The sequence below is a fragment of the Homo sapiens genome, chromosome 22, assembly GCF_000001405.40.
Source record: "Homo sapiens chromosome 22, GRCh38.p14 Primary Assembly".
Lineage (NCBI taxonomy): Eukaryota > Metazoa > Chordata > Mammalia > Primates > Hominidae > Homo > Homo sapiens.
Genome location: NC_000022.11, coordinates 47,459,383 through 48,032,465, shown reverse-complemented (window position 1 = coordinate 48,032,465; position 573,083 = coordinate 47,459,383). Strand labels below are relative to the sequence as shown.

The window sequence follows — 573,083 nt, the reverse complement described above, 5'->3', positions numbered from 1 at the left end:
CAAGTGGTCAGTAAGTTCATACGAAAGCGTTTAACCTTATTAGCCATCAGGGAATGAAAATTCAAACTACAGTAAGGTATTATTCACCCACAAATAACAAAATTGCTGTAACTAAAACCCCTGACAACACCAAATGTTGGCAAGGATGTGAATCAGTCAGAACTCTCTTACATTTTTGGTGACATTTTAGAATGCTACAACCACTTTGGAAAATATTGGGCATTTTCTTCTAAAACAAACATATGCCCATGAGATGAAATCATATGTCTGTAGAAAGACTCTCCCAAGAATTTTCCTAGCAGCTTTATTCATAGTAGCCCCAATCTGGAAACACCCTATGTGACCATCAAGAGGGCAACTGATAAACAAACCGTGATATATTCATAACATGAACAAACAGTAGTATATTCAGCAATGAAAAGTTAATAGTTTCAATAAAACGTGTAGTGATACACGACCACATGAATGAATCCTAAAATCATTATGCCTAGTGAAAGAAAATTTTCACTGAGAAAGTCTATATCATATGATTCAATGTATATGAAGTTCTAGAACAGACTGAACTAATCTCCGGTGAAATAAATCGAAGCAGCAGTTGCCTCTTGGGGTGAAGGTGGAATGGCCAGAGGAAAGTGGGGGGTGAAAAACGTCCTATGTATTTTTTGCTTAGTCAGTGTATTTACTAAAACCTATCAAACACTACCCTAAAAATTGTGCATTTTGCAATATGCAAATTCTAACTGAGAAAAAGTAGAAACACACTTTGGGAGGCCGAGGCAGGCAGATCACAAGGTCAGGAGATCCAGACCATCCTGGCCAACGTGGTGAAACCCTGTCTCTACTAAAATACAAAAAATTAGTCCGGCATGGTAATGCACGCCTGTAGTCCCAGCTACCCGGGAGGCTGAGGCAAGAGAATCACCTTTACCCAGGAGGCGGAGGTTTCGGTGAGCTGAGATCACACCATTGCACTCCAGCCTGGGCAATAGGGTAAGACTCCATCTCAAAAAAAAAAAAAAAAGAAAAGAAACATAACAAAATTGAGTTCATAACATGCATGCTGAAATATTTACAAAATGTACTGATGTCTATCACATTCCAATGTATCAAAAAATAAGATGGGTTAATGAATAAATGGGAGAATAGATACAGAAAGTATGTATAATAAAGTGTTAATGGTACAATAGATGTTGTGGGTGTATAGGTAGTCTCTGTAAAATTCTTTCAACTTTTCTGTATCATTTGAGAATTTGCATAATAAAATGCCGAGGAAAGAAGAGTTTCATCAACTGTTGCCTCCCACATGTTGCTGTATTCCAAAATGCAATTACAGAGTTTCAACATTAAATCTTACCACTTGATGAAATCTCATTGTTAAATATCAGTTTCTTTCTTATGTTAGAACAGATAAACATTTCAATAATTGCAATTTGCTAAAAGCTCTGAAATCACAAATTATTTTTGAAACTATATGAAGAATTCTTTGATTAAAGATTTTTGAAATCAAAGACTTCTTAATAAAATGCAACTGAAATGTAGAGAACTCCTTTAGAAAAAGTTCAGTAAGATTGTGGGTCACATAGTTTGATTTACAAAGTAGTACACGAGGGCTCAAACGTTTTTAAGACCCAATTGAGTACGGGCTGCAACAAAAGTAAGAATATATTTTTCGTATCTAAAGTCACTTTGATGACACGCACAAAGAATATGTTGTAGTGGACTTGTGTATGTGACTTGTGACTGTGTATGTATACAAAATATATATATTTTTAAATATTTATTTATCTATTTATTGAGATGGGGCTTCACTCTGTCACCCAGGCTGGAGTACAGTGGCATGATCTCGGCTCACTGCAACCTCCAACTCCTGGGTTCAAGCAATTATCCCACCTCAGTCTCCTGAGTAGCTGGGATTACAGGTGTGCACCACCACACCCAGCTAATTTTTGTATTTTTAGTAGAGACAGGGTTTTGCCATGTTGGCCAGGCTGGTCTTGAACTCCTGACCTCAGGTGATCCTCCCGCCTTGGCCTCCCAAAGTGCTGGGATTAAAGGCATGAACCACCTCACCCAGCCTAAAAATATTTTTAAATCTTTGGTTGGTGTGATGTCACAATTTGAACGCCATTAGGAGTTATAAATGCACCACAATCAATTACAAGCTCTATAGTTTCTTAATCTAGTAAAATAATTGTTTTGGTCATAACTCTACGCAACATTAAATTTTTATTAATTTTCCCTACAAAAACTAATGATTTTCTCATCAATATCTAAATTTGTAACAGAATTTACAATGCTTTCACAATAAAGTCAGAATACTTTTAACAAAATAAATTCCCCAAAATTCTTATTCATTAATTATATTAAATAAAGCCTCATTTTTAAAATAAATGGACTGATTTACCATTTTAAAATATTGATGTATAACTTGCACTATTTAACTATCGGCAAATTTCTTTGATGGTAATTCACCCAACATGTTAATAACTATGCTTTACTTTTCAAAGATGCACAAGAAAAATTGAAATAGATAACCACCAAAATTAAATTAGAGAAAAAGTCAGTTGACTGAATTGAACAGCCGTGATTTTCACAGTCAGATGGTATTTTTGCAGCTACACATGATCAGTTTTCATGATCTTTCAGAACACACTTCTTAAAATAAGTACCAACTTTTCTTTCTGAGACAGGGTATCACTCTGTCACCCAGGCTGGAGTGCAGTGGTGTGATCATAGCTCACTGCAGCCTCGTCCTCCTGAGCTCAGCTGATCCTCCAGCCTCAACCTCCTGAGTGGCTGAGACTATATGTGTACACCAGCATGCCTGGCTAAGTTTTACTTTTTTGCCCAGGCTGGTCCCAAACTCCTGGGTTCAAGCAATCTCCTACTTCAGCCTTCCAAAGTACTGGGATTACAGGTGTGAGCCACCTTGCCTAGCCTAATCACAGTCTTAACTACAATATTAGACAAGAACACAGCAGAAGCTGGAAGTTCAAGGTGGAAGGGTACCAAATCCATCTGGTTTATCTTAATACAACTATTAATAATAACATTTTCCTTACCAATAAAACATCTGACACAAAATACTCTTCTGGACAAAAGCCTGGGACTATAGACATGAATTAGGACATCTTCTGCACACTGAGACCTGAATCCACCGTATTCGTGATATTTCAGATGGTCCTCCTGAATACGAACAGACCTGGAAGTCAGAACAATACACCCGCAGACCTGTCCCAGGTGTGTCCTGGCACAGCCATTGCAAGCAAAGTTTGTCCAGAATACTGTTGCTGTCTCCCTTTAACAATGAAAGTGAGTTTAGATGTAGTCACATCAATAAGTTATATATTTTCCAGGTATATGTAAAGGAATATCTTGTATGAACAACGAAGACACAAGACCTTATTTCTTTCAAGGCAACCTCCGTGGACTTCATAAAAAAAGGAATTATCCCGTATTCAGCTTTTTAAATGCTGGAATATTAGAGATTTAGATTCTGCTCCTCTGCAAATAATTCCCTCAATCCCTCAGGTGTGGAGCGGCTGGTGTCTGGAGGCTGGAGGAGAGGAGATGTGTATACACCAGCCAGGCCTGCCTTCAGGGATCCTTTCTAAAAGGGCCTTGGAGGAAATGTTTGGGGGTGTTAAGGCGAGGAGTACATAAGTACAAATATTAGCAGATCATCTCATTTTTTTCTTCTCCAGCATCATTTTCATACCATGATGTTGAGCCTGAAATTGAATTTTAGACGTCACAGATTGTAAAGACACATCATCAATTTCATAATGGATTTTCTGGGTAAAAAAGGAGCATGGCATTTCACGTAAACCTTGTTGTAAAACACATCATAATTTTAGAAATATTAAAATGTGAAAAAAGACTCTGCATCTTGGAATACAGGATATTTAAATTGGAATGTTTTTATTCGCAGGTCATTTAGTACTCAGTCACTTTGTAGACAGTTGCTCAGCACACACCATCTGCAAGAGAAGCCTGCAGACACCTGGACAGGTACTATCAAGTTGAACCATATGAAGCTTCCATTGTTTGTATGTCAAAAACACCAGAGTGTCAGCAATTTCATATGGCTCAACCTACAATAATAACAACAGTCTGGGTCAACTATCAGGTGCAACACTTCACCTAAATATTGCTAAATTCCCAAAAACCAACACATGAATTAGAGACCACCATCCCACTTTCATACAAGGGGAAACCTAAATGCAGAAATGAATGCATGGTCTCATCTGGCCGCCACTCCTGGGAGGGCTCCTCTCTCAGGTTGCTGGGACCTGTTCCTCCATTTGTCATCCTTCCACTCCCTCTGTGCCCTGCCTCTCTGGCCCTGCACACGCTGTCTGCTCTCTAGCAAAGCTACATTGACACCAAGCTTCTCCTAATGGGAAAATTAAGGCCCTTCTCAGACTCCAAACTAGGAAAGGATCTCCCCAGCTGTAAAAACGTGGCCAACCTGGCACTTCAGCTGAGACATCAGTAGGTTCTTCTCTGAGTAGCTGGTCAGGGTTTTCATCATAACCATCTCTTAGTCTAAATCCTGTTACTCACACTTGGCATCCAGAACGGTAGTGCCATACAGCTAAAATCCCGACTCTGAGAGCACATGGGGGTTCCATAGGTGGGGAAGGATTTATTCTTGCAACAGTAAATAACCCACTGCCAACTCTGTGTATGGCCCTGCCCGAGATGCTGAGCAGATGGAGAGATTAAACAAGGAGAGACAAGAGTTTCTCATCTTCAAGGACCAAAATCAAACTGTGATAAATGCTTCAGGGAAGGTGAAAACCCTCCATCATGGATGCAAGGATTTCTCAATGGAAAATTATTATTCAGAAGTCACTAAAAAGAGGCTACATCACCAGCAAGAGGGCCACATTTAGTCTTTTTCTTTTTTTAAAAAAAGTAAAACTGGCCAGGAGCAGTGGCTCACGCCTGTAATCCCAGCACTTTGGGAGGCCAAGGCAGGTGGATCATCTGAGGCCAGGAGTTCAAGACCAGTCTGGCCAACATGGTGATACCCCATCTCTACTAAAAATATAAAAATTAACCAGGCATGGTGGCAAATGCCTGTAATTCCAGCTACTTGGGAGACTGAGACAGGAGAATCACTTGAACTCAGAAGGGAGAGGTTGCAGTGAGCCGAGATCGCGCCACTGCACTGGATAACAGAGCAAGACTCCATCTCAAAAAGCATAAATAAAATAAAATTAAATTAAATTTAAAAAGGAAAACTTTCCATTTAAGTTTGAAATAAATACATAAAGAGTGTCTATGTGGTTGCCTTAGTCTGTTCAGGCTGTTCTGCCAAAATACCATACACAGGAGGGCTTCAGCAACAGAAACGTATTCCCACGGTTCTAGAGACCGGAAGTCCAAGACCAGGTGGATTCCGTGTCTGGGGAGGGCTTCCTGGCTCATAGAACCAGATCCTCACAGGTTCTCACTGTAGCCGCAGATGGTGGGAAGGGGAGGAGTCTCTCTTGGGCCTCTTTTATAAGGACATTAATTCCATTCATGACAGTTCTGCTTTTATGACCTAATCACCTCCCAAAGGCCCTACCTCCTCATCCCCTCACCTTGGTGATTATTTCAATACATGAATTTGAGGGGGACACTAATATTCAAACATTCAGAGCATGGCAAGAATGTATGCTCAGTTTAAAGATGGCTTTAAGTTACTAAAAGGAACATTCAGGGGTTGGAATGCTACCTGTCAGGTGCTATGCTCACTACCTTGGTGACGAGATCATTCATACACCAAGCCTCAGTGACACACAATTTACCCACAAAACAAACCTCACATGTTCCCCTGCACCTAAAATAAAAGTAGAAAAAAAAGGTTAAAAATACAAATAGAATAAAGAAAAGAGAAAAAAGAAGGGAAAACTCCTGGAATGAGCGTGTAACCTACCCAGGGCTATATAAACCCAAGTCTACACGTCCCATTGTCCCTCAGAGAGAAATGGTAATGCTAACTTCAGTTTTCTGCAAGTACTTCCTTTACTTCTCTTAATAGGTTCATTAAATATAAAGGGGTTTTTTTGGTTTTTTTTTTTTTTTTTTTGAGACAGAGTCTCACTCTGTCACCCAGGCTGCAGTGCAGTGGCGTGATCTCGGCTCACTGCAACCTCCGCCTCCTGGGTTCAAGCAATTCTCCTGCCTCAGCCTCCCGAGTAGCTGGAATTACAGGCACCCACCACCACGCCTGGCTAATTTTTGTATTTTTAGTAGAGATGGGGTTTCACCATGTTGGTCAAGCTGGTCTCGAACTCCTGACCTCATGATCCACCCTCCTCAGCCTCCCAAAGTGCTGGGATTACAGGCATGAGTAAAGGTGTTCTTAAAAAGTATAGTCTAGTTGTACCTGTTTTTGTAACCTGTCAAAATAAGAACTCATGGCTATGAGCCTGGATGGTGTAGTGCAAGCTCATTCAACCAGCAGACCACAGGCCACACACAGCCCAGGATGTCTTTGAATGCAGCCGAACACAAACTCATAAACTTTCTTAAAACATCATGAGGTCTTTTTGCAATATCTTTTTAGCTTACCAGCTATTGTTAGTGTTACTGTATTTTTTATGTGTGGCCCAAAACAATTTTTCTTCCTCCAATATGGCCAACAAAAGATTGGACACCCCTGGTAGTAGGTAAAGAGCCTGCACTCTGGTCCTCAGGGACCTGGGCTTGAATCCAACACTTCCACTTGCAGTTCCGTGGCAGGTGAGCAAGACATTTACTAAGGTCATGCACCTCAGCTTTCTCCTTGTAAAACAGTGACGACAGTAGTGTAGACCTCACGGGGTGCTCTGAGGATCAAGTGAATTGACGCATCAAGTGGGTAGAAAAGAGCCCGATGCACGGTGAGCACCATGCAACGACTTTCTGTCATCACCATCCTCCACTCCACGTGTTTGCCAGCCAACATTGCATTTCCTGAGACCCAGCCCCATTGATGTACATATAGGCAGCTCCATTATTTTTATCATTGCATCCATCTCTTCAACCATACATGAACAGTATATGAAATGAGAGGGGGAATTACTGGGTCATAGGATATGCAGGTTTTCAAATTTGCTAGAGAATGACAAATGTTTTTCAAAGTCCTTGCATCAATTTAGACTCCAGCCAACCGTATGTCAAGTTCCCATTCTTGGCAGCCTTGCTGCTATTTGGCATTGTCAGATTCTTCTGTTTCTGTCAACTTGGATGCTTTGAAATGACATCTCATTGTGGTCATAATTTTCAGTTTCCTGATAGCTAATTAAGATATACATCTTGCCATAATTTTATTGCGCATTCCTGTTTTGTTTGTTGGTTGGTTGGTTCATTTTTTAATTCATTTCATTTCTTTGGATTTATTTTTTTTAGCATTTTCTGTTGGGTTGTTTTCTTGTAGATTTGGGGGAATTCTTTATATAGTTTAATCACTAACCAACCAGTGTAGACTATATAATATATAACGAACTTTGTCAGTTATATCCATTCTAAATACCATCTTTTAATTGTGATTATATTTTCACTTTTTTCATATTGTCTGTTGATATTGTAAAGTTCTAAATTTTAATGTTCTTGAAATCACCAACTTCTCATTTTGTGTTGATGTCACTTCTTATTTAAGCAATCCTTCTCTACCCTGACATCCTAACTCCATTGGACTCTATTTGTTTCAGAAGTTGTGAAGTGAATTCTGCATTTATATGACACTGTTTTCCATGGTGGGGACAGATCTTTGTGTAGGGTATGATATAAGGAGATGCCATTTTTTTTTCATACGGATAACCAATTACCCCAACAATTGTTGGCCTGTTCATTCTTCTTTCCCATGGACATACAACGTCATCAGTGTCATAGTTCAAGCATCCACATTTACATTATTATATTTCTGGGGCCTACATTTCATTCAATTTGTAATTCCAACTACAGAGGAATAAATGCATCAAATCTTAGTGTCTTAAAAGAAAAACATATTTTGTATAAGACTTTACAATTTTGAAAGCTTTCAGGAAACAGTGTGTCTTCATCCATGTAGCATCAGTAGGCATGCCTTGGGGCTGGAGGACCTGGTTCCAGGATAGTGCACTTCATGTCTACAGAGTTGGTTCTGTCTGCAGGTCGGGGTTAGCCGGAGCTGCTGACCAGTGGTTCCAACTAAGCAGTTTCCTCAGCAAGCTTCTTGCACATAGAAGTGAACAAAGAGAAGCTGTGTACCTTGTGGTATAAATTGGCATGCTTTTAATTGCATTTTCCTAAGTGGATTTTTTGTGATATAGAAATACAAGTGATTTTTGTATGGTGATTATATATTCTGCCAGCTTGCTAAAGTCTCATTAATACACTTTTCTGGTGATGTCTGTGTAAATAACCCTATTCCCTGTGAACAGTTACTTGGGAATCATTCTTTCATCTATACATATTATTCCTTTCTCCTGACTTACTGCACTGGTTAGGACCTCCAGCCCCACAAAGAATGCTAGTGATGACAGAAGCACACTTATCTTCTTCCCGACTTCAAAGGTAATGCTTTCACTATTTCATCATTTCATAGGATGGCTAATGTATGCTGGGGTTTTTTTTCATCCAATAGATTCTACTTAGCTGGGTAAGGCAGCCCTCTCCTATCCTTAGTTTGCCAACAGCTTCTTTGTTATCATGAAAAGATACTGATTTTATTAAGTTATTTCATTGTTATCAATTTTGGTGATCTTATAGTTTTTCAACTTTAATCTGTTAATGTGGTTAGTTTCACTTCCATACACCAAATTTGTGCCCTGTAAATAACTCATTTGTCATAATAGTTTACATGTTTCACATGTTACAGCACTGGGTTTACGAATATTTTATTTAAGATATCTCCATTTAATGCATCACTGAGATTAGCATGTCATTTTATTTCTTGTACTATCTCTTTCTGGGACTTGATAACACCATTATACTAATCTCATCAGAAGAAATACCAAATATTTATTTCCCTATAATCTGGAAGAGGTTGAAAAAATTAATTTTTCTCCATCTAAAATGGTTGAAATGTTCCTCTAAAACTGATTGGGCCTTAAGGAATCTTTATAGAGATTTAATATTACTGTTTCAAATTCTATAATGGTTTCTTCTGGAGTTAATTGGTAATTCATATTTTTCTAAGAAGTATCCATACTACCTAATTTATCACTTTTATTATAAAATAATTAATAATATCTTCTTTCTTACCTTTTAATATCTGGCAGCAATGCTCTTCTGTATGTTTCATTCTTCTTGCTCTCTGTGCTTTAGTCTGGATATTTTCTACTGAGCTATGATCCAGCTCACTAACCCTTTCTTCTACTGAGAAGAATTGGCTGTTAAGCTAACTTACTGAGTTCTTAATTTCAGTTGTTAATTCTACAATTTAACAATTTCCATTTTTAATAGTTTCCGATTGCTGTTGTAATAAATTACGACAAACTCAGTGGTTTAAAACAACACAAATTTATTATCATATGATTTTTTAAATGTAACATCACATATTCATGGATTGAATGTGGGCATCTTTTGCAGGAGGGAGGCACTGTCCTGCCTGACACAATCTGCCCTCTGGCCTCTAAAGATTCACATGTGTTCCACCGGGAAAACACGTCTATTCTATCTTAGGATCACCAAAGCCTCATCTCATTACAGCATTAACTCAAAGTTCAAAATTGTATCTAAATCTCATCAGTGCACAAGTCCTAAATCCTTGCATATAAAAAATTTAACATTTAAGATGAAGGTCTGCATACACCCATCTTGTGTCAAAATTATTCCTGATCTGTGAAAGTCAAGAAACATGTTCTTGTGCTCTAAATAAAATAGTGAGACAAGGATAGAGTCACAGCTATAGATATTTCCATTCAAAAAGGAAAAAAAAATGGAAAGGAAGACAGAAGTCCCTGGTCCCAAGCAATTTTGCAATCCAAGAACTCCATTTGAGTTTCAAACGGCATGGGAATGATTTCCGTGACTCACAACTTTGTCCTCTGGGCATGCAGCTTCACCCTCAGAAACCATCCTTCTTTTTAAACAAAAGGAAGCATATGTTTGCAGCCGGGTAGCACTTAGAGCTAGTTTTATGCCTGTGGAATCTTTGGGGTCCAATAGCCTTCTTTCTTTTGACCCTTTGGTACAAGCTGGCAGGCAGCTTTCCTGCCAGTAGAATATTTTTAAGGCCCTTGTAGCTCTCCATGGGGATTAACTCCATTAGACAATGGGCTCCTCTGCAGATCTTCCCCAGATAATCATCTCTATTTCTGGCTTTGGCTGAGATGGCTGAGGGGAATCCGGGAGTCACATGCCTAATCTCTTCGAAGAGCCTCCAGTGTAACCAAATACTCTGACCTTTGATTCCTGAAAGCCACTAGCACAAATTTTATTCAGCCACACCTGTGGCTCTTGGCAGAGAGGGCTGTTCTGACATTTCCTGAATCTCTTAATTTAAGCACGATTTGCAATCTCAGTAGCCTGAGAAGTCCGCAAAACAGCAAGTCTTGGTTCCTTTTTGCTTAACAGCCCTTGCTTCAATCAATCCTTTTTCCTTTCACATTTTAGTGTAAGTAGCAAGAAAAAAAAACAAACAAAAACGACTGCACCATCAACACTTTACTTGGAAACCTCTTCAGTTAAATATCTAAGTTCATTGTCCAACGTTTTGCTCTCCACACAATTGCAGAACACAATTCAGCTAAGCTCCCTGCTGCTATTTGACAAAGGCGGCCTTTCCTTATATTCCTTAATGTCCTTCTCATGTCCTTGTGAGTTCTCCCCAGCCACGCCTTCAATGTCCATATTTCTACCTACTTGGTATGCATGGTGATTTCTTCTCCTCTAGAACGATAAGGGCTTTCTCTACCATGCTCATTTCTTTTTGAGACTTGACTAAGGTCACCCTTAGCATCCATGTTTCTACAACAGACTGTCCAAGGAAATCTCAGCTTTTTCTATCATGTCCTCAACATTCCTCCAGCCTTTCCCTACTGTCCAATTCCAGAGCCATTTCACTTTTTTTTTTTTTTTTTTTTTGAGATGGAGTCTGGCTCTCTTGCCCAGGCTGGAGTGAAGTGGTGCAATCTCGGCTCACTGCAAGCTCCACCTCCCGGGTTCAAGAGATTCTCCTGCCTCAGCCTCCCGAGTAGCTGGGACTATAGTCACCCACCACCACGCCTGGCTAATTTTTTGTATTTTTAGTAGAGACAGCGTTTCACCATGTTGGCCAGGCTGGCCTCAATCTCCTGACCTTGTGATCCACCCGCCTCAGCCTCCCAAAGTGCTGGGATTACCCATTTCACATTTTTAGTCCTTTGTTATGGCAGAACCACACCTTCAAGTACCAAAATCTGTATTTTTTTGAATTGCTGTTACTCCAAATTTCCCCAAACTTAGCAGCTTAAAACAACACAAATTTATTATCTTATATACTTGAGGAGAAAAGTCCAAAGTGGATCTGACGGGGCTAAAATCAAGGTATTGGCAGGGATATGTTTGTGTCTACAGTCTCTAGGAGAGACTTGGATTTGCTGCATTTTTTGGCTTTAATAGCCTGCCTGCATTATTTGGCTCATGAACCAGTTCTATCTTCAAAGCTAATAATAGCCGTTCAAGTATTTCTTATATCACATCACTCTGACAGTAATTCTTCTTTCTCCCTCCTCCACATTTAAGGAACTGTGTAATTACCTAAATTAAGGATAATGTCCTTAAGTTGTGATCAGCTTGTTAGCAGTTTTTCTTCCATCTGCAATCTTAAGTACCTCTCGCCATGTGACATAGCCCATTCACACGTTCTGAGTGCCAGGACATGGGCACCTTTGGGAAGTTGTTATCCTGCCTTTGCCCACCATCCCATTGGATTCTTTTTTGTGGATTTCACTTTAAATACTTATTTAAAGTATTTCTTCAAATAATACTTTAACGTGTTAATCACAATTATTTTAACAACAGTGTCAACCATCTCTGATATCTGGGTCATCTGTGGGTCTGAGTTTGATTTCTGTTTGTTCCCTTTGCCCTGTCTCATATGCATGCTTCCTTTCTGTTGAAAGCTGAACAATGCCCATTAAAGTTCCTGAGACTCTGGCTGCTACTGCCTTCCTCTGAGGAGAGTTCTGTATCCTCTTTTAGATAAATGGAGCCAACAGATCACTTTAATCCAAACATGGACTGAGATGTTCAAAGAATGAGCTGCCATCTCTGTAAAGCTCAGGCTACATCTGTTTCACCCCTACTCTTAGAATATAGCAAGCTAGAGATCCCAACTGAGATGGCAGGGTGCTTCCCACACTCCTGCTGCATGAAAATCCCTCCTGCTGTGCCCTCCCTAATCACTGCCTCCTGTCTAAACCTCCTGTATCGCAACTTCCTCTCTGGATAGTCTCACTTTCTTCTGCTTTGAGATCCAGCTGAGAACGCCTCCACCCCGTGTCCTGTCCATTTGGGACAATTTCACTCACATGCCTGCAGCACAGGCCTGGGATTCAGACCAGTGTTCCTTGATACTTTTGCGATTTTCTTCCTAGCTCAAAAACCCCAGCCCCTCTGATTGTGTGTGGTGTCATCTGCTGTCATCCTCTGAGAGCCTGGTTGCCTCCCGCATTTGTTAAAGACATGAACCCACCTTCCCACCTTGGCCTCATGTCTGCCTTCATCGTCCTCCCTGACATCAGCATCCCCGAGGACCGGCCTCTCCTCTCCCCACCTGCCATGTCTTCCTTACCCCCATGCCCTCCTACATCATATCTTGGGCAATCTTGTCTTCAGAATTGCAAGAGCCTGTCAGCCTCAGCTCACCACCTCTCTCCCCACATCCTTCTTGTAATGCCCCCATTTCATCATCTTCATGGCCAAAATCAAGCTCTTTTCATTTTGGTGTGGCATCAATTGACCATCAACCACTTTTTCCAGACCTGTCTCTCCCTTATGTCCTGCTTCGCCCTTTGCTTCAATTAGACTCCAGGACCATCATTAGAAACCCTCTAATGAGTCCCTGTCCCACCTCCCATTTCCTCAGACCCACTAAAGCCCCTTTCTCCTTCTGCCCTGCCCCTCCCCAACTGCTGAATGTGCTCACAGTGACACACGCTACTGCGCTGGCTGGACTCACGAGTCCTCAAACAGGCAGGCGAAACCCCCAGCAATCCTAATGTATTTGTTAAACGTTTCCCTCTCCTTTGTGCAGAAAAGCTATTTCACACCCTCCCTGACCTCCTCAGCCCAGCAACATCTCACCCTTCCCGAGAAAACAGCAGCTGCCTCCCTTTTCACCCCAAACCCACCTGATTGCCTCTCCTGTGCTCACCCTGGCAGCCTTGCCTTTTATAGCCCAGGGAGCTGCCCCCTTTTATGAAAGATCCTCTCCTCCCTTGCAGTTCCAGTGATAAAGCTGTGCACGGCAGCCATGGCTATCCAGCTGGCCCAGCCCAACAGAGATCTGTGGTTCCTCACTTGCCTGCACCTTCTCTGCCTTCTCCTCTTACCATCACCTCCAATATCAGCAGGTCCTGGTCCTTCTCTGCCTTCTCCCCTCACCATCATGTCCAATATCAGCAGGTCCTGGTGCTCTTTCCCTGAAAATATCCCAAGTCAGTTTCCTTCTCTCCACCTCAGCTGCCAGAGCCTGGCCCCACCATCATCCTCTCCCAGCTGGACAGGTGTTCCTGCCTTCCAAGTAGGGTCCCAGCCTCCACCCTTGGAGGTAGACCTACAGGTAAAGCAGACACAAGGGAAGGAGCCTGGTCTGGTATCCAGCAGCTCACATCAAAACGGTGCTGTGAGGTTGCCTATTCCATGTTCTGGCTGTGGCTTGTGAAGGCAGCAAGAATCCCAACTGCCCCACGAGGCTGCCTTGAGCCGAGACAGACTTGCAGCAAATTGGGCCAATCCAGGTTGGCCTGAAGTCAAGTTGGAACATGAGCAGGAATTGATAAAAGCTTCCCTGGAATTAAACGCTATTTAGATTGCGTTTCCAGTGCCAGGAAAGAGCTGGCTTCAAGATGGAGCAGAGAGTAATTTTTACCAAATAAATGATGGGAATGTCATGCCCTGAGACAGTTAGAAAATCTCCTTGGCATCTGGTTTTAATTATACTATCTGCTCACTATCGTTCCCAAGACAGTATTTCTCAAAATTCCAAGATATGATTTCTATTCTTTCATTGAACATTTGCTAAATGCTTACACCATAACAGACACTATACAAGGTACTTTGGAAACAAGGAGGCATTAGACGTGTGCTGACAAGAAGCCGTGTGCAGGAGAAGACGCTGTGCCATGGGAGTCATGGAATCCCTTGCCGAGGACCCCTCTCCTGACACCTCCAACTCCACACTGAGTCCTCCATGAGGACAGCCACCATTTCTTCCTCCCCATCCAGCCATTGGTCAGTGCCATTCCCACATCAGGCTGCAGGTTGACGGGAGGCTTCTTAGGGAACCAAGAGGAAGGTGAGCAGGCACTGGCCCCAGCCTGAGCCTCACAACCCTGCAGAGTCACAACCTCCCTGGCTGGGGAGCATGTAGGTATACATTGAACTTCGCCATGGTATCCCAGGAATTGAAGCCAGTGTTTTTCAAAGAGGATTCCACACAGGCATTATTCCTGCGAAATGACCTAAGAAGGAGGGAAAATATAGGTATCTGAGAGTGAGGGAAGAGAGAAAGAGGAAGCCTGGTGTCTCAGCAACTGATACACAATGTCTTCCTTCAAAGACCCATGGGACTTTCTAGGAGATATGTATTAGAATAAAGTGGCTGAGCTGGATGCAGAGACTCACGCCTGTAATCCCAGCACTTTGCAAGGCTGAGGCAGGTGGATCACCTGAGGTCAGGAGTTGAGACCAGCCTGGCCAACATGGGGAAACTCTGTCTCTACTAAAAATACAAAATCAGCCAGGTGTGATGGTGCGCACCTGTAATCCCAGCTACGAAGCAGGAGAATTGCTTGAACACGGGAGGCAGAGGTCGAAGTGAGCTGAGACGGCGCCATTGCACTCCACCCTGGGCAACAAGAGCGAAACTGCATCTCAAAACAAACAAACAAAGAAGCAAACAACAACAAAAAAGAATAAAGTGGCTGAGACTGTTAGCAACTCTTCGCTTTAACCCTCCATTCTCCACACTCACGTGGCTGTGGGTGCTTCCAGGCCTCCTCTGCTGGCCTCTCCCGGGGCTCTCACCTGATGCACCTGTGAGGCAGCCTGGAAAGGTATGCATGTTGGAAACCAAATGGAGAAGACAACTATGGAAATAAAGTTGGAAGGGCAATTTGAGGAGGACGTCCTCAATTGAGCCAGAAGAGATTTGTAGCAATGTCATCAGATGCAAACACACCACCCTTGGTTGGACTCAGACCAGGGACCAGGTTGCCCGAGTCTCCCTATGCCCAGAGTGAGCCACACGTGTGGGTGGGGAGCGGGTGTGCCATGCTACTCAGAATCCACACAGGTAGGCAGAGCGCTGAACTTGCTCATCACTTGCTGGGACAGTTCCAGCTCACACGAGAGGAGAGAGTAAAGGCTGGACACTCCGAGGCAAAATATGCGCTGAGCCAGGCGTGGGGGAGGGAGCTGGCCTGAGCCACCTTTATCGATGCACACACCGACCATGCAGCAAGGCTTCCGTCCGTTGGATCTAGTCCTCATGACAGCCCTGTGAAGTCATATCATCCTCAACTGTAGAGATCTTGGATTTGGGGATTAGGAATTTAGGGTTCAGAGAGGTCTAGCCACTTCACTAAAGTCACATCAGAAGCAGCTGGGAGCCAGGGTTTGCCTGACTCCTAACCAGGTCTCTCTTCTGCAAGCTGCAGCCAAGGTGGGAGAGGATGGGGCAATAAGACACGGGTAAGATTGTGGGACCAGAAAGGCACTGAAGCTGTTGTGAGGCTGCAGGAAAGATATGGCTGTTCCTGTGGCTGACCTGAGCCAGCCGCCAGGGTCGGGGTGGTGGGTAGAGAAAAAAGAACCTTCAGGGGCAAACAGCCTGGGAAAAATCAGAGGTCTGGGTAACGGCTCTGCCCAGACATCTGCTGGGGCCAAGCTGGGGTGGGCAGGGGGTTTCATGTCAAATCAGCAGATGAGAGGTCTCGGGAGGTTCTGGGGAAGAAGGAGACAAAGGCCAGGCAGGTGAGGTTCCCGTCTCAGGAGCAATGAAGCAGGAAGGTCAGTGTAATGAAAACACAGAGGAAGGATATAATTCCCAACTCCATGTACTGCAGAACTACAGGAATTAAATTACAACCCTCCACTGAGAATAAACCAGCTAGTAACAATGAGAGCAGGGCAGGTGCCCCAGGCCCTGCAGTTTCGGGTACAGCACCCAGGCACACCCAGGAATCTGGCTCGGCAGCTCCCAGACCCTCCAGTGGGGCATTGGTCTGAACAAAAGACTCATGCCATGGACCTGGCCTCTGTTTCAAGGAGAGGCTGCACCCGCTCAAACTCACAAATGGGCCCACAGAAGCTGAAGAGCAAGCTCCTTTGCTTCCTTGCCTAGAATTGGTGTGTGGATGCCAGACTCCCTGTGATGTCGCAGAACCAGCAGCTGGCCAAAGGGCGCTTCAGTTTTGCAGGTTTTCATGACTGAAGCTGCTGACCCAGAGAGGGCATCATATAAATCAGACGTATCCTGGAGAGTTCCGCTGAGAAGAAATGGAAAAGAGGAGTGCTTCAGGGATGGGAGGTGCATCTTGCATGTTGTTAAGAGATGACTACAGATACATCTTTACATTTTCATTAAAAAATCAATAAGTCAAGTCATAATTATTGACTTTCATTCCAGTACACCATTTCCAAAATCTTTTCAGAGAACTGACCTCATTTGGCCCTCGCTGAAGGGACCTGCTGGTTTCAGCACTGACAGATCAACAGTTTGGAAGCTGTCACTCCTTCCCCTATGAGAAGAAAAAAAAACGGAACCGTACTGAAAATGAGTAACTTTTCTTAGGGGCCTCGGAGAGTGCAGGTCACAGGGCAAACCACCTCCCTGAGATCTGGAGTGATGGCTCAATCCTGGGAGCCAAAAGCACCACGAGCTGACTTGGAACAGACGCCACAGCAGCTACACACTGGTGGGGGTACCTCAACGGACATTTCGACAAACTGCTGAAGGCAGATTGAGGACGAGTGTGAGAATGAGAGACTCCTCAGGGCCACTGTCTTAGGAATTGCACGCTTTCATGAGCATCACGTCCACGGAGCCCCCCGGGTTCTTGGGGTGCAGATCCAAGGTGGGTCCCCACACATCTATGGCATGGGAGAGAGGAGCTCTTGTGAAATGTGCCCAGAGCATGCTCCATGACCAGGACTGCAATCCAGCCAGGAAGACTCTCAAAGCCTTCTCCGATGTGAGCAGAAAGAAATTCCCCAATTCCAGCCTCCTCCAGCCTTGAGAAAGGCCACGCCCCAGAGAAATGGATCCACTAAAAGCCTGAGATTTAATTGTAAAGTTACACAATGCTTCTCTTCTACACGAGCAGGGCTCCAGTATAATATCAGGGCATTACAGCAGAAAGAGCTTCAAGACAGAGGCTGTCTCTGAAGGAGAGTATGTAAGGAAGTCTCTGCTCTAGAGGAAGAGAAAAACAAAGACAGCAGAAAAATTTGAAGACTCTGGCACCTGGAGTTCCAGTGAATATTACATACAGACAAACTCCAACCCAGATCAACACAAAAGCTCAGATAGAAGTCCTATTGATTCAGCTCCTATTAATCAATCAGCACATCCCACTTTCAACAAACAATTATAAAACTATTTTGCCTATTGTCAAGAAACACAGTCTGAAGACAAATCAAGCATCAGAATCAGAGTCAGATAGGATACTGATTTTGGAATTCGAAGACAAGAAATTTGACTATAATTGTAAAGTAAAGGCTCTAATGGAAAAGACAGACATGCATTAACAGATGGGTAATGTAAGCAGAGAGATGGGAAATTTAAGAATCAAAAGGAGGCCGGGCATGGTGACTCACACCTGTAATCCCAGCACTTTGGGAGGCCAAGGCGGGTGGATCACCTGAGGTCAAGAGTTTGAGACCAGCCTGGCCAACATGGCAAAGCCCCATCTCTACTAAAAATACAAAAATTAGCTGGACATGGTGGCATGAACCTGTAATCCCAGCTACCTGGGAGGCTGAGGCAGGAGAATCACTTGAATCTGGGAGGCGGAGGTTGCAGTGAGCCGAGATTATGCCACCACACTCCAGCCTGAGTGACAGAGCGAGACTCCATCTCAAAAAAAAAAAAGGGAAATAAAAAACTTGTACCAAAAATGAAGAATGCCTCTGGTGGGTCCAACAGTGAACACACAAAGAAAAGAATTGGGAGGTCCACAGAAACTTCCCCCACCACCCACCACTAAATTGCAAAGAGAAAATTAGTCAGAAGACAAAAAGGAAAACAGAACATCCCAGAACCACATGACAGTTTCAAAAGGTGTGTCTTAGTCTGTGAGGGCTGCTATAACAAAATATCATCAACTGGGCAGCTTAGAAACAACAGAAATCTATTTCTTACTGTCCCAGAGGCTGGGAAGTCCAAGACGGAGGCATCGGCAGATTCCAAATCTAGTGAGAGCTTGCTTCCTGGTTCACAGACGGCACCTTCTTGCTGTGTCCTCACGTGGTAAAAAGGACAAGGCAGCTCTCTTGGGCTTCTTCTATAAGGTCACGAATTCCATTCACAAGAGCTTCATCCTCATCTTCCAAAGGACCTACCTCAAATCAAATCATATTGGAGGATTAGGTTTCAACACGTGAATTTGCGGGGTAACCCCAAAATTAAGGACATAGCAAAGTAACATACATGTGTGATTGGACTATCAGAAGAGGGAAAAAAGATAACAGAGCAGAAATGAATATGTATCTGAAGTCATAATGGCTGAGAACTTCCCAAAATTAATGACAGACTCCTAAACACAGATCCAGGAAGCTCTCTGAACAGCAAGTAGGATTTTTTTTAATTACATCTAGGTATATCACATCCATATTATATTCAAACATCAGCAAACCAAAGACAAAGAGAAGAACTTGAAAGAAGCCAGAAAAAAGCATAGCACCTCCCCTATATGAGAGCAGGAATAAGAATTCAGCAGACTTGGAAGGACAGTGGAGTGAAATCTTTCCAATATTAAAGTATTGACATTTTAAAGACCCAACTCTAGTCTCTTTCCCTTCCACGCACCACCAAAGATCCTGTTGTCACCATGGGCCGCCGCCCCACCCAGTGTTACCAGTATTGTAAGAAGAAGCCATACCCATTCTTACTTCTGCCAAGGTTTCCCTAATGCCAAGATTCGCCTCTTTGACCTGGGTTGGAAGAAGGCAAAAGTGGATGAGTTTCTACTCTGTGGCCACATGGTGTCAGATGAATATGAGCAGCTCTCCTCTGGAGCCCTGGAGGCTGCCCTATTTGTGCCAGTAAGTACATGGAGACAGAAAATAATATAGGCCAGAAATTCAGACTCCATAAAGAAAGAAAGAACATTGGAGAAGGGATAAATGAAGGTAAAATAGAATTTTTATTTTTTATTCTTAATTGATTCAATAAATAACTGTTCAAAGTAACAGCAACCATTTATTAGATTATTATAGTATATGGAATAGTAAAATGGCAAAAGAAATGGAAGGGAGGAATTGAGAATATTCTAAGAACCTGCACTACACAAGAAGCAGTGTAGTGTTATTTGAAGGCAGACTTGGGTTAGTTAAAAATGTGTATTGAATACTTTAGAGCAGCCAGACTGGAAAAAAAATGTATTTTTAAAGGAGTATAATAGATAAACTGAGAGAGGAGATAAAATGGATTATTTTTATTATTACTATTATTTTGAGGCAGAGTCTCACTCTGTCACCCAGGCTGGAGTGCAGCGGTGCGATCTCAGCTCACTACAACCTCCCGCCTCCTGGGTTCAAGCAATTCTCATGCCTCAGTCTCCTGAGTTGCTGGGATTACAGATGTGTGCCACTGCATCCAGCTAATTTTTTATATTTTTAGTAGAGACAGGGTTTCACCATGTTGGCAAGGCTGGTCTCAAACTCCTGACCTCAGGTAATCCACCCACTTTGGCCTCCCACAGTGTTAGGATTACAGGCATAAGACACCGAACCAAGCCTAAAATAGAATCTTATAAAATGCTCAGTTCAAAGCACAGAAGGCAAAAAGAGAAATTTCTTTAAAAAGAAACAAAGAACAAGTGTAAGTAAAACGCAAACATCACAAACATAGTAAATATTAATAAAATTATATAAAAATCACTTTAAATGTGAATAGTCTTAATATACCAATTGAAATACAGAGATTGTCAGAGTGGATTAAAAAAACCCAAGACCCAAGTACATGTTATTACAAGAGACCAACTTTACACATAAAGACTCAGCTAGCTTAAAAGAAAAGGGATAGAGAAAGCTATACCATGTTAATACTAACTAAAAGAAAGCTGTCTGTAGTCACTTTATGAATCTCAAAAGCAAACTTCTAAACAAACAACCAAAAATTATCAGTGATAAAGAAATATTGCATAATGATAAAAGCATCAATTCTTCAAGAAGACATAACAATCTTAAAAGTGTGTGTACCTAAAGACAGAGTGTCAAAATACTTCAGGGAAAGAAAAGGGAAGAAGAAATGGACAAATCCTCTATTACATTGGAAGACTTCAACAACCCTCTGTCAGCAATTGATAGATCAAGCAAGCAGAAAATCATTAAAGGTAGAGTTGACCTGAGCAGCACTATTAATCTACTAGATCTCATTGACATTTATAGAACACTTCATCCAACAATGGCAGAATACACATTCCCTTCAAGTTCACATTCAATACTCGGAAAGATAGGCCACATCCCAGGCCATGAATACACCTCAAAGGCTAGGAATCATACAAAATATGTTCTCAGAAAACAAAGGGCTTACACTGGAAACCACCAGCAGAAAGATAGCTGAAAGATGCTGAAATATTTGAAGATTAAATAATACTCTTCTAAAGAACACATAAGCCAAAGAAATTATAAACAAACTTTAAAACAATTTTGAACTAAATAAAAATAAGATAACATCAAAACTTGTGGGATACAGTAAAATCAGTGATTAAAAGGAAATGCATAGGATTAAATACATATCATAGAAATTAAGAAAGATCTAAAATCAATAATCTAAGCTCCAACGTGAAGAAGCTAGAGAAAGGACTACAACTGAAGCCTATAAAGCAAGAACAAGAAAAGAAATAATTTTAAATTTTAAACAAGAAGTCAATGAAATTGAACCAGAAAAGCAATAGAGAAAATCAATAAAATTAAAAGGTGGTTCTTGGAAAAGTTTTGTAAAATTGATAAACTTCTAAGCAGGCTAACCAATGAAAAGAGAAGACACAAATTGCAGGTGTCATAGAAGAAATAGTGGTCATCGCTACTGAATCCAGGGACATTAAAATGGAAACAAAGCAGATATAAAAAACTCCAACTCCACACATCTGATCTTTTAGATAAAGTGAACTGATTTCTTGAAAGACACAAACATCAAAACCCATACAATGAGAATTATATCATTTGAATAGGTAAATAGCTAATAAATAAATTAAATCAATAATGAACAACCTTTCAACAACAATGACAACAGCAATGACAAGAAACAAAGCCCAGATGATGGCATTGGTGAATTCTACCAAAAACCTTTAAGGAAGCCATGATACCAATTATCTACTGACATAGTCGATGTATGTCCCCACCCAAATCTCATACTGAAATATAATCTCCAGTGTTGGAGGTGGAGCCTGGTGGGAGGTGATTGGATCATGGGGGCAGATTTTTCACGAATAGTTTAACACCATCCCTCTAGGTACTGTCCTCCTGATAGTGAGTGAGTGAGTTCTCATGAGATCTGGTCTCGCTTTCTCTTGCTCCTGCTTTTGCCATGTGACAAGCCTGCTCTCTCTTTGCTTTCTGCCATGACTGGAAGTTTCCTGAGGTCTCCTGAGAAGCAGATGCTGCCATGCTTCCTGTACAACCTGCAGAACCATGAGCCAATTAAACTTATTTTCTTATTGGTATAAATTATAAATTATCCCATCTTGGTATTTCTTTATAACAATGTGAGAATGAACTAATATGGCTACAAAATATTACTCTTCCAGAACAGAGGGAAGAACTCTTAATTAATTCTCTGAGGCCAGTCTTACAGTAATATCAAAACCAGAAAAAGATGTAACAAGAAAAACTGCAGAGCAAAATCTCTTATAACCAAACTACTTAACAAAATAGTAGCAAGGCAAATTCAACAATGCATAAAATAATTGTGCAATGTGACTGAGTGGGATTTATCCCAGGTATGCAAGACTGTGTCAACATTTAAAAATCAGTCAGTGCAACTGATTATATCAACTGTCTATACAAGAAAATTCATGTGATATTTATTAGTGCTAAACTTGACAAATTCCCACATCCTTTCATGACAAAAACTCTCAGCAAACTAGGAATAGAGAGAACTTCCTCAACTTAATAAAGAACATATTTTTTAAAAATTTTGGCTAATATGACACAGTGGTGAGAAATTGAATGCTTTCTCCATATGATTGGAAATAAGGCAAAAATAAGAGAATGTCTTCTCTTTACACTCTTATTCAACATCATCCTGAAAATCCTAGCTAGTGCAGTAAGATGAGAAAAGGAAATAAAAAGTGAGTATATACATTTGAAAGGAAAACATAAAACTGCCTTTATTCACAGATGACATGACATTATTCATGTAGAAAATCCGAAAGAATAAACAAAAATACTCTTGGAACTAATAAGCAATTATAGCAAGGCCACAGGATAAAAGACTAATACACAAAAGTCAGTTGCTTTCCAATATACCAACAATAAACAGCTGTAATTTGAAATTTTAAAATAATAGCATTTACAATAGCCCAATATATAGTTAAATAGAAATATATAAGTATATAACTCACAAAATATATATAGGATCTGTATGAGAAAAACTACATAACACAGATGAATAAATCAATTATCTAAATAAAGGAATAAATACTTTGTGTTCGTGGATTGCAAGACTCAATGTTGTTAAGATAACAATTTTTCTCAAATTGACCTAAAGATTCAACACAATCCTTATCAAAATCCCAGGAAATTATTTTGTAGATGTTGACAAACTGATAAAGTTTATATGGAAAGGAAAAAGGGATAAAATCGTCAATACAATACTGAAGAACAAAGTTGGAGGGCTTCTACTTGATTTCAAAACTTACTTTAAAGCTACAATAATCAAAAAAAAGTGTTTTATTGGCAAAAGAATAGACTCCTCGATCAATGGAATAGAACAAAGAGTTCACAGAAATATAGTCAATTGATCTTTGACAAAAGAGCAAAGGCAATTTAATATAGAAAAGATCATCTCTTCAACTAATTGTGCTGTAACAATTGGAAGTCCATATTAAAATAAAATAAACTTAGACACAGACTTTAAAACTTTCACAAAAATTAACTAAAAAAGGATGATAGATCTAAGTGTAAAATTCAAAACTCTAGACATAGGAAGAAGAAAAATACATAGAAAGACATGGAAGAGGAGGAGGAGGAGAAACGGGCCTAGGAAAATTATATGAGACCTTGCGTTTGGTGATGTGTTTTTAGATACAACACCAAAAAACACAATTTAGAAAAAAATAATAAGTTGGATCTTATTAAAACGGAAAACTTCTACTTTATTAAACCCAATGTTAAGAGAAGCCACAGACTAGGAGAAAATATTTGCAAAACACAATTTGATAAAGGATGTGTACCAAAATTTGTATAAAATATGCTTCGAACTCAGCAATAAGAAAACAAGAAACCCAATTCAAAAATCGGTAAAACATCTAAGCAGACACATCATGAAATAAATTGGGCCACGGCAAATAAGCAAAGAAAAAGATGCCCTAGACCATCTATCATTAGAAAGCTGCAAACTAAAACAACAATGTGAACCACGACACATTTATATCAGAATGGCTAAAATTTTAAAAAAAGGACAATACCCATTGCGGGCAAAGATGGGAGTAACACAAACTCACACATTAATGTGAGTAATTGTGCTAGTTACAATGTAAAATGATGGAGCCACTTTGGAAGACAGTTTGGAAGTTTCTTCGAGCCACTTTGGAAGACAGTTTGGAAGTTTCTTCCAAAACTAAACACAATCTTACCGTCTGATCCAGCAAATATGCTCCTGATATTTACCCAACTGATTTGAAAATTTATTTCTACAAACAAACAAACAAGAAATACTCATGCAAGTGTTTACTGCAGCCATATTTACAACCACCAAAAACTGGAAGCAAATAAGATGGCCTTCAATAGGTGAAGTGACGGGCAAAATACAATTCATCTATTCGATACCATATTATTAGCAATAGCATAGAAGATGGACTCTTAAGCTGCAAAAAGACATATACATCTCAGATGCATATTGCTGAATAAAAGTCAGTTTAAAAAGGATCCATATTGTGTGACTTCAATTATGTGGCATTTAGGCAAAGATAAAACTATGAAGATAGTAAATATATCAGTGATTGCCACAGATTCAGGAAGCGAGATTGAGGATTATATATAATATATATATAGTTATGTGTATATATATAATTTTAAAAAAATATCCCTAAGGAGCTCAAGGAAATAATGGGATGGAATGAAGAATGTGACACAATAATCTAACTGCACTAAAATGTATAATGCAGCCTCATGGAAGAGGATGTCAGAGAAAGAAGCTGATGCATGTAACTTTGGAAGTCAGTGGTCAGTGACACTAGAGACAAAAGAAGCTGTGCACAGCACTGTGCTTTAGTTGACACAGTTGCTTCTCACAGAACATGACATAACAACTCTGAAACCACTGTCTATGTGTACTGTAATTGAACATTTAAGTAAGGGTTTTTTCACTGTTGGAGTAGGAGGTTAGAGGTAAGCAAGGGGAGGAGGCTAGAATGGCCCGCATGGAAACAGATTGGAGTTGGCATGATCAATATCAACTCTCTTTTCGCTTAATATTGATAGCGATGTTAAATATAAGAATATTTATAGGTATGTTTATAAACACACATTTCCTTGCTCTGTCAGAAGTGATGGCACCCTAGTAGCAATGGGATACGCAGCGTCTAGATCTTGGTTTCCAGTACCAGTCTCCATAAAAGGAACCAGGACTTCTCAAAGAAATATGTCTGATTCTCGGACTGATATACAGAAGATGTACTTAGAGCTTCTTATAGTGCCAGAAAGTAAGGAAGCACTAAACACACACTCACACACACACAATGACACAGTGATAGGGATACATCAAAGGGATTCAAGAGTCCTTTGAAAGAGCTCCCCATGGCCAAAGCTGACACATTTGTAGCAACAAAATTAAATAGTATTGGATTAAAATCCAACATATAAAATAAATATGTGTGAGTCGATACTGATATAAGTAGATGATTGAATAAATAAATACAAGGGGAAACGGAGGTGAATCTCGCATGCAGAAGAATCTCAAAGACTTCATGTAGATGCTCCGTCACCTATGTCTACATGTGCAGCTCCATTTTCCCTAAGCACACGCTGCACACAGTGACTTCCTACTGAAGATTACAATACGAGAATGGTGGGAAAGGGGAACCGCAGTGGAGACACCTGGCAAGCACACATCATCCAGGTGACCAAGGTCAATGTCCTCAGTGATAAGTCATGTTGACAGAATGTAGTCTTGATGGGATGTGATGAAAATGAAACCTCACCTCTTTGTCTAGTCTTGCCCCACTCAAAACCTCAGTGTAATAATGGAAGCATCAGATACATCCCAACGGAGTAGGATTCTGCAGGATGCGTGGCTTACAACTGCTGAGGCCAACAAAAAGGAGAAAAGTCTGAGACCCGGTCACAGACCAGAGGAGCCTCAGGAGCCACGGCAGCCAGATGTCATGTGGTGTCCTGGGCGAGATCCTCCATGGGATCCTGTAGGTAGGAACTAAGATCTGACTAAAGTATGAACTTTAGGTAACAATGTACCAATTCATTTTCAGAAATGTACTAAACTATGTGTGATTTAATAATAGGGGAAACTGGGCATGTACATGGAAACTTTTTATACCATCTTCACAACATTTTTGAAACTTCCAAATGTTCTAAATAAAAAGTTTATTTTAAAAATGAGTTATCAGCTGGGCATGGTGGCTCACACCTGTAATCCCAGCACTTTGAAAGGCTGAGGCAGGGTGGATCACCTGAGGTCAGGAGTTCGAGACCAGCCTGGCCAAGATGGTGAAACCCTGTCATTACTAAAAATACAAAAATTAGCTGGGCATGGTGGTGTGCACCTGTAATCCCAGCTACTTGGGAGGCTGAGGCAGGAGAATCACTTGAACCCGGGAGGCACAGGTTGCAATGAGCTGAGATTGCACCATTGCACTCCAGCTTGAACGACAGAGGGTGACACCGTCTCAAAAAAAAAAAAAGCGTTATAAGTTATTCCAGGAAAAAGTAAAACAAGAAAAATGTAAGAAACAAACTATTCTATGAAAAGAAAATCATTCAAATCTAACAAAATTAGTAACAAGTACATAGTTTTAGGAAATACATTATATTTCTCAATCATCAGAAAATGGGAATTCAGAGACTTTTTGACATTATTTTAAAGGTTAATTCTCAATTTCACTGACTTAGACTTTGATAATACTTGGGGTAAAATTATTTTTACTTTAAATTTATTTTCAAATGATACTGTTATCCCTATGCTGTAAAGATCATATTGATCTTGGGTGGAAAGAGTTATTAAATAGCCAGCATTTGCTAAGCATTTGTAATAAACTAAAATAAATCAATTTTCTGATATGGATTAAAACACTGCTCAGATAATTACACAGATATTTTGAAACCCTACATTGAATCGTTTATCCTCAAAATAAACAAATTATAGTAGCCTATTTTATTTTTATACTAAAAAATCTATTATAGTATCTTGCTATACTAAAATGACTATAGATGTTTATGAAGTTATGATCTTCAGCTCTAGCAGTGTAATTGGTTAAAAAATGAGGTCCTGTTGTATAACTTTCACAGTCTGAAAATCATAAGACTAAGTAATTGGAAATTGGAAACTTGTTCTGAGGGCCATAGGTTGAGAGCAAGAAGCCATGTCATTAAAGCAAAAATGAATTTATGGGAGATGAGACAAAAGCTCTGGCAGAAAGGATCCCTATGTCCAGCTCACAGATGCACAAACTGCCCCTGACTCCAGCTGGCTGCTAAGGACAGGCAGCTTGGAACAGAGTCTCCTGTGCTTTGGCATGCATGGAAGGTGGGGAGTCAGAAAAGACAACCAGAAAGGTGTGCCAAGGAGCAAGGTTGGGAATCTACCCATGAACGGAAGTGGGCAGGAGAGACACACCGGCTGCTCAGGGTGAGCATTATTTGAGTACTGGATTCAGAGTCCTGAGTTGATGCAGGAGAGAATTTAAGTCCAAATGCACAGCTATGGGGTTGAACGCAGTGGCTTCAGGGGCACCTCGTCTCCCTCTCCAACCGGGCTCCTTCACTCCCACCAGGCCCTTGGTGACCCCCCTGTACACAAGAGGAGGACAGCACTCACCTGCCAGCTCCTACTAAGAATGAGAGGTGATGGGGTTTGTGCCACCAACCAGGCTAGAGCAGGAAGTGAGTCCCAGGGAGTGGAGGAAACCCAGGGGCCAGTTGTTAACTCCACACAAGGTGAGTGTGGTCAAGAGTAGACACGTTGGCTCAAGGAATTTTCCTGCTTTTTTTCCCTAAAGACCGTGCCCTTGCTACTGAAGCATATCAGTGTGGAAATCACCTGACGGCACCGTTGCTAATAAGCCTTCACTTTGCTAGAACTGGAGAAATGATTTTCTCCTTACAGACCTTTTCTTAAAGCCGGTCGGCCGTTGAAGCAACTGGGTGGCCAGTTAAAGTTATGAAAACATGTCTGCATCCTTGCTGAGAGAGGTCAGAGCGCCCGACCTCTTCAGGACCTGCTCAGATGGCTGTTGATGATACCTTGAGCCTTTCTTTTGTTGTCTCACACTTGCAGAAAAGAGAAATCCCAGGTCACAGCCTGCGCATGAAAGAAGAGCCCAACTCTCAGCTCATGTCAATCTGGTCTCCAGGAAAATACACACGGAGAGCCTGGGTGGACCACACCACGTGACTCCCGCAGGGTCATCACACTGGGAGGCACACCTGCTGTGATGGTGGGGGCGCAGTTGGGGGGAAAGGAGAGTCTTTCAGCAGCTGGAGGGCGCTGCACTCTGCTCCTCTGCTATTTTCAAGCCATCATACCAAGAATGACTTGAGCAAAAGCTTATGTGCCCAGAGGAAATATGTGGATAAAAAATAGCTGGTGTGGGGTCCACTGGAAAGAGGAGGAATGGAAAAAAGTGGACAAAATGCCAGGAGGAGCAGTTCCATCTCTGATAAGGTTGAGAGGGATCAGAGGAGGAAAGGGAAGGAAAACAGTAGCAGCCAGCCTGCTCTTGGTGGAGCTCCTCCGCTGAGCAGGTTTTGTGCCTGGAGCACTGCATTCAGCCTCTCCTGACTTCTTGACAAGCCTCCTTTTGAACGCTCTTCCTACAGTGCAGAAAGAAATGAGATTTTGGAAAGCTATGGGAATTTTCTGAAGTCATAAAGGATGGATTCAAGTGTGGCTGATCCGAAGTGTCATTCTGAGGCCCAGGGCTCTCAGTAAGATCACCCACCTAAGTCCACAGGAGGAGGTCAAGAGCCTGGGCTCTTGGAGGTAGCTGCCTGGTTTCAAATTTTGGCCCCACCACGACCAAATTCTCGGCAACCCAGGCAAGTCACTCAGTATTTCTGAGACTCTGCTCTGCAATCTATAACCCTGAGATGCTAAAAGCTATTTAAATGAAATAACGCCCGTCAACAGTAGAGCCAAGCACAGCATCTGCTCCTTGGAGGCCCCAGACATGATGACTGCTGTTGCCTCCCCCTTGTTGCTGGGGAGATCAAGGTTAGCAAAAATGCCCAGAGCTGAGGGAGAAGACAGTCCTCTGTTGCTCAGGAGTAGAAGCATGCAAGGCCTCGATCAGGGCCTGCCGTGGCAGAGGCTGGCCTGTAATTCCCTTGAGGACTTCTGGAATCTTCCTGCACACGGATCTTTCTCCAGGAAGGGAAGGGGCTCCAGTGGCCAGGGCGACTCTTCTTCAGTCCTGCTGAGGCTGCTACTCTGCCGCCCACCTTCCTTCCAGGTCCCCTGCCTCCTGTTCCTCCAAGACTTTGCAATCATTAAGCCCAGGCCAGCACCATGCACAGCAGCCTTTGCAGGTGCATTGAGACCACTCGCCATGGTCTTGAAATTCCTGCACCAGGACCCATAAATTTTATAGCTGGTCCTGCATGGAACCCTGGGGTTTCAGGGTTAGGGGGCTTCAGAGCTCACTGAGGTCAATCTCCCCAGGCTATAGATGAGAAATCAGGACCAGGGATGGGGAGGGAGCTGTCCTACCTTGGCTGCTCTCTGAGTCAGCCCCATTGTCTCCCACCAAGCTCAGGGTGGCCTAGCCCTCCCTCCTAAACACCCTCTAAGTCACCTGGATTCTGTCTGCCCACTGGCAGGCAGCCATCCCCTCTGTGGCATAGCAGGCACCGGGCATGGAGAAAATGAGTTCTTGGCAGATACGGGTGGGTTGCCATGGCTACCTCCCATAGGATGAGGACTGGGAGAATCATCACCCATGAAATGCTCAAAAACTTGACTAAGGCCAGGTGAAGTGGTTCACGCCTGTAATCCCAGCACTTTGGGAGGCTGAGGCAGGTGGATCACGAGGTCAGGAGTTCAAGACCAGCCTGGTCAACATGGTGAAAACCTGTCTCTACTAAAAATACAAAAATTAGCCGGGCATGGTGGCACATGCCTGTAGTCCAAGCTACTCGGGAGGCTGAGGCAAGAGAATTGCTTGAACCCCGAAAGGCAGAGGTCACAGTGAGCCGAGACCGCACCACTGCACTCTAGCACTCTAGCCTAGGCAACAGAGCAAGACTCGGTCTCAAAAAAAAAAGAAAAAAGAAAAGAAAAGAAAAGAAAAGAAAAGCTTGCCTAAAACTGGGAGGGGATGGGCAAGGTGCTGGAGTTCAGGAATGCTCACGTTCTCCGAGCACCTGCATGGATGATGACACTGCCTGGCACTGTTACCACATTGCAGATGAAGAAGCGAGGCTGAAAGTCATGCAGCTGGAGAGAGGCAAGGGTTGGAACAAAGAGGGATGGGGATAGTCCCGAAGCCTGTCCTTGGCTGCCCACAGCAGACCCTGAAGGGTAGCCAGTGTGGGTTATCTCCATGGGATTCTGTCCCATGGGTAGTGGCTACAGCACTTGAAAGCACTCAAAGTCCCTGCACTTCTGGAGCTCCCAAGTCAGGGAGAGCACCCCATCCTCTCTCCAGGTAGGATTAATGATGAGGGGAGGCCCAGAGCTGTGGTCCGAGGGATCTGAGGGTGGCAGGGGGTCAACAGTGTGGATCTGAGGATGGGGTCATGGCAGGAGGGACCAACGGTGGCAGGTTCTAGAATTTCACTCAGACCTTGGGTCTCTGTCAGGAAATCCATCCTTGGTCCCACAGCAGCCGAGCCTCAAGCTGCCAGCCACCCAGCGTGAGAGACGGGGCAGCCCTCCTGCTGCCAGACAACGTTGTTTTGAAAATTGTACATGATGCGAAGTTATTTAAAAGTGTGTTTAAAGCCATAAACTATTAAAGAAATGGGAGGTAATATTAGGCCCGGCATTTAATATAACATCATTAAAGCTGTTACAGTTTATTTTTAATTTTACAAGCTACGCTAAGGCTTGTCTAATTTTAAAATGTTTCTGAAACCTCTGTAACGAGTATATAAAAGGCTAAAATGATGGCATTTGTAAGGCTTGGGGCTCCTTGGGGAAAGGGGCTATATAAATTCTGGGATGAGCTTCCCTTCCACCAGCCGCACTCAGGAATCCCCGCCTGGTCCGTGAGCACATGCCAGTGCAGAAAGGTTTCCTCTGTGCCAAAAGTTTAGATAAGACACCAGGATGTCTTGGGAGATGAAGAGGTTAAATGCATAGGCTCTGAGCCGCAGAGTACAAGTCCCAAATTCCATTCGCATTGCCCAAGAAAAGGGTTCTTGGTCCTTCCCTCTCTGGACCTGATGATGCAATTTTACACACAATTTGGATCTAAGACTCTAAATCCTCAACAGGCTAGATAAAGGCAGGCTTGTGCGGCCGACATGCACCACAGCAGCAGGGAGATGCTGATCGCAAGCAAGACAGAGCACCAGGAACAGATCCGATGGCGTATGCACCACATTCCCTGGATCCACTCTTTGGGGATGGACGCTTTGGTACATTCCGTGTCTTGGCTATTGTGAATAGTGCTCAAATTGACTTGGGAGGGCAGGTATTTCAGTTAGATAGAGACAGATTGACTTCAATCTATGCTCTACCCGGAAGTGGGATTGCTGGATCACATGATAGTTCTATTTTTAATTTTTTGAGAAATCTCCATAGTGTTTTCCATAATGGTTGCGCTAGTTTACATTCCCACAAACGGTGTATAAATTCTCCTTTTCTTTGCCTCCTCAGACACGATGGAATAATACTCAGCCATAAAAAATAACCAAGTCCTGTCATTTGCAGCAATGTGGATGAACCTGGAGGACATTATGTTAAGTGAAATCAGCCAGGCACAGAAAGAGACGTACCGTATAATCAAAATCATATGTGGTATCTTAAAAAGTTGATCTTATAAAATGATACAATGGACTTTGGGGACTCAGGGGAAGGATGGGAGGTGGGTGAGGGATAAAAGACTACACATAGGCCAGGCGCAGTGGCTCACTCTTGTAATCCCAGCACTTTGGGAGGCTGAGGCAGGTGGATCACGAGGTTAGGAGTTTGAGACCAGCCTGACCAACATGGTGAAACCCTGTCTCTACTAAAACAATACAAAAATTAGCCAGGCATGGTGATGCGCGCCTGTAATCCCAGCTACTCAGGGGGCTGAGGCAGGAGAATTGCTTGAACCCGGGAGGTGGAGGTTGTAGTGAGCCAAAATCAGGCCACTGCACTCCAGCCTGGGAGACAGAGTGAGACTCTGCCTCAAAAAAAAAAAAAAAAAAAACTACACAGAGGGTATAGTATACACTGCTGCTCAGGTGATGGGTGTACCAGAATCTCAGAAATCACCACTAAAGATCTGCTTCCCAAACACCGCCTGTTCCCCAAAAACCTATTGAAATTTTTTTTTTTAAAAAAACTACCTTCAAAAACAGAAAGTTAATCTTATAGAAATAGCAGAATGGTGGTTACAGAGTCTGGGGAATGAGGAGTGGGGAGAGTGGAGATGGGGAGAGGTTGGTCAAAGGATGCTAAGGTACAGTTAGGAGGAGGGATGCATCCCAGTGTTCCATTGCACAGTGAGGTGACCATTGAACAGTAAGGTGTTGTAGATTTCAAAATAGCCAGAAGAGAGGACTTTGAATGTTCTCCCCACAAAGAAATGACAAATGTTGGAGGTGGTGGATTTGCTAATTACCCTGGATCATTACATGATGTTTACATACACAGAAATGTCACATGACACTTTATAGATAGGTATAATTATCATATCAATTAAAATTAAAAGAAAATGCTTAGGGTGGGCAAGGCAGCAGCAGCTTTCAGCTGGCCTGAGAGCATCTGACTGAATCCTGCTCCTTGCTCAGTCAAATCCTGGAATGTTCAAAGAGTAAATGCATCTGGATAGCGAGGCTTCTGCAACTTTTAATCAGTGGGTGTCTCTATTTTTATTTATCTATCATCTATTTATTTATTTATTTATTTATTTATTTATTTATTTTTTGAAAGAGTCTCGCTCTTTCACCCAGGCTGGAGTGCCGTGGCAAGATCTCGGCTCATTGCAAGCTCCGCCTCCCGGGTTCACGCTATTCTCCTGCCTCAGCCTCCCAAGTAGCTGGGACTACAGGCGACGGTAGTGAGCCAAGATCCTTTGACTGCACTCCAGCCTGGGTGACAAGAGTAAGACTCCAACTGGTGACGTGCCTGTGGGGAGACCCAGAGAGGGAGACCCTGAGTGCCTCCCAAATTCAGAGGCCACGCTTGCAACCCACAGACCCTGACCATGCCGCTCAGATCCCTGCAGGACTTGAGGGAGCTCCTTCCATGGTGGACCTGAGGAAGCGCCCACTGCATGGGACACTGCAGCCCCCATGGTAGAAGGAGCACAAGAGGCTTTGGTCTTTGCATGTTGCCAGAGGGTGAGCCAGGGTGATTCAGCCAAGCTTGGTGATGCTGCTGCTGCCCCTGACCTGAGACACAGGGACCCATTCTCCTCAGTGCATGTTCAACAGGAGGGGTGGACATTGTGCTTATTAGGTGCACATCATGCATCAGGAAGCTTCATCCCTGATGCCCTGTGGGGCATATACTATTGCATCTCATTCGACGAGGTTAAAATTAGACAAAACATGGTCCAGCAAGTTCACAGTGCTCCTGGAGGCACACGGCCAGGCACCATGATGCTGGACAGAAAGCCCTGGGGTGCAGGACAGGCAGGCTGATGGGGGACAGGGGCTGGGGCTGGGGTTGGGCTCTGCCACACGTACTGGTGCTCAGGACAAGTCACCTGTCTGTGCACAGACATGCAGGGAACTCTGAGTCCTCACCTTCGTCTGCACCTCCCAGGAACCACACGGGAGCCTGGCTCTTCCAGAACCAGGCCAATGTTCTCAGGAAGGCCAAGATTCAAGCAGCACAACCAGGAGATGATGTTGTCCAAATGCTTGTTAAAATAGAGACACTCACTACAACCTCCGCCTCCTGGGTTCAAGCGATTCTCCTGCCTCAGCCTCCTGAGTAGCTGGGATTACAGCTGCTTGCTACCACGCCCAGCTAATTTTTAATATTTTTTGGTAAAGTCAAGGTTTTGCCATGTTGGCCAGGCTGGTCTTGAACTCCTGACCTCAGGTGATCCACTCGCCTCGCCTCCCAAAGTACTGGGATCACTGGCGTGAGCCACCATGCCCGGCCTCTAAAACTTTATTGAGCTATAATTAACATACAAAAATCACACACATTTGGAGGATACATTTCGATGAGTGTGGGCGCAGGCGTGTGCCTGAGATGCCATCTTCACCATCAAGTACTAAAGACATGCGTCACCTGCCAAATTTCCCGCTGCTCTTCTGTGTGTGAATGGGGAGGGGGGTGTGAGGGTGTGTGCCTGTGTGTTGGGGTGTGAGGGTGTGTATGTGGTAGGAACACTTAACATGAGGTCTCTCCTCTAATGTATTTTAAAGTGTGTGAGACTGGACTATTAAACACAGGCACCGTGCTATACAGCACGTCTCTGAATATGACTGCATGCCACCACCGCACAGGCAGGGCCAGAGAGCCCTGGGGCAGCGTGTGAAGTACCCAGAGCACCTAGCACATGCTAGGAGCTCAGCGAGCACTCACGGAAGCCTCAGTTACCCACCTCTGTTCACAGGAGGTAGGGACGGTCCTTGCACAAGGTATAGGGAGAGGTGGCTCCTGGATGCCGGCAGCCCTCCGTGAGTGTTTAATCAGCTAGCAGAGGTGCCAAGATGGCAGAAAGGGGTTTAGACATGACATGAGTGACGTCACTGGGTTCCCAGGCCTGCCTGTCCCTGGGACAGCACTTCCCACCCTAATCATTCGCCTGCCACTGGGTAGGTCATCGCTGTCCCCACCCCAGCCTCATCACAGCCCACTGTCTGTGTCTCAGCATTGAATTCTGCTCCTTAAAAGATCAGAAGAACTTGCTTTAGTGATTTGAGTCTCATTAATTGGACATGCCCTCCTCCCTCACAAGCCTGCCCTGGCCAGGGTTCCTGCTTTTGAAATGCCGGTTAAAAGCTGCCTCACACTCCCCTTCCTTTGTTCCCCTCAATTGTTTCCTCCCAAGCCCTTCTTCCTCCTTGATGAGAAGCCATAGAGCCTTCTCTTTTCTCAGTGAGTATCTTCCAAGAGATTCCCCATGTTCAAGTGTCCGGAACTGTGTGGCTTAACAAGCTTTACACCTACTGTGTACTGGCACCCAAGCACAAAGACATGACTAATTAGTGGACGGGCATTCCCAAAGAGATGGGAGTCTCCTGGGGAAGTCGGCACACAGGACACGGATGAGAAGCTCACAGCGGGCTGGCCTGTGAGTGTCCTGGGTGTGGGGGGGAGGGGGTGATAACACGTGGCCACAAACCTAGCAGCTTAAAACAATGGACATTTCTTCTCTCCCAGCATGGGAGGCCGGAGTCTGATATCAAGGTGCCTGTAGTGCGGACGCAGCACTCCAGCCTCTGCCTCCATCTTCACATGACCTCTTCTCCCTGTGCCTTCTCTTTTGTCTCCTACAAGGACACTTCTCTTTGGATTTAGGACCCACCCTGATCCAGGATGACCTCATCTTAATGACTTCTGCAAAGACTTTATTCCAAATAATCCCACATTCCAAGGTTCTTCATGAATGGATCATTTAGGGGCCACAATTCAAATAGACAAAACTATAACTAAATAGGGCCGTGGACCAGGCACAGAAGCCATGCAGAGGAGGGCAGATCACCAGTGACCTGGGGGCAGGTAGGGCCCCGGAGAGCTGCACCTGCACCCAGCTGAGGTCAAAACCTGCCTCCTTCGCCTCTGGGGTCAGCACCCAGCTTGGCGGGGGGAATCCAGAGAGCTGCACCTGCACCCAGCTGAAGTCGAAACCTGCCTCCTTCACCTCTGGGGCTGGTACCCAGCTTGGCAGGGGGGAATCCAGAGAGCTGCACCTGCACCCAGCTGAAGTCAACAGCCACCTCCTTCACCTCTGCGGTCGGCACCCAGCTTGGCGGGGGGAATCCAGAGAGCTGCACCTGCACCAAGCTGAAGTCAACACCCACTCCTTCACCTCTGGGGCTGGCACCCAGCTTGGCTTTCATTTGCAGCTGGACTGGAACAGGCTTCTTCTGAGACTTGTTTCTTCAAGGGCGAGGATGTGTGCATTAAACTCAGCCCTACATTCATGACCCTGTCCCTACACTCACCTCGAAGACAAATTCTGTTACTCAAGGAGCTTCTGACTTGGAAGTAAAGCAAAGATAGATGGGCCTCATGTCTCCGACCCCGGGGATGACCCCGAGAAGGCACATAAATTGTGTTGAGGGGAGAAGGTGACTCCAGCTCCTGGTGCCAATCCCCAGGGAAAATGTAATGAGGGAACATTCAGCTGAGCAAGGCTCCTTCTCAGCCTCCCATGCAGATTGGCCCCAAATCAAACAGATCTGCTGGGAGAGCTGAAGGAGATGAATTTTCTTTAGCCCCTCTTAATGGGCCCTAGTGCACACTGGGATGTGATGTAGAGTAGCCCTACCTCTCCAGGACACGCACCCGGTCCTAGAGTTCCATAGCTGAGGGTGTGGGCCCCACTGCCTTCCCTCTGCCCAGGCCTGAGGCCCAGGCTGGCGTCACTGCCCCCAGGACAAAGGCTGGCCCCTTTGGGGAAGGAGGAAGACCAGGTCTCCCACGGGGCAGAGCACAGGGCCATTTTGTGCACCTCGCTCCCCAGGTGAACTGCATCCTCTTGGCTCTCATGGGGTGGAGCCCACCACCCTGGGCTGGTCCTCGGGGGTCTTGAGCAAGAGGCCCTGCCAAGCAGCAACACTGGGACAACCCCAGCATCCACCTCCTACCTTGTCAGACGAAGGCCATCAACGCCCTCCTCTCAGGAGGCAAAGCGGGCAAGGTGTCTGTCGCCCAAATCCTTGACTTAGAGGATCCTTGAGCTTTAGCTAAAAGTAGGATACATTTAAAAATAAAAGCAGTTGTTTCCATTTATGGCACACAGACCCCCTGTGTGCCAGCCCCGTGAGGAGTTTCTTTAGCAATTTGTCTGGTTTATTCCTGGGAGGCGGCTGTTATCGTCCCGTTTGGAAGAGAAGATCAGAGAAGTGAAGTCGCTTGGCCGAGGTGTCTGCTGGCTGGGGTTCTAGCAGCCTCGGCCCAGCTCTGCGGCTCTACTCCTGCCGGGTCCCTGCCTTGCACTTGCCTCCCTCCCTCTCTCCAACCCTGTGGGATCATCCGGCACGTGGGACTTGACAGGCACCAGCAGGTAGGAGGGTGCGCGTGAGTTCCCAGCGTGCTCACCGTGAGGGCCGGCCCACGGGGCCACAGGCCTGCTGCACACGCACAGGGTTCACAGGCCCCACTGGAGCCCCAGCAGCTGGAAGGTCTTGGCTGTGGATTTTGGTTTGTCTACACTCCTTTTTATATTAGAGAAAACTTGTCACAGCTCTCACACGTTGTCACTGAAGGCTCATTACTCTGAAATGTCACTTCAGTTAGGAACATCATTATGCGTGAACATATGCTGCAAATGACACAGGGATTGCAGAGAATTTGAAAAGATGTGATTTTTTTTTTTCAGAGCCACATTTTAGCAGGGACGAAGTCAACATTTTGACATCTAGGAGAGACTTAGAGGTAGAGGGGAGTCTTGCTAATCTCCTCGCAGACTCTGAGTATTTCAGGCCCAGCAAGTTGTTGCTTTTAGAAAGATGGGCTGTGCGTCACTCTGACCGGGAGAAGAGACGAAGGCGTCCAGGGATGTCTCAGCCTGTGGAGCTGAGATTCCAGCAGGATTGTGTCCTGCTGAAGCCCAGGTCCTGCCCGGCTCCAGCTCCACACCAAGCGTGTGGCCACCTTGTTCTCTGCAAGGGGAAGCTGCAGGTTCATGCTGTATCATTTGGATGAAGTTTGTTGTTGTTGTTGGTTCCATGCCAGGCATGCATCTGGAATTTTGTTTTATCTTAGGGACTGTGTTGAGGAAGAAGGGAGAGGACAAGATCTTCAATCAGTTTGGTGTTGCAAATAGCTGATGTAGTTATTTGATCCTCTCATTCCTTGGACAATTATTAAGCACCTACTATTATTTGATTCTCTCATTCCTTGGATAATTATTGAGCACCTACTATATGCAGCATGATGAGAGGCCTGATTGAGAAATACATTAAAAGTGCATATAGTCTAAGGAGTAGTAATGAAGGCCACTCAGCCAGAGCCTGTGCCTGGGGCTCTGGGGACACTAGAGCAAGGCCAACCTTGAAGCAGCTTGCAGAGCTGAAATCACCACCTCTTCTCCCACCCCAGCAAGAGACAGAGATTCAGAGTGGCTGGGCACTAGCCAGGAATCAGAGAGAATCTCCTGAATCCACATCTGCAGGGCCGTGTGAGCCACATCCCTAAACCAGTGGAGTTCATTTTCAACAGGAAACAGTGATTACCTTGCAGGGTTGCTGTTGGGATCCAGGGTGACACATAACTCTGAATGGTAGTTTTGTGGGTCTGGGTTGGAGGAGGCCGAGTGGGAAACCGAGCTCAGGGGTGGTCCCCTGAGTACACCCACAGCACATTGCGAGAGCTCGCCTGTTCTGATGGCTCTTATCAAAGTGCTCAACCCTTTGTTCTTTCTCAGATTATTTCCTTCTTCCTTGCTTTTCTTTGTTTCATGTCCCCCTCTTCTACTTCCAAGTAACCTTCAGGAGGTCCAGACAGTGAGTGTCTTCCTCACTGCTGTAACCTGAGTCCCTAGCAAAGTACACAGGACATAAGGCTTAATTAACCTTTGTTAAATAAATGAAGGAAGGAATAAATGTGACTACCATGTTGTATTCAGCACATATGAATACATGAAGGAAGAATAAACCTTACAGAACACGTGTGCATCTCAATGCAAGGGAAAAGCTGACAAACGCAAGAATGAAGCAGAAAGAGTCCTGGGGACCTGAACACCTAGGATGTGAGCCGCCGCTCCATCCCTGGCCCGCTGAATTTGGAGGGAGCTTATAATTTCTTCCAGCAAGGTTGGCCTGGGGTGTCTCCGTAAGGTGCACTCCCTGAGTGGAGGACAAGGTCAACGTCAAGGCCAAGGCAATCGCATCATGTGATCTAGCTTTGAAACGATCGTGTGTTTGTCAGGCTTTTCAATTTTCTAAGCCATTATTAAAATGCAGCTAAATTACAAACTCACACTCATTAAGAAAATGTTTCTTTTCATATGTAAAATTTATAGAGTCAATTAACTGTTATGTCATTTGTGGTCTTAATCTTCCAAAATAGCAGTGAAATGTAGGTCAACGCCTGTATATCTCTGAAACCATGAGGTTCACCCTTCTTTCTAGATACTCCCTAAGCCAAATAGCACAGAGCCCACTGTAAATTCCCTCTGGTTTGTGCAGAAGAAAATCAATCATGACACTCATTTATATGTTTAATAGTTGCTATTAACTACTTTCTGGAGGGGGTTTATGTGTTTCCAGTTTTGCTGCTTTAAAACTTTTTAATTTTTTTTAAATTAAGGCTTGTTTGTAGAATGTTCTAGAGAAGAAAAATGTTTTCTCATTTCTTGCGGCTGATGTTGCTTGATAGATAGCAAGGGAGGAGGATGAAACTTTTTTTTTGGAGACTTCATTAATTAATTCAAACTGTGTTCTCCAAGGATGATTTCTGTCCCAACTCGGGAGTCCGTGGAAGGGAAGAAGGGACTGGGCCACGTACCTCCTGCAAGATGATGAGGATGTGGAGAGTTGGAGTCACAGGCTGAAGAGAGGATTGCAGGGATGAGAATGATCTGGTGGCACCTTTGTGTAACATGCAAGATGTGTTCCAAGCCCTTTGCAGGAATTTCCTCATTTTAACCTCAAGGTACTTACCTTGTAAACCCTACAAGGTAGTTACTCTCTTTATCCTCATTTTGAGCATGAGGCACAGAGAAACTCAGCCCACATCTCATAGCTGGGAAACAGTGCAGTCTGGATTTGATCCCAGGCGGGTCATCTCCTGGGATGGTTCATTTATCAGTCAACTTGAATTAGGCCAGGGGATGCCCATATATTTGGCCACACATCATGCTGGGTGTATCTTTCAGAGTGTTTTGGATTGGGATTAACATTCAAACTGGTGGACTGAGTAAAGCAATGATTTCAGCAATGATTTCACCAGTGTGGTGGCCATCACTCAATCTGTTGGAGACCTGAATCACACTAAAGGAAGGGTAAGGGAGAAGTCACTGTCATTCTCTGCCCAACAGTTTTCAAGCTGGGACAGCCATCTTGTCCTTGACTTGCATTAGAACTTACACTGTCAGCTCTCCTGGTTCTTATGTATTGGAACCGAATGACATCACCAGTTCTCCTAAGTCTCTGGCTTACAGGTGGCACATTGTGGGACTTTTCTGGCTCCATAATTATGTGAACCAGTTCCTTATTTACACAAACACACACAGAGATATTTCTCAAGTTACAATGGGGTCACCTCCCAATAAACTCATTGTAAATAAAAACCTTGTAAGTAAAAAATGCATTTAATAACCTGAGAAATCCATTGTAAAGTAGAAAAATCATGAGTTGAACACTGTAAGTTCAGATGCTCTTTGACTTAATGATGGGTTTCATGCTGAGTGTCAAGGATTTGCAGGTTGAACCATCATAACTCAGGGGTGTATGCACACCCTGAGTGACGCCTGATACGTAACAACTTCAGAGTCCAGACTCTTCCCCCGATGTAGGGAATCTCTAGTAGGGGGAGGAATCCAGCACACATTTGCCAATTGCTGGTACCCCCAGTCAGTAGGGAATGGGCTGTTCTTACACTATGGTCATGACCAATGCACATTGCACTAGAGAGCACAGCATTCCTTTCCGGATGATGGTCCTCTGTCTTTGGGTGGACACTAAACATGTGGACCTCATCCTTGGCACTTGGGCAGTGATTGATTCTTCTGGCTTTTCTAGCCATTGCTCTCACTGTCACAAATGACATCAAGGGTAGTTCAATGCAGATGACAAAAATGGAAGAGAAGGGGAAGAAAGCACTGTGCCAGGCAGTGAAGCTCAACGTGGAGACAGACATTCTGCTGTGCAATATTCAGAGCTGGGATCACAAGAGTTGTGATGGGAGTGACCAAGTCTTCCCAGCAGTGGGGCTCTTAAAGTGCACATCAGCAGCACAGGGCTTCACAGCAACCTGAGTGGTGAGGTGGGCCGATCGTCTACTTCCTTGCACCTGCTGCAAAGGGGAACGCTTTTCACTGAGACTTATCCAGTTGCTGGAATCTTTTTACTTTTTGTGTTCTGACCCTTTCTTACTATAATCCCAAAACTATCCATATCTCAGGACTTGGTGGAAGGGCCAGGCACTATTGGACACTGCACCCTAATCCTCAACCTGGAGATACCTGTCTGCCTCCTCTTCAGGGCAGAGTACCTTGGGACAGTCCATCCTAGGCTTAGCAAGGCACCTGCATTCCCAGCCACTCTGAACCACCTCCTGATCATGGGTCACCTACTGTTCTAGACACCCAGTGCTTAGCTGAGGGGCCACAGAAAATAACAAAATTCCATCTAAGGCCACCTTACCAGGTCTGTGCTCGTACTGCCAGAAGAGATTCTTGTTCCCTGCAAATGAGTCTGTGAGGAAGATATTTATTGGAACAGATGTTTCTATGTCATCTGACAAAAGCTGCCAGCGGCCTCCTGGCATAATTCTGCACAAACACAAGCATTCCTCTTACATGAAAGCATAGAAAAACGGCTTGTAACTTTGCTTTACTTTGTGAATGTTCACAGTTAAAGTGAATACAAGTATTAGCTTCTGTAAACTCAGTTATTCAGTGGACAAATTGTGAATTTCAAAGGTGTTTGTAGTTCTGTGCACTGACTGTGAAAGTGATGGGCAATGCCAACACTGGCTGATGGTCAGATTTGGTGCCAACGGCCTTGTTTAAATTCCCATCAGTGTATGCATGAAAGCCAGATTGTATCAAGATACCATATGGCACAATGAAAAGAACACGGATTCTAATCCTAGCTCTACTACTTAAAAGCATTATAATCTCAGAACAGTTACTTAACTTCACTGAGGTCTCATTTCTTTGTTTATAAAGTGGTTAAAAATCTTGTGGAAAAAATAATTTCTTCCTTATGTGACATGGTAAGGAGCTTCAGTAGCTTGACATAAAACTCAAGATAAAATAATGTTCCTAAAAGCATTTCATTTACTATCAAATGCCACACAGCTGTCAGATTAGCATTGTTATCCTTCATTCTACAACCACACCTTAAGCAAATAACAAATGCCAGATATAGTGCTGGGGATCCTAAGATAACAAGTTATCAGCTTGCATATTCAACATAGAGGCATTCCAGTTGATGGTTGATTACAATGTGAAATTGTCCTAAAAGATTTGTGCACTAAAGCTATAAGGGGTCAGGAGACAGGTTAAGGAATCCAGATGAGCTTTTCTGAAGCTGAAACTTGAAAAAACTTAGAAATTCACCAGCCAAAAAATTGGATTGGATGTATAAACCCATGCTTCTAGCTGAACAGCCAGATAGCCTCATGGCAAAAGACTTGTCTGTGATGATAGGAGATGTTTAAGGGGAAAAAAAAGTGCTGTATCAGGCCTCAATCCCACAATCATTCTGCATAACAAACTACTTCAAAAGTTACTTGTTTCTCACTCAGAGGGTAGAAGGTTGGGTGAGGGTTAAGGGAAGTTCAGCTGATCTAGCCTAGCCTTGACTGACTTTGTTTTGCCTGTGTGTTGGAGGGAAGCTGAGGGTCTAAGAAACTGAAGAGAAATTTTGGAACTCCTATGTGGCTAGAAGACATCATTATTTGTCCAGACCCCTTCAGGAGGAAAAGCCCGAGAAGATGATCCAAATTGTCATTTGGAAACCTGAAGAGCTGCAGAAGAGTAAAAGCAAGCCAAAGTTAGACAAGAATTTACAAATGCTGAAACCCAGTTTCAAATAATTAAATTCGTAGCTTGGAACTAGCCCCAGCATAAAAGCCTACCAGATGAAGTAGTAAATCCTGTTTCAAGTAAGATAGTACCATCAAATTATCAATATAATTTTCATATGCAATGTTTGGCGTTCAACAAAAAATGTATCAGGCATGTCTGCCTGGTATACAAAGCCAAGGCTTACAAAACCAAAGAAACAAAGGCCAAGAGAAAAAGCAAACAGTAGAAACAGATCCACAGAATTTTCCAATACAGAATGTATTCCATATAAACTTTAAAATTACTGAAATTTGTGTTTAAGACTATAGATGATAAGTTGAAGAATTTTATAAGAAAACTTAAATCTATTTAAAAAATGGAAAATACAGTAGTAATAGAAATTAAGAACTCAACTGATAGCCTTTCAGGTAAAATCAAGCTTAAGAGACGCTTCATAGAATGATGTCAGTAAAAATGGCAGAGTAGTAACATCCCAAAACTCACACTTCCAGAAAAACAATTTTTTTAAAAACCTGGAAAAAATTAAGAAAATCAACTTTTTCAAAACTCTGGAAATTCTTCAAAGACTTGCACCCATCTTGTGAGTATTTATCTAAGAAAAATGGTTGAATCTTTGTAAAAGTGAGCTTTGCTCACAGTTGAACTTGCTCTAGTCTCATCCTCTGCTCTCCAGCTCAGAGGCAGCTTTGAAAAGCAAGAGCACTTATGCCTGGTATCTGAGGGAGAGGAACAAAGCTGCAGCTGTATTCAAAGCCTCATTCTCAAAGAATTGCCATTATTTGGCATATCAGGTGGCTAACTGGGAGCTCACCTTCTCCCCAAGAGGTCACTAGTTGAAAACAATTACAGAGAAGTGTTTTAACTTCGTAGCTGCCTGAGGCAATGAATACAAGTTTGGGTAAATGTTTTGAATAAAACTCTTTGAGTTTTATTATCAACTTTGTGGTAGCTCTGCTCCTAGCTTTGAAACTTCTAGTAGTTACCAGAGCCTGGACAGAAGAGCAGCAGCAGGGAATCTGTATTGGAAGAACAGAAATTTTTAAAGAATGAAGAAAGCAGGACAGAGTCTCAAATAACTGTGGGACTACCAATCAAGTCAATGTATGTGTAATAAGAATGTCAACAAGAACGGGGAAAGGAAAAGGGACAAAAAGAGAACCCAGGGACTTCTGCAGAAGTCCCTTCTGGAAGCCTAAAGGTCAAGGGTCACAGTGTGGCCAGGGCTTCAGTGACACAATCACAATGGGAAAGTTTAGTACTTACTAAAAACCCCAGGGGACTTTCAGGGGATGTTATTCAGCATCCTTGGAGGCCACACACAGAGGTCAGGGAGGGCAAGCATAGAGAAGAGAGCATGGCAGCCAGCAGTATATATTGGGGAATAGGGTGCAGGTCACTGTAAGTTCATGGGCAAGTGACTGAAGAGTCTCTTAAAAAAAAAAGTGGCAGGAAATCAGGGAACCCAGTATGCTAGGTGTTCCACATGTCTTTAAGATTCTTTTGCTGGCATCTGGCTTGAGTCTTTTGGGTGTGGCATAGAACTGAAAATTGTGTCAAGGGTGACTGAGCCCTGCCTCTGTCATGAGAAAGCTAAACCTGTATTCAAAACGAATGCTGAGGCAACAAACACTCACTGCAGTAAACAACAGGTTAATGTCAAAGGCTAAAAGGAAGGGCTGAGGAACAAGATACCCATGGGGCTTTGAAAAACATTGATATATTCTGACTGAGGGGCTCTGCAAAAGCAAGAAGTGAAGGAAAGAGCAATGTTGGGAAGTGCTTGGAAACTGGGAAGTTTTTTGGCCCTAGGCACTTAAAGAAAGCTCTGTACAATCATTAGCTGACCATTATGTTTTGCAAGTAGAGACTTAAATAGCCACACATGACAAAAAATGCACATGTTAAATAATTAGTTTGGAAAAGTCACTGAACAATAACAACTACTACAACATGAAGAAACAATAACTCCAAGGCAGGAAAAAATCCTGATTTTCAGAGTTGTCACATTATATTATTTAAAATGCCAAGTTTTTCAACAACAAAAAAGTGTAAGGTGTGCAAGCAAATAAGAAAGTATGTCCTATATACAGGAAAAAAAATCGACCTATAGAAACAGTCTTTGTGGAAGCCTAGATGTTGGGTTTCATAAATGAAGACTAAAATACTATAATTGGGTATGTGTATTATGTTCAAAGAATGTTAAAATATTTAAGGAAATAAAGGAAAGTGTGATAATGCTATCTCACCAAATAGAAAATATCAATAAAGAGACAGACGTATTTTTTAAAAAATAAATTAAAATTCTGTAGTTGAAAAGTACAATATCTGGAATAAGACATTCACTAAAGGGGCTCAAGAACCCATTTCAGCAGGAAGAAGAATTGTAAAACTTGACGATAGGACTATTTAAATTATCCAGTTTGGAGAACAGAAATTTTAAAAAGAAGGAAGAAAAGAGGAAGGAATCTCAAACACCTGTGGGACTATCAAGCAAGCCAACATATGTGTAATAGGAGTTTCAAAAAGAATGGAGAAAGAAAAAGGGGAAGAAAGTAGATTTAAGAAAGTAATGGCTGAAACTTTTCAAAAATTTTATAAAATAAACGAATGTTACATTCTAAAAGCTCAGTAAATTCCAAGTAAAATAAACTCAAGGAGACCCACACTGAGACACATTTAATCAAAATGTCAAATATCAAAGACACAGAATCTTAAAAGCAGCAAAAGAGAAGTGACTTGTCATGTACAAGGGAACACCAACAAGATTCAAAGCTGATTTCTTATCAGAAACCATGAGACCAGAAAGCAATGGGATGCCATAATTACATTATTGAAAAAAAATTGTCAATCAAAATCCTACATTCCACCAGACTATTCTTCAAAAATGATGGAGATTAAGACTTACTGAATTAAAAATATATATAGATATATAATAAAATAAAAAAAGGCTGCCAGAGTCTATTACTAGTAAACCTGACCTATAAAAAAATGCTAAATGGAGTACTTCGGGCTAACATGAAAGGACACTGGAGAGAAACTGTAAGCTCTGTAGAGAAATAGAGAGCACAGACAAAAATAACTACAGAGGTAAATAGAAAGGACAGTATACATGTATTGTTTGTTTGTAATTCCTTTTGTTTTCCTTTCTGATTTAAAATACAACTGCATAAGAAAATAAAACATAAAAAAGGAGAGAAAGGAAGTTATAGAAAGGAAAGGTTTTTATTTACTATTTAAATTTAGTTGGTCTTATTCTGAACTGGATTATTATACATTAAGATTCTAATTATAATATCCAGGGCAACCACTAAGAAAATGCCTAGAATATGGATAGTAAAGGAAACAACAAGGGAATTAAAATAACACACTAGGAAATATCTTTTTAACACAAAAGAAGGAAGTAATGGAGGAATAGAGAAACAATAATGACATAAGACATGTAGAAAACAAGTAGCAAAATAACAGTGGTAAATTCTACCTTATTACTAATTACATTAAATGCAAATAAGTTAAACTCTTCAATTAAAAGGCATAAATTGGCAAAGTGGATAAGACATCATCCAACCGTATGCTGTCGACAAGAAACACAGCTTAAATTAAAAATCACAAATAGGTTGGAAGTAAAAGATAAACAAGACACACCATACTAATAATAATCAAAACAGAAACAGGCAGCCTATACTTATATCAAACAAAATTGACTTTGAAACAAAAATCATTACTAGAGACAAATAAGGACATGGTATAATTATCAAGGGGTCAATTCCTTAAAAGACAATAATTATAACTGTACATGAACCTAAGAAAAAAGTCCCAAAATACATGAAGCAAAAACATACAAAGTTAAAATGGAAAGTAGACAATTTAATAATAATAGCTGGAAATGTCAGTACCTTGCTTTTAATAATAAATATAACAACTATAGAGAAGATTAGCAAATAAAAGGAATTGAACAACATTGTAAGCCAATTAGACCTAAAAGACATCTATAGACCACTCCATTTAACAACAGAATGTGCAGTTCCATTGAAAATAGCATCAGAAGTGCACGTGGAAACTTTTTCATGATGGAACCTATATTAGGCAATGAAACAAATCTCAATAAATTAAAAAGGGTTGAAGTCATACAAATTATGCTCTCTGGCCATAGTGAAAGTGGAGTGAATTTAAAAATCAATAAGAGAAAGAAATTGGAAAACTTTACAAATATGTGGAAATTAAATAACCAATGGGTCAAAGAAGAACACAGTGAAAATTAAAAAGTACTTTGAGATAGAAACACAGCATACCAAAACTTAGAGTATGCTGTTAAAGCAATGCTCACAAGGAGATTTATAGCTATAATGCTTACATTAAGAAAATAGAAAAATCTCAAATTATTTACCTAACTTTCCACCTTAAGAAACTAGAGATAGAAAAGGAAATTAAATCTAAATCAAAAGAAGAAAATTATAAAAATTAGAGCAGACATAAACAGAATAGAGAATACAAAAACAATAGAGAAAATCAATGAAAATGAAAGTTTTTTAAAAAAAATCAACACATTTGACAAACATTTACCTAACCTGACCAATAAAACAAAACAAGAGAAGACTTAATTTACTAAAATCAGGAATAAAAGTCATCTAGGAAAAGAAGGAAAATGACATCTAGGTGCAAACAGTATGATCTTACCTATAAAATAAAAAACAAAAACAAACAAACAAAAAAATCTTAGGTACCTGCCAAAAAACTATTGGAGCTAATATATAAGTTCAGTAATATTGCAGGATACATGATTAATATACAAAAATCAGTCATGTCTCAATAGTCAAAGAACTATCTAAAAATATAATTAAGGGAATAATTCAATTTACAATAGCATCAAAAAGAATAATATACTCAGCAATATACATAAGAAAAGTGTAAGACTTGTATACATGAAACTATAAAAACTTGTTAAAAAAATTAAAGACCCAAATAAACAGAAAAATGCCATGTGTTAATAAATTAGAAGACCTATATCATTAAGATCATAATACTGCCAAAATTGATCAACAGATTTAATACAATTCCTATAAAAATTCATCTTTTTACAAAAATAGACAAACATTTTAAAATTCATATATAATTGCAAGAGAACCAGAATAGTCAAAACAATCTTGAAGAGGAATAATAAATTTGAAGAATTCACATTTCCTAATTTCCAATCTTTCTACAAAGCTACAGTAATAGAGACAGTGTGTTGCTGGCATAAGAATAGGCATATTTATCTATGGAGAAAAATTGAGATTCCAAAAATAAACCATATATCTATGGTCAATTGATTTCCTACAAGGGTGTTAAAACCATTCAGTGGAGAAAGAATAGTCTTTCAACAAATAATACACAAGGACAATTAAATATCTACAAGCAAAATAATAAGTTTGAACCCTTCCTCTAACCATGTACAGAAATTAACTCAAAATGGATCAAATACTTAAATGTTAAAGCTGAAACTGTAGAATTATTAAAAGAAAATATGTGTAAATATTCATGACCTTGGATTAGGCAATGATTTCTTAGATATGACACCAAAAGCACAAGCAACCAAAGAAAAGTTAGATAAATTAAACTTCATCAAAATCAAAAACTTTTTTAAATCAAATGACACTATCCAGAGAGTGAAGAGACAAGCCACATAATGTAAGAAATTATTTGCAAATCATATATCCCACAAGGCGTTAATATCCAAAATGTATAAAGAACTCTTGTAACGTAAATAAATAAATAAATAAATAACACAATTTACCAATGGACAAAGGACATTGGTAAAAAGAAATGGACATTTCTTCAAAGATATAAGATCCATAAACACATGGCAATATACTCAACATCATTAGATATTAGGGAAATGAATTGAGATATCTCTTCAAACCTTCTAGGATACCTCAAACCGAAAAATGAGAAATAAATGCTGGCAAATATGTGGAGAAATTGGAATGCTCGTATATCGCTAGTGGGAATGTAAAATGGGGCAGCCTCTGCAGCAAGCAGTTTTGCAGTTCCTCAAAAGATTAGAGTTGCCATATATCTCAGTAATTCTACCCCTAGGTATATGCCCAGGAAAATTGACAACAGGTGTTTAAACAAAAACTTGTACATAAATATCCATAGCAGCATAATTCACTATAGCCAAAAAATTAAAACAACCCAAAACCCATCAGCCAAATGGATAAACAAAATGTAGTCTGTCTGTACAACAGAATATTATTGAGCCATAAAAAAGAAATGAAGAGCTGATGTACACTACAATATATATGAACCTTGAAAACCCTGTGCTAGAAGGAAGAAGCCAGTTACAAAAGACCATACATTGTATGATTCTTTTTATATTAAATGTGCAAAATAGGCAAGTCATAGAGACAGGAAGTGCATGACAGGGGATGGGTGTCGTTGGGGGGTTTATAGATAGTGACTGCTAATGTGTATGGGGCTTTTGGGGGGTGACAAAAAGTGTTTTGGAATGAGATAATGGTGATGGTTACATGACTGTGTATATACTGAAGACCACTGAATTGTACACATTTAAATAGTTAATTTTATGGCATGTAAATTCTATCTCAATTTTCAAAAAATAAAAAGCAGAAGTCATGAAGTTATTTTGTAGAGATCACAAAGATACCTCTAGATGACGAGTAAAAGAATCAACTCTACTAAATATTATGCAAGTGGGTATATGAGGCTCAGAGTAAGTTTTCATTAATAGCATATTTTAAGAATTTAAGAATTTTTAAAAATCTCAAAACAACTTAGCTGGAAGTAATGTCAATGTACTTGAGAAAATGCTCTCCCATTACTCAAAATGCTACTTGAATTGTGACAAAGACTGATGTCAAAGAGGAACATAAAGACTAAATAAAATTGTTTTGTGAAATGGAGATTTAAGATGCTTAAGAACAGTGTTTCTAAGTTACCAGATATTTATATGTGATCATAAATATGTCTGGATAACCAAATCAATAAATATTACAGGTAAAGAAAAGAACATGAGTAACTGAGATGCTAATTCAGTAGAAAATATCTAAACTGAGACAACAAAGACAAAAGGTTACAAAATATCTTAAAAGGATATAGGAGACTCCTAGAAAATGATTTTTAAAAGTCCAATACATGAGTAACTGGAAAATCAGACAAAGAGGAAAAATAGAACATAAGAAATATTTGTCTAATATTTTTCCAAAATTGACTACAAAAAATCAAACACACACACACATACACACACGCACACACGTACTCTAGTCAAACTTATAAATATCAAAGACAAAGAGAAAAATCTTAAAAGTAGTCAGGAAAAGTGAAACGCATTACCTTCGAAAGAGCAATAATAAAAAAGATGGTGCAACAGAAATATCAGAGTCCAATGGACATTGATATATCACCCTCATACTGTTTCAGAAAATCACAGAATTTAAAATTCAATACAGTAAAAGAATATTTTTCAGAGGTGAAGTTGAAATGAAGACATATGTGATGATTCCTCAAAGACATAAAAACAGAACTACCATTCTACACAGGATTCCCATTGCTGAGCATATACCCAAAGGAGTATAATCATTCTGTTATAAAGACACATGCATGCGTATGTTCATTGCAGCACTGTTCACAATAGCAAAGACATGGAATCAACTTAAATGTTCATCAATGGTAAACTGGATAAAGAAAATCTGGTACATGTACACTCTATTAGTTTGTTCTTACACTGCTATGAAGAAATACCTGAGATTGTAATTTATAAATAAAATTTATAATTTATAAATATATATATTTATACATTATGCATATATATTTATACATATGTATTTATACATTGTAAATTTATAATGTATAAATTTATATATAAATTTATATATGTATAATATATAATTATATATATAATATATATTATATATAAATTTATGAATGTATAAATTTATACATTTATAATTTATAAAGTAATTTATAATGAAAAGAGGTATAATTGACTCACAGGTTCACAGAGCTGGGGAGCCATCTGGAAACTTACCATCATGGAGGAAGACACCTCTTCACAGGATGTCAGGAGAGAGAAGGAGTGCAAGCAGGGGAAATGCCAGACACTAATACAACCATCAGATCTCATGAGACTCACTCACTGGCACAAGAACAGCATGGGGGAAAAAAACCCCTTGATTCAATTACCTCCACCTGGTCCCACCCTTGACATGTAGGGATCATGTGGCTTTTAATTCAAGATGAAATTTTGGGTGTGGACACAGTCAAACCATATCAAACACCATGAAATACTATGCAGCCATAAAAAAGAACAAGGTCATGTCCTTCTAGCTTTATGAAGCTAGAAGCTATTATCTTTAGCAAACTAACACTGGAACAGAAAACCAAATACCACATGTTCTTGCTTATAAGTGTGAGCTAAATGATGAGAACACATGGACACATAGAGAGGAACAACACACACTGAGGCCTACCAGAGAGTGGAGGGTGGAAAGAGAGAGAGGAGCAGAAAAAGTGACTGTTGGGTATTAGGCTTAGTATCTGGGTGGTGAAATAATCTGTACATCAAACCCCTGTGACATGAGTTTACCTATATAACAAACCTGCACATGTACCCCTGAATCTAAAAGTTAAAATAAAAGAAGACATAATTAGAAAATTACTGAAGTAATTAGATACTACTAAAACTTTCACTAAAAGGTATGTAGAAATTTTTCAGATAGACAGTGAATCTCAGTCAAAGCAGAAAAATTCAGGAAGGAAAAATATAAGTTGTACCTATAATTATAATTATAGGTACAATTATATTGTGGGAATAGATATACATTATATATAATTTAAAAATAAGGCAATATAGCATAAAAGTAAGGAGGGAGGTTAAGTATCATAGTTTTTGTGTTTAAGGAGGGATAAAATATTATAGAAACTGACAAATCAAGAATATATTTAGTAATCCACAGGGCCACCAATAAATTTATAGTAAAAATAAAATGCCTACATAGGCCGGGCACAGTGGCTCAAGCCTGTAATTCCAGCCGTTTGGGAGGCTGAGGCAGGTGGATCACCTGAGGTTGGGAGTTCGAGATCACCCTGACCAACATGGAGAAACCCCATCTCTACTAAAAATACAAAATTAGCCAGGCATGGTGGCGGGTGCCTGTAATCCCAACTACTCAGAAGGCTGAGGCACGAGAATTGCTTGAACCCTGAAGGCAGAGGTTGCAGTGAGCCGAGATTGCGCCATTGCGCTCCAGCCTTGGCAACAAGAGTGAGACTCCATCTCAAAATAAAAAACAACAACAACAAAAATGCATATGTAATAAGTTAGGAGAAGAAAAAAAGGATCATAAAAATACTGGGAAAAAAAACCAGAAGAAATCAAGAAAGTAAATAAAATCAGGTCAAGGTGATCGCAAAAATATTAAGGCAGGAAATTCACATCCCCAAATACCAATGTTTACATTGCATGTAAATGGACTAAATACACAGATTAAAATACAAAAGATGTTTATATTAAGAAAAAAGTACAGATATATACAGCTTACAAGAGTTACGTCTTTAAAATAAAGTTTGATATTAAGAGAATGAAAATTATGTATCATATAAACATTAATAACAAGAGTAATGCTAATTATAATAATGACAAAGTGATATAACCATCACGTGTCAAAGTAGACTTTAAAATAGAAATGATTTATAATTTAAAATGAAACATTTCATAGAAATTAAAGGGTAGCTCCTCTGGGAAAATAAAATAACCCTAAATGTATTATCATCTCTGGACAGTCTCCAAATATATGTAATCCAAACCAATAGAACTAGGGGCAGAAATTGACAAGGAAATGATCATAATGGCGATCCTAATATATGTTACTTTGGAACTAAAACCAAAAGCAGACAAAACTATCAATTATTATGTGGAAGAGTTTGACAGCTTAACAAATCTACTCTAATTGGCATATGAAGAACACTATACTCAAATAGTATAGATTATGCACTTTTATATACGCACACAGATCCTTTATTAATATTACTCATATGTTGAGCTACAAAGCAAATCCCTACAAATGACTGAAATTAGGCATCTTACATTTTTCTCTGACTACAGTAGAGTTGTGGTAGAAGCCAGTAATTTTTTTAATAAAAAGGATAATTATGAGTAGATAATTCCCAAATAACTAAAAAATAAGCAACACAATTCTAAATAACCCATGAATCAAAGAAAAGATTCACAAAGGAAATTAGAAAATATTTTGCTGCATATGATGATGAAACTACAGGAAAAATGTGTGGGATACAGTTACAGCTGCCCCTTGAGGGAAATTTATTAACATAATTCATAAAGTCAAAAAGATTAAAGGCTCAAAAATCAATCCAAATATTTATTTCAAGTAGTTGGGAAAAATGATAGTAAATTAAGTTTAAAACAGTAGTTAAGTACAAAATAAAGATAAAATCAGAAATTAAAGAAAGAGAAGCAAACTATTATAATAAACAAACAACAGCAAATATTAGTTCTTTAGAAAGAGTAATATATTAGACAAAACCTGAAAACATTAAATAAGGTTTTTTTTTTTTAAAAGAAAAGACAGCATTGAATAAAGTTTAAAAGAAGAGAGGGAAGGCAAAATTTACATATACCAAAACACAATTGACTAAAACTGACTCAAGAAGAAATAGAAAAATCTAAAATTTCCATACTTATTAAAGTATTTGATAATTAAATCTATATTTAAAATTTCCCATGCCAAAAAAAAGACCCTCCAGGTTTCTATGACTTTACATTCTTCTAAATATTTACAGAATAGCAAGTTTCACCAAACTCTTATATGCAAAATATTCTCCCACAAAATAGAGAAGAAGCACTTCCTAACAGTCTTGATGAGGCCAGAATCATCCTGATAGCAAAACCTTCCCTGCACTTTACAGAGAAAAATGTTTGGAGACTAATAGGCTGAATTATAGTCATCCCCCAAAAAGACTAAAGGCTTAATCCCTGGAATCTGTTAATGTGTTATCTCATATAGTGGAGTTTGCAGATGTTATTAAGTTGAGCATCTGAGATGTGAAGATTAATGTAGATTATCCTGGTGTGTTCAAGGTAAGAGACACAAACATCAGAATCAGTCATAGGAGTCCTGATGACCCAAACAAGAAGTTGAAGTGATGAGAGGAGGTGCCGTGAGCCAAGGAATGCAGGTGCCCTCAAGAAGCTAAAAAAGCAAGGAACAGAATTCTTTCTTGAAGGCTTCAGAATGACCCAGCTCTGATAATATCTTCATTTTAGACTTTTGATCTCTATAACTATAAGACAAGAAATTTGTGTTGTTTTAAACCACTGTATTTGAGGAAATTTGTTATAGCAACAATAGGAAGCTAATCCAGAGAACAGTGTCTCTAATGAATATGGATCCAAAAATTACCAAAGTAAATATGAGAAAATTAAATCCATGATACATAAAAGTGAGCAATGCATTAAAATCAAGTCGAGTTTTTGCAAGGGGGCAAGTTGTGCAGAAATGCATAAGTAACAGTTGAAAATCAGTCATAAATCACCAAATTAAGAAGAGAAATCAAACGGTCATCTCAATAGATACATAACAAGCATTTGGTGAAATTCAACACCCGTTCATGATACAAAAAATACTCTTAGCAAAACTTGCATAGTAGGGAACCCCCTTAATCTAAAAATAAATCTATAAAATAAAAACAGTAAGCATCACATTGATGGCATTTTACCTGATATTGGGGATAAGACAAGCTACCACCACTTCTATTAAGAAATGTACTGGGAATTCTAGCTAGTGCAATAAGGCAAGAAAAAAAAATTATTGTTGTAAGATTGGATAAAAGTAATAAAAATTGTCACTGTTTTCTAATGATGTTTGTGTACTGTAGGTGAGAAAGTCAAAGAAGTCTACAGACAGCCCAGGAAAATCAATAAGTAAATTTACCAAGTTCACTGAATACTAGGTCAATATATAAAGTTTAATTTTATTTATACAAAGAACAATTAAGAATAAAATAAAATTTAAAAAGGCACATCTCATTGTGATTTGAATAATCTAACTTCTTAAGAAAACAAACTATATGCAAAATTCTCTACATAGAAAACTATAAAATATTATTTGAAGAAATTAAACAAATGAAAATAATGAGTTAAAATACAGAATAGTTAAATTTCAATGCTTCACAAATTGATTATGTAGATTTAATGCAATCCTAAAGAAAAGATTGGCCATCTTTTTTTGTTGGAAATTTATAAACTGATTCTAAAATTTGTATGAAAGTGCAAAGGACCAAGGATAGCCAAGACAATCATAAAGAAGAATGCAGTCTGAGGAATCACATTACCAGAAATCAAGATTTATTGCAAAGCTACAGTGATTAAGACAGCATTGTAATGCAAGGACAGGCAAGGACACCAGTGGAAGAGAATAGAGTCCAGAAACAGATACACACCCCATAGACAGATGATTTATGATCATAGCATGCCAGAGCAGTGGGAAAATGATGTTTTTTCAATAAATGATGCTGAGTCAATTGGATATGCTTATGGAAAAAATAAATCTTGCCCTCTTCACATCACACACAAAATTCATTTCCAGAGATATTGTAAATCTCAGTGTGAAAGAAGGACAATTAGGAGAACATCTTAGTGTCTTAGTGATCTTGAGTTGGCAAAGATTTCTTTAAAAGGACACAAAATGTATTAACCATACAGGAGAAGACATTAATTTCTACATAAAATTAGGAACTTGTGTTCATCAAAAGACACCAAAAAGAGGAAATTCACAAGCCAATGAATGAAAGAATATATCTGCAAAATGTATAACAGGAATCTAAAATCAACAAGAAAAAAAAAACGGACAAAAATACTCAGTAAAAATATTAGCAAGAGACTGAACAGGCACTTCACAATAGAAGCTTTCCTAAGGACCCAAAATAAGTAAAACAATGCTCACACTCATTAGACTCCAAGAAAATGCGAATTAGAATTACAGGGAGTTACCATCACATACTCATGGAAGGATAAAATTTAAAAGGTCTGACAATGTGAAGTGTTGGCAAGGATATGGAGCAATTGGAACACTCAAATAATATATGCAAGAGTGTTAACTTTTACAGCCAGTTTGGAAAACTGGTGGTCAGCATCCACTAAAGACAGACGTATGCAGGAAGTGGAATCTAGTCATTTTAATCAGGTTTATACACAACAATGCCACATGGAAATATGTACCAAACACATGTATAGAATAATCACACAGCATTATACACACTGGCCCCAAGCTGGAGGCAGCCCCGGCGCCCACCAACAGTGGAATTGTTTGAACAAATTGTGGTAGAATTACACAGTGTGGTACTCTGCAATGATAAAATATGGATGCATAAATGATTAATATACAACACCACATGAATAAATCCCACAAATACAATATTGAGTAAAAGAAACAGACATAAAATAATTCATGCTATATGGTTCAATTTGTATAAAATTTGAAACAAGCAAAAGTAACATAGGGGCCAGTAGTCAGAAGAAGGTGTTACACTTTGCAAAGAAGGCGGTCATGACTGGGAATGAGCATGGGGATATTTGGAACCCTGAGGATGTGGTCATCTCGATCAGGATGGTGACTTCAGGGGTGTGTTCATTTTGTGAAAATTGACTGAGCTCTGCACACAACACGCTTCTGATTTATGCATGTTCCTGTTTATGTTACATTACAATTAAAAATTAGTTAAGAATTTTTAAAAAATAATAAAAAAGCTTAGGGTGAGGGTAAATTTTCTCATTTCACAACAGACATCTTAGGTTTGAGATACGCGGGAGCCTTTGAGTAGTCATGTCCAGCAGGTTCCTGAGTTTATGACTGTGGTGCAAGGAGAGAGTCCCAGGCTGTAGACAGAAATTCAGAAGTTGCAGCCATATGTGAATAGCTGAAACCATGTGTGGATGAGGCCCACTAATGTGTCCAGAGCAAATGGATAGAGAAGATGCATGACTATGAACCCTGTATTAGCATCCGACATGGTTCTCCAGAGAAACAGAACCAGTAGAATATTGTGTGTATTGTACAACAAAATAAAAATAAAATAAATAAAAATAAATTTAATAGAAGTAGAAATTTGAATCAATAAAAGAGATTGCAAGAAATTGGTCCACGGGACTCTGGGGGTAGGCAAGTCTGAGCTCCGTAGGGCTCGGGGGCAGCAGTGATGCTGTGGTCTTCAGGCAGAATTTCTTCTTTTCCAGGGAAGCTTCAGTTACGCTCTTAAGATCTTCAATTGATGGGATGAGGCCCATTCACACTATTCAGGGTATCTCCTTTATGTACCATCAGCTGATGGTGGATGTTACCCACATCTACAAAGTACCCCCACATTGACATCCAGATTATTGCTTGATCAAATAACTGGGCACCACATCCTAACCAAGTCGACACACAAAACTTGCTGACGGCTGGGTGCAGTGGTTCACACCTGTAATCCCAGCACTCTGGGGGGCCAAGGTGGGTGGATCATGAGGTCAGGAGTTCGAGACCAGCCTGGCCAATATGGTGAAACCCCATCTCTACTAAAAATACAAAAATTAGCCAGGCATGGTGGCACGCATCTGTATTCCCAGCTACTTGGGAGGCTGAGGCAGAAGAATCGCTTGAACCCAGGAGGCAGAGGTTGGAGTGAGCCAAGATCATGCCACTGAACTCCAGCCTGGGCGACAGAGTGAGACTCTGTCTCAAAAAAACCAAAAAACAACAACAACAACAAAAAAGCCTCACTGCCACAGGCCTTTCTGGTCCTCAGCTCGAAGGTCATCTTTCCAGAGAGACTTTCCCTGAACAGTGGCCATCCCTCCTTAACTGTCACCTGTCATTCTATTGGCAACCTACAGATTTTCTTTAAAGTAGTTATAGCCAGCTAAAATTGTGTGTGTGCATGCGTGTGTGTGTGTATGTGAATACTCTACCTGACCTGTCTTGTTTTCTTACTGTGTCCCCACCATGAGAGGAGTGGCTATGACCCGCAGCAAGATCCCCCTCAACAGGCAAGTCCAGCAGCCACCAAGAATTGAAAGGACTCAGGAGAACATTTCCTTCTGTCCAGAGCTCACGTCTCCCTGGAGCCACAGCAAAGTGCCTGGTGTTCTGGGTGGCGCCCCCACTGTGAGGGAGACAGCAGCGCTCAAGGGCATCTTGGTGTGCGATTGGGTTGTCCGAGTCCTTCCCGCCAGCTGACTGTCTACAGCGTCTTCTGTCCCCGTGGGGTTTTCTAACTCCATCATCCTGTGCCATGTTGAGTCATCGCACAGGTCAGGGGCCAGAAGAAAGAGCCTATCCACCGCGACTCTCGGCTTTCATTGCAAATTTGGAAATAAAATGAAAAGCATCTGCCACATTTTGTCTAGCCAGTCATGACTGTTTAGAAGAATTAGCTGCGAATTAGTCTGTGCTCTGCATCTTTCTCCCCATCAGTCATTTCTGAAATGAAATTAGGGAAACAATGAAAGAATGAGGATCTGATCACAACTGTCTGACATCTGCCTCCAACACTGCATTAGGAAGCTCCAGAGAGAGCGGAGGCAGGTACGCCAGGATACACCAGCAAGAAACGGAAGAGAGTGACTTAGGCAGTGCACACCAGCTCTGTCTTCCAGAAGACGGCGGGTGATATTCTTCAGTGTCTCAGATGGATTGGTAGGTAGTTCTCGGGGAGGGGGCTCAGTGGCAGGGAGTTAGTTCCTGGGGAGGAGGCTCAGTGGCAGGGAGTTTCCCTCAGGGGAGCAGAAGAAGGCAGCATCTGAGACAGAAGTGGCCTCCTGGGAGCATCATCACTGCACAGCATTCAGAAGACCGCATCACAACAGTCCACCCCCGGCCTCCACCCCCTTCCCCCACCCCCTGCCAAACTAACAACTAACAACAAACAGCACAAATCAGCCTTGGTGTTAGGTTGGGGCTGTCGTTGTGGAAAGTCTGCCTCTCATGAGCACAAGCCCCATTCCATACCCCACCTAAGGGTGCCTTAGAGTCAGGTCAGAAAGACCAAATGCGTACAGGTACAGACCAAATGGGTACAGGTTAAAGTGGGCATCCTTGCATTCCTCCTGGGAGAATTCTTTTGGGGGCTGTTTAAGGGGCACATAGCACATGCCACCCCCATCTTGAGGCATAGGGCGCAGGGATGAGTAACAGAGCAGCGTCCTTTCGTTCCAGCAGTGCTTGGGCATGCTGGTATGGTGTCAACGTACCATTACGGGTGGGACGTGCCGAAGGAAAGAAGATACTTTGGGAGCTCCATCTATGTCTGGGGAGGTGGCTCTGTGAAGGGAATGCCTTCGAGCCATCCAAGAAAGACAGCACCAGACGTTTGTTAAAGGAGGCAGCAGATTTTATTCAGACTATTGCAGTAGGGGAGAGAGACTCCAGTGTGAACTGAGCTCAACTCCACTGAGACAAAGGTGACTGAGGCTTTTAAAGCAAGAGCAGAGACAGAATAAACAGGCTATGAAGAACAAAAAAAGGACGAGGGGTGATTTGGGAAAATGGAAAATTCCAGATTGGGCACGGTATGATCTGCATGTTAGTGTCACCCCAGATTCCCGTGTGGAAACCTAATTCCCAATGTGATAGTGTAAAGAGATGGTGCCTTTAGGGGGTGATTAAGTCCTGAGGGGGAGCCCTTAGGAGTGGGATTAGCATCCTTATGAATGGGAGCACTCTCACCCCTCCCCCCACATGAGGACGCAGCCAGGAGGCACCCTCATCAGACACTGAATCTGCTGGCACCTTGATCCAGGACTTCCAGGCTGTGGAAGCATGAGAAATGAATGCCTGTTGTTGATGAGTCCACCTCCCCCACCACCCCATCCCCAGTCTACAGCATTTTGTTAAAGCAGCCTGAATGGACGGGTAAGTGGGGAGTGACTGGAGGGGGTTGGTTTGGCAGTGTGGCTTAGGACAATGCACCTGGTGTGGTTTGGTAGTGTGCTTTCTCTTGCACAAAGATTCAGAGCAGGGCTGGGGCCGCCTTTCGGGATGCAGCCTAGTGCATTCCTAACTCTGATCCATGAGCCGAGTGTGCCACCCCTTCCTCTCATTCCCCCACAACTGGTCATTTCTAGCTTTCTTCCTCTCTGTTAGAGAAAAAAAATCCATTTTGCCCATCTCTTGAAACTCTTGGTGACCTTATAGTCAGAGTATTCTTCCTATTGCAATAGTCTCTCCTCTTCTCCCACCCCTCAGCAATAATCCTTCTCAAAGTAACTCCTTACTGACATAGGGGAGGAAAAGATAACTTTCCCTCTCCCCTTCATAGTTCTTAGAGGGGACAGATCCCTGTTACAAAAGACAGATTAGCAAGAGAAGAATGAACAGAAGTTGATTAACCTCATGCATATGTGAGAGATGCCCAGAGAAATGAGCACAGCTCTGAGAGGTGGCTTGGGGGTCAGGGTTAGGGCTTAGGGTTAAACACTTCTGTCTTCAATAGAAGCACAAAAGGGTGCTGAGGGCTGGTTATTGAGAGGTGACCAGGACCAACACAGCAGGGACAGTGAAGTTTGTGATGGTGCCTCTCCATTTGCAAGTCTCGTGATTTAGGGTCTTTCTCTTTCTGGTGCAGAGAGAGAGAACCTTCACAAATGGGGATCTCCTTTATAGATGTAAATTTCCCTGGTGAAAAGATCATTTCTACTTTCTTCTCAGAGCTTCTCCTGTGTCTACATTTTCTCAAAAGAATCAGCTCAAAATCATCCTTATGTCAAAGAGGCGTATTTTGGGTATCAGACCCTGGTGTCTTACAGCCATCGTTTGAGGTGACATATTCTGGTCTCCTACACCAAGTCTGGATTTATTTTTTGTTTGACACATGTCTGTTGAACACCTGAAATTTGCTAGCAAGACTGTGGCACATTATTTTATTATATTGTAGTTTAATTTAAATAGTCACATGTGGCTGTTGTTGGCTCCCTGCTGGGAGAGGACAACTTTAGTGGAGGAAAATGGGGCATGAAGAGACGAAGCTCCCTGATGCAGCCTTCCCAGCTGAGCAGTGATGGGGCTAGAATGCGCCCCAGGCCTGGCCACAAGAGGCTTTAGTGCTGCTCCACGCTGCATCTCTTACTGAACCCTGTTAGGTTCACTCCTCAGTATCCCTAGAGGATGGGTTCCAGGACTTCCTATGGATACCAAACCCTGAGGAGGCTCAAGTCTCTAGTATAAAATGAGATAGTATTTGCACATGACCTATGCATATGCCCACGTGTATGTCACATCATCTCTAGATTACTTTTAATACCCACTACAATGCTTACACATCACTCCATTCACGTGGATTCAACGTAGGACTCTGTGTGAGGCAAATTCAAGTTTTTCTTTTGGGAACTTTGTGGAATTGTTTTTTTCTGAATATCTTTTATCTGCAGTTGGTTAAATCTATGGATGTGGAACTGAGGGATACCAAGGGCTGATTGTACAGAGTCATAAAATCAGTCCCAGAGGGGACAGAGAAGTGGTACCCAAAGCCCCCTTTACTGAATTCCCCTTCAGCCTCTGCAGGGGACACAGGAGTCCTCCACAAGGACAACAGGGTCGGGGACCATTCTCCTGGAAGGACAGGTGGCTCAGATCTGGATTCTTTCCCTCTCCTCAAACCCCATTGTGTGTCTAAACCCCGCCCCTGAGCTTTCATCCTTTGTTCCACAGAGAAATGCAGATTTTAAAAAAATCCCTTGGAGAATGCTTTGAGATAAGAACAATTTATGTCTCAAACACATTAGCAGAATAAAGCCTTATATTTCAATGGCTCCTTTCACTAAGAGCTCAGAATCCATTGCCCATTGTCTAGCTCTGAAGCACCCAGGACCGGGTGATAGGTGGTAAACCATTCTTTGCCATGAAGCATCAGCTGCAACTGAAATGGGATTTATGCCTTAAGCTCAAGGTCGGAGTGTGGAAGACACTCAGAGAAGGTTGAGCTATCACACTGTCTGCAGCTTGGAATTTGCCACTCAGGGCAAGAGGAACATTGTCCTCAGGTTGGGGGATCAAATTCTCGTTGTGGCTTCAGCTGACCTGCAGTGGGCTTGGGCACAAATTCCCTAACTTCCTTGAGTTCAGTTGCCTTTACTTGTGTAAATAAAGCAAAGTAGGTATCTCTTGCCTACTTTTTTAATTCAATAGGTAGACAAGAAGGAGAAAATAAATTGTGACACTATGAAAATTAAGGAAACGAGAAGTTGTTACAGGTGTTGTTCCTGAAGCACAGTCTGGTCAGTCTCCTTCCAGCCAAGCCTTGAGGGAGAGGGCTGTTCCTGGGGGGCCCAGGGAGCAGGGGATAGCGGGGAGCTGGCTGAGAGTGCAGCCCTACAGGCCAGCTCTGTGGAGCAGTTTGTGCTGCAGGGTTGATCCCTCTAGGAAGCCAGGGTCCCAGCATTTTGTACCGATGTCCTTGGGCTTTGGCTGAGGTCCTCCTGACAGGCCGGGGGATGGAAAGGTGGGGCAGCTCCTGTTCTTTGAGAAAGGCAGTTCTCCAGAGAAGGGGACACCCGGGGGTTGTCAGCCAGTAAAGTGAGATGCGCAGGACACAGCAGCACCTATGATGGCCGCTTTTCAGTACTTTTGTTGGTTTTCTATTGAGTCACTTCGTTCGTGTCTTCCACACAAGAAAGTGAATGACCATTTTGCGTGATACTCAGCCCCTGCAGAGCAGTGCCTTTCACATAGTTGGTGTCTATTAAGAAATAACAGGGCCAGTCATGGTGGCTCACACCTGGAATCCCAGCACTTTGGGAGGCCGAGGCGTGTGGATCACCTGAGGTCAGGAGTTTGAGACCAGCCTGGTCAACATGGTGAAACCCCATTTCTACTAAAAATACAAAAATTATCTGGGCGTGTGGCAGGAGCCTGTAATCTCAGCAACACAGGAGGCTAAGGCAGGAGAATAGCTTGAACCGGGGAGGTGGAGGTTGTAGTGAGCTGAGACAGTGCCATTGCACTCCAGGCTGGGCAACAAGAGCAAAATTCAAAAAAAAAAAAAAAGAAAGAAAGAAATAACAGGATGGATAATGAGGTGGACAACCAGATGGAAGGACAGAAGGAAGAATGGGTAGGTGGACAGATAGCTATATAAATGAGTGGACAGAAGGAAGAACAGGTGGGTGGACGGACAGCTATATGAATGCGTGGATACCCCAGGGCATTAGGAAGGCATTTTAAGCCTTCTCACACCCCTACTGATTCTCACAATGGTGTTGTGGGTACGCCTGGGGAGATTATGTCACTTTTTTGACTTTAGGGGCTGGCGGACACTGGTTCACCCAAAACCCAGATCAGGGGCTCAGTCACCATGCAATTACCTGCCTAGGGCCATTGACCAAAAGCAGCCATCACACCCATGAGAGGTGCCAGAACTAGCAAATAAAAGTGCAGTGTTTGGGACCTATTTAGACTAAAAATTTATTTGTTGCTTCTTTGAAATTCAAATTTAACAGAGAACTCTGTATTTTATCTGGCAATTAATAAGACACATAAAAGATATTCAATAAATAGGAAGGGACTTGGGCCTGCAAGCCACCTGTTTCTACCCTTCACCTGCAAGGATGGCTTTTCTAGGACCAAGGCCGAATGCAGGGCAGAGCATAACGGAGAAGCACCAGCTGTTTCACTCACAGCACTGTCATCTGAGGGTCCTATGCGCAATGTGAACTATCTACATTCTCATGAATTGTCTCTAAGTAGCAAGCGCATTAGAAGCAGCAGAGGCCAAGATCTCGATGTTGCCCCTTGCTTGACCTCAAGGACTGTCTCTAGTAAGTAAATGCATCACCTAATCTGTGGTGCCTCCTGCCAAGAACCGTGTTTTTTACCAAGAAGAGGGAAAAACAAATGTAATATTGCAAGCAATGCAAAGCCCCTCAATAATACGTATTAAGGGTGGTTGAAGGCCCAGATTATTTTATTCTTTATGTTAAGTAAGATCATTTTCAAGGGTACTAAACTAATTAAAACATCCACATTTCTCTCAGGAAAGCCCCTTTCCCAATGAGGCCTTATTGGTTACAAACCACGTCTGTCTTTAGGCATGCACTTAGAGATGGATGCTGTATTATCTATTGCACATGGCCAGGATGTATTGGATATTTGATAGAGGAAATGTCCAGCTTTTAGGAAATCCAATTCCATTAAATGCAGCAAATATCCATTGACTGTCTATGACTGCCCATCATTTTGATATGCAGCTGCTCTTCAGGATTATTTTTCAAACTAGAGTATTCATTAGTCAAGAAACAAGATTTCCAGCGGAAACTTTGGTCAAGCCATTGGACATTTATAGAGCCGCTTCTCTACCTTATTCCTCCATCGGGGCTGCTGGAGAGGCATGATCAGAGTCAAATGGACTGTCATCTCATGAGTGAGTATGGTCTCCTGGTAGAGATAACCATAAAGAGGGACTCAAAAAGGCCCCAGTAATGCTGGGGTGGAGCAGGAAAAGGCAGGGGAGAGTTGTCGGCAGACAGATCTGGAATCTGGCAGCAGGAAGTGGCCCTGAGCCTCTGAATGGCAGGGCATGTGCTTTGTATTTGTCTCCCCAGCACTGGGTCCTAGCCGAGCACCAGGTGGCAGACAGTGAACCTGCACTGATGGCCGCTGTGGATAAGGGATGCATAGGAGCTCAGCAGGTGCAGGAGCAGAAGAAGGCTGCATTTCAGAGGCCAGTGACAACACAGCTAACAGTGCAGGGAAAGATGGGCTTGGGGGCCAACGATAATAATGATAAATTTGCCCATGTACCAGTGAAATCAGATGAAAGGTGTGTGTGTGTATGTGTGTGTGTGTATATGTGTGCATATGTGTCTGTGTATGTGTCTGTATGTGTGTGTTTGTATATGTGTGTATATGTTTATGTGTGTATGTATATGTGTGTATGTGTATATGTATGCATGTTTATGTGTGTGTTTGTGTGTATATATGTGCGTATATGTGTGTATATATGTGTTTATGTATGTGCAAGTTTGTGTTTATGTGTGTGTATATGTGTTATATGTGTTCATGTTTGTGTGTATATGTGTTTGCATGTTTATGTGTGTGAACGTTTATGTGTGCACATGTTTATGTGTGTATGTGTGCATATGTGTTTGCACGTTTGTATGTGTATGTGTGTGCATGTTTTGTGTGTGTGTGTGTGTGTGTGTGTGTGTTGCTTTGCTATGGCTGCTGGAACAAGGTACCACAGCTTGGGTTGCTTGAAAAAACAAAAATTTATTGTTCCATGGTTCTGGTGGCCAGAAGTTGAAGATCAAGGTGGTAGCAGTGTTGGTCCCTTCTGTGTCTGGGAGGCAAAAGCTGTGCATGCCTCTTCCCAGCTTCCGTGTCTGGCTGGCCTCTTTTGCATTCCTTGGCTTATAAATGCATCACCCTGGTCTCCACCTCCACAGTCCCATGGCGTTCTCACTGTTTTTTGTCTCTATGTCCAAATTTCCCCCTTTGATAACGTCACATTAGAGCAGCGCTCATCCTCCTGTAGCATGACTTCATGTTAACTAATTACATCTGCCGTGATTTTATTTCCAAATAAAGTTCCATGCTGAGGAACTGGGGGTTAAGACCTCAACATATACATTTTGGGGGGACACCATTCAACCTATAACCCTGTGTGTGCTTACTTCTCACATGTCTGTATTTGGCTTTCTTCTACTCCTGCAGAGGTGAACAGTATACCGGGGAGGACTGAGTTGTAGCAAGAGGAAGAGCAATCATAAAAACCGGCCCTGATAATGTGCTTACTCTGTGCTTGGAACTGCTCTCAGCATTTTACAGGCTCCAATTCATTTAATCATCAGTACAACCCTGCAAGATAGATGCTAGTGCTCTCTATTTTACAGCTGAGGAAACTGGAGTGCAAGCAGGTTAAGCAAGTCTTCCAGGATCACAGACAGTAAATATAACATATGCATAATTTCCCGTGTTGCTGTGGAGGAGAAGGAAGGCGGGCTTGCCAGGTGGTCACCAGCCCCAGCAAGGGCATGGGGATCCAGCAGCCACAGGTTGATGGGTGGATGCCCAAGGGAGGATGAAGGTTAGAGCCAGACCTCCGCGGATCTGCACACAGTGATGTCGAGTAAGGACCTTTCTTTTGCATTGTGCTTGCCAAGACCACAGGTCAGGGAGGCATCAGCTGTGGACACTCTGTTAAAGAAAATGATTCAATGGCACTCGCTAAAGTTCTGTAAGGAAGACTTTATTAGGACCATCACAATAGGTGGAGGGACTACCAGGATGAGACCTTGTCATAGGCAGAAAGATTGGGCTCAATCCCAAGTACAGCATGGGAAAGTGGGGATTAGTAGCCAAGGAGAAGGGTGGGTTCAGGGGCTGAAACATGAATGAGAGGGGATATCAGCAGTGAGTAGGACTCACAGTAAAGCAGCCTAATGGGATTCTTGCTGAGGACAGGCCAGGGTGACTGGCATCACCTGGGGGCTGCAGGAAGATCAGGAGCCTGATCAGGTATCAAGGGTGATCAGATATCGAAGGTGGGGGTTATTGGTAAAGTAACTTACTGAAGTTCTTGGTAAACCTGGATTTTGGAAGGAAGTGCACAGGTGGGTCTGGGGGAGGTGCAGGAGCCTGGCTAACATTTGGTGAAGTGGAGAATCTTTGTCAACCCCAGCAGGTTGGGATGCAAGAACCTAGGTGGACACCAGCGAAAAGCAGGGTGAGAAACCTCAGCCACGCATTGCTGTTGGAGCACAGATGTCACCTAACCCATGAGGAGACCCTGCCTGTAGCACCCACCACTTCATCCAGGGAGGGAAACAGAGGGGAAAAGACAGAAGTTGTAAGTCAAGGAAGCGCCTTCCCGAGAGACCTGAGTCTTGAATTTTGCATTAACTCCAAAGAAACCGAGGTAACCATAGACACCTTGTTAAGCCAAGAGAAGCAGATACCTTCCATTGCCAAACCCTCCCTTCCCGGCCCTCTTCCCCTTCCCGGCCCTCTTCCCCTTCCCTATTCACTGGAGAAGGGACACAAGAGAGACCATGCCAGCCACGGGAAGTAAAGCAGAGCCTGCCCTTGCCTGGCCTTCTGAATTGCAGAGCGAACCCTTTGACCCCACTACACCAGGCCCCACACTGGGATTTGAAAATCTGGCAGGGCCTGTAGCTGGTGGGAGGACAAGATGCATGTCTAGGAGGTGGTAGGGGTGGGGTAGGAAGTTCCATGTAAAGTTGGAACAGGTGTGTGCAAACTGAGGGGAGCAGACGATAAGTTTCAGAACGTCAACTCCAGTGGACCTCCGCTGTCTTTCTTGGGCCCCACACAGACAGATTCAGTGAAACTCATGATGATATTAAGCTGCCTTGAAATGTTCTTGGAACACATGGATGGTAAAGCCACATGGCGTGGCAGAGGGCGACACTGCCTGACCTCACCCAGGGGGACTCCTTCCGGTGGGTTTGCAAGACATGGTGAGATTCAAGCCTGTAGATCTTCCATGCTGCCATGTTCATCCTCTGTCCTTCAGGAAGAAAGAGATCTATGTATTCAGAGAGCAAGTCTTGAGCCCCTACCTTGAGCTGGGTGATTGTTAGATGCTGAGGGTCATTGCAGAAAGGTAAGCACAGGATGAAGTGGTCAGGTTTTCACAGTGGAGGCTTTCTGTCACCTGGCCAGAAAGACTTAGAGGGGGTAAGGTTGAGGTGAGGAGATTAGTGAGGGGCTCTAGCAATTGTGCAATACAGAGCTGACAGCAGTGGCACTGGGAATGCAAAAGAAAGTGAGACAGAAGAGACATTTTTCTGGCTGGCCTCGGCCAAGCTGTGCATTTTGATGCAGGAACATCTTTACAGCTTCACCCCAAGTTCTCCATCACTGACAACTCCTTGGACGGAAAAGCATTTCTCAGATGACCTCAGTACGGCTGCCTTTCATTGCAGAAAATAAATTTTTGATGCTTCACTGGCACTTTGGGAAAAAAGTGAGATTCCAAGTCAGGGAAGGTGGACTATTGCTCTTGTCTTCAGGAATTGCATGGCGAATAACTTCCTTTAGGTCACTTTGGGTGTTTCCATCCTATCCATTAGCGAGAACGTGACTATTTCCCCCCCCACCACCCATTAATCTAGAATTCTTAAATCTGAGTCATCATTCAAAACTTGGGGTAACAGTTGACATCATTGATGAATCTGTCTGGGAAATTGTATTATGACAGTGCTTTCTCTAATACTCCATCAGAAAAAAATCATTTGGTTCCTCATACAGTTCTTGCTCTGTCAAGATTCAACATCTCCCATAACCCTGCCATTGATCAATATTAAGCTAGATTCTTAAGTGCATTTTTAATGACTTTTTGCCATCGTTGGGAACAACTGGATGGAACAAATGTAGGCCATTCTTGCCTGCTCTGGCCATCTGTTTCCATCTCAGGCTCCTGGAGGTTTTTCTTCAGTTGCTTTGTGTCAGGCAATTGTTGGAGTTCGTGGAAATGGACTCAAATTGAGGTTTAGATAAATCGAAAGTTTAAAACACAAATCATTGAAGTTGTCCTGGAACTTAATTGCCTCTTTGCCATCTGACATTTCTCCTTCTCTATCGAACTATGGTGATATCACTCAAAAAGTTCCAGCCGACTCTGCATGCCTGCAAATGAGGGATTGTAGAGTTCCTCAAAATCCAGGGCTAGCAGATAATCAGAACAGGAAAGGAGACAAGAGGCCAGGCAGTGCGTGGTTTCATCGGCAAGAGAATAAAATGGAGGGCGGATGGGGCATGGCGGGGGCTGCACAAACAAGGGGACAAAAGCCCAAGCATTCTGACTTCTGATTCTGTGTTTTTTGTACTCCTCTCCCAATGTTTCTGCAGCCAGTGCTCCCAGAAGTGTCTCAGTGCCTATAAGGATGTGTCCAGTGTGGGGTGCAGTTCTATACCAAAGCATTAGACAGAGTTTGGTCCATGTTTGACTTAGAAAATAACTGCAGAAATGCTCCACCTTTTTGTTGCCTTCTGAGATGTAAAAGGGATTATTAAGCCTCCCAAACAGGAAGGGAAGTTTAAATGGAGTACCATGGATTATAATCTTCCCCAAGGTCTTGCTCAAGGAAAAGATGTTCAACTCTTACATAATGCTATGCTTCAAAAAGACTTTCCAATTCATCACGAGGGGCCGCCAGCAGAGTTAGGGATCAGGATCCCTGCGTTAAAATATAGATTCTACAGTGATTTGCTGCAGACACTGGGACAGCCACCCAACTCCGCTGGGCTTTGATTACTCATTCTGTAAAACAACACCAAGACTTAGCGAAGGCACCTTCAAGATCTAACATCCTATAATTTTACTTCCTTTGACTCTTTTTTAAAATAAGAATCTGTGGGAGAAAAGTAACTGGCATTCTCACCTTTGCCCCAACCACATGCTCAGATTCGGTCCACTGGCATTGGTGAAGCCCACCCCATCAGGGCTGTGCTTGCTCTGATGCTGCCTCTAAGTGCCTTTCCAAATCCTACTTGCGTTCAAGCCCTTACCCCTCTGCAGATGAAATCCACCCCAAATATACGTTATTTTAGTTGCTAACTCTTCTGGAATCCCTCCTGGGACCTTCCCAGAGCTTCACTGAGCTCCTCTTCTACTGAATACTTAGAAGCAAAAATGTCTTTGCTCTCAGGTAGCCTCAAGTACACACTGGGTGGTCTTGGTCACCTTTTCCTACTTTTGCATTCTGTTGTAGAGAAGATCCTTGTCTTCTTAATTACTTTTAACAGTGACTCATTTGTTTGGTGTTTTGTCTTGGCATTTTTCTATTTTTTAAATTTTTTGAGATGGAGTCTCCCTCTGTTGCCCAGGCTGGAGTGCAGTGGCCGGATCTCAGCTCACCACAACCTCCACCTCTCGGGTTCAAGTGATTCTCCTGCCTCAGCCTCCCTAGTAGCTGGGACTACAGGCACGTGCCACCACACCTGGCTAATTTTTGTATTTTTAGTAGAGATGGGGTTTTGCCATGTTGGCCAGGCTGGTCTCGAACTCCTGACCTCACGTGATCTGCCCGCCTCGGCCTCCCAAAGTGCTGGGATTACAGGCGTGAGCCACCACACCCGGCCTGTCTTGACATTTTTAACATAAAAATGGAGGAAACCGTTACACAGTAAAACCTCGAGCATAGAGGAATAGATGATTATTACTAGGACTGTGTTAGAAGTTTATTCCTGAGTCCAGGCTGGTGCAGGAAGAGGAGGATGACTGTATGACATTGGCTCTAATTGTAACACTCTTATTCTCATAAAGCCAGGCAGATATATAAATCCTGGTATCTTAGTGGTAGGTGGTGGAGGGAGAAAGAGTGGATCAGAGAAGCATAAAACTACAATTTCAAGAAAGAAGGCCAAGTTGTCTATTTATTCATCCACCCATCCATTCACCCACCCATACATCGACCCACCCATCCATCCACACATCTGCACATTCATCCATTCACATCAAATCCACTGGGATTCTGTTGAATATACAGATGAATCTGGGGATAATTTACATCTTGGTTTCAAAGTATAGGTTTTATTATTTTTGATCTACATTCATCCACTCATCTAACACGTATGTTTAAGCACTTTTTTCATGTCACTACTAGGCTTGGCTCTAGTTGTGCAGAAATGACAAAGATATAAACTGAATATTATTAAAATATAGAGAAATTGTGGTTTATTTATGAGTAGATGACTGATAACTAAATTAAAAATTCCAGTGCTAAAAATGGACTTGCTTCCCTGAGTTTATGACTGTCGGGGTATACCACAGGTACGTTTCCAGAACAAGACCACCTCCCAGTGAGTTTTGGTCCATATAAATGCCTTAATATATTGACTAGGAACAATATTTTTTAAAATTAAATACACCTTGCATACAGGTAAGGACACAGCTCATAAGTATACAGTTTAGTGATATTCACAAAGCATAAACTCTCATGAAACCAGTACTCAAGCCCAGAAATAGCACTACCCACTCTCCACAGGCCTGATTCTAGTCACCAAGGGTAACTGTTGTCTTGGCTTAAAAGATGAATTTGTTTTGTTTTCATTTTGTACTTTATATGTACTCTTTGCATCTAGAATCTTTTCTTCAACAATGTGTTTGTGAGAATCACTCTTATTGCACTTTCTATTGTGTTCCACTATATCTTATACTACAATTATTTATCCATTCTACTATATATTTTTTTTATTTGAGATGGAGTCTCGCTGTGTCGCCCAGGCTGGAGTGCACTGGCGCCATCTCAGCTCACTGCAAACTCCAAGTTCACGCCTTTCTCCTGCCTCAGCCTCCTGAGTAGCTGGGCCTACAGGCACCCGCCACCACACCCGGCTAATTTTTTGTATTTTTAGTAGAGACGAGGTTTCACCTTGTTAGCCAGCATGGTCTCAATTTACTGACCTCGTGATCTGCCCACCTCAGCCTCCCAAAGTGCTGGGATTACAGGCGTGAGCCACCGGGACCAGTCCTCCATTCTACTATTGATGAAACTTCAGATTGTTAGCAGTTGTAGTTATTGCAAACAGTGCTGCCTTGAACATTCTTGCATACGGCTTTGGTGCATGGCTGCATGTATTCCTTTTGGGCATCTTCCTAGGAATGTCATTGCTGGCTCACAAAGGGTGTGTGTATTTTCGGTTTTAGTGAATACTCCTAAAGGGTTCTAAAATCTTTATACCCATGTGCATTTCCACCCACAGTGCATGTAAGTTCCAATTGTTCTACATTCTTGCCAACGCTCAGATTGCCTGTTATTTTAATTTTAACCTTGAAAGTATAACAAGTATTTTTTATTGTTAGTAGTATTAACTTTGTGTCTAACAACAACAAAAATACCCATACATTTAGGAAAGATGTGAAAAAAAGAATGTTAAAAAATGTTCAATGACCTATAATCTCACCACTTAGCAAGAACAACAAACCTGAATTTTCAGGATATTTTTATCAACTTTGTTATCTATAGACATATGATATCAATTTAAGAACAGTATTGGGGTTACCTTACATATGGTCATATAGCCTTAAGGTTTTTTTTTTTCGTATAACATTATACAATCAGTGTATTCCCAATCTGTTAGATAGTCTTTGAAGTTGTGACTTCCATAGAAACAATATTTATTAGGAGAATTGTACTATAATTTATTTATCTATACCCTAATAAAGGTTAAAATTAAGCATAAAAAAGAAAATAAATCTAACTTATATCAAGGAAATCCAATGCATCTCAGAACAGAGCACAACAATATTTACAGAAACACAAAAATATCCAGCACCCAACAATTTAAAATCACAGTGTCCATAATCCAACAAAAATTACCAGTCATGCAAGGAAGCAGAAAATATCAACCCAAATAGAGAAAAATATAAGCCAATGGAAGAAGAACCAGGAAGAACACAGATAATAGAATCAATATTCTATTACGATTCCCCAAGAAAATTTCTAGGGGAAAACATACAGAACATTTTTTTGTTTTAGTTTAGATAAGGCATGGATTTTTTTGTTTTGTTTTGTCTTGTTTTTACATAAGACACAAAAGCATAACCTATAAGCTAATCAGATAGTAAAACAACTATATAAATACAAGCCAGGAGTGCAAAAGGTCAAGGAAAACATGAATAAGATTAAAAAAAAAAAAGCTACTCTAACTAATAATAAACTTAGCAAGTTTTCAGGATACAAGGTAAGTATACAAAATCTATTTTATTTTTATATACTAGCCACGAAAAATTCCATATTGAAGATTTAAAATGACCATCTTAGTTCCAAATAACATGAAATATTTAAGAATAAATCTAATAAAATATGTGCAAGATGTGTGCTATAAGCAACAAAGCACTAATCAATGAAATTTTAGGAGACCTAAATAGATAAAGAAATCTCATGTTCATGAACTGAAAATTTAATATTTTAATAATTGCATTAATATTTTCTTATTTTCTTTTTCTTTTCTTTTTTTTTTTTTTTTTTGAGACAGAGTTTTGCTCTTGTCAGCAGGCTGGAGTGCAGTGGCGCGATCTCGGCTCACTACAACCTCTGCCTCCCGGGTTCTAGCGATTCTCTTGCCTCAGCCTCCAGAGTAGCTGGGACTACAGGCATGGGCCACCACACCTGGCTAATTTTTTTATTTTTAGTAGAGACGGGGTTTCACCATGTTGGCCAAGATGTTCTTGATCTCCAGAACTTGTGATCCGCCTGCCTCGGCCTCCCAAAGTTCTGGGATTACAGGCATGAGCCACTGTGCCTGGCCACATTTTCTTATTTTCTATATTCCTAGTGCTCCAGCTTATGAGGACTCCCTAAAGGGGGAGAGATTCCCAGGGCCAGCCAGTAATTAGATAGCAAACAATTCACCCAGAAGTAAAGCTTTCATGGGAAAACTAACAAATCCAGGGCCCATACTCAGGACCACTTTCTCTATCTGGTTCTTTAATTCCAGGAAACAATATTCCTCTGCTCTAGTCATCCCAGGGCCCAGTAAGAGACAACCTATACCCCAAAACCTGCTGAAGTTATTCAAACTAGCCAATCCTAAGCCTGCTTACTTGGCTTGGCTTTGCCTGTCACCTGGAAACCACAATAGAAGCTCCTGCTCCTGCTTTTCTCCAGCTCCTTCTGCCTCCTGACTGCTCCTGGTATTTTCCCCTGTGGCCCTGAATGGTGTGGCATGTCCCCTCCTCTTGGGAACTGTGAGTAACAGACAGTTTTTTCAATGGCAATGATCTCCTGATCTGTTGGCCTCACTATACATGAATAATAATAAAACCTACACTTTAAAACGAAGATGTAAATTATCCACAAATTGATCTATAGAGGAAACAAAATCTCAATCAAAAGCAATTATTTTAGAAGGCAAAAAGATAACTAAAATTGATAGAACTACGAATGACAAAGAATGCCCAAAACAAAACTAAAAAAGAATAAATTAAAACTCTTAGAAGAAAATTTCTAGGGAAAAACATAGAGAACATTATTTTTTATTTAGATAAGTCATGGATTTTTTTGGTTTTCTTTTGTCTTGTTTTTACATAAGACACAAAGGCATAAAACATAAAATAAAATGTTAAAAATTTAGACTTCATAATTAAAAGTGTTTTCCTCTCAAACACTCTTAAGAGAAAAAAATCAAGCCATAGACTAAGTATGTGTTTATTAAACAAATATCTGATTAAGCATGTTAATACTCAAAAATAAAAAATGAGAAAACTAATTTAGAAACATCCAAAAGTATGGACAGATGTTTTACCAGAGAAGAAATAAGTATGGCAAGTATACATTTGAAAAGATGGTCAATATCATTAGTCATTAAGAAAATGCACATTAAACTCACAATAGCATGAAACTGAAAACCTTAAAAAAGGGAAAAAGTTAATAAAACAGAAAAAAGCTGGCAAAAATCTGAAGCAACTGATACTTTCATACATTGATGGTGAAAATGCAAATAGTACAATAACTTTGAAAAAGAATGGCATCAATCCCACTGCAGGTATTTACTCAAGAGGAAACAAACAAACCAACCTATGTCTGCACAAAGATTGGCAAGTGAATGTTGTAGTAGCTTTATTGGTAAGAGCTATAAACTGGAAACAACACAAATGTTCAGCCTCTGATGAATGGATAAACAGCTATTGGTATATACACAATATAAATTTCTACTCAACAATAAAAAAGAAAGTGAAAATAGAAAAATCTGATTAAAAATATGATATATTTTAAAAATTTCAAATATTATTGCTAAAATAAGTGGAAATAAACTGTTACTACAATAAATGTAAATGTACTAAAATTTCTGTAATAAAACAGACTATCAGAATGCAGTGAATAAACATTATCTAATAATATGTTGTCTACCAGAAATACACTTAAAACCAAATAATACAGACATTTTTGAACTTAGAAACAGCCCGTGTAATAAGAGGTAAAGTACATTTAAGATCAAGGAAAGAAATACTATATATCGGTAATGATAACAATTAAGGTTTCAAAATAAATATGAACATATATGATTTTAATAATATAGTTTTAAAATATATGAAAACAAAAACAATGAAGAAATTCAGAGAAGAAAATTGATCAATAATTGTACTTGAATGTTTTAACACCACTCTTTTAGAAACTGACATAAAGAATCAAAAAATAAAAAATAAAACAGGATATTTTCACAAGTAGATTAATGAAGCTTAATAATATATTTTAGACACATTATATATAATATATTAGTTAGCCAACTCTAAAAGTATATCGAAATTAACACAACATAATGAATATAGTTTATCTTTGTCAGAGAAAAATGTACTAAGGTGATACGCCACACTAATTAACTAATAGAGGAACAAAAAGCACGTTGTTCTATCAATAAGTACGTGAAAACAATTTGATAAAGTTCAACCCTGATTTATGTTATAAACTCATACCAAAAACATAAATTATTAAATGATATGATTATGTACTGTAAACACCACAGAATAAAAATGAACATGCGTGAGCGTGTGTACATGTGTGAGCATGTGTATGACTTCAAATTATGAAGAGAATTCAACAAGTCTGCAGATCAATTTACTCATGTGAATAACATTCTTCTACATCAGAAGTAATTACCTAATGATATAATAGAAAAAATTGATTTCTTTCATAGTGCCAATTATTATTATGAAGAACTGAAATTATTCTAAAAGAAATGCACAAAAGTTTTATAAGAAGAAAATTAAATTCAAATAACATAAAATAAGAGTTCAAAAAATAGAAAAAACCTTCTTCACGGACAGAGTAATTTAACTTACCACCATAAAGCTTAATTTTTTTCTATCTTACACTAAAAATTCAAAGCAGTCCCAATAACAATTATAATTTTGTTTATAAAGTCAATATACTTATTTTCTCAATTTGTATGAGAGAATGAAAGTCTACAAACAGCTAAGTAGCATTTGAAAGGAAACAAAGGCAGGATTATTTCTTACTAGGTATAATGACAGTTTTCAAAGCCAATGTAAAAACACCAGCAGCAGGGTGATCATGGTGCAGACATGCAAACAGGCAAGGAGGACAATGGAACTCAGAAAGTTACCTGTCAGTGTCTGCAGCAGGGCAAAATATGATACAAACATACATTTTGTGACTTTGTATGCCTGGAAGATCCTTTCACATGGACTATGCAATCTTCACACATGTATTCATGTATCCATGTGTGCAACCCAATGACGAAGGATGGGTTGTTTTACAGATTGTGTTTTAAAAGACAATGACTCATAAAATGGAGAAAAACACAGTTGTACTTCTACCTTATATTTACAAATGAATTCCAGGTAGATTTTAAAAACACGACATATAAAATATAGAACTAATAAAATGATATAATGGAGCTGTATTTGTAATTTTTTGATGTGGACAGATTCTTAACGAAGACTTGAGAAGCATAAGTCTCAAGGGGAAAAGTGATAGATTGAGGTTACATCAAAATTAGATTTTCTTTCAAGGAAAACGCTCTTGACAAATAATGTAGACAAATGAAAAACTGAAGGAAGTTATTCATGATGTCTAAAACTGTAAATGAAATATCATCCTGAACGTACCAGATACTTCTGCAAATCCACAAGAAAAAAAGCCAAGAAAACTAACGGCAATTTTGGCAAAGAATATGGTAGAAAATTCCTGGAAAAGGAAAACTGAATGGCTAAGTGAGAGGTAAAGAGATACTGACATTACCTCCAATTAAGACCTTATAATGGAAAAATATAGAAAGGAAGATAATTTTATCCAAGAGCTAGAATGAAGGGAGGTGGGATTTTCTGCAGGGATGCAGACATGGTGGCGACCATTAGCCAGCAACCTCATTCCTCAAAGTTTATCCTTCAGGAATTCTCTCATAAATGAGGACAAGTGTGAAAATATTCACTGGTGATGGTTGCAGTGTGGCAGTGGAGGCATAGACAAATAGAATCCACTGGAGACATTCTATGAAATATTCTGCAGAAGTTAGAAGCAATAAACTGGAGATCTACAGAGTAATGGGCAGACACTGCTCTATGTGCTTTATACCTGTTGATTACATATTCTCAAACTACCCTAAGAGATTGATAATCATATCTCTCCTTCACAGATGAAGGAACTGAAGGTCTGGGAATTTAAGTAGGGGCCCACATCACACAGTGGCTGGACCAGAAGGAGACCAGGGTTTTCTCCAGAGTTGTGCTCTTTTTGCTTTTATTTTACTATAGAAAATTTCAAACATAAAATAAAAAGGACAGCATCATGACCCCCTGTGGTCATCCCTCAGCTTTGTAATAATTAACTCACAGTCAACTGTGTTTCCTCTGGGCCTCCACCCACTCACCATCATCCTGCTTCATTTTACTTTTGAAGCAAATTCCAGAGAGAATATTTTATCCTTAAAAATATAATTCCTAAATATAAATTATTTTCCCATTGTGAAAACAATCACAATCTTATAAGCCCACTCCACAATTTTCAACATTCGATTTTTACTTCCATCAGATATACTGCTAGTGTTCACATTTCCCTGAATGTTCTTAAATGACTTTCAGCAATGTATGTGTTTGTATATGATATTTGTATGTATGCATGTGTGTGTGTGTGTATATATATATGTGTGTGTGTGTGTGTGTGTGTGTGTGTGGATATAGGCAACGATTATAAGTAGCTGTTGACATAAAATGGGAAACAACCAGGCATCATGTAGCTTAGAGATAAAAATATCATCTCTGAAATACTTTTGCCTAAATGAAATAAAACAAAGTATACACACACACACACACACACACACACACACACACAGCCATACATGGTGTATCTCTATTGGTCTATCTGTATATTAAGTCTCTAAACCTTTCCGTGGGTTCTCCCTCTCATCTTTCTTTTTAATCTGTGAATTCCATTTGTTGAAGAAACCAGGATGTTTGTCCCATAGGGTTTCTCGCAGCCACGTCTGCATGAAATAATTTAGGATGTTCTTGTCTCCTGAATTTCCTGGAAATTGAAAGGTCTAGAAACTTGAACAGATTAGGTTCTTTTGCTTTGTTTTATTTTATTTAGGCCAAAGTATTTCAGAGATGATATTTTTATCTCTAAACTACACGATGTCTGTTTGTTTCTCATTTTATGTGAACAGCTACTTATGATCATTGCCTATATCCACTAATTCATTAAAGTCTAAAAATTATAATGAAGTCGGAGGCAGACTAGATTCCAGAGGCGAGGCTTGGACACTGGACCAAACTGAGGACTAGCTAAAACAGGTCGGGGCAGAAGCACCTCCCCATAAAACGCCATGCCAGTTTACCATTGCCATGGCAACACCCGGAAGTTGCCACCCCCTTTCATGATAACGCCCCAACAACCCAGATGTTACCACCTTTCTCCTAGAAATTTCTGCATAAACTGCCTCTTAATTTGCATATAATTAAAAGTGGATATAAATATGAGTGCAGAGCTGCCTCTGAGCTCCTGCTCTGAGCGCACTGCCCATGGGGGAGCCCTGCTCTGCAAGGAGCAGAACCTCTGCTGCTGCCTCAATAAAAGCTGCTGTTTAATACCACTGGCTCACCCTTGAATTCTTTCCTGGGTAAAGCCAAGAACCCTCCCAGCCTATGCCCCAATTTGAGGGGCTTCAAAAGACAGTCAAACTTTATCATTTCTTTTTCATTCATTAGCTGAAATCATTTTGTAGACAGAAACTTTCCCTCATCTATGGTTTAGTTATGTTCAGATAAATTCAAGCAGGTAAAGCAGAACAAAGCTTGGTGTTTTCCTAATGCTTCCACTTTCCAAATTAAATGCGTCTATTCCCTGCTATCCTCCAGTACTGATCAATTAGTTATTTTTTTCCAGGATTAGTATGTACTTAAGATTTAAATCTATGGGATGTTTTCTGGTGCATGGCAGTTTATATCTTTATTGATCTCGAATTTGTTTTCTGAGGATATTTCGTGTGTCCCTGCTGGCCTCTGATAGCTTTCCTGCTGGGAAGTATGAAGAGATATTCCAGGCTCTTTTTGGACTTTTTTTTTTGCCCTATCGTGGAATCACCAGTTTCTCCAGTGGGCTCCGGTCCCCTTTCATGGGAAACTGTATTTCCGCAAAGGCTGCTGTTGCCGCTGCACTGTACCCTCTGTCTGGATCCCAAATGGTAGAGTTGAGTGAGAAAGTAAGAAACTCTAGCACAATATCTCTGTGTACGTGAAAAAAATGCACACAAAAGGATACTCTATATGTCCTAAGTATAATTAGTTAACATAGTTAACATCACAGTTAACCCGAAACTCCAAAGCAGGTGCCAATGAAGGGGAGAGAGGAAGTGGGGATCAGAGAGGAATTAGGTCATTTAAAAAAAAAATAGGCTCATGCTTTATAGTCTGACATGTATAATTAATTTAACTTTCTACATCAGAGAGTCAATAACTTAATAAACAACATTTTTTTAAAAGGAAAGAAATATAGACAAATCCACACAGAAAGTAGGGCAGCAGTTGCCCGTGGTTGGTGGAGGGTTGGGAAGTGACTGCTAATGGGAACAGGAATTTTTTTAATGTGGTAACAAAAATCTTCTGGAATTAGATTGCGGTAATGTGAATATATTTGTGAAAATACTAAAATCCACTGAATTGTAGACTTTATAAGGGCAAATTTTATGGCATGTACATTATATCTCAATTTAATAACAAGCAAGAAATACCGTGTTGTATTACTCTCCCAGAGGCACACCCTAGAGAAATCCACAAACAGATTTAGCACATGGCAGTATTGCCTGGATGACTATTACCGGGACTCGGCTAAGTAACACTGGAGAAAATTCTCCTAACTGCACTCCTGATATTCTACGCAGGAGCCAGAAGCCGTGATTATGAGCTACAGAGCAACAGAAGAAAATCTTGAATATATGGTGCTTTGGTGTAAAATGTAAGAAACCAAATGAGATTTATAGCACACTATTTTACATAAATTTTAATCTATTTATTTATGTACATGCATACACAACACTGCCTATTTCTCTAAGTTACACATCTATCTAATCGCATATATCACACACACCAGTGCAGATGTCAGGGCGAGAGGCAAAGGTGGCTGGGATGCTTGGTTGTGGAGAACAACTGCCGAAAGAGGAGTGGGAGTCCCGTCTTAGCTGCTGACAGTAATGAGCTTGATAGGAAACAAGGATGTGAGGAGCCCCTTTTGCACCTGAGGTCCAAAAGGGAAAAAAAAAAAAAAAAAAAGAGCAACTGCTTCTGGCTCCTACCTAGAATGTCAGTAGTGTAGTTAGGAGAATTTCCTCCAGGTTATTTAGCCTAGTCCCAGTAATAGACATCCAGGCAGACTGAAAACCCCTGAAACTGCCGTGTGCCCGAATCTTAATGCAGTTCAAATCCCTGCTGTTATTTCTCTCAAAAAGCATCAGAGAGAGGGAAGTATATTCTTATTTCCCTGCCAAATGCCTTCCAAATGCTTTCTTCACTTCTGCTGTTCTCAATATTCTTTTCACAAGGGGCTGTAACCCTCTTTCTCTCTCATCCTTGTCTTCCAACTCCTAAATTGCCCTGATTCTCTGAGCTCTTGTCTTTCTGCTCTTTGGAGGATACATTTCACCTCCATGGCAAATCAACCCACTCTGGTTGCTACCAGTTCTAAACACATACCTAACCTCTTCATGTTTTTCTGCCTGCTTTATCCTGGCCACACTGGCAGCTGTTTAGATGGTGCCTAACCAGATTAAGAGTGGGTGTGCCTTTCCCAGCCTTTCTCCTCTTCTTGCTAGTGCTCAAACAAGATCTACGCATACAAACGTTCCAGGAGCCAGGTTGGTAAATGCTGCTTTCTAGTCTTGGGTGGGGGAGAAGGGGCAGGCAAAGGGAGCAGAGGTGGTGCCCTCTCAGGGGTAGTAGTAACAGCTGGAACATACTTCACCCTCAGAACGTTCGTCCACAGCTCCATGCAGCTCCTCTTCAGTGTCCATAGGATCTGGTAACCCCATGTGATGGTTAACACTGAGTGTCAATGTGATTGGATTGAAGGATGCAAAGTATTGACCCTGGGTGTGTCTGTGAGGGTGTTGCCAAAGGAGATTAACATTTGATTCAGTGGGCTGGGAAAGGCAGACCCACACTTAATCTGGGTGGGCACCATCTAATCAGCTGCCACTGTGGCCAGGATAAAGCAGGCAGAAAAACATGAAGAGGTTAGATTGGCCTAGGCTCCCAGCCTGCATCTTTCTCCCGTGCTGGACCCTCCCTGCCGTTGGACATCGGACTCCAGGTTCTTCAGTTTGGGGACTCAGGCTGGCTTCCTTGCTCCTCAGCCTGCAGATGGCTTATTGTGGGACCTTGTGATCATGTGAGTTAATACTTAATAAACTCCCGTTTATATATATATATATAAAGGGGAGAATAGGATATATATATATATCCTATTATATATATTACAGGATATATATATCATATATCATATATATGTGTGTGTGTATATATCTCTATATACCTATATATCTATATATATCTCCTATTAGTTTTGTCCCTCTAGAGAACCCTGACTAAAACACCCTAGCTTCTTGTCTGCTGTTTTCCCAGCTCTAGGGGTGGTATTTTGTTTCCTTCAGTTATTACTTATGGCTTGCTATGATTTTCCTTTCTTGGTCTTCACCCTTTCAATACTTGTGTAAAAAAAAATACCCTATATTAAATTCCATCTGTTGAATGCCTGTGGAGGTTGTTTCCGTGATTGACTCCTGGCCATTATGTCATTCAGTACCAGAGGTAGTTCCAGCCCAGGAAATAGACCCTCAAAGATGGGATTCTGGAATCAGTTTGGTCATATCCTAGGTCTTAAATGCAAGGCTGAACTCAGAAGCGTTAGGCAATCAGACACCATTAAATTCATGGCGTGTCATGGCATCACAATTGAAGCATTCACCTGCTGTTCATCATGATGCAGTGTCTGTGGGATCCCATGCTGGAGGGTGGCTGCTTCACTTGACCGTTATGATACTTTTACCATATGACTACAAGGGTTTTGGGGATTGTGAGGTGAGAGTCATGTGGTACTTTTACCATATGACTACAAGGGTTTGCGGGATTGTGAGGTGAGAGTCATGTGGTACTTTTACCATATGACTACAGGGATTGCGGGGATTGTGGAGTGACAGTCATATGATACTTTTACCATATGACTACAGGGATTGTGGGGGTATAGTTTTTATTATACTGGAGAGCTTATAGAGAAAATGACAAACCTGGGGCTAGAAAGGCTCAGCTTAAGTCATGGTGAGAGAACCAAAGTGATTTCAGAGCAGCCCTAAAATAATATCTCTGTTTTTGTAGCTGCAGTGAGAAACGTGTTGGAAATCAGAAACACAATGTATGTGCACATGTTGCAGAATTATAACATAAGTTGAATTCACACACCTGCTGACTCTGTTACATGAAAGTTAGAGAGCTGATCGACTGGGAAAAATGGAATTTTGAGACTTCCAATGGATACATCTGGATGGACTTAAATAAAGTTGGGAATCTTGAACACCTGAAACTCTCTGAGGGTCCCTCGCCAGCATGCCTGGTCTCGATCTCTGAGGAGTCTAGATAACTCAGCCTTGTGCAGAGATCTTGTAATATGCTCACCTGAAGAAGGTGACTTGCAAAGTGATGGCTATTCTCCCCAAACCCACCCTCTTCACCCCTTTTACCTATAACCAGAGTTGGAACTTCCTATACATCACTGGGAGGGCAACTGTAACATCTGCCCTGGGAGGAGGTAGTTTATAGTATAAAAGAATCACGAGATATTGCTAATTTTCACCAGCAGAAATGTGAAGAATATGTGTAGAAATGAATTTAAAGGGTGTCAGACCAAAGAAGATGGAAGATAAATTGAGATCGGACCAAATTTACTGGTAGCGGTGTACTCACCAGAGAGCCTGGATTTAATGTGTTAGCTCAAGAAGCTGAAAGAGTTTCTAACAGTTTTCTTGATTGATTTACTGAAACTTGGACTCACCGATGACCTACATCCATTTGAGATGCCAAATCTTCCCCGGCATAATGCGGAAAATGGAATACCAAGGCTGAGAAACCCAGGAACGTTGGAGTAGACTTCTGGTGTATGTCTTGTGTATCCCTTTCCCCGTGACCCTCCCTGGGAGAGCCCAGAAGACACTACCAAGAGATGCATTTGCCAGAGGAGCAGTAGTGTTCTTGGAAAGCTCTTTGGTAAGCTTGGGATAATAGGGTCCTAAAGAAGGAAAGACCAGAAGGCAACATCTGAGTGAGAGATGGAGCCATGTCAGGCATCTTCAGCACTGACAACTGGTCATGGCATTGATGCGAATGCAATACAGGGAAAGTTCACTAATGCTATTTGACATAGGAAATACAGGACATCTCCAGGTTCTGGTGGGTAGAAACCCAACTGTCGAGGACATGCTGGTGAGTCATGCACTCTCAGCTTCCACATCGAACCCTCTCTGTAGACCCAGAGCTGGTTGGTTGAAGGGGAATTTGAGTCTCTGTGCAGAAGGATTCCGAAATACATTTACAGGGGGATACTGTTGATATTCCTCTCACCTTTTCCCAAAGGGTCCTTCAGCTATTGACTGGAGTGAGATGCGGCTCTGACAAAGAGAACTGACCTGCGTCTTCTCTCTTCACTCTACCCTGCATCCGAATTGATGCCAATTCCTTGGATCTCAAATGCCACTGAAATCCCCCAGGAATGGTGGTCAATAATGAATGGGCCCAGGCAATCCAGATAATGGCTTGACAGGTTTTTTTTCCCAGTTTCTCAGTGTGTAATAGAATAGACAGCCTTGACAACTGGCAGAAAGTCACATGACTCCCTGGACTATAGTGTGCAAGATTTTGTGGTGGGAAAAACTAAATGGTAGGCCCTGGGACTCTGTACTATGAGAGTGAACAAAAGGAATTCCTCAGTCCCAGGGAACTGCAGAGAAGGGTCACTCTCAAAAGTCTGCCAATGTACGTGTGCGGGTGGTACCATGTCCCCATATAACTTGACAGCTTGTCCTGTGCAGAAGATAAATGAATCTTGGAGAAAAATGGCCCAATTTTCTTAAAATTGAACAGAAGGTGAACACAATCACAGCTGCTCTTCCAGTTCTGATATTGTCATTGATGCAAATCAACATAGTCTCTACACCTGTGACCATTCCCCTGAATGAATCATCCTCTGCTTGAAACACCTGGAATGGATTTTGCTTTGGACTGGAGCCTGATTAATGCCTCTTTTTCCCAGGTGCAGTGGCCCAACCATCAGCTGCCTGAGGGGGTAGCAGGGAAGGTGCAAAAGAGTGGAAATGTTGCCTTTGAATAAAGTGCAAATAATAGGTAGACTAGCCATTTTAATTCCTAAAGTGAGAGTGTGCTTTGCAACCTACAGGAGTGTAGGATTGTCTCTATTGAGCAGAAAAGTTCTGGGACCTGCTGAGTTTTACTGGGGAAGGGAGAGATGAAAGCATCTCCCCCCAACACTGGTAAATTTGAAGGCGCAGGGCTGGGCGCGGTGGCTCACGCCTGTAATCCCAGCACTTTGGGAGGCCGAGACGGGTGGATCACGAGGTCAGGAGATCGAGACCATCCTGGCTAACATGGTGAAACCCTGTCTCTACTAAAAATACAAAAAAATTAGCTGGGCATGGTGGCGGGCACCTGCAGTCCCAGCTACTCAGGAGGCTGAGGCAGGAGAATGGCGTGAACCTGGGAGGCGGAGCTGGCAGTGAGCCGAGATCGTGCCACTGCACTCCAGCCTGGGCGACAGAGCAAGACTCTGTCTCAAAAGAAACTAATAATAAATAATAATAATAATAATAATTGAAGGCACAGCGATACAGAATGTAAGTTGTGTTCTGATCCCTGCCGAGAGTCATTTCTTCAATGAACTGGTTACCCTGGCAGTGGCCACCATTAAAATTAGTTGTGTGAGTTGCTTCAGACTTGTTTTGATGGCTATTTTTGAATCCCACAAAGCCAGCAAAGCCATCTGTAATGTTCTCTTCTGCATTCCCAGGAGCTTGCAAAATCCATGGTGCAGATAGAGTTGGTGCTCTATGATTATCTGTTGAAATGAATGAAGAAGTGAATGCATTCCATAGAAAAGGAAATAAATGTCCAAGCAGTGAAAGGATGACTGAGTTATACAGACGGATCTCACCGAATCAGAACTCAGACCCACATCTACAGATTCATACCCCAACAAGTCAAACTGAATTTCTGTCAATCATGTTTCCAAACTCAAAGATAAGAAGAAGTCTTACTGAGAACCTTCCACATGCTGAATACTAAATCCCTACAGCACCGCGAAGGGACGTCATAGACAAGCCAGCTTCCGTGTTCATTGCCAGCTAAGACTCACAGGGCCAGAAAAGGAAGGCACGGTTCTGTAGAGACTATCAACTCCCAGAACGGGAAGGACTTTCGTGTATTCACCGATCAGTGATTCTCAAAGTGCGTCAGAACCAGCAGCCTCAGCACCACCTGAGGACTCACTAGAAATGCACATTCTCAAGCTATATCCTGACCTACCGAGTCAGAAACTCTGGGGGTGGGAGCACCAAGGCCTGTGTTTTGATAGACCCCCGGGTGACTGTGGTGCACACTCACACTGGAGACCCACTGGACTCAGGAGTGAACCAAGACTGGAAAGGTGGCTGGCACCGACTGTGCTCAATCAATGTGTCATGAGGGGATAGCAGAGGACTCTAGAAGCCATGCCTTCTTTACTATTCCAGACCCTTCCCTGGAATGGGAAATCCTTTTCGACTCCGGATACTCTCAAGGCCCCCGCTTCATTGATGTTCCAAACATACAGTCGCAGAACTGGCAACCCCCCTTTCAAAAAAACAAATATTATAAAAAAAAAAAGTGAACATTTTCAAAAGGCTTTATAAGCAAAGTTAACTAACAGCTCTTATTCATAGCACGGTTTGCTTCCATTTATAAAGTAAGGCAAACAAGCTTCCCATAAGCAGCACTTCTCTTTACTGGCTTTACAATACAATTTGATTTATAAAAATTCAATTTGCACAGAACTTTCAAGAGAGACAATTATTTCGGAAAGTGGGGTATTTGACATTTGGTTCTGAGATCAATAAGTCTGGGGACTGTTCTGAGTTAAGGACAAATGCCTCCATTCTCTCAGCTCAGCTGTGGTACAGGTGGGTCCTTTGTTCTGAGCCAGCCAAAGGCCGACGCAGTTTCCCATTATACACGATCAGGTCAGGGGTGAGCGATAAATCCACAGAGGGCCAGCACCCAGCCAGGCAGTTTCAGGAAGTCTATAAAGTGTGTATTTACTGAATTGTGCCAAATTGTTATGGGGATTTAAAAGAGAAGTCAATCCTCCCATCTATCTATCCTTGCAGAGGCGCTCTCATATAGGAAATGATCAATGAATGTCGTTCAAAATAATGACAGAGATGATGACAATGATAACAATGTACACAGCTGTCTTCCCAACTGGAATATGCAAATACAGATGGGATTAATAACAAAGTACTTGGTTCCACCCGTGCTTGGTGGTGGTAATTCTGAGCCTGGTTCTTTACGTATTTAATTTCAGAGACTAATAACAGAGGGTTTATCTCACTGTTAGCAGACTACACACCATATGGATTCTCTATGGTTCTGGGAAAATGCATGAAGATATACATTTGATTCTTTCCTCCTGTGTCCAACTGTAAAAAGAAAAGTGACCCAGAACATATATAAGTATGCAAAAACCTGTGTAATCTAAATGGCTGAATATTTGAGGAATTATTTTTTGCAAAATTTTGTAAAAAAATGACTAGCAAATCATGCCTTTAAGCATTAATATGTAGAAGAAAGCCTGTGCCCCAGACACTGTAGGCCTGGAGAGAAGTGAAGCTTTGGAGGGAGGGCCATGGGACTCAGAGGACAGCTTTTCTTGGGGTTAAATCGGGGGTTAGGAAGGTGACAGCCTTTGGGGTTCAGACAAGGAGCCTCAGGCAGCAGCACCTTTGCACAGAAAGCAGAAGGCATCTTCCTTCTCATAGCCCAAGGCTTCTGCCCAGGGTTTACATGAGCTCCACAGACAGACGCAGCAGCCACAGCAGCTGCAGAGATGGTTGGGGCCTCGGCAGGGGCCATGTGTAAAGTGGCTGCTGACCAGAGAGAAAGGGCTATCCCTGAGCTGGAAGGAGACTCACCCCAGTGGGGCTGACCCAGGCAGAGCAGGTGCTGTTAACAGAAAGGGATATGTTGGAGCTGGGAATCCCCAATCCCAGGATCCTGACCATTGCTTTGTGTGACCAGGTCACTGTGTTAGTTATCTAGGGCTGCACAGCAGTGTTGCAGAGACATGTCCTCTTCCAACAGCACACGTTGTGTTCCTGTGGGTTGAGTCAGGCAAGGCCCAGCAAGGTCCTCTGTGAAGCTAGAATCCAGCGTCAACCAGGGCTGGGGTCTCATCTGAGGCTCGGCTGGGAGAGTCCAAGCTCATGTGGTTTTTGGCAGCTTTCTGCCCCTTGTAGGCCGTCAGCCCAGGCCTTAGGTCCTTACTATCCTGCCCCGCCCTCCCCTGAGGGCCGTTCACTACAACAGGGCAGCTTGCTTCTTCTGAGCAAGTGAAGAGGGACTGTCTCAGCAAGGACAGAGTCTCAATCTTAGGAGACCTGATCATGAGAGTGACATCTCATCACCTTTGCATAATCTATGGCAAAGTCAGAGGCCCACCCACACTCAAGGGGATATGTCACTCTGGGGGGTGAGGATCACAGGGCCTCTAGAGGGTCTGTCCACTTCAATCACTGAACCTGCAACAAGCTGAGGGTACTTGAAGGCCGGACTGAATCACAGCAGTAAGCGAAGAGTCAAAGAAGATGCTAATTCTAATTAGTAATTGATAACCATTCATTCATTCATGTAGTCATTCATTCATTATTAGAGGCTGCCTGGAGGGGACACTGTGGCTGCTGGGGGACAGAGCTTGCATGTGGTGGGTATAGAAGTCACAGGGCCTTGGGGCCACATCTTGTAGGACTCAATGAGAGCTACTTGCCGCCCATGCACTCATTCACTTGTCCATTCATGTCTTCATTCACAAACATTCTCCGTGCGCTTGCTGGGCGCATGCTCCATGGGAGCTCTGGCAGTGGACAAAGGCCCTCAGGGAGCTGACGTTTCACAGGTGGTGGGCGGGGCAGCAGGGAAAGGATGCACAATGGGATAAGGCATAATTAACGGCAGGTGAGAGTTAGGGCTCTGCTAGCAGGGCACGCAGAAAAGCAGCAAGGATTGTTCAAATCAGAGCAACCTGAAGGCCAGCCAACCACTGATGTACCCCCGAAATAATGTTTCCTGCAACAGGTGGGAGGAGACCTTATTTTTCAAAGGACTGAGTACAAGAATCAAGCAGAGGCCAGGGAGCTGCTGCTGGCTGGAGGGCTCTTACTCATGAGAACACAGAGAAGGAGCAGGTGGAAAGGCGAGAAGAAAACCCAGGGAGCTGAGAAGAGGAAGTGGTATTTTCAACAAACCCAGCAGCATCAGAGTTATAAGATGGTAGCAATGAGCAGATTCAAACCTTTGGGAGAGCCCAGCAGTAACACGGGTGCTCGTTTCAGAAGAATCTAGAATTGCACCAGGTACATGGGAGGGCTTGTGAGACCATAGACACCCAGCATGTGGGGAAGTGGTGGTTCTGCTGTGGGGTTGGGTCAGGCAGCCCCACCCAAAGGTGTCCTACCCAAGGGTGCCTGCTGCATACCAGGCTGTGTTTGAGGCACTGTGGCTAGAGCAGAGAGCAAGGGGACAGAGCCCCTGCCCTCAGGTGGAGGGTGCTAAAAATATGAGAAAAATAAGATCATCTCAGTGACTGACTAATGCCATAAGAAGAGTGAGACCCCGTGGCTGGGGCTTGTGATGGGCAAGTGCCCCTTCAGCTAGGATGTTCTGGAAATGTCTTGGCATTTGAGTGAGAGGCAGCCTTGCAGAGGACTGAGGGGAGAATGTCCATGGCAGAGAGGACGGCAGGGGCCACAGCCTCTCCAGAGCCAGTCTTCAGGAGCAGGGAGGAGGCCGACCTAGTCAGGCAGGGGATATCAGGGCCGTGGAGGCAGGGAGGGCTGGGACAGCATCCTGGCCAGGCCTGCAGAGGGGGAAATGACTGTGCTGGAAAATACTGATTTCACTTTGGTTGCAAATGGGAAGGAACTCTTGGTTTTCACAGGAAATAAGCAATCTTCAAAGACATAAATAGAACACGTTCTGGAGCTCAAAAAATATCCAAATCTGCATATCAAAAGCACTCATTATCAGGCAAATTTGATGAAAGAACAGCACCTAGGTACACATGACACAGTGAGGTGGCTGGAGTAACAACCTTCCAAATCTGAAGACGGAAGAAGCAGCCTGCCAAACACGGACAAAAAGTCAAACTGACTTCCAACTTCTGGATGCTAGAGGAGCTCTACAACTTTGAAGGAAACAGTTCTATTTGAACATTTCAGATCTAGCCCAGCCATGACACTACTCTTTTGTCAACGCTTCAAGAGAAAGACAGAAGAAGAGAGAATATATTATCTCGGTGGTGTGGTTTGTTTGGCTGTGTCCCCACCCAAATCTCAACTTGAATTGTATCTCCCATAATTCCCTCATGTTGTGGGAGGGACCTGGGGATGGTGGTGATTAAATCATGGGGACCAGTCATTCCCATGCTAGTCTCATGATACTGAATACGTTTCATGAGATCTGATGGTTTTACTAGGGGTTTCCACTTTTGTTTCTTCCTTATTTTCTCTTGCCGCTGCCATGTAAGAAGTGCCTTTTGCCTCCTGCCATGATTCTGAGGCCTCCCCAGCCATGTGGAACTGTAAGTCCAGTTAAACCTCCTTTTCTTCCCAGTCTCAGGTATGTCTTTCTCAGCAACATGAAAATGGATTAATATGCCTGGTATTATCCTTCTAAAACACCACCAACCAAAAGTGAACCAAAGCAATATATTCATGCGCTGGAAGGCTCCACACAGCACCATGAGCTAGAAACAATACTGATAGGGTTTGGCTGTGTCCCCACCTAAATCTCACCTTGAATTGTAGCTCCCATAATTCCCACATGTTGTGGGAGGGACCCAGTGGGAGATAATTGAATCATGGGATTGGTTTCCCCCATACTGTTCTTGTGGTAGTGAATAAGTCTCACGAAATCTGATGGTTTTATGAGGGGTTTCTCCTTTCACTTGTCTCTCATTCTCTCTTGCCTGCTGCCCTGTAAGACATGCCTCTCACCTTCTGCCAGGATTGTGAGGCCTCCCTAGGCAGGTGGAACTGTGAGTCAATCAAACCTCTTTCCTTTATAAATTACCCAGTCTCGAGTATGTCTTTATCGGCAGCATGAGAACAGACTAAATCAAATACACAGCTGGAGGCAGAATTATGCCCAGGTGATGGTAGATGCACACCTACAAAAATAGTATGTTTGTTACAGTCTGTACAAAGCATCACAATGAGTTACAAATAGCAATTTGATGATAGACAAAGACAGTGGTCACGCCAACAGTAATGGGTATTGGACTCACACAAGGCAGTGGTAGTCTCACTCTGACTTGGTTGGAGACCACAGAGGGAAGGAATTTCCTCCCCCAAGCCCCCTTAAACCAGCCATCCTTTCTGGAGAAATGAGAAATGGAGAGAGACAGATTTTCCACCCTGTTCTGCAAGCTCCTAAGCCCAGTGTGACTACTGGGTCTTTTAGTAGCTAAACCACCAGATTCCTTTCTTTCTTTTTTAGGCTGGGGTGAGTCTGGGTTGGATTACCACCAACTCAAGATAAGAGTACCAGGAAACAGGCAGGTGAGCTCATGTCTGGTACAGGTGTGTCCTGAAGAGCCATGTGGTGGTTTGGAGTCTGTGGAAGAGAAGAACCACTCTGGGCACATGGGAACTCGACGCAGACCTGTAGGAAGAGCCTCGTTTCCATCTCAGGGAGTCCTGAGGTCTTACCTCTCACTCCTGAAAGAATCAACAATCAATTCTCCCGGGAAGGGGAGACCTTTCCCAAATTCAGCAGAGACTAGGTCAAATGGTGATAGGTGCGGAAGGCACTGGTAAGGGATGTGCGTGTAGGGCAGGGTTCAGGTGTGACCCAGCACATGGCTGCAAGGGATCCACGCACCCCTGGCCTTGTGTCCCAGCCCCCACCCCAGTGCAAGACAGCTGGCTGTGACATTTGTACCCACAAGCTCTGCCTAGTCCTTTATCCTTTACAGGGGAGAAAAAATGACCCTTGGCATTTTAAAATTGGCCTCAAAAGTAATAAACAAACTTGATTTTGCCTTTCCCCTTCCTCATGGATGGGTAGAAGGGCTGGGGGTCCCTCCTCACTTTTCTACCCAGGTGAAGCCCCCTCAGGAGCTGCTCACCAGCAGGAGGGGCGCTGCCATCCCTGCAGTTTCCAGCCGGGCTGGTGGACAAGAAAGGCTCAGAGCAGGAGGCCAGGTCTTCCCACGCACCCAAATGCAACTGTCTCTAAAGAGCCCTGAATACAAATGATATTTTTCATTCCCATTGGGACTACAGTTTCTTTTTCTTTAATTTGACAGAATGAAGGAATAGGGTTGATTGGTTCTTCTAACTTTCAACAATGAGTCACAAAAGATAAATACGAAAGCCTTCAAATTAATTCTAAGGAGCTTAATTATTTTTTTTCCTGGGATGCATTCTTTCTGAAATGAGTTTTCCCATCTTCCTTGTGTTATAGTACACCGTCCCCCACCCCACAACAAAAGTTTATTTTGAGCTTGGAGAATGAATTTGCAGTTTAAAAACCTGCTGTCATCATCATATGCATTTGCATAATATGGGCTCTTCATTAGAGCACAGAGAGTAAAATCAGCCTGATAATCAAATACATTCTTCTGCTATTGATTTAAAGTGGACCGAAAGCTCAGGAAGGAGCTGTGGGGACGGTGCACTGTACTCCGCTGAGCCAGGGGAGGTGCTCAGAGGCGGCCTCGAGTCTTCTCGACTGTTGGGAGGGGAAGATCCACGTAGCTCTCCGCAGGCCCACAGGTAGAAACGCTACCTCTGACACCTTTCGCGTTTTCATGTGGGGGCATGTGTTCTGGAATATAAAATGCTTTCCTGAAGTTCAAATTTCCCAAGAAAAAATTTCCAAGCAGCCTGCACCAGGACTGCCAGGAGCAAAATCATGCCAAGTTGCAACCATCACCACCTCCCTACACACATATATGCACATACAACATACACGCACACATACACATCACACCACACACACATGCATGCTGCACCACACACAACATACATAAACATACACACATGTGCATGAGCACACAACACACATACATGTGAACACCACACATTCACATGTATACGTGCACATACATGCATATAAAAACACAGGTACACATACAACATATACACATTCACACACCTATCACACAAGCCCCTCACTCACACACATTTACTTCCTTAGGTTGCCTTGCTCTTGACTTGTTCCAGCGGATGCCAAGATTCAGGCCCAATGTAGGCAAAATTTGGAGCAAAGTGCAAAACACAAAAACAATTGATTTCCAAATAGGAGCCTGCAATTAGAAACAATGAGAAATAGAAGTAGGTGCTCCAAATCCAACTTCTTATAAGAAATAAGTTTGTAATCTACTAAGGTAGAAAGTCTTTCTAGAGGGAAACTACTGTCCATCTGCACCAGTGCTGGGAATTCGGACAGAGCATAATCTTTTGCAGAGCAAAAGTTTTTAATTGTGATGAAAACCGATGTATCATTTTTCTTTGAATCATGTGTGTTTGGTGTCATTTATAAGAACACTTAGCCATGCCCTATGTCCCAAAGATTTCCTCCCATGTAATATTCTAAAAGTTTCATGACTCTACATTTAACATTTAAATCTATAATCCATTTTGAGTTAATTTTTATGTAAGCTGTGAGGTTCAGGTTGAGTTTTTTTTTTTCTTTTGTGTATGGATTTCCAATTGTTCCAGTACAATTTCACCTTTATAAAATATTAATTGGCCATATTTGTATGAAGCTACTTCTAGGTACTCTATTCTGTTCCATTAATCTGTTTTTATCCTTCTGCCAATACCACAGTCTTAATTACAGTAGCTATATCATGAGTATTGAAACCAGGTAAAGTGATTCATATACTTTATTCTTCTTTTCCAGAAGTGTTTTTTTTTTTTTTATTTTTTATTTTTATTTTTTGAGACCGAGTCTTGCTCTGTTGCCCAGGCTGGAGTGGAGTGCAGTGTGCGATCTCGGCTCACTGCAAGCTCTGCCTCCCGGGTTCAAGAATCGATTCTCCTGCCTCAGCCTCCTGAGTAGCTGGGACTACAGGTGCCCGCCACCATGCCCGGCTAATTTTCGTATTTTTAGTAGAGAGAGGGTTTCACAGTGTTAGCCAGGATGGTCTTGATCTCCTGACCTCGTGATCTGCCCATCTCGGCCTCCCAAAGTGCTGGGATAGCAGGCATGAGCCACCGCGCCCAGCCAAATGTTCTATTTTCTAGTTCCTTTCCCTTTCTATATGAATTTCACAGTAATCTTGTATATATCTACAAAAATATCTTGCTGGGATTTTGATAGGAATTGGATTGAACTAGTAGATCAATTAGAGATGGAATTAATGTCTTTACAATGTTGAATCTTCACTCAACAAAAATGGTACGTCTTTCTATTAATTTGGATCTTCTTTGATTTTCATTAGTATTTTGTAGATTTCAGTGTACAAGTCATGTACATGTTTTATTACATCTATACCTAAATATTTTACTTTTTGAATAATCATAATTTTTTTTTTGAGGCAAAGTCTCACTCTGTCACCCAGACGAGTGCAGTAGCAAGATCTCAGCTCACTGCAACCTCCACCTCCTGGGTTCAAGGGATTCTCATGCCTCGGGCTCCCAAGTGGCTGGAATTACAGGCATGTGCCACCATGCTTGGCTAAATTTTTTGTATTTTTAGTAGAGATGAGGTTTCATCATGTTGGTCAGGCTGGTCTCAAACTCCTGGCCTCAAGTGATCTGCCCACCTCAACCTCCCAAAGTGCTGGGATTACAGGCATGAGCCACCACGCCTGACCAACATTGTACTTTCTAAAATTTCACTTTCCACATTGGCATTGCTAGTATATAGAAATACAATTGCTTTTTTTCATGTTGACTTTGTATTCTGTGATACTGAGAAACACAATTATTAGATGAAGGACATGTTTTAGGGTTTTTTTTTTTTTTTTTGCAGATTTCCTATGGTATTTCTAAGTAAACAATGGTGTCATCTGCAGATGGCAACCATTTTTATCTTTCTTCCCACCTGTGTAGCCTTTTTTTTTTTTTCCTATTGTCTTATTCTGCACTGGCTAGCAGTTTCAGCACTCTGTTGAATAGGACTGGTGAGAACAAATATCCTGGCCTTGTTCCCACCCTTAGGAGAAAAGCATTTTGACTTTCACCATTAAGTATACCATCATTTGTAGAATTTTTGTTTGTTCGTTTTTTTATAGATGCTTTTTATCAAGTTGAGGAAGCTCCCTTCCATTCCTAGTTTCTTGAGAGTTTTTATCATAAGTGGGTGTTGGATTTTGTCAGATGCTTTTTTCCCTGCATCAATTGACATGATTGTGATTTTTTCCCTTTAGTTTCTTAATATGGTGTGTTGCATTCATTGATGTTAAAATATTGAATCAATCTTGATCCCTGGAATAAATTCCACTTGGTCATGGTGTATATTTTGTTTTACATATCATTAAATTTTGTTAAGAACTCTAAAGAGTTTTTAGTTAAAAAAATTGTATTTTGTTAAAAATTTCTGCATCTATATTCATATTAGAATATTTGCCTTTAGTTTTTTTTTCTACTTTCTTTTGCTTTGATGTCAATATCACTGGCTTCAGAAAATGAGTTGATTTATGTCTTATCCTCTACAATTTTCTGGAAGAGATTGTCTAAAATTAGTATTAATTATTTTTTAAATGCTTGGTGAAATTCTCCAGTAAAATTGTTCAGGCCTAGAGATACCTCTTTTGGAGCTTTTAAAAATTACAAATTCAGTTTTTTGTTTTGTTTTGTTTTGGTTTTTTTTTTTGGAGACGGAGTTTTGCTCTTGTTGCCCAGGCAGCAGTGCAGTGGTGTGATCTCAGCTCACTGCAACCTCTGCCTTCCGGTTTCAAGTGATTCTCCTGCCTCAGCCTCCTAAGTAGCTGAGATTACACGCGCCTGCCACCACGCCCGGCTAATTTTTGTATATTTAGTAGAGACGGGGTTTCACCATGTTGGCCAGGATGGTCTCGAACTCCTGACCTTGTGACCCACCCACCTCAGCCTCCCAAAGTGCTGGGATTATAGGCGTGAGCCACAGCGCCCAGCCAAATTCAGTTTTCTTAATAGTTATGGGCTATTCAATGAACTATTTCATATTGGGCCAGTTAAAACAGTTTGTACTTTTTGAGGAATTGGTCCATTTCATCCATTTTGTCAAGTTTTAATGTATAGAGTTGTTCGTGGTATCCCTTTGTTATCACCTGATGTCTGCAAGGCCTGTGGTGATACCACCTGTTTCCTTCCTGATATTCCTAAGTTTCGTGTTTTCTGTTCGTGTTTGTCAGACTTGCTAAAGGCTTGTCTATTTTATTAGTATTATCAAAAATGAGCTTTCTGTTTCATTGATATTCGGTATTGTTTCTGTTGTCAATTTCATTGATAGCTGCTTTTATTTTTATTATTTTCTGCTTTGTGCCTTTGGATTTGTTTTGCTCCACTGTGATGGTTCATATTGGGTGTCAACTGGATTGGACTGAAGGATGCAAATTATTGATCCTGGGTGTGTCTGTGAGGGTGTTGCCAAAGGAGATTCATATTTGAGTCAGCGGACTGGGAAAGGCAGACCTACCCTCAACGTGAGTGGGCACCATCTAATCAGCTGCCAGCATGGCCAGGATAAAAAGCAGGCAGCCGGGTGCAGTGGCTCACACCTGTAATCCCAGCACTTTGGGACGCCGAGGCAGGTGGATCAAACTGAACAAACTTTAAAATTCCATCTTCATTTACCCATAATGTTTTTGAATATATCTTTCATACATTCAAAACACTCATATATTCTCACTCTATTGCCCGGACTGGAAAGCAATGCTATGATCACGGCTCACTGCAGCCTGACTCTTCCGGGTTCAGGTGGTTCTCCCATCTCAGCCTCCCAGGTAACTGGGACTATAGATGCATACTATCAAGCCCGGCTAATTTTTTTTTTTTTTTTTTTTTTTTTTTTTGTAGAGAGGGCTTTCGTCATATTGCTCAGGTTGGTCTCAAACCCCTGGGCTCAAACGATCCCTTGCCTCAGCCTCCCAAAGTTCTGGGATTACAGGCATAAGCCACTGCATCCGGCCATAACTGTCCTTAAATAGTTGCCCTTAAGTATTCATGATATATACATAACTTATCATAGCGTATAGGAGTTAACATTTAACCAAAGTGTTGTGTAGAAAACTTAACTCCTTTTATGTTCCTTTACCCTTCCCCATTTTTAATATAATTGTCTTAAATATTTCCCGTGCATACATTGAGAACGGCATTATACAGCATTATAATTTTTGCTTCCACCATCATGCATAATTTAGAAAACTCACACAGGTAAGGAAAGCCTGTGGTATTTTTCTCATATGTTTACTCTCTCTTTTGTTCTTCCTTTCTTCCTGTTGTTACATGATTCCTTCCTTTATCAACCTCTTTCTGTTTAGAGATATCCCCATAGCCATTCTCTCAGGATAGGTCTACTAGTGACAAATACTCTTTTTTTTTTTGAGGCGGACTCTCACTCTTTCGCCCAGGCTGGAGTGCAGTGGCTCAATCTTGGTTCACTGCAACCTCCGCCTCCCAGGTTCAAGCAATTATCCTGCCTCGGCTTCCCGAGTAGCTGGGATTACAGGTGCACACCACCACGCCCAGCTAATTTTTTGTATCTTTAGTAGAGATAGGGTTTCACCTTGTTGGTCAGGCTGGTCTTGAACTCCTGACCTCGTGATCTGCCCGCCTCAGCCTCCCAAAGTGCCGGGATTAGAGGTGTGAGCCACCGTGCCCAGCCAACAAATACTCTTAAGCTTCCTTGATCTGAGAATATCTTGGTTCTGCCTTTAGTCCTGAGGGCTATTTTTGCTGAATATACAATTCTATGTTGACAGTCATTCCCTTTCTGCACTGTAATGCCAATGCCTTCTGGGTTGGTTTTGGATGAGAAATTCACTGTCATTAAAATTACCCTTACAGGCAATTTTTTTCTTTGTCTGATTTCAAGGGTTTTTCTTTGTCTTTAGTTTTCAGAAGTTTGATTCTGATGTGTATTGGTGTAGATTTCTTTAGATCTACCTTGCTGTGATTTCCTCAGCTTACTAAATTTGGATATTTGTTTATGTGTTTTACCAAATCTGGGGAATTTCCAGCCATTATTTCTTTAAATACTTTTAAGTTTCAATTTCTTTCCTTTTTTTTTTTTTTAAGACAGGGTCTTAAAAAAAAAAAGACCCAGACTGGACTGCAGCAGCATAATCACAGCTCACTTCAGCTGACCTCCTGGACTCAAGTGATCCTTACACCTCAGCCTCTCGAGCAGCTGGGACTATAAGTACACACCACCATGCTCAGCTAATTTTTGTATTTGTGTGTGTGTGTGTGTGTGTGTGTGTGTGTGTGTGTGTGCGTGTGGAGATGGGGTCTCAATATGTTGCCTAGGCTGATCTTGAATTTCTGGGCTCAAGCAATCCTCCTGTTTTGGCCTTCCAATGTCCTGGGACTACAGGCATGAGCCACTGCACCTGGCCTCAGCTCCAGCTTCTTTCTTCTCTCCTTCTAGAACACTGATGACACAAATGTTAAATCCTTTGTTATAGTCCCCAGTGCCTCTAAGACTCTGTTCTTTTCTTGTAAGTCTATTTCCTCTGTTTTCCATGAGGTAATTTCTGTTGTTCTATGTCAAAAATAATCAATTCCTCTGTCCTATTAATTTGCTGTTGAAACTATTGAGGATTTGTTTTTCAGTGCTTTTTTTTTGTTTTAAAATTTCCATTTTCTCTTCTAAAATTTTCAATTCTAAACTTTTCTATTTCTTTGCAGAGACTTTTTTGATTCATGTCTTAGATGTTCCAAATTGCTCTTTGAAGCATTTTTATGATGACTTCTTTAAAATCCTTTTCAGTCGAGTTTAACATCTGTGATATCTTAAAGTTGGCAGCTGTCAGTGGTTTTGTCTTATTCAAGTTGAGATCTTAATGGTTCTTGGTATAATGAGTGATTTTCTATTGAAAACTGGACCTTTTGGATATTATGTTATGCAATTCTGAATCTTATTTAAATCTTATGTTTCAGTAAGCCTCCTCTGAAGCTCCTCTGGTGGGGGAAGGTGGGCACCACCCCATTACTGCTGGAAGTCCAGGATCTCTACTTGCCTCCATTGAAACCCAGTTGGAGGGACATCTCGTTATTGGTGGATGGGGTGGGAGTTTGAGCTCTCCCTTAGGCCTACGCTGATACCAGCCTGGCTGGTACAGGGAGGAATGCCTCCTCTGCTCACTGCTCACCACACAGTCTCCACTGACAGGGTCCGGATGGGAGGAGGCCTCAGTTCCACTGAGTGGTGGTGAAAGTCCTGGTTGAACCAATCCTTCTCTGACACTACCCCATTCAGGGGTGGGGTTCTCATTACCACTGGGTGGGTGTGGGTTCTCCCTTGACACTAGGACACTAGGAAGTGGGAAGACAGGGGTTTTCCTACTCAGCCTTCTCCGACATCCTCTGCCATTGGGGTGGAGGGAAGTACTGGGACACCATGTTATAATCTGGAGTATTAGTCAGCATTCTCCAGAGAGACAAAACCAATAGGATGGATGGATGGATAGTTAGATAGATAGATAGATAGATAGATAGATAGATAGATAGATAGATAGATAGATGAAGCTATATGAGAGGGGATTTATTAGGGGAAGTGGTTTATGTGATTATGGAGGCTGGGAAGGCATGTAAGAGGAGAGCTGCTGAGATGCTGGGATGCCAATAGTGTGCCACATTCCAAGTCCGAAAGCCTCACATCCAGGAAAACCAATGGTGTAACTCTCAGTCAGAGGCTGAAGGTCTGAGAACCTGGGGGGCCACTGGGACTAGTCCCAGAGCCCAAATGCCAGAGCGCCTGGACTTCTGATTCCCCAGAACAGGAGAACCTAGGTGTCCAGAAGAGAAAGCAAGCAAGCAAATTCACCCTTCCTCTGCCATTTTGTTCTGTTCAGGCCCTCAGCCAACTGCATGGCCCTTGGCACACTGGGTGAGAGTGGATCTTCCTTACTCAGTCCACGGATTCACAGGCCAGTCTCTTCCAGAAACACCTTCACTGACACACCCAGAGCTGATGCTTCACCATGATCCGGGCACCCCTTAATCCAGTCAAGTTGATGCCTAACAACACCCATCACTTCTGGCCAGAGTGGAAGTCTAGGATCTCCACTCTCCTCCCTTTGATGCATGAGTGTGGTGGGGCCACAGCTTTTCCTCTGGTGTCTGCTGAAGCAGTGCAGTTATTGTCTAAAAGTTTGCTGTCTTGTTAGGTCCCCCTCTGCTGTTTATTTGATTAAAGAGAGCTGGGTTTCATTCAGACTTTTTCAACCATGCCTTTTGGTTATCCAGATAACTGGCTTCTCTGGTGCCAAGTCTGGGAAACATGAGGCAAAAAGAAAACCCAGGGACCTGACCGCTCTGTTGTTTTGTTGGCCTTGAGGTCCCTGCAAAAAGAAAACACAGGGACCTGACCGCTCTGTTGTTTTGTTGGCCTTGAGGTCCCTAGCCATTTTTTTTTTCTTGAGATGGAGACTTGCACTGTTGCCTGGGTAAGAGTGTAACAGTGCGATCTTGGCTCACTGCAACCTCCACCTCCCAGGTTCAAGCGATTCTCCTGCCTCAGCATCCTGAGTAGCTGGGATTACAGGCACTTGCCACCATGCCTGGCTAATTTTTTGTATTTTTAGTAGAGATGGGGTTTCACTATATTGGCCAGGCTGGTATCGAACTCCTGACCTCATGATTCACCCACCTCGGCCTCCTAAAGTGCTGGGATTACAGGTGTGAGCCACCGCGCCCAGACCCTAGCCAGTCTTTCTTCTCTCCACCTATTAGAACTGTTTCATGCTTGCTTTACATATAATGGCCAGGATTTCTAGGTGAACTTAGCAGAAGTAGGGAAAATTATGTCTATTCCATGTTTCCTGAGCAAAGTCTCTTTTTATGTCTACTCTTAAGATTTATCTTAATCTCTGCTTTGTAGCAATTTGACTTTGATACTGCTTGGTCTAATTGTCTTCATGTTTCTTATACTTAAGGGCTTTTGAGCTTCTTGGACCTGTGGGTTTATGGTTTTCATCAAATTTAATTTTTTTTCTACTGTTATTTCTTCAAATATTTTTTCTATCCTTCCTCTTTCTTCTCTCTACTGGGGACTCAAATTCCACATACATCAAGCTTCTGGAAATTTTCTTATAACTTGCTGATGTTCTGCTTTATTTTAGCTTGTTTCTATAGGTATGTTTCTAAATTTACTGATTATTTCTTCTTCTACATTGTCTATTCTGCTGTTAATCCTCTATGAGATTTTTTTTTTTTTTTTTTTTTTTGAGATGGAGTCTCGCTCTGTTGCCAGGCTGGAATGTAGTGGCACAATCTCGGCTCACTGCAACTTCCGCCTCCCAGGTTCAAGCGATTCTCCTGCCTCAGCCTCCCGAGTAGCTGGGACTACAAGCACCCATCACCATGCCCAGCTAATTTTTGTATTTTTAGTAGAGACGGGGTTTCACCCTGTTGACCAGGATGGTCTCAATCTCTTGACCTCATGATCAGCCCACCTCAGCCTCCCAATATGGGATATTTTTATGTCAGACATTACCGTATTTGTCTCTAAAACTTTGATTTTGCATATTTCAATATCTTCCGTGTCTTCAGGTAGCATGCTCGATTTTTCCTCTAGCTCCTTGGACTATAGTTATAATTACTGCCTCAATATAATTGCTCATGAGTTCTACCATCTTTGTCAACTCCAGGTGTGTTTTTACTGACTGATATTTCTTCTCACTAATAAGTTACATTCTTTTGTGTTCTGTACTGAATGTTCCATAGGTTATGTAGTTTCCTACTCTGACTGGTGAGGACAGGAACTATGCCCAGGCTGTGCGAATTTCTGCAATTCCTTTCACTGATTATTTGATTCCCCCTGGCTTTGGGTAGTTTCCTCCTAGCATGAGCTGGTCAGTACCCAGTCCTAGTATATGACAGGAGCTTCTTTGCTTCTCCTGAGCTTTCTATCTTTGCAATTTTTCTCTCTCTAATACTGTGCTCTGCAAACTCTAGCCTTGACCTTCTGAAAGATCCATCCTATCTCTTCTACTCAGGGAGCTGGCTGAGCTACGCTCTCTGTGACGCAGCCTGAAAACTCCAGCTAATCAGCTTCAGCGTTCATAGACTCACCCTGTTTGCTTCCTATCTGCCAGGAACCACTGTCCTGTATGTTATATGGGAAGGCTAGTCTGGGTTCCTGCTCCTCCAGCATTTCCATAACTAGAAGTTCCTTACCATTGTTGCATTTATAATGATGCTCTGAGCCCTCCCCTGACCACCCCAAGCCCAAGTAACCTAAGGAAGCAACCCTGGGGTCTTTGGGGCCTTGTGATTTAATAATTCTTCACTCAGAAGCCCAGAGAAGTCCACCTTTGCAACTCATTTTTTGAAAGATGCAGAAATGGGGGTAGGTATGTGGTGGTGACAAAATGTCATCAAAACCAGACCCGAAAGGCAGAGCAAGGGTTTGGCTCTTGCCTAATCCAGCTTTCAGTTTCCTCCCTAATGACAGTGGCAATAAGGACATCTTGGAATCTCCCAGAAAGCTTCAGGATAGACATTTCCGGGGTAAATCCTGTTACCATGGGGGTTTATTAAGCCCTGATGTTCCATTGTCTTTTGCAGCCTTGACCCCTCCCAGCCCTCTTCTGTATTGCTGTTAAAGGAGGATCTCTCTGATCATTCTCTGCTGTAAAATATTTGGTGGCTCCCATTGCCCCTAAACATGATTCTGATCTTAGTATTGGTCTTTCATGTCCTTCTCAATCTATCTTTCCTTCGTCATCTTCAAATGCTTTCTCCAAATCCCTTGGGACATTTTTATTCTTGGCCTTGGGGAAAGCATGGCTAATTTTCTCACCCGTCTTCCTGTGAAGTCCTCTGAACCCCCTAGTTAGGATGGCCTCTCTCCCTGCTGCCCCCATAGAATGCTGCGCTGTTATGAAGCACAGATTTTCAGTACCCACCTCCAGCTTTGCATGTACGCGAGAACTCACAGCAAACACAGATAGCGGGGAAGGATGCACAGACTCACATCTAGTCATGAGTAATGAACATATTGGTTTGGGCAGTGAGCTGGGTGCAGGTGTCTTCTTCTAGGAGCTCAGGGGTTGTCCCATCATGCCTCACTCACTGCCCACTGCTGGCCAGCAGCCTTCCAGGTGAAAGACAGCTTTCCTCTGAGAGGAAACCTCAGGCCACACTAGGGGTCCCTGATCAACCGTGGCTCATGCTAGCAGGAGAGAAGGAGAAAGCAGACTATTCTCTGAGGGGTACATTAATGGGGCTGGGGCTCCCCCAAGGTAGGAAAGCCTGGATGAGTGCTGGGGATGCTCAGATAGGACTGCTCCCCTGACTTCTGGCCCCGAGGGCTGGCTTAGCTAGGAGTCCCAGTCCGCTTGGAATCTGAGCAGGGAAACTTCAGTGAGAAGGTTTGCTTTTGAACAGACGCCAGCACAGCCTGCATTCTGCTGAAGCTGAGCTTTTAATAACAGTAATAGTTATTTGGACAACTGTGATAATAATTTCAGTTAGAATGTCACTTTGCCATTTAGGAAGCAGTTTCTTAGACATTATTTCATTTTGTTTCATCCACTAACAGTTGCCCAGCCTTCATTTTCATTTTATTTCAAATTTGACTTATTCTATACACACTTATACGCATATATATACTTTACAAAATGCGTAAAAGCATGTTGTTTATTTTTCCAAATACGTAATTTTTATTTCTTGTCACTGTACCCTCTTCCCTTTCCCCACAACCTCTCCACCTCCTGCCAACTTCATCACGAGGAAATCTGTACTAACTATTATTCTCATTTGTTTTGTTTCGTTTGTTTTTAGACAGGGCCTCACTCTGTTGCCTGGCTGGAGTGCAGTGGCGTGATCTCGGCTCACTACAACCTCCATCCCCTAGGCTCAAGTGATCCTCCCACCTCAGCCACCCAAGCAGCTGGGACCACAGTTGCATGGCCCCATGCCAGGCTAATTTTTTGCATATCTTTGGTAGAGACAGGGTTTTGCCACATTGGTCTCAAACTCCTGAGCTCAAGCTATCCACCTGCCTCAGCCTCCCAAAGTTATGGGATTACAGGCATGAGCCACCACGCCCAGCCTCTTCCCAGTTCTTACTTCTACACATGTGTTTCTATCCCCACACATACACAGGCATGAACACACTCCACACGTCTGTCTGGATGCACTTACTCATGCAGAGACGCACAGGACATGGATCTATAAATACACATCCGCATATAGAAACCTACACACAAAAATGCAGGCTTTATCCTGTGTAATTGTTTTGCAAAAATAAATTTCATCAAACACACCTTTTAGCAAGTTACTTTTTGAGCTCAATACTGCATTGTTAACACCCCTGCCATCACCGGGCAGAGCTGGAGTTTATTCTTCTGAATGACTGCACAGTGCTCCTCGATGTGAATCTCCACAAAGCTATTTACTTTCAAGTTCATGTTTCAACCCTTCAGTGGTTGTGGAATGTGAACTATGTCACAGCTACACACGCTTTTCTATTAAAAAAAAAAAAGAAAGTGTCACTTTGGTTTTGTTTTTGCTCTTTAAAGGTACAACTTCAAAGGGCCCTGGTGTAAAAATACAAAATTTATAGAATTCATGATGAGCTCAGGAATCAAGTGGAGTTTGCAAAGTAGCAACACAATGAATTGGGAAGAAGTTCCAAGTCCCTTTGAAAGGCAAGTTTTTAAAATTCAGCCCATAGAGAGCCTGGTAAAATCAGTGCCGCCGCTACTGCTTCTATTTTTTCCCCAATCTCACTCTTTCCGAACTTCAAACTATTGTAAGAAGCTGTAAATTATATTTTTCCCTTAAAATATCTCTGCAGCCCCTACTAGGTCTGTAGCACCGTGCTTCAGGCTGGGGTGCGTGTGGACATTGGTGAGCCCACCCACAGCTGCATCTCTGTGCATCTGAGTCAAGGCTAAAGGTGGGGCTGGGGATGGGACCCAGTGGGGACACAGGGCATGCGTCTTTCCTGAGAAAGTGCTGAAGCATTTTCATGGGTGGGGGTCAAGCCACGGACGGAGAGCATCACAGGCCCCACAGACAAGGCAAACACAGAAGAGGAGCCGGGGGCTCAGCGGATCCCTTGGTTAAGGACAGGTCGCAGCTCTGGGTGCTGGGAGCGCCCTGCGAGAGAGCAGACAGAGCCGCTCTGAAGGAGCACACGCTCCTGAGAAGCCATGCTGTCTCCTGGGGAAACAGGTGTGGGGCAAGAAGTGCTAGTGGCTTGTTACTATTTGTCAGGATGGATGAAGCCATTGCAGGGATGTTCGGCTGGGGTGGAGGTGACATTCACAGGCCCTGCATCGGTGGAGGCCACCGTGGTGAGGAGAATGACGACGACGCGAATGTGGCAGTACAAGCCGGCTGGAGCCTCACCCCTGTGCTTCGCACTCCAGCGGTTTCACAGTATACTGAGGAGAGAGCCCAGAATAACCCTGACTGTGGCTCAGAAAGCCCCCAGTGCCGTGTCCACCTCCCACCCATTCCTTGTGATCTTTGCTCCACCGGCTCCCGGGTCTCCCTGTTGCTCAAAACCGTCAACTCCTTCCCATCCCACTGCTTCTCATGTTTTTCTCTCCTTTGGCCTGTTGCGTCCATATGACAGAAACACAAGGATAAGACGCCCCCTTCCCCTAGACGCCCCCCCCCAAATCCTATGTACAATTTTAGTGTCATGGTGTCTTGAAAAGCAAAATAAAATTTCAAACTGCCTTTGCGAAGGTTATAACGGTGAGAAAATGATGATAGTGAGAGAGCTGGCCTAACCGACCCCATCTCACCTCTAACCTCCAAGCTGCCCTTGCTCATTCCTGCGTGTGGGCTGAACTAACTTTGGAAGCAATTGAGTTTAGAGTTTAACTTTGAAACACAGATGATAACATAACAGACCCTCCCCAAAATGAACTCCCTCCTTGCTTGGGGACCAGAATGCCTTTCTGTATAACCAACAAATTAGCCACAGATTGGAAATTATGATTTAGGAGTTATGAAGCCAGAGGCCACAAGATTCCAAATCTCCTCCATTGTTCCTATGGATGACATGGCTATTGTAAAACCTAAGATCGGTGTTTAAGGTATTTTTCAGACCTTAAACATTCAGGTAGATCAGCTGGTACCACCCAGACCGGTAAGCCGGCTCCTCTCGTCTTGTGGCCCCCATCCAGGAACTGACTCAGCACAGGAGGACAGCTTCAACACCCTCTAATTTTATCTCCAACCAAACCAATCAATATTCCCCCTTTCTTAGTCTTCTGCCCACCAAACTATCTTAAAAAAGAAAACCCTATCTTCCAAATTTTCAGGGAGGCTGATTTGAGTAATAATACAACCCTGGTGTCCCGGTTAGCTGGCTCTATGTGTATTACACTCTTTCTTTACCAGGCATGGTGGCTCACTCCTGTTATCCCAGCACTTTGGGAGGCTGAGGTGGGAGGATTGCTTGAGCTCAGGAAATTGAGACCAGCCTGGGCAACATAGCGAGGCCCCATCAGTACAAAAAGTTTTAAAAATTAGCCAGGCATGATGGCAGGCACCCATGGTCTCAGCTACTTGGGAGGCTGAGGTAGAAGGATCACTTGAGCCCAAGAGGTTGCAGCTGCAGTGAGCTGTGATTGAATCACTGTGCTCCAGCCTGGATGACAAAAAGAGACCCTGTCTCAAAATAATAATAATAAATAAACTCTTTTTCAATTGTGATATGGTTTGGCCGTATCCACCCAAATCTCATCTTGAACTGTAGCTCCCATAATTACCATGTGTCATGGGAGGGACCCCGTGGGAGGTAATTCAATCACGGGGGCAGGTCTTTCCCATGCTGTTCTCATGATAGTGAATAAGTCTCACGAGATCTGATACTCTTATAAAGAGGAGTTCCCCTGCACAAGTTTTCTTGCCTGCCTCCATTTAAGATCTGCCTTTGTTCCTCCTTTGCCTTCTGCCATGATTATGAGGCCTCCCCAGCCATAGGGAACTGTAAGTCAATTAAACCGCTTTCCTTTATAAATTACCCAGTCTCAGAAATGTGGGTATGTCTTTATTAGCAGTGAGGACAGACTAATACAGATTGCAATTCCCTTCTCCTGACAAATCAGCTCTACCTGGGCAGTGGGTGAGATGAATGCATTTGGGTGGCTACTAACGGACCCTTTGACTTCAAATCACGTGGTCAGGAACATCAGGAACAGACTTGGCGGCACAGCCTCTGACAGATGCTGTCCTGCTCTTCACAGACACTCATCTGAGTGCCTGCCCAGCTAAGTGGCCACCAGATCCTGTCCATCCTAACCTCCTTCATGTCCTGTCAGTCATTCCCAAATCCCCATCCCCTCTGAGGCCTCATCCTCTCGTTTGGTCTCCTGTTTCTAACTAGACCAGTGAAGGTGCTTCCTATGCACCATCCTCTCCAAGGCTGGCCTTCCCAGGCCTTGCAGCAGGACTTGGTTGTGTCATCCCCAGGAAAAATCATAGAGCACTTAGGACTCTGGGCCTGGATCAAACCTGGACTCTATCACTTCTTGGCCCTGTGACTTTGAATGCATCATCAAACCCCTTTGTGCTCTAGTTTCCTCACTTATGGAGTGAGGATAATAATTGCATTTACCTCCTAGGGCTGTGGTGGGAATCAAATTGATTAAAAATGCCAAATGCTGAACAGAGCCTGGCCTGTGGTGAGCACCGAGGAACTGTTCACTCCTGTTGTTGACACACAAATATCAGCTTGGCCCTGGCTGCAGGCTAGAGAGGATTAGCTGCCAAAGTTCCATATACTCCCAGGATGAATGGAGAGCTCCTTCAGTGCCCCAGATGACCTGGGTCAGGTCTTCATGCTCCAGCCACACGGAACTACTTGCTCTTCCCAGAAGGACCAGTCTCCTCCCCCATCCTGGATGGCAGCATGCTGACCTTAGGTGTGATCTCTTCTCAGCCTGCATCCAGGCCAGCAAGTGTCCTCTGAATACCGCCCTGTGCAGTCACTGTGGGAGTTGCTGGCCCCTGAGGGATATGACCAGCCTCCTCTGTAAGGACCTCAGTTGGTAACAGGAGGAAGATGATCCATGGGACACAGTGAGGTGGTGTGGAAGGTCATGTGGTCCTGGGAAGAGCCAGGAGTTGTAGAATCAAGATTCTCCTCTCTGAACAGGGACCAGTGAAGGCCACCAGAGCTGGGGACCTGGGCTAAGCTGGGGGCCAGTGAAGTCTGGCCAGGTTACAGGAAAAGGCACACAGTCCAGCATGCATGCAGGTGAGAGGACAGAGCAGCCTTGCATCTCCGAGGTGTGGATGCCGAGGGCCAGAGAGCACATGCTCAGGTCAGATGATGACTCAGTGGCCAAACTGGCAAACCACAGACATTTTGCCCCTACTTTAAAAAATGAGTTTGTTTCAAGGACCTTAAACTGGCAGGTGAATAACAGTCAAATGTTAATTGGTCTTAGTAATTAAGAAAAGTTAGTTGCCATTTATTGGGTTCTTACAGTGTGTCCAGAAGCCATGTGTATATGTGCGGCTCTGTGTATGTGTGTGTCTCTTGAAATACATGCAGTTGGCATGAGTAGGTGGCTCTCAGATTACTCCAGGGATAACCCCCTCCAGGAACTCAGCCCTTGTGTAAGCTCCACCCCTGAGTACAGACTGCACCTATTGACTTCTTTCTAATAAACAGAATGTGGCCAAAACTGCTGGAATGTCACTTCTGAAATGAGGCTACCAAAGGACAGTGACTTCTGTCTCACTCTCTCCCTCCCTTGTTCACTCAGAGGGGAGCGAGCTGCCAGGTTGTGAGCCTGTGAAGGGACTCATGGGGCCAGGAACAGGCAGAGACATCTGGCTGCAGCGACAGAGGAGTGACACCCTCAGACTGCCAGCCCATAGATGACTGAATCCTGCTCACAGCCATGTCGATCCTTCCACAGCCCAACCTTCAGATGAGACTCAGCCCAGCCCAACATCTTGAAAGTGAATGAACTTAAGGCAGCAGTACACAGCAAAGCCACACTCAGATTCCTGAACCACAGACCCTGTGAGGTGACAAATGCTTGTTTTTGCAGCCAATGCATCCAGTGATAATTTACTATACAGAAATCCTTAATATATAGCTCTTCTGAGGATGGATGTATTTGGAACTTGCCCAAGGTCTTTTGACAGAAAGCTGTGGCAAACAAAACCCATATTAGTCTGATGCCACCCTTTGATGAGAAGGCACAAAAGAAAAGAAGTCACTTCCTATATATTTGGGCAAAGAGCTGCGGATGGCTGTTTTTGTAGGATCCCCCCATGAAGATGCTGATGGGAACCCCATAGACTCAGGCCCTATTCCTGGCCCAGCCTGGGAATCTAGGTGCTGAGTATGTTGTGCGGTGTGTGTGCTTGGGGGTGTGGGGGAAGAGCATCAGGCTGTGGCAGGACTGAGATTTTGTGTAGTCCAGGACGGCCGAGCAGAGGAGAGAGGAGCTCATGTGGAACAGACAGACAGCGGTATCAGCAGCAGGAAAGGAATCAAAGCTTCAGGGGCAGGACAGTTTGCAAGGAGAATTTTCCTTCGGGGCCCTCCTATAGGTTTGCAGTGGTATCACTTTCAAGGGTCTTCACAGTGGGTGGGAGTCCCAGTCTGAATCCGCCAATGCCCCATCCTGTAAACAGCTGACAATTGACTATTTCTGCCCACAATCGCACAACTATCTTTTTTTCCTTTTTCTAAGAATGAGGTATAAATTTCCTCTGTGTTCCAGCAAAAGGAAACAGACAAGAATATCAAACAGGACAGCGATGACAAGGCATTGAAAAAGAGTAACAGGGGATTTAGGCCCCCAGTGGAGGCGCCGATCCCAGCGGTTTCAGTTCCAAATCTGAAGCAAGAGGGTAATCCCTGGCCTAGGCAGAGGCAGCCCCACCCTTGACGTCCGCTGCTCTGGAAGAGTCACTTCATGAAGATGTTACTCAGTGACGCCAGTGCTCCCCTGACCCGCGACCCTTGACTCCAGACCTTGTCTCAGGACTTGTACCTCTGGCACTTGGCCCTCGGCCCTCTCATCCCTGCTGTGTGGTTTCCCTTGAGAGGGCAAGAGCCCCTGCATGTGGCCAAATAAACCATGGGAGCTTCTCAGGAGCAGCCCTCCCCACCAGGGCACCATTTCCCGGAGCACACTCCCAAAAGTTTGTAGGACAGCAAAGGACATGTGACCAGAGCCCAGAGAGCTGTGCCAGTCCCGGCTCTTGTTAACCACCCCTGAAAATAGGGGAAGGTGACTGATCAGAGTCCATAGGATGGAGATGATGGCCCTGGCCCCAGTCCATCTGCATGGAGCACCCCAGGGGTTGGGGACAGCACCTGTAATCAAACACAACTGATATAGCAGTTCTACATGAAACATATGAATATTCTTGGGAATCTGATCCATCAAAGACTAAAGAACTGCAGGTAGCTCAGGTCAGATTTGGTTACCAAAGAGGCCAGGTCACGTCAGGTGGGGTCTTATCATTGAATGAGTTCGAAAAATGCTTCTAGTTTTCACAGCTTTTTGGAGGTGGGTATTGCAATGAGGAAGTTGAACCTGGACCACCTGCCCACTGCCTATGGGCAAACGGAGGCTAGGAGAGTTCAAGTGACTCGCCCCAGTCCTGCAGCTTATAGATGGCGGAGTTGGCATTATGGCCAGGGTCTGCTTTACCCCCAAGTCTTGTCCCAGCTCTGCCACTCAGCCACATTGACCCTGGAAGTCTCCCGTAAATAGTAGCATCTTGCACAGTGACCTGGCATGACACTGAAGCCATAATGGGCAAGTCACTGCCTTCTCTGCTTTCCTGAAAAAGGTGGGCCATATCACATTTCCTGAATCCTAAGACGTGTGTTTCTGAAGTCAGATGTCTCAGAATGCATGTGTCCATTTACCAAGAGAGACTTGTATTTCTATGCCCTACTTCCCCACCCCCAGGAAGCTCTTATTAAAATGCTGGCATCTTATTTCATGGCACAGTAGAGCAGCAGCTGGTGTCTTAGAATGTGGAAATCACCTCCTCAGCCAGGTGCTGGGAGATTGGATGGGTAGACTCCCTATAAAGCACCTGAGACCACTGGGGTGAGGCAGGTGGAGGCCTGCGGCACTGACCGTCCTGGGGAACCAGGCTCCAGGAAGAGGAAAGTCATGGGTATAAACAGCTCTACAGGGAGGCAGAGGGCCTGAGCCAGGATGGTGGGATGGTTAAGGTGACGGGGGGATTGTGGAGTGGAAGGGAGGTGGGGTTGATTAGGAAAGGCTAGCATTTCCAGGTCCCCTGGGTCTGAGAGGCTCTCTGAGTGGATGCCAGAACCCTGGCTGGAGGGAGATAGGGCACGCTTGTCAGTCCTGGATTCCACACTTTCTGAGATACTGCGTGGGCGTTCTGTGCACACTCGGTGCTGAGCTGAGCCCATCATGGGACTGTGCTGGAAACCAGTCTGAGCCTTGATGGACCAGCTGGGAGCTCAAGGCTTTACACCCACTGGAAGCCTGGTTTTTCTTAGAAAACTGCAGTTTTCTACATGTGACCTCGAGACTGGATGGGCACAGAGAACTACGCTACAAGGTTTGCTGCCTTGCCCAGGAGAACAGGCCCCGGGCTGGAGGGCAGAGGCCCCAGGTGCAATCTGTCTCAGCTCTGGGCTCACCTCTGTGCAGCGTTCTACAGCCCAGCACCCTTCTTTCAGGTGCAACCATGTCTCCTTTACCCAGGGATGCTCCCTGCTCTCAGAACCTCTCAGGGTCCCAGTGAGAAACCCACGAGTGAAGGAGCCTCCGTGTGCCCTGCTTTGGGAAACACCCTCGTCTGGTCCTTCAGGGACTCCAGCACAGTTACTTGTCTGCCCCTGGCTGGGTACCAGGTTACCTCTGGGAAACTCCCGCACAGGGCCCACCAGGCCTGGGTTTGTCCCTGGATGGACAGGCTCGATTTCCTCTAGGCCCGAAATTCGCTTCTGCTGCGGTAGGAAGAGTGCCCAGGTGGGGCCGGGCAGCTTGGCGTCAGGGTCCTGGCGTGCCCTCAGCTACATGCACTGTGGGGGTGACTGTTCCACACTTCAGATCATCACATCCTAAATGTACACAGTGGCATCTGAAAGAAAGGCCCCTTGGCTGTGGGTGATGGTCCCTACCTGACTTAGTGACTCCAATTCCAGCCTCTGCCTGGAGACATCACCCCTTCTGATTTATGGGCATTTGGCCATATCTGCTCACAATCATTGTCTTCCTTTTATAGGAGATTTTTAGTTTTATTGGCAGATTTAAATTCAGGTGGACATTTATAGACCCATACAATATAACACTTAATTAAATGATGTCACATGAAAGGACTCATGCTAAGGACGGCCTCTGAGCTGGGCATGGTGAGGCTCGGCTGTTGCAAATCCCCACAAAGTCCAGCCACAGAACAGCAATCCAGGCTCAGGCAGACATGGTCAAGGCTGGCCCTACATCAGGATCTGGAGCTTGGAGCCTCCAGCAGAGGCTGGGAAAGGAAGGGGTGAGCAGGGGCCATGCAGGAAGGGGTGAGAAGGAGTCCAGGTCACCACGGGAAAGGCAGAAGTGAGGAGGATGATGGCCATAACCGCAATGAAGGCAGTGACTTCACCACACAGTAGGCATGCTTAGAGTGGGGGGCCCTGGAGTGTCGACGGGTGGTTAGTGTGCACTGCATGCTGGGCCTTGAGTCCTGCTTTCCAGGACTGACGTGTAATCCTCTTGCCAACCCTACACAGCACAGACGATGATGAGTATTTTGAATTTATAGATGAGGAAACTGAGGTTCAAACAGATTAAGTAATCAGAGTCCAGGTCTGTCTGATCCACAGGCCTGTGCCTTCCACACGGCGCTATCCTGCCTCACGGTGGGAGGGCGTATTCAGTAGGGGCTCAGCATATTCAGGATAAGGGACTCACAGACAAGGATATCAAAGAATGACTGACAGGTGAAATCCAGGCTGGGTCAATTCAGAGAAGGCTCTGGAGGAAGGCTAAGGGGGTGCGACTTAATTCACACTGGTGATGGGGAGCCAGTAAAGGATTCTCAGCCAAATGGAGCAGGTTGGAAACTTCTTAGGGTGATTGGCAGAGGGATTGGAGCCCTTTAGGTGCATGGTCACGTAGGAGAGCCCCATGTTCGGGCAGGTTTGCAACTTCAGCAAGCTTTATTGTATGGGTACATTGTGTGCCCAGGTGGGAATAAGCACACTTCGAACAGAATTCTTGAGCGGGGGTGGGTGATGCTTATCTGGTTGTGCCATTTGGAGCTCTATCTTCTTGTTCCAGGGATCACAGAACAACCATTCAGGTGGATGATGCACGGAGGAATATTTAACTTAGAACATGATGGTGAGTTCAAAACCATTGTTGACAACAGCCTGAATCTGCTCCACCTCTGAGCATGCCACATCCATCAGTGCAGGTCTAGGTACAGACAGCCAAATGTGGACAATGGCCCACAGGTTGATGTCCGGTGCTTTGAGCAAAAGGCAAGGTGAAGACTCTGTGATTGCAGAAACAGGAAGATAGGGCCTTGGGGCTGCTGGGACCTCGATTTCCTCTCTTCATTTTCCTGGGAGGTCTGTGCTGCTCTGGGCACATGCTGCCAGTTCAGACACCACATTCTCAATCCTTACACATGTGCTTGTTCAAGGTTCTTTCAATAAGCAGTCTCTATCGATCCATTTTTGCAAGGTTTGCTCCCTCCTATGTGCTGTAAAATGCTGCTGCCTGTGGTGCTGAGTAACTTGGGGATGGCCACACTGGCTTGCCAGGCTCCTCAGCCCCCACCCCAGGGAACTGGGAGCTGCATCATGAAAGGGTCAAATGCAGAGAGACTGCCCAGCGCCCACGGTGGCCCAGCAGGCTGGGCATGCGTGATCTCCGGGCATACAGCTCGGGCCCCTTGTTGAATAAGCTCTACCTGTAGGAGCCAACAGCCAGCCGTTAGTGCTGCCGTGGAGCCTAATTGAGAATTACCAGGTGGCTGAGGCCCAGACAGGGCTTTGTGCTGGGGTACTCAAGCAGAAATGTTGCTCAGCCCGTGGTGATCCTATTAGGAAGCGGAGAAGTTAATGAATAGTGTGTTCTTTCTTGCTTTCCCTGTCTGCCTTCAGCACGTTGTGTTTATCTACTTATGTATGGAAATCCAGGCCTTCTTAGTAGGCAGAGCAGAGAAGCAGCTTCTTGTCTCACCGAGGAACTGCACAAATCATTCCATTCAGGCAGAAGGCTTGATTGGGCTCTTTGAGTCTAAATAAGATGTCCTTAACCCTTCCTCCACCCAGACCCTTGTTGTTTGAGATGGGCTCTTTTAGGCTGCAAGAAACAAAGAAATGCTCAAAGAACAAAGAAATTCCCAGAGAGAGATTTTTATTATAAGCTACAAGAGACACAAGAGGAGGAAGAACAGCTGCAGAGCCGGCTCCGGAAGCAGGAGCTCGCGAAGGGCACCCAAGGTCGCCAAGGCTCTGGCTGAGCTACCGTGCCGTGTCCTGCGGAGGTGCAGAGGCTGTGGTTTCCCGTGTGAGTTTCACGTGTGTGACTTTCTCTCATGGCCTCCTCTCTAGCACTCAAGTGCAATCAATCAGACAGGGGGTCTGATGGCTCCCGCCAGTCACCATCTGTGGGGCCAGGCTTCCTCAGGGGGCACTGTGGGTGTGGAGGGAGTCTGGAGCCATGCGACTTCCTGGAATAATCTAGGACATCTGTCAGAACATGGAACTGCTGTTATTTGACAGAAGCAGCAGCCACCACTGTCTGAGCATTGATGGTGCACCAACCACTGGGCTCAGTGTCTGTTGCAGTTATCGAATGTTGCATGATGGATCACCCCAGCACTTAGGGGCCTTTATCGTGTACACAGATTCTATGAGCCATACATTTGGGAAGAGTTTGCTGGGTAGTCCTCGCTTGGGGTCTCTCCTGTCTGCAGTCAGATGTTGGCCAGGCTGTAGTCATCAAAGTTTGATTGAGATGAAGGGTCTACTTCCAAGGCCTCATCCACATGAGTGGCATTTGTTGCCAGCTGTTGGCTGGGGGCCTGGATCCCTCTCTGCACAGAACTGTCCATGGGGCTGCCTGAGGGTCTTCCTGGTGCGCTGGTTCCTTTCTCTCAGAACTAGCAATCCAAGACATACCGGGTGCAAGCTAAAATGACTTGCATGAATTAGGCATTTTCTTTGTATCCCCTGTCCTGATACCAGTGCCTGGCATGTAATGGCACTTCCTTCCTAACTGAAGGAAGAAGAGAAGGAAGGGAGAAAGGAGAGGGAGGGAGGAAAGAGAGGGAGGAGGGAGAGGGAGGTAGGGAGGAAGGAGAAGGAGGAAGGAGAGGGAGGAGAGACAAGGAGGAAGGAGAGGGAAGAAGGAGAGGGAGGAGGGAGAGGCAGTAAAGAGAGGGAGGAGGGGAGGAAGGACAGGGAGGAAGGAGAGAGAAGAGGGAGAGGGACTTAGGGAGGAAGGAGAGGGACTAGGGAGGAAGGAGAGGGAGGGAGGCAGTAAAGGGAGGAAGGAGAGGGAGGGAAGAAGGAAAAATTGTCAAAGTTTGATTGATTTTTCTAAATTAAAGAGTCGCAATACTAAGCTTTTAACCATGCATCAGGACAGATTACAGAGGGCCCTGGGATTGGGCCCATTGCTTTTGGGAAGCAGTGCCTGTTCATGGTTCTGTGCAGGGTGAGTGCCACTGAGTTACACTAATAATCTAAGCCTACCCAGTGGGTTTCTGCTAATGATAAACATCTGAGAACTCACTCAATTTTTCTCCTTCCTCGTTTGCTGACCCTTACGTCAAGGTGTGTGTGAGTGGCCCTGCACCTGAGGATTTCTTTCTTCTGTTATTTTCAATACCAGCTAATTGCATCCTCTCTAAGGCTGCCCCTCCGGCCCAATCCTGCCCCCAGACTGTGACCTCAGCAGGAGCCTTTATACCCTCCCTCCTAACTGCTAAACACTTGGGATTTCCAAGGGCTTGACATAGAATTGGAAGATGTCTAATTAAACTGATTCTTCAGTGTTTGTGAATAAAACAAATGTCCAAGAAGCCATAGAGCATCAGACGCCAAGGACAGGGAAGGGTCCCAAAATCTGGGACACCAGCTGCTCCCCATTTATGATGTGGGTGCTCAGGCTGTGGGGGGGCGGACAGAGGACTGGGAGGAGGAGGAGGTGACCTTGGAAGTTGTTTTTACTAGAGAATCTATAAAATCTGTATGTAAGGAAGCTTCTTTGTTTATGAGCTCATTTTTGTCCCAGGCAATAACTTGTCCTATGTCATGGCGTGATGGTTAGTTCTGAGTGTCAACTTCATTGGATGGAAGGATACAAAGTATTGATCCTGGGTGTGTCTGTGAGGGTGTTGCCAAAGGAGATTAACATTTGAGTCACTGGGCTGGGAAAGGCAGATCCACCCTTAATCTGGGTAGGCATCATCTAATCAGCTGCCAGCATGGCTAGAATATAAACAGGCAGAAATATGTGAAAAGAGAGACTGGCCTAGCCTCCCAGCCTACATCTTTCTCCTGTGCTGGATGCTTCCTGCCCTCGAACATCGGACTCCAAGTTCTTCAGTTTTGGGACTGGGACTGGCTCTCCTTGCTCCTCAGCCTGCAGACAGCCTATTGTAGGACCTTGTGATCATGTGAGTTAATACTTAATAAACTCCCCTTTATATATCTATCTATATATATATAAAATTATTTCTGTATATATACAGAATATATGGAATATGTATATTTCCTTATTTCAGTGAATATATATACAGAATATATGAAATATATATATCCCATCGTATATATATATATCCCATCATATATATATATATATCCCATCATATATATATATATCCCATCATATATATATATCCCATCATATATATATATATATATATATCCCATCATATATATATATCCCATCATATATATATATATATATATCCCATCATATATATATATATATATATATATATATATATATATAGTTCTGTCCCTCTAGAGAATCCTGACTAATACACGTGGTTTACCCCATGTGTTCTGAACATTCCAGAGATCCTGTTTGCTGAATTACCTTTTTCTCATATATCCCTTGTCCTTATACAAATGCCTGTCATGTAATGCCACTCAGAAAGTACCTATGCAAAGGAAGAAAGAGAAGAAGGAAGGAAGGAAGGAAAGAAGGAGGGAAGAAAGGAAGGAAGGAAGATATATACGTATACACACACACATACATATATTCCTGTGATACGGTTATATCGGAATATATGTATCATTCCTATACTATATATATGCACATATCATAGAACCCCCAGAACCCCAAGCATACCACCTACAGGAGGTGGGGAAGGAATTATAACAATTCCAAAATGGGAAATTATGAGAGAAAGCAACATTTACACGACTGTTGTGGCTGGCACATGGGGGCACTGTTGAGAAAATAGCCCAGTTACCAGCATTCTGTTTATAAAGGCCTCAGGAAGGGTTTCTCCTGAGCCACAGCATGGGAAAACTCACACTTGTTCCTGAAGATTTTAAAAAGTTATTATTCTGATGGACACTGAATCACACACTTTTCTTTCTGCTTTGGCTGCCAGGCAGCTCCCAGCCACAGCTGCACCCTGCATGAGCCACCATCTGAGAGTTTGGATGCATGTATCTGAGAGGCGGTTCTAGTATGACCCTGTCCTTACTTCCTCCATCCCTCAATAGCACCGGGTCTTCACAATATTCTCTGGTATTTTGTGCAAAGGGGGCAGAGTTCAGGGGACAGGCATCGGTTGCTATTATCCAAAGCCCAAGTGACCTTGGAGCCTTGGTTAACCTCTCCGAGCCTCCGTTTTCTAATCTGAGAATTAGGGAAGATGAGATCACCCACCTCACCTGGTTGTTAGAGGATGAGATGAGTTACTACATGTAAAGTGCTTAGTGCAGGGTCGTCACATATGGTCTGCTTGATCAACATGGGCCATTGGCATTGCGCATAAGCTCATCGCACATCAGCTGAGAGACCACTTTCCCTCATCGCCCTGACACCCGTTCACCTACGCTGGGCCCTCACCCTGGCCTTGACTCTGAGCATCTTTCTTTCTCTCACAAGGTGTCCCCACCCCAGAAGCACGATGGCTTTGCCCTATGTGAGCATAGTCCGCCCCGCGTGCTGCTGTTCAGTCTCTCTCCTGTACCCATCGGAACGCAGCCTGACCTACGAGGCTCTGCTCAAGTACAGTCTCCTGCATGCAGTTTTTCCCCTTCCTTTCTCCTCTCTCTCTGCACTGTGACCCCTCATTCTTGGGGATCCCCTAGCTATGCACGTTTGTCCATGACTCTCCTTCTAATAAAAATGCTGACAGATGTGGAAAGTTAACTTTCCACACCTAAACAACAAAAGAACCAGAGGCTACTCCCTTTGTAACTCGCCCACCCCCCGCCCCCAACACACACACACTTTTTCTGTGTGGCCGATGGAAAATTGAAAGTATCTCTGATTGGTTGTTTTCCGCAACCAATCAGACGTTTGCATAGGGGTGTAACTTTGTAAGTTCACTTTAGTCTCTGATTGGTTGCTTTCCACCAACCAATCAGACTGATTGTGGGGCCACTATTTCCTTTTCATAGGGTGTACACCAAGTAACCAATGGGAAACCTCTAGAGGCTATTTCAACCCCAGAAAATTCTGTAAAGGGACCCTTGAGCCTTTTTACTCTGGTCGCTCCCACCCTGTGAAGTGTACGTTCGTTTTCAATAGAGTGTACCCTCATTTCCAATAAATCTCTGCCTTTATTGCTTAAAAAAATACCGATAGAAACTGATATGGATATTCCATGTTATGATTACGGTTCTCATATTGTCTCACTAACTCATTCATTCATTCATCCAGTGAAATGCCTGCCTTGCACCAAGCACAAGTCCCTGCTGAAAACAGGACAGCTTGTTCCTTTGCTAAGGCGCTTGTGTTCTAGAGAGGGAAGACAGGAGTAAACAAAAGCCAGAGAGGAACTACGGCAAGTCAAATGGAACTACCAGCTAATGCTGACTGCCGCGTGGAGAATTAAACTAGAACACTGCCTAGGGTGACGAGGGCGCTGAGGTCAGGAAGCCTCCCTGAGATGGTGAGGTTTGAGTTGAGACTTGGAAGAAGGGAGGCCTGCTTGTTTGAACATCTGGGGGTAAATAATCTGAAGTGGCAGGAACAGCCAAGGCAGGGGCCCCAGGGCAAGAGGAACAGGGAGGGGCAGGGAGGCTTTGCCTGGCCCGGTGGGCACGCAGGACAGTGTTAGGTGGCACAAAAAAGGGCAGAAGACACCAAAAAAAAAAAAAAAAAAAAAAAAAAAAAGAGGGAATTAGGCTGTCCATTCCTCAGCCAAAACAATAAAACCTCCCACGTGCAGGTGAACATTCCATGAACCTGTTCCTATTCCTTCACCACCGCCTCTTTCGAGATACCACCATCCTGAATTTGATGCTCATTTGATTCCATGTGCTTCCTCTTGCCTTTATCATGTCTGCATGCATTCCTGTGCACTGTGCTTTATTTCTCTATTTATAAAGCTGTCTACGTGAAATTAAAATGTGTGACTCTTCCTGCAACCAGCTTATTTTCCCAGCATTAGGTTAGTGAGAATTATATATGTTGTTACCCAAAATCCTAGGTCATTTGTTTTCTCTGTACAGCATTTTATTGCATGAATATACTACAATTTATTTATCCATTTTCCTCTTGATGGTTTTCTGCTGTTTCTGATGCTCTCTTATATCAACCTAATTTGAACTGCAATGGCCAACCCTGTATAGGTTCCTTATCACTTATCTAAAGGTTAAATAGATAGCTATGAGTGAAATTGCTGGGTTGTGGGACATATTTATGTTAAATTGACCAGTTATTGATAAATGTAGCTCCAAAGTAGTTGTACAAATTTATACTCCTACCATACACACCTGTTCCTCTTCACATCTTTCCCAGCCCTTCAGAGTGTGTACCCTTAAATTTTCCTGACAGGTGTACAGTGTCATGCACTGAGATAATAACATCTATTTCTCTAGTAATGAGTTTGGATATTTTTCACATGTTTATTCAAAGTTATGGTTTATTTTTCTCCGAAATCCTTTTCCATATCCTCTGACCATTTTTTCTTCTACTGTATTTTCTTTCTCGTTGATCTGTAGTCTGGATTCTAAACCTTTGTCAGTTATGCTCATTGCAAATGTCTTCTCCAGGGTATAGTCTGTGTTTCTACTTTGGTTATAGTGTCTTTTTTTTAATTATTTTTTGAGATGGAGTCTTGTTCTGTTGCTCAGGCTGGAGTGCAGTGGTGTGATCTCGGCTCACTGCAACCAGGTTCAAGTCATTCTCCTGCCTCAGCCTCCTGAGTAGCTGGGATAACAGGCGCGTGCCACCATGCCCAGCTAATTGTTTTGTATTTTTAGTAGAGCCGGGGTTTCACCGTGTTGGCCAGGATGGCCTGGATCTCTTGACCTCATGATCCACCTGCCTCAGTCTCCCAAAGTGCTGAAATTATAGGCGTGAGCCACCGCGCCCGGTCCTATAGTGTCTTTTTAAATACAAACATTTTTATTTTAATGTCACTGAGTTTGTTTATATTATCCTTCATAATTTGTGCAGTTTAAGACTAAGGTGGCTGGGCGCAATGGCTCACGCCTGTAATCCCAGCACTTTGGGAGGCCGAGGTGGGCGGATCACAAGGTCAGGAGATCGAGACCATCCTGGCTAACACAGGGAAACCCTGTCTCTACTAAAAATACAAAAAATTAGCTGGGCTTGGTGGCGGGTGCCTGTAGTCCCAGCACTCAGGAGGCTGAGGCAGGAGAATGGTGTGAACCCAGGAGGCGGAGCTTGCAGTGAGCTGAGATCGCGCCACTGCACTCCAGCCTGGGCGACAGAGCGAGACTCCGTCTCAAAAAACAAAACAAAAAAAAGACTAAGGTAAAAATGCGTTATTCACCATAATGTCATACATATTTTCTTTAAATGTGTGAAGCTCTGTCTCTGTCACTTACCAAGTTTCTAATTAAGTGAGATGTACTTCTGGGGGTTGGAGAGAGGGAGGCTGCCTCTTTCTCTGTCCCAAGAGTCTATGAGTTAATCCATGTGGCCAGGACCACGTGGTCTTGCTCAGGTCACCTTTATAATAAATCATTATATCTGATGCAGCAAAACTCTCTTGGATGTTCTGAACCCTTTGCTCTTCTATATAAAGTTAAAATTGATTAAGTAATTTCTAGATTTTTAACTTTATGTGGAATAGCAAAGAGTTCAGAACATTCAGAAATTACTTAATGGGTACAATGTACATTATTTGAGTGATGAGGGATACACTAAAAACTCATACTCTAATGCTAGGCAATAGACCCATGTAACAAAATTGCACTTGTACTTCTTACATTTACACATGTAACAAAATTGCACTTGTACCTCTTAAATTTACACAAATAAATTAAATTAAAACTAACGTTAAAATCAACTTGACATATTCTATGCAGAGCCTTGACAGAATTTTGGTCAAGCTTCCTTTGACTTTGTAGGTTAGTCTGGGAAAAGAGACATATTTATAATATTGCAACTGTCTATCTACACACAGGTTTATCACTTCACTTTCTTAGCTCTTTTTAATGGCCTTAATAAATTTTAATGTATTTTTCAGTAAAGTCTCACATTTCTTTTGCTAAATTTACTCCTACAAACTCCTAGGTTTTGTTGTTTTGGTGTATTTGTTGCTGTTTTCAGTATACAGAAATGCGGTTGATATTTTGTCTTTGCTTTTACATCTTTTAATTTCTTATTAATTTCAATATTTTATCTTTAAATTACTTTGGTTATGTATGTAACTCATAATATTTTCTGTGATTGAGAGTTTTGTTCCTTTTTTAATTCTCATAATATTTATTTCCTCGACCTTATTATTTTTCCCCCTGGCATTTCTTTTATGACGTGCCTCATGGAGTCTTCATTTCCATTTTACCTGAAAACTGATATTTAGCCCATGTCTCACAGGAACTTCTGTGCAGATTTCTGGAGCTTTTTCTCTGACTAACTTCCTCCTATCCTGTACTCTGCCCTGAAAATTCCAGACACCTTGGCCCCAGCTGACTGTATCCTGTCTATTCAACTCAAGATTTCTGGGTTTGCTTCTCCTTCCTTGCACCATGGTCTAGAAATTGCCTCCAAGCAGAAGTCCAAGGTGATCATTGGGTTCACCTAATTTGTTTCTCTTTGATCATTGTTTGCAGTTCTGTGCTACCTATTGTCTATCTTAAAACAGTTGTTTTGTAAATTATTTCAGTTTTCTTGTTTGTTTTTATGGTGAATGGCAAGTACTATAGCAATTACTCCTTTGGAAGGTGGAAGGAGAAATTCTAAACCATTTATATTTAATGTAATTATCAGTATGGTTGGGATTAAGTCCACCATGTTGCAATTTGGTTTATATTTATCCTATGTTTTTTACTCCTGCTTTCTTTTTTATTTATAAAGTGGTTTTCTATTCCATCTTATCTCTTTTAATTGGTTTTTAGGTATATCTCTTTCTTTTTAGTGATTTCTGTAGGTATTACAACAGGTATTCTTAATTTAAACAAATCTACCATGAAGTAACATTTTAGCATCACTATGATGTAAAACCATAATAGTGTGTCTCCTGTTTATCCCTGATCATTCTTTGTGTTTCATTTTCATATACTTTACTGTATGTTATAAATCCCACCATATGCATTACCTATTACTTTTCCTCCAATGACTCAATTGTCTTTTATATATTTAAGACAAGTGAACAAAACATACAGTCTTTCAAATTCAATCCTATATTTATCATTTTTGGCATATTTTATGCCTTCTTGTTGAACTGAGATTCCATCTGGCAAAATGTCTCTTCAGCATGATATTTGTTTTTACATTTTTTTGTAGTGTGGACTATGACGTCTGTCAGTTTGCATTTATCTGATTTTTCTAACTTTGGAAGATAATTTCACTGGATATGAAATTCTAGGTTGAAAGTATTTTTCTTTCTTTCAGAACTTTAAAGATGTTATTGTTACTCCTTCCCCTGGCTTATATTGTTTTGGAAGCCAGCTATCATTCTTATAATTGTTCTGCTTTATGTGACGTGGCAACCTCCCTCTGTACTGATGACTTTTAAGATTTTCTCTTTTTCTTAGGTTTTCAGTATTTTGACTCTGATGACCCTTGGTGCGTTGAACTCACTCTCTTGAACTCCACTGAACTTCCTAGATTTGTGGATTCATTTTCCATTTTATCAAATTGAAAAAAAAAAGCTTAGTAAATATTCATTCAAATACTTTATTGCCTCATTCTTATTTCCTCTCCTTCCATACTCTAATTTTATGCATATTAGACAGATTTCTTTAAACTACACATTACTGATGCTTTGTTCCATTTTTAATTCAATATTTTTTCTCTCTGCTTCATTTTGGAAAATTAGTACTGACTTGTCTTCAACTTCACTGGTACTGTCTCCTTCCATTTCTAATGTACTTCCAGCCTATTTAATTTTTTTGTTTTAATATCAGATATTGTGCTTTTTACTCTAAAATTTCATTTGTTTCTCTTTTAGAATTTCCCTTTTGCTCTGAAATATTCCATCTCTTCAGCCATTATATACATATTTCAGTTTACAGCATTAAACTTTGACAAGAGCTGTTTTAAGGTCCTTGCCTGCTTATTACAATGAATCAGACATCTTTCACCCTGCCTCTAGGTGCTGCTGTCTGGTGGCTGTTTGAAAATATCATACTATTTTATTTCAGGCATTGTATATTAAAGAGCACTAGAGACTGACATATTTTGTTCTGTGTTGATGTTTTGGGTCTTTCTGGTTTGCATCCCAGAGAGACCCTTCTCTCTGTCTGTGGTTAGGGTGAGGCCAACCCCTAGGGAGTCTCACAGGTCAATTGGAGTTGATCTGGGCTGCAACTCCAGTCAGACTGTTGTAACTTGTGATTCGCCCAGCCCCTAACCTCCAAAGCTGGAGCATTTCTTTATCTTATCAACATTGCATCTGGAGGAGTTTGGGTGCATGCCCACTGTTTGGGCACGGTGAGGCAGTGGGGTAGTAACACAGTCTCCTGCTCACCAGCCTGTTCTCCTCCATCGTTTTCCTATCAAAACTCTGTGAAGGGGCCTATTACTTTGGGAGGCTGAGGTGTGTGGATCACCTGAGGTCAGGAGTTAGAGACCAGCCTGACTAACATGGCGAAACGCCATCTCTACTAAAAATACAAGGCCGGACGCAGTGGCTCACGCCTGTAATCCCACCATTTTGGGAGGCTGAGGCGGGTGGATCACGAGGTCAGGTGATCGAGACCATCCTGGCTAACATGGTGAAACCCCGTCTCTACTAAAACTACAAAAAATTAGCTGGGTGTAGTGGCGGACGCCTGTAATCCCAGCACTTTGGGAGGCTGAGGCGGGTGGATCACGAGATCAGGAGATCGAGACAATCCTGGCTAACACAGTGAAACCCCATCTCTACTAAAAATACAAAAAATTAGCCGGGTGTGGTGGTGGGCACCTGTAATCCCAGCTACTCGGGAGGCTGAGGCAGGAGAATCACTTGAACCTGGGAGGTGGAGGTTGTGGTGAGCCGAGATTGCACCACTGCAGTCCAGCCTGGGCGACAGAGCAAGACTCCTTCCCCATGTCCCCCCGACAAAAAAAAGAGTAAAAAGAAAACCCTCTGAAGGAAGAGGCATAGGGGACACATGAAGGTAACTGGTGGGTCAGAAGACCTCTATTTGAACTCAGGGTTCTTCCAAACTCCACTCCATCTTGCCAGCCCACACTGACGTCCAGAACGGAGCTAATATTTCCTTATTCTTTCAGGGTCTCTCAGTTTATGGGACCCCATCCTTGCTCAGGCCAGGCACGTGCCTCTGGTACATGAAAGCCCATATCTGTCCATCTATACTTCTATGAAGGACTTATCTCTCTCTGGAAATCACTTAATAAAGATTTCATCCACCGCTTTTCACTCTTCTCATAAAGAAGCACCAAATTTGTTTGTTCAGGCTCTTCATGGTGTTATCCTGGGAGTTAAGGTTTTCACAGCTTCCTATATCATAACCACAAGTGGAGATCCCTGGCACACTGGGTTTTTAATGACTGATTTGGTTCTTTTCATGGTGATCAGAATATTCACTGTTTTCTTTTTTCATTCTGAATTGGTCTGATGTGTATGTTTTGGGAACATTATTCGTGTTTGTCTACACTTAGACATTTATTGACAGAAAGTTGATCTTTAAAAGGAGTCCATTATTACTGCTTTTTCTTCTATTAAATCTTTAGTCACTTTTAAAATTTTTCTTTTCTTCTTTTCTAAAATATGTACTCAAGTCTTAAATTTCCCTCCAAGCACTACTTTAGCTCCATTCCACCAAGTTTGATGTGCTATATCCTAATAACCAAAGTATTGGTTTAATTTCTTTTTGGTATTTTTCACTCAAAGATTATTTGGAAATGTATGGTTCAAGTTCTAAGGAGTTGGGGTTTTCTAGTTCTCTTTTAATTGATTCCTAGATGAATTACATTGCATTCAGATAAGTTACACTTATTTCAGTCTTTGGAAATTAGGGTGTTGGGAGGGTTTGCCATGGCCCAGCTTTAGGAAAAAATGTGGACCATATTGTTGATGAATGCAGTATTATACTTGCTTTCCATTTTGGTCTGATATACCTTATTTTATTTTATTTTATTTTTACTTTTTGAGTTTTCAGTATTTATGTGTGTTTAAATGTGTCTCTGACAAATATTCCACTAGACATTTCTTCTAGAATTTCAGCTTCTCTATCTTGAACTTGTGAGTTTCATCTATTTGCATTTATTCTGATTATTCATACAGTTGGGTTTATTTTTTCTATATTTTGGACTTTCTTTTTGTCTTGCCTCTGCTACTTCAATATTTCTGTTTAATACAAGTTTTTGAAATCTACTACACTCCTACTGTTTTTGAAATTAGAGGCTTTACTTAACCTACACGTTACCAAGTTTAAAATTTTTCAGTATTTTTATCCTCATGCTTAACAGTACAAAGACTTTATAATGGCTTAATCCTATTTCCCCTTACAAATATTTTGTTAATTTCCCTGTGTTTCAGTCCCTCATATTTTTTTATCTCAGAAATTAGTTATTAAAAATATTTGACACAGCCAATAATTGTTTAGAGTTATTCACACTAACATTAATTTATGTCATTAATTATCTTTGCACCAATTTCTTAAAGGTTATTACTCCAAGGTTAAAAATTATCCCCCATTCTTCTATTTTCTATTTTTGGATATAGTATGCTATACATTTCAAACGCTATCATTTCAACTTCACTTATGTATATTCCTCAACTTTCTCTTTAGGTGCTCCATATAAAATTTCCTCAGGTTTAGACTCCATTTCCATAATTCTTTCTTTACCTACACCAAACCCATTTCTTTTTTCTTTTTGACACGGAGTCTCGCTCTGTGAACTTGGCTCACTGCAACCTCCGCTTCCTGGATTCAAGCGATTCCCCTGCCTCAGCCTCCCAAGTAGCTGGGATTACAGGCACGCACCACCATGCCCAGCTAATTTTTGCATTTTTAGTAGAGATGGGGTTTCACCATATTGGACAGGCTGGTCTCAAACTCCTGACCTTGTGATCCACCCACCTCAGCCTCCTAAAGTGCTGGGATTACAGGCATGAGCCACCGTGCCCGGCTCACCAAACCCAATACTTAGTACATCATCCTTCAAGTTTTAATTTTATTAACTATACGTATTATTCATAAAATGCTTCCTTGTTTTGTTTCTGTTTCTCTAAATCTCTCTGGTGTTTTTTAAATCATATCTTGGGGTGTTTTTGTGTGTGTGTTTTTAGTGCTTTCCTTTTATGTATCTTAAGTGTACACGTTTTACACTTTGTTTCCAAAAATTCTGTTATTTTAACTTCTCAGTGGTCAGATCTGCCTTTTGTTGTTTGGGATGACTCCTGTTCCTGTTGTGAGTTGCTTGCTGAAGTGTGTTGTGGTTTTAGAGAGTGGCCTTATGTTTGTGGACACTTACCTGGTAGAAACCATGCAGCATCCATGAGGGAAAGGGTGATTCTACAGCGCTTATTTAGACCAGTGGTCCCCAGTCTCCAGGCGGAAGACCAGTACCCATCCACGCCATGTTAGTTACTGGATGGCACAGCAGGCGTTGAGCAGCCCATGAGCTCACATCACCACCTGAGCTCTCCCTCCTGTCAGATCAAAGGTGGCCTTAGAGTCTCATGAGAGGGCAAACCCTCTGTGAACTGCACATGTGAGGGATCTGGGTTGTGGGCCCCTTATGAGAATCTAATGCCCGATGATCTGAGGTGGAACAGTTCCATCCCAAAACCATCCCCCAGCTCCATACCCCCGTGCCAGAAAGACTGGGGAGCAACGATTTAGTCTGTGTCTAACAAGCTTCCTCAGGTTCTAACAGTCAAGGCTTACCTCATGTTAATTGCTTCACTTGGAGTTTCTTAAACCAGATAATAAATGTAATGTCAAGCCCCAGTCTAGGCGATTTAATGATTCATACCATCAATGATCACAAGACTCATGTTTTCTGCATTTTCCTGGGGTCTTACTTGAGACTGTCCTGTGTTCCACTATGTTGGAAGATGGATTTTTTTTTTCTGGTAGCACTTTACTGAATGTGCATTTTCTCAAGTTCCCAGTAATTTTATGTGAGCCACTTTTACATCTCCCATCCTTGCATGGACTCAAAGATTTATCTTTTCGTTTTTTTAAAAAGTATTTTAGGCTAGGTGTGGTGGCTCACGCCTGTAATCCCAGCACTTTGGGAGGCCAAGGCAGGTGGATCTCTTGAGGTCGGGAGTTTGAGACCAGCCTGACCAAGATGGTGAAACTCCGCTTCTACTAAAAATATAAAAATTAGCAGGACATGGTGGTGGACACCTGTAATCCCAACTACTCAGGAGGCTTGAGGCAGAAGGATGGCTTTAACCCAGAAGGCAGAGTTTGCAGTGAGCCGAGATTGCACCAGGCACTTCAGCCTGGGTGACAGAGCGAGACTCTGTCTGAAAAAAAAAAAGTCACGTTTATAAGGTGGGTAAAAATGCCCCCTAAGGAAACATTGGCTTCAGTGTTATAAAACTATGCTTGTTTTGGGTTTTCTTTAAATTTGTTGCCTTTATTTCACAAAAACTCAGCTGTGCATATGAAGAATTTCTGTTATATTTTATCCTCTATATCTGTGATTGTTATTTAAGAAGATATATTTTCTTTTCTTTTTCTTTTTGAGATAGAGTCTCACTCTGTTGTGCAGGATGGAGGGCAGTGGCAGGATCACAGGCTTGAGTGATCATTCCACTTCTGCCCCCCGAGTAGCTGGACTACAGGTGCACGCCACCAAGCCCGACTACTTTATGTATTTTTTGTAGGGACAGGGTTTCAGCATGTTGCGAAGGCTGGTCTCAAACTCTTGGGCTCAAGCAGTCCACCCACCTCGACCTCCCAAAGTTCTAGGATTACAAGCATGAGCCATGGTGTCTGCTCAGAACATATATTTTCAAATCATCTAGTTTATGCATTTGAGAATCACTGAAATGACTAAGTGGATGAAGTAATGTATCCCTTTTCTGACAAAGCTGATATGGTTAAAATACTTGTGCTTATTTTCACCGTCAGGATTTCAATGACCCTGATGCCATCTCCTGATGGCAAGTCAATTGCTGTTTTCAGGATAGTGCTGTGACTTTTAATACAAACCTCAGTGTCCTTGCTACTTACCACCATGTCCATTGTGGCAGTGGTACTTGATACCTGTTCACAGGATTGTATTCATTTAATGTATGTATATTTAATTTGCTTGCTGATAGGCTATGGATAATTGGCGACATAGGGCTATGTCTGGGCCACCTCTGTCTGATCCACGTTGCCTAGCACAGTCCAAGGCACATAATATTTGGCCAGTAAAAAGTTGGTCAAATTCCAAAGACTTCGTGAAAGTTATCAGAATCAAATGGAGTCACTAATGCTATGAAAACGGCGAAAAATAGAGCAAAGGAGTCCAGGGATGCTTGTATGCCTAATAATGAAAGATGCTCTACAAAACCCACAACCTTGCACAAAAGTTACTTCCTATTTTTTTTTTTTTTTTTTTTTGAGATGGAGTTTCACTCTTGTTGCCCAGGCTGAAGCACAATGGTGCGATCTCGGCTTACTGCAACCTCCATCTCCCAGGTTCAAGCAGTTCTCCTGCCTCAGCCTTTTGAGTAGCTGGAACTACAGGCATGTGCCACCACCCCCTGCTAATTTTGTATTTTTAGTAGAGACAGGTTTTCTCCATGTTGGTCAGGCTGGTCTTGAACTCCCAACCTCAGGTGTTCTGCCCACCTTGGCCTCCCAAAGTGCTGGGGTTACAGGCGTGAGCCAACAAAATTTACTTTCACAAAGACATCTGCCCAGCAACTGCCTGTCCAACCTTGGACTGCTGTCACCCTTGCTATTGATCCTTATAATCAAGGACAATGATCTCAAAACAATTATGTAATCCTCCTCATTGTTTACCTGTAAAAATCCTTTGTTCTCTTTTACCTCCCTGAATATGCACCGTGTTTACTGCGGCACTTTTCCATTGCAATGCTCCGTTCTCAAAAAAACATCTTTTCTTTTAGAGGGCCTCTCTGTTATTTTGGTTGACAACCTTTTGCCTCAACTCTAAACTGAATCTAAATGATTTTAAGCAATTTTCCCGAGGCCATACTTTTAGTGAAAATTGAGAATAGGATTTGGTCATATTTTTCTCATATCTAAAGTCAGTGTAATATCCACCTACCCAAGGTTATTGTGAGAATTACAGATTCTACATGGGATGCAGCCCGTATAGCAGAGGACACACAGTGGATGCTCCAGAAATGCTGGTTTCCATTCCATTCACACGTATGGTCTCCATTTCACCTTGTCATATTGGTGTGTGTGTGATACATGTGGAGGATACGGCTATGTCATATTGATGTGTGTATAATACATGTGGAGGATATACCTATGGGCAGAAGTTGTGAGGCACAGGAAACCCAAGGGAGCTTGCTACAGTGGAAATGTCAGTACATAAGCCTCCTGTGGCTGAATTTCCCAGAACGCTGGAAGTGGAGACCACAGTGGGAGAGGGTCTTGTGGGAGCAGCAGTGTGGGGATCCCTAGACCCCCAGGGCAGCTGCCACTCTAGACCTTGAGCTGACTGGTGCCTAATCTCTCCGGGGTTGCCCTCAGCCCCACAGGGGTGTGCGGGGTACCCAGGGAAGCAGGCTGCAGGGCTCTGGCCAGCATGCCCAACAGCAGTGCTCTGAGGTCCACTGGTGGAGACTCCCCACAGCGCCTGTGCACTTAGAGTGAGGTCAGGACTGGAGACAGAGTTGGAAATTACATTCTGGGTGTCACAGAGGAAGCTCTGGACAATTGATGACAATGAGTAAGAAGTAAGGACCAGGCCGGGCGCAGTGGCTCACGTCTGCAATCCCAGCACTTTAGGAGGCTGAGGTGGGTGGATCACAAGGTCAGGAGATCGAGACCATCCTAGCTAACACGGTGAAACCCTGTCTCTACTAAAAACACAAAAAATTAGCCGGGCCCGGTGGCAGGCGCCTGTAATCCCAGCTACTCAGGAGGCTGAGGCAGAAGAATGGCGTGAACCCGGGAGGCAGAGCTTGCAGTGAGCTCAGATAGTGCCGCTGCACTACAGCCTGGGGGACAGAGCGAGACTCTATCTCCAAAAAAAAAAAAAAAAAAAAAAAAAAAAAGAAGTAAGGGCCAGCAGCGTCGAAGCATGTGAAATATTAACATTTGGAAAGAGAAATCAAAGAAGGAGAAAAAACAACTGATCAGAGAGAATGGAGACCAACCACACTAGTGCAATTCCACAGGCAACAACAAGGAGCAGTTCGGAAGCAAGAGTCACCGGGGTGGCACCAGCAGGGCAAGGGGAGATCTTCCAAAGTCTCCCAAAATCTCCTAGAGAGACACCAAGGGAAAGCTTCAGTGTTGCTGACACATAGGGTTGGTCTTGCCAGAGCAGACGCCTGCTTTGCTCTCTGGGCAGCCTCCTTACTCCACCTTCCCTGAGTTCTCCGGCGGCCTCTGGAGGGGATGCATGGACAGAACCAGAGCTGAGGGTGGGTCCTTCAATGGCTCCAGCAGCAACTGATAGGAAGTGATAGGGATGGGGGCTGCAGTCCTCAGCACACTGCCAAGAACCTTAGAGTTGGGGAAGGGGCATGGAGGCAGCGGGGGAGGTTTGTCATCGGAGATGCTAATACAGGCAAGGAATTGTTCTTAGGAGAGAGAAAGGAGAAAGGAAGAAGTAAGGGAGGTAGTTACATGCTTAATTTCTTTGTCTTTTGTTACTTACTATGTATGTAACTTGCTGATACATTTTCCTTTAAAAGGATTCTGGAAGCATACCCTGCCAAATTAGGACGTGCTCTTCAGATCATCACATTCTTATTGGTACTCATTGACCAAATGCCTTCAAAGCAATGCATTGAGTAGGCAACCTGACGTGCTCTCCCTTTCTCTCTCTCTACCATTCTCTTCGACTCTGTCTGTCTCTCTCTCTCTTTCATATGTATCTATGTGTGTGCCAACATGAGTGGAATTATATCATACCCTGTCAACAACTTGCTTCTTTCACTTAGCTATACATCTTATTAATTTTACAAATCAGCCTTTAGATCTTTCTCCATTTCTAACTCTTTTGTAGCATTTCATTGATTGGATTTGTGATTATTAATGTAACCATTCTGTCTTAATGACGATTTGTTTTCATGTTTTTGCAATTACAAATAATGCTGTGAAGAAAACAAATTGTACATGCATGCATACATGTCTCATGAACATGGGTTGGCTCTTCTTTGATCCAGATTCCTAAAATACAAGTACTGGATCAGAGTCTATGGATTTTGTAATCAGTTGATTAACAAGCTACCCTTTTAAAGGCCTTTCCAATGCATGCTCCCACCAAAATGCAGACAGTACCTCCTCCCCAGCATTTCACATGATGGTTTTTTATGCTTTTTCCCTAATACGAGAGGCAAAAAATCTTGTTTTAGTTTATATTTGATATTCTTTTAATGTGTTTAGTGGCCATTTTAATAATGTTCAGTCAATCAGCCATCCATATTCTTTGACTACATTCTACTGCGTTGTCTTTTTGTTGTTGATGTGTGTGAATGCTTTCTAAATTCTGAATATTAAAATCCTGCCTGTTTCTGTTGAAATATTTTTGTCATTCTGCCAGATATCAATTAACTTTGTGTACTGTGTTACTTATCATGGGGAATTTGTCAGTCTTTCTCCATATGGTTTCTAATTCATTCATATCACTATGCTTTCTCCTGCCTCAGATTATATTGATATTTGTTAGGTTTAAATCTTTAATAAAACTGAAATTTATTAACATATAAGTTATGATCCATTGACATTTCTTTTAGCAAATGGGTAGTCAAATATTCCAAAATCACTTATTAGATAGATCTTTAGTCCTCATTAACTTGAAAAGTCACTTTTACTGTCTATGAATTTAATCTGATTATGTGCAAATCCCCTGATGTGTCCATTTGTTTCCAGATCGCCTTTTCTCTTCCGTTATGTATTGATATTGCACTAATGTCACATTGTGTTTATTGTTCCACCTACGGCACATCAAATAAGGCAAACCCACATCCACAGTCATGCCCATGGTGCATTTTTTCAAAATTGTACTGGCTATTTCCATACATTTATTGGCCATACAAACTTGAGAATCAGATCATCAGTTTCCCTATTAAAACCAATTGGAATTTGTTGGAGATACCGACGGGATGCATGAGTTGTTGGAGAGAAATGACACCCTTTCAGCATTAAGTCTTTCCCGGGTTGCCAAACATTCGGAAGCCTCTCCCAAACCACTTTCCTTTTCTTCCAGGACACAGAGGGAGTGATATTTTTCATCTTCCTTCACTCTGGGTGTGACGACGTGACTAAGTTCCAGATGATGAAACGTGGGCAGAAATGATGCTCCTGGCCTCCAGGTCTGGCCCATAGGAATCGTCTGCACTGTCTCTCAATCTCCTTTGGTTGCCTTCCACATGCAAGCAGAGACCTCGCAGGGAAACCTGAGGCCACCGAGGGTTCAGGAAACACAAGCTGGAAGGAGTCCGGGTCCCTGAATAGCCACATGGAAGGTCACATCCCAGAAGTCCATGCTGAACATCAGCTCATTCGTGTGAGCTGAAATGGATGTCCATTTTGCTAAGCCACTGAGAGTTTTTGAGTGTTGGCTAGAGTGTTGATCTACTCTGATCAACAATGAATGTCTCTTCAGCTACTCAGGCCAACTTTTACTCTTCCAGTAGGTAAGAATTGTCCGGAGTTCTTTTGTATTATTATTTTGGCCCGGAATAGAATGCTTTTTTTTCTATTACCTGTTCTATTTGATTGTTGCTGGTTATAGAAAAGCTATTGATTTTCATAGGTTGATATATTCAGCTCCAGGTTGGTGAACTCTCACGGCCGGTTCCAGCAATTTATCAGTTTGTGCTTTTGCATTTTTATGGGAAAGAATATTCTCATATATGTACTGTCATATCGCTACAGTTACTTTTTTCATTTTTACATTGGTAGAACCTTCTGCGCAATGTTAAACGGTGATATATGGTGGACATCCTGGCGGAGCTAATATGAGAAAACATCACTAATGTTTCACCATTAAGTATGATGCTTGCTTCCATTTTCTGGTAAATACTTTTTATTGAGATAAGAGCGTTTGATTACTGTCTTCGTTTTCTAAGTGGTTTTTTATCAGGAATGAGCATTGACTTTTATCAAATGCTTCTTCAGCAGCTAGTGAGATAATTAAAGTTTTTCCTTTATTCTCCTAGTGTAATGCCCCATTGATAGGTTTCCTGAATCATTCTCACATTCCTCTGATTAACCCTGTATGGTGGTGATGTCTTATTCTTTTAAGATCTTGTTGATCTTAATATTAAATGTTATTTAGGATTTGTTTATCTGTTTAAAGTAGATTTGAATATACATTTTTTTCTGTGCTTGCTTGTTCAGCTGTGACGTCATAATTGTATCAATTATTGAAATGAGATGGGTATCTCTCTTTCCCGTTCTCTGAGAGTTTATGGAACGTATGAGTTATTAAATTTATGTGGACATTTACTGATATAAATGGCACCTTTAGCTATTACTGTTACAGATTTTATTTATATTATAGAAAAATGTATAAAGTTATAGATTTCATTTATTAAATATTTACTTATTTATTTATTGAGACAGAGTCTTGCTCTGTCGCCCAGGCTAGAGTGCAGTGGTGCAATCTTGGCTCACTGCAACCTCCACCTCCTGGGTTCAAGTGGTTTTCCTGCCTCAGCCTCCCAAGTAGCTGGGACTACAGGCATGCACCATCATCCCCAGCTGATTTTTGTATTTTTAGTAGAGGCGGGATTTCATCATGTTGGCTAGGCTGGTCTCAAACTCCTGACCTCAAATGATCCACCCACTTTGGCCTCCCTAAGTGCTGGGATTACATAATAAGTAGTTTTAAAAACTACAAGTTCTACAAGGTGTTTTTTTTTTTTTTTAAGAATCCCTTTGCATCAATATTTTCTTCATTTGCTTCCTAGAAACAATAACTTAATCTATTTTAGCAATTTCTTTTGAGATGTCATATATCTAAGAAAGGCTCTTTTACTGCAATTTTTAATTTGTCACCATTAGATATTAATAGCCATCCTACCAGAGAAGTTGGGGATTTGATTTTCTTACAATCATTCTAAAACCGACATGCACACTTTCCCTCCAACCAAACTCTTTACTGCATGCATAGAATAATCCCAGGATTGGTTTAGAGTCGATATTGACATAACATTCATATAATTTTCATGATGTAAACATATATGAGCCATGCACAAAAAGTCATTTACTGTGTTATAATATTTATAAAAACGTTTTCTGAAGTTAATAACTATTTCATGCTTCATGCCTAAAATAATGTGTGCCAAGTTCACCACCAGCTCTGGTACCTGCCCCCCACTCCACCACCACCTCCATCCACTTCCGTTATGTAAGGCTCTGGCTATGGAATTATGTGTATGAGTATATATATGGCTCAGAAGGTGACCACTTGATAAATTATCACAAAGTAAACATCCCTATATCCATGTGGTATGACCAGCCACACCCCAAGCCAAGAAACAGAGCATTCCCAGTGTTCAAAAAAATCTCTCATTCTCTCAGCCCATGAATACCCTTCCTCACCTAACCTAATCAATATCTTGACTTCTAACACAATAAATTGCTTTTGCCTGTTTATAAAACACACACGCTCAAAATAATGTGCGTGAAAGCAAGTCATATTATTCCATGTAACTGCAGATTATTATTATATATTGCTCTAATGTACCATTGTATAAGTTTCCCATAATGCACTAATCCATTTTACTGCTGATTGGCACTTGGGACATTTCCAGTTGTTGACTCGCAAAAATAATGCTGTTATGAATCTATTAGGCATGCTTTTTGTGATTATATGAGTACGCGTTTCTTTGGGGTCATATACCTATGAGTGTAATCACTAAATTCTCACCATTACTGTAACAGAGCTCCAATTTCTCTGTATCCTCACCAACACTTGGTACTTCCTAGCTTTTTAAATTGTAGCTATTCTGCTAGGTGTAGACAAGTTTGCCTTGTGGTCTTGGTTTCTATTGTCCTGATAAGTCATGAATTGGTCATCAGTTCTTGTGTTTATGGGTTGTTTGGAAATTTGCTCTCTGATTTGTATCTGAGGAGTGTATTTTCTTGTCTTATTGATATAATTTTTATGAACTTAAGTTCTTAATTTCGATTGTGTCTAATTTTCTGTTTTACAAATTTTTTATTAATGATCTTTGCATCTTATTTAAGAAACCTCTGCCTCTTCCAGGGTCTGGATATTAGATAGCAAATATTTTCCTTCCACTCATGGAATGGCCTTTTTAGTCTACTGAAAAAGAGAAGTTCTAATAGTGCCAAGTCATCTAATAAATCAGTCCTTTCCATTACAGTTAGTGCTGCTGAGTCTAGATTAAGAAATCTTTCTGGTACTGAAGTTCACTTAAAATTTGCCTCTGATAAATTTTACATTCTAATAATCTATTGTGTATCTGGACTTATTTTTTAATATGATGTGATAAAAGGGATTAATTTTTTTTCACTATAGGAATCCAGTGACCAAATAGCATTCATTTAAAAGATGTTCTAGTCATACTGTAATACAATTGCCTTTTTTTTTTTTTTTTTTTTTTAAGAAATCAGACCATCCAGAACATTGTTAGGTCTGGGTTAAAGTGCAGGTGAGGGCTTTCAAAGCATAGATATAAATATTTACATACTGTAAATCAAGGGAACAAATTATTACCTAAAATATATTCTATCATCCTATATTGGCAAATGCACACTTTGCTTTTCTCAGATTTCCATTTCATAAATAATTTTGCACTTAAGCATTAGTTTAGCTTTATCTCATAGCTTCTGCTATGTATTATTTTTGTTACATTCAGTTCAAAATATTTTCTAAGTTTTTTTTTGAGACGGAGTCTCGCTTTGTCACCCAGGCTGGAGTGCGGTGGCGTGATCTCAGCTCAGCTCACTGCAAGCTCCGCCTCCCAGGTTCACACCATTCTCCTGCCTCAGCCTCCCGAGTAGCTGGGACTACAGGCACCCGCCACCGCGCCTGGCTAATTTTTTGTATTTTTAGTAGAGACGGGGTTTCACCATATTAGCCAGGATGGTCTCGATCTCCTGACCTCGTGATCCGCCCACCTTGGCCTCCCAAAGTGCTGGGATTACAGGTGTGAGCCACCACGCCCGGCCTCCAAGTTTTATATTGATGTTTCTGACCAAAGAGTTGTTTAGGCTGGGCACGGTTGCTCATGCCTGTAATCCCAGCACTTTGGGAGGCCGAGGTGGGCGGATCATGAGGTCAGGAGTTCGAGACCATCCTGGCCAACATGGGGAAACCCTGTCTCTAATAAAAATACAAAAATTAGCCAGGAGTGGTGGTGTGTGCCTGTAATCCCAGCTACTCGGGAGTCTAAGACAGGCTAATTGCTTGAACCCAGGAGGCAGAGGTTGCAGTGAGCCAAGATCGTGCCACTGTACTCCAGCCTGGGCAACAGAGTGAGACTCCATCTCAAAAAAAAAAAAAGTTGTTTAAAGTTGTGCTGTTTAATTTTAACATATGTGAGGATTTTCTAGTTATTTTGTTGCTATTAATTTCTCATTTCAACTCTTTCATCATTCACCCATTATCTCTAGGCTTTCATTTTTCCATTAAGAAATGAGCTGTCAGTTTATTCTTACTCCTTTGAAGGAAATCTGGGTAGTTGTTGTTTTTAACTTTTTATCAACCTTAAGCTTTTCTGTCTTTGGTTTTCAGAGGTTTTCTTTTTTTCTTTTTTTTTTTTAACTTAACTTTTAAGTTCAGGGGAACATGTGCAGGTTTGTTATGTAGGTAAACTTTTGTCATGGGGGGTTGTCACCCAGGTATTATGTTAAGCCCAGTGGCCATTAGCCATTTTTTCTGATCCTCTCCCTCCTCCCACCCTCCACTGAGCTAATTTGAGAAAATATCACTAATGTGACAAGCCCCAGTATGTGTTGTTCCCCTCTATGTGTCCATGTATTCTCATTATTTAGCTCCCACTTATAAGTGAGAAGATGTAGTTTTTGGTTTTCTGTTCCTGTGTTACTTTGCTAAGAATAATGGCCTCCAGTTCCATCCATGTTCCTGCAAAGGACATAATCTTATTTTTTCATGGCTGCCTAGTATTCCATGGTGAATACGTACTTCATTTTGTTTATGCAGTCTGCCACTGATGAGCATTTAGGTTGCTTCCATGTCTTTGCTATTTTGAACAGTGCTGCAATGAACATATGTATACATTTTTCTTTATAATAGAACAATTTATATTCCTTTGGATACATATCCAGTAATGGGATTGCTGGGTCAAACAGTAATTCTGTTTTTAGGTGTTTGAGGAATCACCACACTGTCTTTCACAATGGTTGAATTAATTTACACTCCCACCAATAGTGTATAAGCATTCTTTTTTTCTCTGCAACCATCCCAGCATCTGTTATTTTTTTTTGACTTCTTAATAATTGCCATTCTTACTGGTGCAGAGGTTTTCTATATTGTGATTGTGCTTTTCTTTTCATTTGTTCTGCCTAGGTTTCATGTTTGGTATGACTTGGTATTTATAGTCACTTTTGGAAAATTCTCATCCTATTGCTTTCAAATATTGGTCTTATACCGTATTCTTTTCCCTCTACTTGTAGGGCTTTAATTACACATATATTAAATTTTTACACCATAGTCCCTATGCTTCTAATTATTTTTTATATATCTTTAAAGTCTTTTTATCACTAAGCACATGCCTGAATATTTTCTTCTGGCCTGTCTTCCAGTTTTCTGATTTTCTATTCAGCTGTGTCTAATGTTGATGTAAATCCTTCCATTAGATGATTTGTTTCCTTTGCTTTATAATTCTAAATTTTTTTATTAGTTGCCAATTTTCTACATAACTTTTTAATCTTGTCTTTTATTTCCTTGGGAATATAAAATATATTTATTTGAAGGAATATTTCCTAATGTATCACCTTAATCTCCTAGGAATTTGCTCTTAATACCTATTGTTTCTTCTGGGTTTGCAGCTGTATTGTTGTCTCACATGCCTGGATACTTTTAGTAAATGCTGGACACTATATTTGAAAAGTTCAGAGCTTAATGTTTCAGATAATGTTGTCTTTTTCTAGAGAGGAATTATATTTGCTTCCGGCCAGTGGCTACACTAGAAACACTAGTAATCTCAGGGTCTTTAGTCAAGGCAAGCTCAGTTTGAACCTGGGCATTATCCCCCTTTAAGATCCTCTCTTTCTGTTTTACTCTTACTCCTAGAATATATTCCTTTGAGTCACCAATCAAAGGTTTTGAGGAGAATTGCTGAACTCCTTTCTTAGGCAGAGCTCTCAGGAAACTGACTGTGAGACAAAGATTTGTTTGCTGAAGATTTTGGGGGAGTGTTCTTGGGAACAAGGCTATGAGAGAGGAAAGGAGGCAGGATAGGGCAAAGAACCGGGATGCAGTTCTATCGGAAGCCTTGGCTGATCCCGTGGGAGCTCTGGAGCTGCAGTGGCCCTTAATTGCTGTCCTCAATTTATGTGAGGGGACCAACTCTTTACCGTGCATCACCAGGCAATGGGTCTGTACAGCCCCAGGCAGAATGTGTAGCCCTGGGGAAAGTACTTCCCTTCAGCTAAGAGCAAGTCATCTATGACCTGTCACCTGCCAACACTCCTGGAAGCCTGGGGAGTCAGCACCTAGACAAGCTTCTTCTGTAAAGGGCCAGATAGTAAATATTTAAGGCTTTGCAGCCCCTACGGGCTGTCACAATTCTTCATCTTTGCGGGTGCAGTGTGAGAGCAGCCATCCACTCTAAAGAACAGATGAAGGTGGATGCATTCCTCTAAAACGTCATCTACAAAAATAGGCAGTGAGCCGTATTTGGCTCATGAGCTGTCATTTGCTGACCCCTGGCCTCAAATAGACAACACAAAGAATATTGTGTCTTGAAGGGAGGCTGAGCGTCTCATAACATCATCCATTTCATCCCCATTCTGAGCAGATCTGGGCTTTAATATTGCGATTTTGTCCCCCCGTTCCAATTGTCAGATGAAAGCTCCTACTAGCCTCCCAGCCTCTCAGCTGCTTTGTCCAAATTTGGCAAATGCTTTTAGAGCCGTGCTATCCTATATAGCAACCACTAGTTACATTGAGTTAATTAAAATTAAATAATATCTAAAATTCAGATTCTCAGCCACAGTGGTCACATATTAGGTGCTCAGTGGCCGTGTGTGGCTAGTGGCTGCCTCAGTGGACAGAGAAGACATACAGCATCTTCATCAACACAGAACAAGTCATCAGATGGTGCTGGAATGGAGCAAATGCTGACTCCACATGCCAGGGCCACCTCTGTGAGTTTTCTTCTTCCGCCACATCTTGGCCCCATAATGCTTCTCTGCCTCGAGAGCTCTCTGATACCATCAATGCAGTTCCAAAAGTTTTGCCTCTTTTTCTAGTTGTTTTGCAATAGGAATGTCGGTCCACATTATTTGTTTTATTATAACCAAAAGTAAAACTCTACACTAATCTTCATGTTTTCATTTTTAATGTAATCTACTCTTTGTGTTGTCTTTTTAAGGATGTTAAATACCTTCTTCAAATTGCATGAGATGACCTTGTTTATTCATTTTCTTGGGTGGATTTCTGAAGCGAATCTGTATTTTTTATTCTGTATTTTTTATTCTCAGTGAAAGTTATGTGTTACTCAGAGTTTAAGCTTTGCTTATATTGGCGCCCTATTGGTTCCACTGATCTAGGATAAATGTGTGTGTGAGTGTGAGTGTGCATATGAGCACACTCAGGGTTTCTGCACCACGTTCAACAGGAAATTCATGTCTCTCACATACTAACAATACAGGCTCAGATTTTGTTTTGTTGGAGATGCTTTGCTTTTACCCGTGGCCTTGGGAAGATGGTTTGCTTCTGAGTGGACAGACAGGAAACACCAGCTGTAAACTCCACAGTGCCCTTTTCACAAAGGACGCAGCACTTTATGCAGGAAGCCCCTCTCGACATGGCTCCTTTAACTCGCTCCACCTCAGATCCTGATGAGCCTGTCAGCACCAAGTGGAGGGCCACGCCTCTGCGACTCTGTCTGACTTTTTGGCTAGAAAGCACATCTATATTTCAAGCATGCGGTGATTCTCCTTATTTTCAACCTGACCTATATTTCTTACATTCAACATGTTTAATCCAACATTTCTGTGTTCGAAGCAGAGTTAGTGGACTCTCAACCTCTGTTTAGTCTTCTTTCTTTGGCAGAAACCCTGTGTTTTCAAGTTACAAATGTTAACACATTCACTTCTTACGTTGACCCTAACGTAGGTATCATAAGCATTGTTTTCCAAGGAAGGAAAAAGACGTCAAATAGTAACGATCTGGGTGACATTGAAAAAGCAATCTAGTAGGGGATTCTATCTCTGAAGCCTCCGCTTTGCCCAACTTGTGGTTCTAGAACCTAGCAATGGCTCCTGCTTCTCAGCAGGGGGACACCAGGACAGCCAGCAATCACTACAAGTGACTATAACCCCAGAAACAGCTAGTGAGGAAAAAGCTGCACGTTTAGAAACAATATCTTGGAACAAGAGCTTTCGTTTGGCATGGCACGCAAATGAAGTCAGTAAATATTTGGGGAACAAATGCTTAGTTTTCATTAAGAATAGGCTGGGCAGTGCAGGCAAGACAATGAAGAGCTGTCAAAGCAGGTCTGACCTTTCCTCTTCCTCTGCTTCCTCTGAGGAAGGCCTATGAAGGCTGCTGTTTGCTCTCCTGTGTGTGGTGTTGGGTAATGCACCGAGAGAGGGGCGCCAGGCTCCTTGAGCAGTGGAAAGACATGCACGGTTGGCAGCAAGAAGCATTTGTTTTTGGAAAACAACAGTGAGCAGTGTCTGGAATGTGGTGAGCATCTAAAACAGTCATTGAATGGATGGGTGGATGAATGGATTCGAACAAAAATCAACGCACAAGGTTAAAACAAGAGGCACCTGCAATGGCAGCATTTTATGTGGTAACAATTAAATATACCACTTATCGGGCACTGCATGTTATAGTCAGTTGTTTTACATTTACATTATATCAAGTTCTGTTGTGTTTTTTTTTTTTTTTTTTTTTTTTGAGATTGAGTCTTGCTCTGTCACCCAGGCTAGAGTGCATTGGTGCGATCTCGGCTCACTGAAACCTCTGCCTCCAGAGTTCCAGCTATTCTCCTGCCTCAGCCCCCCAGGTAGCTGGGACTACAGGTGCCTGCCACCATGCCCAGCTATTTTTTTTTTTTTTTTTGTATTTTTAGTAGAGACGGGGTTTCACCATGTTAGTCAGGATGGCCTTCATCTCCTGACCTCGTGATCCGCCCGCCTTGGCCTCCCAAAATGCTGGGATTACAGGCGTGAGACACCATGCCCAGCCTTCAAGTTCTAATAAGAAATGTGTAAGCAATACCTCAATTTTCATTTTTCATATGAGGAAACTGAGGTGAATAACACCACACAGAACCAGCCCTGAATCCTGCATTTTTCTGATTCTAGTCCCTGCACAGAGCAGGAGATTTCAGCCTGATCAAAAGCCCTGGACGTGGTACTTTTTGGAACTGTGAGTGGGAGGCAAACGGAAGGACGGTCTACCGTCCCTGAGATGCACAGGAGCGAGGGAGTGAGAGGGAAGAGGCCACAGGGGACCATTTCTTTTCTGCTCCGGGCTGGGTGGACCCCAGTGACAGCACCATGTGTGTTCCAGGCTTCACCTGCGACAAGATCAAGTAAAAGTCACTGAATGACAACTGAGGGTCTGGATCACTCCGTCTGAAAACCAGGCATGTGACACAGCCAGGCCACGAGGGAGCTGGCGGCCTGGAAAAGAGGCATTTTCTTCACATGCCTGCAGGGTTATTACCAGGAAACCTTCTGCAGAAACTTATTTTTAAGACCTTTTCATCCACTTTCCTTCTCCTCCCATGGGAACCAACAATGTTGACCATCCTGCTGTGTCTGTGATTTCTAGTACTCTCACCTGCGAAAAGGAAAGGTGGAGAGACAGTTTCTAAGGACCCTCAAAGAGCCATTACCCGGGATCAGAAACAAGAGCTGGTTTATTTTATTCTGTTGTATTTGTTTCTGGAAGATTAACAGTTAGAACTCATCTGGCTGGCTCCCTCCTAGGCCAGCCAGTGGGCTTGGCAGCGATTGGCAATGATTGCCTTGCGTGAGCTGATAAGAATGACATGCAAATTACTCATTGCAGCCCAGAAGAAGAGATGACATGGAAACGTTTTTAGAGCATCATTTCCCAGGAAGGTTGGCACAATCGTTCCACTTCTTCAATCATCGGAGTGGGCTCCCCGCGTCAAGGCAAGTCTTGGTCTGAGACGCTGATCCTTCCAGTTTATTCATGGAGCACATTAGACCTTAGCTCAAAGAGAGTGGGCTCTGCCAAAACAAGGCACATCTCCCTCCAGGCTGGATCTTCATGGAAGTCTGAATGTTTGTGTATCCCAAAAATTCGTCTGTTTTAATCCTAACCGCCCCCACCCCCAACCCCGCCCAGGTCATGGTATTTGGAGATGAGGCCTTTCGGAGGTGATTAAATCATGATAGTTCCACCTTCGTGAATAGGATTAGTGCCTGTATTCCTCCATTCTCACACTGCTGTAAAGAAATACCTGAGGCTGGGTAATTTATAAAGAAAAGTGGCTTAATTGGCTCATGGTTCTGCAGGCTGTAGAGGAAGCATAGCAGCTTCTGCTTCTGGAGAGGCCTCAGGAAACACAATTATGGTGGAAGCTGAAAGGGGAGCCAGCACTTCACATGGCTGGAGCAGGAGAAAGAGAGAGGGGGAGGAGATGCCACATACTTTTAAACAACCAGATCTTGTGAGAACTCACTATCTCGATGACAGCACCAAGGAGGATAGTGTTAAAGCACAAGAAACCGCACCCATCATCCAATCGCCTTCCGCCAGACTTCACCTCCAACATTGCAATTACAGTTGAACGTGAGATTTGGGTGGGGACACAGATACAAACCATACCTGTGCCCTTATAACAGAGGCCTGAGAGAGACCCTCCCCCTTCCACCACATGAGGACACAGTGAGAGGGTGTCATCTATGAAGCAGGAAGCAGGCCCTCACCAGCCACAAAATTTGCCAGCACTTTGATCCTGGCTCCCCAGCTTCCAGAGCTGTGAGAAATTAATCTGCTGTTTAAAAGCCACCCAGGCTGTGATATTTTGTTATAGCTACCCAAACAATCTAAGACACACAGCCACATCCCAAAAGGGGGCAGTAAGCCACGTGGTTCTGGCTACTGAAAGCTGAAAAGGGAACCTGGTGCAGATCCGCTATCCTGAACCCTGACCAGGCCAGACACTGGCTGGTAAGCGACAGCTGAGTCTGAATCAGACACAGAAAAGCTCACAAAAGAAATCCGAGTTATCGACATGGGAAAGACCTGGAGTCTTAAAGTGGGGCAGCCTTCAGAGCCACACAACCAAGACCCGCCAGAGCTCTCAAGCCAGAGGTGCCTCCCCGGAATGCGGTAATAAATGTGATTCATAGGCATATTATCAGGAAGAAATGTGATAAGGGGATGATGTAAGTGATGCACTTAGCATCGAAGCCCTTAAGCATGTCATGAGTATTTTGTTCTTTGCAGTGACTGCCTGGACCATCCAGAGGCAGCAGCATTCAGGGTGCCTAGACGCACTCATCCCAGACATCCCACACAACCCATACTTCATCACGATGACCAGTCCCTCTTGATTCTGAAAGCACGTTTCCGGGACCACGCACTGCAGCAGCTGAGCCAGACTGACATGGCACACACATAGATAAAGGCAATGACCTCTGTCTGAAGGAGAAATCGTCTCCTTGGTTTTCTTCCCTCCAGGACTCCTGTCCGTTCTTCCGCTTTGCTGTAGACAGAGCTTCTCCCTTTGCCACTGGCTTTTCTGCTCCCCCATTTTGACTTGCAGAGTGCCTCACGATGCCAGGCCCCCGGGGCTGCCCGCCCTACCATCAAGAGCTTAGCACTAAGACTCTTTTTCAACTTAAAGAGATCTGAGATTGGGTCACTTCCAGACACATAAGCAGAAACTCAGTAAATATTCACTAAATGTAATTCAATTGAATGAAAACCCAAGAGGAAAGTGTTTTTGATGTTTGCTTGTTTGCTGGTGACCCAGCTCTCTCCAAGTAGCATATTGGACCATACGTTAGAAAACGCTCTCTGAAATTGAAAAAGCACTGACTAATGACAGGACTCCATTAAGAAGGCGGAATGTCACCACGTTATGTTTCATGCATGCTGGGAACCCACACCAAATGGAAAACAGGTGGAGAGCTGGCTCTGCAGCCCAGGCACACAGACCTGGTTCCCTCCTCTCTGCTTGGGCTCCTGAATATTGAATTTGAAATGTTAAGTACTATGAATATTTTGAACAAAGAGAGGCCCCCAGAGGATTCACACACAGTGTTCACAGCCAGCTGCAGGCCTCAGTAGATCTGGCCCTCATTCAAGGATAAGTGAACAGAGGAGAAAACTAAAAACATGAAAATATGATGCAGCTTAAGTGAATTCCATACGACAGATAGATGAAAAATACTCTTCTTTATGCTCATTTTTATTCTACTAGTGCTTACCTCTCCAGTAAGCCACTCAGTTGACCCTCTTCTTGTAGATCAATCTCAAGAATAAAATCATATTTACTGGCCCCTTCCTATGCAAAGCACAATGAGAATTGTCCTGTTTTTGCCTCCTACCTCTTTCCCCCTTCCACCTCCCAGTGTTGTTGCTCAGGTAGGGAATTTTGTGCTCAACTGATTAAATGAATATTAGTTTTGTTTGGCATCATCCCTACTTGTATTTCTCAGACTTTCACACTGGCTATGCTTTTTCCCACAAGCCTGGGAGCTTACCCATCTATCCCTTTGCCCAGAATCCTCCTCCTCAGCTGGTTTTCAGGGTGGATCTTTTGTGTGGTTCATGTTCTGCACCCCTGACACTTCCAGGAAGTCTGCCCTGACCAGCACAGAAGCCAGCGAGGCCCCTGTCACACGGTCCACCTCCCCTGGTTGCATTTATTTCCACCTTAAATCTTAAATCACATCTCCCTTGTGCATGCATGTCTGTCTCTTCCTGAGAAGGGGGCTCCAGGAGAGCAGGGCCAGCCTCTCTTTTCTCTGCTGTGTCCCCTGAACCCACGGGAGGCCCTGAGTCTGTTGCTGCTGACTGACAGCACACACGCATGTAACTGTGAGCAGCCTCTGCAGTTGACCTCCTAGGATATGAAAGAAAATACAGTGTCTATCAAATAAGACAAATGTTATCATGGTCAAAGGATATTCTGAGATGAATTAATGATTAAGACATTTTTAAAAAAGGTAATTCACAGACATAATATCCATTCAAGTTTAATAAGATGAGAACTGATCCTGAAGAAAATAAAAATAATGCTATCAAAGGCAGATTCGAGAACATTTCACAGAATGAAGAGGAAAGGGCACAATGAAGAAAGACCTCAGGAAGAACACGAAAACAAAGAGGGGACAGTGTGATTCTCAGGGGCAGGAAACTGATGGGGTTGAAGAGGCAACATATCAATGGCAGCAGGAACCCTGTAAAGAAGCTCAATAAGAGGAAATCTGCTTGACCTTGGCAAGTGGGAAGGAATCTCACATACCAGACAAAGTAAATACGTCGATAGAGCTCTGAGAAATGACTCCATTTCAGGAATAAATAAAAAATAAAGATTCAACTCAACAAATTAATAAAAGAGAAACAAAGAAGTGTAGCATAAACAAAACCAAATTAACACAGGTCAGAGCAAAACTAAATAGATAATAGCAAAACAATAACACTGAAATGAAGCAAATCTATAGACTGATATTTTTTAATCAACAACTCTCCAGCCTAACTCAGAAAAAGAGAAAAAGTCACAGAAGAGGGTTATGACAATAGATGAAGGGAAAGTAAAAAGGATGTAAGAGACATCTTTAATAGACTCTGTGTGATTCAACAGTTTAGTAAGAAAATATAAATTAACACATCGAATCAAAAGAGGTAAAATATCTGGGCAGTCACTCAGGCATGCCTCTGTTAGAGCAACCCATGGCCAGGCCAGCAACATGGTGCCTCATGGACTGCTCTCCATGCAGCCGGCAGCCAGGGGAACCCCTGCAAAGTGTGTCCCACCCTGCCTCACTGGCTTGGCCCCTCATGGCTGCCCCTCACCCAGAATAGAGTCCCCATTCTTGCCATGGCCACAGCCCCTCTCCCATCCATCCCCTTGCTGTCGCCCCTTTAGCCACTTGCAGCCACTCAGCCCTCCTCTCTCTGCTCCCATCTCTCTGCTACACTCCCACCCCAGGGCCTTTGCATGAGTCACTCCCCTGACCTGGACTCTTCATCTCCAAGATACCTTCATGTCACACTCCTGTCCTCAACTGAACCCTTGATAAAATATCACCTTCCCAGTAAATTCAAAACAGTACTCCTGTCACTATGCCTGAGTCTGCTTTACTTTTCTTTGTCATATTCTCGTGACCTAATAGGTAGGATATATAATTTTTCATTTTAAACCCACCCCTCCTTCTCTCTGTCTCACACATGCAGAGTTGGGGCAAACATTCCCAAGGCACACATCTAAGGAAGAGATTCCATCCGGCCCCCAATGGGCTCACAGGCATCCATTATGAGGAGGTTGCCATCCACTTCCCATTGTCCCGGAATAAAGCAGAAAGCAGGTGCACGCTACCACATCCACGCTCATCCCTTCATCCTTGTTCCTGGGGAGATAAAGACTGCCTGCCTGGAATCACCAGGGACTCTTCCAGGGCCCGGGCACAGTGGCGAGACAGGGAGACAAGTCAGGGCTCCAGCCGCCTCTGGCAGCTCCAGCAGAACTGACATTCAAGGAAGCCAGGACAACCAGGAAAAGGCCTCTGGGGTTTGGGGAGATGTTGTGAGGCAGGCACACGGGGCTGTGATAGCCGTGTGCAGGGGAGGGCTGTGCTAGCTGAGGCTTCTGGAGGTGACCGGGGCTGAAGGAGGACAAGGCCCTGGCATGTGCAGACAGATGGAGAGGAGCCTGGGGGTGGTCAGGGCCGCAGTCAGAGTACTTCAGGCAGAGGGACCCTCAGCACAGGCGAAGACGCAGAGAAAGGGACAGACTGGCTGAGCAGAGGCTTGGAGTAGGCTCAGGGAGCCTGGAGTGTTCCAGGTGGGCAGGGGGCGGGTGCATGGGTGCTGGTCCATGGTGCTGGCACTCTGCTTTCTGCTCTATGGTGCTGCTGTGGCTGCTGGCATTGGGCTGCAGGTGCACACAGAGAAGCAAAGGCGTGGGAACTCCCAGAATCCCCAAATCACAAGAAAGCCAAGTACAGGCAAATGGCGATCATTCAGAATCCAGAGACTTAGCCCGAGCATTGGGAAGACAGGCACGGATAAGCACAGAATATGGCTTCAGGTCCAGCCCTGGGCTCGCCGCTGCACCTCTCTCAGCCAGCATCCTCATCTGTCCTGCAGCAGTCACACCTGTTCATCCACTTTACTGGGAAGGGGTGCAATGAATGTGGACGCACGCGCGTTCCAGGGCAACTTCATCGTCGTTACAGCAGTGGCTGTCGGGGAAAGCCAGTTCACAGGGTTGAAGTAAGTCACCCCTGCCCCCCACTTGTAGGTGAACTGATAAATACCCACGCTGATAAAAGGAAGCGTCTAGAAGGTCTCCCCAGCCTTCATCATCTGAGACTTGGCTTTCAGCCCCAAAGCACTAGGCCCTGCTGTTAACCTTCCACCATTAACCTTTGGTGCTCTTCAATTAGCAGCAGCCAGGGGTCCTTGGCAGGTATGAGAATTTGGAAGGACAGCCCCAGGGCATGGCCCCCGGCTGCAGCAAAAGTTCTAAGTGTTCTTCTGTTGGAAGGAAGCCCAGGAGATATTGATCAGCTGCAGGTGGGGGAGGCCCCAGATCCCACCCTTGCCTGCCTCCAGGAGAAGGTTCTCCATGGGCCAAAATGGAGGCAGAGTCCCACTTTGCCTGGGCAGCTCCCTGAGCATGGCTCCCTGTGGACGGAGCTGAGTGACGTCATGACTCTAGGCCTCAACAAAAGAGCTTTGGAAAATCCCGATGATTCGAATTGTATTAAATCAACAAACATCGGGTTGCACAGTTACTAGAAAACGGAGATCTGCGTCATCACTTACTAGACACGTGACCTTGAACGGCGGCTTCCCCGTGTGAAACAGCAAAGTTCTGTAACCCCCATGAACGCGCCTCACATCCTGCATCTGCTGTGGAAGACGTACGTGGCCTCTGACAACTTGTTCAACTTCCCTGGGACTCAGTTTCCTCATCAGACACTGCAAATGCCAAAACCACTTCAGGGTCAAATGAGATTGTCCATCTGAGAGCACTTAGGAGAGAGATGTCTGCACCAAGTGAGGCCTGGCGGTGCCAAAGTCCCCCTGACCCTGGGGTGAGTTTAGGACAAGGCATGGGGGAAAGCCGTGGCACGGAAGTCAAGTATGGAAGACACCGAGCAGGACCACTGGAAGTGGCTGTCCCCGAAACGCTTCAAGGCCGTGGCTCCTGGCCTGCCCTCGCTGGGACAGGATGCCCCTGTGACCCTCGCTGCCCCCATGACACTCGCTGCCCCGCACCCACCTCCCAGCTTCTGCCCACTGTGCCTTCTTCCCCACGCAGGGCATCTCTCTCTGCTTTACATCAGTGCTGTGGTCTCCCTTTTCAGGATGACAGTGGTGGGAAAGTCTTGGTACAGAGGACATAAGCCCAGATCTATGGGGACAAGGAGAAGGAATTCCCCAGGGCCCCTCCTTGGTGGGAAGGGACAATGACTGTGATGACTTTCAGGTTGAAGATGAGGGGTCTGAACACAGAAAGGGTGGGCCCTGCCCCGCCGTTGCCCTCACGTCCTGCTCTGTTCCCCTCAGTCTCATACGCTCGCTTCCTTCCCCATCTACTTTGGTTTCCGATTCCGTGATCCAGTGGAAGGAACCTGGGCTCCTTGGGGAAGCAGCTGACTCTAGGGCTGGGCAGGGAGTGTACAAGCTGAGCCTGGAGCATCTTGTAGGGCCAGAAAGTGAGGAAGGGCTCACACCACCCACAGTGAAGTGGCGCATCCAGGGGACCCGATAGCCAGCGCTGGAACAAGTGAGCAACAAAAGAACGTCACTCCGCATTGTAACCCAGAGGATCAAATGGGTATCCATGAACCCACGCTGATGAGTAAATGACTGCATAAATTCATAAGTAGGAGAAAAGAGACAAATCTGACGTGCAGAAGAATTTCAAATGATTGATGGAGTTACTCCCCCTTTAACTTGGGCTAGGCATGGTGGCTTCCTTGCTATGAGTCCAGTATGGAGAGGTGAAGAAAGATGAACTCTACAGTAAAGAAACCTGATGAATACACCTCAGCCAGGTGGCGAAGGTCAGCACCAACCAGCGAGGGTCACATTGACAGCAAGCACCTGGCACAGTGTGATGAGAGGGCACCACGCCCTTGTGGTCACCGCAGTCAAACCACGAGAAGCACATCAGACAAACCCCATTTAAGGGACATTCCACAAAATCCCTGACACTCCTTAAAATTGTCTAGGTCATGAAAAACAAGGAAGGTCTGAGTAACAGGCTCAGCCAGTAGGAATCTAAGGAGACATGATGATTAAATGTTATATGAGATTCTGGAACAGAAAAATAAAGGCCATTAGATTTATTAGATTTATAACAAAACACCATAGAGAAATCAAAATAAACTATGAAATTTAGTTAATAAAGGCATGTCTGTATTGGTTCATCAATTATGACAAACGTACCATTCTACTGGGATATGTTAATAGTAGGGAAGCTGGATGTGACATATGTGGAAATTTTCTACCTTATCTTTGCAGTTTTTCTGCAAACCTAGAACTGTTCTAAAAAATAGCTTATTCAGGCCGGGTGCGGTGGCTCACGCCTGTAATCCCAGCACTTTGGGAGGCTGAGGCGGGCGGATCACGAGGTCAGGAGATCGAGACCATCCTGGCTAACATGGCGAAACCCTGTCTCTACTAAAAATACAAAAAAATTAGCCGGGTGTGGTGGTGGGTGCCTGTAGTCCCAGCTATTCAGGAGGCTGAGGCAGGAGAATGGTGTGAACCCGGGAGGCGGAGCTTGCAGTGAGCCAAGATCGCGCCACTGCACTCCAGTGCAGGCACTCCAGCCTGGGCGATGGAGCGAGACTCTGTCTCAAAAAAAAAAAAAATCTTATTCAAAGAAGTCACCTTATAGTTAGATAGCTCTTCCATCCATCACCCACAGAAGTTAGGCCACCAAGACTGAAATCTTTCTACAGTGACAATCTGGCTATCTGTGTCATTTCTCCCTGAACACACTACTGAGTGGTCCTCACGGTGACCAGTGATGAGGGAGAGCTACAGCCAGCACACCCCAGAGAACCAGTTACAGCTATCCCTCCCCTCATTGCCCTTGAGGGACCAATTCACCCAGGAGATAATGACCTGCAAATGAACACGTTTTATTGCACTGAAGACTCAGACCCCACTAAAGGGCCCTGGTGAGCTCAGCTTCATCTTAGGGAGCGCTCTTTTTGCCTAGTCAAGGAAAATCTAAAATTAAAGCAGCTCAGACAGCCTCCCTCACTCCTTGCCAACTCCCTGACCCCCACATGAGTCTCAAACTTTTCCTCTTGGCCCCAAAACCTAGGTCAAGTGAGATGTGAGCAAGCCATTTCCAAGCTAGAAACACAACTGAATCGCCAAAGAGCCTTTGAAGATCTCAGGCCCTGAATCAACTCTGCTTTTCCAGAAGTTTTGGGTGCAAAGGACACATAAGGAAATTGGAAATCATCATTCTCAGTAAACTATGGCAAGGACAAAAAACCAAACACCGCATATTCTCACTCATAGGTGGGAATTGAACAATGAGAACACATGGACACAGCAAGGGGAACATCACACTCTGGGGACTGTTGTGGGGTGGGGGGAGGGGGGAGGGATAGCATTAGGAGATATACCTAATGCTAAATGACGAGTTAATGGGTGCAGCACACAAACATGGCACATGTATACATATGTAACTAACCTGCACATTGTGCACATGTACCCTAAAACTTAAAGTATAAAAATAATAAAATAAAATAAAATAAAAAGGATTGCTGTGCACAGATGTGGGCAGAGGGAAAAGCAAGCAAAAGGGGGTCATCCTAGCCCATGTCCTTGGGATAGTCAAAATCACCTTAGCAGAAAGCAGCTGGAGGCCCCAGGAGGCCCCGGGCTGAGGACAGAAGAATGGGCAGTGGGACAGAGACCTTTGCCCTCCTCCGCGTGCCACACAGGAGCCCCCAGCTGCTAAGAAAGGACCTCAGAAAAAATGTATTCATGGGCCCACCAGGCAGCTCTGAGCCCCTTCCAGACCCAACTCACTGGAGTACCACTCAAATAAGAACCCTGATGGGGTGAAACTTTAACAAGATGAGAGGAGGGAGAACACAAGGTGGGGAGGAAGGGGACAGCTGGCCACACCCCTAGTGCCTCCTGCAGGTTTTCTGCCCGGAGCAGGTCTGAATACAGAGATGGGAGAGGCCCCCGCTTTCAATCCTGTTCAGAGTTTTGATTATTACACTGGACTGAGCATACTAATAACCAACTTGGGTATCTTTTATTACCCGAGAGTGACAAGGAAATTCATGGTGCTGCCTGTGTTTTCATACAGGGCAGGAGAAAAGAGAACCTTGCTGAATAAATTTAAAGGGTCAGCTAGAAAAGCAAGTCATCTCGCTAAATCATCCCAGCCTTATTTTTCCACCTGATATATACGTAACACATACGTGCGTAGATGACATATGTGTGTGCAGATCCCTATGGTTGATGCAGACAACATTTTATCAACCTTGAAATCAGATGTGCCCGAGGCTCTGGAACATTCGAATGTGCTGTAATGTGTTTCACATAAAATACCCGTGAACACTTTCCACATCACTCATTGTCCCTCTGAGAGAAACATGTCCTGCCTGGCCAGGACTCTGGTCTGTGGGTGGACAGTAAAGGACTTAGACAAGCTTCTGCTGAGGAACATCGAAGTTGCTTCCCCATTTTTAATGTAGCTGCCCACTTCTGAATTTGGTGCCCACTGTTGGCCAGCAGAGCATTCTGACCAATGGTGCCTGATGCCTCCAGGTTGACCCCTGGACTTGTGCCGGGGCCTGGATGAGTCCTGATGGGGCCTCTCCTCTACCCTGGAAGCACCGGGCTTCCTCTGAGGCTGCACAGTCTGCCTGGCACAGACAGTAGCCATCTGTAGCTCTCGGCTCCCGGACGCCCTTCAGGTTTTATGAATGTGGCACACACCTTCCCGAGGGGAATAAGGCACCGAAACTGCTGATGTTCGCCTGGACCCTCTAATTGACTTTGTTCTATAAGGAAACAACGCCACCTCGTTTTCTGATGTCCCGAAGAAATGTGTCCCCAGAGAGCTCCGAGAAGGGCTGAGTGGCCCCTGGTGGGACGGCGGATGCACGCTGCAGCCGTGTGGGTCCCCCAGGGCACTGGGCCATCACCCACAATATTGGCTTCCTTTCTGTGTTTACGTGTGTCGCGTCATAACCGGCGGTGTGAACCAGCGCGTCCTCAGTCTCAGAACGAGCAAGCGAGTTTAATTCCACCAGCTCATACCAATGCCTATTCCATCTGCTATACTGAGTGTGCTTTGTGTGTCAGACACCACTTCAGGCCTGGAGAAGCCATCGTGAATAGAACGAGAGGGTCCCAGGCCTCAGTATACAATTCACCGACCCTGACATTAAATGCATAAATGCCTCCAACTGGGAAGGGTAAGGAGAGCATGGCATGGAGACAAAGAACAGTGGATCCAAATTAGAGAGGGGAGTTCAGGGCCAAGAGGCAATGAGCTGGGTGGGAGGGGTGAGTTCCAGGCTGGGAAAAGCCCTGAGGCAGGAAAGGTTTGTGGGTTGCAGGTACAAAAATAAGGCCAAGGGGGCAGGGCAGAGGCTGAAGGGGTGTGTGTTATGGGTTGAATCATGCCTCACAAAATATGCCGAAGTCCTAACCCCCAGTACCTGTAAATGTGACTTTGTTTGGAAGTAGAGTCTTTGCAGATAGTCAAGATGAGGTGATAAGGGTGGGCCCTGATCTAATCTGACTGGTGTCCTTTATACATGGGCTAAATGGGGACAGACAGACACGCATACGGGAGACCCCATGAACACACAGGGGGAAGAAGACCATCGATTAGCCAAGGAGTGCCTGAGACCCCCAGAAACTGGAGAGGGGCCTGGAACTCGCTAACAGCTTTCAGAAGGAAACAACCCTGCTGACACCTCGATTTGAGACTTCCAGCCTCCAAAACGGCGAGAAGCTGCATTTCTGTTGTCTAAGTTGCTTGTGATACTTAACTATGGCAGCCCAAGTAGATGGATACAGTAGGGAAAGACGCCGGCTGGGCGCAGTGGCTCACACCTGTAATCCCAGCACTTTGGGAGGCCAAGGCAGGCAGATCACGAGGTCAAGAGATCGAGACCATCCTGGCCAACATGGTGAAACCCTGTCTCTATTAAAAATACAAAAAATTAGCCGGACGGGGTGGCGTGTGCCTGTAATCCCAGCTACTCAGGAGGCTAGCCAGGGGAATCGCTTGAACATGGGATGTGGAGGTTGCAGTGAGCCGAGATTATGCCACTGCAGTCCAGCCTGGTGACACAGAGAGACTCCGTCAAAAAAAAAAAAAAAAAAAAAAAAAAAAAGTCATGTGCAGTCTTCCAGGCAATGCCAAGAATTTTACGTTTGATCTCCAGGAACAGGAATGCTGCAAGGCTAGTTAAGCAGGGAGGGAAAATGATCAGACTCAAGTTTAACAAGACACCTTCGGAGGTACCACTACAGGGGTCAGTCACTGGGCTGAGGGTGCACATGGTCACCCCCCCCAATCATGCTACAGAGCCATGGCCAGTCTAGGCCAGCGGAGAGGAGCTTGGGCTGTGTCCCAGAGACCTGGATCCAGGGCCATTGCCACATGACCTTGGGCATAGAAACTGGAGTCTCACTTTCCTCAGATGCAAAGTGGGAACCACAGTAGCACATGCTTCCGGCAGGTTCTGTGTCATACACGGGCAGTGCCTGGCCCAGCCCAGCCCAGTAGCTGCTTGTTAATCCATGGTGCCCGCTGGGCATGCAAAGGGGAAGCATGTGTTTGTTGTTCTGACACAGAAGAAATGTTCAGGATAAACACGTAGACATCAGAAGCCGTGGAATGATCTATAAAGAACTTCGGAACCAGCATAAAATCTCAGTGGATTTTTTACCTCTTGAACTAGCCCCAGGGTGTCTGCTAAGATCGCAGTCTCAGGAAGGACTGAAAGGGTTGGAGGCTCAAGGGGAAGGCTTCTGAGACCACTCAGGGGTGGGAACCAAGGGGCTGGATCATTTCAAATCTGCCTCAGTCTCAGTGTTCAGTTTGGGACACTTGGTCCAGAGAAAGGAAATAAATCTGGGTGGCTTCACTTTGCAGTTTGTACTTAAAGACAGGCATTACACCATCGATCAATCCAACAAATATCTATTGAGCCTCAAGCCATCATTTATCCATGTGTTCAAAATACTCAGCAGGTGCAGACAGCGAGCTTGGAACAGAACCGGCCCTGCCTTGTGAAGTCTGTTTTCTATTGAGACGCTTACACCCAATACACACACACAAAGCAAACAGAGTTAGGTAACCTAGGCAAAGAAACAAGTGAAAGTGGCAGAGATGAGGGTTGTGAGGAACACACACAGCACCAAGACGAAGAACAATAGTGAGGGGGCAGAATGGGTGGCCCGGCCAGAGGACGGGCATCTCAAGATCCAGCCACTTGAGGACAGAGGACAAGCAGGCAAGGGGAACGGGGTCTCAGGGGAAGAGGGCTTGAGACCAAGCCCCTTGGAATAATTGAGGTAACACACTCACACATGCATGAGTATGTACCCATACACGCATAGGTACATGCATGTATATGTACGTACACACACAAGTGTGCATAAACACACATCTAAATACAAACACACATGCATGCACACATAGATCCGTGCTGCACACACAGGCACAGGCACACAGCACTGTGGTTGGAGCATGATGAGCAGGAGGAAAGGGCAGGTGAGGAGGCTGGGAAGTTGGCAAGAGCCAGAGGCGGTGGGCTTAGTGTGGTACGGGGATTTTGTTTGTGCTCTGAGCGTAATGGAAACCACAGAAGTGTTGGAAGCAGGAGAAGAACGTGCCTGTTATACGCTGTATAATCCTGGCCACTGTTTCTGTGGAGCAGATAATCTGGGGTGAGAATGGAATAAGGAGGTGAGTTAGGAGGCCTCTGAGCAGGCCAAGGGAGTGACGGTGGTGGCCCGGACCAGATGGCGACAGTAGAAACGGGAGTGAGTTTGTGGATGGGAGGGGCAGAGCAAGCCCATGGGGGAAACGTGGAGTGACAACAGTGGGAAAATCACATCTGAACAGAAGCAAAATGTGATGGGATACAGCACACGATTTTTTCCAAAACTGAAGGTAGACATCAGGCCAGAGACTCAGAAAGATCTGTTAAGCCAAGATGGATACATTCAAAGGAAACCTGACCCATGGGCATATTGCAGGAAAACTGCTGGGGGAACAAGACAAAAAGTCTTAAAGACACCCAGGGAAAGTGAACATGTGGTCATCAAAGTAGCAGTAACGAGGCTGAAAGATGACTTTCCAATATAAGCCACGGAAGCAAGAAGGCACCGGAATTACACGCTATATATGAGTTCTTTAAAAAGCCTCAAGGTAAAGTTTTATACAGAATTATAGCATCATTGTAAATGAAGACAAAATAAAGACATATTCATCAATCAAAAACTAATGAAGACAAAATAAAGACATATTAGTCAATCAAAAACTAACAGTTTTTAGCCTACAGACCAAAGTCTATACAATTGTCAGATTGGACAATGAAATGAAAAAAAGAAAGTACAGAAAGGAATGAAACACAAAGAAAAAAACAAAATATGGGTATAATTTAATTAGAAAATAGTTAAACATGAATTGAATTATACAAAATAATAAATGCCCTCTAGAATTTTTATGTGTGTGTGTGTGTGTGTGTAGGTGTGTGTGTATATAATTTAAATTCATGCCAATAAACATGCAAAGGGCAGGAGGTAATTGATACTGAAATATTCTTAGGATGTCTAACATTATTAGATGTCTTTATTTTGTCTTCATTTACAATGATGCTATAACTCTGTATAAAACTCTACCTTGGGACTTTCAAAAGAACTTTAAGAATAGCATGCAATTCTGGTGACTTCTTGCTTCCATCATTTATATTGGGCATTTATCTCATAGTCTTGTTACTGCTACTTTGACAACCACATGTTCACTTTCTCTAGATGTTTTTAACTATCTCAGTATAAGACACAGTTGTTATTGGGCCATAAAGTTCCAAGACATATGTTAGAAAAACTAAGGTAGCCACCATAAGAATTGCCACAGAATGTATTATTGTCAAGCTAAGAGAGGGAAATTAATAGCCTTAAATGCATATATAGAAAATAAATAAAATCAGTCATCGAAGTTTGGATCTCAAGAATCTTGCAAAAGAACAACACATCAAAGTCAGTGAGGGTAGAGAAAAGAAAAGAAAGACAGAGATATCAAAAACATGAAATAGAAGAAAAAAAACAAGAAAAACAAGAAAAACTAGCAAAGCGAAGAAATGGCTTATTTTAAAAAAAGATTATAGACAGTTAAACTGAGCAAGATTTATCAAATAAAATATTACCAATATCAGGAATGATAAAAGGAAATTTATTACAGATCCTATAGATATTAAAAGAAAAATTATTATAAACTACTTCAACAATAAATTAGGCAGTTTAAATGAAATGAGAAAAATATTTTTAAAATGCTTTCTAAATATGTCACAAGAACAAATTTAAAAATCTTAGTAGCCTCATATTCAGTAAAGAAATTGTACCTATTACAATTCTCCCCCCATGCCCACCTATATAAATCTACCAAACAAAACAAAAATCTAGAAGCGCAAAATAACCCACAAGTAAATTTTGAGGGAAAGGGTAAAAATAAATTTTAAATTTTGAGAGAAAGCGTAAAACTAATATTATGTGAGATCTTACAAAGATAGGAACTGAGAGAAAGCTTCCCGGTATCCATAATGAGTCCAATTTACTATTTTTACATAAAACCTGGCAAAGGTACTAGAAATTGGAAACCTATCTCCCCCATTGACATAGGCGCAAAGACACTAAAATCAATACAGAATGATAATTCAGTTGTAAATAAAAAGGCTAATACATTATGACCAAGTGGCATGTATTCCAGGAATGCAAAGTTAATAAATATTTCAAAATAAATCAATGCACTTTGCAGAATGAAAGAAAAGACAAATTATATATCATTTAAAATTGTGCAACACACACACACACATTAGCCACACTCTGACACACAGTCAGACTAGAGACTGTCAGAAAACAGGAGTGAGATGGGAATTTCAATATTTCAATAAATGTATCTACAAAATACCTACCACAAACTTCACATTTAAAGGTTAATTTCTGAAAGCTTTGCATGTAACATCAAAAAAGCTCTTATATCTGCTATTCCAAATTCTATTCAACATAGGAATAAAGGCTTTAGTCAGTGCAATGAGGCAAGAAACAGAAATAAAAGAGATAAAGACAGAAAAAGGAAAGTCATTATAGACATAAAAAGTCCAAAGTATCTACTGACAAAACATTAGCAATAACACATGAATTTGGTGAAGTCCTGTACTGCTGTTGTATAAAAATAACAGCAACAAAAAGTAGTGCATTTCTGTATGCCTGCTACAATGAAATAGAAAATAAACTTTTAAAAAGATACTAACTAAAATAGCATCACAAATCAAATAAGTAGAAATGAACCTAGAGGAAGTTGTGGAAGACCTCAGTATGAAACTGATACAATGTTACTTAGAAAAATTAAAGACGATCTATAGGAATGGAAAGCTATCTATACTCACCTACTGGGAGATTCATTATACAATGTCACTTCTCCCTAAACTGAGGTATATAGTCGATGCAATTCCCCCAAAAAACCCCTACAGATTTTTCCATGGAAACTGATGCAATTCTTCTAAAGTATATGTGAAAACACAAAAGTATATATATATATAGCCAAGGAAACCTCAAAGAAAATGAACAAAACGAAAATCTTACAGTAGCTGATCAAGGTATGTTATAAAGCCACAGTTACAAGACTCTAGAGCAAGTTTAGAGAAGTAGAACAAATGAGCAGAAGAGTAAGTCCAGAAATAGATCTATGCACCTGTCTGAATTACAACGATGATACCACCTCAATTCCGTGGAGGAAAGATGGACTTTCCAGTCATGCTGGACCAGCTGGAGATCTAGAGGGGGTGGGGGGGCAGTGGGAAACAGCAATGAACCTGACCCCTCTCCTGTCCAACAAATATTTTCAGATGCATCACAGACTTCTGAAGTTTAAAATTTTTAAAAAGGCTTCTAGAAAAAAACATAAGACCATGTCTTTCTGAATTTCAGACAAGCATATTGTTTAAATGGGACAAAAATATGATAACTCTTCCTAGAACGTATCATCACAATGTCCAGAGTAGAATGAAAATATTACTAGCAAAAAAAAAAAAAAAGTATAATTAACTATGCTAAGAAACAGGAAAATATGACCCTTGAGCAATAGAAAAAGCTATCAGGAGAAACTGACGCTGAGGCATTTAGATGTTGGGGATGGCAAACGAGGGCTTCTACATAAACGAAAAAAGATTAACCCAACTACATTTCTAAAAGCTCAGCTTCTTTCCTTCAAAAGGTACCAGCGAGGAAGTTAGGAATCAATACACACACTTTTGCTCCTGGCCATCCTAGAGTAACTGGTGAAGGAGTTGCCCTTTCACCCTGTAACTACGAACCAGGTTCCAGACCCGGGACTGAAGGCACAGCAGAACCATGATTCTGGAGAAAAGCCAGTGGGAGCCTGGAGTCGGCTGTGGACCCAGCTTTCTGCCCGAGGTCTGGGGAGAGGTGCCCAGGCAGAGCAGAGCCTAAATGCGGAAGACAGCAGAGAGCAAGGCTGGGCGGCACACGCCTGGAGTGAGATGTGCAGGACTCAGAGACAGCTGCTGCTGGGGCTGGGAGGGAACCTGAGATTTCAGGGCCCGACTGCTGGAAAGCTCAGGGCCTGCCGCAGCCAGTGTAGAAACCTCACTTGAACATCTCGGGCATTCAGCTGAGAACCCAGAGAGACTTTAGCTCAAACAGTAAGGACCACACCTTAGCGTGAGAACCACACGCTGGGATGAAGGACCATGCCGAAGTTTAATTACTGTAACAAAATCAAAGAAAGCTTAATACCTACAACTGATCTGCCTTCTAGAAAAACAAAAACAAAACACGGAAACTTCTTGAAAGGGCACAATCTCCTCCTCCTAAAATATGTCACCGCAGTGTCCACAGTACAATAAAAATAGTCTTAGTCATGACAAGAATTACCCTTCGGCAAAGAAAAAGCCATCAAGAGGAACTAATGCTGAGGAATTTAGATATGAAGACAGCAACCGTCTACATAGGCTCCGGCGTGGCTATTTTCAATAGGCGCAGGGATTTAATGTGAGAAATGGTCATGATGAGTGAACAGTGATCTCGGCAGAGAAACAGATCCTGTAAAAGTAACCAGGAAATTCTATAACTGAAAATCACTTTTTTAAAAAACTTAATAGAAGGGATTAAGAGAGAGAGATAGTATATTGCAGAAGGAAGTGCGAATTTGAAGGCAAATCAACAGAAATTATCTAACTTGAAGAATAACAATGATAAAGATTATAAAAATAGTGAACAGAGCCTGAGAAACCCATGATATAATATGAAGTGATCATTCATATATTTGAAGTCTCATGAGGACAGAAAAGAGAAAATGGAGTACAAACAAATATCTGAAAAAAAAATCACCAGATTTTTTCTGAATTTAATGGAAATTAAATTCAAGAAGATCAACGAATCCCACAAAGGATAAATTCAGAGAGAACTCTATTTACGTACATCACAAACGTGGATAAAAAATCAAAGTTTAAGAGAAAGAGAAAATCTTCAAAGTAACTGGAGAAAAAACAGTAGATTGGTCACATAGAAAGGAATCACACTATGACCTCTCATGAGAAATGCTGGAGAGCAGGTGAAGATTGGCAGTGTTTTTAAAATGCTGGTAGAGGGCTGGGCATGGTGGCTCATGCCTATAAACCCAGCACTTTGGGAGGCTGAGGCAGGAGGATCACGAGGTCAGGCATTCGAGACCAGCCTGGCCAACTTGGTGAAACCCCATCTCTACTAAAAAGACAAAAATTAGCCAGGCATGGTGGCACATGCCTGTAGTCCCAGCTACTCAGGAGGCTGAGGCAGGAGAATGGCTTAAACCCGGGAGGCGGAGATTGCAGCGAGCCAAGATCGTGCCACTGCCCTCCAGCCTGGGCGACAGAGCAAGACTCCGTTTCAAAATAAATAAATAAACAAAAATAAAAAACTGAAATGCTGAGGGGAAAATAAGAGGAAGTCTTAAGTTAGAATTATATAACCAGGAAAACATACTTCAACGTATGTGAAATAAAGATTATATTTAATAAAAGAAAGGTGAAACAATTAGTCACCAATGAACCAAAACTGAAATAATGCTGTAAGAAAATTCTTTAAACTGAAGAAGGAATATGGGAGGAACACTCAGATGTACAGACAGAATTACGGAGCATCAGGTGAGTGAGCGTTGAAAGAAGTAGCCTTGGAAGTATATTGTGCTGTGTGTGCAGACGGAAAGCGTGTGGCCGAGGACAGGAAGAGACTTCAACAGAAGAATATACTGTCCCATTCTTCAGTTTTATAACAAATAGTGAAATAGTTTAATACTCACTCTCAGAGACTGTGATAAATTAAGGATGCATATTGGAACCCCCAGGCACTTAAACACATGCAAACACAAAAGTCAAACTAAAATGTCAATAGAGAAAATAAAATAAAATTCTAAAATATATTTGATTGAGGAAGACAGGAAAAAAAATAAAGAAACAAAAACCAGATTGAACAAATCGCAAAAAGAATATGCTTGATAAATTATATATCAATAATTACATGAAATATAAATAAAATACAATAATTGAAAGACAGAATATCAGAATGCATAAAAAGCAAGATTCAACTATGTGCTATTTACAAGAGAAACATTGTAAGCATAAAGACAGATAATTTGAAAGTAAAATAGTGGGGAAACATATATCACGAAAACAACAAACATTAGACTTCTGGTATAGTCATAATAATGTAAGACAATGTACAATCCAAGACCAGGATTATAATTAGAGATTAAAAAGGGAGTGTAATCATGGTAAAATAGGTAGTGTGCCACAAAGAGATAACATTAATACATGAGTGCTGTTAATAACAGTCCCAAAAAATACAAGAAGCCCAAACTGACAGAAGCAAATAGAAAAACCCACACTTGGGATTGGAAATTTTGAAGCCCATCTCTCAGTCACTGATAGAACACATAACAAAAACAAATTAAAATACATTTTCAAAACACAGTAAGGATATAGAAACTTTGAAGAGCACTATCCACAGAGTTTATCTGATTGGCATTTATAGAAAACACTGCCAGGCACAATACATACTCTTTTCAGGTGTGCATGAAATCGCCACCAGCAAAGGTCATTGGGTAGGCTGGAAAATGTCTCGATAAATTTTATAACATAAAAATCCTATATTGTATGTTATCTGACTGTAAGACAATTAAATTACAATTCAATAGCAACAAAAATCTTTCCTAAAAATCCCCAAGTTTTTGCAAATGTAACAATGCATTCCTCTTTTTGTTAATTTATAGAATTGTGCAAACATTAACGCAACCCACATTAAAACACTCATTAAAGCCCTCAAATTTTCCTCATGGCTATTCATTGTTAATCCCCACTCCCACCACCTGCCTTTGGCAAACAGCCATCTGCTTTCTGTCTCCATACATTTGCTTATTCTGGATGTTTCATATAAAAGGAGTTATGCAATAGATAATCTGTTGTGTCTAGCTTCCTTCACTTGGAATAATGTTTCTGCGATTCATCCATCTTGGAGCACATATCAGCAGTTTGTTCCTTTAATCATTGAATAATATTCCTTTGCATGGATACATTTTATTTATACATTCACCAGCTGATGGACATTTAAAGTGTTTCCTCTTAGGGGTTCTTATAAATAATGCTGCTTCATCATGTGTGTACATATTTTTGCATGGACATATGTTTTCACTTCTCTTGGGTAGCTTCTGAGGAGTGGAATTGCTGGGATGTATATTGAACTTTTTAAAGAAGTGCCTAGCTCCTTTCCAAAGTGGGCATCCTGTGTTGTTTTCCCGTGGACGGTCTAGGAGGAGCCGAGCTTCTCACATCCTCAGCCGCCCTTGGTACTGTCAGCCTTCATGACCTTCAATAGGCAGGAAGTAGCATCTCATTTCGATTTTAACTTGCATTCTCCTAATGACTAATGATGTTGAACATGTTTCCATGTGCTTTTGGCCGTATGCGTATCTTCCTTGGTGAGTATCTAGTTAAAGCTTTTGTCCACTGTGTAATTGGGTTATTAATCTTCTTATTACTGAGTTGTAGGAGTTCCAGACACAACTCCTTTAACAGATATATGATTTGCAAATATTTTTTCACAGTCTGTGGCTGGTATTTTTATTTTCTCAACAGGCTTTCAAAGTGCCAAAGTCTTTAATTTGATGAAGTCCAATTTACCTTTTCTTCTTCTTCTATGGATCATGCCTTTGCTGTCATATCAAAGAACTCTTTGCCCAACTCAAGGTTACAAGGTATTACACCTGTGTTTTTCCTAGATGATTTTTAGCTATAGGTTACACAGTTTAGACTATAATGCATTTTAAGTTAATTTCTGTATGGGCTGAGATGAGGGTCTACGTTAATTTATTTTAGGCATGTGCATATCCAATTGTCCCAGCACAATCTGTTGAAAAGACTATTCTTTCTTCCATTGAATCACCTTGACATCTTTGTCAAAAATCAGTTGATCACAAATGTAAGGCTAGATTGCTTGACCCTAAATTTTGTTCCATTACCTGTATACCTTTCTTTAAAGCAAAACCACATCGTCTCAATCGTTGTAGCTTTATACTGTTTTGAAATATAGTCATGTATACCCTCGTCTCTCTTTTTGTTCTATTCCTATGTATATTTTAGGATCTGCTTGTCCATTTCTACACAAAAACCTGACTTGGGATTTGGGAGGAATTCTGTGAAATTTATGAATGGATTTGAGGAGAACTTTCATTGTGACAATATTGAATCTTCAGATCCATAGACATGAAATAGCTCTCAATTTATTTAGGTATTTTATTTCTTTCAGCAATGTGTTATACATTTCATTGTACAAGTTATATATCATTTGGTTAAATTTATTTTTAACTGTTTCCTTTGGTGTTATTGTGAATGAAATTTTTTGGTTAATTTCATTTTTTGATTATTTGTTGCTGTCAGTAAAAATATGATTGATTTTCATATACTGATCTTCTATTCTCTGAACATCTAAATAAAACGTGAGTGAAAAAGAAGTTACAAGGGCCATTAGAAAATATTTTAAAACTTAGTCATAATGAAAATGCAACAAATCAAAAGTTCGCAAAATGCAGACAAATACAGTGCCTTTGGAAAATTTAGAGTTTTAAATGTTCATATTAAAAACAAGAAAGATTTTAAATTTTATTATCTAAATGATGCCTTAAGAAGCTAAAATTTTAAAACATCTAGCAAGACTGATCAATAAAAAAGAAAACACAAATTATATCAATGTAAAGAATAAAAAAATAGATGTTGCTACATGTCCTACAGATATTAAAATGTTATAAACAATTTATGGCCAACACTTTACACCAATGACAACTGAAATCAAAGAGACAAATACCTTGGAAAATATGACTTAGTAAAGTTGACAGACATTACAAAACAAAAGCAGAAAATTATTCTTCAGAAACAATGTTCTTCAGAAACATAAATAAAACAATCATCCTTAATAAATTATTAGCAAAGTGAACCTAGCAATATATAAATATGAAATATACTATAAGCAAGTGAGGCTTATCACAGGAATGCAAGGTTGGCTTAACATTAAGACATTAATTGATTAACATTAAAAGAACAAAGAACATTTTATGATAATCTCAATAGATGTAGATAAAGTATTTGGCCAAATTCAATATCCATTCATATTGAAAACTCTCAGCCAACCACTACTTGCAGGAAAGTGACTCAATCTGTTAATGAGTATCTACAAACATTACCTAGAGCTAACATCATACTTAATGGTTAAATATTGCACACTTTTTTCCTGACGTTTGCAACAAAGCAGGGATGTCTACTCTACTCTTACCATTACATTGAATAGTGTGCAGAAGGTTCTATCCAGTATAATAAGGCAAGGATAAGAAATAAACTCTTAATTATTTGAAAGGAAAACCAAAACGTTCTTCATTTTCAGACATAATTGTTATGTGAAAAGCAAGAAATCTATCAGAACAAAAATATAACACTGATAAGTTATTTCAGCAAGGATGCAGAAAACAAGGCCAATATGCAAAAGTCAATTACATATCCTTAGAGCAGCAGCAAGAAAATGGAAAATGACATAAAATATTTACATTTTAATAGCATAAAATATATCTAGAAATAAATAAACCAGAAATATCTGCAAAATCACTATACTGAAAACTATAAAACATTATTGAGATTAATTTCAAAAGGTGTAATGATGAAGAACCATACATGTTCTTCATGGATTAGGAAATTAAATATTCATATATGTCGGTATCCCCCAAATTAATGAATAGATTCAATGCAATCTTAATCAAACCTTAAAGGTTTTGTAGAAATTGAGAAAAGCTAAATGTATAAATTTTCTAGATCTTGGATAGGCAATGATTTTCTAGAGAAGATAAACAGCAATAACTTTAAACTTTCTTAAAGATTTCATCAAGTAAAAAACTCTGCTTCTTAAAAATACTACTAAAATTTAGAAATGAAACAATAGAGTAGGAGAAAATATCTGTGATACATGTATCTAAAAAAGAATACACAAATATATATATTTGTATTGTGTATAAATATATAATTTACACATTATATATATTTATATATATATGTGTGTGTGTGTGTGTGTATATATATATATATATACTGCAATTTAATACCAAGTGGGAACCACTTCACACCCATAAGAATGGCTAAAATTAAGCCAGGCACACTGATGTGCACCTGTAGTCCCAGCTACTTAGGAGGTTAAGGCAGGTGGATTGATCGCTTGAGCCCATGAGTTTGAGACCATAGTGCACTATGATCGAACCTCTGAAGAGCCACTCCACTTCAGCCTGGGCAATGTAGCAAGATTCTATCTCTTAATAAAAATTCTGGCTCAAATGAAAAATACTGACAACAACAAATATTTGCAAAGATTTCAAACAAAAATATTGCTCATATATTTCTAGTGAGAATACACAATAGAACTACCCCTTTGTAAAGTGGCTTGCAAACTTTTTAAAATAGTTAAACATATAGCCACCTAGCTACTGACTGGTTTTATTTAGAGAGGTAATGAAAATATATTTCTATAAAACATCTTTTACATGAATGTTACTGGTAGCTTTAAACACTGTAGTCCAAAACTGGAAGCCACACAGATATCCATCAACAAGACAATGGATGAACAAATTGCGGTATTTCCATATAATGGAAAGTCACACAGCAACAAGAAGCATAACACTACTAATATATTGGACAGCACGATGGAGCTCAAAAGCACGCAGAGGGAAAGAAGCCACTCACAAAATTATATCTATTGTAAGAGTCTGTTCATATGAATTTCTAGAGCAGGAAAAACTCATCTATGCTGCTAGAAATCCAGGCAGTAATGGCCTCAGTAGGGGCAGTGCAGGCAGTGACAGGACAGGGCTAAAACATAACCTTCAGTGTGATGGGATTGCTTTGTATCTTGATAGAGGTACAGGCCATGCTGGTACATGTGTTTGTCAAAACTTAAAGAACAAAGCATATATTCAATATCTGTGAATTACACCATTTGAAAAGAAGGGCTTAATAAAATTAAAAACAAAAATCCATGCCATATTATGAGAGAATATATTTTAATATATTTAATTAAATATATTTAACTTATTTTAATTAATAATTGATTGATAATGTACTAATTCAAATATATTAAGTATATTTGAATATATTTTAAAAGATAACTAAAATGTAACAGGAATTCTACAAAATAATGAGAAAGAGAGACCCCACCCGGAGAAAAACGAACAAAAGACTTGAATAGGCCCTTCTCAACAGAGGATCCCCGAATGGCTAAAAGGAAAAAAGTTGTCTCCAGGAAAATGCAAATTAAACCAGAAGGAGATGCCACTCTGCTTCCACTAAACTGGCTTAAATTAAAAAAAAAAAAAAAAAAGCAATAGTACCCAACATTGGAATGATATGGAGTGATTGAACTCTGATACTTAATGATGTAAATTGATGTTTGAGCAATTCCTTAGGAAAACCATGTAGCAATATGTGATATGTCTCAACATGCCCATAACTTTGTACCTACCAATTTTGTTCCTAGATACATGCCCAAATATTTACATATACTATCCACAAGACATGCATAAGCGTGTTCCCGGAAGCTTTAGATGTCATAGTCCAAAACTAGCAAGCACCAAAATGCCTATCATCAACAGTGTAATGGGTTCATGAATCGTGCTGAATCCTTGCACTATTCCTACTATAGCAATGAACTCCCATTATAGCATCAACATGGGTGATGGGTAATTTTAGGGATCAACTTGACTGAACTAAGGGGTGCCCAGATAGTGGTAAAGCATCAGCTCTCGGTGTGTCAGTGAAGGTGTTTCTGGAAGAGACTGGCATCTGAATCTGTGGACTGAGTAAGGAACATCCTCTGTCACCCAGTGTGGCAAGCACGATTAAACTGGCTGAGGGCCTGAACAGGACAAAAAGGCAGAGGAAGAAAGAGTTTGCTTACTTGCTCCCTCTCTCCTGGAGATGGGGCACACTGGCTCTCCTGCCCTTGGGCATTAGAACTCCAGGTTCTCTGGCCTTTGGACTCCACAATTTGCAAGAGCAGTCCTCTGGGTCCTCAGACCTTCATCCTTGGACTGAGAGTTACACCACTGGCTTTGCTGGTTCTGAAGTTTTTGCACTTGGACTGAGCCACACTCCCAGCTTCTTTGCTTCTCCAAATTGCAGATGGCCTTTCATGGGATTTCTCAGCCACTATAATCATGTGAGCCTATTCCCCTAATAACTCTCTCCCTATCTATCTATCTATCTATCTATCTATTTACCTATCAATCATCTATATATCTAACTATCTATCCTATAGGTGCCGTCTCTCTGGAGAACCCTGATACAACGCGCATGAATCGCAGATATGATCGCAGGTGCATGCTGATGTTGGAAGCCAGATTCCAAAAAACAGCTTTATCAAGCAAAACAGAAAGCTCCTATCACTTAAGTATTTTAGGAAAGTGTGGAGTTTAGGGATTGGTGGACTTTTGTACCTAGAGTGTTGCTAGTTTATTGGGGCCACTTTAAACTAGGTCTTTGTTTACTAGTTTACAGCTTGTAATTAGGGCCAAAGAATGCCAGCCTTCTATTTCCTTTCCTGAAGTTGGAGACTCATCTCTTTTTATTCTCAGGGGATTATTGACAAGGAGGGCAGTTAGGAGGCTTTTACGGTGTCAGCAATATTCTGTTTCTTTTTTTTTTTTTTCTGAGACAGAGTCTTGCTCTGTCACCCAGGCTGGAGTACAATGGCACGATCTTGGCTCACTGCAACCTCCACCTCCCAGGTTGAAGTGATCCTCCTGCCTCAGCCTCCTGAGCTAGGATTACAGGTGCCCACCACCACACCCAGCTAATTTTTGTATTTTCAGTAGAGAAGGGGTTTCACCATGTTGGTCAGACTGGTCTCAAACTCCTGGCCTCAAGTGATCTGCCTGCCCTGGCCTCCCAAAGTGCTGGGATGCCAGGCATGAGCCACTGTGCCCAGCCAGCAATTTACTAAATTTAAGTTTATAAACAAAATTAACAAACATTTTCTAAAAATAACCTTTATACATAAAAAACAATGTTTAAGTTAAAAAGTTAATGCATATGGTTAAAACAAATTAGAAATTGCTTTTAAAAAAGGAAAAATAAATATGAACCTAGAAGATGTATCTGAAGAAATAACTCAATGCAGCTTCGAGAGATAAGGAGATAGAGAGTTTAATAGAAGAGTTACAAGATAACGTTAGCGATGGATTATGATTCAGCTTCAGAAGAGAAGGAAATCCTGCTGAACAGGATAACATGGATGAACCTGGAGAACAGCACGCTACGTGAGGTGAGCCGGTCACAGAAGGACAAATGCAGCACAATTCCACTTAGATGAGGTATTAAAATAGCCAAACTCGTAGAAACGAGGAGTAGAACGTGGTTGCCAAGGGCTGGAAGGAGGAGATGGGAGTTGCTGTTCAACAAGTGTAAAGCTTCTGTTCTATAGGATGAACAAGCCCCAGAGCTCTTATTGTACAACACTTTGTGCCTATAGTTCACAATACAGTATTGAGCCCTAAAAAATATGTTGAAGGTAGCTCTCACATTGTGTTTTTTTGTTTGTTTATTTGTTCGTTTGTTTGTTTGTTTGAGACGGAGTCTTGCTCTGTCTCCCAGGCTGGAGTGCAATGGCATGATCTCGGCTCACTGCAACCTCCGCCTCCCAGGTTCAAGCTATTCTCCTGCCTCAGCCTCCCAAGCAGCTGGAATTACAAGTGCCCACCACCACGCCCAGCTAATTTTTTTATTTTATTTTTATTTTTTTGAGAAGGAGTCTTGCTCTGTTGCCCAGGCTAGAGTGCAATGGCGTGATCTCAGCTCACTGCAACCTCTGCCTCCTGGGTTCAAGCGATTCTCCTGCCTCAGCCTCCCAAGCAGCTGGGATTACAGGCATGCGCCACCACGCCCAGCTAATTTTGTATTTTTAATAGAGACGAGTTTTCTGCATGTTGGTCAGGCTGGTCTCAAACTCCCAACCTCAGATGATCCGCCCACCTTGGCCTCCCAAAGTGCTGGAATTACAGGCGTGAACCACCGCACCCTGCCTTATGTTGCATTCTTACTATAATAAAGAAGACAACATTAATATCAAGCAATAACAACAATAGGTAAGACATAAGTTTTTCCATTATGTCCTGGATCTTTCCTGACATTCATCCATTCAATCCTCACGTCAAACCTGCACCGTGCTAATGTCACCCTCATTTACATGGTGAGATTACAGAGGGACGGAGATTTTAAGTAACTTGCCTAAGGTCACACAGCTAGGAACTTTGGGGAATAAGATTTAAACCCAGGCAGTCTTCTTCAGAAATCATGCTTTTAATCACCATTCAAAACTGCCTCTAGATAACAGAATGAAAAAGTCGCATATATTTGCTTTCCTACAAAAAAAAAAAAGAATACAGCAGTAGACACACTTAAAGAGACAATTTCCATAATGTCAAAAAAGATGGATCCACCAACATAGGAAGCACTCTATATCTAAGCAGAATAAAACAAACTCTACACCTAGACATATTTTCATGAAACTGCAGTCCCAACACCACAAGACAGCATCTGAAAATCATCCAGAAAGAAAACTGAAAAAGATGAACTGAATTGTTGACTGACCCCACCTGCCCTGAAACTGCCCACTTTCTGCCCTGATACCCACAGGCGGAATAGCAGCCCCTGCAAGCTGGCTTCTGTCCCATTTGGCCAAGAGGTCAGCAGCAGGGGGCCGGTGGGTGGAAGGGGTCTTGCTTCCCTGCTCCATCCATTCTTCCTCACCACTTCTCAGGAAGCCCCATGCCTCCATGGTGGTACCTCCCGGGCTTCATGCCAGCTCACACAGGACCTGGTAACGCTGCATCTTTCCCTTCCCTGTTTGATTCTTAGGGTGGCAAAGCCTTCCAGCTGTTACCAGTCCTTAGTTTCCCCATCTCTCTCATTTCTTTCCTTAATATGCCAACAGGTCTGTTAGTAGTTTAGTCATTAAGGTCCCTTCATTTAAAACATCTGTGTGAATGTTTTTTCCTCCTAAGACCCTGACTGATCTCATTGTGGCTACTAGGAATGGACTAGGAACCAGAACTTCAAAACGAGATTTGGGGATTGAGTTTCTCATGTTTGGTGGATGCATGGGTGGCTTCCTTGCTGGGACAAAGCTCTTACTAGTAATACATGACGAGCAATAACATCACCATTGTGTACGTACTGTCCAAGCGATATGGATAGGGTGCTGGCGTAAGGAAAAGCTCTCCGTAACCAAGTAACTGCTGCTGTTAACACCATGGAAACAGGAGTGATGACCAAGACTGTGGTGTGGGCTGGCATAGGGTCATGTCCCTGGAGAGATTAGAACAAGAACGGGATTTAAATAAGAATAAGGGACTTAAATCTCCAAATTGTGCTAGTCTCCATATTAAGATTAAAGCCTAAAGGGGAGCTGGGAGCCTTGACTCTCCAAATTCCCATGAAGATCTCTTGCTGGTGGAGGCCACCCCTCCTACTGTTTCTGATAAATTAATATCCTGCTGCATGAAGAGCTTCCAGTAACGTCACCTGGGTTTCCTCATAAGCGAAGGCCCATGGCACCTCATAGTGTAGGAAAGTCCTAGCTCAGCGGAGAGGGAGACCCGTGAGGTCTGTTCTGTGAGGAGGTAGCCTACATAGCAAAGGAATTGCAAGCTGTCATCAATTTGGATCAGCAAGGACCTGAGAGCTGGCTTAAGGATGGATTCTGAGCATGCTTGACCAAAATGGATGAAATTTAAATTGGATCAGACCGTAGGTATTGAAAAGGACCTAGAAGTCTTCACTAGAGCAGCTGTGAAAAGTCCTGATCCCTTGTTCTGTCTGGGCTCAGCTGTGACGAACGTGCATTGAAGTTGAGACACAGAATCTCTCCCGCTGTATTTTAGAGTCAGAATTCTGAAGTGAGGTAGCTGACTCGAGCCAGTGTGCCTGAAATGTCCCTGGTTATAAAACTGAGAGTCCTGCATCCTGGGAAACTCCTCAGTTCCAGGTAAACCAGGACAGTTGGTTACCCTAGTCTGAAGGCTCGAAAGGATTGTTGTATTTGGGTGGCTCAAAAGAACTGAGCAACTTCCTTATTTGCAACGTGCTCAGCTACCTCTAAACCATACGACTAAGAGGTGCAGAGAGCACTTTCTTCACCAAGGCATTAAGAAACCCTGGGGAGGCAGGGCCCAGTGGCTCACTGTAATCCTAGCACTTTGGGAGGCTGAGGCAGGCAGATCACTTGAGCTCAGGAGTTCAAGACCAGCCTGGGCAACACGGTGAAACCCCGTCTCTACGAAAAGTACAAAAATTAGCCAGACGCAGTGCATGTATGTGCCAGTAGTCCCAGCTACTCGGGAGGCTGAGGCAGAATTGCTTGAGCCCGGGAGGCAGAGGTTGCAGTGAGCTGAGATCATACAATTGCACTGTAGCTTGGGTAACAGTGCAAGAACATGGTATAAAATAAAATAATAATAATAATAATAAATCCTGGAATACCTGGGAAGAAATCCTTGAAAGTGGGTGTCCGTCCCCTGGAGGCTGGAAGTTGTGGTGGCAGATTCTGTCATTGGATTCCAAGTGGTCATTAAGAATAAGGAGGCCAGGCTCAGTGGTTCACACCTGTAATCCCAGCACTTTGGGAGGCCGAGGCGGGCAGATCACCTGTGGTCAGGAGCCGGAGACCAGCCTGACCAACATGGAGAAACCCCACCTCTACTAAAAATACAAAATTTGCTGGGTGTGGTGGCACATGCCAGTAATCCAGCTACTCAGGAGGCTGAGGCAGGAGAATTGCTTGAACCCGGGAGGCAGAGGTTGTGGTGAGCTGAGATGGCGCCATTGCACTCCAGCCTGGGTGACAAGAGCGAAACTTCATCTCAAAAAAAAAAGAGTAAGGAGATCACAGAGCTGTTTCCAGTGTTTGATCTGCAGGGAACTGTGGTAGTGGCTATTTGATTACAAGTTCCCTGTAATTTATGCCACTTTACACGCTTCAGATCATTTTCGGGGGAAGGTTCAGTCCCTCTGGAGAATCACCTTGCAAGGTAGTTACACATGTATGCTTTAAATTTTCTTCCAAACCTCTCCCAGAGGGAAATGTGGTCATTTACCAGGGTGACTGTTCAGAAAGAGACATACTCCAACCTCTGGGATTACTGGACACTATTGAGCTGATGATGCTAATCCCTGGAGACCCCAAACACCACAGTTGCCAACCCGTCTGTGTCGGGGTTTATGGGGGTCAGATGATGCATGAAACTTGATTTGAATTAGTCTCACTCTGGGTCTAACAGGCCAGCAAGAGCATCCTGTGGTTCTTTATCCAGTTCCTGAGTATAGAGTTGCAATAGACATTCATAGCAAGTGGCACAATCACACAATTGTTTTTCTGACCCAGGAGGTGAAGTCCTTATGGCAGAAAAAGCCAAGTGTAACTCTTGAACTGTTTCCTTCCACAAGGAAAATAGTAAAACGAAAGTAATGCCCTAAGCATGAAGGGCTGCAGAAACTTAGTACCATCAGCTGAGGCTGGGGAGGTACAGAGGGGATGCTTTGCCTCATCTGCGGGTTTAACTACCCGTGTGACCAGAAGCCAGAAGCATGCGTAAGGACCAAACACTGGTTGTTGCTGCTGGTCTAGATGTAAGAACTTAGTTGAGCAAACCAGCAGAGATTTAATTCCTACATGCCACTCCTGGCCTGGATAAAATTTTTTCCCTTGATATCAATAAAAAAAGATGAATAAATCACATTTGCTTTCTTACCTTGGGGTTATGTCAGTAAGACAAGGGAGAAATATATATATATTACATATATATATGTTATTTGTGTATTATATATTTTAATATATTATACATAGTTATTTATATATGTTATATATTATTTGTGTTATATATTATTTATATATTATTTACTTGTATATGATATATTATTGTATATATTATTTATATATAGTATATATTATGTATATATGTGTGTTATTTATAAATATTATTTTATATATTTGTATATAGAATAAGGTAAAAATTCAAAGTTTTCAGTAATGAAAATAAATGAAAAATCATAAAACTCAAAAGTTAATAGAGGCTGGGCACAGTGGCTCATGCCTGTAATCCCAATATTTTGTGAGACTGAGGTGGGAGAATTGCTTGAGCAGGAGGTGGAGGCTGCAGTGACTCATGATTGCACTACTGTGCTCTAGCCTTGGTGGCAGAGTGAGACCCTATCTCAAAAAAAAAAAAAGAAAAGGTTAACAGACAGATGTCATAGTTTGGATATGAATATAAGAGACCTGCCAAAAATATACAGAGATGGAAAGTTTGAGAGTGAAGAGACTGTGTGTAGGCAACATCTCAGGGGACTTCCAATGGTCCCCACAATCTTCACACTCTCCTCTCCTTGTTTGTGGGCTGGTCCTAGAGACTTGATTTTAGTGCACAGAATACAGCAAAGTTGGAGGGATGCTGCTTCTGAGATTAGGTTCCCAGCTTGCTCACTCTCTGCTTCCTCAGTGTTCATCTGATTGAAGCCAGATGCCATTTTATAAGCTGTTCTGAAAAGAATCCCATGGGTCAATGATCTGAGAGAAGTCCCTAGTGAGCAGCTTGTAAGATGCTGAGTTCTTTCAGCAACCAGGTGAGTGAGTTTGGAACCAAGTCCTCCTTCAGTCATGCCTTCAGATGAGACCACAGCCACATCCACTACTTTCAGTTCAGCCTCGTAAGACACTGCTAACCAGAGGTACCCAACTAAGCCACTCCCAGATTCCTAACCCAAAGAAACTGTAGGACAACAAGGGGTAGGTTGTTCTAAAGCCACATAATTTTAGGATATCTGTTATGCAGCTTTAGATAACTATTAACAAAACAGATGGGAAAAAACACAGCAGGCAATAGGAACCAAAAAGAAGAGGAGATAGCTCTACAAAAATGCAGAAAGTATGTCTATATTGAGTCAAAATAATTGTCAAGGATAACAATTTATACAAAATGATTGAAGTTATTACTTATGATAATGATATCACATTTCTAAGCTCATTTGCACTTAATAAAACACACCTAAAATTGATAGAGCAAAAAATTTCAAAACTACAGGGAGAAATTAATATATATATAATCAAAGTGTGAGTTTTTAACATTCTTCTCTCGATTGTCAACAAACCAAATAAAGAAAGTATCAACTGTTGAAATAATGTACCCTAGAACTTAAAGTATAATAAAAATATATATATATAAAAATGCAATTAAAGTGTGATTCATTTACCAGATCAATGTACCCACTTATTAGAGAAAACAAACTCATGTGGGGCATAGACCAAGGTAGGCCATGTGCTAGGTCTGGGAAATCGCAGTGAGATGCTATCACGAGGATCATTTTTCAAAGCACATTAATATTTTAAGTTTGTAACAATATTCACACATTTTAAAATATGTGTATTAATAATAGCTACAAGTCAATAAGAACTCATCAGGGAAATTAAAACATTTCAAAGTAAATGATAAAAATACTACACCAAATATTAACATAATCTAGAAAAAGCAGTTTTGAGAGAAAAATTTAAGCTTCAAACCTACAATCTGGAAATAAGGAGCCTATACACTAATGATCTAAGTGCCCAGTTAAGTAGTTATAAGAGGTACAGAAGAATAATCCCAAACAAAACAGAGATAAGGATATATTATAATGAGAATAAAAGTTTTAAAAAAGAGACATTAAAAAAGAGTGGGTCTTAAAAAGTACTAATAGAATAGTGTTCCTCCATGTAGTATATTCTAGAATTTCAAACTGACTTTGAAGAACTTAACGAGGAGTGAATAAGACACAGCCACAAATGGTTATAACTGCAATTAGAAAATGGCAAAGACCATAGAAGACATGGAGCAAGCACAATAACAGTTTAAGGAAGACAGAGAGAGAAAGAGAGAGAGAGGTTGAGAGAGAGAGAGAGGTTAAGAGACAGAGAGAGAGATGGCCTTTCTATGAGGGAGCAGACGGAGGTGTGCCCTGAATTTGAAAGACAAGAAAGAATGAGACATGCAGAGATGTAGGGAAAGGATGTGTGAGGTTGGGTGGGTTTGGAATAACAGAGTCCCAGGCCTATCCATCCGGACGGCCAGTGGGGTCATGCACTATCAGGAGGGACTGGAGGCAAAGGGAATGATGCTGTGTGAATGCTGGGAAGCCTGTGGGTCTTCCCTCCGGATTGTGGATCTCTTGAGAAAAGCTGGGGGGGGGGAAACAAAGCAGAAAAAAAGTCTTAATTTTGTCTAAGATACACACACACACACACACACACACACACACACACACACACACGTATACATGTAAATGGTTGTTTAAAAACAAGGATGCTACAGTGCTTAAAATTTAAAACAGCAGTTTGTGCCCCTTCTCATCCACCTTTGATTCTTGCTTCCCAGATGCAAGGACCTTTTTTTGATATTTAACTCCATATTTTCAAGTCACATACTTTCATCCTGTTACTTGAATTGTTAGGTTTAGGTCTCATCTTTTGAAGATGATTCAGCTTATGGATGTGGCTCATCACATGCACACTCCCATACACACACTCTCACACACATTCACACACACTCATACACAATGGCACACACTTGACACACTAGCACACACACATTCACTCACATTCTCTCACAGGCATTCACACACTCACACTGGCTTCACCTTTCCCCAACATAGTTGTGGTGGATGATGATTACATATTTATATCATCATCATTATGTAAATAGTGCTCTTGGCTAGAACGTTTAATGCACTATAATTACATCTCCTTTAATGAACTTTGTTTTCTTCAGGGATAATCATCTTGTTGAAATATATTTTTTTTTTTTTTGAGATTTTAATGTGCTTAGGACTGGTATATCCTGCAACTCCCCTGCCGATGCACACGCCCCTGTCAATGTATGTCCCTTTGTCTGATAATTGCTTTCTTGGATGTTCATCATCACCATCCTGGACAGCCTCTTCCTTTCCTTCCTGGGTGTAGTCACTGTTTCTTGGAGCTACTTGGTTTATGGATGTGTTTTGTTGAATCACATGCTACAGGACTGTCCCCAAAAAAGGCAAATGAGTAATATCTGCTTAGAGTCTGCATGTAAGAAAATGCCTTTATTCTTCCCTCCTATGTGAATGAAAGTTGGGCTGAGTAGAAAATGCTATGTGAGGCCAGGTGCGGTGGCTCACGCCTGTAATCCCAGCACTTTGGGAGGCCGAGGAGGGCGGATCACGAGGTCAGGAGATCGAGACCATCCTGGCTAACATGGTGAAATCCCATCTCTACTAAAAATACAAAAAATTAGCCATGCGTAGTGGTGGGTGCCTGTGGTCCCAGCTACTCTGGAGGCTGAGGCAGGAGAATGGGGTGAACCTGGGAGGCAGAGCTTGCAGTGAGCCGAGATCCCACCACTACACTCCAGCCTGGGTGACAGAGCGAGACTCCATCAAAAAAAAAAAAGAAAGAAAGAAAGAAAAGAAAATGCTACGTGAGAGATATTTTCCTCTAGAAATTTGAAGGCATTATCTATCTCCTAGCTTTCAAGGTTGCTGTTGAGAAGTTTGATAGCACTGGATTCCCCAACACTTTGAATGAACCTGATTTTTCCCACTAAAAATGATATCCTACTTGCCTCATTAAAGTTTAGCAATGATGGGGCTGGTTCGGGTTTTTATAATCGATTGTACTGAATAGTCTGCAAACCCCTTCAATTAATTTATTCAACACAAATATATCTAAGTTCTACCACACGCCAAGCATTTTCTGGGTCCAGGGAGGCAGACAGAGCAGTGTTCTTGAGCATCTTACCCTCTAGCAGGGAGATAGAAAATAGACAATAAACATCATGCATGAGCAAATGGCTTTGTGATGTGTTCTATGAAATCAAAGAAAAAATAAATGAGAATGCCAGAGACATGGGGAGTGGGTGGGTGGTTGCAACATGAAACAATGAGGTAAGGGGGTGAGGTAGCCAAGAGTTAGAAATCTCATTCCAGGTGGAACAAGAGCCATGCAAAGGCTCTCAACCAGCCCCTGGTGCTGCCATAACAAAGCTCCACCGCCCAGTGACTTAAAGAGCAGACATTTATTCCTAGCCATTCTGGAGGCTGGAACGGCCAGTGTCAAGGCCCCGTAGGGTTCAGTTCCTGGCTTGTAGGTGGCCACCATCTCATTGTGTCCTCACACGGTGGAGAGCAAGGGAGGGCCAGGTCTCAGTGTCCCTCTTTACCAGGGCATCGATGCCATCCTGAGGCTCCACTCTGAGCTCATCTAAGCTTAATCACCTCCAAATGCTTCATCTCCAAATACTCTCCCACTGGGGATGAGGGCCTCCACAAATGGATTTTGGAGAAGACAACTCAGTCCGCAGCAGGCTCTGAGGTAAGCAGGTTCCTGGCAATGTTGAAGAAACATCAGGGAATTAGAGTGGCAGGGGTAGACTGACAGCTAGGGAGAGTGGTAGATGATGAGACAGAGAGATCATGAGGCCCTTATCAGCTTCTAGGAGTGGGGATGGGGTGCTCTGACTTTTCTTCCGAGTTATAGAGGGACCCAAGCAGGCCTCTTAGCAGAGTAGTGACAATGAGTTAACACAGCTTTACAGTCTTACTGTCACTCCGGAGTTAAGGACAGCCTGTGTGAGGGTAGAAGCAGGAAGGCCTGTTGGGAAGACCCGTAGCAGTGCCGACGAGAGACAAAGTGGATGCTCTCAGTACAGCAGCAGCAGTGAAGGAGAGAACTGGTTACATTCTAAATACATCCTGAAGGCAGAGCCAGTGGGATTTCCTGTTATATTGGAGGTGGAAAGAAAAAAGAAAAAGAGGAGCTTAAGATGATTGCAAAATGTTCGGCTTGAGCAACTAAAAGGAGTAGACGTAGCATTGCTGAGATGAGGAAGGCTGTGGGTGAAGTGGAATTTGGGGGGATGGTGAGGCATCTAATTTTGTACATTTTGAGTCTGAGATGACAGACATCCAGAGAATGTGACAAGTACAGCTAGATAGATTAGTCTGGGATTAGGAGGAAAGTTCTAATCTGCAGACATAGAGTCCTTAAAATAGGGATGGGCTTCAAGATCTTGCCCTGAATGAGAGCCATGGAGACGGTGAGTTTGGACCTCATGCAGAACATCCAATATTGGGGCACTCCAACAATTAAAGCTCAAAGAGAATAGGAGGTGCCAGAACAGGAGGCTGAGAAAGAGCAATCAGTGAGGCGGGAAGGAGAAGACAAAATGAGCAAGAGGGGGCGAGGTTGGGAAGCCATGCAAACAGCACATACAAGCTCTGCTGTGAGAGCAAACCACACGGCACCTGAGAACTGACTGCTGGTCTAGCAATATGAAAGTTACTGGTGACTGGATGCCTCATTGATGTCAGTTTAGAAAAGAATGAGAGACAGGTCACAGATAATAATCTTTGTTGCAAAACAGAGTAAAAATAAATGTAGTAGTTGGTGGGAAAAGTGGGGGTTAAGAGAAAACTCAATTTGGAAACTTATGACCTCAGTACTGGGAAATGTTCTTAAATTATTTCTTTGCTATTTTCCCCTCCCTTCCACATGGATAGTCTCTCCTTTTGAAGCTTAACCATGACGATATGTGAAGTCCTGGACAGACCTTCTTCTTCTCCTTCTTCCTTCTTCTTCCTTCTTCTTCCTTCTTCCTTCTTCTTCTTCCTCTTCCTCTTCCTCTCCTCCTTCTCCTTCTTCTTATTCCTCTGCTATTCTCCATTTCTTTGTACTGTTAGTTTCTGAAAGGTTCCCTCAGAATTTTCTTGCACCCTACTAATGAAGGAAGGTAGGTGTTCTACCCTGGCTTCCAGACTCTCCCCAGCAGGTCGGGTTCAAGTTGCCCCTGGTGGTAACTGGCTTGAAGATGCGCCCATTCCTGGTGACTTCCTTTCCCCGTCTCACTTTCCCGCATCCCTGTGGGAGTTCTCTTCACCTTTTGAATAAGCTAGTTGTACTTGAAGCCTCACCTTGATGAGGCCCCAAACCAAGATACTGTGTACTAAGTCACTTTCACTGAGCCTTTTCTTTCCCGTTTTCAAAATTGTGTCGTCTTCATCTGTTCCCTTTGTCATGTGGGCTTAGGCCTTTTGAAAAATCCTTCTGTCGTAATTGTAATGAGGGTTTGAGAAGAGAAAGAGCTAAGTGAGTGTGTTAAATTTGCCATCTTCATCTAGAAGACATTTCTCAATCAACATGGTATCAATGACACCTTGCCCATTTGCCTGTCCATTCGTGAAATGTGAATGAAAACTTGTAATTTCTCCCCATTAAAGGGGAAAAAACACAGTTTGACCTGTCATCTGTGATTCTGCAAAATTTACTGGAGTCCAAAATTTGGTCTCTATGCCAACAGACAGTTAGCTTTGCCCAGGTATGACAGTATTTCATCTTTGCACGCAGTAAATAAGCTGTGAGCACCTCCCATCAGTGCGGGAAGCGGACGGATGCTCGCGGCTGCCAAAACCCCTCCACCAGCCCTTTCATCCTTGCACCGTGAAGCCATCCTCATTAGCACTAAACACAACGTTGCCACCAGCAAGGTCACTCATAGACACTCGAGTTCCTTTATTGCCTGCACAACACCAAGAATAATGAAAAGACCGTCTTCCCAAATCAGGATCCAGTGAAGTCCGTGTTGCCCTGATGGTGACATTAGAACAGGCTGAATTGTTTTCATTAAAAGGCAGCCCATTACTGTAGATGAGAAAGGAGTTCCACAGAGGGAGATTTCAGATCTATGCTTTGTTTCACTGAATTATGGAAAATTAACATGCTTCTGTCTTCACTCCTAAAGGTAATAACGTTCTCTCAATTGGAGGGACGGAGCACGTATGATTAGGCAGCCTGGAGGGGTGAGGCATGTGTCTAATTTTGCCTTCAACAACAACAGCAGCAACAAAAATACCCGTTCATTAAAAGCAGAGAAGAAGAGATATTTATATATGAAATGAGTGCTTTTGATTTGATCCCTAGAGTAAAATGTCATAAATAGCTGTTAATTTGGGTCTGTTTACTAAAAATTTAATGCCTGCAGAAAATCTATTTGAATCATCACAAATGTAATAATGTCTACCAGGAAGAAAGTGGGAAATGGTAGCAGCAATTTGGGATGAAACTTGAGTGTACTGGAGCTGGTGTGTGCCCGAGCACAAACTAATTAACGTTTGTGTGCTGCCCAACTCGCAGATTCACACTCAGCATCAATTAGAGGGGCCAACCTACTCCTCAGGTCTTTCTGCAGCAATAAAATCATTTTTTCCAGTTCTAAATATTATTGCTATTAATATGTGGTCCTTAAATGTGTGTTCTTAGCTCTCTTGATGAAAGGGGTTAATTATCCTGATGATTATTTCATCATATGATTTTGTTGCTCTGCCTGATAAAACAAAAGACATTTCCTGGGACAAGAGGAGGGATAGCCAGTAAAGTCGTTCTGTGTAAACACCACCGCACTGAAACCAACAAATGGCTGGGTCCATGGTAATGATGTCCCCAGAGAACAGCACTGTGGGGAGAGTGGGGACCTTTGATCTGGGCTCCTCAGCCAAGCAAAGAGAGGAAAGGAAGCTTTTGCTTTTCCAGAGCATTCAAAGGCAACTCCTGACCCCCCTATTGCTCCTATGCTTGCAAAATATTCATTTCCTTTGGGTATTTCAGATATGAAAGTGTTTGGATCAAAAGACCAGAGAAAACGGCCTGAGTTTTGTGTTCCATTCAGCCAACTAGCCTGCATGTGTTAATTTCAACTGTCTGTGAAGTGCCTGAGATACAGGCATACCTGGCCTCCCATTTCTGCCTCAGCCCTTCAGGAGAGATCAGGGCATCTCTATGCTACCAATGAAGACGTCCACATGCAGAAATAGTAGTTGGTTCTCTAAGGTCAGAGAGTTGGCAAGGTTTAGCCAGGACTTGAACGGAGCCCCCTCCGTTTTCAAGCCTGTTTTCTTTTAAATACACTAAGTTGCTGTCTCAGTCTACCTAAAATATCTGTCTGAGGAACAACATCATTCAGAGCCCACGCAATTGGGGCCATGGCTTCAGGCTGTGGTCAGTCTTCATCTAAGGGAGCCCTGCCTGGTGATCTAGAGACAAAGTTGCTGCCTCAGCCCATGGGCAGAAGGGTGGCTCACTGAACAGGGGATTAGCAGCTTCCTGTCCATACATTATCAGGGAAGAGTAAGCTCTGTTCCTCTTGAGGCTGAGGGCCAGAGGCCTTGGAATGATACCAGGGTCTCAGATTTCAAATCCACCTCTGTCCACTCAGCCCCCTCCTGAGTGAGTCTCTCAGCATCTAGGATTTTCCTACCTCCTGAGGTCTTTAGGAAGCTCTGTGTTGTGCCCAAGGCAGCTGGCTGGCTATAGCCTGCTGTCTTGTTGGAACTTTTCCAGGAACAGGATCATGTTCCCACCCCCCCACCTGGAACTGCCCAGTGGAGCTCAGCCCTGTCCCACTCTGAGACTGGAGTGTGTTCAGGGATTTTTCTTTCCTTTCCTGTTTCCTTTCGGTTGTTGCTAGAGACACATAATTTTTTCTGCAGGGCTGGAGCCATTCCTCTGACCCTGACATTTAGCCCATAGCCTTTGCTTTCTCCTTCTCAGAGTAGTCCTTTGAGGACCAGCCTGCTTCCGCCTTTGTGCACCATGCTCAGATGGGCTGAAACAACCCCCTACAGTCTCAGAAATGCCAAGACTTTCTTCTCAGTCTGGACTGCACAAGAAACCAAAGGCCAGCTTGGACAATCTACCACCGGGGAAGATTGCTGGTTGCTGACATAAAATCAGATTTTTATCAGATTCCAACGCCAGGCAGCATAGTCTAACTTTGTAATATGAATATGAACAAAGAAAGTTTAGGATAATTTATGATGGAGCCAGTAAAGTGATTCTAAGATTCATTAGTTGTCATGGTACCCCCCCCCCACACTGACATGCACACACAATCATACCATTAACTCAGGCGCTCTAAATGTGGGAATTTCATTGTAGGAGGTTCCTGGGTGGTGAGACCAAGCTCCAGGATGACAAGCTTAATGGCAGAAGGGATCATTGTGCCTCGGTTTTCACCTCCAAGTCACAGCATTTAATACCATGACTGGTAGATTTAATACCATGACTGGTAGATTTAATACCGTGACTGGTAGATGGTAGGAACACAACAACCCATGAATCAATAAATGAATGGACAAATAAAATAACAAAATGGAAGCAGAAGAAGGCAGCTTATCTGCTGCCTTAGACCTTCATGATGTCAGCCAAATTCAGTCACTCTCTGTTTCCTTCACAAGATCTCATGGCAATACTGTGAATCTTCTCTAGCCAAAGCCCTTCTAGTCACTTATAAACTTACTGTCAATAATACCTTTCACTTACATACAAAAAAGTTTCTGTAATGTGGGTCAAACTGCCGTGCTGTTGTGCTAGCCCTGAACTAAATATGTAACAACCCTTATATTTGGAAGTTGTCTTTAACTTGGCACTGGAATCTCGATTGCAGCACAACAGATGTCACTTCAGGGCTATGCCTCTCCTCTTGCAAAAACACATAAATAAGCAAAGAAAACTAAAAGAAACAAGAAGCCAGTACTCATCCGGGTGGTGCATGGAAGCCCACGTGTAGGAGCTCAGGAGAGCCGATGACAAGGCCAATGATACCCTGATGGTCACCCAAGTTCAGCCACAGCAGGGGTATTTATACCACGGGCATGGGGCAATGGAGAGTGGATAAACCAGCACAGCCGTCCAAACCCCACCTGCCTTCTCCCTTCCCTTCTCTTCTGGATCTGCACTCCTGAGTGGACACATGGTCTGCAGCAGCAGTCCCCAACCATTTTTTTTTCCTTGGACTAGGGTGAGGGGGGGTGGTTTTGGGATGATTCAGGCACATTACATTTATTATGCATTTTATTTCTATTATTATTATATTGTAATATGTAATGAAATAATTATACAAGTCACCATCATGTAGAATCAGAGGGAGCCCTGAGCTTGTTTTCCTGCAACTAGCTGGTCCCATCTGGGGGTGATTGGAGACAGTGAAGGATCATCAGGCATTAGAGTCTCATAAAGAGCATGCAGCCTAGATCTCTGGCATGTGCAGTTCACAATAGGATCCACGCTCCTCTGAGAATCCAATGCCGCCACTAACCTAAGAGAAGGTGGAGCTCTGGCGGTAATGTGAGTGATGGGGAGAGGAGCAGCCATGAACACAGATGAAGCTTCACTTGCCCACTGCTCACCTCCTGCTGTGAGGCCTGCTTTGGAGATTAAGGCTCTGGTTTACAGAATTCCTGGCCTGGGTAGACACGTTGCCATGCTTCCTAATGCGTGCCTTGCTCTTGGTGAGCAATGCAGTGGGAGAGATGCAGGCTGCAATGGTGGTTTATAGAAGCAGAACACAACAGTCTGCTTTCTGTTTTGGAATCGGGGACTTGGGCTCAGCTCATGGTCTAATGACTCCTGTTTTTAATTAAAAGGGTAAATTCAGAGAGAACATCATGTGCGCCTGTATTCAGGAAGCACAGACTGTGGGGGAAGCCTGTGCAGGAGACAGAGGGCAGCCCCACCTCATTCTTCTGCTGGTCACTCTGTGCTCTGGCAGGAACCACAGGCAGCGGCCTCCCAGTCCACGTGGGGACACGTCCGCAGATGTGTGAAATCGGAAGGATGTTCAAGTTTCCTAAGAGGGGTTCAGTCATGGCGCACAGGTGACACAGGAGAAATCCAGGCAGGCTCCATGTAGGAGGAGACATCTGAGGAGAATCCTGAAGTTCTGAGTGGCACATTGTGAACTGATGGAGACTTCTCAGGGGAGGACATAAAGCCTGAGGGAGGCCATTTCCTTCATCCTGTCCTCTATCCGCCCTCGTGCCTGCCACTGGCTGCCTGCACATTAATTTCCCACGAACCCCAAAGGAGAGATAGTGGCAATTAATATTTTTATGCAAATGTTTTGTGCCTCAGGGCGTACCCTTGCTGTGATTTATGAACAATGATTAAAAATAACTCGTTTAATGTAATCTAACAGGAACAAATATGGGAAGACAAGATGAAATTAAATGTCTTTCCCCTGGAAAAAGAACTTCGAGGGTCACCCCCTTGGAAATGCAAGTGGTTTCTTCCACTGGAGTTCGAGGTTTTAGACCCCAATATGAAATTCTAAAAATAAAAGATGTTGTATAAATATGTTATCCTGAAATTAAGTCTACACCTCCCTTTGATCTGCTGGCACCTTTTTGGGACTCTGAGTTTTCTCTCTGCCCACAGAGTCATGGATGTGGAAGAGGATGAGCCGGTAAATTTACTAACACAATTCCCTCCCCGGGGCCCACGTGGCTTCTTCCAGGAAGGGCTCGTCTTTGACTGGGTCAGAAAGAATGGGCCGAGTAATCAACAGATCTTGGGTGCTTCTCCCTGCATGCAAATTACTAAGTTACCAGCCATAACTCTCACCCCTCATGGAATCGCCAGAGTCACAACCTAACAAGGTTGCAGACATGTGACTCTGCAGGAGGCTCTCCACCTTCACAGGCTGGAGCCTTAGGGGGCACCCCCAGTTTTCATTTGGTTGGTAGATACTATTACATAACAGGGAAGGAGCTCAAGAGGTCAAAGCCCAGCAGAGAGTGCTTTGCATGAGGAAGTGATGCTTAGACTGTGAGAGCTGATCTGAAGTGTACCTCCTAGGATGCACCTATTTAAACATTTATTTGCCATCCAGAACTGTGCAAAGTCATTCAGACATGTTCCCACTGCAGCTGCTACACCCACACACGAAGATGTTACACATTCTCACCCCGAGGTGATGTGTCCCGGGTCTGACACACAGGGAATCAGCCAGCAGGCACAGACACACTCAGAGCCAGCAGTGCCTGCAGTAAAGGGGGCCGGCCTCCTTCAGATAGTCGATGGCTTTGCAGCCTGGGATCTTCTGAGCTTTATGGCTCAGTGTTTCTTCAGCCTTCTCCCTCTGGAAAGTCCTGACTTTCTGGGTCATCTCATGAGGGTATCCATGGGTCTTTGTTTCCAAGAATGTGTGCTAAGCCACCCAGAGTTCAAGGCAAGTAAAACGGATCATCCATAATCCTTCCTACTGGAGGATAACCAAAAGCATCAGAGGCCCCGTTAACAGGCATTTCTTTATGCTGACAACCAACCATCCATCTGTGCAACCATCCATCCATCTGTCCAAGTGTCCATGGCTCCATCCACTCTCCATTCACTCACAGTTTTCAATGAGCACATGCTGTGTGCGAGGGGCTAGGAACCACTGGCCTCTCTGCTCTTCTGGGTCACTCTGTCCTGCTGAATGAATGGGAGGCAAGAAGAGGAGATAACTATCTCTCAAAGGGCATCCTTTACACAGACAACATGCAGCATTCTATAATTTAATACACTTAATGGCTCTCAATAACTCTTATCTGAATAAAATAATAATAGATTTCACTGAATGGATTCATTTATTCCTTCATCCATTAGCCCATTCACTTAATTAATATGTCTCATTCATTCAACACATACTTCCTGAACACCTACTTTGTTCCTGATATTCTTCCAGGAACTTCAGATACAGCTTTGAACCATAAAGAAAATTATGTTTCCTGTCCATCATAAAGCTTACTTACATATATTACTTACAGATAATTTTAAGTATAAGCTGATATTACAACTGATTAAGTATCAAATGCTATCAAGTATCAAATGCTTTCTGATACTCATTGTCTGTAATATTAAAGAATGCCATATTTCATCAATTCCATGATACATCTTCTTCCACATTTTAAAACCTCTGAAATCTGGATGTCCTTGCCATGTCTGTTAACCACACAGTGGTCTTTATGTAATGGTCATTGTCTAGGCATGCATGCCAAAGCTTGCAGAACAGGTGCAGTGACTGGGAAATAAATCCTGGATCTTCACGTGGGGCACTCCCTTCATGAATGCTGCCCAGATGCTCTGGAGGGCAGAGGATGATTGTGAAAAACAGAAATATAGGCAATTCCTAATCAAAAAAGTTTCAGAGTGTTGGGTTGTAAATACTTGTTTAAAGTTTTAAGGATACTACGATTGGTAGGCAGAATAATGGCCCCTGAAAATGTCCATGACCTAATCCCAGAAGCTGTGAATGCTGTTACACAGCAAGGAGGCATTAAGGTTGCAGAAGGAATTAAGGTTGCTCCTCAGTTGACCTTAGCATAGGGAGAGTGGCCTGGATGATCCAGGTGGGGCCGGTGTAATCAAAGGCTCTTTAAAAGTAGAAAAGGGAGGCAGAAGAGTTCAGGTCAGAGAGATTTCAAGATGGTAGGTGTCTGTTGGCTTTGAAAGGGAAGCAAGGATCCTTCAGCCGAGGAACACAGGCAGCCTAGAAGCTGAAGAAGGCAAGGAAATGGATTTCCCCTGGAGCCTCCAGAAGGAATCAGCCCTGTGACACCAAGACTGTCATCCGGTGATGCCCATGTCAGAAGTCTGACATACAGAACCACAAGATACTATGGTGGTGCAAACACAATTGTGGTTGTTGCCCTTTTAATGGCAGAAACTGCAATTACTTTTGCACCAACCTAATAATAAATGTGTGTTGTGTTAAGTCACGAAATTAGTGACAATTTGTTACCACATTGATAAGAAATGAACACAAATACATTACCAAATTTATTCCACTTCTGTTTTCCTTATGTACCCACAAAAGTGATATAGGTTTAAAGTATGTGATATATACTAATATACTAATTCCAAGTTATGGGAGAGCAATGCATAGATAAATTTAATTGGGCGTGAAAGGAAAATAGATCTGGGGACCCCGAACTCACTCAGCCAAAGGGAAAAGTCGAGCTGGGAACTGGACCACACAAACCTGTCTCCCATCTTTACTCCTGAAAAAGACGGCTACAAAGATGAAAAGCTACATACCTCCCTCACATTTTGCCCAGAAGGAAATTCCTGGTGGCCCCCAAGATCATCACCCTAAAACAGTTCTGCTGAAGTGCATCCTGCAACGTAAATTGATCGCTTATCTTCCCAGACACAGGAACACAGGCCAGAACTCAGAGTCATCCCCCTGCTCACCTGAGACAAATGCATATTTCATTGCTTCCTCTGCCCTCTTGTCTACATTACCTTATGTAAAAATGCAGATTGCCTGACGCAGACAAAGGCATGAATGGCTGTTTCTCCTACCCTCCCGGCACATGAAATTATGTATTTTTCAGTATCCTGCCCTTTCCCCTTTAAATATTAAAGCCCTCAAAATCATCTTCAGAGAAAGGCATACATCTGTCTCTTGGATGCGCGTCCTTAATTTTGGCAAATAAACCTAAAATGATTGAGATTTGCCTAGGTCATTTGCTTTGATCCACGTTGACAATTTCATTTTTCCTGTCTTATGGTACATAAGTAATCAATGACAATCAGTGACACCTTAGAGCAAATGAATCCACTACGAACAAGGCAACGTAGTCAGCACACGCCCATCTTCAGATGTGGAACATAAGTGCAGTAAGAAAGCGGGTGAGATTCAATTCCTTAGCTTCCTCCCCACCCCCTGTAAGTCCCATAGCACCCTTCTGGCCTGAGTGGTTGTGCCCAGATCTCAGAAGGAAAATACCAGACTCGGAGCCCGGCCCTTGGGGAGCATCTGGGGGACCAAGGATCTGAACCACAGATCTGAGGGATGTGGGGTCCATCCTAGCTGCCCAGCCTCGGTAGAGGAGGACTGTGCTGACTGTGCTTAGTCTTCTAACGTTGGCCTTATGCCCTGTCCCTCCTGCACAGGAGGTTGGGGCCAGTTATGAGTTTGAGAGGTCAGATGAATGTGTCTATCTCCCAGGGACCGGGAGAAATGAAAATCTTCATTGCACATGGCCCCTGGGCTGGATCTTCCACACCTGTTTTTCTTTCCTAACAGAGCCAGGTGCCAAGTACGGGTCTGCAGTTGCAATTCCGTGGCAATGACCCCCCTGAAAATAACCTGCACAGAAACGTCACTTAGGAATCTTTATGACTCGAGCTGTTCATCTATCTTCCCAACAGGTCAGCTCTTGGCTAACTGTGAAAAAGATTTTTCAGAAAACCTTCTCAAATAAATCACAAATTCCTTTCTCTCACAACTTAGAAGAACAAAACTTTATGAACTTGAAAGGTAAAGGAAGCAGCACCTTTCTTAAGGGCTCCAAGGAGTCCTCATGCCGGTCCCTCTCCCTGCCGCGCTCCGTGCTTCTCACTGCCAGCAACCCGCGGGTGCACCAGCAATTCTCTCCCTGGTGATCTCTCTCTCCTGGAGGTCACCGGGAGCTCAATTTATGTGCTGCCTGTTTGAGAGCAAAAGAGAGAGAGGAAGTCTCCAGAACTTGCTCTGACCCACTTGGAGATGAGCTGCTGTCTCCCCAGAGCATCCTTCAGGCGGATGAGGCACTGTGAGCCTTTACTCATGCACGTCGTCAGGGCTCTGCACGGCCCCCAGGAATAGGACATGCCTTTGATCCCAGGGGAGCTGCTGGTCTCCACACCCTGGTCCTCACTTGGGGTACTGGGGACTGAGACTCTGCTTCTCCCTGCCTCCCTGTACTCCTCCAGGGGTGCCTCAGACAGCAGTGTGGCCGGGGCTGAGACTCTGCTTCTCCCTGCCTCCCCGTCCTCCTCCAGGGGTGCCTCAATGTGGCCGGCAGCGGATTTCCCTGGGCAGGGATTGTGGTAGGTTCTCTGCAAAGGAGAGAATTAAAAGAGGACACTGGAACAGACAGGAGAGGGCCCGAAACCTGGCCCTACAGGAGGGCTGTGTAAATTCATGTCAATCACTGGCCTTCCTGAGCTGTCAGCTTCCTCATCTGTACAATGGGAATACCAATGTCACCTTCCATAGTCTAAATGATTATTAAGAATTTGAAGCTGGAAGATGCATTCACATGCTCTTGAAAATAATGGGTTTGCTGGTGACTGGCCCCTGCCTTGGAGGCTGGAGGTAGGAGCAAAGGCCTGCGGTGACCAGAGTCAGATCCTGGAGCACAAGTCCTGCTACTTTTATCTGTTCTTTTGGGGAAAGGAAGAACCTATCCAGCTCGTCCTGGGGCTCAACCCCTCCTGACCATTCCTGCTTGTGTCTTGGCATGTGTGCTGGTAGCCTGGTGTGTGTACCTGTGGCCTGTTGTATGTGCCTGTGACCAATGTGTATGCCAGTGATGCTGAGCTCCTCGGTCTGTCTCACAGTAGCCCCAATGTTCTTGAAATCAACATCACTGATGGCCATTCCTGATCTTATATAAACCCCTGGGCTGCTGGACCTTTATAGAACCACAGAGAAGCCGCTCCTAATTAAAGAAGGCCCTGGCGCTATGCTGGGAGAGCCCTGGAGCGTCCAGAGACCAGGAGCCAAGGTAGAGAGTAGAAAAAATATATTAAAATGTCTGTCTCAGGAGTATGTATGGTGGGCTGTTGGGTGGTGGGGTGTGGGGTGGTGGCTGGCAGGTAGGGAGGGATAGTTCTGACTGGGACTGCAAGTAGAGCTGACCCCAAATTCATTGCAAGTGCCCATTTTTTAAACACCCGCTCCTTACACGCCATGTTTGCAGGAGCCCCTCACTTTGGAGTGACATGGACCAGCTCAGGGACCCGATGGCTCTTCCTGAGCACCACGCTCCAGCAGTTTGCGTGTGATGGAATGAAGAAAGGCAGGAATCAGGAGGCCCAGTTTTTTCCTGCTGGGCCTCTGGTGTGGTGTGTGGCCATGGGGCATCCCGGGTTTCTCTTCATCTGTAGAGAGGATGACTGAGCTGCTGCCTGCACCCCACAGAGTCTCATGCAGAAGGGGCAGGGAGCTCATGGCACTGGCAAAGACATGCCTAGCCCACTCTATGGGTGTGAGTCGGCTGCCCCATAGAGGGACAGAGCTGGTGGCACAGAAGGCGGGGAGAAAGAAGAGGCCCCTCCTGATGCAGTTCCTGAGCACATGCCCCGGGCCTCGCCCAGCTGCCGCTGCAGGGCTCCACCTTCAGGGCAACTTTGATCATGGGCTCCACCTCGCCAGGCAGTGGAGGCTGGAGAGGGTCATTCATCACTAATGTGACTGGACCCAAGAACCATGTCTGCTGCAGCGCTGAGGCCGAGGAGAGAAACGCCAGGAAGGGAAGTCACAGAAAACTCACAGAAGCCTGGGTGGGGAGGTCCTCAGACAGCCCGAGGCCACAGGCTGGTCCCTTGGGGCCCTGGGACACAAAGATGTGGCATGTCGGTTGCAAAGGAGAGAAAGGGCTCTCAATTCTAGAACAGAGAAAGGGGCTGCCTGCTGTCAGGCTCCTCTGAGCCTCTTCTAGACTCGGCCACCCTTGAGGGTGTCTCTGCTCATCTTTGCATCGCTCAGTTTTAGCAAAACTCCGTCAAGTCGGTTTAGCCAAAAATCCCCAGCTCCATAACTGATCACCTCCAATATCTGACCAAATTCCTGTTCTCCACCATCCCCCAGGTGATGTCGGTCACCTTGGTCTGTCTTCAGCAAGAATCCTATTAGGTCCATTTAGCCAGACTCCCCCTCACCCTGATGTCTTCTCAGTGACTTCCCATCCCCTGACCCCACCCTCCTCCCTGGCTGTGAATCCCCGGTTGTCATGCTATGTTTGGACTTGAGCCAGTTCTATGCCAAAGTCTCTTTCCCCTGCTGCAATTGTCGTGAGTAAAATATATTTTGCCGCTTTTAACTACTGCCCAGCTCTGGTTTTCTTTAACAGGGTAAAGGCAAAGGTGAGTTCTACAACAGAAGGGTGAGGAAGAGGAAACCCAGACAGGAAAAAGACTCAGGGAAGGGAACCAGGCACTGGCTGTCAAGGCAATAACACAAAAACCACAGCCTTTAATATGTGAATGAAATGAAGACTAATCCCAAAAGCTACCGAGGACATGGCAACACTCTGAGTCCCTAGTGTATTTCTGAGACGGGGTCTCACTACATGACACTTTAGAGACAAGTCGACAACAGGTGTTACCAAAACATCATGGGTTCCTTCTGGGTCCTGCTGCTCACTGCACAGAAAGCCAGTCCCTGAGACAAAGAGTATCACCAAGGAAGAAAGCTTTATTGGTGCTGCAGCCCAGGAGATTCTCAAATCCATCTCAATGACCAGCTAAAATTAGGGGTTTATATAGCAGGGAAGAAATGTAACAATGTATGGGAAAAGAGGAGCTCAGAGGGGTAAGGAAGCAATCAGGGTGAATGAAGGGTCTGACATCTCACTGTCTGGATGAGATGATCTAGTGAGTTTCAGTTCTTTGATGCTTTTGAGAGGCCTGGGGGCCCTTTCCTGAAAAAGGAACTCATAAAACAAATACAAGTTTCAAGCTTTAAGACCAGAAGCATCCATTTCTATGTTTATCAAAACAAAAACAAAAAACTGTTTATGGGACTAGGGGTCAGTTTCAAAAGTATAGAGGTTGTTAATATAGCAGGATTATTAGGACTGAGCCTTAGTGAGGTTATCACTTGCTTGGGGGTGATGAGTCAGTTCGCAGAACCCCCTATCCTGAGCCCTCTCTATCACACCACTGGAGTCTGGCTGGAGGTGGTCCAAGCCCAGGGGCGAGTCCAGCCTGCAGGGGCAGGGAGCCACGGGACTGTGGAGGTGAGACCCAGGTCCTCTGAGGGCTTTCCAGAGCATGGGGATGTGAGGAAGGAAGGCAGCCATGCCCAGCCTGCTGCACTCCAGCCTGAAAGAGAAAACCGAGCAAAGGATCTCGGAATGTCTCTGTCCACCGTGAGAAGCTGGGGAGGCAGAAAGGGGCAGGGGAGAAAGGATGAAGGACACAAAGCTGGATCTCAGCCAGGACGAGGAAGGAAAGGCAAAGGAAATGCCACGAGGTCAGAGCAAGGAGAAACCAGCGTCTATAGAGGAAAAATGAACCTAGGCTGAGGACTTGATGGAGAAGAAAAGGAAGTCAGGAGGAGGAAGGGTTTAGGGAAATTAGGTGGGGGCAAGAAACCCTAGGGAGATTCTCAAGATCATCTACAAGACTCTAGAGCTGGTAGCAAGAAAGGGTGAGGTGCCCTGAGTAAGCTGATCCTAATGCTCCCCAGGCTGTATCCTCAGAGAGAAGTGATTGATCTGTCCGTCAGTAATTCTGTAGTGCCAGGCCTCGGCCCTGTCAACATTGTGTCTCTGAGCCTCCTTCTTCTGTAAACATGAATAATAAGAACATGTATTTTTGCAGATGTCTTCTTTCACACATTCATTCATTTATTCAAGAATGAGCAAATCCTCTGGCATTTGAATCATGTGCTTCCTGGGAAAGACTTGTTTCCCCCAGCTATCCAGAGCAATCCTCAACACTAGACGGTGCCCTCCTGTTTGCTTCCCTGGTAATTTTATCCTGAGGATCATTTTGAGCCAGGAATATGGAGAGCTGTGACTTCATAATTTGAGATTTATGTATCATTAAGTTCCAGCAGTACATGACCATAAATAAGTGTAAGTGCCCAGAGCTCCCACCCGTTCCGCAGGAGGAGATTAGAGGCAGGAGCGGAGGGGGAGGAGCGGCCATGCGGCGACCTGGGTGTCACTTGCTCAGTGCTGGCAAAGCCCCTTGGATGAGAGTGAGGAAGGAGCAGTGGATCCCAGAGAACTGCTGAGATTCCGCGTGATCCCCTGGCTCGCAGGGGTTGTTGAGAATGTCCACGATCCAGTAAGACAAGGAGTCCAATGTGCTGAGTTTTGCCCAGAAATCAGGTCGGTGATTTACTGTGCCAGGAGCGCCTGTGCAGGATGCAGCAGCAGGATTCTCCATCAGTCAGCACTCGCTTGGTTGAAAGCAACAGATTGTCACCTTGAAGTTGACTAATTAAAAAAAAAGGTCAACTCATTTAGAGACTCTCTAGAGGAGAGAAACAATAAGGAATAGTCACACCAGGGTGATTCCAGGTACCTTCAGATCCGCAGTTAATAATTCCAGCACCCTTATGTACATATTTAACATTTTCTTCCTTTATTTCTGTGTAATATTTCAGGCAGCCATATAGGGAATCATGAATAATTTCATACCTGCCACTTGAATTTCTCAAAACACAGTATTTTGCTGTATTTGGTTTGGATGACTTTCTTTTAAAAATAAAACGTTAAGGGTTAGGGTTGAAGTACCTCATTCACTTGTTTCTAGCCCAAAACCTGCCTCTGTGCCCCAGTTCCAGAAGCAGCAACCGGTATCCTGAATTCAGCATTGTTAATTTTGTGGGCGTGTAACATTCTTACATGTATGTTTATCCAGAACCTACAGATTTCGTTGCTCCACATGTTTTTAAATTTTAAAAGTCATTTATATCTTATGTTGTATTTTATGTATACTTTGAAATTCATGTTCCTGATCCATATTATGTTTTTGAGATTTAGATGTCTGGATGCAAGTTTTGATACTTTAATTTTTCTTTATCGCATATGCACATCATGTGTCTTATTTAAGATATTATTTTCTAACCAGAGGCCACACAGATATTCTATTGAGTTTTGAAAGGTTTAGGGTTCTGCTTTAGTTGTTCAGTTCTTTAATCAACCTGGAGTGTATGTGTGATGTGGGTTATAGCTCTATTGTATTTTTATTTCATATGGAAAACCTACGTCCCAACACTAGCGAATAGCTCACTCTTTGCCTACTGAATTGTAAGGCTGACTCTGTTTTATACCAATGTATACGTGGATCTACTTCTGGGCTCCTTCCTTGTTCCATTTACCCATTCGTCTATCCCTGCATTGATATCATACTCTCCTAATTACTGTAGGTTTACAACAAATGTTCGTAAATGATAAGTAAATGAAGGTCATACAATAATGGAATAAAGTCTATAATATATTGAATGTGCCAAGGGAAGATAACAGTAAACATACAAGTCTCTTTCCAGCTATCTAAACGATAATTCAACAGTGAGGACAAAATAAAGACATTTGCAGGCAAAAGCTTTATCTCTCTGTGCTGCATCCTGGTTAATTTCCTTGGTTTTATCTTTCACCTTATTAATTCTTTCCTTTCAGCTATATCTAATCTGCTGTTCAACATGACCAAGGGCCTTAGATTCTGTATGTGTGTAATTTTTACCTCTAGAAGTTCTATTTGGCCCTATTGCAATTCTACTTACTGTTTCCTACTTTATACTTTTATGCCCTTAATTTGTGTAATTATACTTCTTTATACTCTAGTTCAGATTGATCAAACCTGGCTGCTCACACTGTCTGTTTTCTCTCACTCATCGTATGTTTTGTAATTTGGGATTATGAGCTCATCTTCAGTGAGAATATGCAATAATTTGATTAAGGCTTTTCTCTTCTAGCTCTGCTCTACATTTACTTCTCCCAGCCAATCTCGGGGTCACATGAACCTAGAAGAAAATTTCTTTGGCTTAGGTAATCCCCAGCCACAAGGGGGCAACAGATTCACACAGGGGAGGCGCAGGCCTAGGTTTTGATTTCTCCAGGAAGACTTCCATTTTGTCTTCACAAAGACTCTGATCCTGGCATCTCCCTTGGCCATGGGAAGTAGTTTCTCTTTCCCCAGGTCCCTGCTTTCATGAAATGTGGGCTCTCAGTTCACACTGTGACTGGCATGGGTTCATCTCCTCACTGCCTCACCTCACCAACCACATTTCCCCGTGCAGTGGCAGAGCCACAGAGTCAGTGCACATCCATGCACTGATGCCCAGTTTCCACTTCTCTTCAACCATTACACACACACACACACCCCTGTCCCCCTTCTGGGGAATGAAGATGCAGCATTAGACAAACCAAAGAGAAATGTCCCTGTGTACACAACTTTTTCGGCGTCAGGAGGCAGAGAGCAAACATATCTTCCAGATGGTGGGAAGAAGCACAGTGGAAAATAAGGCAGGGTCAGGGAAGTGGAACGACACAGGTGGGACATGATTTTATGTGGGTGGGTGGGGATGGCCTCTCTTAAGGCGACACTTGAGCAGGGAGCTGTGGGAGTGAGTTGAGTCCTGTGTGTTTGAGGGAGGAGATTTCAGGCTACAGGAACAGCTGGTGCACATGTCCTGAGATGGGCGTGGGCTTGGGATGTTCAAGGAAGGGAGCCTACAGGAAGAGAAGAAGGCAGGAGGAGATGAGGGCAGAGAGATGGCCAGGAGCCAGGTCCCAGAAGCCTTGTAGGATAAGGACCTTGGATTCATTCCAAGGGAGATAGAATCCCATTGGAATGTTTGGAATGAGGATCTGATCTAGCCAACTGCTACTCATCACTCCAATGTCTGCTTAAATGTCATTTGCCAAAACATGCCTGACTCCGCTCCTCAACTGATAGCCTGTTCCCCATAGATTGCTGGCTCCTGCTTCTTTTCCTGGCACCTGCCCCATGCCAGGCCTTTTCTTAAGTGCTCAGTATACAACAGCGAACAAATGCACTGAGTTCCTGCCCTCAGGAATCTTACTGTCTTGCACTTACCATTTACACGTCACTTGGTGGACTATTTAATGTTTCCTTCCACAACTACGCTGTGCTGCCCATGAAAGCAGGGCTTATCAACTGTGTGACTGTGGGAACATTATTTAATCTCTCTACATTTTAGGGTCATCCTCTGCCAAATAAAATAGCATTTCTCATCTCATGGGATCCTGTGAAGTTTCAGCGAGTTACAGGAAGCACTGAGAACATACCTGATGAGTGTTTCTACATGTAAATTTGTTCTCATCTTGTTTCTTCTGTGTCACTCTACTCAACTGGAGTCCTGTATCTCCGCTCTTCTCTCTTTTCATTTTTAGAAATATTCTTGGGTCGGGAGTGGTGGCTCACAGCTGTAATCCGAGCACATTGGGATGCGGGTGGATCACCTGAGGTCAGAAGATCGAGACCAGCCTGGCCAACATGGTGAAACCCCATCTCCACTAAAAATAGAAAAATTAGCTGGGCATGGTGGTGCATGCCTGTAATCCCAGCTACTTGGTAGGCTGAGGCAGGAGAATCACTTGAACCCAGGAGACAGAGGATGCAGTGAGCTGAGATGGCGCCACTGCACTCCAGCCTGGGCAACAGAGCGAGACTCCGTCTCAAAAATAAAAAAAATTTTAAAAATTCTTATTGAATTGCAGATTTACATGCAGTTGTAAAACATAATACAGAGAGATCCTGTGTACCCTTTACCCAGTTTCCACCAAAGAAAATATGTTGCAAAACTAGTGCAACATCACAACCAGGGTATTGACTGATCAACCCATAGATCTTATTCAGATTTCCAGTTCTACTTGCTCGTGTGTGTGTGTGTGTGTGTGTGTATTTAGTTCTGCACATTTTTGCCACATGCTGGGTTCACATATGCACCAGGACAGTCTAGACACAGAACGAGTCTATCACCACAAGAATTCCTTTCTTATTGCTAAGTGGTTTCCATGGCATTAGGTACACTTTGTTTAACCACTGAGGGCACGTGGGATGTTTCTGGTTTGTGGTTATTACAAATAAAGCCTCTATGAACATTCATGTCGAGGTTTGTATGTGAATATAAGATTTCCTAGAGTAAATACCCAAGAATGCAACTGAATGTTTTGTAAGAAACTGCCCGGTTGTTTTCCGGAGTGGCTGTATTGCATTTCCACCCGTGATGTCTGAGTGATTTGGCTTCTCTGTATCTTTGCCAGCATTTAGGATCATCACTATTTTTTTATTTCAGCCACTTTAGTAGAGATGCAGCGATATCCCATTGTAGTTTTAATTTCTATTTTTCCAATGGCTAATGACGCTCAACATTTTCCATGTGCTTACTTGCCATCTGTACATACTCTACATGAAATTGTCTCCAAATGCCTTTTGCCCATTTTATAATCAGGTTGTTTTTTCACTGTTGAATTTTAAGAATTCTTTATAAACTCTAGATACTAATCTTTTGTCAGATATGTGATTTGCAAATATTTTCTCCCTGTTTGTAACTTGTCTTTTTATCCTCTTCACATGGCTTTTTTTCAGAGTAAAAAAAAAAAAAAAAAAGAATCATCATTTTGACCCAAAGTGTTCAGTTAAACATTTTTTCTTTCATGGATTGTTTTGCTGTTGTTGAAGAATTCTTTTTTAGCATAAGATTCCTAATATTTTTAAATTGTTTCTTCTAAAAGTTGTACAGATTTCTCATTTACAGTTAAGTTCATGAATCATTTCCAGTTCATTTTTGTATAAGGCGTGAAGTTTAGTTTGGGGGGTTCATTTAATTTTCCTAAGGATGAACAATTGCTCCAGCACCATTTGTTGAAAAGCCCAGCCTTCCAATTGCTTTGCATTTTTTCTCTATGAGTATCAGTGTGTCTTCATGTGAGGTGTGAACACCTTACTTCCATTCAGGCACCTTTGCCCTCACCAGTTTTAAATATCGTCTTGAGTATCAGATGGTAACGTGATTTTTATTTCAATCATCGTGTGTGATTTAGACCATTCAGGAGGAAGGGAATAGTGTGCTCATGATACCTACCCATGCTCCTGTTTTCTTCCTTTCTGATGTTTCATGATTTCTTCATTTTTTATTTCTTTTCTGTTGAAAGAGTTTTCTTTATCCAATCTTTAAAAGTAAATCTGCAAGCCACAAATTCTTTTAGTTTCCCTCTTGCCTACTTTTGTGGGCTGGGGTTCTAATGACAGTTTAATTTTCAGAGTCTTTGTGCTATTGTTTGAGCTGCTTGGTGTATCTGGTGCTGGAGGAGCTTCCGTGGGTCCCTGTGGGAGCGACCTCAGGGCAGGAGGAGCTTCTGCAGACCAGGTCATCCGCATCTCTCCATGAGGGAGGAGAGTCTCAGGCTTCCTTGGCTGGATAGTCATTGTGGTGGGATCTCCCCACCCCACTGGGACCACCCCCCGGGTCCCCACTGTCCGTGTGGGGAGAGGAGTCTCAGGCTTGCAGGGCAGAGGTGATTCCCAGGCTTCACCATTCCTTTTGGCTGTCCCTCTTGCCACTGTCCCAGCTATGCCTGCATCTCTAGGTTGGGGAGGGGGGGTCTCAGGCCTGATAGGGAAGGAGTCTCCGCAGGCCACTTACTTTTGGCAAAGCTCCCAACTGATCCACCTGGTGGCGGGTCTGGGTTCACCTGTTACTATAGGAGGGACTCCGCTTGGGTCTAGGACAGGAATGAGTCCACCAAGGCTGGCTTCCATTGCCAACCTGGGGGATGGGAAAGGCCAGATCCCTTGCTTCTGTTGGGTTGGGGGCAGAAGGCACCCTTCCACTCTGCTCTTCCTCCGACACTCGGGTTTGGTTTCCAGACAGTTCGCCTTCCTCTTGCCACTTTTCCAAGTTCTGCAGTGGCTCCCTCTGACATGAATTCCAGGATTCATGGCTGTGCTTGATAAAGAGGCACCATGTTGTCTGGAACAAGCCCTCCTCATCTCTTCTGTGGGCCCCGTCTCCTCTCTGCAATCTCAGCTCCAGGGAAACCACTTCAAGCCCCTCCTTCATCCCTCCTTTGTCCCTAGCTGTGTGTCCTCCTTGGGTGACCTGCCTAGTCCCAGCTCTAGAGAACGTCTACGTGCTGAGAACTCTCAAGTTTCTATCTGCAGCCCGAGCCCTGGCTTTGAGCTTCAGACTCTTGTGCATCCAGCTACCCCACGACACTTCTACCTGGATGTTTTCCATGTGTCACAGTCTTTCCTGGAAAAGCAGAGCCGTTGACTTTATCCTGTACATCCGTGGCTCCTCTAGTTTTCTCTGTTTTGGAAAACTATAGACCAGCACCTGATGTTCAGACCAGAAGTCAGTGGTCTCTGAATGGTGTTTTTCTTTGCAGCTCATGTACAAAACCTTGGCACAGCCCGTCACCGCTATCCACCTTCACAGCTGTGGCCCTCCTCCAAGCCAGCATCCCCTGTGCCCACATTGGCAGGACAGCCCCTCTCTAGCCACCTGATTCCTCTTCTGCTTTTCTACACCAGCCCGGGAGTTTTGGAAGCAGCATAAGGCTCTCCAGGTCACAACACCTTAATCGTAAAACCTCCTCACTCAGAATAAAAGCTATAGTAGCCCATGAATCCAGGCCTGACCCCAGCTGGCTCCATCCTCCTCTGTATCTCCCCTCACCCACAATGCACACCCACGCTGGCCACATCTTTGGCCCTGGAGCCCACAGACTCACTCTTGATCCAGGGCACCAACCGCTTGTTCTTTCGTTTGGGACGTTTTCTCCTGGATCTCCATGCGGCCGCTCCTCGTTGAGGCCACGGCCAGCTGTCACCTTCTCCCGGAGACTTGGAGCTTTTCTCAGCATCTCCTCCTTCTCTACCCCCAGGAACATTCTCTGAGGCATTACTTCATCTTCATCTTTCCCAAAGCGCAGTAAGTGCTGGACATCCACTTGTTCATGTACTTATCTAATGTGTTTATTATCCGTCTCCCTTCGTAAGAACCCAAGTCCTCGGAATACAGGGACTCTGGCTGTGCTGTCCCCCACCCACCGTGACCCCAGAGAGAGCCTTCCCCAGTGCAGGGACACGTGTAGAACTGGGTGGGGAGTGGAAACCGCTTGTCAGAACCAGGCAAGGTATCTGAGCAGCATCAGCAGCACCCTTGCTACTGCTCTGCTTCCTCTCTACTCAGCTGTGAGCCTTGTCTCCAGAATCGGTGGAAAGAGAGAGAAACACGGTTGACCAGCATGAGGTCCTCAGGCGGAGACAAGGCTCAGAAACAACAGATTGTGCTTTGTTCCTTGTCAGTCACAGAGCCTGTGCCAGCACCCAGACTTCTGGAGACCCAACCCAAGCTGAGCCCACATCTCTTCCTTGTGTTTCTAAACCCAACCCACCTGCCCCAGATCTGGTGGAGAGGGCATTTGGCATATGACCTGTCTTGACCTCTCTGCCAACTCACAGATATCTAGCCAGGCCAGGGTCACTTTATTAGGGAGAGAGGAAGAGGTGAAGGCAGGAGGGAAAGATCAGAGGAGGAGGTGCAGGGAGAGGGGGAGACAAGCTTGTTAGGGAAAGGGAAGGGAAGAATCCAATCAGCAGAAAGAGGCAGAAGCAGGATGTGAGACACAAAATCGAGAAATAATTCTTAAATTAGATGCCTGACTCTGGCATGGATTTCATAGCGCATTATGAGATTCTCATGCAAACCAGTGCCTCTGTTTTATTTATGCAAGAAACAGGCTGAGAGATCAGTGCTGAGATTCATGAACTTGAACTACACCAGATCTAGTAGTAGTGAGTTTTTTCACCCTCAGCTCCCTACCTTTCAGTGTATGCAGCTCTCAGTGGGGAAATAATCTTCCCTTTGATTTTGAATGGTCTCTTCGTCTTTCAGAATCCTTGGGGCAGCAGTGGGATGTTGGTAAGTCATTCACTCAAGAGCCTGGCCTGGTAGATATGGATTTATAGACACAATGTCTATAGATAAAGAGTCTCTGGACCCAGAAGGACCATGAAGCAATTTCAGTGCAAAACATGGTCTTTTTTATTAGCCTCATCCATTCATTCATAAGCTATGGTATCGCAAGTGTGCAAAGACCCAGCCATCCATCCCCTCATTCACTCGAAGGGTAAGTGCTGAATATCTATTGTGTGAAGAAGACTGTGGGAGGCACTGTGGAGGGTAGAGGGGAAAGGGAAGCTGGCCTGCTGCTTGGAAAGACCAGAAACAGAGTTTACAGCAACTCACGAAAGCTGCTTGGCCACATAACCTGTCAAGTGTAAAATAAGGACGGCACTAGGTGATTATGTATCATGACAGAGTTAGCTCAAACAGCCTTCCCCGATTCTCAGGTCTGACTTCCCCATTTACTGGTGAAAATATTTGCTGCATAGTTGGGAGAAAACTATTTTATTCACTAACTTAATCATTTTAGACATACAATCAATGATTTCTATTTTTAAAAAAGGGGTTTGTGCAAAATTTCAAACGTGCTTAAAGGTAGAGAGGTTTTATCTTTCATAACTGCTTCATCTATTCATTTATAACATTTTGCATCTGTTTTTGATGAATGTCAGATATTGTATCATTTCACTCCTAAAGACTTCAGTGTATAGCTCTAAAAAATAGAAGTTTTTATCTATAACCAAAATGCCATTATTACATCTGGCACAATGAACAATAAATTCTTACATGTACCCCATGCCCAGCCCATAGTCATGCCTCTCTGCCCACTCATGAACATCTTTATCCAGTCGGTCAGTTTGAATCAGAATCCAACAAGGTAGACACATTGATTCAAGTGGAGTCTCTTAAGTCTCTTTATTGCTCAGAAGTCCCTGGCCCCCTTTTGTTTTGTGCATTAACTTTTTTCCCAACATTATATTACTTGTCCTGTACATTCCAGCCGTAGATGATTTGTCTGGTTGTTCCTTGTGGTGTCATTTGAGTTCATCTTCTATTCCCCATGTTTTTGTAAATGGAAGGTAGAACCTTGAGTAGTTTAAGATGTAATGTTTTGAGCAAGAATAGTTTAAATATGATACTTTAGCATCTTTAAAATACTTTAAATATGATACTAAAGAGTACTTTAAATATGAATACTTTAAATATGATACTAAAGAGTACTTTAAATATGAATACTTTAAATATGATACTAAAGAGTACTTTAAATATGAATACTTTAAATATGATACTAAAGAGTACTTTTCACACTGGGGACACACTTTATGGTTGTCCTATCCTGAGGGACAATCAGGGAATATAGGTGGTAGCAATTTAATTTGTCCATTGTCAAATTCTCCACCCATCATTCATCTAATGAATGTATCCATTGATGATCATTGCCTAGGTCAATCAATTCCTTTGGGTTGACATAACAGTGATTTTTAAGATATATATAATTCTTCTAAACTTAACAGCTTATAGTTTTTAATGAATAAAACTTAAAAAGACCCTAATAAGTACTTAGTGATATCTCTGTACAGTAACATTATTATTATTATTATTTTGAGACAGAGTCTCGCTCTGTCTCCCAGGCTGGAGTGCAGTGGCACGATCTTGGCTCACTGCAACTGCCACCTTCCAGATTCAAGCAATTCTCCTGCCTCAGCCTCCTGAGTAGCTGGGATTACAGGCATATGCCACCACGCCTGGCTAATTTTGTATTTTTAGTAGGGACAGGGTTTCACCACGTTGGTCAAGCTGGTCTCGAATTCCTGACCTCGTGATCAACCTGCCTCAGTCTCCCAAAGTGCTGGGATTATAGGCGTGAGCCACTGCGCCCGGACTTAACTGATTTTTATGTGCAATGGAGGGAGGAGACTGGGTCTCTCTAAGGGTTTTCATTTTTTATAAAAGAGGGTGGACGCCAAGTTAGTTCAACTCCATCCATTGCTTACTGAGATTTGACTCATGCAGGGCTCTTTGATTTGTGCCTGGAGACCTGAGCTACCTCTGCCTTCAAGAAGTTCGGCGTCAGGAGAGGAGAAATAACAAACACAGTTCCATTGTACTCGACACTGTGTATCAGAGCCATGTGAGATGCAAGCTCAGCATAAGAGCAGATATGATCAGATAAACCTCCACAGAACAGGACAATTTCACAAAAGATGGGACACAGCAGTTTACCCTTGAAAGATAAGTTATATTTCCACATGGATGTGGGTTGGAATGCAGAGATCTCCTGGAAGGGCAGAACAGTAGAAAGGCCGTAGATGTGAGGCGGCTCCCCATGGCTGGGGAACTATTAAGTGGCCAGGCACGTGCAGCAGGATAGAGTAACCATCTAATTAATTATCCAAACCAGGATCTGCTGAGACTAAAAGGAGCCATGACCCAGGCAGACCTGGAAATGAGGTTCCCTAAACATACAGCTCAAAGTAGGGAGGGTGGAGAATGGAACTGGAGCTGTGAGTGGGAACCCCTGCAGGACCCAGGATGTTAAGAAGATGGGTCGGCAGGTGTTGGTGTTCACTTGGTGTGTTCAGCAGAATAACGCCCAAAGGAGGCCGACGCCCTACTCCTTGGAAGCTGCAAACGGGTCGGTTTCATAACAGGGCAAACGGGAATCGAGGTTGCAGGAATTAAGGCTGCTAATCAACTGACTGAAATAGGCAGATTATCCTGGATTCCCTGGAGGTGGAGGCAACATAATCCAGGGGTCTCAAAAGAGGAGAGTGGCAGAGGAGAAAGTCCGAGAGAGAAAGGACAACAGAAGCAAGGTCACCGTAAAGCACGGTGAAAAAGATTCAACCTGTCTTGCTGGCTTTGGAGATAGAGGTGGATGCTGCAAGCCAAGGAATGTGGACAGCCTCTAAGACGGGAAACAGCAAGGAAACAGACTTCCCTCAATGTCTCCAGAGAGGCAGGCAGCCCTGATGATGCTTCAGACTCTATCAGACCTCTGACTGTAGAGCTATAAGCTAATAAATTTGTGTTGTTTTGCTCCACTAAATTTGGGGTAATTTGTAAAAGCAGCAACAGAGAACTAATGCAATGGGCTCTGGTAGCAAGAGGGGTAGAGTGAATCTCAGATTTCAGTTTTGGAAAGCAGGGTTTGTCCTGGGAGCATTCATTGATAAACAATAAAGACAACTGGGTTCAAGGACAAACATGTATTCAATTTTGTAGACGAAATTATCCAACTCTTCAGTAGCCATGGATGGTGGCAGTCCTGAGGTCAATAGTATAGCCAGGCTGGGCACGGTGGCTCATGACTGTAATCCCAGCACTTTGGAAAGCTGAGGTGGGAGGATAGCTTTAGCCCAGGAGTTCAAGACCAGACTGAGCAACATAGTAAGCCCTGTCTCTAAAAAATAAAATAAAACAAAAAAACAGAGCCAGGAGTGGCTGTGTGCATTTATAGTCCCAGCTACTTGAGAGGCTGAGGTGGGAGGATCACTCAAGCCCAGGAGCTGGAGGTTGCAGTGAGCTGAGATGGCACCACTGCAACTCCAACCTGGGCAACAGAGCGAGACCCTGTCTCAAAAAATGTATATACTACAGGCAAAGATCAGTTGGCTGGTCCACATGCTATGCAGCACATCGTGGAATGAGAAAACTCCTCAGAACCAGCCTAACTCACAGTGAGAAGTGTTATGAGTGTTTGAAATCCCTTAGGTTATGAGATGTCTGGGTTCTTTTCCCTGACCATGCCCAGGGATCTTGTCCCATTGGTTGGTATTTCACAAAATAAATAACCACCAAATAGGTTACATAACTCCATGTGATAACTACAGTGTACATTTATTGTTTGTACATGCAAAGCAAAACAATGATCTCTTTCAGAAGGCTTTGTTCAAACTGTGAATTTACAGAGAAGACTGCTCCCTCTGACCTCAAGATTGTCACACTACTAACCCAGAGTAATTACAGAAATCCATCCTTGCCAGAGGTTTGTTCTGGAAGTGGACACATGAGCCCTTACAGACCCGGGATGGTATAAACTTTACAGGGCAGGTAGGCCTATTTCACCGGGCCGCAGAGTTATTAGGATGTAATCCCAGAGTCTCCAGGCTTCATGTCTCTGTATGTGGTACAAGTTGTATCAATCAGTTCAGGCTAATTTTCTTTAATTTTATTTAATTTAATTTTATTTTTTTGAGACAGAGTCTTGCTCTGTTGCCCAGGCTGGAGTGCAGTGGCGGGATCTCGGCTCACTGCAAGCTCCACCTCCCGGGTTCACACCATTCTCCTGCCTCAGCCTCCCAAGTAACTGGGACCACAGGCACCCGCCACCACGCTTGGCTAATTTTTTTGTATTTTCAGTAAAGACGGGGTTTCACCGTGTTAGCCAGGATGGTGTTGATCTCCTGACCTTGTGATCCACCTGCCTTGGCCTCCCAAAGTGCTGGAATTACAGACATGAGCCACGGCGCCTGGCCTATTATTATTTTTTAAGTCCTAGGATACATATGCGGGATCTGCAGTTTTGTTACACAGGTAAACGTGTGCCATGGTGGTTTGCTGCACCCGTCAACCCATCACCTAGGTATTAAGCCCAGCATGCATTAGCTCTTTTCCCTGATGTTCTCCCCACCAAGCCCCTCCCCAACAGGCCCCAGTGAGTTTTGTTCCCCTTCCTATGTCCATGTGTTCTCACTGTCCAGCTCCCAGCTGTAAGTGAGAACATGCAGTGTTCAGGCTAATTTTTTTTAAGTTTTACTTTAAGTTCCAGGATACATGTGCAGAACATGCAGTTTTATATAGGTATACATGTGCCATGGTGGTTTGCTGCACCTTTGAACCCGTCATTGAGGTTTTAAGCCCCACATGCGTTAGATATTTGCCCTAATGCTCTCCCTCCCCTTGCTCCCCACCCTCCGATAGGCCCTGGTGTGTGTTGTTCCCTGCAACTTCAGGAAAGTCTCAGGGTACAAAACCAATGTGCGAAAATCACAAACATTCCTATACATCAACAACAGACAAACAGAGAGCATAATCATGAGTGAACTCCCATTCGCAATTGCTACAAAGGGAATAAAATATCTAGGCATCCAACTTACAAGAGATGTGAAGGACCTCTTCAAGGGGAACTACAAACCACTGCTCAAGGAAATAAGAGAGGACACAAACAAATGGAAAAACATTCCATCCTCATGGATGGGAAGAATCAATATCATGAAAATGGCCTACTGCGCAAAGTAATTTATAGATTCAATGCTATTCCCATCAAACTACCATTGACATTCTTCACAGAATTAGAATACTTTAAATTTCATATGGAAGCAAAAAAGAGCCCATATAGCCAAGACAATCCTAAGCAAAAAGAACAGACTATTTTATTTTTATTTATTTATTTTTTTGAGATGGAGTCTTGCTCTGTTGCCCAGGCTGGAGTGCAGTGGCATGATCTCAGCTCACTGCAATCTCTGCCTCTTGGGTTCAAGAGATTTCCGGCTAATTTTGGTATTTTTAGTAAAGACAGGATTTCACCATGTTGGCCAGGCTTGTCTTGAACTCCTGACCTCAAGTGATCTGCTCACCTCAGCCTCCCGGAGTGCTAAAATTACAGGAGTGAGCCACCACATCTGGCCAAAAACAGGCTAATTTTTAATTGCATTAACAAACAATCTCCAAGTGTCAATGGCTTGAGATAGGAAACCTTTGTTTCTTATGTTACAGATCAGCTGCAGGGTCGCTGCTCCGGGTGCTTCCTCATCCTGGGATTCTAGCAGAAAGAAGAGTCTCTGTCTGAAGGACCCATGAGCCAGGACGATGGAGAATGAGGCAGGCCCAGTCAGTGCCTCCTAAGGCTCCTGTCAAAGGCCAAGGGAGTCAGTGCTGCCACATTCCATGGGCCAGACAAGTCTTGATAAGCCTGATGTCATCGGGTGAGGAAGAGTAATCCCTACTGAGAGAAGAGAGGAGCTGGGAGCGCTGTTACCACCTGGGTCTGTTGATGAGACCTGGAACGGGTGAGGGAGAGAAGGCATCACGGTGGTGCTGACGTTCTGGGTTCCAGATATGACGGGTGAGGGAGAGAAGGCATTCCTATGGTGCTGACGTTCTGGGTTCCAGATACTCCTGAATGCTGAGTGTATGATCGATCCCAGTGACTGCTTTGTTTTACAAAAGGGGAGTTGGGTTGGATTTCCACCCTTGGTATTGTAAAACATCCTCGCTGGTTTGCATTTAATTCCTTTGAAGAGCATGCTTGCTATGGAAGCTGAAATCCAGGATGGGCTCATGTGAATAAGACCTTAACTTCACGCCATCCACTTTCTTCTGGCAGTCAGATCACCTGTCTGATATGGTTATTCAAAAATCCTGATGGAACTTCTTTGTAGGCTTTTTAATTGAATCAGAACATAAATGAAGTAAGCTGTACAAATCAAGTTTATAGCTCACTGGTTTTTTATAAAGGGAAATGTGTCGAGTCAGATGATAAAAAATTAAATGTTACTGTCCTTCCATAAGCCTTCCTCATGACTCTCTCAGGGTTAATACCATTGAACTTTCCGTAAATGATATGGTGCATACACAACTTTGTATTTGTAAGGTCCATTTGTTTGTTGTGTTTAGCCATATCTTGTTCTTTGTGTTGCTGTATATTTTGTTGTATCGTATATAATATTGTATGATATGAATATGCCACAGTTCATGTATCCAGTCTACTGTTAGTGGACATTGGGTACATTCTGAATTCTAGGCTTTTACAATGAAAGCTTCTTTTCTCCTTCTGCTGTGCATGTATTCACACTTCTGTTGAGCACAGATCCAGAAGTAGGAACGCTGGGTCAGCGGCCCCTGAGAGTCTGCGCTTGTGGATGAGTCTGTCTCTTAGTTCTGTAACTTTTTGGTTCACATACTTTGATATTATATGAAGTGGATTGCTCTGTTATTGATAATTGTTTTATCTACCTGTTGAATTGGCCTTTGGGTGGTTATGAAATGCCTCTCTTCCTCTAACATCGCTCACCACCTGCAGTCCGCAGTGTCTGATATTAGTTAAACTGTGGAAGCTTTTCTTCAGTTAGTGATGGCATGGGGGTACTTTTGGTATCGTTTTACCTTCACCTTTCTTTGCTCCATTTCAGTTTAATTTCTGCTACTTGCTACTGTTGTTGTTATCTGAGATTTCTGAATCCTATGTGATCATCTTTGCTTCTTATTTGGAGTATGTAGTTAATTTTCATTTAGTGCATTAGATTGAACCATGTGGAACTGCAATATTAGATTTTTTAAACAAAAAAGAGATAATTTCATATGCTTCAACCTAGTAATTACTACGTAGTTGGTTTAAATCTATAGTCTAATCTTTTGCTTTCTATCTGTTCCTGGCTTTTTCCTTTTTCCTTCTCTTCTTGGTTTATTTTATTTCATTTTATTTTATTTTTTGCTACTTTTTTATTTTATTATTATCATACTTTAAGTTTTAGGGTACATGTGCACAACGTGCAGGTTTGTTACATATGTATACATGTGCCATGTTTGTGTGCTGCACCCATTAACTGGTCATTTAGCATTAGGTATATCTCCTAATGCTATCCCTCCCCCCTCCCTCCACCCCACAATTTTATTTCAGTATGTTTTATTATTCCATTTTCTTTGCTATTAGTTTGTTACATATCTATTTATTATTATTTTAGTGACTAAAATATATATTATAATAGAAACAATTGGTATATTACTACCAACCTTACATTAGTAGTTTTACCACCTCCTGAACAACACAAGGTCTTACAACACTCAGGTTCATTCACTGGCCTGCCTTCTTTGGGGTTTAGCCTAGATTATCATTCCTAATTCTTCACTAATTCTTCAATCCCTCCTTAACAGGATTTTAATTCATGCCATTTGCTACATAACCTTGTAATTCCTCCTACTCGAAGGGGAGGAGTATATTTCACCATGCCATCATGTTTGGTTCGGCTCATGATCTGTTTTGGAAATGACACGTGAGAATGAGACAGGGGACCCACACATACTCAACACTCTATGAGACAATGTATTAGTCCATTTTCATGCTTCTATAAAGAAATACCCAAGACTGGGCAATTTATAAAGGAAAGAGGTTTAATTGACTCACAGTTTCACATGGCTAGGGAGGCCTCAGGAAACTTACAATCATGGCAGAAGACGAAGGGGAAGCAAGCACCTTCTTCACAAGGCAGCAGGAGAGAGAAGGGCATGTGAAGGAGTAACTTCAAACATAAAGCCAACTGATCTCATGAGAACTCACTCACTATCACGAGAACAGCATGCAGAAAACCAGCCCCATGATCAAATCACCTCCTACCCGGTCCCTCCCTCGACACGTGGGAATTATGAGGATTACAATTCGAGATGAGATTTGGGTAGGGACATGGGGCCAGACAATATCAGACAGCAAGCGTTGTCCATTGTCCTCTGTTGCTTATCCATTTGCCATGTACGGGACACGCTCCAACCATCCCAGGAGTCCAAGGAGAATTGACAAGTGAAGAATGGCCTGGGGCCACACCAGGCAATGTCCAGCTGTGCTCAATCTGCTGGTGACCCCATTTAATTAATCTTCATTCTGGATCTCAGTTTTCATTTCTGTCATTTCCATTTGGATGTTTCTATAGTTTCCATCTATCTGGTGAAATTTCCAGCTTGTTTCTACCTCTCTACGAGGTCCTTTAACATAGCTGCCATAGGCATATTAAAGGGCCTTATTTATTAGATGATGCCACCATCCAGGCCCTCTCTAGACATTTCATGGCCATTTTTCCTCATAACCGTGGGTCTCCTTTTCTTATTTCTTCTTCATGTGTCGTGTCAAATTTATTTTATTCTGGAGACTGTTTGTTTAAAAAAAAAAAAAAGTAGACCAAAGTAAATAACGTTTAGCTCCAGAAGAAAGCATACCCTGCTCCTGCCCGACCATGGTGTGGGGAGTTGGTGTGGGGAGAATCCATCCACTCAGTAGTTGAGTTGGGCCTGGGCTTTAGATTGAGTTCATCATTTGACTGGAACATTTTGAGGGTGAGATCAGGACCTCTCCTTTAGCATGTCCTGTGATCTGAGCACCAGTGAGATTCCAGGACTCTCCTTGTGCCTTGGGGCCCAGATATCAACTTTCCAAATCATAGGAATCTCTTTTCCTGATTTTCAACCAATCTGCCAGCTTTGTGGATTGCTAGGAAATGCTTTTGCCCCTCCAGTCCTGTCCCCAGCTTTCTGCACCTCAAAAGATGTGTCTGCAACCTTCTTCCAGTTTCAGTCTGCTCCTGCCTTGAAGCAGTTCCTGGCAAGGCTCCTGCCCTGTTCTAGATTTTGATGCTTTGGCATTGCATTCAGCAAAAGCCTGCAGACCAGCATACCACACAGAGACCGCATTCCACATTGCAGCACGACAGCTCCCATTTAAGCAGCTCAACTCCTGAATTATTTGTGAACTATTGAGAAACATCATCATGCCCTTAATATTCTGCAAATACCATGCGCTGTCCCTAGTGTGAATGCCTCAGAGCTTGCAAGACTTGGAAATATATGAATATATGATTTGAGGAGAGAGCAAGCTCAAAAGGCCACTTAGCCCATTAGAATGCATTTGACTTTAATATTCAATTCCCTCTAGATATTATTTAATTGTTTCCTAAGTGAGCCTAGCATTTTGACTCAATATTGGTTTTCCCCTCTTAATTTCCATGTATGGCCCCTTCTGCCTGAATCCAAAATAGTAATGTAACCTCATCAACACTGTTTAGGATTCAAGGCAGTTGAATTAAATCATTGACTAACAGTTTATTCTCTTGGCTCTGAAGACTAAATGCTGCTCAGCTTGTCTACAGTGGGCATCTCTTTTCTTCCGAGAGCTTCCTGATTTACTTTACTCTGTGATGAGAAAAATGTGTGCAACAAAAGAGAGCCTGTTTCTGAAGGAAAGAGTACCTGAGGCAGTGGCTCACACCTGTAATCCCAGCACTTTGGGAGGCCAAGGCAGGCAGATCACCAGGTCAGGAGATCGAGACCATCTGGCTAACACGGTGAAACCCCGTCTCTACTAAAAAATACAAAATATTAGCTGGACGTGGTGGCAGGCACCTGTAGTCCCAGCTACTCAGGAGGCTGAGGCAGGAGAATGGCGTGAACCCAGGAGGGAGGCGGAGCTTGCAGTGAGCCGAGATTGTGCCACTGCACTCCAGCCTGGGCAACAGAGCGAGACTCTGTCTCAGAAAAAATAAATAAATAAAGAGTACCTGATAATCAAAAACAGCCCCACGCTCATGGTAGCAGAACTGTGAATGGTGGGGCAGCAAAGCCCTTTGCATGTCAACACTGTCTGCGACCTTGTCTGCCATTTCCAGAAGCTCAGCCCTGACCAAGCCAGGCCACACCCCAGCCCAGGGCTCCCATGAGTCTCCCTGTTATGGCTTGAATGTCTCCCCCAAATTTCATGTGTTAGAAAATTAATCCCTAAATCATACATTGATTAGAGGTGGGGCCTTTGGGAAGCAACTAGAATTAGATAAGGTCATCAAGGTGGTGTCCCCATCATGGACCTGGTGGCTTTATAAGAAGAGGAAGAGACTTGAGCTGACACTCATCCTCTTGCTTTCTCACATTGTGAGCCTCATGCCATGTCATACTGTAGCAGGAAGGTCCTTGCAAGATGCCAGCACCATGCTCTTGGACTTCCCAGCCTCTAGAACTGTGAGCTACATAAACTTATTTATAAATTACCCGTTTTGTGGTATTATATTATAGCAACAGAAGTGGACTAGGCACTACCTTTCCCTGATGAGTATCTTCGGTGCCATTTGAGGATACTTCTCTGCCTCTTTGGCAACCTGGTTCTCCCTGCCTCTGCAGTTTCATGCTCCATAGTTCTGTCTGCTAGGCTTGTTCTCTATCACTGCTTCAGATGTTTTCCTAAAACTACTTCTATCAGAAGAAAAGTAAATGTGTAATATGGGGGAGATGATCTAAGCCACACAACCTAAAGGAGCCTCTTAGGGCATGGGAGCTCTTAATGATATTATTTACCTTAAATTCCTGAACATTCCACTCCATTTCATATCTGCATTTGTTTTCATGAAAAATAAAGAATTTGTTTTCATGAAAAATAAAGATTTAAATTACCACTGAGTAATATTAACTATGTGAAATCAGTCTAAAGACAGCCCATGTCCCCTGAGGTTATCTGAGGCTGAGAAAACATGTGCAGGTTGTCCAACAAAGAAAAACACTCAGCCCGGTGTGGTGGCTCATGCCTGTAATCCCAGCACTTTGGGAAGCTGAGGCAGGCAGGATCACCTGAGGTCAGGAGTTCGAGACCAGCCTGGCCAACATGGTGAAACCCCGTGTCTATAAAAATACAAAAATTAGCCGGGCGTGGTGGCAGGCGCTTGTAATCCCAGCGACTCGGGAGGCTGAGGCAGGATAATTGCTTGAACCTGGGAGGCAGAGGTTGCAGTGAGTCAAGAGCATGCCACTGCACTCCAGCCTGGGTGACAGAGCCAGACTCTGTCTCAAAAAAATAAAATAAATACATACATAAATGAAAACCACTTAATAAATGTTCAGATGGTCTCAAGTTAGGCACCGTGAGGTGCCAGCAAGGGCCATATAATGGAAGAAGAATGAACAGTAGAGAAACTCAACTCTTGAGCTTGGACCCAAAAGAAGGGAAAAGTTTAATGATTCAGCTCTCAGTGTTGGTTCTGCAGTTGGTGAGGTAGGCAGAATCAGCCTAAGAAGCAGATCAAATTAACTGTTACAAGATTTCCACCAGAGAAGAGGAGGAAACAAGATGAGAGAAATGCATCCCTAAAGGCTGAGCCCATTGCTTTAGAAAGAGGGTTTAATTTACTCAAGTCCGAGAAAATTCAGAACCCAGTGGAAGCCCAGGACTGGGGAAGGTCATGTCAGAGGTCATGTACACCGCTGAGGCAATCATGGGCACAGCTTAACATCTTCCACAGTAATTGTCTACTTTAATGCAGAAATCTGCTAAGAGCACCTCCTGCTGGGATCACCTGGGAGACTGAGGCAATCTTGCCAACTGCCAACATTCCTGTTGGAACCACAGCCATTAGTCAATGATGTGGGCAACTTTATTTCTGAATTGGATTGAAATTATTTTATAGTAAAATTTATAATAAGCTTATATAGATGTATATGCATATCTTTTTTTTTCAAGAGAGCTGGTTAACACCAACACCCCACTACAATAACCTTAATGAAGCAGGTATGATTATTATTTCTTATTTTCAGCTTTATTGGGGTGTAATTGACTATTAGAATTGTACGTATTTAAAGTGTACAGGCTGGGTGCGGTGGCTCATGCCTGTAATCCCACCACTTTGGGAAGCCGAGGCGGATGGATCACCTAAGGAGAGGAGTTTGAGACCAGCCTGGCCAACATGGTGAAACCCCATCTCTACTAAAAATACAAAATTAGCTGGGTGTGGTGGCACACACCTGTAGTCCCAGCTACTTGGGAGGCTGAGACAGGAGAATCGCTTGAACCCAGGAGATGGAGGCTGCAGTAAGCCGAGATCATGCCACTGCACTCCAGCCTAGGTGAGACAGAGCGAGATTCCGTCTCATAAATAAATAAATAATAAAGTGTATAACTTGATGCCTGATACATTGTGAAATGATTACTATCACCTAGCTAATTAGCATAGCCATCACCGTACATTGTTACCATTTTCTTCTTTTGTTCTGTGAGAACACTTAAGATTTACTCTTAGCCAATTTCAAGTATAGGATACAGTGTTATTACCTATAGACACCATACTGCACACCAGGTATAATTTTTATTATCCCTATTTTAAAGATGAGGAAGCAGAGGCCAGAGAGCCTACACAAGTTACACAGCATCACACAGCTATTGAGTGACAGAGCTGGGATTTGAAATGTGCCCCTCCAGTCCAGGTCCTAGACTCTTATCTACTATCCTGTCTTTCCCCCTGGATTCAATCTCTTCCTCCCCTGGATTACCAGAACATTTTGTGCAAACCTTTCTCTCACTGTAATGATCATTGCAGGATAATTAAGTGCGGTTAATTCTTTTTCTTTTTCCCCAATAGACTCCTTCATTTCTCTTCCTCCAGTGGCTATAGCACCGTCCCTAACAAACAGTAGGCACTCAATAAATGTTTAAATGAATCGATAAATAGATCATGCTGTCCCCCATGTGCCTGCACTTTCTGCCCTTAGCCTTGTGGTGCAGGTGCAGCTCCAGCTCCTCTGCCTCTGCAGCCCCCGCCCTGACGTCTCCCCACCTGGCCGCAGTGCAGCTCTCTCCAGGGGCCGTCCCCTTGCTGTCCCAGAGCCCCCGCCTGTGCCTTCTCTGTCCTCCCATCAGGCTGCTCTGGTACCTTCTGCAGATGGTTTGTGTTCACTTGGTTTTCCCTGCACCCCAAAGTGCTTCCCTTTGAGGACAGGGATTCGGTAGGCATGTGGCAGGGCCCATCATGCGTGAGGCCGTGGTTGTGAGTGGACAATGGAGACTCTGCCTTTGCAGGCATCCAGCCTGGACTTCTTGCTGAGCTTTGGATCCTCCACTGCTCCCCAGTCACCGCCAGCTTTCTGTAGGCTCTTGGTGGGTGAGGGGCAGGTGGAACACAGCCCTCTGCAGACATGCTTCCATCACTCTGCAGGATTGAGAGGGCAGGGCAGCCTGGCCTCAATCCAGACCCAAGGAAAAAAGATGGCTTTCCCGGTGCTGGCTGGAAGATGAAGGCGTCATATGTTTAGAAGAAGAGCACACCAAGGGCCCTGCTGCTGTATCTGCTTTTGCAGTCAATGGTGACTCCTTGTCCATCTGCACAAACCGTACAATCTTAATCAATGGCAACTTCCCAATACTGTGGCGATAGGGGAGCTCCAGTGGGGCAGGGGGCCGAGCCCCTCGCAGGAGAAAGAAGGTGGCGGGGCTTAAGTGAGGGAAGACGATCCAACCCTGACCATCCTGACTGTTGGGTGAAGTTCCCAGGGATGACCGGCAACCCTTCCTCACCACCAGCTGCCTGCCTGGCAAGGAAACAGGGGGCATCAGATCTGGGTGTCTTGTGTTAAAGTCCTTCTTGTTTGCCCTCGTCCAGGACTGATATAACCTAGATCTAGGCAACAGGGAGGGGCTGCTGGGGAACTCTCTCAGGCCCGTCCTGCCTTGTACGTACCCTCCCAGGCCTGATGGGTGAGATGTACTCTCCTCATGGGTGTGTGCAGTGGTACCTGAAAGGAAAAAATCTCAGCTCTCCATCTCTCATCCTGGGCCAGCTTCCTGGCGCCTCTATCCTTAGCTGTGTGACTTGGAAAAGTCACTGTGCCTTCTGGAGCCTCAGTTGCTTCTTCTGTCAAAAGGATTGAATAGTTCTTGTTGGGCAAATGCTAATGAGAATAAAAGCAAGTGCCTCTAACATCAGTAGATGCCATCTTTCCTTTGTGGTCGTCATTGTGGTTTCATACCCAGCACAAAGATCTTCCCACCCGCAGGTCACTCACAGCACTGGCGTGGATTCTTGAAACCACAACTACAAATAGCCTTGTTCTCGATACTTATATTTGCTTGTGAATTACAGAAGTAAAAAATTAAAGAATTTTTCTTGTCAACAATCCCAGTAATAGAGGTCATATAGAGGTCATAGGATGCTTCTCACTCCATCGATTCCTCTCCCCACCTCTACCAGAAGTAACCCTGTGTCAGGGCAGGAGGTGTTGGAAGGTTATTTTTTCAACCTTGGAAGCACCATGAGGCAGCAGGAGCTGGCTGCCACCTCTGATGAATGTCTGTACACCTCCGTTTGAGGTCAGGAGCTGGTGGTTCCTGCCCTATCCGTCTCTGTACCGAGGCTCCTCTGGGTGATTATTTCTGAGAATATGGGCTGTTGGGATGACAAACGCCCTCGCAGCCGTGCTCACTGGCTACCTAATTACTGTGTAGAGGTTTGCCCAGCACACGGCCCCAGCATCCGTTCTAAAGGAATGTCACACCAGGCCTGAAAAACTACCTCCCACAATCTCCACTTTGTGCGGACATGAAAACTGAGCCTCTGGCAGAAAAGTTTCCAAGAACTCAAGAGGTGGGAGGTGACACAGCTTTGTCACCCGTCTTCTGACTTCTGAGTCAATGTTTTGTTCTGTTTTACTTTCACTACTCCTCGGTGTCTATAACAATTTTATTGTACAATTATGTAGTCACGCTCTCCTCAGTCCCTCTGCAAACCCTTGGGACCCGGCATGCCACGCAGTAGGACAGGAGACCCACCGTGGGTCATAAGACTCCCCAAACGCAGCCGCAACAGCTCACAATGTCCACCAGGATTCAGAAAGAGATAGAGAGGCAGAGACACAGAGATAGGAAGAGAGGGAGAGAGAAGGAGAGAGAAAGGGAGAGGAAGTGGCAAGAAGAGAGCGTTATCTGTGAAGGACATTTCTCAAATCCCCATTTTGTGCCCAGGACCCAGCCTTGCAACGGGATGGTTTGGGGAGCATCGCGAGTGTGGTGCCAGCTCCACAATCAGCACGGGGGAAATGAAGGCCTAATCATCACTGCTTTCGCCTCCTGATGATGTTTTGTCTTATATGCCAATTTCTGCAGAAATAATTGATTTTATGGCTTAATTTCATTCCTTGCCTGTCATGTTGAAGACATAAGCACATAATGAGATTGTTGTCTAACATTCACTGGGATTAAACGCCAGTAGAGTATCTGGGATTAATCAGCCCTGTTTCTTTCATTAGATTATCTGGAGCAGCTCAAGCAAACAAGCAGGTTTTGCTCAGCTTGCAGCCTGTCCCCAGCAGATGTGGCCCAAAAGTGCACAGCGATTCCCAGGTAGCTGGCTGTAAAGGTATCTTCTGTAAAAAGGCCGCCAAGAGAACAAGAGAAAAGGTCAGACGGCCAGCAGGAACCCTGGCCTTCAGGCAACGTCCAGGAAACCAGACAGAGGTGTGGGGTGGCGTTTTCCCGCAATAGCGCCTCAGAGATTCAATAAATCGGGCAAAGAATATATGAAGGTTCAGGGTAGTGGCAAGAATGCCAGCCCACTGGGCAGGGGCAGGAGCACAGGGTCCAACCCAGAACTGCTTTAACCTGGCGCTGAGTTCTGAGCGAGCCTCCCGCCTCTCTGCCCCTGAGTCTCCTGCCTGGGAAATGTAGGGATGTGCGGGAGCCTGTCCCTGGGCCCCCTTTTAAAGGCAGGAGGCACGGGGAGGGGCATCAGTCAGCGGACCAGCCTCTTGCTGGCTCTGTGATTCTAGGCATGTTGTCCAAGCTTTTCAGCTCCCTTTCCTGAAATAACAATGAATTTATATACTTCACATGGTCTTAGAGTAGAATTGCCAGATAAAATACAGGATCGTCAGCTAAATTTAAATTTCAGATTAATTTTCCAGTATGAGTGCATCCCACATGTTACTTGGGACATATTTATACTAAAAAGTTATGTGTTTATCTGGAATTCAAAGTTAACTGTACACCCTGTATTGTTATTTTTTTAATATGGCAACTCAATCTTAGAAACAAAACAATCTGATATCTATTCCTTCTTATTATTTCATGTATTCAATCAACAACGATTTCCCCAGCACCTACTATGTGCCAGACACTGTTTTATTCCATGAGAAAAAAATAGCAAAGAATGAATGTCAAGCACATGTGATATAAATAGCACTCCCCAAATCAGCTACACTCAAATGCCCACACCCTTAGTTCCATCGGCCACTCCATGAATACTTCCAGAGAGCTTTCGTCCTTCGGGGGCTGTTCTAGGTGTGGGGCTACATCAGTGGCCTGGATGGAAAAATGTCCTTGCACTCATATCCCAGAGAGGTGAGTTAGCAACAGGGGTGAGTTAGCAAGGAAACAGCAGATACAACATGCAGGTACATAGTGCATCAGAAAATGACCCATGCTAGGGCAAATCCAGTGCTGGCAGCTCCCGACTTTAGTGCTAAGCCAACTCCCCTGTGCCCAGGGCAGCTCATACTGGACCCACCGTCCAGGCTCCAAGGCAAGTGGCTTCACACTAGCTCCCTCTTGCTGCCTCCTCCATTCCCTGAGAGTGTAGCTGTGTGTGTTGCCCTCTCAAAGGGACTTGGGAAAGTTACACACCCTGCCCTGTTCACATGCAGATGCACACATGCACACAATCATGTATGCACACATACACAGTCATGCATGCACACACATAATCATGCATGCAATCATGCATGCACACACATGCACACACATTCATGCACACACATACACACAACCATGCATGCACACACATGCATGCACACACATAATCATGCATGCACACACACAATCATGCATGCACATGCACAATCATGCATTCACACACAACCATGCATGCACACATACAATCATGCATGCATACACACAATCATGCATGAACACACACACATTCATGCACACACGTACACACAACCATGCATGCACACACACAATCATGCATGCACAGTCATGCATGCACACAGTCATGCATGCACACACACTCATGCATGCACACATGCATACACACACTGTTGCATGCACACACACATGATCTTGCATGGACACATACATACACACATTCATGCATGCACACACATGCACACACACGCATAGTCTTACACCAGGCATCTTTTCTTGCCTGAACCTCCTATGTTCTCTCTTTTCTAGCTTGTTTGAGGTGAACATGAGACACAAGCCTTACTGGCTGGTACAGACTCGGCCGCAGAAATTGCCATGTTAGCAGATAACAATGGTTGAATATTGGCAGTTTCACAGTATTCAAATGAATATTAGGGTACCATTATGTCCAAGGTGCCCTGAATGCCCAGATCCTACTTTGACCAGGTCATTTTTCCTGGCGATGAATTTCTGTAGGGAAAGAATCCATGTGGGATGTGGCAGGTCCCAAGTCGGAGCGGCACCTTCCACCACTTTATCACTCCTATCCTGGTGCTGCACTCTGTGGCAAGGCGAAATGGGAGCAGGTGACACGGGTTCAAAAGTCAGACATGAATCCTTCTCCCCTCTAAGGAGAGAACAGAAGAGGGCAGCGTGGCTGTGGAGCTGATGCTTCTGCCGCCTCAGATGATTTAAAAGGGAAGGTTGCACCGGGGCCTGCAGTCATCACCCCACAGCGACCGTCCGCTAGAAAACAGGGTGTGGCCCGGCACCCTCTTCCCTGCGCACCCCATCATTCTGTGTCCCCGAGACAAATCCCTGGCTGGGCTGTTCCCCACACTCATGCTGAACTCGACAGTGAGTAGCAATGTGCACAAAACAGGGAGCACTGTTCTCACTCCCACCACCCTCACCCCGCAGCCAAGCAGCCCACGGCCCGCAGGGGAGGGGGACTCGCATTCTGCACCCAACATTTTGCATCTCCGAAAATTACCACTTATTCTTCGATGGTAGTTGACAAAGGACCCATGTCCTGCACAGTGCTCAGGATTCAGAAAGCATTCTACCTCGTCCACAAAGCTCCTGACAGCTGATGTGGCTTCTCGGGGATCCATTGGGCCACCTGTGTCCCTCACGCAGCCTGACCTCCTAGAGCTGCCCTCCATCACTCACCTCGTGCTGCTAGACCGGCCCTCACCATCCCACGTGGAGAAGAGCCTCTTCCTGGCCTCCCTTCTCCCTGCATTCTCCCCTTCAGGCATGCTCTCTCTCAAACCCAGTCCTTCTGTCGACTTGGAACCCTTCAGAGGCTCTCCCGACTTCTGTAGGAAGAAATCCCATCTCATCACAGCATCTGTCCTGAATCTCCTGGTCTGTACCCATGTCTGTGGCCTCTCCCCCTCAGCTCCCCGACACATACAACACTCTGTATGCTGCCTCCTCGCAGACCACCTGCACCCAGGCCCCCTGCCTGCTCCTCCTGCCCCCAGAACCAGGTGGCCTGTCCCCAACATTGTGTATGGCTGCCTTCCATCCATTTGTTAAGATTTAAGTCGGCCAGGCACGGTGTTTCACGCCTGTAATCCCAGCACTTTGGGAGGCTGAGGTGGGCAGATCACCTGAGGTCAGGAGTTGGAGACCAGCCTGACCAACATGGAGAAACCCTGTCTCTACTAAAAGTACAAAACATTAGCCAGGTGTGGTGGCACATGCCTGTAATCCCAGCTACTCAGGAGGCTGAGGCAGGAGAATCGCTTGAACCTGGGAGGCAGAGGTTGCAGTGAGCCGAGATCGCACCATTGCACTCCAGCCTGGGCAACAAGAGCGAAACTCCGTCTCAAAAGAAAAAAAAAATAAAAAATAAAAAAGAGTTAAGTCAAGTACCACCTAACTGAAGAGGTCCTCTTGGGTTAAGCATAAACACTCTTTCTTTAAATTACCACCAGTGTGTAATGCTCTGCGGCTCAGTTTGCTCATGGGTAGATGACTTGTGCCTTGGGATTGCCTGTAGACAAGGGCATTAGTGAAGACCCAGATCGAAGCCCTGCCTGGCACCTGTGTCCCTGGAGCTAGTAGCTGTCTTTGATGTACTAAATTTCTCCTGATGTATTTCTCAGAGCACGGGCTTTGTATTCTTAGTATTTCTATTTCTTGGAACTAATACAAATAGATGTTCAATAAATCTGAGTCCATGAGCAGACAATGAAAACCCAGCTAATGCCATGCACTTTTTCCCTCTCTCTGAAGAGTTTGTATTCTTCCTATCAGTTTCCAGGCGATGCCACAACTAATTGCCACAAACTCATGGTTCAATCTCTCACAGTGCTGGACGCCAGAAGTCTGGAATCAAGGAGTTGACAGGCCTCGCTTCTTTCAAAAGCTCAAAGGAGGATCCTTCCTGCCTCTCCCAGCTCCTCCTGGCTCCAGGTGATCCTTGGCCTGTGGCCACATCCCTCCAATCTCTGTCTTCAAGGACACGTGGTCTTCTCCTCTGTGTGTTTGAGTATTCCCTGTTCTCTTATAAAAATTTGTCATCCACGCTGGGTGCGGTGGCTCACACTGTAATTCCAGCACTTTGAGAGGCCAAGGTGGGCAGATCATGAGGTCAGGAGATCGAGACCAGCCTGGCCAACATGGTGAAACCCATCTCTACTAAAAATACAAAAATTAGCCGGGCGTGGTAGTCTGCACCTGCAGTCCCAGCCACTCAGGAGGCTGAGGCAAGAGAATTGATTGAACCCAGGAGGCGGAGGTTGCAGTGAGCTGAGATCGTGCCACTGCACTCCAGCCTGGTGACAGAGCAAGACTCCATCTCAAAATAAATAAATTAAATTAAATTAAATTAAATTTGTCATCTGATTTGAGGATTTGAACTTAAATCCTAAGGATGATCTCATCTCCATATTCTTAATTTAATCACACCTGCAAAGACCCCATGTCCAAATAAGGTCATATTCACAGAAGCTGCGGGTTAGCATTTGGACAAGACTTTTTGGGGTACGTAATTTGGCCCACAACACCCCTTATAACTGGGGATAAGGACACATTTTCCTTCGGAATGCCCACAGCTACGGAACATCGTTCAGCCACACTGCTGTGTGTTAAGGGCAATTAGAGGCAGCTATTTCAGGGGAAAGTTGGGTTTGACAGGGGGCTGGGGATGTTGGGTTTTTGCATGATTTGCATATGGAAACCATCCGTAAGGATTCATGCCAGTCAACACTCAGCACACACAGAAGCAGGCAGGGTGCTGGGAGCCGCCAGGACGCATCAGCCATCATGATCCCTGCCCATCTGAGCTCGGCCCCCCTGGTGACAGACACACACACATCATTCCAGATCAGGAAGCTGCAACTCCCGCTGGGGTCTCAGTGAGATGTTACCAGAGCCAGTGAGAGAAGGAAAAAGAGATCCCTGGTCCCACTGTGGGAACCAGAAATGGTGCCTTGGAGGGAGGCTGGAGGAGGTCCAGCTGATGCTGAGGGGCGAGGGACCCCTCTGGGGCCGGGGTAGATGGGACTGAGGATGGATGGGGCAGGGTCTGTGAAGGGAGAGCCGGCAGGTGTCACCGCGGCCCACTCCTAGGGCAAAAGGGGGTGTGTGGGCCATGGAGAGGCCAAAATCTGGGCTTCTGTACGGGGCTGCACAAACACAATTATGACAGCATTCAGTTCTCGAAAGGAGCCCTCCCAGGAGAGGGAATGCTAGGGTTTTACAGATGGGACCCCGGACTCAGGAACCGCCTAAGGGGGCACCGTGGGAAAGTCTGAATTCCTGTGGCTCAGCTTCCTCACCCGCTTGGCCACACCGTGGGGAGTGGAGGAGGGAAAAGGGAAGCAGGAGGGCCAAGGAGGCTTTGGAAAAGCCCCGTGGAACAGAAGCCCCTGGCTGTGGAGCAAGGGTCCCCCGTCCCTTCAGAACCCCAACCGGCAGCCACCCCACTAAAGCCCAGTCAGGCTCCCTCCAGGATGGATCTGAAATTCCCCAACACTCTCAGCCTCTGCCAGAAGGTCCCGGCGCCCACTGAGGGCTCAGCCTCTGCGGCCAGGCTGTGTGAGGGGCCTTCTGGCTCCACCAGATCTAGGCTGTTGGTCCCGGGTGAGTTCATCTCTGGGTGCCTTAGTTTCGTCATCTATAAAATGGGTAGAACAATAGTACCTACTTTATCGAGTTGTTTTGAAGATTAGCTGAAATGTTGTGCACAGGTACACACACACGACTTGTCAGAGTTAGCAAGTAAAAGTACAGCATAAACAATCCTCATATTTTTAGTATAAATGCATTCAAATATTCCATAGCACACACTAGAAAACCAGTATTTGTTATTTATCTAGAATTTGAAACTAAAGAGATATGCTGCATTACTTCCGGTAACCTTAACACAGGCATATAAACACACAACACACCACACACATACATACACACCACACACACACCACACACACACACATACATACACACCACACACACACACACCACACACATACACACCACACACACACAACACACACACACCACACACACACCTCACACACACACGTGCACCACCTAAACCACACACACCACACCACACACACATAAACACACATACACACCACACACACACCCCACACACACGTACACACCACACACACACACACCCCACACACCACCTAAACCACACACCACAGCACACACATACATACACACCACACACACACACTCCCCCCCAAACACACCACCTAAACCACACACACACCACACACACATACGTACACACCACACACATACACCCCACACACACACCACCTAAACAGAGGCACAGGCATCAGGAGCTTCTTCGTCTCTGTTCTGGCTCTGCAGCCTTTGTGAGCAGGGGCTGGCAAGTTCAGGAACAGCTGAACTTTGATCCTGACATCTTTTTGGCTCAGGAGAATTGCTGCTCTGCACAGAAGGGGACCCACCCAGCGGCACACACTCCTGAGGGTGCTGGGGCAGGAATAGAGTCCGGGTCTGCCCAGCCTCTCAGCCTGTCCTTCTCTCCTGGAAGAGCTTGGATGTTGCATGGAGATTGCTACAGTATCTCATCCAATTTTACGCTCCTTCCTGGGCTTCATGGAAAGACTTCCCAGTTGCCGGTGGCAGTGGAGAAAGGTGAGTGTCCAGAGTTCTCTCCCAGCAAGATGAGGATCCTCAGAGAGGCCTCCTGGATCCCTGAGTCACCAAGTGGAAGGGAGCTGCCTGGGGAGCTGCAGACCCGCAGTGGACTTAACTGAGTGAGAAATCTTTAAAGTGGGGTTTGTTTGTTTCTACAGCACAGCCAGGCTCAGCCTGACTGATCCAGGCTCCAAAGGAAAGTACCGTACAGGAAGCCTGGGTGGTTCCCAGAGGCCTCCCTTGGAAGCTGAGAGGCAGCCGGACAGTGGGCAGGGCAGAGGTGCAGGTCATGGGATCGGGGGCTAAAGCAGACCCCAGCAACCTCAGGGCTGCACCCTCAGCATCAGGCTGGTCTGCACTCCCGACAGCTTCCTGGGGAAATATGTGTCCCAGATTGCAATACGGGGGTAGATCTGACCATCAGACCCAGAGCCTCAGACCAGTACCAAGGACCTGCTCTGTCCAGGAGCTGCTCAGAGGAAGCCCTGTTGTTGGTCAGTGTGGACCACTGATTACATTGCATTGTGACCCCAGTGGCTAAGAGAGAAAGCAAAGCACGAGGACATCTGCCGCTCAGGAGAATCCTGCAGCCTGAACCCCCTGCTTCCGCAGCCAGTACCAAGCCTGAGCAGGGCCTGAAGCTCTGTGTGCCTCTCACAGAGCAGCAAAACTCTCCATTAGGGCAGACACCAACGTCCTTATCTGTGGGATCTGGGGACAAAGATGCATCCCGTGCAGCCTCTGCCCGCAAGGAGGCCCCTGCGGTGGAAGCAATGTGTGGAGGGGCCTTTCCAGTGACCCCTGTCCCTTGCTCCAGGGTGTGCATTCCCTCAACGTTGTTTCTCACACACGCCCCACTGGGCAGGGTATCTGTGTTAACTCTGGAAAGATGTCAATGCTGCACAGCTCAGGCGATGTGGCTCTTGGAGGCTGGCCGGATGCAGGGATGGGGGCTTTTTTCAGCCCCTCTTGCACCAGGAAGAGGGGCTGGCATCTAATTTCCAGGCCCACCCAGGCACCTCACTGGCTTGCTGATCTTCACCACTGTGCCTCCTGCACCAGGACTGTGTCCAGCCTCCAATGGGCACAGATTTAGGGGGTGAGAGAACGCAAGGATTGTGGGGAGGGCTCCCGCCCTGCACTTTGACTGCTCCAGGCCACAGCCCAAGGTGTGTCTAAATCCTTCAGAGGCCCTGACACAGGCTCGTAAGCCCTGCTCTGGTATTCTGACGGCCACTGGATGGGATGGATGGGCATTAACAACTCTTCCCCTACGCTAGGCCAGGCTGACAAACAGGAAATGTCAGTGAAGGAATGGACCCAGATTTCTGAGCTACCACAGACAGGATTTCAGATAAATGAGAGTTAACTTGGGAACAAAATCACAACCTAATCCTTCAGGGAGTTTATTTTAAAGACAGACAAAGAGCACATTTAATCTAATGTTATGCTAAAGCAGCAGCAATGTTCAAAGGCAGCGCATGGTAAGAGAGACGCAATTGCTTCTTTGCCCCTCGGAATAATAAACCTCAAAGAATCAGGCAGCTGCTCTACATATTCTGTGCAGAGACCCATCCAGCCAACCTACTCCCTCAACCACAGTATGCCCATCTACCAAGGACTCCAGAATGTTCCTGCCTGAACCACTCCACCTACCCCCACCCCCTCGAGAGCCTTTGCACATGCTGATTCTGGAGTATCCCTACCATGCAAATGCCCCCCACCCCCATCCTTTGGGGTGCTCCAACTCTCCTCCTCCTCCTCCTCCTCCTCCCCTTCCTTTTCAGGTGTCTCCCTCTTCCTCCTCCTCCTTCTCCTCCTCCAACAACCTCTTTCAGGAAGGCCTTTCAACACCTCACAGCTAAAATTGACTCCCCCGACATTCTGCAAAGGAAGCTGTAAAGTGTGCTTGCGGAGAGGAAGAGAGGAGAGGGATGTTACGGGCCTGGGGACACCTAGGAGGGGTGCGGAGAGGAAGAGAGGAGAGGAGGAGAGTGATGTTACGGGCCTGGAGACGTCTAGGAGGGGTGCGGAGAGGAAGAGAGGAGAGGAGGAGAGTGATGTTATGGGCCTGGGGATACCTAGGAGGGGTGCGGAGAGGAAGAGAGGAGAGGAGGAAAGTGATGTTACAGGCCTGGGGATGCCTAGGAGGGGTGCGGTACTGCAAATTTCCTCCATATGCTGCTTCACTTCCTCGTGACAGCAACCTCCATCCATCCACTCAGCACCCAGCAGCACTCTGTGGGGAGGAGGAATCAGAGAGTGCGTGGAAAGCTCCTAGAAGAGGCCTGGGCCAGGGTGGGCCCTTGAGAAATGCCAGTGAGATGCAGAGGCAGCAGTGGGGACACGGGGGAACCCAGGCAGCAAGTCTGAGGCAGGCACCAGCCAGGAACCAAGGCACAGAGGCCCATGTTCTTACAGAGCAGAGATCGCGGAGTTCCCTCACATTCTTCCAGAGGTCATCAATTTGGGGATTAGAAGAGATTCCCTCCAAAAGCCGCACCGTCTTTGTGCAGGTTCCGATGGCTCCAGGCATGGAGCTCTGGGTTTGGGTCTGGGTCTGGGTCTGATTGATCTTTGTGCAAGCATCTGCCTTAAGTAGATGGTCATTAAATGTTTTACTGGTTGAATTAGTCCATGGATAGGCAGTGACTGCTGTAACCAAGCAGCGGATGCCAGAGGGTAATTGACTTTTTCTCCGATGAGTGCCCTACATTGAATTCCTACCAGGAAAAATTAAACTCTAGCAGCTCATTGTTTCAGTCTGGGTTTAACTGGTTACTAATCTATTGGTCAAAATGGCAGAACCAACATTCTGTGATTCAGAAGAAAGACCTGCCCTGCAGAGAAAGGGACCTTTGCTCTAACAGACCTTGGGCAACCAGGATGACGTAGCTCCAAGGATGCAACCATTTCTCTTTGCTGCAATTTTTGGCCGTTGAGTGCTAATATTACCTTGAGGAGATGATTATGTTATGTGTTCTTGTACTTTTTGAATGTATCCTTCAGCACTTTAATATTTAAAACATGTGTTCTGAAGCAGTGGTTTTTCTACATTGTGAACAGAATAAAATGTGTTGGAACCCATGTCTTGTCAAAACTCCTTGTGAGCACTGAGTCGCTTTGCTTGAATGTGTTGGGGCAGGAGGACCCAGGGGAAGGGTGTGTCGGCAACAAGGTTTACAGATAATAAAAATTGACACTCACAGTGGCCCGGGTGTGCGAAGGAGATCCCTCTGAGGCAAATCAGCATGATTATCTATTAATTAACCTTGAAATAGAAATATTCTCAAGCACTGAAACCTTTTCAGATGAACTGCAGTGAAATCAGGCACCCTATTACCATAATAACATTTTAAACTCGATAATGTATTTAACATTTGTCTAATGTAAGTGCCTATAAGTGCTGTAATGTACCAGTTGTGATGATAAGATCAAACAACAGTCTTTAAATGATGACAGTGTTGAGATGGGAACATCTCACTCAGGTAATCGCCCACTTCCCTTCTCAGGTGCTGGGAGTGAGTCCTGTGTGTGGGAAAGAAGGAACTTTTGTACCATTTTGGTCTCTACCAGTTTCTTTCCCACCTTCCAGAAGCTGCTGTGCTCAACTCTAGCACATGGAGGGCCTACCTGGGACAGGCCTGTGCTAATCCAGGGGACACAGGCACCAAGAAGATGGAGTGTCCCACTCTCAAAGACTGTATGGGTTTCTGATGCGAGCGTCCACAACAGCAAAGAGGAAGGCCCAGCCTTCTCGGGGAATGGGCTCTCCCTGGCTCCTTCCTTCATCCCATCACTGGGCCCTCACCACATGGCACTGTGCATGTCGACTGGAGGCAAGGATGAGGGCTTTTCTCAGCCGCTCTTGCACCAGGAGGAGGGGCTGGCATCTCACTTCCAGGCCCACCCAGGCACCCCACTGGCTGGCCCCCACCAGAGCATGTAATGGCTGCAATACACAACTCCCATATCTCAGCGGCTCCATGCAACAACCAGTCACCTAAGCTAGGGATATGGTTTGGATATTTGTCCCCTCCAAATCTCACATTGAAATGTGATTCCCAGTATTAGAGGTAGGGCCTGAATCATGGGGGTGGATCTCTTATGAATGGCTTAGTACCAACCCTTGGTGATGAGTCCTTGCTCAGTTAGTTCACATGAGATCTGGTTGTTTAAAAGAGTCTGGGACCTCCTCCACCCTCTCTTTTGCTTCAGCTGTTTCCATGTGATGCACTGGCTCCCCCTTCATCTTCCACCATGATTGGAAGCTTCCAAAGGCCCTACCAGGGGCAGATGCTGGAGCCATGCCTGTACAGCCTGCAGAACTGTGAGCCAATTAAACCTCTTTTCTTTATAAATTACCCAGCCTTGAGTATTCCTCTATAGAATGCGAGAACAAGCTAATACAGCGGGCAAGAACTGGGAGAGTGCTCTGCTCCACATGGTCACTCAGGGACTCAGGCCTCTTTGTTCTGGTGGCTTCACATCCTCCCTGGGCCTCAGGGAACTCCACTTTGCCCTCTGCATCCAGCTGGCAAATGGAGAAAGAAAAGGGGCAGGGAGATAAAAAGGCCTTGTAGGAGGCAGGTCTGGAAGCGGTGAACCCCACCGTTGCTCATGGCTCTTGGCCACAAGTCAGATGCTCAGCCCCATCCATCTATGAGACAGCATGGAAAATACCTGCCAGGAGGAAAATGACGGAGCTCAGTGGGCCAGAGCATTTTCCCTACTCCTCCAATGTCTGTCCGCACACAGATCTCTCCAGGGCAGGGGGTAGGTTACATTCACGGCTCTGCCCTGATGCCCAGCACAGAAAAGGCATCCAGTGTGGGACTTCTGAATCTTTGTGTGGGTGAATTAATAAAATAGCTAACTCTGATTGAATGTGGTAAGTGGGGAAGAAAGCTGGGCTTATGATTATGAAGTTCCTACCGTGCAGCCGACACTGTGCCTGGCACCCTGTGCCCCCATCCCGGTCAATCCACCGCACTGTGGCAGGAGAGACACAGAGCTCCTGAGTAACTTGCCCAAGGTCACTGGCATCGTCATTGGCAGATCTGGGAATGGAACCAAAGTGCTGACTTTTTCTACCGTTCTTATCTGTTGCATGGCCTCAAAGCTGTGTGAAAGAGTAACTGTCCCAGGGAGGGTTAAGGAAAAGGCACAGTATCTTAGGGGCCCTCAGAGAGGCAGTGATGAATTGCTTTTTCTTCCCTACATCTGACCCCAAAGAGACCCTGCTTCCAGGCATGCCCTTCCCGCGCCTGGTGAAACGCCAGAGAACGCCATCAGTCCCAGCTCCCCAAGACACCTGTCTTCTCGTTGGGAGTTTCAGTCTGTTCTGTGCACTAATTATGACCTGTCATCCGGAACAAATACCTGATATGACAAGCGAGATAATTAATATGCTAAGAGAAAACTTTCTCTTTTTCTTAATTAAAGCACACAACTCCTTTTAAAAGCAAGAAAATATATCTATTGTCTCCAGTCGCTGCACGTACACACCAAAGTCTATAGAACATCGCCGTTTTGTTACATTGTGCTTTCAGTGTTTGAACATAAAAATAGTTTGCCATTAGAAATTTGTTGAAATAAAACTCAGCCAGAAAGTGCCAAACAAACAACAATAATAAGGACGGCTTTTTAGGGAACTTCTAATATGTTCAAGGCATTTTGCAAACATCTGTAATATCCAGTCATTCTGCAACAGTGAAACAGCAAAAGAACTCACAGCACTCACTCAATTTTTGTTGAAGGGGTCTTTACTCATTTTTGCACGTAGGATAGGATAGGATAATTTTAGAGCACTGAGATAATAATGCAAAAACCACAATCGTGTAGTTTTCAAAACTAAGTAAAGGGAAAGTCTATAAACAACTAACTATGTTTTGTTTAAGATTCACAGAAGCATCTTGACGCAAGGACAAAGAAGTTCCCATCCTCCTCGGCCCCTCGCTGGCACCAGATCTCTGTGGTCCTTGGTCACCTCTTGATACCACCCCTCTCTTCTTCCCCACATCTCCCTTCCAGAAAAATCCTCCAGCCAGCCTGAACAATTGAAGATGTTTCTCTAGAATACTAGTTCACCATCTTCTCAGGTTTGCTGGCTTTCCAAACAAAACTGCTTTTCCTCCCACAACCCAGTCTCCCATGTTTGGCTTTTGAGTGGTGAGTGGCCAAACTTGGGTGTGGTTACAACTCTACCCAGAATTATGATCATCCTGATTTTATACATTAAAAAACATAACTAAAGGAGGGTCAGGCACAGTGGCTCATGCCTGTGATCTCATCACTTTGGGAGGCCGAGGCGGGTGGATCACTTGAGGACAGGAATTCAAGACCAGCCTGGCCAACATGGCGAAACCCTGTCTCTACTAAAAATACAAAAAGCCAGGCGTGGTGGTGTGCACCCGTACTGCCAGCTACTCACGAGGCTGAGGTGGGAGGATCGCTTGAGCCCAGGAGGCAGAGGCTGCAGTGAGCCAAGATCACACCACTGCACTCCAGCCTGGGCAACAGAGTCAGACTCTGTCACAAAATAAATAAATAAATAAATAAGTTAATTAATTAAATTAAATTAAATTAAACAGGATCAAGGTAGAGGCTTGGAAATGGTAGGGCAGGACTTTGAGCTCAGAGGCTCTTGTCCTGAGCCTGATTTATTTCCTCCAGGACATGCTGCCTCTAGGATTAGGATGGAATAGCTGAACGATCCCAAAGCTTCAGGGCCCTGCTCTGTGCCAGAGACCATGCTGGAGCTTGGGAGCGCGTGGAAGCCGCAGACCTACCCACCTGCAGGACAGCGTGGGAAACACGCGTTCAGGGGGGCCAGAGCAGCCTCTGTCCCGGGATGCTGGTGGGCCGTCTCCACAAAGACCCCCCAGTGGCCAAACGGGCCTCTGTCCCCAGATGACTAGCACAGGGAAGACAAAGTCAGAGCCAACACTCAGCCACGCCAATAAATCACAATGACCACACTCGTTACCACAGGAAAAGCACTTAGCAACAACGAGCCACGCTGTGCTTCCACCCTCAGGAAACCACAGTTAGGAGCTAATTCCCTTGCCGAGGTCACTCCAGGGAGGTAAGACTAGGATAAAGTTCTCGTCTCTTAGCACCCACGGCTCTATCCCTTCCACTTGGAAACAGGCAATTCAGCAATTGTACACCCTGATTTACGCTCTTTTCTTGAGAAACATTCAATCCTATGGCTTTAGTTGTGAAGGGAAACAGGAAGAACCCACCGAGTCATGTAAAAGGCTCTCCCAAGCCTGCAGTTCTCTTTGTCTTCCTAAGAGGAGGGCCAGGCAGGGCATGCACAGCCCCGTGGCAGCCGCAGCACTGAGCACCAAGGAGCCCGCTGGGATCTGATGTGGCAAGAACAATTGTGTCTGCAGGCCAGAGGGAGGGTGCCTGGGGAGTTGAGGACGTGCACTCACCAGTTAGTTGGGTTTCCAAGGAAAGGGCTACATGTTGAGCTGGGAGGCCCCATACCTGGAGGGGCAGGTGCACAGGTCTCTCTGCTGCTGCAACCCAGAGAAGGTGCAGACAAGGCAGGGCAGGGGCAGGAAAGGGTGGCATTGTGTGTGCCAGGCAAGGGGGCAGGAGACTTGGGAGACAGGGAGGAGGGTAAGGCCCATGCCCCTGCCTGGAACAGTCTGAGGAACCCAAAGGGCACATGGTTTAACTCATGCCTGGGACCCAGCACCTCCGGTCCAGCAGTCGGGCATTGCCAATCAGGAGAGAGCCAGCAGTAGGGAAAAGCTGGACTGCCGCGTGAAGTCCTAGTGTTCAGCTGAGGATCTGTGTAGCTGATGACTGCGCAGGCAGCCATGCTGTCTCCAGAAGCTACAGTTGGCCAGGGATGGGGAGGATGAGAAGCAGGGGCCAGCCAGAGGGGTGTGCGGCCCCCACCCTGGCAGAGTGCAGCCTCCCACAGCACAAGGACTCAGGCAGGGCCATGGGGCCCAACCAGGAGCCAGGGACTAAGACAGAAGCTCAGGGTGAGTCCACCAAGGAAGAGGGCATAGAGAGAGTTTTTAATTTTAATGAAGTCCAACGTATCAATTACTTTTTTCATGGATCATGTTTTTTCTGTTGTGTCTAAAAAGTCATCACCACACCCAAGGTCATCTGGATTTTCTCTTATCTTCTGGGATTTTTCTAGATTTTCATTTTACATTTTATATTTACACTTATAGTTTCTCAACATTTAGTATCATATTAGCCTAAATGTAAATGTATAATACATGTTGAGTTAATTTTTAGGCTGGGTGTAAAGTCTGTGTCTAAATTCATTTTGTTACATGTGGATGTCCAAGTGTTGTAGAGCCATTTGTTGAAAAGGCTATTTTGGGTCCACTGTATTGCCCTTAATCCTTTCTTAAAGATCAGTTGACTATATTTATTTGGGTCTTTTTCTGGGCTTTCTACCCTGTTCTGTTGGTTTATTTGCCTGTTCTTTCACCAGTACCATACTGTCTTGATTACTATGCTTAATAGTAAGTCTTGAAGTCGGGTAGAGTCAATCCTCCAACTCTGTTCTTTTTCAATATTGAGCTGGCTCCTCTGGGTATTTTGCCTCTCCAAATAAACCTGAGAATCACTTTGCTGATACCTACAAAATAAGCTGCTGGTATTTTGATTGAGATTGCATTGAGAAGATCGAGTTGAGAAGAACTGATGTCTTGATAATATCAAGTCTTCCTAATAATAAACATTGAATAGTTCCCCATGTAGTTATTTCTTTATTTTATCACAGTTTTATAATTTTTCTCATGTACATTTTGTACATATTTCGTTTGATGTATGTATAAGTAATTCATTTGGGGAAGGCTAATGTAAATGGTGTTTTGTTTTTATTTCATATTCCATTTGTTCTTTGCTGATAAATAGAAAAGTCGCAAACATTTTATATTAACTGTATAACCAACAACCTTGCTATAATTGCTTATTAATTTCAGGGTTTGTATTTCAGTGCATTCTTTTGGATTTCTACATAGATGTTTATGTCAATTGTGAATAAAGACAGTTTTATTTCTTCCTTTCCAATCCATATACGTTTTATTTTATTTTATTGTCTTATCACAATAGCTAGAAATTCTGGTATAATGTTGAAAGCAGTGGTGAGGGAACATCTTTTCCTTGTTTCTTGTCTTAGCAGAAAATCTTCCAGTTTCTCACCTATGAAATATCATATTAGCTGTAGGTATGTTGCAGATGTTCTTTATCCATTTGAGGAAATTACTCTCTGCCCTAAGTTTGCTAGGAGTTTTTATAATGAATGGGTGTTGAGTTTTACAATATCAAGTACTTCTGCAATTTTTCATGTGATCACTTGATTTTCCTTCTTTGGCCTACCATTATGATTGATTATATTAATTGATTTTCAAATGTTCAACCAGCCTTGCATACCTAATATAAGTCTTATTTGGTCACAATATATAATTATTTTTATGTATTTTTCTATTCATGACTCAATTTGCTAATATTTGATTGAGGAGTTTTGAATCTATACTCATGAGAGATATTGGTCTGTTGTCTTTTTTTAAAAAATATCTTTGTCTGGTTTGGGTATTAAGGTAAGACTGACCTAATAGAATGAGAGGAAGAATTCCCTCTGCTTCTATTCTCTGTAAGGAATTGTAGATATTTGGTGTAATGTTTTCCTTAAATATTTGGTAGATTTCACCAATAAACCCATCTGGGCCTAGTGCTTTCTCTTTTTGAAGGTTATTAATTATTGATTCAATTTTGTTGATAGATAGATGGCTTTCAGATTGTCTATTTCTTCTTGCGTGAATTTTGCCAGATTGTGTCTTTTAAGGAATTGGTCCATTTAATCTATGTTATTAAATTTGGAGGCATACAGTTGTTCATAGTTTCCTTTACTATCCTGTTAATGTTCATAAGATCGGTAGTGATGTTCCCTCTTTCATTTCTCATTAAAGTAATTTGTGTTCTCTCTTTTTTTAGTTAGCTTGGCTAGAGGCTTATCAATTTTGTTGATCTTTTCAAAAGCCAGCTTTTGGTTTTGTCCATTTCTGATTTTCAATTTTATTTATTTTTGTTCCAATTTTTATTTATTTTCCTATGCTTTGGAAATTACATCCAATCTAATATATACATCTAAGGTGATTGATTTTAGATTTTTCATCTTTTCTAATGTATACATTCAAAGCTATAAATTTTCCTCTAAATATTTCTTTTGCTGCATCTCACAAATTGTGATGTTATCTTTTCATTTTTATTCAGTTCCAAATATGTTTAAAATTCCTCTTGAGATTTCTTCTTTGACCCATGTGTTATTTACAAGTGTGTTGTTTAATCTGCAAGTACTTTGGAATTTTCCAGCTTTCTGTTATTGATTTCCAGTTTAATTGCACTGTGGCCTAAAGGCACACACTGTATGATTTCTATTCTTTTAAATGTGTTAAATGTGTTTTATGGCCGAGACTTTCATCCATTTTGGTGAATGTTCCATGTGATCTTGAGAAGGATATGTACTCTGTTATTGTTAAATGAAGTCATCTATTGGTATTGATTATATCCACTTGATTGATGGTACCATTGAGTTCAACCACATCCTTACTGATTTTCTGCCTGCTACATCTGTCCTGTGCTGACTGAGGGATTTTAAGTCTCCTACTACAGTAGTGGATGCATCTCTTCACGGGTCTATCGTTTTTGGCCTCACGTGTTATGATGCTTTGTTGTTAGGTGCATGCACATTAAGTATTGCTCTGTCTTCTTAGATAATTGACCTCTTTATGATTATGAAATGCAGACTGCAATTTAACTGAGATGGTTAGAAAAGGCCTTTCAGGGAAGTTGGCCAAACTTCTGGCAAAGCTGATGGGGCAAAGGTGAAGGCTGACAATTGCCTGCACCAGAAGCAGCCAAAAGGTCCCATCACAGTGCAGGTCATCACCACCGGAAACCTCAGCCCTGGCTTTGCATTAGCCCTAGAATAAGCCAATCCAAGCCTGACCCACAAATCCTGTGAGATCTAGGCCCATCCGTCCTCTTGTCATGATACTTATCTTCCTTCCCTAAGCTCAAGCTGCCCTGGAGAGGGCCTACCGTCTCTTCCTCTAACCAGAGAGCTGGTGCCTACCTCAAGGCTTACACATTCCTTTCCCTCTACCAAGGATGCAGTTCCCCCTGTGCAATGCCTAGTCAACTTGCTCTACAGCCTTGGCTTCCATGCCACCTCCTCCAGGCAGCCTTACCTGACGATCCCATCTCACTTCTTACTGCATATCCTGCGTATTTCCTCCAGAGAAGCCAAACAGTTGAGAGAAATTTGTCATTATATTGCAATTTCCTTGAGAGCCCATGGATGTCATCTGTTTTGTTTTCCTGATGTAAACCTGTAAGATAGCAGGCGCTCAATGAATGTGCTTTATTCACAAGTGGGAGGATAAAGCCCAGGATAGTGCCTGGAATGACTTGGACCCATAAAGCTGGTAAGAATGAACATCATTCACAGTGGAGGGAGATCCCAGAGAGTTCAATCAGCTTCCCGGTGTTGCCCAGCTTCAGGAGTGGGGCTGGGATTTGAACCCACAGCTTCTGACCAATCTTCCGTCTCCTCTAAAGGGGCAGGGCTGCCTCAAAGACCAGGTAGAAGGAGTATTTCTTGGTCTTGGTTTGGGGAGGAGGGGTGGATACAAAAGGCAGCAGCCCCTTGGCTGCAGAATAGAGTCTCTTAAACTGGGAAATCCACTATGGTGACAACCAAGTCTGCCTGGACTTTGTCTTCCGCCTGCACTTTGTCTTCACCATCAGCAGGGCATCCCCATGGCTCTCTGTGGCAGAACGCACTGCAGCTCTAAGTCAGGATACTTTCCCATATCCCAGCCCTGCTCCATCTTTAAATAATTCAAAGCACTGAGCCCTTGCAGATCCCCGCATGCTGGGCATCCTCCCGGGAAGCAGCTGGAATAAGAAGAAAGGGTTGCCTCCCAACCCTGAGTTCAAGATATGTCCAAAGCTTTTAATCTAGTTTGATTGATTTAGTATCCTGCATCCTGGGAGCTGAGGTCAATGTGATCCTGGCTGCTCTCCTCTCCCTGCTAAGCTGACAGTGAAGCAATGCATTACAGGGCTAGGAAAAATAATAAAACGCTTTCTCTCCATAGTTCACCCAGCAGCCAGAAGCTATTTTCAGGGTGGAGAGAAGGCTCCCTAGCAGCTGCCCATGGGTCACCAGAGCTGTGTATCTTGCCAGATCCTCTTGCTGGGGGAGCCCCCATCCCTCCACTGCCCTGAGAGGACTGTGCCACCTCTTTCAGGTATGCTTGCCTAAACAGAGAGCAGGTGCTTTGGACCACTTTTTGCTGCATGGATATTTTTATGGAGAGGTCTCTCCTCCGATGTACCCTTCACCCTTAACAATGAGAAAATGTACCACTGGGTTCTCCCACTGCTATACTGGCCTCCTCTAGGAAGCCATTCCTGCTCCAGGGACTTAATCCAACTCCTTCCTAGCTCTGTGGCTGGAACATCAACTCACAACACATAGGTACATGCTCTCATTGGCTTAGACCCCATCATTTTTTCTCGTGAACCAAAAGGCATCCTGCAGGCAGGCCCTCAGGTACCACGTCATATTCTTCCTGGTGGCCTAGACTAAGCCCAGGCCCCAACCATTCACAGCTGGAATTACAGAAAGTGTGGCCAGTGAGTGGAAAGGACTGCTTCCCTCCTGATTCCTGATAGCTGAGCCTTGGGTCAGTGCGGCAAGCTGGCCCCCAGCTCTGACCACCTCTCTAGGCCTCTCCTGCAGGTGGGACACGCTGCCTATGTGCCCAACTCCTGCTTTCTGGTGCTTTCTTCATGAGGCTGCTCCCCTTGGCCTGGCACTGATGGCCCCAAGTCCCAGCAGCTCCCCTCTGTCCAGCCCCACCCCCACCTCAGCCAAACTGGAGGAAAGCCCAGAGGGAGGATGGGTTACCTGGGCCACACAACAGAGCCATCAAGGGCCTGAGAGTGTCTATTCATCTTTCTGGATGGTCCCCGGGTGGCCTCAGCAGTGCTGGAGTCCAAGGAAACATGTGAGCCCCAACACAGAGAGAGGTGCATCCTCCCACACACGCCATTACACCATCAGCCTCTGCCTGCAGTTGCCCACGTGGGACCATGCCCTGTGTCCCCATGAACACTGGGCATAACTGCTCTGACCCCTCAGTTCCCAAGACTGGGCGCGGCCCTTCCTGGATGCACAGAAGGGTGAAATCCAAAGTAAATCAGGCCCTTCCAGCAAAGAAGGGGCCATGGCGGCCATGCTCCCCTGCTGGGAGAAGCGTCCATCCCTCGTTATCCCATCTCCAAAGTTGGCCAGTCCCTCAAGACCTCGCTTACCCTGAATGCTCTGCAGAGGGCACCTGAGCCCTCTCTCCTTCCCTGTCTATCCACAGTGGACCTGTCCCAGAACTGCTGACAGCACCAGGCTGGCAAGTGGGGGTCTCCAGGCTGCAGCTGTGGAGTGGACCCCCATTAACCACCCCTCAGCTGGTGGGACCCCGGGCTTCTCTTGGTGTGGTCTGCATCCTATCACTGCCCAGACATTGGGTCCAGGGACACCACCCTCAGTGTCCATGTGGTGACGCTGGACTGTACTGGACTGTCCACAGCTGGACTGTGCTGCCTGGGAGGGGGTAGGGAGCCAACCAGGAGCTGTGAGCCAGGAGGCTCACAGGAGACAGGCCCAGGGGGAATGGAGACGCTGTTGAAGCTGTCACCCTATGGAAGAGAGCGGCATGGGACACAAGGCCTGATCGCCAGGAGGGGTCACCTGTGAGTCCTCACTGGCCCTCAGACTCTAGCTAAGGGGAAGCCCTTCTCATGCCCTCATCTTAGCACTTAGCAGCACTCTTTATTTATTCAGCACACATGCCCACCATCGGCCCGGCCTCAGGGACATCAGACTTGGCCTTGGCCTCAGGGATCCCGTGTCCTCACGGGCTTCACATGGAGAGCCTTGCTGGCTCTTGTCACCTGTGAAGGAATTTATGTGACCCCATTATCACCTCCTCCACAGAGGAAGCTCTGCTCAGAGAGAACACAGGGTCCGTGAATGGCACCACCCACCACTGTGCATAGCTCAGAGGATACTTTGTGTTTGGAAGCAACAGAAATACTTCTAGATGTCTTCATGAGCCACTGAGTATTTGCCTTCTACTGTGCTTGGCACTATTGCAGAAACAAACTCATCAAATGGATGGAAATGGGCCTCCCAGAACCATGCCTGGTGTGCAGTGAGCATTCTACAAAGGCTGCTGTTGCAGCTCTACTCCACACGCCCCCCACCTACAAGCTCAGAAGACTCAAGAACAGGCAGACGAGAAAGACCATGGCAGGGAGTCCATGTACCCCCAGGATGCAATGGACACTCAGTGACCTCCCCGGCAGGGACTGAGGCCGGCCAGGCATGGGCAGCATGGAACACCTGCCGTGATGACCGGCAGTGATAGTCCAGGCACGCGGATCACGAAACAGAAGGTCTGCAGCTCAGGGTGAGAGGTCACAAGCAGGATCCTGCCACCTGGGCAGGCACGGGTGACAGAGAGACTCCTCAGCCTAGAGTTTCTGGCTTCCAGGCTCAGGCTCTGACTCACACACTGGCTTTGCTGTCCACAACGTGTGACTTGGACAAGTCCCTACAGCTCTAGAATCCTTGATCCTGGCATGCATTTAATGGAGTCAGTAGGAGAAACTTCATCTTAAATTTGAGGATAAAGTGAAATAAAAATTATAAGTATGCCAAGCATAGTAAGTGTTCAAGACACAACAGTTGTGGTTATGAATTACTGGTGAAATCAAGAACACGAGGTTGATTTTACATCTAGGGATTGAGAGTTCAATTTTTTTTCTTTCTTTTCTTTTTTTTTTTGAGACAGAGTTTTGCTCTTGTGGCCCAGGCTGGAGTACAATGGCACAATCTTGGCTCACCACAACCTCCGCCTCCCGGGTTCAAGCAATTCTCCTGCCTCAGCCTCCTGAGTAGCTGAGATTACAGGCATGCGCCACCACACCCAGCTAATTTTGTATTTTTAGTAGAGACGGGGTTTCTCCATGTTGACCAGGCTGGTCTTGAACTCCCGACCTCAGGTGATCCGCCTGCCTTGGCCTCCCAAAGTGCTGGGATTACAGGCGTGAGCCACCACGCCCAGACGAGTTCGACTTTCTCGGAGTTGTTAGTGAGACATGTCTCCTGATTTCTGCAAAGGTGGCTGAAACCAGTGACTGGACCTGGGCTAGTGGCTCTGAGGAACTCTGAGCAAGGATGACAACTGTGAATTTCACCATAAGGAAGGAGCAAGTGGGAAAGCCTTGGGAACAGCCAAGGTGTGAAGGGAGGGAGGAAGGGAAAGGTGTGGACTGGGAGCAGGAGGTGGGAGCCAGGCAGGCACAACACAGGTGCTGATGGGGAGATGGGCAAGGGGACACAGCACCGACATTGGACGGGTCCATTTCCAATCCCAGAGCCCTAGAGAAAGCATCCACCCAGATGCTCGGCCCGACTTGCCACTCCAGGGGGCTTCCTTCCATCTGCAAAGATGCAATGCCGACCTCTCCGAGATGGGCACCCGCTTGGGACCCCGCAGACTTAAGCCACAGAACCGGGGGAGCCAGAGGAGCCACTCCTCTCTCAGGACAAGGTGCTTCAGGCCACAGATCTCAGCCTGCGGAAAGGACACCATCCAGAGCAGCAGGGCACTCCAGCAGGTCCCTCTCTGGATATTTTGAAACATATTTTGCATCTCTGCTTCAAGAATCCCCAAGCTCTGCGGCAGTGGTCTGATGTCATAGAGGCAAAGTATTTTCTCAAGGCTGGTTTTTCAGAACAGAAACACGAAAAGTGAGCTGGCCACGGCCCCTTCTCAAGATGCACAACTGCAAGCATCAGCATTCATTCTCCTGGCACCTAAGGCCCTCGTGCACATCCATCCACAACCTCCCACCTGAACACCTGGACCAGATGCATCTCAGAGTCAGTCTTCTGCAAAAGGAAACAGGTGCAATCGCCCCGCAAGGTCCTCAACTGCATCAGGCAAACTCCCCTCCGTCCGCATCTAATGCACCTGCAGCAAAACACATCAGTGGCCCCAACACGCAGGATAAATAACGGCTATTTATCACTTCATGGCATTTCAGAGCAGCTTTTCCTGCCAGAATAATTTCTTTTTGTTCTATAGGGAAAGCCAGTTGCTAATAGCAGGCCTCTGGTGTGTGGTGTTGCTTTGCGTGTTTGATGCGTCTTTGATGACGGCATCAGTGGATCCGTTGTCCACACCAGCAATGATACCATGCTGTTTATTTCCTGAAACTTGTAAGGAAATATTTATTTTAGTAGGACAAATCTCCTTCCTTTTTATGCTTATTTTTTTAATTTTGACCTGGCTTTTTCTAGTCATTTAGTCTGTTCAGATACTAGAATCAACTTGTCCTCTGATGTGAAAAATTCTGTTACAATTTTGTTTTTTTGGTTTTTATTCTTTAACTTGTATTTTAGGTTCAGGGGTACATGTGCAGGTTTGTTATATGGGTGAACTCCTGTCATGGGGTTTGTTGTACAGATTCTTTCGTCATCCAGGTAGTAAGCCTAGCACCCAATAGTTATTTTTGTGCTCCTCTCCCTCCCCCGACCCTCCATCCACAAGTAGGGCCCAGTGTCTGTTGTTCCCCTGTTTGTGTCCATGTATTCTCATTATTTAGCTACCACTTATAAGTGAAAACATTTGGCATTTGGTTTTCTGTTCTTGCATTAGTTTGCTAAGGATAATGGCCTCCAGCTCCATCCATATCCCTGCAAAGGACATGATCTCATTCCTTTTTATGGCTGCAGAGTATTCCATGATGTATATAGAATATACACCATCGTATTTATACTATGCCATGGACTACTCGCAGCCATAAAAATAAATGAGAACACATCCTATTCCATATACACTATAGAATCCTACGGTGTATGTACAGCATATCTCTCAACCACATATAATTGAGTTGATATTTCCACTTGGGGAGAATTCTCATCGTTAAAACATTGGGAAAACAGAGTGTATGTCTGTAATTTCTTTAAGTTCTCCTCTAAGTTTCTCAATGGAAGTTCATTATTTTCTTTAAAAATTACTTAAGGCTGGGCGCGGTGGCTCACGCCTGTAATCCCAGCACTTTGGGAGGTCGAGGCGGGCGGATCACAAGATCAGGAGATCAAGACCATCCTGGCTAACACGGTGAAACCCTGTCTCTACTAAAAATACAAAAAATTAGCCGGGCGTGGTGGTGGGCACCTGTAGTCCCAGCTACTCTGGAGGCTGAGGCAGGAGAATGGCGTGAACCCGGGAGGTAGAGCTTGCAGTGAGCTGAGATGGCGCCACTGCACTCCAGCCTGGGCGACAGTGCAAGACTCCGTCTCAAAAAAAAAAAAAAAATTACTTAATAATTTTGGTAGAATACTAAGCAATACAATTTTCATCACTTTCATAATGGTTACTACAATTTCTAATTGTTTGAAGCTGTTATACATAAACAATATTGGTTTGTGCATGTTGCTAGATCTTGTACCTAGAAATCTCAGTGAACTTTCCTTTTCTATGTAAACCTACTCTATATAAACATTCATATAATCTGCAAATAATAGCAAATTGGTTTCCTCCTCTCTGGGATTCATAAACCATCCACCCTACCCTCTTTCTTCAAGAGAGTGTTGAGAGAAAATCTTTTATCTTGCCTCTGCCTTTGAAAACAACTGACCTGGAGTTTCACCATTGACATGATATCTGGGTGGTTACAAACACTTTTTTGTATTCAGGGTCCTTATGTCATATTCCCAATCTGCTAAAATATTAAGATATTGATATTATGCATTGGTTGGTTGAATTAGTCACTTTAAATACTATGGAGTTACATCTTTTATTAAATGCTTCTTTTGTCAATTGTGATGATAAGTATTTTTTCTTCTTAATTTCTTAATATGATCAATTATATTAATGGATTTTTCCTAATGTTATAAACTCATTGCATAAAATAAACTTGGAATAAATACTAATATATATAATTATATATTCATATATATAATTATATATATTCATACACATGTATATAAATTTTACATAGTCCTGAATTCAATTTATTATATTTTTACCATGTTTGCATCAACTTTCACAACAGAAATCAATGTAGCATTTTATTTTTTGTATTATCCTTGTCCAGTTTTGGTGTCAAGGACATCATCTTCTAGAAAGGCCTGAAAAGCTTTCTGATATTATTTCCCTCTGTGTTGAAAAGGAATTATTTGTCCCTTTAGGGTTTTGAGAAATTTACCCTCAAAATCCCCTTTGCGGTGCCTTGTTGGTGTTTGGTGCTGGGGAGAAAGGGAATTAAAAGATTTTTGAGTAATGCTACAATTTATAAAATAGTTACAGGTCTATCCTGAAATTTTGTTTTTCCTCTAGTAAATTTTGGTATTTTATAGTTTTCTATAAAATTTCCATTTCATCATAGATATTAAATCCATAGGCACAAAATAGACTCTAAGGCAGTATTCTCTTCTATTTTGAAAGTCCACAGTACCTATGAGAGGGTTCATTCTTACAGGTTGTATTTGTTATCTCTCCCCATTTGGATTCACGGCTTTCCACAGAGTGATATCTATTTCATCAATTATTTCAAATAAGCTTCTTTTAGCTTTCTGGGCTTTCTCTGTTATTTTTCATATTTTATTAATTTCTGCTTTTAATTTCACAACTTCCATTTTTCTAAATTTTGTTCTGTTTGTTTTGGGGTGTGTGCGTATGTGTGTGTTCAGACTAATGTTTGTTCTGCTAACTGACTGAGTTGAATGCTTATGATACTTTTCAACTTTCTATTTTTAATGAAAGAAATAAAACATTACTGCTAAACTGGTGTTTTATGATCTTTGCCTTGAAGTCTTCCTTGTGTGACATTAATATTAACACACCTGCTTTATATTTTAAAACATATGCATATATTTTCCTGGATATATTTTTCCATTGAAATATCTTCTGTTTATATCATTTTGTTTTAAATGTGCCTCTTTAAATTCTCTATATATGATCGTAATGATTACCCTTAACTCTGTCTACTCAAAGTTTATGAAGATATTTTACCATGCTAATTCTAAAAGATATATATTTTTAACTTTGAAATTTAGATCCCAAGTCTAACAAATTGTTTTTTGAGTATGGTACAAAGTAGTTCTTAAAATCCTTTTTTTTTTTTTTTTTTTTTTTTTTTTTTTTTTTTTGATGTAGACATCCAATTGATCAATAGCTGGTCAGAAACCATCGTATTTTTTTAGCACATATATTCAGCCTAACATTTTTCTAAAAGTCATAATAAATAGTTTTCCTTCTACTGGAGAAAATTAGACATTTAGCATACTTTCACTTTCTCCTCGCTCCTTTCCTGCCCAATTCTCACCACTGCCATGTTAAGATCCTACTTTTTAGTATAAAAATATGTTCCTAGTTTTATATATTTTACCTAGAAATCAATTTACAATTAACTACAACATTCTGCTGTTTCTTTTCTTGTCATTCTTCTTCATCCCATGGTCCTTATTCTTATTGGGCTCATGATTTTTGTTTGTTTACTACTGTTTTGTTTAGATGTATATTCAAGTTATTTTTCAAAAGAGCCCATAGACTGTAAATTGATTTTCTGAGGTTTTTTATGCATGAAAATTGGTTATTTTGCTCCTCGATTTGAATAATAGTTTGTCTGGGCATAGAATTACAGACTCAAAATATTTTCAGATCTTGGAAGTCATTTTCTCTGAAGGTGTGATGTGGCTATTAGAAATTTGTCACCAGTAAGAAGCTTGTTCCATACTAGGAATCTCTTTTTGGTGGTGTCACGCTATAAAAGATTTGGGGATAGTTTCTTAACTTTTGAAGTTCTTTATTTAGAATGTATCTAAGTGCTTGCATTTTTTTCTTAATCTCTTTTGTCCCAAAATAGACTCTTTTTAATCTAAAAATGCACGACTTTCCTCAATTCGGGGAAACATTCTTCTTTCCATCTGTGAGCATTTCCTTTCTTCTAATCTCTTTCCTCCTCTGTCTCACTCTCTTCTGGTAAAACTCCACAACCCAGGCATCTAGACGAATGATTCAGTGTTTGGCCATTCTGCTACTCAGACATATCTCAGGTATTTTAAAAATTTCCAAGAACTCTGATAATTTTTATTCCTTATGTTTTTTTTCTTTTTCTTTTTACTTCTCAGGTTGTAACCTGTGAATTTATCCTGAATACCCCCAGGTTGGCAGCTTTCTTGAAGACAGCAGAGGGCCCCTCCCTTCCATGTCTCCTTCCATTCCATTCTCTTGTTTTGTATTTCTAATTGATATATCATAGCTGTACATATTCTGAGGCCATATGATATTTTGATACACATATACAGTGTGTAACGATCCAGTCATGGTAACTGGGATATCCACCTCCTCAAACATTCATCTTTTCTTTGTGTTGGGAGCAGCACAATTCTTTTCTTCTGGCTATTTTGAAATAGACAATAAATTATCGTCAACTATAATTTCCCTACTGTTCTCTTGAACACTAGAACACTGCAGCTGGTTCTGCTCCGCCTTCCTGTTCAGCTTCACTCTTGGGTTACCAGTAGCCCCCTGCCCCTCCCCCACGCAGTGTGCATCACGACATCATGATAAAAACTGCACTGGCTGAAGCTGAAAAGTGACATCCTCACGATCTCCGTTTTATAGAACAAATTCAGGCCCATGGAGGCAGACTCCAGAATACACAGACTCTGCTGCAGCGCCGTGCAGCCTCCGGCCCTTCCTTTTGTTCAGAAGCCAGTTCTTCCTGTGCCCACTTGTTCAGTTGCCCTGAGGACTGCGCCCATGCCCCGTCTCTGCCTGCCTGTTGGGCACAGGGTTTGGCCTCATCTTTGCAGTAGCTTTTCCTGCTGTTTTTTGTGTGTGGTTCGCTTTGGTTTCTCCACCCGTCTGATCCTACCCCTCCTCCTGAGAAATCCTGCAGCCTCTTTGTCTCTTTCATGGTATCTCTTGCTGGTTATACACTTATTCTACCTTTTTCTGTCATTTTTATGGCATTTTTAGGGGCAGAGGACATGACTGCTCTGTTTGGTGGACTGCTTTGGTCCTGAAGTCATCTTCCCAAAGGTACCATGACCTCTTTAGAGAGCTCTGCAGCTCCTGGTGACTCAAGTACCTGGTCTGGACCACCTAACTCAGCCCAGGGGACCCTTTAGGGTTGTACCAGCCTCCCCATCTTACCCTGGGGTCTCCCCTGGCCTTTATTCACCCAGCCAGTCCCTGCCCCAGTGGTGAAGTTCAGCTCCTAAATATGCCAGGTAGGCTCCACACACTAGTCACTCCACTGAGACACTCCTGATTTCTCAACCAACTGCAGGTCTTCTCCACCCGGCCCTGCCCAGCTCCAGTGCCTGGCTGGCTGTGCACCCCCGTGCTGCACTGCTTTTGCTCTCTGGTGTCTTGTTGCCTTTCCCAGCCTCCCCGCCTCTCAAAGGGCAGGGGTCAGCGCATGCTTCCCTTATGGGAGGAATTCGCTTTGTTCATTAAAGGAGTGTGAGAGTGAAATGCAGGTGCCCCTTGTCTGGAAAGACTTGTCCCTGTCTCCTGGCATCTGTGTTCCCAGTCCCTTCGCTCTGCCATGGTTTTCCTGCTTCTGTGAGAGCAGCTCTCTCATTTCATCACCATCATTGCTTTCATGGCTGGCATTGAGTGTCTGTGGCTTTTCCAGGTGCGTGGTGCAAGCTGTCAGTGGATCTACCGTTCTTTGGTCTGGAGTACGGTGGCCCTCTTCTCACAGCTCCACTAGGCAATGCCACAGTGGGGACTCTATGTGGGGGCTCCAACTCCACATTTCCCTTATGTACCACCCTAGCAGCGGTTCTCCATGAGGGCACTGTTCCTGCAGCAATTTTCTGCCTGGACATCCAGGCATTTCTGTACATCCTCAGAAATCTAGGTGGAGGTTCTCCAACCTCAATTCTTGACTTCTGTGTACCTGCAGGCTGAATACCATGTCTAAGCTGCCAAGGCTTGGGGCTTGCACCCTCTGAAGCAATGGCCTGAGATGTACCTTGGCCCCTTTCAGCCACAGCTGGAGCTGAAACAGCTGTTGTTGAGTGAAAAAAAATCAAGCCGTTTTAGTGGTTTGATTTGAGCAGAAATGTTTTACATCCATTGACCTAATGATCAATCCATGGGGACATCTGCTGAGCCCTTTCAGTGCAGTGCTAAGCCAGGCCACTTTTGCAGTGTGAGCCCCCACCTCACAGGGTCAGGTCACTGGCCCCGGACTCCTCCCTTTAAGAGCCTGAGGTCAGGCTACACCTGCCCCCAAACTGCAGAGCACAACAGTCCCTTGCATCCTCTCGCCCGGGGGTGCACCTCTCTCCCGGTCCAGGGAGGCTGTCTGCTGGCCCTGATGCTCCTTCACCTGCCCCAAGGCTGAAGGAGGGCTCTGCAGAGGGTGCTGTTGTCTCCAGAATGGGCGTGACACACAGTCCTCAGAGAGCCCCACAAACCCCATTACCCCATTTTACTGATGTGGAATTGGAGTCGCAGCCAGGGGTCTGTCTGGATCTGAATCCGGGCTGCTAACGTCCACACCCACCCCCTCTACCACGCCGTCGTGCTGCACCTCTGACAATCAAAGGCCACGGGATGCATGAGAGTTTGGAAGTTCCTTCCTGAATTTTTAAAAACACCCATAAAAGTTTAATACTCAAAAGCATTAAAAAATACCATAAAAATACTGTCTGTCTCAAGCCCAGGGATGTGTTTTTCTCTCCTGTGGTCAAAACTAAAATTATCCTCTTGTGTGAGAAAGCTCATGTATCTCATTAGATGCCTGAAGCCCACCAATAAAGCAAATTAAAGATTAAAACCCAGCAGGCCCCCTCTTTCAGAGATGTGTCTGCATCCTCCCAGCTTCTGCCTGGCTCCCAGGCCTCCACTTCCTGCTTCTTGTACCCTATTGAGGGATTTAGGGTACAAGGTTGGAGAACAGCCTCTGAGCAATGCTTCCCACAGGCATCCCAACAGGAGATCTTGATCTTGAAACAAATACTTAAGTTTAGGTAGGTTTTCTATGGTGAAAAGACAGGAAAAGAAAGGAGATATGACTCTCGCCCCATTGGTCTGTGCCAGGGCTATATGTTTGCCTTCAAACCCCATCCTAGGATGGATCCCAATGGCTATAGGGAAGTCAGGAGGGAGGAGAGGCAAAAGTTTGGGAGGTGAATGACCACAGGATGCCAAGGCAGGGGTGTTAGGGACTAAATCGAGCCTTCTGAAAAATCCATATGTGGAAGCTCTAACTCCTAGTGTGGCTGCATTTAGAAAGGGTGTCTTTAAAGAGGTGAGTGCATTAAATAAAATCATATGGATAGACCCTAATCCAACATGGCTGGTGTCCCATAAGATGAAATTAGGACACAGACATATACAGAATGATGACTGTGTGAGAACACAGGGAAAAGATTGCATCTACAAGCCAAAGAGAGAGAGGTCCCAGGAGAAACCAGCCCTGCCAATGCCTTGATCTTGGACTTCCAGCCTCCAAAACAGTGAAAAAATGCATGTCTGTTGTTTAAGCTGCGCGGTCTGTGGTGCTTTGTTACAGCCTCCCAAGCTGACTAATACAAGCAATAACCCAGACACATGTCACAGGACACCCCTGGAGAACAAGCCTGGATGCACCAATCCACTCTCTTCCCACATGGGAAGCGCTGTCCTCAGAAACAAACTGCTCTGTGGCTCTACAGGGCAGGGTAAGAACTCGGGCGAGGACACTCAATTAGGAAGAGTCACAGACGTCCAACAGATCAATGACTGGCTGCTTCTCCATGGAGCACAAGCCACAGCAAAGTGACATTCAAGGGACATCAAGAAGCCATTCAGGAGGAGATGTGGTAGGATGAGGTTTGGGGATTGAACCATCCTAGAATAGCAATGGCCCTGCCCCTGGCATCAACCACTTCAGCGTCGGTAACGCAGCATCTCTCCAACCTGCGCAGTGTGGGAACCTCCCTCATTCGCACTCTAGGACCTCTCAGTTACACTGGAACTGTTAGATCCTAAGCCTCTGGCACTGCCAGTGACAGGCTCTCCCTGGTGCAGGACTCACCAGTGTCACCTTGCTGCACAATGGTCATGCTGTCCTGTGTCAGAGCCAAGGGGCCCTGTGGCTAGAGCAGCATCACTTGGCAAGCTGACCTTGGTGGAAGTCCTCCCATTCTTCCCGTTACCTCCTGGTGGGTTTACCCTTAGCAAGAGGGGCTCCTCAGGCTATGAAGGCAGCAACCAGAGGGGGAACTGATATGGTGAGGAATGCCAGAAGATTGGAATAGCAGCTATGTTCATTCATTAAGGAGAAGCAGGGCCTCCTCAGGAAGCCCTGGAATGGTAGAAGCTCAGGACCCACCTTCTGTGCTCTCCTTCCCCCCAGGACAGTGCCCCCAAGAGGCTTTCCCTGCACTGCTGCTTTGCTTTTCCTGCCAGCTTTCAGGGTCTCCTGGGGCCTGGCACCCTCCCCTGCTTCCCACATTCAGCCTCAGTGCTCAGGAAAGGTGGCTGCAGGAGTCGCTCCTGTCCCCTGGCAGCATCAGTGCCATTCAGGGGGGCAGCTGTCTGTCCTTCTGCTTTGGGAATCACACAGAACTTGGGTTCAGATCTGCCTTCCACCATCTGCTTGGGAAACAGAGCCAACCTCAGCCCTGGTCTTCTCATCTGCACGCTGTGGGCTTCCTGGCATGCAGAGGTGCATTGTAGAGGATGAGCAGGTGAGTATCTGGTGTCCAGAGCAAGATATGAACCTGCTGCTATCCCAGGAGGGCCCCCCAGCCCCAGCACCCAGCGTCCCTCTCCTGGTGAGCAACGAGCCCCCAGCTCCACATGGGGACCACAGAGAATATCTTCTGGACTCAGCCTAGAAAGCTTTCAGTTTGGAGCCCACAGGGCAGAGGCTCTGTGAGGGTCACATAGCCCCCACTTCACAGGGTCAGGTTATTGGCCCTGGACTCCTCCCTCTAAGAGCCTGAGGTCAGGCTACACCTGCCCCAAAACTGCAGAGCACAACAATCCCCTGCATCCTCTCACCCGGGGGTCCACCTCTCTCCCAGCCCACGGAGGCTGTCTGCCAGCCCCAATGCTCCTTCACATGCCCCAAGGCTGAAGGAGGGCACTGCAGAGGGCGCTGTTGTCTCCAGAATGGGCAGTACAAATGGGGGCCTCTGAAGCTGCTGAAACACTTTTAATGGATCTGGCGCGGCCTCTCTGGGCAGGCGTGGGGAGTGACCAGGGCCGGGGGCTTCCCGACAGCTCAGCGCTCTGAGGGGTGCTGCCTGCCTCTGCCATGTTCATGCCTGCATCCCCGCTGGACAGTGAGCACCTGGTGTCTCCTGTGCTCCTTCCTCTCCACCTCCAGGGCCCTGCCACGTGAATCCTCTTGGCATTTATTTAACTTCCCTGGAGTCCACTGGAGGATGCCAACGCCCGAAGAGCAAACAGGAGCCCCCAAGAACCCTGAAGGCCAGTGAGCATAGAGAGCGTTTGAGGAGGACAGAGAGCACCCAGTGCCAGAGCCTGACCCCACATCCTGCAGGCCCCTCAGGTAAGTCACCTTCACCTGACTTAACAAGTCAGGTGACCCAAATTGGGCTTTGTAGGAATCCTAAGAACTGAGCCCCAGTAACTTGTACTCCAGCCAGGGGTGGCTGTGGGAAGGCGGAGCTGGTTGTGGGGGAAACCGCGTTCCCTGGGCAGCCTCTGTGCACCTGGGCACCCCCTGCTGTCCTGCCAGGTGCCTGCCTACCCAGGAAGTGCCATCTTCTCCACTTACTTCATAGGAAAATGTCACAAAAATAAACCTCACAGAGAGTCACAGTGGACGGCAAGTGCAGGTGTAACTATTCAAGGCAGGGGGTGGTTTCTTCCTTTTTTTCTCTATTTTAAAATAAAACAGACATTAGCGGTATCAGTAAAGTACATTTTAAAATGTTTCCTGGGAGAGGCCGGGCGTGGTGGCTGATGCCTGTAATCCTAGCACTTTGGGAGGCCGAGGCGGGCGGATCACCTGAGGTCAGGAACTCAAGACCAGCCTGACCAACATGGTGAAACCCCGTCTCTACTAAAAAAAATACAAAATTAGCCGGGCATGATGGCGCATGCCTGTAATGCCAGCTACTTGGGAGGCTGAGGCAGGAGAATCATTTGAACCTGGGATGTGGAGGTTGCGGTGAGCCGAGATCGCACCATTGCACTCCAGCCTAGGCAGTAAGAGCAAAACTCCATCTCAAAAAAAAAAACGTTTCCTGGGAGAAAAGCCCATCTCCCTCCTCCCTGTGGAGGGGATGGCCCCCCGGTGCTCCAAGGCCCCCCTGAGTGAGCACCTGGCACACTCAGGGCTCGAGCAACACTGAGGACAGGGGCCAGGAGGGAAGAAGGCCTGGAACGTGGGACCTGCCCTCTGGCTGCAGGCTCGGAACAGAGCCGGGTCTGACATGGCTGCTCCTCAGACCTCCTTGGGGAGACCAGCCTGCTGGTCTCAAAGAAGAGGCTTCCTGCACCTCAGGGGTCTACCTGTCAGGAGCCAGGCCATCCCTACCTGTGAGGACTTGCTGGCACCTTTACATGGTACCACACCCACCCTGAGACCCTCATTCCAATAGTGAGGCCAGGATCAGCTTGGGCCCCACACCTCAAAGGAAATCCACGAAGACAGCCACCCCAGAGACTGATCAGGAGCCCAGAAGCCGCCTCACCCCACACACTCTTCCCCTGTCCCCTCCCAGCCCTGTCACCCTGCACAGAAGGTGCTCCACTCAACCATGGGGCACCGCAGGCAAGAGAGCACCTTGCAAACCATGACCCCTTCCTGCATCAATCAAGTTTCCTTCCTTGTCTTCACACTAAACTTCCAGACGTAATTACCTGCGTTCACCACCAAGTTCCCCCATCGTCGTGCACAGCTGTCACCGAAGCCCACAGAGACCTCCCTGATGCAATTCCCAGCATGCACCTGAGTCAGCCCGAGGAAGACCCTCTGCAGCCATGGCCTCTCGTCCTCTGTCATCTCCACTCCCCGTGGTTCTCCCTCCTGAGCAGGGATGTTCTTCAGGCTTCTTCCAAGGCACTCCCCATTCCCCACTCCACACTGCCCCTGGCAAGCTTCTCCTCTCCTGCTCTGGAGGTTTTGTGAGAATTGGAACCACCTTCCTCGTGGCTCAGGAGTGCATACCCTCTGTGCTCCCTGAGCATGTTACAGCAGCTCCCCACACGATCCTTCTCCCCCAGGCATGGGGGTCTCCTCCACCTCCACCCTGTTGTCCACACAGTCCTCATGCGCTGCCACTTCACCTCCTGATGACTCAGCCTGCCCACCCTTGCCCTCCGTCCCTGTAGCCATTGACCGCGCACATCCATGGTTTCCTGCCCATACCACGGACCAGCTCCCAATTGCTCCAGTGACAGGGAACCATTTATGAAGCTGATAGTTCTTCCGCATAGAAAGTGGTCCCCACCCTCTTTGGACACGGTGAGGTGGGTAAATCTCAATGTAGTCTCCGTGACCCCAGCTTCCCTGTGTGCTGTCCCCGGTGCACGGCACCACGGCAGTGATACACCTGCATTACATCTGCTGTAGGACTGGACACCTTCCTGCACGTCATGCTAGGAATGGTGCCTGGTACACAGTAAGTACCCAATTCATGTTAGATGCTATTGCTGTACTATGCAATTGTGCTGCCGTGGTGTTATGGTTCCTGGCCCCATTCCTACGTTGAACAAGTCCAGATCGTTACATGTCATCATGCATCTGTCCACTCGCTCAGCTACTGCTCATTCAACAATGAGTTGCTGTCACCTGTGACGCGGGAGACACTATCCTACTCTTCAAGCAGGCCTCTGTCTCAGGACCCTCATCGCGTTCTTCACCCCACTAATGTCCAGGTCTCTCCCCTCAGGTGAGAACTCAGTGGGGGTGCCCAGCCTGCCCCTGGAGCCTAAGAGTAGGCCCCTCATGGTGGTGGTCAGACATCCAAGCAAGGGGAAGTTCACTGTGTGATGTGAGGCTCATCGGCATGGCTGCTCACAGCCTGCAGCCTCCCGTGCACACCAGGGACAGGGAGAGCTCGGGAGAGGCTGCCTCCAGCCTGACGCAAGACAGGAGGCAAGAACAAGATCGGGGGTTGACATAGCAACAAAGCCAGAAATATCACCACAGTCTCTGCCAGGGAACACAGCTGGGGAAATGCCATCACCCAAAGCCCGCGCCACTCAGAGCATGGACGCTCTGCTGCCGCATTGATCCTCCGCATACTGAATCTGGCACGGGGCAATAATGGCTGTGGCTGCTCGGCCACTTAGGAGATGGAAAGAGAGGTGCTTGGAGGAGCAAGTGCAGTGCCCATCAGGGCTTCAGGGTGCCTGGCACAAAGCAGGTGCTCAGTAAATATTGGGTAGTCCTGTCCATCCTCCATCCTCCAACCATCCATTAATTAATACTTGTAATCATTTAAATTGAGGCCATAAACCACGTGGCATTCTGACCACATGCACAGTGACCCAGCTGTTCTTGGTGCCACAGAGAGGCCTCGGGCTCCTGTGGCAAACTGAGGCCGGCCAGCATTGGGCAGAGCCACTGAGGGGCTGGTGCCTGGGGTCAGAATTCCAGCTGCCCCCATCACTGCATAGCCAGAATACTAAGGAGTTTGCAATGTCGTGAAATTTCTATCATTTTGGACTCCATGTTGTGGAACCCAACCCACGTGTGTGGTGTCCTGGCCCTAACCTCATGACAAGGAGGCTGATCTCATCTTTCTATGGGGCAAGGGGGAGTCTTGCTAATAGGTCATGTTCGGCCCCATCGCTCCAGGTGCAGTGCAGAGCTAGAAGAGCGTGCAGATGGTGAGGAGGTAAGACACCGCCATCGTCAGGGGGTTGCGTCCCACACGGAACAGGCTCGCTGGCCCGACAGAGGATGGAGGATGGTGTGAGGGTGAGCAAGGTGAGGCAGGTCTGGGAACGAGGAGGCTCTCACCAAGGCTTTAGAAAGAGTGAGTGCTCTCAACAATGGTGTGATGGTAGCAGGGAATCAAATGTCAGTTTCTAAACAACACCCATCTCAGTAGGGAATGGCCAGGAGGCTCCTCCTTCCACCCTGTGATGTTGAAAACCAGCACACTGACATTTTCATTATGTGCTTGTCTCTCATGAGCTTCCCACCTGTGTCTGATCAAGTCTGAGCCCCAGACAAAAGACAGCATCTGGGCCCAGGTGGCTATGGCCATACCTTGGATGATGGCAAATTCGCCAAACAATGGTGCCTGGTGACACAGCTTGAGTGCCTACCACCACCACGAAACCATCATCACCAGGTGCTGGACACTGTCACAGGATGAAGCCATGAGAAGGCCCAATCTCAACCCTCAAAAGCTTGCACGGTCCAGAAATGTCTCCCCAGAGGAACCCCAAACTTCACCTGCTTCACCTCTTTCCATTTTTGCCATGCTATTTTGTGAACATTCTTTGGAACTCAGAAGTGGTGTTTAATGTGCAGAGTCCCTCCCACGATTATTTTTTCTTGGTGGAAGATTCATTGACCTTTCCACTGGGGGAGCTGGCAGAGTCTCTAGAAGCCATCATAGCTTAGCTTACTCAGAAAATGATTTCCCCGAGGATCAGATAAAGCGCGTCTGCACAGTCCTGACCAGGCTGTAACACAGAGATATCCCTGAGTCCTGCTCAAAGTCAGCAAATCCCACAGATGGCAACTTCATCAAACAGCAGTTGCTGGTCTAAGCTCCTTATCACTCCGAATCTGCAGGGGCTCTTGAAGCCTCTCGGCGGGAGGAGAGCACACTTTTTCTTTATCCCCCTCACACTATTCATCTGAGTCCAGCTCCTTCCTGGGGACAGGGAACTTGGCTCCTTTTCTTGTTACAAACCTCCAGGCCTCGGGTGCCTGGAGACCTTACCAGGGCAGGATTCGCCACTGACTGCCCTGTGTCTTGTGCTAAGCTGGGGGTGTTACCTCTGTCTCCAGGAGCACAGTTTTCTCTGGGTGATTGAATGAAATGCACCTTCTGTCCTTCTGTCTATTCTTGTCAGCCGTCATAGGGCAATGCTTTTACTTGCTTCTTTTAGTATCCTTGTTTCTTCTGAGAAGAAAAACATTCCAAGGTAGAAGCAGTATCTGGGACCAGATCTCAGAAAATGTGGCATGCATCATCCTGAAGCCAGGATGGCATTGAGCACCATGGCCAAGCGGGACCACCCAAGAGTTCAAGCAAAGAGGGGAGATGGTCAGACTTGTGTTTGTGAGTTTCTGGTTGCAAGGTAGAGAATGGCTTGGCTTGGGGGACACAGCTCAGCATCAGTTGTGACATCTCGGTATGTCTTCAGTTCAAGCCATCAAAACACGCTGGCTGAGCTGGTATGATACATTCACTTCATTTTTTTCTTTCGTTGTTGTATTTGATTTTCACATGCAGTCTCAGGAGAAAGGCAGGGCAGGCAAACTTTTTATACTAACTTTTCAGAATTGTAAAAGGCATCACTGAAATTTTTAAGAAGCATTTATATTCCAAGGCATGTAAAAATCAAGTTTATATGCCTCTTTCTCATTCAGCCTTATTTAATCCTCATGAAATCCTGATAGGCAGTAATGTTATTCCTGTTTTATGGATGGAGAGGCTGAAGCTCAGACGCACTGCCTGACATTCCTAGCCCAGAGCAGGTTCAAAGCCATGCATGCAGGATGGGGACTCTCGGGCACCAGGATGGACATGGGATCTGCAGGCGGGGGTGACACAGGCACAGAGAAGCCATCTGTGCCCCAAGTCTGTGAGTTCCTTCCATCCCATGACCTCTCAGTGGACTCTCATTTCCCAGGACTCTCCTGGCACTGGTAGAAACCCGGGATGATAAACGTCATAACTGCTAGGTGCCACGCAGTGCTGTGTTCTGTGCATTGCCTCACAATCCAGTTCACTGCAGCATTTCCCGGGAATCTCCGCCGTGTACTGAGCTCTTGAGACATGTGAGGGTTGAGCCCTGGGCCCTGCCCTCTGGAGCCTTGGGAGCCAAAACAGACAAGGTAAGCCGCACAAGGTAATGCTAGACCGACAGGCAGTCCTGTGGCTCCTCCGTGGACCTCTGATGCCACCGATGTCAAAAGGGAACCATGCGACAGAACCAAGAGTGTGTGCGAAGCTTCCATGAGGGGGCATGAAGAGAGCATAAAAAGCTGCAAGAGCCACACAAATGCTGTTTAAAATGCTGTTACTACTAAACGATGGGGTGTTATTTGTGGTTGGAACAGGAGCTTCCCAAGCAGAAGGGATAGAATTTGCAAACACGCTGAGTTATAAGGTGATTGAAATGTCCGTGGGACTGCAAAGTGAAGGGAACTAATATCAATTTAGTTCTTAGCATGACTAGGTCATTTGCTAGGCAATACGAAAGCAACCACACAAAACAATAACACAATGTAGCTGTGGAAGGCACAGTTTCAGAGTTCTCACTAATGACAGGCACTTGCAAAGTGCTGTGGGTACCCTTATCCTCTCAGAGCTCCAGCAGACCTGGGCGGGGACTGCTGTCATCCCGTGTCACAAATGAGGCCACCAAAGTTTACAAACTGTCCCAGGACACACAGCCACAGACACTGTGGTCACTGGTCTGTCCAGTGGTCCATACTTCCCTCTCAACAATGAAACCCCTAGAGCCCACAGTGTGGGGGCCCATGATGAAGACCCCCAGTCCTGCCTGTTCCATGCCATCTAGATGATGCTGACCCAACCCCTCTCCTCACCCCCATTCAGACATCAGGCCACAGAGGCAGCCACATGACCTCAGCCTGGACAATCAGCTTGTGGACAAGAACTCCACATTCTTGAGAAAGTATCTGGGGTCAGGGATGGGCCTGTGACCTGAGCAGGGCGTTTCCTGCAACTGTCCAGACAGACTACTGGGAGAGGGTGTCCCTGTCCACAGCTGGTCCAGTGGACTTGGGAGCTGCTGGTGACCATCTGGCTCCAATGCAGAGAGAGATGTTTTGAAAAGGCAGCCAAAGAAAAGCTGGACCAATGGAGGGAGAGAAAAAACAAGAGTCCTGGTCATGTCTTTAGAGATTCTGGATCAAACCATGCCTGAAGCCAAATCATTCTTTGGACTCTTCAGTTACATGAGCCAATATGTTTCATTGTTATTGTTGTTTAAGCAATTTAAACGCAATTTCCTTTTTGTAAAGAAAGGGTTCTAAGTAATAGTATGGTAGAGTCAGAATAAAACCCGGATTCCACGTTCGTGGTGACCGTGGCGGAGTGGGCACTGGATGTCTGTATCTGTTTGTAATAACAACAGTTATGGGATTAGCCCCGAATAAAAACAGTAGCAAGGAGCCTTTGGTGAGCCCTTTCGATGTCACTGTGACTTCCTCCCTATGCTAACTCTGGGATATGGCTGTTATAGTCACCCCATTTTCCATACCAGGGCGACAAGTACCAGCAGAGTGGGCATGGCTTGGTGGCTTGCCCAGAGTCACACAGCAGATCCGTGAAGGGATGAGGTTTGTAGGCAGCTGCGGGAATGCAGCCTGGGCTCTAAGTGTTTTGCACAGTAAGCAAATGGAGTTTGAACCATTCTTTAGAAAAGAAGCTCCTGGAGTATTTAAAGTTGAGGTGTGGTGGGCTGGATGCACAGTTAAGAAAAACCACATTGGCTGCAGGGAAAAAGACGGGTTGGAGGGAGAGAGAATGAAGGCAGTCAGGCAGAGGGGCCATAACAGGATGAACAGTTCAGGTGACAGGCGAGGAGGGCCTGGCTCAGCCGGTCAACAACAGCCTGATGCTCACCTGCTGAGAAGTGAGTCTCTGGGAGGACGGCTTGGCCTGATCTGTGGCCTCATGCTCTGCACCACTGGGCAATTCAGGCACGGCCACACGGTGACGCCACTCTTTCTCTGGCCTTCCGTAGGGCTCTGATGCACACAGCTTCAATATCACAACCCCACCAGTCCTCAGCAAGACTGGAAGAGTCTGATGGTTCTTTATATTATTTTTTAAAAATCGTCCCACCGTACAAATAACTTTTTTGATGTGCAGTTCTATGAATTTTAACACTGTAACCATTAAGATTCAGAACAGCTCCATCACTCTAAAACACGCCCTCCTATTGATAGAAGAACAATTTGGATGAATTTCAAAGACATTATGCAGAAGGAAGGAGGTCAAGCTCAGAAAGCTTTTTGAATTTCATACAGAATCAGAGTATAAAGTTTGGAGATTGACTTCCTTCTTTCCACATAATGCCTTTGAAATTCATCCAAATTGTTGCATATTATCAATAGTTCATTTCCTTTTGTTGCTGAGTAACATTCTTTTGTATGGATGGATCACAGTTTGTTTATCCATTCACCTGCTGAAGGGCATTTGGATTAGCTCCAATTTGGGGTGATCATTAATAAAATTGCTATGAAATTTTCTTACATGTGTGCACACAAGTTTACTTTCCCCGGGAGCAGGATCTCAGCCATACGGTGTCTGCTTAATCATGAAGAAGCTGCCAAACTATGTCTCAGAGTGGCTGCATCCTGTTGCATTCCCACCAGCAGGAAATGAGAGATCCAGTCTTTCTAGTCTTGCTAGCACTTGGCATTCTCAGTAATTTCATTTTGGCCATTGTAATTGATGTGCAACGGCATCTCATTATGGTTTTATTTTGCACTTCATCAACGGCAAATGAGGGAAAATATTTTTATGTGATGATTTCCCTTCCTTGTGATCGTTTGGTAAAATGTCTTTTTCCATCTTTTGCCTATTTCTGTTTTGTGTAAATTTATGGGATACAAGTGTAATTTTGTTACATGGATATATTGCATTGTGGTGAAGTGAGGGCTTTAACATATCCATCAGCTGAATAATGTACATTGTACCCACTAAGTAATTTCTTGTCCTGTCTCCATCCCACTCCCCACCCTGGGTCTCTGTTATCTTTCATTCCACTCTTCACGTCCCTGTGTACATATGATTTAACTCCCACTTATCAGTGAGAACGTGTGGTATTTGTCTTTCTGTTTTCTGAGCTGTTTCACTCAAAATAATGGCCTCCAGTTCCATCCCTGTTGCTAAAAGATATGATTTCATTCTTTTCATGGCCGAATAGTATTCCATTGTATATAGAGATCACATTTTCCCTACTCAAACATCCCTTCGTGGATACTTAGGTTGGTTCCTTGTCTTTGCTATTGTGAATACTGCTGCGGTCAACATGAATGCAGGTATCTTTCTGGTATCACAATTTCTTTAACTTTGGGTGTACACCCAGTAGTGGAACTGCAGGATCAAATGGTAGTTTTTGTTGAGAAATTTCCATACTGCTTTCTATAAAGGTTGCACTAACTTACAGTCCCATCACCAGTGTATAAGTGTTCCCTTTTCTCTGTATCAACATCTGTGATCTTTTTGTCTTTTTAATAATAGCCATTCTGGCTGGTTTAAGATGGAACCTCATTATGGTTTAAATTTGCACTTCTTTGATGATTAGTGATGTTGAGCATTGTTCCGCATGCTTCTTGGCCATTTGTATGTCTTCATATCTTCTTTGAAAAATATCTATTCACATCCTTTGCCCACTTTTCAATGAGATTGTTTGGGGTTTTGTTGTTGTTGTTGTTGAGTTGTCTGAGTTGTTTGTAAATTCCGGATATTAGTCCCTGTTGGATGGATAGTTTGCAAATATCTTCTTCCACTCTGCTAGTTGTTTGTTCACTCTGTTGATTGTTTCTTTTGCTGTGCAAAAGCTTTTTCGTGTAATTAAGTCTTTTGTTTATTTCTTAATTGGTGCATTTATTTTCTTACTGCTAAGTTTTAAGACTTTTAAAAACATATTCTGTATCCAAGTATTTTGTTGGATATGTGGTTTGCAAATGTTTTAGCCCAGTCTGCAAGTTGCTGTATTGGTTTGCTGTGGCTGCCCTAAAAAAGTCCCACACGCTGGGGAGCTTAAACAAAGGGAATTTACTATCTCACTGATACGGTTTGGCTCTGTGTTTCCATCCAAATCTCATGTTGAATTGTGATCCCCAATGTTGGAGGAGGGGTCTGGTAGGAGGTGATTGGATCATGGGGGTGGATTTCCCCCTTGCTGTTCTCGTGATGTGAGTTCTGACAAGGTCCAGTTTTTAAAAAAAATGTGTAGCACCTCCCCCTTCACCATCCTCCTCTTTCTGTGGCCACATGAAGACATGCCTACTTCCCCTTCATCTTCTGCCATGATTGTAAGTTTCCTGAGACCTCCCCAGCCATGCTTTCTGTACAGCCTGTGGAATCGTGATCCAATTAAATCTCTATTCTTTATAAATTACCTGGTCTCAGGTAGTTCTTTACAGCAGTGTGAGAATGGACTAATACACTCATACTTTTTTTGGAAACCAGAAGTCTGAGATCAAGGTGACTCTGCAGGATTGGTTTCTCCGGAGGCCTTGCTTCTTCACATGTAGATGAGATGCTGTCTTCCTCCTGTGTCCTCCTGTGGTCTTCTATCTGTGTGTGTCTTTGTTATAGTTTCCTTTCTTTATAAGGACACGAGTCAGATTAGAGTAGGACTCACCCTAATGACCTCACTTTAACTTGATCACCTCTGCAAAGACTCTATCTCCAAATAAGGTCACATTCTGAGGTACTGGGGTTAGGACTTCAACATGGGAATTTTGGGAGGATACAATTCAACCCATAACAGTCACCTTTGCATTCTCTTAACAATGTCTTTTGCAGCAAAAGCTCTAATTTTGATAAAGTCCAATACATTATTGCTTTCTTGTATGAATTATGCTTTTGATGTTAAGTCACATCTAATAATGCTTTCCTCAACTCCCTGATCCCAAATATTTCCTCCTGTGATTTCTTTTAAAGGTTTTCCAGTGTTTGCATGTTATATGTAGATCCATAATACATCCTGAGTTAATTTTTGAATATGGTACGAGTCTTAGGCTGAGGTTCTTATTTTTGGCATATAAGGGACCAATTGCCCCAACACCATTTGTTGAAAATCTGTGCTTTTTCCATTGACTTGTTTTTGCACCATTATAACAAAGGCAAATGTCTGTATTTGTGTAGGTCCATTTTTGGACTCTATATGGCCTTCCACGTATCTGTGGATCTAACCCTTTGCCAACACCACACTGGCTTGATTACAGCAGCTCAAGAGTAAGTCTTAAATCAAGGAATTTAATTCCCCGTTTTATTTTTCAAAAAATAGTTTATCTATTCAAATTCATTTGACATTTCATATAAATTTTGGAATCACCTTGTCTTTGTCTAAAAAAATCATGCTGGGATTTTGATTGGAATTATTTTGAATCTGTACATCAATTTAGGAATAGTCAGCATTTTCACAGTGTTGGAATCTTGAGTACAGTAGGCTCTTCACTGATTTATGTCTTCTTTGAAAGCTCTCATCAGTGTTGTTTCTATTTCAGCATTCAAATTCTGTACATGTTTTGCTATATTTATGCTTATATATTTCACTTTTCGACCTATTTAAAATGGCATTTTTAAAAATTTTGGTTTTCAGTTTATCAATCGCTAATGCATGGAAATGTCTGTGTGTGTGTGTGTGTTGACCTTGTTTAACCTTGCTAAACTTGCCTTTTAGTTCTAGAAGATTTTTTGGCTACTCTTGGGATTCTGTATACAGTCATGTTGTCTATGAATAGAACAGTTTTATCTTTTCCTCTTAAACTGCATGCTTTTATTTTTTTCCTGCCCTATTATACAGGCTAGGACTTTCATTATAATGCTGAATAGAATGGGTAAAAGGGGATTCTCTAGCCTTTTTTTATGATTTTCGGGGGAAATTACATCTTTCACTATTAAGTAAAATGTTAGCTATAAGTTTTTGTAAATGCCCTTTAGCAAGATGAGTAATTTTTCTTTTATTCCTAGGTTGCTTTGAGTTTTTATTGTGAGTGGATTCTAAGTTTTATCAAATGCCTTTTCTGTACCAATAGATATGATCATGTGATATTACTTCTGAGACAGTTAATACAGTTGATTATATTGATTGATTTTTGAATGTTGACCTGGTTTGGAATGCCTAGAAGAAGCCCAAGTTGATGGTCTTGTATTCATCTTACTATACATCACCAGATTAAATTTACTAATAGTTTTGTAAGGATATTTTTATATGTGTTCATGAACAATATTAGTCTGTAGTTTTCTTTTTGTGTATTATCTTTATTTGGCTTAGACAACAGGGTAATGCTTATCTCATCAAATAAGGTAGAAAACATTTCCTTTTTTTCAAGAAATTGTATATAACTGGTGCTATTTCTTTCTAAATATTTGGTAGAGTTTGACAGTAAACCACCTTGGCTTGGAGATTTCTTTTTTTTTTTTTTTTTTTGAGACGGAGTCTCACTCTGTCACCCAGGCTGGAGTGCAGTGGCACAATCTCGGCTCACGGCAAGCTCCGCCTCCCGGGTTCACGCCATTCTCCTGCCTCAGCCTCCCTAGTAGCTGGGACCACAGGCACCCACCACCATGCCCGGCTAATTTTTTGTATTTTTAGTAGAGACAGGGTTTCACCATGTTAGCCAGGATGGTCTTGATCTCCTGACCTCATGATCCGCCCGCCTCAGCCTCCCAAAGTGCTGGGATTACAGGCATGAGCCACCGCTCCTGGCTGGAGATTTCTTTCTCAAAGATTAACTACAGATCCAATTTTACTAATAGGGCTATGCAGGCTATCTAGTTCATCTTGGGGGAGTTTTGGCAGTTTGTGGTTTTCAAGGCCTTAGTCCATTTCATGTAAGTTGTTGAATTTGTATGTGGAGAGTTGTTTGAAGTATACCTTCCTTATCCATTTGATGTTTGCAAGATGCACTAAAAAAAGTCTCTTTTATTTCTGATATTGGTAGTTCTAGCTTCTATTCTATATTTCCTTGTCAGCCACGCTAGAGGTTTGCTAATTTTATTGATCTTAACAAGGAGTCAGCTTTTATTTCTTAATATTTTGTATTGTTTTACTATTTTCAATTTGACTGATTTCAGCTCGTCTTTCTTCTGCTTGCTTTGTGCATATTCTGCTCTTTATTTTTTGTAGTTTCTTAAGGTGAAGACGATTATTCACTTGCAATCTTTCTTTTGTCATAGAAGAGTTTAGTGCCTTAATTTTTTAAAGCGCTGATTTATTTACGTCCCACAAATTTTGGCATGCTGTATTTTTATTGTTCAAAGTATTTTCTAATTTCCCTTAAGACTTTCTCTTTGACCCAATGATCATCTAAAAGGTGTCGTTTAATTTCCAAGTATTTGGAGATTTTTCTGTTATCTTTATGTAGTTGATTTCTGTTTTAATTCCATTATGATCAGAAAACATACTTGGTATGATTTCCATGATCTTTCTTGGTGAATGCCCCATGCAGACTTGAAAGTATGTGAGCTCTGTTTTTATTAAGTAGAGTGTTCTGTAAACGTCAATTAGATGCAGAGGGTTGATGGTGTTGTTCCCTTCCCTATCTTTGCAGATTCTCTTTGCCAGTTCTATATCTTACTAATAAAGGAGTGCTGAAGTTCCCAACTGTCATGGGAGATTTATCTATTTCTCCTTTCAGTTTCTTCAGTTTTTGCTTCATATATTTTGAAGCTCTTTTGTTAGATGCATACACATTTGGTATTGTTATGTCTTCTTGATGAATTGACTCTTCTATCATTATGTAATGTTTTACTTTATCCCTGGTAAATATATTTGCTTTCAAGTCCATTTTGTCTGATATCAATATCACCAACCTGGCTTTTTTGATTAGTGTTCATATAGATAATCTTTTTAAATCTTTTTCCTTTTAATATACCTGCACCATTATATTTGCAGTGAGTTTCTTATGAGCAGCATATGAATAATGCTTGTTGTTTTATGCATTCTGACAACTTCTGTCTTTTAAGAGTGTGTGTAGACCATTGTCATTTACTATAATGATTGATATATTTGGGTTCAGTTCTACTATTTTGCTATTTGTTTTCTGTTTGTTCCATCCATTTGACATTCTTCTGTTTCCCCTTCCCTGCCATCTTTTTGGGTTATTTGAACATATGTAGCATCATCTATTGTGTTTCTTACTACATCTCTTTATAGAGATTAATTTTTTAAACACTGATTGTTCTAAGGTTTGCAATGATCATACTTAACTCTTTGCAGTCTACTTAGAAAATGTCACTTCACATAGAATGGCCATGCTATCTACATACACATACATAAATACATATATGTGTATTATATAATATATAAAATTTGCATACAATATTTAATAACTGTTGTCAAAGATACTATGGCTTGCCTACCTTATGTCTATTTTTCTTTTCTTCCTTGCTAATATGACCCTGATTTTGTTCAGTGTGTAAATATACTTCGCTAAATTCTTTTCTCTCTTGTATCACAAAGTCCGGTCAATATAGGAAGGAGAAAATGCTGCCTAGTAGTTCTGGGAGGGCCTTTTGAAGAGGAATATGTGGCTGGCCTGTTCCCATGGCCGTGCACATTTGTGTTGAGTGCTCCTGTTGTCTTGCCTGGGATGCAGATGCAGTGAGCAGAGGTGGGCAGCCACCGTGGAACCATAACCTGAAAACCACTGGTAAAGGAGGGCATGGCAGGAAGTGGGAAGGAGACCGGATCCTGACACCACCACAGGGCCCTCATCCTAGGGCCGGATTGCTTACTTCTAAATTCCATGTTATATGACAACAAATAGGGGGACTATCATCAATAATAATTTCACTGTACATTTTAAAATAACTAAAAGAATATAATTGGATTGTTTGTAACACAAAGGATAAATGCTTAGGGAATTGATACCCAATTTTCCATGATGTAATTATTACACATCGCATGCCTGTACCAAAATATCTCGTGTGCCCCATAAATACATACACCTACTATGTACCCTAAAAATTAAAAATAAAAATAAAATAGGCTGGGCGTGGTGGCTCACGCCTGTAATCCCAGCACTTTGGGAGGCTGAGGCAGGCAGATCACGAGATCAGTAGATCGAGACCATCCTGGCTAACGTGGTGAAACCCCGTCTCTACTAAATAAACAAAAAATTAGCCAGGTGTGGTGGCGGGCGTCTGTAGTCCCCGCTACTTGGGAGGCTGAGGCAGGAGAATGGCATGAGCCCAGGAGGCGGAGCTTGCAGTGAGCCGAGACTGCGCCACTGCACTCCAGCCTGGGTGACAGAGTGAGACTCCCTCTCAAAATAAATAAATAAATAAAATAAAATAAATAAACAACAACAAAACAGAAAACTTTCCTCCATGGGGACCTGCAGACCCTCTCTCTCTCTATGTGATCATTGCCTTATGCATTACATACATTGTGTTCATACACTGAAAACATCATCAGACAATGGTACAATTTTTTGCTCTCAATCTTCATACATATTTTAAAGAATTCAAAGCAGAGAATAATAATTTGTTACATTTACTCACATATTTATCACTCCTGTCATTTCATTCCTTTCCGATGTTCCAAGATTCCTTCTATCCTTTCCTCTCTGTCTGGAGATCTTCCTTTAGGAATTCTCTTAGAGCAGTTCAGCTGTAATGAATTCTCTTTGTTTTCCTTCAGTTGAGAATGTCTTTATTTCATCTTTATTCCTGAAGGTATTTTCTCTGGATATATACTGCTGGGGTGGCAATTATTGTCTTTCAGAACTTTAAAAACGCCGTGCCACTTCCGTCTGACCCCCACGGTTTCAGATAAGAAAGTCACAGCCATTTGAATTGCTTTCTCCCTTTAGGGAATGCATCTTTTTTTTTTTTCCTGCTGCTTTCAAAACTTTGTGTGTGTCTAGTGTTCAGCAGATTGATTATGATGTGTCTGTGCATAGATTTCTTTGGGCTTATTGTCTCTGGGGTTTGCTGACCTTCTTGATTCTGGTGGCTTAGGTAATTTCCAAAATGTAAAGAGTTTTCAGCAAATTTTCTTGAAATTTTTATGTATTTATTTATTTCTTTAGCATCACACTCTCACCTCAATTTGATTCCAGTGAAAAAATACTAGACCTTTTATTGTTCTCTGACAGGTCCCTGAGGCTTAGTCTATTTTTTTTTTCCAACTTTTTGTTTTTCAGATTGGATAATTTCTTTTGGTCTGTCTTTGAGTTTGCTAACTCTTTTCTCTCTCATCTCCAGTCTGCTATTGAGCCTATCCATGAGGTTTCTGTGTGAGTATGTGTGTGTGCACGTGTGCACGTTCATGCATGCACGCTTTTTTCAGGACTTAAATTTTCCTTTTCTAACTTTTGATTGATTTTGAATGTGTTTGCAATGACTTTTTGGAATGTTATTATTGAGACAGGGTCTCACTCTGTCACCCAGACTGGCATGCAGTTGTGTGATCTCGGCTAACTGCAACCTCTGTTTCCTGGGCTCAAGGGATCCTCCAACCTCAGCCTCCCAAGTAGCTGGAACTACAGGCACATGCCACCACACCTGGCTAATTTTTGTATTTTCAGTAGAGATGGGGTTTCACCATGTGGCCCAGGCTGGTCTCAAACTCCTTAGCTCAAAACTGTACACGTGTTTCAGCCTCCCAAAGTGCTGGGATTACAGGTGTGAGCCAATGAACCTGGCTGGAATGTTTTAATAATCACCGTTTTAATGTCTTTGTCAGATAATTGCAACAGCTGTGTCATCTTAGTATCATTGTCTGTTGACCATCTTTTCCCATGAGAATTGGGATATTCCTTATTCCTCACATGCCAAGTAATTCTGGATTGTATCCTGGGCATTCTGGATGGTATGTTATGAGGCAGGGAGAATGAGCAATGCCCAGTGTTTGTTTCTGCAGGCAGCTAACCTGCTCACACCCAGGCCACAAGTTCCAACGTGCCTTCTCTGGACTGGCTGTGGTTTTATGGTTAGCTCCACTTTCCAAGCTTTGCATTTCTGTCCAGATCTGTCCCACAAGTGGCCATCCAGAGGCCAACCTAGGACTCGGTCTGTGAGTGCTCCGTCAGTTTAACCTTCATGACGTTTGAAATGCTCCATGAGGCAACACCCATGTGTGCACAGCTTTGTGTGTACAGGGGAACCGTGAGCCCGGGAGTCTGCAAACAGCCTTTCCCAAGTTCCTCTGGCTGGAAATTTGGGATGTGAGTTACCCTGTTCTGTGGAGCACTTCTGCAGTCATCCCTTCGTCCATGGTCATGCAGCTCAGAAGCACCCAGGGGAGGATGTGTGAGGTGCAGCCTCGCCTCCTGGAACACCAGGTCTGCAGGACGGAGAGGATGACTGCCCTGCACCTGTGGGCGCGTATCACTCTCTGCTGCCACCATCTCCACGTGATTGCTTAAGGGGTTGTGGTGAGAGAGAACAGAAGGAAAACATTGAAAAGAAAATGGGGATTTCTAGGCTTGCCATGATGGCTCACGCCTGTAATCCCAGCACTTTGGGAGGCCAAGGCAGGCAGATCATGAGGTGAGGAGATCGAGACCATCCTGGCCAACATGGTGAAACCTCATCTCTACTAAAAATACAAAAATTAGCTGGGCGTAGTGGTTCATGCCTGTAATCCCAGCTGCTGGGGAGGGTGAGGCAGGAGAATCACTTGAACCAGGGAGTTGAGGACTGCAGTGAGCCGAGATCGCACCACTGCACTCCAGCCTGGCAACAGAGTGAGACACCATCAAAAAAAAAAAAAAAGGAAAATGGGGATTTCTGATGGGAGTTTGTTTTCCTGCTACTTGGGCCATAAAGAAAGAGTTTTTCCTGGAATTCTCTCTACCTGCACCTTGGTGTCCATTTCTGGGTTTCTAGGGCATTGAGTTCAGACTTGAAGAGATCAGGTAGGGGACAGAGTAAACTGCATTAATCTGGTGGAATGTTGGATTTGGGAGTTCTTTCCTCCTGCTGCTGTTCGCTTTCCAGGGTCTTTAAATAGTTGTTCCATGTATTCTGTCCAGCTTTTCTAGGTGTAGCCATTTGGAGAGTGTGTTTAACCCAACTTACCCAGACCCAGAACCGAGTCTGCTTGTTTTTGTATCAGAGAGGCTTATGCTTATTTTTCTTAAGTTTCTCTTGCACAGTCCTCATGGTTTAGAACATCTGTTCAAATCAAAGCTGTGCTGTTCTACGTGTTGGTGTCAAATAGCATGTTTTGATTAACTTTTCCACATTTGTTCTTTGTAATATTAAAAAACATATCCATGTAGTTTTATCGATTTGATTTGAAAATACTTTTAAATACTTTTAACAGAATTCTTGCTCGGTATGTTCCAGACCCCACTATCTGGTAATAAGTTGTGAAAACGAAAAAATTGATTTACTTTAAAAAAAAATCAATAAATCACAAGAAATGGATTTGATTTTAAAAAGAGAGAAAAATGAAAGTTTCTGCCTTATTAAAATATTCATGTTGAAATAGGAATGTGTCAACTGGGAAGCCATGTGCGTGGGGCCTGAGCTCAGAACACACATTTGGGAGATCAAAGACACGTGTCTTCCAACCTCATGTCCTGCCCTCCCAAACCTGACCAGCCCACAACTTCTCCCCAAGAGCCTCCAACCATCTGCAGCTCGCCCCATGCCTCTCCCGACCTTCCTCAGGCTTTTCCCAACAGGGATCCCTTTTGGTTTCTGCAAAATACACCCATCATTTCAGGCTGAGTGTACCTGCCCACTCCCGAACACCTGCCTGGATTCAGTGGGTACGTGCCAGCCTCTTTCACCCACAAGAGCCTGAAGACCAAGGTGTGATCAGGGTTCCTACTGCAACCCTGCCCGCACTCCATCCCCCTGGGATGGGGCCAGACACAGATGATGGATAAATGCTGTCCTCCTTCCTCCCCTCCCTCCTTGGTGGTCAGGTCCCCACTTTGTCAAGGCATGGCCAGAGCAGATGTTTCTTCAAGGAGAAGCAGGAGCTTTGCAGGCTGGTGGGGGGTAATGATGAGCCAAGCACAGGGTGGGCATCTTCAGACTTCAATGGGGCATAAGTGTGGAATTGTTGGTGGTTCTGATGGGCTGGAATGTGGAATGCAAAGTGGAAAAATGTGGCATGGGATGGTCAAGGTGCAGAGGGGCCTGAGTGGAGAGGAGGGGCCAGAGAAATGCATTCCTGATGTATCCTGATGCACACAGATACGGTGTGTATATGTGTACAGTGTGTGTGTGGCATGTATGTGTGTGCAGTGTGTGTGTGCGGTGTGTATGTGTGTGCAGTGTGTGTATACAGTATATATATGTGTGCAGTGTGTATGTGTATACACTGTATGTGTGTATGCATTGTGTATGTGTATACAGTACGTGTTGCAGCGTGTATGTGTGTACAGTGTGTATGTGTGTACAGTGTGTATGTATATACTATGTATATGTGTGTACAGTGTGTATGTGTATACAGTATGTATGTGTATACAGTGTGTATGTGTGTACAGTGTGTATGTGGCACAGTGTGCATGTGTATACAGTATGTGTGTGCAGTGTGTATGTGTATACAGTGTGTATGTGTGTGCAGATGGATGGATGGACAGATGAACAAATCCAGAGGGTGACAAATGGTTTAGAGATTTGGGTAAGGAGTTAGAGCAAGTTTACCCGTTAAGATGGAGTGGACATCAAAACCACAATGAGACACCACTTCATGCCTGTTAGGAGGACTACAATTAATAAGTAAATACATAAATCCAGAAAATAGTAGCCATTGACAAAAATGTGAAGACACGGGAGCTCTCCCGCCCTGTTGGTGGGAATGGAAAAATGGTGCAGCCTTGGTGGAGACTTCATGGAAATGTCAAACACGAAGTTACCAGATGTCACACTACAATGTGCACAGAGATACTGACACCTGTGTTCATATAAAAATGTGAATACAAATAGGGATAACAGCATTATTCATAAGAGCCAAAAAGTGGGAGCAACCCAATGTCCATCAATGGAGGAGTAAATAAAGAAAATGCTGTGTATTCATGTTCCCTTAAATCACAACGGAATATTGCTCAGCCAGAAAAAGGAAGGAAGCACTGACACCTGGTCCAAACTGATGAACCTTGAGAACACGATGCTGAGTGGAAGAAGCCAGACACAAAAGCTCACTTATAGAATGATCCCGCTTATGTGAAATGTCAACGAGAGGCAAATCCATGGAGACCGAAAGTGGATTTGTGGTTGCCAGGATTATGGGGGAGGGGAAAATGGGTAGACGCTGCTTAAGAGAACAGGGTTCCTTTCTGGGGTGATGGGAATGTTCCAGACATAGAGAGAAGTGACAGCTGCACTGCCCTGTGGATCCGCTGAAACCCACCCAACTCTGCACCGTAACATGGTGAATTTTACAGTATATGAGTTATGTCTCTTTTTTTTTTTAAAAAAAAGGGGTAGAGGGAATGGTGAGGGAAATGTCGCTGAGAACATAAGGTGGGCATCTGTCAGAGAGGTCTCCCTCCCAACCCAGGGAGCGGCAAGTCCAAAGGCAGTGAGGCATGCCCTGCGTTCCCATGAACACACTGGGGACCTTCCCGCCTCTCCACCTTCAAAAAAAAGAAAATTATAAAAGCAGGAATGAATTGGACCGAGTCAAAACCCGTTGAATACTCACTTTGTGCTGGGCACCACACTGACTCAAATTTTATGTTCTGTAGAGGATCGATGAATGAATGAAGGAAACACCCAAATGAGGTCCACAATTCAGCTGTGTCCACTCAGAGACTCCCCTTCTAAGACAGTCTCTCCGTAAACAAACTCCAGCTAGCAGCATGTTTGCTACAGCAGAAACCAGGTGAACCATCCTGTACGTCTGGAGATCGGCATAAATCCTCAGAGGTCGTGTCATAGGGGAAAGGTCAACCAAGGAGCAACTCATCGAGCAGGGACAGCTGGCTGTATTTCTTTCATTCATTCAACAAACATGCATTTTGTGACTGATCAGCGTGTTGCACAGAGTCTTAAAAGTAATGGCCCCTGCCCTCCAGCCCCCTGTGGTGAGAAGACTGATCCATTAGTGAACAATCACGACACCATGTCACCTGGACTGCACAAGAGAGAGGCGCAAAGGCTGTGGGAGGCCATGGGAGAAGCCCACCTCAGTCTCATGAAATCAGAGAAGCCTCCCTGCAGGAGGATTTCTCTAAGCCAAGTACTAAAGTACAAATAAAGAGGCAGCCACATACAGCAGAGAGGGGGGCTGAGCAGCCAATAGTAATGACCCCCTTTCATTGAGTTCCTACTGTACGCCAAGCACTAGGCTAAGCAGTATTTACAGTCGTTATTTCTTTTTTTTTTTTTTTTTTTTTGAGACTGAGTTTTGCTCCTGTTGCCCAGGCTGGAGTGCAATGGCACGATCTTGGCTCATCACAACCTCTGCCTCCCAGGTTCAAGCGATTCTCCTGCCTCAGCCTCCCGAGTAGCTGGGATTACAGGCATGCACCACCACGCCTGGCTAATTTTTTTGTATTTTTAGTAGAGACAAGGTTTCTCCATGTTGGTCAGGCTGGTCTCGAACTCCTGACCTCAGTTGATCTGCCCGCCTTGGCCTCCCAAAGCGCTGGGATTACAGGCGTGAGCCACCGCACCCAGCCCTACAGTCATTATTTCTAATTCATATCATAAAACAACCCTGGAAGTTACACACTATCAATCATCCCGGCAGTAAAAAGAGGTAACTCAGGCCCAGAGACATCAACCAACCCACTTGGGGTCATTCAGTAATTACAGAAAGCAGGAGAGGGCAGGACTCATTCGGGGACACTCTCTGGTAAACCAGGTGGCTGGATGTGGACCATGAAGATGATGAAGGTGATGAAAATGAAGATGAAGATGAAGAAGAAGAAGATGATTAAGATGAAGATGAAGAAGATGAAAATAAAGATGAAAATGAAGATGAAGATAAAGATGAAGAAGAAGAAGATGAAAATGAAGATGTTGAAGTTGAAGCTGTGCATGTTGAGGCCTCCAAGGTGAGCAGGAATGGATCAGTGTTCTGCCCAAGGAGAAGGCAAGGCATTCAGGACCCAACACAGGAGAAGTGGGGATATTAGGCAGAGCACAGTGATCTGAGCTGCACTTGAGACATCCTGCTGGCACCTGCTGGCAGAGGACCTGAGGGGCACTGCGGGGGAGGTGCAGTGGTCGGGGCTAAGAACTCAGGGCTGGCTGACCCAACAGGACTGGGACGTTTGGTGTAGAATTTTGCAGCATGGCCTGGGGTGGTTCTGCCCCACCTGCCTTGGTCAGTGTCAAGCCTGGCACAAGGACAGGGAAGTCTCTGCAGAAGGAGGTTGGCCAAGGTGCTACCTGCAGAGGCTGTGAGGGTGCCCCACTCAGGCTTCCTCCCACATTTGGGTTGGAGAATGTTCTATGTCTCTTCCTCTGGTCAGCAAGGAGCATGGGACTAACTTCCTTCCTGATCCTGTCCATGTTCCCATGGCCCTGAAGGAGGGAATCAACCTACGACCCTGGCATAGTCCTGGACAGGATGTGGCTGGGGAGAGCCATTTGTTGGGGCCAATGGACCCACCAAGCTGGACTCCGGTAGGGGCTTTCTGCTCTCTCCTGGTTCATTGCTGCTGGCCTTGCTTCTGACTGGCCACAGCCCACATCGAAGCTGTGAGGCGACTAACAGGCTTCCTGGTGCCTGCTCAGGAGGACTCATGAGAGCCCCATGAAGCTCTGTGCATCCATGCCACCAACTCTCCCCAGAGCCAGGCCCTGCCTGCTGAGGTGTGCTCTCCGTGTACCCAGAGAGTCACCTCTCATTTGGCTGGAAATCCATCACCAGGAGTTGCTCCCATCCAGCTTGTCACATCACATTCCTGGCTGGTGCAGGCTTAAGTCAGTACTAAATCTTATATAAGAGTCATGATTGGTCAGCACAGGTCTATTTTCAGAAGCATCGCATGGTAACTGACTTTGAACACGGAAGCATGTTGGCAGCAAGTGATTGATTTAAGAATCCAGATTTAAAGACACCTGTCTCCTTAGATTTAATGCATGCAAAGCACTTGGGGCAAAGAGGACCTTTTCTGGTTTTTCTTCCCCCTTCTTTCACCTAAGAGTGATACATCCCCCGCTCAGCTTCTGAGCTCCCAGCTTCTCATTGAAATAGTGCTCCTGGGAAGACAGGCATGGTGAGGAGAGGGGTGATATCTGGTGAGCAAAACTGAAGCCAGAATTTTCAAGGATTGCGGTCCATGGAGAGCACACTTCCACCCACACCGAAACCAAGCAGGACAAAAGGGATGCACATGAGACCCCTATTTTTCAACTCTGTTTGTGGTGTCAGCATGTTCCACCGTCCTCCAAGGAGCTCAGGATCAACTTGCATGCTCATAGCTACACTTCCCCAAGTACTGACTGTACCTTGCCTTTATGCGACGTTTCTACTTCGGGAACCCCAGAGCGTCTGCAGCCCAGACCTCCCCTTGGAACTGCAGAGTCCTGACAGTGGGTCTGCCTGGCTGTCATCTCCACTGGGATGGCCATTTATGCCCCACATAGGGCTGTCAGCTCCCATCCCTCAAAACCGCCTCACCACAGCAGTAGAAGGCAACCCATCCATTCATCCAGTGGCTCACACTGAAAAACCTGGAGTCAACTGCAACTTTCCTATTATTCACATCCCACAACCAAGGCATCATCCAAATACCCTTCACCCTCCCTTCACAGTAGATCCAGAATCCCAGCATTTCTTTCCCCAGTAACTCAGCCAGGTCCCTGTCACAGAGCCACAGTGTTTCTTAATACATAGAGATCAGATCGTATCACTCCTCTGCTCAAAATCCTCATCTCACTCACAGTAAAATTAAGTCACAGGCCTTTTAATTTTAATGCAAAAAAGGAGATTGGTCTGCCCTGCCCCACCCTTTCCTTTCTTGCCGGGTCTCCTGCTTCTCTTCCCTTTTGTATTAACCATCTGCTGCTACATCGTCACCACCACGACCTTGATGGGTTCAACAGCACACACTCACCATCTGACAGGTTCCCTGGGTCAGGAGTCCGGGAGTGGCTGAACTGGGCCATGACTGCTTAGGGTCTCATAACTCTGCAACCAACCAATGTATCAGTCAGAGCTGGGGCTTACCTGGAGGCCGGGATAGTGAAGAATCTGCTTTCAACCTCCCTCAGAACACTGGCAGGATCCGTTTCTTGTGACTGTAGGACTGCAGTCTGACTTCTTGCTTGCTGTAAGCTGGAGGCCACCTGCAACTCCTGGAGGCCCCCCGCAACTCCTGGAGGCCCCCAAGCAGCTCCTAGAGACCACCTGCAGCTCCTGGAGCCACCCACAGCTCCCAGAGGCCACCGCAGCTGCTAGAAACCACCTGCAGCTCCTAAAGACCACCTACAGCTTCTCAAGGATACCCACAGCTCCTAGAGACCACCTGCAGCTCCTAGAAACCACCTGCAGCTCCTCAAGAATACCCACAGCTCCTAGAGACCACCTGCAGCTCCTATAGAGACCACCTGCAGCTCCTAGAGACCACCTGCAGCTCCTAGAAACCACCTGCAGCTCCTTGCCACATGGGTTTCCCCGGTAAGGTTGCTAAGGTCATCTAGCCAGCAAAGAAAGCGTGTGGTCTAAGGATAAGACGGAGATTTGCATACCCATGTTAGAATGGTGGGAGGGACACTCCATGGCTTTTGCCATATTCTATTTGCTGGTACATTGTATTTGCCTCATTGAAGAGGAAGGGATTATACAACGGCATGAACACCAGGAGGCAGAATCTCTGCCTCACCTTCTCATTTCCCTCCATCCTATGGGCTCCCACGTGCCTTGGCCCATGGGTCATCTACAGTAGATGCTAATTTCCAGGGCCCTGGCCAGATTGCACAGAGGGTCTCATTCTTCAAGCCCATGGGAGAAAATCTCTAAGTTAATGTAGAGAAAGTAAAGTGGTGCTTGCTGTATCATCTGCTTTTCAAAGTTACCAAACACAATAAGAAAGGTTCTCAAGTATTTCACAAATACCTCCCATGGGCTCATTGTTCAGGATATGTTATTTAGTTCAGTCTGGGGTAACTGGAGTTTGTACCTAGCTATTTGCTCTTCTCTAGACTCCATTGAAAATGGAGATTTGAATGACAATGAATGAGATTTCTGGTATCATCTTTGTTGTGCTTAAACAATCTGACACACTTAATTTCACAATATTTTGTTTTCCAATCCCTGTCTGTAATAACAAATCTCAATGTTTTCCACCCTGGGAATAGCTTTTCACTATTCAACAGAATGACATTTCTGAAAGGTGTAATTTGTGCTGGGCAGTCAATTGCATATGTGGAATTTAATATATGATAACTCTGGTTCCCTGTCAAAAAGACAGTTGAGTGCCTAGTACATCAGGAACCTAAAGGAACCTTTGTCGTGAGCCACAGGGATGAGGACTAGTCTCTAGGTACTAGGTGTTTTGCTTCTATTAATAATTATCCTGATGTCTGCTGACAGAGCATGGACCTCAGTTTTAGGTTCTACCTACCCTCTGCATACAGACCTGAAAGTGATTTTACCTCTTCCGTTCTCATGTTCCCTAAAGCATGGGTTAGATGATACTTATTTCAGAAACATTTCCATGATTTGTGAATTTTAATTTCATTAATATTTTTCAATTATTCAGAAGGTTAAATATTTTGAGGCTAACCTATTTTAATTTTCTCCTTGATTTCTTGAAATAATTTATTCCTTTCAAATGCCTTTTATACTCTGATATCAGCTGGTTATTTGCATCCATATTTTACTCGCATTTCTGTTTGCTTTAAACATGCTCCATTTTTAACACGTGTGTATGTTTTGCTGCACAGTGTTGAGCCAGGATTATTTCTTTCGACTAGCTATTCTCATCAGCACCATTTGTTGTTTACCTGTACTATTGCAGTCACCCCTTATCCACAGTTCAGTTACCATGGCCCAAAAATATCACATGGAAAATTTCAGAAATAAACACTTCGTAAGTTTTAAATTGTGCACTGTTCTGAGTAGCGTGGTGGAATCTCGCACTGTCCCACTTTATGCCTCCTGGGACGTGAATTACCCCTCTGTCCAGCTTGTTCATGCTACCCACCAGTCAGTCATTGACATTGTCTGCTGCTACCATCCAACCATGGATATTGTCTCGGCTCAATGATCCAGGATCACCTGAAGCAGATGATCCTCCCGACATCAGAAGGTCAACAGTAGCCTAACACGGTGTCACAATGCCTTCATCATTCACTCGCTTTCTCTAACCACACAGGCATTTTATATCTCACCTCATCACAAGAAAAAGAGGGTGTAGTACAGTAAGAGATTTCGAGAGAGACCACATTCATACAACTTTCATTACAGTAGATCACTATAACTGATCTATTTTATTGTTAATTTCTTATTGTGCCTAATCTATAAATTAAACTTTATCATAAGCATACATGTATAGGAAAAAAACATAGTATATGTAGAGTCTGTATTATCTGCAGTTTCAGGCATCCACTGGGAGTCTTGCAACATATTCCCATAGATAAGGAAGAACTACTCAGATTTTCTTGCAGTAATGTTGCTTAACAACTGACCCTCCTGAATCTCAGTAGCTTGAAACAACAAACATTTATTTCACATGAACTTCTCAGCTCCAGGCAGAGGTGAAGTTCAGGCAAGCTCCACGTGGCTTTTGATTCTAGGACTCAAGCTGAAGAATCAGACACGGTCTGTGCTGTGATATTCTTGCGGTGTATGGTAGAATACAAAATATATACTGGAGACTTGTAAAGTCTCTTAGAACCTTGTTTTGGAACTGCCATGCTGTCATATTTCCCCACATTCTACTGGCCAAAATAAATCAAATTACCAAGTCCAATATCAATGATGCAGGAAAGTACACCCTTCTGGGGCAGGGGAGTGGAGCAGAGTGCTGGGAAAAGAGAGTGCATATTTTCTGAACAGTCACAAGTATGCATTTTCCTTTCTCCCTAACACTTCAAAAGAATCATCCAATCCAGGTGCGGCAATTGAAAGCTCAAATGTTACAATTTTTTCATCAGGTCTCAGTGGGACTTCTCTTGGTCTGGAGACCTAGGAATTTTTTTCAAAGATATGTTCCTCTCACAGAGCTGAAAAATAATGGTGGCATAGAGCAGGACAACTGCCTTGAACATTTCTATTGGAATGGGGAAGAATAGGGAGGACCCTGCAGTCACTGGCCCATAGCAATTCCGAAATCCAGGTGGCTGGTGTTCCACAGTTCCCTATTGTCAGGTAAAGAATGTTGGTGGGTTAGGCTGAGGTTCTATTCCATTGTTCTCCATCGCTCTTGGCTTCTCCTTCAAAGAGTTCCTTCTGTTACCCTTATCTTTCTTTTTTTTTTTTCTTTTTCTATTTTTTTTTTTTTTTTTGAGACAGAGTCTTGCTCTGTTGCCCAGGCTGGAGTGCAGTGACGTGATCTCAGCTCACTGCAAACTCCACCTCCCGGGTTCACCCCATTCTCCTGCCTCAGCCTCCTGAGTAGTTGGGACTACAGGTGCCCGCCACCACGCCCGGCTAATTTTTTGTATTTTTAGTAGAGACAGGGTTTCACCACGTTAGCCAGGATGATCTCAATCTCCTGACCTCGTGATCCTCCCGCCTCGGCCTCCCAAAATGCTGGGATTACAGGCGTGAGCCACTGTGCCCAGCCCTGTTATCCTTATCTTTCTAGGCCATGTCTGAAGAAGGCGTTTGAAAACTATCCCTGAAGAAGGCTTTGGAAACTATGCCCTGGGGTTGGCTAAACAGCATTCTCCTCCTTTCTGCCTTTAGAAATGTGGGTCTCAAAGGTCATTTTACACCTCAAATCTTACAGGAGGTACTTTGAACTTATCTGGCATCTCAGGAACCACACTCTTGAGACATTTATTCTAACTGAAAGGACTCACCAGGAACCACTTTTACCCAATCAAGTATCTTAACAAGATAGGAGATTCGTGGCCTTAATGACTGACCACTCCTGATGTGTTTAGAAACAAACCCATTCTCTAAACTTGCCAAGTCCAAGAACATCTCAGATTTCTCTATTCTCTTTCTTTTCTGCTTGTAAAATGGCCAGTTGTTTTCTTAACTTATGACTTCCTAGTAGAGCCCTGTGAAATGCAACTAATAATGCTTAACTGGCACTAGTATGGTCGGTCCTGAAATATCTTTGCCCAGAGTCACAAATTCATTAGGTTTTTTTTTCTCTCTTTTTTTCTTTTTTTTTTCTTTTTGAGATGGAGTCTCACTCTGTCGCCCAGGCTGGAGTGCAGTGGCGCCATCTCGGCTCACTGCAAGCTCCGCCTCCTGGGTTCAAGCAATTCTCCTGCCTCAGCCTCCCCAATAGCTGGGACTACAGGCGCCCGCCACCATGCCCGGCTAATTTTTTGTATTTTTAGTAGAGACAGGGTTTCACCATGTTAGCCGGGATGGTCTCGATCTCTTGAGCTCATGATCCACCCACCTCGGCCTCTCAAAGTGCTGGGATTACAGGCGTGAGCCACAGCCCCTAGCCTCATTTTTTTTTCCTTATAAATTACTACAGGCTAGTACTTTGCCAAATATTTTACTACTGCACAATATAGGTTGTAATTTTTCAGATTCATTTTATGGTTCCCATGCTACCTGCTGCCCTGTCTGCAAAACAATACCAAGAAACAGTGTATTTTAGGTTTCTGTTACAAGAGCACTCCACTTCTTTATTCTAAATTCTGTATCAGTCAGCTTTTTCTTCAACAATACTTCATAATGAACAATTGCAAAAGCTCAATGACTTAAAACTATAATCATTTTTCACTCTTGGGCCTGTGCATATGCTCTGACTGATCATCTCTAGGTTGGTGTCAGTTTCAGGTCTTCCCTAGAGTCCAGGGTGCAGACGGAAGGTTTAACCTGTATATTGCTGCTCTCATGGTAGAGAGAGGAGCTCAAGAGATGTGGAATGAGCTTGAATTACATTATAAAGCCACTGTTTGGAGCTGGCATATTGTCATGTTTTCTCACATTCCACTTGCCAAAGGAAATCATATGGCCAAATCCACCATGAATATATCGATAAAGTAAATTCCTCCCAGAGAGGTGAGAACGTTAGGATGCATATTGTTAAATAGTAAGACAATCTACTGCAGTATCCTTTTCTTTTTGGTTTTAGGCAAAGTTTTTTATGTACAGCATACAGAAAAGTCATGATCAAAATATGCCCTTTAATGAATACTTGCACATTTATGTAAACATACTTACGAAGACACCACCTTATGCTATTTCTGTCATACATTTTACTTCCATATGTTACAAACCCCACATTTTTGCTTTAAAAAGCCAATAATCAGCCGGGCACAGTGGTTCATGCCTATAATCCCAGCACTTTCGGAGGCAGACGCAGGTGGAATACCTGAGGTCAGGAGTTCAAGACCAGCCTGGACAACCTGGTGAAACCCCGTCTCTACTAAAAATACAAAAATTAGTTGGGCAAGGTGGTGCGCACCTGTAATCTCAGCTACTCGGGAGGCTGAGGCAGGAGACTCACTTGAACCCGGGAGGTGGAGGTTGTAGTGAGCCGAGATCACGCCATTGCACTCCAGCCTGGGCAACAGAGCAAGACTCCATCTCAAAAAAGAAAAAAAGAAAAAAAAAGCCAATAATCTTGTTAATAAAATTTAATACAATGAAAAAATACTTCAAATTTAGGGCACATTTACCATTTTGTTGCTCTTTATTTCTTTGTGTCAAATTCTAGTATCAGTTTCCTTCCTTCTAAAGAACTTTCAATAAAATGCTGGTAGTGTGGGTCTGCTGGAGATTATTAATGCTTTCGGCTTTTCTTTCTTGGACAAAGTCTTTGTTTTGCCTTCATTTTAAAGGGCATTTTCACTGCATGTAGATTGTATTCTAGATTACATTGTTCTTCCTGCATATTAAATCTGTTGTTCCATTGTCTTCTAGCTTGCAGTTTCATGAGAAATCTGTGATTTTCTTATCTTTATTGCTCTATATTTTATTGGCCTTTTGTGTCATTGCTTTTAAGCTATTTCTCATTATAACTGTTTTTTTCAACAGTTTTATTATGATATGTCTTGGTGTGTATGTGTGTATGCATGCACACTTGTATTTTTCATGTGTGGGGTCCATTGACCTTCTTTCATCTGAAAGTTTATCATTTTCATCAAACTTAACCAATTTTTGGCCCTTTTTACCTCAAATTTATTTTTGAACTTCTGCCCCTTCTCCAGTACAAATTTGCGTAGGTTAAATGGCTTAATATTGCCCCTAGCTCAATTAGGCTCATTTTCTTTCTTTTTTTCCTCTCATTACTCCATTTTGCATACATTCTATGTCTGTCTTCAAGTTCACTGATATTTTCTACTGTAGTCTCAAACCCATTGTTAATCCGATCCACTGAAAGACTCATATCAGATACATGTTTAATGTTTAGAAGATTTGTTTCATTTTTATATATCCCTTTTTTAAAAATAACTGGGTATGTTTATGGTAGGTGTTTTAATGTGCTTCTTTTCAACTTTTCAATCACTTTTGTAGTGCCTGGGATTGATTTATTGACTCTTTCCTTGATTGCGTGTCACATTTTCTGGCTTTGGGGGATGTTTAGTCGTTTGGTTGAATGCCTGACATGGTGATGTGTGTGTTGTTTTCCTTCCGAGAATGTTGGGCCTACTCTACTTTGCAGAAAATCAAGTTATCTGCTATCCAGTCTGATCCATTCCGGTTCCATTTTAGGCTTTGCTGGGGAAGGTGGAGAGGAACCTTCAGTATGGGGATAGTTCCACCTGACTGCTAAGGTGTAGCTCCACAGAGCCTTCCACTGACTACCCCAGGTAACCTCTGAGGCCCTCCCTTCTAGCTGGTTGGAACTTGAATATCTTCCTCTCGGATGTGGGTTCTCAGAAATGTTAAACTAATAGGTCCTCGGGGATCCTTTGCCTGGCTCTATGAAGTTGCACTCTATGCATGCATGACTGATACTCAGCCAAGACCCACGGTGACTCCCATATAGACTCCTGGGCACTTTTTCTGCTTTTTTCTATAGCACTTCTCTGCAAAGTTTAGATGCCTCAGCCTTTTACTGACTTAATTCTGACACTCCCAGACTCTTTTGCATTTCTCATTACGACATCCACATAGCAGAAATTGTCTTCGGGAAGAAATATGGCACATGCGAGACAAGCCTTTACTTCTCTTATCTTTGGAATCACAGTCCTGGGCTGCCTGTTGTTCAATATTTGGAAAGAGTTGTTTCAAATGTTAAGTTTTCAAATTTCTACTTACTTTTATAGTGAGAAATTAGGTCTAATGCTTGATATTCCATCCACAGGAAGCAGAAGTATTGGTGTACACTTTAGGTGGAGTCAATGTATTTGCTTTCAAATGTTTTCTTTGAACCATAGCTTTCTACTTCATACTTTTAGTGAGTATAGAATTTATCCAATGTTTTCACTGCATCGATCAAGATGATCAAACATGATATTCTCTTTATTCTATCACTGTGGTGAACTACATTAGTTGACTTCTGAATAGCAAACCAAGGTTGCACTGATGGAAAAATCCAACTTCATGTTATATTGTACTATTTAGATTTTGCTATATTTGGGTTACTAATATTTTGCTTAAAATTTTTCATCTAAGTTTGAGAAATTTGCCTGTAATTTCCCATTCTTGTAAAGCTCTTGTCAGGTTTTGGAAACATGTTTATGTTGACCTTATTAACTAGTTTGATGGTGTTTTCTTATGTTCCCAAGATGATGTTGCAAAAGTTTTCTGTTATTTCTTCCTTATATTTGGTCCATTTTATAAGTAAAACTTTGAGTTCATAGAGATTTGAAAAAAAATAGCTTAAATAGGCTGGGTGTGGAGGCTCATGCCTGTAATCTCAGCACTTTGGGAGGCCGAGGCAGGTGGATCACCTAAGGCCAGGAGTTCGAGACCAGCCTGGCCAACATGGTAAAACCCCGTATCTACTAAAAATACAAAAAAAAAAAAAATTAGCCAGGCATGGTGGCAGGTGCCTGTAATCCCAGCTACTCAGGAGGCGGAGGCAGGAGAATTGCTTGAGTGGGGGAGGCAGAGGCTGCAGTGAGCCAAGATCACGCCACTGCACTCCAGCCTGGGAAACAAGAACAAAAAAAAACTTTGTCTTAAAAAAATTAGTTTAAATAATTTAATAGATACATAAATATTAAAATATTCTATTTCTTTGTAGTCAGTTTTAGTAAGTTTTATGTTTTGTAGAAGTGTTTGTTTCATCTAAATTTTCATATCAATTTTAAAAAGTTGTTTATAATTTTCCCTGTGCCTTTTTGATATCTATTGGATCTACAGTGATTATACCTTTTTCTTTTCCAAAATTAGCAATTTGTGCCTTCTCACCTTTATTCTTTAGTTTTGCTAAGAGTTTAATGATTATCTTATTTTGGGGATATTAGCTTTGCTTTCATTGATTTTCTTTGCATATTTGTATTTTTAAATTTTAATTTCATAACTTTTATCTTCTTATTGTTAGTTGCTCCTTCCTACTTTATTTGGTATTAATTTGTTGTTCTTTTCCTTTGATTTTTAAATATTCATATTCAGATGACTAGATAGGTATGTAGGTAAATGCAAAACTGAATTCTGGTCTTTTTTTGTATGGAGTGTTCTCTATGTGTCATTTAGATTGTTTGTTAATCATATTCAAATCTTCTGTATCTACATATATATATCTCTATTTAGACGTCTAAACAGTTGTTTCAAGTATCTATTTCTATAGCTAAATATAGACATGAATATCTAAGCATAAATATCTAGATATAGGCATGTATCTAGATATGGATCCAGATGGATGGGCATACGTCTCTTTCTAAGCACAGAATTAGCTGCATTCCACGCATTTGTACCTTGTATTTGTATTACTATTTAATTCAACATATTTCTGTTTCATTGTCAATGTCATGTTTTTCTTTTATTCATGGCTATTTAGAAGTGCATTGCTTACATCCCAAATATTTAGCATTTCCTGGTCACCTTCCTGTCCATACTCAAAATTATGTCAATTCTTTGAGAAATTCTGGACTTGCTTTCTGTCCCAGCTGAAGTCAGTGTTTGTAGACGAGCCGGGTACACTCGAAAACTGTGAGTACGTCATTGCTACAGGCAGCCTTCTGTGTATCCCACTCAGGCCAAATGTGTTGACCTTGTTGAAATCCTCTGTATTCTTATTTGTTCACTTATTTATTCATTATTGAAATAACTATGTTAAATCTTCCACTATGACTTCTGCCTTATGTATTTGATCCTTTTATTGGTGAATGTTGCTTTATTTTTGCGAAACTATATTATTAGACACTAGCAATTGAATATTTTTACCACAGCCTTGTGGGTTAACTCTTTCACCATTATGGAAACAATCCCTTTGTATTCCTAATAAATGTTCTTGCCCTAAACCCTACTTCGTCTGTGTTCTGCTCTACCAGCTTTCTCAGTTACTATTGTGAGAGAGGTAACTTACCCCATCATTTTACCTTTAACGTTTCATATTTAATGTGTGTTTTTTTGTAAAGATTATACATTTAGGTTTTACTTTGTTTTGGTTTTTATCCAGCCTGATAATGTTGGCATTTTGATTGCTGCTTTTAGTTCTTCTACATTAAAAGTAATTGCTGACATGTTTGATTTTGTGTCTACTTTTTTTTTATTTTTTCCACACATTCTATTTCCTTTTTAACTAGTCTCTTGACGTCTTTTGAATTAAATATATTTCATCATTCTTCTTTCCCCTCTCTAGCTTTTTCCCTATACTTTTAATTTAATTTCATTATTTACTTCTTAGAGTCAAATTTAAATTAATACCTTAACAGCTCCAAGAAAATGTTAGACCCTTGTAGCCCTTTAATTGCATGCAACCTCCTTCTGCCTCATGTTTTGTTATTTATGTATCTTGATGACATATATATGGTGTTAAATAACATAGCCAAAATGAGGATTACAATAATAGAAGATTACTAGTTCTAATCGTTATTACAACACTAACAACGCAGAATAACCAATTAGTATATGTCAAGTACAGTTCTAAATATTTTACATCAATTATTTTATTTCCTTCTTGCAGCCAACCTATGGTATAAATACTATTATTCCCCCAATTTACATACAAAATAAATGAGGCACAGAGAGGTTAAGACATTTTCTTCAGGTCACACAGTTGGCAGAGCAGGGATTTGGAATGAGGCCATCTGGCCTGACTCCAGGTTCTCATGCCCTGGCTCTGCTGCCTCCCTTGAGCCCCAAAGGCTGAAAACTCATGATGTGCTGAAGATTCCAATTTTGAAATACGGTCTTGGGTATACTGGGAAGTTCATGGAACCAATTTTCTAACCAAGATGATACCTCTATATAGTCCTGCTTTAAGTCCGAAAATATAAAATGCAAACATTTACTAAACACGTTTATGTGCAATCATAGTTTTCAAATAGAGAGTTTAATGACAGCAAAACTTATTTCTAATCCCTGTCCTTACTGCATTGACCCTCAACAGAAAGACTTCCCTCACAACTTTGACCTGTACTTTTAATTGCAGTTGTCCTTAAGTAGGACATGCTAAGGAAGGAAGAGCATTCCAGGTGTTGTCTTGGTCTGGACAGTCAGAGACAGCCCTCTGAAGGTGGCGACGCTGCCAGGGAGCCCTGGGTGGGAGGTGAAGAGTGTTCCAAGCCATCGGTTGAACTGGCCTATGCGAGGGATATAAGGCTGGAAGGACCTGGCCCATTTGGGAAAGGAAGGAAGGTCAGCTAATTGCTGGCGCCGCATCCAGAGGAAATCATGGAGCGAAATGGAGGAAAATTTAGCGTGGCCAGGTCAGACAGGACATTCCAGGGCAGGCTACAAATCTGAGATTTAACTGAGGAATAAAGGGAAGCTCTTAAGGGATTATAAGACAAGAATAGCATGATTTGAATTGTTGAATTCCATTTTTAAAAAGATCTTCCTGGCTGTATTATAGAAAATACCTTAAGGAGACCCAGAGGTGAAGTGGCCCGAGAGTTGGTTGCTGCAGTGAGGAGTCAGGGTGGCTTAGAGTAAGGTGTTGGCAGTGGTGATGGAGAGAAGAACCGTGGAAGAAAAGATTTGGGAAGGAAATATTGATCGTGTTGAGTAATTGAATATGAGCTTTAAGGGGAGGTTCGTATGAAAAACGCTCTCCAGTTTTTGGCATAAGCAACTGGGAAGCGGGGGGGATATTTCTCCAGGAAGGTGAGCCTGGGTTTAAAAGGAAAGTCTCTGAGATAAGTTTGTGACAGATTGAGTTGATGCTACTTGGGAGGCATCCAAGTGGAATTTTCTACTAGGCAGCTGCAAACACCTGTTTGGAGCTCATGGGAGAGACCTGAGCCAAACACAGACATTCAGGAGTCGGCAGTATGAAGACTGTACTTTAAGCCGTGGGAAATGATGAACTATCTCCGCGAGTTAGAAGCGGATGCAGGAGCGCCAAGATACCAGCAACCTGAGAAGATCAAACTCGTCCTTTCATCTTGGGTCAATGGCTATAGCCGCTAATCAGCATCACCTCTGAGTATCTTCCTGCTATTTTTTTTTCTTGGTACTTCTTGGGGATGAAGGACTAGGGCACATTATTTTATCCATTCTTCTGTAACTCCACAGTGACCCTTTCCTGGAACATTCCAGCATCCAATTTGTCTCCCGAACTGAAAGTTTTCACAGCCATCTGCTCATGTTCACCCCATGGTCCCTGGATTTATACCCCAAATCCAGACACCCTTTTCCTTTACAAGAACTTCTGTGTTAGGCTCCTAAAAAGCTCGCCACTTCCAACCTTCTCCTTCATACCTTGCCGCCAGAATTCTCATCCTTAGATCAAAACAAGCCACTCCTTCCTCTGCTCCAACACTTCCGTTGCCAACTACTTACTGCCTAGAGGAAAAGCCCGCAGGGTCTGTTACCTTCCTGCACCCTCCTCCTCCTCCAGTCCGTCTTCCTTTTTTCTCATTCAACAATTACCATCTGCCACATCAGCACAGCAGGGTTCCACCTACACATCTGGCTCTTTTGTGCCTCTGAGTCTTTGCCTCATTTGTTCCTATGCTTGAAATGCTCTTCCTGACTTTTTCAGACCTAATGCCAAGTGCTCAGCACATGTCTAAATTCTACCGTCCCCGCCACTGGGTCCACAGGAAGAACACATTTCACACTCAGGGCATCCAAGTGGGGCCTTGTGATCACCTTTGACCAACAGGACAGAAATAATATGAGTCTTTCATGGCCTGCCTTACAACAAAGCTCCACGTCCATCCTCCTCCCTCTGCCCCTTCCATGGCAACCCTGGAGGCTGTGTGTTGAGACTAGCTCCATCCCAGGAGGACAGAAGGAGCCCCAGTCCCTGAATAGCTGCATAGAGGACTGTCCACTGCCTTTACCCACAAACTACTTAGAGGTATGATATAAGCGGATCCATTCTTTTTTGTGCCAAGCATCTAAGAGTTTATTACTTGTCACCACAGCACAGCATCCCCACCCTGAACAATGTACCTATTTTCTTCACCTCTCAAACCTCCATTCACCCTGCAGGTGCCAAGGAGTCACATTGCTCTTTGAGCAAACCTCCCAGCTCACCCGGTTTCTCTTCCTTGCGTCTTTTTGCTCATGGAGTCTTTTAAAATAGCCTTTGGGCCGACATATTGTCTCAAGACTATAATCCCAGCACTTCGGGAGGCCGAGGCAGGCGGGTCACGTGAAGACAGGAGTTCTAGACCAGCCTAGCCAACATGGTGAAACTCTGTCTCTACTAAAGATACAAAAAAAAAAAAAATTTAGCCAGGCATGGTGGGTCGTGCCTGAATCACTTGAATCCGGGAGGCAGAGGTTGCAGTGAGCCAAGATCACACAACTGCACTCCAGCCTGGGCGACAGAGTAAGACTCTGTCTCAAAAAAGCAAACAAACAAAATAGCCTCAAACCCACTGTTTAACTCTTTATGTCTATCTCTTCTTATAGGACGCAAAACCCCGAATGGCAGGGAAGTGTCTTCAGCTCCTTACCTGCAGATCCTCAGTGCTCAACTCACTTCTCTCCACAGAGCAGCTGCTGCGGCCTGCAGAGGTGCTAGGGAAGGGGATATCTGTGGTTTGATTTGCCGAAAAGCCTCCTGCCCCTGATTCTCTGCTTTGGTGCTGTTATGGAAGCAGGAGCCCAGGAGAGTCAGAGTGACACCATTTTAAGTTCAGCTCCATCTTGTACCCTTTTTTTTTTTTGTTTTTTTTTGAGATGGAGTTTTGCTCCTGTTGCCCAGACTGGAGTGCAATAGCATGATCTCGGCTCACTGCAACCTCCGCCTCCCGGGTTCAAGCTATTCTCCTACCTCAGCCTCCCAGGTAGCTGGGATTACAGGCACCCGCCACCACATTCGGCTAATTTTGGTATTGTTAGAAGAGACGGGGTTTCACCACGTTGGCCAGGCTGGTCTTGAACTCCTGACCTCAGGTGATCCACCTGCCTTGGCTTCCCAAAGTGCTGGGATTGCAGGTGTGAGCCACCGCACCTGGCCTTCCATCTTGAAACTCGCCAAGGCACATTCCTGGTCAGTCACCACCCATGGTCCTTAGATGTTTACAGCTAAGGAAGCAGCTTGCTAATGCCTACAAGGACAAACCCCTCCAACAACAGAAAACCCAGATGTCCCAATACCCATAACGATATACGCTTTCAAGATAATTACGGTAACACTTTGATGTACTTACACACTAGAATGTCAAGGATAGTTTTCTTTACATTAATAAACTACTAAATTTTGTCATGCTGCCTGCCCATCCACATATAGGACAGCTTAGTTTAGTCTTTACATAGACAAGACTCCTACATAAGGAAACCTTCAGACAAAGATGGTGCATTCCTCTTCTTTCTTTCCATGGATGACCTCCTCTGTAATGGAATAGTTTTTAATAAACCATCTCTTCTCACTGTACTCCACAACTCACCTTGAATTCCTTTGTGTGCAAGATCCAAGAACCCTCTCTTAGGGTTGGGATCCGATCCCTTTTCTGGTAACAGTGCCTCTGCCAGGACTGTGAATTTCACTGTGTCACCTCCCTACTCAATGGTCCATAGAAGCATGCAGGGGACCCATGCTGGCCGTCATAACACCATATTCCTCCTAGACACGTGACCAAAGCAGCTCACAGGAAGCCTCCTCTAGTCTCATGACACACTGGAGAAACAGGTGTGTTTTTCCCTGCTCGTGAGCTGTACCATGCTACCCCAGTGCTGTCGGAGTCCCTGTCCCCAGCAAAAGGAGGAGTCAAAGAATTGGGCTTGATCCCATAGAGAAGCAAAGATGATGATGGTGAGACAGTCCCAATATCACAGTTTTAATCTTACAACGCCTGCTGTCTCCTCCAGGTATCTAAGAAAATGCTTCCTTCCCTTCCCCATGCCCTGTGATTAAGGTCAACAGGAAACTACAACAACCCAATCCAGGCAGGATGGCAAATGGCGCAGAAGCAATGAAGGTTTGCATCACTCCACCAGGTTAAAAGAAAAAAAAACACGACCTGCTGAAGTGCTTGCTGAAGGCAAAGGGAATACAGAATGGGTAGTAGAAAAAAGCAGTCATTAATACCACATGACCAGCTGCAGAAACGACAACTGTAATTATCATGAGTATTTCTTCCTTATTTTAAGAACGTATTTGTTCGTGTATACACTTATACTAAGAAAATATGTTTTTATTTTTTCCTTTATCACATAAGATTTACTGACTTCATATCAGCATTTAAGTGTCGTTAACTTTATGTAATAGCACTTAGGTTAAGAATTAGTATGTTTCCGTTGTACAAAGGATAGCTGTATAATGTTAGCTGTAATTATGAATTTATTATTGTCTTTATTTGAAGATTATGTATGATTTCAGGAGCTGTGTATGGGTTCAAGGTGACAAGGGGTGGACTTCTGATGGCTAATACTGAGCATCAACTTGATTGAAGGATGGAAAGTGTTGTTCCTGGGTGTGTCTGTGGGGGTGTTAGATTAACATTTGAGTCAGTGGACTGGGAGAGGCAGACCCACCCTCAATGTGAGTGGGCACCATCTACTCAGCTGCCAGCGCGGCTACGATAAAAGCAGGCAGAGGAACATGGAAGGACTAGACTGGCTGAATCTTCCGGCCTTCATCTTTCTCCCATGCTGGATGCTTCCTGCCCTGGAACATCAGACTCCAAGTTCTTCAGCTTTTGGACTCTTACACCTACAGCAGTGGTTTGCCAGGGGCTCTCAGGCCTTTGGCTACAGATTGAAGGCTGCACTGTCGAATTCCCTACTTTTGAGGTTCCGGGACTTGAACTGGCTTCCTTGCTCCTCAGCCAAGCAGATGGCCTATTGTGGAACTTCACCTTATGATGGTGTTAGTCAATGCCCCTTAATAAAGTCCCCTTCATATACACATCTATCTTATTAGTCCTGTCCCTCTGGAGAACGCTAATACACCTCGGATGAAAAGACACGAGAAATAACATATGCCTCATTTTACCACACAGAGAAATCCTTCAATTCTCAAATATTCAACTGGTATCTTCAGTTTTTCTGTGATTGATAATGATTATTGGGCATCTAATGTGTGCAAAACATGAAACATATTTTGTGTTGGATCATTTTATTTCTCCTGGCATTCACATTAAGACTGTCTATAGAAGTGCGTGTGTGTGTTTGTGTGTATCTTGTGTTTGTATTTTTTAGGCAGCATCAACCCTTTATAAAAGTGTTTTGAGAGGCCAGGCGCAGTGGTTCACGCCTGTAATCCCAGCACTTTGGGAGGCCGAGGCAGGTGGATCATGAGGTCAAGATATTGAGACCATACTGGCCAATGTGGTGAAACCCTGTCTTTACTAAAAATACAAAAATGAGCTGGACATGGTGGTGCGTGCCTGTAGTCCCAGCTACTCAGGAGGCTAAGGCAGGAAAATCACTTGAACCTGGGAGGCGGAGGTTGCAGTGAGCCGAGATCATGCCACTGCATTCCAACCTTGTGACAGAGTGAGACTCTTATCTCAAAAAAAAAAGTGATTTGAGATTTCTCATAAATGTACACATAATAGCACATACTAAAATTAACAAATGAGAAAAAGCACAGCACTTGCTCAGTATGTCCAGTCCCCTGTATCCTCTGCAGTTGTTAGGCTGTGTTTCAGTAAATCATATTAAAGACATATTTACAAAATGTACAATGTGCACAGCATAAAAATTCAACTATTGAATCCAAGTATAGTGTTTAGAAATTTCAGACTTCTTTTGTTCAAGCCCCACCAGAATTCCTCACTGTTTTATTTCACTCTTTAGCGTTGTGACTGAAACAGATCCAGAATTTGCTCGTTTCTGTACAAGTCCTAGGGACTACTAAAGTTTCCAAAGAGTAATGATGCATTTCTGTCCATTTCAAAGGAGTTTGAGTCATGCAAAGGCTTCACGTTGAGCTAAGGAATATAATTGGAATGAGGAAGTTACCCAGATGTGTGAAATGTATTTATGAAATTTCCACAAATGACTGGTAAAAAAATAAAATTTGTCTAATTTAAGCAAGCATTTGTTTATTCTAAGTGTACAATGGTTCCAACAATATTAAATAATTCCCAAATTGCCTCTGTGCATTTTGGAGGACCATCTGACTGGTTAGAAAGGCCCATTTTCACCATGCCAACTCCAAGTGCCATCAACCACTCATCTAGTAAAAGCCATTATTCTAGAATATGTCAGCACCATACTTTCTTAGTAAACATCTGTTGTGGAAATTTACCCATGTAATTCTTCAGGTTAAAAAAAAGTGTTTTCTCTCAATAAAGATGAGAAAAAGTATAATAAACATACCAAAATTGGTGATTTGTTTTGACATTTTTAAGAGTCTACTACAACAAGCCTGAAAAAGAAAAATAAAAAGGCAGGAGTCTCTCTGTCCACTTCACCACAATTATTTTATCTTTGTGAAAACAAAAACACCATGAAAAACTGCATTATGTAAAAATAGGCTTTCTCCAGGCAGCTTCCTCACTCATAATCACAGAGAATGTATCAAGCCGGCTGAGATAAACCTCCAGCCAGGTAACTGCACGCTTTCCAATTAAAGTCCATGAATATAAAATGATTCCAAATAGAAATCCTCAAATATGCTCATAATCTCATGGCTTTCTAGGTGTTACTTTATTACAAAAAGGCAAACAACATTTTTTGTTTTGCCTAAGAAGACTAATAAAATAACGACATCATAGAAATTAAAACCAGGGGGACCTTAATGAGTTCTTTACCCAGATGGAACCCTGTGGTTCACCAAGTCTTCGAATGTTCTGAAATGCCATGCAACATGGTGGGAAGTTTGTATCAGGTTCTCCATGTCAAAAAATAATTCTTTGAACTCTTTAAAAAGTATTAAATCTATTAAGTGATTCAGTAGAAACTGAGTATTCACTTGCAGATAGCTAATAATTGCTACAATTATTGAATGTGTCCTATTCACCACACACTATTCTACGGAAAGTTTTATGTGTGCACTTTGCTGGGCCACGGTGCCCAGTTCTTTGGTCAAATACCAGTCCTGGTGTTATGGTAAAGGCACTTCTCAGATGTGCTGAGTGCTTAAATCAGTAGCTTTTGAGTAACGTGATTACTGTCCATCGTATAGGTGGGCCTCATCCAATCAGTTGGAGTTAAAAGCAAAGACTGAGATTTCCTGAAGAAAGGGAAATTCTGCTTCAAGACTGCAATATAGGAAGCCTGCCTGAGTTTTCAGCCTGCAGATTTCAAACTCAACACCCTAACATCAACTCTTCTTCAAATTTCCAGCCTGCCCAACAGATTCTAAACTTGCCACCCCACAATCCTGTCAGCTAATTTTTTTTTTTTTGAGACAGGATCTCACTCTGCCACCCAGTAGCATGACCATGGCCCAGTGCAGCTTCAAGCTTCTGAGCTCAGGTGATTCTCCCACTTCAGCCTCCTAAGTAGCTGGGACTACAGGTGTGTGCCACCTGCCCGGTTATTCTTTTGTGTTTTTTGTAGAGACAGGGTTTTGCTGTGTTGGCCAGGCTTGTCTGGAACTCCTGAGCTCAAGCAATCCACCTGCTTTGGCCTCCAAAAGTGCTGGGATTAGAGGCATGAGCCGCCATGCCCAGCCAAGCCAATTTCTTAAAATAAATTTCTCTCTATATGTAGATAGACCTCTCACTACATAGATAGAGCAAGAGGTTTTTCTGGAGAACCCTGACTGATACACATATATTAACTCATTCGTATATGAAACAGCCCTATAAAGGTAGAGGGGTAGCGATGGGCTCAGGCCCTGCCATCTGGAGCTCACAGCACAGACAGTGGGGGTGAATACAGGCCTGACAATGAATAACGCACATGCCAGTGATGACCAGAGTCCAGTGGGAGAGGGAAGGTCCTCTGGAGGGGTTGCCATCTCTCAGGGCTGCCCAGAGGGTCTTTGTGAGAGCAGCAGAGTGGCTGAGGGCTCCGAGCAGAGGACTGCTGCAGGAAGGAATCTGCAAGCCAGAATTTCCACGTGGTAGAAAAAGACCAGCTCAGACCAGAGCAGGAGGGGACAGCTGGAGGAGAGCCCTGTGCTACTGGTTACCAAGCTGCACTTCAAGGGCAAGGGCCCCAGAGCAGGACAGGCCCAGGCCCTAAGGCTGAGCTGAGATGCAGCTGTAGTGTGACCTCAGAGAAAAGACTTGACCTCTCCAATCCTGTTTCCACCTTCTACAAAAGGCTGTGATAGTCCTTGAAGGAGTTTGACCACCTCAGGGATGTGGCGTGCGTCCAGTCATGTTGGGCTGGGCAGGTTGATGGTCATGTTACATCTGCAAATTCTCAGAGCAGGAGCCATTTCCTCAAGTCCATTCAACAGAGTCCTAGCTCTGCTGCTGAAATGGTCACCTGTGTGATATTCCCAGAGGCTCCTGGCTGCGCTCAAGGAACTAAGTAGGGAGGAAGTTGGATCCCATCTTCAGCTGGAAGCCCTCTACCCCGCTGCTAATTCTCGGCCGGGTTTCTGGGCAGAAGGAGGAAAGCAGGGAGTTGAAAGGCTCACGCCCCAGCTTGTGCCACCACATACAAGAGGTCTCTCTTCTTATTTAGAAAATGAGAAGAATAGCTGCCCTGACCCCTCCTGGGGCCAGGGGACACTCAAATGTGGCAGTCACTGTGAAAAGGCTTTGTAATCTCTAAAGTGCTGTTCGCAGGTCAGGGAGGATGTGTGTGTGTCTATGTATCCCAAGAGAAAGTTACTTTCTGAGATTTACAGCTTCCAAATATAAATGCTGCTATGAGAGCCTTTTAAGTTCCTATGAATCACAATTAATGGGAACAGAGAAAAGCAAAGAAAATTGATTCTGGTTAGGAAACAAAAGGTGGTTGCAGTAAGTAACCCACTAGCTTATTAAACGTAGGAGGGAAGCAATGGTGAGGAGGGAGGAAGAGGAAAAAGAGCTTTCTTCTTCAGAGGAGGGCTGGAAGGAAGGGAAAACTGCATTGCTCTATTTGGACATGGATATTGAATCGTAGTCAGCAGAGCAGGAGCTGAAAAAAGGCATTTGCGCATTCCTCGGAGGTTTTGCTACCTGCCCAGCACAGGTGCTGTGAGAGAGCGCGCTTGTGTCTGGACTCACATATACATGCCACACACAGAGGTCCATGTGGGAAGAAAGTAGAGACTGGGCAGGGGCAGGTGAGATGCCGGGGCTCTGCAGCATCAGGCAGGAGTTGCCAAGACATAGCTGCACATTGAGTTTGCAGTTGCAAAAGCATCCCCTGGCCCAGCCCCACTTCCCACAGGAGCCTTGTTGGATCACTTGGGTATCTGGGATGGGTCCTGGCCATCCTTCTAGCCCTTCGGCAGAGCTTGGCTGCAGAGAGTGAGCTTAGAGAATGGTGTGGCTCTCAAGGAGCAGGGGGTTGCCTGCTAAGGACTAGCCCCATTCAACTCAAAGACCTTCATGGAGGGTTTGTCAGGCTCCAAGCAAGGCTCGCTGTGGGGTACGGACATGAGCTGGCCCTGGCCCTACCTGCAGCCAGGAGGCACTGGGCTGGGTGAGGAGCTTTGGAGGATTTGGGCTCTGGAGGCAGCTGCTTGCGTTACTGCTACTGCACCCTGATGACCAGCATGAGTGAGCATTCCGTAGATAATTGTTCCATGAGCGACTTGGAGGAGGAGGAACAGACCCAGTGAGGAATGATGGGGAGAGGGTTCCACACAGCCAGAATAGGGAGTGTGGGGCGAGAAGGCCACAGATCCAAGGACATCTCGGGAGCTAGCAGCAGTTTGTCCTGATAAGGCACAGCTGAGGGGTGGAGCGAGGTGGGTGCAGAGCTGGTCAGCCCATAGAGGCCCCCAGTGCCCTGCCAGGGGCTCAATGGCCCCAGCCACCTTGGAGAAGGTCAGCTGTGGAGAATCTCAAGCATCAGTCTCCACCTCAGGATGGGCTTTGCAGACTGGAAAACCACCCCGGCCTCTCTGGACTCCAGCAGGTCCTGAGCATACCCAGGAGTTCTGCCACGGAGGCATCCCCCGGAGCTGGGTGGGGAGGAAGCTGAGGAGCCCTGAGGTGCCCAGCCTCCTGCCCCACACTGGCTTCCCCCGGACCTGCCCCTCCACACCCACTGCTCTGCCAGGCCCATCCCTGATGCCCCCAGCTCCCCTCCCTCCGGGACTGACTGAACTCAGCCTCTCCCTGCAGGGCTTTGTAACAAGGTTGAAAACAGCTGGAGCAAATTCACCCCAAAGGTCACACTCAGAAGGGAGGACCAGCGACCTCAATCCTCAAAGGATTTCCACAAGTGTTAAATACATAAACAGGCGCCAAGTGTGCAATGCCCAGCTCACAGAAAGCCTCTGAAACCTCCCAAGCAAAGCTGAGCCACCACATCAACACAGAACCTCAGAACCCTGAGGTCTGAGACTCATTCTTCTGAGAAGGCGAATGCCAGGCAATCTGCAGACAGTGACGGCCAGCTGGCTGAGAAGCGCTGCTTCGTACGCATTTGTCACTTACGGGTTTTTCATGCATGGAGTGAGCCACACGGGCCCACCTCCCACCCCACTCACTAGCCTGCTACATTTTCTCCAGGTGCTGGGAGGTGGCGGCTGCCCCAGTAGAGACGGCACCTTGGCAGATGCCCAGGCTGATGGCAGCTTTGGAGCAGCCACCCTGGTTTCCTTCCAGAACCACCACTTGTTAGCTGTGGGGTCTTGGACAAATTATTAATCTCCCTGAGCCTCAGCTGCTCCAACTATGAAATGGAATGATACTAATTTACCCACCTGGGATGGTGGCATTAAATAAGGCATAATAACCTCATAACACTGTGTCAGGCACGCAAATAGACTTATCGAGTCTGAGAGGTTATTATTTTACTATAAATAATGATGACAGTAAAATAATATTGATGACAGCAACTAAGACTCAGAGAAGTTCCATTCCTAGACCAAAATTGAACCTTGTAGGTGGTGAAGCCGGGGCTTGAACTGGAATCCCTCCGAGCCCAAAACTTCAGTGGTTTCTGCTGGACTCTGCTGTTTCCCAAAGTGCCGGGGTAACAAAGCAGGGGTGGGCACAGCTGAGTTCCCACGACATTCACTGAACCGTCCATGCATGTGGCATCAAAGAGGGAGTGGACAATGCTTCAGTTCTCACTTTAGGGCCTATGTCCCCACCTGGGAAGGCCTTCCCTCAGGAGAGAGGCCTGGTCACTCTTGCTTCAGGGCAAGGGGCCAAGAACTCACGGCTTCCAGCTGTCAGATTTTCCTAACAAAGGGAGTGTTCCCTTTAAGAACAGCAACAACAAAGCAAGGTCTCACAACAGAGCATCTCCTGAAAGTGATGAAACCACAATGAAGAGATAAGGAGGGTTCAATCTAATCTCACCTGAGAGGCTATCCGTCTGCAGTGCATCTTTGTCAGGGCTGCTGGCAATGAAGATAGCATCGAAATCTCATAGAACAATATCAGGGGGAGACAGGTAGACTCTGTCGCCCAAGGGTTTACATGATGGCGAAACCTTTGATTTACTGAAAAAGAGCAGGAAAATAACTCAGTGTTCAGAGGCAGTCTTTCAAGGGGGAAAATAGACTGTGTCTGAATAACAATTGTACTCCTCACCCAGTACATTTAAAAATACTTTTCACACTGGGACGCTGAACAATACTACCTGTGCTCTCTGAAAACAAGGGCTCAGAAGTCAGAAGCATCAGGCCCCCTCCTGCCTACAAGATTGTGCTCAGAACAACCCAACCCTCCAGCCACTCAGATCGAGGCCTCCCTGTCTGGAATGCCCCACTGTGTGAACAAGGGACACAGAATAAAAACCAACATGAAGTAACACCATCCTCCAGCATGGAGGAGTTTGCTCTAGTGGGAACTTGGTACAAATGTGCGTGTAACCCATACTAAAATGGGACGGGTCCTCTCCCAGAATGGCGGCCAAGAACTCAGAGTGTTACGTCCTCCACCTTGCATTCAGAGGTACCAGCCAACCATGAAAACGTGCTGAGAAGCGGTTCTCAACACACCTGCATCCATTATCCATCTCCAGGCTAGAGAACTCAGGATGATGGGCCATGTAAGAGATTAAAAGGAGAGATTCATTTAGAGGGAACTGTAGGAAGCTTGTATTTCTAGCACACCGACCACACGGAGGAGGAGGAACGTGTCTTCTGCCAACTTAAGCCAAGTGATGGATTTTGGAGAAGGAGTAGAGAAGGAAGAGGTATGTCCAGGGAGAAGTCACCCTGAGGTCTAGATGGAAAAAGACTAATGAGAGTTCCAGGTCCATACAAATGTTTGGGGAATACTGGAGAGACAAAGAAAGAAAGAGAGAAAGAGAGAGAGGGAGAAGGCGCCACCTGGAGCTGTGCAGAGAGATATTTTTGGAGCCAAACACACCTGGATGTCATCTTGGCCCCTTCACCTGAAACTGGTGTGTCCACAGATAAGTTACTTCCTCTCTTTCCCTCAGTTTACTCCAAAGAGAAATGAATAATACCTAAATTGAAGCAACTGAGACACTGTGGCAAGGATGATTGTATTTGTCTGTTCTCACACTGCTATAAAGAATACTACCTAAGACTTAAGACTGGGTAATCATAAAGGAAAGAGGTTTAATCGACTCACAGTTCCACAGGCTTAACAAGAGGCATGGCTGGGAGGCCTCAGGGAACTTACAATCATGGTGGAAGGCAAAGGGGAAGCAGGCACCTCCCTCGCAAGGCTGCGGGAGGGAGGGTGTTTGAGAATGAGGAAAAACTGCCGCTCTTAAAACAATCAGATCTTTTGAGACTCACTATCACAAGAATAGCATGGGAAACCATCCCCATAACCCAATCACCTCCCATCAGGTTCCTGCCTTGACACATGGGGATTACAGTTCAAGATGAGATTTGGGTGGGGACACAGAGCCAAACCATATCGATGACCTATCAAATATGGAAATATCTACCAAGGGGACTGGAACACAGCAGATGATCTGGAAACTTTCCTTCTCCCCTCTCTGGTGAGGCTGCATTTAGGAGCTGAGGGGTGAAATTAAAGCGCCCCAGGTTCTCCAGATCCATCCTGCCCACACTGCCTGACTTGCTTCCTGACGCTCTTGCTCGAAGTTTGTGCGTGGTCCCCAGGGCCTCCCTGACCACAGGCCAGAGCCTCGCCTGCCCTGCTCAGCGCCACTCACGGACCCAACCTCCTTGCATCCTTGTTCTCTTGTTTTACCTGAATTTCTAGAAATCTAATTCAATTTTCACTCTCCAGTTACTTTTTTTTTCCTAAATGCAACCTAAGTGTGACTCATACCAGCAATAAATTGAGCTCATATTACACAGAGATTTACCCCTCAATTTATCCTCCTGACTCACCCAGAATTAAAAGGCAGAGGTCAGAGACCACCCTAACTCCAGCAGGGAAAGGGACTCAGCCATCTCTCCTTGGAGTTGTGATGTAGCTGCCAGGACAGAGCCCGGGAGAAGGAGAGCATGGCTCAGCACCTCCCTGCTGCTGCTGGGGCCTGACTGGAGGATAAGCCAAGCAAATTTCAGTGAAATCACTCTTATTCTGAGACGAGACTGGGATCCTATATGAGGCAAACTGCCAAGTGGTTGGAAGCGCCCGGGGGTGTGTCATCCTTAGTCCTGCACCTTCATGCATGTACCCAGCACCGTCCTGCTCAGCAAACCAGGCCAGCAGGTTGCTCATCTCGCTCTCCAGGGAGAGTGTTCAGCGGGGTGTGTTAGGATGAGAACGCTGGTGTATTTTTATTGGGTACAAATGGAATATTCCACTTTCTCTGGTGCCATGAGGGAGTAGCAGGTATGAATGTTTTTCTCACAAAACCTCAAAAGCTGACCTCCTGGCCCACCTGTAGTACCTGGTTTCAAATGACTGCAGTGGGGGCTGGGGGTCAGCTGATGGGGTGGACGCTACCTCTCATTTCTGAGACGGAGCTACTGAGAACAGAGATGGTGAGCAAGAGGTCCAGGTGGCCACAGGCTTCCCTGCCTGTCTCCACCTAGGCTATCCCTGTGCTCCCAGGCAGGACCACAGGCAAACTCCAGTTTAGTGTCCCTTGTCCCCAGCTGTCAAACTGAAGGGCTGGCCAAGAGGTCCGAATTGATTTGAACCGAATTGATTTGAACCCAGCCGCACCCCCTGCAAATCCCCCTCATACCTAACTGTCCAGATGATGGTGCCACAGCCTGGATGGATTTTAACAGGCCCATCTGGCTCCCAGTCTTCATTGTCCAACTTTGCAGCCAGGTCTTACGCGAAACCAGGCCCCCACACCCCTGTCCTTTTGCAACGTGACTGTGCTCCAACTTGGAGTTCCCTCACCACATCTGTCTACCCAGAAGACCCCTTTTCATCCCCTGAGACCCAGGGTAGATTGGGTGTGGGCAGCAGCAATGTATTGTCAAATGGAAATGGTGCATGAGAGACGGCGTCCAGGCATGTCTGTAAGGTACATGTAAGGTGAGCAGGTGTCTCCAACTCACCAGGCACTGCCTCCCCCGACCCCAGGAGCCATGCCTACGGCTTCTCAAGGTGTCTCTTACACCAACTGAGGAAGAACCAACTTCAGCTGAACATACTGATGGAGCTGCATGATCTCCTGCTACCCCTGAAAGTGGACAGCTGGAGCACAATTGCCCGACTCAGGGTGACCCTGGAGCACAGTGGGGAAGGAAAATTATTTCAGTGAGCAGAGCTCCGAGCAGTATTTAGGTTTAGAGTGAGAGCTGGCTAGAAGCACAGACCCACACTGATGTGTGTGCATTTGCTAATGGTTTGGAAAGAGCAAGACTGGAAGATTGCTGGCTATGAAGAGGTTTGTGGATAGACCTCTCAGAATGGAAACAGACTGTGAAAATATGTGTGTCCCATGTGAATGAATGCCCCCAAAAAACAACCACCTGGAAGAAATTCTTAATACTCAGGTGGACAAGATAACATATTCTGTGGATACAAGGCTGCCACCTTCCCCAGTCATCCCTGTCATCGTCCAATGGGCTCCTAAACACCGTGGCCATGGTGGCAGGGATGGAGGCTGTGCCTGCACTTGGCATGGACTTCCCTCATCAAGTCTGGCCTGGCTCACGTCACTTCTGGGTGCCCAATCTGCCAGCAGCAGAGACCAACATTGAGCCCCCATGTGGCACCATTCCCCGCGGGGAGCAGCTGGCCATCTGGAGGCAGGTTGATGACACTGGACTTCTTCCATCACGGACAAGACAGAGATGCATCCTCACAGAAAGAAACACCTGTGGTGGCTACGGCTGCGCCTTCCCACCCTGTGATGCCTCCACCATCACCAACATCCTGGGCTCGCAGAATGCATTCTCCACCAACACAGCCCTCCTGTCAGTGCAGCCTCTGGCCAGGGAACTCATTCCACAGCAAAGGAGGACAGCAAAGAGCTCCTACCCAGGGAATTAGCTGATCTCACCGCATACCCCATCACCCAGAAGCAGATGGCCTATTCATGAGGTGAACAAGCACTCTGAAGACTCAATGACAGCACAGAAGGACAGAATACCCCCAAAGGATGGGTTAAGTCTTACAGGGTGCATTAGATGCTTGGAATCAGAGACTACTGTGTGGGGCTTTCTCTGCCTTTAGCCAGAAAACGTGGGTCTGGGGGTCAAGGAGTGAAAGTAGGAGAGGCTTCTCTCTCTATTACACGGAATCATCTGCAGTTATATTGAACAAACTTATTTACCTACAAGTTCACTGATGCTTGATATTGTCAATAAAAAATTGCAGAGTTGTTGAGCTAAAATATTTCATTTGTATATTAATTCTCATGTCCATGGCTATTCATAATAGTGATCTTTTATGTTATTCATGATTGTTTTCTATTTCTTCGAGAGAAAATTACCTGGCCAAAGGCTTTGTGCATTCCCAAGGGGGGAGGCCTATTCCTTATTAGTTAAAAGGTACTGTGCTTTTTACATCGCATGGAATAATCATTTTCTCACAGTTTGAAACCTTCTTTAAATTTTGTTTATGTTGTGTTTTATTATCAAAGTACTTTATTTTTGTTTCAATTAGGTCAAATATCTCTGTATTTCTTATTTCCTCATGGCTTCCAAATTCTCCACCTTGTTTTGGAAAAGATTTTAGATACCAAGTGATTATCATAAATTCATATTTTCTTCTAATAGTTTATGATTTAATATTTAGCATTTACTGTTCAATGTCACCTATTACGATATTAGCCTTTCTTATATGGTTAGATATTTGTTCCAATATCACTTACTTAACAGTCTATTTCATCATGAATTTGAAATGCCTCTCTTAAACACTTACTATAAACTGAAATCTTATGTTTACATCAATGTGTTTTCCCCCTCATTTATTCAATTTATTATTTGTTTTAGCACCAACAGCATGCTGATTTAATTACTTCAACACCATACTACAATTTCATATCTTGTGGACAACTCTTCCCTTGTTTTGCTTTTTCAAAACAAAAAAAATTATTTTATATATTCTTCTTTTTGCAAATTTTCTTCCACACAAACTTTAAAATTAGTTTGTCAAGTGGCACAAAAATTTCACCGAATTCTTTTCTTTTTTTGAGATGGAGTTTTGCTCTTGTTGCCCAGGCTGGAGTGCAATGGTGCGATCTCAGCTCACCACAACCTCCGCCTCCCGGGTTCCAGCAATTCTCCTGCCTCAGCCTCCCAAATAGCTGGGATTATAGGCATGAGCCACCACATCTGGCTAATTTTGTATTTTTAGTAAAGACGGGGTTTCTCCAGGTAGGTCAGGCTGGTCTCGAACTCCCGACCTCAGGTGATCCTCCCGCCTCAGCCTCCCAAAGTGCCGGGATTACAGGCGTGAGCCACCGTGCCCGGCCAGATTCTTTAGGGTCAGTTCATTGATTCTATAGATTACATGATGGAGCATGTGCCCACTTGAAATAGGATGATAAGGGAAGACCATTTAATAGGAACACAGGGGCTATCTTCTCTAAGGAGGTGAAATTCGAGCAGAGACAGAAAGTACATGAGCTGGTGACTCAGGAAGAAGAACTCTTCTTGACAAAGAAAAAAACGTGAAATGGTTTTAAAGAGGGAATGTGTTGGGGTCTTTGAGAAACTGCAAGTTGGTCAGGGATTCAGAAGTGAAAGCAAACTGGGCAGGAATAGAAAGAGCTGAGGTCAGAGAGGCAATGGGCAAGACCCTAGATCCCAACTGGGCAGGAATAGAAAGAGCTGAGATCAGAAAGGCAATGGGCAAGACCCTGGATCCCAACTGGGCAGGAACAGAAAGAGCTGAGATCAGAAAGGCAATGGGCAAGACCCTGGATCCCAACTGGGCAGGAATAGAAAGAGCTGAGATCAGAAAGGCAATGGGCAAGACCCTGGATCCCAACTGGGCAGGAATAGAAAGAGCTGAGATCAGAAAGGCAATGGGCAAGACCCTGGATCCCAACTGGGCAGGAATAGAAAGAGCTGAGATCAGAAAGGCAATGGGCAAGACCCTAGATCCCAACTGGGCAGGAATAGAAAGAGCTGAGATCAGAAAGGCAATGGGCAAGACCCTGGATCCCAACTGGGCAGGAATAGAAAGAGCTGAGATCAGAAAGGCAATGGGCAAGACCCTGGATCCCAACTGGGCAGGAATAGAAAGAGCTGAGATCAGAAAGGCAATGGGCAAGACCCTGGATCCCTGTACACACCTAGCAAGGACTCTGATGTTTTTTTCTAGATGTGATGGGAAGGGTTTGGAGAATTCTGAGCATGCAAAAGACATGCCTTGATTTTTATATTCTTAAGAATCATTGTGACTTCACTATGAAATACAGAGCATAGGGGGTGAGAATGAAAACAGGGAGATGAGGCAGGAGGCTCTTGCCCTAGCCCAGGAGAGAGTGGATTATATCTTAGACCAGCATGGAATCTTGAGAAGATGAGCTATGTATTAAAGGTAAGGCCAACAGGATCTGATGATGGATTTGGTGTGTTGTCACAGAAGAGGAGAGGTGTGAGAAAGGCTCCAAGGATCATGGCCGGAGTGACCAGCGAAGAGAGAAGAGAACCCACTTGTTACCTGGAAATACCGGGAAAGGAGCAAGTTTTGGAGTGTGGGTGAAGGGCAGTCAAGAAGTCTGTCTTGAATGTCAAGTAGAAATCAGGTCACTCCTCGACTCAGAGTCTTCCAGTGGCATCCCATCTCTCTCATGACAAAGGCAACATCCTCACAGTGACCCAGATTCCTGAATGACCTCCTCTCCTACCCCTCTTCTCTTCTCTTGCTCTACTCCAGGTACACTGGCTGTATTTGTCCAGCTGCTGATAAAGACATACCTCAGACTGGGCAATTTATGAAAGAGGTTTAATAGACTCACAGTTCCACGTGGCTGGGGAGACCTCACAATCATGGTGGAAGGTAAAAGGCACATCTCACATGGCATCAGGCAAGAGAAGAGAACTTGTGCAGGGAAACTTCCCTTTACAAAACCATCAAATCTCCTGAGATTTATTCACCATTATGAGAGCAGCATGGGAAAGACCCACCCCTGTGATTCAATTACCTCCCACCAGGTCCCTCCCACAACACATGGGAATTGTGGGAGCTACAATTCAAGATGAGATTTGGGTGGGGACACAGCCAAACCATATCACTGGCCCTCAAGGCCACTGGAGCATGCCATGAAGTCTGCTGCCTCGGGGTCTTTGTATCTTCTATCCAGAATGCTCTTCTGCATTTCACACCTCTATGCCCTCTCCCCTAGACCTTCTCAGGCATCCCATCTAAAAGCATAACCCTCTTTCTATCAATTCTCTCTGTTTTCCTTACTTTATTTTATTTAATTTTTTTTTTTTGAGACAGAGTATTGCTCTGTCCACCCAGGCTGGAGTGCAGTGGTGTGATCTCGGCTCACTGCAAGCTCCGCCTCCCTGGGATAAAGTGATTCTCCTGCCTCAGCCTCCCAAGTAGCTGGGACTACAGGCACGGGCCACCATGCCTGGCTAATTTTTGTATTTTTAGTAGAGATGGGGTTTCACCATATTGGCCAAGCTGGTCTTGAACTCCTGACCTTGTTATCTGCCTGCCTTGGCCTCCCAAAGTGCTGGGATTACAAGCATGAGCCACTGCACCCTGCCTTCCTTACTTTATTTTTTCCTTAGCAGGCATCACTACCTAATATACCACACATGATTTTAACCAAAAATATATCATTTTTAATAGTCCGGTTGGTTCTCCACTGGAGGGGAAGGTCCATGCAGGCAGGATTTTCTTTTTATCTGTGTCATACTCAATCCCTAGTGAGTCAAAGAAGACCTGGCACATAATAGGGGTTACATAAACATCTGTGGAATGGAAGAAAGAGAGAATAATTTACGAAATAAGTAGTGCTATTAAACAGGCATTGTACCTGCACAGGAGTCTAGAATTTAAGGAAGAAACTTGTGACTCGTGTATAAGGAAATGTTTTAAAAAAATATTCACCATTTATCCAGCCCTCTTACTGATCTCTTTTCTTATGGACATGAATGTCAGATGTGTTGTTATTTTTATTTTCTTTCCCTTTGAATTAGACAAACATATCACCTTCAAAAAAAGAAAAGACAATTTGTTTCTTCCTTATTATATATTTTTTTTCTTGTCTGATTGCATTGGGCAGGACATTCAGAAAAATGTTGAATAGCAACATATAAGTTGCCTACATACACCATTTTCCATTAAACATTTTAAATTGCCACATTTTATAGGTTGTATACTGTGATATCTTGTTTTAAAAAAACAAAACCATTGTATTTTTTTTTTTTTTTGAGACGGAATCTCGCTGTGTCACCCAGGCTGGAGTGCAGTGGCATGATCTCAGCTTACTGCAACCTCTGCCTCTCAGGTTCAAGCAATTCTCCTGCCCCAGCCTCCCCAGTAGCTGGGACTACAGGCACGCGCCACCACACCTGGCTAATTTTTGTATTTTTAGTAGGGACGGGGTTTCACCATATTGGCAGACTGGTCTCAAACTCCTGACCTTGTGATCCACCCACCTCAGCCTCCCAAAGTGCTGGGATTACAGACATAGAGCCACCACACCTGGCCGCCATTGTATTTTTATACCACACAGTGAACTTAGAAAGTTTGTTGTTATCATTATGACCGTTATTATTGTTTCTAAACTCAGAGCAACGTGGCCAAAGGATATTTTTCCATAACCATTTACTGATTTATAATGTCACTTTGGAAAATATCTTAGTATTCTTGGTGGTTGTGGACTTACATTTCCAGCAGATGACAGTAAAAAATAAATAAATAAATAAATAAATAAATAAATAAATAAATAAATAAATAAAATTGCACCTGCTTTGAGGCATTTGAATTCAGATTTTCCCTGTGTAACTTATGTGCTGTTAAAAATGTTTGTTATTCTAAAATTTCCAATCAATTCTAAATGTAAAAACTTCTGCTAATAGGGAACTGACAGGTATTTTATGAATGTATAAGTCTTCCTTTTGGTACATTTTTTCTTATCTTGAACCAAAATCTTCTTGCATTTGATTTCCATTCCTCTGGAGCTTTTGTGCACTCTATCAAATCCCTGCCTTTCCAAACTCCACCCAATTGTTTCTTAGCTCTTGGGTAACCTCCTCCAGTTCTTCATGGTTCCTAGACTTCTGTTTAAACAGATGTTTATTCATTCTGGCTAGAAGAGGTAAAGTTGTCGACTCTACTCTGTAATCCAGCCCTGTTCTATCCCATAGGCATGTTGATTTCCAATATTTCTGGAAACAAATTCCACAGATAGCCAAGTAAGTGTAAAACAGCAGCAGTGAGTGGGGGTGGGGCGGGGGGAAACAGAGGAAGACAAAAGAAAAATTAAAGGAGAAAAGCAGCAAGCATAGAGAAGAGACAAAATGAGGATGAAGAAGCAGAGGAAGAAAAAGAGGACAAGGACAAGAAGGGTGTGCTGGGGTGTTCCTTTATATACATGTTTATACCTTTACAAAAGGAGCATCAGTGGCAGATTCTTGTTTCCCGACACTAATGTTAGAAAACTCAGCAGAGGCAGAGTCTCCCGTGGTGCTGCTCCCCATGAGGACAGGACCCGGAAGCAATCAGAACAGCCCACTTGGAGCTGGGGAGGAAAGCCAGGGTCTTTCCTTCACTGTGGAGAAAATAATGGCATTTGCATTTTAAAGAAAGCTTCTTTCAAAGACATTGGATCACTTTCAAGTGAGAAACCACTGATTCTACCTAAAACATTGAGAAAAACAGGATATTTATTTTTGGACTTCTTCCACGGGTTCCTGGAGCAATGAGGGAAGGCAGCATAGGTGGAAGCAGAGTGAGTGCATTGGTGGTTTGGGAGAACAGAGCAGTTCTCCTCCCACCACAAATAATCACCAGAGGGAGGTGATGGGAGGATAGAAGAGGGCCAAGTCCTCTCACTCTATTTTGCTGTTTGAAATATTGAGATTTCTATTGAGAGTGGGGACAGGTTGGTGGTTTGTGGTTGGCCATGGTTTCAAAGGAAAATTTATAATAAAAATTGAAAAAAAAAAGTAGGCTTGGCATGGATAAATTATATCAGACTATCCACATTTCTTTTTTCAAATTTCTGAGGGAAAATTTACATGCAATGAAATGCACAGATCTTGACTGTACCATTCGATAAACTTTTACATATACACACCTATCAAGAATTAGAACCTTTTTATCATTCAGAAAGTTACATCATTCAGAAAGCACCCCTCCAGTCACTTTCTGTTGGAAAAAAAAAAAAAAAAGCCTAATTCTGTAAAACTCTATAAAATATTCTGAGGCAAATGTAAGGACTACGACTTATGACACAGCCTCAGCAGGTCCTGATAACGTGTACCAAGGTGTCTGGGTTATATCTTAATTTTATACATTTTAGGGAGACAAGTTACAGGCAAAAACATAATCACTACATGTAAGGTTTACATTCGTCTGACCCAGAAAGACAGCACATCTCAAATTAAGGGGCTTCCAGGTCATAGGTGAATTCAAAAATGTCCTAACTGGCAATTGGTTGAAAAAGTTAAGCTTCCCTAAAGTGTTGGAGTCAGCAGAAAGAAATTTGAGGGTTAAGATAAGAGGGGTTGTGGAAGCCAAAGTTCTTGTTATGTAGATGAAGGCTCTGGGTGGCAGGCTTCAGAGAGAATAGATAGTAGATATCTCTTATCAGAACTTAAAAGTATCAGACTCTGATTTAAATCTCTCCTGGATTAGGAGAAAACATGGAAAGGGAAGCAGATTCTCTAAAGAATGTAGATTTTCCCCACAAGAGACAGCTTTGCAGGGCCATTTCAAAATATGTCACAGAAATATATTTTGGGATAAAATACTTTTATTTCCTTTAGGACCTGTTATCTGTCATGTGGTACTTACCAGAGTCAGGTTGGAGTTGGTATCTTACTACTACAAAGAGTCTGTATTGTCAGTCTTAGAATCTTGATTTTAATGTCAATGCTGGTCAGTTCTGTCTCAAGGTCAAAAGGGAGAGGGGGGTGTGATGGCTCATGCCTGTAATCTCAGCACTTTGGAAGGCCAATGTGGGCAGATCACCTGAGGTCAGGAGTTCAAGACTAGCCTGGCCAACATGGCAAAACCCTGTCTCTAATAAAAATACAAACATTAGCCAGGCATGGTGGCGGGCACCTGTAATCCCAGCTACTCAGGAGGCTGAGGCAGAAGAATCACTTGAACCCAAGAGATGAAGGTTGTAGTGAGCCGAGATCATGCCATTGTCATGCATGGGTGACAGAGCAAGACTCTGTCTCAAAAAAAAAAAAGGGAGAGGGTATAATGAGGTATGTCCTACCCCTGCTCCTTGCCATCTTAGCCTGAACTGGATTTCAGGTTTCTTTGTAATCTCCTTGGCCAAGAGGGGGTCCATTTAGTCTGTTGGGGGGCTTGGAATTTCATTTTTGGTTTACACTCCCTACCTCCATAGGCAATCATCATTTACATCTCCAGCAACACTGATTTGCTTTGCCCATTCTTGAACTCTGTATAAATGTAATCACAGAGTATGTGCTCTGTGGGTTGGCTTCTTTCACATATCATAATGTTTTTAAGATTTATCCACCTTATTCCAATAAAAAAAAATTATTATTTTTATTCCTGAGTAGTATACTATTGTATTAATATTCTACAAACTATAAGTTCATCTCCAGTTGATGAACATTTAAATTTGTTTACAATTTGGAGCCACTATAAATAAAGCTAGTATGGCATTCATTTACAAATTTTCTGAGAAAGTATGTTTTTATTCCTCTTGGAGCAGGAATTACCAGATCATAGGATAGGTATACATTAAAATTTATAGGAAACTGATCAATACCTATCCAAAATCATATACTTTTTTCTCTTCCACCAGCAACATATGGAGATTCTCATTAATCTACATTCTTACCAATATTTGATGCCATTAATCTTTAATATAATCATCTCTCTGGATGAGAGGTAGTATTGATTGTGGTTTTAACTTGTATTTCTTTAATTACTGAAGTTCTTAACCCCTTTCTTGTGCTTATTGCCCACAAATCTTTCATGAAGTAGCTATTTAAATCATTTATCATTTATTCTATGGTTGCTGGACCTGTAACTGACTTATGGGCTATTCCCATGTAATCTCTAAAACAAGTCATTTGTCTTGGGACAAATGTTTGTACTGTATTGCCATATTGTATTGGCAATATTTTACCTGAGTCTGTGGCTTGCCTTTCCATTTTCTTAATAGTATCTTTTGATGAAAAGAAGCTTTTACTTTTGAGGAAGCTCAAATTGTCCATTTATTTTCTTTTATGGTTATTGCTTTTTGTATCCTGCTAAGAAACATTTCCCTATTCCAAAATTGCAATTAGATTCCTTGGTTTTCTTCTAAAACCTTTGCAGTTATAGATTTTACATGTAAGACTATAGTCTCAATTTCAGTGAATGGTGTAAAATAAGGGTTGATTTTTTTCCTAAATTGATATTTAATTGTCAGATTACTATTTGTTTAAACATACTTTTTTTCTCCATTGAATTACCTTGACATCTTTGTCAAAAATTAATTAATTTTATATTGTACGAGTTGATCTGGACTCTGTATTATTTTCCATTGATTTATGTAATTTGCATACTAATATGAATTTTAGTATCAAATTATTACTAACAAAAAATGAGTTTTAACTTTGAATAAAATTGTATTTAATATATGTATCAGTTTGGAGAGAATTGACATTGATAATATTGATTCCCCAAATCTATGAACATGGTATATCTCTCCATTTATGTAACTCTTTTTCAACTTTATAAAGTTACTTTATAAACTTATATGGTATGTTAATAGACTTACATTTTTCAAATAAAAACGTCATGTGTAATTTTTAAAGTTATCCTTATTTTATTTTCATAAATTAAATTATTTTTAAATGTGATTTCCAATTGTTTGCTGCTAATAGGAAACAAACTTTATATTGATTTGTTTTATGTGACAATTTTAAATTTACTTATTAATCTGCTCCTTTTTTATTGCTGTTTTATATTGCTTAAGAAATTTCTATGTAAGCAATAATGCATACATATCTGTTGACATGGACAGTTTTACTTTTTACTTTCAAATATTTATTTTTACCACGTATGTTTTTCTTGCATGCTAACCCTAGCTAGAGCTTTCACTATAATGTTATACAGAAGGGATCAAAAGCAGACTCTTTGCCTTGCTCCTGATCTTATGGTAAAAGCACTCAATATTTCACCGTTAGATGATGTGTAAAGAAAGATGAAAAATCTCAAGACCCCAAACTTTAGCACCGAGGCTGCCTCATGCAACCCCCTCTTCCAGATGAAGAGCTGTCACTAGCAACACGCATCTGCCACACCCCCAGGAAAAGGTAAAAGGCTGCAGGCATCTGGAAAAGCTGCCCCTACATATCATTCACCAGTAAGTTCTTTGCCTGCCTCCCATAAACAAGGACATGCTAATTGTGAGTTTAGGTCTACAACCTAAGTCTAGCTCCTCAGACTAAATCTGTTTGATTCCACACTGATAATGCTGATTACAAGCTTATCTTCCCAGATGCAGAGCAAAGACAAGACTCATTTCCTCCACCTACCCAGAGACATATGTATAACTGACTCTCTTTCCTCCTTTTTTCTCTTCAAACATTCATCTTATCTTACGTGAAATGTAGATTTACTGGGCATTTACTAAAGTCTCATAGGAAAAAAAGCCATTCCCCTTAAGACCTACATGCCCCTCTTCCTGGAGGCCTTCCCCCACTACAAGGAAAAGTATTCCTACTAATCCTCCTGAAAACTTCTTCAGAAAAAACAGCCACAGGTGTGTCTGTGGCTAGTATTTTTCCCAGACATGCCCTAAAGCTGCCTTAAAAATCCTTGATGACTGAGACTTATGCCTCAGTCGCTTATCTTGGTTGTCAGATGTTAGCTGCAGGTTTTTCATGTATGTCTTTTATTATTAATATGTTGTCTCATCCTGCTGAACCCACAGCTGAAGACATCCCAACTTAGGGGAGTTCCCACAAAGGCATCTCCAAACTGAGCCCCAGTTGGGGATGAGACCAGTTGGGGTTCCAAAGAAAGAAGCGCAGAATGCCTGGGTGATCAGCCCAAAGCATTGATTAGGGGAACTTACCTGTAGAGGGCTGCAGCAATGGGGAACTTAACTGCGGAGGGCTGCAGCACTCCTAGAGACAGGCAGTGAGAGAAAAGAGGTGTTCTACCTAAGTATGTCCTCAGCGAGGGGGACAAGGCATGGGGTTTTCATGAGGGCTTAAGGAATTTGACTCAGGGCCACGGCCAGTTTCTTTCATCGTTTTGGGCAATAACCTAAATACCTTTATCAGTGCCCAGGAATGTTCAAGGGCCTGGTTTGGGTTCAAGTCTGCTGGGGAAAACCTGCACCTGGCTGGGTCACAGAGTGGTCAATGCACTCCATGACTTTTGGTCAGGACACAGAAAGAAAGAGCGGGGAACCGGGGGGCCCTACAGTGATGAATTATACTAACTGATTTTAGAATGTTAAACAAACATTGCATTTCCAGAATAAACCCCATTTAGTAACGCATAGTGTGCTTGTATTTATCACTGTATTCTATGTGCTAATGTCCTGCTTAGGAGTTTTGTGTTTCTGTTGATGAGAATTATTGGGCTATAATTTTATTTCTTGTAATATTTTTGTTAGGTTTTAGTATCCGAGTTACACTGGTATGAAATGATTTAAAAGTGAATATTTCCTTTTCCTTCATTTTTGAAATAGAGTGTATAGGATTGGTAATACTTCTTAGTTTGATGTTAAATTCATCATTTAAGCTACCTGGGCCTAGAGCTTTTTTGTAAAAAAGGTATTTAATTATCAATTCAATGTATTCATAGCTTTAGGGCTCTTCAGATTTTGTATTTCTTCTTGTTTTGGTAAGTTATTTTTTAAAAGAAATTTATCCATTAAATCTAAGTTGTAAAAATTACCAACATCAAGATTTTAGCAATATCCATTTAACATCTGTGCATCCCTTAGTAATATCCTCTCTTTCATTCTGATATTGTGTATTAGCAGCTTTCCGTTCCCTTACCTCACTCTATGTGTGTGTGTGTGTGTGTGTGCGTGCGTGTGTGCGTGTGTGTGTTCTTTATTATCAGTCTTGCTGAGGTCTTACCAATTTTGTTAGCCTTTTTTATTTTTATTTTTATTTTTTGGCGGAGTCTTGCTTGTTGCCCAGGCTGCAGTGCAGTGGCGCCATCTCTGCTCACTGCAACCTCCGCTCACAGGTTCAAGCGATTCTCCTGCCTCAGCCTCCCAAGTAGCTGGGACCACAGGTGTCCACCACCACGCTCAGCTAATTTTTTGTATTTTTTAGTAGAGATGGGGTTTCACTGTGTCAGCCAGGATGGTCTCGGTCTCCTGACCTCATGATCCGCCCGCCTCAGCCTCCCAAAGTGCTGGGATTATAGACATGAGCCAGCGCACCTGGCTTTGTTAGCCTTTTCAAATAACTTTTTGAACTTTGTTAATTTTTTAATTGCACGTTTTCTCCTTCATTTAATCCTGGTCTAACTTTTATTGTTTTTATTAGCCTCTTTTCCTTGGCATTATTTTTTTCTTCTTTTTCTAGCTTCTTAAGGTAGATCATTAGCTTTAAAACTTTCTTCCCTCTTAATTACACATTAAAATTTATAGATTTCTTTCTAACCATTGTTTCAACTCCAGCTCATAGTTTAGATATGCTTTTATTTTCATTTAGTTCAAAATAGTTTCTAATTTTCACTATGATTTATTTGACTCATGGGTTTTTTTTTTTTTTTTACTTTAATTGCCAACTATTTGGGTATTTTCTTTTTATTAATTTCTAATTTGTTTGCAGTGTCTTTATCAGGCTTTGCTCTCATAATATCAGGTTGGTGCAAACATAATCACGGTTTTTGCCATTGAAAGCAAAATCTGAGAGTAATGGCAAAAACTGCAATTACTTTTGCACCAAGTTATTAAAATGACTTGTAAAGTGCTCCTTCCCTGTATTACATTTTATTGTGACCAAGAAACATATCATTTAAGTTTCATTCCGACAGAATTTACTGAAACACATTTTATGCCACAATGTATGATTGTTTTGTCATGGCGAACTTTTCATATGCACAGGGAAAGAACGTGTATCTGTGATTGTTGAATATGGTGTTTTACAAATGTCAGCTGCATCAGGTTTGTTGATAGATTTGTGCTCATCTTCTGTATCCTTAAAGATTTTGTGTCTACTTCTATCACACCAAAAAATGGGTGTTATCACCACATATGATTTCGAGTCTATTTCTCCATTTACTTCTGCCAATTTTTTTATGTATTTAACTTGTAGACAATATGATCCTATGTGCAGAAACTCCTAAGGAACATCAGAAACCCAATCGAGCAAATCAACAGATTTAGCAACGTCATACAATACAATTTCAGATACAAAAGTCAATTGTATTTCTACATGAGTAACGAGCTAACTAAAAATGAAATTTAAAAACACTAATTCCATTCAAAAGTAGCATCAATGAGAATAAATTACTTAGGAATACATTTAATTAAAAAGTGCTAGACTTGTACACTGAAAATTACAAAGTACTCTGGAGATATATTCAGGATCTATATAAATAAAGACATCCATGTTTATGGATTAAAAGACTCAACATTGTTAAGATGGTGATTCTCCCCTAAATTGATTCATGGATCCAATGTAAGCCCAAACAAAATACCGGCAGGTTTTTATTTATATGATGATGTATTCATCTTAGTACGTGTATTTAAATACAAAAGTCATAGAACAGCGCAAGTTATTATGAAAGAGAAGAACAAAGTTGGAGGACTTACTCTTCCCAGTTTCAAAACTTACTTTAAAGCTACAACAATCAAGGGAATGGGATATTGGCGTGAGGATAGACATACAGATCAATGAGACAGAATTGAGAGTCCTTAACATTTATGATTCATTCAACAAAGGTGCCAAGACAATTAAATGGAAAAAGAAGAGTTTTTCCAATAGATGGTGCTGAAACAATAGAATATCCACAGGAAGGAGGAGGAGGAGGAGGAAGAAGAAGTGGAAAAGGAACAGAGGTGGAGAAGGAAGACTTAGAGCTTTACCTCACACCATATGCAAAAAAAATTCACTCAAAATGTATCATAGACCTTAATGTAATAATTATAACTTTAGAACTTCTAGAAGCAAAAGGAGAAAATCTTTGTGACCTTTGATGAGACCAAGATTTCTTAAATGTGACACCAAAAGCATGATCCATAAAAAAGAATTTGATAAATCAGACTCCTTCAAAGATAAAAATGTTTGCTCTTCAAAAGAAATCATGAAGAAAATGACAAGACAAAGCAAAGACTGGAGAACATACATGCAAATCATATATTTGATAATGGACTTGTATCTAGACTCTATAAAGAATTGTTACAAATTAATAAGAAGGAAAACAACCCAATCTAAAAACATTAAAAAAGGAAACATTCAAATAGACTGTTCACTGGTGCAGATGTGCACACGGTTTAAAGCACATGACAAGATGCTCAACACCATCAGACATTTTAACAACGCAAATAAAAACCCCAAAGAGATACTATTTCACACCTACTAGAATGGCTCCAATCAAAGGGGGAGACAATAACAGGCATTGGTGAGGAGGGAAGAACTAGAACCCTTATTGGTAACTGGTGGGACTATAAAATGGTACAGCCACTTTGGAAACAATTCTGTCAATTTCCTAAACAGTTAAACACAAGCTTGCCATAAACCCAGCAATTCCACACCTCAGCATCCACTCAAGAGAAATGCAAACATATGTCTACATGGGGACGTGTGCTAGAATCCTCACAGTTGCTCTATTTGTAATAGCCACGGCTAGAAGCAACCCAAACGTCCATCAGCCATTGGATGGATAAACAAAATGGCATCTCTCTAAAAAGCAGAACATCTGTCAACAGTAAAAAGTGTCCCCAAGATTACTCTTTGCTGTCAATGTTTCATTTTGGGTAGTCACTATAGCTGTGCCTCAAGATGACAAATATTTCCCCTGCAGTGTCGCTATTCATCCCATCCTGTGTGCTTCTCATCTCACACATCACACTTCTCATCCCTGGATGTTTCTTTCTTTTTTTTTTTTTTTTTTGAGACAGAGTCTTGCACTGTCACCCAGTCTGGAGTGCCATGGTGCCATCTCAGCTCACTGCAACCTCTGACTCCTGGGTTCAAGCAATTCTTCTGCCTCAGCCTCCCAAGTAGCTGGGATTACAGGTGCCTGCCACCCTGCCCAGCTAATTTTGTGTATTTTTAGTAGAGACGGGGTTTCACTATGTTGGCCAGGCTGGTCTCGAACTCCTGACCTCATGATCCGCCGGCCTCAGCCTCCCAAAAGACTGAGATTACTGGCGTGAGCCCCCGCGCCCGGCCTCATCTCTGGAAGTTCCATCTGCATCCTTTTCCTATCTCCTCTGCCTCTGCCTTATCCTTTTGAGCCTAAGGATTTCAGTGTAAAACTGTGTTGATGCCACCATACCTACCATCTGCTGAGGGATATCTCATTAACGTTTCTCGTTAGAATCAACAAATGGACACAGAAAGCAAGACATCAGTTCCTGGCCTGCAAGCAAACCGCACCACATGTCTTTGTAAATCATCTCTAGATTCTCTGGAGCCAAGTGTGTTCTTCCCTAGATCACGCCATGAAAGAATTCCCTCGCGAGTGAGTGTGGAACCCAAAGTGGTCGGACTCACATGGAGATCTGTGGCCCGCACTTGGAGAAGCACTGGTATAAAGCAGCATCTTCACATTCCTGCATTTACTACAGGTCTAGTCACTCAAGACATACACTGCCGAGCACCTACGCTATCCCACAGGCAGGATGAGGTGCTGGGTAGAGGCCAGCAACAGTGAAACAGACAGGGAAGAAGGCACCCGACTTGGACAAGGTCCAGGAAGATGTTTGGAGGAGGGGAGGCTCCGAAACCGAGTCTGGAAGGGGAGTGAGAGTTCGGTTGCCCACGACGGGTGGAGGGGTCCCTGGCAGAGGCTACAGCATGAGCAATCCTAGGGCAAGAGAGCACACCGGCTCCTCCAGGAACTCTCGATCAGAGCTTCTCCCAGTGTGGTCTGTGGACCTATGCCAATCCAGCCTTTGTTGCAGTCCTCGATGAGATGGAAACAAAAATTGAGTGTTTAGAAATGTTTATAGAAAATTGACAGAGTAATTTTATGTCTGTTGAAATTAATGATAAAAAGTGGAGTCTGGGCCGAGCATGGTGGCTCATGCCTATAATCCCAGCACTTTGGGAGGCCAAGGTGGGAGGATCACCTGAGGTCGGGAGTTTGAGACCAGCCTGACCAACATGGCGAAACCCTCTCTCTACTAAAAATACAAAAATTAGTCAGGCATGGAGGTGCGTGCCTGTAATCCCAGCTACTTGGGAGGCTGAGGCAGGAGAATCACTTGAACCCAACAAGCAGAGGTTGCAGTGAGCTGAGATCGTTCCACTGCACTCCAGCTGGGGGATAGAGCGAGACTCTGTCTCCAAAAAAAAAAGTGGAGTCTATATTTTGTATGCTGTTTGCTTTCAGTTTTTGAGTAACTTCTTTTTGCTGTAATTTTCAAAATACCATCTGTGATGGATGGAAAAATACCATTCCATCACCACAGATGATTAGAGATGCACCAAATAGTTCCATCTGGAGGGACACGGGGACAGGGTGGGAGGGAGGAGGCTGGGCAGGGAGAGCAGGGGCAGGAATCAGGCCAGGAGGGGTCACATGGACCTTGTCAGGAAGTCTGAGCTTCCCACCAAAAGCAAAAGGAGCTGCTTCCGGCTGTCCAGCAAGTGGACTCCACCAGGCTTGCCTTTCAGATGGTTTGAGTCCAAGAAGACTCCTGAGGAGAGAGTGTTGAAGTTGGGTTTTGTAGTATAAATAGGAGTTTGCCAGGTGTGCACAATTATATTGGGTAATTATATGAAGGATGGGCTGGAAGGAGGGAAACTAGGGGTACTTGGAGAAGTGATACTAGTCTTAGGAGAAGTCAGTGACATTTTCCAAGAGTCCCTGGAGCTCCTTCCGGGCAGCTTAGTGGGAAGAGCCGCTGCCACTGCCTGGTCATGAGAGCAAGGGCCTGAGCCCAGGTCCCCAGGCTCTGGAATTTCTCTACTGCAGGCACAATGGAACTGCAGCGGGGTGCAGATTTGTAACAAGGCCTCGTGTAGACAGCACACTGTGTCCACACCAGGCAGGAAATGAGGAAGGAGTTCCTTTTCATTTTTTGCATTTGAGGTAAGTTTTTGTGATTTAATTCCTCAAAATCAGTGATTTGGCAGTGGCAGTGGCATCCAAAACAGCCAGGCCATCTGTCAGTCACCTGGCGGAGAAAAATCACAATTGTGAAGGGGGTGTTTGAATGGGAAGCTGCAGCAGGGATTTTGGTGGAGTTGGTCAGGTGGAGGAGGTGATTAAGTGAGTCACTGCAACACTCTGCTAGCTACAATTTAAATTTTAAAATAAACACCTTCTTTGCAGTCGTAGAGATTTCAAGGGAAATAAATAAATATGTAACAAATCTGTCCTGGATTACTATTTGCTTTAACTCTCTGCAAAGTCAAGGCTGGGTGTATGTGGGAGAAAAATAAATGTCAGGTTCAATCTCAGAATGAATCGTCCTTCTTCCAAGCCCCCAACACTTGCCCGAAACTTGCTGATGGCTCCGGGGTTCAGTCCAGAACAGATGCTCTGCAGGCTGTGCCTCCTCTCTAGCCAGGCACTGCACGGGAGGTACATCAAGCCCAGGACCCCAGGACGGCCAGCCTGCTTCTCAGGAAAGGCTTCTGTCCACCCACTCAGAGTGGGGATTGATTACAATCCACAGGGCAACAGGGGAAAGCAAAGCTTTCTCCAGGGATCCAGGGCAGGGAGTTATGAATTCTGCCTCTCTGGGTCCAAGAAGACCCTTGAGCAGGGAGTATTAGAGCTGGGTTTTGTGGTATGAATAGGAGTTTGCCCGGTGTGCACAGCCGGAGAGGAAGTGCCAGCTGAGAGAATAGCATGGACAAAGACACAGAAGTAGGCAAGGGCATGGCGTCCAGAGACACTTGTGTGCAGCTCGGGGTTCTGGAGCACAGAGCGGGAGGCTGGCAGGAGATTCGGATTGAAGAGGTCATCAGAGGGCAGAGTACAAAGTGCCAGGCTAGAGATTCTGTCTTCTAGACATGGGAAGCCTTGGGCTACTGTAAGTAAAAGTGCAGTGATAAACAGCTTGGATGTGTGTGCCTGTAGGGGGGGGTGGGGGTGGGGCAGATAAGGCAAAATGGGAGGCCAGGGTGTTTATCTGATGGTGATTTCCATCACTGAGAGGAGTGAGAGGCGTTTGTGCACCACGGGCTTCTCACGCAGGCAGGAGCAGCGTCCTTCCTGCTGGTCTCTGCCCCTGGACCCACACAAAGCCGCAATGACTCAGGGAGGAGGTGGACAAAGCCTTTTGGGACTGAAAGACTCTGGCCTGGGAAAGCCCGCGCCTTTCCGAGTGACGCAGACCCTGGAGGCTCCATTTCCGAGATGCCGGACGGCTTCGCCTTCCTCCTTCTGCACACGGGCACGCCCAGGCCACAGGAGGAAAGGACCCTGGAAGACCCCCCTCTGCTGGAGTGTGGAGGAGGACCGGACAGAGGGCAAGAGGCGCAGCTCCAGTGGCTTCTCGGGAAGCCATTCCCCACTGTTTCGCACCGGCCTGGAGCCTGCCCCTCAGAATGGCTTTGGATTTCTCCCCGCTGAACCTGACTGGGCTGGGCGCCCATCACCCATAAACCCTGAACCCAAACCACCAGGGCCTGCACCTGGGGCCTGCAGAGGAAGGGCCTTGATGCCGGCTGTCATCGTGGCTGCACCTGCCCAGAAGCCTCCAAGCACGTCTACTCCAGTCGGGGCCACTTTCGGACCTTGTGGTCCAGCCTGGCTGGGAGTCCTGATAGTTAGTGAGTCTGAGGCCAAGAATCCACCTTTCTTCTCCCACCTACCTCGCTGCCCCCACACACCACACTCACCTCCACACACCCCCAATCACAAGTCCCCTCCTGGCCCCTGGTGGCAGGGCCCGTTCCACCAGCACACCTGCCTTCAGTCCCACCCCTGTGCCCACTCCTCCAGTTCCCGCCGGCCACACCCATGCTGGGAAGACCAACAGAACCCATTCCTAGCCTCCACGTCAACACCTCTGGTGGCTTCTCCACCCTCGCTTCTCTTCCCATCCCGTTACTCACAAAGGAGACCCCCTACCCACCGCACACTGGTCGGAGGCCTTGTCCCAAGGTGCAAACCTGGGTGGGTGACTGGACCTGTGACCTCATGCTTGCTGGCCTGGTGGAGACCCAGCTTTTGCCTGTGATTGTACTTGGCTCCCACGTGTCCCACGGGCCTCACCCCTGCATCCTCTTCCCACTGCAGGGGACTCCCAGCTCCCCAAGGCCTGGACACTAAACCCCCTGCTGCTTCTCCTTGTCTCACCGCCAAACAGCCCTTGGCTCCTCAGACCTGACTCCACCCTCCACCGCATAAGCACCAGGGGCTCCTCCTAGGGAACGCCGGTTCCCGCCAGAAGCCCCAGCCTGGCTCAGAGAACGTTCCCTGCGCTTCAGTTGAGCTATACTGATACAAATGATATTGGGAGATATACCTAAGGCTAGATGACGAGTTAGTGGGTGCAGCGCACCAGCATGGCACATGTATACATATGTAACTAACCTGCACAATGTGCACATGTACCCTAAAACTTAAAGTATACTTAAAAAAAAAAAAGAAAAAAAAAACAAATGATAGAGACACTGAAGCTGAATGATGACTAGCGAAAATTTTTTTAACATCTTCACACATTTTTGTTTCTTCCTGAAATTAAATTAAAATTAAGCTTCTTTGGGAGGCCAAGCTAACGTTTGTGCAATGCTATAAGAAAAATTGCTGTCCTTTGATTCCATCCTGTTAGTTCAGTTTACAAAGCTATTATGCCCTTTACAGATGAGGAAACCAAGGCTCAAAGAAAGATTAAAACTATTCAGAATTCAGCTTCCAGAAACTTCCATGCCACCATCCAACTTAAAGGAATTTCAACAGTACAACTTGGTAACTCAGAATACTGCATTTTACACATAAGACCTAGTCAGTAAGATATTCACTCCTCCAGGAAATAAAGTACCTGACATTTTATGGGAACAGTTTCTCTAGTTCAGCAGCATTTCCTAATTACTCCAGATTTTCCAAACGATTGATGTTGGTGGACATCGGAGCACATGATTATTAATTAGGTTCTCAGTCCGCTAAATTATGTGGTGTCCAGGCCTCAGGAGGAACAAAAGCCAATCAGGGGACCACTCCAAGGGGCAATTGTTGTGGTGAGGACAATGGCATTGCCTAAGGGACAATTGTTTCTGGTCAGGATGATGACATTGCCTAAGAGACAATTGTTGCTGATTAGGACAGTGACACTGCCTAGGCAAACCTCACATTCTTAGACTCAGGATTAGAACCAAGGAAAGCATGTCCCCTCAATGAGAATGTGATGCCAGTCCCACGGCAGCAGTCACAGAAATCCTTATAGGATGGGGACAGAGTCCAGGCCTCTGGACACCAGCAGGATTTGAAACACCACCTGGAGTTGAAGGACAAATGGTGTCTCTCTAGACAGTCCATGCCCCTGATGTAAGGGACACCCCTTCCCACCCATGCAGTGTGCCCCAGCCCCCTGTGCTAATGTCCCCACGTTTCATTCACCTCTGGCCTGCTTACTTCTACGATTGTTCCAGGAACACTAACTACTGCTCCACCTTAGAGGTAGCAAATTCCACCTCCCCAAGACGACACAGCCCAGGCCGGGAGCTGTGCACGCCACTGGGAAAATCAGCTCCAGCTATGAAAGGAACATGGAAGGTTCTGATTTCCAACACATGGCAAAGTGGCCCAGGACTGCCGACAACCTTCCCTGAGCCAAGCCCTGTAAGCACCATAGCAGCCAGAGAGAGGTGGGGGCTATGCTGGGTGACCGCACACAGGCCCTGAGGGGCCCTGAGGTGGCAAAAGGTGTCTGCTTCCTAGGGTGGAAAATACAACTGCCCACAGTGGAGAAAAGTGAGGGTTTTCAGCGGGGTAAGCGAGCAGAGAGGGGAGCACCCTTTCTTCCTCTTTCTTCCTATGTTGTGCTGAGTCAGCCAATGCCAGACAAAGGCCTACGAGAGAGAAATGCAGCTGCTATCATCTCAGCAGAGGCTGGGTCCCGGTGACATGGGGGCTGCTTTCAGCCAGATGTGCACGGGAGCACGCTGAAGAGCTGAATGCATTCCCCGTCCCAGTTCCCACACTCCCAGCCTCTCCTACCTTCCACTCACTCTGCGCTGGAAAGTAGCTGGGCCTGCCGGGCTCAGCTGTGCCCCTCCTCCCTGGGACAGGGCTGGCCCCTGGAGGCCGCAAGGGAGAAGGTCCACCCCCTTCTCATGGGTTCAGCTTGCAGGTCTCTTTAGAGCTCTGGCCTCTAAATAAGCCTCTAACATGAAGGCAAAGTTTTGGTCTCCATCTTTACCCTTTCTCACATGTCTAGGCCTGGGGGCCACGGGCAGGGAAAAGAAGAGTGCTATTCATTGCAGGCCCCATGGAGACCCCAGGAGTGAACCCCAGATCTGATGGACCTGCCAACCCCAGGGTCCTTCTCCTCTGCCCCACCACCCCCAGATCTGGAAGATGAGATGATTAACACTAAGAGTAAGATGAAAAACTTTTTTAAAAAGCAGTGCAGGCTGGACGCAGTGGCTCATGCCTATGATCCCAGCACTTTGGGAGGCCGAGGCAGGTGGATCACCTGAGGTCGGGAGTTTGAGACCAGCCTGACCAACATGGAGAAACCCCGTCTCTAGTAAAAATACAAAATTAGCCAGGCGTGGTGGCATGTGCCTGTAGTCCCAGCTACTCAGGAGGCTGAGGCAGAAGAATTACTTGAACCCGAGAGGTGGAGGTTGCGGTGAGCTGAGATGGCGCCATTGCACTCCCACCTGGGCAACAAGAGCTAAATGCTGTGTAAAAAAAAAAAAAGCAGTGCAAGGGAGAGTTACATAGACTAGCACTGGAGACTCCTTCCTGAGGCATCTCTCCTCCATGCACAACCCAGAAGGAAAGCCAAAAGCCAGGCCAAGCAGCCATCACATCCCCAGGGAAGCATCCCTGGCCACAATGCTTAATGTCCTCAGGGATTCTTAGCTCACTCACAATGCAAAATCATGGCATTTAGGGGCTATCATCATGTTTTAAACAAAACTATATCAAAGTAGAAATGAAAGATGTTATAAAAGAGAAAAGAAAAGACGAAGACATGGAGCTGAAGTAAGTTATAAAGAAGACTACACTGGAGATGATACATTTGAAAGACATACTAGTTGGTATTTAAAACCGAGTGGATGAGTTGAGTAACAGAATGGATACAACTGAGGACATATCAGTATGTGAAAGAGCAAGACCGGGCTAGCGGGCTAGCGCCAGGAAGCATGAAGGGGAAATGGAGAGACAGAAAATGCAAGGAGGGACGCTGGAGGAGGGAAGTGCCAAGTGCATGCAACAGAATTGCCAGAAGGGCAGAGAAATGAACAGAGATTAGAGGATGCCTTAAAAATTGATGACCAACAATTAGCAAGAAATAAAGGAAATGCAAGACCTTGAATTTAAAAGACTCAAAGGGTCCAAAAAAAGAAAGAAAAAAGCAAAACTAGATAAAGGTAAAAGAAATTTTTAAAACATGAGAAATAAGGAAAAAATCTAAAAGTTATCAGGAAAAAAACAGCAATAAATATAAATAAGAATCGAGTTGGTATCACAATTGTCAACAATGGAAGCCAAGCAATAGCATAACAATAATTTTTAAATATTAAGAAAAGAATTGTGCCCAGATTGTTATATCAAGCTAACATATTATTTAATACTAGGGTAAGATAAGATTTTCTCAGACATAAAAAAAGTGGATGAATTTGACTGCACTGAAATTAGGAGCTTTTGGTCATCAAAAGACATTAGGCAAGAGTGAGAAACAAGACACGGAGCAGGAGAAGGTATTTCCTGCACTTATAATCAAAAAACAGAGCTCATCTCCAAAGCATATATATATGGGTTTTTGTTTTTGTTGTTGTTTTGAGGCAGGGCCTTGCTCTGTCTGCCAAGCTAGAGTGCAGTGGCATGATCACAGCTCACTGCAGCCTCAACCTCCCAGGTTCAAGCAGTCCTCCTACCTCAGCCTCCTGAGTAGCTGGGACTACAGGTGCACACCATCACACCCGGCTAATTTTGTTTATTTTTAGTAGAGACGGGGTGTCACTACATTGCCCAGGCTGGTCTTGAACTCCTGGACTCAAGTGAGCCTCCCTCCTTGGCCTCCCAAAGTACTGGGATTACAGGCATGAGCCACTGCACCAAGACAAGCATTTTTTTGTTTTGTTTTGTTTTGTTTTGTTTTTGAGACGGAGTCTCGCTCTGTCGCCCAGGCTGGAGTGCAGTGGCGCTATCTCGGCTCACTGCAAGTTCTGCCTCCCGGGTTCACGCTCCTGCCTCAGCCTCCCGAGTAGCTGGGATTACAAGCACCCACCACCACGCCCGGCTAATTTTTTGTATTTTTAGTAGAGATGGGGTTTCACTGTGTTAGCCAGGACAGTCTTTCAATCTCCTGACCTCATGATCCGCCCACCTTGACCTCCCAAAGTGCCGGGATTACAGGTGTGAGCCACTGCGCCCGGCTGCTTTTTTTTTTTTTGAGATGGAGTCTTGCTCTGTCGCCCAGGCTGGAGTGCAGTGGCGTGATCTCAGCTCACTGCAAGCTCCGCCTCCCAGGTTCACACCATTCTCCTGCCTCAGCCTCCCGAGTAGCTGGGACCACAGGTGCCCACCACCACGCCCGGCTAGTTTTTTTTTTTTTTTGTATATTTAGTAGAGACGGGGTTTCACCGTGTTAGCCAGGATGGTCTCGATCTCCTGACCTCGTGATCCACCCACCTTCGCCTCCCAAAGTGCTGGGATTATAGGCGTGAGCCACCGCGCCCGGCCGCATTTTTTTTTTTAACTCACACAAATCAATAAAAAGACAAGCAACCCCAAAAGGTAGACAAAAATATAGGAACAGATACTTAGAAAGAGAGGATAAAAATGACTAACAAACTAATCAGGGGAAGGCAAAATAAAGTCATGGCAACACGTGCCCACTAGACTGAAAAGCAAATGAATGTATTTATAACTTATTAGCCCTTTAGTAAACAACTGGAAATATGAATATCAGTGTGGTCGCGGAACAATAACAGCTCACAAACCCTGGAGATCTCATTGGAATGTCAACTTTGGACATATTTGATATTATCTAGTCAAGTTGCAGGTAATAGCTCCTACCCAGCAATTCATGACTAAGTACAAACTCTAGGCAAACTCACTGGCACACCCACTAGGACACACGTGTGAAACCCTTCCTAGCAACCTGGCCTGTAATTGCCCCAAACTAGAAACCAACTCCAGTGTCCATCGACTGAACAGTGGAAAATTAAATGGTTGTATAGCCATACAACAAACTCCCAGACTGTGCAAAAATGAGTAAAGTACAGGTGCATCCAAAAATATGGATGAAACCCCAAAACATCAAAACATAATGTTGAGTGAAACAAGACAGATACAATTCCACTCATGTGAGACTCACCTATGATTTCATTGCATGAAACAGCACAGGCAGAACTGAATGTCCAAAGCTAAAACCATAAAGAAACGCAAGAAAATGAGTCTAAGGTGACAATAGTTGTTACCTAGAGGCAAGTGAGACAGAAATGACTGCAGACAGCTGGGGGCACACAGGGAACCCCAGGCTGCTGGTAATATTCCATTTCATGACCTGGTGTTGAGGTCATGAGCACTTACAGGGGAGTCTCCTTTTCCTTACTTATCAACGTGTGCCATGTTTATGCCATTTACCATATGTCTGTATTACAATTCAGAGAAGGAAAAAAGTAACATTCAAAGAAGGAAGGAAGGAAAAAGGGAAAGAGAGAGGGAGGGAGGGAGGCAGGCAGGCAGGCTGTAAAAGGAATCTGCATCACACAGCACTGGGGAGAAGACAGGGGGCTCTTCCGTGAGGTGTGGCGAAGTTGAGTCCTCATGATGGCTGCAGACCTGGGTCTCTGCAAACTAATTCTCGGCACACAAAGAGCAGAATCTCTAGTCCAAGAGTTAAATTCAGAAAACCAATTTATTGATTCATAATGAGAAGTAAAAATGGATATGAAAACTTACATAAATTAATACATGAAATAATTAAAAGGAAAGTATGTGTGTAGTTTCCAAAGGTTGTTTCAATAAGAATTTTTTTCAAATACAAGGTAAGACTTTTTAGTATTGGGCTAAATGGGTTTTAAGATGAAAAACATTATGATGCCAAAAAGCGATGTTATATACTGCCAAAACAGTGTGCTAGATCAAGAAGATAGTAGTTATGAATAAATAAGCCCTTTAAAATAGCTCATCACAATATATAAAATAACAACTGACAGCATTACAAGAGAACATAGAGACAACAAAATTTATTGCCCAAGATTTTCACAAAGCCCTATTAGAGACTGGTAGATTAGAGGGACAAAAAAAAAAATCAAAACAAAAAAGCATAAATGCATACAAAATTTGATTGACAAGATTAATAAAAATCCCAGAGCAAAATATATGTGTGTGTGGAGCGAAGCTTTCACAACCACGGATGATGGACGAGGTTGGAAGCTACAATGAGCCCAAACAATCCACCCAGCTTAGTATGTTCCCTGAGCACAAAGCAGTGAAATTAGAAACCAGTAACAAAAATGATTAAAAATAAATAATATACCATATGTTCAAAAACTAAAATGTCATTCTGCTAAAAGGACTTTAAGATACAAAGTAAAACATAAGAGAATTACAAAATAATGGAGCCACACTGTAGTGATAGCTCCATATGTTTAAATGTATTTATCAGAAAGTAAGAAAAAATGAGCTAAGTATTCAATCCAAGCAGAAAACAAACAAGAAACAGAAGCAACCCAAAAGGGACAAACAAGAAGAAAATAAAATAGATAAGAACATAAATCAATGAAATAGGGAAGATTAACAAAACCAAAAGCAATTTCTTTAAAATATTAATACAATATACAAAAAGCTCTGGCAAATCTAGTCAATACAATAAGGGGAAGATGCAAATTTACAAAACAGAATCCAAAAGAGGAAATAACTGCAAAAACAATGTAAAATCTTTTTTATAAAGACATCAATTTGAAAACACAAGGCAACATGGACACACTGTTGGAAAAGTATGATATTCCAAATTGGAGCAAGGATAAATAGATTTTCATTTAAAATTCATAATGGTAATTAAAGCCTCCCCCAAGAGGGAAAAAAAAAGGCAATAAAAAATCAGGCCAAGAACATTCCACAAAAAAGTTACATCAAACTTTTAAACAAGAAAGAATCTATGTCTTACACAAATCACAAGTTGTTCCAAACAATGAGAGAGAAAGAGAGAGAGACAGACAGAGACAGAGACCTTCTGTTAATTATAAAATTGTTTGCTTGATTCCAAAGCTGGTTTAAAAAAAAAAAAAAAAAAAAAAACTTCAAAATGCAAAGTATAGGCTCTTTTCACTTATGAAGTCTTACTTACATATTTGCTAATTGACTTTAATGTTGTCTGAAAATAATAATAATATCATTATAAATAGAGTTCATCAAAGGAATGAAAAAAAGTTTTAACATCAGAAAGCCTATGAATTTAATTCACCACTTTAAGATACTAAGATGAAGAAAGAAAAAATATTGACTAGGTCAGTAGAAGCAAAAAAAAATGCACTTGTAAATATCCAACTTGTTTTTAAATAAAATTATTTACATTATTATTATTACATACAGTATTCCCAGAATACTGTAACTAAAGGAGAATGTTCTTTATCTGATAAATAACTATGCTTGTCTTTGACGAATACCATATTCAGAGGATGGACTTGAGGCATGGCTCCTTTAAGACTGGAAACAAGAAAAACGCAATCTTATTGCTACTGGTAAAGCTGTCCAATGGACTCATCAAGAGAAAGATCAACAAGAGGTAGAAGAATATATTAAGACAAGTCAAGGCTATCCTTATTTGCAGATGGCATGATCACCTAAATAGAAAATGCATCAGAATCAATGCACGCAATATTGGAATTAAGAGTTCTACAAAAATTAAGAGGTGTGATTTCAACCATACCATGATGTTTCCTCACACTGGTAATTTCTAACTAAAACATATAATAATAAAACAATATAACATTTACAATAACAAGAAAAACTTAAATATATCTAAGAATAAATCTAACAAAGAATTCATGATTCTTTATAGAGAAAGTTTTAAAATTCATTAAAGGATATAAAGAAAGATTAGAATAAAGAGAAAATATACCATATCCCATAATGGACTAGTTTAACATTTGAAGAAATGGCAGTTCTCCACAAAAGCCATACTTAAATGAGATTCTGATTAAAAAAAAAAAATTTTAGGAGCGATTTTTGAAGACTTCAACAATCTTATTCTGACATTTACATGAAAAAATAAAATTCTTTAAAAAATAAACAATTTCAGAAAAAGAGAATAAAAGGGACCTGACCTACAAGATATGAAAAAATTCCACAAAATACTACTTAAAAAAAAGTGCAGTTTTGGTACAGAAATATTAAATTCATAAGTGGAACAAAACAGAAAGCTCAACACCAAACCCATGTGTGTTTAAGGATCTGTTTTATGACAGAAGTGACACACATCAGTGAGACAGGAATAGACTTTTTTAATACATGGCTTTGGGTACCACTGGCTTGCCTGATGGGTAAAACTAAAATTGGAACTCTTCCTTACATCCTAAGTAAAATGATCTCTAGATTGATTAAAAACTCAAATGAAAAGGCATAAAAATAAAGCTAATAGGAGACTATTGGAGAAAACTTTTTATCTTGAACTGAATATGCACTTTATGTCATACCTCAAATGTACAAAATCTAAGGTGAAAAAAACTGGATTTTACCACAGTGATATGGAAGGGGGACAGGGACGTGCTGGGTAGAGGAAGGTGTGGTCCCTGGCTAGGGCTTCATCCCAGGGCCTGTGCCCATGGGCCTAGGTGAGGACAGGCATTTCTGTTTTCCCGCCCAAATGTTGCATTTCCCAAGACCACCCTGGCCCACCACACCCCCATCCTATGCCTATAAAAACCCCGAGGCCCCATCGGACACACATGCACATGCGGCTGGATGTCAAGAGGAACGCATCAGTGGAAGACGACACAGCAGCTGGATGTGGAGAGGGCCCCAGCAGAACAGCACACTGACAGACACAGGCAGGCTGGCAGGCCATTGACCTGCAGAACGACACAGAGTTCAACCAGGGAGGTCAGAGGACAGCCTGGGCCACTGAGCTGCCCGACTCCAAGGGAAAACCACCTTCCCACTCCATCTCCCTTCTGGCTCCCCATCCATCTGCTGAGAACTTCCACTCAATAAAACCTTGCACTTAGGCCAGGCACGGTGGCTCACGCCTGTAATCCCAGCACTTTGGGAGGCTGAGACAGGTGGATAATGAGGTCAGGAGTTCAAGACCAGCCTGGCCAGCAAGGTGAAACCCTGTCTCTACTAAAAATACAAAAATTAGCTGGGCACAGTGGCGGGCACCTGTAGTCCCAGCTACTCAGGAAGCTGAGGCAGGAGAAATGCTTGAACCCGGGCGACAGAGGTTGCAGTGAGCCGAGATTGTGCCATTGGACTCCAGCCTGGGCAACAGAGCGAGACTCCATCTCAAAATAATAATAATAATAATAAAATAACAAAAAAACAAACTTACACTTATTCTCCAAGCCCACAACTGATCCGATTCTTCCAGTACACCAAGGCAAGAAACCCCGGGATACAGAAATCCCTGTGTCCTTGTGATAAGGAAGGGTGTCTAATTGAGCTAACACAAGCCACCTACGGATGGCTGAACTAAAAGAGCATCCTGTAACACACGCCCACTGTGGCTTCAGCAGCTGTAAACATTCACCCCTAGACGCTGCCGTGGGGTCGGAGCCACACAACCGGCCCATCTGCATGCTCCCCTAAAGGTCTCAGCAGCGGGGCGCTGAGGAAGTGAGCCACTCCCGCATCACACACCCTGTGACAGGGATAAGGGAACTTTTGCCCTTTCAATAGCAACATTAAAAATTTGGGTTTGAGATAAAAAGGCATCATTAAAGTAAACAAGTGACAGATTGGGGGGAGAATGACTACATCTTTTAAAATCAACAAGATATTGGCATCTAGAACATGCAAGGAAATAGTGAAATCCAACAAAATAAAAACAATGGACTATCAAATTGGCTAAGGTATATGAATAAGAGCTTCACAGAAAGGGAAACTTGAATGGCTGCTAAGTAATGAAGAGACGCACAACTTCCTTGGCAAACACAGAAATGCAGGTTAAATCAATGTTAAGATTACATTTTGCACCCATTCATCTAACTGACAAAACTTTCAAGGAGTATAAAAATGCTGGTGAGGATGTGGCAGAATGAACCCCTCACGCACTGCTGATGGGAATATGGCCTGCCACACAGAGCAAACTGTCTGTGCCAAGCAGAATTAACGGGTGTCTCCTAGGATCCAGCAATCCCACTCCTAAGTGAAAACCCAGGGAAATCCATAAAGACCCCAGTGTGTGGATGTTGCAGTAAGGTGTGTGTTGGGGGGAGCCAGAGGCAATCCAGGGGTCCATGACAAGAGGAACAGGGTAGGTTAAGGTATGGTAGATGCACGCTGTGAAGCAAAGGTCAGAAGAGGGTCATACAGAAATGTCAGTGTGTTTTCACAACAGTGGTGAGTGAAAAAAATTAGGAAACAAATGAGATCTATATATTGCACAATAACATGTATGGAAATGTAAAATGAACACATAACCCTTGACAAATTAGATTTTTCAAAGCTACACAAATATTTAGGTACAGATAAAAAGACATTAGAAAGAGTGACTCTGTCGGAGGGGTGGAGAGGGGATGGGAGATGGGATCCAGCATGAAGGAGAAATGGAATTAAACAACCAGAGGTCTTGTAGGGCATGATGGCGAGAATGGATTATCAGTGAGGAGTAGGATTAACAACTCTCTATGAACCTATGAACCAAAAGTACAGCTACGATTACTACTAAAACTAATACTAATGAGAATAGTGTGTAAGAAAAGCGTGGACTTTGTTCAAAACTTTAATATGCCAGCCGGTAAATGCGTGACCCTGGGAAACTTACTCGCCTGTCTGAGCCTCAGTTTTCTCAAGCATGTAATGAAAATGAGAACAAAAATTTCTTAGTTTTTCCAAACTCAAGTCCAAATAAAGGTCCAAATTCAAGAAGACAGAGGATTGCTCTTCAGCCATGACAAAAAGTAACTACCAAAACTGATTTTAAGCCTGCCCTGACAAATTGAGTCAACTTTTTATCAGTAACTACATTTCTGAGTGACAGCCATTCAGTGGCAGCCTCACTGTCCCAACCCCGAGTCCACGGCCAAAGTCATCCAATCCCTAAATGCTCCCCCTCCCAAGTCTGCCAGTCTTGGAGCTCCACAAGCAGTTTGCGCTGTTCAGGGTGACCACACTCTACAAGCACAGCTCTCCCTTACTTAGCAAGAAATACCTTTCAGATTTTTGGTTTCAGCATTTTGTTTGGCAAGGATAATCAAGCCCAGCTTCTGAAGATCACATGATGATCAAATGAGGCCATTTATTAAGGGCCGATGGGTAGCAGTGTCTCCGGCAGCCAGCCAGTCAGATTTGGTCAAGCCTGAAGCCTCATCTGTAAACCACAGAAAGGAACAGGGAAGCTGAGAAAAGATGCCTGATAATGTAATGAATTGTTCTCATATGTGAATATACTTTTGTTGGCAGACCAAGTCATGCTAGGTCTTCGTATTGACAAGGAAATGGTAAAAGTGTACATTTAAGATAGCCTCTCTAGTGCATTGAGCCCCCATGTAACTAACAAAAGGATAAGAAGGAATGTATAACTAAAAGCGAATAGAGGTAAGAATAGGAAACATGATGATTATCTGATTATCACTGTCACACGTTGAAAAGAATGTGAAAAGCCGGCAGGGGGTGACTCACGCCTGTAATCCCAGCACTTTGGGAGGCCGAGGCGGGCGGATCACCTCAGGTCAGGGGTTTGAGATCAGCCTGGCCAACATGGCGAAACGCCATCTCTATTAAAAATACAAAAATTATCGGGTGTGGTGGCGGGTGCCCGTAATCCCAGCTACTCCAGAGGCTAAGGCAGGAGAATCGCTTGAACCCAGGAGGCGGAGGTTGCAGTAAGCCAAGATCATGCCATTGCACTCCAGCCTCGGTGACAAGAGCAAGACTCCATCTCAAAAAAATAAAGAAATAAAATAAAATAAAGAGAAAAGAATGTGAAAAGTAAAAATAAGAAATAAAGAATAAATGGAACAAATAGAAAATATAAGGTAACAGTTAAATTTTCAAATATATCAGATTACATTAAATGTAATGGGACTGTGTTTTTCAAATAAAGAGTACAATTGTCGAACTGAATGATAAAGGAAAATTCAAATATATGCTACCTAAGAAAGACACATGTTAAAGATAAATACACACACAGATTGCATAAAATATATTGGGAAAATATATACCACACAAACATTAACTAATAGAAAGCTGGTATAGGTATCATTAGACAAAATGGAATTTAAGATAAGAAGTATTACTAGAAAAAAATAAGAAGTATTACTAGAGAATAAGGAGGAACATTTCACAACACTAATAGAATTAAAACTCAATTGGAAGATGTCATGATATAAGCAAGAATAAAAAATATTCAAATAAAATGGAGACTCAGGCTGTGCATGGTGGCTCATGCCTGAAACTGAAATACTTTGGGAGACCGAGTGGGGAGGATTGCTTGAGCCCAGGAGTTTGAAAGCTGTCAGGGCAACATAGTGAGGCTACATCTCTTACCTAAAAATTATTTTTTTTAATTTTTAAAAAAAGGAAACACAACTACAGATTAGATAGGTCTTAAAAGAACAATAAGATATTTTGAATTACTTTATGCCAAAAAATTCTGAAACTTTAAATGAAATGTACAAATTCCTTGGAAAACATAACATCCCAAAAGTTACACAAAAATGAATACCAAGTCTAGTCATTTATGTATTAGACAGTTTTAATCCATAGTTTTAGAAGTCTCACACACATGTATACAAATTTCAATGGCTTCATGGTAAATTCTTCAGAATACTTAAAGATGATATAACACCACAGGGTACAAAAAGTACAAAGCATAAATATTAACATTCATACATGACACAACTAGTACCTAACTAAGAATAGAATTAAACTTTCCCCTCACTCTGAAAAAGAATGTATTTTAAAAAGAAAAGTCACATAGCAAGCATCATACTTTTTGAGAAAATATTGCAAAATTTATTCTGAGATCAGGAAAGAGAAAAGGATTTCTGCTTTTTTCTATACTAAAGAAAGAAGTAAGTAAATGCATAACAATTGGAATGGAAAAATTAAAAATGTCTTAATTATATAAGAAAATCCAAAATAAATAACTGAAAAATTTATATTATTAGAATTAATAAGGGACCATGGCAGAATTCCTTAATTTTAAGTCAAAATACCGAATAAATTATGTTTTTATCTCTGCAACAATAATTAGAAATTTTTTAAAAAGTTATCATTTAAAATAATACCAGAACATAAAATCTAACACCTAGGAAATAAACTATTTACATAAACTCTACATAAAAAACTAGTATTATTATTGACAAATATTTCAAAGCAGACCTAAATAAATGTATCTATAAAGACACAACACTCTAAAGATATTAGTTTTCCCCAACTTTATCTAGAGATTCCATGTAACTCTAATCAAAATATCAAGGGTGTGTGTGTGTGTGTGTGTGTGTGTGTGTGTGTGTGTAAGAGAGAAAGAGAGAGACAGAAAGAAAGAAGGTGAAGAAGAAGAAGGAGAAAGAGAAGGAGAAGGAGGAGAAGGAGAAGGAGGAGAAGGAGAAGGAAGAAGAAGAAGAAGAAGAAGAAGAGAAGAAGAAGAAAAGAAGAAGAAGAAGAGGCAGCAGCAGCAGCAGCAGCAGCAGCAGCGGGGTGGGGAGGGGAGAGGAGGGGGAGGGGAGGGGGGAGGGGAGGGGAAGAGGGAGTGGGAGTCAAGGAGAGAGGAGGGGAAGGAGGAAGAGGAGATAAAGGAGAAGAAGAGGAGGAGGAGTGAGGAGAGGAGGAGGAGAAGAAGAGGAAGAAGAACAACAAAAACAACAAGGAGGAGAATTATTATTTATATAAAAATGCAAAGGATTAAAAAGGGCAAACAAACACAGTCATGAAGAATAAGAGAAAAATTGACAGTCTTACTTCACCAGGTACTAGGAACCAATATAATCCACTGTCTAAATAAAAGACAGTAAGAAAGAGAATTCTTGAAAGACGTCCAAGTGGAAGCACCAGGAATCCACTTTACCACAAGTTATACTGGCAGAATCTGTCTGGTGTAAGTATTTTGGAAGTCTGAAGTCTATTTGAAGGCTTACAAGTTCCAGGGTAAGACTTGCACAGTAAATTGCAGTTAATTTTGGTCAGTTTCAGCTCTAGCTTAATGGCAAATACCCGTCTTCCAACCCCCATGCCTATGCCAGGTATCCATGCATGTGTTCCTGAAGTAGTTTGCATATAGCTTGTGGGAGTCAGGGTGAGCAATAGGGATCCTGTTCTTTAAATATGAGGTATCTCTGTTCTGATTGCTGATTGCTGGTTCTGATCACAGAGGTGCAGACACAGAGGAGGGCAGCCATTGTTGCACAGCCCTCCCACCCACTGCATTGTTGCGATCCTCTTCCCCTTTGGCTGAAACAACTTTCAGGGGATTTAAAACAGGGGTACCTTTTATTACTCTTCTTTATTTTCCTAGTTTTCCCCTTTGGGGAGCCAGCAATCTCAGGACTAGGACATTCAAAGGCAATCGTATATACAGGGGAATTCAGAAAATCACTATGCAGGCCCAGGGAAACTCACAAGCTCAGAACAGACACACCTTAAAACAGTTTTTCAAAGCAATTCTTGGAAAAGCAGGGGATTCAGACCTCTGACAATACCACAGCATAAGATTCAAAGGTCTAGCTTTAAAGAAAAAAAGTATAAGACACAAAAAGAAACAGAAAAGTATGGTTTATTCGAAGGAAAAATGAATCAACAGATATTGTCCCTGAAAAAGACCTGGTTGCAGATCTACTAAAGACTAAATGACTGTCTTAAAGATGCTTGGCGTTAAAAGATATGGACAAAGATAAGAAAATTCTAAAGCTGAAAAGTACAATAACTAAAATAAAAAAAATCTAGAGTGATTCAAAAACAAATGTGAACAGGCAGAAGAAAAAAATAAGTAATCTTAAATATATGACAACTTGAGTGATTGAGTCTGAGGAACAGAAGAAAAACAAATGAAGAAATGTGAGCAGATCCTAAGGGACCTGTGGGTCACTGCCAAGCAGACTAACATATATATTGTGGGATTACCAGAAGGAGAAGAGAGTGAAATGGGGAGAGAAATTATATGAAGAAATAATGGCCAAAAACTTTTCAAATTTGATGGAAGATATGAATCTAAACATCCAAGAAGCTCAATGAACTTCAAGAAGTATAAACTCAGAGAGAATCATATTGAGGCACATTATAATCAAACTGTCAATAGACAAAGAGAGAATCTTAAAAACAGCAAAAGAGAATCAACTAAACACACGCAAGAGACTTCCAGTAATATTAATAGAAGATTTCTCATTAGAAACCTTGGAAACAAGAGGCAGTGGGTTTATATATTTCAAGTGCTAGAGGAAAAAATCATCAGTGAAGAATCCCATATATGGCAAAACTGTCCCTCAAAATGAGAGAGAAATTAAGACATTCCCAGATAATGGAGAAAGTTCCTTCACTAGATCTGCCCTGTAAGAATTGCTGATCAACTGCCAGATGAAAAGAATGAACCCTGGACAGTAACTTGAAGCTGAGTAAAGAAATAAATACCTCAGTAAAGGTAAATACATGGACAGTTATAAAAGCTAGTTTTATTGTAACTTTGGGTTGTAACTCCACTTTTTGTATTCTACATGGTTTAAAAGAATAACACATTAAAAATTATTAGTCTATGTCTTTGGACACACAATGTCTAAAGGTATAATTATGTGACATCAATAACTGAAATGGTAAAGGACAAAGATATATAGGATCAGACATTCTTATGTTATTGACATTAAGTTGGTATAAATTCAAATTAGACTATTATAATTTTAGGAGTTAAATGTAATCTCAATGATAACCACAAAAAATAGCTATAGAATATACATCAAAGGAAATGAGAAAGGAATTCAAATGTTTTACTAGAAAAAAAATCAAGTAAACACGAAGTAATGCAGGACATAAAGGAAATAAAATTATAAGGCATATAGAAAACAAAAAGCAAAATGACAAAAGTAAGTTCCTTTTTATCAGTATTACTCCACATGAAAATAGATCAGACTTTCCAATCAAAAGAGATGAGCAGAATGGATAAACAAAAACAAGCATGATCCAACTGTATACTGTCCATAAGAGACTTACATTAGATCCCAAAACACGAATAGATTGAAAGGATGTAAAAAGATATTCCATGCACATAGTAATCAACAGAGAATAAGACAGCTATACTAATATCAAACAAAATAGACTTTAATCAAAAAAGTTTACAAGAGACAAAGGACAATATATATTAATAAAAGGTTCAATACGGCAAGAAGATATAACAGTAAACATTTACACACCTACTAACAAACTGTCAAAATATATGAAGAAATTCTGACACATACTATAAGTTGGTTATTGAACCTGGAAAAAATTATGCTAAGTAAAATAAGCCAACCACAAAAGAATAAAGATTGTATGGTTCACTCACATGAGGTCCCCTAGAATAGTCAAATTCATAGAGCAGAAAGTGTTATAGGTAGTTAGACAGGCATGAGCGGCGGCAGGAGAGGCTCTCCCCCACCCACTACGAATGTCAGGTGATGGTTCAGCAGTGGTCACATTGCCTCTCTAAAAGTGATAAACTGGCAGCTGGTGCCAGGGAGAGGCCATTTCCTGATGTCCACACCTATTGTACTAAAGTGATAATTGAACACAAGTGTCAGGGAGAAACAACTTCCTGGGCATGCACAGTAAGAGACAAAAATGGCAGAGGATGACCTTCCGGGGCACGCCACTGGAAAAAGGAAGACAGCCTCAAACGGGCATGCGTACATCTTCCCCAACACACTGCACATGCTCACTTCCCAAGGTAAGGAGCGCACTGCACATGTGGGCAGCCCACCCTAAGGGAAGAATCATAGGAAAGGGATGCAAGATGCCGGCGTATAAAGTCCTAGGATTACAGTTAAGCAAGGAACTTGTTCAAGTCGCCCACTAGGATCTCTTCCAAGTGTTCTTTTCTATTCTAAAATCTTTTTAATAAACTTCCACTCCAGCTCTGAGGCTTGCCTGTTGTCCTTTTCTGCCTTATGCCCCTCAGTTGAATTTTTTTTTCTGGGGAGGCAAGAATTGAGGTTGCTGCAGACCCGAATGGATTCACTGCCGGTAACTCAGATACCTTCCGCCGGTAACAAAAGTGGAACGGTGGTTGCCAGGGACTGGGAATGGGGGAATCGGGAGTTAGTATTTAATGGGTACAGAGTTTTACTTTGGGAAGATGAAAAGTTTCTGTGAATGATGGATGGTAGTGATGGTTTCATAACCATGTGACTATGCTGTAATCCAAAAATAAAATTACAAGCGCTCCAGCTGACTGATGGGTCCTGCCGTCGGCCAAGGGCACTGCAGAGAAACCTGCCATGAGAGGAAGTGGAAGGTTGGGCGTGCCTCATTTTACCCTCCTCCCTTTGGAGTTCAGGCACAACAGACCAGCGTTACCATGAAGACAGAGATCTGAAGAATGAAAAAACAGACTCCTTGTAGCAATAGGACACCAAATTCCAACCTTACTCTAGTGTAGCATCACATGACAGATAGCAGGCTCTGAAAGAAATGGAAGTGTTTTACCTCAAAATATATTTCTTTGACATATTTTGCAGTGGTCCTGCAAAGCTGTCTCTTGTGGGGGATATCTGCATTCTGTAGAGAATCCCTTTCCCTTTCCAGGTCTTTACTTTGATCCAGGAGAGAATTAACTAAGAGTCTGGCGCCTTTTTAAGTCTGATAAGAAACACTTACAACCTATTGACTCTGAAGCCTACTCCCTGAAGTTTTATCTGCATAATAAAAACCTTGGTCTTCACAACCCCTTATCTTAACCCAGACATTCCCTTGTATTGATTCCAGATCTTTAGATAATAACTTAAGTCCTTCAACCAATTGCCAATCAGAAAACCTTTGAATCCACCTATGACCTGGAAGCTTCAATTGTCCTGCCTTTCCAGGCTGAACCAATGTACAGCTTACATTTATTGATTGATGTCTGCCTGTAACTTCTGTCCCCCTAAAATGTAAAAACCCCAGCTGTAAACCTTGGGCACATGTTCTCAGAACCTCTTAAGGCTGTGTCAAACATCATGGGCCTCACATTTGGCTCAAAATAAATATCTTTTCTTTTTTTTTGGGGGGGCGGGGATGGAGTTTCACTCTTTTTGCCCAAGCTGGAGTGCCATGGTGTGATCTTGGCTCACCGCAACCTCCGCCTCCCGGGTTCAAGTGATTCTCCTGCCTCAGCCTCCTGAGCAGCTGGGATTACAGGCCTGCACCACCACGCCTGGCTAATTTTGTATTTTTAGTAGAAACAGGATTTCTCCATGTTGGCCAGGCTGGTCTCGAACTCCCGATCTCAGGTTATCCTCCTGCCTCAGCCTCCCAAAGTGCTGGGATTACAGGCGTGAGCCACCATGCCCAGCCCAAAATAAATCTCTTTAAATATTTTACAGTTTGACTCTTTACATCAACACTGCCTAATGCCACTGAATTTTACAATTAAAAATGATTAAAATGGTTACATCTATCCCATGCATATTTACCATAATCCTAAAAATTACATTTTTTTTAAAAGATCAGTGATTGCAAGGAGTTCAGAGAGAGGGGGAGGGTTGAACAGGTGGAGCAAAAGGGATTTTTTAAGGCAGTGAAACTATTCTGTATGATCTGTAATATATGAAATGATGCATTTGCTGAAATCCATAGAGTGTATAACAGTAAGTATGAATCCTAATGTAAACAATGGACTTTAGTCAATAATAATGTACCAAAAGATAAAAACGAAAACAAACTAACACAAAAGACTGTGGAACAAGCATAGGAGAGATAGAGCACTGGAACATAACAGAGAGTCCAGAGGCAGACCCCACATGGCCAGTCACAAACCTGGCAAGGTGCCATGGCAGTGCAGGGAGGAAATAACTTAAATTTTGTTGGGGCATTTGGAAAATGTGTATCATGTAGAAAAACCTGAACCTTGATGCTTAACTTACCCCATGCACAAACATCAATTCCAGGTGGGTCATAGCCAAAGTGTGGATGGAAAAATGCTAAATCTAGGAAAATATCTTCACGACCGCAGGAAAAGGGTAAGATTTCTTAAAGAGCACACAACAAAATACTAACCACAAAGTAAAGATCAATAAAATGGATTGCATTAAAATTAAGGACCTCTAAGCATCACATAAGAGCTTCTTTCATCAAAGGATAACTTTAAAGGAGTAAAATGGCAAACCACAGACAGAAGAAATATTAGCAGTATGCTTGCAATGTGAATGGCTAATATATAAAAATAAGTCTGACCATTTTCTTAATAGAAGACAAATAGCCTAATAAAAAGTAGGCAAAAGACTTGAACAGATACGTCATAAAATTTGATATCAAAATGGCCAATACATATGAAAAGATGTCCAGTTTTATTAATCATCAGGTAAAGGCATTTTAAAACCACAAAGAATTATGAGTATATAACCACTTAAGTGGCCAAAATTTTACAAACTGACCATCCCAAGTTGGTGAGGTTGTGAAGATGCCCAGACAGTGCTTTTGAAAGTAGAAATTGGTGGCCGGGCACAGTGGCTCACGCCTGTAATCCCAGCACTTTGGGGAGCCGAGGCAGGTGGATCACCTGAGGTCAGGAGTTCAATACCAGCCTGGCTAACATGGTGAAAACTCGTCTCTACTAAAAATACAAAAATTAGCCAGGCGTGGTGGCGGCCATCCGTAATCCCAGCTAGTCGGGAGGCTGAGGCAGGAGAATCACTGGAACCTGGGAGGCAGAGGTTGCAGTGAGCCGAGATCGCACCATTGCACTCCAGCCTGGGCGACAAGAACAAAACTCTGTCTCAAAAAAAAAAGGAAGTAGAAATTGGCACATAACTTGGGAAAGTTGCTTGGCATTATCTACCAAAAACAAACATATACATGTCCGTATCTATTCAACAGAAATCTGTACATGTGTACAAGAGACATGTACATCATTGAAGCAGTCTTCTAATGGCCAAAGACCAGAACCAACTTAAGTGTCCACCAACAGTAGGACACACACATGTATTATAGTAGATTCCCACAGTAGAACACTGTCTGGCAATGGAAAAGAAGGAACCAGTGCTTTGCCCAACAGTATGAATGAATGTCACAGACATACTTGCCTCATTCAGGGGTCTTGGATGGTCCTAGTGAACCACGTTCCCCAGGGGAGATGTCTCCCTTCAGTCTGGGTCAGTTACCAGGTGTTTCTTTCATAAAGGGAGTTTAAGCTATTCTTGTAAGAGTAAGGTTGGTTTTAAGGTTCAAGAAGGTTGCATATGTGCTGAGGAGGCCTTGTCTCTAGGGCAACCAGGTTTTTTAGGTCCTGTTGTCATGGAGACCCAGTAATTCCCCAGACCAGGGTTGGAAATCCCCAGACCAGGTTACAGCATCTTGCTAAGTGATACATAGTGCATCGGCCCCGAGAGATGTCAGAGTGGGCCTTATGGCTGTCATTCATCTTATAGCCACAACCCGTGTCTTAGAGGCCTCCGCCCCCAGGCCACAGAACGCTACTGATCCACCTGAGCTCTGCCTCCTGTCAGATCAGCAATGACATTAGAGACTTATAGGAATGTGAGTCCTATTGTGAACTGCACATGTGAGGGATCTAGGTTGAGCATGCTCCTCATGAGAATCTAATACCTGATGATCTGGCCCTGTCTCCCATCACCCCTAGATGGGACCGCCTAGTTGCAGGAAAACAAGCTCAGGGCTCCCACTGATTCTATGTTACGATAAATTATAGAATGACTCATTATATATTACAATGTAATAATAATAGAAATAAATGCGCAACAAATGCAATGCACTTGAATCATCCTGAAACCAACCCCCACCCCAGCCCTGGTCTCTGGAAAAATTGTCTTCCATGAAACCAGTCCCTGGTGCCAAAAAGGGTGGGGACAACTGCCTTAGAGCGTGCTACAATACACTAGTATCTGAAAGAAGCCAGACTTGAAAGACTGCTGGCTGAGTGATACTATCTACAGAAGTTTAGGGGAAAATGTCTATAGTGATATAAGTAAAAATAGCAGAAACTTGGCAGGTAATGTATGGGGCAGACCGCAAGGGAGGCTTCTGGGTTATTATAGTTTTGTCTTGAGTTGGTAACATGAGTGTATTTTCTTTCCACAAATCACTCATTCATTCATTCATTCATTCATTCATTCCAGCCCTACACTTTCCATTGTGCCCTTTAATATTAGTTTCCACTTTAAAAAAAAAAAAAAGCTTATCTTAAGAGGAATAGGAAAATGTTACTAAGCTCACAAAGTATATTAAAATCTAGAGAATTAAAGCTGCTTCATATTTGTTAGCTTAACTTATTAGATTTACAAGCACTGTTTAAATGCTTGGAAGTTCTGTTTGCTAGCCAGACGATTGAAATACCAAAAAAAAAAAAAAAAAAGAAAAAAGAAAAGAAAATCAAATATATTACATATATTAATTCCATTTAAAATACTTGAGGGAATTTCATGGTCTAAGTTTATAAATAGGATCAAACATTAATCAGAGTTGAATTCAAAGAGATAAGGAAGTCATTTTTTAATGTGTAATTTTCATACATCAAATAATATTCTTTAAATGTAAGTTCCTAAGTGACCCTTGAATCATCTTTTCACTGGACAAAAGCAGTCAACCAGGGTACTGAAAGCATCATGGTGACACCATGTGATGTGGTCAACGCAATCCCTGGGATCAAATAAACAAGGAATGCCAGGTGTCACCACCATGATAATTCTGTTTGCCCTTGTTGCGACTGTTGTCATTTGTCACGCTGTGTCATTACGATCTGCAACACAGATTCTTTTCTGCTGGTGGTGTCTCTCAGCCACCCAATCCTACTTTCCCAACCCTGCAGTATAGACAGACACCATGGAACCATCATGGTGCCTTGAGGGGGATGGATTTGTGATGAAGACCTTCAAGGCCAACTCCGCCCTAAAGCCACCCTGATACCCTGGGGGTCAAGAGGTGTGCTGTGGCAGAAGTCGTGACTCCTGGGCCCACAGTGCCTCTTTAGCCCCTACACCAGGGGAGGACGTGCTTCTGCAGACCCTCTGGATCTGTGTGAATAAAAACACATGTGTGAGCATGGTCTCATGTAGAATCAGTTGTGTATACAGAAGCCCAGTAGGCTCCTACCTTACAGGGAGTGTCACCAGCCAAGGCAGCCCCCGCAAAGGGGCTGGGGGCTGGGGCGAGTCGTCCTTGGGGGCTGCTGCAGCTGCTCCCCCATGCATGACTCTAACAAACACCCCTGACTTTGGATAATCAAACCAGGAGCTCAGTGGCCTCCCACAGTGGACAGTCTCTTCCCACTGAGTCCTGGAGGAGAGGGAAGTGCCTGATGCATCTCTATATCCCACAATCCCTGGAAACTGAGGAAGTAAAAAAAAAAAAAAATGAAGGATTAAAGAGACATGGCTGTCAGTCAATGGGGTGTTGAAAACACTCAAATAAAATCAGTTCCATGTAGTGCAGTGGTAGAACCAGTGAGGATGCCCAGAATCCAGACACATGTTTTATATCAAATTATTGCAGGAGCCTGAGTGAGAACATTAACCTCCCTGGCACTATTCTCTCCTCTGTTGGACAGGGGTTTTTCCTCTGCTGCCCTCTTACCGCCTGGGTCACACAGGAGGTAACGTGATCAGGATGGTGAGCAAGGAGTACCAGCCTCCTGCAGAGATGCCCTGGAAAGACGCCAGAACAATCGAGGAAAGAAAGTCCGAAAGCACATGGGTCAGCTGTTCATACACTCACCAGAGCCCTGCAAAGACGCCCCATTGTGCAGAGAGAAGGTGGAGATGGCAGATCCAGTGCAGAAGCCAATAGCAACGCCCTAGAACCGGGAACACCGTGGAGGGGATCAGATGTGCCGCTGCCTCGGGGGAACAAGTCCCAGAGGGGGTGTCTCTGGGAGACCTCCCTCTGCCAGGTCTGGAGCAGAGGCAGGGCCAGGTCTTGACATGTATCTCTGGTAAAGCAAGGACTGGAGCCTCCTCACCCCGATGAACTGTGGAGGCGGGCTCTGAACGGCTAGAAAGACTGAGGTTCCCACCCACTGCCCAGAAGGTCTGTGATGTGGAGAAAAAGATACATCACTGTGTTTCCATCACAACAGCAGAGCAAAGCTACAGTCCTTCCACCAAAATACTGCTGATGACCGAATCTTCATCCAAAAGGCCTTTTACTTTCGTTTGATGTCCAACTCCATAAATACTCACTGAATATGGACAACATGCAGGGTACCAGACCTATGTGCTTATTTGTAACTAAAGAGGTATTTTTACAGAAAATGCATAGGCCGCCCTGGATGAGTCAGGGTTTGCCGGAGAAACAGACCACTGGGCTCTATGTAATAACATAGAAGAGACTTTCTGAGGGACGTGGAAATTTTCTCTTCTGTATTACTTCTTTGTTTTTTTTCCTTTGAGATGGAGTTTTGCTCTTATTGCCCACGCTGGAGTGCAATGGCACGATCTCAGCTCACCATCTCCCAGGTTCAAACAATTCTCCTGCCTTAGCCTCCCGAGTAGCTGGGATTACAGGCAAGCACCACCACGCCTGGCTAATTTTGTATTTTCAGTAGAGACAGGGTTTCTCCATGTTGGTCAGGCTGGTCTCGAACTCCTGACCTCAGGTGATCAGCCCGCCTCGGCCTCCCAAAGTGCTGGGATTACAGGCATGAGCCACCGCGCCCAGCCCTCTTCTGTATTACTATACAGAACCCACTGATCTGTTTCTCCCTTTCCAGCTCACAGGATCATGGAGGCTGAGAAGTCCCAGGATAAGCTATTTGTAAGCTGGAGCCCCGGGAAAGCAGGAGGTGCACGCTCAGTCCTGGTCTGAAGGCCTGAGTACTGGGTAGGGTGGGCGAGGATGGGGGCCAGGGCAATAATGTGAGTCCTAGAGTCTAAGGCCTGAGAACCAGGAGCACAGGTGTCCAAGGGCAAGAGGAGACAAATGTCCCAGCTCAGAGAGGAAGAATGCACCCTTTCTCTGCCTCCTTGTTCTACCAGGGCCCACGGTGGATTGGACGACAATGCCCGCCCACACTAGGGAGGGGTCTTCTTGACTCAATCTGTGGGTTCACATGTGCTCTCATTAAGAAACACCCTCCCAGACACCAGGAATAATGTTTCACCAGCTGTCTGGCATCCCATGGCCCAGGCAAGTTGGCACATGAAATGAACCACACCACACACTCTGCCAGCCCAGGAATCTTCTCCGCAAAAAGAGGCTTGCCCTCCTAAGAAGGCTGCTTCAGGGCCTGGGCCCCTCAAACTGGCTCCTGAACCGCGACACACAAGGAGAAAGCCTCTCATCAATGCAACCTTGGTGATAATAAAATTACAAATACCATGTTTATGTTTCTGGAGAAGGGAAATAGGCCGGCTAAGACTTGTGGACAAGAAGACCATGGACGAAATGTACAGAAACATGCAAGCATGGCTGTTCTGGGCAGGAATGCCGGGCTGGCTTTGCATGGCTCATGAGCCCCTGATCTCATCCAAAGCGGCTCAGGACAGGAGGCTGGGTGGGGCCTGGAGGTGGATGCAGCTGGAGGCCTCTCTACACTTCTGATGGGATTTCATATTGGATGGAAGAGTGTCTCTGTCTTTCTGAGCCATCCACTTTGTTCTCATGCAGATGAGAAGACCTGTGGGCAAGGCTGTTGCTGCTCTCTCTTCTCCGACAAGCTCAGTCGTGGTATTTATTTGGAGTGATTAGCAGTGGAAGAACAGAGCTTCTCTCTTAGAATTAGTCTCCCAGGGTGGACATCCTATGGTGGTGTTTTTTCTTGTTTTTTAATTTTGTTTTGTTTTGTTTTTAATTTTTTAAAAAGGAGCAAGATTGGCTTTTGCTGTGGTATCATTATGTCATGTTTCTTTCAATAGAATCTGTAGGAAATAAGGACAAACCATGACTCAGTGAGCCTGGCCCTCTGGAAAGCCACTTTGAGGGGAAGGTTTGAGCTCCTTACACAGAAGTGGTTCCCAGGCCCCCCGCTGCTGGGGTGACACTGGGTGTGGCGTGAATCCTGGGTGAGCCATGCACCATTTTGGCTGGACTGTTTCCCTCTCAGAGAATGCAACTGTTCATTTGCTTAGTGGTATCAGCAAACAAGCAGCATCCCATGGGTGAAACCCCAAAACGCCTGGCAAGGCCTCCAGCCCACCTTCATATGAGTTTGTGAGCCTCACGCTCAGCTCACAGAGGCACCACTCAGGAAGGTCAGGGACATGGCCTGCAGGGCTCTCGAGCCCAGTGGAGCTGGGGAGGGAGGGAGGGAGCGATTGACAGAGAAGGAAGCTCAGCCACACAGCCAGGTGCCTCAAGCCACACAAGCATGGGGTGCACATGGCCAGCGATGTCCAAATCCAGGGGGCCCTGCTGTCCTGGAAGTTGGAGAAAGCCACCAACAGGTTCTCTACTTACTCTCAGGGCCAGCCATCAATGGTCCTTAAAACCCCCTGACAGTGGGTCCTTTGATCCACCCCTTGCCAAGGCCACAACCTCATCCCTTCTCTCACAGCAGGGGCTTCAGCCCTCCTCCTGCCTCCCAAGCCCTCAGCCTGGCCCCTGGTTTTGGCAAGCCCTGATCTTCTACTTCTGTAAAGAGATGAAGGCATCAAACTCAGCTCCTTCCACCTTCTATTGTTATTCCAACTCAGATCTATTGGTCTTGACCAATAGGGAAAAGCATCCTTAGCTGTTGTTTGCAGCAGCCCTTTGGACAAACCATACCATCTTCCCGACCCCCTGCTTCCTTATCTCTAAATATCAGAAACACCCACACTTACCACCCAGCATGGTCTCATGCCAGCTTAAGTCCAAGATAATTGGGGCCAAGGGCTGTTCTGAGGTTAAATAATGTAATCTCTATCAAGAATATGACAACACGAGGCTGCAGTGAGCCGTGATGGCACTGCCACACTCCAGCCTGGGTGACAGAGTGAGACCCTCTCTCAAAAAAAAAAAAAAAAAAGAATACGACAACAGCTCCTTGATATGATAAACACAGAATTACTGTATGACCAACTCTCCACTCCTAGGCATGTACCTAGGAGACTCAAAAGCAGTGTTTAAATACATATTTGCATAGGAGTGTTCTTGGCAGCATTATTCATTATAGACAAAAAGTGGAAACAACCCAAGTGGTGTATCACAAAATGTGGTATATTTATACAATGAAATATGGTAGTGTTCCTCCATAAAAAGGAATGAAGTTTTGTTTGTTTGTTTGTTCGTTTGTTGTGACAGAGTCTTGCTCTGTCTCCCAGGCTGGAGTGAAGTGGTGTGATCCTGGCTCACTGCAACCTCCACCTCCCAGGTTCAAGCAATTCTCCTGCCTCAACCTACTGAGTAGCTGGGACTAAAGATGTGTGTCACCACGCCCGGCTAATTTTTGTATGTTTAGTAGAGATGGGTTTTCACCATGTTGGCCAGGCTGGTCTTGAACATCTGACTGCAAGTGATCTGCCCGCCTCAGCCTCCCAAAGTGCTGGGATTACAGGTGTGAGCCACGGCACCCAGCCAGGAATGAAGTTCTGACACAGGCTACAGTGTGGCTGAGCCTTGAGAACGTTATGCTCTGTGAAATAAGCCAGACACAAAGGGCCATATAGTGCCTGATTCCATTTACATGAGTTGTCCAGAATAGGCGCATTCATGGAGATGAGAAGTAGATAGATGGTTACCAGGGGCCGGCGGAGGAGGGAATGAGGGAACTCCTTTTTGTAGGGACTTGATAATATCCTACGTTTAGGTAATGTTCATGGTTGCCCAGCATTGCCAACATACTTAATGCCTCTCTGCTCAGCCACTTTAAAGTGATTGATACCATACATTTTATGTTTTGTATATTGTTAAAACAATTAAAAGGGAGGCCCTCAGACTAAGGGTACCCTAATGCCTTGGGTTCTTACATAAGCAGAATTAAACTTAAGGCCAGGGGTGGTGGCTCATGCTTGTAATCCCAGCACTTTGGGAGGCCAAAGCCAGTGGATTACTTGAGGCCAGGAGTTCATGACCACCCTGGCCAACATGGTGAAATCCCACCTCTACTAAAAATACAAAAAAAAATTAGCCAGGCATGGTGGCGGGCACCTGTAATCCCAGCTACTTGGTAGGCTGAGGCAGGAGAATCACTTGAACCTGGGAGGCAGAGATTGCGAGATTGCCGTGAGTCGAGATCATGCCACTGAATTCCAACCTGGGCAACAGAGTGAGACTGTCTCAAAAAAAAAAAAAAAAAGAAAGAAAAAAAGAAACTTACGCTCAGCCAATCACAGGCAGCCAAGTAAGCATGAGTTCTATTACGAGGAACTCCCCCTGGCTGGAGAGTTCAAATGAAAGGACTGCTCCACTTTAACCAATTAAATAATTTCTTTGCTCTGCTTCCACATTCACCCTATAAAAGCTTTCCCTCCAAGCCCCTCCAGCAGAACCCCCAACCAGCTGGGATCTGGAGCTGCCCTATTCATGAGTAGCTTTCTGCTGACATAAACCCTTTAAAGTTTTAATGTGACTATGTTAATTTTTTAACAGTATCTTACCATGATATTTTAAAAAGAAAGCAAGCTCTGGTGATTCAGCTCCTTTCTGCACCTATCCAGGGTCTCCCTTTAAACGCAGACTCTGTGACATCCTAATTACTGGCTTCTCCTTGGTCATTATGGTGGGCAGAAGAACAGCCCTGCAAAGATGTCCACATCCCAGTCCTTATCCTAGTCCATGTCCCAGTCTACGTCTCAGTCCATGTCCCAGTCTGTGTCCCAATTCCTGGAACCTGCGAACATGTCACCTTACATGGCAAAAGGAACTTTGCACGTGCAATTAAGGAACTGGAGATGGGGAGCTGATCTCAGGTTATCCGGGGGTGGGGGTGGTCCAGGCTAATCAGGGTTCTTACACAAGGGAGGGAGGAGGATCAGAGGAAGAGATGTGTCCTTGGAAGCAGAAGTCAGTCTGAGAGAGATTGGAGGATGGCATGCTGCTGGCTTTGAGGATGAAGGGACCATGAGCCAGGGAACACAGGCAACCTCTAGAAGTTGGAAAAGGCAATGAAATGGGTCCTCTTCCAGAGCCTCCAGAAGGAATGCAGCCCTGACCACCCATTTTGCATGTAAATCTATATAATTTAAAGTCACTAATTTTCTGAAAATTTCTTGCTGCAGCAATAGACAGACAAGTCCTACACTCTTCCAACATGTTTGGTCCCACCACTATTAGTCTATGCTCCTCAGCCTTGGCCCCACCATCCACTCTTTCATTCCATCTCTCCCTCATCCTGCCCGAAAAATTCCTAGGGTTGTTCTCCTGCCCTCACCTTCAGGGAAATCGCCTTACGTGTGTGGACACAGCCACAGTCAAGCTGCATTTTGAACACTCTCCCAACAGAGAAGAATTCTTGCCTTTCCAATGGCTCCCAACAGGAGGGCCAAGGAACGGATGGTATTCATGCTCCGTTGCTGCAGAAGGCATTATAGAATCTTCCAATTAAAGGTATTTTAATTACTCCTAGTCCCACAGCCCCAGCTTGGTCTTCCAGCCTTCTGATAAGGATGTTACAGGAGTGTGAGAATGGGATTCGTCCCAAGGCGGATTCTCTAAGGCCTACCTGAGCCGCTGTCTTTCCCTCTGGAATGCACTTCAATTACGCTCTGCTGGTCATAACACTTTACATCTGAGGAGGAAATTGTATAATCCCTTTAGTGACAATTAAAAGGAAGGATTTGCCTGCAGGTCATCGAGAGCATCTCAGAAACATTGCCTGGCTGTTCTCTCCTTTTCTCACTTTAATCCCGTTATCTTGTTTCCTTGGGGCATCTTCCTTTATTACTTTTAAAACCTTATCAGAGAGGAAGAAAAACAATCAGAATACTTACACGATGGTTATCTTGCAGTGGTGGGAATCCATGTAAGGCATCTCAGAGAACTTTACACCCAGAAGGGTCCTTGAAATAGAGAAGAGGCACCGATGCTCATGCCCCTGGCTTCCCCGGGTCCTGAATCAGAAGGGCCCTGCAGACACAGATGGCTCTTTGGAAACTGGTTCTGTGACTGAGGGCTGATGTCCATCAAGGGCAGAATCAGACAGGCAGATACCATGAGGACCACCTGGTACTTACCCCTCACTTCACAGTGGGATCTGAAACCCGGAGAAAAGGAGAACTGGGCCCAAGCTTCAGAGTCCAGGGCTCGGGATCTGTTTGCTTAGAGTGGCAGCCTCTGTTTGAAGATCTCAGTGTCCTTTTAAAAATTCATAAAGAAGGAGGCTTGGAGAGAGAGAAAGAGCACACATAGGAAGATGCTGTAACTACAAAAGTCAGTACTCAGAGGGGCTCAAATGAAAGTGGAAAGCAGAACAAGGAATGTTTGCCTGAACTCGGAATGAACATCATCCATCAGATGTGCATGTTCCAGGAGTTTGCAAAGGGCTTGCCCATGTACTGGGCACCTTTCTGGGGGGTCCCATGCCTCTCTCCTTGCCAGAGAGTATTCATGGCCATACCTCAGCATCCCAGCACCAAATACAGACGCTGTGGGCAGCAGGTGCTCCATCAATGCATAGAAGGGCAAATCCATGATCTCAATGAGCCCTTAGGGTTCCTCCGCCTCAGCTGCCTGTTTTGCAGAAGAGAAAAGGCCATTGTCACACAGGGAAGCTTCCAGCCTGTTCCAAATGCCTCCTCATTGACCTAACTGCTCAGCACGTTGAGCTGGACGGGACTCTGCCAGGGCTCAGTGAGGCATTTGATATGGTTAGGCTTTGTGTCCCCACCCAAATCTCATCTTGAATTGAATCACCAGGTGTTGCAGGAGGAACCTAGTGGGAGGTGATTGGAAAACGGAGGCGGTTTCCCCCATGCTGTTCTCCTGATAGTGAGTGAGTTCTCATGAGATCTGATGGTTTTATAAGTGTTTGGCAAGTTCCTCCTTCACTCACTCTTCTCTGTCCTGCCATCATGTGAAGAAAGTGCCTTGCTTCCCCTTCACCTTCCACCATGATTGTAAGTTTCCTGAGTCCACCGCAGCCATGTGGAACTGTGAATCAATTAAACCTCTTTCCTTAATAAATTACCCAGCCTCAGGTAGTATCTTTATAGCCATGTGAGAACAGACTAATACAGCATTCTATATATTTTTTCATCCTCTGAAAACCCCAGCACCTTCCATTGCCTTATTCACATAAAGTATCAGGCATGAACTAGGCAGATGTACAGATGGGTCATTCCAGCCCCTCCAAATGCTTCATGAAACTGAAGGCACAGACCTGGCCCTGAATGGCCACATGATCTTGGACACTTTTTAACCTCAATTCCTCCCCTGCAATGGACTGACAGTACCTGCATCTCAGGGCTTCTATGAGTGTTACCCAAGACAGCAAATTGGGCTCTGCCTGAAAACTGAGGCTGTAGTGGACAGTCATTAAGAACCTCTTTCTCCCTTGATGATGTGGCCACTTCCCTTAAGGAGCTCAGCCCCTCAGCATACTGAGACAGTGATTCTGTAAAGAAAACGCGTTGAGAAACCTGCGTTTGAACCATCTGTGGACTCTTGGGTGGGGAGTGGGGAGAAAAGCAATCTCACCCAAAAGCTTCACCCCCTTTAAGAACTGTTTTGCAGGAGAGCACAACAGTTCTCTGAGAGAACTGCTCAGAGATAGGCAACAAATACTGCGTGATTCCACTTATGTGAGGTCCCTAGAGGAGTCAAATTCACAGAGACAGAAAATAGAATGGTGGGTGCTAAGGGCTGTGGAGGAGAAGGGGAGTTAGTGTTTAATGCCTATAGAGTTTCAGTTTGGGAAGATAAAAAAGTCTGGAGATGAATGGTGGTGATGGTTGTACATGAAGGTACTAAATACCACCGTATTATATATTCAAAAACAGTTAAAATGGTAATTTTTTGTTATGTATATTGCACCACCAAAAAAATGAATGAATAAATAAATAATAGATAAACAGTGGTAGTAGTTACACGGTAGGAGCTACCACTTATGTAGGGCTTCTTGTGTGGCTTTTGGTTACCAACTCATTATGTGCATGAGAGACACAGTTAGGAGGCATTAGGAAGAGAAAGCAAGACCAATGGGAAATGTGGGTATTTGTTAGCTAGGGCTGCATAACAAATTACCACTGAGTGGTTATTTCCTCATGTTCTGGAGGCTGGTGAGTCCAAGATCAACATTCCAGCTGTGGTTCCTGATGAGGGCACTCTTTCCAGCTTTCAGGTGGCAGCCTTCTCAATGTGTCCTCATGTGGCAGAGGGAGAGCTCTGATGTCTCTTCTTATAAGGATGCCAATCCTATCAGGTTAAGCCCCACCCTTAGGACCATGTTTAACCTTAATTCTCTCCTTAAAGGCCCTATCTCCAAATGTAGTCACATTGGAAGCTAGACTTTCAACATATAAATAGAGAGGAGTGAACTTTTTCCTAACAGAAGGGAAAGATGGATTAGATATGGGTGGAGACAAAGACTGGCTCCACTTTATTGAGTCAGGGCTCAGAGAATACCTAGGCATTTGAGAAGCAGAAAAAATAAGGAGGGAAAGTGGTGTCTTGGGGGATGAGGGGGCAATTATAAGCTTTCTTTCCTATACTGAGTTTGAAATAAACCCAGGATAGGCAGTAAGACAACCCTGGAGCTTTGTATATATGCCAGGGCTGGACTTGAAAATGGGGAGCCGTAAATTCATGAGTTCACCCAACTTCGACTCTGTGCCTGAAGAGCAGCCCAGAAGCAAAACAAGAGAGCGAAGCTCATCAGGCTTAGAGTCAAGGGAAAGGAGGGTCACTGACTACCGCTGGGCAGGGATAAATCAGCAGAAGAACGTTGAAAAATGGGAAGGAAGCATTTAGAAAGGAGGGTGGGGAAGGAAGAGGGTGGCCCAGATGCTTTGAGCAAATATGTGAAGGCTGAAAAGAGACTGAGGCTGCACAACTTATGTAACTTACCTGAAAAATATATATAACACTAAATGGCGGAGTCTTAAAAAAAAATGTACTGGTCAGAGTTAAACAGGCAAGGAAGATTTTATCCAAGACTATTGCAACCTGGGAGAGAGATTGAACTCAATTCCACTGAAACAACAGGTAGGAGGGTTTTGAAGCTTTGGAATGAGCTAGGGGTAAAGTCCTAGAGGACACTGGGGGAAGGTGGGCTGATGTGATCAGGCTGTGTGTGTTTGCCAATCACCTCTCATCAACATCAGGCTCCCCTCCCTCAGGGACTGGGAGTCGGGGGCACCATCTTCCTGATGATCATGTTTTGAAGGAACCACTTCCAGGTCCTTGAGAAATACATTCCTGGGTTGTAGAAGGTTTCCATCTCAAAGGGCCAGAGAGAGACTTACAACCGCAATTTTTCTAAAGCAATGCTCTGAGCAAAGGGAGGTCAGGGGCCTCAAGTCAGGAAGAAGCCTGCCCAAGCATCAGCCAAGCTGATGGGAACATTCAGGCTATCCTGGCCAAGTCCTAGAATCATCTGAAGGATGAAGAAATGGAAGCTATGAGAGGAAGAAGGACCTGTTCAGCACAGAGCCAACTGTGCACCCCTGAGCACTTGTGGCTCTGTTTGCAGCGTCCTGGGGCACCAGCTCCTGAAGTCAGGAAGGAAGCAGCCAAGCAGCTCCAAGGCTGAGCAGTGGGCCCAAGGCACAGAGAAGAACCATGGGAGGGTTCTGGTCTTGTGCATCTGCACATTCAGCCCTGCAGCCACTGCACTAACTTCTCACCATCACAGTCTCCATTGTACAGATGAGGAAACAGGAAAACAGACAACTTTCCCAAGGCTCCCAGAGCTACAGCCATCTGCATTTTCCTCATCCCCTTGCTGTCCTTTCCCGGGACATCCCTCTTGCTTGGATCAACAAGGATGGCCCAGTAAGGAGCAGCCTTCATAACAAGCCCATATGAAGGCCTTGTGCTCACAGGAGAGTCTGTGTGTAGCTGTTCACATTTGGAAGACTTTGACGTTTGATCCCAACTCTTTTGCTCTCTTCCTTCTTATGCAATTAAAATCAATACCATAAAACCTCAATAGCACATAAGGAAGCAGGAAGCCCTCACCAGATGCTGAACCTGCCTGGTGTCTTGTTTTTGGACTTCCAGGCCCGAGTTCGTGGTATTTTGCTATAGCTGCCCAAATGAACCAAGACTGCCAGGGTCCTCTTGCCAGAGCCAGCAAGCACCTGGGTTTACAGGTGAGTGGGAAGAGAACCAAGAGGGCTGCCTGACGAATGTACCCTCTAGGTCCAGGGCTGTGGGCTCAAAGAGAAGGGAAGCAAGAACCAGGCTTCTCCCAGGCTGCCCTGTGGGATGGAAAGAGTCATGGCAGTTGCCCCTCAGGGCAGGGGGAAGGCGGATTGGGCAGCTCTGCCTTGTTTTGAGTCTCAGGCTCCAGGCATGGAGGGAAGAGGTCCCATTAGGGAGGAGCTGGGCTTGCTTTCCTCACGAGGGTGAGAGCAGGACTGCGTGGTGCCCCTCAGCAAGGGTGGCACTCGGCTTCCCTGCATCCAGAGTGCCATCAAGGCAGCCTCAATAGGTACTCCTGCCCCGAGGGCCTCAGGGTGAGGCTCTTCAGAGATGCTGGCAGGATCTGGGGGACATTGGGCTGCTTGGAATAGACAGGCTGCCTTCCACATCACAGAGATTTGAGTGGACAAGATGGCCAGGCTCCAGTCCAGTGCCAGACAGCATGCGGCTGAGAGGTGAACTGGCAGGCAAAAACACCGACGGATGGCGAGGGTGACCTGGAGCTGCCACTCAGAGCCCAGAATGCCCAGCAAGCCCTGTCCTGGAGGCTGTCATGCCCTGGAGGCAGGAGCAACCACTGGTCCCAGGACAAAGACTCCCTGCGAGTGCGGCCTGGATAGGACAGGTGGTAGGAAGGCCACCCAGCCCCATGGACCTCGCTTGGTCTGCTGCCTGCCTGTGCCCTGACACTCTGCGGGTTCTGGCTCCACCTCATCTCCCAGATGCCCACCATGTCCTGCTGAGCACACATCTGACCACTCAAACCTGCTCAAACCAACCATTGCTGCCAGAAGCCGCAATCTCTGAAGTAGAGTTGGTGGCTGCCTCCCCCACCAGTTCTGAGTTTTCATCGATTCATTCTATAAATGGGAATCCATGCCTTCTATGGCCCTTCTCCCATCACTGCCTTTTCAGTAGCTTTGGCCTCAAGCCAGCAGCTATTTAAAGTCTTCATGATGCTGAGACTTGCCTACATTAATATTCAAATGTTGTTGTAATTACCCCTGACATTTATTGAGTTGTGGCTGGGCCAACCACTTCATATGTAGACTTCATTCGATCTTCGGGACTGACCTATGATGTATACATGATGACGGGCCCCATCCCCTGTACTCATCCTCAGATGAGGAAGCCCAGCTCAGAGCAGGAAGAAGGGGTAGTCCCACAGCCACCTGCGAGAGGCAAAGGTGGGATGTGAACATGACACTCCAACTCCAGAGCCTGCCTCTGTTTAAAAAAAATCATCCAAGACTTGCAAATAAGCAAAAGGATGGCTTCCGACGCCACACGGGGCTACCGTCTAGCAGCCCACATATGCGAGAGTTTGTTCTTTAGGGAGGCTCCTTTCCTACTGCTCTTTCCTACTGATTCATTCCCAGACTCTGAAATTATTTGTCAAGCTGTGGATTTCTGCCTGGCAAAGATGCAAATGACTTCTACCTGGTGAAGAAGATAACCCCACAGGCGATGACTTCATTGCCCTGGAGGACAGCAACCAGCTTTGCCTTTAACGTAGCAACCTGATTTCAGCTCGCCTTCCTGGCTTATGGTGTAAGCACCTGTTCCTCAAATTCTCCTTTGAATGGGGTTCACCCTCCTGCCAGCTCCCTGTTCGTGAGGTAAGTTAATCTTTGAGGAGTGTTCATTCCATATTTAGAGGAGAGTCCTATTTTTAACTGTTCAGAGGGATGTTTTGATGGCTCTGAGCTCCAGCCCTGCTGGAAAGCCTGCCCCTCCTCAGAGGTATGGCTCCATAGCCCCTCCTCTTTAAGCTTTCTCAGTCCAGCTTTATCCTCTGACTGTTCTACCCAATGACACTCATCCTTAACTGCATCCCCACCTCGAAAAGGTGTGGAAAATAAAATGTCAGGACCCTCTAAATGTATTATGCCAAGGGAGAGGTTAAGCCCTAGAGACTGTGTTATGTAGCATGTTTGCAATTCTGCTTCTTAGATTATAAATGAGGAGAGATGAATTATCTTCCTCATTGCTCTTGTACCAGGCCTCCCCCTTCCAATCCAAGACTTTGCTATGGATTCACTGCCTCCTTTATTGCCCTGTACTCAACTCAGCCCAGATGGTGCTCAAGACCCCATAACCATTACATCTTCAGTGTAGAATGCTAAATATACCTTTTCTGAAAGAAAAAGACCACCTCAACTAATCAGATTGTTGTAACTATACATTTAACCTTATATAGAAAGATATTGAAATTCTGTTAGTCTTCCCTGAACTTTGTTTATGTATGCAATCCCAAACTTCTGCACTTCGGAACACTGACTTCCATTCTTTGGAATCTGTGTTTCCCGGGTGGCTCATCCTCAGCTCTGCAATTGAATGAACTCTCTTTAAACTAGATTCTGACCCTTTTGTTTACTTGAGGTTTACAGTGCCTATAGCATATGCGAAGCCTGGCTCACCCCCACCCCCAGCCAACAATGGCTTCCAATTAGGTGACTTTCACTCATCCTCTCTCCTGGAGTCCCTGAAACCCCAATGGAAGGTATACATATATATATACACATATATATATGTGTATATATATACACATATATATATGTATATATATATATAGTTTCATGCCTTTCATTTCTACCCATATGCAATCACAGGGACAGCACACCTCTCTCAGTTGTTGGATGGATGAACAGATGGATGGATGTTGAATGTTGAATGTTGAATGGATGAATGGATGTGTGGATTGATAAATGGATGAATGGTAGATAGATGGGTGTGATTGATGGATGAATGGATGGATGGATGGGTGTGTGGATGGATGGATGGATGGATGGATGGATGGATGGATGGATGGATGGATGGGTGTGTGGATGGATGGATGGGTGGATGGATGGGTGTGTGGATGGATGGATGGATGGATGGATGGATGGATGGATGGATGGATGGATGGATGATGGATGGATGGATGGATGATGGATGGATGGATGGATGGATGGATGGATGGATGTGTGGATGGATGGATGGATGGTTGGATGGATAGATGGATTATGATAGATCAGAAGACATGCTTGACAGTTCTAAAAAGCTGCAACTTAGCCTCTGAGTCCGTGAGTGACCTTGGGCAGACTATGTCTTCTCTCTGGGCCTCAGTTTCCTGATCTATTAACTGTGGGAGCAGACTGGCTGATTCCAGATGCTTCTCCCAGCTCTCCGCCTCTGATTGTATTATGTATGCTATAAATTGATTCACAGAGAAATCTTTGAACATCAAGACTCTCAATGACAGTAAGTTTAGAAAGAAAAAATATTAATGACGTGAAATTCAAAAACGAAACAAAAACTCTGCCATCACAATCAGAGTTCTGTTTGTCAGGAAGCTGCAGAAGCTGAAGCTAACAGGATGGAATCATCCACCTGCTCATTATTTATTCATGGGGTGAGCTCCAGCAGCAGGGGAAGCCTCCTCTCCACCAGTGTTGGCTGGGAGGGCCAGAAAACAGGGAAGTTTCAGGGCTGTTCAAGCAGAACTTGACCTTTCCACCTTCTCCTTCCCTGAAAGGAGGGGAGGTGGCCGGAGCTGGCTGGGCATCTGTGAGCAGTGGATAGGGGTGCTGGGTCAAAAACAACTGGCCGCCTGCCCCTACAGATGATTGAAGAGAGACGAGCTAAGAGGTTGGCATCTCCCCTCGGTTGGGTAATTTGACAGTTTTGACAGAGAAGGGAATTTTCCCTTTTCCTCAGCCTGGGAACTTGGCTTTCCAATACCTAGGTGGTGGCATCTATTCCCATTTCAATGCAGACTGATTTTCAGCTGCCAGGGACCCCTGCAGCTCTTTTCTATCGAATTTGCATTGCAATGATTGGAGACGGCAGGGGATTGGGAGCCAATTTTTTAGCTGTGAGCTTATCAATGCAGGAGTCTGCCCAAAGTTAACTTCATCTTGTCCCAGGAAAAGCACCCCCCTCCTACTCCATGCCCAATCTGACACCTACTTCAAAATAAAAAGAAGAAAAGTTAATAAAAATCAGAGGGTTCACTAGACTGAATACTTAACATCACTGCAGTGATAAAAAATGTGTAAGAATATCTCACAGAAGATGTACATGGAGCTCAGATTAAGAAATTCCATCCCTGAGAAACAGGCAGCTTTCTTCTTCAAAGCTCCTGTGTGTCAAAGTCTCTTAGAGAAAGAGAAGTGAGTGGGAGATGGAAACTGGGTTTTGAAGACTCTTCTAGGAAAACAGAAAAATGCTCTCTTAAGTGATAAGGAGTTTTCACAGAAACGGCAGCTTCCCGTTATCTGAAGTAACAGAAGGCCCTTGAAGGTCAGGAACGCAGAGTACTGGGCCCAAGTTCTCACTGAATCTTGGGTGAATACACAGGTACGACACAGTGAGGGACCAACCCATAGGGAGAGTGAGGCCTGCTCAGAGGTTGCCGGATGCAAACCCTACCAGGGTGTTCATTTGCTGATGAGACAATTCGGCTGGGTGGAGACACTGCCTGGATGTCAACTGAGACTCAGAACAAGAGGGAGATCAGTACATTCAATCCAAGAAAAGCAGCCAACTGTGGGGAGCCCGGCCATCCTGGCTCTGGCAGGTAACCACACAAAGCTATAGGCAGAGCTGTCCATGGAATCTGACTAACTCCTGATGGCCCAGCACTCCGTGCAAATGTGTAATACAGCAAGTGAGAGACAGCCTCAGAGACAGGCCAGGTCTAGGTTCTGGGTCAGCCAGCCTCCAGCCAGGTGACCTCGGACGTACTTGAACTTCTCCTCCCCGGTTTTCTCATCAGTTATCATGGGTTATTAGCTCTCTACCAGGAGTGCTGCTGGGATTAACCTCTAAAAATACGGATAAAGGTCGGGCTCAGTGGCTCATGCCTGTAATCCTGGCACTTTGGGAGGCCAAGGCGGGTGGATCACCTGAGGTCAGGAGTTTGAGACCAGCCTGGCCAACATGGTGAAACCTCATCTCCACTAAAAATATAAAAACCAGCCGAGTGTGGTGGTGCATGCCTGTAATTCCAGCTACTTGGGAGGCTGAGGCAGGGGAATTGCTTGAACCTGGGAGGAGGAGGTTACAGTGAGCTGAGACTGCGCCACTGCATTTCAGCCTGGGTGACAGAGCGAGACTCCATCTTAAATAAATAAATAAATAAATAGGCCAGGCGCGGTGGCTCTTGCCTGTAATCCCAGTACTTTGGGAGACTGAGGCAGGCAGATCACAAGGTCAGGGGATTAAGAACATCTTGGCCAACATGGTGAAACCCTGTCTCTACTAAAAATACAAAAATTAGCCAGGCATGGTGGTGCACACCTGAAATCCCAGCTAGTCTGGAGGCTGAGGCAGGAGAATCACTTGAACGCAGGAGACGGAGGTTGTGGTGAGCTGAGATCACGCCACTGCACTCCAGCCTGGGCGACCAGTGTGAAACTCCATCTCAAAAAAAAAATAATAAAAAAATAAATAAAATAAAATACACATAAAGCACGTAGAACACCTACCATGTTTGTGAAAGAAGAAGATGAGCCCCAGGTCACCTGCTTGCTCATGCCCTAAATCCAGGAGACACGAGCAGGCCATGGCAGGAGGGGCCCACAGGGTAGCTTCTGCCCTGAGAATGGAGCCACAGAAGGTCTGGAGGCTTGGGGGTCCAGGGCTCTCCAGGCCACTCTTGCACCTACTCACACTGACATGGAGGGGCCTGCTGTGAGGGGAACCCTAGCTAGTCTCAGAAGGGAGAAGAGGGGGCATGCACTGCCCCAGCTGCCTCCAGCAGCCACACCAAGCACAGAAGGCTGGTGATGCTCCACAGACGCGGCAAAGCTTGCAGGCCCAACCCAGACACACTCTTCCCAACTTCATACAATCTCAATCAAAACCTTATCAGACTATTTCTACAACCTGACAAAAGGATACTCAAATTTACCTGGAAAAATAAATTGCCAAGAACAGCCAATAGACACTGAAAAAAAAAAAAAAGTAGGGGTGGGGATAGAGAATAATGGAAAAGAGATTTCCATGTCAAATAAGAGGTTGTATTATTATTCAAAACAATTGTGGCAATGTAGTGGTGGGTGGGACAAGGATGCATACAGATAGGAATAAATCTCCCAGAACCAGATCTAAGTAAATGTAGAATTTCAAGGGAGGGAGATGGTTTATTTGATAAACAGCAAGGAAAATTTGATGCTTAAACATTTCGATAGAAACAAAAGCCAAGCCTTACTCATAGCGCACACCAAAATTACTAGAAGGTTAAAATTCTGATAGCAAAAATAAAATAAAATAAAATCATGAAACTTAAAATAGAACAAAGCATAGGACACTATCAACCTCATCTCAAAGGAAGCAAAGTCTTTAAGAGCAAAATAGAAAGAACAGCAAATATATTTGTAGGAAAAGGTTATATCTTAAACTGCATAAAGGTAAAAAAATAAATAAGTAAATTTTGCTAGAAAATTAACACTAACAGAATTCAGAGAAAAAACAAAAACAAAAAATTTCATCACAATATGTGACAATGTCTTTCATACATCAACTTCTCTTTAAAAAAACTACAAGAAAATAAAATAATAGCCCAAATTGAAAAATGGGCAAGGAGGATTAGCTGGTTATTCATCAAAGGAAAAGGAAAAAATACCAAAGAAAACGTGTAAAACAGTAGCTTCAAGAGTAATTGAATGCGTGCTACTTGGCACAATGAACTATTACATTTTTATTTTCTTAATAAGGATCACTTAGCTTAAACGAAGCTTCTAGAACAACCATGAGAGCAGCCTGTGAAGGAAGAACCAAAGGGCAGAGAAACAATCCTGCTGGAACGGAGCTGTTATTACCAGCCAGCCCTATTACCGTTTGACGATGGAACATACTTCATCCTAAATGAGTGTGCGATGCTTATCTGAAATCCAGATTTAACTGGGCACCCTTTATTTCATGTGGTAAGCCCACGCATGAGGCTTCTGCACGATATCCAACCAATGGGGCCCTCCTCTGTCTTCCGGGAAGGGGAGTGAAGCACTTCTGCAACCCAGCGTTCAGGGGAGCAAGACGCTTTGCAGCATCTGCCCGGACATCCCCTCCAGGCTCCTGGCATCCCATGCCTTCCCTATCAGGGCCCCGACCCCAGGGGTAGGAGACTCTTGAGGTTTGATACTCTTGTCTTCTCTCAGGTCCTCCCTTTCCACAACCACGTCGAGGGCCTGATCTCCAGCTGCTTCTACCGCAGAAGCGAGGGGTTCTTTAGAGAGGGCCCCTGACTCCCGTGTTGCCTTAATTGGTCATTGATCAACTTAAGTCTGTCATTTTCTCTCTTCTGAACACAGTTCTTTCACTTTCTATTTCTCTATTCTGGGAAAATGGCAGAGGTATGACACGAGCCAGTATAAACCTGCTTCCAACCTCTGTTCGCACAGGTGGAAGTTGTCACAACTGATAGCTCCCAAGCACTAGGGATGAAGGATTCCCCACCTCCCCCAGCAGTGGGACCTGCGTGGCCAGACAGCCAGAGAGGGAGACCAACTCCAGAACCCTGTCCTCAAAGTGTGCATCCTGGGAGGCAGCTTCTGCAAACTGAGGGCGATTTGTCAGCAAAGGGGAACACACATAGGCTGTTTGCAAACTTCCTAATCCCAGTAGCGTGGCGGGTGAGTGGACGGCCTGGCAAAAAGGTCTGTGCATCCATTACTGCATCTTCCACAGCTACCAGATGAACAGAGGTGAAGATGATCACGACGACAGTGACGGTGGCCCCATACATCATCATTAGTTACAGTCTTCGACGTCAGGCTTGATTTTTCTCAAGTGGGAAAGGGTGTCATGACACTGCTATGGCATAAACCTTTAGGTCCGCCCCACCCCTGGCCAGCCCCGCCAAATTCGTATGTTAAAATCCCAATCCCCAGTGTGATGGTATTAGGAAGTGACCTTTGGGAGATTATGAGGGTGTGAGAGTGGAGCCCTCATAAATGATATCAATGCCTTCATAAAAGAGGCCTGAGAGAGAGAGAGAGACCCTTCCCCCTCCCACCACATGAAGGCACAGTGGGAAGGCCCTGTCTGAACCAGGAGGCCTCACCAGACACTGCACTTGTGGTTGCCTTGACCTCGGACTTCTTGTCTCCAGAACTGGGGGAAATGCGTTTCTAGGGTACTTTGTTGCGGCAGCCCAAACAGACTAAGATGAAGATCCACTGAGGAGCCTCATGCATTTGTACCTTCACCTTCTGAGCATTCACAGAACAAACTCCAGATTCAATCCTTGGAACATCTTAGAAAACCTGGTGACAACCACCTGGTACCAAGGTCTTCCTCAATCATGCAGAAGTCAAGAGTTCCCCATGGTGCTGGATCCTTTTTGTTTTTTTAAATTTAATTTATTTTACTTCAAGTTCCGGGATACATGTGCAGAAGGTTCAGGCTTGTTACATAGGTACACATGTGCCACGGTGGTTTGCTGCACCTACCAACCCGTCATCGAGGTTTTAAGCCCTGCATGCATTAGGTATTTGTCCTAATGCTCTCCCTCCCCTTGCCCTGCAACCCCCAACAGGCCCTGGTGCGTGTTGCTCCCCTCCCTGTGTCCATGTGTTTTCATTGTTCAACTCCCACGTGTGAACGAGAACATGCGGTGTTTGGTTTTCTGTTCCTGTGTTAGTTTGCTGAGAATGATGGCTTCCAGCTTCATTCATGTCCCTGCAAAGGACATGGTCTCATTCTTTTCTGTGGATACCAGATACTTTTTGCAGATGCTCAACCCCTCCCCACCCTTCCAAGCTCTGCTCACATCCAAGGCAGAGGCTGGAAGCTGAAAACCACACTGCCCAGACCCTCTTGCTAGCAGGCTTTTGGAATTCGGCCAAGTCGATGCTCATGTGAGATTCTGAAAGCAGAAAGGAACACCATGATTTTCCTCTGGTGGAGGCAGACATGTGGCTAGAGGAGAAGCCTGGAATCTGCACAGATTCAGGACAAGCTTCTGTGAATCCCCTGCTAGGTGCTAAGGGGAGCCACAGTCACAGGTGCCAGCTTCACTGCAATGCCTGCACTCCGTGAACTGCCAGAAGTCCGCAGTTCCTCCTCCTGGACTTTAGCACCCAGTCCTGGAGATGGTTTGAAAAACAGCTGATTTCCAGAATTAAGCACTCTTCTCAAAAAACTTCAAGTTGTTTCTGTTTTTTCTTACTGGACCCTGACAGATACAACCCCCAACACTCCTCTCCATTCCCCCCAAAACAATAACGACATTTAAGATGGGTTATAAATTAAGAATCTTCGGCCAAACTAACGATGGGGATGCCAGTGATGTCTAAATAAGGTGGGTACATCCAAGGGCATCCAGCCCCAAGCCAGAAGGCAGCAATCATCCGTGAAAAATGGAACGTCCAACAAAGGGGGACATGGCCCTCCGTGTATTGGCTAGAGGATCACACCCTAGCGTGGTTTCTTGAAGAGGTCATCCCTTTTAGAATTTGAGGGGGGCTTGAAATTACTAATCATATCATCATATGTGTTACAAACAATCTAAGACGGTCACCACGGCTGCAGCCAGTTGATACCTTCTGACCGTGGCTACTTAGAATGACCCTGCACCGTGCAGGCCCACACCATCATGGAGGGGCTGGTGCACCGGGCACACCCTTGGAGCCCGTCACTGCCTCAACTTCAGCTCTGTGATGACACGTAAGTGCAAACCTTCCTGCCTGGTCAGACGCTCTCAAGCCTGAATGCTCCTGAGCTGTGTGCAGAGAAAGCAAGCCCTCAGCCAGCACGACTGTTATGGCTGGCTTGGAAGGCACACCAGGTCCCCAGAGGCACACCACTGTGACACTGTGGGATGTCACCCAGTGGCTGGGAGCCCAGGCATCCTCGGTGTCATTCCCAGGGCCTGGTGTGCCAACCACGGTGGGGACATGCTAGCCATGCCGGGCACAGGCCTGTCTGGCAAGCAGCAGTGTAGCCATGAAGCCGCTTCTGCTGTCCATGCCTAGAAGTGGCCTCCGTGTGTAAATGACCCCATGCAACTCCAAGGACAGGAACAAAGAGGGGCCAGAAGACGAAACAGATCCTCCACAATGAGAAAGCATCTTCTCCATCAGGCTCCATTACAGACTTGGACTCAACTGGCCAGGCAGCAGGAACTGCTTCACGCGGGGCACCCAACACCACCTGCCAGAGCCCCTAACTCTAGTGGTGGACAGAGGTGAGATCTGCAGACAGGGATGAAGCTGCTGTGTCGGCATCATGAGACCCCCCAATACTTTAAACCCCAGGTAATTGTAAGATATGTAGGGTGTGAGGCTCATGCCTGTAATCCCGGCACTTTGGGAGCCCAAGGTGGGCGCATCACCTGAGGGCAGGATTTCAAGACCAGCCTGGCCAACATGGTAAAACCATGTCTCTACTAAAAATACAAAAATTAGCTGGGCTTGGTGGCACGTGCCTGTAATCCCAGCTACTTGGGAGGCTGAGGCACGAGAATCTCTTGAACCCTGTGAACCCTGGAGGTGGAGGCTGCAGTGAGCCAACATCATGCCACTGCACTCCAGCCTGGGTGACAGAGTGAGACTCTGTCTCAAAAAAAAAAAAAAAAAGATGTGTAATATAAAAGTGTCCAGCGTTTAAAAAGAGCAGGACATTGCATCAGGTCATAGCTGAGACTGGGTGGTCTGAGGATGACACAGAGCAAAGGATTTAAGCAGGTGGCGGGTGCCGTGGGCTGTCCCTTGGGGTCTCTGTGGATAACCCACCCCCAGCACTAACCTGTGAGTCTCCAACACCCAGAAGCCAGTGGGATCCAGAGGCCATTATGTATTTAGACAGTAGCATCTGTGGAGTCCTTGCACGTGCCGGCTGTGTATCCTTGGAAAAGTCCTGGTGCCTTGCTGGACAGTGGAAGGGGTCTCAGAACATAATATTTGGACTATTGCTATAAGAGGCATATTGTACTTTCAGAACCTGTGGAAATAGGCCAGAGTGTTGTTCTTGGGTGCGGAGATGCCTAGGCTGCTACTCTAATGACCCAAGGACCATAAGCTCCCTTCCCCTGTCATAACCCTAATCAATGATGCCTGCAGCTCTTCATGTATTCCCTTCATATATACAAAGGGTGCGGCAGGAGACAGGGCCAATGTCCAACTCCTGGTGCAGCTGGACGTCTCTGGTCCATTTGTACTCGCCATTGTGATTGACTTGATGACTTTGCCTGCTTCCTAGATTATAAGATTCTCCTGACTGTTGGTTGGAACCATGCTTTGAATTTTTTTTTTGGAGACAGAGTTTCGCTCTTGTTGCCCAGACTGGAGTGCAATGGCGCCATCTCAGCTCACCGCAACTTCTGCCTCCCGGGTTCAAGCGATTCTCCTGCCTCAGCCTCCCGAGTAGCTGGGATTACAGGCATGTGCCACCACGCCCTACTAATTTTGTATTTTTAGTAGAGATGGGGTTTCCCCATGTTGCTCATGCTGGTCTCGAACTTCCAACCTCAGGTGATCTGCTGGCTTCAAACTCCCAAAGTGCTGGGATTACAGGCATGAGCCACCATGCCTGGCCATGCTTTGAAATTTATTTAGCGTACACCACCATTATCCAACACCATCAACACAACCATCACCACCACTATCATCAGAATCAGAATCATCAGAATCATTGTGATTTTTACCTTGAGTTTTTCTGCCTTCCAGCATTCTGTTTCCTTCCTATAAAGTCTGCCGTAGACAAATGACACCCTCACTGAGAACAGGAGTTTGTTGTAACCTGCACTCTTTCAGGCCACCAAGGTCAAAGCCCACTACTCCTACATTCTCCATGTCTAACCAGCCATCAGCCATGTTGCTGGCTTTTCTTTTATCCTTATCTCTGTGTTTCTCTTTCCTATGACTGCTGCCACATTTGTTTGTATTTGTTTTTGTCTTCTTTTTTTTTGAGATGAAGTTTTGCTCTTGTTGCCGAGGCTGGAGTGCAATGGCGTAATCTTGGCTCACCGCAACTTCTGCCTCCCAGGTTCGAGCGATTCTCCTGCCTCAGCCTCCCGAGTAGCTGGGACTACAGAAGCCTGTCACCACACCCGGCTAATTTTTTGTATTTTTAGTAGGGATAGGGATTCACCATGTTGGCCAGGCTGGTCTCAAACTCCAGACCTCAGGTGATCCACCCACCTCGGCCTCCCAAAGTGCTGGGATTGCAGGCATGAGCCACCGTGCCTGGCTTGTTTTTGTCTTTATGTGAACACTCTGTTCCACAAAGGATTTGAAGTCCGAGCCCAGGGTTTGATCAGCTCATGCCTTGATATTCCTGACCTTCTCTCCTCAGAGACACTGCTTGTTTTGCCACTGTCTGGGCCCTCCTATGTTCCTTCACCCTTGGGACCAAGAAAGGCAACATAAAAACTTCAATGGCTTCTGCTGTCTCTGGGAAGAAGGATCTGACCTATGAGAGTCCACATCATATCATTAGTTGTCCCTAACCTGCATTGCCAGCATAACGAACCTACTGCCCACCCACACCTGAGGACCTCAGAGCACACAGGACTGGGGCACATCCTGATATGGGTTGGCTGTGTCCCCACCCAAATCTCACCTTGAATTGTAATAATCCCTATGAGTCAAGGGTGGTCCCAGGTGGAGATAATTGAATCATGGGGCTGGTTTCCCCCACACTGTTCTCATGGTAGTGAATAAGTCTCAGGAGATCTGATGGTTTTATAAGTGGGAGTTCCCCCGCACACATTCCTTGCCTGCCACCATGTAAGACATGCCTTTGCTCCTCCTCTGCCTTCCACCATGGTTGTGAGGCCTCCCTAGCCATGTGGAACTGTGAGTCCCTTAAACCTCTTTTCTTTATAAATTACCCAGTTTCAGGTACGTCTTTATTAGCAGCATGAGAACAGACTAATATAGGTCCTAAGGAGATCAGCTACCCTCCCAGACCAGCTCCTCCAGGGCTGCTTTCTGCAGATACAGTTTATTTAGACACTGTTCCCTCTTCAAGCATGGCTTGGAACACTGCATCTTGCACACCGTGGGTACATGCCTTGGGGCATGCCTGACCAGATTTGGGTGCCAGTTGTACCATTTAAGAACTGGATGACTCCAGTGAAGTAATGAACCTTTCTATGCTAAAGTGTCATCATCTGGAAAATAAGACTCACCACAGAACTAACAACAACAAGTTTCAAAGGTTGTTGCACAGAAACCTCTGTTACTTCAAAAAGCTTTGACATATTTCTGCCATGAAATTAACATTTATTTGATCAATGGTACAGGAGTGGCCTTGGGTTTTGTTATCGTGAATTCCTAGACCACCACTGGCTGAATTATTCTCAGCCTCCCTCCAACCACCTGGAACAGGTGTTGTTTATTTTTCACATTGTGGCACTATTGACCCTAAACATTCTAAAGAATTCCCTGAGGGCAAGAAGCCATGCATTGCATGGCCTCTATTATCATTCCTCACAAAACCTCACACATACTAGGATGCATAAATATTAGGCCTCTAGTTCATCACCTATCATGGCGGTCCACCCTGGAGATGGCAGAGAGAACACCTGGGTGTATATTTTGGGATATCTGAGGGGGAGTATTCCTGATCAAGAGTCTTAGGAAATCATGTGGATGATTGGTGTTTTCTCCTGAACTTTATGGTCTCCATAGTTGATTACAAAAGAAAAACAAACTAATTAACCTTTTGAAAACATTCCTCTAATCAATGACATATTTTATGGTTTCATTAGCTATGGGCCCAAACTCAACAGGCAATCATATTTAATTCCTTGCATACCAATTTATAAAGGATAGTTTATGGCCGCCTGTTCACAAGCAGTGTAAAGTAGGATTCCCGCTGCAGGTTAATCCCTTTCTATATTGAAACAACATTAGGGCAGCCCAAGATATCACAGAGCCCTTGACGTCCTGTGATGAATGGGAGGTCTGCTTATGGCTTGGAATCTTTGGAGAGGGCTGCTTTCCCCTTCATCCTCTCCTGGGCAGTCACTGGAGTTTTATTAGTGGTGGCTGTCTTAAAGGTCCATTTGCTGTTGCTACAACAGAACACCTGAGACTGGGTAATCTACAAAGAAAAGAGGTTTATTGGGCTCATGGCTCTAAAGGCTGAAAGTTCAAGATCAGGCAGCTGCATCTGGTAAGTGCCTCGTCCTGTGTCATGACATGGCAGACAGCATCGCATGACAGAAATGCAAAAGGCAGCTTCGGTTTATAACATGGTAACTAATCATGGTAACTAATCCAGTTCTGCAAGAGCAAGAACTCACTCCCTTGAGAAAAGCATTCATTCCTCTTAATGACCTAATTTCCTCTTAAAGGCACCATCTCCCAACATCACCACACTGGGGCCACCAAACATGAGTTTTGGTGGGGCCAAACCATATTCAAGCCATAACAATGGCTTTTCTTGAGTTGTTGAACTTTCTCAGGCTGCCAGTGGAGACTTTCAATTAGGGAGTTGTTGACAGTCTCAGAAACACATTGCACATTTAAGCAGAGTTTTCATTGAGGATAAAGCACAAAGCTGGGGTGCATGTTACGATTCAACTCTTCTCACCCTCAGCACCCTCAACATCAGGTTTACCATCATCATTCCCACCATCTAAAGGCCACTGACTCTGCCCTAACTTTGCTACCATCCTATGGCTGTCATCCATCATCCCCACCACCTCAACTCCAGGAACAAAAGTGTTGTTTCCAGTTGTACTCTCATTTAGCCGCCTTTTGCCTCTCTGACCCCTCCTTCCATAAGAAAAGCAGAAGAGACCAGGCGAGGTGGCTCATGCCTGTAATCCCAGCACTTTAGGAGGCTGAGGCATGCAGATCACCTGAGGTCAGGAGTTTGAGACCAGCCTGGCCAAAATGGTGAAACCCTATCTCTACCAAAAATTAAAAAAAAAAAAATTAGCCAGGCATGGTGGTGGGTGCCTGTAATCCCAGATACTCAGGAGGCTGAGACAGGAGAATCACTTGAACCTGGGAAGCAGAGGTTGCAGTGAGCCGAGATCACACCATCGCACTCCAGCCTGGGAAACAGAGCAAGACTTCATCTCAAAAAAAAAAAAAAAAAAAAAAAAAAACAGAAAAAAGGAAAAGCAGAAGAGTAAAGTTACCTCCACTTTGGTTTTAAAATACTAGAACAGGAAGGAAATTTAGAGGGACAGAATTCCACGATATTAACCAGGATTTCCAATTGTTTCATTTCCCTTCAGATGGATCTTTCCCTGTGTTCAATCAGAGGCAGCCAATTCACTAAGAGAGAATTAGGGGTTTTTATAGCTTAAATTTTTTTTAAAATTTAAAACCATAGTAAATATCAAAACCTTAAGAAAAATGTCTTTTGGAGTTGTAAGAACTAGCATATTTTAAGTACAAAAAAAATTTAAAACATATGGATGCTGTTAATTTAGGAAGGAAGACTGATTCTATAAAAACTTGTTTTCCTACCAAAAAAGAGATAAAGTTCATCAAGTTATGAGAAGGAAGAGAAGAAACAAACAGATGAGAAACGGGGCTCGGACGCCTGTGTGTAGGTCCCTAAGTCACCCCGTCTTCATCTCCCTTGTACCCAAGTCACACGTAATCAAACAGCCTCACACCTGGATCCTCCTAAAGAATCTCTGGCCAAGAGCAGCTTGTAAAGTCCCAGGTGACAAATCTTCCTGCTTGCCCAGAAATGAGAGGCTTCCCAAGTTACAGGATTTCCTCTGCTAACACCAGGAAAATCTGAGATGATCAGGAGCAGTGGGTCACCCTTCAACAGGACTCACCTCATAAAAAGATGATTCGTTTTTCACAACGGGAATTGAGCAGGGTGTAGACAGAGCAGAAGAAGAAGAAAAAAGGAGGGAATAAGGGAAGCAAATGGAAGATGAAATGCTGTCACAGAAGTGTTGCCGAGGGCCTGAGAATCATTACCTGACCAATGACCATGAATTCAGAGAACGTGATGAATAAAGAGCTAAGTCAGAGCTCAGGTTGCTCAGGAAACCCATGGAGGAGCACGAAAAGGTGAATGAAACTGTGGCTCGTAGAACTCAGAGAGGTAGTTGAGGGGGAAAATGTTTCCATCACCAAAATGAATGCCAATTTGGACGCAGCACAAAAACAAACAGACACTCCCGGGAATAGGTTTGAGGCACACAGTGGATATGGCCGAGAAAGCAACATGAAGTGAAACTGCACTAAGCCAAGAATTTAAGATGATTAGGGAGGAAATAATAGATAATAAAAACAAAAAAGGACCAGGCCAGAGCATAATTGTGTTCCTAAAGAAAGGAGAGAAATAGTACACAGACCTGATTCAAGAAAATTTTTCTGAAATAAAATAAAACTCTAATCTAAAGACAAAAGGCCTCACTGTATTCCAAGGAAAAAGGACCATCTATAACAATCAACACCAAGATATAGACTAGACTAGTAAAATTACTGGAGTTTAATAATCACAAACGAATCCTTTGAGCATGTAGGAAAACATACCAAGACACTCGTAAAGGAAAATAAACATTCTAGCTAGCCTCAGCCTTCTCCCAAAAATTATTCAAAAAACCGTTCCTAAAAAATCTTCAAAAAATGTTTTTTCTCAACTGAAAACATTCAGATATCAGAGCAGAAGACAGCTATTTTTGTACATTCAAAGATCAAGGAATATAATTTTGGTGGGTAGGGAGAGAAACCGCAACAAAAGAATGGACGTAAAAATGGAATGTGCTCCATTGCAGTCTTAAGACCAAAGTAAGTGCGGGAATTATGGCTCTATAATAGGAGGCAAACACGATAAATCATGTCAATATAGAAGTAATATAACCAATAAAAGAGATAGGGTAAGAGAGAGAAGCCCACTGAAAGGAGTTGTTTAGGGTGGAAAGTGGGAAAAGCATATTCTGGTGTTTCCATATTATTGTTGTTGGGCTCAAAAGATAATATTTAAGCTGATGATGTAAGTAAAAATATAGAATTAAACATATAAAGTCGAAGAGCAAACCCATAAAAGGACCAGGTCCAGACAGTTTCAAAGATGGATTCTCTAAACTCTGTAACGTCACATTTTTATGACATTGCTTTGACGGTTTCAGAAAACACAGAAAAGGAAGAAATCTTCCAGATCACTTTTATAAAGGTGGAATTATAATAAAACCAAAACAGTACAAAGAAAACACAAGAAAGATACTAATCTCACCTATGAATACAATAGCCATGTAAATATGTTGGAAGCACCGTAAATATCAGAAAACAGGCTCCAAAACAAAATAAAAGAACCCCACAATAGGGCAAAGCAGAGTTTTTTCCAGGAATTCAATGATGCTTTAATAACTGGAGAATCAAATAACATGACTCACCATACTAATTGATGAAAAACGAGAAATCATATGATTAATTCCAAAGATGTTGAAAAGTCATTTAAGTATAGTTAATTCCATTTTTGATAGGTAAAACTCTTCGTAACACAGAAGTTAATGAATACTTTTTTGCTATAATTTTGTTCCTTTATGTATATAATGACAGGGAAAAAATCTCCTAGACAAATCATTTGTTAAAAAAAGAAGAAGATGCAGAAGAGTGTAGGTTTTATAAGAAAGAGGTGTAGCCGAGCACGATGGCTCACACCTGTAATCCCAGCACTTTGGGAGGCCGAGGAGGGCGGATCACCTGAGGTCAGGAATTCGAGACCAGCCTGATCCACATGGAGAAACCCCATCTCTACTAAAAATACAAAATTAGCCAAGTGGGGTAGCGCATGCCTGTAATCCCAACTACTTGGGAGGCTGAGGCAGGAGAATCGGAACCCGGGAGGCAGAGGTTGCGGTTAGCCGAGATCACACCATTGCACTCCAGCCTGGGCAAGAAGAGTGAAACTCTGTCTCAAAAAATAAAAATAAAAATAAAAAATAAAAAAAGAGAGAGACAGAATGAAGTATAGTGAGTGGACATCTCTGTGAATACAAACAAGCAACAGGTGTGAGTCATAGCCTTTTGGAGCAGAATAGGGTAAAAAGAAATACTTTTTCCTGTATTCTATTCAAACATTCAAAATGCATACCTTCTAATAAGTATATTTTTTATAGCCATAACCAGTTTACAAAATTGTTATTCTAGAGCAGTGACTTTCACGCTCAGGGACACTGGCAGTGTCTGGAGACACTTTGGGTTGTCACAACTTGGGGGTAGAGGGTAGAGGTCACCAGGTGCTGGAGGTCAGGAATGCTACTCAACATCTTGCACAGCCCAGGAAGCCGCCTACAACAAAGATTTATCTGGCCCCACGTGTCACTGTTGCCAAGGTCAAGAAACTCTGTTACAGAGTGATAATTTCTACCACATAGGTAACTACGAGGCGATCAAAAGCGTATGGAACTTAAATCAGGAAATCTAAAGTTTCCTCTGTCATTTATTAGCTATTTGACCTTCGGTAAATCATTCCCCCATACAAAGCCTCACTCTCCTCACCTATAACTGTAAGATGATTGTGTAAAAGCAAATGATGTAATGTCTGGGAAATGGCCATGTAACGCCAAACAACTGCTTGGTTGGAGAAGAAGGAAGGTGGACCCATTAGAACCCTGTCCTGGGAACTCACCGCCTAGTGGAAGAGGTGACAAGTAAACAGAATTGCAATGTGTATTTACGTGATAAGACAGAGGCATGCAGGGAGCTTTGGAAGCAAGGCTTGGAGGCCACTTCAGGCAAATCGGATGTATACAAATTAGAAAGCCTCCAGCATACTGGGCATGCTGGTGCCCAGAGAGACATCCTCCTTGGCTCCCCAGTGCCCTAAGCAAAAGCCGAGCTTCACCTCCCAGCACACGACCTCCCTGTTCTGACCCTGAGAGCCCACCAGGACTTCCCCTTCTCTCCAGCCCTCATTCTGCAAGCACAACCTAGGACCTGGTTTAACTTGGGATTCTCTGTCGTGGAACACACCTGAGTGGAGCCCAGCAGGACAGGTGTTCCTCTTCACTTCCATTTTGTTCTTCTAAAATTGAGATGGAAGAGGCTCTTTTCAGGCTGGAGCCATGCAGAGTCTCAAAGAGGAAAGAAAGAAGACCTCTGCTGTGATAGAAACCCTTAAGAGACAGTGAAGGAATTTCACAGACCTGAACATCAACTGCCGGAGAAAGAAGTTTGCCCAAAAAGTGCTTCAAAAGGTAAGGAGGAAGCTTATCTATGAGAACACTGTGACTACCACAAAGAACACAGAAGGAGGCACAGAGCTGGGGTCTGGATGGCTGGGACAACAAGGAAAACCTTGTGGGTGCCTGCAGAAGCCAGGCTGACCTTCGTCATCGGGATCAGAGGTGTCAGAAGTGTGAGCCTGAAGGCCTAAGAGGTGTTGCAGCTTCTTTACCATTTTTTTTTTTTTTGCAAATGGAGTCTTGCTCTGTCATGAGGCTGGAGTGCGATGGTACGATCTTGGCTCATGTCAACCTCTGCCTCCTGGGTTCAAGCGATTCTCCTGCCTCAGCCTCCTGAGTAGTTGGGGTTATAGGCACCTGCGACCACGCCCAGCTAATTTTTGTATTTTTAGTAGAGATGGGGTTTCACCACGTTGGCCACGCTGGTCTTGAACTCCTGACCTCAGATGATCCACCCGCTTCAGCTTCCCAAAGTGCTGGGATTACAGGCGTGAGCCACTGCGTCCAGCCTAGCTTCTTTACCTTTGCTGTGTCTTCAAATAACTTTTGTTAAGCTCTGCAAGGCTTCAGTTATGCTGAGGCTGGAGGGCTCAGATGCTGTCTTGCATGGGGAGACCTAAACGCAGAGTCAGTAAATGAGCTGATCTATGGGCAAAATCAATGGGAAGCAAATTACCTTGACAGAGAGCTTTTTGATTGCTGGACCTCTTGGGAAATACAGTATCATCTGCATCAAGGGTCTGATTCCTGAGCTCTATACTGTTGGAAAACGCTTCAAAGAAGCAAACAACTTTCCAGGGCTCTTCAAGTTTTCTCTATGAGCTGGAGTGAGGGACCACCTACTTTATGGAAGGAGCTGCTGGCAGCAGGAAAGACCAGACCAACAAACTCATTAGAAGGATGAGCCAAGGTGCCTCCCATGGTTATTGTAAACTGGTCAGTTAGGAAACAGTGACTACTTTCAAATCGAAGAAACACTGAGATGCAGGAAAATAACTTAGGTTCTAGTTAGATACATTGGCTTTGATGTAGGCATGTACTAATTAAATTAATAGCTATGCAAATATTATTCTTAAAGTTTATCTTTACATGGAGAATATTTTTAAATAGCCTTTTAAGTCCCTAGATAAATTTTTGTTATTCCTTCAAGGCAAGAATTCTGTTGTACAAAAGTCTCTGTCCACAGAAGCATTGACTTGTCACCATAGTGCAGTGATGTTTTTGCACTGATGTGAAGATTATGGACCATGGCTTCCTTAGACACAAAAATTGAACAATAATCTCTCCCTTGTTTATGTTTAGGAGTTTTCAGTTATATATGACTTTGAAGTAAGCCTGTGAGGCAGCCAAGCCTTACTTGCCTAATTTTTTTCAAGTGAGGAAACTGCATCTGAGAAAGCTAAAGTGACTTTACTGAGATATCATAGCTCCCTTGGTGACCTAAAAGTGGACTCCAAAGTTAACATTCAGATCTGAAACTCTTAGCTGAGAGCAGCCCATGCAAGTACCTGAAAATGTAATATTCGAAGACACTTAACATTAAAGTATGTTCAATAAAGCCAGTCAAGAATATAGTACCCATCTAGACATCATCTTCATCAGACAGTGAAATTAAATTAGATTTCCCTGATAACCAGCTTTAGTAAGCCCATTTGCATTACGAGTGTGAGATTAGAAATGGAGTAATTCAGTAATGAAGCTGCTTGCAGAATTTCTGAGCATACATTTGGGTTCAAGTCGGTCTTCCATTCCAATTCAGAGTCATAAAGTTTCAGCTTTAATGTGGACCTGAAGGTCACGCGGTCTAAATCCAAGATTCAAGTCTAAACCACTGAGCTTCCACCAAAATGGCCATCCAGTCCCTCTCTGAGCAGTCTTCTTCCACTGCCCCTGGGAAGGGAAACTGACTTTAGTCCAAAGCATCCCTTTCCACATGAGGTTATTCTGTTCCTCAAGGCCACACAAGACTCCTCAATCACCACTTGACAGTTGTATGTATTTTCAAAGCTTGCATCCCTTTCCCCCTTTGACTCTTACCCCCTTCCTGTGCCTGTTAGTCTAGCTTCTATTTATTGTAAAATAGTTTGCCCTTGATGAATGGGAGTTGATAGATTTGTTCCGTTCTTAACAGAAAGATACAGGTCAGGCCAGGTGGAGAAACTTGCAAGAATGGAAGTGCCCTTAGGATGCGGCTGGGGCTGCACAAGAGGGAAAGTGGGGCTCTGACTGAGAGCAAAAACGAAGGTCAGAGCATTTGAGTCCAAATCAGACCTTGCCACCAAGTTTGGCTCCAGAGGAGGCTGAAGTCAAGAAGAGATCTCTGGCTAAGGTAACATGAAGCCTGGGTACTGCAGGACCACAGACATCTCCTGAGGACCTATGTCTCCCAGAACTCGACATTTTTGGGGTCACAGGCCATCTCAAGCCAACATTATTCTGTTATCCTCTCACCTCTCAACCACTGCCACCAGATCTCAGCATCTTCCTCATAATAATTATTTTGCCAGTTTAATCAAATGAACTAAAAGCTATCTTACTGAAATATTCTAGTGTGTATTGCCAGAGAGAGGAGGGAAAAGATATGAAGAAGCAGAAAATTAAGGCAATAAAGAAGATGAGGGTGAGGAAGCAGGAGGAAGAGGAGGAGTTGAAGGGGATGAAGAAGAAGATGAAAAAGGAGGAAGAGGAAGAGATGAAGGTAATGAAGAAGGAGGAAGAGGAGGGGGAGATGATTGTGATGAAGGTGAAGAAGAGAAAGAGGAGGAGGAGATGATGGCAATGAAGTTGAAGAAGGAAGAGGAGGAGGAGTTGAAGGTGGTGAAGTTGAAGAGGAAGGAGGACAAGGAGATTAAGGTGATAAAGAAGATGAATAATAGAAGTGATGAAAGTGATGAAGAAGATGAAGGAGGAAGAGTAGAAGGAAATGAAGGTGATGAAGATGAAGAAGGAGGAAGAGGAAAGAAGAGGAGGAGATGAAGGTGATGAAGGTGATAACAATGAGGAGATAAAAGTGATGAAGATGAAGGAGGAGGAGGAGGAGATGAAGGCGATGAAGAAGGTGAAGATGAAGATTAAGGGGAGGAAGAGATGGTGATGAAGAAGAAGGAGGAAGAGGAGAAAAATGAAGATATAGATGAGGAAGAGATGAAGGTGATGAAGAAGGCAGGGGATTAAGAGAAGAGTTCATTTCCAATCACTACTTTTGTAAAACTTCTAACTGCCTACAGCCTACCCTAACTGGGGTGGTCACCACACCCTCACTGGATGTCCTGAGTGATCCTCGAAGAGAGGCAGAGTGGAGTTCTGCTAGCCAGGCCTTTGTGAGCCCTTCAGAGAAGAGCAGTCCAACAGACTGGGCCCAGACCCCCGTCCACCAGCAAAGCAGTCCTAACCTGCTCCTCACTCAGGGCAGGATTAACTGCACCCCAGAGGGAGGCTCAGCATGCCAGCAGAGCCTGCAGGAAAATGAGCTTATGTTGATCTTCTTTCTTTAAATAAATGCACATTATCTACACATGTGGAAAAGATAGGCTAAGTATTTATTCAGCCAAGAAGTCCATATGCAAAGCTCAAGCAGAGCCAACTTCTGAGTAACAACCACAAACATTGTTTATCAAAGCAGTCAATTAGTAGCCACTTGACTAGAGTAGTTACATCCTAAAGAAGAGGATAATAGTGTTCTCTGGATGCATTGTTGCTGTTTAAAGGAACAATGCCCTTTTATTCTCTCCAGGGAGCATTTGATAATCCACTCCCCTGTAGTGCTGGCCTGCTGCTAGTTCAACCCAGGGAGGAGGATCCAATGGCACACAGCTGTGCGGCTCTCCAGATGCCATCTCTCCTCCATGTCAGGGAGACAGCAGGGTGTGCCAGCCTGGCCCTAAAATGCCCAGGAGCTCTGAGGTTGGGGGAACACCAGATGAAGGGGGATTCAACTCTTGGGATGCAGAGGGAGGACAATACAGACTGAGAAGCTGCAAGTATTTATTTAGCTATGAGTTTTCTTTGCCATGGTGCAGAGGACTCAAGAGCTGGGACGTAGAGAAATGGACCTTGCTCAAGACCATGGGAACCCACCTCTTGCATCAGCGTGACCTGGATATGACACCTGGAGTCAAAGGAGATCATTTTGAAGCTTTAAAATTTGACTGCCCTTCTGGATTTCAGACTTGCAGGGGTCCTATAACCCCTTTGTTTTGGCCAAATTCTCCCATTTGGAATGGCTGTATTTACCCAATCCCTGTACCCTCATTGTATGTAGGAAACAACTAGCTTGCTTTTGATTTTACAGGCTTGTAGCTGGAAGGGACTTGCCTTGACTCACACAAGACTTTAGACTGTGGACTTTTCAGTTAATGCTGAAATGAGTTAAGAATTTGGGGGACTGTTGGGAAGGCATGATTGGTTTTGAAATGTGAGGACATGAGATTTGGGAGGGGTCGGGGTGGAATGATATGGTTTGGCTGTGTCCCCAAACCAAATCTCATCTTGAATTCCCACATGTTGTGGGAGGGACCTGGTGGGAGGTAATTGAATCATGGGGGCAGGTCTTTCCTGTGCTATTCTTGAGATGGTGAATAAGTCTCACAAGATCTGATGGTTTTGAAAAAGAGGAGTCTCCCTGCACAAGCTCTCTTTTTGCCTGCTGTCATCCATGTAAGACGTGACTTGCTCCTCCTTGCCTTCCACCATGACTGTGAGGCTTCCTGAGCCATGTGTAACTATAAGTCCAGTTAAACCTCTTTCTTTTGTAGATTGCCCAGTCTCGGGTATGTCTTTATCAGCTACATGAGAACAGACTAATACAGACCTCTACAGGCTTATCCATCATCATGATCATAATTACCCATAGTGTTATCATGGGCTCGCACCGGTGTTCAAGAGGCTACCACCAGCACCTGCCACTCATCATCCCAGGCAGTCCCTAGCAACTCCAGGAGAAAGATGCAGATTCTGTGATGGAGAGAGCAGCGTGCTCATAGTGCGATGTGGGCAGAGTCAAGAGAGTAGATGTAGCGGACAAGGAGTCTGAGATGGACCTGGCCATGCACAAAGGGGCAAAGGCATTCCTGGTGGAGGGAGCAACTTGCACAAAGGCTTGGAGGTGTGGGGTAGTGCCCATGCAGCCTGATCATAACTCTTGGCTCCATACGTTCACCTCCAGATCTAGGCTCTGTGCAAGGGCCAAGCCCTCCCTGAGCCATCACACGCTGCAGGAGGACCACCCAGCTCTGGGCTGGCTGGCCTGGCTCAGACCCACCACCAGCTGCATCTCCTCTATCCCTGAGGCTTCATTTTCTCCCCTGTAAAATGGGAATCATTTTATCTACTGGAAAAATTAAGGAGTAGAAATAATGCCCATTAAGAACCTATCAGTGGCTACAACCAGCAATGCAGCAATATTGTTTTTCACCCAACCAGGAGAGGAAAAAACAATTGAGGCATAGACTAATCTTCAGAAAGCTGAGAGAGGAACATAGGTGCAAATCTGTTAATATTATGATGATGATGATCACCCTCCATATCATCATCTTCTCTATCAAATATCAGTTCATACATTATAATAATATGTATTATCCCTAGTAGAGCTGAGAGGAAATTATAGTAGGATTCCTGAGGATAAATTAGTTTTCTTTCCAGAACACTGTGCTTAACTTAGAAGTCATTATGCATCTACTGTTAGAAGCATTCCTTAAATATAACCCAGTAAATATATGTGATGTTCTCCATGGCTATTAATAGCCTAACTCTATTTATTAAAGGAAAAAATGAAACAACAAGAAAGAAAAGGTAAATCCAGACTAGCAGAGGGTTGATGCACTCAGGCAGAAGCCTGTTTATAAAAGTCAGTGAAGCCCCACTTTGGAGTATACCCACTAAGGGTCAGGTGCCTCCTGCTGATCCTAGACCCGGCCTCGGCCCAGGGTGGGGTGAGTAGTAAACCACTAATAGCGGTCAGATAAAACCTCTGCTGGAAGAAAATTCCCTGCCACTCCTCTCCGCGCAGGGCCTGGCACAGAGACAATATTCAATGCATGCACATTAAGTTAACAAACATTTCTGGGAAGTGTCTCCTGTCCTCACTCTGCCTCTGGCTGGCAGATAATCCTATGCAACTCCACAGCACACAGGGGTAACCCAGGGACCCATGACAGCAGAGGGGGACAGCAAAGGGGCGAATCTTCTTTCCCAAGAGGGGTCTGAGCAAACTTCCCTTCCAAGTTAAAGGGAAGGGAAGGCCCCCCTCTGCCGGTTGGGATTCCCGTGCTCCAGCATTTTTCACCACCTTTCTCTTCCCAGGATGGGCCCCTGCATGCCTTCGCCCTGTCCTACAATAACTTGGCACGCCTTCTCCCCATGCTTCTGGACCAATACAGAAACCTTCTGAGGTGGAACCTTCCAGTGGGCAAACTCGGGGCACTGGGCGGGTAGAAGGAGTGTGGAGCCCACAGTTTCCCAGGAGCCCAGCAAAGCACTCGATCCTTCTGAAGCCCAGTTTCCTGAGCCCAATGCCTCTTTCTGGGAACAAAAGGCAATACTGTCCACCTGGTATCTGTAAAAGCCAGACACAATGGCAGCAGCCCTGCCCTGGCTCGGTTACTCCTTTGTGGCTGACACGCCCATACCTGAGTCCCCTATACTGTGGAAGTGGGGGATGGAACTGGAGACCCCAAATCCCACTCTTGAATCACATTCAGGACTCCCCAGCAAGGATGGCTGCATCAATCCACCACTGAGTTGAGCTGAGGAGACCAAACTCCTGCCACGGGTGCATCAGCCGTGTGTTTGGCCACCTTCACGATTCTCTGAAGGGATGTTCTCCACATGGGTCTCCCAAGTGAGTAAGCAAGGGTCAGCCAGTTGCTCACCCATCTCAGAGTCGTGGCTGCACACTCTGTCCTCAATTTCAGGATGTTCACGAAGAGAGGACAGAGCAAAGGGTCCAGCACGCACAAAAAATTACACTCAGCTCTAGCACAAGCTGAGAATAAGCATTCATGAGTGTTTTCCACAGGGCACCTTTCCAGCCATTCTGGGCGTTTCTGTGCTGTGTGCATCAGCTAACGATTCCCTTCAGCTGATGATAGTGATGATAGTGAGGGTGGTGATGATCATGATGTTGGTGATGATGATGGTGATCATGATGGTGGTGATGATAGTGATTATAATGATGATGGTGATGGTGGTGATGGTGATGATGATGGTGATAGTGATGATTGTGATGATGGTGACAATGATGGTGATGTTGGTGATGATGGTGACAATGATGGTGGTGATGATGATGGTGATGGTGGTGATGATGGCGACAATGATGGTGGTGATGATGATGATGGTGATAGTGATGATAGCGATGATGGTGATGATGATTTTGGTAATGATGATGGTGATGGTGATGATGGTGATGGTGGTGATGATCATGGTGGTGATGATGATGGTGGTGGTGGTGATGATGGTGGTGATGACGATGGTGATGGTGATCATGGTGGTGATGATGGTGGTGATGGTGATGATGGTGATGATGATGGTGTTGGTGATGTTGATGATGATAGCTAATATCAATGAGTTTTTATTATGTGCCAGGGAGTCTGCTAAGAGCTCTACTTTCAGTATCTTATTAAAGTACATAAATTTGATTTTCATTTGTTTAAAGAGTTTTTCTTCAAAAAAATTATGCTGAAAAAGTATGAATACACTTTCCTGACAATTTAAAATATTCTTTGAAAAGCAGAAATCACCTTAGACCCATCAGAGATTTGTCCCAATTCCCTGGGTATTTTGAATAATTGTGTTAGGATATTAGAAGCAGTACTGTCACTGTCCCTCTCTCTCCTCTGTGTGTGTGTGTGTGTGTGTGTGTGTGTGTGTGTGTGTGTGTGTTGTACAGGTTCTCTAGTGTGTATGCCAACTCTCCTGCACACCTGCACTCTGGTCCACGTGCCTGTGCCCCTTGCAGGTGTGCAACACCAAGTCCAGATCTGCCTGAAAGCCTTCCCTCCATTCCCGTTTCTTTTCCTCTGCTTAGTTGGGAAGGAGGAATGGCAGGCCTCTGTTTGTTCCAGAAGAGACAATTTGAAGCAACGCTGGCAGAACAAAACTCTGGCCTAATACCTTTCCAAAAAGCATATTGCTTTTTGTAGCTGCAGCAGCTGAGAGTCCAACAGCTATTCCCCAGACAACCCAGCATAGAGGATGGCTATTTTTAGACTGTATCACACCTAAGAATCTGTGCAGAAAAGATACTGTGCCAAGCAGACATGCTATCCCTTCCTCCAACAACCACTTAGCCTGATGCAGAAGGAGCAGGCTGCCTGCATTTTTTCTTAATGTATCAGATTCCAGCAACAATATGGCATTCTCTTTGAATTCTTTTCAAGTGTCTGGTATATGTTCGTACCTCTTGATAGCTATTATTACAGTGCCGAAGTCAGTCCAATGCCAAATGACAGAATGAAAACTGAAAACATATAACCATCACGTGTACTTAACTTTGTGGGCAGAATATCACTACATCTGGATGTCTGAGCACATTTTGATGTTTGACTGCATTTTCAGTTTTCACTGAGATGTTTGGCATCAAGTGGGATATTCACACCCAAAATAACATTAACATGGGGATGTGCAAAATCTCTTTACATTATAAAGTAAAAAGCACTGGCACTTTTCAAATCTTGGAACCAATACAATTTGTCCAGGGATAGGATGCACTTGCTGGCAACTGTTCATTTTTTGTTAACTTTATTACCTTCATCACCATCACAATCATCACCATCACCATCAACACTATCATCACCATCACCACCATCACCATCACCATCAACACTATCATCACAATCACCACCATCATCACCATTACCCATCACCACCATCACCACCACCATCATCATCATCACTACCATCCTTATCACCATCATTATCATCCTCACCATTAATGACTATCACTATGACGATCACCACCATCATTATAATATCATCATTGCTATCTGTAGTCAGTAAATGGATGCCCAGTTCTGTGCTCAGTATGTTCCACAAATTATCTCTAATCCTGACAGCAACCTTGCATCATAAGCACTAGATCCTTTTTATGTATTTATTTCTTCAAAGAAGGCTTACAGAAGTTGCAGTGACTTTTTTTGAAACTAAGTAGCTGTAAGTGGTCGGACTGAACCCAGTTTTGTGAAAGTCCATAGCCCTTTCCATCACACCAGCTTGTTCCCTAATGTGCTTAACTACCTCAAAAGCATGGACTGGACAACGATGAGGCATCTCAGTAGCCAGCTCACTGCTCTCTTGAATGGCTGAGGGAGTTGCTCCTGCATCAAGTTCTTCTCCCAGCCTTGTCTCCCCTTCACAACATAGCCTCCTGTGAGTGTCCCTGCAAAGCCAAGCCTTGTCTGGGAGCTGTCTCCTGGCTGTGGACTCTGTGGACAGCCTCAGGCCAAGACCTCCCAGCTTCCTGCATTGGCATCTGGCTCTTATAGGCGCTTAGCAAGTATTTATTGGCATATGCCTGTATTGACCTAATCTCAGTATGGAGCATACTTTGTATGAGGAAATAGCTGCCTCTGTGCCAAGGAGGCCATGTCTGAAGTCACGCTCCACCACCACTGTCCAGGCGGCCTCAGAGCCCTTGACATCTGGAAGTCCAATTAGACCCCTCCCATCCCTCACCAAACCCTACTGGTATTACCACTAAAGTATTTATCAAACTCACACTCTTCTTTTCCAGGTTGCCTTGACATCACTTTTTCAGAATACATAAACCAACCTGTAAATATGTGCCTTACTTAGTCTTCTCCATCTATGGAAATGGCCTCACTTTGGACTCAACTTTTCACAGGAAACAAACACATGAAATCTTGCAACTGCCCTTGACTACTACCTCCACTTTTTTTTTTTTTTTTTTTGAGATGGATCTTGCTATGTTTGCCAAGCTGAGGTGCACACTGGAGTGCAGTGGCACCATCACTGCAGCCTCAACCTCCCAGGCTCAAGTGATCCTCCCACCTCAGCCTCCCAAGTGGCTGGGACTACAGGCACACACCACCACACTCAGCCATCTAAAAAAAATATTTTGTAGAGACAGGTTCTCTCTATGTTGTCCAGGCTGGTCTCAAACTCCTGGGCTCAAGAGATCCTCTCACCCCAGCCTCCCAAAGTGCTGGGATTACAAGCATAAGCCACCATGCCCCATGGCTCTTCCACTCTTTCCCCAAGCCCTGTACACAAGAACCATCAGACCCTATTAGCTTCAGCATCACCATAGAGCCTGACCTACCACTTCTCATACCCTCACTCCACTGAGGCATCCAGGCACCTCTCTGTCCCTTGGCCCGCTGCAGTAGACTCCTGACCAGCCTCTTGTAGTGCCCCCCAACATCTCTGCCATCTGTCCTCCACCTGGCTTGTAATTCTCCTGCTTAAAAGCTGCACATGCATATTCCATTTCACATCATTTCAGTCACAAAACAGCAAGCATAGCCTCCAAGGCCCTCGGTGGTCCAGCCCTTCCCATCTTCTTCATGCTCTTTTTGGCCATCCCCACTTCCTTCCTTCAGTAAATTACTCCAGCATGCAACCATTCTTTCCCTGCTTGGAGCTTCACTGCTGCAGTCATGACAGCATGGAACTCTTCCACGTCCTGCCTTGCCTGGCTGGCTCCCCATTGTCCCTGGGTCTCAGTTTGAAAATGGCTTTCCTGCCCTGGGCATCCCAACCCACCAAGCTGAAATCAGGTTCCTTTCTCATCAGTGGTCACAATATGCATCAGAATGTGTAAATGTGTATCTACTTGTCTTTTCACTTTTCTGTCTCCTCCCATCTCCGCCTGGACTGGAAGCTCCCTGGGGCACAGGCCTGGCCTTGCTCCTCGCAGAGTTCCCAGCCCTGATGGCAACACCTGGCACCCAGTAGGACTCAGTGCCCATGTGCTGGTTGGATGGATCAGTGACACAAGGAAACAGTCCCTGCCCTGCCGTCCTTCCAGGCCTCTCTGAGGCTCATGTCAGGGATGTTTGTCACATTAAGGCAATGTGTGGTTCTAAACCAGTGAGGAGCCAAACTACAGAACTAGCACCCATGTGAGGACAGATCTGTCCTGCTGGCTGGAAAGAAAGGAACCTAAATTACACCACACGCTACACATCAGTTCCCATGATTAATGCCTTTACTAGCATCTGAGATGGTATTTATTTGTACCAATGTATAGATGAGACACTGAGGCTCAGGCAACAATTTCCCTGGGGTACAATCCAGCAGGAAAGTGAAGGACCAGGACTCACAGTTGGTTGAGCCTGGAGTCCGGGCTGCCTTCCTCCCTTGGTGTACATCTTTTCCTTTCCAAACTGTCTCCATGATAGATGATAGATACATAGAGATGACAGGCAGATGATAAATATATAGATAATTGATAGATAGACAATAGAGATGATAGGTAGGTAGATGATAGAAAAATTATAGAGATGACAGGTCAATAGATAGATGGTAGATAGGTAGGTGGGTAGATAGATGATAGAAAGATAGATGATAGGTAGATAGATGATAGATGATAGAGATGATAGGTAGATAGAAATGATAGGTAGATAGGTGATAGGTACATAGATACATAACAGAAAGAGATGACAGGTAGATGGATAACAGTTAGATGATAGATAAATGATAGATAGAGATGATAGGCAGATAGATGATAGATCGATCAATAGATAGATTAGGTGATAGACTGGATAGATGATAGATAGATAGATAGATAGATAGATAGATAGATAGATAGATAGATTAGATGATAGATTAGATAGATGATAGATAGATAGATTAGATAGATAGATAGATCGATACATAGATAGATACATAGATAGATACACAGACAGATGCATAGATACACAGATAGAGATAGATAGACAGAACAACCCATACATCCATATGCCAATAGCCAGGCCAGCCAGTTCTTGGCCCTGTGCCCTTTGACCACCCTGCCACCCTGTTCTTGCCCTGGCCTCCTGGAATCCATTTCCCCATCTGCACATTTCTCACCCAGCTCACTCTGGCTCCTGCCCTGTTGCTCCACAGAACTCACTGTCGCTATGGTCCCTATGGCCACTGAGTTGCAAATCCTAGGGTTCTTTACAAGCACTCACACGTGTGGCCTATGGGGGTGAGTCCACAGGGACGGCCCCTCCCACTGACCCCACCCCACCTTCTCCTCCTTCCCCAGCTGCTCTGCACCCGCCTCCTGTCCAGTGCTGGACTTCAGCAGTACCCCTTTAAGATGCCTAGTAAGTCTTTTTCCAATTTCTCATGAAAGATCCTGGAAAGATGTGAAAATGTGAAAACCTGTATCACCACTGAAAAACAAAATTGACAATCTGGCAAGCAAAGAAGGACTTTAGACAAAGTTGCACAGAAAAACAGTTATGGGATGTTTGTAGAAACAGAAGGAACCTCCTCACATGGTGTGAGTGGGGGGTGCGCATTAGCAACAGCTCATACTGAACCACCTGTGTAGGCCACACTGGGAAATTTATTTTTCCCAACACCTCTATCCATCAAGCACTGTTATTACTTCCATTTTATAGAGGAGGAGACTGAGGCTCAGAGAGGTTAGACGCATGGCCCTAGATCACACAGCATGCAAGGGCTGGGGCAGGGCTTGCTTGGAGAGCCTGCGTCTTAACTCTTGAAGCACCTGCCGTCTGGGCCACGAATGGCCGGGTGGAGAGGGGAGGACTGCTCCCTCCACCAGCTTTGAGTCTTCACCTCAGGTGCCCCTGATGCAGAAATGCAGCATTTCCACCATCATAAAGCCATACCCCTCTGCTATGCTTATCATCCACCTTCTGGGGCAGCCAGACATGGGCCTCCTACCCCCAGCACAGAAGTGTGTTTCCTTCATGGCCAGGAAAAGGTTCCCAGGCAGAGGTGGCGGAGGCACAGCTGGTAAGGGCTGAGGAACTCAGGAGACAAGGCTCCGTGCGGGGCAGAATCTGGATGGGCCTCTCCCCTGCAGAAGGAAGCCTCTTGCCTTCCTTTTCTTTCCTATCTTTTCTGTTTTTTTTCTTCTTTTCTAAAGTAACCACTATTTAATATCATGTTTAGATTTTACCTATACATATCTTACTGTGCATCTCCAAAAGAAAGGTCTTTTTAAAAGCATGTCCAAAATATCATCCATATCCAATAAATGCTTACGTGTTACCAACTGTCTACATTGTAATTTTGCTAGTTCACATCTGAATCCAAGTAAGACCCATATTTTGAAACTGGCTGATATGTCTCCAAAAGCCTTTGTTTTTTCAGTCCTGAAGTCTGGTACTCACGCCTTTTCTTCCCTTTGTGCTATATGGATCAACAAAGCAGGGTTGTTTTTCCTGTAGAGCCCCCTGTAGTCTGCATTTTGTGTTTCAACGTCCCAGGGCTCCTGTAAACTGGGAGTTACATTTGGGGGCTTGATCGGATTCAGGCTTTGGGTTTTGGCCAGAGGACTTCCTATGCTGTGCTGTGCCTCCATGGGGGATTTGTGATGTCTGCTGAGCTTCTGTTCTTGTAATCTCAGCAGTCACTGAGGAGTATCACGAGTCATTAATACAGTAAGGGTGGAAAAGGATGACACTCTGATTCCAACATGAATTCTTCATGTGGCAGCTGGACTATTTATGTAAAAAGATACCTCCCATTTCAATTATCTGCTTAGCTAGAAATACAGTTCTTATATGTAAAGCAGGGAGAAATACTTATTTCTTTCCAAGTTTTTACAATAATGAGTAGTTTCCCTGACATACTCCGATAGTGACCAGTTTTTTACTTTTCATTTTAATAAACTCAAGGATTAAGTCATATTTAATGTGTTGTATCCATTCAAGGCAATCGGGTTAATGATGCTAACATTGGCCTATCTTTGGTTGAGAGAATCTCTTCAAGTCTGGCTGAGTTCTTTTTTTATTTTCATTCATTCTTTTTTATTTCTTTTTCTTAGGTTTTTAAAAGTTGTAGTAAAATACACATGATGTAAAAATTGACCATGGTAATGATTTACAATTCAGTGGCACTAAGCAAATGCACTATGCCACGTGTCTATCACCATTATCTAATTCCAGCATTTTTCATCACTCCAAACAAAAACGTATATGCACCTGCTCCTAGCAGCATTGTTCCCAATAGCCAAAAGCTGGAAACAGCCCAAGTGTCCATCAAGGGATGGATGGAGAAATAAAATGTGGCATATCCCTGCTTTAAGAAGAATGAAGTTCTGACACCTGCTACAACATGGAAGAACCTTGCAAACATGCTAAGAGAAAGAACCAGACATACAAGGCCATGTGTTTTCAGAAACTTTTTGGCATGGCCCCAAGAGCTACGGCAGCTTCCTTACTTTCTGGTACGAGATCTTTGGGTCTCATGTTGTACATTTTCTAATGCATACCCAGAACTAACCATTTCTCCAAGAAGCCCTGGTTGCTTTCAGTGGTAAATTGGATTTAGCGATCACAGCCTGGGGATCAGGGTTGTTCCTTCATACTGAGTTGTCATTTGCCTCCTTGCTTTTGAAGAAAGTTTTTTTTTCCTTACCCTTGTTGCTGTTACATCATCAATCCCCTATACATCATATTAAATATCCTATGTCCTGTGGCCCACACAACTACTCATTTACTTTACCCCTTCTCTCACACACACACACATGCGTGTCAAAGTAATAGCATCACCACCTCCACCAACACCCTGATGGCTGAAAAAAGCTTGAGATAACTCATGCAGCTTATTTTGTGTTTCTGGTACATACCCCTAGGAGTGCACTGTCAGATCAGGGTTCCCTAAAATCACTGGATGGAAATAGCTCTCTGTGTGACTTCCTCATCCACTGCATACACAGCTAACTTCATACGTTCATTTTGTCGCTAGGTCTGGGGATGGCCTTGTACATTTATCTTTATTGTAAGCGGGGAGGTTTGAGGGCTGTTTTTATTTCTTTTTCATTGGATGATTCATTTATTTGTATTGCCCATTTACTCATTTTCCTGTCGGATTGTTGTATTTGGGGCTGTATCTACAGAAGACATCTTTTAATGTTTTGTGTGGCTGGCACCCTCCAATTGTTCTTTTTCAAGGGTTAGCTGGCAATTTGTAGTTACTCTTCCCACTGTGTTCTTCCTAATGAAATACATAGCCAAGTGATTTAGATCCAGGGAAAATGTATTTGGACTGAGATACTTTAATACTATGGAATAACTTAAGAAGGCTTGGCCAAAGCCTTCCCATCTAAGAACACAGTGTGTCTTTTCCTTTGTTCAAGTTTATTTTACTGTGTCTAAAAGCGTTTTACAGTTTACCGCATATAATTTTGGGACAATTTTTAAAAAGTTTATTCATGGAAAATATGTGTGTGGTGTGTGCGTGTGTGGTTTGAGTGTGTGTATGTGTTGTTTTGTGTGGGGTGTGTGAGTGTTGTGTATGTGTGTACATGTGATATGAGTCTGTGTGTGGTATAGGGAGTGTGTATATGATGTGAGTGTATGTACATGTACGTGTGTGGTGTGTGTATAGGTGAGCATGTGTGCGTGCATGTAAGCACGTGTGTGCATATGTATATTGACAGTGTATGTGTCTGTGGTGTGTGTATGTGTACATGTGTATAAGTGTTGTATGAGTGTGTGGAGGGTGCATTTATGATGTATGTCTGTTTTGCATATAGTGTGAGCGGTTGTGGTGTGAGTATGTGAGCATGTATGTGTCTGTGGTGTGTGTGTATTGTGCATGCATGTATGCCTGGTGTGAGTCTGTGTATGTTGCATGTGTGTTGCATGGGTGTGGTATGTGTGCTGTGAATGTGTGTGTGCATGTATGTATGTGAGCATGTGTGTGTGTGCTGTACATGCCTGTATGCATGGTGTGAGTCTGTGTGCAGTGCGTGGGTGTGGTATGTGTGGTGTGAATGTCAGTATGTGCATGTGTGTATGTGAGCATGTGTGTGTATGTATTGTGCATGCCTGTATGCATGGTGTGAGTCTGTCTGTAGTGTGTGGTATGGTATGTGTGGTGTGAATGTGAGTGTGTGCATGTGTGTATGTGAGCATGTGAGGGGTGTCTGTGTGTGTGTGGGCATGTGTGTGTGCATGGGACGTGTATAGGGGATGTGTGTATGGACACTGGTGGGCAGCCTCTAAGATGACTCCAGTGATCCCTGCCTCCTTGGAGAATGCCCCTCTTCTGAATGCAGGTTGAACCCCGTGACTTGCTTCTAATGAATAAAATGTAGAAAAAGTTGATGGATATCACTTCCAAGATAAGGTCACAGAAAGACGATGCCTTCTGTCTCGGGCGCTCCATCAGCCTCTCCCCCTCAATTGCTCTAATGGAAGCCAGCTGTCATGCTGTAAGCTGTCCTGGGGAGGGACTGGTCTATGACTCTCCAGCAGGCAGTGAGGACCTAAGGCTGCCAATAACCATGTGAGTGAACTTGGAGGTGGGTCCCACAGCACCAGGCAAGCCTTGAAGTGCCAGCCCGCCCAGAGCCTGTGAGGGCTCTGCCTTGAGCCAGGGTGCCTGGCTCTGCCATGGCCAAATTCTTGACCCTTAAAACTGTGAGTTAGCAAATGTTTTGTTGTCATAATTTGGTAAGTTTGAAGGTAATTTGTTACAGAGTGATAGATACTCTAACAGGTTTTGGCTTATATCCATGGTAATTATTGATTCCGTCCCTTTATGTTTGGAACTAGGCTTTTAATTCTGAGATAAGTACAGATTTACATGAAGTTGTAGGAAATAATACACAGTGACCTCGTGTGCCCTTTACCAAGTTCCCCTCCATGGTAACATCTAGCAAAAATATGTATACACTACATACAATGCAACAAGCATATAATAAAATGTAACAATCAGGATACTGATGACAATGTATGCAAAATCCAGGCTACTTCCATCACTACAAGGATCCTTCCTGTTGCCTCTTACAGCCACATCCATAATCACTGGCAGCTAGGAGTCTTCTCTCCATTTTTGTAACTGTGTTGATTCAGTGTTATAGAAATTGAATCACACAGTATGTAACCTTTGGGGACTGACATTTTTCACTTACACAATCCTCTGGAGACTCTACCAGATGGTTGCATAGATCAATAGTTTGTTCTTTTATTGCTGAGTAGTAAGTGTTCCATGGCATGGTTATGGATGTACCACAGTTATTTAATAATCCACCCACAAAGGCCACGTGGGTTGTTTCCAGCTTTGAACTATGATGAATAAAGCATACCCATTAGTACGACTATTATCAAAAATGCAGAAAATAACAAGTGTTGGCAAGGATGAGGAGAAGTTGGAACCCTTGCACACTGTTGGTAGGAATGCAAAATGCTGCAGCTGCTATGGAAAACAGTATGGCAGTTCCTTAAAAAGTAAATATAGAATTATTACCATATGATCCAGGGATTCCACTTCTGGGCATATACTCCAGAAACTGGGGAAGAGGGGGGACTCAAATAGATATTTGCACAGCCATGTTTATGCCAGCACTACTCCCAATAGCTAAAAAGTGGAAGCAACCCAAATGCCCCTCATTAGATGAGCGGAAAAACAAAATAATGTATACAGACCATGGAATACGATTCAGCCTTTGAAAAGGATGGACATTCTGACACATGCTACCACGTGGATGAATCTTGTGAACATTACGTTAAGTGAAATAAGCCAGTCTCAAAAAGACAAACACTACATGATTCCACTTATATGAGGTCCATAGAGTCCAGAAGTCCCCCTTTATCTGCTGTTTTGCTTTCCATGGTTTCAGTTACGAGCAGCCAACCACAGTTCAAAAATACTAAATGAAAAATCCCAGAAACAGGCAACTCATAAGTCACATGTGCCATTCTGAGTAGCATGATGAAATCTCATGTTGTCCCTGCCCAGATGTGAATCATCCCTTTGTCCAGCATATCCATGCTGTATGTGCTACCCACCTGCTAGTCACTTCATATCTGTCTCAGTTATCAGATAGAAGAAACATAGTATATATAGGGTTTGGTATTATCTGTAGTTATAGGCATCTCCCGGGGATCTTGGAATGTATGTCCTTCAGATAAGGGGGGACTACTGTAGTCAAATTTATAGTCAGAAAACAGAATGGTGGTTGCCAGGGGTTGGGGGCAGGGAGGGTTCAAGAGTTGTTGTTTAACAGGTATAGAGTTTCAGTTTTGCAAGATAAAAAGAGTTCTAGAGATTGGTTGTAAAACAATGTGAATGTACTTAGCACTACTATACACTGGGAAGTGGCTAAGATGGTACATTTTATGTTATATGTATTTTATCACAATTAAAATGAAAATTGGGTAGACTGATTCCTCTCACTTTGTTCTCCTTTTTAAAATTGTTTTAGCAATTTTAGTGCCTTTGCCTTTCCATATACATTTTAGAATAATCTTGTCTATATCTACAAAAAATATTGCTGAGATGGATAGGCATTGCGTTAAACCTATATATCAATTTGAGTAAAATTGGTATCTTTACTACATTCCACTTTTTAAAAATTTCTGCTCTCATCTTTATTATCTCTATGTGTTTTTTTTTTTTTATTTTGCTCTTCTATTTTTCAGTTCTTGAGCTGGGAGCTTAGGTTACTTATTTGAGACTTTTCATCTCTGTTAACATATGCAGTTAGTGTCATACATTTCTCTCTCATAACTGCTTTAGCTGTATCCCAACAATTCTATTTTCATTTTTATTCAGTTCAAAGTATTTTTATTTCCCCCGAGACTTCTTCTTTCACCCATGGATTATTTAGAAGTATGTTGTTTTGTTTCCTAGTGTTTGGAGATTTTTCTGTTATTGTGCTGTTATTCATAACCTAGTTTGAGTCCACTGTGATCAAAGAACAAGTGCATGACTTTAATTATTTTTAAAATTGTTGAGATTTGTTTTATGGTGAAGGATACATTCTATCTTGTAACCTGCCTATATTACAACATTTGAAGTGAGTTTCTTATAGACAACATATAATTGGGTCATGCTTTTTAATCCATCCTATCACTTTCTGTATTTTAGTGTATTTAATTTACACATTAATGTAATTATTAATATTTTAGGGCTTAACTCTGCTATTTTAATTCTTTATTTCTTTTTTTTCTTGTTTTCTCTCTCTCTTTCCGGGGTCATTTACATTTTTCTGCCTTCTTACAGATTACTTGAATATTTTTACAATTCCATTTTGATGTATCTGTAGTGTTTAAAATGTGCGTCTCTGTACAGCATTTTTAGTGGTTGATGTAGGTACTATATTATATTTACATAGTATCACAGGCTATTGGTGTTATCCTTTTATTAGGTGGAGTCAAATAAAGAACTCTTGCCTATCTTTAAGAACCTTCATTTCCCCAGTTTATATTAGGTTGGTGCAAAATAATTACAGTTTTTGCCATTACTTTCAATAATTGTCATAAATATATCCTCTGCATATATTTAGAACCATATCAAATGATATCATAATTTTTGCTTCAACCATCAAGTGTAATTTATAAGACTCAAGAGGAAAAAGAAACTGCCTACTATATTTATTCATATTTTTATTTACTTTGCTCATCATTTTTTCTTCTTGATGTTGTAAGGTTCCTTTTTATCATTTCCTTTCTGTTTAGAGAACTCTTTTTAGCTATTTTGTTAGGATAGGTCTGCTGCTGATACATTCTCTCAGTTTTCCTTCATCTGAGAATGTCTTCATTTCTCCTTCCTTCTTGAAAGATATTTTTATGGGTATAGAATTTTGGGATGACAGTTTTTTGCTCTTAGTAGCTGAAAAATATTGTGTCATTTCCTCCTGGCTTCCATGGTTTCTGATGACAAATCCACTGTCATTCGAATTGTTTTTCCCTTCCAGGTTGGGTGTTCTTTTCCCCTGGCTGTTTTCAGAAATGTTTTGTTTTTTGCTTTGCAGAAGTTTAATTATGATGCATGTTGGCATAGATTTCTTTAGGTTTATCCTGTTGGAGCATCTTTCAGCTTCTTGAATCTGCAGGTTTATGTATCTTAACAATTTGGGTCATTTTCAGCCATTATTTCTTCATGTACTTTTCAGCCTCTCCCCCTTTCACCTCTCCTGCAGGGACAAAATGACACAAAATTTAGACTTTTCTTATAATCCCAGAAGTCCCTGAGGCGCTGGTTCACTTTTTGTTGTTGCTGTTCTTGTTGTTGTTTTATTATTCTTCTACTTTCTCCATGTTGTTCGGGTTGGATTATTTCCATTGTTCCATCTTCCATTTCGCAGTTCTTTCCTGTGTCCATTTCATTCTGCTGTTGAGCTCATTTCACTGTGCTTTTAAAATTTCAATTATATTTTTCAGTTCTAAAATGTCTATTTGAGGCTGGGTGTGGGGGTGCATGCCTGTAAACCCAGCACTTTGGGAGGCTGAGGTGGGTGGATCACTTGAGGTCAGGAGTTCAAGAGCAGCCTGGCCAACATGGTGAAACCCCGCCTCTACTAAAAATACAAAAATTAGCCAGCCATGGTGGTGGGTGCCTGTAATCTCAGCTCCTCGGGAGGCTGAGGCAGGAGAATCGTTTGAACCCGGGAGGCAGAGGCTGCAGTAAGCCGAGATCATGCCACTGCACTCCAGCCTGGGCAACAGAGGGAGACTCCATCTCAAATAAATAAATAAATAAATAAATAATAAAATGTCTACTCATTTTTTTTTCTTTATATCTCTATTGCCTTGCTGAGGCTTTCTATTTCTTTGCTGAGGCTTTCTTTGTTTTCCTTTGTTTAAGTGTGTTCGTAATTGTTTATTGAAGCATTTTCATCGCTGTTTTAAAACCTTTGTCAAATAATTCCAACATCTCTGTCAATTTGTATGGCATGCACTGATTGTCTTTTCACCCATTGTGTGATCCTCTCCATTTTTAGTAGAATAAGTGATTTTCTATTAAATTCTGGACATTTTCGTATTATGTCATGAGATTCTGGGCCTAACTTAAGCCCTCTGTTTTAGCTGTAGGGTAGATTTGCTGGTGATAAATTATTTTCTTTTTCCTAGTGATATCACTCTGGCAGGGGATGGGAAGGAAGGAGACACCATTCTTCCCTTCCGAGTGACACCCAGGTTTTGCACTCACTCACCCTTGATGCCCGCAGTGAGGAGGGCTCCTTGTTACTGCTGGGTAGGGATGAGGATTCTGGCTCCCACATGGTCTCTGCTGGCACTGTGGTGGGTGGGGCCCCATCACTGCTAGGTGGGGGTGAAAGTCCCTGCTCTTCACTAGGGCTCCCAGTGTAAGGGGGACCTCTTTACTGCTAGGTAAAGGTTATCTTTGCTGATGTACCTGGGGTACAGCCAGATTCTTCTGTGGTATTGCTGGAGTGGAGTGGTTATTTTTTAAAAGGATTCTGTCTTGATGGACTGCCCCTATTCTTGTCCCTTGGCTAGAGCGAGCAGGCTTTTGCGGTTGTTTCTTTGTGTGCATCCACTGACATTTCCAGATTGCTTGCTTCTTCAGTTTCAAATCCAGGAACTATGAAGACAAAAGAAAACCCAGGAAACTCACCACCAAGCTGTTTCTTGGGTGCTGAGGTCAGCCTGTTTTTCCCTCTGCACCTTGGGAGTCGTCCTAGGTTTGTTCTATGTATAATGTCCACAGTAGGTAGTTGAAATTAGTAGAAGAAATAGGGAAAATTATCCATCTTCCTGGAAGCAAAAGTTCTTACTGATGTGCAAATTGTTGATTTTATAATATGCCATTTTTAGCAATTCTCTCTCTCTCTCTCTCTCTCTCTTCTGGGGGTGGTAATAGTTTTCCTTTGATTTTTGGGGGGATTTTCAAGCTACGTAATTTTCTCATCTGCAAACAGAGATGGTTTTATTTTTTCCTCTGCTTTTCTAGTGCCTGTGCCTCTGACTCCTTTCTCTTGGCTAATTGCACTGTCTAATATTTTCAACACAATCCTAGATGGCATAAGAGATTCAGGCATTCTTGTTTTCCTCCTGTCTTTAGCCAGAGGACATATTTGTTTGCCATTGAGTAGTATGCTAACTTCTGGATACATCAATTGCTATTTTTATCAAGTGTTTTTAACATGAATATGCTTGATTACATAAAATGCCTCTTCTATTTTTGAAGTGACCAGATGACATTTCTGCTTAGCTATATTCATTTGATGGATTATATTAATATATTTTCTCATATTGAACCATCTTCCTGTTCCTGGTAAAACAACCACCTGGTCTTGATGCATTATTTTGTTACATGCTGTTTGCTTCTGCTTAATTACATTTTAGCTAAGACCTTTGTGCATCTATGTTCATAAGTGAAGTTAGTTAGTACTTTTGTCTTATAGTAAAAGTTCTGTCATATTATAGAGGTTTTACTTGCTTCATAAAAAGAATTTGGATGTTCTCCATTTTTCCCTATACTCTGAAATTATTTAAGTATCATTGCTATTAATTGATCTAATTAAAACTTGGTATATTTCCTCTGTGGTAACTGGGGTTTGAAAGGAGTTAGTGCTCTTTAACTACCTCCTCTATTTCTTTAATGGTAACTGGCCTGTTTAGATTCTCGCTTTAATGGGGTCAGTTTGGGTACTTTGCAGTTTTCTAGAAAATTATCCTATCTTGGTATTTTACTTTATTTACATACAATTCTACAAAGTAATCTTATGATTAAAAAAAATAAATTCTTCTGGATTTGATGCATTTGTCATTTCTAAGTTTTTTATATTTGTGCCTCTTTCTCCCAAACCTCACCAGAATTTTTTTTAGATGGCCTCACAGTTTGTCTACGAACAGATTTTGGATGTATTTCTGGTTCTATTGCATTTGTACCAACTCGTTTGAACTCATTAGTACTTTTGTTACTTCTTTTTGCTGCTTTCTGTTTACTGTCTTGTTTCTTTTCTAGTTTTTTGTGTTGGATATTAATTCATTTATTTTCCTTTTTGCATTTTTAATAATATTAATTTTTATTTGTCTAAAATTATTCTTTTATAACTGCTTTAGCCATATTCTATAAATTCTATTTTTAGGAAATTCTGTCATTTCATTCTTTATTTTGTCTTTATTTTATTTTGCTGTTCCAAGAGTTGTTTAATAACATGTTTAGTGGGCAAATCTTTTTGTTTTGTTAATGCTACAATTAGCTTCTAGTTCTATTGCTTGTGGTAGGAGAAGGCTGATTGTATTATTTCTATGCTTTGGATTTAATGAGATTCTCTTTGTAGCATAAGATATGGTCAATTTGGGAGATATTTCATGCACTTTTAAAAAGCAGCCATATTCTCAATTATCAGAGTTCAGAGTTCAATATACTTCTGTAGGATCTGCCTCATTGGCCATGTCACTGAAGTCTTCTATCTTCTTACTAACGGTTTGTCTTGGATAGAGAGTGGTGTGGTGAATTCTCCAGCCCTGAGTATAATTTTATCCTTTCTCCTTGTATCTCCTGCACTTTTTACTCTTTGAAAGTGACTGTATTATTGGGCACATGTATATTAATAACTGTGATACCTTCATAGTGAATTGTAGCTTCAGTGTTATGAAAACACCTCCTTTTAAATCTCTTTTAATGCCGTGAGCTCTAACATCTACTTTGTTAGACAGCATGGCTGTTACACCTGCTTTCTTTTTGTTCACATTTTTCCCAGATATCTTAATTTGTACTTTGTTTTCTAAATTTCTTTATTTTAGGCACGTCTCATGTACATAGCACAGACTTGGATTTCACTTTGTTCATCAATCTGAAAATAATATTTCTTCCATTTATATTAAGCCCATTTTATGTATTATTTATCACTATAATCAATGTCTTTGTCTTCAGTCTGCCACAGTCATATGACACTTGCACATATATGTCATATCACACACATACACAGATATTCACTTACTGCATACAACACTCAACTTGCTTTTTCTATTTGCTTTTTCTCTCATGTCTTTCGGCATCTAGAAGGGCGTGAATTTTTCTTCTAATGGACATCTTTACTCTAGTAATTTTGTATTTTCATCATCCTCTCTTCTTTTTTTTTTTTTTTTTTTTTTTTTTTTTTTTTTTTTTGAGACGGAGTCTCGCTCTGTCGCCCAGGCTGGAGTGCAGTGGCGGGATCTCGGCTCACTGCAAGCTCCGCCTCCCGGGTTCGCGCCATTCTCCTGCCTCAGCCTCCCAAGTAGCTGGGACTACAGGCGCCCGCCACTACGCCCGGCTAATTTTTTTTTTGTATTTTTTTTAGTAGAGACGGGGTTTCACCGTTTTAGCCGGGATGACCTCAATCTCCTGACATTGTGATCCGCCCTCTTTCTCAGTTAGTACTTATACTCAGTCAGATTACTCCACTTTTTACATATTCCCCTCTTCCTTTCACCCCCAATTTTGATAATTTTCCAGGTATTACGTTGTTAAAGCATATAGCCATTACATACTGCATGCTTTCCTCAAAGTCACCATTCGGTACTAGTTCTCTGGGTGCTGTTACACCATGCTAAGTAGTTCTCTGGGTGCTGTTACGCCATGCTAAGTAGTTTTCTGCGTGCTAGTACATCATGCTAAGTAGTTCTCTGGGTGCTGTTACACCATGCTAAGTAGTTCTCTGGGTCCTAGTACACCAGCTAACTAGCATCTCTGGGTGCTGGTACCCCACATTAACTAAGAAACAGCTTCATGTAACAAAAATGAGGGCAAAGTGGTGGTAGAAATATGGATAGTTAGTGTGGGGTACTAGACATTTCAGGAGGGCTTCATAGGAATAATATTCTCTGAGTTTTTATATGGATGTATGCCTGAAAGTCAGTCTGGCTGGTTGGCTCACATTGTTTTCCTTGAGTATCTTAAATCTGTTTCTCCATTTTTTTTTTCTGGTATAAAGACTTGCTGTCAAAAAGTCTGATGCAGCCTGATTCTCTTTCCTCTGTAAGATTCTGTATCTTTTTACATGAATGCCCAAATAATTGGATTTCAATCTAAAGCCCAATAATTTACTAGAATATGCTTTTGTATTGACCGTTCAGGTGGAATTTCCCAAATGGAGTATGTTCTTTCCCAATATTTAAGTTTTTATTTTATTTTTTTTTTTTCATTTAAGGAAGCTTTGTTTTATAAGTATTGGCTTTAGTATTCATTCTGTCCCGTGTTTTGGCTTCTGCCTCAGCATCTCCAATTATACATATGTTGAATCTTCTAGTCTTCTATATTATTACTTTCAAATATTTTTAATGTCTTTCTTAATTTTCCTTCTTTTAAAATACTTCCTTTTTTACATTTTATATTTATCTGTTGATATTATATGTGATGGTTATTTACTTTTGTATTTCCTCTGATTTCATCTCTCTTGTTCTAAAATGATGTTTCTTTTATTTCTAGTCATTTACTAAATTCTGTGAGCTCTATTTGTCATCTACTTATCCAGTCACCTTATTTATGTGTTATTTTAATTCTGATAGATGCTATTCTTTCACAAATTCTGTTATTTGTAAAAGAACAACATATTGTTTTTGAAAGATTAAAGTTTTTGGTTTATTGTGACCATATCTTTCTGTTGTGCCTTAGTGTCTGTAGGGATATTATTATGCTAATTGTTCCTTTTTTTATACTAACTTTGCATTTAGTCACAAGCTTTTATTGCTAGTTTAAGTGAGATGATTTTCCAGTATTATTCGAAAGAAAGAGTGGGTCAGAGTGCCTCTGTGGCTTCACAGTCCCAGGGCTTCCTCTTCTAAGGTTAACATCCAGTGTCCAAAATTACGGCCTCTTTCTTCCGAAGATCTGCTTTCCCTTCTTCCTTCCCTCACTTTTATCTGCGCCATCTTTCTTCTTCTCCCCTAGAGTCCTGTCTTAATCAGTTGAGTCTGCTACAATAAGACAATACAAACTGGGGAGTTTAAACAGCGGAAATTCACTTCTCACCATTCTGGAGGCTGGAAAGTCCAAAACCAAAGCATCAGCAGGCTTGGCCATCAGGTGAGGGCTCACTTTCTGGCTCACAGATGGCTGCCTTCCTGCTGTGTCCTCACATGAAGGAGAGAGAAAGGGTCTTGTCACCTTTCATAAGGAAACTAATCCCATTATGGGGACCCATCATAGGGACTCTACCCTCAAGACCTCATCTAAATCTGATTACCTCCCAAAGGCCCCTCCTCCAAATACTCTCACCTTGGGAATTAGAGCTTCAGCATATGAATTTTGGGGGAGACACTCACAGTCAGTTCATAGCAATTCCCTTTCCTGCTCAATTTATGTTCCTCTCTGTCTTAGTCAGTTCTGGATGCTATAACAAAATACCATAGACTGGTGGCTTAAACAACAACCATTTATTTCTGACAGTTGTGGAAGCTGGGAAGTCTAAGATTAATGTGCCAGAAGATTCAGTGTCTGAAGAGGGCCCACTTCCTGGCTGATAGATGGCTGTCTTCTTGCTGTGTCTCCACATAGTGGAAAAAGGGCTAGAGAGCTCTCTGGGGTCTATTTTACAAGGGGGCCAAACCCATTCATGACGGCTCCACCCTTATGACTTAATCACCTCCCAACCCCACCACCACCCCATATGATCACTTTGGGGTTATAGTTTCAACATGTGAATTTCAAGGGACACAAACCTTCAGACCAAGCACCCTCCCAACAGTTTCCCTATAGTGCAGTCATCCTTAGCTCTGGGCTAGAGAGGAAAGTCCGCCTTCCTTCATTCATACCTCTGCCCCAGGAGCATGACGTCCAAGGTGCAGGGGAACATGCCACCCAGAGCCACAGCTCCTCTCACAGCCACACTCAAGCTGACCTGGGACTCTAATTCACTGCCAAATAGCCGTACATCACTGCTTCACCACCTAGAAATAATGATCAGATCTAGCTCATGGGGACTAAACTGAATGATGACTTTGAAAATTGTGTAAAGGGTAGTATGCTGCTCTAAGTCGCTTATCACTGGTGTCAAAGTACAGCTGTGACTTGGATTTTGACCCTTGGGTCCTCTGTAAATTGAGTTTTGCCTAAGATCTACCATCAGAGTATTGCCACACAGGGCAACGCACATCTAAATAAATGGATGGAGAAAGCCAGCCATGCAACCCACTAGACCCATCATCGGTCCACCCTCTTACACAGGCACTCAGCAAGCATCCACGGAGCACTCTGTATGCACCAGCCTGCAGTGCACCACAGCAGGCTCAATGGGGAAAAAGAGAGGCTTATAATACAACTGTAAATATTAACAAAATACAAAAGTGCCTATAAGACAAATGACTCCAAGGTAGGGAAGGTACTTTCAACGGGGTGCCAGCAGAGTGCTATGGGATCCCACAAAAATAATACATGCCCTTCACACTGAGTGTGGACTATACACCAGGCTTGTGGTCTGTGCTTTTCTTCATTTTCTAGGTGAGTACTGAACTCCAAGTCATACTACTCACTCTAGATGTGAAGAACAAGATGCAGAGAGGCTAAATGACCTTGCAAGTGACTGAGGTGGAACTTGAAGTTGGTCTGACGGAGCCCCAAACTCATTCACTCATTCTGTTGCACTTTGACTCCCTGAGCTACAGCTCTCTCTCTCTTTCTCTCTCTCTCTCCCTCCCTCCCTCTTGACAATAATTCATTTATTTGCATCAATTCCAACAGATATGGAATTAAGCCTCTACTATGTGCCAGGTGCTAGGTTCTGTGAGCTGACATTTATCCCAGGAAAACACATAAAAAAAGGCAACTTAGCCAGTAAATACATGACATGTTGGAGCGTGATGAGCACGTTAAAGAAACGATAGGCAGGAGCTGGGGCTAGGGGTGTCTGCAGGGAGAGCTCTAATCCATTGAGGTGGCAGATGTGAAGGGCATCAGAGCAGAGGGCCCAATAAGAGTTGCTTGGCATTACAACCTGATCGCATGTCCTACGGCCTTGAGCGAATTCCTTAAAATGTCATTCCTTCAAGCTACCTCATGGCAAAACTTTGAAATTGGCACCAGCAATTTTTTTTATTTATACTTGCAGATATGAGTAAGTTAGTGTGTTAATCCAAATCTATAAATGGGGAAAAGTGGTGGATTTAGTGCATGTATTCAGAATGCCAGGCACCGTATCATCTGCATGCATATTAGTCAGGGCTCCCCAGAGAGGCAGCACCAAAGGGATACACGGAGAAAGAGAAGTTAAGGAATTGGCTCACACGATTGTGGAGGCTGGCAAGTGTGAATCTGCAGAGCTGGCCAGCAGGCTGGAAATTCCGGCAGGAGTCGACGCTACAGTCTTAAGTTCAAAGACAGTCTGAAGGCAGAACTCTTTCCTTCTAAGGGACTTCAGTTTTTCTCTCTTGAAGAATTCAACTGATTGAATGAGGCCCACCTGTATGACGGAGAGTAATGTGCTTCACTTAAAGTCTACTGATTTAAATGCTAATCACATCTGAAAATTAACTTTACAGCAGCATCTAGACTGGTGTTTGACCAACCAACTGGGCACCCTAGCCCAGCCAAGGTGACACATAAAATTAATCATCACAGCGTTAAAAAGCGAATGCCAAAGTGACAACAGTGGGATTCTAAGACCAGGATGAATATGAAGCAGGGGCAACTCACCTGCTTAACGTTTCACAAAGTCATCTTTCCGCTCATTGCAATGCAAGGTCATTTTCGTGGTGACAAGGCTGACATCTGAAGATGTCAGTGATTTCAACTCTAAGTGACTGTCCCTACCCCAGCCAGACAGAGTTGGGCTGGCCACCTCCCAGGCTCTGCAGCAAGCGTGGGGGGCCTATACTTAGAGGCAGAGGAGCGGGAGGAGGCGATCCTCATCTTAAATGTCACAGTGATTTATAGACTATATTTCCTGAGAAAAGTGCAAAGATTTATTTCCAGGAGACAGGCCGTTTGTAAACATGCAACTCACAGGTGCGGCTGTGTGGGTCGTGAGCCCGCAGAGGCCTCCGCCTTTTGCTAGGGAAAGGAATGCCAGTGGGTCCTGGAGGCAAGAGCAAGGGCTCAGACCCAGCAGAGTCCTCAGAATAATGGCTCTTGTGTTCTTCATGTCCCCAGAGGAGCTAGGATTAAATCAACTTGTGGTACCCTACGCCACCTAGCTGGATGAAAAGTGAGGAAATGATGAGCAGGTAAGGTGATGGGCATGTTAATTAGTTTGAGTTAACCTTTCTCCAATGTATACACATATCAAAACATCCCTTAGAGCCTCATAAATATATAAAATTATTTCTGAATTTAAAATACTGCTTTTAAGTTTTTAAAAAGTGAAAGGATGAAAAGAGTAAGTGTTTAACAAGGGAGATGAAAAATGATCAATTTGTATGCTCATAATAATTTGGCTTAAAAATATATAAAGCAGTCACCAACGTTAAGCAAGAAGAAGCTAATACATCTAAAATCAACTAGGGAAAAGTTAATATTTCTTTCCCAGTCATTGATAGCTGGACTGGAAATTACCCCCATGAAGCCAGGAGTCAGGAAGGGCTAGACAGAAGGAAAAGATGAGTGGGAAACGGAGGAACAGTCCTACAGAAGCAGAAAGCCATGAAAAGTGTCTTTCTCAGCCCTGGATTTGGCACAATGAGAAAATTCTCCCCAAATATTTGAGGCCCTCTCATGTCCCGAAAAAGCTTGCTTCCCCAGAGACCTACCATAGATATCGAATCCATATGAGTTCATAACTAAAAATCACACAATTGTAGAAATAAACTAGCCAGCCAGACATAGCAAAACTCAGCCAAAACAGGAAACGAGGAGAAAAGAACAAAGTCAGACTTCAGATATGTGGGCTGTCACGCACAATATGTATAGCAAATATTTCAAAAATATGACGGAATCAAAGACTTGCCTGCAATAAAATGGATAGATTCAAAAAAGAATGAAATGGAACTTCAGTGAATGAAAAATCTAACCAGGGATCTCTTATTAGTCCTACCGATTTGTCTGGAGAAGTTGTGGATTCTTGTATCATCACATCATCTACACCTCATGAAGTAACACGAGAAACTCAGGTGTCAGCCAGGGTCTTTCTGCCTCTCTGAATTTGGGAGACATTGTTCAAACCCCCATCTTTCTGGCTGCCTCTCTGCATTCATGCTCATGGGCATGGTCAGACATTCATGCCCCCAGCTATACCCGAAGGCCGGAGCTCCCACCGGTTTCTCTGCAGACCCACTCACGGCCAAGCAGGCTGGAAATTCAGCAGCCTCACAGACATCGGGCATGATAGAAGGGGTGACTCTGGGGCTTGTGTCACCTTCTGCCACCTCTGGCTCCCCCCCTGCCCCCATGTCTCCTCCTCCCTCCAGAAAGATGGGTGAGTTCCTTTCTCATCATCTCACACAACAATCCATGAAGAATTGTGCTCACGCTTGCACCCTTCAGATCCCCACATTCTGCCCCAAGCAGGCTGTCAAGAAATTTCTGAGCAACAACAACGTCACCCCTTCGTCACTTCCCCTGGAAAGAACTCAGGAGACTGTGCAGAAGGAAACTTCTCTACCTCATTTCAACAGATGCCCCAGCAAATCTAAGTGCTTTTCCTGCCGTGCCGTGGTAAAATAGTGCCTGCTATGATGAGAGGGCGTCTCATCATCTGTTTTCCTGTCTGTCTCCCTGCAGGCTGTGGGCTCCGGGGGCCGGCTCTTTGCTGTACTGGCTGCCCCAATCCACAGGATAACAGAGGCGGGTGCAGGAAGCCTGAGGCCTCCTACAAGCAGCTGCAGGTTTTTGCCTCCTGTGAACCCCAGTTCTGATGTCCTCACGTTCCCTCAGCTACCTGCCGGCGTAACTCTGCTGCCATGGAGCTGTGGTTAATGGCAAAGCTCTGCCTTGGTGCCATAAGGCTCCAGGAGCAGTCGATAATGTACACGTAAAGCAGTTGCTTTTAAAATCTTTTATGTGCCTATCATATTAAAAGCAATCCTTTGGAAATTACCAAGACATGATGCACACCTGCCTGCAATTTTTATAGCTCCTTTTTCCCCCCAAGTGAAGAATGCAAAATACTCAAAACTGAGCTTGTTTCTTTTCTTTCACAAAAGGTCCTGTAGGTTCTTCGCCCTCACAATCTCTCCAGCTGGGCCTGATGCCTCCACCTCCAGGATGACTTTGTCAGCTCGGATCCTTAAGGTTGCTTTCCTGGGCTCAGACCTCCTGGAAGGTTTTCTTTCTCTGATTTTGCCACTTACCCCAAACTTATTCAGTCTCTCCCTGTCCTTGCCACCAGAAGCATTTTTTTTTTTTTCCTGAATTTAAGCCCACTGTGTCATCCCCTGGCTTAAAACCCTGAAATATCCTTAGTCCTCCCAAAGCTGGCCCCGGGCTGCTGCTGCTGCTGCTGCACACTCTCTGTAAGCAAACAAGCAACACTCGCGGTGTCCTCCTTCCGGCACCGGAGACCGGGAGGAAGAAGAACCTGCAGGATCCATTCTTAAAGAAACACATCACAACCACCCACCAGCCTCCGTTTCACTCCCGCGGATGCTGGAAACGTCTGACGCTGGGCCAGCCGCCTCCTTCCGCACCTTCGGCGTGGCCATCCTAGGAGGCTCTGACACTCCACGGACGGTGGCTCACTGGGCTCCATCATCGTCATCAAGCGCACACACACTCCTCCCATGCACACGCACACTGACACATGTCCACACTCACGCTCACCTCACTTTCAGCTGAGGCCACACTTCACGTTTCCGAGAGAAAGCGGGCGAGGCAGCAGGAGCTCTGAGGGATAACTGGCTCGTCCGCTTGCCTGTGCCCCGGGGCACCTACAGAGTGGGTACGTGACTTCCGGGGTGTCTGTGAGGGCGTTTCTGGAAGAGCTTCGTGTTTGCAATGGCGGACTGAACACAGCAGCTGGCCCCTCCCCAAGGTGGGTGGGCCTCGTCCAATCTGTGGAAGCCGGAACAGGACAAAAAGGTGGAGGGCGTTTGGATTCTCTCTGCCTGACCCAAGGCAGACATCCGTTCCCTCTGGCCGTTGGTACTCCTGGTTCTCAGGGATTCAGACTCTGACTGGCGTCCACTCCATTGGATCCCGGCCCTCAGGTCTTGGAACTTGCACTGCCAGCATTCCTGGGTGTCCGGCTTGCGGACAGCAGATCGTGGGACTTCTCAGCCTCCAGAATTGCACGAAGTGTCTCCTTACGAATCTCTTCCTATGTACGTGTATCCTATTGGCTCTGTTTCTCTGCAGAACCCTGACTAATGCAAACCCTCTCATCTCACAGCAGTGCATGTACAAACCCACTCACATCTTCCCCTCCCCTGCCTTCCCTACCGCAAGTTCCCTCCGACCAGAGGCCAATCCCGCTGCGGTGCCCCGGACCCACCCTCTGCACCAGCCTTCCTTCTTGTTTTCTAAAAGCTCGCGTTTTCTGTGGGCTTCCAAGGCTGCTCTTCAGTATCTTTACGTCAGAGCCTCCCAGCTCCTTCCCCTCTCTCAAAAGCGTTTTCACAGGGACTGTAGGCTCCTTCCCTCCCCTTGATAACCAAGTACTATGCCCCAGGTTCTTACCTCACAGCCCAAAGTTGTCCTAAGTCGGGCCCTGACCTGAGTGTCTCCAAATCCAGCAGGCCGTCTGCTCTCCTGTGACATGCAGCATCCCACGGCTTTTCCTAAAAGACCCCCTCTGTCAGCTTTGCTGTCACCCACCCTCCAGGGCTCTCTCTTACAGGTCTGCCCTTTGCTAGCATCTTAGCCTCTCCACCTCCCGGTGGTCCTGTCTGCGATGGACCCCCTCCATGTGTCCCAAGGCCCTCCAAAGGAACAGGTCTGTATCAGGTGCAATTAGATTGAGGTGCAATGCAAGGGCTTGAATTGCAGAGAGGTTCATTTTTCTTTTTGTAGAAAAGTCTGGGACCAGCTGTCAGAGACTGATTTGGCCACTCCATGGTCACCAGGACCAGGCTGTGTCCATCTTTTCTGTTCTGACCTTTTTCACATGGGCCATTGTCCATGTCACCGCTGGTCACCAGCTGCAGCAGTCGCATTCTTGCTCCGGGCAGCAGGAAGAAGGTGAGACCAGAAGGCAGAGGGGGCTGGTCCTGCCTGGTCAGCCCCCAGGGGGCTTTGCCCAGACACCCCTTCCCCACCCATGGCTCTGCTGATTTCTCTATAGCTGCCACCCTCTGAAAAGGGAGCTGGCAGAGTAGTTCTTAGACATGGCACCTGGCCACCTCTGTGGCTGAAGAAGAAGGGGGTTGAGGATTGGGGTACACACCTGTCAGTCTCCATGCAATGCCCCAAAGTGGACCACTGACCCCACACCACGCTGTTCTCCTCTGAGTTTTCTCACCTCTGTCCAAATGGCTGCAGAAGCCAAAAGCCCCAGAGCCCAGCTCCCCTTCCCTCCTTTCTCTTCCATCCTTCCATCCTTCCATGAGCCTGCCCCTCATCCTCCTCAGGGCTGGAACTGGCTGCCGGATTCCTCCCTGGCTCCGTGGGGGCTGGCTCAGCAATCTGAGCTGCCGATGGCTCTGTGGTCCAGCTGGGAGGATTCATGCCCCATTGGGGCTGAGAGGAATGAGGTGAGGGCTGTGGGGTTTGCCCAGAATCTCCTGAAATATCGGGCCCAGGAACTACAGCAGGACTCTCATTCCGCCTTCTGGCCACTGTTGGGGGTGACACTGGCAGGATCCAGGGGCTCTGGAAAGCTCCAGGGGAAATTTGAGGCATAACCCAGCTTCTCTGAGACGGAACTCAGGGAGGATCCAGCTCAATCCTACAGAGGCGACCCCAAGGAAGGACCTGCCCAGGGTCACTTGGAGAGCTGGGCGGGAGGAGGGAGAAACCTCCCCCGTTCAGAGTGACAAAGCCCCCCTTGCCTCAGGGATGGCTGAGATCCAAGTCCTCAAAACACGCCGCCATCTGGAGGGTGTGAGAGCGAGGTCCGTCCTCAGCATGGACGCTGCAGTGCACACTGTTCCGTGCCAGGTGCTGGCTGACCCTGCCCTGTGGGAGGTGATGGACAGGCACACAGGGGGAGCCCCGCAAACAAGGGGCCCTGTTACAGCAGAGTGGGAGAGCGCCTGGTAGGACGCCAAGCACCGTGGCCGGGCTGCAGAGAGGCCTGCGGGACTTGTAGACAAGACGTCATGGAGAAGGCGGAGCTCCCATGGGCCTTGCAGGTTTCACCAAGCAAGAGCGGAGAAGACACAGGCTGGACAAAGGAAGGTGGACGGGACAGCCAGCCGTGCAGCAGCCTCACAGGACACAGCTGTGAGTTGGGGAGGGGAGCCGTGGCCCTGTTGGCCCTCCCAGGACCCTGGTGTTGACTGGGGGGCCCCAGCTCCAGACACCTTCACAGGCAGCTGTGCATGAAGCCCTCCTCACCTATTTAGGCACACCCACAGTCTAGGCTGCCGCGCAGAAGCCCACAGAAGGGTCAGTGCGTCCAGAGTCTCCCCAACATTGGACACCCACATCACACACATGCACATGCACCCATGGGCCAGTCCCTGGTGAGCACACACACGGCACCTGCAGACATGCCTGCACATGCAAAAGCACACAAGCACACACAACTGTGCAGGGCCACACAAGCTCAGTCACACACACGGTCACACATGCTTATGCACACTTATACACCCTCCACACACTCTCACACACTCCCACAACACACACGCTCACATGCACACACTAACACACACGTTCACATACACACACGCACACTTACACACCCTCCACACACACCCAACACCAACGCTTACATGCACACACTACACACACGTTCACATACACACACCCTCCACACACATACCCCCCACAACACACACGCTCACATGCACACACTAACACACACATGTTCGCATACACACACTCATGCACTTATACACCCTTCACACACTCACAAACATGCACGCTTACATGCACACACTACACACACGTTCACACACACCCTCCACACACACTCCCACAATGCACACATGCACACACTAACACACATGTTTGCACACACATGCACACTTACACACCGTCCACACACACGCTCACATGCACACTAACACACATGTCCATACACACACTCATGCACGCTTATAAACCCTCAACACAACTCACACACCCCAACACACACTCACATGCACACATTAACACATGTTCATATACACACTCATGCACATTTATACACCCTCCACACACATATACCCCACAAAACACACACATGCACTCATGCACACTTATACACCCTCCACACACACTCATACACCGCCACAACACACACACATGCACACACTAACATGTTCACATACACATTCATGCAGGCTTGTACACCCTCCACCCACACACACACCCCCACAACATGCATGCTTACACTAACACACACTTATATACCCTCCACACACACCCAACACACAAGCTCACATGCACACACTAACACACACACGTTCACATACAAACACCCTTCACACACACATCCTCACAACATGCACACTCACATGCACACACTAACTACACACACATTTACACACGTGTTCACGCTCACGCACACGTGCCTGCACTCCCCGTGGGGTGGTAGTGTCGCCTGTCCCTCGGCACCTGCCAACCTGTGGGAGCTGCCAGGACTCCACCCAATTCCCCCAATTATTCTCTTCAGAGAACTTTTTATTAAGATGATTTGTCAGGCCTATCTCGAATTTCACAGGACTAAAAAGCCCCATCTCTGTCACCTCTCAGGCATCCTCTGATCTGACAGACAGGAATATGCGCTCCCACCCCAGAGCCAACAGCTCCCCAGCCCTCTCCCCGCCCCCGCCCGCAGAAACCAGGACTTCATCTCTTTGATGTATAGGTCGCTTCCCCTGGCACCTAAGCTTGCCTGAAAGTTGGGAATATGATGACTCACCGTATTTGGCAGCTCGTATGCGTCTATATTTCAAGACATTCATGCTCATGCTCATTATAATTAGGGCTGGAGAATCAGCACAGTCAACTGCCAAAATCAAGTGCACAATTCATATCAACCTTTCAGACCAGACAGAGAGCACCAGCTGACACTCATTCCTCCAGCACCAGGAAATGCCACAGCAGAAGAGAGTCTTCAAGATGGGCCAGACCCACTTCTGCAGCATGGTTGCTGGGAGCCTGCACAGGCCAGGCATTTCTCTACAGGTCAGCAGAGCTGCAGCAAGATCCCAGGTCCTGACCCAAGGCAGTCCTGACCCATGGTCTATCCCCACCGGCCCTTCCCTGGAGCTGTGCCTCAGCTGGGGAGGTACTTCTGGAAGGCAGGTGGAGGAGGTAAGCCTCCTTCCCAGCCTGCAAGTCTGTGGTTTAGGTGGCCTATACTAACTGATACTCGTACAGGTGCAATTGAGAACTCACTGAGGCAAAAGGGCCTTTGTCAACCCACAGAAGTGACAAGTCCAAGTGCAGACCAGGCTTCAGGTATGGCTTGATGGAGGCACACACGCTGTCTTTCCAGCTTCCAGTGTAGGGTGTCTGGGTGCCCTCTACTGACAAGATGGTAGCAGGAGCCAGAGACTTTCTGTCCTCTCAGTGACAAGTTCAGAGGGAAAGCCAGGGCCCTGGCCAACATTTCCGTGTGTCCCCTCTGTGTACCCAGTCCTCACGTCCATCTCTGTGTGGCTGGAGGAGTGTAATGTCCAGAGCTGCTCGGGTCTAAATCACTCAGGCCTCACCTGCCAGGAAAGGTGTTTCCCCAGCTTCAGGGACCAGAAGTGGGGGGAAGGATGTCCCAGGAAAATGTAGGTGGATGTGTCCAGCAAAGAGTAACCAGACACTGGGGCAGCAAGGACCTAGGTTCACCCCAGAAGGCTGGCTTCCACCCAACAAAGACATCACCATGGGAGCTAGAGACAGACCGGGAGGAGGTGAGAGGACAGAGCCCAGGGTCCTTGCACGGCCCAGGCGGAAGGGGGCACTGAGTCAACAGAAAGGAAGAAAAAGGGAGTTCAGAGGGGACAGGGCTGTGCCAGCAGACATGTGTGGGGACCCCAGGCCGGCGAGGGGCTGGCAAGGCAGGAAGGAGGGAGGCCATGGCCAGTGTAAGCAGGGCCATTTCACCTCCTGGGAGCTCAGCCTGACCGCCTGTGTGTCCTGCGGAGACTCCATGGGGAGTGGAGATCGTGTCATGAGTCCTTATTCGGGCACTTCACCCACAAGTCACTCTGATCACGTCTGTGAGTCCTTATTTGGGGGCTGCCCCACCGCAGTCGCTCCGACCACGTCTGTGAGTCCTTATTTGGGGGCTGCCCCACCGCAGTCGCTCCGATCACGTCTGTGGCTGCTTCTCCCACAGGCTCCCACAGGTTCCTGTGATTAGGTCATTTGCCACCGGGAGAGCTTGGGTCCCTCACTGTGCACCCCCACCCCCTTGCCACTGCCTGTGGAGTGCACGGCACAGCACCCCTCGAGGGGCGTGGTGTTGAACTAATATGCACTTGAGGGGTCCCTGACCACGGGAGGAGGGAGGGAGGGACGGGCAGGCAGACATCAACAGCCGCCAGTGGCTCCCAGGCTCTCATCTGAGACAGGACAGGGAGGTAGGGCGAGCCTGGAATGAACGCTGGGTGGAAATGCCCGGGGAACCACAGGGAGCAAGACGTGGACTCCAGGAAGATGGTGCTCTGGTGGGTGGGAGTATGGAGGGCAGAGGGCAGGGTGGCCAGGGTGGACCCTCTCCATCAAGGGTCGCTGCAGGGAGGCAGGGCGAAGACGGGACGGGGAGATGGTGGGTATGGAGGGACAAGGGCAGAGAACTGGGCAGCCTAGGGCAGGCTCACCCTCAGACAGGCTGGCAGAAAGGGGTTGCCAGGCTGGCAGAAGAGGGGTCACCAGCAAAGCAGGAGTGGGCAGAGGCAAGAGGCACAGAAGGCAGAGGCCGTTCTGCCGCAGTGCAGCATCCGATCAGCGGCTGGTCAGCAGCTGGAGGCTACTCTCCTCTACTCCACAGGTCCAGTTGCTCTTCAGAACTCAAAATCCCATCTCTGCAGGTCTCAGCCAATCCTGCTCCCGCCTGTTTTTATTTCCTGCCCAGAGCAAGTACAGAACCGAGGGCCATCGATGGGCGAGAAATCACTGTGCCTCCAAGCTGTATTTTTCACCGTAACAAGTCATTACTTCTGTGCCCGGAGTCATTTCTCAGGATCTTAATGCATTCGTTTATCAATCAATACTTAACTGATGTCTATAAAGCATGTTCAAAATCAGAGGTGAGAGCAGCTCACCAGGTACCGACTTCGTGTCTGGAGCCACCTTGTTAAGGAGCAACCCTTGGCACGGGTCCCGTGTCTGCACCCTCGGGAGCTCTGGGTGGGTGCACTGGGGTCCTCACAGCCCTTCCCACCACCGCAGATGGAAATCTCTACCTGGCAGAGGGGCTCAGTCGTCCCCACCTGGGAGTCTGGGGCCTACCGGCAGCAGAAGGTGCAGTGGCCAAACACAGAGACATTTCTATCATCAGACCTGGTCCCCAGCCTGACTCTGCTGCCCACTTACCCCTGGCCAGGGCGAGTTCATCGACTGTGCCGAGCCTGGCTGCTTCTCCAGCCTAACAGGAGTCCCCGTCTCGACAGGACTGAGTGGGGTGAATGCAGCCAAGTGCTCAGCAGAGACTGTCCCACCGGGAAGTGTTCACAAATATGGGCTGTTGAACCTGCTGTTGTTAGATCTAGATCCAGTTCTGCGACCACGTTCATGACTTAGATCATAACTGAAGTGCGGGCCAGCCGAGGCCGGGCCGTTTAGGGGTTTGGCTGCTAATTCAAGAAGGACACCTGGGTTTGGATCCCAGAGTTCCCTCCAGACCCAGATGTGGCCTCAGGCAGGTGATGAGCCTGGAGATGCGGTTTCATTTTCTGCAGGGTGGTCAAAGGAGATCTCAGGCTTGTAGGAGACAAAGCACATCGCCCCGAACTGCTCAGGAGGCGCAGATTACAGCCACCCTCCTTATCCACCCCGTCTCCCATCACAGCCCTCATGAGTGCTCAAGCAAGGCTCAGGGCCTGATGGACGTGGCTGCCTCCTCCTAGAGGACAGGCATGTCTCGGCTGCCTGCACCAGCCAGCGGCCCTTCTCCCCGGCCAGGAGATCCTCCAAGGAAGGCCAAGGGCCAAGCAGGTAGGCTAGGGATGGGCTCTGGTACATGGGCCCCATTCCCATGATTGGAAACTTCCCAGGCGCCATTTGTCACCTTGACTCGCTGTTTCAAGCCCGGCTCTCCCTGGGGCGCCAGGAGTGGGCCCAGGCCCTTCCGACAGCCGGCCTGCAGCTGTGCTGGTGACTGATTGGGGATGAGGCCACTGTCCCTGCCTTCCTGGGAGCCAGGATGTTGATTGAATGGCCATTTCACTCTCTCCAACAAGCAAGTAACAGTGTAAACTGGGGTCTAATTTATCAAAAACAGTCGCTTGTATTCTGCGTGGCCCATGTTCTGGGCTGAAACAGCCGCTACCCAGCTCCTGGCCCACGTGCGTGCGATTTCCTGATATTTCAGTTTTATGGAAGACATCTCACTGACGAATGTCTCTTAGTGAACGATCATTCTGGAAGCTATTTTGCCTTCAAAGAGGCTTCTCCTGGAATGGGCTGGGAGGGGCGGGCACCGTGTTATATATAAATTCACTGCCAGGAGCGCCCAGCAGGGGAGGGAATGAGATCGGCAGGAGATGAGAATGAAATGTGTGCGGCTGCAGCCAAGCCTGTCCTCCCTGTCACCGTCCGAGGGCTGCTGGGATGGGCGGGAAGGCCAGATGTGGGACAGGTGGCCCAAGTGACGCCCCCAGCTTCACCACCTGCCACTGCCTGGCCTTGGGCAGCTCACTCCCTCTGGGAGCCTGGGCTTCTCACGGGGCATAATGATTTACAAATTGCTGCCACTTCTCTGCTTGCTCTCGACCATCATTACACGTCAGGCAGGGCTGGGACTGGAGGCTGAGCTGTGTCCCAGCTACGGGTGACCGTGCCAGAGCTGCCAGGGATCCTGAGGCACAATGAGAGCCTTCCTTCCACCCACCGTGCGCTTTCTGCCTGTGATGTGGCCGAGACATCGCAGGCTGTGGGGTCCTCAGCGCTCAGGCTCCCTGTACTCTCTCTCCCTGCATACCTGGACCTCCGTTCTCTCTTGCTGGAGGCCTAGAAAAAGTCCCTGGAATGAAATCACTCAGGCTCTGGTGCAGACACTGGCACCGCCTGTCCAGGGGGCCCCGGATAAGTCCCTCCCACTCTCTGGACTCAGGGGCCATGTCTGCAAATGAGGCTGGAAAACGAGATGGTCCCTACAAGGCCCTCTGGTACCTGGAGGGACTGAGTGTCCCAGCCTGGGCCCTGCAGCAGCCCTTCCATATCATGCATGCAAGGGACTCTGAATCCCAACCCCACCATTAGAAGGGCCGCTGTCAGCCAAGAACAGGATCGTCATCCCCTCCGTCCCCTGCACAACGGAGCATAGCTGCCCCTTTCTACCATCTTTGTTCTAGGTTGAGGTTCTCAAAGGGGAGTCCCAGGCCAGCAGCATCAGTCCCACCTTGTAGTGTGCTAGAAATGCAGATTCTCAGGCCCCTCTGCGGTCTATAGAATTCAGAAGTCAGGTGCTGGGGCCCAGGAATCTACTTTAACAGGCTGCATTTTCTGCAGCTGCTGGAGCAGATGACCACAAACTCAGTGACTGCAGAGTGCACGCGCTCATCACCTTACAGTTGTGTAGGCTGGGATCCCACTGGGCTAAGACCAAGGTGTTGGGAGGCTGCGTTTCTTGCTGGATGCTGTAAGGGAGAAGTCGTTTCCTCGTGTTTTTTTAACTTCCTTGGCCCACGGACCTTCCTCCACCTTCAAAGCCAGCAGCCTCGCGTCTTCTGACCTTCCATTGTCACATCGTCATCTGACCCACGTAAGGACCCGTGTGATTAGGGTGGGCGCACCCGGGTAATCTTCCCATCTCAAAGTCCTTGACTGAATCACATCTGCAAAGTCCCCTTTGCTACGTAAGGTCACATGTTCACAAGATCCAGGGATTAGGACTTGGACATTTTTGGAAGCCCATTGTCCTGCCAACAGCACAAGACCTCCAGGTGATCCTGATGTGTAACGCACAGTGAGAGACAAATGCTCTGATGGACCATCAACAGCAGAACGTAAGCAGGGAGAGGGACCCCGCCTTCCTCCCCAATCTGGCCCTGTGCCTAGCAAATTATAGAACTTTTGTAAGCAAATGAGTTCATTTGTGAATAAATGAACGACCGGTGAGACGAAGAGCTGGGCGTAGCAGCCACAGGTGGGGCTGCCAAATAAAATGCAAGATGCGTGGTTAAATCTGAATTTCAGATAAATAACAAGTACTTATGTTTTTGGGGGTTTTTTTGTTTTTTTGTTTTTTTTTTGAGATGGAGTCTCGTTCTGTCGCCCAGGCTGGAGTGCAGTGGTGTGATCTTGCCTCACTGCAAGCTCCACCTCCCGGGTTCAAGTGATTCTCCTGCCTCAGCCTCCTGAGTAGCTGGGATTACAGGCATGTGCCACCATGCCTGGCTAATTTTTGTATTTTTAATAGAGACGGGGTTTCACCATGTTGGTCAGGCTTGTCTTGAACTCTTGACCTCAGGTGATCCACCCGCCTCGGCCTCCCAAAGTGCTGGGATTACAGGCATGAGCCACCACACCTGGTAACAAGTAGTTTTTTACTACCAGTGTGCCTCTAACAATATTTGAGATATACTAAAAAAAAAAGTTGTTTTTTATCTGAAATTCAAATTTAGCTGATATCCTGTATTTTTCTTTGTCAAATGTGGCTTCTCTAAGCATCAGTCCAGCCATGGCCCAGGTGGTGAACCTGGAAATTCATTCCTCCCTCCAGAACTCTGTTTCCCTGCTCAGTGTTCTAGAAAGCATCCCCTTCTCTGGCAAACCCTGTCCAATCTCTCAGGGAAGATGAGGCCTCCTTCCTCTTCCTGTCCTCCGTTAATCGATATTCCCACCCCAACCCCTCCTAGAATTTGGTGATCTGGGGTCTGAAGTCTTCTACCAGGAGCTCAAGCTGATGGGCTGAGAAGCCCAGTTCTGACGTGAATTCTGCACCCCTCCTTCGGGAACAAGGAAGACCCAAGCTTGCTTATCTCTAGATCCTGCGGGGGGCTTTTGAGAATCCCTAGTTTTGAGGCTGTGGGATGGAGCTGCATGGGAGAGCCAGGAGGAAGACCCTGGCACAGCACGCTCTGAGTATGGGGTTGCTGCTGGCCCACCCTGTTCCCTCCACACTCTGGAGGATGTGGAGTGGACGCCATCAGGGTGCAGCCATGCAGAACGGCTGGGTCTGTCCCTGTGTCCTCACGCACAGAGCTCTGGAAGGCAGGCAGACGTCCTCACACATCTGTGAGCCAAAAGGCAAAAAACAAAAGAAGCAAACAAAAAAATCCACTCCGATGTTCTTATGCTTATGGGTTCTACAGACTTGCATATACATAATGTAATGAAAATTCTTGATTTCATCTTCAGAGACATAAATGGAAGAAAATGTACATAAAAGAGAGTCCACTTAAACATGTGATCCTCTCAAAGGAAGAAAAGAACAGGGCTCACTCATCCACATCAACCCGGTGAGGCCCGGACACCCCCCACCTCTTCTGCTTAGAGCCCTATTATCCTTTGATCTCCCTAATAATGTGTTTCTTTCCTGGTAATAGGTTTTCATCATCCTCACAGCCTATTGATTAGAACTCTTTTCCAGGGTTTTGAGATATTGGCTAAAATAAGGGATGAAATGATTCAGTCTTCAGGTGATGTTTCAAAGGAGGCGTGTTCGTAATGTCCTCCCGCGACGAGGGACCTGGCCAAGAGAAACTACGCAGGAGGCCCAGAAGGCAGAGCCTGCTCCAGGTCGGCCTCACTGCTGTCCCTTCTGACCTCTCGACATTTTGGTTTTGGCATGGTGAATGGGGCTACCACAGTGGGCCAGCCAGCATGACCCCCTGACCAGACCTGGAGGCAGGCAGAGGAAAGGAGAGGGCCAGGGATGGGTGGGTGGCCGGGTGTGTGCCGTTTGCTGAAGTTGAGGCACTGTGGTTCCTGGAATCCTCAGCCCAGGGACTTCTAAGACACATCTCTAAGACACAAACAAGATCTACACCTCTAAGAGGGAAGGAATGACCGGCCCATCGCAGGCTGTCTTCGACTGTTGGGGCTCCCATGACAAAATGCCATAGACTTAGGGGCCGATGAACAACAGCCATTGGTTTCCCACAGTTCTGGAGGCTAGAAGTCCAAGAGCAAGGCTCCAGCAGAACGTCTGGTGAGGGCCGCTTCCTGATTCATAGACGGCACCTCTTTGCTGTGTCCCCGCCTGGTAGAGGGCTGAGGGATCTCCCTCAGAACTCTTTTAAAAGGGCACTCTCCTCATTCACCAGTGTTCCACCCTCAGGACCTAATCACCTCCCAAGGGCCCCACCTTTTAATACTATTTAATACCATTGCATTAAGGATTAGGTTTCAACATGTGAAACTGCAGGACACACACACTCAGCCCATAGCAGATGCCCTGAAGGGGCTGTGAAGTGTCGTGAGTAGAGCCCCAGGAATGGAGGGTTCTGGAGGGGCACATAGGTCCAACAGAGCGCAGGCATAAGGTGGGAAGCCAGAGGGGGCTGTGTGGGCCGGACTGGGTCAAATCAGGAGGCCTGGAGATGCCTGGTGAGGAGCCCCGGTCCCACGATGTAGGGGGCCTGTCGGCACAGGAGTGTAGGCCACGGGCTTGTGGGCAGCCTCCCTCAGGAGGGTGTGGGGCTGATGAGCAGGTGTGGGCGCAGGTGCATGCATCAGGACGTGTCCCCTGCGGAAGCAGCTCCTGTAGGATCACCTCCTCCACCAGCGACCAGGAAGGACATTGCATTTAGACTCTAGGTGAGTCCAGCTTCACTCATCGCCAGCTGAGGCCTCATTTTCTCATCTCTAAGACATAAACAACCACCCCCTCTTCCCAGGAACACACACACACACGCGCGCGCACACACGTGGTTCTGCGGCTCATAACTAAATGTAATGAAAGGTAAACTAAAGTGCCCCTCCATGGAAATCGACCCCAATTCAGCCTCTAATCCTGAGATGCAAGATTCAGAACCAGTATGTCAAGGAAAAGTGTTTCTCTGCATTGATCCTCGAGGATACTAAATGTATATTTTAAAAAATAAATTCTGTCCCAAGTGTTTGGTGAGACAGAGAGAGAAGCAGCCGCTTCTGAAGTGAGCACAAGGACGTGGCTTTTCTGGAGGCTTCCTCATTGCAGGACCCATCCATCACCTTCAGGGGTTCGATGAAACCGTTGCAAATATGATCAATCATCTTTTTATTGAATTAAGACAAATGGCTGGTTATTAATAGGCTAAGACTTAATGAGGAAAATGGATAATGCCGCACAGGGAAAAGGCAAAGAACTGTGCACACAGCCTCTGCACTTTTTCTAGAAAGATCTGGAAGTGTCTTCAGTGAGAAAAGCCCCGGGCTGGATGACCTCTTTGATTCACACTAAGGACTCAAGGAAGCAAAAACTCCTAGGTTGACCCTTTCTCCACCACCTTCTATCTGTGTGATCTTCAGGCAGTGACTTGACCTCTCTGAACTTCTGTCTCTTCACAAAGGTGCTTGGCTTATGATGTTGTGCCTGGCAGACGCAGACTGAGAGAAGCAGAGTCCTGGCCTCCAAAATCTGAGTTGTGTGTGGGACAGAATGGTGTGCTTCACCTGCGGTTCTGAGGGGGCCGGCGGGATCAGATGCTGGCACAGGACATGGGAAGGGGGTGCGTGTGGGGCAGAGCCGTGCAGCAGGTGCACAGCTGTGCAAGGTCCCCTGATGGGCCCTCTCTGCTCCATGTTTCCAGAAATCCTTGGAAAGGAGCTCAAGTGGCACAGTATCTGGAGCGTGTTGTGGACTTGGTTGGGATGCCTGGTGTCTGTTTATGGCAGCACTTCTGGGGAAACAGATTGTGTTTATGTCAGAAAGAAAAGACCATGTTTCGGGGCAATCCCTGCAGCTCGTTAGGTCAAATCAACACCCCCAGCCCATCTGCCTCCGCAGGGTGCCTCGGCCCCACTCAGTGCCGGCAGACAGGAGCCTCCCAGGGAGCAGCCGAGCTCCAGGGCGGGGGAGCCACCACCGAGCACAATAGCCAATCAGCCCCTTCCTAGAAGCAAGTCAGGCTGCCCGGCGTGCTTTCTGTCTGTCGTTCCTGCAGCCTCCACGGGCACCGGCCCAGGTGGTCCCTGGCTGGATGGTCAGAACTCAGAGCTGTGAGCTGTGGCTGCTGATTCCCTCCTGAACAACAGGGTCTAGGGAGACAGGCAGACACAGAAACCTCAAGTGAAGTGGGGGCTGCGGGCTGGGGGTGCTGCACGGGGCAGTCAGGGGCACAGCAAAGAGGACGTGACCTCAGGTCCTCGGCAGCAGGGAGGGAAGGCATGGAGTACATGCTTTCCTCTGGGAAACACTCATATCCGATTCACATGATATTGTCCGCAGTGCTGAGCCTGGCAGACCTACATCTTCATCTTTTTGGTGCGTTAATGAGGATTTTTATTTCTTCTTTAATGATTAATTCCTAAAATTATAATACTTATGTGAATAGTACCAATGCTTAATATTTTTGATAAAAATTTAAAAATTGAGCTCCAAAAGGGATTCACCAATTAATATTTCCATCATCATTATGCAGAAGTTGCTATTTACTCACATCCTTAATTATAGAGGAAAGTATCAATGAATGTTTACCAATTTAATGACTCAAATATTTTCATATCTATATTTCTCCATTATTAGTGACATTGTGCACTTTTACTTATGTGTATTGACGATTTGTACTTTTACTCTGTGAATTTCTTTTTCTCTTCTTTTTTTCAACTTTTATTTTAGAATTGGAGAGTACATGTGCAGGTTTGTTATGAAGTTATATTGCGTGATGCTGAGGTTTGGAGCATGAGTGAATCTGTTACCCAGGTACTGAGCATAGTACCCAATAGGTAGTTTTCTTTCTACCTTGCCCCCAGGAGTCCCCAGTATCTATTTTTCCCATCTTTGTGTCCATCTGTACCTAATGTTTATCTCCCACTTACAAGTGAGAAAACGTGGTATTTGGTTTTCTGTTCCTGCATTAATTTGCTTAGGATAAAAGTTTCTAGCTGCATCCATGTTGCTGTGAAGGACATGGTTCCATTCTTTTTCATGGCTGTGTAGTATTCCACGGTGTCTGTGGGTTTTTTTTAAAGGTTGTTTTTGAAGAATACTTGACAACATGGAGAAATTCTCAATGCGTGAAAAAAAAGTAAAAGGAAAGTAAAAGGGAACAGAAGTATATATAAAGCATGTTCCAATATTGTCCAAAAATATTATTATTGATTATCTGGGAGAAGTTTATGGGTATTTATGCTTTTTTCCATCTTTGAAAAATACTCTGAGAATATGCATTAGTTTTATGAGGAAAGTGCATGTTATAAAGCCTAAAGATGAATTGTGTCTCCCCACAAAAGATAGGTTGAGGGACTCAGCCTGTGGCCTGATTTGGAAGCAGGGTCACTACAGATGGAATTAGTTGAGGTGAGGTCGTCCTGGAGTAGGTGAACTCCAATCCAAGATGACTCATGTTTTTGCCAGGAGAACAGCCATGTGGAGAGAGACCACAAAAGAAGCCACGTGAGGATGGAGGCAGAGACTGGAGCCACACAGCCACAAGCCAGGAGTGCCACAGATGGCCAGACTCTGCCAGGAGGGCTCCTCCACACAGGATTCCCAGGGAGCACAGCCCTCCTGCCCCTGGAGCCTGGACTTCTGGCCTCCAGGACTTTAAGACAGTAACTTTCTGTTGCTTGAAGCCACCAGCTGTGGTTCTTCCTTACAGTGGCCATTTTCCAAGGAGTGGCTCCTGGTGTGAGGACACAGCAGCCACTGAAGGGGCCAACGCCGGCTTGCAGTGGCCGTCCAAAGGACTGGACATTTCACCGCTGAATCCAGAAGGGGGCCTGCCTGGCCTCGCCCTCTCGTGAAGGGCCACAGGCTGTTTGGGAAGGAACCCAAGGGTGCCCAGCGGGAAAGGCAAACTAGGATGGGCTTCCAGGCACACTCTCCCCTAGGCCACCTCGGCCGGAGCCTCCAAGGGTGGGGCCCAGGGCCTCCAGCTGCTCTCAGGACCACCCACCCCCCATGACAGAGCAGAAACCCACGGATACCCGTTCCTCAAAAACTGTCCCCTGGCCCATCCAGGAGGAACCATCAGCTTACTGCGAACATCGTGCTTCAAAAAAAGCCCTTAAACAATAGAACCTTTTTATTTTTTAACTTTTTAACTCAGCAGCCACTATGTGATATTGTACACTGTCACAATGTACAATAGCTCCCCCTTATCCGTGGGGGGCACATCCCCAGACCCCCAGCAGATGCCTGAAATCTCAGACAGCACCGCACCTGACAGCCACCCATGGGAACATTGTTCACGTCTTCCAGCCACAGATTTCCTGTCTTTCCCATTTTAACTGAGTCCGTATCATGCTCTGTGGCTGTAACTTTTGCATTTTGAGGTGTGACAGCAAAACTAGCATGAATTTCTTTTTCTTTCTTCACAATTTCTTTAATAGAAGATTCCCTCTGACCCTAGTTCTTAGCAGCCTCAGCAAACAATTATTTTATATCCTTATAAAGTGTAGAGCTTTCACCTTTTCATTTAAGGAAGCACTTTACGGCTTCTCTTTGGTGTACCTGAATTGTTGGTATCACTACTCTAGTACTTTGGGGCCATGGTTAAGTGAAATAAGGGTTCCTTGAACATAAGCACTCAGAAGCCACAAGAGTGGATCTGATAACCCAGATGGCCACCAAGTGATGAGAGGGTGGGAGCGCCCACAGCCTGGAGATGCTGGACGAAGGGAGGATTCTCGTCCAGGCAAGATGGGGCAGACAGCATGAAACTTAAGCATGCAATTCAGAATGGTCTGCAATTTAAAACTTATGCATTGTTTATTGCTGGAATTTTCCATTTGATATTTTTGGGTCTTGGTTGACTATGGGTAACTGAAACCATGGAAAGAAAAACAAAAGAGAAGGGAGAACAATTGTATTGGAAATACGATGGTGGATGAAACAGACAGCATCTCTCCTCCAATGCTGTGAAGGGGGTTTGTATCTGAGACTCATGCCCATCCCTTTCCTGCCATCTCCGCGGGGCTCTGAGAGGCTCCCCACATCACAATTTAGAAACTATTGCTCAATTCAAGGGAAGGCCCCACCTGGACCCCTCCTCAGGCTACTGCAGTCTGATGGCAGCCCCGAGTCCCCTCCTCTCATCCCAAACTGCTGGCCTGCGGGTCCTCACTCTGGCCCCCATCACCATGACCACCCTCAGAAGCTCGGGGGAGTGCGCGCAGAGTGGCCTCCAATACACTAGGCCTGGGCACGGGGGACAGATGTGACTCTGTCCAAGTCACATCCCCACAGCCCACCTGGGAGACGGCTCTTGTCAGGTCATCTCAGTGGTGAGATGGAGACCGGGGAAATGGGTAGCACTTTCTGTTTCCACAAAATGGTGTTCCGGAGATGAGTCATATTTAAGCAAGACGCTTCCTCTAAACAATTAAATATTCCCCGGAAATGGAGGCTGGCAGTGAGCAAGTCCATATATTAGCCTTACTGGGGGCCTAGCCGCACTCCATCTATGTTCCAGCCTGATGTACATGGCCTCTACCATGAAAGAGACTGATTGGCAGCATTTTTTTCTGTCCTCATTGCATGCAGGTCCAAACCCTTCTGAGAAGTCCATAAACCAAGGTACCAGCACCATGGCTGCCCCCACCTGCCCCCTGCCCGGCTCGCTCCAGGAAACCGTGGTGCAGCCGGGGGCTTCCTCCTTCCTGAGGTTTTTTATTCCAGACAGGCAGCTGCTGGCAGCGCTTAGAGAGCGATTTAAAAGCCCACTAACAAGGAGTCTTGGGCTATAACACAGAAACTCACAGAATGGTGCTCTCGTGGGCAACTTATTCATTTTAGTGCTACTCAGAGAGGCCTAAAAAGACCTGATAAATACTTAAAATCAGAATGATCCTGAGAGTGTTTCACAACACAACAGGTATTTAATTGGCCTCAATTCCGTGTTAGGAAGGCGTGGGAAAGGCGCCGTTAAGCCATTTATATACCCAGATGACTGCCCCCTCCTCCCCAAGCCTACGACGGAGCCTGGCTACCTTGTTTCTTAGCGGGGAATAAAGCAAATAATTTTGCGAGAGGCAATAAAGTAGGATTGGGGAGGGAGAGACGGGACCAGATCCAAGGGTGGCTGCGAATGTCAAAAGGACACTGCTTGGCTTGGTCTCTCCATTGACAGCACCTCAACTCCTCTTTAGGAATTAGCTCCCTGCAGGCCTGGCATGAGGAAGGGGCCTTCACTGCCTGGGCAGCTTCCAGGGGCCATGGGGGAGCTCCGAGAGGTGTTTCCAGGGTTTCCCATCCAGCAGGCGATGCCAAGCATTGGGGCATCCACAGAGGGCAGCACTCACCAGGGCTGGGTGTCTGCTCCCATTTCCAGGGTTGCGATCCTCCTAGGCATGGCAGCCAATTCCGTGTCTTTCTGCCTCCTCCTGTTCATCTCTGGTCTAGCTCTGGATTCTGTCTTTTCTCCCATGTACAATGCATGCAGTTCAGGGAAGCTGACTCCAGGTTGGCTGTGGGATCTGGTTTATCTGTGTAGACATGACTCCCACAACATCAGTAGAGACCTGACTCCCCCAAAACTACACTTCGGTTGTAACACAGGTCACGGTGGCTGACCAGGCTCCGGGATCCAGGGCTGCAAACCCCAACTCTGAGATCCGTGCCCCTGCGACAGGCTGCTAAGGGGCTATAGCGTGACATTCTGTGTCCACATCTAAAATACTGGTATTTTATGAACTAGGCACTGTTCTCAGTGCTGACAGACAAACTGCCTTGCCCTCAGGGAGTTTACATCCTAGTGGAGGGAGATTAATCACAAAAATATAGAAAGACAAGTTATATAGGGCATCAGTAGGTTATACGCGATGAAGGGAAGGAGCCAAGAAGAAACGAGGGGTGGTGTTGACAGCACAGCGGGAGGGCAGGGAAGGCCCCTCGGAGATGATCCTCCAGCAAGGACTTGCGGTTGTAATAACCATGTGGACAGTGGAGGGACACTGTCCTGGGCAGCAGGGAAGGCCCCTCGGAGATGATCCTCCAGCAAGGACTTGCGGTTGTAATAACCATGTGGACAGTGGAGGGACACTGTCCTGGGCAGCAGGAATGGCCCACGCCAAGGCCCCGTGGCAGAGGGATGTCAAGAGTGCTCCAGGGACAGCCAGGGCTGGTGAAGAGTGAATGAGGAGAAGAGTGCAGGAAATGGGGGTCTCAACCTTGCAGATCCTCATAGACTCGTGTGAAGCTTTCACTTCCACCCTGCCTGAGATGGAGAATCACAGGAAGCTTTGAGCAAGAGGTTGTAGGGTGTAATTTAGGATTTAAAAAGCCCTGGAGGCTCTGGGGAAGAGTCCACGCTGAAGCATGGGTTCGGTTGGCCACCTGAATCCAGTTGCCTGAGGCTGTAGGGCTGAGGTCCCCACTTCCTTGCTGGCAGTCAGCTAGGGGCTGCACTTGGACCCTAGAGGCCACTGCGTTCCTCACCACAAGGGCCCCCATCTTTAAGGTCAGAGCCCTCTCGGGCTTTGAATCTCTGGCTTCCTCTTCTAGGACCAGCCTGAGAAAACTCTCTCCTTCTAAAGGACTCACTTGACGGGGTCAGCTCATCAGGATCCTTCTCCACCTTCCGCCCTGAGCCTGCCTTCCCTGACCGCTCTACAGGAAAGGGCGGCCCCCACCCACCTCTGCCCCAACCCCTATCCTTGCTTAGTTGCCCACCAGAGGCCGACGGCCACCTGACAGATGCTCTTTGATGTTTACTTTCTCTCCACCCTCTAGATCATTCCATCAGGTGGGCGGCACTGCATGATCCCCACTAAATTACCAGCACCTGGACTGGTGCCTGGCCCATGGTGGATGCCCAGGACACGCATGCGGACTGTTTGAAGGGGGAAGGAGTGAGTAGCCCCCAGCCCTGGAGCTGGCTTCATTCCACCTGCACGGTTCCTGGAATGCACCAAACCCTCTCCTCCTGCCTCTTTCTACCTGCTGTGCCTGGAGACAGCAAGAGCTCCCTCTTCTCCAAGACTCCCCCGTCCCACAGCTGTCTGCCGCTCCTTGTCGGACCCGCACTCCAGGGTCACGTGTTCGGAGGAGGCTCTGGGCTTCTCTAAGAGCACCCTCGTCACCGCTACTCAATTCTCCTGTTTGATTTTTGCAGGGCAGCGCTGTCCAATGGAAACAATGCAGACCTCATGTGTGACCTTCAATTGTCTAGTGTCTAAATGTTTTAAAAGGTAAAAAGACTAGTCACAGTTAAATACAATGTGTCATCCTGTATCAAATCCTGGAGAAGAAAAAGACCTCTTAAAAAAAAATAAAAATTAAGAAAATCTGAACAAATTATGAGTTTGAGTTATAAAAATGCATGTTATTATAACTCAAGTATTATTACTAATTTATATTATTATATATTATATTATTATAATATATAACTATCATATAGTTATATAAAATATATAATATATTAAAATACATAATACTTAGAAATATATAATTATATATAGCAATATATAACTTTAACATATGTCAATAATTATATTATTTTATATTGTATTATATTTATATAATTATTTTATATTATATTTACATAATTATACAATTTTATATTATATAAATATAATTATATGTAATTAGTTTATATATATTACAATGATACATGGATATACGAATAATATATGAATATATTTAAGTTTAATAATAGAAATAAATAATTATAATATAATTATATATTAACATAATAATATATAATTATATTAATATATTATTGATCTATTATTGATAATTAATATTATTATATTATTATATAATATAATGATTGTATATAATTGATAAATTATTAATTATGAAATAATTAATTATAATATAATAATGATATGCAATTATTTGACATATAATTGTATATAATTATATATAAATATATAATTATTTTATAATTAATAATTTCTATTATTAAACTTAAATAATATTCATAACATTATTATAACTCAAATATTAATATATTTGAGTTATATAAAGTTATGAATATTATTTAAGTTTAACAATACAGATTATTATTAAAATATTGTTAATTCGTTAGTTGTGGAAAATCTACCACTGGAATGGAATATGTTAGCAATAGGGGAAATCAGGTGTGGGGTACAGAAGACTCTATCACCTTCACAACTTCTCTGTTAATCTACTCTAACATTAAAAAGATTTTTTAGTCAGTAAAAACAACTAGGTGAAATTAATTTTAATGATATATTTTATTTACCCCAGCATGTCCGAAATATTACCATTTCAATGTGTGATGAATATAGAAAAATTTTAATGAGATATTTGACTTTTTTAACAAGTCTTTAAAATCCTGTGTGTGGTTTCCATTGACAACACATCTCAGTTCAGACTGGCCACATTTCAGGCACTTGAGCCATGCATGGTGGGTGGCCCTGCGGGGGACAGCACAGGCCTGGAGCCTGCGCCACTGTCTGGAATGGCCTCGCATGTGTGAGCATCTTCTTCCTGTCTCTCCACAAGAATCCATGTACTGTGTGGAGAGAGACGGTGTCCTGCCCGTGACCCTCACGTCTTTGGTAGCTGGAATGGAGGCGGCACAAAGTAGCCGCTCAACAAACACACAAACAAACCAGACCTGATCTCTGCCCATTAACTGCAGACTGCTATGACCAATTGCCCATTCAGTGTCTCCACATGAACACCTGTATCGACCATCTATTGTGGAACAAACCACCTAAAACAACACCCATATCCCTGGACCACAGTCGTGAGGGGGAGCAGTTGGGTTGGGCTCGGTGGGGCAGTATTTCCTGGGTCAGCCTGGGATCGCTCAGGCAGTTGTGTCCCCCTGCAGCTGATGGGGCCGGGTTCACCTAAGGTGGTGCCCATGCGGCTGGTGGCTGGGCTGGCTCAGCCCATCTCTCGCCCTCACCGAGGCTGACTCTGTGTCTTCAGTGGCAGGAGCAGCTGAGGAAGGCAGGAATGGGGATAAGACACCGGTAGGCTCAGGCCTGGAACTTGGACAAAGTCGCTTCTGCACGTGCTCTTGGCCCAAGCAAGCTGGGAAGCAGCCCAGGATGGAGGGCTGGGGAGCAGACTCTGCTGCGCACTGGAAGAGAGCAGAAGGCTCCTATCCACGGCCATGTTGTTAGGACGCTCAAAGGCCACGTGGCAGAAAGAGAATCACGGGTTGCTCCCCACTTCCCTGAAGACCTTTCCATCTCAGCCCTATTCTTATCCAGGTGTCCTCCCTGAATAACTCACTTTGCTCCCACCTAGGTAGCATGTCCGGGAAGGAACACACCCTAAAAGCTCCACCTCCAAGCCCCTTTCTGATTTCTCTGTCTTTACTGCCAAGATCCTTGTCTCAGCCATGCCATCTCCAACCTAGACTCCTGCTGGTCCCTCTGCCCTCACTCTCTCAAACCCCACTTTCCATTCTTCCCGCGCAGCCAGGGGAGTGCTGGGGCCTCAACCAGGTATCACCCCTCCCTCTGTACCCTCAGCAGGCTCTGCGCTCCTAGGGAGCCCTCAGCTGCCTCCTGCAGGCCGCTCCGTTTCCTGTGCAACTCCCCGGACCCCGTGTCTCCCTCACTTCTGCTCCTACAAACAGGCAAAGCCCACTCCCCACGAAGGGCTTTGTGCTGCTTCTGGAACATTCCTCCTCGCATCTCAACAGGGCTAGCTGCTCCTTGCCCATCCGAAATCACCTTCCCGGCCACCCGCCACTCCCTGAGACTCTAGGAGACTCCAGCCCACCTCGTGTAAACAAGGCACACACCAGCCACTGCTTTTCCTGTTTTTGTTTGTTTTGTTTTGTTTTGTTTTCTGCTGTTACGGTCATCGTGTTTTCTACCCCACGAGGGCAGGGCTCTTTCACCTTGCCCATTTCTTTTTAAAATTTTTTTATTGAGGCCGGGCGTGGTGGCTCATGCCACTTTAGGAGGCTGAGGAGGGCAGATCACCTGAGGTTGGGAGTTTGAGACCAGCCTGACCAACATGGAGAAACCCTGTCTCTACTAAAAATACAAATTAGCTGAGCGTGGTGGCGCATGCCTGTAATCCCAGCTACTCGGGAGGCTGAGGCAGAATTGATTGAATCCAGGAGGTGGAGGTTGCAGTGAGCCGAGATCGTGCCATTGCACTCCAGCCTGGGCAACAAGAGGGAAACTCCAACTTAAAAAAAAAAAAAGAGTGTATTGAATGTATTTACGGGCCACTACAGATTTTGTCATTCATACCCATTATGGAATGGCTAAATTGAGCTAATTCACATAACCACCACCTCGCATACTTATCTTTTTTTGTGTGGTGAGAACATTGAAAATCTACCCACAGCAACCTCAGGTGCATAGCACAGCCCTGTTACCCATGGTCCCCATGCTGTGCGATGGATCTCCAGGCCATTCTCCTCCCGGGGTCCTGAGCCTACCTGCCCTTTGACCAATATCTCCCCACCCTTCTCTACCCCTACCCTAGCCCCTGGTGACCACCATGCTGCCCTCAGTGTCTACGAGTCCCAGTCTTCCACATTCTATATGCAAATGCAACCCCGCATTTGTCTTCTGAGCCTGGCATATTTCACTTGCCCACTTCTGTGTCCCCAGGACCCTCAGCAATGCCCAGCACAAAGCAGGTGCTCAGTGAATTTGTTGAATAAGTGGGTGAAGCCCAGATAGGGGCTCCCAGGAGGCAGGGGAGGTTCTGCCTCCCCTCTCTGCCCTCGGTTCTAGAACAGAGCTCAGCAAACACGCTGAGGGGATGACGGAGCCCAGAGCTGCTTCCTGCCCCTCCTGGTGTTCTCTCCAGCCCTGGCCAATGCTGACTCCCTGACCAGGCACACAGAGGGCACATTGATCTGATATCAGGAGGGTGACCCCCAACCAAGGCTGCTGCAGGCCTCTGATGTGCTTCTCCACTTACCAAGTGCCTTCCCAAGGAGGGCTCCCCTCTGCTGGGGAAAGCTCCACAATGGCTTTTAAACTCCAGGTCATTTCCTGCCATCTTTGGCCAGTGTGCCCTCTCTCTATAAAGACTGATTCTCAGCTGGGTACGGTGGCTCACGCCTGTAATCCCAGCACTTTGGGAGGCCAATGTGGGTGGATCACCTGAGGTCAGGAGTTCGAGACCAGCCTGGCCAACATGGTGAAACCCCCATCTCTACTAAAAATACAAACATTAGCCAGGGGTGGTGGCATTAGCCAGGTGTGGTGGCATGTGCCCCATCTCTACTAAAAATACAAACAAACATTAGCCAGGTGTGGTGGCATTAGCCAGGTGTGGTGGCATGTGCCCCATCTCTACTAAAAATACAAACATTAGCCAGGTGTGGCGGCATTAGCCAGGGGTGGTGGCATTAGCCAGGTGTGGCGGCATTAGCCAGGGGTGGTGGCATGGGCCCCATCTCTACTAAAAATACAAACATTAGCCAGGTGTGGAGCATGTGCTCGAATAGTCCCAGCTATTCGAGAGGCTGAGGCAGGAGAATTGCTTGAACCTGGGAGGCAAAGCTTGCAGTGAGCTGAGGTCCTGCCACTGCACTCCAGCCTGGGTGACAAGAACAAGACCCCGTCTCAAAAAAAAAAAAAAAAAAAAGACTAATTCTTACCCCTGCCTGATTTGACCCTTACTGCCCTGCCCATGTGGGAGAAGATGGTCCTCGCCATCTTACCGGGTACACTCCCAGCATCACCTCCACCCGGGCTTGCTGACTCCCCCGGGCATGAACCCCCACAGGGCTGGATCACCCCGGCTGCCAAGCGGTAGCAGCTCTCAGTTACCCATGTCCTCTATTCCCAGACCTGAGGCCAAGGAGGAGGAGGCCAGGGCTGCCTGTCCCATCAGACAGACAACCAGAAATCAAAGCTGTGACATGAGGGAGCAGCTTGCCCAACCTGCATATTTAACAGATGGGAAACTGAAGTTTAGGGGAACACCTGAAGTCACATGGCAAAGGAAAAAGGCAGGTATGAAAAACTCACAGCTTTCGCTGCATACCCAGGAGGATCTGCAGTTCTCTGATTGAGATGGCAAACCCACACAGCAGCGAGGGCTGGAGACACATTTGTAGGCTGCATGGCAAGAACCAGGAAGTTACCGGTTTGATGAGAGCATGAAGAATGTTGAACCTCATTGTCCACTAATCGACACACACAGCAAAACCTTTTTTAAAACCTTGCCACTGTGGAAAACAGTGATTTCTGTAAAAAAAAAAAAAAAAAAACAAAAACAAAACAAAAAACCAGGCCAGTCGCCTAACGCCTGGCTCCTTACAAGAAAATCTTATTACTTGAAAGTGTGATTTGTTTGGTTTGTAATAGCATTGCCTACAAGGGAAATTCTATTACTCAGGTTTCTTAGCCAGTCGCAACGGAGCCGGGGATGATTTGCAGAGAAGAGCTCTGTTCTCTTTGCAGTGCGGCCAGGTCTCCCTCGCAGGACTGTGACCCCATGCACACACATCCTTCTGGGGGGAAAAGTGGCCTCATTCAGTCTGAATAGTGGCTGCAGACCGCGTTTAGGCTAATCCACTGGTTGGGGTCCCAACAAAATGTTTTGACTCGATTTGGTCAATTTACAGGGAAAAAAATGAGAATTATTCAGCTAAATTCTTGCTTTCTCATTTCCAGGTAGTTTTCACATTCAACATCCAGGAGTGCTCCACGGAAAGCCCGGCACTAGGCTGCAGCAGGAGAGCTCATGGTGGACTGCAACCCGCCTGACTAACCACTGGCCTGGCCACTCAGGAGAACTCATGGTGGACTCTAGCCCGCCTGGCTGACCGCTGGCCTGGGCACTCAGGGAAGCTCATGGTGGACTCCAACCCACCTGGCTGGCCACTGGCCCAGGCACTCAGGGAAGCTCATGGTGGACTCCAACCCACCCGGCTGGCCACTGGCCTGGGCACTCAGGGGAGCTCATGGTGGACTCCAACCCGCCTGGCTGACCGCTGGCCCGGGCACTCAGGGGAGCTCAGGCCAGAGCAGTTCCTTCTTCCCTCCCTTTTCCATCAGATACAGACAATGAACTCTGCTTCTGCACCAGAGAAAGCCTCTCTTCCCATCACACATGAAGAAGAAGGCATGTAGCTCTCAGACTCTGGCAGTGCCTTGCCATCTGTGAGAACCAGGGGCCAGATGATGGAATCAGCTCTGAGGGTAGCAGAGCACAAAGGCTAAAGGCACCAGCCCCCAGCATTACAGCCCTCCCCACTGCTCTCCCTACTACCCACGCTCCCCGAAACCACTCTCCTGACACTGCCAGAATGGGAGTGTCCTCATTTACCAGAAGCCCTCTGCTCTCAGGAGAAAATGCTAAGTATGCAAGGGGCCATCCTGCCCGGCTATGCAGCCTTAGCTCGCAGTGACACCTGGCCCACCAGTCCACGCTGAGCTCACCTGTGAGCCTGCACACCTGCTCTTCTTCCTACCTGGGAGGGTGGGGCCCTGGCTGCTCCTCCCTCAGTGGCCCTTGTCACCCACTTTCTAGCTCCCTCTCATCCTCTATGTCTGAGTTCAAACATCCCTTCCCAGAGAAGGCCCTTCCTGACCTCTCCTCAGTTCAAATGCCCCCAAGAGAGGGGCTGCAGAACACCCCAGCCCCCAACTCAGAGCCATCACTCTCCATGCACGTTGCTTTGTGCACCAGAGGTCTGGCTTCCTCCACGCTCCTGGTGTCTGGCACGCTGCCGGGACCTGCTGGGTGCTCAGTAAACCTCTGGGTGATAAATCAATGAAATGAAATGTCCAGGTGTCCAAAGGTATTTGCCTTTTCATCTGTGACAGGATGGCTCTGATGTGGACCAAGATATCTGCGTTGTTGGGATGCAGGGCTGCAGCAGCCGGGAGCCTGTCTTTGTTTTGCATAATGTAATTAAGGCACGTTGGCCATCGCCAGGCTGCTGTGCAGTGCGGCCGCTCGCTCGCGAGGTGCAAGTGTTTCCCCTGCGCCCCTCCATCAGCTCAGGCTAACGCTGATTCCCTCGACAGATAATGCTGATCATAAAGGCAGACTGTACTGTCCACAGGCCGCAACAGGAATATTTATTCCTTCCACAAACTCTGTGCTTGCATTTCATTTGCTCATCAGTTTAATTTCGGGAGGGGATAGCTGGGATCATTGAATCCGTCCACGTGCAACTTGGAAGATGACTGACCCGATGGGACCGTCTCATTTGCAATTTGAAATGTGGACTCTTCCCTGTGCACTCCCCCCAGCTGGGGCACTTTCTGCCTCCCTCCTCAGCAGTGTCTTCAGAAGAGGCTGGGTCGTGTGCTCACCTTACCATCTCTGTCTGACCTTCTGGTTATTTCTTAAGAAAAAAAGTCAAGAATTGCTTAGCCAAAAAGTATGCTTTTAAAATAATATTTATCAATTTCTTCTAGACTATATGACTTCATGCTTATTTTGAAGCATTATAGAACCATGAGAAATAGAGTTAAAATCTCACATGGCCAACCACCCAGAATTAATTACCATTAAGATTTTAGTAGAGCCCCTTCTAGTATGTTTTCTATATTCCTGCCTCAAACTAACCCCAGGTTCTCTCTGTTCCTGTGCTTCCCACACCTAGCACAAACTGCTCTTGGGAGGTGCTGGCAGAGGGATGACAGGGGAGCTAATGCGTGTCCCCTGCTGCCCTCCTGTCCATCATCCTCACAGCAGCCAATAGGAACACACTCTCCCTGACTGCTTAAAACACATGGGTTACTCTTAGGGAAAAGGCCAAAACTCCGCAATGTGTCTCAGCAGGCCTGTGTGGTCTGGGCCTTCCTAGTTTCTCCAGCCTCCTCCTGCTCCATTTCCATCCCTCCAAACCTTCCTTCCAGCTTCAGTTCTCAAGAAAACCTACCTTCGCCCTGACAGCCATGGGCTGTCTGCCTCAAGGGCATAATCTTTTGTTATTCCCAATACTTCCCACCCACCTCTCCAAAATAAAGCATCTAATTCACAGAGACTGCAATTCACAGGAATGCTTTTTGCCTTTTAAAATATTACCCAGGGTTTGTTAGTAACCTTCCCATCTACCAGTAGTTCCTGTAACTCAATATTTTCCAAAATGGTAAATTGCTACCTTGCCGGAGTGTTTGTGATTGAGAAAAATAAGAAAAAAGAATTGGAATAAATAAATGTTTGGGTTTTTTTTTTTACTATAGAATGCTCAGAATGTTTAATATATTAAAATGTACATAAATGTCAGCAACAATATCCAGCAGAAAAGCTCTGCCTGATTATCTGACCACAAAGAAAGCTCCTGTTAAAACCTCCATCAAAAACCAACGGGCATCCCTTGTGTACTGGTGTTATGTCCCCCTGCAACTTACATGTGGAAGCCTTAACCCCCAACATCATGGCATTTGCAGGTGGGGCCTTTGGGAGGTGATTAGGGCTAGTTAGGTCATGAGGGTACAAGCCTCACAATGAGATTAGTGCTCTTATAGGAATGCACCAGAGAGTTCTCTCTCTCAGCCTTGTGAAGACTCAGGAAGAAGGTGGCTGTCTGCAAGGCAGAAAGAGAGACCTCACCAGAAACAAAAAGCTGCTTCCATTAATCTGTTCTCACACTGCTATAAAGAAATATCTGAGACTGGGTAATTTATAAAGTAAAGAAGCTTCATTGGCTCACAGTTCTGAAGGATGTATGGGAAGTCTAGCAGCTTCTGCTTCTGTGGAGGCCTCAGGAATCTCAGGAAGCTTCCAATCATGGCAGAAGGCACAAAGCGGAAGCAGGCAGGTCTTCCATGGCCAGAGCAGGAACGAGAAAAAAGAGGGGGTTGGTGTTACAGTCTTTTAAACAACCAAATCTCACGAGAACTCACTCACTATACAGTACCAAGGGAGGTGGCGCTAAACCGTTCATGGGAACTTCACCCCCGTGATCTGGTCACCTCCCACCAGGCCCCCACCTCCAACACTGGGGGCTGCAATTCAACACGAGATTTGGGTGGGGACACAGATCCAACCACCTCCCACCAGGCCCCCACCTCCAACACTGGGGGCTGCAATTCAACACGAGATTTGGGTGGGGACACAGATCCAACCACCTCCCACCAGGCCCCCACCTCCAACACTGGGGGCTGCAATTCAACACGAGATTTGGGTGGGGACACAGATCCAACCACCTCCCACCAGGCCCCCACCTCCAACACTGGGGGCTGCAATTCAACATGAGATTTGGGTGGGGACACAGATCCAACCCATATCATGGCTGGACCTTGATCTTGGACTTCCAGCCTTCAGAACTGTGAGAAATAAATGTCTGTGGTTGAGCTACCCAGTCTATGCTATTTTTTTATAGAAACCCAAGTCAACAAAAACAATTAATGTGATATTTCTGTCCACTTATGAGTAACAACAACAACAACAGCAGCAACAAGCAGTAACTTAACCAAAGGGTGTTTATCTTTCTCACCTCATGAGATGTTCACAGGTAGGTGGTGTCTGGCACTGGCCCAGCAACTCAGAGATGTCAGGGCTTTTCTTTCCCTCCAGGCCTCAAAGTGGCAACTGTTGCTCCAGCCATCCCAGCTACATCTAACAGGAGCAAAAGAGAAAAGTGACGGAGCAAGGCGATTTCCTGGGATCCCCGTGTGATGTCTGTTCACCTCTCATTGACCACATGGATCACAAGGTCAGCCCTATCTGTAGAGGGACTCAAGAAGTACAGCCATTCTGGCAGGCTCACTGCTTCTCCCAACACACACTTCTGTTAGCAAGAAAGAACAGAAAAATGAATATCTGGGAGGCAAATAAGAGTTTCTCCCACAACTAGTGGCACATATTCAGTTAGAATCTAAATACAGTTCATTGCTAGAAAATAGATATATATTATATTTACATAATATAGATATTTTACTTTTTATATGTGATATATATACATATCTATGTGTGTATATACATATCTCTGTGTGTGTATATACATATCTTTGTGTGTGTATATATGCTGTGTGTGTATATAAACATTTTCTCCTTGTTAGGATCAATTATACAGTCTTACAGGTCTGTTTCCAAATGATAAATTCTACAGCTTTTAAGAACTCTTTAATGAGAGGCTCCCAAAAAAGCAAAATTCTATGTTTCCCTCTTAGGACTTTACATTGAATAGTATGATCAGACATCCATGTGTAGATTTTTTTTTCAATGTGTAAATGGTTTATTGACAATGAGAAATGTGCCTAACCCGTCTGGGTTATAAAATACCCGCTTTACTCCAGGGTTTCAGAACTCCACATACTGATGTCCAATCAGGTTTCTTTTGTTTTATAGACAAACGTACAGAGTTGAGGGGAGGCAAGTACAGTCAGGAAATGCTCTTGAACATCTGGGCCACAGAAGTCCCTGAAGAACCAGTGGCCAAGACTGTGATTCGGGTGGTTTAGAGGAAACTTCTCTGCCAAAGACCAAACGGCGTTTTGAGTTGTCCACGGATTGAACCTGAGTCTCCTAGTCGCCCAGCTGATCGCATCAGTGAACTTGAGTTGTGCTTACAGACATCAGGGATGTCTCAGGCACACGAGGCATGGGAAGTGTGTCTTCTAAGAAGGGAACGGATGGGCAAATCTGCAGAGAGCTGAGGACACAGGGGTGAGTGGGAGGACTCGGTTTTGTTGGTTTGGGTTTTTTGGTGAGGAGAGCTGGGGCAGGGAGGGAGGGTGGTGAATGGCCCCATTAAGGCCAAGGGCACTTCCAGAAGAGTGGCAGGTGAGGCTGAAGGAGTGGAGCTGAGGCCCTCCCACCCCACTAAGGGAAGCCCGAGGATGGCTTTCCCATCGTGCTCAGCACATGGAGGGATGGAGAAGGAGGAGGGCAAGTGACTTCAGGGACAGAGAACCTCCAGGAAGACACAGCAGTGGCCCCAATTAGAGACCAGAAGACCCTCAATTCAAGCAGGAGATGGGGAGATTCAAGCGATAATTGAAGGTGGAGTCAGCAGAAACAAAAGCCCGCAGAATGTTGTTTGTGAGGTTAATAGAGGCACTGACAGCAGCTTCCAAATGCTCCATCTTTGGCAGCTTCCTCAAAGGATAATTCCACCAATTAAAACAGAAGTGTAGAGGGGAGAGCTAGCCAGTAGGCAATTTGCTGCGTGGATCTGACGCTGAGTCTCCAGTAGAGGTGGGGTGGCCAGGAGAGAACTGCACAAGTGAGGCCTCAGCCAGAGCCAGGGAGGGGCAAGAGAGTGCACAGGGCAGCGCAAGGGATGCCCAGAGGCAGTGGTGCTCAGAGCCAGGATTCAAAGAACAAAGAGGAGGTCAGTAGAAGCAGGGGGGCTGCATAGAAGCTGAGAGTGGCAGCGGGGTACACAGAGGCTGGGAGGGGCAGGGGATGCACAGAGGCTGAGAAGCGGGGGGTGTTCACGGAGGCTGGGGGTCGTGCACAGATACTGAGAGGGGTGGCGCCGTGCACAGAGGCTGAGGGGGGCGGTGGGGTGCTCAGAGGCTGAGGGGGCAGAGGGTGCGCAGAGGCTGAGAGGGGCAGGGGGTGCAAAGAGGCTGAGAAGCGGGGGATGTGTTTACAGAGGCTGGGGGTGTCATGCACAGACACTGAGAGAGGCGGGGGGTGTGCAGAGACTGAGAGGGGCAGGGTTTGCACAGAGGCTGGGAGGGACGGGGGGTACACACAGGCTGGGAGGGGCAGGGGGTGCACAGAGGCTGAGAAGTGAGGGGTGTTCACAGAGGCTGGGGGGTCATGCACAGATACTGAGAGGGGTGGCGCCGTGCACAGAGGCTGAGGGGGGTGGGGGGGGTGTGCAGAGGCTGAGGGGGCAGGGGGTGAGCAGAGGCTGGGAGGGGCGGGGGATGTCAGAGGCTGGGAGGGGCGGGGGATGTGCAGAGGCTGGGAGGGGCGGGGGATGTGCAGAGGCTGGGAGGGACAGGGCTGGGAGGAGCAGGGATGCACAGAGGCTGGGGGACCCGGGGGCACGCAGAGGCTGAGGAGCGGGAGATGTGTTCACAGAGGCTGGGGGGTCGTGCACAGACGCTGAGAGGGGCGCGGGGTGCGCAGAGGCTGAGAGGGGCAGGGTTTGCACAGAGGCTGAGAGGGGTGAGGGGTTTCATTATTAAGACCTTATTCCCTCCTCCCAGAAAACAGCCTGGCCTTCCTCATCTCTGCTGAGAGGAGAGTTCCTTGTCTCTATTATCATTTTAAGAAAAAATTTCCAGTTAACATGAAAAATGAAAGATGTATTACACTTAGTTTTACTTTTTGGGGAAAGTACATTCTGCAGTTACTCAAGGGAAACAATTAGGACTTAAAATTGACAGACATGACTTGAGATATGAAAAACATGGACTCAATTAATGAGAGTCTGGAAATGCTGATTGCCCGTCTGCCTGGGCTGTGCACCCAGCATGTGTGGCGACGGCCCCTGCTGGTCATCCTCCGCCACCTGACCCCACCCAGATCGCTCTGTGCCTGCGTCGGGTCTGCAAGGAGCTCTTTTCTCTTGAGCCGATAAATGTCAAAGGCAGGGTAGAGCTAAGCCTGTTGAGGCAGAGAGGTCCCCAGTCTCTGTGGCCTGGACCTGTCTGAGCTGTGCGGTGAGTGTTACAGGCTGGGCTGTGGTCTCTGTCCCCACCCATTGTAGCTCAGACCTAGAAAGGAAGATTGATGTTTGTGAGTGTGATGCTGATGCGGAAAGAAAGGGAAGCAAAGGCAAAGTGCATAGAAGCCCAGAGCGTGGGGACACTGCCCAGGCCAGGGACAGGGAAACTTTCAGGGCATTGGTGTGGAAGCCGGTCTTGAAAATTGAGCGGAAATGTACCATTTCTAAGGCTAGACCTAAATACTGAATGAAGCCCCAAGGAAATTAGAGGAGGGGCCTTGGCAAATGAAGCAGAAATCAAAGGCCAGGTGCAGAGGCTCACGCCTGTAATCCCAGCATTTTGGGAGGCCAAGGTGGGCGGATCACGAGGTCAGGAGACCAGCCTGACCAACATGGTGAAACCCTGTCTCTACTAAAAATACAAAATTTAGCTGGGCACACGCCTGTAAATTTAGTGGTAGCACACGCCTGTAATCCCAGCTACTCGGGAGGCTGAGGCAGGAGAATCACTTGAACCAGGAGGCAGAAGTTGCAGTGAGCCAAGATCATGCCACAGCATTCCAGCCTGGTGTCACAGCGAGACTCCATCTCAAAAAAAAAAAAAAAAAAAAAAAAAAGAAATCAAAGCAGATACTTAACTCCTCTCATTCTCCAAGACTCAGCTTGGGCATTGCCCTTCTAGGAAGTCCCCAAGGGGGTCCCAGGTTGGGCTGAAGACCTCTCCTCAGGCGTTCACCCATCCCTGCAGAGTGTCCTGGGTGCACTTCCAGCATGACAGAGTCTAACAAACAGTGGTGTCTTCTGCATTAGAAACCAATTATTAACTGGCGAATGACCATCTTCTGATTTGAAAGACAAATGAAGTATCCCTATTAGAATGTCCACCATCCAGAACATGAACAACACCAAGTGCAGGCGAGGGCTTGGAGCAGCGGGAACTCTCATCACTGTGGGCGGAATGCAGAACGGGGCAGCCATCTTGAGGACAGTCTGAGAGCTCCTTACAAAGCTAAACTCAGGCCAGATGTGGTGACTCACACCTGTAATCCTAGCACTTTGGGAGGCCAAGGTGGGTGGATCACTTGAGGTCAGGAGTTCGAAACCAGCCTGGCCAACATGGTGAAACCCTGTCTCTACTAAAAATACAAAAATTAGCTGGGTGTGGTGGCGGGCACCTGTAATCCCAGTTACTTGGGAGGCTGAGGCAGGAGAACCACTTGAACCCGAGAGGTGGAGATTTCAGTGAGCCAAGATCACACCACTGCACTCTAGCCTGGGTGATAGAGCCAGACTCCATCTCAAAAAAAAAAAAAAAAAAAAAAATAGGGCTAAAAGCTAAACACAGTCTTTCCATATGATCCAGCAATCACAGTCCTTGGTATTTTATCCAAATTCATTGAAAAGTTATGTCCACCCAAAAACCTGCATACTGATGTTTATAGCAGCTTTATTCACAATCACTAAAACATGGAAGCAACCAAGGCATCCTTCAGCCAATGGATGCGTAAATACATTTTGGAGCATCCAGAAAATGGAATATTATGCAGTGCTAAAAAGAAATCAGCTCTTAAGCCATAAAGAGATATGGAGGAAACTTAAATACATATTAATAAGTGAAAGGAGCCAGTCTAAAAAGGCTACATGCTGTATGAGTTCAACTATATGACATGCTGGAAATGGATACAATAAAAGGATCAGAGCCCAGAGTTTTGGGAGGCCAAGGTGGGCAGACTTCTTTAGGCCAAGAATTCAAGACCAGCCTGGGCAACATGGTGAGACCCCATCTTTACAAAAATAATTTTTAAAAATTAGCCAGTTATAGTGGTGTACGTCTGTAATCCCAGCTACTTGGAAGGCTGAGGCAGGAGGATCACCTGAGGCCAGGAGTTCAAGGCTGCAGTGAGCTATGATTGCACCACTGCACCCCAGCCTGGATAACAGAGTGAGATCCCATCTCTTAAAAAATAAAATAATTATAAAATAGGATCAAGAGTTGTCAGAGGTTGGGGATTGGGAGAGGGTTGACTAAGAGAAAAACAAGATTTCCTGGGCAGTGAAACTATGCTGTCTGACACTGCAGTGGTGGGCACACGCCATTATGCATTTGTCAAAACCCATGGAATGCTCAAGACCGAGGGTGAATGTTCATATAAACAATGAACTCTGGGTGAGGACGTTTCAATAGAGGTCCAGCAATCACAATGAAAATGTACAAACTACCATGGTTGGGGAAGCTGATAGTGAGGGAGGCTGTGGATATCTGGGGGCACAGAAGAAAGGGGAACTCTCTGTACCATCAGTTTCATTTTACCATGAACCTAAAACTGCTCTAAAAATTAGTCTTAAAAGAAAAAAAGACAAGTGAGGCACATGGAAGCAAAACGTGTGAAATTCACATGTTTCCAAGCAAGGAAAGTTCTCAGCCTCTGCTATGTTGCATTTTCCTGGATGATCCTGCCTCCCTGTATCTGAGTGTTCAGGTGCAGTACCTGCTCAGGTGCGGTACCTGGTGTGCAGTGGGATAACAGGAGCTTAGCATGTGTTTGGTGTCAAATGCATGGAGGATTGAGGAGGGGCCTCAGGTTCTCTGACGAGAGAGTGGCCTGGCCTCTCCACGGGGCAGGCAGGGTGGATGACAACCGCTAATCACACAGCAGAAGCCACGGCAGCCAGGACATTCCTGCTGAACAAGGTCAGCTGCCTTAAGGAGGAGACAGAGGAGGGACTCTTCGGGAAAAGGCAGGTGCATAGGAGGGAGGAGCGGCATTTCTAAGCCCTCGTGGTCAGACATCTCTCTCCTTATCTGCCTTGAAGACAAATGACCCTTTCTGCTTCGAATGCCATTTCCAGAATGCATTTCAACAGCAATAAGTTAAAATATACCTTGCTAAAGGAGAGGGAGTTTTTGAGGCATTGTGTGCCCTGGGGCCACTACCGATGTGGGTTTTGAAGTGTTTTATATCAGTCCGACCATCATAAAATAACCATGGAAACAAGGTAGAAAGCAAGTCCAAGTGGGTCTGATAGAAACGAGCCTCATGGGAGAGGAGGGAAGAGGGGATACCAGTCTTGGTCTTCTACTCTGACACCAACTTTACTCGGAAACTTGCCAGGTAGGTAAATGTTCAGAAAAGCGAAACTGCTGTCAAGGCCCCCAAGAATTAGCAATACGAATTATTTAGGGCATTTAGAAGCATTTCTCACCAATACACTGTTTCCTGGAGGCACAGGACACTCTGTGGCCATAGGGAGTGCCCTGGTCGGTGCAGAAGCTAAGTCAATTTTAGCTGCTCTTTAAGGAGCTTGTGGGGCTTGGTTCAGGCTCCATCCACCTGCAGTTGTCTAAGCCCACACAGAGCCTGGGAGTGAGGTCAGGTGCATGGACTCAGTGTCTCTATGGGCAAAATACTCTGCAACCAGGCCCCACAGCAGTGCCAGGGCAGCGTAGGTCAGACATGGGTCTTCTGCGGGCTGTCACACAACAGGTGGCCAGGGCCATAGGAGGACTGAGCGCCTGAGGACCTGGGGGAGGGTTAGTGTCTGGTCAGGGACCGGGTCACTCGTCTGCTGCCAAGGGTCTCCTGACACACCAGGAAGGGAACTGCTCTGCACCCTGCAATCTCCCACATCAAAACGCAATGCACTCTAGCCCCGGAACTCATGACTTCTCAGGGCAATACGTGGGTCTACATTTCCTCTCTTATTTGTTTATTTATTTTTGAGATGGAGTCTCACTCTGTCGGCAGGCACGATCTCAGCTCACTGCAACCTCCACCTCCCTGGTTCAAGCAACTCTCCTGCCTCAACCTCTCAAGTAGCTGGGAATACACGCGCGTCCCACCATGCCCGGCTAATTTTTGTGTTTTTAGTAGAGACGAGGTTTCACCATGTTGGCCAGGCTGGTCTCGAACTCTTGACCTCAGGTGATCCAACTGTCTCAGACTCCCTCCCCTCTTATTTTTAAAATAACGTGCTTTCTTTATAAAATAATACATTTTTGGGTGGGACACGGTGGCTCACGCCTGTAGTCCCAACACTTTGGGAGCCCGAGGTGGGTGGATCACTTGAGGTCAGTAGTTCGAGACCAGCCTGGACAACATGGTGAAACCCCTGTCTCTACTAAAAATACAAAAATTAGCCGGGTGTGGTGGTGGGAGGCTGTACTCAGGAGGCTGAGGCAGGAGAGTTGCTTGAGCCCAGGAGGCGGAGTTTGCAGTGAGCTGAGATCGCGCCACTGCACTCCAGTCTAGGCAATAGAGCAAGACTCTATCTCAAAAAACCATAATAATAAAAACAAATAAATAAAATAATATATTTTCAGTATTAAAAATTGAAATGCGCATAAATCCAAATAAGAACATAAATATCTCCCACCCAGCATCAGTCACTATTGATGCTTGGTCTGTATTGAGGATCCCTGGGTGAGTTCACTAAACCTCCTATACCTTGGCACCACAGATACGTGGGGCAAATATTTTGCTGAGGCAGCTGTCCTGGGCCTAGGAGGATTCTGAGCAGCACCCCTGGTCTCCACCTGGTGTCCACCCACCAGAGACCAATAGCACCTCCACCAGGTGTGACCATCAGAAATGTCTCTAGACATTGCCAGTGTTCCACGGGGAGCCACATCAGCATACTCTTGTGCTTTCTGTCACTTACAACCAACAAGGCCTGGTTCATTCTAGGAACTCTTGCCTGGCATGTTTAGGTAATTGCCTGAGAGGGTCTGTAAGCAGGAGGGGCTGGTGGTTGGGGATGATGGACAGGCCCTTGCTGCTGCTCCTGTCAAGTGAACAGGAAATGAATGCAGAGTTGATGGAAAATGAAAAGGACAGATTTTGGGAGCAGATGGCTTGAACGATTTGGATTCTGCCATTCATCTGCCTGATGCAGCACGAGAGCACACCAGATAGGAGGGTTTAATTAGCAAATTCATAACAAGTCAGCACTTGGGGATGCTGGGAAGAAGGATGAGTTTTGGTGCCACTCCTTGTGCTGGATGGGACCGTCCAAGCTGTGTGACCGTGGGCAGTTACTTAGGTGAGCTTACAAGGTGAGCTTAACAGTTACTTCACCTTGTTCTTGGGCAGGTCACTTCATCCCAAAGGACACTGGTCTCCTCTGCTGTAAACCAGGGACCCTCTCATTCAAGGCCATTGCAAGCATTCATGAAAGGATAGAAAGCACCCAGGCCAGGGCCCAGTGCGAAGCAGAAGTGGAAGACATCAGCACTGATGGTGTCACCAGCATCGTTATTATCAATTTCCAATCATGTTAATAGCACTAAAACACAGGGTAACCCGGGGAACCTCCTTGGCACCCCCACACTCTGCCGGCTCCATAATCTTAGTGCCTGCTGTCAAGTGGGCATTCGGGTGACAGTGTGTCAAAATTCTGCACATTTGGGGTTCAAATGAAAACCAATGCATATTCTAGGGTTTGACAATGTCTTTGAAAAAAAGAAGATAAAAACTGCATGAGGTCAGAGGTTCCACTCAGAGGGAGCTGGCAACCTTCCCCCCACCAAGCGGCTCTCTACCCAATGCAGCACTTTGTGAAGTCAACCACGGAGGGCCAGGGAGCTGACCAGAACCTGGCAAGCACCTACCTTCCAATCACTTGGAATTCTGCTGGTCTGGGAGCGTGTGGAGCCCTGTGCCAGTCGCGTGGAGAATGCAGGGACAAACCCCGTCCCCAGGGTGCTCTGAGCCGCACTTCAGAGAGAGCAGCCCTGGGGGCAGAAGGGGCACTGCTTCTTCCAGCTGCAGACACCAGCTCTGCACTGCTCCTCAGAGCGTGTCCAGCACCGAACGACCTACAGCGTGGCATGGCGGTGATGTCACCAGGACCCTGCACGTGCTGTATTAATTCAGGCTGCCTTAACCCGGCACCACCGGGCAGCACAGACAACAGGGACTCACTATCTGACAGTTCTGGAGGCTGAAAGTCGGAGGCCAGGGCGTGGGCAGGGTTGGTTTCTCCTGAGGCCTCCTTGGTTCGTAGATGTCGCCTTCTCCCTGTGTCCACACACAGGCCACTCTTTGTGTGTCTGTCTCCTAATCTTTTCTTCTTATGAGGATTCCAGGCAGGCTGGACCAAGGCCCACTCTAACAACCTCATTTAACCTCAATCGCAGGTTACGTGAGGCCACTGTTGTAATGCTATGAAGGAATACCTGAGAGCAGGTAATGTATAGAGAAAAGAGGTTGAATTGACTCACGATCTGCTGGCTGCACACACATGGCGTCAGCATCTGCTCCTGGTGAGGCCTCAGGGAGCTCCCGCTCATGGCACAAGCCAAGGGGAAGCCAGTGCATCACATGGCAAGAGCCAGAGAGGGGAGGGAGGCACCACACTCTCGTAAACAACGAGAGCGCACGTGAACTCAGAGCCGGAACTCACTAATGACAGCGCGGGCAGCACAGAGCCGTTCATGAGGGATCGGCCCCCATGACCCCATCACCTCCCACCAGGTCCCATCTCAACACTGGGAATCATCTCATTTCAACATGAGACTTGGAGGGGACAAACATCCCGCCATACCACCCCTGTAAAGACCCTGTCTCCAGACACAGTCATCTTCTGAGGTCCTGGCAGTTATGAATTTTGGGCAACACAGTTCAGTCCATAACAGCTGGGTTTATGATTCCAAATTTACAGGGCAGAAGCAGAGCCTTATGCCTCAAGGCTATACCTCTTATTGTTAACGTCTCTCCAATTGGTATCCTGGGCTACCAAAACCATTCATCCAGCTAGGACTTGTTGCAATCACGCAGTGCAGTGGCCACTGGGCCATTCCCTGCCCATGCAGCTTGCATTCTCCTGAGGTGAATAAGGTAAGATGACCGGGTCCCTGTGCTCAGGGCCATCTTTGTGAGCTCTCAGGGGCACTGGCCGACCGAGCCTCTCCCTCACCCATCTTCCAGACAGACGCCCGGCCACAGCCTGATGCCCCATCTCCATGGGGGCCCGGGGAGTTCCACATGCTACAAGGTTAGAGCTTGAGGGCAAGGTATCAGAAAAGCTTAGGGCCTTCCTTGAACTTCAGAAGCAGGGAGCATCTCGCTATCAGAACTGAGGAGGTTCCTGCAGAGGCAGGTCCAGATGTATGAGGACACAGAGCAGTATAAGCCGATTCTCCCAAGAGGTCAGGAAAGACTCCAGGCTGTCAACATGGAAATGGTCCACAGAGGCAGGGACAGGCACGGTCACCTAAGATGTCCAGGCCACCACAGAGTCACTGTCTATCTGAGCTCCAGAGGCAGCGGCTCTCTCTGTAGTTGTATTAGTTCATTCTCAAATTGCTATAAAGAACTACCTGAGACTGGGTAATTTATAAAGAAAAGAGGTTTAATTGGCTCATGATTCTGCAGGCTGTACAGGAAGCATGGCTGGGGAGGCCTCAGGAAACTTTTTTTTTTTTTTTAGATGGAGTCTCGCTCTATCACCCAGGCTGGAGTGCAATGGTGCAATCTTGGCACACTGCAACCTCCGCCTCCTGGGTTCAAGTGATTCTCGTGCCTCAGCCTGCCAAATAGCTGGGATTACAGGCACACCCCACCATGCCAGGCTAATTTTTGTATTTTTAGTAGAGACAGGGTTTCACCATGTTGGTCTCAAACTCCTGACCTCGTGATCCGGCCACCTCGGCCTCCCAAAGTGCTGGGATTACAGGCGTGAGCCACCCCACTCAGCCGGGTTTATTTTTCTCTTGCTGTTCTTTCTTTTGTTACAGGCATCACAGCTGAAAACTCAGATGGGTCGAGGGAAAATTATTCTTTTTCCTAAAATCTCACATCTTGTCCGCAGCCCATGGTCGGGCCAGATGTGCTCAATGAGTGAAGAGAGGACTGAAATACTGGGTGCTCACCGGGCTGTTGGCAGCTCATGTGGCCCCTTCCCCGGCCATGGTCTGTTTCTGAAATGCTCTGTCTTGAGAGACGACCCTCAATGCTTTCGTTTCCTTCGGGTGACGGCTCTTTCAACACCTCCGTGGGCTCAGTGTCACACGACGGCACGTTTGCTCTGATGGGTAATTAGGTGTGAGGGTTTCTAATTGCATCACTTTATGTCTGATATGAATCAGGGCCTGATGGCTCCTAATCGGGAAGCTTCTCAATGACTCAGGCGCCGCTTCCATTTCCACTGGAAATCCGATTACTCATGGCATTTTCCTTTGGATTAATCTGGAATTTTAATTTCAACAAGGGGATCCATCAAAGGATGATATCTATTCAATACAAATTAATCCAATTGGTTACCATAATGTGAAAATTAACACGGTGCCTGGAGTTCTTGTTCCACACGTTAGTCAAAGAGAGTGGGCTGATCGAAACAGCATCAGCTGCACCAAGGGCGTTCCCCTCACTTTGTTGTTACAAACCTGACAGCCCCCTGAGCCTGCAGGGATGGCCCAGGGTTGAACAAGTTCTCGATTTTGTGTGGTGGGCAAATTACCACATCTTCTCAATTGTTTTTTGGGGGAAAAATCCATATGGACCTGACTACTTATCAAATGCACCAGGCTCAGGATTTCCTAAGGGAAACCTGTGTCTTCTCGCCTGAACCCACGGCTGAGGCCAGGCCCTGTACACGGTGCCCAGTGGACATTGCACCGATGAAGGGGTTTTAATTCATAAGCGATGGTGTAGTTCAGCCCCACAGGCCTGGCATTCAGCTCAGCCCCTCCGAGGCCCCCTCTGCCCAGCATTCCGGGCCCAGTGACTTATGGTACTTGCCCTCCCAGCTGCAGGGTGAGCACCAGGTGAGCAGGGCTGGCAGAAGCATGAGGAAGTTTTACACTGGTTTTATATTTTCCTCTGAGTTGGCTGGGAGGCCCCTCTCTGGAGGGTGGCTGTGAACTCTAGCCCTGCCCTGGTGGAGCTCAAGGGCAGGTGGCTGTGGGTGTCACAGTGCATCTCTCAGGGATACTTCTTTATCCTGACGGACAGCCTGATGCCTCAGTGTCTGACTGTGATCAGGTGTCCCTCTCACAGGAAACTCGTTTACCCTGGCAGACGCCCTTTGGCTCTTGTCCGACCTGTGTCCAATTTATTCCCACCAAGACCGCCACTCCCTAGGAGAGCCCTGGCCGGCAGAGAGTTAGGTCTGGGTGCGTTGGTCAGGTGGGCCACGGGGGAGACAGCACAACAGAACACATGAAATAACAGAAGCGGTTTATCACTCCCAGGTCCACAGAGAAGAGGGTCCTGCAAGGAACTGCGGGAAGTCTGGAGACGGCAGGGAGCTCAACCAGCAGGTGGTCGGGGGTGGAGAGGGAGAGAGAGAGAGACCTGCGGGACTAAAGCCTTCTTTGGAATCAAAGAGATTACCGGGGCAGGTTTCCCATAGGGAGTTCTAATTGGTGGGTTTGGAGCAGGCAGGAGTTCTGTGGGATCATGAGATGGCAGATGGGGGTCACTGCTGCGTAGACCTGCACAGTGCATGTGGGGGTGGGTTCACTGCTGTGTAGACCTGCACAGTGCATGTGGGGGTGGGTTCACTGCTGCGTAGACCTGCACAGTGCATGTGGGGGTGGGGGTCACTGCTGCGTAGACCTGCACAGTGCATGTGGGGGTGGGGGTCACTGCTGCATAGACCTGCACAGTGCATGTGGGGGTGGGTTCACTGCTGTGTAGACCTGCACAGTGCATGTGGGGGTGGGGGTCACTGCTGCGTAGACCTGCACAGTGCATGTGGGGGTGGGTTCACTGCTGTGTAGACCTGCACAGTGCATGTGGGGGTGGGTTCACTGCTGTGTAGACCTGCACAGTGCATGTGGGGGTGGGGGTCCTTGGGTTGTATTCAGCTGTCCTGTAGGGCACGGCCCCCTGGCAGGTGGTGGTATAAGGCAGACATCTTGATCGACTGCCTTGAGGAACTGGGAGGAGATGGAGAACTGGAACTCCGGGAGAGGGTGACTGAGCTTTGCTTCTGGTGTGAGAGTTACACCTATATTCAGAATGCACGCTGAGACAAGGTAGAATCACAAGAATGCACTGCAGTTGGCCTCATCAGATCAACTTTCCTAAAGAGCTGAATGGACAGTGGCTTGCTTATAAGAGCCCTGGGAGGCTGGAGGACAGATGAGGGTGGCTCGGCTAGGTGTTGGCAGGACAATGGTGTGAGAAGGAGCAGGATCTGACTAATGCGGTGGGGACAGTGCCATCAGCATTGCTGCTGGATTCGACGTGAGTGAGAAACAGGGAGGAAACAGCCGACCCCCAGGTTTGCTTCTCAGAGCTGAGTGGAAAAGTCTGAGAGGAGAGTGGGTTTTGTCTGGGCAGGGTCGTGGCCTCACCGAGCATGCCTTCAGCAGGATGGGCAGACTCTGGGGCAGAAATGTACAACTTAGCATGTCAGCGCCAATGTAACAAGACTTACTTCTCCCCACGCCGTCCACCGGGGCTGGTCTTCCTTCATCTCTTGCCCTCCAGAGCCAAGGTCCCCAAGGTGCCACTGCAAGGGAAACCATGGGGGAGGAGCAGCCCGACTCCCTTAGGGCAAAGAAGATTGGGACTCACAGGTGGCACCTGGGCCATTTGCTGAGTGCTCTGGGCTCAATATGGGCTTGCCCTGCCAGTCTACAAACATGCCCAGTGGTGTGAAAGCCCCCAGCCAAGGACAGAGGGGAGTGCTGCAGGGATCTCCTGTGTCAACTGAAGAACCATGAGGTTCAGAGATTTGGAAGAGCTTTCTTTCTCGTAAAGGGCTGCAGCCTGCAAGTGGCCATCCACAGGCTGGGAAGCGTAGCCTCTGACATAAGCTGGAAACAGGCACTTGGAGGGAGGGAAGCATAAGACAGGAATGTACAGTGAGTGGGGAGACTGAATATACATATTCAATAAGCTATGAGAGGAGCCCTGAATATTTATGAGAGCAGGAGATACATGCCCATGCCCATTTGAGCTTCATACCTCTTCAGGGATCACATGTTCAAAAACTGGCAGCATTAAGGTGACCCGAAGGTGGAGATTTTGGCCCTCTAATGTCAAAAGGTGAACCACAGCACACGGAAGCTGTCACTGGGCATCCCCTGAAGACTGGCCTGAGCCCCTCCATGGCTGGTGGTCTCTCGTCAGGAAGGGGTGCATTGTGAAACTGGCCAACTGTCACATCTGCAAAGAGGGAGAGGAGCTCAGGCGCAGACTCAGAGGACTGGCTAAAGGTGATGAAAGAAGGAGTCATCCGTTCCTTGGAAAGAGTCATCGAGAGCTGGTTTCTGCTTACTCCTTAGGAAAGCATTCTGGTTAAAGGTTAATGAAGAAGGGACACACTTTGGCATAACAGACCTCCCGTCTCTTCCTGGCTGGGAACTCTGTTTTCAAGGTTTCCCTGGGGACTCCTTGGCCAAGAGGGGGTCTGTTCGGTCAGTTGAGGGGTTTAGGATTTTATTTCCATTTATCAACTGGGAGTGACTAGGGTGTGTGGAGCCTGAGGAGGGCACCCAGGCGTCAGCATCGAGGAGGGAAGTCCACGGACCAGGCCCAGGGCATCAGTGTCCAGGGCTCGGGGTGGTGAGAAGGAAGCAGCAATGGTGGCTGGGGAGGAGCAGGTGAGGAGGCAGGAAGAGAGTGGGAGACGGCAGGACAGAGATTTCAGGAAGACCCCTGACTGGCAAATATCACTCTCATGATCTCAGGGCCTCAAATGCATTATGACATTGAATTTGTCCTCTTCTGTCACCATCTTTTAATATGGGCATTTAAAGCCTCATTAACTTGGCTCTTAACATCCTAGAAACCAAGGAGCTTGGATTGTCCAGCAGTCATGGCAAAAGCCCTGGATCTGCCTGGACCTTGGTGGCCTTGGGAAAGTCACCTCCTCTTTCAGCCTACACTCAACTCCAGGACACACCCTCTCGGCCAGCACCCCAGGCTAGCGGTAGAATTCACAACCCAGCAGGTGGCAAAAGTCTTTTGTTAACTGGAAAACCCTTTGCAAATATGAGGTAGTATTATATTTCTTCGCCTGGTACAGAGAAGAACTTTGCAGAAACCACATAAAATGCTAAAATAAATGAGGTTTTCTCCTGCCCTTCCATAAGTGAACAGAGTGTAATTGAACTTCTGGACTTTCCCCCAGCTGTTTTGAGTGTAGGTTCCTTTTGAGTCCCTTCATTATTGCGGAAACATTTGAACCATCATCCTTTAAGTTTATAGAGGGATCCCTCGGGACGAGGCATTCCCACTGGCATTATTTTGATTGGCCTTCACAAGATGTCCTGAGTGCGCAGCCTGGTGTTATTTTGAGGACAGCTCAGGATGCTGAGGAGCCCCGTCTTGGGCAGGGTTCAGATGCTAGAACTGTCATCCATGCCAGCGGTGCCTCTGGGTTTGGAAGGTCATTCTGTGAGCAGCCTGGAGGGTAAGACATACAGGTGAACTTCGAGACACTAGGTCTGAAGACAGGGAAGACATCACAGCACCCCATGCATGGATCAGTGTCCCAGAGGGGCTGTGGGGTCTCCTGCTGAGATCCATAAGGTGACCAGTTTTTCCTGCTTCTCCCACATGCTGGGACATTTCATATCCTGGTGTGGACATCTGGGGTGCAGTGATGGGTTTAAAACCAGAAGTGTTCTCTGCAGTGTTTGTAGCTTCAGCTGATGTTGTCCGTGTATGCAACAACCTTGTGGATAAACATCCTGGCACAGCACAACTGGAAGGACCCTCAGAGGCCTTCCATGTCCAAATTACAACTCTTATATGTCAGGCAGGGCTTGAATTCCCCCAGAGAGGGAAAACCGGAGCCCCAGGACAGCCAGCAGGAGAGAGGCCGAGCCACAGGGTGAACCTGCTCTCCGCCAGCCACCTGCCTGCCTCACTGTGGGAATGGTGATTAAGTACACAAATCAGGGACCCCCAAAGCCACATTCACGGTCTGTCCAAGTGAAAATAAATAACAAAGAACGTGGGGCTTAAAGAAGGGAGGTCCAGGTTCATTATTTGTTCAACTGCTCAGCCTACGTAGAGCTCCCACTTTCCCAAGTGCAAAAAGGAAAAAGCAAAACCCCGAGGCACTTCTTGCCACACGAAGGGCTCACAGCAGGGTAGTTTTTTTCCCCACTTCTACCCCCTAACTAGAATTAAGCAGAAAGTTCCAGAGAAAAATTGAAGGAGAGAACAGCAGACCCCAGGATCACCTGCAACATCTGCAATGCTACAATTTAAAGCAATTTTGCCAAGTGAGCCAAACAATCAGGGGAGATCAGCTGAGGGTGGGTGGTTGAAAAGGTTTTTTTTTTTTTTTTTTTAAATTGCTTGGGCAAATGGTTCACACCCTATCAACATGACTTATTTTCAGTTTGATATTCCCCAGTGGCCATTCTTCGTTCATGGAAAGGAGAGTTGGCAACAGCCCAGAGATCTCACCAAGCATTTTCTCTATTGATTTTTTTTGGAACTCATTGACTAATGGGGTCATTTGGCACTGGGATCACAGAGAATCGGAGAGAATCTCAAGTCCGGTGTTGACTTGGAAGCTGAAATGTCTATTCCTGGAAGGGGGATGGGGAAGTGTCCAAATCGATGTCTTCTTCATGTAGAGAACCACTCAATCCAGGTAGGATGCCTCACTCCACACTTAGTGCATGACTCATGGGAGCATTTTAGAGCTATCTTGCTGTGGTTTATTAACAATATGTATTTGATCTTTGTCCCTGGTTCCCAGCAGAGGGCACCTAAAGCCCTTGGAATTTCCTGAGTGACAGGAGTGTCTTTTGTTATTCATATTCATATTGGAGTGTTTGCCAATAAGGTGACAAAGGATGGGACTCCTAGATGGCATCAGGACAGGCTGGCCACCAGGAAGACCAAGGAATTAGAAGTGGGGGAAATCTTTCAGCCCCACCCTTTCCGCCCTCTCTGCGTTGCCCCTTCACTCCCAGGGGAAGGAGGCTGGAGAATGAACTCTATTAAAGCAATTTTTTTCTTTATTCATTTAATAAAGAAAACTAATTTTGTAAAACTAATACCTTTCTGATGGAAATTTGTTTTTTTAATTGACAAAAATTGTATGTATTTGTGAACCCTAACTTTCGTGACAGGTCTCGGTTACTTTCGAAAGTTCATTTTGCCAAGGTTAAGAATGCACACCCATTACAGCCTCAGGAGGTCCTAAGATATGTGCCCAAGATGGTCAGGGCACAGCTTGGTTTTATACATTTTATGGAGACATGAGATATCAATCAACATATGTAAGATGAACATTGGTTCCATCCAGAAAGGCGGGACAATTCAAAGCCATGAGGGGGCTTCCAGCTCACAGGTAGTTGAGAGACAAACGGTTGCATTCTTCTGAGTATCTGATTAGCGTTTCCGAAGGAGGTAATCAGATGTGCATTTATTTCAATGAGCAGAGGGATGACTTTGAATAGAATGGGAGGCAGGTTTGCCCTTAGCAGTTCCCAGATTGACTTTTCCCATCAGCTTAGTGATTTGGGGGCCCCAAATTTATTTTCCTTTCACATTTCCCCCTTTTTCTTTTTAAAATCTTTTGGAGAAAGTATTTTAGAAGAAAATGAGTCTCTGGTCTCAGGCTTCATCTGATCTCTCATGGCTAGGACAGTTTATTCCTACATGGGTAGGTTTCAAGTTATTAGAAAAGCTCATTTATAGCAGGTTATGAAGTCTCATGTCCTACAAAGAGAAAATAGGGGGAGGAAGGGAGAAAAACAACAACAAACAAAAGAGCAATCCCGGAAAATTGATATAGGCCACATTACTCTGAAGTTCATAATAATCAGTAGACAGGTATGAGAGTGACTTATGTATGTAAATAAGTTGCTGTTATTTTCTTCTGGAGTTTAAATTGTCTAGCTTCAGTTCGAAGGGCTTTAAGAAAGCACAGCCTAGTTTTCAGTGATTTCAAATTAGGAAAAATGGAGGAAAAAAAGAAGAAAAAAATTAAAATATTATTTTGGAGATTTGTAGCCAGGAAAAATTAGAATTTAGTCCAAACTGTAGAAAATAATAAAAATTGAAAAACATAAGGCAAGACTAGAATTTAACAACAGGTGTACTATAGTTTTTGAAACATAATTTTTCTCTCTCCAGTTTCCCATTTTTACTAAAGACAAATCATGGTAGGATTGATTTTCTTATACTTGGCCATATTATTTGTATAAAGTGCAGCAAGAATAATTATTCTTCACATAGGCTTTTTAAATTGGCTTTGATGGAAATTTGCTCCAAAGAAGGGATCTTAGATAAGATTTTTTTTTAAAGCTGAGCTCAGCCATGGCTTTGTACCATCAAATACCTATGAGTTGGGTAAATTCCTATCCTCTTGAGGTCCCAAGATAACTTAGGGCTCCTGGGCCTGTCAGAAAGTGACGTTCTTTACTTACCACAGGTTAGGAACCCTGTACAGGGACTGTGTAGACAAGGTATGCAGCCAGTTTCTCCAAGGGGCTTTTATTGGCTCTGTAAGTCAAATTTGATTCCTTAAAAGAAAGCACACCATTCCAGTCACAGCCTTGGTAAAATAACCAGTTTCTCCAATGGTGTCCTGTTGCAAAAGAAAACACTCTTATTGTGCTTATGCAAATAACTATATTGCTGTAAGTTAAGAATACTCACAAATAGTTTCAAAATTCTGGAGAAATCAGGTAGAGAGAAATAAATATGCTCCAAATTTTTTTCACAGGAGTATACTTTACTCAATTGCTCCATGCTGTAAACAGTTCAAAAGAAAGGTTTCTCGACCCTGAAAAACAAAACAAAGGATTAGCAATGTTTTAAGCAAAAAGTCAAAAGATTACTTTAGTCTTCTATTAGTTCAGTCCACACAGTTAACTCCTGTTTGATATTCATGAATATCCATGAACATTCCAGCCTTCTGTGAGTCCAGAAAGTATTTTCCCCTCTATTCTAATGCCACAATCTCCAAGGTTATCAGAACAGCTATAAACTGTTTGCTGATTATAAAACCACCTTCGAAAGAGGATCAAAACAAGGCAATAATTGTCTGTGGATGACAAAAAATTTTAGGAAAGCCATAGCCAAAGAAACAATGTGTTACCTCTGTGACAAGGAAATGTGTTACATCCATGGCACACAATAGTTTAACATAACAGTTATAATTACTACTGATAACATACACTAAGTCATATTGGAATTACAGGAGTTTCCCATAATTTTGGAACACATACCAATAACATATTTATATAAATACAGCCCAAAGAAAGCCAAACACCATTTCATATTTGACAATGCTTCCTGTATGATTTTTATACCAAATAAGCCAAATATATTATTTTTGGACTTTAGGGAACCTAATATCTTAAAGGATTAATTAGGTCAAAAAAAGACATAATTTGGCCAGGTATGGTGGCTCAAGCCTATAATCCCAGCACTTTGGAAGGCTGAGGTGGGCAGATTACTTGAGGTCAGGAGTCAAGACCAGGCTGACCAACATGGTGAAACCCCATCTCTATTAAAAATACAAAAATTAGCTGGGCTTGGTGGTGCACACCTGTAATCCCAGCTACTCAGGAGGCCGACAAAGGATAATCACTTGAACTCAAGAGATGGAGGTTGCAGTGAACGGAGATTATGCCACTACACTCCAGTGGGCAACAGAGGGAGACTCTGTCTCAAAAAGAAGAAAAGAAAACAAAAGAAAAGAAAAAGACATAATTTATAATTTGATTTTGGAAAGTTTGTCAAATATCAAAGGTTTAAAACACTTGATATCACAAAATAGGATCACAGGTCATTATAAAATAAGTCATTCATTTAACCAAAGTGATAACTCAAGGATTTCAAAAAAAGGTGAAAACATTCCTTTTTTGAAGGAGGAGACTTAATTTTCCAAACAATAAGCCCTAATAAAAATAGCATGATGCAAATTAAATTTGTTTTCAAAATTTTATAAACAATCTATAAAATTTTAATCATCTTGACTATAAGATATAATTTCAATAAGCCTTTTATAACTTTTATTAAGGAGTTGGTTAATGCTTCAAGAAAACCTTGTTAATCTGATACAGGGGCCCATATGCTAATCTTGTATCAGTGTGCCTTTGACATCAATGGTTAATTTATAGAGAAACTGAACTTATTTTATCTCTCAAAATCAGCCTTTACAATCTCACATGTCCACCTCTCCTGCAATAGTCCCTGGGCCTTGAGGAGTTAAATAGATTTAATTTCGGGCCCTGTGTCTCACAAACCCAGCTTACTTTGATTGGCATCTTCTACAGGGTCTGTAGATGAGGCTTTAACTGCTGTCAATGTTAAGATTTAGCAGGACTTGGTGTCCTTTTAGACCCAGGAGTCAAAACCCTGTAACTTAATGGCACAAGGACTTTAGAAGCACACACACAAAGTTACACACATGTAATAACCTTAATTTTAAAAAAAGTAATCTCATTTTTTTCTAAGTAAACCAAAACTTAATAATAATGTCACAGGAATAATTTCAATAAAACATAAAATCTGTTACAATATATTAAATCAATCCCTTAAGAAAATTTCATTGTCTAACCAGTTCTTTAGTGTATAAGTGTTTTTTTACATTAAACCCAATGTCTAGAAAGACCATTATAATTTCCTTTTAATTACAGAAAACTCGATCATAGAAAAGAAAAGTTTTTTTATTTTTTATAAATCCTCTTATTGTGACTTACACAGACCATTCATGGACATGCTTGGACTTTCTGGTTTGTCCTGAGCATCCCTCTTTCTTAAGCAACCAGTCATTTTATTCTAAGACTAAATTTGCCATATAAGATTTTTTCTCATATAAAATTATTTCTCTTTAAGCTTTCTTACCAAAAAATACCTCTTTATTTCTATAATTTTCTTTACATCTCTCTTATTTCCTGGTTCCTTTTACCTTATTTTAAACGTAACCTTTAGATAAGCTTTGGATTCAACAAAAATTATTCACTTTTTTAAAAAGGACACACACACACACACACACACACACTATATATATATATATATATTTATTTATAATATATATGTATTTTAGAAAGAATGGTTTCCTTCAATATATTTTTATTGGAAAATACCCAAATAATGAAATATCTGTTATTTAATTTAACTTTAGATTCTAAATTATGACAAGTCTGTCTACAAGTATTTATCCCATTACACGTACCTAATTATTTTAATCATTTACCTAGATTAGTTATGAAAACTACAATAGTCATCATTTAAAGTTATGAAACCACCATCGCAAAATAATATCTGAGACAGTGAAAAAGATCTGACCTAACTGATTCCATCTTGCTTCTAAGCTCTAAGCTGTCCTTGTTCATTCCTAGGTGTAGGCCAAACTGACTTTGGGAGGAACTTAGTTTGTAATTTAGCTTTGAAACAAAGGCAGTAACAGTCCTTCCCAAAACAAACCCCCTTCCTGCCTGGGAACTAGACTGCCTAAAGCCACAAGATTAGCAATTATGGTTATTTTACTAAATAATTCAAGATTTGGCTATTTTCATTAAACTAATATCAATGTCTTATTTATCAAAAATTATGCAAGCAAAGATCATTCTGTTTTGGGCTTGGTTTTATAGTTTTGTAACCCATACTCCAAATTTTGACACCTTATGGCATTTGGCAGGGATAAGTATGAAATTGCTTGATCAATAAATGCAACTGAAAATATATGCTGATAATTCTTAAGACATTTCTAATATTACTTTACCAATAATTTTAAAGCTGGGTTATTTATTAAAGGTTTTACTTAGGTCACATAAACTTGAAAAAGGATTTGACTAGTCTTTCCTTTTTTCTGATAAAGTATGTCATTTGAGCGCTTTTATTATTCTTTAAGCCAATTAATTAGAGCTCTTTTATATATTTTTAGTAGTGAAATATTGTGCACACAACACATAAATATGTAGACATATTAGGCATACCAATAGAAGTACATGTTATAGTTCATAAGACCTCCCTTTTTTCCTATTTTAGACTAGCAAACGCTTCATAACCTGTTTCGTTATCCTGGCAGTTGTCAGCTAAATAGCCCTAAATCGGCATACTGAAGGAAACAACTCTTAGGTGAAAAATCAAATACCAAAATGAACATCTCAAGGTACAGAGAGAAAAAGTCTGGTGGTGCTAGAGGGAGATTAAAGATGGATACCAAATCAAAGATAAAATTATTAGAAATCGATCATAAGATTGTGTAAGGGGACCAATTTATTTAGATAGGGGCTACCTATCTTTCAACTGGATCTCTGAAATCTAGGCAGAGCCTACACTGAATCCTGGGTCTCCAAAAAGGGAGAATTATTATGAGGCTAGACCATGTGATGTTTTTACAGGGCACATAAAAAAATTTTTTTAACAAAGACATTCCTAAGTGTCTAAACTACACTCTTCCTTAAAAACCCGTCTGTTGCACTATTTTAGTGAAAAAATCAAGTAACACAATATAAAAATAAACAGTTTAAGAGCTGAGATGAACCTGTCTGTTTACACTCCTGGGGTTCCACAAGAAAAAACAGAGGTTTCTCCCCAAAATGGTGTCTGGCACCTTCTCTATTTTTTGAAGGAATCCCAGGCTATTATAAACTATTTTGAGTCCCTCATGCAGCAGGGGGTGCAAGAGGAAAGAAGGACAGCAGAAGTAAATGAAGAAAACAGAATTCAGTCAACTAAGAAGAAAAAACTTTTGCTCAAAAAAGGCAAGGTCCTAGGAGACAAAAAAAAAACTAAAACAACAACATAAAATCCTTTTAAATGCAAACACACCCACACACCCACCCACACACACACACATACACATCTTAGATTTTAGCTTTTAATTAAGCTGACTTTTAACCATTGAGCTCCTTTAAAAAAAAACTTTTTAAATCTCATTACCATATTTCAGCTAGGAAAAATTACTGCTATTTTAGGAGTACCAAGTATCAAACCAGAAAGGGCTTGATTTAGGAACCAAACCCAGGCTGTGCCGGTTTAAAAAAAAAAAAAAAAAAAAGGCAGAACCTTAGCTATGGAACTTCAGCATGGGGCGACAGTTATTGTTCTTTCAGAATGGCCTGGCTAGCAAAAAGGTGGCCTTGTTATGTAAATAAAGCCTCTTAAGTGGTCAAAATAAAAAATCTTTCCTTTTATTTTTCCTTCTGCTGGTCATTTTTCTCTTCCCCACCACAGCATCTTTGCGTGTGTGTGTCGGCGGGGGTTGGAGGGGGCAAGTTAAGCCTCATTCCCTATAATTTGGAACATTCCTTCGGATTTGATCGAGTCAGATAGAGTTGGTCAAACCCAATGGGAAAAAGACTAAAAGAACTACAAAACAGAAACAAACAAATGACAACAACAACAAAAAAACAGGTAAGCAAAACAAACAATCAATTGCACAACTTATACAATTAGTGAGCACTCTAATGGTAAGGAGAAATTAAGTCCAGCTGGTTGTTAATCTTAACTTTGGCCAAGACAAACCCCAGTTCAGTTACTTACCTGCAGACGGGTCTCAGGCTGAAGACTGCTCTCTACCATCCTAGAAGCAGCGAATAAAACTCCATAAAGGGCCGGGCTCGGTGGCTCACGCCTGTAATCCCAGCACTTTGGGAGGCCGAGGTGGGTGGATCACAAGGTCAGGAGATCGAGACCATCCTGGCTAACACGGTGAAACCCCGTCTCTACTAAAAATACAAAAAAAATTAGCTGGGTGTGGTGGCTGACGCCTGTAGTCCCAGCTACTCAGGAGGCTGAGGCAGGAGAATGGTGTGAACCCAGGAGGTGGAGCTTGCAGTGAGCCGAGATCATGCCACTGCACTCCAACCTGGGCGACAGAGCGAGACTCCATCTCAAAACAAAACAAAACAAAACAAAACAAAACAAAACAAAAAAAAACAACTCCATAAAGGAGTTAGCTGCCTTCCATCATCATGGAAGCAGGAGAAATTTGCCTTCCTTGTGTTGGAAGCAAGTAAAACTCAAAAAAAGGAGTTGTACAGCAAAATAAACTTTAGATCTCAACCAAATTTGGGAGGATTAGGGATTCTCTGGAGCGGGTGCTTCCAGACCTCAGCAAATTGTCCTATTGGTTTGAGCCATAAAGTTAGCTAATGCTGGTACCAAGTACCGATAGGAGATTGGTCAAAGGTCAGGGGCACCCCCACCCAGAATCCCTTTGTTATTATCAAAATGTGAACCCCTAATATCTGAGGCAGGTCTCAGTTAATTCAGAAAGTTTATTTTGCCAAGGTTGAAGATGTGTGCCGGTGACATAGCCTCAGGACGTGTGCCCAAGGTGGTCAGGGCACAGCTTGGTTTTATACATTTTAGGGAGACATGAGACATCAATCAACGTATGTAAGATAAACATTGGTTCCGTCCACAAAGGGGAGCCAACTCAAAGCAGGGAGGGGGCTACCAAGTCACAGGTAGTTGAGAGACAAATGGCTGCATTCTTTTGAGTTTCTGATGAGCCTCTCCAAAGGAGGCAATCAGATATGCATTTATCTCAGTGAGCAGAGGGGTGACTGAATAGAATGGGGGGCAGGTTTGCCCTGAACAGCTCCCAGCTTCCCTTTCCCCATTAGCTTAGTGATTAGTGATTTGGAGGCCCCAAGATTTATTTTCCTTTCATATATTCATGATGTACAGCACGATGTTTTGACATATGTGCACATTGTGGGTTGGCTACCTGAGCTAATTAACATATCTATTACCTCACATAGTTCCCTAAAATCCCAATGAGAAATCACCTCACGCCTGTTAAGATGACTGTTATCAAAAAGACAAAAATAAACATTGGAAAAGATATAGAAAAAAAGAGAACCCTTGTACACTATTGGTGGGAATGCAAATTAGCACAGCTATTTTAGAAAAAAGCAGAATAGAGGTTCCACAAAACGTTAAATATAGAAATAAGATCCAGCAACCCCAGTTCTGGGTATTGAGAAATAGAAATAAAATCCTAAGTCCCCCAACCAACTGAACAGATCTTCTCTTGGACAAAGGATCCCCAGGGAAACCTTAAAAACTGAGTTTGCAGCCATGATGGCATGGAATTGGCACACATCTCAGCATAGCTTCCTTATTAACCTTTAACCAGAATTCTTTCCTGAAGAGGAAGTAGAAAACAACTCCGGAAAACAAGAAATGGTTTTCCTTTATTCCTTTAGCCAATCCTCTGAGGCCGAGACTGGACTCCCCGTCCCTCCCTCCCTTTCCTGTTTTTGTTTTTTGTTTTTTTTATTGAGACAGAGTCTCGCTCTGTCGCCCAGGATGGAGTGCAGTGGCATGATCTTGGCTCACTGCAACCTCTGCCTCCCAGGTTAAGCAATTCTCCAGACTCAGCCTCTCGAGTAGCTGGGACTACAGGCACGTGCCACCACGCCCAGCTAATTTTTTGTATCTTTAGTGGAGATGGGGTTTCACCACATTAGCCAGGATGGTCTCCATCTCCTGACCTCATGATCCACCCACCTCGGCCTCCCAAAGTGCAGGGATTACAGGCGTGAGCCACCATGCCCAGCCCTCTTTCCTGTTTTGGTATGACAGCTCGCCAGTGTCGCAATGCATTCCTTCCCAAAAGCTGACCGCCATCTCTGCACCAGTTTTGTCTGACTCTCCCAGGATGGACAGTGAGGGTTGCTGTGTCCTCTGCTTCACCTTTTGATGTCAGAAGGCTGAAAACACCACCATTTGGTCAGGCTAATGCTGCGATGTTTTGAACATGCAACCCATAAAGGGACATAAGCTCAATCGTGCATGTTTCTCCTCATAAATATTCACGACTCCTCCTTTAGCTTATTGCATATGTATATTCAGCTTCCCCAATCAGCATACATTTCTGTTCCCTTTACCCCTCCCTGAAGTGCTTACTGTCAGCTTCTGCCAGAGGTTATGGTTCCCAGCCTGCAAGCTGCAACCTTCTGTGAGAAATAAAGCTCTCCTTTCCAAACTTATGATTCTTCTGTTGGCATGAGGTATCCAAATGATGTGAAATCAATATGTCAAGGAGATATCTGCACTAGGTTTATTTTAGGATTATTCACAATAGCCAAGATACGGAAACAACCCCAGTGCCTGCCCATGGATGACTAATTAGATACAGAAAATGTGGCGTAGGCATGCAGTGGAATGCTATCTAGCCTCCAAAAAGAAAGAAACACCATCAACATGGATGAACAACATGAATGCCACATGTTGTTTGCCACAACATGGATGAACAGAAAGGACATCATGTTAAGTAAAATAAGCCAGGCACAAAAGGATAAATATCAAATAATCTCACTTTATGTGGAATCTAATAAAGTTGATTTCACAGAAGCAGAGAGTAGAATGGTGGTTTCCAGGGTCTGGGGTTGGGGCAGGGGAGGAGGATGTTGATCAAAGGCTAAACAAATTTCAGTTCACCAGGAGGAATAAATACAAGAGATTCTCTTACAACACAGTGTCTGTTGTTAATAATAATGTATGTATATACACAGTCCCCGACATATTTGACATGTGGTTTTTTTACTTTAGGATGATGTGAAAGCAATACACATTCAGTAGAAACCTTACTTTGAGTACCCATACAATCATTCTGTTTTTAATTTTCAGTAGTATTTAATAAACTACATGAGCTATTCAACACTTTATTATAAAATAGGGTTTGTGTTAGATGATTTTGCCTGACTGTAGGCTAATGTAAATGTTCTGAGCACATTGAAGGTGGGTAGGCAAAGCAATGACGTTCAGCAGGTTAGGAGTCTTAAACGCATTTTTGACTTACGATATTTTCAATTTACGATGGGTTTTTCCAGACATAATCCCACTGTAAGCCAAGGACAATCAGTACTTAAAAACTCTTAAACAAGGAGATTCTATGTTCTGGGAGGGTGATTGTGCTAAGGAAGGGTGTGGAAGCTCCATGTCCGCACCCCGAGTTCCACCCCCATGCCTGGTCTCTGCATCTCTTCCACTTGGCTGTTTCTGGGTGGCATATACTTTATAACCAATGGATCATAGTAAGGGAAGCACTCTCCTGAGTTGTGTGCCTCACTCCAGCAAATCATTGAACCCAAGAAGGGGGCATGGGAGCCCTTGAATTTGTAGTTGTCCAAGCAGAAGTGTGAGTAGCCTGGGCACCCCACTGGTAGCTAGTATGTGAAGTGGGGGCAGTCTGCTGGGGCCTTACTCTCAGTGGGGTCTGCATTTACTCTAAGAGCTGGTGCAGAATTAGATTGAATTGTAAAACACCCACCCAGTGTCTAGAGAGTTGAAGAACTGGTGTCGGGGAAGAAAAAAACATACTTAAACAATTGTAAAAATGAAAATAAATGGTAATATGATAGTCTAACAAACATGATCATAATGTACAGCTGGATGCTCCCCAGAAGAGCGGGGCTGCCCATTTCCTGGGCTGATCAGAATCCATCTGGCTCTGTGTCCACTTGGGGCGTTGTATTTGAAGATCAATATTGACATATGGGGAGGTGGCAGGGCCTGAGAGCCACGAGCTCTGAAGGCCAAGGGAAGGACAGGGAGGAGGGTGGCCCGTGCAGCCCGGCAAGGAAGAGCATCGTAAGGTGGCGGATCTCAAGTCAGCACAGGGAAGGGAGGGGATGAGTGTCTCAGTCGGAGAAGGCCCCAAATGAACCAAGCTGTCGGAAGAAAGGGTGAGCTCGTGCTCCTGGAAATTGTTTACCAAATTTGGAAAAGACTGAAACAAAAACAGTCCTGGCTTATCCATAAAGTGTGAGTTGTGACCGGAATGAAGTTACTACCATTTATTCAAGGAGTTCAGTGACTTGTCCCAGCCTTCCCTCCAGGGTACCCATTATCATTGCCTGCCCTGAGTAAATGTTGCCCCTCTGTCCTCTGGGGCCATTCTAGCTCTGTGTTCTACATTCCCTCCTCTCCTCAGCTCCAGAGGAAGGAGGGGACCTATAGACTTGCCCTGTGTCCTGGGAGGGATTTGCTGTCCCCCAACCCCCGCCAACCACCTGCAGCCTGGAGTAACTTCACGAGGGATTTGCACTGAAATTGCCTTACTCATTTACAGAAGTCCATCTCTTCCCATCTATTCTTCTGCAAGGGGTCATTGCAGGCTTGGGGGTCACTGGTGAGCCTGCAGGCAATGCCTCCATGTTCTGATGGAGCGTCCCAGCAGCAACCCCGTTGGGTGTTCAGCTCAACCCACTGATGCTTGGTCTTTTCCATTCAGTCCACCCAAATCCACCAGCCCACCCTGCACCCACAGGGACAGGATGAACAGATCAGTAGCAGCTACCCTGGGAAACCACCGTGGATGCCACAAGACAGGCTGAGACCTAGGGGTGAAGCAGGTCCAGGGAGATAGTTAATCCAACCCATGGTCTGGGGGCCCAGAAGGACACAGTGGTCTTTCCTGCTGCCCCACCCACCCCCCACCATGAGAAATCCTTCCATTAGGGAGGAGAAGGCTGGCTGAACAGGAACACCCCTCTCCTGGGGATAGCCTGTGCCCATCTGGCCACTACAAACTCTATGAGAATGATTTCGGAAAACAAGTGCTTTTTATGAGCTATTCTCAACTAGTAGGCAATCAATATGCAAGGACACCAGATTGTGGGCTCAAAGGAGTAGGGTCTCCCACGGGGTTGTAAGTTTTTCTGCTGTAAAGCATCAATTATTGTCTGTTTCTTTCCTCTCCCTGCCTCATCACCAATGCCAACCAGGAAAAACAGACAGATACACAAACACATACACAGGTGCATACACAGGCACACATATGCACACACACCGCACACATATACACACTGTTCCATGGTGAGCAGGCCTATGCAAACTCATACCCAAAGCCAACAGAGCTGAGAGGCTGAAGAGAGGCTGACAAATCCAGTTTCTCAGAAAGAAACATTTCATAGGGACTTAGGAACAGAAGCCATGTCTTGGGTGGCCACAATGTACCCCCCCAGACCCAGGGCTTAAATACCACAGGGAAAGGGTAAATTACTTCAGAAGGAGTGTGGCATCAAGGTTGTTTTGACCGGGTGGCAGGATTTACAGTAAGTACGTGTTCTTAACAATAGATGAAGCAGAAATCTCAGAGGCATTCTGGAAATGGGGTTAATCAGAAGTCAATATGGCAGATTAGCATCCAAAACGGAGGTACTGTAGCCTACACACACACACACAGCACAGCACACATAAGCACACATATGCACACACACATCATACAAGGCACACACATAAATGCATTGCATGTACACATGCACATATGTGCGCGCACACACCACACACATATGAACACATATGCACACACATCACACAACGTGTACACACATGCACCCACACATCACACAAGGTGCAAAGACACATGCAAATCCACAATTACATGACACATACACACATATGCACTCATGTACACACATGCACGCATGTGCACACATTCAAGCAAATACCTTCCCAACTACCTCCAGTCAAAATTGCCCAATATGTAAAATGTACCCAAAATACAAAGGGAAACATAGTGTAAATCACCGCTTTCCTTTTATTGGATTCAGAACACTTTTCCAACCACCAGGGGCCCTGACAAATCTCAGACAAGCTCAGCTTTCAGTCCAAAAGTTGATTTCCAAACTCGGAATTAGAACATTGAAGTTGGCCCGAAGTGTCTCATCCCTGCAGAAAACAGGCGAAACTCTTCTAAACGTAAAAACATAAGCTGAGAACACACATAACATGACACATGCTGGGAATTAAATAAAGATACGTATGAACAAGAGAGCCAGGAAATAAAAATATGTCACACACTTTATATTCATGACAGACCTCAAAGTGGCTGCACATGGGCGGAGCAGAAAGTAGGTGGGTGGAGAGCGTCCAGGGACAGCTCCCAGGGGTGGGGTCAGGATAGAAGGGCTGTAGTGGGGCTTCCTGGGAGACAGCAGGGGAAAGACTAATGGGCAGTCTGATGAACCTAAAGACAGTGAGAAACGTGTGTGGCACGCACCCAGGAAACATTTTCATACTGCATGGCTGAGGAAATATTCCATAATTAATTTAAAAGACCACCTAAAATTCTTTGCTGCTCTGTTTGGAAAGATAAATTATAATGGACAAGCTATTCTCAGACTTATAAAATTAAAAAAAAATAAGCTCATGTTGTAGAGTGGAAATCCAGTGTCATCATATCCCCCAAGCTCCCCATAACGAAGCGTTTGAAGCTGTCCAGGAGCTCGGATGGGCAGCCCTCAGCCAGGTGGCTGGCCCACAAGGCAGCATGCACTTCCCATGCTGAGCGACCATTCAGGTCACCCAGGAAAGAACAATGCTTCGCAGATGCAGAGACCATACACACTGTGATGAAGCCTCGCGTTTGGAGTCTCTCCAGAAAGACAGAGACAGGCCACAGAACTTGAGTGTGAACCACTGATATTCACCATCCTTTGGCTGATCTAGGACCAGCGTTTGGGAAAATGTCCACATCACGCTGAGGCGTTAGCAACCCATCACCTTCTCCAGAACCTGGCTCCCGGGATTCCGTTCTTGGATGGGATGGTTGTGAGATCATCTTGTTCCGGTCCTAAGGTATTTGAGAATGTCAAAGCTTCGGAAGTGAGAGGAATAAATTCTCAGTTCATTAAAGATTTAATCAAACCATTTACATGATTAGGGTCTCCCAAACATATGGGAAATTTGATGGTGTGCTTGTTTCACAGGCTGGTGTGAAGATCTGGTGTGTGGTTTGTGTCAGCCACACCAGGACAAAGAAAGGAACATATTGCAGTCTATATAAACAATTATTTTCTCATAAAACAATTAGGGAAATGAACTGGAAGTGGGATCGTGAAATGGACTTGTCACCACATCTAATTACATTCTGCTGGTGGTGACTGGTACTGGCATGGAGGTCGGCTGAACGTGAATTAGTACTTGCTGCTAACCTGACAACTGGGCCTTTTTCTGATGCATTGAGTAGGCAATGGCCAATGGTGGGGAATAGGTTCAGGGCCCAGTGCAGTGGCAGGAGGGAGGCAGGGCAAATGCATGAGAGGCTCAGGATTCAGAGGCACAGGGTAGTCAGCACAGTTGTGCCCACTCTGTCTCTTGTCATCCCTCGGTGACAGCTGAGGCCAGGCATAGGTGGATACACCATGGGGCTCCAAGAAGGGGGCCACCCTGGGTTCCTCTGCCACCCATAAGGAGCTAGTGGTGGTAGGGCCTTGCCAAGCATCAGGGTGACCTTGCTATGCAGCAAGCCCCCGTACTGGGTGGCCACTGTCACTGCAGCCCGGCATCACCGGAGCTGTCCTGTGAGGCTGGCACTGAGGTCGTCTTTCCTGTCCCTCTCACTGGGGGAGGAGGAGCCTCTGGTCCCCACTTGCTAGTAACCAAGTACCCAGAGATGGCAGGGTGGTGCTATAACAATTCTCTCTCCCCACACTCAAGAAAAGTCCTGGGTTCTAATATTAAAGAAAGGGAAGGGCTGGGTGTCGGTGCCTCACGCCTATAATCCCAGCACTTTGGGAGGCCGAGGCATGTGGATCACTTGAGGTCAGGAGTTCAAGACCAGCCTGGCCAACATGGCGAAACCCCGTCTCTACTAAAAATACAAAAATTAGCCAGATATGGTGGTGCACACCTGTAATCCCAGCTACTCAAGAGGCTGAGGCAGGAGAATGGCTTGAATCCAGGAGGCAGAAGCTGCAGTGAGCTGAGATCACACCATTGCACTCCAGCCTGGGCGATAGAGCAAGACTCCATCTCAGAAAAAATAAAAATTAATAATAATAATAATATTAAAGAAATGGAGGAAATTGACTGGATCCAGGGATAGTAGGGTAAGAACAGACAGGCCTGGTTTTGCCCAGCAGGCAGGAGAGGTGCAGATGCAAATTTGACACGTGTGGAGGACCTGCTCCGCGCCAGGGACTTCCAGTGACTGCTAAAACCTCCTTTTAAGGATGCATCTATTCCTCATGGTCTATCACTTCACCGATGAAGATGCTGAGGGTCATAGAGGCTGGATTAGTCCTTCTAGCCTGGAGCTGACAGGCAACAGAACTTGAATGTGAATCAAATTCTCAGGTTCTAAATCCACCATTCCTCAGGACACCCACAGTCCCCAGGGGGAGAATTGAGTCATTTTTCCATTGAGGCCCACACAGAACAGGAGCTAGAAAGGGAAGCAGTGGCAGGCAGTGAGAATGCAGCCTGTCCATCCTCGCAGACACCAAAACACAGGAATGTCTGCCAGAAAAAGGAAGCTCTTGGACATGTTTCTGCTGCAACAAGAGGAAGAGTGGAGTTCCCAGGACATGTCCAGTCCGGCATCTGAAGGTGGAGATAGAGCGCAGACGTCAGAGGGATGACAGTGGACAGGCCTGGGAAGCGAACAGGAAGGACCCACAGGCCGGGGAGACTCCGAGCTGCACACCAGCCGCTAAGAGGGAAGGCCCCATGGCGTGGCAGCTGCAGACGCTGCCTCCTTGCTCCGCCTCCCGCTAGCTGCACCTGCTTGGGTACATTGTGAATGTCCTCTCAGGTTGTTTCCTCATCTGCAAAATGGGAGTGAATGCAAGGTCTGTGCCAGAAGAAATGTTTGTGATAACGAAATATGTGTGTAAAAGTTTTAGTAGTAAACACAATGCCACGTGAACTCCTTGGCCAGCCCCCGAAGATGGAGGATGCTTGTGAGATGCACACAGCCTCTGGAGAGCAAGGGCAGGTGGAAGAAATGAGATGGGTTGACCACCCAGCGCCCACCACAAGGGAAGCATGCAAAGTCCCGGCTCCCACCTGGCCCGAACACCATGAACGCAAACAACAAGACCACTAGAAATGTGGCTGCTGAGCCCTGTGCAGCAGAGGCAGAAGCTCCTGCCTGCAGACTGACAGCTTCCCACCTTCGCTGAATCAAACCCCAAAGCAAGAAGTGCCCAGGCACCAGCACGGGATACTCAAGGCAACACTGACCCAAAATGAAGACACGCCAGCCTCCAGCCACCACTGGGCCACACAGCCCCATTCCTACTGCACCAAGGCCAGTGTTTCCATCATGGCCTGCGTGGGCGGAGCCAGCAGTGAGCCACACAGCCACTACCCCGGTCATTCCTGTGCAGATCAGTTACTGAAAGCTCAGCCCTCCCTCCCATGACTCCAGGCACTGGGATTGCCAAGATGAGAGCTGAGAGTGGTAGAAGTAAAAACTAAATAACACAGAAAGAAAATGGTAGCCAGGGCCCCGGTCAATCAGGGTGCAGTGGGAGGCACCAGAGAAAAAGAGACTCACTCCACGCAGGTGCTGAGGGTGTGTGGGATGTCATGGCAGGGGAAGCCATCCAGCCCTCACAGGTGAGAAAATGCCTGGCTGGCATCAGGACCCCGACAGCATTTCAGACCACTGCAGCCTCAACAGAGGCACGAGGAATGAAATTCACTCACAGATCAGGGCCTCCAGAGCTGAGGAGACGCAGGCCAGGCACGTGAGCAGCGAGGACTTATTCTGTGGACCTGGGCTTCATTGTGGGACTCAGCAGGGAAAGGAGAAGGTGAATATGGTGAATATTCAGATGCTTTTTCCTGGAATTATTTTCCTGGCTACAGCATACGGGAGGGAGGAGGTCAGGCTAGAAGAAGGCCTCAGACCCAAAAACATCTTCACATCTGGGAGAGAGATGGGGGAGTTGTGAGTGGTGCTGAGGCTGTCAACCTAAATAACAGACAGAGAGAGGCTCTCTAAAAGAAAAGGTGTCCATTCAGGAACAGGCCTTGCAGGGGGAATACGTGTGCCACGGTGAAACTAGGTGCATACGCAGGGAGGCAGAGGACAGTAAAGGTTTTTCAAGGAAAAAATGAGGGTTGTGTAATTGTTTTGAGACCATTGTCCTTGGTGATATGGTTTAGCTCTGCGTCCCCATCAAACCTCATGTTGAATTAATTGGAATCCCCAGTATTGGGAGTGGGGCCTGGAGGGAGGGATTGGATCCTGGGGCTGGGTTTTGCATGAATGGTTTAGCACCATCCTCTCGGTGCTGTTCTCACGACAGCGAGTGAGTTCTCACGAGATCTGGCTGTTTAAAAGTGTGTGACACCTTCCCTTACCCCCTCCTCCTGCTCCAGCCACGTAAGACAAGCCCGCTTCCCCTTTTCCTTCTGCCACAATTGGAAGTTCCCTGAGGGCTCCCCAGAAGCTGATGCCGCTCTGCTTCCTGTACAGCCTGCAGAACCATGAGCCATCAAAACCCTTTTCTTTATAAACTACCCAATCTCAGATTTTTTTTTTTTTTTTTTTTTTTTTTTTTTTAGACAGAGCCATCTCGGCTCACTGCAACCTCCACCTTCCGGGTTCAAGCGATTCTCCTGCCTCAGACTCCCAAGTAGTTAGGATTACAGGCACGTGCCACCACACCCTGCTAATTTTTGTAATTTTTGTGGAGATGGGGTTTCACCATGTTGGCCAGGCTGGTCTTGAACTCCTGACTTCAAGTGATCCACCCGCCTCAGCCTCCCAAAGTGCTGGGATTACAGGTGTGAGCCACTTTGCCCGGCCTCAGATATTTCTTTATAGCAGTGAGAGAACGGACTGATGCCCTCAGCTATGAGGATCAGTAATAAGGGTGGCACCAGTCCAAGGTTGGACAGGCAGCTGCTGGGCAGATGTCCTCACACGTGTATTTTTTGTGTAAGGTTGTGATGGCCTTTGGGCAAAGTGGTGGTTGTTGCAGTGTCTTCTGTGATAGACTTTGTTGTCTGGCTGGAGAACCCTCTCTTCGTGACCTTCCTTGACCCTGTTTGTCAGAGTTCTTTTTAAAAAATTTTTTTTAACACAAGTGACTCCATTTTGATTCTGACAAGTTTCACCAGGCCCCCAAGGAGCGATTGTTTCACTGGCGTGGGGCTCAGGCTTCTCTCACCCATATGTGCTCTCTGCGTCATCAATTTTAAAAATGCCTTAACCAGGGGGCCTGACTGGCATCGCCATTCCTGGGCCGGAAATGAACTGAGCCTCTGGCTTTCCAGAATGTTCTCCCCTGATCCAGCCTCCCGCCTCGCCCCAGAGCCTCTTGTTTTTCAGAGCCGTCTGTCGACGGCTGTGTGGCATCAGACAGCTGTTTTGTGTTCACCCCGAAGCGAGCGGCACTTCATGGCGAGTGAAGTAATTTCTTGATGTGGCTTCTGTCACATTATTTATTTTTATGATGTGCTTCTGATGGAAGGCATCATCTCCATGGATGTTATTGATGGCTTGTGTGAATTTGCATTAAGAATATCTAGGATCTGGAAAATGGAATTTGTGTTGGCCCAAGCTTGCCAGGCCTCCGCCACAGCCTGTGCTTCACGTGTTTATCCCGAGAAGCAGAAAGCGCAACTCAGCCCCACTGTATCCCTATGCGGGCACTGAGGGCCACTCAGGGGAGAATAAGACCCACACCCGAGCATCAGGGGCTCCCGGCCCTAGGCCATGAGGTCCAGAGAAAACCGGTGGCTGGGTCGACAATGGCCCAGGATGGCACTGGACAAAAACAGTGGAATACACAGATCACTATGATCAGGGCTCAGGAAAGGCTTTGCAGAGGGCAGATGCCTGGGTTGGTCCCAAAGCACAACTACATGGGATCTTCCTGAGCCCTGGCAGGGGCCTGAGAACACTGGGAAAGGGGACAGCCTGGTGCGCTAGAAGGAGAGGGGACAGGAGCTGCAGATACGGGGGCGCTGAGCCAGGCTCACTGTCTCTTACCTGGACTATTGAAACCTTCAGCTATGACCACTTTAGTCACTGCCCACACTGCAATCAGAGTGTCCTTTCTAAAATACCAATGGCTGTCATAAAGTTCAGACTTCCTTGGTCTACCCCTACAAGCCGTATGGCCTAGGCAGGTTCTCTAACCTCTTTGGGCCTCAGTTTCCTCATCTGTAAAAGGAAGACTAATAATAGTGTCTCTCTCGTAGGCATGTTGAAGGCTAGCTTAGTGAATATGTGTAAAACTACTTAGAACAGTGACCGGCACAGGACAGTCACCAATAAACGTTAGGATTAATCATAACAATTATCGCTAATAATAATTGTTATTTTTATGAAACTCATAATTAGCTCCCCCCCAACCTGTGCCGCATAAAGACCATGGTTCCTGATGGCGCGGTTACTCTGTGAATCTCCAGGCACACCCCTGCTCCCATGGAACTGTGTTCTCCCCAGCGTTCCCACTGGAAACACATCCCTGAGCATAGCATGCTTTCTGCAGACTCTTATCTAGATGTCACTTAATTTTCAAGCCACAGCGTCTCCATGAGTCTGGTCTACAGAAAACGTCACACATACTCTAACATTTACAAACCCATGCACGCAGACGTCCATGGAGTAGCCAGACCCTGGGAGGAACTGAAATGCCTGTTAAGTCAGGAGCAGGCACAGGAGCTCCGCCCCTCCACAGCTGGCAAAATGAACGTGATCAGCACGGTGACATGCTGTGAATTGTGACGACAGGCTCTCCTGAGAAGGTGGGCAGATGACTTGCAGTGTTTGGTGGTTTCTGTTGTGTAAATACAGTCCCTCCACCATGACAGACCTCAGGATACCAGCCTGATGCCCATCAGCTGATGCAATTCCTGAACCGTTGACAATGAGCTCTCAGCAGCCCATGTGAGCCGGCTCTGGGGCACCACCAGATGGACCTAATGACAGGGAAACATCTCAAAGGCCTCTGGTTAGGAGCAAAAAGCACCTTGTGGAGCCATACATTCTGTAGGATCTCCTGTATATACGACCCCACTTGGGTAGAAACGTATGAGCTGGGCTTCCGTGTAGAGTACGTTTCTCCTCATTGCAGGAGCACCTTGTCGCTAATTAAGACAGAGCAGACACCATTGTTTTAGAAGCTTTCTGGACTCTGGGGCCAACCTCCATTTAGCATTAATTACCTTTGTCTTTCCTGCCATGGATCTGTACACTTCCTTGGGACAAGTGTGGGGAGGGGCAGGTTGTTTCCTATTGAATTCCCAGAGCCTATCCCAGGGCATGGCCCCCAGGAGAACTTCTCTAATATGCTGATGAATGCAGCAGCCGGCATTTACTCATCAAGCACCCACCCATTCCCAACCCTGTGACATCTCACCTTCAGCATCAACCCAGAGTCAAACCCCTCCCTGCTTGCTCACTTGGCCACACCCTCTCCTACCTCTTCAAGCCTCTCCTACCACAGCTCCTGGACAAAGTCCCCAAAGGGAAACACATCTACGGTCTGACTCTTTTGACAGCCAACAGGGAACCTGCCCTGCTTCTCACACTGACCATGACCCAGCCAACAACAAAATTCCAGGAGCCCACGCGTTCAGACAACTGAGCCTCACCAGTATCTCTCTGGGGGGTGCTTCATCCACAGAGACCTGGCCTCTCTTCCCTTCTCTGGCAGCATTCTGAGAAGGTACTAGGTGTGTGGGGACAAAGGAGGGCCACTTGGGGCCAGGAAATTGGCCCATCAGAAACACGGCTTTTCCATCTTACGGGTTGGATACTCCTTTTGAACATTAGATCTAATAAGCCGATTTGTCTTCCAAGATGAGCATTTGGAACTGACCCACAAAAGACCGCAGAGGAGAGGAAACTCTCCACAGAGCAAATCATTAATTCTCTGCAGCCACAGCAGGCTCCCTCACTTTCTCCCTGGCTACAGACCCAGATATAAAGCAGGCGGCATTTTCTCCATTCCACAGATTAGGAGGCAAAATGCCATAGAAGATGAAAACGGCGCTCTGACTTCAAATCTCATGCTCATTATAAACATTTCAACTTCTCTTCTACCCTGACCCCTCAGCACCCAACACAGGATGGAGTGGACAGTCCCAGCTTTCAAAATGCTGGTAGATTTGAATTTAGCTGGTCAGCTCCGGGTTGAGGTCATCCCACTGCAATGAAGCTAATTAATGTGGATGCCCACACTCAGTATTTGGAGCACCCTGAGGCAAAGTGCCCCGCAATATTTGTTTCTACCCATGATTCCAGCTTGGACAGGGCATGTGGTATGGTTGGTTTCCATGCTCTCCCGGCACAGAAGTCTACACTGCAGACAGGCAGCGAGCGTGACCCCTGCTTCCTGTGTCTGGGTGCAGAGGATGAGCAGAACGGTGGGTGGTGCTCATCTGGAAGTGCGCGCGCTCACACCCATGACGGCCTCCACTCCCTCCCTTTTCCAGCCGTCGACTCATCCATCAGCAGCACCCCAGGGGCCAGCTGCAGCTGCTTCGTGCAAACACCCCTCCTTTCCCCCTAAGAGCTGTTTGATCATTATCCTGTGTCATGATTATTTTGACAGGATAATTTGAAAGATAACTTATTGAATACTTAGTCATATTTGTCAAATAAACAATTGAAAACCGTCTGTTTCCCCTCAGTCGCTGAGTGTGCACCCACCCACCGACTTCAGGATTCATGGCTTCCTCCCACTGAAAGCAGCAACTGTGGGTGAAGACAGAAACTGGAGCTGGCCTCAGGCTGCATTTTGAGAAAGTGATGTTTGTCTTCCAAATAGGTTGTCCAACCCTTCCGGAGCCCCTTTTCCTAGACAGATGTCACCTTTCTGGGCAGTTTGAGTGTTTGCGTGTTCCTCACCCTCACTATGAAGGCAGCCGCTAGGTCACCCCCTTTCCCACTCGGTAAACGACGTGCTGGCCCCCTTTATTCCCTGCATGTGCAGAGACGCACACAACCCTCCCCAGGCACCCCTCTCCCTCACCCCCTCCAAGTCAGGAACCTGGACCCGCCCTGCAGTCTGCCTCGGTGCATCATTCCGGCTTCCACCGACATCTGCTGGGCATGTACCGGGATCAACTGCCAGGCCAGACACGGGGACTTAAAGGAGGAAACAAGGCCTGCCCCAAGCAGCCCACCCACCTGCAGAAGGGAGGCAGAGTCCATCTCTTATCCCGAGAACATGGCAGCGCTTGCACCATGAAGTAGACCTGGGGGGCAGAGAGGGGGTCAAAGTGTCTTTGTCCCGGAGGCCCGAGTACAGCCGAGTCCTGATAGGCAGCGTGGATTGGGCTGGATGAACAAAAGGAAAAGGTTCCCCAGGTGGGAGGAACGGCCCCTGCACTGCCTGCACTTGCTCCTTTAGCTCTTCCCGTCCTGCTCCCTCCTGACCCCTCTCCAGCCAGGACTGTGCCCCCAACACCTCCCCAAGCAGCTCTTGCCAAGTGACCCATGACCTCCATGTCCTATCCACTGCCCCTCCTCAGCCCCCACCGTGCTTCATCCTCGGCAGCGTTTTGACGCTGACTCCATCGTCCACCTTGCAGAAGTCCTCACCTGGCTCCCAGGCCTCTGCTCTGCCCTGGCTCTCTCCATCCTTGTTGACTGCTCCTCATCAGTGTTTGCCTCCTCCCCGGCTCCCCCTGGGACCATGGACAGCCCCACACGCCTGGCCTCTTCTCTGTGCAAACTCACCGCCCCCAAGGCCTCACCAGCCACATGGCTGTAAGGGCCACAGTGCTAACAACGCCCAGGTGTCCCTCCTGGCCACAAGACTGATGCACCCACTGACCGTGAGACCCATGAATCCACTCCCTTCCTAACATCACGGGGCGGCCCCACAGGCACCTGTAAGCACACGCCCCAAACCCAACTCCAAGTCTCCGCCCCCTGAACCTGAGCCCCGCACGCTCTTCCCAGTCTCAGGAAATGGCAGCTCCACCGTTCTCACTCTCCAGACTGAAATCCTTGATGGGTGATCCATCTGTAAACTCTGCAGCCTCTATTTCCAAAACACATGAGGAATCTGGGCCAGTGGTCTCTGCCCTGCGTTACTGCAAAGCTTCCAGCTGGTCTTCCCAACTGGCCCCGCCCTCACCTCTTCCCACAGCCCATTCTCAGCACAGCAGCCCAAGCATGCATTTAAAATCCAGGCCAGAGCCAGGCGTGCTGGTGTGCACCTGCAATCCCAGCTATTCAGGAGGCTGAGGCAGGAGGATTGCTTGAGGTCAGGAGTTCCAGACCACCAGGCTGGGCAACATAGCAAGATCAGCCCCTACACACACATACACACACACACACACACACACACACACACACACACACACACAATCCAGGCTGAATGAGGCCCCTGCTGTGCTTGGAGCTCCTGCTCTTCAGCATTTTCTCCTCACATGGAGATGGCCGGCCTCTCATGCCCCGCAGGCACCGCAGTCTGCCCCTTGCTGCTGGCCTGGCCAGGCACTGACTTCTGGGGGCTCCCCAGTGCTCTCGGAGCACCCGTCTCCTCAATGCTTCTCAGTCGCACTGTGCAGGCTGTGGGGTCCAGCTGGACACATTTGGGGTCTTTGCAGTTGTTGCTCTCCACGCCTGGAGCACCCTCTGCAGGCAGCCCCTGGTCCTCCCATCAGCCACTTTCTTTGAGCCTGTGCTCTGCACCAGCCCCTCCCGAGGGCCTCCCTGACACCCTCCAGGGTGGCTCACGCGTGTAACCCCAGCACTTTGGGAGGCCGAGGTGGGTGGATCACGAGGTCAGAAGATGGAGACCATCCTGGCTAACATGGTGAAACCCCGTCTCTACTAAAAAAATAGAAAAAATTAGCCGGGCATGGCGCTGTGTGCCTGTAGTCCCAGCTACTTCAGAGGCTGAGGCAGGAGAATGGCGTGAACCTGGGAGACGGAGCTTGCAGTGAGCCAAGATTGCGCCACTGCACTCCAGCCTGGGCGACAGAGTGAGACTCCATCTCAAAAAAAAAAAAGTCTCCCACACCCAGAACTCAACCCCATACGCTTGATTTTTCCCCACAGAATTCATTGTCCAATGAAACACTTTATAACTTACTTACTCTTCTTGCACATTGTCTACCCTCATCGTCAGCACCAGGATGTAGACTGGGTGAAGAAAAGAGTCTTTGTTGTTCACTTCTGCATCCCCCATACCTGCAGTGCTGCCTGGCGTGCACTCGATGCTAAGTGAGCTGAAGGAGGTGCAGGTGCATGAATGTGACGGCATGTTCAGGGCAGCCACATGGTCGCAGTGCTGAGGTTGCCAGGGCAGGTGATGGATGAGGTGAGAGAGATGATTGACACCTGCCCTGGGGAGGAGCTTGAGCTTCAGCCTTAGTTGCATGGGGGAACCACTGGTGCCCCCAAATGGAGGGAATGCCATGCTTATAAATTCAACTTAGTCCCCTCTGTTCACAGGGAGGGAGCTTGACAAGAGGACCAGACCCAACCCATTGGGTGGTAGTTGGAGTCACAGATTGAGAGATCACAGAGAAATGGAACCCACGAGGGGACAGAGGGCCAGAAGGGAGGGGCCGCCTGACCAGGAGAGTAGCACATTGGATGCCAGCTGTGTCCTCAACTACCCAGCAAGCCTTTCCTTTTCCTTCAGCTTCTCCTCCTATCCTCCATGTCAGCTCCCACCGTATGCATCCTGGGTTACTTCTTTCCCCGGATCCCTGACATCCTGCTGCTCTCAATGAGAAGAGCCCTGCTTGGCTGGGTTTTCATGTCTCTGCTCCCTGCCAGGACGGATGGTCCCTCTCCCCTCACAGGAAATAAATGGGCAATTGCACCCATTTCCTGGGTGCCCCCTCCTGTGGGTTCCAGAACACCTCTGCTGTGGCACTTAGGGTGAATTGCAGTTGATTTATCCATCTCCTCCCCATGGCCATGAGCTCGCCAGAGTGAGACTGCATCCCATTCCTCCCCACACGCCCAGCGCCTCTCAGAGCCTGGGTGAGACTGCATCCCATTCTTCCCCACATGCCCAGCGCCTCTCAGAGCCTGGTGCGTAGTAGGAGCTTAACAGGTGTGCAGTGAATAAATACACAATGCAGGGGCCGATGGATTTTTTTGTCACCACCCTTCAATTTGCATACATTTTATGGTGTCTGTAATTCCCTGGACTACTAGACGGACCAAAAATAATAGGTGGCTTAGCACTACATGGAGAAGACATCTAAGCCTGCGGTGATATATTTCACAGGAAAGGGGAATATGGATTACCTTGAAAATTAATGAAACATATACAAAAAATTAATGATATGAAAAATGGCTTATGAAAGCAGCAAAGAGCTTCTATTGACCATATGCTAAGCAATTCTCTGCCTCTTAAATCATAATAAACCATCGCTCCAAACATTATATACCTTTGGTAGAGACCAAGTGTGTGTACCTGCTCACCTAGCTTTGCATCTGGCCTGCCTCTGCCTCCCACCAGTGACACCTCAAGCCCCCAAGCTCCAGTTTTTCATCCACAGGATGCAGACAACATGACTCTCATGCCATCTCAAGGGTCATATGGAAGATGAGATGAGTGGTACCTGCCATGAGGTAAATTGTTGTAGAGATGTAAATACTAATTCAACATTTAAGTTAATTCGGAGGTGTACCTGTAATTCACTCAGCATATGTTTGGCAAAACTGACCCTGAAGCCTATCATCTAAACAGGATCATAGGCCCTCTCCTTGATCTAGGTACAAACAATAAACAAATAAAATTGGTATCAAATCTTTAAAAGCAATCATTTAAATATAATAGCCTGTAGATGATGCCTACCTAATAAAAGCTCTTTACAGTGCTAACCTGCTAGAGAACAGATGGCTTGCAATACTACATCTAACAATAAAACAGTTCTTATTTTAAAAAGTGACCATCCCTTTAGACTTGCGATGGGTCTTTAGACACCCCCCATACACACACATGCACACATGAGAGCACACACACATACACACGTTAATCCACAGTTCCCTTAATGCAGGTGGTGAGCGCTGCTGGGGAAATCCCCAAGGGCCCCTGGTATTAGTCAATTAGTCGGGGCTCTCTAGAGGGACAGAACTACTAGGAGAGATATATATATATATATATATATATACACACACACACATACATACATGAACACACACACATACACACATATACGTGTGTCTGTATATATATATGTAGAGAGAGAGAGACAGAACTACTAGGATATATATATATTAGTATATATATGTGTGTATATGTATACACACACACACACACACACACACACACACACACATATATATATGGGAGTTTATTAAGAAGTATTAACTCACATGATCACAAGATCCCACAATAGGCCATCTGCAAGCTGAGGAACAAAGAAGCCAGTCTGAGTCCCAAAGCTGAAAAACTTGGAGTTTGATGTTCGAGGGCAGGAAGCATCCAGCACAGGAGAAAGATGTAGACTGGGAGGCTAGGCCAGTCTAGTCTTTTCACATTCTTCTGTCTGCTTTTTGTTTTGGCCTGTTGGCAGCTGATTAGATGGTGCCCACCCAGATTAAGGGTGGGTCTGCCTTTCCCAGTCCACGGACATTTCAAATGTTAATCTCCTTTGGAAATACCCTCACGGACACACCCAGGAACAATACTTAGCATCTTTCAATCCAATCAAGTTGACACTCAGTATTAACCATCACACCACCTGAACAGAGTCCTTGGCAATGTCCAGCTACCAGGCTCCTCTGGCCCCTGAGCTCCCAGGGGCAGCCCCTTCCCTCCTCTGCTTCCTCACCTGCTACACATAATCCCAACATCACAAACTGGGAGGTAAAGTCAGGCCAGGCTCTGGGAGAGGAGGGAGATGTCAACAAACACGCAGTGTCCTCGTCCTTCCATTGGTTGAACCTACAGGTAGAGATCCAGCGTGGGTTGGTGCCCTTCCTCTCCAGTGGGCAGCGGGAACTCTGCAGGCTGCACAGGACCTGCCTCCTGGATCTTCCCATACAGTGAGGAAGCCACACCCTGGGCATTTCCACACGCACCCAGCTCACTCCCGGCCTCTGGCCGTGTCCAATCCTCACCTCCTCTGCTCACTGGAAGCAACACATGGAAGCAACACATGGGCTGCCCCATCCCCACACGGGGTCACATTCACAGGTGGCACCACCAGTGCTAGCGGACCTGCAAGCCACACAGAGACTCTTCTAGTACTCACTATCATGGCTCCAGGGCCCCCTAGGCCACCGCCACCCTCATGTCCCAACCCAGCCATGGCCACCACCTCTGCAAGGAAGCAAAGACACTGGCCCCACGGCACACGCCTGGGTGCTGCCGGCTTTCTGTGCTTTGCAGTTTCAAAGGCCTGCATTAACAGGGAACCCTACTCACTCCTCTGGCCCGGTTCAGATCCATGGGCTCCTCAGGATAGAGAGTGTGGACCAACCACCAAGCACTCGCTAGGCAGTGCCTCCCCACTTCCCTGGGCTGCTCTGGGGGTATGGGGGCACCTCAGAGACCCAGCACAATAGACCTGCAGACACCCTGGCTCCTTTCAAGCAGGGGCCCTGGGGGCCTCTCTTCCCTTTCACCACCGGCTATGACCAGCCCAGCTTCCGTGAACTTCTCTGCATTCCCTGAGGCCCCTGCATACCTGGCTTCAAACATGAATCCTTGCCATTCCCTCACTCCTCCCTAAATGTGTCCTCTTCACACGTACTTTACCTACTTTATAACTGATTTTTTTTTTGCATACTTTACAAGCAATAAAGCCAAGTAAAAAGCAATCCCTCCCAAATCAAAGCAAAATGAAACAAAGAATGTAGCTGTGTAGAAGCTGGTGCTCAACCACAAAGAGAAAAATTATTTCATGTTTCAAATTATGTAAAACATGGTTCCCCTCTTCCATCTGGTAAAGACGTAGTACTCTTATTACACCTAAAACATCGAACAGTAATTCCTTAAGATGATCAAGTAACCAGTGTTTGAATTTCCCTTATTAAATATATCCTAAACACAAAAACTAGTGAAACAAATCTTAACTGTTTTAGAAATCATATTGCTAATAATGACACATGGTTCTTGCTATTTTTAAATAGTTTTGACCCATAAGATAAAGCAAAGTAGTAACTGTGTTAGTATCATAGAAACCAAGAACTTCAGCATGAAAGAAAAGAGATCAAATATAAAGGAAAAGATGTCAAATAAAAGCTCGTAACCTAAATTTGAATTGGAAATATCAGTACAAATACTTGGTATCATACATTTTCTTTAGAAAAACACAGATCCCAGATCTTCAACTGAAAAGCTACAGGATCAATGATCAGCAAAGCAGCAAGGAGCAGCCCAGCACCTACAAGGGAGCCTCAGAGACTGTTTTTCACTAGAAGGGACCAGGGAGGCTCAGGGAAGCATCTGGGACAGAGGAAGTACGCGATGAGCCCAAGACGTCTTGCAAGGTCAAGGGCAAGAGCAAAGAACAATGGGGCTATGTCCCAAGGGCATAGGTGCCACTCAAAAAGTTCCACTGGCCAAATCTGGAATGATTTGAGCATTAACTTAATGATAGCAAAGGATTAAAGGATTATAGCTCATTGAAAGCAGAAATTCAAGTCCATACTAATATGGGTGAGTGAGCATATAAATAGATGGATGGGTGGATACATACATACATACACACTCATACACACACCTACATACACACTTACAAATATACATACATATTCATACACACACTACACATATACATACATACACACACACACAAACACACACACATGCACACATATACACACATACACACACAAACATATACAGGCATGCATACACACATATATATAAAGGCATCCATACACACATACACATATATACATACATTCACATGCATACATACACACACACGAACACATACATACACATATGCACATACATGCATACACACATACACACATCAATACATACACATACACATACATACATACACATACACCTACATACACACATACAAACACACATATGCACATACATACACGAACACACATACACACATACACACACATACATATACAGGAATATGTACACATATACATATAAAGGCATACATACACATCCATACACACATATATACATACATACACACATATGCATATGCACATACATGCATACACACATACACGTATAAACATACATAAACATGTGTACACACATATATACATACATCCATACACATATATACATACATGCATACATAAGCATATCACATGCATGCATACACACATACACACACATGCATACACACTCATACATGCACAAGAAGGCTCCAAACAGTAGAAAGCCAACTAATAAATGTAGAAGGAATATGTATGGAATTAGAAAATTACCATTTGGTAACCATTATAATAACTGATTCAGGCAAGAGTCATCAAAGGATGCTAAAACTAATGGCGGAAAGTTTGAGGAATGACAGACCTTTTCCATAAACTGAAATTACCTCCTTCATGTGATATTTGATAGTTATAGAGTGGAAATTGTAGCTTCACAGTGCGGAAACCTAGAAGACACCCCCTTCACCGAGTGATCCGCAGTAGCTTCACAACGGGGCAAGTGGACGCCATGGGCCTCCTCCCATGAGGCACTGAGAAGAACACAGCATGACTTTTGGGTATCTCTACCAAAATCGCATAATCCGAATTGAATACTGAGGAAACATCAAATAAACTTAAAAAGAGAGGCATTCTACAAAATTCTAATGAAAAAGTCAGTGTCATGAAAGACAAACACAGACTGAGATACTTTTCCAGATTAGGAGAGACTGAAGTGCGGCACATGGCTGGGCTTGCTTTTGCTATAGAGAAACTTGTTGGGATATTTGGTGAAAACTGGATGTCTGCAAAAAAGAAAATAAGGTTTAACTGCTAACTCTCTTGTACTTATAGTTATGAAACAGAATGTTGTTGCTTTTAGAAAATACCCACTCAAGTATTTGAAGATAAAGGGGCATCAGTCTACAAATCATTCCCAAATATTTGAGTACAATATGTGCTAAGAACATAGCAAGTACACATAGGAAAGAAATCAGCAAAATTCAAAATATAGAAAAATCTCTAGAACAAGAAACAGATAAAAGTATAAGAAAAAAAAGAGGGGCGAAAAACACCTAGATTAAAAGAAATTAGGAAACATCCATGAGTCAAAGGAAGAGTAAAATAATAATAATAATACAAACAGGGAAACTTGAACACAGATTATTTTATCTTAAGGAATTATTGCTAAATGTTTCAGGTATGAATTTCCTTTACCACGTCCTCCCAGCATGACATGAAGGGAAGAAGAGCTGAGATAATCGTGGAAGCTGGAAGATGGCTACATGGAGTTTCATTATCCCACACTGTTACTTTTATATACGCTTGGAAATTTTCAAAATACAAAACTTAAAAATAATGAGACAGATCTACATGTTCTGATATGGGAAGATGTGTAAGGCACATAAAGTGAAATGAGCAAAGTGAATGATATGTACAAAATGACTCCTTTTCTGTGAAAAGGATAACTAGTGATAGATGATCGATAGACAGATAGATGATAGATATTAATAGATAATAGATACATAATAGATAAATAGACACATACATACATATATACATACAAGAAATGTCTGGCTCCTCTCCTACTGCTCCAGCCATGCAAAGGAGCCTTCTTCCCCTCCACCTTCTGCCATGATTGGAAGTTCCCTGAGGCCTCCCCAGAATCTGATGCCGCTCTGCTTCCTGTACCGCCTGCAGAACCATGAGCCAATCAAACCCCTTTTCTTTATAAACTACCCAGTCTCTAATGTTTCTTTATAGCAGTGCAAGAACAGACTGATACATGTCAAGAAATGGACTTTCTTAAATTATACAGATATCAGTAATATAGATTAGATTACATATAGGTATGGGTAGAGATTAGATATGGTTATAGATTAGGTATAGATATAGATTAAATACAGATATACATCTACATATAGATATGGATATAGATTAGATATAGATATAGACTAGATATAGGCATAGATTAGATGCAGATATGCATTAGATATATAGATATGTTAGATATAGATATGGATATAGATGAGACATAGATACACACAGATATAGGTATAGATTAGATATAGATGCTTGTGAATGCATGAAAACTTTCTAGAAAGGTATTATTAGCAGTTATTACTTCTGAAGACCAGGGGTGAGGGGAAAGGTGATTTTTTTTTATACCCTTCTGCACTATTGATATTTTTTCTACGATCAGTAGTAATTTTACAATTTAAAACCAATTTGCATTTCAAAATAATAATACCTGATAAAAACTGGAAAAGCATAAATATCTTACTGATTAAATAGAGAGACTGATTAAACAAATTAAATGAAGAGAGATAGCTGAAGGGTCTGAGTTAGCCACTTAAAGAATGATATGGGGCCAGGTGCAGTGGCTCACGCCTGTAATCCCAGCACTTTGGGAGGCTGAGGCGGGTGGACCACTTGAGGTCAGGAGTTTGAGAATAACCTGGTCAACATGGTGAAACCCCCTCTCTACTAAAAATACAAAAATTAGCTGAGTGTGGTGGCAGGTGCCTGTAATCTCAGCTACTTGGGAGGCTGAGGTAGGAGAATCGCTTGAACCTGGGAGGTGGAGGTTGCAGTGAGCCGAGATCTCACCATGGCACTCCAGCCTCAGCAACAAGAGCAAAACTCCATCTCAAACAAAAACAAAATACAACAAAAAAAGAATGATGTGGATCTGATTTAATTGTCATTGAAGATGGAAAGAAAACAAAAGGACATGTTGTAAAATGACTTGTATAACCAGGTCCCAATTTTAACGCATCTGGACCTATGTCCACCAAATGACTATTTCCAGACAGAGTGCTTATGAGTGACGTCTCTTTTCTTTTCACTTACTTGTAGTTTCAAAAATTTCCAAAAGGAATACAAACTCATTCTGAAATTTAAAATAATTGAAGCTCAGTGTGATCTGTGGATGTATCTTTTCTCCCACTCCCTGAGAACAAGAATTATCTGCACACTCCAACCGCTTGTACTATGCCTGGCAGAGTCGGGGCTCAGTGAACATTTGCTGAACTGAATGGAACTGTTTTGTGCAAATCAGTGGGGGCTAGATATCCACATAGTCGGATAGTCACGTGGCTTGTTCCCAATGCACTAAGTCTGTCTGCTTCTTCAGGACAAGCCGGGTCTTCAATATTGTGTATGAGGAACTCGGCTGAGCTTTGGGGATAAAACACTGCAGAGACGGAGGCCTTCCGGGAGCTGACGTACAGAGTGGGGGGCAAGCACAATAAAGACATGAACATCTCACAGTATAGTAGGAGCCAGAGCAGGAGGTGAGCATGGGGTGGGAGCCCACACAGCCGACTCTGCTAGGGGAGACCAGGGAACACTTCTGTGCTGATTGGGGTTGCTGGTCTACTGCCACGGTTCTCTTGAGATGGAATGGATGGCTGCCTGGCAGGCATCTTACAAACTCCATGCAATGGCACTTGCAAACAACATACCAAGTGGATCAGTTTCCTGGGGCTGCCATACCAATGACCACCAACTGGGTGGTGTAAAACAACAGAGACGCATTATCTCACTGTTCTAGAGGCCAGAAGGCTGAAGCCACGGTGCCTGCAGAGGCTTCACCATCTGGAGCCTCCAGGGAGGACCCATTCCTTGCCCTTTCGCTTCTAGAGGTTCCGAGTGTGCCTTGGCTTATGGCAGCCTCACTCTAATCTCTGCCTCCATCATCCTATGACGTCTGGCTTTCGTAAGAACACTCTAGGCTGGGCATGGTGGCTCATGCCTATAATCCGAGCACTTTGGGAGGCCAAGGCAAAAGGGAGGATTACTTGAACCCAGGAGTTTGAGGCCAGGCTGAAGTGGGAGGACCGCTTGAGTCCAGGAGTTCAAGGCTGCAGTGAGCCATAATTGCACCACTGCACTCCAGCTTGGGTGACAGAGCAAGACCTTATCTCAAAAAAAAAGGAAATAAGAAAATAAGAACACTCTCTTTGGTTTGAGAGCTCATTGTACTCCAGGATGACCGCATCTAGACCCTGACCTCAATTACATCTACAAGCACCTTGTGTCCCTCTAACATCACATTCCAGGTTTTGGGTGGACCCGAATTTGGGGGACACTATTCAACCCACTGCACTGAGGCTCCGTGACACGCATACAGTCTGTCATTGCCAGGATGCATTGTTACTGGGCTGGCACACTGCCCAGGTGAGAAAACACAAGGGCAGAAGTGGGCTCATGGGTGAGGGATGCGGAGGAGGCACGACCTGTGCCCTCTCCAGGTCACAGTGAGGGCAGTGAGGGTGACAGAGATGGAGGCTTCTCTGGGAACTCCCAGCTTTTGTGCAGTGGATGGTTTTCAGTCAAATAAGCTGAAACAAGCCGGCGAGGCATTCAAGCAATTGCACGGAAGAGCAAAACAATAGGCGGAGATGCTTGTGGGCCAGGGCGGTGCATCCCGCAGAGCCGAATCTGTTTGGAGAAAGCCGCATTTGGGTCTTCTCCAGGGGGGTGGGGGTCAGGAGGCCCTTGGGTCATTTCCCTTAGTGGAGCATCTGGGCGCTGCTCCTTCATAATGACGTAGCCCTGGGAAAAGCACCTCAACTCTCTGGGCCTCAGTTTCCTCAATTATAAAATAAAGACTAAATAATCTTACAAGCCTTAGAAGGCTCCTGTAAGAATTGAGTAATGTGACTTTGGAGAGATTATAAAACCTCCCTCGCTAATGAAACCCGGGGAGGCTTTGTCATCATGATCACCCTTTATCCCCATCCATGCTGCCGGCTGACCACTGTTCCAGAGTTCCATGGCTTTGCCAGGCAGGAAGCTGATGCGAACTTACAACCTGTCAATGTGGTTTTAGAAAGTTGTTCTACCCGCTTCCAATGAGAAGCATAAACACCAGGGGTTTCACAAGCCACTCAGGCTACATGGCCTTTGGTCTGAGTTGAAGGAGCCTCAGGGGATGCATGGGAAGGTGCCAGCCCACATGGCTGTCAATGCCCAGCTGAGCTTCTGGCCTCTGCAGCTGGGAAGTGGGGATGTTCTGGGAATGGAGGAGGTGCTTGGCAGTCCTGGACCAAACTCAGAACTGGGTGCCCCATGAAGGGGCTCTGGGGCACGTCCTTGCCTGGACACTTCTCTACTCTCTTCCTGCCCTTGGCTGGGGGCTCAACCAGGGGACCTTCAAAGCCATTTCCCTTGAGATACTTACATGCAACTTCAACGGGCAGGTTAGTGTCAATATCTCTTATTTGCCACTGTGTATTTCGGCAATCACAAGGTGTTACTGATTGGCAAATTCAAATGCATATTGTCCTTAATTTGAGGTTAATTATATATAACATTTCAAAGGAGGTAATCTCATTAATTTTGATTTGCTTCTAACAGTATTAAAGCACGCACTGGAAGACTGACTCGATTAAAACGGAGCACATGGGGGGAGACGTCGGGCTCTTCCGAGATTGTTATGTGCATTTTATTAGCCACAGCGAGCCAAGAAGGACGCTGGTGAAACTTCTCCAAAAGCCACAGCCTGCATAACTGAAGCCACCCGGCCATCAGGCAGCCCTGCTCACTGTGCACGCTCCCAGTTCCCTGCCTGATATATATCAGAAGCTTCCTAGACATTCATGGATGAATAAAGGAATGAATGGGAAATCCCAGCGGGGCAGTCCTGGCAGGATATAAAAGGGAACTGGGATGATCTGTGTCATTCTTTCATGCATTGATTCAACCAAAATAAAAGCATAGACACTGTTTACATGCCAGGTACAGTGTGAGAGAATCACAGCCCATTCCCTGGAGAAGGTCACAGTCTTAAAAGGAAGGTGCCCAAGCACCCCGCTCGGTGTGAGTCCATAAGAATTCACTGTATGCTGGGCACGGTGCGAACCCTGGGGGAACAGTGGCAAGTACAACTGGCCCTTCCCTGCCCTCATGCCGCTGGTGGCTTGCCTGACCGATAGCACAGGTGAGATTCCAGGCGGAGGACAGTGCTGTGATGAGGAAGGGTCTCAGCAGGAGTTCAAGAAAGGGGTTTCAGATGGCAGAGAAGTTCCCATGGGAAGAGCAGGAGCCAAAAGAAACAACAGAGCGGACTTACCGAGGCCAGGAGGCAGGAACCCCCAGCCCCGGGAGTTAGAAAACAATCTCCACTCGGAGGACTCCGAGGACACAGCCCATTCTGGGGCTTGTCTCAGCAGACATAGTGCAGGAAAGGAGTGGGGACATAAGAAGCACTGTCCCCCGGAGGTGTGACATTGTCCCCTGGAGGTGTCACGCTGTCCCCCCAGAGGTATAAGTGACACTGTCCCCCAGAGGTGTGGCACTGTCCCCCAGAAGTGTGACACTGTACCCCAGAGGTGTGGCACTGCCCCCGCGGAGGAGGAGACAGTGTCAGAGACAGCCCAGGGGCCTCTGAGAACTGAGTGCAAACCGAGAAGGATGCGGGGGGCGGATCTGCATCCAGCAAAGGAAGACAAGGCCAGACACGCAGCGGGGCAGGACGCTGCCCAGCCTACAAGGTCAAGACCGGCAGCTGGGCTCCCTCATGAGACCCCCCCCAGCCCCCACATCACTGGCAGGGCCCTGTGCAGCTCCTCCTCTCTGGAGTTCCCTGCCCACTGCACAGGAGCTGGCCACACACAGAAGAACCTTTAAACAACAGCTAAAAGGGACAGGTTTGTTAGCATGGGGCAGAAGCCAAGCTGCCCACCCACTGCCCAAGGCTTTTTTAGAAACTGTGATTCCATCCCAGGCTCGAGGCTTTGACTCCCAAAGAGCCTAACCTCTCCCCTACTTGATGAAAAGGAGCCAAGCCCAGCGATCAGACCCAACCTGTCTTTCCCACTTAGTTTTAGGTAGAGAACTTGGCACAGAGGAGAAAAGACAAACGGGGAGATGCTGGCCATGGGGCACATCTCTCCCATGTGGAGAGAGGAAGGAAAGAGAAGGAGCCGGGCAGCCAGGTACTCGATGCATCCAGCCCCAAGAAATGAGGAAGCCCAAGCATGCAGGCTGGCCTGGGAGCTCGGACTGCAAGGTGACCAGAACCCAGCCCAGCCCGATTTCAGATGCCTGCGGGTCATGCCGAGAATAGTCCCTCCTCCCCCAGGGGCCAGTGAGCCGGGGAACCGAGCAGAAGCTCCCCAGGTGAGGGAGGGGCCAAGTGCCTGCCTCTGTAGGAGCAGCAGAAGCGTAAAGAGGGACAGAAGGGTGCAGCACACCAACATGGCACATGTATACATATGTAACTAACCTGCACGTTGTGCACATGTACCCTAAAACTTAAAGTATAATAATAAAAATATATATATAAAAAAAAGAGGGACAGAAATGCCCCCAGAACGATGGCTGGCGCTGACCGTTGGCACTCACACGTCATTGTGATGTGCAGTCTAGAGTCTGTCCTGCGTGGGGACTCTGGGTGGCTCCAACTCCACGGTGGGCCCCACCTTCCTGCTGTTGCTGCCAACCCAGGAAAGTCTGGCCCTTGGGCATTTAAAGATCAATGATCTATGCATATGGCCCAGCTGTGATGTTAGGCAGGTATATGACGTCATACCTCCAAAAATGCAGAGAGGTAAGTAATGTTCCCTTAACAAGGAGATGGACCCTTCATGAAGCAATGAGTGCTTTTCACCCCCGACAGTTCCTCTGCCACCCTCAAACACATCATTGCCTTTAGCAAAACTTTTCCCTGCCTTTTCCCACTGCCCATGACAGGGGATGGGGATGGGTGGAGCTCAAGGACGGCCCAAGGCCAGCACAGTAAGACCCGAGTGCCCACATCCATGGGCACCCTCTTATTCTGTTGTCCATGAATTCGACAGTCACCTCCAAGAACCTCAGCTCAGCTGGGCATTGGAAGAGCTCTCAGTACAGGGAGGAGCCCGAGAGAAGAGGGCCCTGGGCCAGCACAGGGTGGAAGCGCTGCTCTGCCCACAGGAGCCTCGGAAGGCAGAGCAAAGTCTCCCACAGCCCACGAGGGCACCACCATGGTGCCCACGCTACAGATGAGGAAGCTGAGGGTCACAGAAGCAAGTCCAGCTCCCCACAGCACGGATGGGATCCTGCTGTCCTGTCCACCGTTTCCCCACTGCAAGCCCAGCAGGCCCCCAGGAGCTCAGGGCCCCCAGGAGCTCAGGGCCTTCAGGAGCTCAGGGCCTCCAGGAGCTCAGGGCCCCCAGGAGCTCAGGCCCCCAGGAGCTCAGGGCCTTCAATCAGGCTTGGCCTTCACACATGTTCTGTAGGCAGTGAGGGAAATGAGGATTTTTTTTCTTATTGTTTGAAAATCACATTCACTGTGGTTGCTGATTTCAACAACCACCAGAGATTAGGCCCATGGATCATACCAGGGTCCGTTTCCCGGTTTTGACCACGTGCCTTCACTCCATGGCATGACAGACCCACTGGGGAAACACAGGAAGTTCACAAAGGATCTCATTGCATTATGTTTGCAAATTCTGTGACTCTATAATTATTTAAATATAAGAGGTTTTTAAGAAACCTATATATGCTCTTTGTGGAAGGTTAGAGGAATACAAACAATGGCGAAGAAAATAAAAATCACCGGTAATCACATAGCTCATCTCCCTAATTTTCTAGTATGTTGGTGCTTTTTTTCTGTTCAGGGATGTTGACTCAGTACAGATAGATAAGTGAACACAGAATGCCTCTCCAGTAGCTGGGATTACAGGCGGACGCTATCATCTGTCACGTACACATTTTTGTATCTGCCTAACGTTCAGGAACCCCTGTCCCTTTCTGCCAACAGTGGCTCTAAAACTATGCTTCCTTGTGGCTGTGTAAAGAGGCATCCTGCAGCTGTCCAACCACCCAACACCATTTATTAAAGGCCGACCGTGTGCCAGGCACCCCCTGCAGACAAAACCCTGCTTCTGTGGAGCTCACACGAAGAACACGGGATGCGAATGTCAGAGCATAAGCAGGGCAGGTTCAGGTGCAGGTAATAAAATGGGCACCCCAGTGGGGATAACGAGGCAACACTGGGCAGGTGGTCAGGGAAGACCCCTCGAGGGGGTGCTGAGGCTGCAGGATGAAGAGCGGGCCAGCCACACAAGGGCGTGCTCCGGGAGAGACAGATGGCAGGGGCCATGACCTGGCACATTTGCCACTTGCCCAGTGTGGCCATAAACAGGTGGCCCTGAGACCCCATGCCAGGAAGCCAGGGCGGACAGGCCAGAGTGAGCTCAGAGCGGAGTCACAGCAGCGTCTGCTGGGGCCGCAGTGCAGGGTGGAGAGCCCGGGAGGCTTTAGGCAGCCAGGCCAGGTCTGGTTGACTTTGTTAAGTGGTCACTTTGGTTGCTGTGTGGGCAGAGGGTCTGGAGGGCATAGGAGCGGCGCCTGCAAGGGCTTCCACTCTCCAGCACCCCTCAACTGTGGGAACTTTCGATTAAAAATAGCTCAGGCACTCTACATTGTCAAACATCTCATGAATATAAAGGAGCATATTTGGGCTACTTTCTATTTTTAAGCAATGCTTCTATCAAAGTCTCCTCTCCCTCCATCCCTTCTTCCATACCTACTCACTGGTGGCCGGATGTTGCCCAGGCTGGGGCTCAGAGAGCCAATGGGGTCCGGGAGTCTTGGGGAGGGTCAGTCCCAGGCCTGAGCCTCACCTGCCACAGGTCCAAGATGTGGGTTTGTTCTCTGAGAGCCGCCGAGGTGTTTAAACCTGGAGGGTAACCCAATGGGGGTTCCTTGTGAAAATGTACCTGACTTCTAGGTGCAGAGCAGGAGGAGGGGCCCACATCAGACCCCAGCTGGGTAAGTGAGGGGCTGTTGCCAGGACAGGATGGTGCCTTGGCTGGGCCTGAGGCAAGACAGCAACAGGCCAGATGGACAGAAGCCGAGTGTCAGGAAGCATTGAGTGACGAGGAGGAAGCAAAGGGCTGGGCACAGGACTACATGTGGGAGGACAAGCCCCCAAGTGGAAAACAGCTCAGGGAGAAGATGACAGGTTTCATGTCAAATATGTTTTGCTGAGGGGCCTTAAACTCACCAACAGGGGTGCTCAGGAGGGGCCTGGGCACCAGGACAACATGGGAGCACCGGGGGCCTCCAGGAGCAGTTTACAGGGTGGCGATAGGGCCAGGGCAGCCGGGTGAAGGAGGGAGGTAGGGAGACAAGGATGGGGGCACGTGTCGGACAGGGAGCTGAGGCACGCAATGCTCATCCTTGGAGTGGATGCAGGAGATCCCAAGGTCAAGAAGGTGCCAAGGCTTTTTTTTTTTTTTTTTTTTGAGACGGAGTCTTGCTCTGTCTTTCAGGCTGGAGTGCAGTGGCACAATCTCAGCTCACTGCAACCTCTGCCTCCCGGATTCAAGCGATTCTCCTGCCTCAGCCTCCCGAGTAGCTGGGATTACAGGCGCGCGCCATCACACCCAGTGAATTTTTGTATTTTTAGTAGAGACGGGGTTTTGCCATCTTGGCCACGCTGGTCTCGAACTCCTGGCCTCCAGTGACCCGCCCTCCTCAGCCTCCCAAAATGCTAGGATTACACGCCTGAGCCACCGCGCCCAGCCAAGGCTCTTAATAGCAGTTGGCAATGACAGTATAAAGAAGGGGTGGATTCTTCAGAAATCAAGACAGACACATTGGCACAGGTCTTGAGAGAGAAATCCTGGACATTTCCTTAGGAAACTCTGGGAAAGGGGGTAGGAGCTGCAGGGGCAGAGGTGGTGGCCAGTTTGTTTTTCCTGACACAGTGCATTGTTCCATATGGAGTCATCGCTGCCATTAAAAATGGCTAATTTAAAAAAAGGAAGGAGCACAGCAGTGTGGAGTGGCAACCAGATAAGGCAGTCTTGGGCCACCCAGGAGCCAGAGTCCTCCAGGTCCCGGCTCTGCCTTCTCCATCCAAAACCCACAAGCTCTGTCCATCCTCCAGAGGTCCTGCTACATCAGGCCTTCCCTTCTCCACACTTGATGCCCTCGGTTCCATGTCAGTCTCCACTAAAATCAGTTTCAAATCCCTTCACCATCATGCACTTGACTTCTGGAATCAAAATGTAAAAGCAAAAGGGACCCTCCAACAGAATCCGTTACTTTTGACAGACAAAGAACCTAGGCTTGGAAAATGACAGTCGCAAGTCCCACACTTCCAGGGGCAGGCAAAGGTGACATGTGGGCCCCTGGCCCTCACCTGTCCAGTGCTCTGTGCCTTCTGGGTACCAGAGCAGCTTCTAACACCATAAAACAAGTCATGTTGCTCTAAAGGAGAAAACCAGATCCCATGGCAATCTCTGGGATGGTCAGTGTTTCCCTGAACCCGTCAAGGGATGGTCAGGTCCCCCTTTTCATACCTCCCGTTAGCTGCTTACACATTGCACCTGCAATTTTCATCTTGTTTATAAGAATCGCATACAGCTTATCTTCCTCACTGGCTCAAAGCTCTGTGAGAAGCAGAATCGCGTTTATATCTTTCACCAGGAAAGCCTAATATAATGCCTCACATGGAATAAGCACTTAATAGATGTCTATGGGATGAATGAATAAGAGAATTGCTGCATAGCCAGAGATTATCAAAAGTGCTTAATTGCTGCTAGCAGAGACCTGACTGCATCAGCTTAATCATATTAAGCAGAAAATGGGTCAGTTGTCCAGTGGTTTGGGGCTGGTACTGGGACATCTCAGGGTCACTGGAGACCTAACCTTCTGTCTTCCTGTTCTAGCATCCTTAGGGCTGGCTTCATCGTGAAAGACACGAAATGGCTGCTGGAGCTCCAGCCATCGTGAGTGCATCCTAGGCAGTAAGACTGAGAAGGAGAAAGAGTAAAACAAGCTTTCTACCAGTGCACTTTTAAAAATATATAACTGGTCACCCTATCTACAAGAAATGCTTAAAAATGTAATATTTTTAACTCAGTCTCATTTCCTCCATGACTAAGATCAGACATCTCTTACTAAGGAAGAAGGAAAGAATGGAGGTCAGGCAGGATAGTAGAGTGTCTTTGCCTAAGGAACACTTAGTGGGCACTGACCGTATACAAGGCACCTATCCTGAGTTATCTTTTTCATCCTCCCAGTAACCTGATCATCTCAGTCTCCAGATGATGACAGTGGGGTGCTTGATTCCTTGTCCAGGGCCATGCACTAATAAGCTACAGACCCAAGACCAAAATGGTGGGGCACTCTGCCCACAGTCCCCATGCCCACCAGGAGGATAACTGCATGCCCTTCCTCTTCTCCTCCCCAGCACAAAACCCACACCTTCCCCAGGTCCCCCTGCAAGCAGAAGTAGTCTTCACATCCCCTAGTCTGCCCTTCATGAGGCTTCCAGGTTGGGGGCATGCAGAGGGAGGTGACCAATGCAGGGCTGGGCAGAATGGTGGAGCATGCTCCATGCTCCCCATCTCCCTTCTCTCAACCCTTCCCAGCCTGCTGCTGTCCAATCAGAGACCGTTATGTTCCAGCCCATAGGCACCTGGCCACCAGGAAGACATGTGATGCCTGGAGAGGAGATGCCTGCCCTTCACTTCACGTCCCATTTTGTGGCAGCACTAACTCACCTTTGAGCGTTAAGCAGAGTTTTTCCAACTGTGAAATGAAGACATCAAGTCTGGGCACTGAAATTGTTTGGAGAGAAAACAGGAAAAAAGGATGATGCCCAGTGGATGGGGAATTCCACAAGTGGAAGACCATAATGACTGGCTTTCAATCTCTATTCGGAAAAGCACACCCAACCATAAACACATCCAACCTGATGACAGCAAATTGAAGACAAATCGAGAGTAGAAAAGTAAATCCAATCAAGTTATTTGATTTGGGGTATCTATTTGCAACAACAGAACTAGATCGTATATTGATCCCAAATAAGAGCAAATTCAATTTTTTTAAGGTGCAATATATTTTGGAGGCTCAACCAGAAGGAAAAGACACAAATAGAGGATGCAATGATGGCTGACTCTGAATTAGAAAGGCCCCTTGGTATCTGAATTGATTGGATAGATTTTCCACTTTATTTTGTTGGAGAGAAGTTTATTTTATGCCTTTTCATGTTCACCCCAGAGGAGTCCCAAGAGCGGAGTGGGTCTGCCCAGAGGCCTTCGCAGTTGATTGGGGCAAGTCAAGCTTTGTGAGAACATGGTGGCTGTCTTAGTCCACTTGGGCTGCTATAACAAAATTCCATAAAATGGGCAGCTTATAAACCACAGAAATCCATTTCTCACAGTTCTGGAAGCTGGAAGTTCAAGATCAAGGTCTAGCAGATCTGGTGTCTGGTGAGGGTTTCCTGGTTCACAGACAGCACCTTCTCTGTGTCCTCACATGGTGGACAGGGTGAGCTAGCTCCCTTGAGTCTCTATTATAAGGGTATGAATCCCATTCCTGAGGGCTCCACCCTCCTACCGTCATCACCTCCCAAAAGCCCCCTCCTAACACCATCACCTTGGGGTGAGAATCTCAACATGAACTTTAGGGGGACACAAATATTCCAACTGTAGTAGTGGGGATCAGCTCAGCTCCACCGGCAGCCCCCTGGAGACTCCGCTAAGGAGGCTACAGTTGGTCTTGACTTGAGAAGATGAGCAAGTGTCCACAGGGAGGAGGGGCTGGAAAGGATTCCCTGCAGAGGGAAGAACGTAAGCAAAAGGCTGGCTTGGGCAGCTCGGTTTAGAGGAAGACGGAGCGTTGAGGAATGGTGTCGAGAGGGTCACAGCCAATGGCAGCCCTTAGCACTGCTCAGAGGATGTCGGACCTCAACATGCACTTATTCATTCCGTAACATGCCTTGATGATCACCTGTGTAGATGTCAGGTAAACTGGTCAATATGGTTTCTGCCTCATGGGGCCTCAAGTCTAATTGGAGGACAGGGGAAGTACCTTAAGAATCCATCATGCATATACATATTTAATCATTAATTGCATAAGTGATGGGAAGGAACAGCACTGGGTGCTCTGGGAGAAGCAAAGAGGTCTCACGTGGCTTGGGGGGCCAGGGAGGGCTTTCTGAGGAGGTGGAAAAGAGAATCCAGGCTCAGGGCCGGGCGCGGTGTCTCACGCCTCTAATCCCAGCACTTTGGGAGGTCAAGGTGGGTGGATTGCTTGAGGCCAGGAGTTCAAGAACAGCCTGGCCAACATGGTGAAACCCTGTCTGTACTAAAAACAAATACAAAAATTAGCTGGGCATGGTGGTTGGTGCCTGTAACCTCAGCTACTTGGGAGGCTGAGGCAGGAGAAAACCTTGAACCCAGAAGGCAGAGGTTACAGTGAGCCGAGATCATGCCACTGCACACCAGCCTGGGTGACAGAGTGAGACTCTGTCTAAAAACAAACAAACAAACAAACAAACAAACAAACAAAAAACCACACTTAGGTGTGAGTCCCCCAGACAAGGCAGGGGATAGAGGCCTCCACTGCTGTGCAGAGGAAGATAGAGAAGCAGAGGGGAGCATGCACAACATTAAATTTAAAAATAGATTTTCATTTCTACAAACCACACACTTTAGGGAGAAAGGCAGGGCCCAAGCGGACATGAAATTATTATTTCCATCAATTCATGAATCACAAAATAACATTCACTCTGGATTTTAAAGCCTATTACAAAGCTAAAATAATTAAAAGAATATGGTATTAACATCAGGATAGAAAAGAAAAAGAGGATGAAAGAGAGAAAGAAGGAGAAAATAGGGTGATATTTCAAATCAAAGGACAAAAAGGATTATTTTCCATCAATATAGTAATTAGTGTAATTAGCCATTTGGGAAAATATTAAGACAGATTTATCATTTACACTTACACCAAAATCAATCCCAGATGAATAGAAGATTTAAAACATTTTTAAAAGCTTAATCAGTAAGATAATATTTACTTTTATAATCTGTGAAGCAATCATATTTTTATAACCACTGGATGAGAAAAGCTTTTCTGTTCTTTTCTCTACTAGCAAATCTATAAAGTAACACACCAGTAATAAAAACTATATAAGAAAAATAGAGACCACTGACAAACCTAAAAGGCAAATAAACTGGTAGACAAAGAGCTGGTTTTTTTAATATTTGAGAAGCTTTTACAAATCATTTATAACAAAAGAAGCCTCAATAGAAAAAGAAGAACCGGGCCACAAATTTGAATATATAAAAATACGTTCAGTTTCACCAAAAGTAAAATAATTATAGGGTAAAACAAAGCAAGATATGTGTCCATTGGGTTGGCCAATATTTTAAATAATTGTAATCTCCAATATTTGTGTGAGTGTGAGGTACAGGTGCTGGCATTCACAATTTGGAGACTTGTATGTTGGCACAAGCTTTCATAGAGCAACAGGCACCAGCATCACAGAAAATGGCCCCGTCTTTGACTTACTAGTACCTTCTCTAGGGATTTATCCTAATAAGCACATAGTATACCATAGTGTACAAAAATCTATGCACAAGAATGCTTACGAAAGCATTTCTCACAGTAATGAGATAAAAATAATCTACATACAGAATTTGTTAAACATATTTTTATGAATCCCCCAGGCAAGACAATACTACGCATGCACTACAAATTAAAATCATGTGAGTGAAGTCTATAATACACCATAAAGGGTTTTCAAATCTCCTTATAAAACGATATGTTGTGCCACCATACTCATTTTAAATTTTTGTTAAGAAATCCTGGCTCCAACATCTATCTACCCATGTTACCTAAATAGTAATGTATGCCTTAAAAAAAAAATCTAGCAGGACAGATCCCAGCCAAATCCCAGTCCTTAGAGGTCACAGATTTATGGTTGAGTGTTGTCTTCTTCATTAGACTTTTTGATATTTTATGTGATTTTTATGATAAGCATGTAATACTTTGAGAATCAGGAAACAATAAAGCTATTTCCAAAGAGAGTCCAAAAAATGCTAGGTTAGTTAACAGTATATAAAGGATGATTCCATTTTTTAAACTGTGTGTTTCTGCATGGAAGAGTGAATAGGAGGAATAGTCACTAGCCAACAGTGGCTTTTGAACAGCAGGGTAAATAGCAAATTTTGCTTTTTTCTGCCTTCATCAGTTCCTACACTGATTAAACTTTTTACAATGTGCATAGACAACTTTTTTTTTTTTTTTTTTTTTTTTTTTGAGACGGAGTCTCGCTCTGTCGCCTAGGCTGGACTGCGGACTGCAGTGGCGCAATCTCGGCTCACTGCAAGCTCCGCTTCCCGGGTTCACGCCATTCTCCTGCCTCAGCCTCCCGAGTAGCTGGGACTACAGGCGCCCGCCACCGCGCCCGGCTAATTTTTTGTATTTTTAGTAGAGACGGGGTTTCACATTGTTAGCCAGGATGGTCTCGATCTCCTGACCTCATGATCCACCCGCCTCGGCCTCCCAAAGTGCTGGGATTACAGGCGTGAGCCACCGCGCCCGGCCAACTTTTTTTTTAAGATAGGAAATAGTAATAAAAGTGTGAAGAGGCCAGGCGTGGTGGCTCACGCCTGTAATCCCAGCACTTTGGGAGTCCGAGACGGGCGGATCACGAGGTCAGGATATCGAGACCATCCTAGCTAACACGGTGAAACCCCATCTCTGCTGAAAATACAAAAAATTAGCAGGGCGTGGTGGTGGGCGCCTGTAGTCCCAGCTACTTGGGAGGCTGAGGCAGGAGAATGGCGTGAACCCGGGAGGTGGAGCTTGCAGTGAACCGAGATCATGCCACTGCACTCCAGCCTGGGCAACAGAGCGAGACTCCATCTCAAAAAAAAAAAAAAAAAAAAAAAAAGGTGTGAAGAAACCCTTAGTCATGCTAAAGCTAATCCCATGCACAAAGACAGCCACCATCTCTTAGAGAACCAGGAGTTCGGCTGCTCTGTGGGCTGCTCTATCTCTGATTTTGGGGACTGGCTGGGGGGGGGGGCGGGGGATCTCCCAACTGGTCCCTCTGCCACCCTCACAGTCATGGGTGGCCTCCCGTGAGGAGGGGAGTCTGGCAGGGGCCTGGCTGTAGCCCAGACCCCAGGATGAGCTCACTTGGCCCTCCTGCTGCACCCTGTGGCTGGAATTCAGTCACATGATCCCCTCACTGCAAAGGACCTTGGGAAATGCAGTCCAGTTGGGTGGCCATGAGCCTAGGTCCTCTGTCCCTGGGGAGACAGGAGAGAATGGGTTTCATCGAACAGCTGGCCTTCCTAGCCACGAGGGGCAGGGAGGGGGTCCCTCTGCTCCCCAGTTTGGGCCAGGGCTGGAGCAGGAGCAGCACTCTCAGCTCACCCCTGCCCTCACACCATGGCTTAGCCAGTAGGGGACTCCTAGAGCAGCTGAGTGAAGCTCTACTGGCACTGGACAACCACCATAGACACGGGACACATGCAGGGCAGTGGTGCCCAAGGGAGAGGGCTGCGGTTACCCATCAGTCTTGTGCCCGGAGCTGGGCGTACTCATTGCTCCAGTTTAGGGCAACTGTCTGCAGGCTTATTTGGACCTAAAAGCCAGGCAGCTTGGTCAGCAATAAAGCCAGCATTTTACTCCCCAGCTGTGTGTCTTCTGAGCCTTAGTCCTTATTTGCTTCCAAATTCAAGAGAAGGAGAAAGCAGGATTGCCCGTCGCTCAGCAGCCTACCAAAACACCAACCATTGACTCATTTGTGTTTAATTTCCAATCCCAAGATTTGATATGAAGACAGATAGACACACATACACGCGCACGCGCACACACACACACACCCCGCCTGACAGCATGGTAATATCGCGGGCTGTTGGGATGGAAGGTGAAGGTCTTCAGTAGTTCCCACGTCAGGGGCTTTCATACAAAATGAACGAGAGGCTGGCGCTGGCCCCTGCAGTGTTTAAAACTCTCAAGCAATGTCCTGCAATGGCAGGACAGGTTTAATTTGGGGATGAGGATTTGTTTGAGCAGGAGATGCCAAGAGGCTCATTCTGAGCAGGGCATGGGTCCCAGCAAGGCTGCAGGTCATCCTTCCTTCAGCTGACTTGTCTTCAGGAAGTGTGTGTGTCCCACTTGGAAGACTTCTTTCCACTCCACTTCTGTTAACTCTTCATTACCTGCACCTTGTTAGTCTCCCACTAACCACATGTACTATTAACCTTACTCAGAGAGTAGAGCCTGGTTAGGCCTGGTCTAAGAGCTCCTTTCATTTTGACTTGGGGTCTGTGCCTCACACCCCAGCTGCAGGACTGACTGGGATAAACCCACAAATCTTGGCCACTTCTTGCAGTGGCCATTGAGAAAGACAAGCCCTGCCATCTGCAGAGAGGGAAAGGTGCAGGACCATGGGAGCTTCCAGAGAAAAGAACATCCAAACCACAGCCCGATGTTGCCAAAGGGTTTTCAAATTCCTTGTCTCACTTCACTCCTTGGAGGCAAAGTATCACCCCATTATCATGTCTACAGGCAAGGAAGCTGGTAGTCAGAGAGGTTAGGTCGCTACTGAAGATCACTCAGCAGTCAATGGACATTCTGTTTCTTTAAATTTAATTTCCAGGATACACATGCAGGACGTGCAGGTTTGTTACATAGGTAAACGTGTGCTATGGTTGTTTGCTGCACCTATCAACCCATCACCTAAGTATTAAGCCCCACATACATTAGCTATCTATCCTGGTGCTCTCCCTTTCCCCACTCCCCCTACCACAGGCCCCATTATGTGTTGTTCCCCTCCCTGTATCCATGTGTTCTCATTGTTCAGCTCCCACTTATAAGTGAGAATATACAGTGTTTGGTTTTTTGTTCCTGTGTTAGTTTCCTGGGGATAATGGCTTCTAGCTCCATCCAGGTCCCTGCAAAGAACATGATCTCATTCCTATTTAGGACTGCATAGTATTCCATGGTGTATATGTATCACATATTCTTTATCCAGTCTATCATTGATAGGCATTTGGGTTGATTCCATGTCTTTGCTATTGTGAATAGTGCTGCAATAAACATGCGCATGCATGAATCTTTGTAACAGAATGATTTATATTCCCTTGGGTATATACCCAGTAATGAAATTGCTGAGTCAAATGGTATTTCTGGTTCTAGATCTTTGAGGAATCACCACACTGTCTTCCGCAATGGTTGAACTAATTTACACTCCCACCAACAGTGTAAAAGTGTTATTTCCCCACAGCCTCTCCAGTATCTGTTGTATCTTGACTTTTTGATAATCGCCATTTTGATTGGCATTTTGATTGGCATGAGATGGTATCTCATCGTGGTTTTGATTTACATTTCTGTAATCATCAGTGATATTGAGCTTTTTTTTCATATGTTTGTTGGCTGCTGCATAAATGTCTTCTTTTGAGAAGTGTCTGTTCATGTCTTTTGCCCACTTTTTAATGGGGTTGTTTTTTTCTTATAAATTTGTTTAAGTTCCTTGTGGATTCTGGATATTAGACCTTTTGGGCAGTATGGCCATTTTCACGATATTGACTCTTCCTATCCATGAGCATGAAATGTTTTTCTATTTGTTTGTGTTCTCTCTGACTTCCTTGAGCAGTGGTGTGTAGTTCTCCTTCAAGAGGTCCTTCACTTCCCTTGTTAGCTGTATTCCTAGGTATTTTATTGTACTTGCAGCAATTCTGAATGGGAATTCATGATTTGGCTCTCTGCTTGTCTATTGTTGGAGTATAGGAATGCTTGTGATTTTTGCACATTGATTTTGTATCCTGAGACTTTGCTGAAGTTGTTTATCAGCTTTTGGACTGAGACGATGGGGTTTTCTAGATACAGGATCATGTCATGTGCAGAGACAGTTTGACTTTCTCTCTTCCTATTTGAATACCCTTTATTTCTTTCTCTTGCCTGATTGCCCTGGCCAGAGAAGTTCTGGGTCTTTATCTAGGTCTCCTAATTTCTGCTTCCACACTCTATGTTAATCTGTTGCTGCATAACAAAATTATCCAAAGACTTAGCAGCTTAAAACAAGCCATTTATCATCTCTCCCAGTTTCTGAGAGTCAGGAATCACAGGACAACTTAGCTGGGTGGTTCTGCCTGTCTCCCTAGAGGGGAGCCTGGGCCTGGTACTAAATGAATGCAACTGATTGCAATTTTTAAAAGGAAGTGGCTACACCCATGTTCATAACAGCATTATTCACAATAGCCAGAAGGTGGAAGCAACCCAAGCATCCACTGACAGATAAATGGATAAAGAAAATGTGGTCCATCCATACAATGGAATATTTTTCAGCCCTGAAAAGGAAGGAAGTTCTGACACATGCTACAGCCTGGATGAACCTAGAGGACACGATGCTCAGTGAAATAAGCCGGTCACAATAGTACAAACACTGTGAGGTTCCACTTACATGTGGTCCCTACAGAAGTCAAATTCATGGAGACAGAAGGTGGAACAGAGGAGTGCCAGGGCCTGGGGGAAGGGGGAATGTGGCGTTTAATGGGTACAGAATTTCAGTTTCACGAGATGAAAAGAGTTCTGGCAATGAGGGTGGTGGTGGTTTTATGACAAAGTGAATGTATTTAACACCACTGAACCGTATACTTGAAAACTGTTAAGATGGTAGATTTCCTGTTATGTAAATTTTAACAGAATAATAAAAGGGGCAGGACTCATACATAGAGAGAGTCTTTTCAGAAGCAAGAGTGGATCGGCCCTGGGACGGCTTACAATGGCAGGTAAGCTCATCACCCGAGATCCTTTCTGCTTGTGCGTCCTCTTTCCCCATCAACTTTGGCTGTAGAGTATTCCACTGCAATGCGTTCTCCCATGTGCTGCTGGGGAACCTCCCCACTCACAAAAATATTTTGGTGAACATTCTGCTTGTTTTCATTTCAAAAGTTAAATACCTACCAGACTAACACTGACAGAAAAAAATATAAGAGATGAAACATTACCTATGAAAAGGATGACTACAAAAGTCACTTGAAAATGAGGGGAAAAACGTGCTAATTAAAATGTATTTTTATATACTTTAGTCTACAAGTGTTTTCATTATTTGACCAGAATCCAAGAACAGTTTCTTTGTGGATTTTTTACAGACTCATTTTCATGATATGAAGTATGGTTATGCCTAATTCTTTTAAAAAAGTGAAAAAGAAAGCAATTTTTTGCAATTTTTAAAAGGAAGTGGCTACACCCGTGTTCGTAACAGCATTATTCACAACAGCCAAAAAGTGGAGGCAACCCAAGCATCCATTGACAGATGAACGGATAAAGAAAATGTGGTCCATCCATACAATGGAATGTTAAAAAGAAAGCAGCACAGCAAAGAGCCAGGCTGGCTGGAAGGAGGGGTGGGTGCCCAGGCAGGGGAGGTGGCATCGGAGGTGGACGCTCCCGTGAAAGGATGCAGGCCTGGGTACTGGCTGCCCACCATGCTCCGGCATCACAGCAGCTCCGCCCAAACATCTTGAGAGGCTGCTCAGTGTTTACAGGTAGCTTGCAAACCCTCTGTCTAGCTTTCCAGGTCCATGTACCCCAGGTCAAGTCCTCGGTGCCAAGCACCTGGTGTCCTCGGCGAGCACCACGCTCAGCACTCTGCTCCCTGCTTCTCGCCATGTCCCAATTCTGCAGGTGCTGCTGTGTCTCCCTGCAAATGTCTTGTCCCTCGGTCCTCGAGACCTGCTCACGGCACCTCCTGCAGGATGCTGCAACCTGGCATGTGTATTTGTGCTGTCTCTTAAGCAGCTCTCAGTGCCCAGGAGGCCGCTGTCAACGTGGCCATGGGAGATGAGCAGTCGGGCCCCTCTATTCCCCAGAAATGGAGCTGGAACCCTCACCTTTGCTCTGGTAAGGGGCCTACAGGGATGTCTCCTGCCTGTGATGGCTTTGAGAGGTGTCGTGAATTGAACTGTGTCACCCCAAGATTCGTATGTTGAAGTGGTAACCCCAGCACCTTGCAGACATAATTAAAGTTTAGATGAGGTCATAGTGGATAAGCTGGACCCCTAATCCAACACGCGTAGGGTCCTTACACAGTGGGGAAATTTGGATACACAGACATACAGGCACACAGGGAGAACGCTGCATGAAGACAGAGGCAGAGATTGGAGTGATGCAACTACACACCAAGGAATGCCAAAGACAGCCAACAGACCCCAGCAGCAGGGGGAGAGGTCTGGAACAGATCCCCCCTCACAGCCTCAGAAGGACCCAGCCAAGCTGCCACCTTGATCTCGGCCTCATGGCCTCTAGAATCATGAGACAATCTATTGCTGTTGTTTCAGCCACTGTGTTTGTGCTTCTTTGTTAGGCAGCTGGGGAACTGACAGATGAGAACACCTATCTCATGGACACAGAGAAGTTTGGTACCACAAATGTGGGCCCCGTTTCCCCAGCACTGGCCTACGGAGCATTTCCTCTCACAGACATGGCGAGGGCCAGGCCGGGCAGGTCCTGCTGGCTTTGGCATGAGCCCAGCAGACAGGCCACACACTTTCCTCCTGCCTGCCGTGGGCTTCTCTACAGGAAGGTCTCAGTGAGGAAAGGGCAGACTGCAGAGACCCCAACCCTCACCACAGAGACCCTGGAGAGTGGCCTTCTGGGCCCCAGATGTGAACACGGCTTTCGCCAAATAGGCCGCACACGCCCACGGGCAGCTGAAGCTGGCTTCTCCCAAGAAGGAAAGCCATGCTAGGCAGCTACTTGTAGCAGACGTTTCCAGTCATGTCTGGAGCCGGCAGCTGACAAAATACAGCAAGTCGAGAACTCTGGAAACCATCCAGAGCTTGTTTGTTTCAAGAATTCTTTAGGCTTGCTGGCTTTTTTTCAATCCATGTTGCTTTAGCTAAGACTGTCCTGTCAACTTGCTTCCTCCACCTGCCTCTGACAACACAGAATAATCTGAACTGCAAATAGTCTTACTTGAATTGTTTCCTTTCTTCCCCCTCTTACCATCACCTCCCACCTCCTACCACCACATGAGATGTCTCATATGAGGAATAATGAGGCCAAGTCCACCTCTGCCTGTGTTGGGAGGCACTGTCTGGGGACCTCATTAGAACGTGATGCTTTTAGAGATGATGAAAAGACAGTTTAGAAAGCTTTAGCTCCCAGGAATTCACCAGAGCTCACTCACAGAGGGGTGAGTGACGGCCTCTCCTCTTCTTGCCAACTGAGTGGTGAATTCAAATGTGCCTCCCCAGTCAGTGTAATTGTCATCTGCTAAATATAGGCTGATTACAAATACCAGTGATCTGGGCCTCTAAGGGGAAGTGCCTCCAAGGGAGTCCTTGTCAGTACTGGCAGAGCTGATGGCAGAGCTGATGGCAGGGCTGATGGCAGAGCTGATGGCAGGCTCTTGGAAGATGTTTCTGCAAAGGAAGGAGAAATCAGAATTCATCCTCCGGGATCCAGGACAGCTCCCAAGATGTGTCTTCATCAAATGAAACGTCCTCCTGTTGGCATGGCCCTTGAAGGCACTTGGGGCACATTCACATCCTTCGTCCCACTGAGTCCCCATGGTAAATGCTATGCAATCTCCTTGTCACAAATGAGGAACAAAGCAATGACACCTTCCATAATAAAAATGAAAATCCAGGCCGGGCGCAGTGGCTCACACCTGTAATCCCAGTACGTTGGGAGGCCGAGGCGGGCAGATCACCTGAGGTGGGGAGTTCGAGACCAGCCTGACCAACATGGAGAAACCCCGTCTCTACTAAAAATACAAAATTAGCCAGGCGTGGTGGCACACACCTGTAATCCCAGCTACTCTGAAGGCTGAGGCAGGAGAATCGCTTGAACCTGGGAGGCAGAGGTTGTGGTGAGCTGAGATCGCACCATTGCACTCCAGCCTAGGCAACAAGAGCGAAACTCTGTCTCAAACAAAAGAAAGAAAAGAAAGAAAATCGAGCCTCTCCAAGACTGGGAGGGACTCAACAGAGTCTCCAGGCGCAGACAGGTCAATGGCTGGTGGCCCAGACATTCCTCCAATGATGCACCCCTTCCTGGTTCTCTCACTGAGTCCTTTGATACCAGTATCATCTCATCAGGAGAACGCTGAACCCTCAGGCCCCAGTGCAACCCGAGACTCATCCTGTAGCCCAGCTCAAGCAGGTTGTAGATGGAAGCAAGACTTCTCTCAAGGTTCAGGATGGAGGATGGGAGAAATACCACATGCACAATGGGCCTAATTCAATTTCCTCCAGGGGCATCCTTCGATAGCTACATTTTTAAACATTTACCTGATGTCCCAGTCATGTAAGATAAGGCCAATGCATTTACATTCATTATGATTGCTGGAAGACTTTGAATTATTTCTGCTATCCTGTTTTGGTTTTGGTTTTGGTTTTGGTTTTGGCTTTTGCCACCATATTTATTCGCTTCTCTTACCTCCTTTCCTACTTTCTCTTAATTTGATGGTAGTTTCTTGTTTCTCTGTTGTGGCAAAGATTCTTTGCTTGGCCAAACTTTAGTCAAACATTCTCCTAGCCCCATCTGTGCACTTCCCCGTAAAATAGAGTTTTAGCAAAAGAACCCTGCAGAGACAGTTCCGCAAGAACCGCTAACACTTATTTTCCTTTCTTTTTTTTTTTTTTTTTTGAGACAGAGTCTTGGTCTGTCACCAGGCTAAAGTGCAGTGGCGCTCAATGCAACCTCTACCTCTTGGCTTCAAAAGTTCAAGATATTCTTCTGCTTCAGCCTCCTGAGTAGCTGGGATTACAGGCATGCACCACCATACTAGGCTAATTTTTCTATTTTTAGTAGAGATGGGGTTTTGCCATGTTGGCCAGGCTAGTCTCGAACTCCTGACCTCAAGTGATCCGCCCCCCTCGGCCCCACAAAGTGCTGGGATTACAGGTGTGAGCCACTGCACCCGGCCTCCCACACCCTCTTTATCTGATCATCCTCATTATCTGATCAGGTTCCTCACCCTGCACCACCCCCGAGGTGATGTCGGCCACCCTGGCCTGTCCTCAGCAAGAATCCTAACGGATGGATTTGGCCAGAATCCCCTTCACCCTGATGTCTCCTCTTAGGAATTTCCCATCCCCTTACCCCATCCTGCTCCTTGGCTATTAATTTTCATTTGCCTGTGCTGTATTCAAAGTTGAGCCCAATCTCTCCCGACAACAGCACCCCTTTGCAGTGGCCCCTATACCTATCGTGATGGTCCTGAATGAAGTCTTCCTTGCTGTACTTTGACAAGGGCCATTGAATAATTTTTTTCCTTAACAGTTACGGTGCCATGACTTGGATAGGGTCAGATTCATCACTGAACCCCCAGGCTTCCCACCCAGGGTCCTACATGCATGGTTTTGAGGCCTTTGTCTTCACTCCTGACCGATTGATTTGGGGATCCAGTGGTGAGTCAAACTACTGAGCCGCTGCTCTGGACAAAAGTCTGTTGAAGCTGTTAAGGATAGATTTTGATTCTTAAGGTGTGGGAATATGCTCTCAAGCTGGGTCTGAGTCCCAGGCTTCTTCGGAAAGGCACCTTCTGTGCTGCCAAGTCTTCTTCCTGGCTCCTTGTTCTGAGTGGGGATTATTCTCTGACTCCCGGGGCTGGGATTTTCTGCTTCCTGGCCTCTGTGAGGCCACGTTCTCTCTTTTGGATGCTGATCCTCCTGTGGGAACTTCTCTGTCACCTGAAGCCCCTTTCTTGAACTGCTGACTCTGTGCTCTACCAGCTCTGTCCACTGCATCTTGTTGGCATGGTTTTGCCCTCCAGTTCCCTTGAATTCTTTGATATGCCCTCCTTCGAGCCCCTACCTCCTCCATCCTCTGCCCACCCCTGCCAGGCCCTTTCCTTCCCCACTCCAGCCTCTCAGTCACTTGAACTTAGGCCCCCTACCCTCCCCAGGGGCTTCTCAAGGGACTCAGGAGCCCCCAAAAGCAACCATGTGAGGCAGAAAAGAGAGAAAAAGAAGGAACTATTTGGAAACTGGGTAAGTGAAAAATTTTGAAATGCTTCTCTACAAATATTGGTAAAAAGCTTTAGCCCTTAATAAGCTCTTAACTTGTCCCATTTTTGTCAGGAACACAATTTATGTAAAAATATATAATTTTTTATATTATGTAAATATCTTTATAAATATATATAAACATATAATTATATTTATATTATATAAATATAAAATATTTACATAAAAATATAGATTAGAGAAAAACCAGTGAATGTATATTACTCTGTTTTATTCCCTCATGACTAAAATTTTTTAAATGAAAAGCCATAAGATCAGATTGCAACTATTGGTATGTTTATGTATATGTACATGTATGCTTGTATGTTACATATACATGACGGTTTCTACCTCTGCTGATATCACCTAACTAAAATACCCAAATAGGCTTAGGGATAAATTAATGCTTAAATAAATTAAGTATTCATAAAACTCTCAGGAAAATAGAAACCATCCCAAATGGGTTTTTTGTTGTTGCTTTTTTTTTTTGTTTGAGACAGGGTCTCAGTCCATCACCAGGCTGGAGTGCAGTGGCACAATCGCAGCTCACTGTAGCTTTAACCTCCTGGGCTCAAGCAATCCTCCCATCCTTGTTCCGAGTGGGGATTACCACACAAGATAGTATTTTCACAATCCTTTTACAATCTCTTAAAAAAGATATTTTTTTTTTTTGCTTTTGCAATTGACATGCATCAGGTCTCCTGAGTAACTGAGACTAGAGGTACATGCCACTACATCTGGCTAATTTTGTTGTTGTCGTTGTTGTTGTAGAGATGGGGTTTCCAAAATGTTTTTTTAAGTTCATGTAATCTGATATAATCTTTGGCAAATAAAAGCTAGTTTTAAAACTGACTGTAAGATGAAAGTAAAAATGTCTTTAGAATTGTCAGGATTCAAGATAATACAGACATACATTTTTGCCTGGGTTTGCTGCTGGATAAGTTTCTGTTGTGTCTGTTAGATGTTAAATAAAAGTATAAATCTAACCTAAGAGCAGAATGTACAGTAAAAATGAATTGCCTGATGCACGTCAATTGCAAAAGCAAAAGAAAATCTTTTTTAAGAGATTATAAAAGGATTGTGAAAATCTTGTGTGGTCAAAGCTCACTAAGATTACATGGATTCATTTATAAGGCTTTATTAAAAATTAGTTAAGTTCTACATTGATGCAAAGTAGAATTTGGTCTTTTCTGTTAAAATGACAACATTTTCTTGGAGTATTGGTCTGAGAATATAAGGGTTTTAAAAATACTTTAAGTAAGTGGCCTAGAAAGCAAAGATTTTGTATTTTATCAAGGGAATTTTTTGTACTTTACAGCTTTTACTAGGTCTGTGATTACTTAAGAAAATTGAGTCTCCCCAATATTAAAAGAGGTAAGATTTTGTTCAAACCCTATAAACTTTCTGAATTTAAAATATTTAAAATATTTTATTGTTACCTTAATTAAATAGATAACCAAAATCTTATCTAATCAAGTGTTCTAAACTTTTTGACATTTTTTACAATCTTCCCAAGATCAAATTCCTAATTAAGTCTTTTTGACCTTTAGCTAACTTTGGGACATTCTGGAGGGCCCTGGAAGGTCGGAAGGGATCTGTAAAAGAAAGATATTGAACTAATTAGGCTTATTTGATATATTAAGTTGCATGTGAAACACTGTGAAATAAGAAATGATATTTACCTTTACTTGAGTTAAATTTGTATGGCTATCTTATTAATATGTGTTCTAGAAAGTATATGAAATTTCTAGAAATCTGATGTTATCAGTCATAATTTCAGTTATTATGTAAAAATAGTGTATGTAATAGAAATAAACAAATTTCCCTATCAGTGTGTCATCATTATAATGAGCGCTCATCAGATTTTTAACTATAGTCATTTTGTCTTTGTTATTACAGACAGTTATTGTTTTACTTTAATTCTGCTGTAAAGTCCTTGCAATCAGCTACAATCCAAAATTGCTTCTTTTTCAAAGAGACTCATGAAAAGGACTCTGACAAGTACAGGTTTCCAATAACTTTAAGATCATACCATTTAACTGGATAAGAACTTTCAGAACTTTAATGAAACCGATGGGTTCATAAAACAGCTATCCTGAGATCAAGCTGAACAAGAGTTAATTATTACATGGGACTAAATGAACTAAATGAGGATAAATTTTTAATGACATTTTGTTTAAAAAATTGCTGGTTTTTAAAATCTTTTGTTTTCTAGATTTAAGGAAACTTTTTTTTTCTTTTAAGCTATGTATAGCTTACAGCAATTTGGTAAAGTGTACTTTTGTGAACAAAAATTGAAACATTTTTCTTCTTACTTGATTTCTCCAGAATTTGGAAACGATTTGTGAGCATTCTTATTTATAGTAATATAGTTATTTGCATAAGTTCCATGATAATCTGTTCTCCTTATAACAGGACACAATTGAAAACACTGGCTACATCACCAAGGCTGGAATGTTATATTGATTGGAATGTTATATTTTCTAATACGACCAGACAGCTTAAGGAACTAAAATTGACTTTGAAGAGCCTGGGAAGACAGCTTGGAAAACTGTTTCAAACCTTACCAATGAGAAAGGAATGTCACTTCCTGACAAGTCCAGAAATCTTAGATATTTGGGGGACCTCAAGAAAAGAGGAATTTGCCAAATCTATAAGTGTTACAGATGAAACCTGTTGGCAAGTCCTTGGCCTGGCTTCCTTACCTTCAGAGGCTTCTACCAGTTCAATCTGAGATTCCTTTTATTTTCTTTTTTGAGACGGAGTCTCGCTCTGTCCCCCAGGCTGGAGTGCAGTGGCGCGATCTCTGCTCACTGCAAGCTCCACCTCCCGGGTTCACGCCATTCTCCTGCCTCAGCCTCCCGAGTAGCTGGGTCTACAGGTGCCCGCCACCACGCCCGGCTAATTTTTTTTATTTTTAGTAGAGACGGGGTTTCACCGTGTTAACCAGGATGGTCTCGATCTCCTGACCTCGTGATCCACCCGCCTCGGCCTCCCAAAGTGCTGGGATTACAAGCGTGAGCCACCGCGCCCAGCCGAGATTCCTTTTCAAAAGATCCAGCAAAGCAAACCTTAAAAGAGTCTGTATAATCAGTCACTATTCTTGCTGCATGTATCTAAATATCCAGGCAAAGTTTAATGAAAATAAACTTATTTTGCAAACAGCCCAGTCTAACTGATTATCTTTGGTATAAATGGGTGTGACTTCAGAGAGAAAAAGTAATGGTTCAGAAGAAAACTTCAGCTGAAGCTCCAGCTGAGTTTGGATGAGGTTGGATGACTTGAAATAAACTTTAGCGAAAATTACATGACAGGTCATCAAATGACAACCTTCATGACATCCAAACTGCAAACTAGGAAAACCTGCCATCTGCCACAGCCTGCCTCACGCCAACTGAAGATACTTCAGGTCCAGCATCTAGAAATCTTTTTGACTGGCTGGCCTCTGGACTTGGAAATGGAGTGTCCAAATATTATTTTTTGTTTTTATTTTATTTCCATAGAATCTAAACTCCCCTCATTAAAGGCCTGATGGCTCACACCCTCCAGCAGATCTCTCAGCCCAGTAGATGATTCAGCTGATCCTTAATTAACCAAAGATCAAGCAAGAAAATGGACTGCTAATGCTTACCGAAAAGAATGCCTCTTCTTTCCTTAAACAAGGGGTAGAAAGATTCTCTGCCTCATCAAGGTTTAGTCAGGCTTCTGAACCTTCTCCTAGGCCCATCTGTGTGCTTTCCCATAAAATAGTTTCAGCAGCCCGGCCCGGTGGCTCAGGCCTGTAATCCCAGCACTTGGGGAGGCCAAGGTGGATGGATCACGAGGTCAGGAGATCGAGACCATCCTGGCTAACATGGTGAAACCCCGTCTCCACTAAAAATACAAAAACATTAGCTGGGCCTGGTGGCACGTGCCTGTAGTCCCAGCTACTCGGGTGGCTGAGGCAGGAGAATCGCTTGAACCCGGGAGGCAGAGGTTGCAGTGAGCCAAGACTGCACCACTGCACTCCAGCCTGGGTTGACAGAGCGAGACTCGGTCTCTCAAAACAACAACACCAACAACAAAAACAGTTTTAGCAAGAATCTAAGTCAGTTTAGCCAGAACCCTGTCCCCTTGATATCTGGTCCACCTCACTGTCTGACTGGGTTCCTCATCCTCCAACATCCCCCAGGCGATGTCGGTCACCCTAGCCTGTCTTCAGCAAGGCAGAATCCCCCAGCCCCTGATGTTTCCTCTTAGTAACTTTCCATACACTGACCCCACCCTGATCTTTGGTTACAAATCTCCACATGCCTGTGCTATATTCAGAGTGGAGCCCAATCTCTCCTACTGCACAATCCTATTGCTGTTGTCCCTAAACCTATCTCAACGGCCCTGAAAATGAAAAAAAGTCTTTATTATCGTGCTTTAACAAGTATTCGTGAATAATTTTTTCTTTAACAGTCACTTTATTTTTCTTTTTTTGAGACAAAATCTCATTCTGTCACCCAGGCTGGAGCACAGTGGCGTGATCTCAGCTCACTGCAATCTCCACCTCCCAGGTTCAAGCGATTCTCATGCCTCAGCCTCCTGAGTAGCTGGGATTAAAGGTGCCCACCACCACACCCAGTTTATTTTTGTATTTTAGTAGAGATGAGGTTTCACCATGTTGGTCAGGCTAGTCTCGAACTCCTGACCTCAAGTGATCTGCCTGCCTTGGCCCCCAAAGTGCTGGGATTACAGGCTTGAGCCACCGCACCTAGCCAACAATCACTTTAGATACTATATATTACATTATTTAAAAGACGTGCCATAATTTTAATCACCAGAATTAAACATATTTTCCCAATAATTCCTAAAATTACTCTTTATTTGTACCTTTTCCTATAAACAGCAGAATTTAACTCATTTTACACATTGAACTCCTCAACTATCCTTTACCCTATTCCTATTATTGTAGGCTATTGTTTTACTTTCACCATTTTTAAGCACAAAATTGTAGTAATTACGCTGTCAATAGTTAAATTTATTGACTTATTTTTAACCATTTATTTTGTTTTTATTTTTGCATGTTGGACCTCAGATGCATAGAATTGGGTTAATTATTATCCTTGGTTCCTGCCTGCTGCAGATGTCATTTTGCTAAAATGGCCGTGTCAATGTATACCCACCCTAGGGGCTCCTCCACCCACAAGTGGGGCCTATGTTCATTCCCCTTGCACCTGAGCATACCTGGTAATAACTGCCTCCACTAATGATAAAATTAACATAACATTCATATATTTCTTTTATTTTTTTTTTTTTGAGATGGAGTCTTGCTCTGTCCCCGAGGCTGGGGTGCAATGGCACCATCTCACCTCACTGCAAGCTCCACCTCCCGGGTTCACGCCATTCTCCTGCCTCAGCCTCCCAAGTAGCTGGGACTACAGGCACCCGCCACCACGCTCGGCTAATTTTTTGTATTTTTAGTAGAGATGGGGTTTCACTGTATTAGCCAGGATGGTCTCGATCTCCTGACCTCGTGATTCGCCCACCTCGGCCTCCCAAAGTGCTGGGATTACAGGTGTGAACCACCGTGCCCAGCATAACATTCATATATTTCTGTATGAAATATTTTAGGACTCTTTTCATTCAAGTAATGGCAGAAGTGTGCTGCGTATCCTCTGAGGCTGGGTCTTCAAAGGCACGGCAGCCCCTGTCTGTCTCACTCATGCTCTCAGTGCTCCTTGCAGGGAGCAGAGTCAACATGTAAGACTCCGCCACCCTACAGCCACCATGCTGAAGAGCCACCTGGAGAGGATACCTTGACATTGTCTGAGGAATCCTTGCTCTTCTAGATGAGGTCCCATACATTGAGGACTAGAGACAAACCATCCCCACTGTGTTCAGTCTGAATTATTGGACCACAGAGTCCATGTGCATTGCAAATCATTGTTTTTGCCACTAAGTTGTGGGGTAAGTTGTTAGACAGCCACCATCCCTGTGACAGTACCTGGAATGTTCTCATTAGTGGCCTGTCCACAGTCCTCTGCTACTTAGTTATGTAATTAGTTATCTGTAAAGATGTAATACTCATCTGCATACCCACCTTTCAGAACCAAATCTAGGACCCTGATGTAACTGGCATCTGTGTGGTGCACACACCAATGACCCATGGTCCTCTGTCTCCCCATCCAAGGGAGCCATCATCCTGAGTCCTGGGTCCATCCTCACCTGTTCACCTTTTTACATGATTGCATTGCATTGATAGCTATTCATAATGGGTATATGCTTTTCTTTCAGTTGTGCTTAAATACATAAAAATGGTAATATGCTATATAAAATATTTTAGAACTTTTTCATTTTCATTTTAATTGAGTCATCTGTATTTCCACGTATCGTAGTTCATTTGTTTTGGCTGCTGTACAAGATCCCATGTCTGAATAGATCATAATTTAGGAATCGACTTTCCTATGGATAGGAATTTGAGTTGTTTCCAGTTTTTCCTATCCTGAACATACGAGTAGTCTTAGGCATTTCACCTATTACACTATAACAAACTTTCTCTTGCATAGTACCCCGAAGTTCAATTTCTGGGTTCTGGATTATAGACTATGTGAATATTCATTCCATATGTATATTTTCTTCATATACATAGACTTGGTATTACTTTTTAAAATAAATTTTATATATTAGAAATATCTCCCAATTTGTAAATCACCTTTTCACCTCTTTAATGGGTCTTTTGACAGACAGAGCCCTTAGTCTTAATATAGTCAAATTTATCTTTCCTTTTATAATCAAAGGTTTTTAAATTGTATAAGAAAGTATTCTTTACCCCTAGTTCTAAAAAAAATCACTTAGGTTTTTTGCTAAGAGTTTTAAGGATTTATTTTTGACATTTAAGCACTTAATCCATCTGGATTTGACTTTTGCATAATGTAGAATGCAGGGCTGTGATTTGGCCTTTTTCTGAATGGGTAACCATGTTTAAATAAGTCTATTTATTTAAAGTTCCTTCCTGTTATTGATCTTACATGCCATCTCTCTTACATTGTCAAAGTTCCATACTGGGATGGGTCTGCTTCTGAGCTCTCTATTCTGTTCAGTTGGTAAATGTGTATATCTCTTGCACAGTATGAAAATGGCTAAATTACAACTGCTTTACACAATGCCTGATTTCTCTACGAGGGCAGGTCCTCCCAGCTCTTCTTCAAAAGTGTCCTGCTTATTCTTGGCCATTGACTCTTCCATGTAATGTTCAGAATCATCTTTAAAATATCATTCCAAATACCCATGGGGAATATGATTGGAAGAGCATTTAATCTTTAAATCAAACTAGGAAGAGTTTATATCTTCACTGTAGTACGTTTCCTATCCATTCATTTTCCTTCCACTTATTTACTCCTCTTTAGTATCTCTTAATGAAGTGTATAACTTTCTCTGCAAAGCTCTGGAACATACCCTGTTATATCTACTAGTGAACACTTGATAGCTGGATACTCTTGTAAGTGACACCTCTTGACCTTCGGCATTTTGTATATTAATCTTATATTAGGCCATTTTGCTAAATATTTATTATTTTTGATAATTTGTGCATGGATTATTTTAGAATCTCTAAATAACCATGTTATCTATAAATGATGGCAGCTCTGTTTCCACTTTCTAGTCCTTTGCCTAATATATTTTTCCCATGTTAATGCATTAGCTAAGCCCTTCCATACAATGTTGAAGTGTCAGTACCAGATATCCCCCCCTTTAGTGATTCTAAATCATGTTTCCAACATTTCCCACTTTTACAATGTTGTTTATCCCAGATTTGTTATATTCTTTTGCAGGTTAAGAAAATTCTCTATTTCTAATTTACTAAGAGCCTTTAAAATTTTATCGAATGAATTTTCTGTATCTATGGAGAAGATATACGCTTTATTTAATCTGTTAATTTAATAACTTAAATTTATAAATCCCTTATTAAACCATCTTTACTCAACTACCATAAACCCAACTTGGTTGTAGTGTATCATATGTTTTGTACACTGGTGGGTTTGCTTTTCTAATATTTTATTTGGGGTTTTAAAAAATATTATTCATCAGCAGACTAACTGTTCATTTTATTTTCTTGTAGTGTCCTCGTCTGGTTTTAGTATCACGGTTATGTTGACCTCATAGAATAGGTTAAAGAACATTCCCCCTTTTTCTCAATTTTAATAGCATTTGGGTCTATTTACTTGTTTCATTTTTGTTTCTGTGGGAAGACTTTTTAATGCATCAATTTATTTAACAGCATAGGACTATTTAAGCTTTTTATTCATTATTCAGTGAGTTCTGGTAAGTTACCATCTTTTAAGAATTTTATGTCCTCAAACTTATCAAAGCTATTGGCATATAGATACTGAGGGTATTCTTTTATCTTTTTAATCTCGATTTATCTGCATTTAATTCTCTCTTTTTATCATAATATAGTTTATTTGTGTCTTCTCTTTTCTCTTGGGAAGTCATGTTGATGGGTTTATTCCTCAAGAAGTGGCTTTGTGGGTGGATTTTCTCTACTGTATCTTCATGGTTTTAAATTTTATTGATTTACACTCTTTTATTTCTTTCTACTTTTTTTATCCATTCTGTTATTTTTCTTACTTTAATATGGATACACAGTTCACTTTCGAAACTTTCCTTTTCTCCAGTATAAATGTGGCTATAAAGTTAACTAAAAGAACCATGCAATGATTGTTTATCATTCAATTGTAGATACATTTAATCCTACTGTGGTTTCATCTTGTATCTGCGAGTTATTTGGCAGTGTATGCGGGTGTTTTGTTAGCATCTATAAGGAAAAGTGTACAAAATAAATGGTTTACAGCTCAATAAATCATTACAAAATGAACATATTCAAGTAACCACTATGCAAGTGAAAATACAAAACATGGCCTGGTGCGGTGGCTCACGCCTGTAATCCTAGTACTTTGGGAGGCCGAGGCGGGCGGATCACGAGGTCAGGAGATCGAGACCATCCTGGCTAACACGGTGAAAACGCGTCTCTACTAGAAATACAAAAAATTAGCCAGGCGTGGTGGTGGGCACCTGTAGTCCCAGCTACTAAGGAGGCTGAGGCAGGAGAATGGCATGAACCCAGGAGGAGGAGCTTGCAGTGAGCTGAGATCGAGCCAGTGCACTCCAGCCTGGGGAGACAGAGCGAGACTCCGTCTCAAGAAAAAAAAAAAAAAGGTAACAATTACCTGACTCTTAATCCCATAGATTCGTTGTGACCAATTTTGAGCATTATAGGAATGGAATCATGCAACACACATTCTCATAGGTCTGGATTTTTGCATGTGTTGTTATGTATGTGAGATGCATTCTTGTGGCTGACAGGGACAATAGTTTATATATTTTCATTCTGCATCGTTGTCTATCATAAGTGCATACCACAATGTTTTTCCTTCCATTCTATAGTTGATGAATATTTGGATTGCTTACATATATTTTGGTATACACATATATGTATTTTTATAGACTATATATTTAAAAATAAGAATTCTGGGGCATAGATCATAAATCAAGTGCCAACAAATGTGTGGGCTCTTTCTAGACTCTATTCTGTTCCATTGATTTATTTATCTACCCTCACACTAGTACCCAATTATCCTAATCACTGTTGCTTACTGAGCATACTGGTAGTGTATGCTCTACCAGTTTTCCAAAATAAGTCATTCTAGGTACACTCCCAGAAGCAATGCATGACAGTTCCAGTTCCTCCAAATCCTTGCTAACATTAACATTTTCTGTCTTTTAGAATTTTAACCATTGTGGTTGGTCTGGGATGTTATTGTAGTTTTCATGTGTATTTCTTTGATAACTAATACCATTGAATATTTTTTCTCAAGGTTTTTTTCCATATTGCTATTGGGTTATTTTCTTATTTGTCTGAAATGGTTTTTTTTTTTTTTTTTTTTTGGAGACACACTCTGTCGCCCAGGCTGAAGTGCAGTGACGCAATCTCGGCTTACTGCAACCTCTACCTCCAAGGTTCAAGCAATTCTCATGCCTCAGCCTCCTGAGTAGCTGGGATTACAGGCATGCACCACCATGCCTGGCTAATTTTTTTGTATTTTTAGTAGAGATGGGGTTTCACCATGTTGCCCAGGGTGGTCTTAAACTCCTGGCCTAAAGTGATCTATCCACCTTGGCCTCCCATAGAGCTGGGATTACAGGCATGAGCCACCATGCCCAGCCTCAAAATAGTTCTTTATATAATACAGATATGGGCACTTTTTTGGGTATATGTACTGTAAATGCTGGCTTGTCCTTTCACTTTCTGAATTATATCTTTTGATGGGCAGAGCTTCGTAATTTTAATGTAGTTCAGTTATCCGGTGTTTTCCTTTTGTGATTGGTACTTTCTGTGTCTAGTTTAAGAAGACTTTGCCTGTCCCAAGGTCATGATGCTATTCTTCTACATTTTCCTCTATAAGCATTATTGTTTACCACTCAAATGTGGATTTACAGTAGACTTTCATGTGCAATAGACTTGTATACATGGCAAGATTTTTTTCCATGTGACTGTTTTAACAGCCTCTCTGCCACTGTTCCACAGGATCATAAATCAAGTGCCAACAAATGTGTGGGCTGTTTCTTGACTCTCTGTTTGTCCATCCTTTCACTAATATCCATTTATCTAATTACTACTGCTTTATAAGAAATTTCAATAATAAGTTGTTTAAGTCTCCCACCACTGCTCTTATTCAATATTTTCTTGGTAAATTTTAAAACTTTTTACAAATGTCCTCAGAAAACTTGCTGAAACTTTTATAGAAATTGCATTGGAGCTATTGATGAAAGTGCCCAAAATGGATAACTTTACAATATTTAGTTTTTCAATTTATAAATATATTCATATCATACTCATGAATATCATATTCATATCATACTCATGAATGAATATCATATTCATATCATACTCATGAATGAATAGCATATTCATATCATACTCATGAATGAATATCATATTCATATCATACTCATGAATGAATATCATATTCATATCATACTCATGAATGAATATCATATTCATATCATATTCATGAATGAATATCATATTCATACCATATGAATATGATATTGACATGCTGGTTAATAGTGAACAACAGTTTCTTCAAGGGAAAACATGTTTTGAAGCAGTTGCCAATTTCTGTGGTGTAAATACTATCACCAATCAAGTTAACAGTTTTTTTAAGTAAATACTACGTGGTGTAAATACTCTGTGGTGTAAATACTATCACCAATTTTAAGTTAACAGTATGGCTGTTACTAGACAGAGACTGGGGAAGAAACACATGCTTGGCTCTCATGTGAAATTAGGAGCACAGAAGTGGATCCAGCCCTTCATTTATTTAGGTCTTCTTTAATCTCTCTCAATAATGTTTTTTAATCTCTCTCAATAATGTTTTTTAATATCTCTCAATATGTTTTTAAATCTCTCGCAATGTTTAACGTTTAATTTTTTTTTAATGTTAATGTTTTTTAAGCTCTCTCAATGTTTAATCTCTCTCAAAATGTTTTTTAATCTCTCTCAATTTAAACAATTTTTTTTAACCTCTCTCAATATTGTTTCGTCCTTTGTCCTCAGTAATGTTTTGTCCTTTCCTATGTAGAGAGCTCCATGTTTACCTGAGTTTTGGGATGCTCTTGCAAATGTTATTTTAAGTGTTATTTTTAAATTTTATTTTCTAATTTGTGTGATATATACATGAGACCACCAAGTACGAAAAGATAGACAAATACTTGGTAAATGATTTATTGATATTATATTACAATACAGGAGAAAAGAATATATGTTTCCAGATATTGGGACCATCCCAAAGAAATATAGTTGATTTTTGCATATTGACTCATTTCCAAAACCCTGCCAAATTCACCTGTTAATTCTAATAGTGTATTTGTATTTTCTTTTGGATTAAGTATATAATCATTTCATCTTCAAGAAATGACAGTTTTATTTATTGCTTTCCAATTCTACATTCAGTTTCTTTATTGCCCTTTTTTCTGGTTAAAAAGTCAAGTAAAATACTGATCGCAAATGGTAATAATAGGCATTCTTTTCTCCTTCTAGATCTCAAGAGAAAAGTTTTTGATAAGTATGATGCTTTTTGTTGTTTCTTTCCAGTAAATATTCTTTTACATATTAAATAATTGACTTACTTCTAGTCTTCTAAAATTGTTGTATTACTTTGGTGTTGAATTTTATCAAATACTTTGCTTTATCTGCTGTGTCATGTAGTTTTTCCCTTTTATTCTGACTTCATAGAATGTTCCAAGGAATAACTTTCTAACGTTAAATCCAACTAAAATTCCTGAAAGAACACCAACATGGCTATGATGTATTATCTCTATGTACTGCTAGATTCATTTTGCTGATTTTTATTCAGTATATTTACATTTATATTCCTGAAATAAATTGTTCTATACTTTTTTTCTTTTAAACATTTGTCAAGCTTGGGTATTAAGGTTATGCTGGCCTTATGAAATAAATTGGGAAGTATCTCTCTGTCTAGCTTTGGCAGTTTTACCAGGATGGGCCTGGGATATGCTTTAGTAATTTGTTTCTCCTATGGCTTAATGTCTTTTGCCAATTCTGAAACTTGGGCGGCGGCAGGGGCGGTGGTTATTGCCTTCAAAGATTGCATCTGCCACCCTCTCTTTTACCTCTGCATTTGGGACTGCAATTATATGTATGGCAGACCTTCCCACTGTGGCTCACGTGTGTCTTATAGTCTACTTAATATTTTTCATATGTTCTCAATTTATTGGATATTTTATTCTAACCTGTCTTCCGCTTTATTAATTTTCTTTTAAGCTACATCTAAATTGCTGACAAAATTTTTGAGTTTTTGAAAGTGTTTTGAAATCTTTATTTTCCTTGTTTGGTGTTCTAGAATTTTTATTGTAGCTTTTTAAAGTTTCCTGTTTCCTGATAACATGATCTTGGTATCTTAATTTATTGAACACACTAAAAACAGTTATTTTATTGTTCTGACACATTTAATAACTAGATTTCCCATGAGTCTGTTTCCATTGTTTTCTTTAACTAAATATCCAGTCAATGGCTGTTTATCTTTATTGAATGCTGGGCATTGTACTTGGAATATTGTAGAGGTCATTTGAGCCTCTGGATGATGTGGCCATTCTGCAGAGGCAATACTTTTTAATTTTGCAGGCAACTCAGGTAAAGCAGATCTCTGAGATGAAGATAATTGAAAGTTGGCCCTGAGTCTTTGTGAGAGCTTTTCTCTTTGTGAAAGCTTTGTGAAGGCTTTACGTGTACCCCAGAGCATAGAATATTGGAGTTTTCTGCTGAAATCCTCAATGTTTATCAAGTCTCTCATTTTGACAAGCCATGAACTCCAATTTTGTTCCCAGAGCTCCATGGGTTTGTAAAATCTCTGGTCAGTCTCTCAGCCTTTTAGCCACAGCTAGCAAATCAGCAAATACCTTGAAAGGAAAAAACTGCCAAATGTTAGGTTCTGCTCTCTGTTTCTCTCTAGAAATTATCCCTAGAATTTTAACCACCCAAGTCCTGACAGTCTCCATAGTTTCTGATATTTTCCAATAGATTACTTTTATATTTCCCCAAGCTGTTATCTTTGTTATCAGTGGAAGGAATGGTCTAAAGCAAATTAGTCCTCTATAAATGGAAATGAAAATTTTTTTCCAATATTAAAGATACAATTTAATGTGATAAATCTGTATAGTCATGTAATCACCACCACTACCAAAATATCAGATAGTTCCATCACCCCAAAATTTCCCTCACATACATTGCAATCAACCCCGTCCACTCAACACCAGCCTCTGGCCATCACTGACCTACTTTCTGTCACAATAGTTTTGCTTTTACTAGATTTGTGTTTCATTCTGTTTTGTGGTTCATGTTTGCTGATGTTTATTGATTTTCTTGTTTTTATTACAAAGAATAAGCTCTCGAATATATTCACCAACTCTACGCCTTTTCTATCTTCTATACCACTTGTTTCTGCTTGTATCTTTATTATTTAATTTTTTTTCTGCTTTTGTAACATTGTTTTTTGTGGTTTTCTATGTGTTTTCATTAAAAGTCAGAAATAGATTGTTAGCAAGAATGACTATAACAATGGCCCTGTCTGTATCCTTGCCCTTGGGTAGTCCCTTCCCACACTGACTCTGGGCTTTCCCATGTGACTTGCCTTGGCCCACAGGTTAATAAGAAACATGACACAGAGACTTGAAAGCGCTTCTGTACTGGAACTTGCTCTTTGTTGCTGCACTTGGAACCCTGAGACCATCATAAGAATAAACCAAAGCTGACCTGCTAGAGAAAGAACACACAAAGAAGAACTAATGTGCCCCAGCCAACAACCTGCCCACCACTAGATATGTAGATAAGGTGATTTTAGATCAGCTATCTAGATAAGGCGATTCTCGATCAGCTATCCTGCCCACCAGCTGACCAGACATATGAAAGAACCAACAGAAACCAGCCACACCAACCCAGATCAAAGGAATGACGCAGCCGTCCAGCAGAGCTCAACCTAGTGGTTGCTTTAAACCAGTAAGTTTTGGGGTGCTTTGTTATACACCCAAAGCTGACAAATATAATTGCTATATTTATAATGTCATTTTCTGTTTTAGATAATAAAGTAATTCCTGCTTATGCATTTTCCCTTGAGGATTGTTCTGGTCGAATGCCATAAGCTTGGGTACATAGCGTTCAACATAGTCTATAATTGAAATATTGGCTTCTTTCTTTCTTTCTTCTTCTTCTCTTTGCTAATAGTTAAGAGAACATTTATATTCCATCTTTCTAAAATCGTCTTATTATTCTCTGGCTTTATGACATTGTAGCTTGCAAAAGTAATCTGAACAATTTCTGCTTTTTATAAGAGATTGCTGGTTTTTATGGTTTAAGAGTTCATCAAATTTTATAAATGCTTCAACAGCTCTGGAAAAGAAGAGATATTCTCTACATGATTCATATTTCAGTATGTCTCCAATCAACCTTTCCCAGCATGCACATTACATAGGGACAGGGGATGGTTTCACACTGCTGTGCCCCAGCACACAAACATTGGCCGGCACATAGTAGGCACTCCATTAGTATTTATTTGAGGAGTGAATGCATAAATTATCCTAATTAATGACAATTAGATCCTATATTGCCTTAATATGAGTCATTATTTATAATTTATTATGATGATTTATCTTACATGCTACAAAGGGAAACAATTGTGTAAATAATTTTGTTACCATTGTGCTATTGCCAGTCTCTCCATGTCTTATCTAATACTCTTTATTACTATTATACATAATGATCTGTTGTTCACAAAGTTTTCTGTGTCTGTGAGTTTAGCTTTTATCTCTGTAAAATCATAAGCTCTGCTTTGTGATGTGTCTTGTCATGAATTCTTCTTTGATATTAATATTGGAATGACTGTGAATCTTTTGCCTGATCTATTATTGCCCCTCAATGGCAGAAATGGGTAGGTGACCACAGATACCATTCTCTCTTTCATCCTTGGTGAAAAACAAAAACACTTATATGTAAGACATCAGGGTGTCCAGCTCAATAGCTCCATCTACCCTTAAGCAGGGATAGTCATGTGGCTTTCTGGCCAAGGAGACAGAAGAAGTTGTTGAATGGGACCTAGGGAAGGGCATCCACTAGCAGGGCATCATTGTGTTCCCTTCTTTCCCCTGCTGCCCTCCAGTTCCCACAGTCATCTTGGACTCCAGGACCCTGTGAGGGTAAAGGCTAAGGGATCAGTAAGTGACTGTGAAGCCAGGACAGAGAAGCAGGGATATCATCTCCAGCAGCGTCATGAAGAGGCCATACCATCTCCAGAGGGCTGACATCTAAACTTATGTTACATGACTCAGCAAACTCTTATGCTACTCTCTCTTTAAATACATACGTAAATTATGTATATAATGTACAATATTTTTTTCCTTCAGAATTTCAAAAATGATTCTATATTTAGAGAATTCTAATTCTCAGAACAAATCCTGTTCTGCCATCACTTTATCATTATTGAGCTCTTAATTTGTTTCATCTGTTGCTTGACTGGCATATATCTCCAAATGATATCTAAAGAAGGTTACATAGGAATTGTGTGTGTGTGATTGTGTCTGTGGGTGGGGGGGTGGTGATTTTTTTTGTCCCTTCACACTTTAAAAGATCAATCAATCGAATCCAATCAAACCTGATTTCCAAATTACTGGATTATAAAGGTTTTATCTTCAAACCTCGGCAGAAGCAGTGGACACTGTTCTTCCTGACCCTTCCTTCTCTGTAAGCATGTTTTTTTGTAAATAGGTCACAAAATAGAGTCCCAGGAAGAATTGTTAGGACTCCAGGCCTAAGCACAGTTCTCTAAAAAAGCACCTGTGCGTACGACTCCCTCAAGCTGGAAGGCTGGGAGGAGGATTAGGACATAAGGGGTCCCTCCTTTGTTAGGACTTTCTTTCTTAACTCTACCTTAAGCTCACATGGAAACAAGCATCTCAGTAACCAGCGAGGTTCCACAGGTGCACGTAGAGCTGTTCGCATTGGGTGCAGTGGGTCTCATGAGGTATCCAAGGTTCTTCTGCAGGCATAGACTTGCAGTCTTGTATATGTCAGTATTTTGTGAGAAAAATCATTCATTCGAGGATGGGACAGTTCTCTCTGCAGCCAGCAGAGGCAGCAGCCTTGGGCTCAGTGCAAGAGTGTTTTTCATGGACAGGGGACACTGAGACTTCAGGGATCAGGGATCCCTCCTTTATTTCCCAGCCTTCCCAAGTCCACGTCCAATCCTACCTGTCTGGTGTGACCAAAAGACAGGTGTGTTTGCAAAAGTAAAGCAGAAAAAAGAAAGGAACATGTAAGATGCAGCTGATGTCATGAAAGTTAACAAGACCCTTAGAGAGAGAGGCAACCTATGGAAGGACAAAGCCTAGCAATGGCTTCAGGGCTGCGGGTGTGACAGCTTTGCTGGTTTCTCTCTGAGCTCTGAAGACTCTAAGTCTGTCTCCCACAGCCATATGAGCTGGAGAAACCTTAGGCTCCCACCAGGTTCAAGAAAATCAGACAGCAACTTGACCCACTTCCTGGTGGAAGACATTTCCCTGTTGGGTTATGTTCACAGTCCTGGAATCCAGGCAAGTGGAAGAAACTGAATGTCTTCACAAGTTTGAAACCAAGATCCAAGATTTTTTTTTCTGTTCTTTCTTCTTTGCTCTCTGGCTACCACTGTCACCTGCACCATGGCCCACCATAGCAGCAGTGGAGTGCCACTTTCCTTAGTAAACATGGTGGCTGACTGCTTCCAAATCTCAGCCCTGCAGGTGAGAGGCTGCCCAGGGGGCTCTGGGGCATCCTGCTCCCCCTCTGGAGTGTGAGGAGGTGGAACCACTGGAGCCTGGGTTCCCGTTCTCCCCACTGGGAAGAGCTGAAGGAGAAGCGTGACCCCATTGGGACCTGAGGTTCCTATTCTCTTCCACGTGGAAGTGCTGAAGTAATCTGCCCACTCCAGAGAATGTTTTGCAGATGGGTTCCTCACCAATACTCTGAAGGAGACCCTTCTGGCTGAGCTACAGCAGGAATTTCATTTGGGACTACAGTGGTTTGAATGGTGGCCCCAAAGAGATACATCCATGCCTCAATTCCTGAAACCTGTGCATGCAACTGTATTTGGAAATAGAGTCTTCGCAGATGTAATTAAGTTAAGAAATCTCAAGATGGGTGTTCATTTTTCATTAAGGTAGGCCCCAAATCCTTATAAGAGGAAAGCAGATTTGAGGCAGAGACACAGGAGAGAAGGCCACATGGAGATGAAGGCAGAGGCTGGAGTGGTGCAGCCATAAACCAAAAGATGCCAGGAGCATCAGAGGCTGGAGAAAGCAAGAAGGCTCTCCCCTGAAGCATCTACAGGGAGCATGGCCCTGCTGATTCCTTGGTTTCTGACTTCTGGCCTCCAGAATTGTGAGAGAATAAACTGTTGCTTTAAGCCACCATGTTTATGGTTAATTGTTACAGCACATTTAGGAAACTAATTCAGGGACTTCATGCATTGGTGGGAATGTATTAGTAAAAGTGAGTTCAAATTGTTCAAAGCTGGGATAATTTGTGCTGTCATTGGTAATGTTTGTGGAATTATCTCTGATCAGCTATAATAGGAATTAGAATACAGGGTTCATTTGGGGCTTGGCAGGCAGTATGGCCTTGGGGCTATACTAAGCTATACTCTTCTTTGACCCATTTTAGAAACAGTGGAGCACAGTAGCAAGATGGTGGGTGCTGGAACAGGGTCACCTGGTGTAAACCCAACTTTCTGCAAAGCAGGCAGTGGCAGAACCTTGAGCAAGTTAATTAATCATCTGTGTTTCAGTTCTATAAAGTTGGATGGTAGTATTTACCTTGTAATTCAAATAACACACACGAAAAACTTATAAGAATGTCACATCATTATAATTATGATCATTGTCATCAACACCATCACCATCATTATCATCATCACCATCATTAGCACCATCACCATCATCACCATCATCACCACCATCATCATCACCATCATTATCACCATCATCATCGCCATTATCAGTCATCATCATCATTATGATCATCACCATCAACACCATTGTCCTCATCACCATCATCATCATCACCATCACATCTTCATCACCATCATCATCATCACCATCACATCATCACCATCATCATCATCATCATTATTGCCATCATCATCACCATCCTCATCATCATCATCACCATCACCATCATCATCACCATCAGGACCTAAGTTGTTGACAACGTTGGACTTTACCTGAGCCCTAAGCTCCTGGAAAGCAATGAGTATTAGGAAATCATCTCACCCTTTTGTGTTCCAGGAAACTGCTTATGACAAAGAAGATCCCCTCCCCACATGACTCAGATAAGACTCATGGATGCTCCCTTGTTTACCTAAGACAAGGCCAGATACACCCTCCAAATTCTCATTCTGCACCTCTTAATGATAACCTGAACTGTTATCCCACTGATCAGTCAGAACAAAGTACTTGTTAACTGACTTGATTAAACTTTAGTTCAGCTCCTCCACTCCCTCAGGACCCGGAATGTTGAACCTCCTTCAGCCTGAGCCAGCAAACAGCCCCTCCCCAGAATTAGATGACTGCAAGGAAAGACTTTCCCCAACTGATCAACTCTGATCTCACCACCCACTCCCCCACACCCAATTATTTTTTGGCCTTGTCTGGTTCTCCCCATAAAAGAAAGTTTCTTTCCAACAGAACTTTGAGATGCCTGCAGCTATTACTGTCAGATTGTTCCCCCTACTGCAATAGCCCCCTTCCCTTTATCACAATAATCCTTTTGAATGAAGTCTCTCCTTAGTTCAATACACATTTGTTTTCATTTGACACTGTCTATTTTAGTGCTGCCTGTATGAGAAATGCGGAAGTATTGGGTCATGGTCTTCTAAAGAACTCCTCAGATTTATAGAGGTTTCTGGACTGGGAAATGGCTACATAGTCTTGGCTTTTAAGTCCCTCAAAGTTCAAAAGAAAGATATCTTCGTCCATTCAGGCTGCTATAAGAAACCACCATAGGCTGGGTGGCTTGTAAACAACAGAAATTTATTTCTCATCGTTCCGGAGGCTGGAAGTTCAAGGTCAGAGTGCCAGCATGGTTGGGTTCTGTGAGGGCCTCTTCTAGGTTGAAGACTGCCACCGTCTCACTGCATCCTCACATGGTGAAAGGGGCACAGCAGCTCTTTGAAGTCACTTTTATAAGGACATGAATCCCATTCATAAGGGGTCCACCCTCACAACCTCATCACCTCCCAAAGGCCCTGAATCCTAATACCATCAGGTCTCCATTTTCTCATTGCTTCAGCTCCCTTCTCAGTAGACTCAGTTATCAAGGATTTGGGGGACAAGAAGTGGGGGCTACCCTGCTCCAGCTCTCAGAGACACCTGCCCTGGGGACCACCATTCATCCTCCAGCTATCTTTTCTTGCACACGCTGCCCTGATGAGATCCTGCGCAGAGCAAGACTGGCTATAAGGTCTTGAAATTCCTAGGCCTTTGGCTTATTACCATAAAAACCAATTAACACACTTCATAAGCTGCTGGCAGAGGTGGTCCCATTGTCTTTGGGCATTAAATATAGCCAAGGAGAAATGTGAGGCCAAAAGAATGTGTGTTCATTTTGTCATAGTTTCTTTCTTCTCCTGAGATTTTTACCAAGTATTTTTTATCCTTAGAGTTTACAATTTTCACTGGATATGTCTCATTTAAAATGTAATGTGGTAAGCCATTTCTACCTGATAGATGAGCTGTTTCTTCAAGGCAGGAAACTCATCTTCCTTCTCTTCCATGTTTGCTTCAATTCTATGTGTTTAGGTGTTTCAACCAGACACAAATAGCCACATACTGGCTCTCCATCCTTTGTCTACCACATCTCAGGTGTTCTCTCATCTCTTGAACCAGTCTATTTTTTCCCCTTCCCACACTAAGCTGCTGCCCAGGAATTGGTTTGTGAGCAGCCATGTTTTATGTCAAGATATTTATTACCGTCATCATTTGTAGATGAAGCAAGTTGGGAATGGAGAAGTTACGAGCATTGCCTGTCTTAGTCATTTTCTGCTGCTATAACAAAGTACAACAAAATAGGTAATTTACAAACAATGGAGATTTATTTGGTTCACAGCTCTGGAGGTTGTGAAGTTGAAGAGCATGGTTCTGGCATCTGATCAGGGTCATCCCATAGAGAAGCATCATATGATGAGCTAGTGTGAGAGACAGAGAGAAAATGGGGGCTGTACACACCCTCTATCAAGAGCCCACTCCTGTGAAAATCAACCAGCTCCTGCAATAACTAACCCACTCCTACAACAATGACAACAATCCATTAATCATCTCTTCTCAACACTATTACAATGGCAATTAAATTTCAACATGAGTTTTGGAGGGTACATTCAACCCATAGCATTGCCCGGGATTAATTGGCTTATCCAAGCAGTATCAAGATGCTCAAAGGAAAGGAAACCATCAAATTCTCTCAAAATTGACAGAATTGCCATTGCTCCCCATTCTCTCTGGTTTTCCATCCACACTTGAACTAATGACAAACCCAAAACACCATGTCATCTCTTGGTCCAGTGGGAAAATGACCCCCAGGGGTCCACTGTAAATGCCCTGGCCTCTTCTGCTGAAGAACCTCCCATGGGGCTGCAAAGACTGGATTAGGAGGAGCAGAGGGACATTGAGATGACTCTGTCTGTTGTGTATATTGTCCAAGCACATCCAAGGTAATTAATAGGACCCTCTGCCTCTTGCTCCTCCCAGTGCACATATTCTAAAATGTCCTTCCAAACACTAAATGTACCAGACGGTGGCAAAAACAAAAACACCACACAAGTGATAGCTTATAGACTCAACCTGTTTTTCTTTCCCAGGCAGAAGCTTGTCCACACTTCAGCGCTTTTACAGCCTTTATTAAGAGAAGCGAGAACTCAGTCTATTTGATTTATAATTGAAAATCATAAACTATAGCATTCACCTGCTGTTCCCATGCGCTGGTGAAATGATACAAGGCTATTTCATCACTCAGCCTCGTAATTGGCATGAACCAACATCAGTATGCACCGTGGCGTTCCCAAAGGCCCACTAACAAGTTGATACAACTGCACAGGCTGGAGAGCAGAAATTTAGTAAAAATATTATTTGGTGCTGATTTGTTCTCTAACTCCTGCTTCATGAAGAGTCACCAGGGCGCACAAGGGCACTTCATTAGTAGGGTAGAGGAAGAGCCGGCCTGGGTCCAGTGTGCACATGTTGTTCTCAGACAACAATTTTTTGCTTGTCCAGACTTTAGTCAGGTTCTTGAATCACACACCAGCTGTGCACGTCCTTGAAAAATTCAAGTTTATCAAGACTCCCCCCATCTTTGATATCTGATCATCCTCACTATCTGACCCACTTCCTCATCCTCCACCATTCCCCGGGTGATGTCTGGTCACCCTGGCCTGTCCTCAGCAAGAATCCTGTTAGGTCACTTTAGGCAGAATCCCCTGACCCCTGATGTTTCCTCCTAGTAATTTTCCATCCATTCCCTCCCACCCTGCTCCTTGGCTATAAGTTCTCAATTCCCTGTGCTGTATTTGAAGTTAAGCCCAATCCCTTTCCCACTGCAAAATCCCATTTCAGTGGTCCCTATAGCTATCTCAGTGGTTCTGAATGCTTTATCAAGTGGCGTTGAATATTTTTTCTAATTTTTAACACCCCCCAGGAGCCCTTTCCTCTGCTGGAGGGAGGCAGGCAACAGCTCTACCCTTGGCCATACATTGACTTCAGCCTAGACCAGGTCTAGGTGCTGCCTCATGCACCACCATCACCGGGCCTGAATGGAACCCACTAGAGCTTATAAGGCTAGAGAAGACATGGTCTTGACCCTCAAAGAGCTCTCCTTTGGGGTCTGAGGACATGGCCAACCTGGCATGGTTGTCCTGCTGAGCACCTTTCCGCCTCATCCACAGCCTCTTCTGGACCAGGCTCCAGGGACACTGAGGTAACTCAGACAGAGACCCTGCTGTCCCCTCAGGGCTCCTAATTGGGGTATGGAGAGCACATTGTGGGGAGTGCATCACAGGGGCAGAAGTAGTTAAAAAAGTAGCCCAGACAAAGATTTGGCAGGGTAGAGTCAGACTACTTTTAGCCCTGTCTCTCCAGAATCTCCATTAGGTGTGTCACGACCATTATCAGCTGCCAAAACCCAACCACAATGAGTTTATGAAAGGGCAGTAGGCCCACCCTAAGGCTGGGACACAGGGTGGTGAGGTAAACTACAGGGAGCCCTTCTGGTATTGTCAGGTGAAAGTAGAGGCTGGGATGCTGCTTAGAAACTGGGGCGGCCTCTTTGTGTTGCTGGTCACAAATGTTCATTCATCCCACATTAATACAATAGAATCTTTTGAATAATGTATTTAATCAGCAAAAAGAAGCATGAAGCCAAGAAGTATTGTGTATACGTATGAGCCAGGCATTTTTATAACATTGTATCATGTTTTAAATTTTTAATTTTAAAAATTGCATTTACTGCATTTGCTTTTGAGGTCTTTGTCATAAATCCTTTGCCTAGGCCAATGTCCAGAAGAGTTTTTTCTAGGTTTTCTTCCAGAATTTTTATGGGTTTTGGTCTTAGATTTAAGTCTTTACTCCATCTTGAGTTGATTTTTATATACGGTGAGAGACAGGGCTTCAGTTTCATTCTTCTAAATGTGACTATCCAGTTTTCCCAGCACCATTTATTGAACAGGGTGTCCTTTCTCCAATATCTGTTGTTGTCTGGTTTGTCAAAGATCAGTTGGTTGTAGATATTTGGATTTATTTCTGGGTTCTCTATTCTGTTCCCATTGGTCTATGGTATTTTTATATCAGTACCATGCTGTTTTGGTTACTACAGCCTTGTAGTATAATTTGAAGTGGGGTAATGTGATGCCACCAGATTTGTTCTTTTTCCTCAGGATGCTTTGGCTATTCACGATTTTTTTTTGGCTATATAGGGATTTTAGGATTGTTTTTTCTAATTTTGGGGAAAATGACATTGGCATTTTGATAGGAACTGCATTGAATATGTTGATGGTTTTGGGCTGTATGATCATTTTCATGATATTGGTTCTTCTGACCCATGAGCATAGGATGTTTTTCCATTTGTTTGTGTCATCTATTGTTTCTTTCAGCCGTGTTTTGTGGTTCTTCTTGTAGAGCTCTTTCACCTCCTTGGTTATATTCCTAGGTGGTTTTTTGTGTAGCTACTGTAAATGGGATTGAGTTCCTGATTTAATTCTCAGCTTGATTGTTGTTTATATACAGCAGTGCTACTGATTTGTGTACATTAATTTTGTAACCTGAGAGTTTACTGAATTCATTTATCATATCTAGGAGAACTAAAAAGCTTCTGCATAGCAAAAGAAATAATCAACAGAGTAAACAGACAACCTATAGAATGGGAGAAATATTTACAAACTGTACCTCCAGTGAAGTACTAATGTCCAGAATCTACAGGGAACTCAAGGAAATTAACAAGAAACAAATAATCCCAATAAAAAGTGGGCAAACGACATAAACAGACATTTCCCCAAAGAAGATACACATATGGCCAACAAACATGAAAAAATGCTCAACGTCATTCAACATCAGGGAAATGCAAATTAAAACAGCAATGAGATACCACTTCACTCCAGCCAGAATGGCCATTACTGAGAAGTCAAAAGACAATTGTATGAGTCAGGGTTCTCTGGAGGGACAGAACTAATAGGATCTATTTATATATGAAAGGAAATTTATTAGGGAGAATTGGCTCACACAATTACAAGGCGAAGCCCCGCAATAGGCCATCTGCAAGCTGAGGAAGAGAAAAGCCAGCAGTTGTTCAGTCTGAGTCCAAAAGCCTCAAGACCAGGAAGCTGAGAGTGCCATCTTCAGTCTGCTAGACAAAGGCCTCAGAACCCCCAGGGAAGCCACTGGGACAAGTCCCAGAGTCCAAAGACCAAAGAATCTAGATCCTGATGTCCAGGGGCAGGAGGAGGAGAAGGAAGCATCCACCACAGGAAAGAGAAGGAAGCCAGGAGACCCAGCAAGCAAGGTCATCCCACCGTCCTCCACCTGCTTTGTCCTGGCCACTCTGGCAGCCCAGTGGATGGTGCCCACCCACATTGAGGGATGGGTCTTCCTCTCCCAGTCCACCGACCCAAACGTCAATCTCCTCTGCCAACACCCTCACAGACACACTCAGAAGCAATAGTTTACCAGCCATCTAGGCATCCCTCAATCCAATCAAATTGACAACTAATATTAACCATCACAACAACAGATGTTGGCACGGATATAAGTTAAAAGGGAACACTTATACACTGCTGGTGGGAATGTAAATTAATACAACCACTATGGAAAACAGTATGAAGATTTCTCAAAAAACTGAAAGTGGATCTACCATTCAATTCACCAATCCCATTACTGGGTATCTACTCAAAGGAAAAGAAGTCAGTATATAAAAAAGACATCTACACAAGCATGTTGATCACACCACAATTCACAGTTGCAGATATAGAATCAATCTAAGTGCCCTTCAATCAATTAGTGGATAAAGAAAATGTGATATATATATAAAATATATATAATATATATGGCATATTTAATATATATAAATGTGATATATATTTATATGGTCCTTCTTCAATGATTTAGGTGTGTGTATATATATACATATATATTTATATAATAAAACTACTCAGCCACAAAACAGAACAAAATAATATATTTTGCAGCAATTTGTATGGAACTGGAGGCCATTATCCTAAGTGAAGTAACTCAGCTACAGAAAATCAAATACCACATGTTCTCACTTATAAGTGGGAGCTAAGCTTTTGGTATGCCATGGCATGCAGAGTGGTATTATGGACATTGGAGACTCAGAAGAGGGGAAGGTGGGAAAGGGGTAAGGATGAAATATTACCTTTTGTATACAGTGTACACTATTAGGATGACAGGTACACAAAAACCCCAGACTGCACCGCTATACAATTCATCCAGGTAACCAACAATCATTTGTACCCCTAAAGCTATTGAAATAAAACAAATATTAAAAAAGAAAGTCGTAGTAGAAACCCATAGAACACTTATTATTTAATAATAATTCTAAAAAATAATTTATAGTAAAAATTTTAAAACATTATTAACATGCAGTAAAATGACTTTTTTGGTTTACAGTTCAATGAGATTTCACACACACAGATTCACATAACTGCCACTATAATCAAGGTAGAGAACAATCTCATCACCCCCAAATTATTCCCTGAAGCTTCCCCCAACCCCTGTAACCTGGAAACCACTGAGCTATTCTTTGTCTTTCTCATTTAGCCTTTGTAGGGATGATATAAGTGGAATCATACGGTGAGACTGTCTTCTTTCCCGTAGCCTAACGCCCTTGAAATGTATCCATGTTGTTGCATCTATAAATATTCATTTGTTTTTTATTGACACATAGACTGCGTCACATGGAGGCAGTACAGTCTGTCCATTTACCTGCTAGAGGACCCTTGGGTTCTCTCTACTTTTTCATGATTATGAATAAAGCTGCTGTAAACATACATGTGCAGAGCTTTCATTTCTCCGTAGTAAATACCTAAGAATGGGATTGGATTGCTGGGTCACATGGTAAGTACATGATTAATTTTATAAGAAATTGCCAAACTGTTTTCCAGAATAGCTCTGTGTACTATTTTGCATTCAACAATATAAGACACGTCAGCAATATATGTGTATTCCAGTAGTTCCACATCCTCAGCAGCTCTTGATACTGTCAGATTTTTAATTTTACCTTGTACAATAAGTGTGTAGAGACATCTCATGGTGGTTTTAATTTGCATTTCCCTAATGGCTAATAATGTTGAGTATCTTTTCATGTTCCTTTTTGCCATCTGTATGTCTTAACTTAATGAAGCGTCTGTTCAAATCTTATGCTTATTTTATCTCCATCGGATTGTTTGTTTCTAACTGTTGAATTTGAGAGGTTTTTAAAAAATATACTCTGAATAGAGGTCTTTTATCAAATATGTGACTTACAAATACTCTCTCCTAGTCTGGAATTTGTCTTTTTATCCTTTTAACAAGGTCTTTTACAGAGCAAAATCTTTTGTTTTGATAAGGTCTTATTTATCTTTCTTTTCCGTTTATAAGCCATATTTTTGGTGTTCCTTGCCTAACAGGTCGTAAATACTTTACCCCTATAATTTTTCCTCTAAAAAGTTTATAATTGCACTTTTACATTTAGATCTATAACTCTCTTTGAACTGATTTTTGTATGAATTGTGAAATTTAAATCCAGGTTCTTTTTTATATACAAATGCCCAATTGTTCCAGCACCATTTGTTGAAAAGATAATCCTTTCTCTAGTGAACCTTTGTCGGGAGTCAATTACACATACTGTTTCTGTATTTTCCATTCTGTTCCTTTGATTCATAGATCTATCCCTTTGCCATATCACATTGTCTTGATTACTGTTGTTTTAAAATAAGTCTTAAAATTAGGTAGTATAGTTTTTCCAACTTGATTCCTCTCTTTAAAAGTTGTTTTGGCTATTGTAGTTCCTTTCGTTTTGCTTACACATTTTAGAATTAGTTTATGTCTCCAAAAAACAAAAACCCAGCCTGGATTTTTGTTGAACTGCATTAAATCTATAGGTCCATATGGGAAGAATTTGTATCTTAGCTATATTGAGTCTTCCTATCCACGAATATAGTATCTCTCCATTTATGTAGGTCTTTGATTTCTTAATCCATGTTTTGATGTTTCTAGCATACTAATTCTGTACGTATTTGTTAGGTTTACAGCCCAGTATTCCACTTTGTATGAAACTATTTTTAGTAGTGTTATTTCTATTAATTTGGGTTTCCAAATGCTCATTGTAAATATGTAAAAATATAATTTTTATATTGACCTTTTTTATCTTGCATCTGTAGTAAATGTATTTATTGTAGCAACTTTTCAAAAGATTCCTTAAGATTTTCTATATACATAATAGCTTCATATGTGAATAGTGACAATTTTATTTCTTCCTGTTCAATGTGTATGCTCTTTCTTTCTTCCTTTCTTTTCTTCTTTTTTTTCTTTCTTCTTTTTCTCTTTCTTTTGCTTTAATGCACTGCCTAGGACCTCTAGTAGCTGATGTTAAATAGAAGTGATGAAAGTGTACATCTTTTGTCTTATTCCTAATCTTAGGAAGAAAGCATTGAGATTTTCATTAAGTACGACGTTAGCTGTAGGTTTTTGGAAGATGTCCTTTATCAGGTGAAGAAAATTTCTGACATTTCCTATTCCTAGTTTGTTGACAGTTTTTGTCATGAAAGGAGTTGAATTTTGTCAAAATTTTTTTGCAAAAATTTGGTTAATCATATGGTTTTTCTTTTTATTCTTTTAATACGGTGAATTATATTGATTGATTTAGTGGATGGGACTAAAGGTGTAGTTCAGTCTTCTACATTTTTCCAGGATTTCCACCTACTTGTTCTATTGACCACTAACAAGGATGTGTTGAAGTCTCCAAATATAATTACCAATTTGTTCATTTCTCCTTTCAGTTCTATCAGTTTTTGCTTCATATATTTTGAAGCTCTATTTTTAGGTGCAAACCAATTTAGGGTTATTATATCTTCTTGATTGGTAATTTAGCCCTTTTATTATTCTGAAATACCCCTCTTTATCTCTGATCTTTTTTTTTTTGTTCTGAAGTCAACACATGGTATTAGCATAACCATTTCAGGTTTCCTTTGATTAATGTGTACATTATATATCTTTATCCATCGTTTTACTTTTAACTTACCCATATTATTATACTCAAAGTGGAATTTTTAAAGACCATATAATTGTGTCTTTCATCCATTTTGATTATCTTTTAAAATATAATTATACTATTTTATTTTCTAATGTGTCAATTTTTACAGTATTATGAGCTATATTTCAAATGCCATAAAATTAACTCATTTAAGGTATACAGTTGCTTGCTTTTCAGTATATTCACAGAATTGTGTAATCATCACCACAATCTAATTTTAGAACATTTTAAACACCTCAAGAAGAGGCTCCATACTCATTACCAGCCATTCAATTTTTCCCCTGAATCAGCCCCAGGCACCCACTAATTTACTTTCTCTCTCTGTGAATTTGCCTATTCTGGACATTTCACATAAATGAAATCACACCATATGTGGTTTTTATGACTTACTTCCAATTTCTGTCTTTTAATTGGCATGTGTATTTAGACTACTTACCTTTTTGTTGTTGTTTTGTCTGACTGCATTATTTTAATATTTTAGTATATTATTTTATCTATTTAGTACTATCCTGTAACTTTTGTGTAGATTTTAGTGATTGTCATAGGAGTTATAATGTACATGCTTTTCATAGTTAAGTATGAATTAACATTTTACCACTTCAAGTGGAATACAGAAACCTCACCATGATAGTTTCTTTACCATTTCTTGTATGTGGTAGCATTTATGTATATCATGTTTACAATCATTGAAAATCTCAATAATTTTTCCTTTCAGTAATCATACTTATTTTAAAGAACTTAAGAGGAAAATAATGTATCATTATGTTTACCTAGATAGTCACCATTTCCTTTGCTCTTCCTTCATTCTCAGTGTTCCAAATATCTGTCTGGTATAATTTTTCTTAGTTCTGAAAAGCTTCCTTCAGTATTTATTTTAAAGCAGGCTTACTGGCCACAAGTTATCTTAAACTTTCTTCATCTGTCTCTTTCACTCCTGAAAGATATTGCTGTGGAATCTAGAATTCTGGGTCAATACTTCTTTTTCTCAGTACTTAACAATGTGATGTCACTTCGTTCCTTCTAGTCTTCCTGTTTTGTCATGAGAAATCTGCAGTTATTTGAATGATTACTACCTTACATTCTATTCAGTGTCTTTCTCTGGATACCTTTTTTTTTTTTTAGTTTTCAGCAGTTTGATTATTATTTTTCTGGTGAAGAATTTCTTTGAGTTTAACTTGTTCTTGAATCTGTAAGTTTATGTCTTTCCCCAAATTTGGGAACTTTTAAACCAGTACTTTTTTTTTCAAGTATTTTTTTTTTCCTGTATCTTATTCTTACTTCTCTGGGACTCTAATTACATAAATGTTAGAACTTTGTTTTTCTTTCACAGGTCCCTGGGGTTCCATACATTTTCTTAATATGTTTTCTTTCTGATTCAGAATTGATACTTTATATTAACTTATCTTCCGGTTTCCTCTTTGTCATCTCCAATCTGCTATCAAATTCATTTGAATATTTAAAATTTCAGTTATTATATTCTTTGGTCCTAAGATTTTTATTTTATTCTTCATTATAACTTATTTTTCCTTGTGAAGACTTTCTTCCTTTCCATTTGTTTCCAAGTGTTTGCCATTACTTCATAGAGCATGGTTTTGATAGCTATTTTAAAGTGTTTTTCTAATAATTTCAACGTAAGTGTCATCTTGGTGTTGGTGTCTGTGATTAACTTTTACCTTACAAGCTATCTTTGTCCTGGTTCTTTGTATACCAATTAATTTTGGATTATATCTTGAAAATTTTAAATACTATATTATATAGTTGATGATTTTGTTTAGCAGATAATCAATCTGGTTATGTTCAGAACATAGTTCTGACCATTTCTTCTGTGTTTGAAAAGTTTTTAAATGCTTTGCAGTGCTATTAAGATTTTCCAGTGTGAGCCATCGAGTGGCCAATCTCAGACTTGGGCAATGGTGCAGTCCGTAGTTCAGCTCTCAAAGTCTCCGGGTTGTTATTGAAGGTCAGATCCATTCATGCACAGCTTGAAGGTGAACTCAAGAGTTTATACATAGTTTTATAGGACAGCTCCTTGGTCTCCTTTCTCTTCATGATGTCTCCAACTCTTTTTGGTTCCCTGGAGCTCCCTTTTGCAGTCCTTGAGCCAGAAACTTGAGGCTAACATTTTTCTGCTCTGCTATTATTTTCCAAAACCACATTGTGTCTAGGTCAAACAGCAGGATGAGAGGAAAAACAGGAACAGAAACTCATTCTATTGCTTCTATTACCACCCCTAGTCATAGGAAAGTATTGCCTTTCCTAAGTGTTTGGAGTTTCTTTCCAGCCTCCACTTCTTTTGCACCCTAGAAAGATTGCCTGGGTAGCTGGGGCAAGAGAAAATGAATAAAAGTGGGGAAAAAACAATGAATTTTCCCCTCTGTCTCTGGACCATTGGTGTATACTTTCCCATTCCTCTGGCCAGAAATCAAAGGTTCTTCTTTAAGCTCTTTTTCTCTGTAACTGGTGCATTCTTTGATATTTCATGCAGACTTCAAGTCCAGTCTGGGCAATAGCAGAGGAAAATAAAATGGGGACCTAACCACCAGTTTGGCGCTTCTTCAAATTCTTCTCTACTTTGCCAATCTGCCTGCTGTTATTTCCTTTCCAGGGCCCTCGTGGAGCTGCTCCATGCATCCCATTCAGGATTTGCTTTCTGCTATGGATTGAATGATGGTGGCCTCTCCAAAATTCATGTTGAAACTTAATCCCCAGTGCAACAGAATTAAGAAGGGGGACATTTAGGAGGTGATTAGCTCATGAGGATGGTGCTCTCATGAATGGGATTGATGCCTCTATAAAAGAACCAATTATATTTGGGGACCTCAACACTGTGCCTTTGCAGATTTGCCCGTTCTGTCTAAACTGCTCTTTCCAATTTAGAAAGTTGGTGAAATCACTGTCTTGTTTCAAGTCTTAGGCCAGTAGCCACCTCCTCTCTCTCTCTGACCCCAGTTTCCTGGGTTCAGCCATGCACTTGCCACACCATTTTTGGAACATTTCTGGTTCTAGTCTGTGCCCTTCACTGGACTGGGAAGCTCCCAGGAAAAGGCCTGGGTTGGTCATCAGTATGGATTCAGCTCCCAGCATAGGTCTGCCCTGCTTGGATTCTCAGTCAGTGCCTAGCAAAGGGGCCCAGGTGCTTTGTAACTAAAAGGCAGGAGCCTGGATTTCCAAACTTCTAGGAAAACAGAGAAATGCATTTGTTTTCCTGACAGGGAGTGCTGTCCACCTCTACACAGCACTGGTTTACTGATCATGAAGACTCTGTGCCTTCAGTGCCTGGGGAGCCCCCACTCCTGGGTATAGGATTTGCACCAGATTTCCAGACAATCTCTAACAGGTGAAGGTGGAGGCTCAACCTGCCTCTGAGGACTCTTTAATATTTCTGATCCCTGGTCCTTCTTCTGGAGCCCTCTGCTCCTATTCCCATCAGCCTGTCCCCAAAAGGGCTCAGCTCCAAGGCATATCTCCTAATGGGGCTGCCTCCTCTGCTCAGGCCATTGCTTTTGTAAGGCTCCATCTTTTATCCATTCAAAGCAAGAAAACAAATTCTGCCTGGTGCCAGGTCCTGAGCACTACAGATCCCAGGTGCAGAGAGATGGGCCCCACGTGCTCCTGCACCTTCAGCACATTTGGTCTGGTTCCTACTGGCAGGGCCTCCTTCTCCACCCGAAGCACTGGGTATCCAAAGGGAGTGATTATGTGCTTGCTCGTGAATTCCAGGCAGGCAGCAAGCTTTGTGCTCCATAAATGGGGTTTTTCTGGGTCACAGCTCAGAAAGAATAAAGGAATCTGATGCAGTTACAGAGAGAAGTGGCTGGGTTCCGAGGGTCAGATGCCGGCCTGATGTGAGAGCAAAGCCAGGGGCTCCATACGCATTTGCTGTGCAGCTGATAAGGAGGCAGTGTCTGAGGGGATGAAGGCTGCATCCCAGCTCAGCCCACCGCCACTAAGTGTTGTGTGACCTTGAGCCCTCCACCTCTCTGAGCCCCCCAGCCCTCATTAGTAAATGATTTCAGCCCCTGCCCCACTGTTTCTGTGTCAGGAGAGGACACACCAAAAAGAGCGCCTGGGGTCAGCATCCATCTCACTAGTACTTCACAGTCCAGTAGCCAGTTATAATTCCATGGCCCCTGGGTGCTGTAGGAAGCTTGGACAGCAACATGCAGGAAACACTGGCTGCCTTCCTCATTGGTCCACTTCACACATAGGGCAACTGAGGTCCAGCCGGGGCACAGATCGGGGGGTTTGGAAGGAGACTTGAACTCAGCTCAGGGCTCACCCTAAACTACACAGGTGGTTCCTCTGGTCCTCAGAAGAAGGGCCTGGACTTTTCTCTTTCTGGAAGCTTTTGAGCATTTAACTCAGGGTGAGGCGCACTGTGGTCTTTACAGAAAATCTAAACCCCTCTGCCTTACAAAGACTTTATCCTGCCCCTCCTCATTCCTCTCCATTGTTCCCCATCTCTTCCCACTGTAATAGAAAAATTATTCATCAGACACTTGCTTAAAATGGCAAGACAAGCTTTATTTGAGACTACTGCCATAGAGGGGAGAGATTGGGCTCAACTCTGAATTCAGCAAGGACAGGATGGAAAATGACCCAGAGGGACTTGAGTGGGTATCAAGGGTAGAAAATTCTTGCTAAACTGGCCCAATAGGATTCTTCCTAGAGGTGATCAGATATCAAGAAGGAAAGAGGAGCTGGAGTAGATACCAAGTGTGAAAGGATGCTCAGCAAACTGGCTTAGCAGGACTCTGCTGAAATGGGGCTAATCAGGCCAAGGCTGAGTGCAGAAGAGGCTCAGAGGAGCCAGAAAAAGTTCGATCAAGCAAAGAGTCTTTGTCGACAACCACCTATCTCACCATCTCTGTCACCCACAGGATCCAGTGACCTTGAACCAGCGCCAAGGATATTTAATTCCTTGTTTGTCAGCTCCCAGGGTGACCCAGCTCCTACTGAGACCTCTCTGCTAAGCAGCAGAGGTAAGACCAAGTCAAAGGGAGCTGGTGGAAAGCACCTCAACGACTGAGCGGCAAGAGGAGGGGCAGGAACAGACAGATAAACCAGCCGTCAGGAAAAGGGGAGGGCCGGACTTCCCTTAGTGACCTCTTTGCTGGCAGAGAGGTCTCAGCAGAGCTGGGTCACCCTGGGAGCTGACTTAGCCCTCCCCACTCAGGCCCTGCCCCACAGTCCTGGCTTCTGTCTGCTGGCTGCCTCCCCCAGCAGATAAGAGTTGACTGTGGGCCAGGACTGGACCGACCATGGTTGGGTCTCCACGCCCAGCCCCAGCCCTGCCCCAAGTAGGCCCTGAGGGAAGCCGGCTGAATGAAAGAGCAGCTGCAATTGTGAAAATAGCTATCCTTTGGAGAACAATATGGGAACTCAATCAATCAATTAGTCATTGAGAAAGAAACATTCATGCAAATTAATTGAAAACCATCTTTAGGGGGTAATGTCTAAGCAGTATTCTATCATCATTGGTTTCTCATGCCTCACTGAGAAATTGGTCTGAGAGCTGGGCTGGGCCCTGGAGAGGCAGCCACAAGCCCCACAGCCGGGGAGGCAGGATGTCCAGGGCCCACTGATCTGACCTCCTTCCTGCTGCCTTTCTCCCCTGAGGCACTGTGCATGGGTTCTGCTGGGTAGGTGTAGCATCCTCATTTCCAGATGGTGAGCAGGGGCTCCAAGCAGCAGCTGAGTATCTCACAAAAGCTCACCCAGATGATATTGGTGGCGAATTCAATTGAACAGGCTCTCCCGGACTGTGGCGCCCAACTTCACCCATGTTCATGCCTTCCTCGGAACCAGACCCCTGAGCTTGCAGTGGTGTGTCAGCACGAAGACAAAGGTCATTCATGTCCTGACGTTCTCACTCACCAAGCCCCCAGCAGCCTCGCTCCATCCTCACCTGGGATCCCATCAGGCCGAGGGCATGCAGCCTGGGCTGTGGGAGTATTTCTCTCCTCTCAACACTGCAGAACTTCATGCATTCTCCCCCATCCTCCACCACTGCCTTTCTGTTTATGCATCCATTCATGTCACAAACACGTACTTATGCCACCCACTAATGGCTTCTTTTCAAAAGAGTGGGTGCAAGTGTCAGGATAGGATGAGAAGGCATGAGGGATCACAGCACAGCTTCATTCATGTATTCATTTGCTCAGCACGCATTGCCTGAGCAGTCCTGTGTGCCTGAGCATGCATTGCCTGAGCAGCACCTCCTACTGTGAGGGGGGCCCAGAACAGGATTGAGGACACACTGTGTGCAAAACAGGCAAGTCCCTGTGTTCACAGAGCTGACACCTAAAAGCAGGACCAAACAGAAATAAGTGCACAAATGATTAAACAGAGTCATCTCCTGGACTGCTAAGTGTGAGGAGGGAAAATAAAACAAGGTCATTCAAATGCACAAACGAAATGAATAGTACTAACAGCTAATATGAAGTGAGGACTTATCATAATGCGTTCAGCCCTGTGGAAGGGCTTCACATGCTTAATATCCTTCTCTCCACTGTGCAGAGGAAAAACTGAGGCATGGGCTTGGTAAGGAAATTTCACAGGCTTCACAGCTAATGAGAGTCAGCACAGCTGCAAACCTAGTCATTTGGCTTTAGAGCTATGCTGCCCCCCAGTACAGACATAATAAGCCACGAATGTGAGCCATGAATGCAACTTTAAATTTTATAGTAGCCATATGTTTAAACGTATTTTAAAAAGTGAAATCGATTTTTAATTTATGTTTTTAATTGACAATTAAAATGTATATATATTTATGGTGTACAAGGAGATGTTTTGATATATGTATACACTGTGGAATAAATAAATCAAGCTAATTAACTTATCTATCCCCTCGTGTGTTTATTTTTGTAGTGAGAACTTTTAAAACCTACTCTGAGAAATCTTGAAGTGTACAATATGTTATTTATTGTTAACTATAGTCACCATGCCATACAATAGGTCTCCAGGACTTATTCCTCCTATTTAACTAAAACTTTGTACCCTTTGAGTGAAATTTTTTTTTAATAATATAGATCATTTAACTCAATAGATCAAAAATATTATTTCAATAAGTAACCAGTAAAAACAAAATATTGAGCCATTTTACTTTCTTCTTTTCAAAATAAGCCTTTGAAATCTGGAGTGTAGTTCCCACTCACAGCTCATCTCCATGCAGACCAGCCACACTTCATGGGCTAAGTGGCCACACGGGGTTCATGGCTGTCACATTGGACAACATGGATCTAGAGCCAAGGGGAGGCAGGAATGGGGGCCATACATGCCAGTGTGGAAGCGAGAGAGGATGGTCAGGATGGGCAACATTTTACATGAGGGCTGAACATTGTGGAAAAGCAGCCTTGAGAGTCACTGTGGGAAGAAATGTATTGGCAGAAGAAATGAGAAGGGCATCAGCCTTGAGCTGGGAACAATCTTGATATATTTGAGGAGCAGGAAAAACAGCACTGGGCCCAAGTGCACCGCCCAGAATGTGTCAGAAGCAAGGTGGGAGGTCCCAAGGTGAGTATGTAGAAGAGCAGATGAAGGACACGTCCTTGCGCACTCCCAATACTCAAGTGCCTACTGAAGCAGAAGGGTCCAGAACAGGAAGGGATAATTCAGAACAGGAAGTGGGACACAGGACAGGAAGTGGGTCATAGGACATGAAAGGGGATACAGAACACGAAGTGGGGCATACTCAGAATAGGAAGTGGAACACAGAACAGGAAGTGGAGCATAGAACAAAAAGTGGAACATAGAACAGGAAGTGGGACTTACTCAGAACAGGAAGTGGAACACAGAACACAAAGTGGGGCATACTTAGAACAGGAAGTGGAACACAGAACAGAAAGTGGAGCATAGAACAAAAAATGGAACATAGAATGGGAAGTAGGACACAAGACAGGAAGTGGCAGAACAGGAGGTACAACACCCTGGGGAGATTGAAGTTGAACACAATAAATTGTCTCACTGGAGCCACATGCAGACTTAATCTGAAAGACAAGGCAGTGGTCTACACTGCAAGTAAGACTGGGCATTTGGGGCAGGCAGGGCTGGGTTATCGGGATGCAGAGGTGGGCGAATGCATTGTAAGCCCTTCAGCCTTTCCCTGGTTTCAACTTTCTCAGCATTTCTGTCTTACAGGAAGGCAGGGACCATTCTGCAGTGTGAAAAATTTCCCTCCATTCTCAACCTGCGTAAACAAAATTAATCCAACCAGAAAGCAACAAGGAGAGCAGCACCTCCTATTTGGGAATCATCTGGCTAGAATTACCTTGCTTTATAACTGATGGGGAGGAAAGTAGAACAAAAGGAGGCCTTGGAGGAAAAACTATTGCTCCCATCCAAGGCTGATGGGTGGCCTTGCAGTGGCCCAGCATGCCATTTCTGCTCACTGTGCCACTTAATAATCATGATGTCTATTGTTGGTTACCTTAGAAACCACCATGTCACTTCAGCCTTTCCAAGGGGAGGGGGCAAAAAGTCTGCTGTAAGTTTGATTGGAGTTGTCACTTTTTCCAAGTTTATTTAAATAAGGAGTTACTACAAGGGAGTAACTGCTGCCTGATTCAAGGGAGGGATCACCAAACATTCATTTGCAAGCAGAGTTCTGTAATCCACACAACCTTTTGGCCGCAGAGCACTGCCAGGTGTAGCCTCCAGATCTCATTAGTAAGAACAGCCATGGGAAGGTGGGCTCAGTGACCTTCATTAGGCAGAAGTGTTCTACCTGGTGATCTGGGTGTGGAACTGCTAAACAGCCCTCTGAATTCCTGATGAGGATTCATGAGACTCATCTGTCTTCACTGCAGAACTCTGTCGGGCAATAATCACAAAGCACTTGCAAGAAAGGGGCACAAAGACAGAGCGTGGTTTAGGAGAAGGTTACAGAACAAGGTTTCAGAAGGGGGCCTGTGGGTCAGCCACTCAGTCTACAAATCTCTGTGGAGCATCTGCTATGTGTCAATGACTGTTCTAGAACCAGGAATGCCATAATGACTAAGCCAGACCAAATCCCTGAGCCCACAGATTGAATGTTTTAGTGGAGGTCCACCTGTCTTCTTTGTCACTTTCCATGTACCTTGAAGAAATAAAATTCCCCTAGTCCCTAGGAATCGGATTCCTCAACTGTGAAGTGGAAGCAATGATAACACAGATGGCTCTTCCTGAAACTCAGTGGTGTGTCAACACAGTAAAGTATTGGGCAACTTACAATCGCCAAGAGGTGGAAGCAACCCACATGCCTATCAACAGACAAATGGATAAACAAAATGTAGTATACACATGCACTGAAATATTATTTGGCCATAAAAAGGAATAAAATTCTGACACATGCCACAGCATGGACAAACCACTTATGCTTCCCTATCCCTCCCTTGCCCCAAATCACTCACCAATGTTGTCAGGATTCTACCAAGACCCAGGATGCCTGCTGAGTGCTAAGGATGCAGGAGAGAGCAAGACAGCTAAGGCCTCTGGCCTCTCAGAGCTTCACCTGGAAGAGGGTCACACTGCCAGCAGACACCCACATAGACGTGAGGTTTTACAAAGGCTCGAGAAGGAAATGTGAAAAAGTGGTGAGACAATCCCTAAACAGCAGGGGCCCCTAGGCTTGGAGGACAGAAAGGGTGGGAGCGGGGGACGGCTGACAAAAGTAAACGTGTTGAAAGTGAAGACAGATATGAGGCCTGGAATGATGAGCACAGAAAGATGCATCCCCTTGAAGACAGTGTGTATTAGTCTCTTCTCACACTGCTAATAATGACATACCCGAGACTGGGTAATTTGTAAAGGAGAGAGGTTTCATGGACTCACAGTTTCACATGGCTGGAGAGGCCTCACAATCATGGCAGAAGGCTAAGGAGGAGCAAAGGCTAAGGAGGAGCAAAGGCACGTCTTACATGGTGGCAGGCAAGAGAGCGCGCGCAGGGGAACTGCCCTTTATAAAACCATCAGATCTCATGAGACTTATTCACTCTCACGAGAACAGCACGGGAAAACCCGCCCCCATGATTCAATTACCTCCCACCAGTTCCTTTCCATGACATGTGGGGATTATGGGAGCTACAACTGAAGATGAGATTTCGGTGGGGACACAGCCAAACCATATCACTGTGACAAATAAGAAAGACTATACATCAGTGAGTGTTCCACTTTAGAGGCTGAGAAGGAAGAGAGTAAGCACAAGAAGGAAAGAAGAAAAATAATAAAGCAGGAAGGAAACAGTAAAGATAGCAAGCTCAAATCAATAAATGGGAAACAAAATTAATGAACTAGATAAGATCATTACCCCAATTTTATAATGAGAAAAACAAGATGGGGAATGATTACAGGAAAATATATAGCCTCAAATGCTGAAGAAAAAAAGAAAGATGGAAAATAAATGAACGAAATATTCTACTTTAGATGGTGAAAAAAGAACAGAATGGACACAAGAGGGTAGAAGAAAGGAAATAAATAAGATGATGAGCTCACATTGATAAACAGAAAGCAAGCTCAAAATGAAAAGGGTCAACAAAGGCTGGGTGCAGAGGCTCACGCCTATAATCCCAGCGCTTTGGGAGGCCGAGGCAGGCAGAATACAAAATTCAGCTGAGTGTGGTGGCGGTTGCCTGTAATCCCAGCTACACAGAAGGCTGAGGCAGGAGAATCACTTGAACCCAGGAAGTGGAGACTGTAGTGACCCGAGACTGCACCATTTTACTCCAGCCTGGGTGACAGAGTGAAACTCCATCTCAAAAAAATAAAATAAAATAAAATAAAATAAAATAAAATAAAATAAAATAAAATAAAATAAAATAAAATAAGAGAACAGTCAACGAAACTAACAGCTGGTTCTTTGGAAAGCCTAATCATATAGGCAAACCTCCTAGAAGTTGTCTCAGAGACAGAGAGACAAAAGACAGGGAGGGAGAGAAGGGTACCCACAAGGATGTGTGTCTCATGATACTTGGGTACATCAACTGGAACAACCACTTTGCAGATGAGGTCATTAATAGCAAAAGTGAAGATATAGTAGTTCCCCCTTAGCCACAGTCAGACTTCCCACAGTTTCAGTTATCCTCATTCAACCATGGTCCAAAAATAATAAATGGAAACTTCCAGAAATAAATAATTTGTAAGTTTTTGATTGCATGCTGTTCGGAGCAGCATGATGAAATCTCAAGCCACTGCATTCCATCCTGTCCAGTTCTGCCTGGAATCATCCCTTCGTCCAGCTATCCATGCTATCTACACTCTTCACCCATTTCGCCACTTAGGAGCTGCCTTGGTTATTAGATGGAAAAAAAAAAACATGGTGTCTATAGAGTTTGGCACTATCTGTGACTTCATACATCCCCTAGGGGTCTTGGTACGTGTTCCCCATGGATAAAGAAGGCCTGTTGAATCTGTTTTTTATAACCCAGAAGTCACTCCTTCAGATGCAGATACAAAAAGATACTCTACATATGCTCCAGGACAATGGTTGATTATTATAGAAAAAAGCAGATCAAATTAAAAGTTCACCAAAAGAGAATGAATGAAAAAAGTGTGGCCTGTGCACACAATGGAACTCTCTACAGCAGTTAAAATGAATGAACTATAAAAGCATGTATCTAGCTCAGGATCAATTCAAAATAAACCTCTGAAACCTGCAGAAAATACGATCAGTTGTTTATGAACATGACATATGCAGCAAAAATATAAAATGATACAAGTTCAGAATTGGATGACCTTAAAGAAAAAGAAAAATGGGAGTTGGGAGAACAAAATGGGTATCACTCTGTTCATAATGATCTTTTTCACTTAAAAACAGCAACAAACCTTCTTTACAGAAAAGATCTGAAGCAAAAATCTGTTAGACTAACAAAGCAAGGGGGGAAGGTACCTGAGAGGGCACTGTATTACCCTCCATGCTTTTCTCTACGTTTAGAATATTTATATTAAAAAATTGAAAGCATTCTATAAAAAGCAAATGTATAAAAAGATAATTCTGTAAAAAGAGAACATAAATCTCTTTTGATGTATGCAATATATATGGGTTATCAATATAACATTTCAGTAATTGAAATAAGATGATACTGGCTCACAGATGTGTAATAGATAATTCACCAGAGGTAGGTCAAGAGTTTTAAAGCATGGCCACACGTGTGAGGAAAGTTGATCTGTGGTCAGGGTGTCAATCAGAGGAAAACTGGCTATCAAAAAACCATGGTGAAAACAAATAAGCGAAGTGAAATGATATCCTTATATCATACCATATGCAAATACAAATTCCGAAGGATTAAAGTCAGCCAGGGAACAAAACTTTAGAAGAAAATAGAGGAAACCATCTTTGTATTCTCATGGTGAGAACATGTCCATTAGACAACACACAATCAGCACAACACCTGGGGGAAAGTACTGATCACACGAAGAGATTATACTTTACAATTCTGACAAGAAAAAGGGACCAGAAATAAACTCAAAATGACCCACAGACTAGCAAAAGGTGTTTTCATTGAAACCACCATATGACTAGTATCCAGAATATGTAAAGATCTCCTATAATTCAATAAGAAAGGGCAAAGTGCCCAATAGCAAGAACACAGAGATGCTTTATGGAAGATGAAAGTTCAACGGTCAATGAAATTACAAATGGGGTTCCACTTTTTTTTTGGTGGGGGGGGTGGATGGAGTCTCGCTTTGTCACCCAGGTTGGAGTGCAGTGGCACAATCTCGGCTCACTGCAACCTCCACCTCTCGGGCTCAAGCAATTCTCCAGCCTCAGCCTCCTGAGTAGCTGGGATTATAGGCGCCTGCCACCAGGGCTGGCTAATTTTTTTTTTTTTCCAGTAGAGACGGTGTTTCACCATACTGGTCAGGCTGGTCTCGAACTCCTGATCTTAGGTGATCCTCCCACCTCAGCCTCCCAAAGTGCTGGGAATACAGGCATAAGCCACCACGCCCAGCCGGAGTCCCACTTTTCTAAGTGACCAAGGAAATGGAAATTAAACCACAGTGAACAGCATTGTAAACATCCCCAGTTCCAGCCACACCAAGGATTGGTAAGGATGTGCAAATCAACAGAACACGCATGCAGCCAGCGGGGGATAAACTGCCACAACATCTCTGCTAAAAACTCTGCCGATATCCTCAGAGGATGCTCTGCAGGTTAGACGCTCCATTCCCAGGCAGGCATCCTAAAGGAACACGCCATCTTCCACAATGACATCACACAAACGTCCACCACGGCACTGCAAGTGTCAGTCCACAAAGAAATGAGTAGATAACATTCTATGGAGTGATATGAAAAAATACAACGAAACAGTAACAATGAATTTTAGGTCTCAAAAATACTAGTAAAAAAATGTAAAAGCCAATAACATAGAATGCTATATTCGTACATTTTAAAAACTTAGAACAGCATTATGATTGCTAGACATATGTGTGTGTGTGTGTGTGTGTGCGCGTGCGTGCGTACCTATATATCTAGGTAATAAAAATACATGATGTTGATTGCAAAAGAAAAGTGACACAAACTTCATGACAGTGACAGATTCTGGGGAGAGACAGAGAGGGTCAGCCACAGGAGAAGAAACCCTGGAGAGGTCTTCAATTTTTTCTGAAGGCCTGGATTTGTTTTATAAAAGAGAGATAACTAAAGGAAACTTCCAGAATGTTAATAGTTGCTCATGCTAGCTGGTAGGTGCATGGACTTCAGTCATGCTATTTATTCTCTGTTCCTTCTTTTTTGAAAAGAGAGAGAGGAAAGGACTATAAGGCAATACAAACTAAAACAGTTCGATGCTAAGGCAAGAGTATAATAAATAAGGCCACAGGCAGACACTTCCACACATTAGGATTCAGGAGCTGGCACAGTGGCATTTCCATTTAGAGAGGGCCGTAAAGGGCTGCAGAATCGTCCACCTCTGGGGCAGGTCTCCAGCTTGACTCCTACCTCACCTCATTTGCCAATTAAGGAGGTAAGTGCTGTATGGGGTGAAGACAGAAACCACGGCAGGACTGGGGGGAAATGGAAATCGATGTTTTTCTGACCTCGTGACAGGAGGCCGTTCCCATGCAAAACATCCAAGGAAAGCACCATAAAGGGGGCGATTGATGGACTTTACTATATACCACATAAAAATAAAAATGTTATTCTTGCAAAAACACTAGAAACAACATGTAAATGCAAATGATGAATTTTACAGGAGGGAAAGGAAGAGCTGACCTGAGTCCAGGTGGTTAGGAGAGGTGACAGCGTGCTGGCAGTCCTCACAGCCCTCGCTCGCTCTGGGCACCTCCTCTGCCTGGGCTCCCACTTTGGTGACACTTGAGGAGCCCTTCAGCCCACCGCTGCACTGTGGGAGCCCCTTTCTGGGCTGGTCGAGGCCGGAGCCGGCTCCCTCAGCTTGCAGGGAGGTGTGGAGGGAGAGGCGCGAGCGGGAACCCGGGCTGCGCGCGGCCCTTGCGGGCCAGCTGGAGTTCCGGGTGGGCGTGGGCTTGGCGGGCCGCGCACTCGGAGCAGACGGCCAGCCCTGCCGGCCCCGCGCAGTGAGGCGCTTAGCACCCGGGCCAGTGGCTGCGGAGGGTGTACTGGGTCCCCCAGCAGTGCCGGCCCACTGGCGCTGCGCTCCATTTCTCGCCGGGCCTTAGCTGCCTTCCCGCGGGGCAGGGCTCGGGACCTGCAGCCCGCCATGCCTGAGCCTCCCACCCCCTCCATGGGCTCCTGTGCGGCCCAAGCCTCCCCGACGAGCGCCGCCCCCTGCTCCACGGCGCCCAGTCCCATCCACCGCCCAAGGGCTGAGGAGTGCCGGCGCACGGCGCGGGACTAGCAGGCAGCTCCACCTGCAGCCCCGGTGCGGAATCCACTGGATGAAGCCAGCTGGGCTCCTGAGTCTGGTGGGGACTTGCAGAACCTTTATGTCTAGCTAAGGGATTGTAAATGCACCAATCAGCACCCTGTGTCTAGCTCAGGGTTTGTGAATGCACCAGTCCACACTCTGTATCTAGCTATTCTGGTGGGGCCTTGGAGAACCTTTGGGTCTAGCTCAGGGATTGTAAACGCACCAATCAGCGCCCTGTCAAAACAGACCACTCGGGTCTACCAATCAGCAGGATGTGGGTGGGGCCAGATAAGTGAATAAAAGCAGGCTGCCCAAGCTAGCAGCGGCAACCTGCTGGGATCCCTTTTCACGCTGTAGAAGCTTTGTTCTTTTGCTCTTTGCAATAAATGTTGCTATTGCTAACTCTTTGGGTCCACACTGCTTTTATGAGCTGTAACACTTACCGCTAAGGTTTGCAGCTTCACTCCTGAAGCCAGCGAGACCACGAGCCCACCGGGAGGGATGAACAACTCCAGATGCGCCGTCTTAAGAGCTGTAACACTCACCGCGAAGGTCTGTAGCTTCACTCCTGAGCCAGCTAGACCACGAACCCACACAGAAGGAAGAAACTCCGAACACGTCCGAACATCAGAAGGAACAAACTCCAGACGCACCACCTTAAGAGCTGTAACACTCACTGCAAGGGTCCGTGGCTTCGTTCTTGAAGTCAGTGAGACCAAGAACCCACGAATGCAGGACACAGTTAGGTAGAGGGGCCTCTGGACACAAAGGTGGGGCCCCTGGGGTGGAAAAGGGGAGCTCCTGGGGTCACATATAGTTGGCCCTTGCCCGGGCCCAAAGCAGTGCCTTCCTCCTCGCGTCCTGCCCCAGTGCCCTGCTGCAGACCAGTAACTACCCTTCTTCCAAACATTGGCTGATCAGGAACATCTGGCAGATTAACGAAAGGACACAGGAGTGGTGAAATCTCAGAGCAAGTTCCTAGGTGTCAGAGTTCCTAAGCTTTCTCTCCTTAAATGCCCTTTCTGTTGTGCTAGGGGCCTTTACATTCAGAAGTAAGTCTAAACACTAAGATGTGTTTGTGAACTCTAAACTTCCTCTTCCTGGAACACGTAGGTGTGCATTACAACTTCACTCCAGCAGCCACGCCTTCCTTTGGTTATTCATGTAGCCACCTTATCCTGCACAGGTCTGTGGCAGGCCGTGAGACGGTGACCAGAGAAGCAGTCAGCACTCACGGCCCCTGCCCTTTCAGAGTTTACGCTTGCTTGGAAGCCTCCAGAATGGGGATAAGCACAAGACATTTATGCTGGGCTTCATCCAGGAAGCTCTGGTGGAAGGAAGAGAAAGCAGCCCACACAGCAAGGTTCAGGAGAAGATTCCCATGAAGGACAACTGGGGTTCAGCCCCATCCAGCAGATGACACGGAGCCGGCCTCGGAGGTGTCCTCACCGTGGGACACTGGCATCTGAGCTACCTCAGGGCGTAGCCGGCCGATGTTCCCAGCCTCCCCCTGGGCACAGCCAGCCCAGGCCAAGTGGTCTAGGTAAGCAGCCCAGAAAGGGGACACAGGTGAGGTTGGGACAGCACCTTCCAGGGGGTTAGGTGAACAGCAAGGTCAAGAAAACACACAGCAAGCACCATGGTGGGGTGGGGACCGAGGGGTGACAAGGCTGAGGATGGAATCGCAGATGAGTCTTGAGGCATTTGATATCTAGCATTTCCTTTTGATTCTTTTAAAGTTTTCATCTCTCTGCTTACATTTACATGTCATTTACTTTTTTCATTAGAGCCCATAACAATGACTCACAGATATTTTAAGTTCCTTTTTGGATAATTTTCAAATCTTTGTTATATCTGAGCCTTGTTCTGTGTTTTTCTCTTGCCTTTTAATTTTTTGTTAGAAGCCAGACATGATGCATCAGGTAATAAAAACGGAGGCAATTAGGCTTTTGGTGTGAGGTTTTATATTAATCTGGCCAGGAGTTAGACTGCGTGTAATGATTGCTGTCGTTGTATATCCCAGGGGCTTTAGTTTTCTTGTGTTTTTCCCCATTTTCTTCGGGGTTTCCTATGAACTTCTTATATAAGAACCTGTGTCTTACAGCTGTCTGGGTTGTAATCCACTGTTACTATCCTGGAACCCTATTGACGTGGTGGTAAGGGGAAGATTCTGTAATTTTTTTTTTTTTTTTTGGAATGGAGTCCCACTCTGTCGCCAGGCTGGAGTGCAGTGGTGCGATCTTGGCTCAGTGCAATCTCCGACTCCCTGGTTCAAGCGATTCTCCTGCCTCAGCCTCATGAGTAGCTGGGACTACAGGCTCATGCCACCATGCCCAGCTAAGTTCTGTATTTTTAGTAGAGACGGGGTTTCACTGTCTTGGCCAGGATGGTCTCTATCTCTTGACCTTGTGATCTGCCCATCTCGGTCTCCTAAAGTCCTGGGATTACAGGCATGAGCCACCACGCCCGGCCGAAAGGTGAAGACAGAGAATCATGACCAAGACTGGTTTACCTGAGACTAAAACCGCTGGCGCCTGTAACAGCAGGGCCACTTTAAAGCTTTCCCCTTTCTAAAACACTTTTCTCTGATCTTTAAGGCAAAGGAAATTTTGGCGGCTTTTTGTCTCTCCTTACATGAGACAGGAAAGCTACAGGGGGCTTGAGCAGGCCAGTCGCTCTTCCTCCAGGTCAGACAAGGGGAAACTGTTGGAAGTCACGGCTTTGTTAAGGAGAATTTTCTGGTCATCTTTCAAAATGGTTCTTTTCCCCTCCCCTTTCTAAAACACTTTTCTCTGATCTTTATGGCAAGAACCTGCTGGGGTTTCAGCAGGTGAAATACATGAGCCTGTTGCAGTCCCCCTAAGACTGGGCCCCAAGAGGTTTTAACTCTCAGGCTAGTCCACACTCAGCCTCTGGCAATTTGTCAAAATTAGTGTTAAAGTGGCTCTACCAGTTACAGGCACCAGTGGTTTTAGTCTCAGGTAAACTAATCGTGGCTATGATTCTCTGTCTTCACCTTTCTCTACAAACTTCAGAGAGGCTGGTTTGCTCTGTGATCTCAATTAGCTGATGGATCTAGGTAAAGTCATTGAGGTTCAGTCTGTTCAGTGTTTTCCCTGATGTGACGATGAGAGGGGGTGACTTCCGTGCTGTTTCCATATTGGGGCTGAAACAGGAAGTCCCATATATGCTCTCCATATGTGTTGTGCACATATGCTGTTAGATAGATACATTCCTAGGTACCTTAGAGTTTTTTGCTATTATCTTAAGTGTATTCATCATCTCTTATTCCTTCCATTATAGTTTCTCAGTTGTTGTTACTAGAATACAGGAGTGGACTTGAATTTTGTATGTTAATGGAACAGGCTCTGAAGCCAGGCAGTCTGGATTTATACCCCAGCTCCTCCACCTGTTAGCTGTAATACTTCAAGCAACTTCAGTACTACACTTAGATTCAGTGTTCTTCTGTATAAAACAGAAATAATAGTAGCTACTTCATAAGGTTGTTATGAAAGGAGAACAAAGCAGAATGTTTAGAGCACATAGAGCAATGCCTCTGTCTTATTGCACAGAGCAGTCTTGACATAACTAACTCCATCTTAGAAAAGGACTCTATTTTATATTTCATAGGACACTTTGCCAGCAAGGACAAGATGATTTGCTTAATAAAAAAAAAAAAAAAAAAAAAAGACTGCATCCAGCCAGATAAGGACATAAACAAGCACGCTCCTCCACTGTCAGTCCTCACCAGAGGACTCTATGGTCATAAACAGCTCAAAACTGCGGTCTTAACAGACTCAGTCTTGCTGTCACTCATGATGAGAACCCAGCATTGGCTACCAAAGGCTCTGCCACATCAAAGACTCTTCCTTGCAGGACCAAAGGACTGCCTGGCCCAGACCAGGAGATTCTTTTTGGCTTCGTTGCTCTCCCTGGACTGGTTTGTTAAACCTTTCTCCTATCTCTATTCTCTTGATGTTGAATGTTACTTTTTGTCTGTTTGTGGAATGTTTAATCTATAACATTTATGTATTAAGTATACTATTATCTATGGTTTGCAATATTGACTGACTTTGTGGAAGGACACACATGTGCGTAGACCTGGTTATCTCTAATCTTGCACTGCTGGTGAGACTTAGCAACCCTTTGATAAATATTATCTACTATTAGTGATAGAGACAGGAGGTAGCCAAGGGTCCCCTGCGAAACCCTGCCTTCAAACCTAAAATAGCCTGAAGTTTAAAAAACCAGACAGCCAGTCCTGGATGAAGCCCACCCTTTCCTGACTGATCCTTTTTTTTTTTTTTTTTTCCTGTCTGTTGCCCAGGCTGGAGTGCAGTAGTGCAATCTTGGCTTACTGCAACCTCCACCTCCTGGGTTCAAGCAATTCTCCTGCCTCACCCTCCTGAGTAGCTAGGATTACAGGTGTGTGCCACAATGCCTGGCTAATTTTTGTATTTTTGGTAGGGACAGCGTTTCACTATGTTGGCCAGGCTGGTCTTGAACTCCTGACCTCAAGTGATTCGCCCACCTCAGCCTCCAAAAGTGCTGGGATTACAGGCGTGAGCCACCGTGCCCGGCCCTGACTGATTCTGTCAGAATAATGCGGACCTGCACACTGGGAGGACGGGGTGGGACCTCAGGAATTTGGTGCCACTTGCAGTGGGCAGGAGCCTGGCCTTTTCTGTTCGTGTGTGGTAACCTGGGATTCAGTCTGTGAAATGGAGGCCTGTTAACAGAAACTCCTCTCGATTTGCTGAGAATTTTTTCCTTTTTGCCCAATAAATCCTACTCCTTATCCTTCCATGTGTCCATCAGCCTAATCTTTCCTGGTTGTGTGACAAGAACCCATTTTTTTTTCCTACAGCAATAGTATTATGTTATTTTACTATAATTATCCCAAATCTTGCTATCTCTCTTTTGAAACATGTTCATGAAAGATATTGTCTTAGTTTTTGGCTGCTATAACAAAATGCCATAGACTGAGTGGCTTAATAACAAACATTGATTGCTCAAAGTTTCTGGAGGCCAGGAGGCCAAGGTCAAGGTGCTGGCAGATTCAGTGTATGGTGACAGCCCCTTTCTTGGTTTGCAGACAGCCGTCTTCTTGTATCTTCATAAGATTGAAGAGAGGGAACTTCTGTCTCTTTGTCTCCTTATAAGGGCACCAATCCCATTCATGAAGCCTCCACACCTATGACCTAATTACCTCCCAAAGGTCCCATTTCCAAATACCACATTGGGGATTTAGGCTTCTATATATGGATTTTAGGGAAACATAAATACCCCATTCATAGCCGATATCATTCACACATGATAGAATTTACTCATTTAATGTGTAAAATTCAATACTTTTTAGTGTATTTAGCTTTGTACAATCATACAATAATCTGTGCTTTTTTTTTTTTTTTAACATTTTAGTCCCTACTGAAAGGAATTCATATCCATTTGTAGTCAATTCCCATTCTCCCTAACTTCCCCTCATCCCCAGCAATCACTAATGTACTCTCTGTGTCTGTAGATTTACCTATTCTGGAAATTTCATGTAAATGGACTCATACAATATATGGTCTCGTGTGACTTGCCTCTTGCATTTAGCATAATGTTTTCAAGGTTCATCAACATTGTAGCATGCATCAGTACATCCTTCCTTTTTATTGCCAAGTAGTATTTCATTGCATGCCAAAATTTATCCCCATTTGGACATTTGGATTGCTTCCAAATTTTTTTTTTTAATTATTATTTGAGACGGAGTCTCGCTCTGTCTCCCAGGCTGGAGTGCAGTGGCGCGATCTCGGCTCACCGCAAGCTCCGCCTCCCAGGTTCATGCCATTCTCCTGCCTCAGCCTCCCGAGTAGCTGGGACTACAGGTGCCTGCCACCACGCCCAGCTAATTTTTTGTGTTTTTAGTAGAGACAGGGTTTCACCATGTTAGCCAGGATGATCTCGATCTCCTGACCTCTTGATCCGCCTGCCTCAGCCTCCCAAAGTGCTGGGATTACAGGCGTGAGCCACCGCACCTGGCCATGCTGCGCTATTTTTTTTTTTTTTTTTTAATTTTTAGTACAGACGGGGTTTCACCGTGTTAGCCGGGATGGTCTGGATCTTCTGACCTTGTGCTCCACCTGCCTCAGCCTTCCAAAGTGCTGGGATTACAGGCGTGAGCCACTGCGCCGGCCTCCAGGCTTTTTTTGACTATTGTAAATAATGCTGTTAAAAATTTTGTACAAGTTTTTGTGGGAATATATGTTTTCATTTCTCTTGTGTATATATCTAGATGTGATATTGCTGGGCCATATGTACAAGTTTTTGTGCAAGTTTTGTGGGAAGATATGTTTTCATTTTTCTTGCGTGTGTACCTAGATGTAATATTGCTGGGTTGTATGTTTAACCGTTTGAAGAACCACCAGACTGTTTTCCCAATATAGTAACGTTGAGCATCTGTTATTCTACTAATGGGCCATTTCTGTGTATTCTTGAGAGAACTGTTGATTGAAATCCCTTTATCGTTTTAAAAATTGAGTTATGTTTTTATTAAGTTCTAAGTGTTTTCTATGTATTTTAGAACAAGTCCCTTATTAGATACATGGTTAGCAAATATCTGATAGGTTGTCTTTTCACTTTCTTAATGGTATTGTTTGAAGTAAAAAGTTTTAAAATTTGATAAAATGTATCTAACTTTTCCTTTTGTTACTTGTGATCTTGATGTAATATTTAAAAAACTATTAAATAACCAAGATCACAACGATTTAATTCTATGCTTTCTTCTAAGAGTTTTATGGTTTTAGCTTTTACACCTAGGTCTTTGATACATTTTCAGTTGATTTTGGTGTGCAGTAGGAGTCTAACATTCTTTTGCATGTAGATGTCAAGTCTCTCAGTACCATTTGTTGAAAATCTTATTTTCCCCATTGATTTTTCTTGGGATTGTTTTCGGTAATCAATTGACCACAAATCTGAGTGCTTATGTCTGGACTTTCAATTCTATTCCTTTGACCTACACATTCATGTTTATGTCAGTATCACACTGTCTTGATTACTGTGCTTTGCAGTTAATTTTTAAAATTGGAAAGTGTGAGACCTCCAACTTTGTTGCTTTTTCAAGATTATTTTGGCTATTATGGGTTCCTTGAATTTACATATGAATTTTAAGTTCAGCTTTTAAATTTCTGCAAAAATGCTAGCTAGGATTTTTATGGGGATTGTGTTGAGCCATTAGATCAATTTGAAGAGTATGACTATCTTAACAATATTGTCTCAATCACGATGTCTTTCCAGTTATTTAGGTTTGCTTTAACTTATGTCATTGATGTTTTATAGTTTTCAGTGTGGAAGTCTTACACTTTGGTTAAATTTGTTCCTATTTTATTCTTTTTGCTACTATTGAAAATAGATTGCTTTCTTAATTTTATTTTTGGATTATTCATTACAAATGTATAGAAATGCACTTAATTTTATGTATTGATCTTGCATCCTGCAATCTTGCTGAGCTGGTTTATTAGTTTTAATAGTTTTATGGTGGATTCCTTAGAGTTTTCTTCATTCAAATTGTGTCATCTGTTCATATATATATATATAGTTTTACTCTTTCTTTTCCGATTTGGATGACTTTTATTTCTTTTTCTGGCCTAATTAGGTATGTAGTATTTCTTCTACCATGTGAAATAGAATTGATGAGAGCAAATGCTTTTTGTGTGTGTGTGTATCTATTGAGATAATATTGTGACTCTGTTTATCTTTTTTTAATATGGTGTGTTAACAGTGATTGATTTTCAGATATTAAATCAACCTTGCATTCCTGGGATAATCTTACTTGATCTTGTTGTCCGTATATATGTTTTTTTTCACATGGTGCTGGATTAATTTGCTAGCATTGTGTTGAGAATTTCTGCATTTATAGTCATAAGGCTAACTGGTTTTTTAGTTTTCTTTTCTTGTAATGTATCGTTTTGGTATCAGGATAGCACTAGCCACATAGGGTAAGTTGAGATGTAGTCCCTGTTCTTCTATATTTTGAAAGAGTTTATGAAGGATTGGCATTAATTCTTCTTAGAATGTTTGGTAGAATTCACCAGTGAAGCCATATGAGCCTGGAATATTTGTTGTGGGGAGGTTTTAATTATGAACCAACGATATCTAAGAGACATGTACAAACCACTCCACCCAACAGCAGTGAAATACACATTCTTTTCAAGAGCATCTGGAAAATTCTCTGATCATATGCTAGGCCATAAAACAAGCTTCCATAAACGTTAAGGAACTGAAATTATACAAAGTATCTCCAATTGGAATAGAATGGAATTAGAAATCAATAACAGCAAGAAATTTTGAAAATTTAACATCTACATATTTGTAAATAACACACTTCTAAGTAACTGATGTGTCAAGAAGAAATTACAGTTAAATTTGAAAAGCTCTGTGGTAGATACAAATAAAGATACAAATGTACCAAAACTTCTGTGATGCAGATAATGCAGTGCTCAGAGGGAACTTTATAGCTGTATACTCATATATTAAAAAAGAAGACACATTTCAAACCAAGGACTTAAAAATTCAATTAAATAAAATGGATTCTTTTAAGAAGATTAACAAAATCAACAAAAATTAGTGAGCAAGAAAGTATAGAGAAGGCTCAAGTTTCTGAAATCAGGAATAAAAGAACATTGCTGTTGACCTTATGGGAAAAAGGGGGATTATTGGGGAATACCATGAACAAGTGTGTGCTAACAAATTTGATGACTTAGATGAAATGGACGAATGTCTAAAAAAACAAACTGTTGAAACTGACTCACAAGAAATAGAAAATATGAATATACTTATAGAAAGTAAAATAATAGAATTAGCATTAAAAAATACAAAGAAAAGCCTAGGCACAGATGACTTCTCTGTGAATTCTACCAAAAAATTTAAAGAAGTAATACCAATGCATCACAAACTCTTTCAGAAAATGCAAGAGGAAGGAATACAGTCTAATGCCTTCTATTAGGCCAGTATTACCCTGACTTCAAAACCAGAGAAAGACATAAAAAGAAAAAAAACGAGACTAATGTAGCTTGTAAATACAGACACAGAAATCTTAACAAAATATCAGGAAACCAAACTCAGCAATAGATAAAGAGGAATAGAGATCATGACCAAGTAGGATTTTTTTCCCAGGAATTTCAGAAAATCAATTAATGTAACACAAGATGTCAACAGAATAAAAGATAGCAAGCAAAACCCATACGATCATCTTGACACATAAAAAGCATTTGACAAAAATTCAACACCTTTGCATTAAAAAAACCCTTAACAAAGTAGGATTAGAAGGTCAATTCTTCAACCCGTTAAAAAGCATCTGTGAAAAAATCCATTGCTAATACCGTAATGGTGAAAGATAAAATGCTTTTCTCCTCAGTTCAGAAACAAGACAAGGATGTCTGCTCTCACTGCCTCTATTCAAGATTGTACTGGAAGTTGTTTCCAGGGCAGTTAGTAATTTAAATAAATAAATAAATAAATAAATAAATAAATAAATGGCATCTAGATTGTAAGTAAAGAATTAAAACTATCTAATTTGCAGATATCTTGACCTTGTACACAGAAAACCATAAGGTTTAACCAAAACACTGTTAACCTAATAAGTGTGTTCACCAAGGTTATAAGAGGTAAAATCAATAACATTCCAAAAAGGAAACTATGAAAAATAATTCCATTAAAAACACCATGGAAAATAAATACTCAGAAATAATTTTAACAAAATAAGCACAAAGCATACTATGAAAATTACAAAACATTTTGAATAATTAAAGATCTAAATAACTGGAAAGACATCCATGTTCATGGGTAGAAAGCATTAATATTGTTAAGATGGCTACACTCCCCAAATTGTTCTGCATTTTCAACACAATCTCCATAATAATCCCAGCAGGCTTTTTTACAGCTATAGACAAGCTGATCCGGAAATCTATATGTAAAATCAAGGGACTTGGGGTGGCCAAAACAGTCTTGATAAAAGAACAACTCCAGCCTCAGCAACATAGGAAGACCCTGTCTCTTAAAAAAAAAAAAAAAAAAATGCCAGGCATGGTGGCACATACCTGTGGTCCCAACTACCTGTGAGGCTGAGGTGGGAGGATTACTTGAGCTTGGGAGATTGAGGCTGCGGTGAGCTGTGAACACACCACTGGACACACCACTGGACTCCAGCCTGGACAACAGAGTGAGATCCTGTCTCAAAACAAAGAGGACGACAAAGTTGAATAACTCACACCTTCCAATTTCAAAACTTACTACAAAGTTACTATAATTCAGACAGGGTGGTACTGGCATAAGGATAGATAGGCATCAGTAGACTAGAATTGAGAGTCCAGAAATAACCCCATATATCTATGGTTAATTGATTTCTGAAGAGGGTGCCAAGACAATTCAGTGGGAGAAAGAATAGTCTTTTTCAACAAATGGTGCTGAGACAATTGTGTATCCACATGCAAAAGAATGAAGTTAGACCCCTACCTCACAACATATACAAAAATTAACTCAAAATGTAGCACATACAAAAATTAGCTCTTAAACATAAGAGCTAAAACTATAACACTCAGTGAGAAATAGGCATACATCTTCATGATATTTAATTAGGCAATTATTTCTTAGATATTACATCAAAAACATAAGCAACAAAATAAAAATAGGTTAATTGGCCATCATCAAAATTACAAACTTGTGTGCTCCAAAGGACACCATCAAGAAAATTGAGGCTGGGTGTGGTGGCTCACTCCCAGCACTTTGGGAGGCTGAGGTAAGAGCATCACTTGAGGCCAGGAGTTTGAGATCAGCCTGGACAACATAGTGAGATCCTGTTTCTACAAAAAAATTTAAAAATCAGCCAGGCATGGTAGTGCAGACCTGTATTCCTAGCTACTCAGGAGACTGAGGTGGGAGGCCATTTGAGTCCAAGAATTCAAGGCTGCAGTGAGCAATGATTGCACCACTGCACTCCAGCCTGGGCAACAGAGTGAGACCCTGTCCCAAAAAGAAAAGAAAAAAAAAAAGGAAATTTAAAAGAAAATTAAACTGGCTCATGCCTATAATCCTAGCACTTTGGGAGGCCGAGGTTGGTGGATTGCCTGAGCTCAGGAGTTCGAGACCAGCCTGGACAATGCGGTGAAACCTGTCTCTACTAAAATACAAAAAATTGGCCGGGCGTGGGAGCGTGCACCTGTAGTCCCAGCTACTCGGGGGGCTGAGGCAGGGGAATTGCTTGAACCCAGGAGGCGGAGGTTGCAGTGAGCCAAGATCACGCCACTGCACTCCAGCCTGGGTGACAGAGCAAGACTGTCTCCAAATAAAAAATTAAGAAAAATTAAACAACTAAAAGACAATCCATAGAATGAAAGACAATGTTTGTAAATCGTATATCAAATAAGGGACTTGTATCCAGGATATATAAAGAACTCTTGCAACTCAGTAATAAACAGACAATGTCCCAGTTAAAAATGGACGAGGATTCTGTAATAACAGACATTGTTCCCCAAGAGGATAAACAAATGGTCATTCAGTGCACAGAAAGCTGCCCAGCATCTGCAGCCATCAGATAAATGCAAATCAAAATCACAATGAGTTACCTCTTCAAACCCACTAGGATGGCTATAGTAGAAAAAATAATTACAAGTGTCGGAGGCAATGTGGAAGGATTAGAACCTGTGTACACTGCCGGAAGGATTGCAAAATGGAGCAGGAGACAATGTGGAAGGATTCTAACCCTTGCACATGGCTGGTGGGATTATAAAATGGAGCGGCTTCTTTGGTAAACAGTCATGCATTTTCTCAGAGTATGAACATGGAATTGTTCCATGACCCAGAAATGCACTCCCAAGTATATTCCCAGGAGCCACAAAAATGCATGTTCAGAAAACAACTTGTACACAAATGTTCATAACATCATTATTCATAATAGCCACAAAAGGAGAAACAACTCACACATAAAAAGAATGTGTTATAATCCCACAATGGAATTTTATTTGTTAATACAAAGGGATGAAGTATTGCTATATGCTGCAGGTGGATAAATGTTATAAACATTATGCTAAGTGGAAGAAGTAAGACACAAAAGGCCAAGAGTTCTATGATTTCATTTAAATAAAATGTCCAGAATAGGCAAATCCGTAGAGACAGGAAGTAGATGAGTTGCTGCCAGTGGTAGGTGGAAGGGAGGAATGCAGAGAGGCGGCACATGGGAGCTGGCTTCCTTCTCGCAATGATGAAAATGTTCTCAGATTGATTGTGGTGATGGCTACACAACTCTGAATACGCTGAAACCACTGAATTGTTCACTTTACCAAAGGGAATTGTGTATACTACGTAAATTATTTCTCCAGGAAGTCTCCATAAAGGTGTTATGTATTTAAAAAAAAATTATATGGTTCCCAAGTTATGAAGACTTTTGGCCCTTCCTTCCCCACATTTGTATTTCCTTAATTTTTCTTTCTTCCTTTTCTGCTTGTCAAAGACCTAATACAGATAGAATAGAAGCAGTGAGCAGCAGCCTCCTCGCCTGGTTGCCAACGTTAATGAAATGGCTTCTGGAGTTTGCTGAAGGGTTCTGAAAGTCTTGATCACATCAAAAAAGTTACTTTCTATTCTTTGCTAAGCATTTTTTATCCTGAATGGGTATTGGGTTTTATCCAATGCCATTTTGTATCTATTTAGGAGATATGTGTTCCTTTATATTCTGTTACTTTTGTGTATCACAATAATAGATTTTTCTGATGTTGAACTGTTTTAGAATTCCTGTGTAAAACCCTACTGGGTAATGATCTCCAATGCTGGATACGAGTTGCTGGTATCTTTTTTTTTGTATATCTGTATATATTTTTATGCAAGATTACAGCACGATTTTCTTTTCTTCCACTATCTTGTCCACTTTAGGTGTCTAAGCTGGATAGACTTCCTTCCTTTAAAAAATGTCTTTAAAAATTTTCATCCAGTACAATTTACTCTTATTGTCTAGAACTATGAGTCTTGCCAAATGGATAGTCATTTAAACATTACAATAAAGATATCTTTACAGAAGAGTTGCAACATCTCCCAGATTCCTTTATGCTGTCTTTTGTGATCATCTCCCTCCCTACACAGGTCAGAACGATCTGTTCTCTATCCTAACAGCTGTGTTTTTTCAGGTGTCAGACACATCGAATGGCACTCTCTGTAGCCTCTTGCATCAGGCATCTTGTACTTAGCATAATGGATTTGAGAGTCACATTTGTGTGACTCAAGAGCCTAACATTTTTTATGGCTGGGACTATTCCATTGCATGGAGGTTAGCTGACTTAAGTGAGGTGGCTTCTGAAGCTTGCTGCAGGTTCCTGACAGTCTTGAGGGGGTCAGAGAAGTGACCGTTGTGTCTTTACCTGTTCATCTGTTGAAGAGCATTTGGGTTGTTCTCAGCTTGGAGGTGCTATCAAGGCACATGTTCACATTTTTGTGTGACTGCAAGTTAATTCCTTCTGATACCAAGGGAATGGGATTTCTGGGTCCTTTGGTATGTGTACGTCGGGGCTTTATAAGAAAATGCCAACTCCTTTCCCTTGTGACCATGCTGTTTGCATTCCCACAGCAACGCGTGGGAGATCCAGCTGCTTCCTCTGCATCCTAAGTGGCACTCGCTATTGCAGGTTTTATTTTTTCTGTTGGTTTAAGTTTCAGTTTCACTCTTAGTTTTTGTGATTTTAGTGGGTGTGGTATTATCTTATTGTGGCTTTAATTTGCTTTTCCCCAATGACCCACAATGTTGCGCACCTTTCCACATGCTTTCACATCCATATATCTTGTGTAGTAAAATGCCTGCTTAATTTTTTGGCTTATTTTTAAATTGGAGCATTGTTTTCTTATTGCTGAGTCCTGATAGTGCTTTATATATTGTAGATATAAGTCTTTCTTGAGATGTGTGAATTGCCAGTATTTTCTCCAAGTCTATGGCTTGTCTTTCCGCCTCCTGTGTCTTGCACAGAGCAAAAGTTTTTCATTTTTGTGGAGTCTTGTTTATTTATTTTTGTTAGGAATTGTGCTCTTGGTGTTCTGTCTAAAAATTCTTTGCCTAATGCAAGATCACAGGAGTTTCTCCTCTGATTTCTTTTAGGAATGTTATAGTTTACATTTTACATTTAAGTCTCTGTTCCATTTTTAGTTACTCTTTGCAAAAAGTACAAGGTATCGGCCAAGGTCTCCCTCTGTGCTCCTCTCAGTTCTCTGGCCTATGGATGTCCAATTGCTGAAAACACTATTTTTTCTCCATTGAATTGGCTTTGCACCGTTGTCAAAAATCAGTTTACCATATTTCTGTGAGTCGGTTTCTGGACTCTCTCTTCTTTCATTGATTTTACATGTCTATCCCTTTGCCGATACCACATTGTCTTCATTATTGTAGCTTTATAGTAAGTCTTGACATCAGTGTGATTTTACTTTGTTCTTTCTTCCCCCACAATTGATTTGGCTATTCTAGTTCCTTTGCTGTTTCATTGACTAGATCTATTTTATTTACTCATTTATTTATTTTTTGAGACAGAGTCTTGCTCTGTCACCCAGGCTAGAGTGCAGTGGTGTGATCTCGGCTCACTGCAACCTCTGCCTCCAAGGTTCAAGTGAATCTTCCACCTCAGCCTCCCAAGTAGCTAGGACCACAGGTGTGCACCACCACACCCGGCTAATTTTTTTTTGTATTTTTAGTAGAGACGGGGTTTCACCATGTTGGCCAGGCTGGTCTCAAACTCCTGACCTCAAGTGATCTGCCCACCTTGGCCTCCCAAAGTGCTGGCATTACAGGCGTAAGCCACCACGCCTGGCTTTTCCTTTGCCATTTCATACAAATTCCAAATTCTTATTAATCTTTATTTGTTTGATATATTAATTTCTTATAGACTTAAAAACACTCTCATTATAATTACGGCTTTGGAAAATTCTCCTGCAAGTTCATGGTTTTCGGTTTCTTTTGGTTTATTTTTGGTTTCCTTTTTTTAGTATGCAAGGTTTGCTTTGAAATCCTATTGAAGCTTTTTGCCTTAAATTATATTCTCTCTGTGTCTTTGCTACATCCCTTCCTATATGTAGTAGTTTTCATATATATATTCCATCTCTTTATTTTCAACTTTTCTGCTTGATTTCTTTTCAGATGTGTTTCTTGTGGTTAGGAATTAGTAACATTTAAAAATCCAATAAAACCTTCTTCAAGGCTGCCATGTCCATCACAAGCCCAGAGTGCCAGGGCCTTGGGGGAAGAAACTGGGAGGCGCTCAGGGCACCCTTGGGACCTTCAGACTCACTGCCCAGGGTGTCTCAAGTCTCTGCTCCACACACTCTGGCACAGTGCTCCTCAGCCTCCCCAGCTGTGGCTCAGCCAGGGCTAAGTGAGGCGTGGGACCCTGCCCCAGAGGGTGCAATTGGTGAGCCCTGTTGCATCCATGTGGGGCTGATTCTGTAGGCACCCAGTGCATGAGCTGTGGAGCCGGGGCTGCCTCTACCCAGATGTCAAAAGATGTTGTAACTGCCGGGTGGGTTCACCTTGCCCGCTGCCTAGACAAAGCCAATTTATGAAGACGGGAAATTGCAATGGAGAAAGAGTAATCGTTGCAGATCCGGCTGTGCAGGAGACCGGAGTTTTATTATTACTCAAATCAGTTTCCCCAGGCATTCGGGGATCAGAGTTTTTAAAGATAATTTGGCAGGTAGGAGCTTGGAAAGTGGGGAGTGCTGATTGGTCAGGTTGGAGATGGAATCACAGGGGGTTGAAGTGAATTTTTCTTGCTGTTTTCTGTTCCCAGGTGTGATGGTAGAAATGATTGGGCCACATTACTGGTCTGGGTGATGTCAGCTGATCCATCCAGTGCAAGGTCTGCAAAATATCTAAAGCACTGATCTTAGGTTTTACAATAGTGATGTTATGCCCAGGAGCAATTTGGGGAGGTTCAGACTCTTGGAGCCAGAGGCTTGCATGATCCCTAAACTGTAATTTCTAATCTTGTAGCTAATTTGTTAGTCCTGCAAAGGCAGCAGACTGGTCCCCAGACAAGAAGGGGGTCTTTTTGGGAAAGGGTTATATCAGTTTTGTTTCAGAGTCAAACCATGAACCGAATTCCTTCCCAAAGTTAGTTCAGCCTATGTCCAGGAATGAACAAGGACAGCTTAAAGGTTGGAAGCAAGATGGGGTAGGTTAGGTGTGATTTCTTTCACTGTCATTATTTCCTCAGTTATAATTTTGCAAAGGTGGTTTCAAAGTCTCAGATAGCTGTGGGGTCCAGGCATAGACCTGCTGCAGGGCTGGGGTCACCCAAGAGAGCCCCCACAAGGGCAATTCCCAGCAAAGCTGTGGGGTGGGGCTGTCAGGAGCCTTGGATGCCCAAACCTCACCCCCGTGTGTCCAGAAGGTGGGGCATGAAATCAAAGATGACTGTCAAGATTGAATATTTGTCTTGTTGGGTGTTAGACTTACTTAAGGCCTGTTATCTCTGTCTTCTTGCCTGTGTGTCCATTTTGTAATAGAATTGTCTGCACTGCGCCTGTCCCACAGTGTGTTTGAAGGCTCATAACTTGTTTGATTTCACAGATTCACAGCTGGAGGAGAATTTGCCTCAGGACAAATCATGCTTTGAGTCTCATCCATATGTTTAGACATGTATCCATATGTTTAGACATATATCCATATGTTTAGATATGTATCCATATGTTTAGACACGTATCTGTATGTTTAGATATGTATCCATATGTTTAGATATGGATCCATATGGTTGGACTAAGACTTTAAAGTTGATACTGGAACAAGTTAAGACTTTTTGGGGCTATTGAGATGAAATGAATGTATTTTGTACGTGATAAGAACATGAATTTTGGGAGGACAGTAACAGAATGCTATGGTTTGAATGTGTCCCCTCCAAAATTCAACTGTTGTCAATGTAATAGTATTAGGAGGTGGGCCTTTAGGAGATGATGAGGCCATGAGGGCTCCTCCCCACCATGAGTAGGATTAAAGCCCTTAAAAAAAAGGCTTCAGGCCGGGCACGGTGGCTCACGCCTATAATCCCAGCACTTTGGGAAGCTGAGGCGGGTGGATCACGAGGTCAGGAGTTCAAGACCAGCCTGACCAACATGGTGAAACCGCGTCTCTACTAAAAATACAAAAATTAGCCAGGCGTGGTGGTGTGCGCCTGTAATCCCAGCTACTCAGGAGGCTGAGGCAGGAGAATTGCTTGAACCTGGGAGACAGAGGTTGCAGTGAGCGCCACTGCACTCTAGCCTGGGCGACAAGAGCAAAACTCCATCTCCAAGAAAAAAAATAGAGGCTTTATGCAGCATTCACCTTCTGTGCTGCAAGGACACAGCATTCCTTCCCTCTGGAAGATGCAGCGACAAGGCACCATCTTGGAAGCAGAGAGAAGCCCTCCCAGACACCAAACCTACCAGTGCTTCCATCTTGGATTTCCCAGCCTCCAGAACTGTAAGAAAACAAATTTTTCTTCTTTATGTATTAACCAGACTGTGATATCCTGTTATAGTAGCACAAATAGGTAGCGACAAATATTTTTTGACTTTTATTCCATGATTCTAGTCCTTTTGCACTTATTGTGATTACATCCATGCTTAGACTTCGGTCCTGCTTCCCATGTTTTTAGCGTGTCATCCTTTTCACTTCTCTTTCTTCTTGCCTTGCGCTGCATTAACTGTACTTCCTAAATTTCTTTTTTGCTTTATTGATTTGGAATTTATATGTTGTAATTATACTGTTGTAGTGGTTTTTCTCTACATTTTCAAACGTTAAATATTTAACTCTATATACATTTTTCTCATGAAATCCAAGTGCTTCAACATAGGTGTCTATTTCTTCACATCCATTGTCCATGAACTTCTGAAAATCAGAGGTTCTATGTAAATGTGCTAACGAGGAGTTTATTTCCCCATATTTGAAAAGCAAAATATTTGTAAGGCATTCCACATCAATCCAAAACTCTCAACCAATTTCCTAGAGTGTTTCCAAAACAGAAAAATGCCTAGATAAAACTAAAAACAGAGCATATTAGGATATAAAATGTTTAAGTATCAGTTCCAGATCACCAACACTTATTGTGGTTGTTAGCAAACCATTGCTTTGTAGGCAGCAATATATCCAGTTTACAAGCTGTTCTGCAAACATTATCTTTGCCACACAGCATGGCAAATAAAAATGAAAGCAGATACACTTTTTAGAAAACACAGACTGCAATGGACTGAATTTTTGTGACCCTCTAAAATTCATATGTGAATCCCTAATCCCAGTGCCATGGTTTTGGTAAGTGGGGTCTTTGAGAAGTAACAGGTCATGAGGTGGATGGACGCCCTTGTAAGAAGAGACCAGAGAGTGAGCCAGCTGTCTTTTCCACCATGTGAGGGTGCATAGGGATGTTGATAGTCTGCCACCGGGAAGGGGCCTCACCAGAATCAGACCATGCTGGTACCTTGACCCCAGGCTTCTCAGCCTCTGTAACTGTGGGATATGAGTGTTTGTTGTTTAAGCCGCTCAGCCTATGGCACCTTGTTATAGCAGCCCAATCTAAGACATAGACTAAAATGATAATAAAACTCAAAGCAAATTCCTGTAATGAAATGGGGCTCTCCAAGTAGAGAAGGGATATTTGTAGCTCAAAGTCAGCTGAGAAGGGAGAGGGCTGAAAAGAGGAGGCAGTTTCTGTGTGTCCTGGTGGTGGAGGAGGAGGGGGAGAGGACCTGGGTGAGAGAGAATTGTTTTGGGCATTTGTCAGACTCACAAGGCCTGGGAACGGCTGACCATGGTTTGGTGGCTGCTCTGAGGAGGGGGTCTGACAAATCTTCAGAGGAGCTACTCAATACTCTTGGGTGAAACACTTGCAAGATGCAGTCTTCCTCTTTGTCTTGATGTTTACTTTCATAAATTCATTTACATGAGGTTTTAGGAGACATCGGGCTGTTTCTTTTCTTCCTCCATTTGAAGCTTCTCAACCTATCCCAGGCACATTCAGGGCTAATATTTAACCCAGCACTGGCGTGGCCTCATGGAATAATGCCTCCCTTGGGTCCAGCAACATCCCACATGCACTTCCCCACCCTAAGATTCATGAGCTTTTCAAAATGTTTACATGTGCAATTCTGCCAATATTATTTGGAATAGAACCTGAGACTTCCTCTATATTGTTTTGTTTAAAATGTTGAATTGAGTCTTTGGGACATAGATATAAATGTTTTCCACATAAATAGCTGGACATATTGCATTGAGAACTAATTAAGCTCCATGAAGTTAGCGTATTAAACTCAAGAAGGGGTCTCCTGGGGAAGCATCACGGAAGAAGACTTGCTTCAGGGGATGCTCCTATTTCTGTCTTTTCCTACAGCATGGCCTGGACTGCAGCAGAATTTACCAACCACTATACCATCCTGCTATCACCCTTTCTGTTCCTGTTATCTGCAATTCCGTTTTGCTTAAAAACACTTCAAAACTGCTATTATTATTTCAAAAGTCAATATTTAATTACATTCATCAATCTATAAATCATCAATATCTAAGCTTACTCTTACATGTATGAGCCCTCTCTGGGTGTACTTTTCCTCTTGAATCCCTTCACAGTTCTTAGAGCAAGCATCTTTGGTGGTAAGCAAGTTATTTTAGCCCTTGCAAGTTTTTATTTTCTTTTTTTCCTGAGTAATTGTTTATATTGGTATAAATTATAGGTTAATAATTATTTTTCCTCAGTCGTTTGAAGGCATTATTTCATTTCTTCTGATCTTTATCATTGTGGATAAATCTACTACCCATCTAATTCATGATCCTTTATAGGAATCTGTCTTTTCTGTCTTGTAGCTTTTAACATTTTCTCTTTTTATCTTGCTATTGTGTAGCTTCACTACCGTCCCTACATGTGAGATTTGTTTGGTTTGTTTGTTTATTCTGTTCTTTACCTCTACTGCAATTTTGAACTGAGGACTCCTGTTGACATGGTTTGGCTGTGTCCCCACCCAAATCTCATTTTGAATTGTAGCTCCCACAGTTCCCACATGTTGTGGGAGGGACCCAATGGAAGGTAATTGAATCATGGGGGCAGGTCTATCCCATGCTATTCTCATGATAGTGAATAAGTCTCATGAGATATGATGGTTTTATAAAGGGGAGTTTCCCTGCACAAGTTTTCTTCTTGTCTGCTGCTATGTCAGATGTGCCTTTCACCTTCTGTCATGATTGTGAGGCCTCCCCAGCCATGTAGAACTGTGAGTCCACTAAACCCCTTTCTTCTGTAAATTTCCCAGTCTTGAGTATGTCTTTATCAGCAGCATGAAAACAGACTAATACACCTGTTTTTCTCTGAATCTGCAAAAAATAAATTACTAGCTTTTCATATAGAGCTTCTCTATTTTCTTCTTCTGAAATTGTTATTTCAGAGATATAGGACCTCCTTGACTATTCTCCACCTCTCATCTGCTTGTGAGTATGTGTGTGTAGATGTGGAGATAAACACACCTCAAGCAGCCTAAGAAGCCATCAATAGAAGGAGGAACCATTATTTTCATGCACCACTAAGAAATAAAGGTGCCACAGACAAGGAGTTTAGTAGAAGACCCCTACATAAGGTGAGGACCCCAAAGGGCTGCAGGCTTGCTGTAAGAAGAAATGAGAAATGAGAAATAAACCCACTGTGAGCAAAAGGCAGGAAAAAAAAAAAAAACCTCTGACAATCTGTCCTGAGGTTTTAACCTCCAAACTTTACACACTCAGATTTACAGTTCAAATGTAAATCTTAACTATAGATTTTAATTTTAAATGACCTTAGGTCAGTAATACTTCCAAGTGACTGGCGGGGCAAATGAAGATTCTCTTTGGAAGATGTCTCCAGTCTAGACCAAGAGTGGTTGTAAGTCACCTTCAGTTGCAAGGTGTGCTCCAATTTCAGATATATTAAAATGAGAAAATGGAATCAATGAAGTGCAGTGTACATGTGTGCATGCATGCACACATCCATATTTATCTACAGAAGTCAGTTTGTCTCTCTATGCAGTATTCCAGGTGAGTTCTTCAATATTGTCTCCAATTCACTAATTCTCTCTTTAACCCTGTTCTGCCTAAAATGTGTTCCTGTTATCACGTATTTTCTTTGGCTGTATTTTTAATTTCTTAGTTTTCTAATTGTTTATTTTAAAGAAATGTTTTTTGTTATTTCTTATGTGCCTGTTCTATTTTTCTATAGTTTCTTGTGCTTTTAAAAGGACATTCTCCCTCCTTCACCTCTGTTATCTCTTTAAACACCCTAAACATAATTATTTTTGTTGTAGACAAATTGTCCCCATGCAATTAATTTTGTCTGGAGTTATTTCATGTTCTGAGTACTGATTTTGTTATTTATCGTTCGGAGCACTGGAACACTCCTGTGTTGTGGGACAGGGGAGTATTTGGCTTTTCTTTCTGCACTCCATTTTTCTTCTTCTCTGTTTGTCCTTCCTTCTAGAACAGCTTTGCCGTTGTCCCCAGTGACCCTCAGGGCTCCCAGTGCTGCACCAGGTACTACATGGCTCTCCTTTCCTCACAGCATCTCCCATTGCTTTTACCTGGGCTGTCAGCTTCTCAGTGGGTCCCACAGATTCTTCCTTCTCTATGTCTTTTTTCTCACTTATTTTTTCATTTGTTCAACAAATAACTTTGAGCACTTACAATGTACCAGACTCTGTCCCATTTTGTCTCCTTCTTTTAATGATCTGTTTTATGGAAATTGATTATATTCTATAATGTGTTGTTTATACTAGTTTTAATGAGTTCTGTTTTCATTTACAAGGAAGTGAGTGTAATGGTACATATTTGTCTGAAGAATTCTTCTTGCTCCTCTGACCATAAATGGATTACTGTATTTTCCAGGAATCGTCGGCCTTCTATAATAATACTATTCCTCACTTCTGTATAGCACTTTGCAATCCACAAATGTTTCTTATCCATCAACTCTGTTGACCAGTTGTGATATGAAATAGATAGGACGTATGTTGGTCCTGTTTTACCAGGGGTACGCCTGCAGCTCAGAGAGGTTAAGTCTGCTCCAGGGCCACCAGCCAGTAAGGAGCAGAGTGGAACCACACCTGAAACCAAATCTCATGATTCAGACACCTGAGTTAGACTCTTCAGATGGGCCTTAGAATATGTTCTGGGCACAAGGGTCACATCTTATGTCCTGGTATCAGTCATTGTACCTAGCACACTACTGGTCATGGCATGTATTTGCATAAATTATTTGATGAAGGCCGTCTGGGAGAAAGCTGACTTTGCACATTTCAGGCAGGGGCTGTGGCTGAACTCATTCTGTTGGGACACTGAGTGCCCTGCTGACCCCTGAGGGGCACCAGCCCACAGGACCTGCAGGAAGGTCTGCACCTGCAGAAGTATGTGAGGGAGACCAGGCTGCCTGTGGGCTCCTCATTCTTTAACTAAGGAGGATTTATGACCCAGCCGCAGTGATAGGAATTCAAGACCTCTCAACATGTTCACATTCAAAAAATCAGTAGGTATCGATTCACATTACTGAGTTGACTGAAGGCAGAGGCAGTATTTATTCTGAGTTGTGTTCCTGATGTAATAGTATTTAGATTACAATATTTTCTGTAATTACTTAGAAATGACAATGCATACTGGGTTAGTGATAAATCAGAGGCAATTTAAATAATGTCATCAGGAATCGAGCATAAATTCTGTGGATCTCATCTCAGCCAATGGGCCATTGCTTTGAAGGGTGAACAGTGTCTCTAACAGCCAGCATTGCCCAGGGGAGGTGGGGTGCTGAGGGCCCTAGCTCTGACCCTGGCCTGTGGCGGCCTGTCATCTCATCCCGGCAGCTCTGGGTGCAGCTGGCGAGCTCTGGCTGGAGCCTGCAGTACGGATCATGCCAAGGGTGCAGTGGAGGCAGGACTGCGGGATAGACATGACTCCGGGCAGCAACAGGTGAGGGAGGAGAGCGCTCAGCCAGGTGATCTGTGACTCATGAAGGTGCAAGCAGCTGAGCCTCCCTGCTGGTGCCCAGGCTCCATTTGTGCCTCTCCTCTGCTCCTTCCCTCACTGCTGCAGGTTCTGGGTAATCTGCACACTTTTGCAGGGTCCTTGGAGCCACCTCTTACAAGAGTGCCATTTCTTCAAAAGCTATTAGGGCACAGAGGTGCACAAGATTGGTTCTGGAGCCCCGTGGGAATCTCGCTCAGGGGCGATAGTTCCGTTTAGGGCTGAGGTCATGCTGGCTGAGTGGTCTGATTCCAGCTGCTGGAAGCTGGAAGTGGGGTGTGGAAGGAGGCTGTGGCCACTGAGCCCCAATCATGTGACAGGCACTCCACTGGCTGCCCTCTTCGTGATGTTGATTGAAATCATCTGCTCACTAATAACAGAAACAAACATGGGTCCTTGGGTCAGAGTAAAGGAAAAGTAGGAGGCAGTTATGGGGTTTGTGGAGTATCCTACATGGCGAGGGCAGGAATGTGGATGGGACCTCAGGAAGGGATGGGATCAGAATCAGAAGTGACCAGAGTCTCCGTCCATCTCCCTGCTCTTCCTGCACACCAGGTTCTATTCCTCCTTCTACTGAGGTTTTTTTGCCTCTGTTCCCCTGTGGCCTCCTGTGGCTCCTGATCCTATAGGTACAAGTCCAGCCTCTGGGAGACATGAACCTGTTCCTGGGCTCAATTCCACATCCTTTGGGAAGGGTGAGCGGCTCACCCAGCACTACTGGAGTAGTGTCAGGTACAAAATGATGACCTTTGTTCCATCAGCGTGGACCAGTTGCCAGCTAAGAGGGTTCATGTCAGTGTGTTATCCTGAGCCTGTGAGGTGGTTTTCTTATGGGTGTTACCAATGAACATCAGAGAGCTGATTGCCATGCCCAAGGCGAGACCAGTAATGCCTCAGCGGGGGTTAACTCATGGCTACTGGGTCCAGGGAACGTGCTGTATCAGCCACGCTCTTCCTCTCCCTGTTATTGCTCTGTGTTCTAGTTGGAGAAAATGTCACAAGCAAAGAGCTAGAGGTAAGCAGGCTGGCACAGAGGGAAGCGTGTTAGGAAGTGTGTTGATGGCGTGCTGGTTGGGTAGGGAGGAGCCCTGGCCCTGCTGGTGGGACTATGAGAGTGAAGATGACAGCGTTCAGCACAGTAATAGGATGGGATGGGGGAGGGGGCGTGGGCACCCTGGAGAGGGAAATACGGTGGAAAATGAACACAAGGACCCAGAGCAAGAACACAGCATTCAATAATGAACGAGTGTGTTAGTCCATTCTCACACTGCTATAAAGAACTATCTGGGACTGGGCGATTTATGAAGAAAAGAGGTTTAATTGACTCACAGTTCTGCAGGCTTAACAGGAAGCATGATTGGGAGGCCTCAGGAAAGTTACAATCATGGTGGAAGGCAAGGGGGGAAGCAAGAACCTTCTTCACACGGTGGCAGGACAGAGACAGCACATGAGGAGGAAAGTGCCACATCCCTTTAAACCATTGGATCTCATGAGAACTCACTCACTACCACCAGAACAGCAAGGGGAACTCCACCCCCATGATCCAAGCCCCTCCCACCAAGTCCCTCCCCCAGCATTAGGGATTACAATTCAACATGAGATTTGGGTGGGGACACAGAGCCAAACCATATCAACAAATAAGAATTTATTTTATTTTTGCACCAAAGAACCCAGTTTGGTTTCCTTTCTTCATCCCACTAGCGAACACTCTGTGTGGCTTCCCTCATAAATGCCCCCCAGGACTCAGAATTCTCACCCCAAAGGATTTGAGACCGAGTCTGCAAGACACGGATCGTCCAGATGAGTGTTTTCCTCTTTTCTCCGCGGCACTGAGGGGCTGAGAAGCATCTGGAGATCTCATGCAACTCTCAATTTCCCACCACAGCCCCGGCCCCCACTCAGCATGGCCCAAAAAAGGAGCAAAAAGCAGAAAGCTCAAGGACCCTCAGAATCAAGGTAAATTTTCTTTCTAAATAACTTGAGAATTTTTTTCCCTCTAGTGCTTGAATTTTCTAAGCTCTACTTGATATTTTTAAGACGTTAAAATGACTCTGATTTTGAATCAACCTCGTTGGTCTTGCAAAGAAAATAACTGTGCTTTGAATGGAGAATAAACAAGTTGGGAAGGGAGAGTGAGGAGATCCTCAGCTCCTTCTGGGACCCAGACCCCACCTCCCCCTGCACACTCCATGCTCAGGTGCATCTGGAGGTGGAAAGACCCAGGGTCAAATGACAGCTCTGCCTCTTGAGACTGTGTGACCTTTGGTGAGTGACCTCGCATTTCTGGGTCTTGGTTTTCTCAATAAAAATAAAAAAGAGAGATAAATAGGTCTACGTGGAAGAATGCTTGGAATTAAATGAAATAACATATGCAAAATAGCTGTGCACTTCTGAAAGTCCTCTATAAATGTACTCTCCTGATGCATGACACTGATAATTATTGTTGCTAGTTATTCTCTCAACCTACTGTGTGCAAATCCCCTGTGCTTCGTGCCAGAGGAAGGAATTGGGTTGAAATTGTCTACTTGCAAAATGTATAATATTTTTCTTTCAGGCTTGTTCTGTCAAACAAAATCACTATTCAGTACCTGGGACATTACAATAATACATTTTAATGAAAACAATTAATTTGAAATGATTGCTTTGTTGTAAGTAGAATGAAAAAAATCATTATAAATTGGCAAATGGAAGAGAAAAATGTTTTTATATAAGTACTTAGGAGAGACATATTGAGGCCATGAATATTTCTAAAATAAGAGAACATAAAACTTGAATTTGTAAAGTTGTTTTCTTAATTTGGAGGGCTGTTTCAACTTGTTTCCAAATGAAGATAAAAGAACCAAGTTCTGCAGCTTGTGCAAATGTATGGGGAAATCAATGCAGGCTTTTTTCTTCTTCTTCTTTTATTTTTTTATTTTTATTTTTTGAGACAGAGTCTCTGTTACCCAGGCTGAAGTACAGTGATGTGATCTCAGCTCACTGCCACCTCTGCCTCCCAGGTTCAAGTGATTCTCCTGCCTCAACCTCCTGAGTAGCTGGGATTACAGACGTGTGCCACCACGCCCAGCTAATTTTTGTATTTTTAGTAGAGACGGGTTTTTGCCATGTTGGCCAGGCTGGTCTCAAACTCCTGACCTCAGGTGATCCGCCCGCCTCAGCCTCCCAAAGTGCTGGGATTACAGGCATGGCCCACCACGCCCGGCTAATTGTTGTATTTTTAGTAGAGACGGGGTTTCACCATGTTGGCCAGGCTGCTCTCGAACTCCTGACCTCAGGTGATCTACCAGCCTTGGCCTCCCAAAGTGCTGGGATTATAGGCATGAGCCACTGTACCCAACCTTCTTCTTCTTTGTTTTTTTTTTTTTAAAAAAAAAAAACTGTTTTCCAATAGGGTTTAACGACATGAGCTCATTGGGGGCTTCAAGTGTTTATTGTTTGGTTTAGTTTTGCAGAAAGACACAAAGCTCAAGAACAGAGGTGCAACTAAGGGAACACACCCTGTAAGACTGCCTCCCAGACACACCACTGCAGCCAGTGAATTGCACTGTTTAGACTTTGACTTCAGGGTCAGGGTGAGCTGATGAGACTGGCCCCTTGATGAAGTAAGAGGCCACCAAGGAGTGAGAGCGGCTGAGTTTGAGCCCTGCCTCTGCCGTCTGCAACTCTCTCATCTTGAGCAGGTCCAGCCCCAGTGTGGGCCTCAGATCTCCCATCCTTGAGATGAGAGAATTCAAATCCAGCTCCACCTCTGCAGCCCACGCCCTTCCCCTGCACTGCATGGCATCCGATAGGCTTGAAGAAGGCGTGAATGACATTCAAAGGGCCACATCATCTAAGTCGCACTCCTCTCCCATCCCATCCCTTGTTGTCCTTTACATGATTCCCATTCATCTTTCTTCTCTTGGGCCCAGGGGTGTGCTGGTGAATGTTTAACAGCCACTCCATGAAAAAATAAAACGGTCTTGATTGATGGCATTTGCTGATTTCCTTGGTGTAAACACTCCCACCATGGGCTGTTCCAAGCAACCACAGTGATGCTGCTGAATGCTGATCCTGGAAGAGTCGGTGCAAGCTGGTTCTGGCATAGCACTGGCTAGGTTGCTCCAGGGTAGGGGCACTGGCTGCCTGCTGGCTAAATGTGAAATCGGATGAGATCGTTATCAGCTAATATTCATTGTGTGCTTATTGTGAGCCAGGCTGTTTGCTCAGAGCTTTGCATAGGTTGTCTCCTTGAATCATCAACACAGTCCTAGGATTCAGTCCCTCGGTACAGATGGTTATGTAACCAGCCCAAGGCCATGCAGCCACAAGGAGGAGGAGTTGAACTGGCCATGGCGCTTGAGTTCATAGCCCATGCTTTTAGGCAATATGCTATCCTAGATTTCAGCCTTGCTGCTTTCTGCTCTTGAAAGCCTGCAGAAAAATGCCTCGAGACATAAAGCAAGTCCATTTGCACTTGGTTCCTTTATTTTGAGCTTATTTATCAAATCTTCTGATGATCCTCATGCATCTCTTTATTGCACCTGGCCTATTAATACATATATTGGTAAACATACTTTGGTGATATTTATCGTCACTCTAAGAACTCACAGATTTATACCATTTAGTGTTCTGTGTTTTGTTTTTGGGTAGGCCTCATTAACAGGGTAGAGTTCAGACATATGGGTCTTATATAAAAAAAGTGACTTTGTAACAGCTTTTTTTTTTTTTTTTTTTGTGATTAGGGAAAGAAACAGCCTTAAGTAAAGGGAGCTATTTGGAGCAGAGAGGTTTTTTAATTAGGGTGATATTCCAGAGCTGAGTGACAGCATTTCTTGAATAACAGAAGCCTGGAGAGCTCTCCCTTGGAAGGGCATTGCCATACACCAGCCGGCCAAACTGATTTTTCAGGGAATTAAGCCCTGCATCAAACTGGCAGAGGCACGATGCTTTTGTCTGGCTGAGTATGGTACAAAATGGGTTGGAACATAAACAATGATCTGGAGAAGCAGGGCTGCATGGATTGCCAAACTGGGCAATTTGTCCTCATCAGCAATACAATGTCCACCCAGGGTAAGATTCTGTGGGCTGCTCCCCTTGGCCCCGGACAGACTGCCTCCAGGGTGATGCCAATCTCATGCCACTGCACCTGATTTTAAGCAAGCTCACAATATGAAGATGTGGATTTGGAGAGGCGTAACTTGGGTGAAATCAGCTCTGTGGTGGAGAGCATGACGTAGCAGTAAGAGCATTTGTAATAAATAATGGTTCTGTTGTTACATAAAAATACTTGCTACTAATTATTAAAAAATTCAGGCCGGGCACCGTGGCTCATACCTGTAATCCCAGGACTTTGGGAGGCCGAGGCAGGTGGATCACCTGAGGTCAGGAGTTCGAGACCAGCCTGGCCAACATGGTGAAACCCTGTCTCTACTAAAAATACAAAAATTAGCCGGGCGTGGTGGTGTGTGCCTGTAATCCCAGCTACCCAGGAAGCTGAGGCAGGAGAATAGCTGGAACCCGGGAGGCAGAGGCCACTGCATTCTTGCCTGGGTGACAGAGCAAGACTCCATCTCAAAAAAAAAAAAATTTTTTTTCAAAAAAAAAATCCTGCCATTCAGACATTGTATTAGTTAGCTCTCATGCTACTAATAAAGACATCCCTAGACTGTGTAATTTATAAAGGAAACAGGTTTAATGGACTCACAGTTCCACATGGCTGGGGAGGCCTCACAATCGTGGCAGAAGATGAAGAGCAAAGGGAAGTCTTACATAGCGGCAGGCAAGAGAGAGCATATGCAGGGGAACTCCCCTCTGTAAAAAACCATCAGATCTGGTGAGACTTATTCACTAACATGAGAACAGCACTGGAAAAACCTGCCCCCACGATTCAATTACCTCCCACCAGGTCC

At 44.2% G+C, this 573,083-nt stretch overlaps 3 long non-coding RNA genes across 3 annotated transcripts, besides 19 other annotated features; 2 read left to right on the top strand and 1 right to left on the bottom strand.

Moving 5' to 3' along the window:
* Nucleotides 64,354–64,529: a silencer, noted in NCBI's record as "fragment chr22:48363686-48363861 (GRCh37/hg19 assembly coordinates)". NCBI's record gives its function as "represses an EF-1alpha promoter that drives an FKBP-Casp9 reporter gene in an ReSE screen in HepG2 liver carcinoma cells {active_cell/tissue: HepG2}" and the evidence as "EXISTENCE:reporter gene assay evidence [ECO:0000049][PMID:32094911]".
* Nucleotides 147,388–148,587: an enhancer, noted in NCBI's record as "BRD4-independent group 4 enhancer chr22:48279628-48280827 (GRCh37/hg19 assembly coordinates)". NCBI's record gives its function as "activates an origin of replication core promoter dependent on BRD2, P300/CBP, MED14 and CDK7 cofactors, and independent of BRD4, by STARR-seq in HCT116 cells {active_cell/tissue: HCT116}" and the evidence as "EXISTENCE:reporter gene assay evidence [ECO:0000049][PMID:35650434]".
* Nucleotides 158,708–159,907: an enhancer, noted in NCBI's record as "MED14-independent group 3 enhancer chr22:48268308-48269507 (GRCh37/hg19 assembly coordinates)". NCBI's record gives its function as "activates an origin of replication core promoter dependent on BRD2, BRD4, P300/CBP and CDK7 cofactors, and independent of MED14, by STARR-seq in HCT116 cells {active_cell/tissue: HCT116}" and the evidence as "EXISTENCE:reporter gene assay evidence [ECO:0000049][PMID:35650434]".
* Nucleotides 167,823–167,995: a silencer, noted in NCBI's record as "fragment chr22:48260220-48260392 (GRCh37/hg19 assembly coordinates)". NCBI's record gives its function as "represses an EF-1alpha promoter that drives an FKBP-Casp9 reporter gene in an ReSE screen in K562 erythroleukemia cells {active_cell/tissue: K562}" and the evidence as "EXISTENCE:reporter gene assay evidence [ECO:0000049][PMID:32094911]".
* Nucleotides 176,866–400,792, bottom strand: EPIC1 (epigenetically induced MYC interacting lncRNA 1). Its single transcript, NR_122046.1, has 9 exons — nt 400,580–400,792; nt 397,113–397,286; nt 346,154–346,266; nt 345,771–345,891; nt 345,528–345,663; nt 345,260–345,325; nt 327,719–327,877; nt 293,890–294,032; nt 176,866–177,555 (listed from the first exon to the last, which is right to left on the bottom strand). It is a non-coding gene; the product is annotated as an epigenetically induced MYC interacting lncRNA 1 (long non-coding RNA).
* Nucleotides 218,131–218,630: an enhancer, noted in NCBI's record as "H3K4me1 hESC enhancer chr22:48209585-48210084 (GRCh37/hg19 assembly coordinates)". NCBI's record gives its function as "activates a minimal SCP1, AML or CMV promoter by ChIP-STARR-seq in naive H9 embryonic stem cells {active_cell/tissue: H9 hESC(naive)}" and the evidence as "EXISTENCE:reporter gene assay evidence [ECO:0000049][PMID:30033119]".
* Nucleotides 255,393–255,892: an enhancer, noted in NCBI's record as "H3K4me1 hESC enhancer chr22:48172323-48172822 (GRCh37/hg19 assembly coordinates)". NCBI's record gives its function as "activates a minimal SCP1, AML or CMV promoter by ChIP-STARR-seq in primed H9 embryonic stem cells {active_cell/tissue: H9 hESC(primed)}" and the evidence as "EXISTENCE:reporter gene assay evidence [ECO:0000049][PMID:30033119]".
* Nucleotides 255,893–256,394: an enhancer, noted in NCBI's record as "H3K4me1 hESC enhancer chr22:48171821-48172322 (GRCh37/hg19 assembly coordinates)". NCBI's record gives its function as "activates a minimal SCP1, AML or CMV promoter by ChIP-STARR-seq in primed H9 embryonic stem cells {active_cell/tissue: H9 hESC(primed)}" and the evidence as "EXISTENCE:reporter gene assay evidence [ECO:0000049][PMID:30033119]".
* Nucleotides 292,281–292,890: an enhancer, noted in NCBI's record as "H3K4me1 hESC enhancer chr22:48135325-48135934 (GRCh37/hg19 assembly coordinates)". NCBI's record gives its function as "activates a minimal SCP1, AML or CMV promoter by ChIP-STARR-seq in naive H9 embryonic stem cells {active_cell/tissue: H9 hESC(naive)}" and the evidence as "EXISTENCE:reporter gene assay evidence [ECO:0000049][PMID:30033119]".
* Nucleotides 304,333–304,864: an enhancer, noted in NCBI's record as "NANOG hESC enhancer chr22:48123351-48123882 (GRCh37/hg19 assembly coordinates)". NCBI's record gives its function as "activates a minimal SCP1, AML or CMV promoter by ChIP-STARR-seq in naive H9 embryonic stem cells {active_cell/tissue: H9 hESC(naive)}" and the evidence as "EXISTENCE:reporter gene assay evidence [ECO:0000049][PMID:30033119]".
* Nucleotides 353,992–354,286: an enhancer, noted in NCBI's record as "tiled region #4711; K562 Activating DNase matched - State 5:Enh". NCBI's record gives its function as "activates a minimal TATA promoter and a strong SV40 promoter by Sharpr-MPRA in K562 cells {active_cell/tissue: K562}" and the evidence as "EXISTENCE:reporter gene assay evidence [ECO:0000049][PMID:27701403]".
* Nucleotides 372,099–372,602: an enhancer, noted in NCBI's record as "OCT4-NANOG hESC enhancer chr22:48055613-48056116 (GRCh37/hg19 assembly coordinates)". NCBI's record gives its function as "activates a minimal SCP1, AML or CMV promoter by ChIP-STARR-seq in naive H9 embryonic stem cells {active_cell/tissue: H9 hESC(naive)}" and the evidence as "EXISTENCE:reporter gene assay evidence [ECO:0000049][PMID:30033119]".
* Nucleotides 372,603–373,106: an enhancer, noted in NCBI's record as "OCT4-NANOG hESC enhancer chr22:48055109-48055612 (GRCh37/hg19 assembly coordinates)". NCBI's record gives its function as "activates a minimal SCP1, AML or CMV promoter by ChIP-STARR-seq in naive H9 embryonic stem cells {active_cell/tissue: H9 hESC(naive)}" and the evidence as "EXISTENCE:reporter gene assay evidence [ECO:0000049][PMID:30033119]".
* A 104-nt stretch (nt 400,793–400,896) lies between the features above and the next one.
* Nucleotides 400,897–411,423, top strand: LINC00898 (long intergenic non-protein coding RNA 898). The gene is made up of 6 exons (NR_033377.1): nt 400,897–403,138; nt 404,889–405,028; nt 405,224–405,304; nt 406,833–407,998; nt 409,514–410,010; nt 411,365–411,423. It is a non-coding gene; the product is annotated as a long intergenic non-protein coding RNA 898 (long non-coding RNA).
* Nucleotides 401,863–402,741: an enhancer, noted in NCBI's record as "H3K4me1 hESC enhancer chr22:48025474-48026352 (GRCh37/hg19 assembly coordinates)". NCBI's record gives its function as "activates a minimal SCP1, AML or CMV promoter by ChIP-STARR-seq in primed H9 embryonic stem cells {active_cell/tissue: H9 hESC(primed)}" and the evidence as "EXISTENCE:reporter gene assay evidence [ECO:0000049][PMID:30033119]".
* Nucleotides 402,742–403,621: an enhancer, noted in NCBI's record as "H3K4me1 hESC enhancer chr22:48024594-48025473 (GRCh37/hg19 assembly coordinates)". NCBI's record gives its function as "activates a minimal SCP1, AML or CMV promoter by ChIP-STARR-seq in primed H9 embryonic stem cells {active_cell/tissue: H9 hESC(primed)}" and the evidence as "EXISTENCE:reporter gene assay evidence [ECO:0000049][PMID:30033119]".
* Nucleotides 405,745–406,244: an enhancer, noted in NCBI's record as "H3K4me1 hESC enhancer chr22:48021971-48022470 (GRCh37/hg19 assembly coordinates)". NCBI's record gives its function as "activates a minimal SCP1, AML or CMV promoter by ChIP-STARR-seq in primed H9 embryonic stem cells {active_cell/tissue: H9 hESC(primed)}" and the evidence as "EXISTENCE:reporter gene assay evidence [ECO:0000049][PMID:30033119]".
* Nucleotides 443,156–444,355: an enhancer, noted in NCBI's record as "P300/CBP strongly-dependent group 1 enhancer chr22:47983860-47985059 (GRCh37/hg19 assembly coordinates)". NCBI's record gives its function as "activates an origin of replication core promoter dependent on BRD2, BRD4, P300/CBP, MED14 and CDK7 cofactors, with strong dependence on P300/CBP, by STARR-seq in HCT116 cells {active_cell/tissue: HCT116}" and the evidence as "EXISTENCE:reporter gene assay evidence [ECO:0000049][PMID:35650434]".
* Nucleotides 462,469–462,969: an enhancer, noted in NCBI's record as "H3K4me1 hESC enhancer chr22:47965246-47965746 (GRCh37/hg19 assembly coordinates)". NCBI's record gives its function as "activates a minimal SCP1, AML or CMV promoter by ChIP-STARR-seq in primed H9 embryonic stem cells {active_cell/tissue: H9 hESC(primed)}" and the evidence as "EXISTENCE:reporter gene assay evidence [ECO:0000049][PMID:30033119]".
* Nucleotides 472,900–473,400: an enhancer, noted in NCBI's record as "H3K4me1 hESC enhancer chr22:47954815-47955315 (GRCh37/hg19 assembly coordinates)". NCBI's record gives its function as "activates a minimal SCP1, AML or CMV promoter by ChIP-STARR-seq in naive H9 embryonic stem cells {active_cell/tissue: H9 hESC(naive)}" and the evidence as "EXISTENCE:reporter gene assay evidence [ECO:0000049][PMID:30033119]".
* Nucleotides 482,017–482,841: an enhancer, noted in NCBI's record as "H3K4me1 hESC enhancer chr22:47945374-47946198 (GRCh37/hg19 assembly coordinates)". NCBI's record gives its function as "activates a minimal SCP1, AML or CMV promoter by ChIP-STARR-seq in primed H9 embryonic stem cells {active_cell/tissue: H9 hESC(primed)}" and the evidence as "EXISTENCE:reporter gene assay evidence [ECO:0000049][PMID:30033119]".
* LINC01644 (long intergenic non-protein coding RNA 1644) lies at nt 545,355–571,167 on the top strand. The gene is made up of 3 exons (NR_109967.1): nt 545,355–545,736; nt 569,078–569,148; nt 570,637–571,167. It is a non-coding gene; the product is annotated as a long intergenic non-protein coding RNA 1644 (long non-coding RNA).
* Nucleotides 571,168–573,083: the final 1,916 nt, after the last annotated feature.